Source organism: Ornithorhynchus anatinus, chromosome X2 (genome assembly GCF_004115215.2).
Source record: "Ornithorhynchus anatinus isolate Pmale09 chromosome X2, mOrnAna1.pri.v4, whole genome shotgun sequence".
Lineage (NCBI taxonomy): Eukaryota > Metazoa > Chordata > Mammalia > Monotremata > Ornithorhynchidae > Ornithorhynchus > Ornithorhynchus anatinus.
In genome coordinates, this window is record NC_041750.1 from 23,020,484 (window position 1) to 23,568,096 (window position 547,613).

Below are 547,613 nucleotides of genomic sequence, written 5' to 3' on the forward strand. Positions count from 1 at the left end.
ACTGGACTTTGTCATTGAAAGTCATGGTGAGAGGAGCTAGTTTTGGTTTTGGGGGGACTGTGCTTTTGTTGTTACCATTTTGAAAGCAAAGAGCCGAAAGTGGTTACTATTTTGAAAATAAGGACTTGCGTGACTTCACTGGGGCTGAGGGTCATGGGGTGATCGAGGGTGATTTGAGTTGAAAACAAGGACTGCTCCCTGACACGTGACCAAGAGATGAAGTTAATTTGGGGCTTAGCTTGCCCGAGTTTCCTCACTGTGAGCTCCATGTAGGCTGTATTGGACACAGTTGAGTGCTCAGTAAATACTACTGATTGATCTGGTTTCCATCCCTGTAGACTGTAAAACTCACTATAGGCAGGTAACATGTCTTCCAACTCTGTAACTCTGTACTCTTCCAACCAGTAAAATACTCTGCACACAGTAAGCACTCAAAGGCAATTGACTGATAATCCCGTCTCTCTCATTTGCCTGCTGTGCGACCTAGGGCAAGTCACTTATCTTCTCTGTGCCTCAGCTTCTCATCCATAGGATGGAGATGAAATTCCCGTTCTCCCTTCCCCTTGGATGGTGAGCCCCATGTGGAACAGGGACTGTGTCTGACCCAATTATCTGGTATCTACCCTGGCACTTTAAATGGGTCTTGGCACATAGCAAGTGTTTAACAAGTACCACAGTTTATCGTTAACTTCTAAGTCTCAGAGGAGCTTCATGGGCTCGTTGTCAAAAATGTTCAGACCCTCACCTGGGACGCTCAAGCTCTAGGCACACAGAACTATTGCCCTGCCCTTGTTCATATAGTTACAGACGATTTGAACTTGAACTCCCCACCATAGGTAAAAGTCCTAGGAAAGGAAAACTTTTAGCTAAGCCCCCTTCAAGGCCAACGGAGGCACAAAATACAGCAGAAATCCTCACACTCTCCCAGTCAATTTAAACATGAAGGAATCGGAAGGGAAAGAATACTTACGCTGTTTTCACTTGCTCACTTTATTCTTGAGCCTCTTCAGGAAAAGCCCATTTATAAGTGAAGAACAAAATGTGGGCAAATGTGTTCATTTCTATTTTGGGAGAAACTTTTGCAGCTCCTACTGGGTCCTGCTCTCGAGCCACATAATACACAACTCATTTGAGGAAAAAACATGTGATGAATGCGTTCTTCCAGGGTGAATGAAAGGATGTTTTCCAGACATCAAATGCTAATTCTCGGCCTGAAGTGGTGAGCCTCACAGCTTGTGCCCTAAACTGATGCTACAGTGAACTGAAGTTGGGTGGGGAAGGGAGGGTGAAAAAAGCGCTCACATAGCTGTGGACTGCTTAAAAACCCAAACTGCCCCTGATCATCCCACAGCCTTGGGGCAATTGGAAAAGGGAAAAAAATGTTTTAAAAAAGATGTCACACGTGCCATCCCCATCATTCTCCATTTGTTTGTTCAGAGAGACTTGGAAGGAGACTACAGAGTCCTTTAAACCACCCCCCCCCCCCCCGAACACACACACACTTTCCACCCTGCAGAATTCGGTAGCAGAAGCCCAGGCCTAGAGAGACTGAGAGATGAACATAGAAATGCCAGACACAAGGGCATTCATTCTATATTGGTACCAGATCAGGAAGAGACCAGCTAAGAATTGGAATGTCCAGTGAAAGAATGAATGACTGGCTGACCTATGCTTAGGTCAATCAATGACTCTTCTTAGTGGCATTTATTGAGGACTTATTATGTGCAGAACACTGTACTAAGTGCTTGGGAAAGTACAGTGCAACAGAGTTGATAGACATGATCCCTGTCTGCAAGACAGTCTTGCATTATTATCATTATTATTATTATTAGCATTATTATTTGGTATTTGTTAAGCGTTTACTATGTGCAGAGCACTGTTCTAAGCGCTGGGGTAGATACAGGGTAATCAGGCTGTCCCACGTGAGTCTCACAGTTAATCCCCATTTTACAGATGAGGTCACTGAGGCTCAGAGAAGTGAAGTGACTTGCCCACAGTCACACAGCTGCCAAGTGGCGGATCCGGGATTTGAACCCATGACCTCTGACTCCCAAGCCCTGACTCTTTCCACTGAGCCACGCTGCTTCTCTAACTGATGGCAATGAATCTCTGATGTGGAGATATATGGGGAATCTTTTGGGTTTTTGAGGTGTGGAGAGATGTAGCCTGGACTTTTATTTAGCTAGGTAATCTGAACGACGGAGTGAAGTATGGTTTGGAGACAGGTGAGACTAGAAGGAGAGAAGTCAGTGAGGAAGCTGATTCAGTAGTTGAGGCCAGATAGAAGTTCTTAGACCAGCGTGATAACAGTTTGGAGCAAGAAATTCCTCCCAGGTGCTTGAGAAAGAGCAAGAGATTGAGTAGACGGTGAGCTTCACGTGGCACAACCTGATGACCCTGTATCTACCCCAGCGCTTAGAACAGTGCTCTGCACATTGTAAGTGCTTAACAAATGTCAACATTATCATTATTAAGTGGTAGAGGATGAAGGTATGTACACAGGTTCTACTGGGGGATCGTGAGTACTTAAGGGTCTAGGTGGTGGGCAACTGTTGAGATGGTCGGCGAGGAGAGAAAGGAACCAATCAGAGAAGGTCAAGTAAGAAGTAGGACATAGAATAGTAATGTTGGTATTTGTTAAGCGCTTACTATGTGCAGAGCACTGTTCTAAGCGGTGGGGGAGATACAAGGTCATCAGATTGTCCCACATGAGGCTCACAGTCTTAATCCCCATTTTACAGGTGAGGTAACGGGGGCCCAGAGAAGTGAAGTGACTTGCCCACAGTCACACAGCTGACAAGTGGCAGATCCGGGATTCGAACCCGTCACCTCTGACTCCCAAGCCCGTGCTCTTTCACTGAGCCACGCTGCTTGCCCTCATAGAAAATCCCTCATAGTTCGGTCCAGAGTTGGGAGACAGTGACCTACGTGGTGGCCAACATGAATCCCATTCCCTCTAGGCCTCCTTTTACTCCCTGCCTATCATTGATGATATTATTGAGCTCCTTTTAAGATCCCACCCACTACCCGAAATAGCACGTCAGGTAATCCATCTGAGGAGGAGGGAGGGAAACGGGACCCTGCTTAATGTATGTCTTGACTTGTTAAAAGACATTGGCTACTCCAGTGTTAGAAGTCAACATTCTGAGAGCTGAATCCAGCCTGCTATCTAGCAGAGGGGATTGACTTGTCCTAATCAAAAAAAAGTTCATGAAAGATCTTTTTCTAGTTTATGAGGGGACCTAGGAATTTCTGGCAGTGCTAGGAAAAGGGAAGTGTGCAGGCACCACATGCAAAACCAAAGCCCCCTCCTTTCTCTAAATGCATGCCTGGGCATCTTAAAGCGTGTTCATCCTCCCGGCAACCCAGAGCATAATATTTTCCTGTTCCCTGTCCCGCCGAGGCTTTGGCTCTGGACTACACCCTCGCCAAGTTCCCCAGAAGAGTTTATTTTCAACAACACGGCAGGTCCAGACCCATCGGTGAGATTTACAGAGCTGTTGCCCAGACCTGAATCAGCCAGGACTGGATCTGATTCCTCATTTTGTAACCCCGTGTGCGCGTTCTTGTTCCAAGCCGGACTCGGAACGAGAAACCCGGACCGTTTGGCTCAACCTGGTGCTAGTTCCGACCTTCCCTCCAACACCCTACACCCTGCCACGGATCCTTCTGACACTTAATTGGAGCCGAAGTTCATAGGAAATTCAGGAATGAGTCACCAGCAACGTTGCAATTTTGGGTCTCTAGGAAAAGAATGATCAGATGATTCCCCCATATGTTTCGAAACTTTTCTATGATAATTTGGTTAAATTGAGCCATTGAAAGGCATGGTGATTTGTACTCTCCAAGAGGAGTCTGTCACTGCAGAAATATGCCCCTTGGGAATTTCTGATTCGGTGTCTTCTGTCAGGTTTTACCGTTGCATTAATCAACTAAAAGCAATGGTGGTAATGAATATGAATTACTATAGGAAGCAATGTTCATCGATGGCCAAGGAGTAACCATCCGTGAGCCTGTCTGGGGAGCAAGGAGCTCCCAGGTTGGTATCCTTGCTCACATCTGCGAGAGGCAGGGATCATTACTATTGCTATTGTACTCTCCCAGTGCTTAGTACATAGTTCTGTCCAGAGTAACTGCTTCATAAATACCACAGGTTCATTCCCCCTCCATTCCATTTCTACCCAGAGTCTAGGGCTCCTCATCAACTGCATTTATTGAGCACCTTCTTAATGCAGAGCTCTGAATTAGGCACTCGAAGAAATACAAACTAGAAGTACAAGACTTAGCACCTACCCTCAAAGGACTTACAGTGTAGTGGGGGAGAAGATAAGTATCTGAATATTCAAATATGGCACAGGTAAAAGCAAAAAAGCATATATACAAATGATTGCAAAAATATAAGTAAATTTAGCAAATAGCAAAACACTATTGATATGTATATACACAATAAATACCATTGATTGAGATTTTATATACACACACACACACACAGTGGTTAATCAGGTGGAGGATTAGTCAGGGGATATCTCTTGGAAGAGGTACTCTTTAAGAGAGCTTGGGAGGAGGTGAAGGGTGTAGTTGGACAGAGCTGAGAGGAAAACAATTCCATGCAGGAATAACATGTGCAGTGGATTGCATACAGAAGCTAGTAAATTTGCTCGAGAGGAGCCAAGAAGATTCCACTAGAGCCTGGTATCTCTTCCTTTCTCATGACACAATGTGGGTTTATTTTTATGGTGTGTCTCCACCCACCCCATATCATGTCTTCTCCCCAAACTCTGCACTTGTGACTGAATCCACCTTGCTTTTAAAAATGTAATTTTACCTTTTCCCCCATTTTGAAGGGAAGGCAGAGTAGTCGGACTCAAGAGAACAAAGGGTTGAAGATGGTATAAAGTGAGGGGAGAAGTTTGGGAACGATTATTTTTAGGAGGTGGAAGATATGGATTACAAGAATCGGGGAGCATGATTAGATTAATTATTCACTTGCATGTTCTTTGTAATGATTGTGGTATTTGAGTGCTTACTATGTGCCAAGCACTGGTTTAGATACAACATAATCAGGGTTGAACAAAGACTGTGAGCCCCACGTGGGACAGGGACCAAGTGGAAGGGAATTGAATACCCATTTGGCAGAGGAGAAAACTGAGGCACAGAGAAATTAAGTGACTTGACCAAGGTTGCGCAGCAGGCAAGAGGCAGTACAAGGATTAGAACCCAGGTCCTCTGACACCCAGGCCAATGCACTTTTTCACTAGACCATGACTTTAGAGTCTCTGCTCACCTCCTGTCCTTGGTATTACCGAGTAACTATTGTTGTATTAATGAGGGAATCCATAATTGTTTGTTTTAGACTCTTGGGGCAATATAACGGAAGCAAGATACACATTACCTGCCTTCAAGGAGTTTATAACCTAATGGGAAAGACAGATCAAAATTTATCTACAGACACTAGAAGTGAGGAAAAGAACAAGGCTGTGGCAGGGAATTTTCCAAGTATATCAGGATGAAATAGCTGTGTGTGTGTGTATATATATATATATATATATATATATATATATATGATTATAGGATAGGCATAAAATAAACAAGCACTAAGGTTGGGCTTTTGGTTGTCTTTTTTCAGCCAATTCATATGCATTTGTCATTCCCAGGATTCTATTTTAGTACTTTGCACTCAGGTGTTCAACCAATGTTGATACCGGGTTCTTGGATAAAATGATCCTTTAGAGCTAGGAATGGGAGATTGAGATGCCCGATGGCAGAACCATATCCTCTCATTACACTTTCCATAGCAAAAAAAAATCCCATCCACCTTCTCCTGCCTCCTAAAGTCAGTGAAATCAGGGTTAGAGTCATGAAATCCCTCTCTGAGGGCAGAGAAGGACCACCACTTTCCTGGTAATGGGAATGTAGAACCTGTAGTGTTTTTTTAGGGATGCTGTGGAATTGCCGGCATCATTTGTCTTTAACTTGCTCTGGCAGTGACCAGAACGGGCTCTTGCCTACAAGTCCCAGAGGGGTTCTGGTTTGGACTTGGTCCTGCAAGACAAATTCAATGAAAAGACTAATTTTCCCTTCCCCCTTGGAAAGTTTTACAGGGGTAAGTGCAGGAAAATTTGATAACGCTGCCTTAGTTGGTAAACAGTGGAAACTTTCTACTCCTGTATGAGTTAGAATAAGTCATTGTTGCGGGAAAACATGAGCATTCATCCCTCACTACCTAAATTAGGAAAAATACCACTCAAAGGTTATCTCATTTGAAGAGGACTTTATCTGCCTTTGAGCTGGAATCAACTTTGGAACGATGAGGACTTGGCAACTTGTTTATGAGGTGGGTCAGAACTTTCCCTTTTGAAGTATTTAGATCAATATTTCTGGGGGAAGTAGTCACCATGCAAATGGGGCCTAATTCACTAGCCCATTGGAATTCCCAGCATTGAAGAAAGGCGTCACCACTAAGGAGATCATTATCAATCAGTGGTATTTATTGAGCACTTATTGAGTGCAGAACACTACCAAGTGCTTGGGGGAGTCCAATACAACAGAGTTGGTAGACACATTCCCTTCCTTCAGCGGGCTTTCGGTACGTAGTCACTATGACCTGATATGTTCCAGTTGGAAAGTTACAAAACTCAGATTTCCTAAAGATTGTTCAGTCAATCTCTTCTCCATTGAGCACCTCTCTGGGGGGAATGGACTCTAGCCTTTAATAAAAGGATGTCGGCCCGTCACCTAAAACTCAACATGAGCAAGACTGAGCTCCTCATCTTCCCTCCCAAACCCGGTCCTCTCCCAGACTTCTCTATCACCGTCGATGGCACGACCATCCTTCCCGTCTCTCGGGCCCGCGATCTCGGTGTCATCCTTGACTCGTCTCTCTCGTTCACCCCACGCATCCTATCCGTTACCGAGACCTGCCGGTTTCACCTCTACGATATCGCCGAGATCCGCCCTTTCCTCTCCACCCAAATGGCTACCTTACTGTTACGGGCTCTCGTTATATCCCGGCTAGACTACTGTGTCAGCCTTCTCTCTGACCTCCCTTCCTCCTCTCTCGCCCCGCTCCGGTCTATTCTTCACTCCGCTGCCCGGCTCATCTTCCTGCAGAAACGATCTGGGCATGTCACACCCCTTCTTAAACAACTCCAGTGGTTGCCTATCGACCTCCGCTCCAAACAAGAACTCCTCACTCTAGGCTTCGAGGCTCTCCATCACCTTGCCCCTTCCTACCTCTCCTCCCTTCTCTCTTTCTACCACCCACCCCGCACGCTCCGCTCCTCCGCCGCCCACCTCCTCACCGTCCCTCGGTCTCGCCTATCCCGCCGTCGACCCCCGGGCCGCATCCTCCCGCGGTCCCGGAACGCCCTCCCTCCTCACCTCCGCCAAACTGATTCTCTTCCCCTCTTCAAAACCCTACTTAAAACTCACCTCCTCCAAGAGGCCTTCCCAGACTGAGCTCCTCTTCTCCCACTACTCCCTCTGCCACCCCCCCCTTACCTCTCCGCAGCTAAACCCTCTTTTTCCCCTTTTCCCTCTGCTCCTCCACCTCTCCCTTCCCTTCCCCACAGCACTGTTCTCATCCGCTCAACTGTATATATTTCCATTGCCCTATTTATTTTGTTAATGAATTGTACATCGCCTCGATTCTATTTAGTTGCCATTGTTTTTACGAGATGTTCTTCCCCTCGACTCTATTTATTGCCATTGTTCTTGTCTGTCCGTCTCCCCCGATTAGACTGTAAGCCCGTCAAACGGCAGGGACCGTCTCTACCTGTTGCCGACTTGTTCATCCCAAGGGCTTAGTACAGTGCTCTGCACATAGTAAGCGCTCAATAAATACTATTGAATGAATGAATAAAATAATATGGAAATCTGCAGTGGGAACTTCAGGCAAAGTCCCTTTCTGCATCAGCTACGGCACCCAGGCTATGTGCAGTATTTCTTTTTATCGAAAGCATCTAGCCTCTCGCTGCTTCAGTTTCTTACTCTGAGTTCCATCGCTCTAAAGTGACATCCATGTTGAGGAGGATCTAGGAGGGGGTTGCAGGCATAGGTGGTTGTCCTTTTTGATTGAAGATGCTCTGACCCATGGCGAAGCTTACTTGTGTGTAACAGTGTGTCGAAGTAGGCCCCTGAAGCACGAACACTCCCAAGGTACCTTGTTCATGCAAAGGCAGTCTGTTTTTTAGTTGAGTTGAGGTGTCTGCTGAGCCTGGCGCTAATTTCATTTTTGCCTCTGTTCACAATCCTTGCAAAGCTTCTGCTCCTTTCTTGACTGAAGTGTGCCAGAGTTCTCTTTCAACGCTCAGCTGTAACCGCCCCATGGTCTGTGACTGCATTTTCAGTATCCTTGAACTGCTTCCTCTGAACCTTGCACTTCTGATTGCCTCAGTTCATCACCTTAGAACAGCTGTTGGGGAATCTATCAACCATTCCTTCACTGGTCCATCCCAAAAAAGCTGTGCTTGAAGAAAGCATGGCATCAATACTACTAAACTGACTTGATGCCAGCCCTGTTGCTTATTATCTTCTCTTGCATCTTGAATTTCATGATGGTTCCAGAGGGACCACACAAATGATTTCATTTTATCCTCCCAGTATCCCTCTGAGATGGATAGAGGCAGGTATTTTCATCTGCATTTGGAAGGCGAAGAAGCATAGATCCAGAAAGATCAAAGGACTTGCCCTTGTCACATAGGTCAGGGCAGAGTAGGAGCAGAACACAGGTCTTCAGAATAATGACTGTCTCCCTAGCTACACTAATCAATACCTCAAAGGGAGGGATAATATCCACTCACTTTTTCAGTGCTCTGCAGGCTCAAGAGCCACTCAGTAAATAGCGCTGGTTGATTTAGCAGAAGGAGCACTCCAAAATAGTAAGGGAGGTGACTGAGCTCTCTGGGTTAATCAATGAAAGACTCGGAATAGAACCCAGAATGCTTTAATTCCACTCTGCCCCATTCATCATTAAACTATAATCCTCTCAAAGCATATTACCAAAATATGTTAATAAACTGCTGAATGCAGCAACATTCTCAAGGCATTAGGCTCTTGGTTTGCAGTCCCGAACATCTGGACCAAGCTCCTTGCCCTACTCAGACAACTTAAAAAAAATCACACACACACACAAAAAACCCTTTTGATCTAACTTTACAAAGCACTGTCAATGTCAAAGTAACTAAGACGTATGACTGCGCGCTGTTTGTTATGTTTGACTTAGTGCTCTGGATTGTATTGTTTGTGTGGTACGAAGTCTGCTAGAGTAACGTTGCACGTTTGACGTCCCTCTGGGTCCATCATGAAAAGGAGATGCTTTATCTCTTCCAGGCTATGACCAGCAGAGGCATTTAATAGAAGTAAAGAGAATATTTACGGCCCGATGAGGACTAAGAAACAGGCATTCTGTCTCCTGAGGAAGTTAGGCTTGTTTAGCGAAGGGTGGCATTTGGTCCTTAAAATAATTGGCCGCATCGACTAGAGCGAATGGACATCGTCCAGTTTGAGTCTGTAGGTTGTGGCAAGGCATAACTTCCCGGTTGCCTTCTAAGAAGAAGATGGTCACCAGCATGACTATTTCTAGAAAAGAAGTGGAGAACCACATGGTGGAGATCCCTGAACCTATTTGCTGGTCAGACTAATTGGGCATACAGCTTGTCTTTTTCTACCCATCAATTTGATTACAATTTCAAATAATTTTAATATCAAATCCTATTATACTGGTACGTCTAGAATAGCAAGAGTATCATGATGATTTTAGAAATTAAAAAGGCGTGGTGGGAAAAAAGATATTATAGACGTTACCTCACTCCCCAAAGATGCTTCTTATTGTCTCCCATAAACCAGTCAGCAATCAGTGGTTTCCTATGGAAGAATCCAGCAGGCAGGAATTTAGCAACACAAAACAGCGAAATGACATCTCAATTCAGATGATGATAAAGACAATGAAGACCAAAAATAAAGTTGATAATTTCATGCAGTTCCTTGCCAACTCATGCCACTTGCCTTCAAATTCCCTCTAAGTTACTGGTTGATTTTTAGCTGATAGCTTTCCATCTGTTCCTCCCATAAGCATTAAATATCCCCATTCTTTCCTGTATCAGATGAACTATCGGGACATTCAGGATGATTCAAAAAGAATTGAACAGAGCACAGGGCGGCCACCTGTGTCTGAGGAAGCCATGAATTGTGTTCGTATCACCGTGCGGCGAAGTCTCAGGAATAACTGAGATGGTTCCTTTACAAATTGGTTTCGACTAAATTTTCATAAATAACCTAGTTATGGAGTAATACATTTTGTAAAGTACTCAATTCTTTTTGAATCACCCTGTATATACAGTAGCCTTTCAAAGGCCTAGACTACTTTACTGGCTATCAGTTAATTAGTGATATTTATTGAGTGTTGATTTTGCGCAGAGCACTGTCTTTAGCGCTTTGGGAGAGTACAGTGCGTTGGTAGACACCGTGGCTGTCTTCAAGGAGCTTGCAATTTAGGTGAAGGTGGCATTCCAAACTTGTTTATTTTCACTAAGTAGATAGTTCTCTCTCTCTTCACATCCCCATCCCCGTACACACTGGCCTTTAATCATTCAATCAATCAGTGGTATTCGAGTGCTTACTGAGTGCAGAGCACTGTACTAAGCACTTGGGAAAGTAGAATACAATAGAGTTGGTAGACATAATCCATACAGAGAAACAGCATGGCCTAATGGATAGAGCAAGGGCCTGGGAGTAAGAAGGTCATGGGTTCTAATTCTGTTGCCGCCCCTTGTCTGCTGTGTGGCCTTGGGCAAGTCGCTTCACTCCTCTGTATCGGTTACCTCATCTGTAACATGGGGGAAATGACAGAGTGTGAGTTTATATTACGTGAGTGCTGAGGTGCTGAAGGTGATGTCAATGAGTGCCGCCGAGTCGTTTCCGATTCATAATGACTCCATGGATATACTCTCTCCACAACGTCCTGTCCTCTGCCATAATCCTCAACCTTTCTAACGGTTCTTCCATTATCATTGTTATGGTCTCTATCCATCTAGCTGCCGGTCTGCCTCTTCCACATTTTCCCTGTACTTTTCTTAGCATTAGTGTCTTCTCCAGAGAATTAGTCCTCCTGATTATATGTCCGAAATATGCTCATCTAAGTTGAGTTATTTGGCCTTCCAAAGACCACTTTGGTTTACTTTGCTTTAAAATCCATTTGTTTTTCAGACAGTCCGTGGTATTCACAAAAGCCTTCGTCAACACCACATTTCGAAAGAATCGATGTTCTTCCTATCCTGTTTTTTCACTGTCCAGCTTTTGGATCCATACATTGTCACTGGAGATGCCACAGAGTTGACAATTTGTATTTTTGTGGCAATTGTTACATCAGCACATTTCATGAGTAGCTAGTGATTACGGGGGACAGATCCAGATGCAAAGGTGATTCAGAGGGGAGGGTGGGAGAGATTATTTTAGGAGGATTTTGAAGATGGGGAGAGTGGCAGTCTGTCAGATACTGTGAGCCCCACATGGAACAGGGACCGTGTCCAACCCTATTTGCTTCTACAGTGCCTGGCACATAAATACCTTTATAAATACCACAATTGTTACTACTAGATATGAAGCAGGAAGGAGTTCCAGGAGAGATGGAGGGTGAGAGCAAGGGGTTGGCAGTAAGAAAGACAAGATTAAGGAACCGAGAACAGCATGGCCTAATGGATAGGGCATGGGAGGAAGTAGGCCCTGAGTTCTAATCCTGGCTCCGCTACTTGTCTTCTGCGTGACCTTGGGCAAGTCACTTCTCTGTGTCTCAGGAGCCTCATTTCAAAAATGGGGAATAAAAGACTGAGTCTCACGTGGGACTGTCCAACCTGATTAGCTTGTATCTATCCCAGTGCTTAATACAGTGTCTGGCACACAGCGAGTGCTTAACAAATACTATAAAAAGAGGGAGTTGTTAGTGTTAACGAAGTGTGGGGATTGGATTGTAATATGAAATCACTAAGGTTAGGAGGAGGGAGAGATCTGATTTGGGGCTTTAATTGAATATAATACAGAAGGAATCTGAATACAAATTTTTGCTCTTGGAAGTATATTGCGAAAGAGTGGAATGTTGTCTTGTTTGATGAAAATGTACCCCTTTAAATGGTTCGGTCATCTAACTACTTAACCATACTAAAGTTTTGTTGGAATAGGATTAATGAAAGGAAGTGACTTCAGAATTGGTCCAGCGTTTGGAAAGGATCTCTCACTAAAGGTGGTTTTCTAACATGATGATTTAGAAATGAGGGTTAATGTGATGGTTAAAGTTAGAGATCATACCCATTGGAATCAGTATATATCTGTAATTGATTAGTATTATTGTCTGTCTCCCCGACTAGACTCTAAGCCCGCTGGGGGACGGGAACCTATCGACCAACTCTGTTACACTCTCCCAGGTACTTAGTAAAGTGCTCTGCACTCAGTATGCACTCGATCGATTGATCGAATAAGAAGTTCAGCCTTTTCCCCTCTCTCTCTCTCCTCATCTAGAAATCTTCTATAGCCTAAAAATATAACATTATTGGCATTATTTTTCTTCCTGTTCCTTAGTGAACAAAAAGGGCGACTGACATTCATAACTTTTGACAACACTCTACCCGGCACTTTACAACTGAAGGAAGATAGACGATTTGGATTGGGTAAAAGAAAAATAGACTATAAGCCCAATATTTATCTGCTGTCCATGCACACAGACACTATGAGGCTGGAGTTCCCCTTCACTTTGGGAAATGGCCATTTGAGATTTGTATATCCCATGTGGGTGGCCAGTCTGTGGTTTTAAGAAGGATCCAGGCTTCCAGCCCCAAACACACACCCACGCACACACACACAAATGACCAAGTACCTATTGCACTGTGGAAGAACTCAGTTCCTAGCAGGGATAGAATCTATATTAATTGGGGTAGTATTGCCTGAACGTACTAACCCAAAACATTCATTGTATCAAATAGCACATCGTTTTCCAAAGAATTCAGCCCTATGTTCCTGATGGAGCTGTGATTTACAATCAAGTGACTTATCCAAGCAGCACACGGCATTGTTGGTCAAGTTAGGAAGAGATTCCCCGAGTTCTGAATCCTGCCCTTTTTGCTCTGTAGAGCAAAGAAAAATGATGGCAATTACCTGGCTAATCTTAACTAAAATCGATATTGAGCATAGTTGTGTGTTTTTTTGGCAGATTTAAATAACCCGTATGCGCTGATTTTTAAACCTCATTGTCAACAGAGGGCTACTTAGTTGTTGTTGAATCCACAAGGAGAGCCTTGAAGCCCTAAGAGTGGATAGCTTTATCAGAAGTCTCTCCTGCGCTGTTTACTAGCGCCATGGTTACGGCCCCGCTAGACTGATGATATTCACATGCAGGAAACAATGCAAGGAAAACAGGATTTGCACGGCTCCAACTGCGCCGCACCAAGAATTCCAGGAAGTGATTGTACTTTATGAAATCGTCTGTGCTCCGTTAGATTGTCTATAGCTTTTAAGGTCAAGCTGTATCACACAGCGCTGGCAATGCCCTTTGTAATAGCGAAGAGTGTTTATGAAGTCGAGTACATGCTGTATTGTTTACCCTGTAGTTTGGTTAATAGGTGCTATATTTCAACCTGTTTTGCAGGATGGCATAAGGAATCGATCATACACTTTTCTGACACGGGCTTGGGATGGGTTCAAAGAGCGAGTGGTCGCCGTTGCTCCCGAAGCATCTCATTGCATGCGGAGAGTCACGCAGACACCCTATCCGCTGGGCCCGAGACCCAGATGAAGGTGCCAGAGATAAATCTCTGGGCATGTCCCCCTTGTATTATGAGCTTGGGTTTCCTGGCGGAGCCGCGCCGTCTCCTTGGAGGGTGAAAGGTGCTGTACAGTAACTGTTGATTCTGAGATTGCGGAAAGGAGGGTGGGAGGCGGTGGGGGGAGAATCGCTCTCAGTCGTGTGAGACAACAATAGTATCCAACGATTAGTAAGAGGGCTGGAGGGCGGCCATAAATTCCAGGGCCTCCCTTTGCTATTCCTTGATTTCTGAATAGTTAACAGGGAAGACTGGTGCCACTGTGCTTGCTGAAACAGAATACTAGGGAAAGCTGTCTGTGTTGCAAGAGAAGCCCAGCATAGCAAGAGAAGGTCCGAGAAGCAGCAGGATGTATCGGATAGAGCACGGCTCTGGGAGTCAGAAGACCGGAGTTCTAATTCCCACTTCGCCACCTGTCTGTTGTGTGACCTGGAGCAAGTCACTTCACTTCTCTGTGCCCTCAGTGCCTCACTTACCTCAACTGTCAAATGGGGGTTGAGACGTGTGAGCCTCCAGTGGGACAGGGACTGTGTCCAACTCTATTTGTAGTGTTCACTACGGTGCCTGGAGCATAGTAAGCGCTTAACAAGTACCATAATTTTTTATTGATCATTAATTATAAGTTCACTGCCCTTCTTTGAAGGTGCCCACTGGCCAATCTGGGAGGCAAGGGATTTGTCTTGCCCCAGCACCTACTGAGAAAATGTTGACGGAGTGTCGTGTTTGGGACGGGGACCCCTCCTGTTGTTTCTTAAGGAACAATTATGAAATGAGACTCATTTGAGATGGTCTGTCTGACCTGCCTCACGTTCACTTAGACACAGGTTGAAAGAGCGTCCTTGAGTTGCCCGAGTCCCCGTGCCTCTGTCATTACATCAGGGCGAATATGGTTTCTAGCGAGTGTTGGTGAAACTGACCTGGAAACCGGCCGTCTCCTCCATTTCTAGAGGATATATAGAAGGTTGAACATCCCAGGATCCTTGAAGAACTTGATTTTGATGTAGAGCTTGATTCTCCGTTGTGGCTACATGCTGGCTTTTTTTATTCTGTTTTCTACCCTTTATCTTCCTATATGTTGTACTACCTAGATGATAGAACTTGGAAACTGCTTTAAGTTCCGTGTTGCCAAAAGAAATTTTGATGGGGCATAAGGTTTCTTGTAGGCTGGTATAACTTCTGTTCCTGTGTGCATTTAGAAATCCAAAGACTGCAGCATTAACTATAGGTGCAAATGGAACCGGAAACAGGGGTGTGATTAGTAAATGATACGTTTGGCTTACAATTTGTCTGGCCCTCCTATCAGTTCTCCCAGTCCTAAGGAGATGAGATGTGGTTGAACTATAACCCAAAAATAGATTAATTAGCTAGTGTTAAAGTGAATATCTCTGTAAAGTCACCTACTCTTTTGTCTTTCTGCTTATCCATAAAAAAGGGATACTTTATGAAGAAACGAGGCATGGACTACGTGATGGGTTGGTGGAATTCATATATCACAGTGTGCATCTCTTTTCATTGTTTTTGAATAAAAAAGCTTGTGGAACAAGTAAAGAATGGAGCCACTTCTGAAATCTGCAGTTTGCTTTGAAGAATTGTAAAATTGACTCAGATTGGATCTGTTAAGTGTAGTGACACATGGGCCTGAACTAACAAACTCAAGAGGGTTTGGTTAATTCATAGATGAGATATCATAATGGGTCACCAGAGGGAAGGTTCAGGCTGCAGAAAGAAAAGTTTGACAGATTCTACAACCTGAACCATTTACAGAGTTTGATACAGTTCTGGTGTTCTGCCAAGTGTCCTATTGCCACAGTTGAAGTTAGAATCCAGGACCAAACGAACCATTAGTCTGACTCCCTAATGGCTTGCTTATGGCCTTCTGTATGTTTCTACTTGTCTGTAATTTATTCATATTAATGTCTGTCTCCCCCTCTAGATTGTTAGCTCACTTTGGGCAGGGAATGTGTCTCTTGTTGTATCGTACTCTCCCAAGCACTTAGTACAATGGTCTGCATATAGCAAGTGCTCAACAGATATGATCGAATGAATATGAGACACTGGATGGCAAGCAGAGGAAACTTGAGTGAGAGTTAGGGTTCAGGAATTGGGATTGGTGATGAGCCGTCTTTTACACTGGAATCCCCTTTGATATTTTCCCCACTAATTGTACAGGAGGAGTAACCTAGGGGAGGAGGCTTTCCTGGAAATGCCAAAGGGAAACCATAAGAGAGATAATTGGGTTAGAATATGGACCTATACATTACTTCACCGTGAATCTCGAGGAAAGGAGGTGGGAAAAGAAACCTCTGAAATGTGCAAATGTAAGGCTTAGATCCCAAACCATGAAAAACATAAAAACAAAACTAGTGATAGCACTGAGGGGCTCTCTAGAATTACCACTGATTGGAAATCCACTCAAGTCAGTTTGTGTCATAACATCCCCGATTCTTACATATAAGATAGCTTCCGTTCTACAAAATACTTGGAAGGGGTATTGCATCTTCATGGTGTTATTATTTTATTTTTAAGAACAGTTTGCTCTTGAATCAAGAGGTGGAGCACTGCTGTTCTTGCCATTTATTCACAGGTCAGAAATCATAGAGGTGAATGAGAGGCTTTTAAAACTACAGGCGTGAGGTTAGAGAAGCAGCGTGGCTCAGTGGAAAGAGCATGGGCTTTGGAGTCGGGTCATGGGTTCGAATCCCAGCTCGGCCACTCATCAGCTGTGTGACTTTGGGCAAGTCACTTCACTTCTTTGTGCCTCAGTTACCTCATCTGTAAAATGGGGATTAAGACTGTGAGCCCCACGTGGGACAACCTGATTCCCCTGTGTCTACCCCAGCGCTTAGAACAGTGCTTGGCACATAGTAAGCGCTTAACAAATACCAACATTACTATTATTATTATTAACACCATCCCAGGAGTGTAGGAAAGGTTTTCTCCTAGATACCTGCATTTTCCTCAGACACAAAGGACTTAAAAAACACTTTGTAAAGACCCCTCCCATGTCAGAGACTGACAAAACTTTATTTAGAAAGGAAACCTTAAAGTGTGTGTGACAAACTGACAGCAGCTGTATTATCACCCCTTTTCTGCCTACTTTCAGAAAGTCTTTCCAAATGCATATTATGATTGGACATTGTTGAATACCCACTCTCTTTTCACGGGTAACAAAAGAAAGGTAAATGGTCCACGGTTGTCTTGTCTGAACTGCTGATTTGGAGATTAGGTGAGCAAAATGAGGGGGCATTTTAAACCTTGACTTCTTGACAGTTAGAAAGGATGGCAGCTTCCTATCTCTTTACATCTCATACACAAACCTGTGGCCTCTTAATTCCTGTTATTTCCCAAAACACATTCTAAAGGTTTTTCCAGTGGATGGAATGCTGGAATAATGAATTAGCTTTTTTCCCCCTTCCCTGTCTGCTGACTTTATCAGCATTCCCCATTTTTTTTTAAAAAAAAAAAGCCAAAGGAAGTAAACTATTTTTAGACTCTACTGCTACAGAAGCCGAGTCTCAGTCCTCTCCTCCCTTGTGGTGTTGTGTAAATTGTTCCCATGGGACGGGAACTTTCTAGGCTTGGTCTCAATCCAGAAATCGTTGTTTTGAGCTCAGAATCCCCAAGCTCCGATAATACTTTTCATCTACCCAAAGCGCAGTTCACATTCTGAAGAAAAGCTGGGAGGAGGGTGGCAAAGAGGGCAGGTGAGGTTCGGGAAGAAAAGGAGCCCTAACGAAGGCCAGTTGAGGACTGATTGTCAGGGGTAGTGACTTTCTCAGTTTCCTCTTGGTTTTTAATCCAGGGTGAGATGAAGGGGAATTGGGGTAATTGGGTGGGGAGGGGGCTGGGCAATGAACCCTTAACTGGTTCACAGTCAGTGAGACTGGCTAGTTTAGAGGAAGAGCAGTGTGGCCTAGTGGAAAGAGGACAGGCGTGGGAGTTAAAAGAACTGAGTTCTAGTCCCAGCTTGGCCACTTGCTTGCTGTGTGACCTGAGGTAAATTTGATGATGCCTCGGTGTGCACATTTATAAAATAGAGATTCAATACCTGTTTTTCCTGCCCCTTATACTGTGAGTCCCATGTAGACCAGGGACTCTGTGATTGACCTGATTATCTTGCATCAACCCCCGTGCTTAGTACAGCGCTTAGCACATAGTAGTTAGCAAATAGTGTAAAAATCATTATTACCGCAGCTCTGAGGGAGGACATCCTGGAGAGCTGACTAGCTACTTCCAAGCTTAGCCACTGATTTGCTCTGTGATGAGGAGCAAATATCTTCAGTTCTCTCTGGGCCTTGCCGATCTGTAAGATGGAGCTCAATTTGCCTCCCCTTGGTTCTTTGTTCCCAGAGGTGTTTGTGAGCACAGTGATGGAAAGGCTTTCAAGTCTTGGTAGGCAGGTGTTTTGAAACTTGAAGGTAGTATCCCTAGAATCTCAACCTCTAATAATGATAAAAGATTATGCTAAACTCTGTACTAAGTGCTGGCATAGCTACAATTTTAGCAGACTGGTCACAGGTCCTGCATAGCTGGGGGACAAAATCAAAGGAGTAGGGAGAACAAATATCCCTGATTTTACAGATGAAGCAATTGAGAAACTGGCTAGTCACTTTTTAAAGCTCTCCAGAGATTTAGGTGCCACAGTCTCTTCTGGAAGCTACTGTTTTACAAGATATTAAATGCACATCTGCATCAAAGACGATATTGACAGTGAAATTTTTCCACTTCTACGTGTGGCTGAAAAGGCCGAGGCATGATTTGAAAATTCCTTCAACAAAGAACATTCTCTGTAGCACTTTTGCACCAGCTCTTGTGCTTTTTTATATTTTCATCGCTCGATATCATGATTCTCCCAAAGCTTCTGCTCCATCTGAGCTATTCAATTCCTAATTTGCAAATATCCATCCAATCTACCTGCCCCTAATGTCTCTGGGCAGTTTATTCACCTGCTTCATCATTTGAGGTTTTAGGGATCCTTGAAATGTTTCCCCTGAGGTAGTTGCCTGTAGACGTTCTACTCTTTGGTTCATCGTGCAGCAATTACTTGGACATCCTCCTATTGTCCATTTACTTCACTTGTTTGATCCAGCAAGGCTACGTTGCAGTGAGCAATTTTTGGGATGCTGGCAATCCAGGTCCACATTTTTGCTGAAACGTAATTTAAATTAATGTGACATAGCTATTGATGCTGGGTAATTGTAGCAGCAACCTGCCATTTGTCAAAAAGAAACTAGATAAAATTGGGAGGATGAATCTAAGATCCAAAGACATCCAACTCGGTGGTCCCTTAGTAGTCAGTGCCTGGCACATAGCGCTTAACATGCCATAATTATTATTGTTATTAGTTTCTGGGGCAGTAGAGGTGGATACTTATTTTCAAAAGCCTTTAGATATTCAGAAGTTCTACTTTTTCTGCAAAATTCTCACTGGTGTTATCCTCACCACCTTCTCCTGGTTTTCATACTAAATGCAAAACCAAAAATATGCACTGACAAAACAGTTAAATATTGTAACAGAATTCTGTTACCTAGGTAGCCCACTAACCAAAAATGCAGGGATAAACAAGGAAGTAGAAAATTGAAGCAAGAAGGCTGGGACTTCCTTTGAGAGACTATCAAACCCAAGTTTTCATTATATAATTTGGATATAGCATAATAGAAGACTTAGGGAGCATTCTTTCCCCACTATGAGTCTGTACTGGATATGACATGACCCATAAATTGGTGCAAGCATATTCTGTGAAGAAATCGTTTATGCATGGTGTCAGTTGAGGCTGGATGCTGCCAAACCTGCCAATCTCTTCCTCCGCTGTATTATACTGTGCCAATTATTTCCTTGATTTTTTAAAGCTTTACAGTACTTACTACAGTAAAATAATTCTGTGGCCATTAGTACGATAAATGGAATTTTAGCACAGAGCACTATATAAAATGGTGTTTGTTAAGGGCTTACTATGTGGCGAGTACTGGGGTAAATGCAGAATAATCAGGTTGGACCCAATCCCCACCTGGGGCTTTACAGTCATTGAATCAATTAATCAATCAATAAATAGTACTTACAAAGCTCTTACTGTGTGAAGAGCACTGTACTAAGGGCTTGGGCGAGTATAGTATAACCGAGTTGGTTGACACATTCCATGCCCACAGTGAACTTAATCTGGAGAGTCCCTCCCTCCCCCTTGCAGTTTATCGGGGAGGAAGAACAGGCTTCTTCTCCCCATTTTGCGGATGAGGAAACTGAAGCTCAGAAAGGCTAAGTGACTTGTCGAGAGCTGGTGTTGGAACCCATGACGTCTGACTCCCAGGCCCATGTTGTTTCCAAGAAGTCATCCAGCTTCATAAAAAGTGTTTACAAGATATGAGAGAAGCACAAGGTATATCCCCTGCTTACAGAGAATTGACATTCTAGCTGGGGAGACAGATGTAGAATTTGGGTGCGATGAGACGAGGACAATAAGCCATCTGCTAGTGATGGACATAACAGTGATATAGGAAGTTGTGTAGTAAACTATTAGTCATGGTACCATCTTCCAATCACCAATTCCAAAACCCATTATTTCCCACTGAATCAGTGGTTACTACAGCATGATTTCCCTTTAATTCATCTTTCTTTAAGAGACCAATCCTTCTGCTATGGGGGTAAGAGCAAACCAATATCTGCCCACAATTCAGCCAATTCCTTTACAATCCACTGCTGTGTTTGTCGGAGAATTTTAAGTTTCACTGGCCCTAGGCCGTATCCCCTATGCCAGAGAGAGGTAAGTTGTTTTCTTTCTATATCTGACTATGTTGTATGAAAATGTAGAGGGTGGTCAACATCTAACAGGCCAAAGTTTCTTCTCTTTTGGCCCATTGTGGATCTGTGGCTTAACAAGGAATGTGAGGGGGACTTATGAATTAATCTTTAGGACTTTGAAAGAGGTCATAGAGAGCACCAAATATCGATACTCTCTCCGTGCCGATAAGGCAAGTTACTACTCCAAATCGCTAATTTAATCAGTTAATTTAAGGAAGCAGCTACGTAGCACACCTAGGAGGCATTATCACTCAGGTAAACTAAAACTGTTTTTCGTTCTTTCTCTCTGTAGTTACTGGGATTTTGATCAAAATTATGGGAAAATAGTAATTCAGTTTGAGATCTTCCCCCAGGTATTGTGGCTCCAGCAATATTAAAGGGACAAATTGTAATATTATTATTGTAATAGATTATAATGGCAACTTAATACTTTGCCCTTTTGTCGCTTTCCGTGTTTTTCTTGTCATTCTAAAATGACTTGGTAGGGAGCAAATTCAAATAGAGGGAAAAGCATGCAACTGGGACACTGAGCAATTTTGGAATGTTCTGATCCCATGGGAATTCCTGCAGCCGAGTTCCGATTGAGATGGGAGCAATCACTCTCAGCTGGGCACTGCCGGGTCAAAGTTCCTTTTTTAATCTTTCTCCCCCGTGTCACTGTGTATCGAGAGTTAAAGCCATCCAGATTTTCCAACCCAAAGCCACGCTTCACCATAGGTGCCGACCTTGGTGCCTATTTTGAGGGGAAGATGCCGGGCTGGTGGGTTTTATGGAGAGTGCAGGGCAGTAGTCGTGGGGGTTTCATTAAAAAGTTGTCATTATGAGATGAAAGCGGCATGATCCCCTGTCATTCTCTCGGGGAAGTGTGCCCTGTTAGGAAATTCAATGGTGAAGCTCCCAAACTTTAATACGAACAACCAGAATGCAGGGGACGAAGCAGCTCAGCAACAGCTTGGAATTCGAAGTTCCAAGCCCTGCTCTGTCAGGACTTGCTGAATGCCCCGGGCTAGTGATGTTGGAGCCCTTTATCCGCCAATCAGGATGGCATGTTTATCAAGGAGCCTGGTACTGCCGTGGAAGGTGCTATGCAAATACCTAGATACTTTAACAAAATTATTTGTTTAGCAAACAGGGGCTGTCTGCTACTTGGGGTGTTGGGGGTGTGGGGAGAGGTGGGGCTGGGGGGAGGGAATGAGTCAGAACCCTAGGGTCCCATCCCAAGTTGTTCATGTCTGCACTGCTAGCCTGGGGAAGTCAAATTCACTTTCCTTCTGATTCTTATCCACCGAGTGGATCCAGCAATAATTCTTTCATGGTGGGATTATGAGTCTTAATCAGTTTTGATAGCGCTCGCTGAGATGGGTGGGGGGAGAGACACCAAATGAGTCGCAAGATGGTAAGGCTCCACTCCCACCTGGTCTTTAAATGGCTCCATTTGCTCAGGCTCAGTGGCACAGTTGTTGAGTGCAGAGGATCACTTGCTTTCTTTAAAGACTCATTAGAGAAACTTCCCCCCACTGGAAGGAGCACGGCCTGAACCTGTTATCTGATCCCGAGGCTCATTCCACTATTTAAAGTCAAATCAATCATGGTTCTCAAGTACAACAAAGCCCGGAGCCCACCCCAGAGAATCCCAGAACCCAAGCTTGGAAGCTCCTGGGATTTTCAGCTGTAAATGCAAAACTCATTTCAGCAAAAAAAAAAAAAAAAAATGTCCCAAGTTGATGTACTCTTCCTTTGGCACTCTCTCTTTCATCTTTATACATTCTCAGCACACCCCTGTCCCTCTCCATCAGGATTTTCCTAGTTTTAAACGTTCAGAATGAATGATTAAATTATCAGCAGTCCATGTGCATGGCTCAGACACCATTTTAGAAGAATCAGTCGAAATGTTCTTTACTGCATTTTCACTAACCTACTGCAGAATGGGCCATTTCATTACTTCCAATCTATTCGGTTTTTATCACGACCCTTTCTCCTAGTCAGGTTTTGAAATCACATCGTTTTCAATATCATAGGATGGGGTGAGCAGTCAATATATAGGGCATTTTCTTACCTCAACCACATCTTTACAATGAATATAACTTTCTCTTCCCGTGAACATTTTGTGGTGAGCTTGGGGATTTGTCTCAAGAGCTGTGTTAGTGGGATGGCTTGGACCATCCTGCACAGTCTGCGAAAAATTCACTGGAGTGCTGGTGTCCTCTAGTGGTATTGCTTTACTCCTTATGACCAAAGCTGTCTCTAAGCAGGGAAAAGGGTTTTTTGTTTTTGCTTTTTATGGTATTTGTTAAGCACTTACGAAGTGCCAGGAACTGTTCTAAGCGCTGGGGTAGATAGAAGTTAATCAGGTTGGATACAGGCCCTGTCCCACGAGGAGCTCACAGTCGTAATCCGCACTTTACAGACGAGTGCAGCACAGAGAAGCTAAGCGATTATTCAGACATTCATTCAATAGTATTTATTGAGTGCTTACTCTGTGCAGAGCACTGTACTAAGCGCTTGGATTGTACAATTCGGCAACAGATAGAGACAATCTCTGCCCATTGATGGGCTTACAGTCTAATAGGGGGGAGACAGGTGGACAAAACAAGACAACATAGTCACGATAAATAGAATCGAGGGGATGTACACCTCATTAACAAAATCAATAGGGTAATAAAAATCTATACAAATGAGCACAGTGCTGAGGGGAGGGGAAGGGATAGGGGAAAAGGGGGATTCAGCAGACGTGGCAGAGTTGGTTCTAGAACTCAGGTCCTTCTAACTCCCAGGCCAGTGATCTTTGCTAGGGTTGCCGGCTGTCATCATCTCTTTACAGGACAGCAGTGAGTAGCAAATTCTGATGACAATGACAGTGAAGTGAATTTTAATGACCCAGAGATATAGTGGGATTCAATGATTTGTGATTGGGAATGTTTGTCCCCTAGAGGCCGAGTGGGAAGAGAACAGGAGCAGAGTCAGAAGTCCTGCGTTCTAATTCTGGTTCTGCCACTTTTCTATGTGACTTTGGATAAGCAAATTAACTTAGTGCCTCCAGTCACTTCATCTATAAAATGGGATTAAGTACCTGTTCTCCCTACTCCTTTGCTTTGCGGCACAGGGACCATCTTTGGTCTGATTGCACTGTATTTACCCCGGTGTTTAGCACTGTGCTAAACATGAGTAATAGTGTTTAAGTTTTCACTCTGTGCCAAACACTGTACTAAATGCCGGAGAAGACACAAGTTAGGTTGGACATAGTCTAAGTGTCCAGGATCCCATCACTGGGTCAAAGTTTGAGTAGGAAGGAGAACAGTTATTTGATCCCCCATTTACAATTGGGAAAACTGAGGACCCCAGAGAAATTACTTGCCCAAGGTCACACAGGAGGTGAGGGGCAGAGCCAGAATTAGAATTTAAGTCCTCTGGCTTCCAGGCCAATGCTCTTCCCACTAGGCTATGCTGCTGCCCAAAGTAAGAACTTCAATATCACAATTAAGGATTATGCCTCTGAAATCCTGTTACTCCCACCTGATCCAGAACTAACATTGTGTTATGTGGGTTTGATTTGCGTATAAAAGATGCTTATTGCTTCAAAAGACAAGGAAGGTCACCACCTGAGTTGGAAGAGAAATATATATTCATGTCATGAAGCATTATTTATACACAGTTACCCAAACATCTCACCCAAGACTTATCTCCTTCTAAAACATCAACCATTGATTGGCCCACGGTGGAATCTGAGCCTGAGTAAGAAAATGGAGTTAGAGAGCCCGACAGTGTGGAAACCCAGGTGTTTATGTAGAACACAATGCCAGAAGATGTGATGCTTTTTAAATTATTTAAGAAGTCTAATTTACAAGGTGTTGGTGAACCAAAATTTACATGAGAAATACAGTTTGTTTGCTCAACATCTCAATTTTATATTTACCAGCAGAGTAAAGATGCTGTTGGAGTTCCAATCCAAAATATATTTGGAACATATTTTCATTTCTCCACTGTGTATTTCAAGATGAATGTTGACAAATCAATCACATGACCACACATAACTCTTCAGAGGTGGAAAGAATTGAAGAAATTCAGCAAACCCAGATCGAATTGAAGGCATGAAAATCAATTTGCATAACCCCAAGCTACTATTGAAATATTTTAATTGAACCAACTAAGCAACCTGTCCTTCTAGCAGAACTCTAGAGCATTCAGTCACTCGAGCAGTCGCATTTACTGCAGCCTTAGTGAGTGCAGTGCATTGTACACAGTGCGGGAGAGTACAATAAAAGTAAAAGACACAGCCCTTGGCCTCAAGGAGATTACAGTCTAATGGGAGCCATTTTGGTTTCCAAGCATTTTTGTTTCTCGTTCACCATCTAATCTCCTCTGCAAAACTTTCCATTTCACTGGAGAGTCCCTGGGTTATAGAAGGGATTTTCCTTGATGCCAGGTGCCTCAAAAAAGCTTCCTGATATTTTGTATGCTTTCACCCGCATGATGTGAAACCAAGGGTTTGAATCCAAGGTCCCTAGAGTTTAGTAGGCCCACAGTGCACTCAACTTTCTAGTGGAGCTACTTGCTACTTCCTAGGGGTGCAAATAGACTGCAAATAAGCCTCTTCTTCAAATCAATCCATCAATCAACAGTATTTATTGAGTACCTACCGTGTACAGAGCACTATACGACGCAAGTAACTCAAGAGGAATGTGCTGACTAGCGCAAGTCAGATGATATTGGAACTTGGAATAGAGTGACACCGCATAGAGTGAGTCTAGAATAGCACGACAATAGAATGCAATTCTGATAATGATACCAGTTTTGCATGTTCATCTTAATTAGGGGGTATCCCTCACTCACTACTTTTCATGGATTAAAAGTTCCTGTGTAAAAATTTATCTACTACTATTTTCAAGCGTCTATTGAAATCAGTGAAAACTTGGAACCAAAGAATGGTGGATTGAAATCAGGGATTTCTTTTTTTAAATTCTTTTCATGCTGCATATAGGTGGTTGATATCGAATATTCTCTAGGCTGATTTTACCATCTGAATTTAGAAGTGTCAGCTCGTTCCCCGGTAAATGTTACTCATCAAGTTTGCATGATGAATAGGAGAAGCTAAAGACTTCGGGAATCTGCAGAGTTTTCCAACTCCAGGGAAAAAAAAAAGCCATCAATGTTTGATTTGGGCCATCCAGGAGAAAATAGCTTCAGTGCCTACTGTAGGCATAAAATGGTTCTCTATGCTTGCAAGGTTATAGAATAGGGAGGTACTTTTGATTCCCTGCCCTCGAGCAGCTCACCTTCCCATGTGACTAGGAACTTTTATCCCTTTATTCTTTACACTTTGGGTAACTCTGTGTGTCTGTGTGTGTGAGAGAGAGATGGAGAGAGAGATTATTACCCCTCCCATGGTAAATTGGGCAGGGGCTGGATCTCTCACACCAGAGAAGCAGCGAGGCTCAGTGGAAAGAGCCCGGGCTTGGGAGTCAGAGGTCACGGGTTCGAATCCCGGCTCTGCTGCTTGTCAGCTGGGTGACTGTGGGCAAGTCACTAAACCTCTCTGTGCCTCAGTTCCCTCATCTGTAAAATGGAGATGAAGACTGTGAGCCCCACGTGGGATAACCAGATTACCCTGTATCTATCCCAGCGCTTAGAACAATGGTCTGCACAAAGTAAGCGCTTAACAAATACCAACATTATTATTATCATGATTATTATTATCTGGCTTTTCCCTTGGCTATCCATTATCCTAACAGTGTGCTGCCATCTAGTGTCCAGGGGGCAGCCTCCTCTCTCAAATTCGGCTGCATGACATAAAAAAGTTTGGTCACTGCTTGAGGATGCGCAAGAAATGCCTCTGAGGATGGTGGTCTGATGCCCCAGAGGATTTCCTGGCCCATCCTCTCCCCGAAGGACTCTCCACAAACATGAGCTCACTGCAGGAGTGAGTTCCTTTGTTTTAATGAGATGTTCTTCCCCTTGATTCTATTTATTGCCATTGTTCTTGTCTGTCCGTCTCCCCCGATTAGACTGTGCGCCCGTCAAAGGGCAGGGACTGTCTCTATCTGTTACCGATTTGTACATTCCAAGCGCTTAGTACAGTGCTCTGCACATAGTAAGCGCTCAATAAATACTAATGAATGAATGCAGGAAATGGGATTAATAGAGCAGAGGGGAGGCAGCTTCGTGAATCACCCATCCCCTCATCAGGGAGCTCGGTGTGGCTCAATAAATTGACGAGAAACTCTAGAGCTCAACTACTGCAGAGCGAATGAAGCTAAGAGGACCACAGTCACTTCCACAGACGCTGAGAGATTTTACAGGGATCTACTCTTGACTTAGCTAGCAGTGTATTTAGAGAAAGCCATCCTAACTTGGAACTCCAAGCTTCTAACTCTTTGGGAAAGTCATAGTTCTCTGCTACCTAATTTCTTCCCCTCCAAACCAAGCTCGGATTAGGTCATGCATTATTTATGAAAGTCTGGCTGTTACTAAGGTATGACGGAGGTTTTGACATCCACCTTTCTTTTTAGGCTTGTATCTACTAATAGCTGTTCTGAAGAATAGATTTCATTTCTGGAAATTCATGCCGCACTGTTATATAAAATCTGATTGATGTGAGCAAAGGTGGGCTGAAGAAGTTATCAAAATCTGAAATCAAGGGTTTGAAGGGGATGAATGTATTATCGCTAAGGAGGTGGGAGGGAATAATTGCCTGTGCTGATGGAGTGGTTGGAAGAGTCAAACTGCATTGCCGGAGCACGAGAGTCGAGCTGAATCGTTGCCTTCCAAGGCCTCGTCTTGTGCGTGCAGAGGTGAATATCCCTAATTGAAAGGGGCTTGTTTGAGGTGCAGAAAACATGCAGGGAGTCCAACAATTTGAAGCTGCCCTTGAAGTTGCACAATGAATCATTAGATGGAGGGAGATATTCTCTGTGGATGTGACCTAGTCCCAGTCCTGGTTTATTTTCCCTAGGCCACACTGCCTCCTTCCTCACTTGTAATCCTCTCTGAACCAAGGAGCTGATCTACCAATCGATCGTATTGATTATTTACACCTATTTACTGTACTAAGTGCTTGGGTGTGTTCAATGGAATCAGTAGGTATGATGATCCCTGCCCTCAAGGAGCATGTAAATCTAGTCAGGGAGATAGCCACTAAAGTACATCACACTTAGGAGGAAGTATTGGAGCATAAAGAATTGCATCAATCAGTCAAGTATATTTTTTGAGCACTTACTGTGTGCAGAGAACTGGACTAAACTGCTTGGAAGAATGCAGAGTCTGTAAATACGTTCCCTGCCCTGTTACAGTCTAGAGGGGAAGATAGAAATTAATATGACTAAATAAGTTATGGGTATTTTCATAAGGGTGGGGGAAATAAAAGGAAGAAATACAAGTCCAAGGGTGAGGCAGAAAGGAGTGAGAGAAGAGGAAATGAGGGCCTAATCAGGGAGGACTTCTTGGAGGAGATGAGTTTTCAATAGGCTTTGAAGGTTGCAGAGAATAATATTGATCCTAAATTCTTATGTGACATGAATGAAAGTACTGAGGTGGAAGTTGGGGGACTATAAGGTAGGGAGATAATACTAATAGTGAACTTTAAATGCTCATTATGTATCGAGCATTGAACCAGATATTAGTGTCGATACAAGATAATGAGATTAGACACAGTTCCCTGTCCCACATGGAACTCACAGTTTTAATAGGAGGGAGAATAGGTATTGAATCCCCATTTTACAGATGAGGAAACTGAGATGCAGAAGTTAAATGACTTGTCCAAGGTCACACCCAGAAGGCAAGTGGCAAAGCTGGGACTATAACCCAGGTCCTCTGACTCCCAGACTTAGGTTTTTTTCAACTAAATTAATTGGGGAAGGCCTCCAGAAGGGATTTAAAGATGGCTGTGACCTGCTAGATAAGAAGGGGGATGGCCTTACAGACAGGAGGAAGGGTGAGCAAGGGGTTGTCAACCAGAGAGGTGTGAATGAGATTGAGAGGAACAGAGACCTGGACTGTAATATAAGAAGAGATGAGATGAAGAGGAGGGAGAGAACCGTTTAAGCATCTTGAAGTCAGTGGCCAGGTGTGTCTGCTTGATGTAGAGAGAAATGTGCAACCATAGGAGGTTTTTTCAGGAGTGCAGATGTGTGTGTGCAGAATGTCATGTTGGAAAATCAATCTGGGCCCCTGAGTGAAGTGTGGATTGGAGAGGAGAAATACTGGAGGTGGAGAAAACACGAGGCTGATAGTGATAGTAAACATTTTTGGTTTAGAGGTAGGTTTATGCTTCTGGAAAAGTTTGTGGTTGCCAATTTATTATCTAAAAGGCCACACTCAGAGGAGATGACACCTTTTCAGAAGGTGTAACAAGCACCAGTCTTGAGCAAAAATGTCTTGTTTCACATAACTTGAATTGCTCAGAGCGTTCTTTAAAAGACCATAAGAACTGTGAAGGCAGGAATTGTCTATCAACGGTATTGCATTGCACTCCCCCGAGTGCTTAGTACAATTCTCTGCACAAAGAGAGTGCTCAATAAATGCCATTGAACTGTAAATTTAGTGAATGAAGAATGGGCTAAAAAAGGGGGAGGGAGGGGAAGATGCTCTTTGCTGTCCATTTTCTAAATTTCACTTGCTTCTTTTTCTCTTTTTTCTTTATATACCTTCTTGATTACTCAGGATCCTTTGTAGTTCCACTCAATCAATGGTATGTAATAATAATAATGTTGGTATTTGTTAAGCACTTACTATGGGCAGAGCACTGTTCTAAGCGCTGGGGTAGATACAGGATAATCAGGTTGTCCCTCGTCAGGCTCACAGTTAATCCCCATTTTACAGATGAGGTAACTGAGGCACAGAGAAGTTAAGTGACTTGCCCACAGTCACACAGCTGACAAGTGGCAGAGCTGGGATCAAACCCATGACCTCTGACTCCCAAGCCCGGGTTCTTTCCATGTATTAAGCACTTGGTGCAGAGTATTGTACTAAGCATTTGGGAGAGTGCAAGAGAGTTGATAGGCACATTCTCAGGTCACAAGGAGCTTCCAGTCTAGAGTAGGGACAGACATTAAAATAAATTGGGATTATGTACATGAGTTGTGTGGGTTTAAGAGGAGGGAGAATATCAAGTGCTTGAAGGGTACAGATCCAAATGCCGATGCCGAAGGGAAATAGAGGAAAAGAAGCTTTAAACAGGGCAGGCCACAGAGGAGATGCACGCTTATTAAAGGCTTTCAAGGTGGGGAGAGTGCAGTCTCTGTCTCTCTTTCTAATCCTCTCTGCCTCTCTGTGTCTCTCTCTTGCTCACGTTTCATCTAATATCCATTCTCTTCTGTTCCTGTTTGTTTTAGGAGCCTCTCCATGCAATTGGCCACCACACAACTCCCTCTTTGCTCCCCATTCACTAGATCTCCCTTTGGGGAAGCAGAAAGCAATTGATTCCATCTTCATATTAAAAGGGACGGAGAGAGAGGGATTAGAACCTAGACTTCAGTGTCCCAAGGCATCACTTAAAAGTTGAAATAGGTATAGGAATAATGGCAACGTCTATATTTCTTAACTCTGAAAACTTAGTCACAGTATATCCAAAAAACATAAATTTTGTTGTGAGACTCTTTGTACCTCTACTTTCTCAAGAAAACAGAAATTGGACTGTGCAGAAGGATTGCAACTATAATTCAATGAATAGGGTAAAGCAGACAACTTTTTAAACTTTGAACACTCAACGGTGGGGAAAATGTGAAGGTTTGTATTATGCTGTATTCAATTTAAAAGTCTTTTATTTTCTTTTTTTAAAAAATGATAAAAACGACACAATACTGGCTATATACGGTCCAGGATTCTGTGTCGGAGAGAGGCAATGTCACTATGCTTGGAGGATCACTTACCTCTGATTATCCTGAACTCTTTCCTTTAGTAATCCATTATGGACCTACGAATCTACACAACACCCTCTTAAACCATGTAATCCCCTTTTATGATATCTCATTTTTGATCTGAGTCAATCTTTTCTTGAATCAGTTTGAAGTGTTTTGAACTCTCTCTTCCACCAGCACAACTTCCCCTCATCAAGAGTTCCATGCGTTTATCATTACTTCAAGCACAAAGACTTTTTTTTTTTGCATTTAATAGCAAAAATTGAGAGCATCACTAAATCTGGGAATATCAGTTTTCCTGTAATGTGGGGGTTTGTCTTGTCAAAGTACCCATGTAAAAGAACTCCTTTTATTGTGCTGACACCTAGGCAGAACACTATGCATGTATGTCTAACCATCTCTTTCAAAATTGCATTATATTATATCCAGAAAAAGGGTGTTGTCCGATGGAAGCTCTTCTCTGTTCACCTAGACCCCAACTTCTGCCCCTCCCATCTAAACCGCTCTCTCTTCCGAAGGTCATCTTCCTGAAGCATCTCTCTGCCCTTGTCTCCTCAAAATCCTTCACTGGCTTCCTGTGCGTCTCCCCCACATCAAGCAAACTCCTCACGATCAGCTGCAAAGCTTTCCAACATCTGGCCCCACCTTACTCATCCTCTGTTTCCATCCACTATTTCCCCCAAGCCAATCTTCTACCTTTAACTCACTTTCAACTCTTCAGCTCCAGTCCCCATGCTCACGCTGAACCCTTGGCTTCGTATTTCCTCCCTCCTCAGATCTCTGACCACAGCTCTTCCCATATTGAAATTCCTCTTAAAAGTTCCACTACCTCCAACATTCCCAGATTTATTTCCAAGCAACCTGAGTCTTATTATCCCTTCAGCCTATCGCTTATGAACTAGCTGCATCCTCTTCCGCAATCATTCAGTCACATTTATTGAACACTTACTGTGTGCAGAGCACTAATCATTCAAACATATTTATTGAGCGCTTACTGTGTGCCCAGCACTGTACTAAGCATTTGGAATGTGTAATTCAGCAACAGATAGAGACGATCCCTGCCCGACGTCGGGCTCACAGTCTAAACGGGGGAGACAGACAACAAAACAAGTAGTCAGGCATCAATACCGTCAAGATAGAATCATATATACCCCTCATTAATAAAATAGAGTGATAAATAATATATACAAATATGCACAAGTGCTGTGGGGGAAGGGGAAAGAGCAGAGGGAAGGTGTAGGGGGAATGGGGAGGGGAGGAAGGGCAGGGGAAAAGGGAGGGCTCAGTCTGGGAAGGCCTCCTGGAAGAGGTGAGTTCTCAAGCACTTGGGAGAGTACAATATAACAGAGTTGTGTAGACATGTTCCTTGCCCACAACAAGTCTTTTCAAGTGTAAGTCTTTTTGGGTGGGTAATGTCCTTTCTCCTTCATTTCCCAAGCACTTAATACTTGCACCCCACCAAGTAGATGCTCAATAAGTACTGTTACTATTGACATTTACGTATGCAGTCTTATTCAAAATGTAAGGAAAATATGTGTTATAGAAGCGAGTGCTTGATATTTTGGCCAGTATTGGCTCTTGTTTTATTCTGACAACTGGTTTTAATGGTGAAGTGGTTCATTCAGCCCATTCTACTTGAGAAGAGAAAATGACATTTTCCGACCATAAAGTCAAATCAAAAATTTTTCCCCATAACACCAAGTGCACAATGCAGAAATGCAGGAGCTTTAAACAACAATCTCACTGTGAAAGCACCCCTGAGAGAGGTATCTTGGAATGGAATTTTCCAATGTTTCAGTTGGAAAGTGTCAGTATTTATGATATCTTCTTTGCTGTCCAGTCTATGGAATGTTCTAGTCAGGTTGCTGTTTTTTCCTGTTGGGCAATGTCCGTTATGAGTATATAAGGAAAAGATTTCCATCGGTGAGTACCCCTATTGGCATACTCATGATGGGGATGTAAAAACAATGTCTTTCATTCTATCAGTCAATTTGGGGAAGAAGAAAAAAACTTAAAGCGTTGAAAGAGTGCATAATATTTGAGTGGGGTGGTTTTTTTTTTTTGGTAATAGACCAAAATAGTGGGGGGGGGGGAGATGTAAAATAGAATGCAAATAATATGAATATGGAAACTCTTCCTAATCAATCAGTGCTTTTAGAACATCCTCACATGGCTCTTCTCACCATCCTACCTTATTTGAATGAATCATTCCCCAAACAGCACGGCTCATAATTCGTATCCTTCAACCACTGATAACATGTGGACCTTGACTTCCAACTGAGAACCGTCAGTCTTAAAGAATGGACATCATTTTCTGACATTTTCATCTAACCCTGTGCATCTGTCTGTAGAGGAGACTTTGGCATATTTCTTATCAGATATAAAATCTTTCACTGAAGCATTCGTAAGTTTGAAAGCCTAACTGTAAAGAAATGTCGGTTACTCACGTCGCTCTCCTCAACTCCGTCCAAATGCTTTCTTTATTAAAATATCGAGCCTGATCTCAGAATATATTCTCTGTGCAAAGTGGTTTGAATGACTATCACTGCATGAAGCGTTCCTTCCACGAGTATTGATTATTCTCTTTATATTTGGTTTCTGTTCCCATGGCACCTACCTTCTGAACAGCTCCGGACATCTAGCTCTTCAAGCTTGCACTGATCCAGTCTGCCTCGTGGTCCAGTTCAGCGCCGGTGCTTCCTTACTTCCCGAAGGAGAAGACCTAAAATCAATAGCAAGGGAAGCATTGTTGTCTAGTGGAAAAAGCATAAGCCTGGACTCGGAGGATCTGTTCTAATCCTAGTTCTGCTACTTGGCTGCTGTATGACCTCAAACAAGCCACTTGTCTGTGCCTCAGTTTCCTCCACTGTAAAATGTAAGTTGTTTTCCCTCCTACTTAGATAATGAGCCCCATCTGGGACCTGATTATCTTCTAATTGCCCCAGCACTTAGTACAGTGACTGACACATAGTAAGAGCTTAACAAAAACTACAGTTATTACTGTTAGTATTACTACTAATATGACCTAAGTTACTTCCAGCAAACTAGCTTAAGGGGAGAATTGAGCTCCTTGTTTATTATGTTGTGTGTGAGTGTGTGTGTGTGTATCACAGCCATAATTCAAGTTAGAACCAACCCATGATCCAAAAACTGTGGGGAAACAACCTCTGTTGTTTGGCTTATCCCACACTTATACTCAACCACTCCAACACTATGGCTGAGCGCCCTAGGTAAGTAGACTCCTTTTCTTCTACCTCCCCACCTGGCCTGGAATTGAGCAATCAGTAATGAATGGATCTCAGAGGATGTTCTTTGCAGTCTGTATCAGATTTTCAAGGTGTTGAAGAGACCCATGGGTAGATAACCAAAAAAATTGTTTACCTGGAGAGTCAATTTAATTTAATAAGGGATGATGTCCTCGTCGATGAGTTCATTGTTTCGCAGTCAGTCTCCTGACTCCCGATACTGTGTTTTTTCCACTTGGCCACGATGTTTCTTTCCTTGATGTGGGCTTGCATATCCTGCTGTGTTTTTTGTACTTAAATAAAAGTCCGTGATGTACTAATAGATTTGTCCCATGTAAGGTCTACCTCTGTTTTTGAGCCTGCTTCTCGGTATCCCAATCTTAATGGAGTCTTTGCTCAAGGAGAGCCCTCCTCCCCATTCCTGTTTCCAGGGTTCACACGTCTGCAGGAATGTCTCCCCAGAGTCTCCTCTCCGCTTTTATTTTGCACTGTTTGAGTCGGAGCCTTACTCTGGCTTTAAATTGTTTATTGGACCTTCTGGCTAGCCTGTGACCTCTTTCAGTTCTCTATTCAGCACCTGCTTAGGAATCCTGTTGGTAGCAATTCTCCACCCAAGTCCTGCCCAGAAGAGCTGTGCTGCTGTGAGCAATGCTTCACTTCTGGTGAGCTGACTGCATTTTAGGAGCTCATGGGTGGTGATTTAGTCCTGCTATTTGATTTTGAGCAGGTCCAAAGATGGCCCTGGTGAAATGCTTCAACAGCCTTACAGATATTAAACTTAGTATAGTGTTGGAAGTACTCTGATTGCCCCACACAACTTTGCACACTGCTGGTAGCCCAGCTGCCTTTTTAGATTCTTTTGGCAACCTCTTTGTCTATCTGTGCATCCTTGGCTAGAGAACTATTTGAGTAGGAGGTTTGGGGGCCAGCTTTGAATTCCGTAAGATCGACGAAGCACTCTGTGTTAAGGATTTCCCGGTGTGTGACTCGTTCATAACCTTGGGATCCAGACCTCAGCCTCATGGTGTTTGCTTAGAGGACTCCTAATCTCAGTTGAGCAGATGGAACTCACCTGGAGAGATGATAATGGGTGACCTTCCAGTGCCTGAACTGGAGGATCCCAGAAATATTTTCTCCATCCTCATCCTTTCAGGAAACCTCAGATACGTGAACCGTGGTGCTGTGAAAAAGATGAGCTTAGAAGAGGATTGAGAGGGAGGAGAAAGGTTTATTTGCCAGATGGGCTGGGAGCAGTGAAATATAATATTTGATTCTGCTGAAGCTATACTGAAAATTGGTTGGATGCAAACATAAAAAGAAATTACCTCTGGCTGGATGGCAGGAATTTCTTTATGGAGGGCGTGTTTTTTTGATCAGTGAGGAAAATACATACTTTTCAGTAACTATCTCTTTGATTCCTTTCTGCCATCATTGCTAGTTCTGACATATCATCTTCATGGGTTTAAAAGAAACGTTCAAATATTAGTGCAATATTTATGATTGCATTTATTACACATTAGTGTAATATTTATGGCTACATTGTGAAAGCACCCAAGACATGTCTTGGGCTTCTGGGCACATTGACAACTTTAATAATATCAACAGGTTTGAAAAGAAAATACAAACAAGATTTAATTGCTTCTAATAAGACAGCTGAATTTTCAGCGCCTATAGTCTCTTTCAGAACTGAAGCTCTTTTTGGTAATAAAAAGGGCTTCGGCAATAACAAGTTTGAACAGAAGCAGTGGCTGTGTGGGAGGAAATTGAAAACAGGAACAGGCACAGCAGTTTCTTCTGGGTGGGTTTGGATTCCCCCCCTCATCCTTCGTGATGTCAGTTACGCAGATAATCACTGCACACCACATTTTTCTTGGGGGATCTGGGGCTCACTTTCTGCCCAGTGAGTCGCCAAAGCCAGCTCTTCGTTTAGAGCCATCGTGAAGAGTTAACGCAGCTCAGTTGGAAGCGCTTTTCATTTTCTGGGTCCCCAAAGGTCTTCCTACATCCACACCTCTCCTCTCCAAGGCTTGCCCCACGGGAAATCTGAGGGGCGAACCGCTCCTTCGAAATCACTGAATGAGGCGGGTGGGGTCTAGAGCACCGACCCGCAACCTAGTTTCTAGACCTGGAGTCTTTCTTCCCAGTAGGAAAATGGGCTGGGAAAGGGATCTCAGATGGCGTACAGACTCCGAACCTCCAGGGATCCTCTCCAGTCCCGGGGACCAGGTTGGAACGAGACCATGACTGTAGACTGTAAACTCAATGCGGGCAGGGAACGTGTCTGTTTTATTGTTGTTTCGTGCTCTCCCAATTGTACAGTGCTCCGCATACAGTAAATGCTCAATAAATACGATTGACTGACTCTGGAGACATGAAAAAGCTCCTGATGTAGAGATGTCCACGAGATGGATAGCGAGCAGTGGACAGCTCATTCTCTGCATCATCCTTGCACTGGGATTTGCTCCCTTTATTCTCAGCACTTATGTACATCTTCATAATTTATTTGTATTAAGGTCTGTCTCCCCCTCTAGAGTATAAACTCGTTGTGGGCAGGGAATGTGTTTACCAGTTCTATTATACTGCCCTCTCCCAAATGCTCAGTACAGTGCTCTGCACATGACATGCTCAATAAATATAGTTGATTGATTATTGAGCACTCATTGGGAGAAATTTACTGTACTAAGCACTTGGAAAAGTACAACTGAAGCTCCCTGACTAGATTGTGACAGTCTCCATAAGACTGTAAGGTTCCTGAGGGCAAGTGTCACGTTCGCTAATTATATAGCACTTTCCCAAGGAGCTGGCACTCTAACATAAGAGACAGGTTACTGACACCTGCTCTTGACAATTTTGCTAACCGAAAATACATAAAGCATTTTGAAGGAGTGATGAGGGCGTAGTAAAGGCAGAAGGGATATTTAGATATTCAACCTGCAGTAGAATGGGGTAGCGGTCCTGGCAATACAAAACTAGTCAGAGAAAACAAATGATCAGAAAATATTTTTCTGTAAATGCCCTAAAAACGATGAAGAGTAGTTCTGGTGAGATTTACTTAAATTGACACTTATGCTGTTAATCGGTCTGTTTTTGAGACTGGGATTTGTTTTTCCTTTAATGTAATTAGCCTCAATTAGGCTTACCAAAATACATTTTTCATGTCAAGCATACAATGGCTTCAAAAAGGAGACAGGGTAGTACTGAAAGGGAGAGACCAGAGAAGGCCAAGTTAATGCATGAAGAGGCACAGCATGTAGGGACATATCAACATTTCTTGCACAATCAGTCCCCGGAAATGCCGTAAACCAGAGAAATGCCACTGAAATGGATTGTTTGTGAGAGTCAGGATTACTGAGCTCAATATTCTGCCACAGAGGAAATCACAGAACAAAATGTGTACCAAGAAAGATGCTAGATGAACTAAAGGTATCCAATTCATCACCGAGTCGAACTCTAATAGGCCCGGAGAAAGTTCTAATTAGTATTGGCACCCAAAATTTAACCAGCTAGTCCTTTTTCATCTGTATTGCCCAAATCAACTCTTGGAACTGAAAGATTTGCTTTTCAGTGGGATATCTGCATTTTTTTAATGCAAAGTGGAACACGGTATTCTCAGGTTCTATAGACTGTAAATTTCTTGTGGGCTGGGATGGCGTCTAACAACTCTGTTGGTATTTGTTAAGCACTTACTTTGTGCGGGCACTGTAGGTATAAGATTGTCATGTTGGACGGGTCTCTCAACCTTCATCCCCAATTTACAGATGAGATAATTGAGGCCCAGAGATGTTAAGTGACTTGCCCAAGGTCACCCAGCAGACTAGTGGTGCAACTAGGATTAGAACCCAGGTCCTTCTGACCCCCAGGTCTGGGCTCTATCCACTAGATCACCCTGCTTCTCTGTTGAATTGGGTTTCCCAAGTGCTTATTACAGTGCTCTGCATAGAGTATGCACCACGGATTGATTGATTATTGCCCAAGAAGTTTTCAGCTAGCAAATAATAGGTCATCAACCTTTTTACTGCAGAAGAACCGAACAACAAGCAACCTTTGAGCGATTGTTGCACAAAGTGTCATACAGTTTCATTCATTCAGTGGCATTTCCCGTACCCTTATTGTGCGCAGAGCACTGTACTGAGCGATTGGGAAAGGTCAGTAGAGTTTATGACCTCTGTGGAGTTTGTGATGTCACTGGCACATTGTGATGTGAGGCTGCTTCCTAGCACCGGGGAAAGAGAAGGGAATAAGAGCCGATAGCCCCTCCCCCCCGCCAGAGGTCCTGTCAGCAACATGCAGCCCACCTGGGGTGCCCAGCCAGGTAGAACAGGTGGGCCCTGGCCCCCAAAAGACCATGACTTGATTCCCCATGTTCCCATCAGTGGGAGGTCAGAGAATCTAGCATCTGCCTCAGAGTCAGAGAGTTTGGGGAAGATGCTAGATTCTCTGACCTCCCACTGATGATTGCCCTAAGCCCTTTACCTTCCCCCACATTGTCCCCTCCCCACCCCCCCACACATCACCCACACCACATCTGCTGGAGGAGCAGCAATATCTATTGACCCTGAATGCTCCATGCATTCACCTGGCACCTAGCCCACCAACACTCCCAAGTTCTGCAAAATGGTCACCAAACCCAAGACCGTTAAAACTGGAATAACTTAAGTTGGTTCCCCCTCTAGATTGTTATCTCCTTGTGGGCAGGGAATGTGTCCCTTTTATTGTTATATTATACTCTCCCAAGAGCTTAATACTGAATCCTGTAAACAGTAAGCACTCAAATTTGATTGATTGGCTAGCTGACGTTAGAAGTCAGTCCGAGTAAGACCGAAAGAAAAGAGTCATAATTAGAAGACAAGCCACCTTCCATTTCCCTAGGGCTTCAGAGCCTTTCCTTTGGGAATTACAGTTTGCTCTTCCATTCATGTCAGAGGGAATTGATTTCCAGGAAAGCAATCTCAGGACCTTGTGAGAGGCAGGACGGGACTGGGAATCAGCAAGCCCAGGTTTCGGACCCAGCTTCGCCAGTTTCCTCCTGTGTGATTTTTGATGTCACCTAATTTCTCTGTTCCTCAGTTTCCACATCTGTAAAATGGGGATAAAATACCTCTTCTCCCTCTCAGACTGTGATAGGAGTTGGATAGGAGTTGTGAACTATCTATGTTGTATCTCAGCACTTAGCACACAGTGTTTGCACATAGCGAGCACTTAGTAAATGTCATCATTATTATTGTCTCCTGTGAAGGTCTGTGGCCCTTTATACGACCTGGTTATGTCACTTGGATTCGTGATAAAGGCATGCGTGCGGTCACTGAATGGACCTAGTCGGCTCTTCCGTCACCATTTGGAAGTAGAGTTTTTCAGCAATTTCCTGGAGAGCCAATGCATCATTCTCTTTAATTAGTAGCACATGACTCCAGAACCGCTCACTCAGTCTAGCTAGGGCATTTATCACTGCCCACTGAAAACCGCTTAGCTCACCAGTCTTCTTTCCCCAGCTCCATTCCCTTCAACACGAGAGTGAGTACATTTGGTTTTTAATCCTCTAATCCCTCTGCTTCACATCCATATCCTTCTGCCTTCTACACTGAGCCAATGAGTTTGGAGTGGAAAAATGAGCCATTCAAGGAAGGCTCTGGATGCTCCCTCCAGTCAGAGAGAGGTGCAGGATAACGTCTATCAATCAGTGGTGTTTAGCGAGTCTTTACCCTGTGTAGAACACCATACGAAGCACTTGGAAGAGTAAATTACAACAGTGGGTAGATGTGATCCTGGTCCATAAGGACCTTACGGTCTCCAGAGGGAGAGACATTAAAATTCATTACCAATAGGGGAAAGAGAAGAGTATCCAAATGATTAAGGTAAACAACCAAATTCATACCTGATGACCCTGTATCTACCCCAGCGCTTAGAACAGTGCTCTGCACTTAGAAAGCGCTTAACAAATACCAACATTATTATTATAGTCGACAGATAGGGGAAGAAGGATGGGAAAGTAAAGAGCTTAGTCTGGGAAGGCCCCTTGGGGGACACGTGATTTTAGTTGGGTTTTGAAGGTGGGAAGACGTCGGATATGAAGAAGGCGGGAGCTCTACACTTAACTTCTCTGTGCCTCAGTTACCTCATCTGTAAAATGGGGATTAAAACTGTGAGTCCCACGTGAGACGACCTGATCGCCTTGTATCCCCCAGTGCTTAGAACAGTGCTTTGCACATAGTAAGCGCTTAACAAATACCACCATTTACTTTTTATTTTTTATTCTACGCTGGGGGTTTGGGTCGTAATAGAAACGTGGAGTTATTTTTTTATTTTAATGTCTGTCTCCCCCTCTAGGCTGAGCTCCTGAGTTTGCAGGGATCATGCAAATCGACTCTATTGTACTGTTCTCTCCTAAGTGCCTAGGACAGGGCTCAACATGGAGCGACAGCGTAGTCATTCTCGGTCCAGCCCCACCTTCTTACCTCCGACATACCTCCAGAGGTATGTTATGTGTCTCCTCTGAGGAGGGTTTGATCACCCATGTATCCAGAGAGCTCTTTCTAACAGGTCTAGCACGGGGGGCTTTGCCCTAGGGATGAATGTTTTCAACAGCTCTAATGAAGTCATGGGGCACAGCAACTGTGTCTTTGATCGTGAAACTAACATGTTGGCTCCCTGCATCGAGAAGCGGACGATGACAGAAAACACAGTTTCAATGCCCTGGGGTTCCTCTGAGGGCTTTGATTTATTGCTCAACTGAGCAATTACAGGGAAGTCAAGATCTTAAAGTCTGGGTGGATTTATTTGGAAACAGTGACTGTCAGAATGGTTCACATTCCAGAACCGTTTACCTCGGGAGACTCTCAACTTGGGTTTTTCCCAATAGTTACCTGAAAAATCCAGTCTGTAAATCTTTCTGAATCTGTAAAACTACAGAAGATAAGATTATCACCCCTTCCAGAGATTGATGCGAAGGAAAGTGGGAAGAACTGTGAGAATGACTTTTCCAGTTTCAGTAACAGAAATCTTGAGAATTTATAAAGAGAGAGCTAATAAAGGAGTTGGGATTTATCGGAATTACAGGATAATAATAATGTTGGTATTTGTTAAGCGCTTACTATGTGCAGAGCACTCTTCTAAGCGCTGGGGTAGACACAGGGGAATCAGGTTGTCCCACATGGGGCTCACAGTTTTCATCCCCATTTTACAGATGAGGTAACTGAGGCACAGAGAAGTGAAGTGACTTGCCCACAGTCACACAGCTGACAAGTGGCAGTGCCGGGATTCGAACCCATGACCTCTGACTCCAAAGCCCGTGCTCATTCCCCTGAGCCACGCTGCTTCTCTGCTTCTCACAATCTTCTCACAGACTCACAAGAATGACAACCTTGATATTTATCAAATCTGAATCTGTTTCTGCTCTCCAAAAGGAAGGCTGAGGATATGTTATCTTGGGCTGCAGGGTAAATTCAGTGCAATTTGTATCTATCTGTTTCTTTGTGTGATTTTCCTAATAGAGTTCTAATGTGCTGTGTCCCTCTTTTCCTTTTGGTCCAAAATTGATTGTTTTCCAGATTTCCCATATGTGGCCAGATGAGCTTTAGTTAACTTGATGTTTATAAACGTTTGGGACCTCATCAATCAATGTTTTTTATTGAATACATTCAAGTGCTTGGGAGAGTACCAATTCAAAAGCTTCTGGGTGGAGGCCTAATATTTTAAATATAAGATAAATTATAAAATAGATCAATGGTATTTGAGCGCTGTCTATGTGCAGGGTACTATATTAAACACTTGAGAGAGTAAAATGCAATAGACTTTGTAGATGTGGTCCCTGCCTACAGAGATCTTTCAGTCTATAGAGGGAGATATACATATTTATATATATATATGTATAAATACATATATATGTGTGTGTGTATATATATACACACACACACACACATATATTTATGCGTATATATGTATATCTATATGTATAAATATATATATATATGTTTGCACACACACACACACATATATATATATGCATGTTCTAGGTCCCCTAAATCTTCTTTTTCCCCATCCTATTCTGAGAGACTACCTTTTCCCCACCTTGGGCATTCAGCATGGCTTAATGTAAAGAGCACGGGCCGGGGAGCCAGAAGACCTGCTTCCAGCTTGCCTCTTGCTAGCTCTGTGACTTTGGGCAAGTCACTTACCATCTCTGGGCCTCAGTTACCTCATCTGTAAAATGGGGATTTAGACGTGAGCTTAGTGTGGGACAGGGACTGTGTCCAACCTGATTAACTTGTATCTACCCCAGGGCTTAGAACAGTGCTCGGCACATAGAAGGGGTTAACAAGAACTATTATTTTTATTACCTACTCTCCCTCTTACTCTGAGCCCCATGAGGGACAGGAACTATGTCCAACCTGATGCTCTTACATATACCCCAGGCACTTAGTAAGTGCATAATAGTGTTCTTATTAGTATTATTGTTAATATTTAGAAGTCTTCCCCATTCCCAAACCTGTAGTCACCCCAACCCATTAGCCACCTATAGTACTTATATTCTTATCTGAACCCTCTGTTAATACTTCTGCACATGTTGATTGTAGAATAATATTAATTCTGATGATTCCATTTGCAAATATTTTCATTTCTGCCTCCTCCTTGAGAGTGTAAGCTCCTTGTGGATAACGAATTTCTGTTTTGCTTCTGTTATATTTTCCCAAGCACAGGACCAGTGGATGAGGGGTTCTAGTACAGTTGTAATCATTGAATATTTATTGAGGGTCCACAAAGTGCTGAATTCTGAATTAGCTCTATCTCCTTTACGGTGGCAGAGTTGCTTTTCCACGAGCTACAGATGGGGATCAGTTCAAAATCTCTTCTGTTAAGCAATACAGGCCCAGAGATTGCTTGCCATCACATTCAGTTTCAGGCCTTTATACGACTTGTGATTTTTCTCCTTCTCTACCCTTCCATTAGTTCTCCTAACCTTTTAACTCAAGTTTTCAAGGTCATTTTAAAGAGTTATTGATTATGGAAAAGGTCCGAATGCAATCCTTTTTTTTTATTTGGCAGCCTTAACTAGATTTTCATCAAGTTTACAAAGCATCCTACAGAATAATGATAGCCTTTATTCAGTCCTTTTTACACACAAGATAGACAAATTAGACACAATTCTTGGCCTCCATAGGGCTTCCAGTCAGAGGGCGGGAGAGGGAATGTCATCCCCATTTTACAGATGAGGAAACGGAAACCCAGAGAAGATAAGAGATTTATCTGAGGTCACGCAGCAGGTCGGTGGCAGAGCTGGGTCTAAAACCTAGATCTCCGATTAGACCGTAAGCCCGTCAAAGGGCAGGGACTGTCTCTATCTGTTGCCGATTTGTACATTCCAAGCGCTTAATACAGTGCTCTGCAAGTAGTAAGCCCTCAATAAATACTATTGAATGAATGAATCTCCCGATTGCCAGCTCTATGTCATTTCCATTTCGCTCTGCATGTGTACTCCTCTTCACTCTAACGGAGGGTCAAGCAGATTTACATCTCTGCTGCTTCTCCCAAGATGGCACGAATTCTCCGTCTATTAGAATTCATCACCACTCACAGTCTTATTGTGCTTAACACTTATGCTTTATGACTTTCATAGAGCTATTCCCTCTATTAGGTTTTGCTGTCTTTAGAGCTGTGTTCGTATTCCACTAGCTTCAGATACAGTTCTTGGAAAACAACAATACCTTTTGTTTATCAAGTCTGGGTTCTGTTTTCATATTTCATCATTTTTGATAGCTGCTCTTTATGTTGCTAGTTCTTTTGTGTGGGAGTGAAAGCCAACCAATTATCCTTCCTCTTAGCACTGCCTTTAATTGTTCCCATCGAACATTTACAGGTGTGTCTTACTCACTGGGGCTTTGATTCCCAGTTTTCTTTTGTATAAATTTTGAAAGCTTTTGTGACCTAGTTGGTGAATTAGTTCATGAAAAAGAAAGCATTTTTCTTTTTTGTTTAAATGAAGAAACCACTGGATTAATTACACATATATCTGTTACCGGTTACTGTAGTTACCATTTTTTCAGCTTCTACCTCTGGTTAATAAAATCACTACCTTTTCACTGTAGGGGAACAATCAATGTACATATAGGCCAATTTAGGCATTCTTCAACCTTCAAATATGATGATGTGCCCAAAAACCTATCTAATATAGACAAGGAAACATTTTAATTAACCTAGCAAAATAAAGGTACTCATTAATAAAGTGCGTGTGAGAGAACTGTTTAACAAATGCTCCAGTCATGGATGACACTGCCTCTCTAGTCCCAGTCAGTGAGGAACCGAGCAATAATTAATTGTGGTATTTGTTAAGCGCTTACTGTGTGCCAGGCACTGTACTAAGCACTGGGGTGGACATAAACAAATTGAACTAGTCCCTGTCTCATGTGGGACTCACTGTCTCAATTACCATTTTACAAATGAGGGAACTGAGAGAAGTGAAATAACTTTCCCAAGGTCACACAGCAGACAAGTGGCCCAGGTGGGATTAGAACTCATGACCTTCTGTCTCCCAGGTCCGTGCTCTACCCACTATGTCTGAATCCTGTCACCTGGTGCATCTTTTTTTTCCCAGTAGGTCCAGGGAAAATTAGCTATTTCAACGGGGCTCTTTTTCTAGTCAAAATACATTTTTTTGGTCACGAGCACTTTATGCACTGGAATATTTCATTTTGCAAATGTGGATGATCACCAGAATAGCTAGAAATATTAGAAGTGTTGACATGGCATGATCTGTAAAACTGATCAGTCCCTTCATAGAGGTTCAACATTTAAAGAGATAACCATCACTGGTAATTGAATGATAAGATTATAGCAGCTATTAAGGGCTTTCTTTAGTCCTCTAGACTACAAACTCTACATGCTCAGTGGACTGGGGCAGGCCTCCTTTTTTATGGCATTTTTAATGGTTTACTATGTGTCAGGCACTGTATTAAGCAATGGGGTAGATACAAAGTAATCATCTTGGACACGGTCCATATCCCCCATGGGGCTCACACTCTTATTCCCCATTTTACAGGTGAGATAACTGAGGCACAGAAAAGTTGTGACTTGCCCACGGTCACATGAAGCTGACAGTCTAAATTGAGGGAGGAGGATTTAATCCCTGTTTTACAGATGATATAACTGAGGCACAGAGAAGATACGTGATTTGCCCAAGGTCTCCTAGCAAGCAATTGGCAGGGGTGGGATTAGAACCTAAGTCTCCTGACTATCGGATCCGTGCTGTTTCCATTAGGTCATGCTGCTTCTCTAACTCCTTTGGTGAGTTGATCCACTCCCAGGGCTTCAGCTACCACTTTTACATGGATTACTCCCAAATACACTTCACTAATGATAATATTAACGATTATTGTGGTATTTAAGTATTTAAATTGGTATTTAAATCGAACTATGTGCCAAGCACTATATTGAGCACTGTGTTGGCTACAAGACCATCAGGTTGAACACAATTCATGCCATATGGGGCTCGATCTGTCGTCTTTTCTGCAATCTCACATCTCTTTGCCTCCAGTACATCTCTAGATGGATGGCCCACCAGAACCTCACAATCAAAATGTCAGTCAGTCGATGGTGTTGAAGTTACTACTGTGTGCAGAACACTGGGCTAAGCACTTAAAGTACAATGTAATAGAGTTGGTAGATACAATCCCTGACTGCAAGGAGTTTACAGTCTAGGAGTAAAACAAATTACGGATCGGGAAAGTAGTAGAGAATAAGGATATTTACAGAGGTGCTGTGAGGCTGGGGTGATCATTAAAGTGCTTATCGGGTAGATAGTCAAGTGTATTGTTGACCCAGAGGGGAGGGTGGATAGGAGAAATGAGGAAATGTCCGAAACTGAAGTCCTCATCCTCTGTTCCAAATCCTCTCCTCCTCCTAACTCTTCCATCACTAAAACCACCACCATCTTCCCCTGTCTCAAGCCCTAACCTTAGCTTTATCCTTGTTTCCTCCCTCTCTTTCAGCCCCCGTATTTAGTCTTAGTACAGTGCTTGGCACATAGTAACACGTTCCGGATCAGGGACAGATGGTTATTCTTGGATCTAGTTTAGGATTCTGTTGTAAAACTATCATTGAGATCTTTGACAGAATAAATACTGTTATCTGTTTATAACCAACGAGGGTGCCGAACTGATCTGTGAGCAAAGAAACTACCAATTCGGACACCTGCTATCACATGGGAGAGCGGGTACTAGGCATTTCTCCAAGTCTCAGCAGCCCTTAATGGGCAGAACTAGTTAACTGAATCCCAAATGTCATCCACACCTTTGGTGATAATAGTCACACACACACATCCCAGCGTTAGACACTAAGGTTTACCTATTTTTATGCTTGGCACCCCTGTTAGACCCTAAACTTCTTCATGGCAGGGAATGCATCACTTTATTTTGAACTTCCAAGTGTCTAGTACAGTGCTCCTCACCAATGGGGGACCAATGAGAGTGCTAGTTACGTGACCCCACCAGCCTTGAGCTTTTTATATTAATATCTGTCTTTCTCTCCAGACTGTAAGTTAGTTGTGGGCAGGGAATGCGTCTGTTATATTGTACTCTATCAAGTTCTTACTACACTGCTCAGTACAATAAGTATGACTGACAGCAGGCCCTCCTACTGCTTTGCATAGTAAGTGCTTAATAAATGTCACCTTGACCAAGATGTCATTATGTCTCCACTGGTCCTTCCTTAGCATTGCTCCGACTTCCTGATGGGTCTAGATGTGACTTGCAGTAGATGACTACTACACCGGCAGAGAGGATGAGTGATACTTTGCTTCTCCCTCCACCCCATTCCCCCTTAACAATGCCCAGGAGATAGACTCCGAAAAGCGGTAGGGTCTTGCCTATAACGCAAGATCCGTTGGAAAGGAAAAAATCCACTTTTTCCTCTCTTCAAGGCATTTGTTCACAATTTTACCACTTTCTCTCCAGTCTTCTGGTCCTACCGTAAAACTCCTCCACTCATTTGAGGAGGAGGGGAGGTGATTCGATTTATCTGAAGTAAAGTTGAACTTTTTTAGATAGCCAAAGGTCCATATTTCTTCTCTGGATTGAATTCACCGACTCCTCTGATTCATGGCACAGCTCTAAGACATTCTGTGCCTGTAAAGAGGTGACAGTTATTCAGAATATTCAGACTATTTCAAATCAGCGTCCTTTGGGGACAGGCATTCGAAGCAGAAGTCAAGGCAGGTACTGACATTTGATTTTCAGCTTGAGCTATTGTCGTATTTCCTGATTCAGGAAGAGAGTTCAGAGACATTTGACAAGAGAAATGAGGCTTTATATGGTCTTCTCTGTTGGGTTCACAGAACTCCTGACTCACTCGCTCCTGCCAGCCCACCAGATTTAAAACAGCAGTCAAGAGAACGCAAGCAGATTTTGAGTGTCTCCTTCCCACCCTGGCCTTGCCAAAAAGGTTCAGATACGTGCTCCTTCTGGCCTCCCCTCGTTTCCTGTCCCCCTCACTCGAAGGGCCAGTGATCTGGAAGGAGAGCTTCCTGAAGCGGTAAATCGGTTTCATCTTCATAATTATAATCGTGTGTGTTTTAGAAGAGGGGATGGGTGAAGGAAACATGGAACATTTTGAGGATTTGGGTCCACTTTCCAACTTTCACAGCAGTGTTGAAATATAGTGATTGAATCCAGATAGAATAATAATAATTCTCTCGGTAATGATGATTCCGTGACTCATCTAACTAGTAATTGTCCACTCTGCCTCTGAAATGCAGCCCTCCGCTACCAAATCTGGGCCAATTTGGCAGGCCGGAGAGACATGCTCGAGGCAGGGGCTGCGGAGGAGTTTAGCCATCTCCTGCCATGCCTTTTTACAAGTCATTTTAAAATCCTTCAATCCCTGTGAGGCTTCAGAGGCATAAAATGTCTTCTTCACTCTGATGGGCCACCATATTTGCCCCGATCAAATAGCACATATTTGGGAAACTCTAATTTCTCCATCAGGAAATATTCTAGGACAGAAGAGATTTTTTTCGAGGCTGGCCAGAAGGCGGGGCTCAGATGCAGATGAGACCCAACTCCCGTGGTCACTGCTCTTGGGCTGCTCAGTGCATTATCTCATTCCTCACAATCAATCAATCAATCAGTGGTAGTTAATGAGCATTTAGCATTTTGCTGAGCTGATACTCTTTGGACACGGTATCCTGGATCCCGTAGGCATGCCCCGTGCAACATCTCTGCGGCAAAAAGCGTTTTCGAAAGTCTGTATGTCCTTTTATCGCTGCCAGCTGGCCTTCAACCACAGCAATCGCCGGGGAATGCTCCAGAACCGTCTACCTGAGACGAAAAGGCTTTCCACGCCAATCTATACTCTGTAATACATTTGGACACGTACACAAACTCCTTAAGGCTCAGGAGATGGTTACGTCATAGTAGCCATGATATTAGTTAAGTCCTTACTACGTGCCAAACATTATACCGGCACTTTGCAGAATGGGGAAGAGGTCATATATACAGATCAGACATCGTCCCTGTCCCGTATCAGTAAATTGTATTTATTGAGTCTGCTTACTATGTGCAGAGCACTGTACTAAACACTGGGAGAGTACACAGAATTAGCAGATACGTTCCCTGCCCATAATAATTGTACTGAGGAGGGAAAACCGGTCTTATCCCCATTTTTACAGATGGGGAAACTGAGGCCCCCTGAAGTTAAGTCCTTTGCCCAGAGCTACACAGCGGGCAAGTGGCAGAGCTGAATTAGAACCCAACCCCCTGACTTCCGGCCCCAAGTTCTTTCTACTGGGCCATGATGATTCTCTTTAAAGAGCCTAACCTGAAATACTTTTCAGGACAGTTGCGGGTCTGTTCTCCAGATAGGCAGGCCCCATATTTTGGCTCCTAATAGATCTTCCCCCAGTTCAAGAAATCACTCTGTCTCGCTTACACATAGATGTACAGTGCATTAGTTCAACTTGTGAAGATGTTCAGAGTTTGCGATTTGTAGGCGAAAAAGTCTGAGCCTACGCTTTTGTTCCTGACACGCCACCCCTCCCCGCCCCCCCAACAGATTTATGAACCGGGTGAGGGCTCCATCCCTTTGGAGGTCTGACACTCGTCGCAACACCAGGCAACTGGGCATGATGATCGACATCAGGCATAAGAGGAATGTTAAGCTCGATGTGGGCAGAGAATGTGTCTGCGGTGTGGCTCAGTGGAAGGAGCCAGGCCTTGGAAGTCAGAGGTCATAGGTTTGAATCCAGTCTCTGCCACTTGTCAGCTGTGTGACTGTGGGCAAGTCACTTCACTTCACTTCTCTGTGCCTAACTAATAGCTGGAATAGATACGAGGTCATCAGGTTCCACTTGGGGCTAACATTCCGAGGGAAAACTGGTAATGAATTCCCCCTTTACAAAGGAGGAACTGAGGCTCAGAGAGTTTAAATGAGTGCCCAAGGCCGCACAACAGGCAAATGGAGGAGTTGTTCCTAATTTCTTAACTTTTAAACCAGGGGGTTACTGCTCTCCTGGAGTAGCACAACCCTTCCCTTTGCAGCTCCTCTGAGAGCCGGCCACCCAAAGCTTATTATTGCTATTAGTATTAATAATCAAAATCATCATCATGGTAATCATGATATTTAAGTGCCAGACACTGTACTAAGCACTGGGGTAAATAAAAGGGTTGGACACAGTCCCTGTTCCCCTTGGGACTCACAGTCTCAATCCCCATTTTAGAGGTGAGGTAACTGAGGCACAGAGAAGTGAAGTGACTTGCCCAAGGTCACACAGCCGACACTTGGCGGAGCAAGGATTAAGAACTCATGACCTTCTAACTCCCAGGCCTGTGCTCTATCCACCCCGCCATGCTGTTTCTCCCCTCTTCCTAGCTGCTGCCTCGTTGCTTAGAGAAGCAGCACGGCTCGGTGGAAAGAGCCCAGGCTTGGGAGTCGAGATCATGGGTTCTAATTCCGACTCCGCCACTTGCCAGCTCTGTGACTTTGGGCAAGTCACCTCACTTCTCGGTGCCTCAGTGACCTCATCTGTAAAATGGGGATGAAAACTGTGAGCCCCACGTGGGACAACCTGATCACCTAGTATCCCCCCAGAGCTTAGAACAGTGCTTTGCACATAGTAAGCGCTTAACAAATACCACCATTATTATTATTGTCCAAATCCTCCATTGTAATTGGTTGCGCTCATTCAGTCACTGGTATTTATTGAGCGCTACTGAATGCTGAGCACTGTACTAAGTGCTGCGGAGTTGATAGCCATGGTTCCCTGCCCACAACGAGTTTACAATCTAGAGAGACTGTCGATCCCTTTCTGTTTGCCAGGCACGGTTCTAACTGCTGGGGTGGAAACAAGCAAATCAGATGGGACCCACTTCCTGCCCTACAAGGGGCTCACATTCTTAACCCCCATTTTACAGACGAGGTAACTGAGGCACAGGGAAATGAAGTGATTTCCCCGAGGTCACATAGCAGACAAGTGATAGAGGTGGGATAAGAACCCAGGTCCTTCTGAATCTGAGGTCAGTGCTTTATCCTCTAGGCCACACTGTTTCCTTTGTTTATTCTTACAAAGAAAAGAGTGGGACTTGGTGAGTTGGGATAATGTTTTTAAAAGACACATGACCAACTCTTGATTATCCAGGCTTGGATCGATGAGTTGATTGATTATCCAAGATCCTCCAGTCGCCTGCTGCTGCCCTTTTCGCTATTTCACTGTTTGTTCATACCAGGGTTGATAGGAATCTCCAGAAAACACGAAGCTCAACTCAGCTTATTTTTGCTACTTTTTAAGAAAGTTTGGTCCTGTAGGAGGGGAGATGAATGCCTAAATGGAAGTTTGGAGATTATCTGTGGATTTTATTTCTTTTAATCCTGTCCTGCCAATCCTGTCCATTATGAGTACAGTTAATCAAGAATAGGCTGTGGTGTTTTCTTGCGGCCTGAGTAGATGCTGTTGTTCTCCTAATAATAATAATGTTGGTATTTGTTAAGCGCTTACTATGTGCCGAGCACTGTTCTAAGCGCTGGGGTAGACATAGGGGAATCAGGTTGTCCCACGTGGGGCTCACAGACTTAATCCCCATTTTACAGATGAGGGAACTGAGGCACAGAGAAGTTAAGTGACTTGCCCACAGTCACACAGCCGACAAGTGGCAGAGCTGGGATTCGAACTCATGAGCCCTGACTCCAAAGCCCGTGCTCTTTCCACTGAGCCACGCTGCTTCTCCAACTTTTGTCCCAACAGGGAGAACAGTTGGGTAGCTGTTAGACCTGGGTTCTAATCCCAGCTGCACCATTTGCCTGCTGTGTGACCTTGGGCAAGTTATTTAACTTCTCTGTGCCTGTTTCCTCGTCTGTAAAATGGAGATCAAAGAGCAGTGGTTCCCTCCCACTATGGCTGTGAGTCCCATGTGGAACAGGGACTGTGACTGACCTGAGTGTCTTGTGTCCATCCCCACGTCTGATACACTGCGTCATCACCTTGGAGGTTAATCTCGGTGGACTGTCTCTACTCTAAAATAGCGGCTGTTCCTGGGGATGCCTCTTTCCCTTTCCACAGGTAGGGGTGGTTGGGTGCTCTCTTTTCTCAAAGGAGAACCTTAGCACAGCTGTCCAGACTCGCTACCCTCCTTGCTTGAATCCTGGGACCAAAGTTAGTTGCAAAAAATCACCAATTTCCCTTCAAGCACAATTTGAGGAGTTGAATATGGTCAGATCCTGGTTACAGTCATTTTCCCTCCTCTTTCCCCCTTCCCTGTCCTCTCCCCTTCCTCATTTTCTTACTTGTAGTCTTCCGGTTTTGAATTCCAGAAGATTAAAGGAAACTTTCCATGACATATTTGAATCATCTGTTATCCTTCTGGACTACCAAAGCCTTTATCTTCTGATTTCCAGGGCACTTTTTCTATGGATTTTGGGGGTGGAGGGCTCCCCCCCCTCCCCAATTGGCAAGCCCTATTCAGGCCATGATAAACGCTGAGCCTGGGGTTTGCTGTTGTCATGGTTTTAATGGGTCAGACATGTCTGTTGCAAGAGGTGGTTGCCATGACTCCAGTTTAAATATGATTAAATGACAATAAATAGAAAATAAATCATCATCCCTTCGTTTGCACACAGCCCCTTTAATCATCAAAAGGTTCAAGCAGCACTAAAAGTTCTGTTCCGGTTCCCTTTATTCTCTCACTGTTCGCTCTCCTGGCGTACACATCCATTCTGATGATTCCCATTTGCTCCCCATTGTATCTCGAGAGCTCCCACCTCTCCTCTAAATTTTCCATTTCCTCTTGCATCTGCCCCCACCTCTCCTCTAAAATTTCCATTTCCTCTTGCATCCAGGACATCTTCATACAAGCTTTCTCTAGGCACCTTAATCTCTATTTGTCTAACACTGAGCTCATCTTCCCTCTCAAATCCTCATCCCCACCTATGATTCCCATCACAGTTGACAACACTCTCAACTTCCCCATCACTGAAATCTCCAACCTTGATATTATCCATAACTCCTCCCTCCCTTTTCCACTCTTATATTCAGTCATTTGTGAAATCGTCTCGTTTTCCTCCACAACCTTTCCTAGATCCACACGGGACTCTTGATCCAAATGGCCGCCACCCAGGTCCAGGGACTCATTGCGTCCTACTAAACATTTCCCTCACTGGTCATTTTTGACTCTCCTCCCTGGATCAGTTTTGCTCAGAAACCATTCTATATCTATCTCCCTCCCTCCTCAGAAACTTTCAGTAGTTACCCATTCCACTCCATAGCAAGCAAAAACTACTAACCACTGGCTTGAAGTCACTCCACTATCTCTCTCCCTCGTATTTATCCACTCTCTTCTCTCTCTACACCTATTACACTCTTTATTTTCCTTAAGCCAATGTACTTACTGCTTTGTTCTTGTTTCTCCCACTGCCGACATATTGCTCAGACCCTTCCTCCTTCTGGGACTCCCTCCCCTTTCAAACAACCAACCCATAGCTCTCTCCATATTCTTTACTCAAATCCGCGCTTTACCAACAGGTCTTCCCCAATTTGTTTTTTCTCCTCCCGAGGTTATATCTTTCCAACTCCAGGCTGCGTGCTTCCAACCCCCTGTAGCACTTGTGGACTTATCATACAATGTACAATTTAAACACCTACTCAACCCCAAATCTATCTTTCCATTCTATTTCACCTCTTAATTGTAAATTATTTCATGCACGTCTCCCCTGCTTGATTGTAAGTATCTTTAAGAGCAGGAATTGTGCCTTCTCCTTTGCTTAGTCTCTTCTGAGTGCCTAGTATAGTACTCTACGCACAGAAAATACTATCGGTTGGTGGATCCAATGCATCTACCCTTTAGAGCACGAATCCATTCTCCTATTACGTGTGCGGTCCCGTCGGTTGTCAGTGACAATATGGTGTTCCGAAAGAGTAGATTAATTAAAGCCTTAATGTTTAGAGGGATGCTTTTTGAAGAAATGGGGAATTGATGGTTTTTACTAAATGCTTACTGTGTACAGAGCACTTGAATTCTGGCATCCTGGCGTGGACAAAGGCTGCGAAAACAGACCCTCAGCTCTTCTTCTGCCTTTTCCTTCATTTCTATCCCTGGCCCTTTCCCTTTTCCTCTTTCACTTTCCTCCTCTCCCCTGATCCTTAAAAATTGGGGGCTGAGTGAAACTCCCATAATAGGCTTAGATTTCCTTATCGGAGCATCTGCGCTCTGCTGACCTCCCAATTTTCTGTGATTTGCTTAAATGCCGTATTTTGGAGCCTTTGTCATTTTGAAGCCAGGCAGACTGTGTAATATTAACGTGTTCTGCCCGCGAGAGGGAAAATTTCTGAGGAAATAACTACAGAAAATTGTTTTTAGATGTCTAATGCTCATCAACTAGCTGGATTCACAAGGAACAGGGAGGGTGAGGATATGTATAGGTATTTATTCTCCTCAGGGAGAACTTTATTACCTGAATATATTTTTGAGGCAATCTTAGAGTTTCCAGATTTACTGCTTCTGTTGTTCTTTGAGGGATCTGTCTTCTGTGAAAGCATTTAACAAAAAAGGCAAACTCATTTGCTTGCAAGGCTGTGCAAGTTGGCCGCACAAACATAACTGAAGGCATGATATCTATGAATAACTAGTAAAATTTTATAAAAATCTAAATTTACAACTGCAAAATCTGTTTCCCTAAATCAAACACTTGGAACAGGGAAATTTGAGTTTACTTTAGAAAACTGTAATGTTCACAACCTCTAGAACATTACAGTTTTCTAAAGTTAAAGGTTATGAACTCTGACTATATACTGACCTGTGCCTAAGGCTGTCTGATGAGCGTGGGTCAGTGGAAAGAGCCCGGGCTTGGGAGTCCGAGGACGTGGGTTTGAATCTCAGCTCCGCCACCTGTCCGCTGTGTGACCTTGGGCAAGTCACTAACTTCTCTGTGCCTCAGTGACCTCATCTGTCAAATGGGGATGAAGACTGTGAGCCCCACCTGGAGCAACCTGATTACCTTGTATCTACCCCAGCACTTAGAACAGTGCTTGGCACATCGTAAGCGCTTAACAAATACCAACATATATATATATGTTTAGTGGAGTGATTTGAAGCAGTGTGGCTTAGTGGAAAGAGCGTGGGCTTGAGGGTCAGAGGTCATAATTTCAAATCCCCGCTCCGCCGCTTGTCAGTTGTGTGACCTTGGGCAAGTCACTTCACTTATCTGTGCCTCAGTTCCCTCATCTGTAAAATGGGGATTAAGACTGTGAGCCCCACGTGGGACAACCTGATGACCCTGTATCTACCCCAGTGCTTAGAACAGTGCTCTGCACATAGTAAGTGCTTAATAAATACCAACCTTATTATATCCAGCCCAATTTAATGATAATATAATAACTGAAGAAGAGGCACCTTATGCCCATTTCTATAGATGAGGAGCTAGAGGCACAGAGAAGCTAAGTGACTTGTCCAAGATCATACAGAAGGCAAATTGCAGATTTAGGATTAGAACCCAGGTCCTCTGACTCCCAGGCCCTTGCTCTGTCCATTAGACCACATTGCTCCAATTAAAACTTATATTCACTCAGCTCTACCCCTTCCCCAATGCTTTATTTTTATAAGTAGATTTAGGTTCAGGTTATTGGGCTGAAAAGGGCTTGGGCTGGGAAGGGCAGTTTAGAAAGAGAGCCAGCATCCTGGAAAGGTCAGCAGGCAACCAGATAGAGAGCTTCACTCCAAACCTGCTTTCCATAGTCTAGCTGCAGTCTAGCTAGGGAGACAAGCACAGATCAAAGGGAAACAACTGAGTATACAGGCCTTTCCGTTGGTGTTGTGGGTGTGGGAGGTAGGGTAAATTACCTAAGTGCTTGGGGGACTGATGTAGCAGGAAGAACAGTAGAGAAGGGAGATGAGAAATTAGTCAGGGAAGGCTTCTGAGAAGAGTTGTGATTTTAGTAGGGCTTTGACTATGGGGAGAGAAGTTCCAGGTAGGAAGGAGGTTATGTAACTCAATTTTCTCCCCGATAAAGAAGCGGCATGGCACAGGGTACAGGACATGGGCCTGGGAGTCAGAAGGTCATGGGTTCTAATCCTGGCTCTGCCACTTGTCTGCTGTGCGACCCTGGGCAAGTTACTTAAATTCTCTGGGCCTCAGTTAACTCCTCTGTAAAATGGGGAATGAAACTATTAGCCCCATGTGGGATAGGGACCGTGTCCAATCCGATTTGCTTGTAACCACCCCGGCATTTAGTACAGTGCTTGGCACATAGTAAGTGCTTAACAAATACCATAACTATTGTTATTATTATTATTATTCAGAATAAGCAATTGTGCGCAAGAGAAAAAAGATATATTACAACAAAACTGATATAATACTGTGAAAAGTCAATAACCTCTCTTATATTTTTCCCAAACTGGCCAATTGATTAGCATTTGCAAAATTGTCCAAATTTAAAAGAAGGGATACGAAGACTTGGATTGACCCAAGACACAAGTGGGTTTGCAGCAGGCTAAGGATAGCTGCGAGAGCAGGGTCTTAGGATGGACCTTCCCAACTCATTTCTCCAATATAGTGATCTGCAAGCCATCCCTACTTCTTTTTTTCTCTCTCTTCTAGCCCTGCTGGTAATTTTGGATTCAATTAATCATATAAAGAATATTTACAAATCCCTTCCAGCATGTATGACTCTACAATTGTAATGAAATAAAGGATGTTGTAAAGACAACTATTTTAAATGAAAATCATTAATTCTAGCGTTCTGGAGAATTTTAAGGTGGTGTTTGAAGTTTAATTTCAATTGGATACTTATGTCGCCCCTGTGGCTCATCTTGAGAAAGTAGAATTGACTCTAAAAGTTAAGAGTAAATAGTCTTTAAGCTCCCTAAGCATATTTTGCAGTCATTGGAATGGATTAATGGAGTCTGAGGTTTCTAGTAATTCACCAATATGCTTGATGGAATACTGAAATACAGTCAGTAATTATGGAAATGGAAAGTTTTCCATTTTCTTCATTTTTCTCTTTCCCACTAGCTCTGTGTATAATAATAATGTTGGTATTTGTTAAGCGCTTACTATGTGCCGAGCACTGTTCTAAGCGCTGGGGTAGACATAGGGGAATCAGGTTGTCCCACGTGGGGCTCACAGACTTAATCCCCATTTTACAGATGAGGGAACTGAGGCACAGAGAAGTTAAGTGACTTGCCCACAGTCACACAGCCGACAAGTGGCAGAGCTGGGATTCGAACTCATGAGCCCTGACTCCAAAGCCCGTGCTCTTTCCACTGAGCCACGCTGCTTCTCCGAGGGCAATCTTTCTAGAAAGGAAACCTTATTCTCATTAAGTAATTAACGTTAAGCAGTCAATGGTATTGGAGTGATTATTGAGTGTAGAGCATTTTGCTCTACGAAAGAGTCGATAGCCGTGATCCCTGCCCTCAAGGAGCTTCCATTCCAGTGGGGAAGACAGACATTAAAATAAAATAGGCCAAGCAACAGAATCTAAGCAAATGGGTAGGATGGGATGAGCATCGAAGTGCTTAGAGGGTACTGACTGAAATGCAAAAGTGAGACAAAAGTGGCGGTGGGTGGAAGGGAAGATTAAGGTGGGCAGATAAAAGATCAGTCATAGAAGGCTTCCTGAGGGGATTGTAGTAGGGTTTTGCATTGAACTTTTTATTTTCCTTGAATTTGCCGACAGTGACTTTTGAAATGGGTACGTTGGAGTCTAAGGGGGAACTAAGATGCTACAGAGACAGGGAATCAAAAGCAATTGAGAAACACAGAAGCTCCCGTATGAGAGACTGAAAATAACGGCACTCTTCCATCTGGAGATGGTGATGGAGAATGGCCATGATTAAAGTTTACAGAATCGTACAAGGTGTGAACAGGGAGATTGCTGTGATATGATTAAGATGAAGTGAAGCACTTCCTTACACAGTGGGTAGTATACATTCAGTATCAGCAAGTTGTGTGATCAATCAGTGGTATTTAATGAACACCTACTGAGTGTAAAGTACTGTAGGAAGTGTCCGGGGCAGCAGCAAGCTCTTTCCCTGTCTCCAGAAGCTTGCAGTTAAAATGGGGAAGTGAACAAAAGTGAAAAGGATATAGCAGGAAGCAGCACAAATGTATTAAGATAAAATTGTTGTGGAAAGACTTGACTGTGCAAATATAATAATTATGGCATTTGTCAAGCACTTACTATGTGCCAGACATTGTACTAAGCGCTGGTAAAGCTAATCGGTTTGGACACCGTCCCTGTCCCTCGTCCGGCTCACAGTCTCAATCCCCATTTGACTGATGAGGGAACTGAGGCCCAGAGAAGTTAAGTGACTTGCCCAAGGTCACACAGCAGACAAGTGGTGGAGCCAGGGTTCGAACCCATCACCTTCTGACTCCCAGGCCCGTGATCTATCCAATAAACATAAATAACACAATACATGTGCATAAATATAACCCTACTTGCATTTAGGGGGTACGCATTAAATGCAGAAATGCTAAGGGTAGGGATTGGGTTGGTGCGACTGTGAAGTGATCAAGGGAGGCTTTCTGGAGGAGAGAAAGGAAATACACTGGTTTGAGAGGGGTTTAGAAACAAGGAATTTATGGGACAATTTGGAATGGTAGGTGGTATGTCCGCAACCGAGAGAGAGGCTATTGAAAAAGACAACCTTTACACTGTTCTTCCAAGTATCTTTTATTGCCACACTTGGAGGTAAAAATCTGGCCCGGCTGGACCGTTGGTTAGTGCTGTGGATCTTTTTGGGTACAGGGGCAATGAAAATCCTAATACAAATTGAAATGGGACAGCTCTCAATGCTCCCACCACCCCCATGCTTGAACCATCAGTTCTGTTTCATTCTGTCTGCCTTGGGGAGTTGGAGATCTGAAAGGGGGAAAAGGTTGAAGATCCCATCCCCGAAACACATATACGAGGTGAGATGTTCTCATCAAACCCGAGTAATTCTACTAAGTACAGGCAGGGGATATTTTTCTACATTTTTTTAAATTAATCCTGGCCTTTATCTCCTTTACCAGTTACTAAATGGACTGTAATTAATGTGATTGGTCTTCGCTGGGAGTCTGCCCATCCTTAAAGCAGACCAAATGTCGCTTCATTTCCACTGCTTCACATTTTTGGGCAAGTCACTTAACTTCTCTGAGCCTCAGTTACCTCATCTGTAAAATGGGGATTAAGACTGTGAGCCTCACAGGGGACAACCTGATTACCTTGTATCTACCCCAGCGCTTAGAACGGTGCTCGGCATATAGTAAGCGCTTAACAAATACCATAATCATTATTACGAGGTGTTTGAAAGCAATTTTCCTTATGGGCATTAAAGCTCCATTAGCTAGCACCTATTTAAATATTTTCATTCCACTCTGGGCTCTTCGTGTTGGCCTTCGCCAGCCCATCAGCTTTCATATCACTTGGAGGCTTGTTTGTGTACTGACTGCTGCAATTTCCCAGTAATGCCGTCATTCCGGTCACAATAACTCGGATGAGAAATGGACATTTCACAAAGCCGTTTTTCTAAGGAACTTCGAGGCCTAACTCTATCATGGAAATTCAGGCCTGAAATAGTATATAATTATTCCAGTGAAAGGAAATGGACTGGGATTTAGCAACCCTATTAGGAGGCTTTGAACTGGGTAAACAGAGCTGTTGTGCTTCATCAGGTAAGTAGATTAACAAGAATAATGAATTCTATGAGGTTTTCAAATCCACACTTCAAAAAACAGCGCTGTCCTTTTCACCCTCCCTCTTCTGGAGTTACAACAATGTGGCATTTTCTAGGGAAAGTGCCTAAGTAACATAATGATAACTGTGGTATTTAAGTGCCTATTATGTGTCAAGCACTGTTCTAAGCACTGGGCTAGATAAAAGATAATCAGGTCAGACACAGTCCTTGTCCCGCACAGGGCTCACAGTCTAAGTAGGAGGGAAAATAGGGATTGAGAAGTAGCATGGCCTAGTGGAAAGAGCACAGGCCTGGGAGTCAGAAGGGCTTGGGATCTAATCCTGGTTCAGCCACTTGCTGCTCTGTGACTCTGGACAAGTTATTTCTCTTCTCTGTGCCTCAGTTACCTCATCAAGTAAAATGGGGATTAGGACTGCGAGCCCCATGTCGAACACGGACTATATCCAATTTGATTATCTTGTATCCACCCCTGCAATTACCGCAGTGCTTCACAATTACCATTAGAAAAAAATTTCCATTTTAAAGATGAGGTAACTGAGGCACAGAGAAGTTAAGTGACTTGCCCAATCACACAGGAAGCACATGGCGAAGCTGGGATTCGAACCCAGATCCTCTGACTCCCAGGCATGTGCTCTTTCCTCCGGGCCACACTGCTCTTACGTTATCCTAGATGATCCAAGGATCAAAAATGGGTTATTGGGTCTTGCTACAGCCGCAGCTGTGGTTTGCAGTACCTTGTTACCTCTTCTGCTTATTTTTATGGTATTTAAGCACTTACTACATGTCAAGTACTGTTCTAAGTGCTGGAATAGATGCAAGTTAACCAGGTCGAGCACAGTTCCTGTCCCACGTGGGACCCACAGTCTAAGTAGGAAGGAGAATAGGCATTGAGTAACAGGCTTCTGCCTCCTCTTCCCTCCTTCCCTCCGCTTGCATGCTCAATATCTGGTCTTAACATCTGTCTCTTGCTCTAGATTGTAGGCTTGTGTCTACCAACTCTGTTTTATTGTACTCTCCCAAGTGCTGAGTACCGTGATCTGCCCAGAGTGAGCACTACAGAAGTATCGTCAGTTTGATTCTCAGAACAATAAGGTACCTTTACTATGAGCCCTGTGTGGAAGAGGGACTATGTCCAACCTGATTTGTTTGTACCCACCCCAGCACTTAGTGCCTGGCAAATAGTAAGTGCTTAACAAATATTATTATTATTATTACATGCCTTGATCAACCCCGCCCCCAACACACACACACACACACACACACACCGCTCTGCATGAGTCAGTTCTGGGTCAAATAAGAATGTCTAGCTTTGTCGATGATGGAACATTAAACATATGAGTTGCTGAAGATGGATCTATAGTAATGTGGTTTTTGAAGATTTGATGCTGGACAATTTCAGACCCATGTCGAGCCAGTCAGTGATTGTTGATTGATGATTCCTCTAATCAAGGGTGGAAATGGTGGCGAGGAGGGGCAAGGAACAGAATTTTTGGATGGATGCAATTCCAGAACTTCTGCCTTATGAATACCCCGGTGAGGTCCAGGTAGCAAATCAGCTCCACTGTCTCTGTAGTACCAACAAAGTTCTCAAAGCAAATATTGCCACTTCTGCCATCATTTGCAGATGTCAGTCAGTTGTATTTATTGTATTTTACTGTAGTAAGTGCCTGAATAGTACAGTACAACAGAGTTGACAGATGTAATCCCTACCTACAAGGAGTTTACAAGCCATGGGGAGAGACAGGTATCATCATCATCAGTAGTTAGAAGCAAATTAATTTGTAACGGATGTATTTTAAGTTAGAAAACTGTTTCAAGAAAGCGTTTTCCTTTACCCCGTGGTAATTGGTCTTGTCTTATGCATTCGAGTCGTTTCCGACCCATAGCGACACCATGGACGCATCTCTCCCAGAACGCCCCGCTCTCCATCTGCAATCGTTCTGGTAATAGATCCATAGAGTTTTCTTGGTGAAAAAATACAGAAGTGGTTTGCCGTTGCCGCCTTCCGTGTGGCAAACTTGAGCCTCCACCTTCGACTCTCTCCAATACTGCTGCTGCCCAACATGGGTGAGTTTTGACTTGTAGCAGATTGCCTTCTGCTCACTAGCCACTGACCAAGCTAGGAATGGAATGGATAGGCCTCTGCTTGACTTTCCCTCCTGTAGCCGAGAGTGAAGAGTACCGGTAAGGTGTGCTAAATCACTAATGTCTGCTTTTGTAGTATTTGTGTGTGTATACAATCACAATGTTTTCCTTGCTTGCTGGTCTTCTGGCTCTAAGGAGCACATATTCATTGGTAACCCACTGTTTTTGCATTTTCAGAATTGATGATCCAATTCCCTTACTATCCTCTTATTACTGACCTTTAGCTGATGCCAACTAATTCTCTCTCCCAACTAAACTCTTTCCCTGAGATGGAGATGAGCTTAGACATTCTCTCTCATTCTAAATACCATTTGAGAGTTGTCAGCAGTATACTGGTGAACTACTGATGTGCCTTGTCTAACTCCCCTCTCCTTGGAGATTTAGTCCCGCTGCAAGAAGGTAAAGAGACCAAGGCAGGGAGAAGATCTCCACATCCTGGGCAGGCTTCCCAGGAGGGCACTGATATTTTTGAAACACTGAAATCCATTGTAATGAGAGGCAGGGGAGAAGTCCCAATGGAATGCAGGGGAAACCAAGTCGTTATAGGTAGCCAAGGGCAACAACAGAGAAATGGCTGTTAGCTGGAATATCCTCCCCCTTATCCTCCCCCCATCACTTTCTTCCCTCCCCAGTGTCCCCCAAATCAGAACAACAGCTACATCAGAGAAGAGGAAGCCACAACAACAAAAAAACCTTACAGAAAAAAGGAGTTCCTGAGACTGAAGGGTGAGATTAAAAGCAGAATTCAAGGGTCAGAGGATACAGCCCTGGATGGACTGAATCAGCAAGGAGTAACAGGCATATAGAATCAAAGACAAAAAGGGAGAGAGCTTATGATTTTAATTTGTGAAGTGTTCCTGGCTCTTTATTTTGCTAATTAGGATGTTTGGTGAATCACACTGCTATGTGAGGAAATATGAATAATCTCTCCAATACACAAACACGTGCATCCACCATAACTGATTGTTCAGCCAGATGCATTTTCTCATCTCAGGAGGAATATGAGTTTTTACTATTTTCTGCTTAACTTCTTGCATCTTTCCCAAGGATAGCTATTCCCCAAAACAGATGGATGCTGATGTCATTTTCAGGTGTTAGAAAACTAGACACCATCACTACAGAATCTTTTTGGAAAAGGAATATGATCTCAGAATGAAGCAGCTTGTATTTCACATTCAGGTGTGGAATGAGATTCATATTCAAGATTTTCACATCATGAGGAATCCAGATTGGTTCAATATTTTAGTAAAGAAGAAGCCTTGAAATAATGAACAAGGCTTAAAGTCCTATTCACAGATATGTGATGTCATGTGAGCCATTTTGCGGAATTTCATTGATTTTTGCATATTTTTCTGGAGACAGACTAGTTCCCTTTGTTTTTCCTCCCAGCTCAGTGTTACTCCTGCTGCAGCCTCTGAGCTGCGGAACTCAAGACAGGACAGGAGCCTTAGCACAGAGAGCCACACGACTGAAAATAACGAACCAGACAGATAAGCATCCGGTACAGTATCAGAACCAGACAGGGAGCGGGTCAGTGGAAAACCAGACTGACTGATCGCTAGGCTGGCTGGTCATCCATTTATCCAAGTGGGTAGCGAAGAGGTTAGAGTGCCAAAATGGTGGATCAAGATGGTCCAGACAGTGACAGAATACCCTAGGTGCTCCAAAGAGTGATCCGGTCCTGGGTTTACCTTCTCCCTCCCCTACTCCACTACTTCATAGGAACCCTGGTCCCAGTTGGCCCCCCAATTAGTGGTTGTGGCCTGGATCTAGCTTCTTATAGCTATCTTGGCCTAGATTCACTTAATAATAATAATGATGGTATTTGTTAAGTGCTTACGTTATGCCAGACACTGTATTAGGCATTGGGGTGGATGCAAGCAAAACTGAGGTGGACACAGTCCCTATCTCCCATGGGGCTCAGTCTCGATCCCCATTTTACAGATGAGGTAACTGAGGCACAGAGAAGTCACTTGCCCAAGGTCTCACAGCAGACAAGTGACAGAGCCGGGATTAGAACCCATGATCTTCTGACTCCCAGACCCATACTCTCTCCACTCCACCTTCTCTCCTACTCCACGTCCCCAGAAAGCAGGAGACTAGCTAGGGCCATCTAAAGAGATGCTCTTGGTAAGCACCAGGACAACCCTCACCCTTCCTGGGGAAGCCTCCTCACCAGGCCTTCCCTTCCACTATATTCAGTCCTCTTCTCTCCCCTCCTTACTTTTCCATCCTCATGTCCTATGATCGTCATTGAACTACGTGTGGAAAACACAGAGCTAAAGAAGGGCTTCCATTCACGCCTGTCTTTAAAGTGAGAAGTTGGTGGCTCTGCACCTTAATATATGCTATGGCACAGTCTTTTTCTCTCGAGTAACCATAGCTTTCTGAAGAAGGTGGGGAAAAGAAAAGAAAAAGGGTAGGAAGGTTTTAAAGGTTGCTGATTTAAGGGTCTCTTGCAATGGCTCAGGGATTTGGAAAGCCTGGTTTTAAAACTGCTTTACTTTGTAGTGTTCTTCTTTAGTTTGAGATATGGATGAAGAAAGCCGTGGATTGTATTTTGATGATGAAGGGTTTTGGTTTACTTATCTTTCCAATTATAATGCTCGAGAGTATACAGATGTAACAGATATGTGTGTGTGTGTGTGTGTGTGTGTGTGTGTGTATCAGTCACCTGTGTTCTGAGAATCTGCAGATGTGGCTGGAGACTGTTAATATTGGACTTGAACAGGAGCAATTCTCAGTTCCACTAACAGCAGCAGCACAGGTGGAACAAGTCATCCACACCCAAGATCCCCAAATCTGGCCTCTCCTGGTCCTGGCTGCTTCCCGTAACTGGGGCCTCGAGTGAAAACAAGCCTAAGACAGCTAGTAAGACCTAGCCATGTTCCATCTTGCCACCTTCCTTTCTATAGCCTGGGTTGAGTGGCATCCCTACCAAGAAAGTGTTGTTGAGAGGAAAAGGTCACCAAGGCCGGACAGAAAAAGGGTTGGAGTGTTGGCAAAGTTGAGGTGGCCCTTCCATATCTCCCCTGCCCTGTGTATTACCAACGTCCTCTAGTCCTCTAGGCCCAGATCCATCTCTCCCGCTCATTCATTCATTCATTGTCGTATTCAGTCATATTTATTAAGTGTTTACTGTGTGCAGAACAATGCACTAAGTCCTTGGGAGAGGAAATATTCATTCAATCGTATTTATTGAGGCTTTAATCGTGTGCAAGTGTGGCTGGATTGGGGGTACTTGTCCACTCTGAGACTGTCCCCAGGTCGAAGTTCAATGGGAAACAGCCCCTTAGCCCTGATTGACTTTTTAGTTCAAATCCTAAATAGCTCCCCCCTAGGTTTTCCTCAGTCCCTTTAGCCTGACAAACTAGTCCCCCTGAAGCTGAGGAGTCGACAGAGCGAGACCACTCTCACCAAAACTCTTCTAAGCCTATCCAGCCTTTTCACGTGCTCAGTTAGGCGCAAGGCTGGCCTGTCGAAGGACAGCCCTGGTGCCCTGCGCCGGGTTGGGAATTGTATGAAATCAGAGGCCCAGAAACCCCGGAGTCTTGATCCTACATCAGGGAACAAATCCCCCAAGGAATCAAGGATTATTTGAGGGCCATCCTTGCTGTTTTGCCTGGTAGAGTGGATGTCTATTTCTGTGGCTATATTTCACCTTCAACATTGGAACCACCATTTGGCTCTCTGGAAAGAGCAGCAAGGAGCTCAGCAGGAAGTTATGCTGTAACAAGTTCAAGCTGTGGTACTGCAGCAGTGAGAGTTAAGTAACAAGAGCGATTCATGCTTCACAGCAGGAGATTCTCCCGCAGAGGCCTTAACGGTATGTATTCTCTCCGATTCACACACAGCATACACCCCTTCTCACAACCCTCCACCTCTTCTACTTGTGACTGAGTGGCCCAGTTAGGTAGGCTGCGTCAGCCTCCTGACTGAAAACTTTCCAAAATGGCTCCAGTCTGAGATTGTCATTTCCGCTTGATGAGACATAAGCAGTTAGCACCCAAACTGGAAGGAGATGAGGAAGATGAGCCTCGATGCCTGATCTAGCTTTTGATGAACGGTCAGTAAAACCCAATTTGTCATCTAAGTGAGCTGTCAGCCCCCACCCCACCCCCCTCAGGTTAGTAAGGGCTAATTGCCAACCCGGTAATGAATCCACGATCCCAAGAAAGGAACAAGACCTATTTCTGACCAAAGACAGAGACACAAGAGGCAGGGTTAGTCCTACTGGACCATTTTCAATAGGCTCAGGTAGAATGGGTCACACTTCACACTTCCCAACTGAGGTTCTGGGCTTAGTGTTTTGACTCTGCCCTGTTATCCATTTAGTAAGATTTCAAGCATCCATTTTCCATGAGAGACTGAGGAGTGAAAAAACCAGGAGGCTGATGAGTGAAGCTAGAATCTTAAAACTGCTGTGCCCTTGATATGTGTGAAAGGCATCTGTACTGAGAGTGTCCTTCCGTAGAGCACCACAAAGGAAGAGAAATGAAGAGAATTAGGCACTGAAACTAATGACCAGCCTACAAAATTCTCTGCTGCTTGTGTAAGAAAATACCCACTGCTGACTGAACAGATTGTGGGTGATTTGGGGTTGTGGTTTTTTAGTTAAAAGTGGAAGAATAGCAGAAAACTGAGTAGACTTTAAGCTCACTGTGGGCAGGGAATGTGTCTGTTTATTGTTGTACTCTTGCAAATGTTTAGTATAGTGCCCTGCACACAGTAAGTGCTCAATAAATACGATTGAATCAATGAATGAGCATAAACGAAACAATTCACTATGTCAGGGGAGATTCCCCAGGAGTTTTGGTCAAGTGATTTAGAGACAATCCTAGCACTCGGTGTCTCTAAGGGAATGAGACTGATGAGGCAGAGATGATTCTTAGGCACAAAATGATGCCGGGAGGACTGGGTGCTTAGTAAACAAATGTGAGAAAGGCAGGAGGGGTGTGTGTTAAGAACAATCAGAAGAGGATGCACAGATAGGAAATGGTAGGGTTCTTGCAATATTGCCTACATGCACAATCAAAGTACCTATAAGAGGAAGTGGTAGACTATAGTAATAATAATAATGGAATGGTTTAACACTTACTACACACCAGACAAAGTACTAAGCTCTGAAATGGCTTCAAGCAAATTGGGATGGACACGGTCCCTGTCCCTTGGTCATGGTCTTGATCTCCATTTTACAGACGAGGTAACTGAGGCCCAGAGAAATGAAGTGACTTAGAGACATAGCTAAGATACAGTTGCCATTGAAGCGATGGTGACCACTTAAAAAAAAAAACAAGAGTCATGTTTCCCTGTTGACAACTTGTGTAAGTGGGAATGTCACTCATCCACCCATCACTATCACTCCTCCAATTTAGGAATTTGGACAGGCTTAGTTGTAAGGGTGCAGAGAGAGTGGGGAGGTTGTGTGAATCCACCACGGGTGAGGATTCCAAATAGACAGTCATCTGACATGAGCATGCCCATCACAGGAGAGGGAAGCGAGCCGCTCTTTCTTCCCGGGATTCCCAGTTACTCGATTAAGCAATATAGATGTGTGAAGGACTTGGAATTAAATCTACTGCAGCCTAATGGCCGCAAATGTTTATGGATTCTTTTTTAACATACAACTTTTGACCATGAAATCTATAGTCTCCTTGTTTTAACGTTCCAAAGAGATGGTCTTAGGATACTGAGGTTCTGTAAAATGCAAAATAGTATCGATTACCTTGGTGGCTCATTCAACATCGGTCTGTTGTACTAATTGGCTATATTTCACATAGTCGATTCACCGAGTTGATGGATTGTTGCCCACAAATACCACAGAAAAATTCTGCTGTTTCCTTATACTAGGTTTACTATATATTTGTCAGACCAGTATTGGTCAGCCCTGTCATTCTAGTTAATCTTTCAAATGATGTTGAAATGCAGTGTGGGTGGTTGTGTAGGAGGGAGAGAATTAGAGAAAGAGAAAGAGAGAAAAGGGACATAAAGGGAGGATAGTGGGGGTGGAAATGAGAAGAAGAGAATTAGAGGGCAAGAGGGAAAGATGCACAACGTCATCAGAGGTTCAGTACGTGACTCATTTCTACAAAAATCAACCCATTCAGGGGAGAGCTACAAAACTGTCTGAGTGTGGTTTGCAGCTATGTATTCACAGAGCAGGTTATTGAGCTGCTCTTTATGAAGGTAAGATATTCAAGTAAGAATCTGTAAATCACTTGGCTTTCCTTGCTGTGATCTTAAATCTTGCTGTAAAGACGATTAAGTCCTATAATAAATGGTAAACCTTTCAGCCCTTATAAAACCACACCTAAATGCACAGCAAAACATTGCCTGGTATTATTCTCCGTCAAAAATGTTCCAAATTAAGCTACAGTCAAGACAAATCATTGCAAACTTTTACTGGATAGGGTGAACTGTGTGGGTTGTGCTTTCCTCATTTTTAGCGCTCTGAATTTCCAATATGCTGGCATCTTAAGTGGTTTCACAGAGCTGCATTTCTGCTTGAAGACACAACAGGGTAGCTCTAAAAAGATAACAGAACCCCTAGAGATGCTGTTACCTTTTTGATTGTGTGATTAGTTGGAAGTAGAAAGTTGCTAAGTAGAGGTTTCTTTAGTTACTGTGTAATATAGGAAAAATATAATTTTTATACATTGTCATCTTTAGCTAGTCAAACATATTTTTATCTTTGCCATTTTTTTGGAGGTAAGAGGCACTGCCTTCTAGAGGACTAACTGGACCTTGGTCTATTTAGGCTCGGGGGAGAGTGGACTAAGTAAGTGTTTTTGCTTGTTTGCTTTCCACAAATACTAGAGGTCCCTGTTTGGAAGAAGATGTGAAGAAATTGATTTACTAGATTGCAAGCTCCTTGAGAACAAGAATCATGTCTCGCAACCCTATTGTACCATGCTCTCCCAAGTGCTGAGTACAATTTTCTGTACAGAGTAAGCACTCAGCAAAGAGCAATGATTGATTCCTCAATAATGTCGGTCACCAGAAACTAGAGGTGGAAGGTTCCGAACAATGGCGAGGGCAGAAGCAGGGTAGTGCTTTTATAAAGTTTCCTCTTTCCAACTTATCTTTTCAACTAGGAGCTTGTTCTCCTGCTGTGAATGTCTCATGGGTGAGGTACCTACTGTGAGTTCGTCCCTGCAAAAACCTATAAATCAGTGTATTTATTGAGCAGCTGTTGTGTGCCTTTGGGAGAGTTCATGGAATTAGCTATGATCCCTCACCTCCTCCAAGAGGCCTTCCCAGACTGAGCTCCTCTTCTCCCTCTACTCCCTCTGCCACCCCCCCTTTACCTCTCCGCAGCTAAACCCTCGTTTTCCCCCTTTCCCTCTGCTCCTCCACCTCCCTCTGCTCCTCCCTTCCCATCCCCACAGCACTGTACTCGTCCGCTCAACTGTATATATTTCCATTACCCTATTTATTTTGTTAATGAATTGTACATCAGCTTGATTCTATTTAGTTGCCATTGTTTTTACGAGATGTTCTTCCCCTTGACTCTATTTATTGCCATCGTTCTTGTCTGTCCGTCTCCCCCGATTAGACCGTAAGCCCGTCAAACGGCAGGGACTGTCTCTATCTGTTGCCGACTTGTTCATCCCAAGCGCTTAGTACAGTGCTCTGCACATAGTAAGCGCTCAATAAATACTATTGAATGAATGAATGAATCCCTGTCATCCAGGAGCTTATGGTCTAGCAGAGGAGACAGGCACTAATGTGTTACAGATAAGAAGGAAAAGGAGTTACATTCATAAGTGAGTTTATAATAATAGAGTATGTAAGGTTTGTACAAAAGTACTATGGGAGGTTGTGAGTACGTTTATACCAAAGTGGCAAAGAAGTCCTGTAAGTCGGTAGGGTGGCTCAAAGCAGGAGGGATTAGAAATTCATAAAAAAATGAATAAATATGAACTTTTGCATTATTGAAAGTGAAGTGTAGATGGCTTATATAATTGGCCATATCTATTGAGCACTCACTACAGTAAACAGAGCACTGTACTGAGCACTTGGAAGAGAACAATGTAGGTAGATACTTTCCCTGCTGACAGTGAGCTTACAATTTAAAGAAAACCTGATTAAAAAAGGCTGGCGATAATTTCGCAAGATCATTTGCTTGGTCAAAAGAGTGTCATTTCTTTTCTGAAGGGGAGAATGTAATCATGACTCCTCTGAGGAAATACTTTGTAGCCCTTTCCTTCTAGCATGTCATAAGATGTCCAGTACCTAAGCAGTTCCAAGACCAAGAGCTGGAAAGATATTTAGTTGAAAAGAAAAAGCAATTATTCTTCAGTAATTCTTCTTTAGGAAGTATACAGAGATGGAAAAAAAACTATATTTTAAGAGTGCTTCAGAATCCAAGCGTACTGTGGCACCACCCCTGAAGGATGGAAATGTTTCTCCCCTCATGACCATGAACAATGGCCACAGCATCTCCTTGATCGACACCCCCTCCCATTAAGATAGGTGTGTTATAAAGAGTTAATTTGCCCACAAATGAAGACGCAGCTTTCCCTGTGGTATTAAATGAAGTCAGTAATGCAGTTTAAACCAAGACTAATAGGAAGCCCCCCCCCCCCCCCACACACACACTAGTCCTACCTTCTAGGATATTCCAATCTAGTGGGGAAGACAGGCACTAAAGTAAATTACAGGTAGGGGGAAGAAGTTGAGTTTATGGACATAAGTTCTGTGGTTGGAATGGGGTGAGTAGGTGCTTTAGGGATGAAGATTCAAATGCTTAGATGACACCGTAAGGGGAGAAATGGGGTGGGGAGATGAGAGATTAGTCAGGGAAGTCTTCCTGCAGTCGATATGATTTTAGTAGGGCTTTGAAGATGAGATGAGCAGTTGTTTGCCAAATGTGAAGGGGTGTGTGTGTGTTGGTGGGGGAAGGGGGGAGGTCCTCAAGCCAGAAGGGAGTATGAGCAAGAGAGTAATGGTGACAGTAGGTTGGCATTAGAGGAGCAAAGTGTGCGGGCTGGGTTGTAGTGGGAGAAGAACGAGGAGAGGTAGAGGAGAGAGAGCTGATTTGGTGCCTTAGAAACCTGTGGTCAGAAATTTCTCCTTGATGACAAAAGGAGTGGGTAACCGTTGGAGGTTTTTAAGGAATGGGAAAATGCGCAGAATGATGTTTGAGAAAGCAGAAAGAGGAAACCACTCCTTGGTGACTTGCTCATTTAGAATACTGAGGCAGGGGGCCCAATTCATCACTGTCTAGGAAGAATGGGAAGAAGAGATGGGAGTTGAAGTTCTCAGGGGATTTCAGTGTTCTCTCTGTTTCATCAGTGCTGTTTATTAAATGTGAACTGTAGTAAGCATTTGAGAGAGTACAGTAGAAATACTGCCCTCCAAGAATGTATAATCTAATGAGGTAGAGAGGCAATACAATTATTTACAAGTACTGGTATAGATGAAGAACAAAGACATCTGCAGGAAGTAGTACAGATGCAGCAGGATGAAATAGTTGAAGAAATGAGTGAATATCCAAATGAAAATGCAATTAAAATACGAGTGAATAAGGGCCGAGGATTAGAGTAAAATAAACAAATCCTCCAAGTCGCATTGGGCTGACATGTAAGATGGTGTGAAATATTCAGGGAAGGCTTCCCGGAGGAGGGTAGGTTTAAGCAGGCTTTGAAAAATGGAATAGCTCTTGTTTGGCACATTTGGAGGGAGAGACAGTGCCAGGCTGGGGGGAACATTATGAGCAAGTGATGGGAGGATGAAGAGTCTCTACTGCTAACATTTTCTCCAGTGTCCTCACGGACCAAAGGATGTTTCTGATAGACACCCAGAGCTGCAATGCAGTCTCAGTCCAAAGTAGGGCACTGCACATGTGATCGCTACTGCCCATTAAGTTTAACGCTGATCTCCCCCCCTTTTCCCATTATTGTAAACACCGTCATCCCTCCTGTCTCCAAAACTCCTAGCCTTGGCATTGTCCTTGACTCGTCTCTCACATTTCAATCCACAATCTGTCACTAAATCGTCTTGCTTCTACCTTCGTTACATCTCCGGATAATGCCCTCTCCTCTCCATCCAAACTGCGGATCCAAGCACGTATCCTAATCCACCTCGACTACATCGGCCTCCTTGCTGTCTTCCCTGCCTCCTGTCCATCCCCGCTCCAGTCATTACTTCGTTCTATTGCCTGAAACATTTTTCTGCAAATCTGCTCAGTTCCTATCTCCCTGCTCCTCAAAACCTCCAGTGGTTGCCCACCCACCTCCTTACCACTGGCTCTAAGACACTCAAGCAGCTTTTCCCCTCCTACGTACCCTTACTAGTCTCCTTCTACAACCAGCCCACACACTTCAACCCTCTAAAACTGAACTTCTTACTCTACCTCGATCTCGTCTCTCACCACCGATCCCGTGCCTGAACTCACTCCCCCTCCGTAGGAAAGAAGCGTGGCCTAGTGGAGAGAACGTAGTCTTGGGAGTCAGAAGCTCTGGGTTCTAATCCAGGCCTCACCACATGTGTGCTGTGTGACCTTGGGCAAGTCACTCAACTTCTCTGTGCCTCAGTTACCTCATCTTCAAATGGGGATTAAGACTGTGAGCCCCATGTGGGACAGGGACTGTGTCCAACCCGGTTACCTTGTAACCAACCCCAGCGTTTAGAACTGTCCTTGTTACATAGTAAGCGCTTAACAAATATCGCTATTATTATTATCATTATCTGACCGATTACCACTCTCCCTACTTCTAAAACATTCCTTCAAGAGAGATATGTCCTCATTATACCTTCATTGGATAAGCCCACATTTCCTCTACTCACCCTCCCTTCTGTGTCACCTACACCCTGGGATCTATACCCTCGAAGCATTTAATTTCCCAGTCCCTTCTGTTTCACCCTGATTTGTTCCCTTTATTCATGCCTCACAGCACTTACGTACATATCTGCACATAATATATTAATGTTTATATTAATGTCTGCCTCCCTCTCTAGACTGTGAGCTCACTGTGGGCAGAGAATGTATCTGTTATATTGCTATACTGTAATAATAATGATGGTACTTGTTAAGCACTTACTATGTGCAAAGCACCGTTCTAAGCTCTGGGGGATACAGGTGATCAGGTTGTCCCACGTGGGGCTCACAGTCTTAACTCCCATTTTACAGATGAGGGAACTGAGGCACAGAGAAGTGAAGTGACTTGCCCAAAGTCACACAGCTGACAAGTGGCGGAGCCCGGGATTAGAACCCATAACCTCTGGCTCCCAAGCCCAGGTGCTTTCCGCTGAGCCACACTGCTTCAATAATTTTTTCAAGTGCTTACTTTGTGCCAAGCATTGTTCTAAGCACTGGGGTAGATGCAAGGTCAACAGGTTGTCCCACGTGGGGCTCACAGTCTTCATCCCCACTTTCCAGATGAGGTCACTGAGGCCCAGAGAAGTGAAGTGACTCGCTCAAAGTCACACAGTTGACAAGCGACGGGGCCGGGATTAAAACCCACAACCTCTGACTCCCAAGCCCGGGTTCTTTCCACTAAGCCACGTTGCTTCTATGCTTCTGTACTCTCCCAAACACTTAGTTCCATGTTCTACACACAGTTAGCGATTAATAACTATAATTGATTCTCAGGCCATGAGCCCCATGTGGGACAGGGACTGTGTCCAACCAGATTACCGTGTAACTACCCCTGTTCCTAGTTTTGAGCTGAATAATATAATAAAAATAATTGTGGTATTTAATAAGTGCCAGCCACTGTACTAAGTGCTGGGGTGGATACAAGCAAATCAAGTTGGACTCAGACCCTGTTCCACGTGGGGCTCATAGTCTAGAGTCCCCATTTTACAGATGAGGTAACTGAGGCACAGAGAAGTTAAGTGACTTGCCCAGGGTCAAACAGCAGACAAGTGGGAGAACCAGAATTAGAACACAGGTCCTTCTGACTCCCAGGCCCGTGCTTTATCCACTAGGCCATGCTGCTTAACAAATACCTTAATTTATTATTCAGAAACCCATATTAAGGAGAAATTGTAGTTTTGGGTGCCCAGTGCCACCCAGTCATTTTCCTCCGGAACCATTTTTTGGAAGAATATTCTCTGATTACTTCACGGTATTCTATTTGAGACGCGTGATGAAAACTCATTTTATGGAAAAATGGACCTTATGCTCCGCTTTCTCCTTTCCCAGCCCTAACACCTCAGAGAGTACCAGTCTCTCTCAGGACACTTAGTAGGTATTGAGGGCTGGTTTGGACACCTTCCCTGACTAACACGTTGCACACACCCTCCTCTATATAGCCCTCAGAGTGACGTGCGATGAGAACCACTAACAATTATTAGCCCATTTCCAAAACTGAAGCATATCGGTAGCCTCCACGCCTTCTTCACGGTGCCACTGCCCTCGGCCTCCTCTTCACCAGCTGCCTGCCAGCTTTGGAGGTGGTGGCTGAATTAATTTTAGCCCAAGAGATCTTGGAAGTTTGATACAGGAAACAGCATCCTCCCATCTCTCCGGGCTCCCGACTTCACTTCTCCAGGGCCCTCACCCCCTCCTCCACAATCCCCTTCCCGAGATAAAAAGTATCCCAGTAAATTCCCTTCTCCAGCAGTCGGATGCCCGGACTCACTAGGGGAGGAGGGCCAAATGGGGGACGGGCTGAGCGTAAAGGTCTTCGTGCAAGTCCGAAGATCTGAACGCTGTGAGGTTTGGATAATAATAATTATGGTACTTGTTAAGCGCTTACTATGTACCAAGCACTGTTCTAAACCCTGGGGTAGGTACAAGTTAATTGGATTAGAACTGCCCCTGTTCCACAGGGGGCTCAGTCTTAACCCCCATTTTATACCGAGGCAACTGAGGTGCAGAGAAGTTAAGTGACTTTTCCAAGGTCACACAGTAGACAAGTGGCAGAGACAGGATTAGAACCCACGTCCCCCTGATTTCCAAGCCTGTGCTCTATCCACTAGGCTGTGCTGCTTCTCTGGTTCACTTCCATCTGGTCCGTAATGTTAGGATCCCATTTCTCCGCTCATCAGGTGAGCGTTCCAGCCTCTTCTTCCCTTCTACTACCCCCTGGTTGTGTTAATTTCTGCTGTCATCTGGCCTGATGGAAAACCTTAGCTTGATGAAAGTTGGCTTTCTTTCAGTTGTCTGCCTCCAGGAGGGTTTCTACTGTGACAAAACCAAATAATGGATGGGGGTTTTAAACAATCTAAACAAAGAGCAAATAAGATAAATTGAGATTGCACATATCTTGCACTTGATTTATCAAATCGATAAGATGACAAAATTTATATCTTCCTCACATTTTGCATGACTTCATATTCGAATGACCCTTCCTCTTATTAGCCACACCCATGCCAGAAAAATAATAGCTTCCACCTAGCCACAGATGGACTCAGAGCTCCTCCATCAACACCTGAAAGGAGAGATGGAGTATACTGAGAAGTGACACGGCCTAATGGAGAACTGAGTTCTAATTCACCTCTGCCACGTGCCTGTTGTGTGAACTTGGACAAGTCACTTAACTTCTCTGTGCTTCAGTTTCCTCATCTGTAAAAAGGGGATTAAGTACATGTTCTCCCTCCCCGTTAAACTGGTAACCCACATGGGACTGACAAAGGGAAGCAGAGTGGCTTAGTGGAAAGAGCCCGGGCTTGGGAGTCAGAGGTCGTGAATTCTAATCCCAGCTCTGCCGCTTGTCAGCTCTGTGACTTTGGGCAAGTCACTTCACTTCTCTGGGCCTCAGTTACCTCACTGCAAAATGGGGATGAAGACTGTGAGCTCCACGTGGAACAACCTGATTATCTTGTATCTACCACAGTGCTTAGAACAGTGCTAGGCACAGAGTAAGTTCTTAACAAATATGATAATTATTACTATTAACTCTTTGAGATCCATTGTCTTGTTTTCCACTAAGCAAATTAAGATTTTTACAGGACCTGTGCTTGCGCTTGTTTTGAAAAAATAATTTTTTTGCTGTTAGGCCACAAGTGTTTTACTTTAGAGCCTCTGGGGCTCCCTCCGGACCTCATCAGACATGTTATTTGAAGTGGTGCTTACTACCAGTTTTTAGTAACCCAAGAAGTGCAGTTTAAGAAAAATGAGGTGAACTCTTCATCTGTCCAGAGGGAGCTCTTCAACACACAAGAATTATCTCGGAAGCAGATAGAAGTTGCTCTTGGGAGATGCCGTGGCCTAAGTTGACTTCAATCTTGGAGTAGGACATAATCCCCTCTGATTAAATTAGAGCCAAATATAAGTAGCACTTCAGATTCAATAAATACTTCCTAGTTCCCAACTTGATTTCTAAGGCATAAAATTCCCATTTCACACTCTATAATTTAGGTATTAATCTTTGACTCATCCTTGACATTCTGCTTACACCTACACAAAGCCTTTCAGTCTTACAAAATACCATCGTTCCGGGGTTTAGCAAAATTAGACATGGCACTGAGAGAAAAATACTCCTCCCTCTCTCTCTTCAACTTCCCTCTCTCCCCAAGCTGCTCTAGCACACGTCAAGTTTGTGCCCTGGCATGGTCTCTCCTAACTTTGTGAAAGTTGGGAGTCATTTGGGAAATTGAATTTAGGATCCTTAACGAGTTATCTTTGGGAAGACACTAAGGAAAACCTAGGTTTCTTGGCAAAGGGATCAATTTTTTTTTTTTTTTTGCCATTGATGTCTTCCAGAAACTAACTTCACACCATCCAGCTGAACCGAGATTGCTATTTTCAATACATGCCTTGCACTCCCTTGGTTTAGCAAGAGGTACCCAATACATTTGGTTGGGATTTGACCTTGAACTTGGCCTTCCGCTTCCTCCTCTTTTAGTTACTCTGCATATCAGTATAATAAAAGTAGAGTAGTTTTGATCTGACTGAACATTTTCAATTGTCTTGTTAGACTGACCTATAACAAATTGAGAGAGAATTTTCAGCTAATTGAGAGCTTGGTTCTCCAGATGTTCTCCTGAGGAGATTCCATTAACGTTCGCAGATGGTAGATGACTTTTAGTAGAGCAACTGAACAGTTTTCCACATGACCTTTGTCTACTCACATCACAGCCCTTTGAAAATGATTGTGAATTTATCCATTTATTTATGGTTAAAAGTGAATGAATTCGTAGCCTTATTCTTAGGCTGCAGAATTGCGAGATGGAGATTTCAGGGAAACAAAACTGACTCTAAAGTAATGAAAACACTGACCAAAATGTCTCCCTGTTTCACCATCTGAAGAAAATGGACATAATGTTTCCAAAAGAGTGTTGTGAAATAATTTGAAAATCTGGCTGTAAGGCAGTCACAAAGTATGACTTTAGATGATCTGGAAAGAGATTACCCCGTTTCCTGAAGCAAACAGAACAGATTTTTTTGAGCTACTTTTCAGAATTAGTGTTCTTTGGTCAAAATTATTTTCAGGAAAGCAAGTCGTGTGAAGCGACTCCGAGATTGACCGAATTGGGAAATGAAATGAACATGGAAATGGAAACGCAGAGGAATTGTGTGGGGAGCGGAGGACTCACCAGAGAAGATAGGGTGGAGTTGGAGATGCAAAGCCAGGTGAAGAGAGGGGAGCTGTCTGTGAGGGGAGAAGAGAATATATGGAGAGGGATGTGTGAGAGAGCTTTTTATTAGTGAGTCAAAGTCATATCTGCCAGGTAAGGAGAATCTTTGAAAAGAAATGTATCTCTAATGTAATCAATTATTGGTATTATGGAGCACTTACTATATACAGAGCACTGTACTAAGTACTCGGGAGAGTACAAAACAATAGAGAACGTAGTCACGATCCCTGACCACAAGGAGTTTACAGACTAGAAAGAGAGACGTACACTAAAATAAATCACGGATGGATATGTGCATAAGTGCTGTAGGGGTGGGGTGAAAATTTAAGTGCTATAAGGTTAAAGATTTAAGTGCCTAGGAAACCCAGAAGGGAGAAAGAAATAGAGGAAGTGAGGATTTGGTCCGAGAAGTCCTTTTAGAGGAGATGTGATTTCAATAGGGCTTGATTTGAGTAAATTGGAATAACTAGTAATCAGAATTGGATCCAAATGCAAAGCACAATGAAATTTCTTCCTGGGTCATGCTGACCTCCAGAGATTCAGTAGCCCCCACGTGACCGCGTCATTGCTCCAAGAAGAGGGGGGATAGCAGAATTCCCTGGCCACAGGGACATTCAGGAGAAATGAATCATAAATCAGCTTGGCCGATCAGCTTAGCAGAAGCTCTGAGCCCTATAATCTGGAGCTCTTGGGTCAGTGAGGGGCAGCCAGAGGCAGGTGGGCTGCCCCATCCCCCTACCCAATCTTCAGAAGGCCCAGTCTGCCCCAAGCCCTTGAATGGCACAAAAAATATCAAAAATTCAGCAAGAGTTGGCCCTTCCTGGAGTCACGAGGACCTGGAGAGCTAGAAGGATTATCCCTTCCAGGAGAAATGAACTTTTATTTTGAATTTGGTTACTTCCCTCTGGTGCAGAAAGAACTGAGACCTTCTCCCTTTGGGGAAAGTGACTGAGCCCCAGTTCATAGCAGTGCATACTCCAAGCTCTCCTAAAAGCCCAGTGACTCTGTATGTTAAAAAGGTTTGTCTCTATAGTCCCTTCCCTCCCAATTCTAGCATTCTTGTACAAATGTCCCTAAAGATCCGCAAGGATGGGAACTGAATCCTGAGTGAAGGAGCAACTAGGGAAGAGGCTTTACTCTCTGACCATTAGTTTAGCACCAACACCCAGCCTCCACCCACATATTAATAGCTGTAGTATTTCTAAAATAATAATGTTGGTATTTCTTAAGCACTTACAATGTGCAGAGCACCGTTCTAAGCGCTGGGGTAGATACAGGGTAATCAGGTTGTCCTACGTGAGGCTCACAGTTAATCCCCATTTTACAGATGAGGGAACTGAGGCACAGAGAAGTGAAGTGACTTGCCCACAGTCACACAGCCGACAAGTGGCAGAGCTGGGATTCGAACTCATGAGCCCTGACTCCAAAGCCCGTGCTCTTTCCACTGAGCCACGCTGCTTCTCTTATGAGTCATATGAGACTCCCAGACTGAGGGAATAGAATTTCATTCATTCACTAGTATTTATTGAGCTCTTACTATATGCAGAGCACAGTACTGAGCGCTTGGAAGGTACAATTCCTATTTAATCCCTAATTAGAACTAAAGTGACTTCCCCAACTTCTTGCAGCAGCAAGTGGTAGAGCTGGGATTAGAACCCAGGTCCTCAGACTCCCAAGCCCTTGATGTTTCCTTTAGGCCACATTGCTTCCCTATATGTGTCCCATTCTCCAATTCTCAGTATTGTATGGGTCAATTTTTTAATATCGATATATGCCATAGACATGCGCAAAGGTTGGGGTTATAGGTATAGTTCAGTACTTAGTCCATACGCAACCTTGTAGGACCATTCCGCCTTTTGTGCCTGTCAGACTCCTGGGGACAAGAATGGTATTTCAATTCTCCGTAGCTCAGACTTTAGCATCTTCCCCAGTACCAGGCAGCTTCTAGGTGTCGAATGGCCCTTTCACTACCTGACCTTTAATGTTTCTTGCATCTTCTGTGCCTTCTAGGGCAGAATCGTTTTTTCAAATGCTTTCACGGAGTTGAAATTTTCCCGCTCTCAATCTCTTGCCGAGTTTCTCTTAATTAACAAAAGTACAAAATCCTGCCCGGTATTGCAAGTTATTCCTGTGAAAATAAGCAAGTCTGTGGTTCATTTAATACCGCTTCTTTAAAATTAAATGACCGTGCTTTGGATTTGTGGCTGGGGATTGGGAAAGGTGTCTGGTTTTAAGCGAACGGTATGCTGAAGGAAATGAAGAATCCAGGAGCCATATCCCCAGTTATTTGGAATGTTTTCATTAGAGTCTGCTGCTGCCAAGCTTCTTTCAAACGTATCAATATAATTGCCATTATTGAAATAGTACGTCAGTGGGCCCTGCATTGCATAATTATCCTATTCTTAATGCTGCTCCGCCAGCGACTCGTTTATTTATAGCTCCTTTTTCTCATCAGGCAGGGTTGTATTCAGGATGGTCTGCCCTGGGGTTGGTCAGAGAGTAGGAGTAGAGTGCTGTGTCTCCATCCAAATCAAGCAGGGAGGAAGTCATGACGTCTTATATGTGATAAGGGAGAAGGGAGATAAATGTCTCGATGCTCAGAAAGGGCAGAGGGGGACCAGGTTATCACCGAGCAGGAGAACCAGAAATGAAATAATGAGTGATCTGAAGCTAAGCAGTCTATATTGCAGCTCTAACCTGCCAATGATGAGACTGATTTATCGTTGCCCATCAATGACCAAAACCTACCACTGGCTCCTCTCGGGGGAACTCGGCCATTATCATTATTAACAATCATAATAATAATAGTGGTACTTGTTAAACATTTTCCCTCAGCTCCCTCTGCTGCCTCTCTGTCCGTCCCCCCCCACCTCCCCTCAGCTAAGCCCCCTTTCCCTCTGCTCCTCCCCCTCTCCCTTCCCCTCCCCTCAGCACTGTGCTCCTTCGCTCATTTGTATATATTTTATTGCCCTATTTATTTTGTTAATGAGATGTACATCCCCTTGATTCTATTTATTCTACTGTTTTTGTCCGTCTGTCTCCCCCGATTGGACTGTAAACCCGTCGATGGGCAGGGATTGTCTCTATCTGTTGCCGAATTGCACATTCCAAGCGCTTAGTACAGTGCTCTGCACGTAGTAAGCGCTCAATAAATACTATTGAATGAATGAATGAATATGTGCTAGGCACTGTACTAAGTGCTGGGGTTGGATTCAAGCAAATCAGGATGGACATAGTCCTGTCCCACATGGGGATCCCAGTCTTAATCCCCATTGTATAGGTGAGGTAACTGAGACCCAGACAAGTGAAGCGGCTTGCCCGAGGTCATACAGTCGACAAGTGACAGAGCTGGGATTAGAACCCGTGACCTCCTGACTCCCAGGCCTGTGGTCTATCCACTGTGTCACGCCGCTTCTCACGGGGAGGTGGTAAACATGACGAACGTTAAGATCGGGAGCGGTGTCATTTTGGGTACTTGTTAAGGGCTATATGCCAAACACTATTCTAAGCGCTGGGATAGATATAAGTGAATTAGATTGGACACAATCCCTATCTTGCACAGTTTAAGTAGGAGGGAGAACAAGAGAATTGAGACCCAGAGGAGTTAAGTGATTTGCCCAAGGTCACACAGCAAGCATTTAGAAGAGCCAGGATTAGAACCCAGGTCATCTGACTTCTAGGCCTGTGTTCTTTCCATAGGCCATTTTGCTTCTCTAATCTCATATTCTTCCTCGATTAGTGACAAGGAAGTGCCCGGGAAGAGCATTCCTCTACCTAACTTTCCCTGAAATCCCATTTGGGGCAGTAATGTGAACCCCCATTGATCTTGCTATCTTCAGCCTCTCAGCTTCTTTCTCGTCTCTCTTGCCGTCGACCACTTGCTCACGCGCTACCTCCTGCCTGGAACTCCTTCCCCGCTCATACCCATTGACCACTCTCCACATCTTCAAAGTCCTTCTGAAATCACATTTCCTGCAAGAGGCCGAACCTGATTAATTTCTCATCTCCCCATTCTATTCCTTGCCCTCTACTTCCACTTCAACCTTCTGTGTCACCCACGCACTTAAATCCTCACCCCTTAAGAACTTGAGTACTGGTGCCAACCCTTATATCCTTTCTGCCCGTCCCCTCCAACACAACATTTATGTCTATTTCTTTAATATCTGTTGCTTCCCTGCTTATGTTGTATTTTAGTGTTTGTTTCCCCTTCTAGATTATGCTTTGAGAACAAGGATTATGTCGCAACACTCCCGAAGCTTCGTACAGGGCTCTGCAGAGACTAAGCACTTGATAAGTCCTATAAATGTTTACATTTGCAGTGTAAAGGTGGGATTCTTTTGCAACTTGATGAGCTCGCTTTGAACCTACCATCCTTAAACTTCAGTGTGTGCCCACCGAACCAGTGGTTATAATATTTGATGAATAATAATTTTGCGTTTACCCTGCCCACGCTCTTCATGATTATGTAAATGTCAATCATGTTTCCTCTCAGCCTTCAGTTTTCCAGATAGAAATCAGCCTGCCTTTAAAAGGAAGCATCTCCATTTCCCTGACCTTCTTGCTTAATAATAATTGTGGGGTTTTTTTAGCACTTACTTTGTTCCACAGTATTAATAGGGGCGAGATCAGCTATTTATTCCCTTTTTTCCTGATGAGGAAACTAAAGCACAAAGTTGTGACTTGTCACTGCAGGCAAGTGATAGAAACTGCATTAGAACTCAGGTTTTCTGACTCCCTGCCCATGCTCTTTCCATCTTTCCATTAGGCCATTCTGCTATTAATTTCCATCTCCTTCCTGATCGTATCATTCATTTGTATTTATTGAGAGCTTACTGTGTGCGAAGCACTGTACTAAGTGCTTGGGAGAGTACAACACAAAAACAAGCAGATACATTCCCTGCCCACCACGAGCTCACAGTCTAGAAGGAGAGACATTAATCTACATGCATAAATAAATTACAATTATAATAAATATCCAACAGTCATTGGCCATTCCGTCCACTGTTGAACCAGTGATTTAAAAATGCAGTCGGGAATTACTCTAAGATCTTTTGTTAGCTGTGGCTGGTGACCTTGAGTCCACTGACATATACTTATTTGTCCAGTGGTTCCTTAAATGCTCTACCCTTCACTTGTTTAAACTGACCTGCAGATATTATTTTTCAGCTCACTTATTCCTGTGAGGTCTCCTTACACCTTATCCGTCCATTTCTCTACCCAAAAGTGCTTAGTGCCCTCTGCAAACTTTTGAGATTGCACCGCATACTCCCTCTTCCAGATCATTTATCAAGATGTTAAACAATCTGCTCTAGTACAGATCCAGGGTGACCCCAATTTACACTTCACTGTCTGGTAAAAAAAAAAAAAAAAAAGACTGGCTAAAAGACAGGAAACCAAGAGTTCTTCGGTTGCTGCCTTTTTTTATCCAGTTTTCTAATTTGATAGAATATTCCCTCCGAACCCATGATTTGTTATTGCCCTCTTCAAAAGACCTCCAGCATAGTGGTGAGGCATGATTAATTGCTGATTCTACTAATTTGCCAGCTATAAGAGTGAAAGTTACTAGTGTGTGATTTCCTGAATCACTTCTGGAAACTTTATTTTTATTTCTAATGAGAATTCAGTGGACAATTGCCAGTCTTCTGTGGCCTTTCATAATGATAGGTTACATACATTTGCCAGGAATTCTCTAACAACTCCAACCTCCTTTCTTCAGGACTTTTAGTTGGATGCCATCCTATCTGGTGACTCTTTTTTAATCCCACATTCAATAGTTTGATCTCAAACAACCGGTGTGATTATTATTATTATGCCAAAAATTATTATACCAAAAATAATTTGGGTATGAGACAGCTAGACAAAGTTTTACCTGGCAGAGTGGAAAGAACTCGGGTCTGGGAGGCAGAGAACCTGGGTTCTAACCCCTGTTCTGCTATGTGACCTCGGCCAAGTCGCCAAACTTCTCTGTGCCTCAGTTACCTCATCTGTGAAATGGGGATTGTGACTGTGAACCCTGTGAGGGATATGGGCAGTGTCCAACCTGATTACCCTGTATCTACCCCAGTGCTTAGAACAGTGCCTGGCTCATAATAAGCACTTAAAAAGTGCTATGAACAAAAATTAGGTGAATTTCCACCGTGTCTAATCTTGGGGATGGAGATTTTGTGCAATGTGCAGGGTTGGGCGTAAATTCTTTTGTGCAGAGAATGATGGAATTTGCATAGGGCGAGCCTTGTGAGTGAGTCCTCCCTTCATGGTCACCCTGCACTCACTCAAGCTCTCAGCACACACAGTTACAAGCTGCTTCTGGTACGACCCAGGGTATAACTGCCAAACTCGGCAAATGCACCACAGTCCTAAGGAAGAATACATGGGACTCTTTTTTATTTGGGAGGATGAGCTGTAGAAGTAAGTAGGGCTGATGGGAGAGATTTTGGTCCGAGGTTAGCCAGTAGCCTGGATTTAGGCCCTAGTCTTCCTACTCTACTAGGTGAGGATACATCTATAGACTGTAATCTCTTAGGGGGAGACATTGTTTGCCGACGATATTATTTTGTGCTTTCCAAATGCTTAGTAATGTGACTTAGTTAATAGAGCACAAGCCTGGGAGTAGAAGGACCTGGGTTCTAATCCTGGCTCTGCCACTTGTCTGTTATTAATGTTGGTATTTGTTAAGCGCTTACTATGTGCAGAGCACTGTTCTAAGAGCTGGGGTAGATACAGGGTAATCAGGTCGTCCCACGTGAGGTTCACAGTTAGTCCCCATTTTACAGATGAGGTGACTGAGGCACCGAGAAGTTAAGTGACTTGCCCACAGTCACACAGCTGACAAGTGGCAGATCTGTTATGTGACCTTGGGCAAGTCACTTCACTTCTTGGTGCCTCAGTCACCTCATCTGGAAAATGGGGATTAAGACTAGGAGCCCTCTGTGGGACAGGAACTCTGTCCAACTCTATTACCTTGTACCTACCCCAGTGCTTAGTACAGTACTTGGCACGTAATAAGCGCCTAACAAATGCCACAATTATTATTATTATCATGGCATTCTGCACACAGTAAATGTTCAATAAATACCACTGATTGATTGGTGGAGTCTGTCTTAGGAGAACCCCTGGAAAAAAGCCAAAGGACTGTGACGATCTCCATCTCCCCTGGGGCAGTTGGAGGGCTATTTCTCCATCCTTATGACTAACCACTTCAGCTTCCTGTGAATGTGTTAAAAATGTTCTCGCAGCCTCACTCCGAGCACAGTGGGAACTTCTTGGCTCATCTTCATCACATATGTTACCCACAGAGTAGGTTTTTTTTTTCTGAACAGAGTTGTAGCTCAAGGGAACCTCGCCACGGTCGGAGAGCTCAAGCAACACGGGCCTAGGAAGCGGAATGGGTCTCTCTCAGGTTTGTAGAGCCTTTCCTCAAGGATGAACACTTATTTCCCCAGGTGTGGATTTGGTTTTAGGTCTTTTAAGAAGGAACCTTTCCTGGCAGGCAAAACCCATTTTCAAAGTAGTTTCAACAGGCAAGGATGAGTTTGTTTGGAAAGACAAGGCAAGCGGGTTGGGGAGGAACACTAAAGTGTGTTAATGTACATGGTATGTACCATTAATTGAATGCTTCTGTTCCGTTGCCATAGAAATGGGAGGAATTTGGTCTTAACTGACGGCTTCTCTGACGTTGTGGATGGGTTAAAAATATAGCGGTGAATTCTTGGTATTTACTGTTGAAAGCTTTTCAAAATAGGGGCATAGAAATCCACCGCTCCAATTATTTCCCTTTTCCACTCATCGACGACTGAGGGAAGGTGATGAAGATTTCCTTCGACAGTGCTGAATGACTGTGGGGTCTATAAAGCCCAGACCTACCAGGTGTTCTTCTGGGGAGCATTTTTCTCACCTTCTGACTGGGGAAACATAATAGCTCACAGCCAGTGTCACTCCCCAAGAACAATTCTGAAAACAGCAGCAAGAAGTCACAGGGAAAAGTATCTGACCCTCCACTAGTTTTCACCCACCCTCATCCCCAGAAGAAAAATAAACAAATCAAACATCTGCTTAAAACAGTCTTCATGGTGGGTAATTGACTTCATTCCGGTACAGGTCATTTAAATCTAACATTTAATAGAGGGTGAACCCTACCTTTGGGGGTGAACCGTATGGCCGACCATCTTCAGAGGTCAGATAAAAGAGCATAAATAATGACTAGAGTAAATGCTGAGCACTAAACATGGCACAAAGACTCTCTGTTGTCAGACATGTCATCTGCATCGTTCAGGAGAATTAGGAGATGTACATGCCATTTGGCTTTGATGTATTAAGCCAGTGTAAAACTTTGGCCTGAATGGAAGAAGCCTGTGGGGCTATTAGAACGCTTTCAGAAGTCGGTTTTGGGGAGGGATTGTTTTTAGATAAGCAATCCCAAAGGAGAAGGAGGAAAAAGAGGTTTGTGTGAGCTATCACTGGCAGTTCAGGCATTTAGCCATAAAATGTGGGAAACCTCTCTCAGCAGAAGGGAGAAAGGAGAAGGGCAACAGCTGGCTTTCCTCCCACCAATGTCTCCTCCATTTTGGCACTCCAGCGAGGAGGCCACCTCCACCAGGTTCACTGGGATCAGATAACAATAATAATAATAATGGTATTTGTAAAGTCAGTCAGTTAATCATATTCATTGAGCACTTACTGTGGGCAGAGCATGGTACTAAATCCTTGGGAGAGTACAGTATTACAATCAACAGACACACATTCCCTGCCCACAATGAACTCATAGTCTAGAGGGGGACACAGACATTAATGTAAATAAATAAATAAAATACAGATATGTACGCAAGCGCTGTGGGGCTGAAAGGGGGGAGATGAATAAAGGGAGTAGGTCAGAGTGATGCTAAGTGCTGGGGTAGATACAGGATAATCAGATAGGACACCGGCCTTGTCCCACATGGGGCCCGCAGCTTAAGAGGGAGGGAAACCTGGTGTTTGATGTCCATTTTACAGATGAAGGATCTGAGGCCGAGAGAGGGTAAGTGACTTGCTCCAGGTCAACCAGCAGATAAGTGGCAGGCCCAGGATAGGTCTCCAGATCCTCTGACTCCCAGGCCGGTGCTCCTTCCATTAGGTCTTACTTCTTCAAACCTCTCTTCACTCTAATGTTCCTAATCAAGAGTGGAGAGGTGGATGGAGGTGTGGGTGTGGCACGATCTTGGCCACGGGGCTCAGTGCTGGTATTTTGCAGAGATTTTATGCTGAGAACTGCCCAGCACTGCTTTGTGGGGCTGAAGAAACAATTCTCATATATCTTCTCCACGGAATTATGAGAACCTTTCTGGAGACCAGTGATTCTCTGTCCAGGATTTGAGTCATAATGAAAGAAGAGCCGGTCTCCAGCAGTTATGTGCTTTTATATTTAAGATTTATAGTGAATTTTAATGTGTGTCTGTTATCAATGACAGCAATTCTTCTTCTGGGCCTCTGAACTGTCAAGGCCTGAGGTGACAGGGCTGTGAAATGCCGAGGCCTGGGGTGCCAGGAACTGCCAAGACCCAAGGTGTCGGCGTTGAGAACCCTCAAGGATTTGGAAGGGCTAATACCACCAAGGCATGAGGCTGCAGGGCTATGAAGATCTTATCCAGAGTCCAATCTGGAATTGAGTACCATCACCTCAGGGCTGATACAGGAGGCAGGGTCAGCTCAGTTTAAGTACTGTGTCCAGGGGTGTGTGCCCGTGGCAAATTCCACAGACTGTTGGCACAACCCCGGCAACGTAGTCTAGGGAAACAAATCCCATCCTGGATATTGAGTTTCCACGACTCCAACATTTCCTGTGACCTGGAGTAACTTTCTCCCTTAGGGCATTTTTCTCGAAAACACCCATCCATGCTCATTCGGTGGACTGCGGTGATGTTAAACACTATTGTATCTTTTTGCACTTGGGTCAGATCCTTAGGGAAAGCACATCAGATGGCCAGAATGATGACCGGTTAAATGGCACCCAGGCCCCATGAGTCCAGAGGGCCGTCGACAGTTTTAAGGAAGTCAAAGCAGATAAAGCTGTCACAAGAGCCAGCGCCACAGAGTGTTGGCTTGAAAGTCTGATACCTGGGAGGTTACACGGTTTCCCCAGATGACAGACTCTGCGGGTGTTTAATTCTGATCAACAGATCCAACAAAGGAATATGCCTAGAGTCAGAATTAAATGTATTATGCAAAGATATGCAAAAATAGCTGTTGAAAATATGCATAAAGGAAACAAGGTTAAAAATCTAGTGCCAACTTCTCCTTGTATGTTTAATTTCCGAGTGACTGGAAGCCAGAGGGAATAGACTCGGTCTTCAAACGCGCTTTGACTCTCACCACTTGGTTTACCTGGGAGCCAGCGCCCTTTTGGACTCGTTCTCTGAGAACAGAGTTCTGATACCTTCTCTCCACCAGTCCCCTAACCCTTGTCAGGTTGCCTTCTGTTTCTCTTCCCTCCTTAGACTGTAAACTCCTTGAGGGCAGGGGCCTCATCTTCTATTCTGGCCCTAGGTCATTTGGAGCTTTGGGAAAAATCTTTTTTATTGTTTTTTCCTTTTTGAATGTCACCATGCATTCCTGAGATTCCCTATTTTGAATAGGAAAATCCAGTGGATTAACTCTAGTTCATTCTGTTCTGCCAAAGATGGGCTTAAAATGGATCCTATTTAACTACAAAGAAATGGAGAGCAGAATACTCTATTTGATATACAGTATACACCTACACATTCTGGTATTATTATCCTCTGAGCCTCTAGGGCAGTATAGATGCTGAGTAAATGGTGGCCTTTTTTCTTTTTTGAGGTGTTTGCAAAGCTCTTACTATGTGCCAGACACTGTACTAAGAGCAGGAGTAGATTACAAGCTAATTACAGTCCATGTCTCATGTAGGGCTCCCAGCCTTAATCCCCATTTTACAGATGAGGTAGCTGAGGAACAGAGAAGTTAAGTTGACCTGTTCAAGGTCACACAGCAGAGAAATGGTGGAGCCGGGATTAGAACCCAGGTCCTCACTCTATCCACTAGGCCATGGTGCTTCTCATGTTGATGATAGATTCTGAAATCTGGGCTGAAAGTAATAAGTGGCATATTGCTTTTCATTGTGTGACAGTGAGATATTCATGACAGATAATGAGATGACATTTTCCATCCTTCTCTAGTCTTCTTCCATCTTTCCCAGATGTATTGGCCACAGCACTGGTCGACTCTACCTAGTATCTTAAACAGCAAGTGGAGATTTTTCCCTCCTGAGGGCACGGAGGGCTTTAGAGGAATCAGAGTTGAGGCAGGCGGAAAATTCAAGGCCTCCCACAGAAACCGTCAGTCATTCTCCCAGTCAATCAGGAGGCAAGACAAAACCACGACCTTGCTACCCCATCTCCACTAACTCAATGGGAGTTTGGTAGAAGAACCATGCTAATTTGCAACAAAAAAAGATTTAAGTATCCTTTCATTAGCTTGAAAACAATGTTGGTGATGGTAAGAAACAGGCTGGATCTCTAAACTTTTTTCTTTTTTATTAAATGTCACATAGTTTAGTTGAAGCCGTATGTCCAGAAAGTCCAAAGAAAAGTCTAAAATTCAAGACTTGTCATTCATGTAACACTTTCCCCAAACCCTGTGAGCGACACCAGGGCCCTGGCGAGAGAACATAAGTCTCGGAGTCGGGAGATCTAGGTTCTAGTTCTAGCTCTTTTGAGTGACTTTGGATAAGTCATTTAGCCCCTCGGGCTTTCATTTTCATCATCCGCAAAGCTGCAGTGATACCCGTTCTTCCATCTTTCAGATTTTGAACTTTGTTTGGGAGGTTGTTCCTGAACAGATCGCCTTGTACCTATCCCAGCACTTAGTATGTGACAAGCACTTAATAAATGCCATTATGAAAGTTACAATTCTTCTTTGAAAGTTACATTTTATCTCACCGCTTCCTATAGAGACCACCTTAAATACCAATCCAAAAGAGTAAATATCAATCGATCGAAGCTCTTGCTGTGTGCAGGATACTGTATTAAGCCCACCAAAGGTAAATAAAAAGCATATGACAAGACTTCTCCAAACTATATTAATTCTTCATTATTTCATAGGACCAAATGAACCACGGATCCTCTTCTCCTTGTCCAGAACACAGACACACACAGGCTCAAACACTCTTCTTTTTTAACTCCTCAGAACACACTGCCCTTATCACTTGTACATTTCTAGTTGTTTAGCTGTAATTGTTTCGCCCCTAAATCAGACTCTAATCTTCTGAGCGAGTGGGTGTGTTTCAAAAGCCTGCTTGCCATTTAAAAGGTTCAACCCCTTCCCTGTTTCTAGGATATTGCTTGTCCCTAAGATATTGGAAACACAGAAGCTACCTTTTAGGGCTATCTCCTTTTATGTTATTCAGCTGGGTTCACTTGTTTCAGTTTGAAGTCCTGTAGACATTCATAACCAGCCCAATTACTGTGCGATAAGAATCCTTTGAGGTGGTCTACTCGATCTCCTCCTGCCTTTCTCTCACCATGACTCCAAACCACGAATCCATCCCTCTGTCTCTGCCACTGGACGAATAGGCTTAACTTTTTTTGAATGGTATTTGTTAAACACTTACTCTGTGCCAGGCATTCGACTAAATGGTGCGGTAGATGCAAGCCAGTCAGGTTGGACACAGTACCTGTCGCAAATGGGGCTCACAGTCTCAATTCCCATTTAACAGATGAGGTTACTGAGGCACAGAGAAGTGAAGTGGCTTGCCCAAAGCCACACAGCAGACAAGTGGCGGAGCCAGGATTAGAACCCAGATCCTTCTGACTCCTTGGTCTGTGTAATTGAAAATTACTGGTAGATAATCTTCCTAGCTCAGCTGGTCTTTCCAAGTGTCACCTCCCCTTCTTTTTCTTATATCTTTCATCTTTGTTTGATGTTTCCTTCGGTTCTACGTTCGTTCTCCACGATAGCCATTTGGCTTTTCTTGTTCCCCAGGTCCACACTGACTTTCCTTCGCATTAATATTTGGTGTTTGTCAGCAGCCTTAGGTTTTTAAAAACATTTTTTTTTTTTTTAGCTTCTGAGTCATTCAAGCACAGTCAGTCTCACAAAAGAGTTCAGAACCCGTCGCCCACACCTTGCTGGCTGCTAGAGAAATCGAATCCAGTCCTCTGCTCTTAAAAATGTCAAGCATTCGATACCTCTCATTTCATCCGGGCCTGTCAGAGTGGGGGCTTAGTCCGTACTTGAGAAAACACCGAGCCCTAATCGGGATTTTCATCTAAGGGAAAAATGTCCTTGACCAGCTTGGTTGTTGGGGACCAGGGTGGTACCAAACTAGTGAATGAGTCAGTCTGATTGGCTGAGGGGGCCCAGAAGATGCCTTGGGCTAAAACAGCATGTGATCACCAGGAGAGGTGCTGGTGGAGGCTGAGTGGGTGTGGGTGAGAAGCTAGCACTGGTTGGAAAGCTTGAGCTGCTGCTGACAGTCTCTCTGGAGAGGATCCCAAAAAGCATTCTTCCCTCTTTTCAGAAGAGCGAACAGGCAAAATGTCCCTTCACTAGACACTGAACCTAGTTTGGAAATGAAAGGAAAGCGAGATCTTAAACGGGTGACTCGCTCCGAGAGGAATAAGTGCTCTGGATCCATAGAGCCCCTTCTTAATATTACACATATCTGTGATCATGCACGGCTACGATCAAGGATCTCAAAGCTCGTCCTGAGGGGGAGCACGCAGACTGAGCCGAGGTGCTTATCTGACTGGTATTTTTAAGGATGGAGAGCTTGTCCGAGTTGAATTTTTGGCTTGCGCTTGGACCAAGCTGTCGGATTGCAGGTTTAAAAAATAGATAGGGGAACTGAGGAGAAGGGAGCGGGTGCGCCCCGTATTTCATTCTATGAAAATAACCAGCAATTATAATTCCTCACCTTGTTTGGTGCTCAGAATAAAAGTGACACCGCACAACTACACCGAGCATCCGTCGTGATTAGGAAGTACTCCACACCTTGGAGAGCAGTGGAGACCTAAGAATAATTTGAAATGCAAATGAAATTGAGGGGGTAGCAGCGAGAACGTATAAAAGACAGTAAGACAAAACCTTTCAATTTTCTTAAATTAGCAGGCTAATGCGTTGGAGAGAGCAGCCTTGCTGAGCTCTGTATTGCGAGGTTACATCTCGTCAGAATATAAACCGGGCAAATCCATCACTTTTCTTTACTCAGGCTTTGGAATCGAGGTTGAAGTGAAAATTAGAAGCCGCTCGCTCGGGCTCCCAGGCTTGGATGTATTGCATGGCTTTAACTCATGCCACTCGGCGAGGTGGACAGAGGTCAGTGATCTCGGTGAGTACCTGCTAACTCCATCCCTCCTTCTCTGGATCTTTTCCACCCCCTTTGTTTCTTTTCAGGTCTTATCTACTGGGCAACCCTGGTTCGGTTGTCTAATTATACATTTCTGGGAGAGAGAGCGGGCTGCTTTTGAAAGCTCCTTCTTCAGTGACTGAATTGCAAGAGGGAGGAGAAGTCACTTGCGGCGCGAGATGATCCCAGCTAATCTGGGTATTAATGCTGGCTGTGGAATGCTTAATGTCTCTGAGAGAAAATGGTCTCACCCGCAGCCAGGAGGAGATAAAACAGGTGGTCACTGAACCGTCGCTCGACACGATTCTCATTACACCGGCTGCTAAGCCATTCGACATTCTTATTATTGTAATTGCGAGGCATACCGGGGGCTCAGAGCAGTAAAAGTAAATTATTAGACAAAATAAAACCCCTTCGTTCATCAGAATGATACTTGTCTGCATAAATGGAGAGGAGATCTGAGTGAAAAACGGATTCAGAGAGGGGCTCGATGTTGACGGAATTTTTCTCTGCCAAAGTTTGCTACCGAAAACCAATGATTTCTTCCTTCCGACTGAAGGGCAGAGAGGGACTGCTGTTAGCGTCATTTTCTGTTGCTAGGGTAACGTCTTCTGGCCATTTTTATCTGATAAAGGGAGTCCAGTTGATGTTATGCATTATTCATCATAGTTCCAATCAAACAATCAAAATTGTTTGCTTACACTGGGGATATTTAGTAGGATCAAAGAAGCCTTTGCTGAAACTACTCTAGCTTGCACTGCTGGCAACTAGCTCTTGATATTTTACTGTAAGTATATTTGCCGTCGGGGGTACTGTAGTGAAGTGTGGTGCTATTGGGTATTTAAAAGTTTTCTCTCGTCAGGATTGTTTTTCTAAATTGGAATTTCACTGTTACCGAAGGAAACCGCCTGGATCCTTCTTCTGAGCAGTGCTTTAATGAATTTGTCCTATTAATGTCACCCGAAAGGTATGGCTGGAATTGAAAGCCCCTCTTCCTCCCATTCATGCAAGCCGAAAAGGAATGCCTACAGACGCTTGAGAGGACAGCCGACCGGCTCAGTTTTTCTTTTAATGAAGTTGACTGCTTGCTGATAGTTCAGAATGCTGCTATTAAGCAGGGAGGCCCAAATTTTTAAATCCATTATGTGACTGGTGCCCATTCATTCTACGTGTGGTTCTGCCAGCCGACTCTCCTATGCTTTTTTAAAAGGGTGCTGCAAGGGAGAGCAGGAAAGGACAGAATGAAAGAGCACTTGTTGGGAACGAACGTGTCAGCGTGTATCGTGAAACCAGTGCGGTAGAAGCCAGTAATCTCCAATTCCCAGTCAATGGGGATTGCTTCAGGAGAATACTAAATTGAAAGACTCAGTGGCAGATCAATGCGGAGAACAGCTGACATTATTTTAATGATGCTGATCAGCAGTCGATCGTTGTAAAAAAAACCGGCGGGCTGTGTATTTTCTAACACATCTTCCAGTCATTCCGTAAACAAAAAAGACAGCTAGGATGTTTATTTTGGGTACAGCTCGCGCCTCTCTTGTCAGCATACCGAATGTTCTTTGCTAAATATTTCACTTCCTAATGAAAGGGCAATGCTACACTTGACATACGTGCCCTAAAAACAGGGGCTTGGGATGGAGGCCCATCCTTCGAAAGGATTTGACACCTGCTTTCTTGTTTCCATCGCGGGTAGTTTCAAATTCTCTATTTTTTTTCTAGGAACTCGACTGATCATTTTCTTTCAAAAGAGAGAAGTGTTGAATTTGTAACATCAAGGATGGATTATCCAAAGATGGATTACTTTCTGGATGTTGAGTCTGCTCACAGACTGTTTTACAGTCAAGGAGCTCAAGGTAATAATATTCGAGGGGGAATGATGGGAAAATCACTAGTTATGTGCGTTTTCACTGCTACTAGTGCTCTAACCCGAGGTCAAAAGTAGGACTACAAATACTTCAGATCTCCACCAAAGTACAGGTTAAATAGCCTTGGGCAGTAGTTCGGAAAGAGTGAATTTTGGCTTGAGGGATTTGGTGGACCGTTGAAACTGGCTCCAGCCCAGGCTCCAGTGGAAATTCGTGTCACAAAACGGAAAGACCTTAAAATGTTGCGCTGAGCTACCCCTTCCAGGATCCCTCCCAGTTGATCAAGACACCAGGAAAAGATGATAACCCATCCAGAGTGGAATGTGTCTGCACAAAATCTGGGACCCAAGTAGTTAACCTGGGTAACTAGATGGTCTTTCTTTTCCTACTTCCATTGATTTCAGGTTAATTTAGCCTCACAAAGAGCCAGGGGGACTAACAGTTCCCATCAGGAGGGAGTAACCGATGCACCTCTTAATGGCAGGCAGATGGACTGAGAAATGTTAGGGAGTGGGTACTATTCTTCACCCCTTTGCCGGGTTAGGAGTTTGCGTGTTTGCCCACCCGTAAAATGAGAGACGTATCGTCACTAGTAACTGTATATGAAGTGCCGTGAGCTGAAATTCTTCCAAAAGCATATGCCTATCTCCGAGGACATCAAAGCCTTTCATATGAACTGAAAGGCCGGAACCATGTCCACTGTACATTCTGTACCTTGTTCGGTGGACTGAAGCAAGACGGTCTTGTGCAAGAATGTGAGACTGGGAATCTAAACCTGATTCTAATCCTAGCTCTGCTTTTGACCTATCATGGGACTCTGGACAAATTGCCTGCTGTGTTCCCACAGATTCCTCATCCCAAGTCATTCCACCTTACAGGAATGTTGTGAGATTTTAAGAACGCAGTGGCCGGAAATAAAAATAATGGTGGTGTTCGTTTAGCACTTTCTATGTGTCGAGTACTGTGTTAAATTCTGGGAAGATCAACGGATTAGATACAGTCCCTTTCCCTCATCAGGCTTAAAGTCTATGAGACAAGAATGGGTTTTTGACGTCCATTTTACAGATGGAGAATCTGAAGCAGAGAAGTTAAATAATAATGTTGCTATTTAAGCGCTTACTATGTGCAGAGCACTGTTCTATGCGCTGCGGTAGATATAGGGTAATCAGGTTGTCCCACGTGAGGCTCACAGTTAATCCCCATTTTACAGATGAGGTCACTGAGGCACAGAGAAGTGAAGTGACCTGCCCACAGTCACACAGCTGACAAGTGGCAGAGTCAGGATTCGAACCCATGACCTCTGACTCCCAAGCCCGGGCTCTTTCCACTGAGCCACGCTGCTTCTCTAGTTAAATGACCTGCCCGGGTTTACACAGAAGGCAAGTGGCAGAGCTGGGATTAGAACCTAGGCCCTCTGATTCCCGGGTCCGTGCTCTTTCAACTAGGTCACACGCGAAAGAAGACAAGCTCTATATGTTCAAGGTTCGTCACGATTGCGCATTTCAGGTCATTTGATTTGATGCCCCTTGTGAAGGGGCAGCAGAAAGACAGGCTTTCTTATGCCACTTCCCGTGGGTTGCTTTCTGGTTCTGCCCTCTGTTCCTGGTGAGGTGGAGACTACGTCACTTAAACCCAGAAGAATTATATGCCCCCTCTGAGGACTTCTCTCCATTAGAACGGGGGGAAGCAATGAAATAAGGGGGAATTCTGTGGTGGTGGAAACCTAGTGACCCTAGGTTTTCCAGCTTTACAAAATGGAGTATTAAAATGGTTTACAAGCTTTTCCCAGGTCTGAGCCACCAAGAGAATGTAGGATTCTTTGCCCTGGTTTCTTCCTCGACTTGGAAACCTGCTGCTTCTCTGACCCTGGGAGGAAAGGTACTCTCTGAGCAGTGAAAAGCCAATCTAGAGGTTTATCAGAAGCTTCTCCTCTTCCTTAATAATTGTGGCATTTGTTAAGCGCTTACTACACACACTGTACTAAGCGCTGGGGGAGATACACGATAATTAGGTCCCTCATGAGGCTGCCAGTCTGAGAGCGGCAGAAAAGGTATTGAATTCTCATTTTGCAGATGAGGGAACTAAGGCCCAGAGAAGCTACGTTACTTGCTCAGGTCACACAGCAGGTACACGGTGGAGCCCGAGATTAGAACCCAGTTCCTCTGCCTCCCAGGCCCATGCTCTTTCCACTAAGTCATGCTGCTTCTCCTTCCTATCATTGTTCTGAAGTAGGCTCTTCTGATCTCTCTTTCATCATCAACCATCATCAGTGGTATTTCCTGAGTACTCACTATGAGCAGAGCACTATACTAAGCAGTTGCGAGAGTACGGTACAACAGATTTGCCGGACACGTTCCCGGCCCTCAACGAGTTTACAGTCTAGATGTTGTGCTCTCTCCTCTGAAAAGTTGAGAAGCCCCTCCCTCGAGGTGCTATTTCTCTACTCCAAAGTTCAAATGAAGCTCCTCTTCTCTGCAGCTGCATGGTGGCACACTCTGTCCACTCAGGGGAGCCGAAAGGTAAATGGAAAAGAGCGGCCAGGCGCTACTATGATGCGGAGGTTATGTTGCTTCCAGTGCCTCTGAGAGCCTAGGGGACGAGAGCCAGGGAGATTCGGAAACAGTCGCCTGACTGCCGAAGGGTCAGCTCAGCTGGGCCAAGACATCTGAGGGAGAAAACAACCTGATGGGAAGGAGGGATCTGTTAAGCAGGCAGAGCGGAGCTGATGGCCGGCGACCAAAGTTGACTGTGGGAAGATTTCCAAATGAAACTTCTTCCAGCCCAATCTGTCGGCGTGGAGGGTTGGGTTTATTCAGGACTTTTCCGGCATGAGCAGGAAGGAGTGGGAGGCTCTGAGGAGCTGCAGTAAGGGTAGAGATGGGTAGCAGATGGGGGTGTGGGGGTGGGGGAAACCTTCTGGATGCCACCAGCCACCAGTGACCCTGGCTTTGTCCTCCAGATCTGCAGCTACTGAAAATGATTTTTCCGAGTGAGGTGGCTGTGGCACGCAAACCTGCATTTTGTCTGACGCCATTAGAATAATCCTTTTCTCTATGGTTCGGATCAAACTGTGAAAAAAAAAAACCACAAGAAAACCCATTGTTTTGGCAAAAGCCTGTTTTCACACACCGCTAAAAAGCAAGACTAGCAGGGAAAGAGTTAATCTTCTTTAATAATAATAATGTTGGCATTTGTTAAGCGCTTACTATGTGCAGAGCACTGTTCTAAGCGCTGGGGTAGACATAGGGGAATCAGGTTGTCCCACATGGGGCTTACAGTCTTAATCCCCATTTTACAGATGAGGTAACTGAGGCACAGAGAAGTGAAGTGACTTGCCCACAGTCCCACAGCTGACGAGTGGCAGAGCTGGGATTCGAACTCATGACCTCTGACTCCAAAGCCCATGCTCTTTCCACTGAGCCACGCTGCTTGGCAATCTAACTTCTGCTCTATTGTTTTGGACAGTCTCCAGCCCCTCTAGACTGTAAGGTCATTGTGGGCAGGGAATGTGTCTGTTTATTGTTATCTGTACTCTCCCAAGTGCTTAGTACAGTGCTCTGCACAGAGTAAGTGCTCAATAAATACGAATGAATGAATGGTTGAACATTCCCCCTGGAATTGATGGAAAGGAATTTTCTGGGCTATGTCACTCTTTTCTTTCAGATAATATTAGTTTAAGGGGTGTCTAGATCAGCTTTTTTTTTCTTTTCTCTCTCTCTCTCATACACACACATATGCCCTCTCTCTCTTGGAAATGCATCATTGAGCACCTCGTGCTGATTGCACCCCCCCCCCCCCCGTGTGCCAAATTCTACTTCACACAGATGCAACCTGAATCCTTTCTCTTCCATTCCTATTTTTCCCTGAAGGTCAGTAGACCAGAGCAAGTTGCCATAAATTGAACCGAGTAGTCCCTCAGTGGATCAGTTTAGCTGAGTTGAGACCAGAAATGATATAGCAAAGAGGGGGACAAAAAGCCATCCATTCGGTGTGTGTGAAAGATTCTTTGAGAATTCCCAAGGCTTGGGACAACTCTCTGCTTCACCAAATAAAATGGCTTACTATTTGCTTCCAGCTTCATTTTGAATGGATTTGGCATTCTCTAGGGCTCGGATGGAGAGACTGAGAAAAGGAATCATGGGGAAAAGAGGGAGAGTCTGAGCCTTCTAATTTAGCCTCATCAAAGTAAGCTTGTTCCTGTGCCAGTCTCACCAAGAATCGGTCTGTGGCAAGTCACGGGAAGTCCTCACAAAGCTGAGAGTAGTTCTGTGAGGACGATTCCTCAGAGATTTGGGGGACTGTATATGCCGATGATTTTGGCAGTCTGAGTTTCGAGGGGCTTTTAGCTTCCCCCTTTTTTCAGGATCTGGGGTTTGAAATTAAAGTCGTTACCTCTCGTAAAATACCACCTCTGTCAAAAACCTTCGCCAGTTAACTCCCAAAACCAGAGTCGCAGCACTGCCCAGTAACCTCTCCCATTTATGTATGTATTTATAATAATTGTGATAGTTAAGAGCTTACTATGTACCAAGCACTGTACTGAGTGCTCTGGTAGATAGAAGAAAATCAGGTCAGGAACAGTCCTTGTCCCCTATGGAACTCACATTTTAAGTATGAGGAACAGGTGTTTGAATCCCATTTTAAAGATGAGAAAACGGAGGCACAGGGACATGAAGTGACTTGCCCACGTCATCAAGCAGGATTAAAACTCAGGCCCTCTGACTCACACAGGTCCATCAGCTTTCCACTAACCCACGGTGCTTTCTCCTCCTTCCCTCAGCACTTTTGTACGTAATAATAATGATGATATTTAGTAAGCACTTACTATGTGCCAGGCACTGTACTAAGCACTGTCCATTTGTAAATACGTTTATGTCTGCGTCCCCCATTAGAACGTAAGCTCTTGGGAGGCAGGGACTCGGCCACTTTATTTTATACCTCTGCAGCACCTAACACAAGGCCTTGAGCCCAGATGGGGCTCAATAAATATCTTGGCTAGTATTAGTAGGAAACGGAAATAGTGAATATAATGGAATTCTAAACAAAGAGTATGGTGATGGTTATTTATTAAGCCTTTACGAGGTGCCAAGCACTGTGACAAACAGTAGGGTGGTGTGCACATATTAAGGATTCACTAAGTACCACTGATTGTATTAAGTGTTGGATAAATGCAAGATAATCAGATCAGTTAGGAGTCCTGCCCAACGTGGGACTCGCAGTCTAAAAAGGAGGGAGACTAGGTACTTTATCCTCTTTGGCTAATGAGGAAACTGAGGCCAGAGAAGTGAAACAGCCCAAGGCCACACAGAAGGCAAGTTAAGAAAGCTGGGAATGGAACCACCCTTGTTCTATGCCACTTTGACCGCCTCTGTGCTTTTCTCAGTCTGCCACTGCATTTTCAATTAACATGCAAAAATAACTAAAAACCAAAGTCTCTCTCTGGAGACTGGACTTTAGATTGGGAATTCCAACCCCTGATTTTTTGGTCCCGTTTAGAGAGCACCAGTTTCTCAGGAACTGTAGCCCAAATCGCGATTTTCTGCTCTCATCCAATTTGTCTTGTTCAGCAATAAAAATGAAGTTTTTGACAGCTGACGAATGTCGTAGTTAATAGCCATCACGGAATATCTTAAAACTGCTTGGAGAAACAGTGACAGTAATCACAAGGCATCACCCAGGGGACCTGTCAAAATTAACTTATTTGATGGAGGTGAATCATTCGCTTCAGGTTGAAGTCGTACTGAAAACCTCAGAGATTCCTTAAAATGTCCTCTTGGGGCTGGAAAGGAGTTTCCCAACCAAAGTGGCCAAAGGCTGGAATTTCATCTGTATCCCTGAGGAGAGAGATAAATGCTTGAACTTGATATTGCTGTCCCTCCCCTGGGAAGTGGATAATTTTGGGAAGTTCCAGAGGGGGAAAAACCCCTGAAAATTAAAAAAATTGCAAAATAACATCGAAAGTAACCAAGATTATTGGAGTTCCAAAGAGTAAGTTAGGGGTTGACATTAAAACATTCTCATCCTGAGGGCCAAATGTTTTTGATTTCCAATGGGAAAATGCTATTTTGCTTCAGGACTGAGTAAAGTTAAAAACCCCTCTGTTGGGATTTTTTGTTTGTTGTTTTTTTAAAATTAGGACAGATTCTCTTTTGACTAAGATGGTTTCTAGTGTGGTCCGGCCCCAAGGAAAAGTCAGGAAATGTATGGTTTTTTTAAGGAAGCAGATGAAGGCTTCGTTGGATTTAGAGGTTATAGTGCCTCCAAGGACAGCTGGCCCTTTAATGGAATAATAATGATGATTATTATTATTACGATACTTGTGAAGTGTTTACTGTGTACCAAGCACTGTTCTAAGCATTGGGGTAGATTTTAGTCAAACAAGTTAGACACAGTCCCCGTCCCACATGAGGCTCACTCTCTTAATCCCCATTTAACAGATGAGGTAACTGAGGCCCAGAGAAGTGAAGTGATTTACCCAAGGTCACACAGCAGATAAAACGGGGATAAACTGGGATTAGAACTCAGGTCCTTCTGACTCTCAAGCCCGTGCTCAATCCACTAAGCCACGTTGCTTCTCCTGGTGGAAAGGCTTGCACCACTATATACACTTTGTTAGAGTGTAAACTTTCTGTTGGCAGGAAGCGCATCACCTTATTTTGTACTTCTGAAGCGCCCAGTACACTGCCCTGCACCAAATGGGCAATCAAGAGATGGTACCACTACTATTACCATTCCTCTTCCAAACATCGCTGGAGCTATATTCAATGCGTAGCGGCAATTAGAGGGGATTAAGATGAGAGTGGCAGAGGAGGCTATAGAGGAATCTATTACTCAGTGATGAAAGTGGTAATGCTTCTTCCAGATGCAATTGAATGAATTATGGGGAAGCTAAAAGCCATTCTGAATTTCTTCACATCGTCCTCGGATGGTGCATTGTTTCACTGCACCCTCCAGGGCTGAATTCTACCTGGACTTTCGTTTTCTTTCTTTAACGGTATCCGTTAAGCGCTTACTGCGTAACTACCTAACTGAACTAAGTGCCGGGGTACATAGGTGCTAATCGGGTTGGACACAGTCCATGTCTTCATCCCCATTTTACAGATGAGGTAATTGCGGCACAGAGAAATTTAGTGACTTGCCCAAGGTCACACGACAGATGAGTGGCGGAGCCGGGATTAGAAACCGGGTCCTTCCAACTCTCAGGCCAGTACTTTCCCGGGGGTTGTGGAGCATTTTACCTAGATTCTGAGCTTCAGCTTGGATGTGCATATATCTGAACCTGCTGCCTCTGGACCTCTTCTGGTCCTAGATGTGAGCCAAAGTATTAAAATACGCCCAGGGAACTTGGAGATTGCGTGGCCTAGTGGAAAGAGCACAGGCCTGGGAGTCAGACAAGCTGAGTTCCAATCTCGGCCCTGCCGCTTGCCTGCCGTGTGACCTAGAGCAAATCATTTAACGTGGGGGTTGGGGGACTTAAATATCTATACTCCCTCCCTTTTAGACTGTGAGCCTCATGTTGGAAAGGGACTGTGTTTGTTCTGAATACCTAGTTACGTACATCTGCTTTTTGTGCAATACTTCACACCTAGTAAATGTTAAATACCATAAAAAGCCTCTGTGCCTCAGTTTCCTCAATTGTAAGATAGGGGTCAAGTACCTGTTCTCCTCCTCCTGAGGCTGGGAGCCCCATGAGGAACAGGGACTGTATCCAACTTAATTAACTGGTACCTACCTCAGTGCTTAGGGCAGTGTTTGACATATAGTAAGCATTTAAATAATACCATGAGAAAGAAAGCCACAGAAAACTCTATTATCAGTGTTCTTTCATTAGCCAGAAGCCCAAACTGCGGATACTTCTCAAGAATGACGCATCCCTCTAGTTACAGCCTTCCCAGTCCCAACACCACTTGCCTTAGAGCCCTTCTCACTTTCCTTATTGATCCACTTTTCGCAAGGCCGCTTTGGAAGTACCATCTTCCAGCAGATATCAGTGAGAGGGTCTCAGACCTTTCAGGCTTTTGAGTTGGTCTTGTGCCCCGCAACAGTCGACTAGTCCGGTAAAAACATCTCTCCTCTTCACTTTATCCAGCCCATACTGTTCTGTGCAATTCTCCCAGGAAACAGGTTAATTATCTAGTCTACCCTCTGAGCAGCGTGGCTCCGTGGAAGGAGACGGGGCTTGAGAGTCAGAGGTCATGGGTTCTAATCCCGGCTCCGCCATTTGTCAACTGTGTGACTTTGGACAAGTCACTTAACTTCTCTGTGTCTCGGTTACCTCATCTGTAAAATGGGGATTAAGATTGTGAGCCCCCATGTGGGACAACCCGATAACCTTGTACCACCCCGCCCCAGTGCTTAGAGCAGTGCTTGGCACATAGTAAGTGCTTACCGAATGCCATCATCACTATTATTTTTATTATTCCCACTCCTTTTTAGCTAGTACACTTCACACCCAATCTCTTCAAGCCTGGGTTTAAAATAAAAGGCAGTGTGTATAGTAGAGAGCAAATAAGGAGGGATCTAGGAAATGTCTAGGTGACAAAATAATATATCTATTTAGCACTTACTAATGCTAAGCACTGTGCTAAGCCTGGAGGTTATAGGATAATCAGATCAAACGTGATGATATTAATCAAGGATATTTAATAAGTGCTTACTGTGTGCAGAGCACTGTATAGTGTGCTTGGGAGAGTCTGAGCTCACCCAATCCATTATTAGCTACTTTCACAAAACTCAAACTCCAGAAAAAGAAATACTCAGACGTAATATATTTTATTGCTGACCAAATCACGGAGGTGTTTTACCCCACCATTTACCTAAATAAAGCTGAATTTTTCCAGCACTGGGTTTTTAGACGAAGACGACATCTGTTTCCCGTGACTCAGAGTGCTGGAGGGGGGAAAACAACCGAAACGGAGAAAACGTCACTGGATGCATTTAGTTGTGTCCCAATCAGTTAATAAGCAGCTATTCTAAAGGTAAACAAGAAAATGGATCAGAAAGTGGCCCACACAGTCATCACCAGCCATAACCCAATTAACGTAAACAATTCACAGGTGCTCCAGAGAGAATTCCCACTCATCGTTTGCTCAAACAAATCTGTTTTCTGAGGAACTCATCGGGACCATCCTCTGTGAGAGAGTTGGCAGGCCTGATGGAGAGGAGCCCAGTTTACCAAGAACTGCTCCTGACTGTGGAGGCAGGAAAGCAATATCCGGGACTTACTATTAATGGAAGATGCTGTTTGTCAGGATTTTCTGAATGTTGCCAAATAATGCAGCTTAGAACACACAAATACAATGAACAATTTGTTGGCATTTCACTGGACTTTTGAAATTAATTAGGCTTGAACAGATATGTGCTCATTCGAATGGGTTATTTTAATTTTTTCATTATTTTTTTTAACTCCTTTGAGGAAAAAGCACTTCCACGCGACTAAACCTGGTTTCCAAACTTTCCCATAAAATTATCCAAAACTTTCTCACATCCCAGGATCGTGCTGGCTCATTCTCGTCCAACTCTAAATCCCATTTGGCCTCACTGAAGTGGAAATACTGTTTCAGACATTTGCTTTTTGAGAAAGTAGCTGCCTCTTGGCTAAAACTAAACACAAACACATCGTGAGGTCCACTTTACTGAGGACATTCAAGATGTCCAATCTTCTGGTGAACTGTCACTTTACCAGAAATTGACTTTCAATATAATTTATTTGAACTGGGATAGGTCCGGATATCAGCTGGGAAGGAAAATACAGTGACTTGAGAAATTACACTTTGAATCATTCAGTCGTATTTATTGAGCGCTTACTGTGTGCAGAGCACTGTACTAAGCGCTTGGAAAGTACAAAGTCGATTGCTGTTCCTCCTTTCAAAGAGTTGTCTAAACATATTTCTTGGGAGTTGGGTGATCTGACTCATGATTTTACTTTAATTTTGAATCCACACTGCATGTAATTGTAGTATTTAAGTGCTTATTATATTGCCAAGCACAGTACTAAGCTCTGGAACATATGCAGGATAATCGGGTCAGACACAGTCCTTGGCCCAAATGGAGGTCACGGTCTAAGAGAGAGGATATTGAATCCCCATTTGACAGACGGGGTAACTGAGGCACAGAAAAGTCAAGCGACTTGCCCGAGGTCATGCAGCAGGTCATGTAGAGCTGTGATTGGTCCTCTGATGTTCAGGCCTGTGCTCTATCCACTATCAATCAGTCAACCATACTGAGCGCTTACTATGTACAGAGCACTGTACTAAGCACTTGTGAGAGTACGATGCAACAAAATTAGCATTAAAATCAACAGAACGAACTAGGCCGAGCTGTGGCGCCTGGGTGGGGAATTATTTTTTAACTAAGGGTTCCATATGCATAGGTACGTTCACATGTGATTGGGCCTGTAAATTCCACAGTTTTAAGGGATCAACATTTCATAGAGTTGAAAATGGTGGGAAGACACGATATATAGTTGAAGCACGATTTTCAAGTCAATTTAGGGTTGCTTCTATTAAGAAGGTGCATGTCAAAATTTAAATAATCCTACAACATACTGGGGAATATTTCCATGTCTTCGTAAATATGTTCAAGTGCTAAATAGTGGTGTTGCCCATGATTCCCTTTGGAAAATAGTAGGGAGAGGCCCTTTGCCATGGAAAGAAGAGGAGATCTCTCCTGTGTTGGGTAGGTGGAGGCAGAATAATCTGGTAGCTCCAGCATTGAATTTGGAGTTGAAAGATGGAGAAATTAAGGCTGACTCACTTTGGAACCTGGACCGAAGCCCTGACCAACTCAAGATTTCAAAATGTGGATTATGGAAAAAATAATACTAGTTCAGCTCTAATCCATGGAGACATTGTGTTGCCTGAAAAGTTAATCGATCAAAATTTGTGAAGAAAAATATTATACGGACTTCTCAGGAAAAAGTATAAATTTAAATAATTACAATAGCAATAATAGTGAACAGATCTAAAAACTACACTAAGAATTGCATAAACATTTTAGCCCCTACAATTATTTTCTCTCTGTGAACTTAGGCTGCTCTATTGCATTAATTTTTGTCTTTTCTCTAATAGCATTTAGGATGTTCTTTATATGTGAACAAACCCATGTGAAATCAGCCCAATTGCTCCTGAAGGACAATATTTGTCACTGTGTTTACGAGATGCTTTCTTGACAAGTCGATACTCCGGCGGTGTAGAACTGGGGTTTGTAGTGCATTTGAAATGTTTATATAAGCTAAGTACTGGAAATTACCCACAATATTTCAACAACTGGCCTATTTTTATAAACATCCAAATTATCTGGCAAGGCAGGCTCAAGAAAACTAGAAAAAAGGCATCTTTGTATGGTCTGATCAGTTTACAGAATCCTGTGCTGAACCAGGAGGAACAAAAAAGATTCAACGTGTACTGGTTAAAAATAGATCGTATTTTGTTTCTGGGAGATCTTCTATTACACTTAGTTGATTCTGCACTGTTTGGCAATTAGATCCGCTAGGTGACATGCGAAAAGAGAAGCTGCTTGACATGGCATAACTTAATCTCCGGGTCAGATAAGCAAGGCAGGGATCAAAACATCAAAACTGGAGTGGGTTTTCCAAACCTAACCCTGCATCTTATATCGTCTCTAAAATGTGTGTGTGTGTAAGTGGAATGGCATTTGTTAAGCATTTACTATGTGCCAAGCTCTGTACAACAAAATAATCAGGTTGGGCACGGTCCCCCTCTCTCACTGGGCTCAGAGTCTAGAGGAGGGAGAGCAGGTATTTCATCCTTATTTTATAGAGGAGGAAACTGAGATCCAGGCAAGTTAAGTGACTTGTCCCAGGTCACACACAACAGGCAAGTGGCAGAACTGGGATTTGAAACCAGTTCCTCTGACTCTCGGGCCCATGCTTTTTCCAAGTACTAATGCTGCTTTACATATACAGTTATACCAACAGAAATACGCAGAATGACCTGAGTGGCCCGGCCTCTCTCCCTCTCCTACTTTTAATAATAATGTTGGTATTTGTTAAGCGCTTACTATGTGCAGAGCACTGTTCTAAGCGCTGGGGGATACAAGGTGATCAGGTTGTCCCACGTGGGGCTCACAGTTTTCATCCCCATTTTACAGATGAGGTCACTGAGGCACAGAGAAGTTACGTGACTTACCCAAAGTCACACAGCTGGCAAACGGCGGAGCTGGGATTCGAATCCATGAACTCTGACCTCCAAGCCCGGGCTCTTTCCACTGTGCCCCACTGCTTCTCTCTTTTGCTCTTCTGCCTGTCACTCTCCCCATTAGCGCTCCTTTCCCTGCTCCCTCCGCAGCTAGACAGACACCTCGGAGTCTGGTTCTGCCTCTGTTCTCTTTGACGGTCATCCTGACGACTCCCCAGACTCCTGCCTCTACAGTTTCTCCCTCCTCTTCTTCCCCACTGCTCTTCCTCCACCATTCTGCTTCCATTCCAGTTCCCCCTTTTAAAAAAAAATGGCATTTGTTAAGCGCTTACTACATGCCAGGCACTGTTCTGAGCTCTAGGATACATACAAGACAATCAGGTTGGGCACAATCCATGTCCCACATGGGGCTCACAGTCTTAATCCCCATTTTACAGATGAGGTCACTGAGGCCCAGAAAAGTTAAGTGACTTGCCCAAGGTCACAAAAGCAGGTAAGTGGCAGAGCTAGGATTAAAATCCAGGTCCTTCTGACTCCCAGGCCTGGGCTCTATCCTCGAGGCCATGTCGCTTCCAGTTCTCCCTGCCAGTTGGTGCCCTGCAACTTCCTCTGAGTCAGTTCAGACCTCTTGGAGGCGGTGACCTGAAGGCAAATAAATTCTACTCAGAATAATGTTATATATTTATTTATGCAAATATATATGTTTATAAGCTCCTTGTGTACAGGAAACATGTCTCGTACTTTGGCTGAGCGTCTCAGTCCAGTGCATTGTGCTTGATAAACACCGTTACTGTTATTAACAATTTTAGCCATGTTTATCCATTACACCTCTAGACCGTACGTTTGTTCTCTGACCTGCAAGCTTACTATGGGCAGGGAATATCTCTGCTAATTTTGTTGTATTGTATTCTCCCAAGCGTACAGTACAGTGTTCTGCACAAAGAAAGCACTCAGTAAAAACCATTGATTAAAAATAATGGTATTTCTTAAGGGCTAATCTTGGGCAGAACACTATGTTAAACACTTGGGAGAGTATAATACAGCTGGTAGACATTATCCCTGCAGTCAAAGAGCTTACAGTGGAAAATAAACGTGCAGTACATAAAGGTAGTATGTGGTACATAGGAAATGATCGGGGAGAGCCTGGGGGAAAAAAGAAAAATTTTGCTATGCCAATCAGTCAAGCAAGCGAGCAATCAGTGGTATTTATTGAGTACTTACTGTGTGAAGGCCAGTTATGCTTGGGAGAACACAATACGAAAAAATTGGTAGACCCGAGCTCTGCCCTCAAGGAGCTTATAGTCTAATAATAATAATGATAATGTTGGTATCTGTTAAGCGCTTACTATATGCAGAGCACTGTTCTAAGTGCTGGGATAGATACAGGATACAGATACAGGATAATCAGGTTGTCCCACATGAGGCTCCCAGTTAATCCCCATTTTACAGATGAGAGAACTGAGGCACAGAGAAGTTAAGTGACTTGCCCACAGTCACACAGCTAAGTGGCAGAGGCGGGATTGGAACACATACCTCTGGCTCCCAAGCCCGGCCTCTTTCCACTGAGCCACGCTGCTTCTCTAGTCTAGTGTAGTCTAGTCTAGTCTAGTGGGGGGGGGCTATAAAGCGCCCAATATTAAAATTTCAAGGGCAAGAAGCAGGGCTAAATCCAAGGTGAATGAACTGTCAGGGCTTTATTGCATATAGTCTGATCATGGCAATATGGCAGACAGATGGTGCATTAGAGAAAATAGAATTACAAACAAATCCTGAATCTGAAATGAATGCTCTACTTTTGTCCCCTCAGTCTCTGAGGTATTTTTCTCTCCCTGCATCTTCTTTTGACTGTTTTAAAACTGTATCTTGCTGGTGCATTATATATTTTATTACACGTTGAGAAGTCGACCAGTTGAATTTCAAGACTGAATTCTCTAGCATTTGAGAGAATGAGAATAGGCAGTGTGCCTCGCCTGTTTATTTGTGTTTGCTACAAATGATATGTTACCTAATAAGGGACTATCTGAGCCCTTCCATTTCAAAACTGAACCCATGGACATTTTATAATGATTTTAGTGGTAATAAGAAGAAGGGTGAGGACAGAGACTCCCATGAGGAACCCTACCGTTGGCCCAGTGCGATGTATGTATCTGTCGCTTGTATTTTCCGAAATGCCTTTGCATCAGTTATCTATCTTCCCGACATTTCTTTGTGAGGCAAGAGAAAGGCATTCTCCCCATTATACAGACAAGAAAACTGAGATATAAAGAGACTCTCTAGGTTCTCTAGGTTCACTCAGGGAAATGGGACTAAAGATGAAAACTCCTCCAGCCTAGCCCAGAAGCAATCTTTCCATGAGATCACCTTGCCTCAAGGCTACCCAATAATGATGATCTTAATAACAACTGTTGTTGTGGTATTTTTTAAGCACTTACTCTATGCCAACCTGTGTAGTCAGAACTGGGGTAGATACAATAAGATCAGACAAAGTCCCTCGCTGACATAGAGTAGGTAAATATAAATAGATTGATTTTAACAATTTAAAAAAATCAAAGGGGGGGGAAAGCTTTGTTTTTCAAGAGAGATTATTTTGGAATGGTTTCATCAGTATACTTACAAAACAATGTTCCTTTCTATTAGAAAATTTTCTAACTGATCAGTGACAAGTGAAATGGGAAGATAAATATAGATAAATGCCTAAATCTATCAGGAGGAATGCTGATAAAAGATTTTAGCAAACCGGGTGTCTGAATTCTAAGCTACCTCCTGTTGCAATTTTGTACTTATATACACTATTACCTAAACACTAACTCATGTTCTTATCTCCATTTCCTTCTTCCTCCTAGCTTTCAATTTATTTTAATGTGCATCTTCCCCACTAGATTGTAATCTCCTTGAGGACAAGGATCACATCCCTGCATTCCATTTTACTTGCCCAAGGGCTTAGAACAGTGCACTGCACCATAACGAGTTCTCAATACATACTATGGATTCATTATTCCTGAATATCCCCAAATCCAAGATAGCCCTCCCCACCTAGTTAGAAGAGAGGTGTTGTGAAATTAAGCCCTATTTAGGTGCAATTCAAGGCCAAGTGAATTAAGGAAAAATTTGAGCTTGATAGGATTTTGACAGACCTACCTTTATGTCCCTCCTGAGGGCCTCCATTCTGTCACCATCTCCCTCCCTGACTGCTGCTATTTGTGGTATTTAACTGCTTACTATATGCCCGGCACTACTAGAAACAGTGGGGAAGATGCAATACGATCAAACGAGAAAGAGTCCCTGTTCCACATTGGGTTCATAGTCTAAGGGGGAGCGAGAGCAAGTATTTAATCCCCATTTTACAGATAAGGCAAGTGGCGGAGTGTGGATTAGAACCCAGGTCTCCTGATTCCCTGACCTGATTGCTTCTCCCTGGTGACTGCTCCGATTATTTTTGTCAGAAAAATAGAAACCATTAGGAAGTTCCATTCTTCCCACTGTCTTATACCTTCCAACTCTCTACTATCCCCTCCCTGTAGAGCATAAACTCCTTGTTGACAGGGAACATGTCTTGCGCTTCTGTTGTTCTTGCCCAAGAAAGTAGAAGAAGCAGAAAGAAAGCAGACCCCAGGGTGTTCAATTTATACCAATTCTTCTACTCTCACTACTCTACTGGTCTTACTGTCAAAGCAATCTAGCTGGGTATGTGATGTCTCAGTTTAGGGGCTGGCCATTTGGGTGGTGTGAGAAATCTGGCTGCCAAGTCAGCATGAAGAGCTACGAGCAGAGCAGAATGAGAAAACAGGGTTGGAACCATTGCATCTACGCCTGTCTCCTTCTTTAAAGTTTTAAGCAACTTGAGGTCAAGGATCATGTCTTTCGCTCTGATTATTATTCGCATGTATCTAATGAAGCGTTCTGAACCCCTTCAGCCTTTACTAAACAAATGAGCCCAGAAATTGTAATTTTGAAATGGCTGGTGAGCAAAAGTGATAGAGCCCACCTGATATTTTCAACCAGCTCCTCGTGATTTAGTACACACGAGATCTTCAGTGATTAGCTCTTAGGGCCAGAGGTCCTAAGATAAATTAATGAATACACCGTGGTTTAGAGTGAGAGAATAGATAGAAAAATTGGACATATTTGAATAAAATGGTAGAGATTGTAAAAGATAAACTCCTTGTGGGAGGGGATCGTATCTACCAACTCTGTTATACTTTCCCAAGTGCTCTACACACAGTAAAAGCTCTTAGAAGTCATTGGACAATCCAGGTTTCTGACCCCTCATCAGACCCCTCAGCACCCTTCTCTTTATCTGGTTCTTTATCAATCGCTCAATCTGTGGTATTCTTTCAATCGTATTTATTGAGCACTTCCCGTGTGCAGAGCACTGTATTGTTATGATATGAACCGCTTAAGGATGTAATACCATTGATTGACCTGTTAATACAAACATAAATACAGGAGTGTTAAAGGGATTGATTTGTATGATGTGACAAAAAAGATCGTGGACAAACCGGGTTTCCCATGGAGGGGGTAATGTGAGTTGTCATTGTGTTAGAAAAAAGGCACCACCAGTCAACTACGCAGTTAATATTGAGATTGACTATATTAAAAAAAAAAACCAACGGACCCAACGGGACCACGATTACGGACAAGTGAGACAGAATTCCAGATCGAAGGGAAAAAAGATGGAGGTCAGAGGCCCCGGAGAAGAGAACTGACTAGAAAAATTTGAGGTCACAGTTATAGCAGTTGTCTTTTAAGGTGCCATTGGGAAGTGAGATTCTTAAAAGAGGGAACCGGGAAGGCATTTCCAGATAGTTCAGGAAGGAAATAAAGCCACTTATTTGCTTTTGAATGTTTTAAAGGATTTGTGGCTGAATTGTACTTCCCAAGTGCTAAGGACAGGGCTCTGCACACAGTAAATGCTCAATAGATATGATTGAATGAATGAATCAAAAATAATATGAATCGTAAATATTATGAATCATTATAATTATAAATCATTATAAATATGTAAAAATTAGGAGGGTCCTATGAGATGATGGGTCTTCTCCAAGAAGCCTCATATTCAGAAGTGGTATAAGAATGGCCTTGCTAAAAACCAATAAAACAGCTGCTGTTCGAAGAGAGGAATGGATAGTTTTGCACCACTGTGGTTCTACCTCCTTCCCTCAAGACAGCACCCAGCTGTCATAGGAGATAATCAGTTTTCCAGTACTCATAACCAAATGAAAAGCCGCGTTGCCTAGTGGATAGAGCACGGGCCTGGGTGTCAGAAGGACCTGAGTCTTAGTCCTTCTGAAGCCTAGTCCTGGCTTCCCATGTCCGCTGTGTGACCTTGGGCAAGGAATTTAACCTCTCTGTGCCTCCATTACCTCATCTGTAAAACAGAGATTAAGACTGTGAACCCCATGACTATGTCCAACCTGACTAGCCTGTAGACACCCCAGAGTTTAGAACAGTACCTGGTGCATAGTAATTGCTAACAAATACCATAAAAAAAAAAGTGAAGCCCCATAGCGTTGACCCTTCCCAATTACACTCACGAGCTAAAGAACAAAGAAGAGCCCTGAACCCATTCCTCCTTAGCTTCCCAAGGGTTCCCTCTGCAGCTGTTAAGGGAGGAAATCAGCCTGCTTCTCTGAAAATGCTTTTATCTCTTTGTGAGAGGGATTATCACCGAGCCCTTTTTTTCTCTTCAAGATCCCTGGGGCAAGTTAAGGCACCTAGGGGAGTCCCTCTCAGAGCACAAACAGCTCCTCTTTCTCCTGTGGCCTGGTAAATTGTGGTTAGAAAATGTCATGGAAGGTGGGGGGAGAGGGGCAGCGTTGCCACAAAGGGACAGGGCGGCTGGCCCAATCTGCGCTGGGGAAGCCTGTTGGCGTGCTTCATCCGGGACCATCTTGTAGCATCCTTCTGCTCTTCGTGTTCTTCTCTCTTCCCCCATACAAAAGTCAACCAGGTTTTCCTTTCCTCTGGGTGAGTAATGAAATAAAACGCAAGGATGCAGGGCACATTTCTCAGTTATCACCAGAAACATCATATCACCTCCCCCTGAAAGTGGCAGAAAAATCAAGGTTCCCATCATCCGCTGGAAGTTTTGGTTTCTCTGAAGGCAGATAAGTGGAGAGAGAATAACTCAGCTCTTCTGAATGAGGAAGAGAACGTGGACAAGTTTTCACTGACAGTCCCTCCTGAGGGAAACATTTCTCATGTAATGATTTAGGCCCTATTTGTTTTCCATGTCCGTTATTTTGGAACTCTCTGGGGTAGTTGACTGGATTTCAGATGTCTTGATTTTTGAATGCTACCCACTCAGACTGGGCTCGTTGGTTTTGACAGTTTCTTTTCCCCTTCCATATTGAGTCTCCCATGATGCTCTGTGATGCTGCAGAGAAAGTCTCCCTCTCCCCTTGAGGCAACTTGATTTAGAGAAAAAGAAATCCAATTTCACCTTGGAGAGCCTAAAACAGAGTAGAGGGAAACCAGCAAAATAAGAAGATGTAGGCACCATTGTTTAATTCCTATAACCCTTCTGTCCTATTGTTAATGGAATTTATGTGCCAGGCACTGTACTGATTTCTAGGGTAGATACAAGATAATCAGATTGGATAGAGACCCTGTCTCACACAGGGCTCAGAGTCCAAGTAGGCAGGAGTAGGATAGAATCCCCATTTGACAGATTAGGTCACTGAGGCACGGAGTAGTACTTTATTACCCTATTTATTTTGTCAATGAGATGTCCAACCCCTCGATTCTATTTATTGCTATCGCTTTTGTCCGTCTCCCCCGATTTGACCGTAAGCCCGTCGATGGGCAGGGATTGCCTCTATCTGTCGCCGAATTGTCCATTCCAGGCGCTTAATACAGTGCTCTGCCTACAGTAAGCGCTCAATAAATACTATTGCATGAATGAATGACTTAACCAAGGTCCTAAAGCAGACAAGTGGTGGAATACAGATTGGATCCCGACTCCCAGGCCCATGCTCTTTCCACCAAACCGCATTGCTTTGTCGCAATGGGAGTCAAGGTGACTTCTCGGGAGGCTGACTGACCTTTCCCAAAATACCCTGTTTGAAAGGAAGAGACGCAGCTTAAGGCGACACACGTGGCTGGGGGTAAAGATGAGAGGTAGGCCCCAAATCCTTTGGCAGGGTCTTGGCCCACCTGAGAAACCGTGCCGCCACACGTGCTCGCGGAGCGGAGTTTCACGGCATACCCTCGCTAGCGGCGTGAAAGACAATGCTCTCATCTGCATCCCGACATCACCCGGGGTTCTTCTTTTGGACGATTAGGAAAAAAAAGAGACGACAGCGGTCTCAAATCCCATCGGTGGCTGGGGAAGAGTGGGTTCGAGCTGGGAAAGATAGATCTGGGTCGCGGTGTGAACGGAATGCATTCGTATTGAACGTAAGGGCTCTCGTGAGGGGTTTGTGGTGGAAAACGTCTCAGTCCAACTTCCAATCTGGCCCTGGCTAATTGGTGTCACTCTCCCCACCACCACCGGAAAAAAAAAAAATGGCACACACCCGCCATCCCATTAGTACTCATTCAATAGTAGTTGGTCCATTCATTCGATCGTATTTATTGTTCGCTTAGTGTGCGGAGCACCGTACGGAGCGCTTGGGAAAGTACAATGCGGCGATAAAGCGAGGCAGTTTCTACACACGATGAGCTCACAATTTTTAACAGGTCACCTAGGTAGCAGACGGATTCTCCCTTTAGGACCCTAACGTATTCCAGGTTGGACATTGACAGGGAATAGATTGCAACCTCCTTCCCTCCCAAGCAGACCAGAATGACCTTTTCCCCCCCACCTCCCCAGTGGGGTTAGGGAAGCCATCCAAAATCCCTTACAAGTGCCCCGCCCCTCTCCCCTCCGTCCCTAGTTTGAAAGTCCCGAGCCCACTGGAGAGGGGTGGGAACGTGTGAGAGTGTGTGGGTGGGTGGGTAGAGGGAGGAGGTGGTTCCCACTGCTGACTGGGCAATTTTTCCTTGGCGGCTCTTGCCTTTTCGGGGTGAGATTGGGGTGCTGACCGGTCCCTGCCCCTTTGCAGGGGACTGCGGGAGGGAGCCGGATGGGAGGGAGGGGATTCCTGATCTTTGCTCCCGTCCACAGATCCTTAACGGATTTTCTTTCTCTCTCCCTCCCCCCATTCCTCCTTATCCCTCTGTTTCTTTCTCTCTTTTCTTTCCTCCCCCCCTTTTCCCTCCCTTCCCTACTCCCCCCCCCACCCTGTCCATCCTTCTCCCCTCCCCCCTCCCTGGTCCCTATGCATGCTCTCCTCTTCCTCTCCCCTCCTCCTCTTCTTCTTCCTCCTCCTCCCCCCCCTCCCCCCCACCTCTCTCTCTCTCTGTGCATCTCCTTCTCTCTGTCAGCACGCCGGGCGACCCTGCTCCTTCCTCCCACATTAATGGCGGCATCATCCGAAGAGGATATAGACCGGCGGCCCATCCGGAGAGTCCGCTCCAAGAGCGACACCCCCTACCTCGCCGAAGCCAGGATATCCTTCAACCTAGGGGCAGGTAAGGACGGCCCTGCCCCCTTGCCACAACGCCCCCCCTCCCCTGCCACGACGCGCTCCCCCCATCCCTAACCCCCACCGTGGCAAAGCATCCCTCCCTCCTCCCCCACCCCCTCTGCCTTTGTGTGTGTGTGTGTGTGTGTGTGCGTGCGTGTGCGTGAGCCTGTGAAAGCTCACAGCCCTTCGCCTGCCACATGGGTTTCTCCCACCTGATCACGTCTCCGGGAGGATGCGCTAAAAGATGCCTGGCCCTGCAGGAGGGAGGGGAGCTCTCGGGTGGGGCTTGGCCGGGGGCGAGAACTTGCCGGTGACCCTTGGGAGATTGGGGCCTCCCCAGGGAATGGGGAAGAATAATGCACCTCCTCCTCCTCCTCTTCTTCCTCCTTTTCCTCCTCCCCCGGGGACTCTGGGCACGATGGGTCCGGAGCTGAAGGGAAAAACGTGGTTCCGGCCCCCCTCCTGCCAGGTGCCCAGGTGACCCCGGTGGAGGCCGAGAGGGAAGCCGGGGGTGGGCGAGGAGCCGCCCAGCGCGTTAAAGTACTTCTGTGGAGGCAGCCTGCCCACCTGCCCAGAAGCCCCTCCTCCCCTCTCCCTTGCCCGCCCCTCGCCGGGGCCGGGGCCGGGGCCGGGGCCGGGGCCGGGGCCCGCCTGCCTCACGGCTAGCCTTCTGAGGGAATGAGCTAGTTTCCACTGCCGCCTGGGCCGCCCACCTCCCTAGATACTTTTTCCAGCTCTGTCCAGCCCAGTGGCTCGGTTGCTCCTGACCTGCCCCATCCCCGGCAGAGAGGGACCTGCAGCAGGCATCCCCAAGGGGGCACGGCCTGCTCCCCTTCCAGTCAGTCTGCAAGTAGAGTCCCATCCTCCCTGAAGAACCTGAGTCCTTTCGAACCGACGGCCCCGCCTACGGTTGGGTGGATTTTCCCGCGAAGGGCTCTCCGTTGGTCCTTCCACCCACTCCTCCCTCCACCTTTGAGAAGCTGGAGAGAAAGGAGACCCCAGAAGGAAGGAAGAGATGCGGTTATTAAGCCAGCGGTAGGCACCGACTGATGGCCTCTCCCTCCCTGCTTAGTCGAGGCCTGATTTTCCCGCCGGACGTTGGCCCCGACTCCTAATTTTCACAGGGCTTGATTCGAAGCCACTCTCCTCACATCTGGAGCCGTGGGATGCTCCTCTAGTCTAGTTCTTTTCTAGATCGGTCCACTTTGGGAAATGAGCTGCCCTATGGGTGTTTTTGCGCCTACCTCCCGCCCCATGGGTGGGTTCGCCGGTTTTCTCAGCTCCGTTCGAGGAGGCCTTAGGTGAGCCGGCCCGTCTCCGTGAGGCCAGCTAAACCCGGCTGAGGGACTTTTCCAGGAAAGGAAATAATAATAATAGTGTTTGTGAAGCGTTTACTCTGTGCCAAGCACTGTCCTAAGCTCTGGATAGATGTGAGGTCACAGTCCCCATTTTACAGATGAGGCAACTGAGGCACAGAGAAGTTAAGTGGCTTGCCCGAGGTCACCCAGAGGACAAACGGGGGAGCCGGGATTAGAACCCAAGTCCCGTGATTCCCAACCCCGGGCTCTTTTCACTAAGCCACGCTGCTTCTCTGCTAGAAAAAGCCAACCGGAACTCACCGTGGGCAGAGATTGTCTCTCTGGTATTGTACTTGCCCAAGCGCTTAGTCGAGTGCTCTGCCCCCAGTAAACACGACTGGATGAAGGAACGAGATCCCGAGGGGTAAAAGGGCTCAGAAGCCCCCCTGCCTCTCCCCCCTCTGGGGCTAGCTAAGGGGTATTCCTTCCTTCTGCTCTGAGGCCTCCCCTGGCAGTGGATTTGCCCTTCCTCCCCTTAGAGGTTAACCGGGAAGGAAGCAAAGAGCCAGGAGGGTGGTCTGGAGGGTTTTTCTTTTTTTTATTTTATTTTTGCAGAAGTGTAGAAGGGTGAAGCGAGGCTGAGAGCTCTGGGGCTGGAAGCGCTGTCCTTCCAGGCTGTGCTGAAAGCTTGGGTTTCCAGCCATGGGCCTGGCCAAGTCAGGTCCCTCTCCTCCAAGGCAGAGCCCCTCAGGATCTAGTCCAGGGAAACTTTCACCTCCCCTGCCCTCTTAGACTTGGCCACCCGTTTGACTCGACCTCACGCCCCCCGTTCCGCTGCTCCACTCAGCCCGGCCGGCTGCTCTCCTTCCCTGGCTCTGTTTACGTTCCAGCTGGCGGCTGTTTGCTTTCCCCACAGAGTAAGAACCACTTGCAGATGTGTTTCCCTCCCCACCCCGTGTTTGAAAGTAATTGTAACCCCTGGTTAAAGAACGAGCGGGCGCGTTTATCCCCTTGAGTCGCAAGTTGCAATTAAACTATTATTGTCGTTATCTGTTTCGCCCAACAGTGGAGAGAGTGCATAAACAGAGAAAATGACATAATTTGGGCAAAGGGAGGATTTGGTCTGTTTCTCAACAACAGTTTATAAACAATTAAGACAGGCAGCTTTTATCTGTCTCCCCATCCCCACTCGAATCGTTCACTGTTTATTTTTCACAGTCAAATGGTTGATTAGTTTTACTGTTTGAGTTGGATGCCTGCTTCCACGCACCCATACAGAAGATATAAAGTTGGGAATCAATTTAAAACCGATTAGTGTTAACGTTTGTAAGTAATGCGTGGCATATCATACCGTAGACTTGATAGATGCATGATATCGTATCGAATATTAAGAGAGCCCCAACTTCAGACTATCGTGGTGAGAGATGTTCTTGGAAATTATCTAGCTTTCTACACCAGTGGAGTGGAGTCCCGCAAAGTTATCATGAGAAATAGGTAAGTCGTTTCAAGTCCCGCTCAAATATTTATTCAATTCTTCTCCGCCCACCCGCAGCCCCATTCCTGCGGTGCTGAACGCTAGAGGTCTGGTGTCCTGTTACTAGGATCGCCGCAACAATAGGGTGGGGGTGGAGAAGCTTATTTTCCTTTTGGCTTTATGACTAGACAGGATCGAGTTGCCTGTGTCCAAAAGAGGTCAAAGGGCGACCCCCCTCTCGTAATAAATGATCTAATTTCAGGCCTGCAGAAGGAGAGAGAGCTGACATTATCTGGCTGATTTTTTTCAAGCGTTTTTTCCTAGTCTCCGAGTTCTCCTCAGTCTCTCGATCTTGAGGTCATAAGAATGTTTGCAGTGGATATCAAACGATAACATTTTGCTAACCTTCACCGAAGGCAGTGTCGGCCGCATCACATCCTAAGGCCGTGGATGAGCGTGTGGTTGTTTCTGTTTTGCAGGAATTAGCTGGCATATAAACAAGTTCTTCCCCTGGAATTTAAATGTGTGGAAAGGGCATGCTGTCACGGAAGACTGTGCTTTCACAGTTCTTAGCGAGTGTCTCTAATTGCGTTCTCACTTGGTAATGGGCATCACTGACATTTCATTTGCAAATACTCAGCCTAGTCTTGAGATGGCATCCATTCATTTGTGTGCGACGCACAACCCTCATCGAGCACAGGTCACGCCCGTTCATCTGGTTGGCGTGTGAAGATTCGAGAAGACTCGGAAGGCACCGGATAGTGGTAACTCCGTCTGTGGGGTGAGAGGAGGAGCTACGTTTTACTGAAGTCTGGGTCGAAGGTCAGAAAAGGTAGGGCTGAAGGTCTGGTTGGTCCTTCACTGACTGGGACTTTTGGAGGGAGTTGAAAACTTTAGTATGGGTAAACTTTGGAGATGTTCCGATAGCATGCAAGTGTATTGTTAAGTTGTGTATCGTTAAGTTGATTTTGAATTCATTTGTATTGAGAGATGATAAATCGACAGGATGGGTATGAAATTGCTTGCGTACTGATCTTCTTGGACCTGTCCTAGTTCCTGAGGTCATGCGAGGATAGCTGTTTCTGACCACCACCGGCCTCTTCCTTCCCATCAGTGTTAGAGGCCAATGGCAGTCAGAAATGGCTCGCCTTGGCTCTCTGCAAGAAACGTGGGTCACCATATTGAATAGGAAACTGGGGCCTCTGCCAACTCATGATGAGGATCTGAAAATGAAGAAGCCACCCATGTTTGATTCCTCTTCTTCTTGGTCATGGAAGCCCATGCTTCGGTGGCTCAGTGGTCTAGAGTGTGAAACTCAGTACGCTTACATTCTGGAGTCCCTGAAAATGGTGTATTACTTAAAATGGTGATTGAGTCTATTACTTAAAATGATGATTGAGTCTGACGGCAGGTCACATGATGGTTCACAGGGGATCATTTTCTGGACTGTGTCTCTTGTACCAGACCCTAATGGTCCAAAAGGTAGCTGGGCTGGGAAAAGAATTGTATTCTCAGTCATAATCTTCATCGCCCATGAAGTGGGCACAGACCATTCCTGAGCCCCACAAAGTTTCTAGGTTCAGTAGTCACTGTCTTCCCCTAGCTCTGCCTTCATTTTCTCATCCTTCTCCTTCAAAATGCGTACCTCAGGTACCTACCGTAGGTTTATCACAATCATAGCAGGGGAAATAAATTCCTAATCCTGTGAAGAGACAGAGCAGCCTCTATTCGTGGAATAGAGTGACTACCTCAGAAGCAGGTCCTCCAACAGTGCAAAACAAGCAGTGAGACTCACATTGCTTAGAAAACCATCTGGGAGATAACCACAGGGCAAAAGAACTAGGATTGTATGACTGGATTGTCCTGAGGGTATCTTCCACCTGGGCATTATTGAATTCCTTTCTAAAGCATGTAATCTTGTTTCCGAATAATGTTTTAACCCATTCTGCTTATTCATTAGTAGAAGTGCTCTGTACTAGCCATGTAGTCAATTCCTGCTTTGTCTGAGCTAAGTGTTTATTATGTCTATTCATTCATTCGATAGTATTTATTGAGCGCTTACTGTGTGCAGAGCACTGTACTAAGCACTTGGAATGTACAAATCGGTAACAGATAGAGATAGTCCCTGCCCTTTGACGGGCTCACAGTCTAATCGGGGGAGATGGACAGACAAGAACAATAGCAATAAATAGAATCAAGGGGATGAATATCTCATTAAAACAATAGCAAATAAATGTGTGTGTGTGTGTGTGTGAAATTATGTATATGCATAGACATATATATAACTTCAACATGTGACTTCTCATTAGGTGTATTTGATTAGTTCTTTGACATGTTATTGAAAATGGTTAATGTCATCCAAAACACTGTAATCACACTTTAAATGCCTACATGACCAAATTGTGCCAAAAAATCAAAATTGCTTTAAGGAGTCACATGGATCATTAAATGTAGTGGTGTGTGTATGTACACACCCCCCCCCCCCCCACCACACACACACACACTCGCCCACCATCAATTTTTAAACTCCTTGGAAAGGAATTCATCTAAAGGATTTGTAAAACCTGAGAGTTACATACAAAACCTGGCTTTAGAACTCTTGGGCTTTTGATTTTGATAAGAGAGAAATGCTAGAAAGTAGCAGGGATCTCCTTCCCCAATGTGCTTTCTATTTATCACTCTGAATGACCACGGCAAAGGAACACATTTGCATACCAACCAAAGGGAAAGACCTAGAACGTTTGTAATTCCTCTTTTCAGAATCCTGCAGAAATGCCTCAATGAGAATTTAGGCAGAAAGTATTCAAAAAAAAAAAAAGCTTCCAACTTGTCATAATAATAATAATAATGTTGGTATTTGTTAAGCGCTTACTATGTGCAGAGCACTGTTCTAAGCGCTGGGGTAGACACAGGGGAATCAGGTTGTCCCACGTGGGGCTCACAGTCTTAATCCCCATTTTACAGATGAGGGAACTGAGGCCCAGAGAAGTGAAGTGACTTGCCCACAGTCACACAGCTGACGAGTGGCAGAGCTGGGATTCGAACTCATGAGCCCTGACTCCAAAGCCTGTGCTCTTTCCACTGCATCACGCTTCTTCTTCATGAATACAGACTTGAAGAAGAACACAACCGCTTCAGCCAGCCCAAATGAATGTGGGGGCCCTGAATCATAAGACCAAACAGAGAATCCCAATACATTTACTTTGCACGTGATGGAGAAGATTGAAGTACTAAGAGAAGAGAAAGTTGACTATGCTGCAGTTGTTCTGACAAGTACAATTCCATAGCATTTGCCCCACCCTTGGCAATTTTCACTCCGGATCAGTACGATACACTCCAAAACTTTTATTCCAAATCATTACCAAGAGCAAGAATTCTGTGCCCTTATGAAGATGGAAGATAGTGAACTGGGTTGGGTTTTTCCTAATGAGATACGCAGAGGCAGCCACGCTCATCATACCCAATTTGTTGTATTTAAAAATAGGGCGTAAACAGCCCCATTTAGAAGTGTAAACATTTTTCTCATTATATGGCAAAAAAAGAGCCTTAGCATTTTCAAATTTCATTCCATCATGATGCATCTCTTTGCACTGTATGTCCCAAATGCCTGTAAACTCAGAAAACAGTAAGCACTTTTGACATTTCAATTGCCTAAATTTATGAGACTTTTCATATTATGAAAACTCTCAAGGAAAAGGCTTGAGATCAATTTTACCACCTGACTGAAAAAGATCTGGTCTCGCCATTCAACCCCGTTTATATATCTATAGTGGGAATAACCATCACTTGTAGCTGGATTATTTTGACATTTATTTATGTTAGTAGTAGTAGTAGCATTTATTGAGCACTTACTTGGTATGGTGCACTGTATTACATGCTTAGGAAGTACAAATTAAGCAAGTGGAATATTCCCTTCAGGAGCTTATATTCTAATGGGGAAGACAGACAAAAGTAACTATTAATCAATCTATCAAATATATTGATCATTTACTGTGTACAGAACACTGTACTACATGCTCAAGCGAGTACCGTGTGGTGGATAGACAACGACCCTGCCCTCATGAAGCTTATTTTCTGGAATTTTTCTTTTTTAATGGTATTTAAGCACTTACTATGTGCCAGGAACTGTTCTATGTGTTGGGGTGGGAACAGAGTAAACAGGTTGGACACGGTCCCTGTCTCTCACCGGGCTCCCAGTCTTAATCCCCATTTTACAGACGAGGGACAGAGAAGCCAAGTGACTTGCCCAAGGTCACACAGCAGAAATGTGACGGAGCAAGGATTCGAACACAGGTCCTTCTAATTCCTAAGGCACTGCTCTACCCACTAAGCAACGCTACTTCTCAACACTTATTTACAACACTGTCAAAATAAAATGTGGTGGTTTAAATATAGTCTGAGCGGGTAAATAAATTGAGTGCTAGAGTCAACAAATCAATCAATTGTATTTATTGAGTACTTACTGTGTGCTGAGTACGGTGCTAAGCACTTTGGAACGTACAATTAAACAGAGTTAGTAGATGAGTCCCCTGCCCACCGTGAGTTTATAGCCTAGAAAATGAATTCTCCCCTTTAATCTCTTTCCATATGCATTGACTCCTTGCTTGACTAAGGGCTGGATCGGAGAAGATCTATATTGGTAGTGAGAGTGACCCCGACAAGAATGATGGGAGAAAAGACTGTGTCTGTTGAATGGTTATATTGTACTCTCCCACGTGCTTAGTATAGTGTTCTGCATGTGGTCAGCACTCAGTCAGTATGATTGATTGATTGGCTGTTCGTGAGAGCTCTTTCATTTGTGATTCGATTGCAACCAAGCCAAATTTCCAAAGTGAAAGCGTATTTCAGAAGATTTTTACAGTGGGGATGTTTGGTCTTGGTCCAAATCTGCTCAGAACAAAAGAAAGGATTCTCCTGTAGGGAGAGCGTCAAGGGGACTCTTCAGAGATGAGGGCACGTCCTCCCACATGAGAATGCTCCCCTGAGAGATTAAAGGCAGTTTCTTAACATGGCCTTGGGTTCTCATATTTGGGTCCAGTCCAGCCAGGTTACCTGGGGGATTATTTTGGATGGATCTCAACGATCTTCCTTCTCTCTCTTTCATGGGCACAGGCAGGATGAGATTGCTCCTAAAGATATTTAGAATTGATCTGGTGTGATGAGCATTTCCAGAAGGAATTTGGGAGGGTACGGGGGGAGTAAGGGTTGAGAAGCAGCATCTCTGACCGCCCTTAATGATGGATATAGAATGTGACCAGTCCTGAGAAGGCTGTCTCCTAGAAGTGCTGTCCGGTGGTCTGGCGGTTTAGGAAGTGTCTAGCCTGCTAAGTGGAGGCAGTCAAACTTAAGGCACAGGATGCGGGGGAAGAAGGTGAAGGACTGAAGAAGGGGAGAGAAGAAGCTGAAGATCATTTAAAGGTCCTTAGGGCAGAAGAAGGGTGAAGCACCAGAAGGAAGGGTCATCCTCTAAAACGCAAATCCTCTTTTAACCCACTTTTCTCATTTCCAAGGACCATAACTCTGGCGCCCCACCCCCACTCCTGACTCCCCTACTCTCCAGCTGAGTTTAATTTGAAAAGTGATCAATACATTAGCTTTTACCTCTACTTAATCTAAGTAATCTTTAGCTATAGAATTTCAGTGCAACAACAAAGATGCAGCTCCAAATGTTTTAAGTATAAAACCAATTTGATTCAACTTTCGTAACATTTCCTCTTCTAAGAGGGAAGGGGAGATTGGAGGCATGAAGTATTAATCAGGCAGTTCCCAGACCATTCTGTGCAGAGAAAGTGCTCAATAAATACTATTGATTGAAGAAGCAAACTCAAGAATATAATTGTTTAGGGTAAAATGGTCTCCTCGCTGGGTTCCAGCCAGTGGCTTCCAGCATTCAAAATATTCCCACCCCTTAGGTTTGACTGGGACTGGGAATTTGGAGTGGAAGTAAGCAAAGGTTTTCTTTTTCCCCCTTGTAGACTTGGCTGTTGTCTTATGCAACATCTTACAGGGTCAGTCAATTAGTAGTATTGTGGCTTATTCTGTGCGTAACACTGTATTAAAGGCTTGGGAGAGTCCATAATCCATAGACATGATAGTTTACCCAATGGAGGAAACACATGCTACAGTAAATTACATAAACAGAATACATGTAATGCTTCATATATATCTGATTTACTGAATGTATGTCTACATTCCATGTAAAATGTGATTAAGTAATTGGTACATGTAGATAACTAAGGAATAAGTAGACGTACGTATTAGTGGCTGATAGGGTTAGTCAGAGAATGCCCCCGATGTAGTGATTATTATTTTTCATAAGGAATTTGAAGGAAAATAGGAAGGCAGAAATTTACTGAAGCTCAGGAGGGGGAAACTGGATCAGAGATGAGAGACTACTCAGTGAGGTAGTTAGGAGGCTTTCTTGAGCAGAGTGAAGAGCATAAGCAAGAGTACAGTAGGAGAAAAGAGCAGATCAGTAAAAAATGTATGTCCTCACAGTAAAGGTGCAGATGTATTCGTCTTTACCATGAAATTTGAACTGTACCAAGGATAGACAATGCAAAACCAAACCTTTTCAGCAAGCTATGGAGACCCTGTTGTCCATAATTTTGTGATGCAACATTAAGTTTTGAGGGTATTTTGAACTTTTTTAGCAAGATATTTATTTTGGTTGGTTGTCCCTAAGAAAAGAAAACATGGGCATATTAATAAGCTTGCTGTAAATTGCATTAGGGTATATGTTTTAAAGAACACCTGAACCACCTATCCATTTCTTCTATGATGATATGTTTGGGGTATAGATGTACACTGAAGCATTCATCCGAAAAACACTTGAAGAGATTTTGTCATTTAGTTAAGTCCCTCAAAGAGTTTCAGAGTTTGTGTGGATGTTTACCTCTCTGATGCATTGAATATCCTATCTCTGATGCTAAATATCATTTACATTTGTGGAAGGGGAGAGTTTGCATTTTGACCAACTATAAAAATATGGATACAGTTTTGTGATCATTTTGCATCTAATGCACCTATTCAATGCAAATAGTGTGGGTTCATCAAGACTAGGTTTGTACCATCTGTTTAATTAACGTTGGAGCAAGTGGAAATCATCCCAAATCAGCCTTAAACACATTGGGCCGGTATGATATAGCTCATATAACACAATCTAGACATCAATACTATCTCTTGTAAAGTTTCCTCATAAAGGGCTATATCACCTAAATTCCTTTCATAATCCCAATTATGTGAACCATTCCACTGAGTTTTAGTTTTTAGTACCTGCATTCTACCTTCTCTCCTGTTCTACATTATTATTAGAGCTAGTTTAGTAGCAATACTGAGGGGAAAATTAATTAAAAGACTGAATTAAATAGCCCTGAATGGTCTGTTGTGCTCAACCAGTTACAGACAATATTTGGCCTAATTGCTCATTGGCTGCTCAGTATCGATCAATCAGTCGTATTTATCGAGGGCGCAACATGGACAGAGCACTGTGCTAGTGCTTGGGAAACTACAAAAGAGTTGGTAAACTTAAGCCCCGACCCCAAGGAGTATGTGGGAGGTCTGTCTTAATAAGATCTCTCAACTGTTCATATTTGCCTGATGGCAAATACGTTTTCCGTGTCTTTAAGGATAAATAATTCTAAAGTACAGTTCATAATAATTTATTTCAATATGTTTCCACTAGTATATTTTTTGAAGTATCAGTTGTGATGTTTTACCGGGTCCTATTACAATGGCAAATAGGTTTTCAGTGTCTTTGAGGATAAATAATTCTAAAGTACAGTTTGCAATAATTTCTTTCAATGTATTTCCACTAATACATTTTTTGAAGTATCAATTGTGATGTTTTACAGGGATCCATTACGATTGCAATTATACTGGTGACAGGATGGTGAAGGAAGAAAGTTTTCTTTTCTTCTACATGAGTAGTTCATGGCCCAGTGATGATGTTGATCTCAGAGATTGTAATCTTTTATCTATATTGAATGCTCTCAAGCATTCAGTTCTATGCTCAGCTCACAGTTATCATCATCATCACTCTAAGTGTAGTATTAAACGCTTACTATGTGTCAAAGATTGTTCTAAGCACAAGTGTAGATGAGAGTTAATCCAATCTGACACAGTCCCTGTCCCACATGAGGCTCATAAGAGGGGAGAACAGTGAAAAAGCAGTTCATCGTTTTTTTACTGAAAATCACCTTCATTGTAAATTGCCTTGATTATGTTCTTGCTGACGTCGCAGCTTTCCGCATCTTCAATTTCTTCACTACATGCATAAATGGATCCACTTAGGCAGTATTTGTTGCAAACCCATCTTTGCTTGAGGAGGTCCTCTCTAGCCTCCAGTTCTGTCGACACCTCTGTGTTGTCCTTTCCCATTCTGCTGTACCATTTGCAGATATCAACACGGTAAGCACTCAGTAAATGTGATTGATTGATGAAGGGAGGTGGGGATCTCCTGCCATAAATGACGGGCAAGCTGGATCCACTCATGAAGATTGCAGGGTCGAGAATCTGTGCGGAGGAATCGATTCTCCTGCGAGGGGTTTAGACAGCATGATTCCTGCTCTCTCATACCTGCCAATCACGTTCTCAAAGTTGCATGCTGCAACTTTATGTACACAGTCCTTGTATGGCCTAATAATACTAATGATAATGGTATTTGTTAAGTGCTTACTATGGGCCAAGCACTGTTCTAAGCACTGGGGGAGATACAAGGCAATCAGGTTGCCCCACGTGGGGCTCACAGTCTTAATCCCCATTTTACAGATGAGGTAACAGAGGCACAGAGAAGCGAAGTGACCGAAGTATAATTGATGCTGTGCTGTAATGTCATAGATCAGCAGGTGCTTGCTAGGGTGGCCAATATAATAATAGTGATAATAATACTGATGGCATTTGTTAAGCTCTTACTATGTGTCAGGCACTGTACCAAGCGCTGGGGTGGATACAAGCAAATCGGGCTGGACACAGTCCCTGTCCCATGTGGGGCTCATATTCTCTATCCCCCTTTTACAGATGAGGTAACTGAGACACAGAGCAGTGAAGTGACTAGCCCAAGGTGGCACAGCAGACAAGTGGTGGAGTCGGAATTAAAATCCAATATAAGACAATCAGCAAAGTCACTCTGTGTCAGTGTCCCCCCGAGATTGAACTCCATGAGGGACAAGGTCTACTTTTGAACTTTTGATCTGATGATCTTGTATCTACCCTTGTGCTTAGTGCAGGGCTTGGCATGTTGTAAGCACTTAACAGAACACGATATTATTATTATTACTCAAGACATAGGACTCCCTTACCTCTCTGTCATTTTCCCCAAACTTGCCAGTGCTCTTTCTTGTTGACTTTGGGTTGACCACTTCCTTTTCCACAGCTTTCTACCAGGTTGTAAAGTATAATAAAACAGTTTACAAGGATCACAGTGAAGATAAAATATGAGGTAGATTGTCAAGAAGGTATGAGTTATAAATAAAGACTGAAAAAGAAATGTTAGTCGGTTAGGAAAGGGGTGTGGTATTCCATTTGCAGACAGGCTAAAACAGCAGGAGGTTTTGCATTCAAAATGTAAATCCTTCGGTCAGAGAATGCATAGAACTTGTCTTTAATATGCATTTACTAAATACACACCATAAATAATAAATACCATAGCAGACATGGATGCACGTGATTTTCCTCAGGAGCTTGAAATATCTCTCTTCTCTCCCCATTTTTTTTTTTTAAAGAATCAAATGTTTTTACAGCTCAGAAATGTGTTAACACCTCCTTTGTGTGCAGTCACACACTCACAACCTTGATTTTTCGAAGGTGAAAGCTACAGATGGGAAAATCCTGTCCATAGCGGTGTGTGTGCATGTGGTTGAAGAGAATAATGTGAGACTTTCACACATATCTGTCTAGGCAGCTTAAGGCAGACACGAAATGCTTTATCAACTCTAAATCTTAGTGTTCCATTTAAACCACAGTCTTAAAGAGGATTAAGAATGGAAGTGTCAGCTGAGGCTCAAATGGAAATGTAGCTGCAATATAGACCCATCTTTGCAGCTGAATGAAGTTAGTGGTTCTTCAGTGAGGTTGAAACAGAGGGAGAGGGTATGATTTTTCAACTTTTCAAAGTAAGACGGGAGACACTGATTGAAAAATGCGTTCAGTGCATCATCTCCGGAAGCAAAAACATTGTTTTGTGTTTCAGGCGAAGAAGGATTTTTTTCGATTTTTTTCCTAGTCTTTAGTTATTTCCTGTGAATCTCCTGAAAGCTCTTATAAAGGCAACCACACAATTGCCACCTGATCATTTAAGAGCATTCCAGTGGTTTACTTGTTCTCACTGAATTAATAAAAGTAATAATATTGATTTTTGTTAAACGCTTACTATGTGCAGAGCACTGTTCTAAGCACTGGGGTAGATACAAGGTAATCAGGTTGCCCCACGTGAGGCTCACAGTCTTCATCCCCATTTTACAGATGAGGGAACTGAGGCACAGAGAAGTTAAGTGCCTTGCCCACAGTCACACAGCTGAGAAGTGGCGGAGCTGGGATTCGAACCCATGACCTCTGACTCCCAAGCCCGGGTTCTTTCCACTGAGCCATACTGCTTCTCTTTGCTAAATTAGTCTCTCCTGTGTGGATTATTTTGTGCCTTCAGGAAAGCATAGCTTTATATTTTTGTGGATCCAGAGAAGCATTTACACTTGTCCACAAATATTACATAGCTCCTCAATTTGTTCTTGGGGGGTCAGTGACTTTTGAAGAGAAGCAACATGGGCTAGTGGATAGAGCACTGGCCTGGGAGTCAGAAGGACCTGGATTCTAATTCTGCTCTGCCACATGTCTGCTGGATGACCTTGGGCAAGTCGCTTTGCTTCCCTGTGCCTCAGTTACTTCATCTGAAAAAGAAGGATAAAGACCGTGAGGCCCCAAGTGAGGTGTGTCTAACTGGATTACCTTGAACAGTGCTCTGCAACGCTTAGAACAGTGTTCTGCACATAGTAAGCACTTAAATACCGACATTATTATTATTATTATTGTATCTACCCCAGTGCTTAGAACAGTGCCTTCACGTAGTAAGTCCCTAACAAATTTCATTAAAAGGACCAAAGCAACAAACATAGAAAACAGATATCATAAAAACAAAATGGCTTTTTTCCTGCACGGGACAGCTTTGAACACCACATCATTTTTGTCCTTTTCACTCTTGCTGTCAGCTTGCGTTATGAGAAAATTCCTTCCCAGAGAGAAGTGGATGTCTGGGTTTGAGGCTACGTTGGAGAAATGTACCCGCAAGCAAGGGGACAGAAGTTTGCTAGGATGAGAATCCTATTCAGGAATCTCCGATTCTTGAGCTCCCTGGCCTGCCACACACCCAAGCGTTGACATGATATGAAAAGGATCGAGACCCTGGTTCTTGGAGCGCGGTCACCCCATTACTGTGGATATCCTTGAAAGGCGGTGTCACCTTTCCACCAGAGCCTGAGGAAGCCTTAGACTGAAGAAAAGTGTACTCAGTTCCAGCTCTGGCTGTAGTAATAGTAATACTAATAATAGTGGTATTTATAAAGCGCTTACTATGCGCCAAACCCTGTACTGAGCTTTGGGGTTGATCCAGGATAATTGGATTGGACACAGTCCCTGTCCCTCATAGGGATCCCAGTCTTAATCTCATTTCAAACTGAGGCCCAGAGAAGTGAAATGACAGCAGACAACGGGTGGAGCTGGGATTAGAACCCAGATCCTTCTGACTTCTAAGCCCGTGCTCCATCCACAATAATAATGAGAATAATAAGAATAATAATGTTGGTATTTAAGTGCTTACTATTTGAAGAGCAATGCTCTAAGCGCTGGGGTAGATACAGGGTAATCAGGTTGTCCCACATGAGGCTCAGTCTTAATCCCCATTTTACAGATAAGGTAACTGAGGCACAGAGAAGTGAAGTGACTTGCCCACAGTCACACAGCTGACAAGTAGCAGAGCCGGGATTCGAACCCATGACCTCTGGCTCCCAAGCCCGGGCTCTTTCCACTGAGCCAGGCTGCTTCTCTTCAATGGCTATACTGTTAGATATTAGACTATTCCAGTGGATTCCCAAATGCCATGAGGAAATGCAGCTTGAATTCCAATTGGCCATGAGGTGTTTTTTACTGGGGACCAGGAGAACCTGATTTAACTACAAATCATTATTCATTTGATAGTATTTATTACTATGAGCAGAGCACTATACTAAACACTTGGAATGTACAATTCGGCAACAGAAATATAGAAGTCAGCCTCATATCATCATAATCACCAACACTCTCTAGCTGGATTCTTCTTTTACCCCTTGTAAATGTGGATCAGTTCTGTCACAGTCTTTTTTGGAACTATGTACTGTGAAGATCTTTGCAATCTGATGCTTTATAAGCTATTCCTCATACATTTTTAGTGTAAGGTTTTGTAAAAAAATAGTCTCAAACCGGGGAGTGTTGATTAAATGAAGGAAATAAAGGTTTGATGGCCAGAAAGAAATGAAATTTGACCAGAATTGCCAGAAACAGGTACATTTTGAGTAGTGCAAGCGTGGAAAAGCAGAGGTTGGAATCACTACTAGTAATCTCAGCAGGTCTAGTGACTAGAACATTTAACCAAATCATTGATAATCTAGGGATAATGGGTTAGATCCAGATACACTGAACCAACAGATGTCACGTCAACCAGAAACCAAGAATCATTCAAATCTAGCATATAATTGTTTGTCTTCATTTAAACCCTAAACGCCTAGCCTGAGCTCTAAATCTACCTTTTGCCCTCACCCATGCAGAAGAACAACTATATAAAATACCTTTGCAGATTTATAGAGACACCGATAATTAAGGCTCATTGAAATTCAAGCCATAGTCTCCTGCATTTAATTAATTTTTCCATAGGAAAAATCTATAGCTCTTTACATTGCATTTTCCAACTCCTCTGAGAAAACCAATGATTTTCTTCTGCAATCTATTCGATACTAAAATCACACAGGGCAAACATTGCAAGGCATTTTCACATTTCTTTTTCACATTTCTTCTCTATTAGCTCTCTAGTAAAGCATTAGTGATTGGAGTCCTGGCTCTGATGCCTAAATAAGATTTTTGTCCTTTTTTCAGCATTGTTTGAGTCTTCCGATTCTTTTCCCGTCTACATCTCCGTAACTTGATCTTGCCTGTCTCGTTGCCAACCCTGTTTCCATGTCTTCCCTCTGGCCTGAAACACCCTTCCCCTTCATATCTGACAAACCACCACTCTCCCCAACTTTCATTCATTCAATAGTATTTATTGAGTGCTTACTATGTGCAGAGCACTGTACTAAGCGCTTGGGATGAACAAGTCGGCAACAGATAGAGACAGTCCCTGCCGTTTGACGGGCTTACAGTCTAATCGGGGGAGACGGACAGACAAGAACGATGGCAATAAACAGCGTCAAGGGGAAGAACATCTCGTAAAAACAATGGCGACTAAATAGAATCGAGGCGATGTACAATTCATTAACAAAATAAATAGGGTAACGAAAATATATACAGTTGAGCGGACGAGTACAGTGCTGTGGGGATGGGAAGGGAGAGGTGGAGGAGCAGAGGGAAAAGGGGAAAATGAGGCTTTAGCTGCGGAGAGGTAAAGGGGGTAAACTTCAAAGGGGGTAAACTTCAAAGCCCTCCGAAAATCTTCTCTCCTCCAAAAAGTCTTCTCAGACTAAGCACTCGATTCCCCTTCCTGCTCATCCCCCTGTGTCATTTATGGGTCTGTACCCCTTAACCCCTTTGATCCTCACCCCACTCCCACAGCATCTATGTACATATCTCTCCTAAGTGCTTAGTGCAGTGGTCTGCACAAACTAAAGCCTCAATAAATACCACTGACTGAATATACTTTTCCACTTCCCCTATCTGTATTATTTTAATGTCTGTCTTCCCCTCTAGACTGTAAGCTCCTCGTGGACAAGGATCACGTCTCCCATCTCTTATTTTTGACTCTCCCAAAAAGCATTCTGCACTCAGTAAATACCGCTGATTGATTGACTGATCCTGATTAGCGCATTCCTGTTCTGCTATCATCACAGTGACCTTCTAATTGCTGAGTCTCATCTCTAGCTTCTCTTCACCTCAAAATGTCCTACTCCCAGCAGCTAAAATCATCTTCCATACTTGCCCACTCAAACTTCTTGATTAATTCCTCCATGCTTTCCACTGGTTCCCCACGGACCCCTGATTTCTGAACCTTCGCTTCACAGCTTTTCACTTTCTTGCCTACTCTGTTCTATTATTCCCAGACTGAAACCTCCCTTGCCGATCACTGCCTTCTTCCAGTCCACTCACGATCCTCCATTCGCTTCCATCATTAAACCTATGGCCAAGTCTTTCCTTGTGTATAAACTGACCATATTATTGGCTATTGGGACAACATTTCTCCTTTGTGCGCCTTCCTCTTTCCTCTTGGCAACTATAGAAGTATGGAGGAGGGTGAAGAGAAGAGGAGAAAAAATGCCTTAAGCATTTCAGGATACCTTAGATCTGCTAGCTGGGGGGGGGGGGGGGGGGGTGTCATTGCAAAGTAGGTTAGCCAGTTTATCCAGGATATCCCGAATGTGAAAAATGCATGTATTTTTCCTAACACGGTCTAGAGCCGTCTAGAAGAAGCCGGAAGTTCCTGGCTAAACTAGGACATATGGTCAGCCTACATAGACATACCATGACCTTCTTTTTCCTACCCATCATATTTCACCCTACCACTGCGGTCCCCTATTTTAAATTCAAGCCAACTTAGACTGGCAATCTTTTAATGGTATTTATGAGCACTTACAGTGTGCAGATTACTGTTCTAGACACTTGGGAGAGTACAATACAACAGAGTTGCTAGGCATGATCCCTGCACTCGGGAATTTACAGTCTGGTAGGTGAGAGAGTCATTAAAATAGATTACAGACAGGGGAAGGGGAGACTACAGGGATATGTTCATGAGCGCTGTGGGACTGGGGTTTGGATGAGTATCTTACTGGGATACTGGAAAAAATACAGGAGGACTGGTGCTGTGTAAGCCTTATATGGCTCCGAGAGACCCTTGCTCGCTTGGAGTAAGCAAGGAGCCCCTGGAAGTCAGCCAGGGCAGGGCAGTGGATGGAAGTAGGGAAACTTCTGCTCTTCAAACACCCTCTTTCCCCTTCCAGTTTCAATCAGAATTTTCTAAAAAGAATTTCTGAGCTCATGCAGGCCTGTAAACCATTTTGTTTCTCCTCCAGGAAACTTCATCTGCAAAATCTGTGACCAACCTCTCCCCGTCAACTCATACAGTGGCTTAGTGGGTAGACCGTGGCCCTGGGAGTCAGAAGGACCTGGGTTCTAATCCTGGCTTTGCCACATGTCTTCTGTGTGACCTTGGGCAAGTCACTTCACTTCTCCGGGCCTCAGTTACCTCTTCTGAGAAATGGGGATTAAGAGTTTGAGCCCCATGTGGGATAGAGACTGGGTCCAATCTGACTAGCCTGTATCTACCTCCTAGCTTAGAACAGTGCTTGGCACATAGTGAGTGCTTAACAAGTACCATAATAATGATGATAACACATGTTTACAATTACTGCACCTGAGAAAATATGCCATATGAACATTCTTTGTCTATTTGTATCAATTCCTGCATTGGCACTTTGGGGTGGGGGCAGGCAAAGGACATTTCTAATCTTCAACGTGCTTTCAAGCACTTAGCACTCAGTAATTAATGATCAGCTGTGATTGTCACCGGCCACATAAGCTAAATAAATATCTCTAAGCATGAAGTCAGATATATCACGACTTTGAAATGGTAAAACTGCACAATTAAATAAGGAAAAAAGAGCATATTATTGAGGTCTTTCTGAGGAAGCTTTTTCCAAATATGTTTTAATTTCCAGAAAGCATTTAAAGAGTTAAGAAGCCAAGGAGAGAAAGAGAGTTTTCAATTGCTGAATTAATGTTACTGAAGTTCCAGGTGGTGAAATGAGTGTCATTTGCCGCACAGAGGATTTGAACAGCCTCTTTCCTGCTACGGTGTCCCAGTGTGATACACGGCACAATCTTTAGGAGAACGTGAGCACACACGAAAAAATCGCATTATAGTCTGCAGGTATGCAAAAAGGAGGATAAAATGAGTGCAAAGGGTAGCTACAACATTTCTAAGCATTTAGGAAGGACTTTCAAATGGGATTCAGTATACAGAATGGGAGAAATATTTAAGAAAACACTCAAGCTCCTAAATAAGGTAGAGAAATGGCCTAGTGGATAGAGCACAAGCCTGGGAGTCAGAAGGACCAGAGTTCTAATCCTGATCTGTCACTTGTCTGCTGTGTGACTTTGGGCAAGTCACTTACCTTCTCTCTGCCTCATTTACCTCATTTGTAAAATGGGGATTAAGACTGTGAGCTCCATGTGGGACAGGGACGATGTCAAACCTGATTATCTTACCCCAGTGCTTAGTACAGAGCCTAATCACTTAACTAATACTACTAGAAAAAAAGAAATTCAAGGAAAATTGTAACCCAGACATACAGGATGCAATCCAGATATTAATAATCTAGATAATAACCACAAACAAGAATAGTGTTTAAAATGTTTCTGCCTGTCTATAACCAACGGGGTTGATCACACCTTCTCCCTACTGTCTGCTTCCCACCCTGACCACAGCCGTCAGTCCTCTCGAGTTCTGGACCAATCGAGAGGCCCAGATTAGAAAGACACCCCGAATCCCACCTCCAAACCCAGCCATCTGAATTGTGTTCAACTCTTGAACCATCTAGAAGCAGGTGGGAGTCATAAACTCTATTCTTTTTCAAACTGCCGCACAATTTTCTCTGAGTCACTCTGAGTCACTGGTATGTCCCTAAATTGGATTAGACACAGAATTGCTTTCTTCCTTAGTTTCCTCAATTTATTTTCCTCGTCCATCGGGGAGGGGCAGCAAGTTCGGGGGGAAGACTCCAGGGAATTCCTCTAGTCAGCTGCCCTATCTAAAACAGGCCTCCTTTACAACCCCACCGCATTGAATTAATTGACTCTTCACATTAATCCCTTCTATTGTGCCGACTAACAAAAGCTTATGAAAACTGAGGATTTAGAAAGCCAGTCTGGTCATTTATGCTGTGAAGCGGTCGTCGTGTTCTGGTGGAACTTGTGTCATGGGGAAACGTGCTATAGCGGCCATTGATTCAAAGACGATTGATGGGATTGGGGAGAGCTGTTCAAAGATATCTCCGTGACTAAGGTTTTTCAAGGTGAACTACTAAATTTTTGTCCTGTACACTGCTAGAAGAACGCTTTACATCCTTATCGCTTGCAGTTTTACTGTTTTACATAACTTGCAAAAGATATATAAAAATATTAAATACCCAACGGTAAGACTGAGGTAGAAACTGAAAAGTCCAGTTGGAATGACGACGCCCCGCTCGGATGTGCATGGCCATTTCCTCCTATGTTGTATCAATCGGCCGATTGACTAATGGTCTCTTTTGAGTACTCACGGTGATGCAAAGCACGGCACTCTCTCTGCCAACTCTTCTAGTGTACTTTCCCAAGCACTTAGTAAGAGCTGTGCAAACAGAAAATGCTCAATAAATAGAAGCAGCATGGCTCAGTGGATAAAGCACGGGCCTGGGGTCAGAAGGACCTGGGTTCTGATCTCGGCTCCTCCGAGTGTCTGCTATGTGACCTTGGTGGAGTCACTTAACTTCTCTGGCTCTCATTTATCTGGTCTGTAAAATGGAGATTAAGAGTGTGAGCCCCCCGTCAAAGGGCAGGGACTGTCTCTATCTGTTGCCGATTTGTACATTCCAAGCGCTTAGTACAGTGCTCTGCACATAGTAAGTGCTCAATAAATACTATTGAATGAATGAATGTGGGACAGGGACTGTGTCCAACCTGATTAACTTGTATCCACCCCAGTGCTTGGCACGTAGCACTTTACGTACCAGAATCATTATTATATATTATTACAAATAAATATGATCGATTGCACTAAGGGCTTGGGAAAGTACAATACAAGAGAGCTTATAGACCAGATCACTGCACACACTGAGCTTACAGTATAGATGTGGGGGAAACAGATAAAATCACAGACAGGAGAAATGAGTCTAATAAATCTACTTGGGCCCAATTCTGGGTCCATACCATGTAATGGAAAAGCTGTATTAGAGCTGAAATACAGAAAAGTCTTATTTGAGCCTGTTGGGGATGGGGGAGGGGATAATGAGCTGGCAGAGAAAGGGTTAAACCTTCCTCAGTCAGCTGACTAGCCAAAAGCAGGTGAGCCCTTGCTCCAAGCCAAATTTCTGCCAGCTGGCTGGGAGACGCAGTCGACCTGGGGTCCATTACTACTCCATTACTTCCCTCCCTGCCAACAGATCAGTCTGCAGACTGCCAGGTGGAACTCCATCTTTAGCCTCCTGGACTCTACCTGGGCTGAGAGAAACCATCCCTGCCCAGCAATGTGGGCAGAGTTGAAGGAAAGGGGACTGAATTTTTCCTTGCCCTTCTCAGAATGGGACAGGAAATTTCCATTTTGCCCTCAAAGCTGGATGTGCAGAGGAGAAGATGCGATGCGTAAAGTTGTCAAGTTAGCCGCACCCACCAAGACACCATGTTGGGACCCACTTTCCCGGTAAGAAGTGTCTTGAGGAGGGTTGGGGAAGGGTTACAAGTGTTTTCTCTCTGGGACTGTAGGCCTTTAAGCCTGATCTTTACAGATGTTGGCCTCTGGGAGGCTTGGAAAAATATCTCCGCTCTCGAGCCCGGACTGGTAATTTGGTTCTCTTGGAGTTTGCCTTGTGTTAGTCTCGTTTGAACCCTTGTAAAGCATTTGGAGCTCCTTTTTCTTTCACCATTGGATTGAAGAGAACAGGGTGACTGTCTTTGGCTCTTCTCCTACATACATCTGCTGGGTAGCGTTTTTCTTGATCACAAATGACAGGGCCATATGTTCCCCTTCTGGGACGTGAGAAACAAACCCGAAAGGACTGGGAGTCGTGTAACGTTGAATTCTGAAGAGAAAAATGTGAACTTGGGCTGTAGCGTGACATCATGCCTGGTAGCCAGTGACCCCGAACGAGAATGATGCCATTTTTTTCCTATCTTACCAATAGCGCAAAGCGGCAGAATCCATCCCTACAACGGTCCGCGTTGAGATATCGGCTGGAAGAAAGGGGTCTAGCTTTGCCTCAGATTCTTGCTTGCGCTGGGTACATCATCAGAACTTGGAAATGTGTTTTAAATGATCACATTTCCTTAGGCGGGGGCCATCCATCAGAATGAGTTTGTAGTGCCAATTTGCACATTTGGTGGCTATTTCAGGGGCTAACTTTGAATCTATTTATGTCCTAGAGAATAGGGTGTTTTTCTACATCAAAAGGGAGGTAGTATGGAGTGATGGGAAGAGGACCGGGCTGGGAGTCAGGAGTCCTGGCTTCTAATCCCTCACCTGCCACTCACTTGTTGTGTGACCTTGGACGAGTCACTGAACTTCTCTGTGACTCAGCTTCCTCGTCTGTAAAATGAGAATAACAGATACGTTGTTACCTCTCCCTCATAGACTGCGAGCTCAGAGTGGGACAAAGGTCGTGTCCTCTCTGATCTTGTAGCTGCCCCGCAGTTAGCTTAGTTCTCGGCGCACGGTAAATTCTTAATAAATGCCGTTATTCATTCATTCAATAGTATTTATTGAGCACTTACTATGTGCAGAGCACTGTACTAAGCGCTTGGAATGTACAAATCGGTAACATAGAGACAGTCTTGACAGGCTTACAGTCTAATCGGGGGAGACGGACAGACGAGAACAATAGCAATAGATAGAATCAAGGGGATGAACATCTCATTAAAACAATTGCAAGTAAATAGAAACAAGGTGATGTATTATTTTATAATTATAATTACAATTATTACAATTTCCCTACAGTAGGCCAGATAAAGTCTTAATGAATCCAGATAGCTAAAATGTGGGGATGCTAACAGGACTGGAACTGGGGAGGAACAATTTAAACTGTTTTGCTCTCTTTTTAATTTTTTCTAATGCTGCCAGAGACCTGTGAAGATCACGCATTTTAGACTATCTATTCCTAGTCGTGGTCTGCAGTGGAAGCAGAAGGCTGCCAGGGAAGAGCTTGTCTCAATTCTAATATAAACCAAGATTTCACAACTCCCATAATAACTGAACTGTGAATATTTCCTTCAAGTTTGAAGAAGGTATTTTAAAAATAGTTTTTAAATGGCTGGAGCACTTTATTTTGCAAGAATAATTCCTTTCGAAAGCAATTCTATAGTGTCATATCAAAAATAGTTCCTTCTGGGAGGGATTTGATATCTTTCCCTGTTCCTTCAAGGTCTCTTAGACCCCGTACTTATCCTAACGGTGAACTCAACTTTGCTCTTCCTCATTCATTTTAGGGCTGCCGCTCATCCCAAATATACACACTGTCCCAAATGCTATTGCCTTGAACTGTTTCCCCAGGTGGGCCTTTAAGAAGGGAATATATAATTAATGCATCAGTGACTAGCGTGTATTTATTTAAATCCTACCTCTCAGCAGTCCTGTACCTAAGTATGACCAGTCGTGCGGACCCCTTAATTCAACAGAGGCAAAGCTGACCAAGTGACATCTTTCTCTAAGACCGTAAGTTTGTTGTGAGTGGGAACGTTTCTACCAACTCTGCTATATTGCACTCTCCCAAGCGCTCAATACAGTCCTCTGCACACTGTAAACAATAAACTCATTCAGTAGTATTTATTGAGTGCTTACTATGTGCAGAGCACTGAACTAAGCGCTTGGAATGGACAAATCGGTAACAGATAGAGACAGTCCCTGCCCTTTGACGGGCGCACAGTCTAATCGGGGGAGACAGACAGGAACAAGAGCAATGATTCTATTTAATAAACATCTCATTAAAACCATAGCAGATAAATGCCCCTGAGTGACTCATTCTCAATAGGCAGAATCATTTTCCATAATTTTAGGAAAAACCTGGATATTTTTTTTTAGCCTGTTGCTTATTTAGGAGCTGTACCCCTTAATCGTTTCAAAGGGTGTAATTCTTTGTGCCCTGTTTAGTGCTTTTCAGTCAGTAAACTTTGTTGGTATCTCTAACAGTTCCTCTGGAACGTGCAAAGTTGGCAAATGACAGTCTTCTGATTTTTTATGGGTTGGGGGGAAATGATCAGGTAGAATGTGACTCACCTGCTAACACTGAGTGACTTTGTATGTGTGTGTGTTACTCCCTCTCCCTCTCCCTCTCCCACACACACACACACACACACACACACACTATGTACGCATGTATCCAAATCCACATCTTCATGTTCTGCAAAAATGCAATTCCCTTTAGGATGCTGGCTGTGCTTTGCAGAGAAAACAAAGCTTACTCTGGATCAATGTTTGCCCTCTTGCTCATGCCTTTTTTTTTTTTGTAAATGGTATTTAAGTATTTACTATGTGTCGGGTAGTATTCTAAGCACTGGGGTAGATACAAAGTAATCACGTTGGACACAGTCTGTGTTCCACAGGGGCCTTACAATCTTAATCCTCATTTTACAGATAAGGTAACCGAGACACAGAGAAATGAAGTGACTTGCCCAAGGTCACACAGCAGACAACTGGCAAAGTTCACTCATGTCTGTATCTGTTCCTTTCTGAGGGGGACTTGATGGTAATTTTTTTGGCTCCACTATCCATTCCTTTCCCACCTTCCCTTACTAAGAAGTACATCGGTCACCAACCCAGAAGAATAAGGACTCCACCAAAGTTTGGATCCAAAACATTCTGGATTTTTGAGGGAGCCCTGTGGCATTAAGCACCAGCCGGAATTTTGAAATGCTCCTCTTTAGCTTTGCAACTGCTCTATGTGGTGCGGGCAGGTGAAGCGGCTACAAAGAAAAAAACAGCCAAATTAAATTCTGGCATGGTTTGAGTTTTCCAGGAGCAATTTCAGAGTTCCTTCATTTTATTCACAAATGCCCCAGCTTTCTTAAAGAGCACTTTTTTTTTTAATTTTAGCATTCTATGGATGTGGATTCCCTCAACAATGAAACATTGTTTGCTTGGTGAAAGGAAGGAAAAATATGTGCCCTGAAAATATCCTCCCTTGAAACATGATGGTTAAAACAAATATATATTTAACACTTCGGAAGAGTATTTATTGAAAGGAACTCAGGCTTTGCCATCTGTTGCCATACCACCTAGGAAAGTAGTAAATAAAACATGAAAGAATTAATCTGTTACCATTCGATGAAATAATTAATCGTGTTTGCCTAATGTGACTGCATACCATTACTGTCATTTTTAATTGGTGCAGTGGAACTAATAGCTACTTCTGGCGATTTTAATAGAAAATGTTTTGCCGTCGTCATGCTGAGAGAGAGCGTTGTTTGACCTTGAGTGATCTGAAATTCTGTTAACAGAAAAAGCCCTGCCACTTCAACTGACTTTTGTGGTTGGGAGTCAAGTCCGAAATGCAGACTGCAACAAAATGTGGCGATCTGCAAGTCTGGGAGCAGGCGGCTTGCTATTTTCATCGAGAAATGTGGGATGTATTGGTCTTTTAATGACACCTGCACAGAAGGAGAGGCTCTGCCCGTTAGCAACGGCATCTTCAAAGACAGAACGTCAATATGTGTTGAGCTCCTTCTGGGAGCAGAATCATCGACTTGAACTCTCCTAACCCTTATTCTGCTGACTTCTTGGCTCTGGTGGAGTAAGGAAAGGGTTTGGGTTTGTTTTTTTTAATTTAGGTATCTTTGAGATTATCCTCACCTGGAGTCCAGTGAGGAGTGTGGCCTAGTGGATAGAGCACAGGCCTGGGAGTCAGATGGACCTAGGCTCTAATCCCGGCTCTGCCATGTGTCTGCTGAGTGTCTTTGAAGCAGCATGGCCTAATGGATAGAGCGCCCATCTTAGTCAGAAGGTCCGGGGTTCCAGTCCCAGCTCCGCCACTTGTATACTGTGTGACCTTGGGCAAGTCACGTAACTTCTCTGGTCTCACAGGGGACACACAATCTTAGAACCAAAGATCAGTCTCTGAGGAGGGAACGGGGCTTCCCGTTCTCTATGCCTCAGTTTCCTCAACTGTAGAATAGGGGTGCAATACCTGTTCTCCCTCCTAGTTAGACTCTGGGACAGGTACTGTCTGACCTGATTAACTTGTATCCACCCCAGTGCTTAGAACAGTGCTTGACACATTGTAAGCGATTAACTAGAGAAGTGAAGTGGGCTAGTGGATAGACCATGGGCCTAGGAGTCAGAAGGACCTGAGTTCAAATCTCGCTCGACCGCTTGTCTGCTGTGTGACCTAGCCAAGTCACTTAACTTTTCTGTGCCTCAGTTACCTCGTCTGTAAAATGGGGATTAAGACTATGAGCCTCAGGTGGGACTTGGACAGTGTCCAACCTGATAATCTTGTGGAGAAGCAGCGTGGCTCCGTGGAAACAGCCCGGACTTCGGAGTCAGAGGTCATGGGTTCGACTCCCGGCTCTGTCACTTGTCAGCCGTGTGACTGTGGGCAAGTCACTTCACTTCTCTGGGCCTCAGTTACCTCATCTGTAAAATGGGGATAAAGACTGTGAGCCTCACGTGGGACAACCTGATTACCCTGTATCTACCCCAGTGCTTAGAACAGTGCTCTGCACATAGTAAGCGCTTAACAAATACCAACAATATTATTATTATTACCCCAGCATTCAGCATAGTGCCTGATCATAGTAAAAGCTTACCAGATACCATAAAAACAAAACAAATACCACTTTTTAAAGAAGAGAAAGTTAATGGGGCTAGAAGGGGGCTTGGAGGACAAGAAATTCAAAAGAGGAATGGAACTATCTGAGAAGCAGGCAGGATGATTTCTGGGGGTACCTGAAGTTTTAAAAAGCTAATTCAGAGTGTAAAGGCCTCTGGTTTCTTCCACTGTAGTTCTCCCTGAATGCAGTGCTATTGCCATCTCCTATATTCCATTCTCCCTGTTCTAAACTAAGGTCAAGGGCCTGTTTTCATTCATTCATTCGTTCAACAGTATTTATTGAGCGCTTACTATGTGCAGAGCATTGTACTAAGCGCTTGGAATGGACAAATCGGTAACAAATAGAGACAGTCCCTGCCCTTTGACGGGCGCACAGTCTAATCGGGGGAGACGGACAGACAAGAACAATAGCAATAACAATAGAAATAACTTTCCGTAGTCATGCTTTCTCACTGGGCTTGATCACTGAAAATCAAGTGTCCTTCACTTAGAAGATTCCTAAAATTTGATCTTCTTTCCATTTGTATTCACTGGGCCAGATCTTCCCTTTCAAATGATCCTCCTCAGCTAGGGTGGCTGACGTCGTTTAGAAACTGGATTCTTCCTGCCTCTCGACAAGGAAATCTTCTCATTCAGAAAGGAGTGGTGAACTTGGTGGCATTGCAGGATCGATTTTTTTTTTCAGAACTGACTGCCAGATGAGGAAGTAGATAATGCCTCCAAATTGCCCAGGGAGCAGAAATGTGAGGAATCCGGTTCCCTTTCTGACTACTGGGGACACTTAAATTCTCAGAGCTGCTTGCTCTAAGGCTTGGGCTAGGCAGCCAATTTGCTTGAAGGCATATGCAATTTCAACCCCTCTTTCCTCTAGTGAGTAAAATATATTGTGTGTGTGGAAAAAGTGCTTTCCTAAACAAGAAACAAACCGAGAACAGGGGAGGGCCGATCTTGGGTCAGTTCCGTTTTTCCTGCACCACAGAGAATACGGCAGATATTCCTGTTCAGACTTCTGTTTCCCCGCTGACCTATTTCATGCCATCTTTTGGACCCTGAGCCATTGAGGTACAAGACATTTTTATTATTATTATTTATTACTTTTACAGTATCTGTTGAGTGCTTACTATCTGGCAAGCACTTTTCTAAGTGTTGGGGTAGATAAAGGTTAATCCAGTTGGATGGCATCCCTGTCTCACATAGAACTCACAGTCTAAGTTGGAGGAAGGAGGATTTAACCTCCATTTTACAGATGCGTTAACTGAGGCACAGAAAGGTTAAGTGACTTTCCCAAGGTCACGCAGCAAACAATCGACAGGTCGGAGATTAGAACGCAGGTCCTCTGTCTACCAGACTCATGCTCTTTCCTCTTACACTTCTCAGGGTTTCTTTCTAGGGTTGGAATTTCAGGGTTTTTTTGTGTGGGGAGTGGGGTCAGGTCGAAAGAGTGCCCCAACCAGCTGTTTGAAAGATGTGAATCAGCCGCTGAGGTTTCCCCATCCTTGTTTTTGCTCAGTCTCCTCACAGATTTGGAAAAATATCCCAGCCGGTCACCCGTGTCAATACTTTTGGAGATGGGCTTTAGGAGGTTGCCGTGGTTTCAGAGAAGATGGAAAGATGACTTGTTCCCAACTGCAGGGTTTGTTGTCCCACACCAGAAGTCCTGCTCTGACTTTTGGTCCAGGCCTCAGAATCCCTCAACTCAGTGTTACTGTATATATTTTCATTACCCTATTTATTTTGTTAATGAAATATACATCGCCTTGATTCTATTTATTTGCTATTGTTTTAATGAGATGTTCATCCCCTTGATTCTATTTATTGCTATTGTTCTTGTCTGTCCATCTCCCCCGATTAGACTGTAAGCCCGTCAAACGGCAGGGACTGTCTCTACCTGTTACAGGTTTGTACGTTTCAAGCGCTTAGTACAGTGCTCTGCACATAGTAAGAGCTCAATAAATACTATTGAATTGAATCCTGGGGAGATCAAGGACATAGTGTGACCCCGGGCAAGCTGGAGTTCCTCCCATTTCTGGCTAGAAGCATTCTTCCCCCTGAGCAGGGGTGCTGAAGGCTAGAAATAAAGCAAGCATATTCTGCAGGGAAGGCTTTTCTCTATGGGCGGTGTGTGGGTTTATCAAAATTAAAGCAGAGCTCAGACCTTCAGAGAATAAACTCACGGCCCGGAGGTGATGCATGGACCTGTCCTAAGAAGACATTTTCCACAAATATCATCGCTTACTAGTTTAATGCTGACTTCAAAAGAGCTAATGAGGGAAGTATGTTTGAGTGAGTGGGATTAAGGTAACCAGGCTAAATGCCAGTATGGGCCCCAATAGCAGTGGGAGTGCTGTTAAAACAAGGATTCTTCATCTTCGCTCCTGAATCCTTTTCTCCTCTTAACCTTCCCATCTCTGATGATGACCCCCGCTCACACTCTTAGTATCTCGGAGTCACATTTGACTTCTTTCCTTCATCCACCCTGGGTTTCCAAACCATCACAATGTCTTGGCAGCTTTTTCTTCAGTTCTATGTTCTCCTTCTCCGCGCTTTCAGCTGCCACTGTAGCTCAGTAGTAATAATATTAACTGAGGGCTTACTGAGCCCTGGGAGAGAAAACACAGGTGGGAATTAGACATGGCCCTTGTCCCTTGGAGGCTCACCATCTCAAAGTGTAATCCTTCCCTCCATTAGTAAGAAAGCTCCTTGCCGGTGTCCCTGCTTCCAGCCTCTCCTTGCCCCTAATCTTCCAAAGAACTACCCGAATTACCTCTCGAAAGGATCACATCAGACCCCGCCATCTTCTCTCCCGCCCTCTGACCCACCACTGGCTTCTGAGGTTCATGGAGTGCATCTTCTCTAACCAATCTAAGACTTTTGGCCCATAAACTCCCTTCTCAGTGAAACGGGGTTGGCAACTGTTGAGCCTTTTTTTAAAACAAATGATAAAGAAAAATGACTGATTTTCTAATTTTTTCACTGTGTGCCATAGTATATAGAGCATGGACCAGGGATTCCAAAGGTCATGCGTTCTAATCCTGACTCTGCCACGTGTCTGCATGTGACCTTGGGCAAGTCACTTCATTTCTCTGGGCCTCAGTTCCTTCATCTGTAAAATAGGGATTGAGATTGTGAGCCCCACATAGGATAGGGACTGTGTCCACCTGATTTGCCTGTATTCACCCCAGCGCTTAATACAGTGCCTGCCACTGAGTAAGTGCTTAACAAATACCACAATTATTATTATTATTATGTAATTGGGAAGCTTTTGGAGTGCTGAAGGGCATACAGACCCGCAGAGGGGGAGGGACAGGCATTGGGGGATATGAGAAACCACTATTTTCACACTGCCCCCCAACACTGGGTGTCTCCAAGAACCCTCAAGTAGCAGCCTCCTGACCCATTTCCCTCAGCTTCCCCTCGAGTGTCCTTGTGAAAATCCCACTTTTCCAAATTAATCTCTCCCTCACCGTCCCCTGATTATACATATCAGTAACCTTTTCTAAGTATTTCTGCTGGCATATATGTTCGTGGAATTTATTTAAAATTAATGTTTGTGTTTTTATGTTGGCTTGTTTATTCTGCTTAGATGTGACCCCCTTAAGGGGGGGGGAACCTTGTATCTTCATATATGAGGTTTTTTCATGGCCTGAAGAGAAGCAACCAAAACATTCTGTTGATTATCAGTCAGGATCAGAAGTAGCACGGCCTAGTGGATAGAGCAGAGGCATGGGAGTCAGATGGATCCGGGTTGTTCTTCTGGTTCCATTACTTGTCTGCTGTGTGACCTTGGACAAGTCACTTCAGTTCTCTTTGCCTCAGTTACCTCAATTGTAAAATGGGGGTTGAGACTGTGAGCCCCATGTGGGACACAGACTTTGTCCATCCTGATTACCTTGTATCTCCCCCGGGGCTTAAAACAGTCCCTACCACATAGTAAGCACGTAACAAAAAAATTAATAAACATGGAAGACATGGCCCTCCACATGTTTTCACTTTGTTATGCATCTGGTGCTCAGAGGCTTCAGCTATGCATTGTGTTGGAGTAGGGATGATAAAGATATTTTGTGACTTGAAGATATTTCTGAATCTTTCCATAAGGCTGGATAAAGCGTGTCACTTTCGCCCCAACCCTCAACTTTTTTCCTCTCCTATTTAATTTTCAGGATTTCCTTTTGCTGTCATCATTCTTGGTTCTTTTTCTGATTCTTACCTTCTAATAATCATAATAGTGGTATTTGTTTAACACTTAATATGTGCCAAGTACCACGAGCTGGAGCAGATGCAGAGTAATCAGATTGGAAATAGTCCCTGTGCCACATGGGGATCACACCCTAAGGGGGGAGGGAGAACAGATATTTAATCCCCATTTTTACAGATGAAGCAACTGAACCACAGAGAAGTCAAGTGACTTGTCTGAGGACACACAGCAGGCAAGGGGTAGAGCTGGGCTTAGAATCCAGGTCTCCTGACTCAGGCCGGTAGTCTTGTCATTATTCATTCATTCAGTAGCATTTAAATGAGTGCTTACTATATGCAGAGCACTGTACTAAGTGCTTGGAAAGAACAACAGCAATAAAGAGAGACAATCCCTGCCCACTGATGGGCTCACAGTCTAATCGGGGGAGACAGACAGACAAAAACAAGACAACTTAATCACGAGAAATAGAATCAAGGGGCTTCTGTGGCACCTAACTGGGTCTGGAGTTAGGTCTTTCCAATTGTTCAAAAACGTGAACAGGCTGTGATGGCACCAGGCAAAGAAGACAAGGCCTTCCCCACCTGGGACAGAAACGCCAACAGTGTTTCAACTTCAGCAGCGCTGGCTTTATCACAATCTAGAGCAGCCCCGAGTCCTTAAATCTCTTTCATTCCACTCCGGGCCCCCACCCTCCAGCCACAGGGGCAGACCCTGGGGGAGACTTTAGGCCACACTGCCTCTCTGTAGGATGTAGAGAGCTAGAATTGATTTAGGGGACGAGGAAAAGTGGATAGGAGAAGAATCTCTTTCTCTCTCTGTCTCTTTGGTTTGCAGCCCAGCTTGGAGGAGAGGAAAATCCAGCCCCTAAAAGTTTGTGTGACATATTTTCTCCACTCCCTAAGGATGTGAGACGTGAAGAAGGACGGAGTCCCAGTTGTGTGCCTGGCATGAGAGACTAGGATTTGTGGAAAGGCAAATCGGAAGACAGCTAATCCCTTCCTCTCTTGCTTGAAGCTTCTGTTGACAGAAGCTCAGCTAAAAAGATCGCTAAAGGGTGGGCGGGGAAGCCAACTAAAGAGAGCCATATAGAGGCAGACGAATCTGCCTATCAGCTATCCCACTGGTATCGTATGATGAAGTGTAAGATCTAGTCTGTGGGTGAAGAAACTGGGGCTCAGGACATGGCTTGATTTTCTCTTTCTTTTTAATTTCAAATCCTAAATTCTCAGAAGGTCTAAGATTAGATGCGGGTCAGGAAAATAGAGTTCTCCCCTGTGGATTAGTTGTGTGTGTGTATAGCAACTAGGCATATTGTAAAGCCAGTGTTGTAACTGTGCATCAGTAACTGATGTTCAAGAATGGTGCCTTCTACAGTTATTAACTAAAGGGCATCTAGCCTCTACTGTACACCAGGAAGCAGTTTAAAGGATTGGCCTATAGCCACAGGAATGAATCTAGGTGGTGGTTTTGATCCCAGAGAAACACAGTCTGAAAACTGCATCCCAGCTCCACGTCCAAATCCTCGGAGCTCACATGAAAACTGCCAAATGTTCTGATTTGCATAAATGATGATCTCATTTGCACATGCAAATGAACAACTGCGGGAATAAATGGGATAATTCCATGCCTGGGTTTGCAGTGTTTGTGTGTGAATGCGAGCATGCGCCAGCAGATTTAACTGAAGGAAAGGGGCAGAAAAAGGAGCAAGGGAGGGAATTCTGGATGAAAAATTCTGAAGATTCAAAAACTGCTCCGCAGAACTCTGAGAATACCTCCGGAACAGCAGGTAGCAGATCGCACCAGGAGGGAATTTGTTGCTGTCAAGATCCCCTGCCTGGTTTGGGACTCACAGAGTTTTTTTGCAGGGGCAGAGTGGTGATCTTGGATCCTTTCCTGACAGTGGAGATCAAGACCAATATCACTCTCCTGACACGGAGTGGGGATGAGGGCTAAAGGAGAACCCAATTCCTCATGCACTGTCCGTGTCTCGACTTGTCTCCACCCTGGACGGTACCAAAGCCGAAGGTGGTGCTTTCATCGGAGGTTTCTGTTGGCAAACCATAAAACCACGCAAACCTCAACCATACAATTTAGCTTGCTTAATTTATAGGATTTAGGAGAAGTTTAATCATTCTAACATTATTTGTCTCGGGGTGAGTCACAAAAACCAAAATGATCTTAATTTTGAGAATGCTCAAATCTTCTCAGTCTTCATCTGGTGATTTGAGGTATAGCATCGACCAGGGTCCATGATGACTTTTGCCTCTCCTAGGTTGGTGTGTCCACAACCCGTTTTTATCTGAGTCTCTTAGGAAATGAGATGCTGAAAGGCTCTGTGGAGTCTTCTGCGAGTCGGGGGTGTTCTTTAGAAACCACAGGGAACAGTGTTATTACCTGGACAATCTGGATAATAATTTTGCTATTTGTTAAATATTATGTGTCAAGCAGTATATTGAGCAGAGGGGCAGATACAAGATAACCAGGTTAGATATTGTCCCCGTCTCACGGGGAGCGCTCACAGTAGGAGGGAGACGGGTACTGAATCCCCATTTTACAGATGAGGAGGCAGAGGCATAGAGAAGTGACTTGCCCAAGGTCCAACAACGGGCAAATGGCAGAGTCAGGATTATAACCCAGGTCCTCTGACTCATAGGCTTGTGTTTCTTCCATTAGACCGTGCTGCTTCCCTTAAATGTCACTATAATTATAGTGACTATTGTGGTCAAAATGGGAATTATCGTTCTGATATTACAGATGATGATTGCCCGTTTACTCCCAGAGCTCTTGAGAAATTTATAGCCAAAATACAAAGAGAGGAGGAAAGTGTGATCTTGGAGGGAGTCTGGAATTTACAGCATTTTTGACAGGTGTGGGTGAATCAATCGTATTTGAGTGCTTACTGTGGGCAGTGCTTTGTACTAAGCATTCCTTCATTCAATTGTATTTACTGAGCGCTTACTATGTGCAGAGCACTGTACTAACCACTTGGAATGTACAATTGGGCAACAGATAGAGACAACCCCTGCCCAACAACGGGCTCAAAGTCTAAAGGGGGGAGACAAGCACTTGGGAGAGTACCATGTTACAGAGTCGGTTGGCATGTTCCCTGACCCCAGCAACTTTATAATCTAGAGGGGGACACAGACATAAATGTAAATAAATTATAGATATATCCCTAAGCGCTCTGAGGCTGAGGGGTGAGTAAAGGGTGCAAATCCAAGTGTGCGGGCAGTGCAGTCAGGGAAGGCCTCTTGGAGGAGAGGTGTTTTTAATAAGTGTTTGAAGGTGGAAAGAGTGATCGTCTGTCAGACATGAAGCGGGAGGGCATTCCAGGCCAGAGGCAGGATGTGGGCGAGATGTCAGTGGCAAGATGGACAAAATCGAGGTAAAGTGAGTAGGATGGCATTAGTGGATGGTGATCATGATGATGATGTGATGATTGTGGTATTTAAGCACTTACTACGTGCCAGACACTGCCCTAAGCCCTGGGTATATACAAGATAATCAGACTGGACAAAGTCCCTGTGTTTTCAGTCCTAATTCCCATTTAGTGCTTATGGTGCTTACAGTCTTAATTCCCATTTTACAGTTGAGGCACAGAGAGGTGAAGTGACTATCCAAAGATCACACAGACAGGTGTTAGGGCCAGAATTAGAACCCAGTTTCTCTGACTCCAGGCCCGGGCCTTATCCACTAATGTGGGCTGGGTTGTAGTAGTAAAACAATGAGATAAGGTAGAGGGGGTAAGGTGATTGAGTGCTTTAAAGCCACTGGTAAGAAGTTTCTTTAGGTCTTGATGTGTTATGGGCTTTTGTATTCTCTGTGGTCCTATTTGTATTGATTTGGGCAGAGCACTTGGGGAACCTGTCAATGTAGAGAAACACCCAGTCTAAACCTCTACAAAAGTTATTAACCAAGTAGTCGACTCAAAGTTAAGAGAACTGGCTCATTATTCTGCTTTTAACTTTCTATTCACAGTAATATAAAAAGCATCCACAAAATGTGCTCAGTGCCAAAATCGTTTTCCCCAGTGTCTATTTATGTTTTAGGCTTCCCTTCCCTGCCTGACCACTTCCCTTCACTCTCACCCAGCACCGCCTAGAGCGGATTGATCTCCGGTCTGGTTGGCTCCTTCCAAAGTGCACTCAGCTTTGACCGCTCCCCTATATGTAAGCAAATACCATCACCCAGGGTCAAGTATCGCAGTGTGCATCTATGAGAAATAAAAAGGACCTGAATATGAATTCTCTGAAGGCTTCTATTTTTGTTAAAAATATCTCATTCGATAATCCCAAACTCAAACTGTGAGGAAGAGTTCCCTAGTGGCTAGAACCCAGATCTGGGAGTCCAAATAATTGATGTCCCAATCTCGGGTCTCATATGGATCTGAGATCCAGAGAAATGCCGGAAAAGTTGTAAAACTTCTCAGTGTATGGATTTTTTTTTCATTACATTTCATCTTGAGTCCACGTCTTATCCACTCTTGGTTACAGTCATTCCTCTTGCCTCCCTACCACCAGGTGTTCCCTCCCTTTCAGTTTTTCCAAGTCACATCCCTCTCCTTTAAAGCCCTCCTTAAGTCTTCACCCCCAAAGGAGGCAATCCTGGATTACTCTCCCTATTTTCCCAGTCATCCCCTATTTCAGTCACTCCCCCTATTTCCCACCATTCTCCTCAGCACTAAGGTTTTCAATCTGCGTCTGTGATATTTTAATGTACTCCCATTCTTCGCTACTTGCTGATTTGTTTCAACTGTTTATCAGTGGTATTTGAGTGCTTGTTACTTGCAGAGCAGTGTACTAAGCTCTTGGGAGAATTCAGTACAACGGTGTCCGTCGACACCTTCCCTGTCCACAAGGAGCTCGCTCCCTGCAATATCAACTAATCAGTGGTATTTAATGAGAGCGTACTGTGTGCAGAGCACTGTACTAAATGCTTGTGGGAGTACATTATAGATGTCTAAGTATATAAGTATTTGCCCTCTGACCCAAAGGAGTTTACAGGTTAGATGGGGAGATAAACATTAAAATAAAGTGTTTAGAAACTTCTCAAGGACAAGAATCATATGTCTCTTTTTTCTTCTGTATGTCTCTAAGGCCCTTAGGAGGGTTTTAACTGAAGTATCTGTTAAGTGCTTAGCACTGTACTAAGTGCTGGAGTACAGTAGGTCCTCAGGCAATACCTCTGATAATGATATTTCTGATAAATGTGTTATTCTAAGTGAAGACGTAGCTTCAGTCAATTTGGGGTTTTCTTCCTTAGAAAACACCAAAGTGCAGCAATATTTTAGGGTCAGGATTTCTTCAGGGACATAACTACAGATGCATTATGATCAGCTAATCCTATCCAAGTTGTCAAACTAATGACTGGAAGAAAGAATGACTGCGTGGGGTTTTGAGGTTTTCCACTGAGAGATAGGTGGTGGCGTGTTTGGTATTGGACTGGAATATTTAGGATTCCAAAGGGTTTGAGAAAGCCCGGGATTTCATTTTGGCATAAACTGGGTGCTCCCGGGTTCCTCCCTAGTGAAAATTTGCCCAGCTATAGCTCTCTGCCCAGTGAAATCCTTTCAAGTCTTGAGTGGTTTCCAGTTCAGAGAAACTGTGACTGTGCATTCCAGGGGTTTAGCTAGGCTGCACCCTAAACCAGTGAACTAATTTGACATCTGTCAAGGAATCCTTTTTTATGAGGCTCCTTCAAAGTTTATCCAGGTGTTTTTTGAGAAGAAAATTCAATTTTGGAATTTGGCTGTTTGTCTATGAGATGCTAGGAAATCCTCCCTTGTTTTACTACAGTATCATTTCTTTCTCTCTTGATGGTTGCTTTAAAACATTCCCATGGAGACAACGCCTAGAGGAGAATTTTCTCCCAAAGACGTGAGTCTTCAAGAACATAATTGACCACGTGATGTTTTTGTAATGCCTTTTCCATCGGTTAATCATATTTATTGAGTGCTTACTATGTGCAGAGCACTGTACTAAGCCCTTGGAAGAGCACAGTATTACCGAGTTGGTAGACATGTTTCCTGCCTACAACATGCTGAAGTTAATTTATAATAATAATAACTGTGGTGTATTTAAGTGCCAGACATTGAACTAAGCGCTGGGGTGGGTACAAGCAAATCAAGATTTTTCAGATGAGGTAACTGAAGCCTGGGAAAGTTGAGTGACTTGACCAAGGTCGTACAGCAGACAAGTGGCAGAGCTGAGATTAGAATGCAGGTCCTTTTGACTTCCAGGTCCGTGTTCCTAAATTTGAGCCATATATTTACTGCAAGCCTCACTGGCATTCTCACCATTAGTTTCGGCCAAGAATACGAGGCCACTTTCTGTTCAGGAAGGAGTTTTGGAGGACTGAACTGTGTTTCTCTATGAACAAGACATAAGTGTTGGTGGTGAGTCACTGTCATGTGGATGATTCAAGACGTTGAAAATTTTCTGTGGTGTGAAATGGCAGGCTCACACTGTCTGAGCGCCTGGGCATCTACAGAGGAAGAGAGGCGGTATTTCCGGCTGCGATGAAGGGGGGTTCAAAGTGACTTTAGATGTGTCTGGAGTGATGTGAAATTCCTACTCCTTCAGGGACTGGCAAATAATGATAATAATAATGATAGTGGTACATTGTGCCAGAGTACTAAATATCGGGATAGATAATTGATAATTGTGTTGTACACAGTCTCTGACCCTCATATAGCTCACGGTCTAACTAGGAGGGAGACCAGGTATTGAATTCCCACTTTACAGAGGAGGAAACTGAGGCACAGAAAAGTGTAGTGACTTGCCCAAGGTCATAGAGCAGGAAAGTTAGGACCACTTGCTTCTCTCATCCACCCTTAGTTTGCTTTGCACTGGTTCTGAGAGAAAGGGAGAGTGAACCTTTGAACTTTATGAGTTTTTATATAAACCCAATTACGAAATCAGAATACTTTGGGGGTAAATCATTTAAGGGAATGAATGTGAAAAAAGAAATAATCCCTTGACTCTTTTCCCCAATGAAGCATAGGAGGCAAGCGAGCTAATATTGATGCAACGTGTTTTTTTTTTTTTAAAGGATGATGAGCGGCCAGCAAAGGAAAACTCTGTGATAGCGATTTGCTGAGTTGTGCGAACCAGGAGCTCAGGCTGAAGGAGAGGATTGAATTTACTGCCCTCTCATGGCATTTCTGCGGGCTACATTCGGATTCCCTTCCAAATCATTCCATTGCTTGTCTGGGAGAGGAAAATCTCAGAGGAGGTTGAATTTGTCAAAGTGACAGATGAGAATTAAGTTGGAATCATTGACTCTCACTAGGCTGAGGTTCTGCCTTCATTCTGGAAGCAAACAAAGCATATGGGAAAGGACTTTTTGCATTTTTTGCTTCAAATGTGAATCAGAGATTCCCGTTTGGGGTCCCTGAACGGAAGCAGAATCCCGGCTCCCTGGAGCAAAGGGTAGCGGCCCGAATAGAGACTAGACCTGGAGAATAAGACATTAATCATAGACATAAATAGAAAGAATCATAATGCTAAATAATTGTGGCATTTAAGTTCATTGTATGTTGAGCACTGTGTTAAATGTTGGAGTAGATCTAGGATAATCAGGTCAGACCCAGTCACAGTCCCTGTCCCTCATGGAGCTCACAGTCTAAGAGGGAGGAGAGCAGGTATTCAATCCCCATTTTATATATGGGGAAAGTGAGGTACAGAGAAGCAAAGTGACTTCCCCAAGGTCACCTAGCAGGAGAGTAATGGAGCCAGGATTAGAATCCAGGACTCCTGACTCCAAAGCCTGTACAAGCCTGTGTTCTTTCCGCAAGACCACACTGCTCAATTTCAAAGCAGTATGTATGTTCATCTCTTAGAGAAGCAGCGTGGCTCAGTGGAAAGAGCACGGGCATGGGAGTCAGAGGTCATGGGTTCGAATCCCAGCTCTGCCACTTCTCAGCTGTGTGACTGTGGGCAAGTCACTTCACTTCTCTGTGCCTCAGTTACCTCATCTGTAAAATGGGGATTAAGACTGTGAGCCTCATGTGGGACAACCTGATTACCCTGTATCTACCCCAGCGCTTAGAACAGTGCTCTGCACAGAGTAAGCGCTGAACAAATACCGGCATTATTATCTCTTTTTCCCCAGTTTGCCTCTATATCCAGAGGTTGTCATTTCCTGTACTGAATTTGCCTACCACGAGAGCGCTCTCGGACTTTGCCTGTTATAGCGGGCCTGGTTCTGTTCTCTCCAAATTTGCCTGTGGGAGACCCACTGAAAACTGGGAAGCCATTCATGCTCTTTTACAAAGGACGTCTGGTCTCTGAACCATCAGTCTTAGTGTTGACCTCTTAAGTGAGGTGAGTGGTGGAGGCTTCAGCTAAGAATTGGGAATTGTTCTCTCTTTACCTTAACCCTATCACTGGAACTGCCCTTATTTCTCCTTCAGGAATTCTCTCTGAGCAGTAAATTCATCATTAGCTCCCCCCTTTCCTCCCTTCCCCCCCGATTTATAGATACAAAAACTGAAACAGGAGTTAAATATTCTCCCCGGGAATGATGAAGAAATAAGTTTCTGGCTCAGAGTCCACAGCTGTAGGACTCTGAACCTGGGGTCTTTCAGGAGCTATTCATGAAGTCGTCTGAACTGTAGACCACTAGGATTCAGGGTGATGGGATGGGAGCCTACACTTGAACTGCTCCATTTCATTTGGAATCTAATTAGGAGGAATGCTCCAGGAGCCCTGGAACTTCAGAAGATTTTCAGCATTGTTTCTTCCTAACTTTACTCCTCTTAACAAGCTCTAGCTTGCAGGCTGGGTCTAACTCAGAGATGGAAGTTTCATCCCACTTGATCCTTTTTGGAGACTTAGCACCTTCATTTTATCTTTAGGACATTCATTTTTGTTCTGGTCATCATCACTACCTCCCCTTGCCAAGAAGTATGATTCTTAAATAGTGTCAAACTTGGTGTGGTTTTGGCAAAAGAAAAATTTAAAACTGCCAATACTGCTGCATTGGTGACAGACTATTAAACTTAGTTTGACTTGAGGATGAACATAAGTTGGCCTTTTACTTAGGCTGGATCTTTGGCAGAAATTCCCAGGAAAATGTCCACTTTGGTTTTTATTGTGTTAGCCTGTCAACTGTATTTATTGAGCTCTTACTGTATGCAGAACACTGGACTAAGTACTTGGGAGAGAACAGTACAACAATAAAAAGACACATTCCCTGCCCACAATAAGTTTACAGGCTATAGTCTGCAATCCAGAGACTAGGGCTATAAAACCATGTTACTGCAAAACTCCATTATGTTATCATCTTTTGGGGGATGATTAGTGTCTTTTTTGACAGAATTTTTAAAGTTTTTGGGCAAACTAACAAGGAAAGGAGATCTTTCAGATTTGGAGGCCTCGTTTTCATTAAGATGGGGGTGAGCTAGGAGGGAAGAGGCTGACAGAGGCATCGCTCAATTGACTGTATGTATTGATTGTGTATTGTGTGCAGAGTACTGTGCTATGCACTTAGAATAAAATAGAATAGAGGTGTATTACAAGCAGCTACTTTTAAAAATCTCTGACCAGAGAATAGACCTGATTTTCTATGTTTCAGAATAGAAAGTAATTTGAATGGATCATCTTATTTAGGACTCGATTTCATTTTGATTATAATAATAATAGGAATAGTATTTAAGTGCTTACTATGTGTTTGAGCATTGTATTAAGCCCTAGGGTAGATGCAAGATAATCAAGTTGGACACAGTCCTTAATCCCACATGAGGGTCACAGTCTAGGAATGAGAACAGGCACGAACTCCCCATTTTCTGGACAAGGAAACTGAAGCCCAGTGAAGTGACTTGCCCAAGTTCACACAACAAGCAAGCGACAGAGTCGGGAATAGAACCCTGGTCCCCTGACTGTCCATTCTGCTTCATTTAAAAAGAATGATCAATTCTCATCTTGCCATAAGCTCTCCCCACCCACTGTAATCAGTTAAACAGCTTATAGTGTCTGATTTCACAGAGGATAAGGGAGCGAAGTCTTGAGCATCTTCAGCTTCACAACCCTTCTAAAATCCCACTTTATCTAGGAAACGCTCCCCCATTAAATTCCGGCCCTCCAAGTCATATCAACAGCCACCTTAGCATTTACCTATGTACATATTGGCTATTGATAGCACTTACCCACACGTTGATCAGAGTACTTATTTATTTTGCTCATTTTTTATCTTCTTTGCCCCAAGTCAACCACTTCCCCTTCAAGTGTACTCTCCCTGTGGGAAGACAACATGTCTTCTTTTCATCCTGCTCCAGCTAATTTTAAAGAAAATCAAGCTGCCAATCTTCTCCAATAGGTTATACAACTCTTTAAGGGTAGGGGATGATTCTTTACTACGTTCTTACAGTGTTCGGTGCTTGACAGCATTTGGTGCTCAATAATATGACTGGGTTCACTGGAGCATAACCAAGGATATCCATATCAAGCATCATAGAAATGCACGGTCACCTTAGTCTAGTCATTGGCTTCTCAATACCATTTCCAGGTGTCCACTGTTTTGTTCTAATTAATAAATTCCAGGAGCAATTGTTCATATCTTTTCCTTGCTCAAATCTGTGCATAGCAAATACATTTCAGTATTTTATATTTGGATTTCATTCCGAATAGACTGAATGTGAATTATGAGATGCTATTCATCACTTCACACTTATTTTCTGAAAAATAAAATGTTTTCTCTTTAATCCTCTGCAGCAGACATTTGAGCATGTAGTTCATTTGAATATTCCCCCAAACAGCTCACATAAGTGAGTTATAAGGAGACGTTATAAAATTTAAGTAGGAAAGATAACATCTGTCTTAAAAAGGCTGTTACAGAAGTGGAACTATGCTCAAAGGAAAATCACAGACCAATTTGAGATTATGCTGCATGGTGTGAGAGGGATTCGCTTCATTTATGATTATGTTAGGAACGAGGTTCGTCTTTTAAAAAACAGAGTTATCAAACTATATTGTGCACAAGTCTATGTGGTTGTTTAAAAGGAGCATTAAGTTTCAGGTGTCCTAAATCTCCGGTCTTAACCGTTTGAATCAAGTTAAAACCATAACATGCCATTGCTTGAAACAGCTACGGTTTCCTGGATTACACCATCCTACTTTTGTTTCTGGCTCTGCGGGAAAAATGGAAACCTCTCTAGGGCTTCTGTTTCTCCCAGAGGACAGGGATGTGCTAATCGTATTTGTTCTTGGCTGAGCAATAGAGTCTGCAAGATGACAGACTGGACCCCGTGACTCAGATGTCTTGGCCAAATGCTTGGCAGATAGACTAATGTCGAGTTCAGGCAAAATCTTAGCTAGTCAACTGGAAGTGAATTTGAAGACTGCATTTCCTCTGATACATCCCAAGGGCTTGGCGATGGAATTCTCTGATTAGTTAGGCAGAAGAAAGCTTAAATATAGAAGTCACCTGAGCTTTGCCTGACCTGTGGACTGATAAATAATGTTAATAATAATGTTGGTATTTGTTAAGTGCTTACTATATGCAGAGCACTGTTCTAAGCGCTGGGGTAGATACAGGGTCATCAGGTTGTCCCACGTGAGGCTCACAGTTAATCCCCATTTTACAGATGAGGTAACTGAGGCACAGAGAAGTTAAGTGACTTGCCCACAGTCACAGCTGACAAGTGGCAGAGCCGGGAGTCGAACTCATGACTTCTGACTCCGAAGCCCAGGCCCCTTCCACTGAGCCACGCTGCTTCCCGTTGCAAGCAAAGGGTTGCAAGCAAGGAATCACCTATAAATTCATACTGTAATAAACCAAAGGAGTCTTATTAGGGTGGTTGATTTGGCTAACAATCCAACTGTAAACCTCCTGAGCGCAGGGACAGAGATTTGGGGGGGGGGAGGCTGGGGGGTGTTTGTTTTTAAATGACATTTGTTAATCGCTTACTATGTGCGATTAACTGTACTGTACTAAAAGCTGAGGCTGATATAAGCTAATCAGGTTGGACACAGACCCTGTCCCACATGGGGCTCACAGTCTCAATCCCCGTTTTACAGATGAGGGAAGTGAGGCACAGAGAAGTTAAGGGATTTGCCCTAGGTCACACAGCAGACAAGAGGCAGAATGGGGTTTAGAACCCCGATCTCTCTGACTCCAAGACCTGTGCTCTATCAACTAGGCCATGCTGTTTCTCATAATCCCTTACTCTGTTTTACCTGGTACAAGTCTTTGAACTGAGTGATCAATAATTACTCTATCTGATTCCGGTTTGGTTGAAAATGACAAATTTTTCAACAGTGCTTTCCACAGTTGAAGGGATGAGCCTAATGAAATAGGAATCACAAAGCCCAGTTCCTTAATTAGCTTGATGAGTTACTACTTTTTGCTGTGGAATATCTTTTCATTTTTGTTTTTCTGTTTCTGTAATGATATTTGTTAAGCTATGTGCAAGCACTGTTTTAAGTGATGGGGTAGAAAGAAGACAATCAGGTTTGACCCTGTCCCATAAGGGGCTCACAGATCTTTCTCTTGTTCCTACTATTTGTAAATCATTTTCGTCTGTCTGTCCAACCCAGTAATAATAGTAATAATGTTGGTATTTGTTAAGCGCTTACTATGTGCAGAGCGCTGTTCTAAGCGCTGGGGTAGATACAAGATAATCAGGTTGTCCTACATGAGGCTCACAGTTTTAATCCCCATTTTACAAATGAGGGAACCGAGGCACAGAGAAGTTAAGTGATTTGCCCACAGCCACACAGCTGACAAGTGGCAGAGCCGGAATTCGAACCCATGACCTCTGACTCCCAAACCTGTGCTCTTTCCACTGAGCCACGCTGCTTATTTTAAAATGCTGAAAGGCAGTGCTTTCATGCTTCTTGCTTTTACCGCTTCCCTTATTTGTAATTTATTTTAGTGTCTGATTCTCCCTGTAGACTGTAAGCTCTTGTAAATATCTACCAACTTTATTTTGCTGACTTTCCCAAGCACTTAATATCAATCAACCATACTGTGTGCCGAGCACAGTCTAAGCACTTGAGAGAGTATAATATGAGTTGATAGACACCTTTCCTGACCACAGGGTGCTTACAGTCTAGAAGTACAGTGCTCTGCACACAGTAAGCCCTTACTAAATACCATTAATTGATTCTGTTGTCCTTGCCAAATTCATACTGAATTCCACATTTAGTGGTAGCTCAATAAATACCATTTGTGTGGTGATGTAATAATAATTACAGAATTTGATAATAAGCACCTCCTATGTGTCAAGCACTATTCCAAGTGCCGAGCTCTGATATCTTATACTAGACTTCTCATCTTCCATTATTTCATGTGGGAAAAGGAACAATAAAACTATCATTGGGGCATAAGGAGAATTAATTCAATTTTAAGGATTTAGTCACTTCAGAATTTTGCTAAAGTATTGTCCCTGGAGAACAAACAGAAAAAGAGAATACCTTGCGCTCTTTTCTTTTCAAAAGAAATAAATGACAATGTTTTGAGGTGATAAACCAATTATTTGAAGGTTAGCATTTTCATTGTAGTACAACTACATAGTACCAGGTCAACCTAAATGATCTAAATAATAGTCAATCTAAATAATAGTTGGAGTTGGAAACGAAGGGAAAGGGGCCAGAGAAGGCCAGTGCTCTGAACATCAGGAAATATCGGGCAACTCAAAAATTAGAAAAATTGAGTGTGATGATTTGAAAACAGGGTGGGGGGCTTAGGATTGCAAGATTTCCTTGGCTTTGGTATTGCCCTCTTGCTCCCTAGAAAATGTTCAAAGTAATCTGAAAGTAATCATGCAAATCCATCCCTGGGGAAATTGAAATTTCATTCATTTGAGGGCGCGGCTGCCATTTCAAGCCATTTAGATAGGCAGGATCAGTGCAATAAGTCAACCAGATGACAGCTGCGATAGTTCTCTCTGGCCTCTGCTCAGAAGTTTTCCAACTGCACATTCTACTGAGTTATACCCTGGGAAACTGGAGTTCAGGAGAAGGCAACGGGTAAAATTGAGGGAGCTGAAAGATTAAAGGAGAGAGCCCCCTCAGGGAAAGGGACAATGTCTAATTCTCAGCTGAGGATTCTTTCCCAGCACTTAGAACAGTGTAGTATAATATAGTGCTCTCCCCAGAGTAAGCACTTAATAAATACTATATGTAAGGAATGACCTATTTCCACTGGTAGAATTACAGCAAAGACAGAGACCGAGTCTCCAGTACAAAGAAGTGAATGATACCGGATTCCCTATGAACCTGAAGGAACAAAGCATTGACCAACTAAATTAAGCTGAGGGCATCAGAGGTAAAGGACTCTCTCGCTAGTTTTATTCCATTTTCCTAAAGCTCAAAGCCTATTAGATTCAGCACTCTATCCCCAGCCAAATTCTGGGATTTGGTATGACAAGTGTAGTGAAATAATAATAGTGCAGGTAGTTACCTGTTTATGTTGTGTTTTAGTAATGAGATGATGAAAATAGTGCTACTATCAGGTTTCTGTAACTCTTAACTTTCATACTTGAGATATAATTAGAGTGGGTTGACAGGATACTGCCAAATCCTCCTGATTCTGAAGTTTTTTGGTTTTTTTATCCATTTGGTCCCATTATTTTGTCACTTCTGTGTTTTTTCTTGTTTGAAAGTTCTCAGAGTAAATACTGTTTACTGAAAAAGATGCCAATTTACCAGGAGAGAGTTCTGGCACCCTTTCTAGGAAACCTAGCATCCCAAGATGACAGAAATTTGTCTAAAAGAAAAAAAATGCTGAATATCCATACCCCCTCCCAAATGCTTTTCAAGAGTTTAGGATTGGGGAAGAACAATGGCAAAGTCCATGTTTTCATTTCCCACGTAGTTCTGAAATGAACTCGAGGATATACTATAGAAGCTGTGGTCTTCCATCAGTCAATCATATTTATTCATTCATTCATTCAATAGTATTTATCGAGCGCTTATGTGCAGAGCACTGTACTAAGCGCTTGGAATGTACAAATTTATTGAGTGCTTACTGTGTGCCGAGCATTTGTACTAAATGCTTGGGAGAGTACAATATAACAGAGTTGGTAGACGTGCTTCCTGCCCATTAGAGGTTACAGTTTAGAGGGGGAGACAGACATTAAAATATATTATGGATATGTACATAAGTGCTGTGAGGCTGAAGGGGTGAATAAAAGCTATGAATCCAAGTGTGAGGGTGATTCAGAAGGGAGAGGGAGTAGGAGAGAAATAAAGGCTTAGTCGGGGAAGGCCTCTCGGAGGAGGTGTGATTTTAATGCGTCTTTGAAGGTGGGGAGAATGATGGTCTGTCAAATATGAATGGGGAAGGAGTTCTAGTCCAGAGGCGGGATGTGGGTGAAGTACTGGATGTGAGGCAGATGAGATGGAGGGACAGTGAGCAGGTTGGTGTTAGAGGAACGAAGTGAATGTTCTCGGTTATTTGAAGAAACGATTGATAAATCACAATATCTAATCCTGGTTCTGAAGGCCCTCAGAGCCTAGCATGCCTGCCTCAGGGAGCCTAACGTACCTCTTGCAGGCGTTCTGAGCAGGATATTAAGAGTTAACCAGGCCCTAATGCATATCCTCGGCATTTATTTACCTATTAATTCTTCTATGCTTTTCCTAGCAACAGCCAGAGTGTTTGTGAACGGCTTGGATACATCAAGCCTCACCTCACACACCACCTCACCACCATTAGACTGCAAATTCCTAGAGGCTAGGTCCTGAAACTGCATAAAACCCAGGCCTAGGAGTCAGAAGGTCGTGGGTTCTAATCCTGTCTGCTGTGCGGCCTTGGCCAAAACACTTGACTTCTCTGTGCCTCAGTTACCTCATCTGCACATGAGGGATTAAAGGGGATTAAGCCTGTGAACCACATTTGGAACAGGGACTGCGTCCAACATGACTAACTTGTATGGAAGTACTTAGACCGGTGTTTGGCACACGGTAAGCACTTAAAATATTATTATTACTAGTAATAATAATGAACTCTTACTCTTTCACTCCACCTCCCCATCTCCCATAGTGGGCAATGCTAGTGCCATTATCCTGTAAGCTCCTTAAGGTAAGGGATCATATCTACCAAATTTTATTATATTTTTCTCTCTCACAGTTTAGAACAGTGCTCTGCACATAGCCACAGCTCGGGAAATACCACTGATTGATTGATTTGATTGAATGAAGAAGACAGATGCCAGTCTTGGAAACTTTTGAAAGACAAAGACCTAAAGTTATTAGATCTCTCGACGTATTTCTCTTTCGGGAAACCTTTGAGAGAAGTTTTCAGGCTCCCTGTTTCCCAGTGTCTTTGAGGTGGGGCTAATTCTGAATATTCGGTATTCTCCACCCTGCAGCTAAATTCAGCCTATAAACTTTTCCCGGCCTTTCCAATGTTATCATGTGAGTGCTTACGATGATAGGAAACAAATATCCTAAATGGCATTGCAGTGAGTCTTAATTTAAGTTCTTCTTCCTACTTATCCAATATCTCAACTACCTTTAGACCCAACTGGTTCCTTTCACCCCACTGGTCCATTTTACTTTTGGAGCAAGTAAAAGTGTAGGTGAAGAGACCCACTTTTATTCCCCTGAAGAACTACATTACTAAAACAAGAATAAAATCTGAGATGCAAAAATAACTCATCGAAAAATTGTTCCAGAGAAGCAATAATTACCTGACGTACTGGTGAAAAACTCACGACTCACACTCTGTTCTGTCAATCCCCTCAGCATATATTACCAACAGCTTTCTCTCTATTATTGTAAGTTGGGTTGCTGCACTTTTATAAAGTTTGAACAAAAGGTATTGTCCCAGTTAGAGCAAAATGCCAGCTAGGGAAATGATTCATCTGAGCTTATGTGAACGTCACGCGTCGTTTGTCACTTCACATGGGAAGCGGAGGGATTTATTTGTCACTATTGTTTCGATTGCCAGACAAAGACTTTTACCACCTTGAGCAATTTGGTTAACTCTGTGTATACCTGGCATTGAAGCAGCATGGCGTAGTCGATAGAGCACGGGCCTGGGAGTCGGAAGGTCCTGGGTTCTAATTCCCGCTCCGCCACTTGTCTGCTGTGTGGCCTTGGGCAAGTCACTTCATTTCTCTGTGTCTGTTACTTCATCTGTAAAATGAGGAATGAGACTTGGAGCCCCACATGGGATACGGACTATATACAACCCGATTTGCTTGTATCCACCCAGCACTTAGTACAGAGCCTGGCACGTATTAAGAACTTAACAAATACCGCAGTTATTATTGTTGTTATTATCATTACTTCATCCTGTATAGAAATGACAAGGCATAATGGTCAAGGAAGAAGGGAGAAGGAAAAAGAAGAATTTTTATCAATTATTAAGAAGCTGGGTTCAGGTCAGTGTATAGTGAGAGTTCAGTTGGATGAAGCAGCTTGGAAGAGTAGTTATTTTTAATATATCACTGGTTATCCCATTCTAAGGGAGAGCCAGGTCTGGTCCACTCACTTAGCTAGATACTGACTCTCAGCCTCCCCTTTGGATTTATTCTGCTCCAGTCACTTTTTAAGGATCCTTTCCTCAATTCCCAAGTTATCAAGTTCCCGGGCATCCAGGGGCTGCAGAAAAAAGAAAATAAAAACAATAAAGCTTTAAAAATCTGGCAGTGCAGTTTATCTCTTATATTAGTCGGCTTGCTTAGGGAGAGAAATAAACTATATTTCATTTATGAGAAGGGCCTGCCTGTGCTATATTGCTTCAGAGAGTTTGGTATCCTCTCTGAAAAGCTAGAGGGTTCAACAACATTCACAATATCATATGGGCACAGAGCCAGGTTTTTAAAATGGGCATTATTTGGGGTTTGTTATATGGGCTACTAGGAATTTTTTAAAGCAGGCGACCCTAAGGGACTTCTGGAAATGAGGCCACCGGCTCTGAACCTGCTTCGGATATTAAAGTCAATAAATCTGAATTCTCCCAGTACCTTTTCTCTGCTGTACATTTGTGTGTACGGTATTTATTAGAAGTCGGTGAATTCAAAGTACATGTGAATTGTAACTTAAAGCTTTCTGATGGTGTTAGGGTACAAGCAGGTGGTGTTGGAAAACCCTCTGTCTAACTCTCATTCCTCCCCCCGCCCATACTACATGTTCTAAAGACAATTCCCTGCTCATGTTTACCACCTACAACCTGTATTGTTGATTTTTATTCTGCCTGCTGGATTGGTCTGCTCAAAGCCTCTGTTGAGGGGGGAAAAAAAAAACCCGATTCTGAACTTCTGCTGACCAGAGTAGTTTACAGTTGCCGTTGCCGTCCATCAAGTCACTGCTGTGCCACACTGTTTGAGACTGTGCCTTGCTCCATCTTTAACATGTTAGTTCAGCACACCCTTCTTGGCTGTGCCCCATTTCAAGCTGCCAAACCACAACTTTTTGGAGTTCTGTCATCCATTCTAAATGAATCCCCTACAGTGAATCTGTGGAAGCTATGACTATTACTTTGATATTAAATGGGAGGCCGTATTTCAGGACAACAGCGTTGGTGATTCTATCTTGCAGGCTAATGCCAAGTATGATTCTCCCCCAATTAGACTGTGAGCCCATCATGGGGCAGGGATTGTCTCTATCTATTGCCGAATTGTACATTCCAAGCGCTTAGTACAGTGCTCTGCACATAGTAAACGCTCAATAAATACTATTGAATGAATGAATGATTTAAAATCATCGGCTCAAGAAGCCAGATATGCCTTTCAATCAGCCATTCAATCAGAGGTATTTATTGCTCGCTTCTTGTAGTCAGAGCATTGCACTTGAGGCTTGGGAGTTGATATATGATATATATAAACATGTATATATATTTAATAATTAAGTTGGTAGACAAGGTCCCTGCCCATAAAGTGCTTCAGCCTATAGGGGGAAACAGACAGTGCAGGCAAAATTGAAGACAGGGTAGTCCTTCAACTCCGCAGTTTTGAAGGTGGTATGAATCTTCACATGAAACCGTTGCCTCCTCTGTACGATATCCCAAAGGGCACCTTGATCTTTTAAACTCTGTTTTCTCTTTTAATTATCCATGCTTCATCAGATGATAACTTGCCTTGGGGGCAGCGTGTGGCAGTGGTATTTTGTTCCGGTTTGCAAATGAAAGACTCGGATTGCAAGGCAGATCTCCCTTACGTAACCCGTTGTGGTTACATAACTTCAGCCCTCTTCAAGCTACTGACAGCCCACTGTACCGAGAAGACTCCGTAAAGTGAGGCTACAGCAACTGCTAGATGACTGTTTCTGAGCTCCTTGGGATGGAAATTTTCTAGATTTGGAAGCTCCTGGTTCCAAATGATTGACAATAGCTTCCAGCTCCTTTGTTGTCCTCAAGCGTGGAGATGTTAAATGGGTTGGACCAAGCCCAGTCCTGCTTTATTTCAATAGCGATGGGAGGAGAATAGTCAGCTAGAAACCTTTCAACTCCGTCTCAACCAGATACTCCTTTGTCAGTGACTTCGAGGATCTTGGTGAACTCTTGAAAGCAGTCATATTCATTAAGTTGAAATTGTAAACCAAAATTTACAATACTTAGTCAAGACACTTAGCTTTTCTAGGCCAGTTTCCTCATCTGTAAAATGGGGATTAAATAACTGTACTTCCTTTCCCTTAGATTGTGAGGCAAAGTGGGACAGAGGCTTTGTCTCATTTGATTTTATTATATCTAATCCAAGTGTTTAGCCAATGCTTGCCATGGAGTTAGCCTTTAATAAGTAATATTATTATTATTACAACAGCCGGAAAGCTGGAATATCATTTTCACGAATATATGCACCCTCTGGATTTGATAGAATAAATGAACTATTAGAAGAAATATGTCATGCTAAAGGCATTACAGCTGAGGAGTAGGCAATAGTAAGGGAATAGGAGAGAAGGTAGACTTGTAACTATTTACCTCCATTTCAGTCTTCCTCTGGAGCTGGATATCACCTAGCCCTGTAGTATTTCAGGTGTTTGTGGGTACCACACCTTCATAAGTGCTCAAGATGACCTATGGAGAATCTGAACTTCTCCTCAGTCTCATCCGAGTCACTTTCCTTTCTTTCTGGGTTAGATGGAGCAATGCACATTATGAGGTATTTATAGGATCACCCAGTTGATCCCTGGGACACTTTCCAAACTGACTTGAAAGAATGGATCATTTTATATTTATTCATATGCATCCAGGGATGTCAATGAGCAGACTGGGTCTGGCACAGTGTAAATCATTTAATCAAAGAATCAGGAAGGTCTTACATTACAGCTCTCCCCTTGACATAAGCCCATAAGCCCAGATTAAGGCTTGATTTTCGACAAACTGACAAACTCATAAACCCCAATTACACTGGGTTCTGTCAGAGCAAGTATTTACCCCGCACACTCTGTCTGATATGCAAGCAGCGGGATAAGGGAGCCTACTAGGATACAGAATGATGTGATTCAGGAAAAAAAGTGGTTTTGGTGTGCTCAAAGTGAATATTACAATGAGAATTTTCCTTTTGATGGGGCTTTGAAAGAATGGAAACTCTAGAAAACATGGGAATGTCTTCTCCCTATCATTTTCATTCATTCAATAGTATTTATTGAGCACTTATCATTTTCATCTTCCCTCTCCAGATCCTGCTCTCTAGAGTATCACAGTCTGTGCTAGGAACCTCTCCTTTCCTCTTCTGCTCAGGTGGAGACTCTACTTAACTGGTGCCTCCTCACATTCCAAACTCTACCACTTCTTAAAAGGTTCCCTACTCCAGGAGGCATTCTCTAATTAACCTCCCCCCACTCCCAACTTTGCTGTCATATTCAGTCCCCTCAGCACCATAATATGCTTGTCTGCCCATCTTTTTCTGGTTGTATTCCCTCTTTGCATCCACTCTCAAAGTCTTTAAGTTCCTGCTTTATTAGTTTTTGCCAGGTTGTCTTCCTGAAGAATGCAAAGTACTTGAAAGCATTAATCATGCAGATACACAGTTCTGAGATGGCTTGGATCTTCTGATCTTCCTGAGCTTTCAAAAGAAGTCAAAGCTTGTTGAGCCCAGTGGTTAAAGTTAGTTTGGTCCTGACTGGGCTATTGCAGTAGATATCCATGCTTTGGAGAATAATGATTTCAATGTGTAATTCAATAAGTAGTTACTGGATAATTTTTCATTATGAAGGCTGAATGTGGCCTCTAAGATGTATTCAGCATTAGGGAGTTGAGTTCTGTAAATATGAAACATTCCTCTTAAAAAAATTACCATGTAATTTTTTTTAATGGAAGCATTTAGTTGTTTGGTTTTTTTTTCCATTTCCTGAGACCGTCTTTGGAGAGTTGACATTGTTTAGGATATTAACCAATCGGACTAATAGTTCTGTGGAACTATTCAACAGAAAACAGCCCTAATTCACCAGTAATTGCTGCACATTGAATGAAAACCAAGATAATAGCAGTGTTGCATATTACTGAGATCCTGGTTTAAACACTTTTCTCAAATTGAGGGCACCTACTAGCATGTTAGGAGGTTTGAATCTTATGTTCGAATGACAAGTTTGAGCGATTGCTATAAAGTGAGGAGCACTTTTTATGAACTTATTTTGAAAATGGCTCTGTAATGAAGAACCCAGGCTTATTTTTTCCTTCAGTGTTCAGGATAAATCAATTTTCCCCCAATCTAAAAACCCACCCTGAAAAGTGATGCTGCAAAAGTAATAAGCGAGATTTTAACCGTTTGTCACTCCTTAATTATCTTGCTGACCATGGTGATGTATCACTTTTTATATTTGAAGAATGAACTTGGCCTTGCAGTGGAGAACTCTCACATTTAGAATTGCAAATCCTACTTCAATAAAGGCATCTTTGGAGAAAGGTTCAGGTTAAAAAAAAGAAAAAAAGCAGGTATTAGTGGTTGTGCTGACATTTTCCTCCAGGCTCCAGCAGGCTGCTGCGCTGATATTCATTTATGTAGTTATGTCGTTTTGCCATTGAATCCTCAAGAGGTTGTTACCTATGATTATTTTATTAGAGTGTTCTTAATGGAAATAAATGACAAATAATGAGAGGGTGGGGGGTGTATGCTTTGATTCATTAAAAATTCTGGTTTTATGTATGTCCTCCCAGCTCTTTGTTGATTTTGCTTTAGTCTGTTGGACTGAATGTCAAAGTGAAAATGTAGTTAAATCCAGGCATTTCATGGGACCCGTGATTTTCACTGGAAAATCCTTGTGAATACAAATAACACTCAATCCAACCCTCTTCTTTCCAATTCCAGGTAAAGCTTAAGGAAAGTCAATGTGATGATTGGCTGTAGCTGTCCTGAAAACTTAGAAATGCTTAGGTGGGGTTTACAGTGCAAATATTTTATAAACTGAAATGGGGAACAAAAATTACATTTCAGGCTCAAAATCAGACATTTTAGTCTAAAGTGTTTTAGGTCTGAATTGTCCAGATTAATTTCCTCAACATTTGACAACTTGGAGTAGCTGTAGCCTTTGAAATTTAAGTGTAAGCTTAGATCGCCTTGACTAATGACACCTCACTTTCTATAACTACGTCCTCACTTCTGCTCGGCGACACTAGTTCTCTCGACTCCCACGACTACTGCTAGAATCAATCAATTGTATTTACCGAGTGCTTGCTGTTTGCAGAGCACTGTGCTAAACACTTGGGTGAGTTTCATATAGCAATATAACAGAGTTGGTAGACACAATCCCTGTCCACGTCGAGCTCACAGTCTAGAGGGGGAGAACCTCACCTACTGTTCTACAGTTTTAACTCCCTCCTTAAACCTTCAGTGCCTCCACCTCCTCCTTCTCTTGCCTCAGTGATCTCACTACCTACTTAAATGAAATCTTGGTTTCTGTCTCTTCCCTAGTTGGCGACCTGGGACTCCTTGTTCCTCACAACAAAGAATCTCTCTGGGATCCCTGAGGTACAGGGTGGGGACTCAAGCCGTCAGGTGGTTGTTGGGAAAAGACAGAGCGAGGAGTGGGAAGAAGCTGTCACTCCCCCCACAGATGGCCTAAGTGGGAAGAGGCCGAGATGGCTCGGATTTTAAAGGAACTCCTGGGGATATGCAGTTTCCTCTCCTATACTGCCCCATTCCAATGATATTTGAAGGGCAGCATCCCCTTTAAGATCCATCCACACTACCGAGGATTGCCTGGTTGTAGCCATTTTGGGAAGAACATTATCTTCTTAATGCCCCAAGCTGCGGCTCCGTTGGTAAGTTAGGGAGGAGGCTCAATTTTGGGATTTGCCTGAGGACCCTGTAAACCTCGAGGCCCTGGTCCTAAGCCCTAAGAGCCCCGGAATTAAACCAGCCCTGACTACAGCAGCTGGTTGGATATCCTGCTTTCATCCGTTCTCCTCATTTGGTCCCCCCAGCAAAGCTATTTTGTGAAAAACATTGTATCATGGTTGGAGATCTGATGGTGTTCTGAGACCTCACTGAGGCCCTGAGAAAGAACTACATACTTAAAATATACTTAAGTAGCTCAAATTCCTCTAGGTACCAGAAATATTTATGTAGAAGCTGAGTCGGTATTATCCGCTTTCCATTAAACGGACATCTAAAAGCAAATTAAACCTTATGGTACTTAATGTTCCTTACGTAGGGGAGCAGATTTTTCTCTCAGCTGGGAGGAAATCTTCTTTCAGGCTTTGCTTAAACTATTGATGAGAGGCAGGGCTTTGAATATGCATTAGCATATTATTGAGAGAGCTACAGAGGTAGATTTTAATAATTAATTCATTAGACCAATTTATATCTCTAATTGGTTAAAGAGCTTTGTCCTCCTTGGTGGAGCTTGAGCATTATGGATGCAGAGTGAGTTAGAAAACAGTGTGTGAGATCTGATTATCTCTTGAATGAGTGTTTAAATATTTACAGATCGTTTCCTCAAAATAATCCCATTTTGAATGTATCAAACTGCAGGCTATGGCTGCTTATCACAGGCTGCACATTTGAAGGAGAGGTCTAAGTTCCTAGTGGAATGCCCTTCTACTTTTAGAATATGAGTGGCACTTCAATTTCATTATCAAGTACAGGGACCCTGAATCCTTCAACGTTGTGAGGGAAATCACCAAATACTTTGGGAAGGTCAAATGCAGATGGACCCACTGATGGGAAATGCAGTTGAAGTCTAGTGGTATGTGACTGCAGAACAAGTTATTTTGAAGAAATGTTGCATTTCCTCAGCGTTTATGTGCATTTGTGTACTGGTTTCTGTATTCAATTATTAATGCATCATGGCCGAGCACAGGGCTGAGACACCCAGCTCTGTCACTTGCCTGCTGTGTGACCTGGGCAAGCTACTTAACTTCTCTGTGCCTCAGTTTTCTCATCTATAAAATTCAGTCGGATTCATTGAGTGCTTACCGTGTGGAAAGCACCGTACTAAGCGCTTGGAAAGTACAATAAAGCAATAAAAGGAGACAGTCCCTTCCCACAAGGGACTCATAGTCTAGAAACGGGCTCATGAGGATTCAATACCTATGCTCCTTTAAACTTAGATTGTGAGTCCCATGTGGGACAGCGACTCTGTCTGACTCGATTATCTTGATTCTACCCTGGGGCTTAGTACAGTGCTTGGCACAGAGTAAATATTTAACAAATAATACAATTATTCTTCTTCTCCTCTTCTTCCTTCTTCCTTGTTTTTGTAGCTTTCTTGCTCTTAAAAATAACTTCCATGAGGAGGACTATTTCTTGGTCTTTTCCTCCCACTACCTATAAATACTTTTTTGTCGATATCCCCATTAGATTGCAAGTTCTTTGAGAGCAGGGAACATGTCTTGCTTCCGTTGTACTCTACCATCTATTTACTACCATGTTGCCTATTCAGTCAGTGTTTGATAAACATTTGTTTGTTTGATTTATGTCTCAAATGCCTAAATCAAGTCAGTCAACAAGCACCCACAGGGCACGGGGTGCTGGATTAAGCTTTAAGCTTAAGCATTAAGCTTGGGTGAAAATGAAGTAATGACTCTGGGAAGGTCTTTCTAGCAATTTATAATAACTTTATTCAAATCCTACAACTAGAAAGAATTATGGGTACCGTTATGTACTTTTTTATTGCTTTATGTTATTCAACAAAGCAATTAGAGTGGATTTGTTAGTCATGACCTTAATGGCCTTTGTGGGAGATTATATCATTGCAATGACAGGGTGAAGGTTCATCTTTCACTTTTGTCATTAATGATTAGATTCAAGAGGTAAATTTCAGTACATTTGGCATGGCTGAGGTTGGAGTCCAGGCCATTTCTCAGTTCAATTAGAGTCACTCGAAATCTCTCTCTGTGGGGAGTCGGTGAACATCACGGATGGGACTCTTCATTGTCTTGCATTACATTTCATCGGGGCCAGGAGGCATAACTGTATCCAAGAGAGGGAGAGACTAAATGCAGGACCCTTAAAAAAGACAAGTGCTAATTGTTTTCCCACCTGAGCAGTGATGGACAAGGAGGAGATGAAAAATTTTGTTGTTGTTTTCAGATAATCGTTCTCACCTCAGTGCCCAGTCCATACACACAGCCAGATGAGGTTGTTGGGAGGTCATAATTTCAGTTCAAGGTAAAAGAGTCTTCTGCAAGCTACCCTCTAGTTAGATGATAACTCACGGCAGGCGTAAAAGGATAAAGCCACCCCAGGTCACTATCATTATGGGCTATGCTGAAGTCGTTTACAGCATCGATTCTTGCATTATTTTCAGAGGGCTCGCATCTCCCTAAGAAAATTCTCCACAAGCTGACCCATGACATATTCAAGTTCACATCAGCCCAGGAGAGATTTTTATTTTTAAATCTCCTTTAGGAGATTACCTACCTGCAACGAGGCTGAAACAGAAAAGATTTCTACTTTGGAACTCTCATTTTGTTGTCCTTGGGCATACGTTAGCTTTAAAAATGGGAATTGTTCATTTGGAGCTAGGCTTAATAGAATTGGGGTTCTTGGAGGTGAACAGAAGAGTGGGTCTGGATTTGCTTAATAATGATATAAAACTCTGAGGCTTTAACCAACACTAACAAGAGAAGAAAAGTTGTTGCACCCAAGACAATAACTAGTAGTAAGTTCTCTGCTTAAGTTCATGTTCATTTGAGATTTTGAAAGAATCATGCATGGCTGCCCAGTTTGGTGTCCCAGAGAACCATCTATTTTATGATAATATTTCTGCAAGATTCCTCTGTGTGTTAATGGGTAACAAAGTTATTAAATTATTAAACGGGACATCGTCAAAGTAATGGATAGCATCCATCCATCTCATTGTTCTATATCACAGAGAGAACTTTACATTTAAATTGTATTCATTTTTTCTACACTCCCTTCCCCACCACTCACCCCTCCTTTTTTGCTGGGTTCTTTCCTTATCCACACCCTTTCCACTCCCGACTTTCTTCCCAGCCATGCAGAAACCCCAAAGAAAAAGAAGTCGATTTTGGGAAGAGCTAAGCAGCAGGCTCAAAATTTGGTGTCTGATCTTGGTTCTGCTACTACTCAATTGTGAGCCAGGACTAGGCATTTACTTGAGTATCTTCGATCAACAAAAAGTATTTATTCAGCACCTACACCATGCAGAGCATTGTACTAAACCTCCGGGAGAGTAGTGTGGTTTAGTGGAGACCTGGGAGCCTGAGGACCTGGGTTCTATTCCCGACTCCACCACCGCCTGCTTTGTAACCCTGCACAGGTCACTTAATTTCTGTGTCTGTTTCCTCAAATCAAAATGAGAATTCAATATCCGTTCTCTCTCCTGCTTAGATTGGGTGCCCCATGTGGGACAGAGACTGTATCTAACCTGATTAACTTCTACCTACCCTAGCAGCTAGAACAGTGTTTGATACATAGTGAGAGCTTAATAAATAACATTTAAAATAATAATAGACATAATCCTGGCCCTCAAGGAGCTTACAATCTAGCATTTATTTCTCATCAAAGAAGAAAAATCTTATATCTTCCTTTACCTGCCTCATCACTCAATCACCTCGTCCCCTCCTACCTCACCTCGCTACTCTCCTACTACAACCCGGCCGTTGCACTTCTTTCCTCTAATGCTAACCTTCTCACAGTACCTCGATCCCATCTATCTCACCGCTGACCTCTCGCCCACATCCCACCTCTGGCCTGGAAGGCCCTCCTTCCTAATATCAGGCTGATAATTGCTCTCCCCCACTTCAAAGCCTTATTGGAGGCCCATCTCCTCCAAGAATCCTTCCCCAACTAAGCCTTCCTCTCCTCTTCTCCCACCCCTTCCTGTGTCATGCTGAATTGCTCCCTTCATTCATCCTCCCATCTCCACAGCGCATATGTATATATCTGTAATTTACTTATTTATTTCTATTAATGTCTGTCTCCCGCTCTAGTCTGTGAGCTCACTGTGGGCAGGGAATGTGTCTGTTTGCTCTTGAATTGTACTCTCCCAAGTGCTTAGTACTTCGCACACAATAAGTGCTCAATAAATATGAATGAATCAATGACCAAAGCCGCCCACTCCATGAGGGAATAGCCAAGAATCAATTAGTTGTATTTACTGAGAGCTTTACCGAGTACAGCGAAAGCAGTGTCAGTGGTCCATCCATCCCAACTCTGCCTCCACCAGTGATAACAGCATGGATGAAGGAACAAGTTTAAGATTAAGCTTCCAGTGGGCAGTGATCTTGACTATGAACTCTGTTGTACTTTGCCAAGAATTTAGTACAATTCTCTGCACACAGTAGGCACTCAGTAAATACCATTGATGGATTACTTTCCTGACACAAATCTTAATGTTGAGATTTATCAACCGACACTCCTAGTTTTTCCCCTCTGTACCCCTAACTGACCCTCTACTAGCCCTCTGTGGATCACTCGTCTATGAATTTATCCAAACTCCCCTTTAACCTAGACATATTCAGTCTGCACAACTTTGTGCGGTTACAAATTCTGTATGCTTTACCACCCTCTGGGTGAAGAAATGAAGGAGGGTATTGGGAGGAAAAGAACTGTAAGGCCCTTCTCCGATATTAAAATCATTTAGAAATGCATTAAAACATTTTTAGTGCTCTAAAAGCCAAAAAGAACTGCTTTCTCCTTAAAGAAAAAAAATGTAAGCAAGAACATGCCTATTGCTATAATTTTCTTCATTTTAATTATAATACATTGTGTGGGTAAAGACATTTTCTCTCAAACGCTCCGTGTTTAATAATGTATCATTTACCTCATCCTTCCAAAAAGGAGAGAAGCAGAACAAAATAGAATAAAGGAGGGGGAGGAGCAGGCCATTACCTCAGTATTTGAGCAAACTAAGGGGATTAGTTTGAAATAAAAACAAATGGCATCCCCATTCCTCACCTGCCTCAACTCCTTGTTCCTCATCCCTCGGTAGAAGTAGAGATTGGCCATGGATCAAACCTAATGACAATTTGTAAAACTTTCACCTATTCCGCCTTCCTCTTATGGACCCTAGAGATACCTCTTATTCTAGCTAACATTAGCTAGATTCATCCCAGTACCTCCAAACATTAGGCTGCATTTCTGCCCATTAGGAATTTATATGCAAAGAAACCTGGTAATATTAGACTGTAAACTCTTTGAGTTCAATGACAACGTATACTGATTCTATATTCACCCAAACATTCGGTGTAGTGTTCTGCACACAGATGCTCAGTAAGTACTATTTATCATTAATGACCCACGACTTTCTAACTGTGGCTTTTAGCCTGTCTTGAGAACTAGTATGTCAGGATATTCGCTTGATTGACAAATAATTTGGGGCTTTTCCATTCTCAACCCCAGCCCTCACTCCCTACCACCTTCTGTGGCTTCAAACCAGTTCCCAGAATCCAAGCAAGAACCTGGGGTTAAAGGAAAAATGAGTGCAGGGCCACCAGTACCCCAGGCAGCTATCATCAACACAGGATAACCAGGAAAACAACTCAATCGCAAAACATCCCCATCGACAAAACCCAGAGTTTTATTATTTTTTAATGTAATCTTGCTGAACTGTGACAAAGTTGAAGTTATTCTCCCCATCACTAATTGACAGATACAGCTTGTCCAGATTATGCACGGTTTAATTTCGTGATGTTCCATGAACTCTAACAGGTCATTGTTCTTGGTAAATGAATTAAAATGAATTCCTAAAATGTGGGTGACCTCAATCATGGTGTTTCTGAAATCCTATGATTGGATTTATTTCTTTGAAGCATGTTTTTTTTTTTCTTTTGCAACAAAAACAGCTTCTCATTACTGTCCTTAGGTAGACACACTTCACAGACTTAAATGATTACAGAGAGTCAAAACTACTTGTATTTTACCCATTACAATAAAAGTTTGTTCAATTACTCCAAACTTCCTTTTGGGTTTTTTTTTTTTTCCAGAGTTTGCAGTAGCTCAGACTTTGTGAAAATGCCAGAGGATAATGAAAGAGCACTACTGAAAATTTTTCTGGTGAAATATCGATTATTTTGCTAGAGTCTTACCTTTTTAAGGATTTTTCATGCCTCTCCAGTAAAGTTATGAACTTACTGGTTGACTTGACTGATGATTAACTTATGACTTGACTAATGATTAACCAAGCGCTTAGTATAGTACTCTGCACATAGTAAGCGCTCAATAAATACTAATGAATTAACTTGATGACTAGATGGGAATCAGGAGGAAATGGGTTCTATTCCTAGATCTGTCACTCGTCTTCTGTGTGACCTTGGCAAGTCACTTAACTTTTCTGTATCTGTTTTCTCATCTATAAAATGGGAATTAAGATTGCGAGTCCTTTGTGGAACATGGATTGGGTCCAATCTTAATATCTTATATCTACCCCAGCACTTAGTACAATGCCCGGCACATTGATTGTTATGGTATTTGTTAAGCACTTACTATGTTCTAAGTTCTGGGATAGATACAAGTTAATCAGGTTCCAAACAGGGCTCACCATCTAAGTAGGAATGGAGAGCAGGTATTGAATCCCCATTTTACGGATGAAGAAACTAAGGCCTAGAGCAGTTAAGTGACCCAAGGTCCCGCAGCAGGCAAATGGTGGAGTCAGAATTAGAGTCCAGATCCTCCAACTCCCGGGACCGTGCTCTTTCCACTAGACTGTGCTGCTTTTCACTCTCTAGAAGAGAGGCCTTCTAAAGAAGTCTCCATGGGAAGACTTGGTGGACCAGATGGGGTTTTAGTAGGGCTTTTAAGATGAGGAGAGTGCTATCAAGCGAGTTGATAGACACATCCCTTGCCCACAACAAACTTATAGTCTAAAGAAGAAGACACAGAAATAAAAGCAAATAAATCACAGCTATGCACATAAGTAGACGTTTAACAAATACCATTTAAAAAAAGGTGGGGGGTGGAAGGGCAGTATTTTCAACAACATCAATGAGTGGTATTTATTAAGTACTTACTGTGTGCAGAGCACTGTACTAAGTGTTTGAGAGAGCATGAAACAGCAAGATTTGGTAAACACTTTACCTTCCCATAAGGAGTTTACAACCTAGAAGGAAAAGCAGACTAAATTACAGATATGCACATAAGTGCTGGGGACCCACCACCAGGATTTTCTAGTGAGATTCCTATATATGAATTGATACGGCCTATTTAAAATTAGACCCTGAAGAATTTGAGCATTATGACTAACCGCACAAGGTGGAAATGACAATTCCCTTTTACAACATAAATGTGAAGGGAGATTTGTTGATCCCAGTCGCCTTAGTCAATGTTTTTTGGGGTTTTTTTCCCCTAATGCCAAAGGTTGGGGTTGGTGGTTCTAAGACATTCCTTCTGATGACGCATCTGGAAAATTCAGTTCTGTGACTCCATCTATTGCGTCCAAGATTAAAATATCAACAGAGAAACTTGCGCGGGTGGGGGGATTTCATTCATGCAGAAAGGGGAAAAAAACACTGATATTGATCCACCAAGCTAGTTTGGCAGAACCGTTCATTTACCACTGAGCTATTCTCGGCGCTGTTTGTTTTTAATGAGACTGAGCAAGAAAGAGCCAAGCTTTTCTTTTTTTGAGAAGGAAGGTTGTCACTCTGCATGTTCTGCTGCTAGAAGCAGAGTGAGACCCAATGGGCAGCTTCGTCTCTCTTCTGGTTTAGAACTGTGCAAATGAAGATGGCAAATTTTCTTTGCAGGAGAAATGCCAGCAGATGATGTTGGAAGAATGTGGGACCATTTCAAGGGGGTGAAGGATTTTTTTTTTATTCTTTTGCTCTTCAGTTATTTAAATTTACCCTTTCTTAAGACAACTTAATTTTCAAGTGAGAGTGTCAGGTTAATCAGAGCTGGAATTATCTATACAAAGAGGAAGCTGTGGGCTTTGATTACCTATCTAACTCTAGCCAATCACAGGTGGCTCACTGGGTAGGCAAAAGAGCTGTCATTCCGTGATTATGCCGCATGCGATGCCAATGCCGCAAGAAGATTTATTTTTAGAAGATTATGAAACTTGTGGAACAGGAACTGAAAATTACACTTTTCCATTCTAGCTCACTCTAAATAGGCACTGCCACAAATTTTTGCAATTACACATTTAAATGTCAGAATAGCTGATTCTGATGTATTCTTTACAGAAGGCATTTATGTCCAGCATAAAAGCAGAAAATGTAAGAATTTATATGCAGAGATTCTAGATTGTTTTAGCGGCCATGGCTGCCAAACAATTAAAATGTGTTCTGTTTGTGGGGTAAATAATAAGGTTATCAATTATTTATTCCTTTATCTGGTTTACTCTCCTTTAGCTTCCACTAGAGAAGTGAATTTGGAATGGGCGATGGTACTTGTGTTCCAAAAGCGAACGGGAACTGTACGTATGTCCCTTCGAAATATCTCCGGGCTGGTCGTTTGGAAAAGAATATAAGGAATTTTGTAGAAAATAGATGAGCCTGGAAAACTAAAGCCTTAGACTGCTACTTTCACGTCAATCTCATGTTGACACTGTCTGCCTAGATTTACCCGAATGAAGCCAATGTGCTCTGTCCAATCCAGTCTCTTTAAAGAGAGTTGGCCATAGTCTCCCCCTCTATATTCTAAGCTTATTGTGGGCAGAGAGCATGTCTACTGTTTTGTATTCTCCCCAGTGCTTAGTACAGTGCTCTGTACATGGTAAGCGCTCAACGCTTGCCATGCTTAGAGAAGCAGCGTAGCTCAGTGGAAAGAGCATGGGCTTGGGAGTCAGAGGTCATGGGTTCAAATCCCGGCTCTGCCACTTGGCAGCTGTGTGACTGTGGGCAAGTCACTTCACTTCTCTGGACCTCAGTTACCTCATCTGTAAAATGGGGATTAAGACTGTGAGCCCCACGTGGGACAACGTGATTATCCTGTATCTACCCCAGCGCTTAGAACAGTGTTCTGCACATAGTAAGTGCTTAACGACTACCAACATTATTATTATTATTATTATTATTATTCAACAAATACAATTGATGGTTCCACTTATGGCAGTGAAATAGTCCAGGATCCAAAGCCTTTGGCTACTTGACAGATTGCCATATATCCAAACAAGAGCCTGTTCCACTGGAATATTTTTTAAGCCACTGAGGTGCTTTTCCCAGACACTCTGGGATGCAACCTTCCTCAGAGCTATTTTCATTTGCACCAAAAGGTACTGCAGTGTGTAGCCATATATGTCATGTCATTGCCCAAAGAGATTTGGAAACAGTTTTGCACTTTGATTTACTCCCTTCATTCACTCCTCCCTCATCTCTGCAGCACTCTGTGTGTATCTGTAATTTATTTATGTTAAGGTCTGTATCCCCCTCCACACTTTAAACTCCCTATGGGCAGAGAATGTGTCTACAAATCGGTTGTATTGTAGTCTTCCAAGTGCTCAGTACAGTGCTCTGCACACAGTAGGGGCTCAATAAATACTTTGATTGAAAGAAAAGAAGAGCATAGAGAGGATTTAATAATTATGGCATTTGTTAAGTGCTTACTATGTGTCAAGCGCTGTTCTGAGCACTTCTACTGTGAACTAAAATGCAAGTAATGTTGTGTTTACCCTCTGCTTGTTTCTTGGTTATCTGTGGGCATTGAACTCTGATGGAGGAAACATTGTTTGCCCAAATCTCTAAGCTGTTATCCTGAGAGAAGAAACGGCTTCATTCGGGTCCTATAGCTGCTCTTAGCCACCAAAGGATGCAGCGCTTTGAGCCGGGAATATGAGTGACAAGTCAGTCAAGAGTAAGAGTATTTATTGAGCACCTTCTGCATCCAGACCAGTGAACCAGGCTCTTGGAAAAGAGACAAAAGAAATAAGATATCATCCCTAATCATTTGGAGTTTACAGCCTATAGAGGAAATGGTAGACATAAATTGACTAATGTGCTATAATTAAAGTTAGGAAAATAGATATAAGCAGTGGATACTAATACTAATACTTACTAATAAGTAAATAAACCAAAATATCCACAAGTACTGTGATGGCAGAGGGGTTGGTATAACTGGTAGGGTGGGGACATTGATCAAGGAATGTATCTTGGAAGAAATGATATTTTAGGGGAACTTGGAAGGAGGGGAAGGATTTGACCGGGTGAAATAGGGATGTGGATTTTTCTAGGCAGGGGAAAAAGGCATGAAGGAATAGCCGTAGATAAATTACGTTGAAGGACACTTAGGATGCTTGTGTGAGAGGAGCTAAGAGCTTAAATTGAGGTGTGGAAGAAGAAAAAACAAAGGAGGGATGGTTTGTTTTTCACCAATATCCAGGTGGTTGAAAGAATGTTATCATGCCTTCTCCTGTATTTCCCCAAGTACTCTTTACATACTAAGCACTCAAATGCCATTGACTATTGATTTATCGATGCCTTTTGATTTACCTCCAGTCACCCCTTGGGCCCCAGTGGCAGATTTCCCAACAGGCCATGGGATCAAGCAGTACAGCTTGAGGAGGCTGTATTTTTTTAAGAAAAAATTGAAGACCTCCTGTGTACATTGTCTAGGCTGCAAGTCCCCTGTAGGCAGGGAACATGTCTACCAACTCTGTTGTACTGTCTCAAGTGCCTAGTACATTGTTCTGCTTCCTTGAGGTTTCTTGCAACTCGCTTCCTGCACCGCAGCTATTACCTAGTTCAGAAGAGACAAAATGGTTACTTTTCCAGGACTTAGAACAGTGTCTAATACAGAGGAACCGCTTAACAAATACCATAAAAAAATCCCAATGCAGCAATAAAGTCCTGGATTTTTCTCTTTTCAAGCCTTTGCTTTCCCTTGAAAACTGCTCCTACCAATAAAGGCCACCCTCTAACATCATGGGAAATTGCATTGTTTTCTACATAGGCAATCAAGAAAACTACACATTGGGCTTTCAGGCCTCCCTATGTCACATCTAGGACTAAGTTTAATTTCAGGTTGGTGTGCTTCCTGTCCTGAAAAACAGCTTTCCTTCTTAATTAAAAACACCTGTCATCCCTTGACCCTCTTTCTGTGGGCTGGAACAATTTTCATCTCTGACTCCAGGGTTTGAATCGGCACACTGGAAATGTAATTTTTTTCATTTTTTCTAAAGAACGCTTCATCTTCCTGTCACACCTGAGATGTTAGCCTTCCATTTGGCTTGTACCTTTTGGGCATTTGGTACTCTCAGTCCCACAGCACTTTTGTACAGATCTGTAAATTATTTATATTAATGTCTATCTCTCCGCTCTAAACCGTAAGCTCAACAGGGAACAGGTATACCAACTCTGGTGTATGATGCTCTTCCGAGTGCTTAGTTCAGAGCTCTGCCCGCAGTAGGTGCTCAATAAATGCCATCAACATTTGGAAGAAAGAGAGGGGATCCTTTCTGATTAAAGTCTACAGAGGCCCAGCTAGCTTGCTAATCTAGAGGGAGGAAAGACAATTTTCTCTGTTCCCCCACATGTGAAGACTGATCACTCTTTGGGAGTCCAGGAATAGTAACAGTAATGGTATTTATTAAACATTTTTTTGTGTGCAGAGCACTGTACGTAGCACTGGGAATAATTATACAAGTGGGAATTGAACACGGACCCTGGCCCACAAGGGGCCCACAATCTAGTGAAAACTCAGTTCACCCTTGGTTTGTAAACTGTACATGGATATTGTTGCGATCCTTTCTGCTAGGTACTAGCTTTGTCCTGTTTGCATTTGAAAATGGGCCTAATGGAATTCTAACTTCAGATAGCAGGCAGAGTTTGATTTGGGCTGGAAAATAGATAATTCCTGGAGATCTCTTCTTTGCTTAGGCTAATGAATCCTGGGCCTGGAAACTTTCTCAGGGTCACTGAGGTTCCTGATGAACTAAATGAGAATGGAAACTGTGTTGGTACAGCACTTAGCCATCATTAAATGAAATCGTGCTGGGCCATTAATGAATTTCTCCTCGGTACCAGAATCTATTTCTGTCAAGCTCATCCTGAACTAGACCTTTAAGGCATAACCTCTTGGTGAACCAAATCACCTATTTATTGCTTGACTGGTTTATTTAAGTTTTAAGGGACAAATTGTTATTTCAACAAATAGTGATTGAGCAAAATTTCTCAGGGTTCACAGACCTGGAAACACTGCCCATTTTGCAGGTGGGTACAGATTTTAGGCAGAGTCCTTCTCTAACCATCAAAAATCTTCACCTATTATATTCTACATCTTCTCACCACAGACGAGGTTTCTCATCTATCAGTAGGCAATTTGTGCTTGACCAATGAGGAAATTTGCCAATCTTTTTCATTCAGCAGAGCAATAAGATTCCTGAGGAATAAGGCTGATACTTTTCCATCGTCTGCAGGAACTAAATGTAATTGTACTAGAGTTTCTCCACAACCAACATTGGGTGCGTCTAGGAAGTTTATGTTCCCTAAGTGCTCCAGAGTTGCCTAAAAAAATGAACATGCCTCTTTACCATCAAAGGGTATCTTAAAAATCCAAGGAGATTTGAATGAAAATAATTGTGGCATTGATTAAGTGCTGTCTATTTTCTAGGTTCTGTGCTACTCCCTGGAGTAGATACAAAACATCAGAGCAGACACAATTCTTTTACAGAAAGCTAATACTTGGTTCCATGCTCTGGAAACATATTTAAAGACATTTTTCTAGCAGGCAGAGAGGGAGAAAAGTGAGCAAAACGAAGTCTAAAAGATATCCCAAAATGTACCTTCAAAAACGGTTGTCCACCCACATCTGAAGCTACTCTTGGAAGAAAGAACTGATGATGAAATGTTGCTTTGCCATTGACAGGGAACTGTGATCCTACAGAGAATCCTGTTATGCTCAAATCCCCTGAAAGATTCTTCCTCCAGAGAGCTAAAATTCTGTGTTCAGAGCGATCTATACATTGAACAAAACATCCACCCTCTATCTCTCCTTCAAGACAGCAGTTCTTTTCAATTAATAACCTTGAATGCTTGAAGAAAAACTGGTCTTGGGGTATGTTCACATTATCTTGACAATTGGGTGTCCAAAATGTACCAGGTACTTTTGCAAAAAAAAACATCTCCAAGCATTTCCTGACTAATCAAAGCTCCTAATGCTCACAAAACAGAAATGTGTTCACAGAATGGGGATGGAGAGAGTGAGAGAGAGAAATAGAGGGAGAAAGATAGGGACAGGGTGGGTTGTAGTTAGGGGGAATGAGCAAAGCTGAAAGTGGTATCGGTTGCTCCGCTTCATTTTTACCCCTGGTTAATGGAGTTTTTAGAGGACCTACCTCCTCCCTGGTTCAGGATAATAATTGTGGTATTGGTTAGCGCTTACTATGTGCCAAGCCCTCTACAAAGTGCTGGGGTGGATACAGGCAAATCACAATCACAGAAGAGTTGAAGGACACATTCCTTGACTCCAAAGAGTTTACATTCTAGAAGGGGAGACAAGATGTACTTCCCCTTGACTCTCTTTATCGCCATCGTTCTCGTCTGTCCGTCTCCCCCGATTAGACCGTGAGCCCGTCAAATGGCAGGGACCGTCTCTATCTGTTGCCGACTTGTTCATTCCAAGCGCTTAGTACAGTGCTCTGCACATAGTAAGGGCTCAATAAATACTATTGAATGAATGAATGAATGTTTTCTATCTCCCTTCTTGCTTAGGAGAGTGCTTGACTCATAAGTACTTAAAATATTATTATTCAACTGTTTTGTGTGAGCTCCTTGTGCTCAGGGAACATGTCACTTCTTCCTTTACTTTCCAAGCACCACACCAAGTGTGGGCTTAACTGTTACTTCCAATATTTCTATTATTGTGAACATTTGTCAAGTGTTTCCTGTATGGAAATCACTGTGCTAAATAGTGAGCTAACTATAAGATATATTCTCTTTTGTGATCTTTATTAAGCACTTACTATATGTCAGGTACTGTACTAAGTGCTGAGTAAACCCAAGGTAATCATCTTGGACAAAGCCCCTGTTCCACATGGAGCTCACTGTCTTAATCCCCATTTGACAGATTGGGTAACTGAGACACAGCAAAGTGAAGCGACCTTCCCAAGGTCACAAAACAGACAAGTGGAGGAGCAGGGATTAGAACCAGGTCCTTCTGGCTCCCAGGCCCACGCTCTATCCACTGGGCCATACTGCTTCTCACTTGGGGCTCGCAATCTGAGATGGGGAGGCAGATAGAGCAATGAGGATGTTCTAGATAAGAGCATATTGAAGTTCAACAATCCAATGCAACAGCACTAAGATAAGCAATAAAGCTGTACTATCTACCAGCTCAGTTTTACCTTACTTTCCCAAGTCCTTAGTACAGTGTTCTGCATACAGTAAGCACTCAGCTAATAAAGAAGCACAGGAACCTAATGGAAAAAGCATGGGATTGAGATCCCAGCCTTGCCACTTATCTGCTGCGTGACCTTGAGCAAGTCACTTCTCTGTGCCTGATATCTGTAAATGGAGATTAAGACTGTGAGCTCTATGTGGGACAGGGTCTGTGTCCGTCCTGATTATCTTGTACCTACTCCAGCACTTACTACAGTACCTGGTACATACTATGTGCTTAACAAATACGATACGCAATAAATAGCACTGATTGATTGAAGGGAGAAGTCTCTAGGATCCTCATGGTTCCAAGCATCAGATCTTGATTTACCTCTTATCTAGCATTCTAAAAAGGTGAACTAGAAGGGATGTTTCCCAATCTGAAACTCAAACCTCTTCCTTTTCCATCGCTGTTTCACTCTGGTAAATGTTCGACTTTTTCTTCCTATTTATTCTTTTGTTTTGAAGTGATTATCCTTTGACAGTGTTCTATTTTACTTAGAGCATCTCTTGATTAACCCCTTTTTGTTTCAGAGTGACTGGAGACAGTTATTTTACACCTTTATTCTCAAAATCAAGAAACACCCTGTAGAATCATTTGGTATTGTCTTCACAGTTTACATAAGGTTTCCATGATTGGGCCTCACTTTGTTTAGGATTTGAAACAAAGAGTTTTGTCTCTTGATTCCGGTACAACCTTTCCTCCAGATCCTAAGGAAGAGAATTGTTTTGATGGACAGAAGATACCAGAAGAGTAAAGAAAAATGCATCTGATTAGAAATGAATTAAGAAATATTTTTCTTATTCTCAAAATTCAGTATTATGGATGTTTTCCAGAGCTACAAGCTCAGCTAGCAACATAGCTGTAGCACAGTTTAGCTGGAACACCATCACCCTGATCCTTGAACCTGGTTGTGGTAACTGGACACTTGTTAGAGAGAGATTCCTCCACAGGGGTGTGTTGATATTCATCAGAGGACAATAAGCTCCTTGAGGGATGGAAAGTGTCTCATGCTTAGGTCAGTGCAATGTACTCATGTGGTCAATAATATAATTATTGCTTTTTTCTACAACAGGTCTCATGACCCTTTTTCTGTGAAGTAAAAACTGTAAGAAGAATAAATGCAACATAACCAGAGGAAGCTCTCTGTTTTTTAAAGTTTTGTAAGAAGTCTAGGTTTTTCACTTATAGAAAGTTGTGAATTTCTCTCCTCTTTTTCACAGCACTAGCTCTCATGATGTGTATGTAAAAAATTGCATGCCATCATATCTTCAGCAAATTTTTTCTCGCTCTCTGCATCTCATTTGAATCTCCATTTTGGCAGAAGCGTCCATTTTTTTTTTCAAGGAAAATGTGATAGAAGGCAAAGTTGTGAATTGCTTAAAGCCCCTCTAAATGCCAAAATTCCTTTTGCTATTTGTGCAGCTTTGGGCTATTGTATTTTCATGTGCCAAACAGTCATTTAACTTAAAGGATTTCTGTTTCAGAACAGCCCAGAGATAGTCTAACACGCTGAGATTATTATCATATATATGGCTTTTGTGTATTATTTCCCCCAAATGCCTCTGAAAGATTCCTGAGGACCTTGTGCCTCGCTAACCTGCTACCAGATGTCTGAATATCAAATGTTTTCAGTATATTATGTTCCCTTTCAGTAGCTGACATGGATTACAGACAGACATACCCACCGTTTCTATTATCTCGCTCCTTTTACGAGGCAATTAGTGTGACCCTAAGACTTGTTTGTAATGCCAGTTTCCACAAGACTAATTTTTCCTTCCTCATTATCAGCTTCTCCTTTCTCTTAGCATTTCATTTATTAGTGACCAATTACAGGTTTTCAAACTGAATGCAGTCTTTGTAGATGTTAATTGTCTTTTAATTAATTCTTAAATTGTGTTTGTATTCAGTAGACGAGAGAGTGGGAGAGAGGATGGAGTGGCTACAGTTTTTGGTGACTTCTTCTGAAAGCAGTAAGGGCTGTCACAGCAATGGGTACATTAAATTACATACAGGTCTTAGAGAAGCAGCGTGGCTCAGTGGAAAGAGCAGGGGCTTGAGAGTCAGAGGTCGTGAGTTCTAATCCCGACTCTGCCACTTGTCAGCTGTGTTACTTTGGGCAAATCACTTAACTTCTCTGTGCCTCAGCTGCCTCATCTGCAAATGGGGATGAGGACTGTGAGCCCCACGTGGGACAATCTGATAACCTTGTACCTATCCCAGCGTTTAGAGCAGCGCTTGGCACATAGTAAATGCTTAACAAATGCCATTATTATTATTATCATCATCATTACTACCTACAGGTCTTATTTGGATAACAGATGGGAAGTATTTCCATTTAATATTTGGCTTTGTATTCCTAATCATCTCCACCTTTTCTATAATTTTAAACACTATATTTTAATGTAGCCATGAGAGAGACTGTCTTTTAACTTTTTATGGGGCAGTTTGAAAAAACATCATTTGAATTTCTATTCATGAGGAAAAAGCACTTCTCCTAATGGAATCAAGTTAAATATAATTGGAACGATAGGGGCCTGATGATACAGTACTCCTTAGCAGAGGATGTATACACAGTATACATAAAAGTGTCAGTGTCATATGTCATATCTGTTTTTTCTTGCTAGGGAGGCTTCATTTTCTAAAGCCATTATTTGTTCTAGCAGGCTAGATGGAGCTGCAGTGTCTATTAGAAGTCCATTTCAGTGGATAGCGACCTTGAATTTGAAAATGTAATAGTTCATTTAAACAAAATTCTCCATAGGCAAATGGTCTGTGACGTATCTAAAGATTATCTCATTTGAAATGACATTCAATAACTTAGCTTACCAGTGAACATTTCACTGTAACTGATCACTTTCACAATGAAATAGAGATCTTTTGGCAGGTGTGGAGGTGTGAATATAGTTAGAAATCTGGTTCTGAACTCAATTTTGAATGGTGTACTGGGCCAGGAAAAAGTAAATGTACTCCTTTGGAATTATAATGCACTTCAGTTTAGATGAATCAGTTTTTAGCTCCTACTGTGTGCAGAGCATCAAAGAAAGCCCTAGTGGAAAAAAAAGTAGGGACTGGGGGTTTTGACACCTGGGTTCTGGGCCTGACACTGTTCTTTGGCCTGCTGTGTGAACTTGGGCAAGTCACTTCACTGCTAAGTGCCTCAGTTTCCTTGCCTATAAAATGAGGGTACGATAGAATGTAATGCCCACGTGGGACAGGGACTGTATCTGATTGGATAGCCTTGTATCTACCTCAGTGTTTAGCACATAGCAAGCAATAATAAATAAATGTCATACTTATTATCCAAATGAGGCATTATGCTTCTGTATAAGCTGCCGAAAATTAAAGAAGCACTCTACCGTTTTCGTTTGAAGAAAGCTTTCATTTGGAACATGAGAGAAAATGTGTGTAAATAGTATTTGCTAATTAGTGGTATTTTTCATCTGAAGGGATCTAATTATTAAAGGTTGTCCTACTCGGGGTTTATCAGAATGTTTTAAAAAAATTTCCCTAGTGCTTGCCTTTCCAGCAATCCATATGCTTTTAAATTATCACATTCACCCTATTCAACTGCCCCCACCCCTCGCAAAAGAATAAAAAGTGATGGTTCTTTCCCCCTCTTTTCTAGCACCAAGATGGTGGTTCAGAATGGCAATGATTTCAGCAGATGCTCCAGAATTACAATAGAAGTCTCTTAACTTCTTGACCGGTGAGGTAGACCAGAGTTAGCCAGTCAGGAGCCTACAGATAGAAGCTTTAGCTTTTAGCTTTCTATGAGCTCCCGGATGTCCTCATATAGTAGAAAACTTAAACCAGTCATTCCTGTTGATATTTTGCAGGTTCAACATTTCATGATAGAGATGAATGTATGCACTCAAAGCTAACTCTGTCCTGTTATTCTATGAATTTTAATGAAGTGGTCTCAATCATCACGTCACTCTAAATGGATATGGACTGCCACATCAAAATTTTCAGCACCAGCCTAAGCTATTTTACTTCCTCAGGGATAGCCAGCTACTGACATGTGATAGCTAGGTGTCTCTTGTAAAAACTGTACACCATTCAAAAGGCGCAGCACTTATTTCAATCCCTGGATTAGATTTTAAATGTCTAAAGTGTGGGGGCCAAGATGCTTCCAAAATATGTGTGGATTAAACTGCATTAGCACTGAAATCCAAGAAAACCTTCCTTCCGCCAGTTATTTGTCCATGAATGTACCGGAATTAATGTGCTGGAATGTACTGAAATGACTGTGAAAGAAAGTGGAGGGGAATGACATATATTTTATTTCATAGGTATAGTCCCAAAACTGCCTAAGCTAGTACACTGCACCTCGTTGTGTTCAGTAAGTGCTTTTAATACTGATCCTGCCAGTCCCCAAGCCTCTATAGTTATATGCAAGAGAGGTTTCCTCTGACCCTACCAAGAATTTAAGATGAAATTGATTCAACCACTTGCCTGCTGAGGGACCTAAGGCAAACCACTGAACTTATTGGTACCTCAGTTTCAACATCCGTAAAATGGGGGGATTAAATAACCCATTCTCCCAAACCCCTGAGGCTGCGTGCCCCTGTGGCACAGGAAATGGGTCCTATATGATTTTCCTGTATTTACTCAAGTACTTAGCACAGAGCTAGGCACATAGTAAGCCCGTAAATATTATCAGCATTATTTTCCTCCTCATCATTGTTCTCACCCCAGAGGAGCAAATTGATCAAATGGGGCAGCTTCTGCAGGAGCACATGTTTTTTTTAATGCTCTCCATAGTGCACGTGTTTGGGAATTGTATCAGAAAGGGCACTGGTACTTTGTCGAGCACTTCACCAGTTGGGTAGCTGCACCCTCGTTGTATGATACTGAATTATTCCAGAAAGCCAGAACATCTCACTGAGAACATTTGGGGATCTTAGAGCCTACGCTAAATCCACTTCTGATCTGCTGGGAACTTTCAAGGGGGTCGTTTATAAACCGGAAATAGCAGCAGCTTTCTTACCTCACATACTGTGATAAGTGAGAGAGTCCTATTGAGGAAACACTTAGGGAAGAAGGTAATAGCTACCTTGATAATAACCACAAAGAATTATTATTTCAAAATACTAACCCTCTAATCATGTGAAGGGGAGGAAATGAGAGGATACGGTTGGCTAGAGGGCCATGTTAGGCAGAACCAATGAATGTGACTCTTGGGTTGTGTAGGCTTAGGGAGTTAGTGGTCTTTAACCATTTTGCATTTAGTAGAGCAGGGAACCCAAAATGTCCTAATGGAGAAGTAAAGTCTATTAATGGGAAATGAATTTTAGAAAGTAAAATTTTCAATACACAATACAGCGCCTTTCAATACACTTGATTACAGAAGGCCTCCTTTTTCAAACAGGGTTGTCAAGACCATGGCTGTTTAGAGATCCACAGCTTAACTTCGTCTTCGAGGTCCACCCAAATCCGTTCCTGCTGCACAAACCCTTAAGCATTCTGTTCTGATTTCTAAGAGATATGAGCTTCTCTTTGGTAGGTGACCTCAGGATGACTTTCACTTCAGTGAGTGGTATTTATTGAATGCTTACCATATACAGAGCACTGTATTAGGCATTTGAGAAAGTATAATAGAGTTGGTAGACCTGATCCCTGCCCACAAGTTGTTCACGGTCTATTAAAACTGTCATTTTTCCCCAAGTCCCCAAAATGGCTCCTCTCCAACAGCCTTCTCCCAGAATCATCCCTAGACTCTTTAAAGCTTCCTCCTCCTCCCTCCCCAGCTCCCCACAATAGCTTACATAATTGTTATTCCCTCCTGGGGGAGGTGACGAAAAAGCAAATTTTACTTCTTCAAGCCAAAGTAAAAGAATCTTGTCATCCCACGCTGACTCCTGTTTAAGCCAGATGCTATAGGGGCCCTTTGAGCAGCCCTAGAACTCCGAGGGGGTCATTCAAAGCCATTAGAGATGTTTTTCTTCTCTCCTCACTCAGCAATTATCGGGGAGAGGCCGTGGAACTATTTTAGTTCACGGCTCTTATGAATTCAGCATGATCAAAGTATTTTGAGTGAAAAACTCTCGGAGGGTTCTTGGGAAGAATAAAGAAGCCGAAAGAAAGGATCAGCTAATCAAGCAAAGATCCACAGGGGAGCCACAAATAGAACCTGTGGAGTTTGGATACAAATAAATTCACAAGGCAAATGGCTGTCAGAGCTTTGAATTAGTTTCCACTTGTGATATTCCTGCAGTTCTGTTGCCCTCGGGTGAGAGAAATAAGCACCACTATAACTTGTCAATTCACCCCTGATGTTTATTAACGACAATTGCATTTGTCAAGCACTTCCTGTAGGCGAAACACTGTGCTAAGCGCTTGGGTAGTTACAAGATAATCAGGACACGGTCCCTGTACCCTATGGGGCTCACAAAGGAGAAAATACAACTTCTACTTACCACAAAGGATTAAAGAAAACTTGTTCACTTGAGCGGGTAAAAACTGATCATTCCATTGTAATTAGAAAATGGGTGACACCTTCCACCCTTTTGGAGCCAGCAGAGCATCTTTTCATTTTTACTGAGAGTCAAGAAGTATTTGATTCTAGCAGGAGGCTCAGACTCCACATGAATTTTCAATTTATGACCTAAAGACATCTTGCAATAATAACCACCTATTCTCTGTACCTCAATCTTGTCTGTCTCACCACTGACTCTTTGCCCACATTCTCCCTCTGGCCTAGAATTCTCTCTCCCTTCATATCTTCCCAATCTTCAAAACCCTCCTAAAATCATATCTCCTTTGAGGCCTTTTCTGATGAAACCCTCAGTTTCCCTAGCCATCCTCCACTCTGTGTTGACTGTGCACTTGGGTCCGTATGCCTTAAGCATTTTGATATTCACTCTACTCCCAGGCCTAAAGCATTTTTGTACATATCTTCCAATCTATAATTTAATTTTTCTGACTCCCTCCCTAGACTGTAAATTCCTTGAGGGCAGAGATCATGTCTACAGCCTGTATTGTACTCAACCGAATGCTGAAGTGTAATGCTCAGCACGCAGTAAATGTTCAATAAATACCACTGATTGACTGACGGATTGAAGTCTAACAAATTGTAGACCTGGGGACCTCAGATTGAGTTCCATTCTCTAAAATGTGTCCAACCTGATTAACTTGTATTCACCTCAGGATTTAGAACAGTGCTTGGCACGTGGTAAGCGCTTAACAAATTCCATCATTATTATTACTCTGTGTTGTTCCCGGGACTTCAAGCATCTTTTTGTACCTCACTCATTTTTACCCCTTCCTGCCAACCTGGGCAGCCTTTAACTCCCCTGTAGAAAATGCCCAATTCCTGAATCAACAGGAAGGAAACAAGGGATGTGTGTTTAAAAATGAGACTGCTCATTTTTGAAGATTGTCCTCTGCTAGCTCCTGGAATCCATTTCTACAAGTACTAATGCAATTAGATCTCATTCTGGGGCACCACAGGGATTTCCATTTTTGATGTTGTTTTTTCTTTTGGGGTTTTTTTTTTTATTGTTGGGTTTTTTGTGGGGAGGGTGAGAGGGTTTATGATATTAAATGCTTACTATGTGTCGGGCACTGTTCTGAGTGCCGAGGTAGATACAAAATAAGCAGGTTGGACCCTTTTTACAGACGAGGTAACTGGTGCACAGAAGTGAAGTGACTTGCTCAGAGTCACACAGCAGACACGTGACAGAGCTGGGATTAGAACCTAGGGCAGTCTGACTCCCAGAATCTACCCACTAGGCCATCCTGTGTCTCTGTCGAGTCCTCTACCCATTTTAGAATGCAAGATTTGGAGCAATGATGTTTTCCCACCTGGCAGAGGTAAGGAATGTTTGCAGACAGCAACTCCTCCTGTCAAAAAATCTCAATATGATCACATGCCTCTGTTCTCCCCAAACCTGTTTGCGCCTGCTACGGGGATTGTGTTTTTCCATACAAATGCCCATAGGCAGTGATGGCACTCTCCGCTGTTTCTGACAGCAGCAAAAAGTGCTTTCTGGATGCAGACTGGCAGAGTTCAATTTTAGGGTAGCTCCACTATAAATGAGACTATCATCCATCAGCTTGTTATATCGTACTCGCCCAAATGCTTAGTACAGTACTCTGCACACAGTAAGCACTCGATAAATATGATTGAATTGAATGAAGGAGTTGGTCAGATTCCTCCACCATCAATGGTATTTATTGAGCGCTTGAATACGTAGAGCACTGTGGTAAGAGCTTGGAGAGCGTCCTACACCAGAGTTGGTAAAGATGTTCCCTGCCCACAAGAGGCTTACAGTCGAAAGGACAATGCCTTTTTCCTGATCTTCTAGAGCTTCACATGACTGATCGTTTCTTTGAACTTAACATCTTCCTTGTTGTTATTGCCCCTCTGTGGAACTTTCAGATACCGATTACCAGCGTCGAATCTGAGGTGATATCTTAAGGCATTTGAACAAGTGGCCAGGGTTTTCTTGTTCTAACAATGAGGTGGCATCTGGAGGAAGAGGGGAGGAATTGTTGCTACTAGATCACAGGGACACTGATGCGCTTTGTCAGTCAATTGTATTTATTGAGTGCGTGTGCAGACCTCTGTACTAAGCGCTTGAGAGAGTACAATATAACAGACACGATGAGCTTACCTCTGGGAGACTCCCAACCTTTTACGTCGTGACTCTAAATGATTTATGCCTCAGTTAATGCAACCCAGCAGTGGCGCTTAGTACAGTTCTCGGCACACAGCGAGCACTCCACAGATACGACTGAGTGAAAGAATGGATGAATGGTCCATGAGAGACTCCATCTAGCTGGCCAGAAGTTCCTATCTTGCCTTTGCAACGAGGAAGAGCCCTGATGCAAGGACTCTGCAGAACCCAGTCTCAAAACAGCATTCCGAAGAGGAACGACAGGAAAGGGATTAATCCAATAAGACTCCAATAATGCTCAGCACCTACGCTGTGCCCCGGTGCCCACACAGTAGACCCATGCACACACACAAAATTGTCATCTGTTTTCACTGTGTGGATCATTTATGTGACTATACCTGCATGAGTGCATTTATCATTAGTAATCGTATTTGTTGAGCGCTTACTCTATGCAAAGCATTGTACTTAGTGCTTGGGAGAGTACAATATAACATCAAAGACATTCATTCATTCAATAGTATTTATTGAGCGCCAACTCTGTGCAGAGCACTGTACTAAGCGCTTGGAATGTAGAATACGGCGACAGAGACAATCCCTGCCCAATGACGGGCTTTACAGTCTAATCGGGGGAGACAGACAGCAGAGCCAAACGGAACGAAACAAAAACATTCCCTGCCCACAATTTACCTTGCACTGTGTTGTTCCTGCTTTTCCCCCATTCATCTTGAGATGGCCTTGCTTTCCCTCCCATCTCTTCTTTCACCAGTCACAGTGACACGTCACCTCCTGCCTTGGGCACCAGGGCTGGGTGGACAAAGCGACACCTTTTTGTGATCTCAACTCAGCATCTTAATCTCAGCTAGAAGGCGAAGACCAGTCACAGATGCAGGCTGAGTTTCTGCAAGAACCCTCAGGTTCCCACACTGGAGAGGAATGAATGCACAGGGAAGCTGGAAGTTTGACCTCCCAGGGGAACAACTCTGATCTCTGTTGCCCAATTTATCCTCATCCAAGGAGTAATCACTCCTGTCATAGGGGAGCTTACTGGTCCAGAATAGCATTCCCTTCACCTCCCTCAGCCAGGAGGAAGCGAGAGAGCTTCTTTATCTTCCATCTGTCCGTAAAGGTGTTCGGTCATGTTTACACTCTTTCACTTGATTGCCACTCATTCCGGGGATTTCCTCACGCTAGGTTTGTCACCATTTATCGGAGCCCAAGGAATGTGGAGGACAAATGCTTACATGAGGTTGTGGGTGGATTAAGAACAATCATTGTGGCATTTGGTAAGCATTTATTATGAGCCAAGCACTGTGCTAGATATTGGGGCAGGTACAGTATATGCAGGTGGGACAGTCCCATACAGGGCTCACATTCTAAATAGGAGGGAGGACAAGTATCCCTATTTTACTGATAAGAAAACTGAGGCACAGAGAAGTGAGTTGTCCAAGGTCACACAGCAGGACAATGGCCAATCCGGGATAAAAATCCAAGTCCTCTGGCACCCAGACCTGTGCCCTTCCCATTAGATCCTGCTGCTTAGGGACCCGACATATTTCTCTCCAGTCTTCCATACTGTAAATTTCTGCAATTATTATTTAATCTAGAGAGAAGTGGGCCAATGACACCTGCTTTAAAATTAACCTCAGGTATAACATTTACAGAGATGGATTGAGCACCCCTCAGTTTGAAAAATCATCGGTTTAAAATGAGTGTCAAGAAGGAATTGGTAGAATGGTATTAATAATTCAGAACCCTTTATTCCTGCACTTCATTCTTGTGAATGAAGGCTTTTGCTAGGCTAGTGTTGAATTGAGCAGGATCAGATGTATGGGAAATAGAGGGGTTTCAAGCATCAGTCATTTAATGGTATTTGAGCTCTTACTGTGTGCAGAGAAGTGTACTAAATGCTTGGGAGAGTACAATACAAGAGAGTTTTTAGACAAAATCCATGCTTTCAAGGAACTTCCAGTCTAGTGGAGGTCATATTTCCGTTCAGTAATTTCTTGCATTATTTCTCTTCAATCAGCCCATCCCCAGCCTGGAATGTTAGGAAAACAGTTTTGAACTTATAGCACGGGACTGTTCAGCTGATCCAAAAAAAGCAGTGTCCTGTGGTAGTCTGTGCTTTTGAAAGTACATCCTGGAATTTCCGGGAGGAGCCAGAATGGAAACCAACTTCCCGGGGGACTTTCTAGAACATTCGGGGGGAACACCAGGATTTGGAGAATGTGGATGGTGCTGTACAGGAAATCACCACTTTGAACACCTCAGGTATCTTCCTAATAGGAAAAGCTGGAAGTCTCCCCCTGTAAATCATGCTGACAGCACAGTGACAAATGAATATTTCCTCCAAGGCAACGGGGCTGGCAGTGACGAAACCTGGGTTCCTGTCCTCCATCTCCCACTTAGCGGCAAATCACTTAACCTTCAAGTGCCTCCACTTCCTCATTGGTAAAATGGAGATTAAATATCTATTTGCCCTCCCTCTTAGACTACTAAATCCTATGTAGGGCAGATACTGCATCTTTGATAATCTTTTCATTCATTCAATAGTATTTATTGAGCGCTTACTATGTGCAGAGCACTGTACTAAGCGCTTGGGATGAACAAGTCGGCAACAGATAGAGACAGTCCCTGCCGTTTGACGGGCTTACAGTCTAATCTTATATCTACCCCAGGGTTTAACACAATGTTTGGCACACAGTGAGTGTTAAATACATATTATTGCCATTATTATTGTTTTCTGAGGTGAACCAATGAAAAAAAATGTAACTTGTGGGTAGAATGTCTATGGTAAAGAAAAAAGGATCTGTGTTCTATCAAGAGTTTCCTCTTGGGATTAAGAATTTCATGATGGATTGAAGATTGTTCTGCGGAGAGAGTGACAGGTGCCAGTTTGATAGCATAAAAGAGGGTGGTCACAGCCCACAAGCAGCAGTCAAACCTTGGTCATTCGCATTTATTGAGCACTTACTGGGTGCAGAGTACTCTGTTAAGCCCTTGGGAGAGTACAGTATAACAGACACATTCCCTGCACTCACTGAGTTTACCATCCATTAGGTTAACTGAGTGGCAAAGAAAAGGAGAATTCGTTGGTCAAAACTGTACCGACGCCATTTGGTTTACTTTGACATTCAATTGCATTTGGAGACAGCGGGGAATCTGCAGTGCTAATCTGATGGGCTAAATTCACTAACCGGCAGCTACATCGTTACGACTGCTTTTCAGCTAGATTTTACCAAGCTACCGTGACTATGCTTCCGTGAAATCTGCAAGCACCTCTCCGTTCACCTCCCCAGAGCACTGGCAGTCCTTTCATCTCTACAGTCAAGGGATGAAAGGAAATCACAAAAAGGTCCCCTCACCCCCAATCCGAAGCCATAGAAGCCGTGTTTCTTGTGTCAGATGGAATCGGTCCTCAAATCTCTGAGCCGCATCAATCTTCTCTTCCTCCCACACACATGCCACTTCTTTGTTTGTGAGTCTGAGATGCTGAGGAGGTGGGTACCGAATGAATGACTGAACCACTTAGACTAAAAGTTAAGTGGGCCCAGCGTGCCCTCCCTTTGCTTCCTGTGAAATTATATGCAGACTGCTTTTTCCTTTTCTGAGGGAAATGCATTCTGAAAGCTTGGGCTGGGAGGAGATGAGGATTTGGGTCCTCACGAAGAGCTCAAACTGAAAATCGGAGTGTTTTCCCATGATCTCAGTTCTACAGAATGATGGATTAGGCCTCCGGGGATAGACTAATCCTTACTGCAAGAGTTCTACATCTATCCCAAGAAATGTGGGGGTGCCTCTGAGAATTGGGGAGCACTCTCAATTTGAATCCCCAAATGACTCTTTGGCCAGATTTAGCCTAAAGTTTAACTGAGGGCTTGGGACTTGAGTTAGACAATATTCTTTCTGCTACTGCATTTCATCTCTGGGGTCATCCAAGTTTTTCCCAAGGACGGGGGTCTGAGCAATAACCCCTGATGACAACCCTGGCCTGTTGAATCTAATCCATAACTTCAAGCCGTCGCATGACTTTATTTAATATCGTGTCTGAGAGTCTGGGTGAAATGGAGCTGGAAAAATGATGGATGATAGAGTTCAAAGAGTGAAGATAATACTTGGAGGTAAAATAGCATCTTCCACCAAATGACCTCTAAACACTTCTCAAAGATTGCTCTCTCTTTCTAGCAAGGTGCTGAGACAAATAGTGATTGGACCTCATAATAAAAATTGTGGTATTTCTTAACTACTTATTACGTGCCGAGCACTCTACTAAACACTGGGGTAGATAGCAGATAAGCTGGTCGGAAAATGTCCCTTTTCCATATGGCCCTCGCAGTCTAAGTGGGAAAGAGAACAGGTATTTCATGCCCATTTTACAGAAAAGGGAACTGAGGCAACAGTGAAGTTAAGTGACTTTCCCCAGGTCACACAGCAGGAAAGCGGCAGAGCTGGGATAGCACGGGCTTTGGAGTCAGGGGTCATGAGTTTGAAACCCAGCTCTGCCACTTGTCAGCTGTGTGACTATGGGCAAGTCACTTAACTTCTCTGTGCCTCAGTTCCCTCATCTGTAAAATGGGGATTAAGACTGTGAGCCCCACGTGGGACAACCTGATTCCCCTGTGTCTACCCCAGCGCTTAGAACAGTGCTCTGCACATAGTAAGCGCTTAACAAATACCAACATTAATTAACCCAGGTGTTCTCACTCTCTGTTCTGTGCACTTCCCAACAGACCCAAAAGTCATTCAGCAAGGGGATAGCACAAAATAAAAAATAACCAGCTGAGCCCAGAATTCTCGCATTCACATATCTAGGCACTAGGTAGGGAAATCATCAAAATGAGGACTGAACTAGAATTCTCTTAGCATTAAGCATTTCTGTCTCAGCAGGTAAGCAGGTAAGCAGGCTGAGATGGGAAGAGAGTTCAACCCCTCATGGGTTTCTGGGATTTGTAGTCTCCGATTGTAGTTCACAAGGTAACTGCAGAGGTTGTTCTGAAAAGTTCAGTAGCATCCTGGATCTATCCCTCCTAGAACTACAATTCCTAGAAACACTTGCTGATTGATTGATCTGGCACATTTCTCAAATCCCCCCAAAGAGACTGCATTTCTAGAAATTTTCCAGGCAATGGGGAACATATGGTTGCTCTACTAATACTAGATTTCAGTTTTGTTCTCATTTCATTTGTGTTTAAGCAGTTGGATATAGTATGAAAAAATTAGCTTGTAAATGATTGAAATTGAATATAGGTGGAGTAGACGAGGCCACACCGAGGAGAAAATAAATTGTGATTTTTCTTATTGATTGTCCTAAAAACACTTTCCCTGGCTTCTTCTCAGGATACCCCTTGAAACAAGTCCTAGGACACACAAGAACTTGCTTAAGACATAACGGCAATGGCAGTAAATGCTTACTGTGTGCTAAGCACCGAGGATAAATACAAGGTTATCCAATTGGCCACAGTCCTTCTCAAAATAGGTTTTCTCCCCATTGTCCAGAACAAGGAACTGAGACCCAGTTTCTGGCTTCTTCCAGTTCCAGCCAACTGATACAAAAATCGCAGCCACAGCCTGCCTGTGCTCAGGGATTTACTTTTATTTTTTTTTCCTCACAGCAGCCGTTAGATGCTTACTACGTGCCGGGTACTGTTTTAAGCTCTGGAATAGATACAAGCCAATCAGGCTGGACACAGTTCCTGTCCCACATAGGGTTTATGGTCTTAATCCTCATTTTATAGATGAGGTCACTGAGGCATAGAGAAGTGGCTTGCACAAGGTCAGACAGCAGATAAGTGGCAGAGTCGGGATTAGAACCCAGGTACTGTTCTATCCACTAGGCCCTATTACTTCTCTAATTATTTTTTTTTTACTTTAAATTCAACCCATGAGAATGCTTCACAGGATCTGCGACCACAGAACTCCGACTAAACTTCCCTATATTTTCCTAACCCCACCACCTGAAACTGTTTCATTTAAGCTTTCAATTTTTACGTTGCCAAAATTTGGCTTCAAAAACCACCCAGGGCCAAGAAACTTGGATCCCACTTAGTTTAGATGATTTTTGTCAATTTTTTCACTTGGGGTGCCTTGTCTCCTGATTTTGTTTCCACTTTACAGCCCGCTCAGTGGAAAGCATCAAATAACAGTATCCTCTGGGTTTACATGCGTGAAATTACAGCACTATATAATCAGTCTAAGAATTTTCATATGCAAACAGATCCCATTGTTGTGGGCTCTGGATGGGTTGCTACACAACTGAAGTGCTTTGATTTAGCGGGCAGAAACCATGCCAACCCAGATACTTTCGACTTGCTCTAACCCAGATGGTACGAAAAACAACAAGCTAAGATGTATTCGCTTGACTTCCTAACAGGCTTATGATGAAGGGCTGAATTTGCTTTCTTCCGCTAAATGTGTTAATATTGGAGTTTAATTAAAGTATCGGGGCCGGATTTTTCCCTGTCCCAGCCCAGAGCCACAACACTAGGTAAACGATTCCTCTAGGTTAAGAATTTCCCTCTTAACTCCTTTCCTAAGGAGTGAAAAAGGAATAACTAATTAAAAGGTGCCAATTCTCACCCGTTCTCTTGATCTAGAAAGAGGAGGGCAGAGGTGGGACATGACTGATGTTTAGTAACTTCAGAGGAATTGAAGAGAGCAAACACAAAATCCTTGTTTCATCCTGGTGTTAATGGCTTTGGTAAACAGATTGTGGTTTTACTAAATCCCCTAGCACAGTGATGAGTAAACACCCACTGATTCTTCAAAACAAACAAAAAGAATCACTTTTTTGCCCAGTAGGTAAAGGAAATCAGTTAAACAAGAAACTGTGCTGGCCAAAATTAGCAAGAGGAGTTCAGATAAACTAGTGATCAGAAGATGATCATGGGCTATCAGAGGGAAGGTTAGCGATACAGAGGAGGGAAATGTTAAGGAAGTTGGATGGAACTTTCCCTTATCCTATTTGTAAATCATTTTAGGTTTTGTTTCCTCTGATCAGTTGGACACATGACAGGAATCATGTCTACTAATTAATAATGTTGGCATTTGTTAAGCACTTACTATGTGCAGGACACTGTTCTAAGCTCTGGGAGAGATACAGGGTGATCGGATGGTCTCTCGGGAGGCTCACAGTCTTAATCCCCATTTTACAGATGAGGGAACTGAGGCCCAGAGAAGCGAAGTGACTTGCCCGCAGTCCCGCAGCTGACAAGTGGTGGAGTCGGGATTCGAACCCATGACCTCTGACTCCCAAGCCCGGGCGCTTTCCACTGAGCCACGCTGCTTCTCATTCTATTAATTCTAGTGTACTCTCCCAAATGCTTAGTACAGTGATCTGCATCATCAGCGAGAGTACAGTACCGAGTTGGTAGCCACATTCCCCGCTCACGGTGAGCTTACGGTCTGGTGCTTAATAAGTACTACTGATTGATTGATTGATTCCTCATAATAATAATAATGACGGTATTTGTTAAGCGCTTACTATGTGCCGACCACGGTTCTAAGCTCATCCACCCAAGGTCAGCCAAAACCTGTGACTGCAGAAACTCCTATATGCTAAATGCACCTCTTGGCCATCTCTAACGTTGAGAAATAATAATAATGTTTACTATGTGCCCAGCACTGGACTAAACACTTCTTTATGGTACTTACTATGTGCCAGGCACTGTGCTAAATGCTGGACTAGTTACAAGTTTGTCTGGTCGGACAGGCATTGTGTCAGGTTAGACACAGTTCCTGTCCCACATGGGGCTCACAGTCTTAATTCCCATTTTACAGATGAGGTAAGAGAGAAGTCAAAAATCTTGCCCAAGGTCACACAGCAGGCAAGTGGCAGAGCTGGGATTAGAATCCTGCTCCTTCTGACTCCCAGGCCCGTGCTCTAAGCAGCGTGGCTCAGTGGAAAAGAGCCTGGGCTTCGGAGTCAGAGGTCATGAGTTCGACTCCCGGCTCTGCTACTTGTCAGCTGTGTGACTGTGGGCAAGTCGCTTCACTTCTCTGTGCCTCAGTTACCTCATCTGTAAAATGGGGATTAACTGTGAGCCCCACGTGGGACAACTTGATTCCCCTATGTCTACCCCAGCGCTTAGAACAGTACTCTGCACATAGTAAGCGCTTAACAAATACCAACATTGTTATTATTATTAGGCCGTGCTGCTTCTCTTCACTGGGGCGTATACGCGACAAGTCACGGTCCTCGTCCCGCACAGGGCTTATAGTCGAAGAATAAGGGAGGGCCAAGTGTCATTTCCATTTTATAGATGGAAAACCTGCACAGAGAGATTGTGACACTATAAAGGTCACACAGCAGGCTAGAGGCAGAGCCAGGACTAGAATCTTGTTCTCCTGACTCCTAAGCCTTTGTTTTTTGCCACTGGGTCACGGAACTAACACATGTGCTGAGGAAACTTGTCCAGTCCTGACCCTTCAGGGACTGCTGCTTTGGGCTTAGGAAGCACTTCCAGCATCGAGGAGGCTAGTAACAATTCATTCAGTCATTTCAATCGTATTTATTGAGCACTCACTGTGTGCAGAGCGCTGTACTAATTTTCCCCTAGAGTCCCACTTTCACCCAAAGCCTTATTCTGACACGCCTCTGCCCCCACCCCGCCGCCCCCTGCTCCTGATCAACTTTGAACATGGTCAGGGAGTGGCTTGAATTCCACCGTTATTTATTTCGAGCTCCTCAAAATGGGACGGTGCCTTACCAGCCCCGTATCAACTCTGTTTCTCGTGAAGTACTAACTAAGTCCTGGTGTACTTCCAGGAAAATTCACTACTTCGGTTTTGTTGGCTCATTTCCATTTAACTCATTCAAATATTATTCTCTTCAGCGCTATTTGCCGATCCTCGGTCTGGGTATGCTCTGTAAGGTTCTGTGCCAGAAATGGGAAGCCCAGCTTGGCGAGCGGTCAACGTACATAAATGCCAGGAAACTTCAGATTTGGCTTTGCAGCTTGGGGGCTGCCGGATCTGAGGGAAACCTGATGTTGGCAACCGACAGTCCTGTTCCCAACCTGGCAAACTGAAACTGGGCAAAAGCAACGCGGTGCGTCCGGATCCTCTCACGAGAGCGCTTCCGTTTTTACAGTCACCCTTTGAACGAGGCCAGCTAGGGGCTGCTGAAAGCTGGAAACCCTTGTCAGGGTTCAGTCTGAAGGCCTCTGAATGGTCTTATAATAATAATAATAATCAATAATGATAATTGTGGTGCCAGACACTAAGCACTGGGGTGGAAACAAGTAAATAGGGTTGTATAAACGAAGCGACTGAGGCGCAGAGAGGTTAAGCGTCTTGCCAAAGGTCACGCAGCAGACGAGTAGCCCTCTGACTCCCAGACTCATGCTCTTTCCACTAGGCCATGTTGCTCTGTGTGTGTGTGTTTGTTTTGGGGGGGGGTGTGTGTTTATGCTCACCCATGTCCATGGCAAAGCCTAAGAAGCCAGGCCTTCGAGTCTCCCACAAGTTTTGTGACTCAAACAGTCAACGGTATTTACTGAGTGCGTAAATGTGCAAAACACTGTACTCAGAAAGTTGGGAGATTACAGTACAACATAGTTGTTGTATCTATCTGACCGCAGTCGGTTTCTAGTATATAGTTTGTAGTGTTTGGACGTAACGTTTCATTTGTTCAGGGGTCCTGTTTACTCCAAAAATGCACCTTCCCAGAGTCCTTCATCCAAACCCTCTTCTTCCATCACATACATAAATCTTTATTTAGCAGATCATCTACTGAGTAAAACGGTTGCAGGTTCAGTAGCCTCACTCTGGTTTTTGTTGTTTTTTTTTTACGTAAATCAAATAAGTTTCATGCTTCCTGGCTATTAATCATCACCCCTAATAAGTGTGTCACAGAATCATTTTGAATTGCCTGTGCAATGTGTTATTACACCTACGTGCAATCCTGTCTCTGACATTTTAATGAAAGACACCTGAACGCTTCTTTTGAACCAATTAGTGATGCTGGTGATAAGGCTTGAAAAGTTGTCATTTATTTTTGCCGTGGCCTTGTCTAATAACAGTGATCACTCTGGCAACTATTTACTCCTCCCCTTTGATGTCTCTCTCGTTTCTCCCCGTCCCTCCAGTCCCATTTCTCCAACCAAGAATGTTTTATCCACTTGACCAGGCTGAATTTTACTTCCCGAGCGCTTAGTACAGTGCTCTGCACACAGTAAGCGCTCAATAAATACGATCAAATGAATGAATGAACCTGACCTCTGGCCCTTGTAAGTCAATCGTATTTATTGAGTGCTTACTGCGTACTAAGTACTAAGCCCCGGGGAGAGTACACTACAACAGACACATTCCCTGCCCACAGTGAGCTCACAGTTTAGAAACAGTCCTCCCTCTGGCCTAGAACGTTCTTTATAAGACAGATCGCGTTCAAACTCTTATTAAAATCACAACCCCTCTGAGGCCTTCCTCGACTAAACCCTCGTCTCTCTTACTCCCTTTTAATAGTAATGATGGCATTTGTTAAGCGCTTACTATGTGCCAAGCACTGTTCTAAGCGCTGGGGGAAATACAAGGTAATCAGGTTGTCCCACGTGGGGCTCACATTCTTAATCCCCATTTTACAGTTGAGGTAACTGAGGCACAGAGAAGTGAAGTGACTTGCCCAAAGTCACACAGCTGCCAAGTGCCGGAGCCGGGATTAGAACCCGCGGCCTCTGACTCCCAAGCCCGTGCTCTTTCTACTGAGCCACTCTGCCTCTCCTTCTGTATCACTTATGCGCTGCGGTAAAGGGTAAAGGATCACCCCACCCTCTCCCCCTCAACACTTCTGTACGTATTTGTAATTGATTTTTACGTCTGTCTTCCCTTCTAGACCGTGAACTCCAGATGGGCAGGGAACATGTCTATCAGCTCCGCTGTAGTGCGCTCTCCCAAACTCTTAGTACAGTGCTTTGCACACAGAAAGTGCTCTATTAAGACCACTGATTTACGGATAATCTCCTCGTTTCAAAGTGATTAGGTGGCCATGCCTGGACTCCGGCACATATTAAAGCAGAGTGGCGCAGTCGAATGAGAGTTGGAGTCAGGAGACCTGGGATCTAGTTTAAGCTCCGCCACTGGCCTGCTTTACGACCTTGGATAAGTCACTTGCCCTCGTGGCGGGTGGGGAAGGGCCTAGGCTGGATCGAGGTCTGATCTGGAGGGAGTGGAACGAATGGCTTCCTCAATTTCTCTGTGACCCTACAGTTCTGTGGTGGATCTGGTTTGCCCCAGATATCTTGGGGTCGAGTGGGACTAGTCCGGGCCCCGAAGAAGGAGGCTTACGGGAGGAAAATAGAAATCATCTCCCCCCGCCACCCACCCAATGTAGGCGCGACAGAGGGGGTTACAGAGACACTTCTAAGGAGAAGGAAGTTTGGCTGTAAGCCCGGTGGCTCCGTGCACGCCTGCTCTTTCTCCTGGCTTTTGGGGATTGTCAGTAAATCTCAGATGACGTGGGGCGGATGCATTTTTGCTAAATGACATTTAGACATTTGCTCCAAGCCATGTGCCGTCGTCTCTCGCCGTCTGCCGGTCCAGGAGGCCTCCCTTTCCTTCGGCCCGATCTTCCCATCACCGGGGCGGGGGGCTGGCTCCCCTTCCCCAACTCCCGGAGCGCACCCCTCCAATCGAGGCTGCCCTCCAGGACTCCCTGGGGACCCTTCCTTTCTGTCCAACGATTGCCTAAAACAGGGACACGTGTGCATGCCGGCATGCCTGGTGCCCAAAGAGGGTCAGAAGAAGTTTTGAAGTTATAATAAGCTTAATAAATTTCAGCTTCGCCGCTGCTTCATTTTCAGAAACGACCGCGGCTCGCCCGCTGCCCAGACCGAGAAGCAGCGTGGTGTAGTGGATAGAGCACGGCCTGGGAGTATCAGTCGGTCATGGGTTCTAATCTCAGCTCCACCACTTGTCTGCTAAATGACCTGGGGCAAGTCACTTCACTTCTCTGTGCCTCAGTTACCTCCTCTGGAAAATGGGGATTGAGACTGTGAGCCCCACGTGAGAGAGGAACTGTGTCCAGCTCGATTTACTCGTATCCACTCCAGCGCTTAGTACAGTGCTTGGCACGTAGTAAGCGCTCAACAAATATCATCATCGTGATCATCGTCAGACCCAGGAAGAAGCAGCGTGGCTCAGTGGAAAGAGCCCGGGCTTGGGAGTCAGAAGGTCATGGGTTTGAATCCCGGCTCTGCCACCTGTCAGCTGTGTCACTGTGGGCAAGTCACTTCACTTCTCCGTGCCTCAGTTCCCTCATCTGTAAAATGGGGATTAAGATTGTGAGCTGCACGCGGGACAACCCGATGACCCTGTATCTACCCCAGCGCTTAGAACAGCGCTCGGCACGTAGTGAGCACTTAACAAATCCCAACGTTATTATTATTATTCAGCTTGTTCTGCCCTGCTCCCAAAGACCGGGTGACCGAAGAGCCTGTTCCCCCTCAGCTCCCCCTGCTCTCCTCCCATCCCTTCCCCACCGACAGGTTCCGCAGTCAGCCTGGGCAAAACCTCAGGAGCTGGGCCAGGATTAGCTCCCTTAATTAGTTAATTAGGGCACTTAAGCCCTCACTATGTGCCAAGCACTGTTCTAAGCACTGGAGAAGATACAAGTTAATCAGGTTGGTCCCAGTCCCCGTCCCACATTGGGTTCACAGTGTCTAAGTAGGAGGGAGAATAGGTATTGAAACCCTATTTTACAAGGGAGAAAACCGAGGCCAGAGATGTCGAGCGATTTGCCCGAGGACACGCAGCAAAGCAAAGCACAGCCAAGTTGGGAAACGAACCCTGGTTCTCTGACTCCCAGGCCGGTCCTCTTTCCACTAGGCTATGCTACTTCTCACCCGGGACACCCACAGCGTAGCAAGTTTGAGGGCTGTGATCCTGATCCCTAGATCAGCAGGAAAACCATCCAGCTGAAGAATTTCTTGCTCGGAATTTTCTCTCCATCTCCTCTCTTCTCTCCTTCCCCTCTCCCTCGCTCCCATCTCCTCTTTTTCCCTCTGTTTTTCCTCTTCCTCTTTGTACTCTCTCCTCTGCCCCATCATTTTTGTGTCATCTTGTTAACTGTCCTTTCTGCTCTCCCTCTCTCTCTAGATTCTTAGCCTTATTGATTCTCGGGCCCTCGTAGTCTTAGCCACTCACTATCCCAACTCCCCCAGGGTGAGTGGTGAATTCTGCCGTCTGAGTGGAAAACAATGGTAATTTCATCCATTCCACTAGCAATGCAATCCCCCTGGGGGAGAGCAGTCCAAGGAATGGTGAGTGATGGCTGCTTGAAGGAGAATAAGAAGAGCGTGGGAGGAGGGAAAGGGGAAAGATGAAGGGAAGAATAACAGTGGCGGTCGTCATCCGATCTTATTAAGAGCTCATATGTACACTGGGCTAACTTCTTCCATGTGGAATTTGCCTCCTGTAGGGAATGATGTCTCCTCCCACATGGATGGTTACTGCTTATGCACTGATTTCCATGGGAACCCGTGGGACCTGATTATGTTGCATTTACCTCAGGGCTTAGTTATGGTGCCTTGTATGTAGTAAGCGCTTAACAAATGCCACTATTATTATTATTATCCCTAGTGTCCCGTTCCCAACCCCCAACCGTGGACACCCAGCCTTGCTCATCCCTGGGTCTAGCAACCTCCGAGAGTGTCTTCAAGGCTGAAAAATCCTCCCAGAAAGGAAGCTTTCTGGCCTGTTAGCTCTTTGAAGCCCATTGTCCCACCCGGTTCTCATCCCACCCCACAGAACCCTGCCCCCAAATTCACAAGATTGGCCCCCTGTGATCCCGCTAATGGATCACTTCCATCCTGCCACCGTGTTTGAGAGGGGCCACGCTAAAGCCCTCTGCCGGGAAGCACCCTGAGGTGCCTTCGTCCCTCTTTTGCCATCTGAAACTGGCCCTACCCCGGGACTAGCCGAGCTGGGGCTAGGGGCCGGAGTCAGCGGGAGCTGATGGAGCCCGGGTTTAGTTCGTTCTCAGACTGAGAAGATTTCGCAGAAAGGGCTCATTAGAGAAAGATCTATCTGTGACGGAGCTTGATGTCAGGGGTCAGGGACTAGTTCATTTATCACTTAATATTTGTTAATGAGGTCTTCACTGTATGCAAATAGTACAATGAATATGTTGTGCGTGCTCGTCCTGGGACTGGAGAATAACTCTTAATAATGGATGTAATTAAGATAGAGCTGAACCTGTGTGTGCCTAGGAGGGAATTGATGATGTTTACATAGACCCATTTGTGTGCCTACACACACATACGCACACACTTAGATTTTGGAGAGGATTTATCAGAATTGAGGTACTGTTAGTTTTTTAAATAAAGTAGTCTGTGAAACTGCAGTAACGTCATCATTATTGTTATTGTGCCGTCGAGTCGTTTCCACACTGCGACTCCACGGGCGTACTTTCTCCAGAACGTCCCGTCCTCCGCCGTAAGCTGCGACCTTTCTAACAGTTCTTCCGTTATCGTTGTTATGGTCTCTATCCATCTAGCTGCTGGTCTGCCTCTTCCACGTTCTCCCTGGACTTTTCCTAGCATTTAGTGTCTTCTCCAGAGAATTACTCCTCCTGATTAGGTGTCCAAAATATGTTAATCTAAGTCGAGTCATTGGGCCTTCCAAAGACCTCTTTGGTTTAATTTGCCCTAAAATCCATTTGTTTGTCTTTTGGGCAGGCCATGGTATTCACAGAAGCCTTCTCCGACACCACATTTCTTTAAAATCTTGAGCTGAAGGGACGATAGGAGGGAAGTGAGAAGAAATTAGGAGCATTTTCTTGGGAATCCCTCACAGTTCCCTGCAACTAGCCTAGTAATAATAATAATAATCATGGCATTTGTTAAGCGCTTACTATGTGCCAAGCACTGTTCTAAGCGCTGGGGGATGCAAGGTAATCACATCGTCCCACGTGGGGCTCCCAGTCTTCATCCCCATTTTAGAGATGAGGTAACTGAGGCCCAGAGAAGTGAAGTGACTTGCCCAAAGTCACACGGCTGAGAGGCGGCGGAGCTGGGATTAGAACCCGTAACTTCTGACTCCCAAGTCCGGGCTCTTTCCACTGAGCCACGCTGCTTCTCTAGTAGTGGAGGATGGGTGGGGCACAGATGGCCACAGACTCTCATTTTACCCAATAACGTCAACTTGCACTGCCCAACACAACTTGGCCCAGAATGATTATCAAGTGGAAAAACCATCCGCTTTGAGGTCCATTTCCCTCTCTGCGGAGGCAGCCGGATGTTTGAGCGCCCAGAATCACGGCCTTTCTGACAAAATGGAAATGGAAGCACAGCCCCGGAAGGCCGCAGACAGCAGCTGCGTGAGGCCGCCTCAACTTTCAGAACTCTGAGCCGCAGCTGTGAATCTGTCACCGACCCCCTCCACTTTTATTCTAAGATCGTGAGCCCCTCGGGGGCCGGGGCCCGGGTCCATATTTCTTTCCCAGTGCCGTGCGCAGAGTACGCACTTAATGACCAGCGGACTGATGGAAAGAGAGAAGGACTGGAAGTCAGAGTTTCTGGGATAATAATAATAATAATGTTGGTATTTGTTAAGCGCTTACTATGTGCAGAGCACTGTTCTAAGCACTGGGGGAGATACACGGCGATCAGGTTGTCCCACGTGGGGCTCACGGTTTTAATCCCCATTTTACAGATGAGGTGACTGAGGCACAGAGAAGCTAAGTGACTTGCCCACAGTCACACAGCTAGTTCCAGTTTTGCCACTTGCCTGCTGTATGACCTTAACCTCCCTGTGCCTCCATTTCCTCATCTTTAAAACGGAGGAGAGGTAGCTTGGACCGTGAGTCGTGTGTGGGACGCGACTGCACGCGTCGACCCCGGTGCTTAGCGAAGTGCTTGGCACACGGGGAGGGCTTCAGAAATCCCTCAGTTATTATTACTTGGACTGATTTGGGAACGCGTGGGGACATGTATTGTGCCACGTGGGGCCGGAGGCCAGATGACATGCGGTTCTGACCTCAAATAGGCCTCGTCTTCGGGATCTGGGATCTTGGCTCAACGGCGGGGCCCGTGAGACAGGGAAAGCCCGGCTCTGAAAAACCAACCTACTTGACCCTGACCGCATCCCGGACCGATTAGCGGAGACGGAGCGAACCGAGAACTCCCCGAGCCGAGGAGAACGCTTGCTACCGATTCGATGGCATTAAGGGTGTCTCGCCTCAGTGGAACGAGCCCGGGCTTGGGAGTCAGGGGTCGCGGGTTCGAATCCCTGCTCTGCCACTGGTCGGCCGTGTGACGGCGGACAAGTCACTTAACTTCTCTGGGCCTCGGTTCCCTCAGCTGGAAAATGGGGATGAAGACTGGGAGCCCCACGTGGGACAACCCGCTTACCATGTAACAACCCCAGCGTTTAGAACGGTGTTTTGAGAAGCAGCGTGGCTCAGTGGAAAGAGCCCGGGCTTGGGAGTCAGAGGTCACGGGTTCGAATCCCAGCTCTGCCCCTTGGCAGCTGGGTGACTCTGGGCGAGTCACTTCACTTCTCTGGGCCTCGGTTGCTTCGTCTGTCAAATGGGGATGAAGCCTGGGAGCCCCACGTGGGACCACCTGATGACCCTGGATCTCCCCCCAGCGCTTAGAACAGTGCTCTGCACAGAGTAAGCGCTTAACAAATACCAACATTATTATTATTATTGTTAAAATTGGCTATTAACAGCGTCTCTTCCCGGAGCCCAGCGGAGATGGTCTCGTCCCGAGCTTTGTCGCCACCGTGTGGCCGTTTGGGGCCTCGTTTTCCTTTCTCCCTGCGGCTCAGCTGCCAAAGAGGACGATGCGAAGGCTGGGCCACTTCTCTAGGACACCGTTCCCTCATCTGGAAAATGGACATGAAAACTGTGAGCCCCACGTGGGACACAACCCCGTTACCTTCTAACAACCCCCGCGCTTAGGACGGTGTTTTGAGCAGCAGCGAGGCTCAGTGGGAAGACCAGCGTGGGAGTCAGAGGTCACGGGTTCGAATCCCGGCTCTGCCACTTGGCAGCCGAGGGACTGTGGGCAAGTCACTTCTCTTCTCTGGGCCTCAGGGACCTCATCTGGAAGATGGGGATGAAGACTGTGAGCCCCACGTGGGACAACCGGATGACCCCGGATCTACCTCAGCGCTTAGAACAGTGCTCGGCACCTAGTAAGCGCTTAACAAATACCAACATTATTATTCTCTGGGCCTCTGTTCCCTCATCTGGAAGATGGGGATGAAGACTGTGAGCCCCACGTGGGACAACCGGATGACCCCGGATCTACCTCAGCGCTTAGAACAGTGCTCGGCACCTAGTAAGCGCTTAACAAATACCAACATTATTATTCTCTGGGCCTCCGTTCCCTCACCTGGAAGATGGGGATGAAGACTGTGAGCCCCACGTGGGACAACCGGATGACCCTGGATCTACCTCAGCGCTTAGAACAGTGCTCTGCACCTAGTAAGGGCTTAGCAAATACCAACATTATGAAGTGGGCTGACTCCGACTTGGCAGCGATGCCCGTGGAGCGTTCTATGCTATCTGAAGGGCCCAGAATCATCAACCTTGAACTGAAGGACAACTCTGTGTGTGTGTGTAAAACATATATATTTTTTTCTTATTGGAAGAGGGTGTTCGAGTGCATCCATGTGGAAGTGTCGATATGAAACATTCATTCATTCATTCAAAAGTATTTATTGAGCCCTTACTAGGTGCAGAGCACTGTCCTAAGCGCTTGGAATGCACAATTCGACAACAGACAGAGACAATCCCTGCCCAATGACGGGCTCACAGTCCAACTGGGGGAGACAGGCGGACAAAAACAAGACAATATAATTAAGATAAATAGAATCAAGGCGATGTACACCTCATTAACAAAATAAATAGGGTAATAAAAATCTATACAAATGAGCACAGTGCTGAGGGGAGGGGGAGGAAGGCGGGGAGGAGCAGAGGGAAAAGGGGCTTAGCTGAGGGGAGGTGGAGGGGGCAAAAGGGAGGGAGCAGAGGTAAAAGAATCTCTGGCACTCTCCACTCCACCAACTGACCTCCACCTGCAGTGTCTGGTCTGGTTTTTTTTACTCTCTTTTGTTCCTGAGGTCCCTGCTGTCAGCTAGCCACCCCGAGAGGCCTTGGGGTGCGGTCAGTCCTCCAGCATTAAATGCTTTGTTCTGCTGTGATGTAGAACTGTACTGCTTTGGCACAGAGTGAAAGTGAAATTATTAATAAGATGGCCGATGTGATCTTTTTAAGCAAGGAACATCATTTAAATCTCATTAGAAACCTCATTTTAAAATGTTGTCCTTGGAAGGTGAATTTCAACATCAACCTCCTAAATAGCCCTAATCGCTAAATATGGTCTCAGAGGTGTCACTGAAGTCTCAGACTGAACTCAGGAATTGCGGGCCTAATAATAATGGTGGTATTTGTCCAGGGCTTACTATGTGCAAAGCACTCTTCTAAACGCTGGAGGGATGCAAGGTGACCAGGTTGTCCCACGTGGGGCTCACAGTTTTAATCCCCATTCTACAGATGAGGGAACTGAGGCACAGAGAAGTGAAGTGGCTTGCCCAAAGTCACACAGCTGACAAGCGGCGGAGCTGGGATTAGAACCCATGACCTCTGACTCCCAAGCCTGGGCTCTTTCCACTGAGCTACGCTGCTTCTCTAGAAAGTGATGCCCCAAATTTGCCCTTCTTACCTCACTTCTTCCCGCTTTCTGTAATTATACAGGTTCATCTCTGGGTTTCAGCCACTCTACAGTACACGAAGCCCAGAGATACATCTCGCATGATTTGCGGATTTACTCCAGCATACGTAAACCCCACCCTTATCGCTACATTTAATCACACAGGGTTTCTCAGTTCCTTCTCCCTACCCTTTTTCTGGTTGTTTTCCTATCCCCGTCTCGCACTCTGAATTTGACCCTCTCCCTCCGTCTTGGCTAGAGCACTTCTTTTGATCCGTGAGAGCTTTGAACGTAACGATAGCTTTAGAAGGGAGCGTAACCACCACCATCATGACCGTGTCCCCTTGTCCCCCCTCTCTTCTCCCTACTCCTCCTCAATTTGTTGCCTCGCCCTCCTGCCCCAGATGTAGAGCAGATAGGTGGGGCTAAAATCCAGATTGGGGAAGGGGAGGGGTGGCTCCCTACTATTAAAGTTCACACAGCCTCCTGCCCCCCAAAATGCGTCTGTTATAATGATGTCGGTATTTGTTAAGGGCTTACTATGTGCAGAGCACTGTTCTAAGCGCTGGGGGAGATACAGTGTAATCAGACTGCCCCACGTGAGGCTCACAGTCTTAATCCCCATTTTACAGATGAGGGAACTGAGGCACAGAGAAGTGAAGTGACTTGCCCACAGTCACACAGCTGACAGGTGGCAGAGCCGGGACATATCGGGATATATGTTGTATCGAACTCTCCCAAGTACTAAGTACATTGCTCTGCACGCAGTAAGCACTCAATAAATACCACCGATTGAATACTCACACAAATCGATCAGTCGTGTTTATCGATTGCTTACTGTGTTTAGTACCATGCTCTGCACACTGTAAAGGTTCAGTGGATATCATTCATTGCCCTTATGATGCCATTTAATCATCCTCTGGGCAAATTAAGGCTCTCGGTTAGAATCTTCTGAGGTGTGCCGGACATCTCTGATTTTTCCACGGCGTTAGCTGACGTACATAATCTAGAAGACTTGCATTGTGATGGTGGAATCGATTTAGTATTTTGACTGAGCCTGATTTGGAGGAATTTGCCTAATTTGTTGTTGAAGATTAGTTTTCCATCATGTAATGTCGAAAATAACCATAGTCTTTTATTAGAAGATGCATTTAATGTTAATGTGGGTCAGATTTCCTCTGGGGCTCTGTTTGTATAGGAGGAAATGGTACTCTATGCTATATGGCACTTGAAAGAGCAATTTTGGACCGGGGGGTTGGTCGTTGCTTTTAAACTTGAGAATATTAAAGAGGGAGAGAAAAGAAATAATTAGTCCTTTGTCACTTTAATGATCCAGAAACTCAGATTCCTTTTAATTATTTTCTTCATCCCTTACAGATGTAATGAATGAGTACTTAAAATGAGATCACAAATGCATTATTTCAGAGCGATGATATTCTCATCACTACAGTCAAGAGAACCCTTCCCGTTATAAATGCCTATTATTTTTCAAAACGTGAAATTTAGACAAGAACATTTGCCCCAGGCTGCCCCTTAGCTTGCTGAGTTCCAGTTACAAAATACATCCATTAGATTTTTAAAAATTTCTTAATAGGTGCCACGAGGATTTCACAGTTCAAAGTGAAATTTCTGAGGTCTAATGCTTCGACTGAACTGTTTCCGTTGCCACTGAAGTCTGAAGTTCTTGTACACACCCACCCACCCCACCTTATACTTATAGAGAAGCAACGTAGCTCAGTGGAAAGAGCCCGGGCTTGGGAGTCAGAGGTCATGGGTTCGAAGCCCGGATTTGCCACTTGTCGGCTGCGTGACTGTGGGCAAGTCACTTCACTTCTCTGTGCCTCAGTTACCTCATCTGTAAAAGGGGGATGAACTGTGAGCCTCACGTGGGACAACCTGATTACCCCGTATCTACCCCAGCGCTTAGAACAGTGCTCTGCACATAGTAAGCGCCTAACAAATACCAACATTATTACTATTATGTTTCGGCAGTGTGGCTGGATAGGTCTATATTGTAACAATAATGATGAAAGGTAGTGACGGTAATAATGAAAATAATAATTATGGTACTTGTTAAGTGCTTACTATGTGCCAAGCACTGCTCTAAGCTCTGGGGTAGATACGTGTTGTGTTGGACACAATTCGTGGGACATGGAACTCATGTTCTTAATCCTCATTTTAACAATAATAATATATTTATTAAGTGCTTACTATGTACCAAGCACTGTTCTAAGCCCTGGGGTAGATACAAGGTAGTCAGGTTGTCCCACTTGGGGCTCACTGTCTTAATCCTCATTTTACAGATGAGATAACTGAGGCCCAGAGAGTGAAGTGACTTGCCCAAAGTCACACAGCTGACAAATGGTGGAGCCAGGATTAGAACCCGTGACCTCTGACCTCCAGGCTTTCTTTGTGCACCGTGCTGTGGGACAGAGACCGTATTTAATCTGACTCTACGGCCCCTCCCTTAGTGCTCGGTTCAATAATCGGCACAATGCTTGGTACTGTGCTTAAATATTACAATTATTATTGATATCATTATTATTACGTTCCAAAGCAGATACTTCTGGCCAGCGGTTGCTTGGCAAGCCTTGTGGTGGCCGCCTTCAAGCCGCGCTGCTTCTCAGTGAGGTGGGGAGGGAGGGAGGAGAGGAGGAGGAGATATTAGAAGCACCCGTTGTCACATCGTGCTCCTGAATCAGCAAAACTGAGTCGAGGGGAGGAAAGGTCGATGCTGTAATGACTTGGCTGTGCGATTTTTGCCTTCCGTGATCCTCTGAGGGCCATCCATTATGGTTTGTGGCTATTGCCCAGCAATTAAGCCAAAAAGCTGGATGTGATGCTGTTTCTTGGATTTACCTTAGTTCTCTGTCAACTGTCAGCTCCTTGAGAACAGTGATTCACGTCTATCAACTGTATTGTTGTCTCTTAAGTGCTTAGCACAGTGCTCTGCACCTGGTAAGCACTCAATAAGCAGGCAGTGTCTACTATTATAGCGTACTGTCCCAAGCACTTAGCACAATGCTCTGCACGCAATAAGAACTCAATAAATATGATTCGCTGACAATAAATACTATCTATTGACTAATTAGTGAGAGGATGAGATCCAGACATGAGCAAAATATAAAGTAAGAATTGCTTCCCAGAAAAAGGCAATGTTCTGGTCAGGTTGGTGTCTCTAACCTCTCATGAAGTTTGTCAAGACGAAAACTACGGGGTTCGCTGGGATTTCTCGGGGTTTGTTCTGATGGTATCTTTGACCCTGCTACAATTTCTTGGGGAGGGTATGTTCTGAAATGGGGGAAGAGGGGAGGTTCTTGCTTACATTCCAGTTTAATCATCTCGAAGTAACAAGTCATGTTGCTAATTGCAGAACAGTTCCATTAAACCTTATCTGCAATTAAGTCCCCAGCTCCAGACTAGTAGGGAATGTGTTGTCATAATAAGTATGGTTTCCTCTATTTGCATATGCTGAATTGCAGAATCTATAATTACATGCAGGAATCATCCATTTTAGATTTGCTCGTGTAATTATATTAATTGAACATAGAAGTGACTTGGAAATATCAGAGTGCACCGAGTTGAGCCTCACGCAGTGTCTGCATAATTAGTAGATTAGGGAGATGATTATTACTTGAAAGAGAGGGCCTCGCTAGGCTATACTAATGAAATGTAAACATAAAGGCCTTTAAATCCCTTCCAGGTTCACTGGAAATCAAGGTCTTCGGAGATAGAAAGTTTGCGGGACGGGAGGCTGAAACACTGCACCCCATTCTAAGCTATATTCACCCGCCGTCCCCCAAATGTCTTTGCCAGCAGTGACCTGGTCTGGTGTCGATCCTCAATGACTCCTTGGGTGGTCGATGGTGACCCTCGCAAATACTGGACGTCACGTACGGAACACTGGCTGCAGAGTACCATGATAGCGTCACATCAGAGAAGCAGCGTGGCTTAGTGGCTAGAGCACGGGCCCTGGGATTCGGAAGGAGCTGGGTTCTAATCCCGCTCTGCCTCATGTCTTCTGTGTGAACTTGGGCCAGTCACTTAACTTCCCTCAATTAACCTCATCTATTCATTCATTCAATTGTATTTATTGAGCGCTTACTGTGTGCAGAGCACTGTACTAAGTGCTTGGAAAGTTCAGTTCAGCAACAGATGGAGACGATCCCTGCCCACAACGGGCTCACGGTCTAGAAGCGGGGGAGGCAGGCATCAAAATAAATAAATAGGCATCAATGACATCAATGAAATGGGGATAAAGAGCGTGAGCTTCACGTGGGACACGGACTGTGTCCAACCTGATTAACTTGTATCTACCCCAGTGCTTAGAGCAGTGCTTGGCACGCAGCAAGTGCTTACCAAGTACCATAATTATTACATTTGCCATTCTGTAGCGTGTATCCATTGTAGGCAGTCCTGGTTGGTGTGGGGGTGGGTGGGAGGGAGGGATGGGGGAGACCGGAACCCCATCCTTATCCTCCAGACTTTGTATTCCCCGCCCAGATTCATGTGAACTCTGGTGTCACGTCCAGGCTGTGGAATCCAACTGGAAGAAACGTCACAGAGGGAGGCTCAGTATCAAAAATTAAAAATCAGACGTAAAAACAACTGGTTCTATATCAGTAATAGGGTGAAGAATGGCTATAAACCAGGCTATCTTTATGACCGGTCACTCTAGTCATCTCAGCGGTGGGCTTCTTCCACCTGCTCATCTAAGATAGTTTGTGCTGTATGAATTGACAGGGAGGGGGAAGTGGAGTTGGTGTGGGTACAGCTGAGACCAAAATAGATGACTCTCATCTTATTTTAACAAATGAGCCAAGACTCTGCTCAGGGAAAGAGAAGGAAATGAAGAAAGTGACTGTTCAAGCTATTTGGCCTTATAATAAATCAGTTCTGCTCACAACTAAAAGTAACCGAAAAAAAATAAAAAGCAGCTGTCAATTGAAAATAAGCTTCTCCTCTTTTAACCTTAGTTTCACCTGGCTAGCCAACAAGTACTAAAGAATTCAAATTCTACTTGAGGCCTTATATTGTCCTCTCCCAAGCTCCTAGAACTGTGTGTACCTTGCCCAAGGTAGGCAGTGCTTACTAATGAATGCGATTTATTCATCTGATTAGAAAGGAGACTTTAAAAACTGTTCTAAGATGATCCAGGTTCAGTTTGGTCCAAGTAACACAGAGCGTGGAAATAAAAGTCTTGAATGACAAATCTGTTGGAATAAGGACACATAACCATAAAGTAGGGTGGTGGAAGAGGAGGCAGAGTAAGAGGCGGAGGGGGCGACGGGAAAGAAGTGACAGCTATGGTAATTCTGAGCATTTGATGAGAAAAACTTCTCCCACATTCCAATGAAGTTATACTCTTAAGTCTGAATCACTGTGATAATGAGGTAGCAAGGGAACCAAAAATGTTCCCCATTTAAAAAAAAAAATGTTATTCTAAATCAAGCCCAAGATATCAGCTGGGCCTGTAGAGGAGAAAACCAATAACCTTGTGAAAAGAAAAGTCCTTAGAATCTATTGTATCTTAATAAAAGAAGGACATAGATCTTTGTTCTCAATGCAACTGCTTAAGGAAGAAGGGTGTGGGAGGAAGAAAGGCAGAGGGTGGGGAGAGAAGGAAAGGGATGAGGGGGGAGGCAGAGGAGGAGGAAGAAAAGAGAGGGGAAAAAGGGAAAAGAGGGAGAGGAACAAAGGGAGGGAGAAAAGGAAAAAGAGAGGGGAATAAAGGGAAAAGGTGGGGAACAGGGATCGAAGGAAAAAGAGAGGGGAATAAAGGGAAAAGGAGGAGAACAGAGATCAAAGGGAAAGGAGGGAGAGGGGAAAAGAGGGAGAAGGAAACAGGGGACAGAGGGAGCGGGGGGGGGGGGGTGGAAAGAGGGCAGAAAGCGTTCTGAGAAAACAAAACTCTCCAACCAGTCAAATACAACAGTTGAAATCAGGAGCAGAAAAGGACCACAAAAATGTAATTTAATCATTGAGATGTTTATTCTGACATTAGGGCTCCTGGGGTTGGCTCTGGAGTGGCGCAGTGGGCGCAGCCTCCAAACACACTCCCGATGCCTGCACAGAGCAAACTTTACAGATTCATTCATTCAGTCATCTTTATTGAGCACTTACTGTGGGCAGAGCACTGTAGTAAGCGCTTGGAAAGTACAATTCGGCCACAGATAGAGACAATCCCTACCCAACAACGGGTTCACGGTCTAGATGCACCGAGGATGATTTTGCTCTCACGGGGGAAAGAAGACTAGATATTCCTGGAAGGGAAACCCATCCAGGTACACACCTGCCCAATGTAGAATCAGCCTTTTCCCTGAAACAGACTCCAAAGTCTTTCCAGATTCCTGTTTCTTTTCTTCTTCTTGCCACTGAACCGCCTCTACCGCTACACAGACGGGTGGCTTAGGGGTGATTTCTCTGCCAGGAACATGGGGCCTATGAGCATACAAACGTCTCAAATATCTTTTTGAAGTTGATCCCCAAGGGAAAGAACCATCAGCTTGCTGTTTCTTATCACTGACGTCAACTGCTAAGAATTGAAATCCTTGCTTTGAGCCTTCAAGTAATGGCTGAAACCGAACAGGGCCAGAATAAAAACGCTTGCAATACGAGGATATCTGCTAGAGGGCAACATCTATTAAAAAATAATGTTTCCTGGGTGTGCGTAATGCTTACAATTCTGCTAGCTATTTCCAGGCATAAGAATTTGAATTGCCTAAAGGCCTTTTTTCTTTCCTCTGTACCTGTTTCCACCTGATTTTTCTCTAACCATCTGATGCCTTCCTCAAAAAGGAAGAGATGAAAATTAGAGTGTATGGAAAACCCAGGTTGGGAGAATTTGTAATTTTGCAGAACACATGCATTTTGGTGGGGGGGGAGGGCGGTGGAGGAAGCTGGTCTTTCTATTTTCCGCTATGGAAAGTTTTTACAAAATACACCTAGTATTACTTCAGAGAAACCTCGTCCTCTGTCTCATCCCAAACCCTATGTGAGAAAGTTCCTTAAACTTAACTGGAAAGTGCACCATCAATACCAAAAGCAGGTTGCAGGAAAGAAATCTGTGTTGAAAAAAATCAATCATATTTATTAATCACTTAATGGTTGTATTAAGCAGGTGGGAGAGTACAGCAGAGCGAGTAGACACACTTCCTTGCTGTCTAGCAGGGAAGGTGGACATTAAAATATAGTACAGATAGGGAAAGCCTTTGAGTATAAGGATATGTATGTAAGGGTTGTGGGTAATAGTAATAATTATGGTACCTGTTAAGGGCTTACTATGTGCCAGGGAATGTACTAAGTGCTAGGGTGGATGCAAACAAGTCAGATTGGACACGGTCCCTGTCCCGTGTGGGGCTCACAGTCTAAATCCCCATTTTACAGATGAGGTAACTGAGGCACCAGGAAGTGAAGTGACTTGCCTAAGGTCACACTGCAGACAAGGGTAGCAGTGGGGTGAGTAATATTGGTATTTGTTAAGCGCTTACTACGTGCAGAGCACTGTTCTAAGCGCTGGGGTAGATACAGGGGAATGAGGTTGTCCCACGTGAGGCTCACAGTCTTCATCCCCATTTTACAGATGAGGGAACTGAGGCACAGAGAAGTGAAGTGACTTGCCCACAGTCACACAGCTGACAAGGGGCAGAGCCGGGATTTAAGTGCTTATTGGGTACAGACTCAAGTGCATGAGTGACACAGTAGGAAAGGGTGACATCGATTCCCAAGGAAACTCCCCCCTTCCCAAGAGTCTTTGGCTTCCTTTGTACCCCATCTTCCTGCACTCCCCCATAGCAGATGGGCAGGAGTCCTGGATCCTTCCAGAGCCAGAAGGGTGCAGGCAAGGACCTCGAGCCGTCTATGGTTTGGGTTCTAATCCTGGCTCTGCCACTAGTCAGCTGCGTGACCTTGGGTAAGTCACTTCACTTCTCTGTGCCTCGGCTACCTCATCTGTAAAATGGGGATTAAGACTGTGAGCCCCATGTGAGACAGGGTCAGTTTCCAACCCAATTTGCTTGCCCCTATCCCCGGGGCTTAGTACCGTGCCCGGCACATGGTAAACTCTTAACAAATAGCACAATTATTATCATTACTGTTTAAGTGATGCCGTGTACCGCCTTCCTGACAGCCTCCTGTGTAGCTATGACAGCCAGCTTCTGGTAAATCATGATGATTGTCAGACCGGAACTCTAAACAGGAGAGCTGGTACAAAAAGCTTTCGTAGGCTGGTGAGTTTTTGTGCTTATTTGCAAAGCCGGTGTAAGCCGAGACTCTGTAGGTTACTGAAAGAAAGTGAAGCCCTGAGTCAGCCCCTGCCTAAATTAAATATTCCAACAGCTCCAACTGCGGAAGACTTATCTTTGACTGCCACGAAGCTGACACCGGCACTTTCTTAACAAACCCTGCCCCTGTTTCTCGACCCCAGTCTTCATGTTTAATCATCCTTGTTTCTCCTCAAATCGCGAGTACAGTCTTCTGGTCGTGTGGTCACTGCCACGGGCCAGAAGTAAAACTGTACCTGAAAAACTTCATCATAACAAAATGGTAACATCCTGAGATCAGGAGATATCGTCCCAGATTTCTGTTCAGTATAGATAAGCCGGGGAAGAGTGGTGTTCCCTGAGGTGATTTGCATCAAGCCTGAGATTTTCTTATCCTGGCAAATGGACAATACATTCTAACAAACAATGCATTTCAGTGATTATGTTTACGATTTATGGATCACCTTCCTGTCATATAGAGTTGATCAAATGAGAAGTTCTTCTTAATCTAAATCTCTAGGGGTGGTATTTTGTTTGTTTCTTTATACGTATGTTTATTTTCTTCCTATTTCACATTTTTCTTTCCTTTATTATTATTAGTAGTAGTAGTAATAATCATAATGATGATATTATTTCTTAAGCAGTGATATGTGCCAAACACTGTATTAAGTTCTGGGGTAGAAACAAGATAATCACGTCAGGCACAGGCTCTGCCCCACATGGAGTTGAAAGACTAAGGAGGAGGAGAGAACAAGGAATTTAAGCCCCATTTTACAGATGAGGACACCAAGGCCAAGAGAAGTTACCTAACTTGACCAAAGTTAGAAAGCAGGCGAAGGCAGAGCTGGGTTAGGAACCTAGGTCTCCTGGTTCCCCGCCTGTGTTCTTTCCACTAAGCCAGGCTGCTTCCCCTTTTCCCCTTCCTTTCCCACTTCCGCTTTTTTCTCCTCCCAACATATACAGAGAGATTGAAGATTTGGACGTGTCACTTGTCTGCTCTGGGACCTTGGGCAAGTCGCTTCACTTCTCTGTGCCTTAGTTCCCTCAACTGTAAAATGGGGATTAAGACTGTGAGCCCCACGTGGGACAACCTGATTACCTTTTATCTACCCCAGTGTTTAGAGCAGTTGTTGTTTTTTTGGAGGGGGTGGGAGGGTTTATGTTATTAAATGCTTACTATGTGTCAGGCACTGTTCTGAGTGCTGAGAACAGTGCTTAGAATAGGGTTTGGCAAATAGTAAGTGCTTAACAAATACCATCATCATTATTATTATCTGGGCCCGATTGTAGACCAATTCTTAATGATTCTCCATAGATTCAGCGACTATATTTTGTTAAGCCACAGGGTTTAACAATTATGTTTTTATAGATGAGGACTGGATTCCCAGCCTCACTCACCGTAGGTTTCCTAGTTAGATCCAAGCAGCTTCAGAGGGCGTTGGAAAAGAGCCCACATTAGATCCCACCGACCTATTAGCTCTTCCCAGCCTGACTGTCACCTTCAAGACCCAGTCCATTTACTCCTTCCCCAAAGAAGCCTGCGTTTCCCCTCACTGAATCCTTCCCCTCACACTCTCAAAACGGAAAAAAAAAATGGCACCACTGCATGGCAGGTCACCAACCTCCCATTTGTTGGAAAACTTTTTGGTGAGCTTAAAATACAAAGGTGTTTTGTGGGGGGGGGGGGTTTCCCCTTTGAGGGGAGATGAAATTATTCACTTCCAAGGTGACGTCACGATCCTTGGGCATCAGAATGTCTCTGGGTCAATGCTTCAAATCTGACATGGAGTGAAAAATGCTGTGTTTCCTCCAGCTCTCCTACCTTGCCTCCAAGTAGACAAGTAGTGCTCCTTCAGTCACTGCTTTGTGTCTGGGCTTTCATTTCTTTGACTCTCTAAAAAATCAAACCCTGAACCCGGACCCCATCATACGTACTCCCACCTGAGCACTATGGATTACTCTCAGCAGAGAAATTGGCAACACTGAATTTCTTTTTCCAGCTACCCTTTCATTCCTTTGTCACTCTCCCACCTCTGGAAAGTAGGCTAGTCGTGATCATTTATTGAGCAGCCACTTTACCAACTACTTGGGAAGATCCAACAGAATGGAGACTCACTCTTTTGCCCACCAAGAGCTTATACTCTAATGGGGGAAGCTGACATTAAGAAAGTTACAAATGATAAGCCCAAATACTTGAATGTGGAATTAAAAAGATATTTCTGAGTGCTGGAGATGGGGATAAATACAGAAGTGCTAGTAGGGCTGGTGTTGGGAGGTAAGGAAGACTTGGAGGAGATGGGATCTTTAGAAGGCCTCTAAATTCAGCATCTCAGAAGTAAGAGGGCCCCTTTCTCCACAAACAACTGCCAAAGAACTTGGAATTGCATGGAGTATTCAGAAAGTGAAAAGGCTGGTCAACAAATTAAAGGCTTCACAAGTCTGTGTAGTTTGGGTGGGGAAGGCTTGTGCAGTTAACAGGATAGTCTTTTGTCAATAAGCCCCAAGCATTCCTGAGCACCTGATATATTCAGTATTGCTATTAATAATTGCACAGCAGCTAACGACTCATAAATCTCAGGAGAATTTAATATGCTTTGGACAGCATTCCTGAGGAGGAAAAATTGCCACTCTCTCAAATGACTAATATGCACAGGGCTTTCAGTGAAGCTGACGATTCCCTTATCCAACTCTTGGTCCACGTTTCTGGTTTGAGGAGGATGGTACTTTATGCATTTTTCAACTGTCAAGCCTAGACCAAGTCCGCTGAGCCTGCACTGAGAGCCCTTTGGGAAAACTGGCCCTCTGTAACACTGGTATGACACTGGCCTCTCCGAAATGGTCACTGATTTTCCCGATTACAAGGCTGGTTGGCTGCGTTACCCAGTTCTTCGATGAGTTTCAGTCAGTGTCTACTGAGCAACTCCTGATCCGTGGGACCCATGCTTCAGTGTCTCAGAAATATCCACTCTTCCATCGATCAATCAATTCTCCTCCCCACTCAGCACCACAGCATTTATGTACGTATCCATAATTTATTTATGTCTATTAATGTCTGTCTTCCCCTCTAAACTGTAAAGTCATTATGAGCAGGGAATGTGTCTACCAATTCTCTTTCATTGTACTCTCCCAAGCGTTCAGTACAATGCTCTGTACTAAACAGAGCACAATAAGTGCTCCATAAATACCACTGATTGGTTAGGCTTAATGAGAACCATCAGGTGTGGTGTGAAAAGAGGGGTGCTTTGATCTCATTTTTAATGTTTGGGGAGAGCTCTTTAGTTCTTCACAACCTGATCTCTGAAAAGCAGAAGAATTCCAGGCATCCCTTTCCCGACTCCATAACAGAATGTACATGATGTGACTTAGGTAAAGTGCCATACAGACACAGCCTAGTGGGTAGAGCAGGGGTTTGGGAGTCAGAAGGACCTGGGTTCTCATCCCGGCTCCACCACTTGTCTTCTGTGTGACCTTGGGTAAGCCGCTTCACTTCTCTGTGCCTCGGTTATCTCATCTGTAAAATGGGGATTATGGTCCCCATGTGGGAGAGGGACTGTGTCCAACCTGATTGCCTTGTATCTGTCCCAGCGCCCGGCACATAGAAAGTTCTTGACAAATACCACAGGTTTTTTTTTTTATTATTATCATTAAATTTGCAGAAAACCCATAAAATTGCTGAACATGTGGGCAGAAAGAACCTTGAGCTACTGCATTCCCTTCCCATTTCCACTAAACAGGGAGGCTGCTTCTGAGGCGTGGGACTCGGCAGCGAGAGCTGAGGTAGAATGAGACTACCTATTTAAAAATAAAACTACCTGACATAAAACCATCTGAGGCCCTACCAGTACTGAATGGGAGGAAGATTAGCTAAAAAAATGTAATAATGTTGGTATTTGTTAAGCGCTTACTATTTGCCGAGCACTGTTCTAAGCGCTGGGGTAGATACAGGGTCATCAGCTTGTCCCACGTGAGGTTCACAGTTAATCCCCATTTTACAGATGAGGTAACTGAGGCACAGAGAAGTTAAGTGACTTGCCCACAGTCACACAGCTGACAAGTGGCAGAGTAGAATTTGAACTCGTGACCTCTGACTTCCAAGCCCGGGCTCTTTCCACTGAGCCACGCTGCTTCTCTTCAAATGTATTGGCGGAAACCTTGGATAAATGCCAGTCCTCTATCTGTAGGTCCTGGGCTGATAAATCCAAGCTAATTTGCTGACTGTTAAGAAGGTACAATCCTTGTTAAAAGAAACACGTTTTGGATCACCTTGCTAAACTGTTGAGTAGGACTCAGTCAGTGGTATTTATTGAGTATTTTCTGTGTGGAGCACTTTACAGAGAGCACTGTACAGAGCTTTGGAGAGTAGAATATGATCAAGTTGGTGTAGACCATCCCAGAAAGAGCTTACAGTCTACACGGGGATTCAGAAGCCAATACTTCAAAAGTCAATACTGACCTGGGTCTTAGTCAACCAGCCATATTCCAGGAATAGACTTGGTATTTCATATCCAGTCTCCAAAACCATCCAGTTATTGGATTTTGCCTACTGTTCCAAAAAAAAATACCTTTCTTCATGGTATTCCTTTAGGCATCTTTTAAATATTTTAAAAGTGATTTTTGTTTCTACTACAAATAGGAATCATATCAACCCTTAGGGGTCGAGATAAATGTTTTTTTCATATGTAATTATGTCCTAATTTCTGAAAGGAATTTAGTGCAGACCAATTTATCACTTAGTTTTGTATGTTAACATTACTCTGGTATCTAAAATTAGCACTGCTTTGAAGAGTCGTCACAGTTCATTTCATTAGCCTAAGGAAGGTGTGTTTTGTAAATTTACTGTCTTTCCTGTAATATTCTGAATCTATGGGATGTAGCCCTGTCATCCAATCAGTAGCATTTACTGAGCCCCTACTGTGCATAGACACTGTACTAAGCACTTAGAGGAGTGCAATTGAATTAGAGGACATGATCCCTGCCCTCAAGGAGTGTACAATCCAGTGGGTGAGACAGACACTAAAATAAATTAAAGCTAAGCGGCGAATATGTCTACCAGCCCAATTGTACTGTACTTTCCCAAGGACTTAATTTAGTGCTTTGCACACAGTAAGAGCTCAATAAGTACCTCTGATTAATTGATAGGAAGTAACAGAATATAAGATATGTGCACAAGTGCAACAGAGTACTTAAATGCCTAGGTGATCAGAAATGCTGAACTGGGATGTGGGAAAGTTAGAAATTAATAAAGGAAGGCCACTTATAATAATAATAATAATAATGTTGGTATTTGTTAAGTGCTTACTATGTGCCGAGCACTGTTCTAAGCGCTGGGGTAGACACAAGGGAATCAGGTTGTCCCACGTGGGGCTCACAGTCTTAATCTCCATTTTACAGATGAGGTAACTGAGGCACAGAGAAGTTAAGTGACTTGCCCACAGTCACACAGCTGACAAGTGGCGGAGCTGGGATTCGAACTCATGACCTCTGACTCCAAAGCCCGTGCTTTTTCCACTGAGCCACGCTGCTTCTCTGAGAGATGTTATTTAGAGATGTTAGAGATGTCACTTAGAGATGTTATTTTGGAAGGGCTTTGAAGATGTGTTTTGTGATGATGATTATGATACTTGTAATGTGCTTACTATGTGCCAAGCACCGTTCTAAGCTCGGGGTAGATACAAGTTAATCGGGTTGGGCGCACTCCCTGTCCCACATGGGGCTCACACTATTAATCCCCATTTTACAGATTAAGTAATTGAGGCACAGAAAAGTGAGTTGCCCAAGGTCACACAGCAGAAAAGCCTCAGAGCCGGGATTAGAACCCAGGTCCTTCTGATTCCCAGGCCTGTGCTCTATCCACTGAGCCACACTGCTTTGTGTTTTGAAGAAGTCCTTTGATATCTACCTCCAGCCCCACAGCACTTATGACTGCCTTTCCCCTAACTATAATTTATTTTAAAATCTGTCTCCCCCCCCCAGATTATAAACTTCTCGAGGGCAGGGATCATGTCTAACTGTATTGTACAATACTCTACCAAGCGCTTAGTACAGTGCTATGCACACAGAGCTTAATAAATATGGTGGATTGATGTGGAGAGAAGTGGATGTGATGTGGATATGAGGGGGAAGGGAGTTCCAGTCAGTAGGGAAGATGTGAGCAGGAAGTCAGCAGTGGAAGAGATAAGAAGAAAGCGCAATGAGTATGTTCATGTCAGAGGAACAGAGAGTGTGATCTGAGGTTTAGTGGAAAAAGAGAGTGAATAAGTACAAGGGATAGATCTGGTTGAATGGCTTTAAACCAATATTCAGGAGTTTCTGCTTGATGCAGAAAGAAATGGGCAACTGTTGGAGGTTTTTGAGCAGTAGGGTGAAGTGCACAGAATGAGGTTTTAGAAATATTATCTGGGCAGCAGAGTTAAGTATGAAGAGAAGAGAACTCGAGGCAAGGCGAGCCATAAGGAAACTTACGCAGTAGTCCAGCCGGATATGACAGGCGCCTGTCCCAGCATGATGGCAGTCTGGAGGGACACAGTGAGGGGGAAGAAACTGTGGCTAGACACTTCTTGATACCACATAATGAAATACAGAAAAAAACAAACTCCTCATCTTACCAGAAACCTTCCTTTTTGCTTGTTTTCCTTGGTTCCCCCTTCCCTGCCCTTTTTTCCAATGCTTTGATCTTGTGGGGATGTTTGACTGTTGAATTATCCTTTTGGATTAACCTGTGGGATTATCTAAATCCTACAGTTTTTTCCAGCAGAAGATAATGTTCCTTTCCCCTTCCACTCCACAGAAAAAAGGGAAAAGAGGAAGAGCTAATTTGACCTTGGGCTGTGCGTGGCACTTCTGTTAAAGCATTAAGCCTTATCGGTTAAACTTTTTTATGGTATTTTTCCAATGCTTACTATGTGCCAGGCACTGTACTAAGCGCTGGGGAAGATACAAGCTAATCAGGTTGAACACAGTCCATGACCCCCATGGGGCTCACAAGACTCAATCCCCATTTTATAGATGAGGTAACTGAGGCCCAGAGAAGTTAGGTGATTTGCCCAAGGTCACACAGCAGGGATTAGAACGCAGGTCCTGACTCCCAGGCCTGTGCTCTATCCATTAGGACACATTGCTTTTACTGGGTGGAATGAAGAGTACATGGCTCAGAGATTATTCTGGGGAGATTTTTTCATAAACATTTCATTTGGTTTACATCGGTTCAATTGGTAGGGGTTTTCTTTTCCTTCTATGAAACAAAAATGGTTCTCTGGAGAACAGTTGAACCAAATGAGAACTCATCCAAGCACTTGCTCAGAATTTGAACCGTAAGAGGGTTTGAATGGCAAAGGGGTTTAACGAATGGTTTTCATTATCTGTCCATTACTCAAAATGTGTTCAGTAAAGTGGGCTCTTTTTTCTCTTCCCTTTGGCTGTATCATTCATTCCTTCATTCAGTAGTATTTATTGAGCGCTTACTATGTGCAGAGCACTGTACTAAGTGCTTGGAATGAACAAGTCGGCAACGGATAGAGACAGTCCCTGCCGTTTGACGGGCTTACGGTCTAATCGGGGGAGACGGACAGACGAGAACGATGGCAATAAATAGAGTCGAGGGGAAGAACATCTCGTAAAAACAACGGCGACTAAATAGAATCGAGGCGATGTACATTTCATTAACAAAATAAATAGGGTAATGGAAATATATACAGTTGAGCCGACGAGTACGGTGCTGAGGGGATGGGAAGGGAGAGGGGTAGGATCTTCTGGAGTCGAGTCTGGAGGAGCGAGATGGAATGCAGCAAGACTCCTTTGACCTCAGCTATTTATGCCAGAAATAGCAAGTTTGTGAAATGAGGGCAGTGGTCACCGTTAAAAAGCAGGAGTCTGGAGCAAGCTACGGCCAGTGAGGGAGAGGGGAGAGGGAAAGAGAAGAGTAAGTAAAAGAGAGGAATGCTAGGGAAAAGCCACTTTTTGATTATGTCCCCAGTGACCTGAAAAAGGTCACTTTTTCAACGCCACCCCAGATAACCAGGAAAGGAGATTCTGTTAAGCCATCCTTAGCGATCTCATTCCTGCTTCGTCCCTGAGCCTCGTGTGGGACAAGGACCTGGGTTCAATCTGCCAATGTTGTATCTATCCTAGCATTTAGTATAGTGCCAGGCACATAGTGTGTATTTAACCAATAGCACAGTTACTACCACCCTGGGGCTTGACAGAGAGTGAGCATTTAACAGATACTACAAGTATCAGTATTATCATTACTATTATTCTTTTCCTTGAGATCCTTGGCTAGCATTGCAGGTGTCAGAGTCTGCAGAGTTTGAATAATAGTCTTAGTCTCAGTGGAACGGGTGAGGCCTCAAACCCCTTGAGGCCAAAAATCATGGCTACCAACTCTACTGCATTACACTTTCCCAAACTCTTAGTGCTCTACAAATAGTACTTGCTTAACAGATACCACTGACTGATTGTTTGGGGGCATCGTTAACAATTAGCAGCGTGGCTCAGTGGAAAGAGCCGGGCTTAGGAGTCATGGGTTCTAATCCCGGCTCCGCCACCTGTCAGCTGTGTGATTTTGGGCAGGTCACTTAACTTCTCGGTGACCTCATCTGTAAAATGGGGATGAAGACTGTGAGTCTCACGTGGGAAAACCTGATTACCAGGGATCTTCCCCAGTGCTTAAAACAGTGCTCGGCACATAGTAACCGCTTAAATACCAACATTATTAGAATTATTATCATTAGCACAGAGCACCTGTTTACAAGTACTCAGTCTATAATCACAGAGTAAAAAAAATAACTTAATAGGATGCAGCTCAGGGAAGCTTGGGAACTTGAGAAGCCCAGCAGTAAAAGGAAGATAGAACCCAGAACCCAACATCTGCAGAATAGAGCTGGTTTTAGGTTCGCCTGTAACCAGTTCAGTCTTTAAAAACAAATGAATTATTTGTCATATAATCGGATTTACGGCATTCATTCGATTCCACTGTGGGCAGGGAGTGTGTCGGTTGATTGTTGTATTGTACTCTCCCAACTGCTTAGTACAGTGCAGTAAGCGCTCAGTAAATATGATTGAATTCAATCATTTACTGACTTAAATGAATGCAGCTGCCTCTCAGTGAAGGTCATGGGTACTTTTCTCTTGGAGGACTCCCTGAGATTAAGAATAATTGATTTTAATTTACAGTTTATACCTCAATGCTTTGTAATAAGCATATTACAGAGCTTGCTTCAGAATTTTGATGATTAATATTGCTGCCTGGTTTTAGCTGCTCCTCTCTCTGAAATCGTAATTTTACAGGCATTTTTAATGAATCCTCGTAGGTTTATTTTGAATTGAAATTAAAATATATGAAGTTGTATTAAGTGTATATAAAGTTGATCTATGACTAATTCTGTGATTCATGAAACTGGAGGAGTATGTTGGTCACTTCAGTCTCCTCATTAAATTATAACTTTCTGAACTTCACATCACTGGGAGCTAAGGAGCAAGGGATGATAATCCTGTGAGTTTTTCTTGGTTAATACAACAGTTGGACTTTAACACTTCCTGTGTGCAGACACTCTGGTAAGTGCTTGGGAGAGTACAACAATGTAATGGACACCTCCCCTGCCCACAGTGAGCTTACGTTCTAGAGGGATTCAGATACTAAAACTTCATTCCCCGCAAATCCTCTCTTCTAATTCTCACTTCACGATTGTCACCTCCACCATCCTCCCCATCTCTCAAACCCATAAACTTGATGTTATCCTTGATTTCTACTTTCCTTTCAACCCCTATACAGTCTGTCACCAAATCATAATAATAATTAATGATTCCAGTAATTTAAGCACTTACTATGTGCTAAGCACCAGAGTAGCCAAAGTCAGATTAGACACAGTCTCAACCCCACATGGGGTTCCGAGTTTATAGGGGAGGGAATGCAGATATATAATCTCCATTTTACAGATGAGAAAACTGAGGCAAAGAGTAGTTCAATGACTTTCCCTAGGTCACACACCAGGCAGATGGCTAAGTCCGGGATTAGCATTTAGGTCCTTCATTCATTCATTCAATAGTATTTATTGAGCGCTTACTATGGGCAGAGCACTGTACTAAGCGCTTGGAATGTACAAATCGGTTCCAGATAGCAACAGTGCCTGCCCTTTGACGGGTTTACGGTCTAATCAGGGGAGATGGACAGACAAGAACAATAGCAATAAATAGGATCAAGGGGATAAACATCTCATTAAAACTATAGCAAATAAACAGAATCATGGTGATGTACATCTCATTATGAAAATAAATTGGGTAATGAAAATATATACAGTTGAGCGGACGAGTACAGTACTGAGGAAAAGGAGGGGAGGAGCAGAGGGAAAGGGGGGAAAAGAGGAATTATCTGAGGAGAGGTGAAGGAGGGGGTAGAGGGAGCAGAGGGAAAAGGGGAGCTCAGTGTAGGAAGGCCTCTTGGAGGAGGTGAGCTTTAAGTAGGGTTTTGAAGAGGGGAAGAGAATTAGTTTGGTGGAGGTGAGGAGGGAGGGCGTTCCAGGACCGCGGGAGGACGTGGCCCGGGGGTCGACGGTGGGATAAGCGAGAACAGGGGACGGTGAGGTGAGCGGCAGAGGAGCGGAGAGTGCGGGGTGGGCAGTGGAAAGAGAGAAGGAAGGAGAGGTAGGAGGGGGCAAGGTGATGGACAGCCTTGAAGCCTAGAGTGAAAGGTTTTTGTTTTGTACGGAGGTTGACCTGTACTCTTTCAACTAAGTAACACTGCTCTTGTTTCCATGCTCTACCCTTTCCTCTCCATACAGACACCACACTGGTCCAGATGCTTGTCATATCTCAGCTTGACAGTCTCCTCACTTACCTCCCTACCTCCAACCTCTCCCCTCTCCATTCATACTTCACACTGCTACTTGGACCATTCTTCTAAACAACTGCTCACCTTACATCTCCCCACCCTGTGCAGAACACTGTAGTAAGCACTTGGGAGGGTATTGTAGAATTTTTAGGCATGATCCTGGCTCTCAAGAAGTTCACAGTCTAGCAAGGGAGACAGCAAAATGTATTACAGGTAGGAGGAAGTGTTAGGGTGTAAAGATATAGATAGGATTTGAGTACCCAAGTACTTAGATAATGAAGAAATGTTCCATTATATTGAAAGTTCCTTGAGGGCAGTGATCGTGAATACCAACCCTATCATATGATGTGGCATCGCATCATATTACACTCGGATTTTCATCCTTTATTCACCCCTCCCTCACCTCCATAGCACTTAGAGACATATTCATAATTTATTTATATTAATGTCTGTCTCCCCCCTGACCTGTAATTTCATTGTGGGCAGGGAACATCTCTACCAACTCTGCTAGGTGTTACTTAGGCACTTAATAAATACCATTGATTGACTGATACTCTCACAATAGCTTAGTACAGTGCTTGCATACAGACAATACTCAGTAAATGCCATCAATTGAATAGTCTATTGAAGAATATGGATTGACTCTAAGGAAAGTCTACTTCTGCAACTCCTAAAGTACTGGGAGAGCCTTTCATCTCCTTTGCTAGAGAAGTCTAAGAACAGGAAAGAGATCCAGATTCAGCTTAATGAAAGAAGAGAGGGGATGGAGATGTCCTTTTGGTGATATATTGCAGCACCGTGCTTTGATGAAAGTACCTTCCACGTAAGTGAAAATATTCCATGATCTACCAGTTGTTTGATGTGGTTAACATCCAGCTTTTTTAAAACATGCAGTAATGGATTTTTAGATGTGATATAGAGATCTTGCCCAAGTCAGGACCCCACAGATGCCACTAGTTATGGAAACTCCCATTAACCCTGAGTTACCATGGTGAAATCTCTGGGAATTCAAAATGAGAAGTAGAGTAAGCTCCAAAGGTTCTAATCTATAGAGTGTATCAAATATGGGTTAATTGATTTTCTTCCATTTCCTACTCTCATTAGTGTCTGTCCTGAAAATAAATGAATGTGATTTCCTATCTATTTGCATTACAAGCTGACAATTGTAATTTAAATAAATCATTCTTTAGTCATTTCTATTCATGTTACAGTCTAGCACGTACCATTTATTGAGGGAAATCATTTCTGCGAGCCATTATTTCAGTGTATTATTTCTCTGACGCTTGATTCTCTTTCAGAATCATCATGTCGCGTTGCGTATTTGCCTGGCATATACTTACCTGGAGGGGCGGAGGCTACTTTGTCTTCATGGCAGCAATCTTTGGTAGTCTTTAATAGTTTGATTTCTAATGGAGGATTTGGGATGCGATTTTTGAGAACAAATTCCCTCCAAACTGTTTTATTCACTCCTCCTCCTTTGTGTTGGTCTGTAGAAAGCCTGACCGAGTTGCCCTTCAATGAACTAGTAGCAGATGAAAGTCAAAATTGGAGCGGTGAGAGGGAAAACTGTATCCCAGTTGATCTGGTTTAAATAATTAATGAAAAGGAAGCACAGTTTAAGCCATAAGAAAAGTTATTCCCCTGCAGGGGATATTTGCGATTCTGGATGGATGTAAAGGACATTATCAATAATATATTTTTTTACTTAGTTATTACTTAAAATATATTCGGCGATGAATATTCCACCGACAAGAGTAGAAAGAAGAGTGGCCTAAGGGAAAGATCACAGGGCTTGGTCCGTTACTTGCCTGCTGTGCGACTGTGGCCAAGTCTCAACTTCTCTGTGCCCCAGTTTCCCTCATCATCCATTTGTTCCCCACTGGACTCTCCATGTGGTTCTAAAGGGCCTGGGCTATGTTAAACCCAACTTCTGTAGTCCAATCTGAAGGTGGTAGAGGCATTGGGACTGTGGTCAAGTCCATATCTAGGAGAGGTGACCTCCTCATCCGTTACTGGAGCTCACAATACAACTCTTATGAGAATCCCAACCTAGTGAAGATCAGGGGGCAAAAAGCAAGGCTTATCCTTCAGAGATGAAAGCCCAAGCCTGGTTAGCTAAAGCTGCTGCTGATCCAATGAAGAGGGCGTGGCTGTAGGAATCAGCAGACCTGAATTGTTGTCCTGCCCTTACAAGCTAGAGAGTGCTGGCCGGGGCTCTGTCAGCAATGTTTTCAGAAGCTCCTAGGGCATTCTGCATGGCAGATAGGCCCAACTGGAGTTCTGCAAAATATCTGGCTACACGGGCAGCGAAAACTGCAGTGGCTACCAAGGCAACTTCAATGGGTTGTGGTTCCCCTGCCACAGTTTTGGCACTATATTGCAGTCACTCCGGCTGTAAATGGCTCCTGCGAATAAAAACTCTCAGGGGCATCCTACAGTGAGCTGCCCCTCAGCTCATCTGCTTGTTCATTGCATTCCGCATCCAAATGGGAGCTTAGCACTCCACAAACCACTAGCATCCTAATCAATTCCCTCATGCGGGTTCTCAGTCTTGGAGTTTCAGGACTGAGATTTGTTCATCCTTTTTGCTGGTAGACTCAGTCCCCCTCTTTCCCTTTCCCTTGTCCTTTTCTCCCCTTGACTTTCCTCCTCCTCCTCCTCCCACTTCCTCATTCTCCTTACACCTCCTGCTCCTCCTCATGCCCCTGCCTTTTCGGAATCAAATGGCTTTCATCTGCATCGCTAGTACAACTAGATATCGGCTAAACCATAAAGCCACTCTGTCAAGATCAGTTGGAAAGGAGACGGTCGTGGCCTGGTGATTCTGCTCTCTGTTATGTTTGCTATTTCACCAACTGGCCTCAGATACACCCTGAACCAAAGAAATGATAGGACTGTGTTCTAGCAGACCTCATGAGAGGATCCTTTCTAGATTAGTTATTTCCTGAAATCATCTTCTCCTCTCTGAGGAAAATAGACAGAGCCATTGCAAAGTGACCCAAAAATCAAGGCCAGTGAGTGGTATCACAGGCTGCCAATGGGTTTATAATTTTTCCAGTTGAGCATTCAACCACTGTCCCTTTCATCCCGCAGTATTGAAACCACAATGGAAAGGGGCAAGTAAAAATCTGCCACCAAAACAAAGCAAGAAAGAACAGGAGCCTGGGCCTGGTAGTCAGAGGGCCTGAGTTCTAATCCCGGCTCCATCGCATCTGCTGTGTGACCTTGGGAAATTCATTTAACTTCTCTGTGCCTCAATTACTTCATCTGAAAAATGGGAATTAAATCCTACTTCTTCCTACTTAGACCCTTAGCCCCATGTGGGGCAGGAACTCTATTCAATCCAATTGTAACAACCCTAGCACTTGGTACAATGCCTGGCACATAGTAAATGCTTAACAAATACTTTTTTAAAAAAAAGTCAACTTACTGAATTGCATCTTTTCCCTTCTTGAATGAGAAATAGATTTATCTTTTCATGGGAGCTATTGAGTTGTCTTCATTATCATCAGATATTATTTATTCAGTGCATGCAGGTGCTCAATGGTGAACTGAGCAGGTTTCCCAGACAAAATGGCTGTCCCGCTGGGGTTTGTAATAGGAAATGGCATCCAACTGCTAAACCTAAATACAATCCTTGAGGTATTCTTGACTCTGGTTAATACCATTTCCTTTGGTTGGTCTTTGGAGAGTGATGAGGTAATTAGTTTGCTTTAAGAGTACTCAAATTCCTGGCCAGTTTCAAGCTTAAAAGCCCTCTACACACAGCAAGCACCCAAGAAATATTGTTGATTGACCCCCAAATTGTCATGGTTGTGTGTGTGGCCATAGAAAAGATTACTGGGGATTCCAAATCCATTATTGGAGATTCCAAATCACCCTTTTAGCTCTATGCAATGACAGTGTGAGTTGTACGCCTCCGATATAGGTTATTTTTCATTCTTCTTCATGCTGGCTATAAGAGTCCAGAAAACTACTGACATCATAATCTTCTCAGACTCTATTGGCATTAAGTGGCTTTGATCAATCTGAAGCAGAGGGGAAGGGCTTCTCCCTTGTGATTTCAGATTGGATGTGAAGGAAAGTAAGATAGAGACCAATCTTCTTGACCTTCCACCAACGAAGCTCATTTGTAGCAGAGAGAGAGGGCTCTCTGTTGATGTAGTGCCGACGAAAACCCACAGAAATGCTATTAGAGAGTCATTTTTCATTCCAAGCAGCCCACATGAATTTCCCCCTGGCAGACCCTATTTATTCAGAGTTTAAGGAAAATAATGTTTTCAGGAGGTCGGTAGCCATCTAACTGATCATACCTCTATGACTTTGAACAGCAAAGGCAAGAGTAATTGATTTATCAAGCCTTGGGCACTCAAGGCTTTGTACACATACTTAAAATACAATTTTGGTAATAAGCAGATGAAATGAGATCATTAAAATCCCACTAAAATATGATAAATGCTCAGTCTATAAGCTTTTGGTGTAGAAGGGGAGTTTGCTGTTTACACCCAGCAGTATGTGAGCAGGCAAGCGTCATGGTATCAGCCCAGTGGAGGAAAGGCCAATGAATCATTTCTTTGGAACCACATTTGACAGGGAAACCTGGAATTGGAAGGGAATTTAGAGGCTAGGGAATGACTAACTAACTAATCAAAAATAAAACCCCCCCCACAAAACCACAGTAGTATTTGGGAGAGTACCATTAAATAAGAGATACAGTCTCTGCCCTCCAGGAGTTTTCAGTTTACTCCCTTGTACTCTCCTAAGTGCTTAGTACAGTGCCCTTCACAGAATAACCACATAAGTAACATGGTTTATTGATCATTTAGATCAATGAGATCATGAGAAGCAGTGTGGCGCAGTGGAAAGAGCACGGGCTTTGGAGTCAGGGCTCATGAGTTCGAATCCCAGCTCTGCCACTTGTCGGCTGTGTGACTTTGGGCAAGTCACTTAACTTCTCTGGGCCTCAGTTCCCTCATCTGTAAAATGGGGATTAAGACTGTGAGCCCCACGTGGGACAACCTGATTCCCCTGTGTTTACCCCAGCGCTTAGAACAGTGCTCTGCACATAGTAAGTGCTTAACAAATGCCAACATTTATTTATTTTATTTTATTTAAGTGTGGAGGTTGAGGGAGAGTGATAGACATGAGCAGTCCATAAAGTTCTCCTGCTGTTGAGCCGAAGTATGAAAGGCTAAGTTCTGCAAAGTAATATGTCAAGAATATTCATAAGTGGTAAAGATGCTGTTGGTTGGATATGACAAGGAAGGAGGAACTTAATGGGAAATGTCTACTGGAGGAAGTGGGTTTCCGGGAAGTCTTTGAAGATGGGGAGAGCTGCGGTCTGAAGGATTTGAAGGGTGGACTTCTACTTTTTTAAAGTTATGACTAAATCACTAGTATTTATTGAGGGTTTACTATGAGCAGAACACTAATGTAATGGGGACAGTAAGCATAGTTTGTTTTGTTTTATGGTATTTAAGTGCGTGCTGTGTGTCAAGCACTGTTCTAAGGGCTGGGGTAGATACAAGTTAATCAGGTGAGACATAGTCTCTGTCCTACACAGGGCACACAATCTAAATAGAAGGGAGAACAGGTATTTCAACCCATTTTACAGATGAGGAAACTGAGACTCAGAGAACATAAATCACAAGTGGCAGAGCCAGGATTAGAACTCAGGTCCTGTGACTCCACTAGGCCACGCTGCTTCCCAAATTAGGCATATGTAGTGAAGATGCAAATATTACTAAAGGATCAGTCACAGAAGGCCTATGCTGAGAAACTTTATGTTCATTGTGTAAAATTGCACCATTGGCATCTTGAGCTGCATCCTTCATCAGTTTTGTCCTTGTGGTCAGTGGGATTCTTAGACGCCACCATCTGCAATACACTACTTGTGGCCCGGTGGAAGTTAGAGGATTTATCCAGAGTTTTGACACGTCAGTGACGGGGCTAGACTTCAGTAAAAAATAGTTTCCAACTTCGAGCCTTTAGTTGAGGCTTCTTTGATACCCAGAGGTGTACTAGCTAACCCATTTAAGATATTTTCCAAGGTCTTGTCCCCCAAAACTTCTCAGTGTGGAATGCTTAGGGGAGAAAAGGATGAATAGTTGGGACCTAATCAATCAAGAGCATTCAGTGAGCACTTAATGTGTACCAAGGAGTGTAGTAATTGCTTGGGCAAGTGCAATAGTCTACTCAAGGGGATTACAATGAAGTGGGGGAGGCAGACACTAAAATTCTGAAGGGAAGTAACTGAATATTAATATATGTCCACAAAAGCAACAGGGAGGAGAGGAGCCGGGTTGTGTACTCAAGTGAGAATTTGGAGGGCGGGGATATGAGAGATGGATTAGAAAAGTCCTGCTGAAGGAGATGACATCTCAGGTGGCTTTCAAGATGGGAAGAGTGCCTGCTAGAGGTACTGGGAGAGGGAGGTCCAGGCAGAAAGGAATGCTTGAGCCAGAGAAACTGGCAATGGGAGAGAGGAGAACAAGCCCCAGTCAAGATTTCATCTTGAGAGGAACGAAGTGTGTGATGTGGGGAGAGGTGGAAGAGAAGTGAGGATAAGTAGTGGGGAGAGAACTGATTCGGTGCCTTAAACCTAATCGTCAGGAGTTTCTGCTTGGTGCAGAGAGGAATGGGCAATCATGGGAGGTTTTTGACAAGTGGGGAGACATGTGGACAGGGAGTGTGTCTATCAACTCGGTTATATTTTACTCTCCCAAGCGCTTAGTAGAGCGGTCAGTAAATCCGGTTGATCGATTGACAGTAGAATGAAGTATGGTCCGGAGAGGGGGAAGATCGGAGGCGGGGAGGTCAGCAAGGAGGCTGATACAGCAGTCAAGTGTGAAGGTATGACAAAGGACCTGGACTAGCATGGTGGCAACTTGTCTACAGAGGAAGAAGTGACTTCTGTAATTATTATTAATAATAATAATAATGGTTATTATTTAGGCACTTACTCTGTGTCAGGCACTGTGCTAAGTGCTGGAGGAGGGAATACAAGCAAATCAGCTTGGTCCTCCCTGTCCCACACTGGGCTCACAGTCTTGACCCCCATTTTACAGATGAGGTAACTGAGGCACAGAGAATTGAAGTAACTCACCCAAGGTCACACAGAAAAGAAGTGGCGGAGCCAGGATTAGAACCCATGACCTTCTGACTCCCAGGCCCACGCTCTACCCACTAGGCCATGCTACTTCTCGTATCTGATATGGAAGAAAAACTGACAGGATGTGATGATAGTCTGAATTTGGGAATTGAAAGAGAAGAGAAGGGATTGAGGTTACTGCCAAGTTTAAAGTTTTGTAAGATGGAGGGGATGGTAGGTTGTCAGCTGAGATGGGGAAGTTAGAGGAGAGGATTTGGGAGGGAAAATGAGGAGTTAATAATAATAATAATGTTGGTATTTGTTAAGTGCTTACTATGTGCCGAGCACTGTTCTAAGCGCTGGGGTAGACACAGGGGAATCAGGTTGTCCCACGTGGGGCTCACAGTCTTAATCCCCATTTTACAGATGAGGGAACTGAGGCACAGAGAAGTTAAGTGACTTGCCCACAGTCACACAGCTGACAAGTGGCCGAGCCGGGATTCGAACCCATGAACTCTGACTCCAAAGCCCGTGCTCTTTCCACTGAGCCACGCTGCTTCTCAGGAGTTCTATTTTGGACATATTCAGTTCTAGTTGCCTTTGGGACATCTATGCAGAGATGTCTTAAGGGGGTGGGTGTGGGGCAGAAAAGAATGGAAGCGATTATAAAGAAGGAAACTTTCTAACCTAAAGAGGAAAACCACCACAATTTCTGAAGTAAGCTCTCAAATACCATTGATTGCCTGATCAATTTCACACATATGTATAGCATCCAGACATGTACACTGCCTTTTATAATGATATAAAGGATCCATCTTCTGCTTGGATTTTGCTATATAGTGTTGACATTAGATTACAGATGTCCACACCTCCTGCCCCTCCGTAACACCTAGACAATGAGTGGATGCCAGCAGGAAGATGCTGCCTATTTTGGATGAAGCAGCTGTGATTTGGAGATGAAAGAAATGATTCATTTCCCCTCTGCCATTAGTAAGTGTACGTTATAATTACCCACACTTTGCTGTAAAAATAAAACACGAAAGACAGCTCTGCCTCTGCCGCACAACTTCACACACACACACACACCCCTTTTGCGTCTACTTAAATCACATCGACAACTGTTACTCCAAGGGTAGATTAATTAAGGAATCGTTGTTGCTAGAGGATAAGGCTATTTCAGTCACTTATGAAGCTCAAAATGAGCAATGTCACTTCTAGGCCTTTTATACTTTCACTGATCTTCCAGTATTAAAAGACGATTTTTGAAAGCAAAATTTAAGAGGTAAAAAAAAATGCTGTTGTTTTGTTTGCTAGAGATTAGATCCGTGGATTAGAGTGACCCTTCATGAAAACCCTTGCCAAAGGGAGCTAAAAGTGTTTATGTTTGAGGGTTTTCCACCTCTCTGAAGGAGGAAGTCAGTGGCTAGGATTGCAAGGGATGAGGCATTTATTTTGTAAAGGTTTTTCTAGTTGAAAATTCCTCTTGTTCCGTGAATCTCCCGGGAACAGATATAGCTCTCAGTCGCAGAGTAACGTTTGTTTGGAGAGGACTGAGGACCATTTTTGTTGCCCTCAGTCTGTCCTGGCTTGAGCTGGTCAGCTGGACTGGCAGATGACATCTTGGGCTTTTTCATCTCCCAACCAACTCTCTCCCTCACCCCATTTCTCCTTCTCTCTCCCCATTTTCCTGTGTCCTGCTGAACTCTGAGTTCAGGCAAGCTTGTGAAAAGAGTATTGTAGACCACCTAATACTCCTGGGCTGCAGCTGTTGACCAGGTGAAAACCAGGAGACATGGAAAAGAATGTAATCTTAAACCTCAAACCCATGGGCTTATCCCTGGAGAGGAAGCAAGGTTGAGTAGAAAGGGTACAGGTCTCTGTGTCAGGGGACACAGGTTCGAGTCCCAACTCTGTCACAGCTCTGCTGTGTGACCTCTGTCAAGTCACTTAACTCCTCTGGGCCTCAGTTCTCTCATGGATTAAAATGGGGATAAACGTCTGCAGCTTTCCGACTCTCAGGGAGTTTGTGAGGACAAGTAATATGAAAGCACTGTGGAAAAATAAAAATTCTAAAATTCGTAGTATCATCCCAACATTCAGCACCCTTCTGCCCTCACAGACACACACCCCCCCGACACACACACCCCCACCCACCCCTTTCCCTGCAGGAGTAAGGTAGAAAGCAAACAAGGAGATGGAGGCAAAGAATTCTGAGAAGGAAATTTTATTGATTTGTTTTTTGCTAACAATCCTGGGTAGAGCTTTATGATGCCGCTTGTGGCTAAAAATAAAAAAATAAAATAAAAGCTATAGAGAAACAAGGCTCTATGCTGTATTTGAACAGCTATTATTCTTCCGTGAGTGCCTTGATCTATTCCTCACAACAGCAGCAACAGCAAGCCTGGCCTATTCTGCTGCCTGATTCTCCTTAGCAGTGGGGATTTCAAATGTTTTCTGCGTCCCTTGATGCCTTGGTAACTGTAAATTCAGCACTCTGCACAGCTCAATAATTATGGTATTTGTTAAGTGCTTACTATGTGCCAAGCACTGGAGTAGATACAAAGCAATCAGATTGTCCCACATGGGGCTCACAGTCTCAATCCCCATTTTACAGATGAGGTAACTGAGTCACAGAGAAGTGAAGGGACATGTCCAAAGTCATGCAGCTGATAAGTGGCGGAGCAGGGATTAGAACCCACAACTTCTGACTTCCGAGCCCATGCTCTTTCCACTAAGCCAAGCTGCTTCTCTAGTGCACGTGAAGGGTTGAGTTCATAATCGGGTTGACTTGCAGAAATGTGGACAGTTCAACGGGTTCATTCAGACTTGAAAGTGGAATGAGAAGCCGTATGCCTAATGGGTAGAGCAGAGGCCTGGGAATCAGAAGGACTTGAGTTCTAATCCCCTCTCTGCCAGTTGTCTGCTGTGTGACCTTGGGCAAGTTATTTCTCTGTCCCAGTTACCTCGTCTGTAAAATGGGGAGTAAGACTGTGAACCCCATGAGGGACATGGATTTACTTTCCACCCTGATTAACTTGTATCTACCCCCAGTACTTAGTACAGTACCTGGCACACAGTGCTTAACACCATTTTTTAAAAATTCCTTTCTTGGGCCTATGTGGCTAATTGTTCAAACCTCCATTTCACTTGGGGAAAGCCAAACCAGGTGCTGTGGGAGCTAATTGAGGTGACCTTTACCCTTTATTTTGGCTTCAAGGGCTCACAGATGTCTCAGGTTCTGAGCCAACTGCCCCTCTTCTCTTTCACTTTTAGTAGCTGGCCTATTTCCTCTCCAAACAGATGAGCACTGCTGTCCCATTGCTGTTCAAGTATTGGTTTCCTTCAATGTTATAAATTCAAAGAACTCTATGGAGACAACCTAGGAACGTCAGCTGATGAAGACAAATGAAAGTACCTCTGTGTTTAAAGTCCCCATCTGTCCATAGAGAGGAATCTGGGGTTAAGGCTCAAACTATCCTCTTTTTTTCCCCCTTTTTATGGCTTTTATTTAAACACTACTTGCCAGGCACTGTTCCAAGTGCTGGTGTAGACATAAGCTAATCGATTTGGACATAGTCGATCTCCCACATGGGGCTCACAGTCTTAATTTCTCTTCACCTCAGTTACCTCGTCTGTAAAATAGGGATAAAGTGACTTGCCCAAGGTCACATAGACAAGTAGCGGAGTGGGGATTAGAACCCAATCCCTTCTGACGCCCAGGCCTGTACTCGAAACAGACTACCCTGCTTCTGCTTCAATCACTCCTTGCTGAGGAGTGATTGGTTTAATTAGGTCCAGGTGACTGGCAGTGGGTGGGGTTGGGGGGGGATCGGCCAGGCACGTGTGTTCCTTGCACAGGTGGAAAAAGGGATTTGGAAATAGTGTGTATAGAGAAGGAACTCACTTTCTCCAAAATAGTATTTGAAGCAGAGAGTGAGAAAGCAGAGGATGAGGTTTTGGACTGGTTCAGTGTCATGGAAATGAGAACTTGCTGCGGAGAGCAACATGACGATCCACAGGTGTGACATGATAAATCCCTTCCTCCTAAAATATACCATTGTGATTGGGGTGGTGGGGGCTGGGGACTCTGTGGAACAGAAGTTATAATGGAGTAAAGATTACAGGGGTCGAGGTAGTCAGCTGCCGTGAAGTGCCTGCCACAGGGTGAGAAGGGGCTGAAGATTTCTAATTGTACTGGGCTGAGGGCTGGAGAGATCAATCTACCTTTTAAATTTAGCTTTTGAACACTTGCAACATCCAGTTGCCATGGTTATTCTAAGAGATACAAAAGCAGGATTTGTGCCTAACTCTGCCCCTACCCGGTTCAGTCAAACATTAGTTAGATGCAAGGGTGGAGGATTAGCTTAGTTAATTAGGAATTGGGGAATTAGGAATTAGTTTAGGTGCAATTTGGGAAATTCAGTCCTCACTGAAATTAAATTGTGAAGGCCATTTCTACTTTCGTTTGTGCATTAAATGTTCTGGGTTCAGTGATGTGTGTGATGCCTAAGAGGGAAAATTAATCCCTTTAGATGTAATATTTAGTAGCTACTTGCTAAAAATCACAGTATTAGATGGCAAGCGGCCAAATAGGAGAAGGGTAAAACAAGGTCCCGGTCCTTGGCTTGCTTAGAGTATAATGGGGGGAAACCATTATCAGGCAAACGTTTTGAGGACTTAATATTAATATGTGCAGAGCACTACACTGAATGCTTGGGCAAGTACAACAGATTTAGTAAACATGATCTCTGTCCTCAAGGAGTTTACAATCTAGCGGGGAAGATACTAAATTACAGGTAGAGGGAAACAACAGGATTTAAAATATATATATAAATACAATGGCAGAGGTGAGGACCCAGGTGTTTAGGTGATACAGAAGTGCTATAATGTAGTATGGTCCGGGGAAGGAAATAGGCAAAATTTTATTAAGTATTTACCAGTACAGAGCACAAGCACAATGATTAGTTTCACCTGTGTATTCTCTCCCAGCACTTAAAACAGTGCTCTGCATTCAGTGAGTGCTTAATAAAATTTTGCCTATTTCCTTGCACATATTAAGCACTCAAAACTTTTGACTGATAATGGTTAACCTCTGGAGTGGGTCCAGAGGCTCACTGACATTTGTCTAGACCCTTTAGTGCGTAAAATTTGAAAAATACGGAGGAGTTTTGAGAACACTGTGCCAACACAGTATGAGCACATTTCTTTTTTAAAGTGTCTTTTAATGTCAGACGTTCTTTAAAATCTTACGAGACTGCCTGGTCATCTGAAAAATTTGGAAAGGAGAGTCTGGCTTTGAATTCCCATGATTTCCTGGGGATGATAATTTTTTGTATTTTTAGACTGATAACAGTAAAGTGAGTCCACTGTGTATATTTAAATTGTAAAGATCGCTTTGCTGGTAGGATTGATTGGGAAATATTGCAATATCATCATGACTCTGTCACTACTGAGTGCTTATGTTCCATTCTAGCTGTGGGCAAGAGGCCTGTTTTTCATGGTTAGGAAGTGCATGAGAAGCAAGGAAGGATTGTCTGTGAGTGAAAGCAAGCGATTGAGTGATCACTACAGTGAGGCATTTTTCAAGTCTAGTTTTTACTGGATCTAATACACATTCTCCTTGAGAACCAATCAATCAATGCTATTTATTGAGCACTTACTGTGTTCAGAGCATTGTACTAAGCACTTTGGAGAAAACAATACAGCACACTTGATCTTGTCCCCTTCCCAGGATTAACAGCACTCCCCTGAATTACAGTGTCATTCAGTTAATAGGAAATCCACACACACAAAACAATGTCACAAAGAGCCGTCAACTCCTTGCTCACATCCCACTGGCTGGGAAGCAGGCCAAGGCAGTAAGGGACAGCTCTGGACAGGTCAGGATCTAAGGAGCAGGACCAGGTCAGCTGCCCCTTCCCCTCTCCCCCCCACTCCCAAAAAAGGGCCTTGTCAGAAGATTATCCTTGAAATTCTTTACCACAGGCAGCATTTACACTTCTTTTGTTTTTCAGCACGCTTGTTTCACCTTTCCAACCCCAGCTTCCTAAATGGCATCAGTTTTAGGGGTGCAGGCACTGGGAGAGACAGGCAGTGTGGCAGGAGAAGTAGGGAAATAGAGAAGCAATTTTGAAAGTGATAATGGAAGGGATGAAGAAAATTTGAAAGAGAGCTGAGGGGCGGGGGCATTATTTGGTCACCTGGGACAGTGAGAGAGGGTTAAAACATAAATTTTACTTCCAATGAAGTAAAAATCAGCTTCCCTATCATCTAATCTTTCTGAATCTAATATAAATATATTAACGAAGCGATATTATTCATCTCTGAGTAAGGTGGGATTTTGTAAGGGCTTAGAAGTTGGGAAGGGCTGTTGTCTAGCAGATTTGAAGCAGGTGGGAGCCCTGGGCTGGAGGAAAGGCAGATTCAGAGATGACCTCGTGAGAAAATGAGATTGAGGGGAATGAAGTTTAAGAGTTGGGATGAGGTGGAATAAATAAGTTAGGGAAGTAAGAGGAGGAGAGCTGATGGAGTGCCTTAAAACCCAGTGGTTAAGAGTTTTGAGGACACAATTCTGAACTGAGTAAAGACTTCTGAGCAATTTGCATCGAAGAGAGAGAGTCCAACCTTGATTCAGGAACCATTCCTACATTTATAAAATGTTTTTTACAATGCTTTAACTTTATTTTCAGCAAATACATCATGGTGTGTTGAATTTAGACTACTTGTGCCTATCTGTGTTGTAGATTTCCTCTGCCTCCGATGGTAGAAACAGTGTTGCCTAGTGGATAGGGTACAGGCCTGGGAGTCAGTAGGGACCTGACTTCTAATTCTGACTCAGTCACTAGTCTACTGTGTGACCTTGTGTACGTCACAACTTCTCTGTGCCTCAGTTACCTCACCTGTCAAATGGGGATGAGACCGTGAGCCCTGCGAGGGACAGGGATTGTGTCCAACCTGATCTGCTGCTTATGTCTACACCCGCACTCAGGACAGTGCCTGCCACCTATTAAGTGCATCACAGACACCATAAAAAAGCAAACACACACCACACCTCACTCCACTCCACCCTATCGAAAAGAGGAAATATTCTTGCTAGAGCTTTCTTAAAGTATGGTAGTAATGCTACTATGAGTATCAGTTGCAAAGTTTTCTAATAAGCGCTTGAGAAAGTCAAACACAGAAGCGACACATTCCCTGCCCACTAGAAGCTTACAGTCCAGTGAGATGAATGTGATCACTCACCCTGATGGTAATTTTAAAGCTTAAGAAACCTCCAATTATAAACTCTGTCCCCATTCCCTTAAAGCAAGGGGAGGAGGGTCTCATCTATATACCTTTATTTGATTACAATAATCATTTTTGTTATTTTCATGTCCATTATTGGCCCTAAGCAAAACAAACTCCAGATTCTAAAGCCCTTACTTTATTGCCATTGTTCTTGTCTGTCCGTCTCCCCCGATTAGACTGTAAGCCCGTCAAACGGCAGGGACTGTCTCTATCTGTTGCCGACTTGTTCATCCCAAGCGCTTAGTACAGTGCTCTGCACATAGTAAGCGCTCAATAAATACTATTGAATGAATGAATGAATTCTAAAGCCCTCCTAAAGCAGGATTCAGAGATAGAAGAGATCCACTCCACGCCTAACAGTTAAGTCTTTTTATTCTTGTATCTAGCAAACCCAGTGGTCATCACGGAAGCAAATCCAAATTAATAAGATTCTTTTTTCAAGCAGAAGATCAGCCTGAGCACCTGAAAAGAGAGAAAATTTCAGTTACAGAGAAAGGAAAATGGCACTGGCTCTGGTGACAAGATTGTGAACACAGTCATTTCTGAGCCTCATTAAAGGAAAAAGCAAAGATGGATTGCCCACTAGATCTGTAGGCTCGACCGGGAAGTTTTGCGTACTCATTTTAATAGGTTTCCATGAGTCAAGCTATCCCATCATTCAGCAGGTAATTATTGCAGTGATGAGCAGGACTCAGCTGATGTGGGAGTGACAAAAACTTTTATTCCAGAACCTCATAGACAGGCGAGAGGTTAGTATATCTGTTGGGCAAGTGTGCAAGGCAGATAAGACTGGATTGTTTGAAACAATGTTATATAACTAACACAGCATAAACGGCAGAGAATACAATCTCAGAGGAGTACACACACAGTGGTGATTCTGACTGGAAACATGACTGAGCAGAAGGCAGCGAATTGCCCACACCAGGGGCCAGAGTGTTGCCCAGAACCTCTCTGCCCAGGAGCTGCCTCATGAGGTTTGCACCTGGAGAAGTTTTGTTTTTTTCTGGAAGGATATGGGCGGGGGAGGGAACTGGAACCATCACCCATTTCTTGCTGAAGCAAATAATGCCTGTCTCAAATGGGAGCCACAGGTCATTTAAAAGAGTCTGAGTAGAATTGTTTTGGTTCCTGCAGAAGGGTGTGACTAGCTTATTTCAAATGTTGCTATGGAGTAGTGATGGTGGCTAAGTATTTCTTATAGGATGAAAGAGTCCTAAGCCCCTTCCATTCTTGCTCCTTCCTGCTGGACAGTCACCAGATCCAACTATCACTTCTTAACCCCACCCCTGATTCCCCATCCTCCTCATCCCACTCAAAATGGTTTTCCCTTCCCTCTTCCACCACTCCCTGCCTTTTCACCTCCTGATTCTTTGCAGTAAGTTTTCAGTTGTGCTCACCTACTTTCTTCCTTAATCACCTGATCCCAGGTGGGCTCTGGACTGATGAATCCAACAGGTACCCTTTTTAGACTATAAGCCCCTGGCGAGCAGGGGATCGTATCTACCAGTTGTATTGTATCGTACTCTAAGCCATTAATTCAGTGCTCTGCACACAGTAAGGGCTCAATAAATACCACTGGTTGGGGTTGCCAATAATCTTTTCCCTTCCCGTCCCCTCCACTTCTATCCTTCTCCTCCTTTACCTATTTGCAGCAAACTGAGGGAGCGAGAGCTTTGTCTAAGGAAGCAGTGTGGCTCAGTGGAAAGAGCCCGGGCTTGGGAGTCAGGGGTCATGGGTTCGAATCCTAGCTCTGCCACTTGTCAGCTGTGTGACTGTGGGCAAGTCACTTCACTTCTCTGGGCCTCAGTTACCTCATCTGTAAAATGGGGATGAAGACTCACGAGGGACAACCTGATCACCCTGTATCTACCCCAGCGCTTAGAACAGTGCTCTGCACATAGTAAGCGCTTAACAAATACCACATTATTAGGAGCCCCTCTGAGTTGCTCTGATGGCAAGAACTTGGTCAGGACTGCTTATGCTTCAGAGACTGATGCAAAAGTAAGAGCCATGATGGCTTCAGATGCCTTTTCTTCCTTTATCTAAGGGGAGTTACTTTGGGAGTTAACATTCTCCCTGTGTGAGCCCAACACTGCAGAGGTCTTACTGGAAGGGAAGAATACAAGGCATTGGAACAAAATTACCCTACAGAACCCTGATAATAGGGCCTCATCCGGGTTTTGGAGTTCGAGGAACCCTATGACTGTTTCAGATTTTGTTTAAAAAAGGAGCTCCAGGGATAAATAGTTAATACTATCTGAAATTTATTTTAATGTCTCCCCCTGTAGATTCTAAGCTCCAGTTGTCACATTTATCAATTCTATTACACTGTACTTTCCCAAGTGCTTAGTAAAGTGTCCTGACTACCAGAACTCAAATACTAGGGTTTTATTACTAAATCTACATTTTTTTATGGGCTTATTGGGTTAGAGGCCCTAATGGCAAACCTACATAGAAAAATAATTGAAGAAGCGCAACCAACTTGTCAGTATTGAATTTCAAACCAATCCGTTTAATCGGGTCTCAGATTAGGAGGAACATAGCCGTTAGATTGTAAAAACCTTGAGGGCAGGGAATGCTTTGCAGAATAAATTAGTAAGGCAAAATAGATTGCTAAATATGTTAATGGGATAGTCAGTCACCTTTTTCTGTATGTGAACACGAAATGAGTTACGGTTATTTAAAATTTTGCTTTCCCCTATATTTGAACAGACTCAAAAAATACATAATCTCCCATGGAGGAAATGTTTATTCAACTAGATAGGTCAATTTGGTACATGTTTTGTGTGTTTACTTTTTTTTCTTATGTGTCTGTCCCCAGCTCCATTTTGCCCCACAGTCTTAGATTGTAAGTCCCTTGAGGGTCAAGATCTCTAGTTCTCACCCAAACGAGTACTTAACAAATACTATTGCTAATTACTGAATTCTCCCAAGTGCTTAGCACAGTGTTCTATGTCATGTTCAGTAGATGTCCTTGATTAACACTAGGGCCCTCTGGAACAAGGAATAGCCCAGGGAAAAATAAGTAGGATCTATCAGTATGGCCTCAGCCCTTACTGGATGAGGTTGAGAACTCACTGATTTATTTTTCTCTTCTTTTTGGAAAAATGATGGCTAGGACCTTCACCTTCTACTTTCCCCTCCTGCTTATGTGTTCCTTCCCATTTCTCCACCTTCCCGCTCCCATTTTTCCCCAACTGCTCAGACTCATATTCCTGTCCAGCACCATGGCCAGCTTCTAGTTTTGCTTAGCTATTTCCTGCTACTGAAAGAAGTCACTGTCAACATCCCAGTAAAAGAGGCATTTGACATGCTTTTGGGCTCCCTCACCCTACCATCTGTGTTCACAACCAGAAAAAGAGGATCGGATAATGTCTTTTATGAATCTATAAGGAACAGATCTTTTCCAACTGAAACTTTGTAAGGGAGAGACTAGGAGGGAAAAGTGAAAACGGAGTCAGCTTTTACTGACATGACAGGCAGCACAAGAAAAGAGACTTTTTTGTGCATAATGTGGATGAGTGTGAGCCCTACATAGGACATTTGTTATAAGTGCACCCTTTGGTGAATTTTGCCTTCTGTGGCTGCTTCTTCAAGGATAGTGGACTTGTATATGTAGTTGCTAGAGTTGTCCTATATATACAGAGAAAGAGAAAGAGACCAATCTTTCTCCAAATCTTTAGGGAGGGTATCTAGAGATTTGTGAAGCACTTACTATGGGCCAGGCGCTGTACTGAGCTCTTGGGTAGATACAGGATAGGTTGGACACAGTCTCTGTCCCATATAGGGCTCACAGACTTAAACCCCACTATAGAGATAAAGTAGCTGAGGCATAGAGAAGTGAAGTGACTTGCCCAAGGTCACACAGCAGACACGTAGTGGAGCTGAGATTAAAACCCAGGGCTTCCTGACTCCCAGGCCCATGCTTTGTCCACTATACCTTTCTGCTTCTCCATTAGAGAAGATGTTGTTACTTCTATTATGGATAAAATTGACAAAGATATTCCACTGGCTTGGCAAAGTCACACAGGTAATGGGTGGGGACAGATGCACATTCTGTTTTAACTTTTTCAGAGGTCCCATCTCTCCTGTTTGACTCCAGTGATAATAATAGAGGTATTTGTTGAGCACTTATTATGGGCCAAGCACTGTTCTAAATATTGGGGTAGATTTAGAAGAATCCAGGGAAACATTGTTGCCTAGTGGAAAAAGCCCAGGTCTGGAAGTCAGAGGACTTGTGGTCTAATCTAGGCGGCTCCACCACTTGCTGCTGAGTGACCTTGGGCAAGTCCCTTAACTTTTCTGTGCCTCAGTTGCCTTATCTGGCAGGGAGGTCAATGAGGAGGCTGATGCAGTAGTCGAGGTGAGTTATAAATGCATGGATCAGAATGATAGTAGTTTAGATGGAAGGGGCAGATTCCAGAGATGTTGTGGAGAAAATACGGACGGGATTTGGTGACCGAATGATAATCATGGTATTTGTTAAGCACTTAGTATGTGGCTAGGCACTGTACTAAACACTGGGGTGGATACAAGCAAATCGTGTTGTACTCAGTTCCTGTCCCACATGGAACACACAGTCTCAATACCCATTTTACAGATGAGGTAACATGTGGGTTAAATGAGAGATGAGTTGAGGATAGTGTCAAGGTTTCTGTTCCTCAGAGGGACAGCCCTCCAGCCCTCACAATCTTGTTTATGGTTTCACCGACTTTCCAAGAGAGAAGAGATTCAGGACATTCTATGTATAGCCTCATGGAGAGGTTTGTGTGGGTTTTGTCTAGCATCGTCCTCTCAAAGAGATTCAGTTAAGAAGCCAAGGGTAAACAAACTTTCTCATTCTAAAGATACCTAACTGAAGAATGTGTTGGGCCCACAAAGTTAATGCATTCAGCCTTATGGCCTGGCTGTAGTTGGTTTGTTAGCATAATGTATAAACTGTGTCCATTCTGTGGCTGAGTGTGTAATTTTAGATATAGTATTCTGTAGTCTTGTCTCTCCCACTATTTTATATAAATATATATATATGTGTGTGTGTGTGTGTGTGTGAGAAGAAGCATATATATATATTTGTGTGTGTATATATATATATATAGCATATACACCCAAATTATTTATTTCTATCAGTGATGCTATTCAGTACTTGAATTTTTCTGCCCTCTTTAAGCCACTCCACATTAAAATTAAGCAGTGTATTGGGTACTACAAGGAGACTCAAATTTCTTTAAAGAGATGAAGATAGTGCACCAGTTCTGGGTCACTTCTTCCTACCTTTGAGCTCCCAACAGGAATTTACATTTTAAGGAACAAAGAGAAGATAATATTCCCACTTTTAGGACCCTTGTTAGTGAGTTCATCTTGGAAAAAAGTGAAAGACAAACACTGACTTCTAGTAACCATAATATTTGTTAAGCATATGTTATGTCACAAGCACTGAGAATCAAGGACACAGAATCCCTGTACCACATAAGGCTCACAATTTAAATAAGAGGGAGAACAGGTATTGAATCCCATTTTTCACCTGAGGAAACAAGCCCAGAGAAGTTTTGGACTTGCCCAAGGTTACACAACAGGCATGTGTTTGAGCCAGGATTAGAACCCAGGTCCACTGTCTCCCAGGCCTATGCTCTTTCCACCAGTCTACTTTGTTTCACTTTCTTCCACTGATTCACTTTCACAATCCAGACTTTTGCAGAGGCTGATTTGTATGCCTAAATCAACTTGTGAATAACATTTTTAGAGCACCTACTATGTGCAGAGCAATATGCTAAATTCTTGGGAAAGTTCAATAGATGTTGAAGTCATGAGCCCTACCCTCAAGGAGCCATTTCTGTTCACTAAGCCATTTTCCCTTGGGTCCACTGTGCTAGAGAAACAACGTGGTCTAGAAGAAAGAGCACCAGATTGGGAGTCAGAAGACCGGGGGTCTAATCTCATTTAGTCACTTGTCTGCTGTGTGACCTGGGGCCAGTTGTGTACCTTCTCTGGGCCTCACTTTCCTCATGTGTAAAATGGGTACTAAATATCTAATCTCCTTCCCTCTTATACTGTGAGCCCAGCCTGGTGCAAAAACCGTGTCAAACTGCTTAGCTTGCATTTATTTATTCATTCATCTGTTTATATAATTTTCCATCTCCCCCCTCTAGACTGTGAGCTCGTTGGGGGCAGGAATGTGTCTGTTGTTATATTGTATTCTCCCAAGTGCTTAGTCCAGTGCTTTGCACACAGTAAGCACTCCATAAATATGAATGAATGAATGAGTATTTACCCCAGCACATGCTACAGTGTATTTCTCACAGAATATAAGGATGGTCCCTTGAAGTTGACAGATGAGGGCAGTTGCTCTAGACTCCATATTCTAGGGAATTCCATAACTCCCCACTCACTGAAGAACCACATTGGCCAACAGGTATAGCTGCTCAGTCCTGATAGCGTTAGGAAGTTTTCATCTCATTCTGTAACGCTCCCTATTTCCTGCCACTGCCTCTCCATAGGCCAAGCTTTTCACGAGGTGGATATATCCCAGAATTGTACCTCACAATAATGTTGGCCTTGCTCATCTCTTCTCTGAAACATATACATGGCTCAACCAGAATTCTGTCCCAAGATGACTTCCTTAGCTGGTTCCCACCTCTGCTATTGTATAATCACAGGAGACACAATATATAGGTGTTTTCCCAAATGCGGCAATGTTTATATAATCCTGTAAATGCAGGAGGAAACTAGTGCCGGGCTCCTGGCTTATCTTGTCCGTTTAGCTTTTTAGGTCCTCCCTTAAAACCCTGAAGCATCTAGGATGGTCTCGTATGCCCAGGGGGTGCTCACTAAACCCTTTCAAATAATAATAATGATGATGGCATTTGTTAAGCACTTACTTTGTGCCAAGCACTGTTCTAAGTGCTGGGGTAGATACAAGGTAATCAGCTTATCCCTCGTGGAGCTCACTGCCTTAATCCCCATTTTACAGATGAGGTAACTGATGCAGAGAGAAGAGAAATGACTTGCCCAATGTCACACAGCTGGCAAGTGGCGGACCCAGGGTTAGAACCCATGACCTCTGACTCCCAAGCCCGTGCTCTCTCCACTAAGCTTAGTGATGGTGAATAAAGAAGGGTGAAAAGGGCTGACCTGCTAATCTGGAGGGGATCTTGACATAAAGCAGAGGGAACTCTTCAAGAGATCTATGTTAAATTCCTCAAAATCAGGGTACTGTAGCAAAAGCAGAATTGACAGTGCCTCCTTACTTTCCAAGTTCTTTTGATTTCCTTTCCAATCCACAAAAAAGAGCACTGAGTTTAGCCAAAAGCCCAGAACCAATCAAATGCCTTTTATTTCTAAAAAAAACCCCACGTAGGGGCACACAACTGTGTACTTAATGTAAGCAAATACCAAGATGAAAATGTCCAAATATAGCTAGAGGGATCAAGTACTGTGGTCTTGGGTGAGTAGCCAAAGACAGTAATGTGTAAACATAGTTTATGAGGTCTGGATTGTTGGTTACGGTCCTGTTACCTGGGAGTTTTCTCTGTTCCCCAGGGGGTTTTTTTACTGATATTTTGCTCTTTGCCCTTCCACAAGTTGAAGAAGAAGTAGTCGTCATAGTAACTGCCATAGCACAGTGTATTTACTACATTACAGAAGAGAAATACAAAGAGGCAGCAGGCTTTTATTCTGAGGTAAACACGTGTATTTCTCACGCATCTCAAATTGGAGTTTGACATTTCCCAAGCACAGGCCTGGATCGGAACTCAGGAGGTAGGATTCCTATTCTTAGCTTTCCATCCTTTGGAGCAGTTGTTTTATTTCTTGGGGCCTGATTTTCTCCATCTGGGCAGCTGAAATAAACATTGCTTCCCTCCCCTCCCTCACCAAAATATTGTGGGAATAGCTGACATCATTATTAAGCATTTCATGTTTTTCAGAGAAAGTTGTCTTTTGAGGGAAGTAGGTAAGTTTTGGGGGAATTTGTTCCCACTGGAAATGAGCAGACTGAAAATACTAATAGGGGTTTGGATCCATTCATGAATGAGTCATCCTGGCTAGAATTAGAGTTAAGAATACTGGAATGAGCACCTCCCTCCACGAAGATGTGTGTCCAGAAACAAGCACATGGCTTCTCCAAGCATCTTGGAAGATGGAGAACTGGATGGCCCATCGAGAAACAGTGTTTCAAAGTGGAAAGAGCACAGGCCCGGGAGTCAAAGGCTCTAAGCTCGGCTCTGCCACTTTCCTGCTATATGCTCTTGGGCAAATGATTACTTTTCTATGCCTCGGTTTCCTCATCTGCAAATGGGGATTCAATACCTGTCCTCCATCCTACTTGGGCTGTGAGCCGCCCCATGTGCGGCAAGGATTGTGTCTATCTTGTATCTCTTGTTTGGCATATAGCTCTTAATAAATGCCACCGTTATCATTATTACCTGCCCCCAGGAATGGCATTGTGCATATTCTTACCCAAAGTATTTATTCAAGAGAAGACTGGTGGAAGCAGGAAGGAAAGAGGAAGTCATTTCCTTAGCCTCCTGAAGGTGACTGAGAGGAAGGGGGTCGGGAGGGGACCGGCAAAAGTAAAAAGAGGAGACAGAAGGAAGGAAGGAAGGGGAAACTGGAGCTGTGCTAACACCAGCTCTGATTTCACCCTCACCTCACACCATTATTGAAAAGAAATAAAGGCTCCAGCTGCCTCCCTTTGCCCTATTGCTCCTCCCAGCTGAAGAGTTCTCTTCAGACTACCCTGTCTCCTCTCACATTCTTAGGTTTTTGGGTAGTAAAACTAAACTTCTGTACCCCACAGAGCACTGAGGCAGCCCTAGGGTCTCCTCCAGAACAATCAATAATATTTATTAAGGATGGATTCTATTGCTTACATCCTCAGTGGTGGAAAGGGACACACTAAAATGACAAGGGGAAGCAACAGAGTTTAAAGAAATGAATATAAGGGCATTGGGGGTGGGGTGAATACCTATATGCTTAGTGGGCGAGGACTGAAGTGCATAGGTGTGGCAGAAAGGAGGAAAATAGGGTGGGGAGATGAAAGCTTCCTGGAAGAGTTCCCTTTCCTCCCTCCCACCTCCCAGGGCTTTGAAAATGGGGTCAGCAGTAACCTGCCAGATGTGAATAGGAAGGGAAATCCAAGCAGAAAGGAGGGTATGAGTAGGAGTTTAAAGGCCAGAGAGATGAGAGCAAAAGACAGTGAATAGTTTGGTATTGAAGAAATGAAGCAGGCGATCTGGGGTATCGTGGGAGAGAAGTGAGGATGACTAACGGGAAGAGAAAGCTGATTGAGTGCCTGAAAGTCAATGGTCAGGACAACCACCCCACTGCTGGCTGGATTGTAAACTCCCCCACTTGACTGTAAGTTCCTTGTGGGCAGGGACCGCGTCTACCAACTATATTGTATTCTCCCAAGCATTTCGTACTGTGTTCTGCACACAGTAGCTACCTTTGATTGCAGGGCCACTAGACACTGATCTAGCTTGGGCTCAGAACACTGGTCTGGGCCTGGAAAACGTCAGGAAGGTCACAGCAGTGGACACTCTAAACCCAGGTAGGGGGAGAAAAGGAGAGAAGGGAGAGATCCGGGAAGGATGCCCCAAGACTAATCTGTATCAAATCAATCAGTGATATTTACTGAGTGCTTACTGTGGATAGAGCACTGGATTAAGCAATTGGAAAAGTGCAATGTAACAGAGCCCCAGCAGAACCGGCTCTCAAGGAACCTAAGCAAATATCAACTCAGAAAGGCCAGTTCTGCTGGGATCGGGCAGCTGGCTGCTACTTGGGGTGCCACTAGGACTCATTCAGGGTGACTGCTGTGATTGTCATAAGGGGAGAGAGCCATGGCTGTTTGGACATAATGGAGCTGGCCCTTCTGAGTCACTGATGTGTTCCCAGCAGCCAGCAGAATCACCCTCAATGACCTACAAGGACCAGACCCACTGTGCTGGCAATGGCAGAAAGCTGCCATCTTTGAGCAGAGTAGATATTCCGGCTGCTAAGCTAGCTTCATTCGTTCGTGCATTCAATCGTGGGATGAATAAAAGGAACGAGTAAGGGTGACACAGAAGAGAGTGGGAAAAGAGGAATGGAGGGCTTAGAGAAGGCCTCTTGGAGGAGATGTGCCTTCATTAAGACTGAGCCGGGAGAAAGTAATTGTCCGTCGGATATGAGGAAGGAGGAGGGCATTCCAGGCCAGAGATACGATGTGGATCAGTGGTGAGATAGATGAGGTACTAACTGAAATGTTCTCTCCTGGTTTCCCTGCCTTAGACTTTTGGGAGGCAGACAGAACTAAAAGGTTGAAGGAGTGGGAGTGGGGGAGTTTCTTTTTTACCCCCGGGGGCTTTCTGATCAGAACCTGAATCACCTCCGTACCGCCTGAATTATATAATCATGCTGCTGTGGGTCACGTGACCTGCTGTCAGTAATTCCCTGCAGAAGGAGGCAAACGGCATGTTAAAAAGCTCAACAAATACTCTTTTCCAAAAAAAAAAGAAATCCAGTACCATCTGAGATTTCAATATCTCTAGCCTGCTTAGTCTGAATTCCCTCCAACCTGAGCCAGCTGCAAGGAAATCCGTTAGATGATTGACAGGAATTGGAACTTTTAGGGGTGGAAATAAAGGGGTCGGGAGCATCATCAGTTGCTTTACCAGTTTACTTACTGTTTTACCCTGCCCCATTCCTGGCTTCTGATATGGGCTGCAATGGATATGGAACACAGTGAATGGCTCCTTGCAGACCTCAGCAAGCAGTTAAGAATTGTTCCTTGGAACGGGTAAGAAGCCTTCCCTTACCTCATAGGCTGGAAGCCGCCAAAGTGTTAAGACTTGTTTCGAGCATCTGTGTATAAGGATGGAAGGACCAGAGGCTGGAGTGTCTGCTGCCTTTTTTGGGGTCTGACTTCCAATCTACCACAGAAAAGTTCACAGTGGGGCAAGTGAAATAAAGGTGGATCATCTTATCATCGAAAAGCACCGTTATCTGCTGGACCTCTCGGTGGATTGATTTTTTTTTTTTCCCCTGACTTTGCTCGCTTTCTCTTTCCCTCTCTCTGTGTGGTCTCTGAGTCGGTCAGTGGATTGGAGCTTGCTTGTGACTGGCTGAATCTGGAGAAGATTCCTGGCACCGCAAGGCTGTGTGTATGTATGTGTATTTTCAGACCCCAGCACTTGCAGAATCTGTTGCTCAGTTTCAGAAAGCACAGCTGTTGGAGACAGACACAGGCAGAGTGTGTGTGTGAAAGGAGCTTTGTGAAGCCTCACAGGTAGGCAAAAGCATTGAATCCAAGTTGGTTGGGGCATATTTTTTTCCCTTGAAACTGCTAGTTTCATACTGGTTTGCTTTGTTTTTCCCCTTTCCCAGTGCAGTTGGTCTGACGGGGCTGTGGATGTGATTCTCTACTGTACGGAGTACCCTAAAGCCAGAAGGAATAGAATGGGAAGCAGGGACCGGTATCCGGTGCTTTTTTTTTTTTTCTAGCTCTGGGAAGATTTCATTATAAATCTCCCTGCAGTGGAGATGTGCAGGACAGTGCCGGTGATCTTCAGAACCTCAGGAAGTTTCTGGCGGCTCTTGGAGATTGGGGGCTGGGGGGAGGGAAGGGAAAGACTGCAGCGGCTGCATTTCTAAGCTGCTTTATTAGTACGGGAGGGAAAGGGATAGGGAAGGCGGAAGAAGGGAAAACAAATAGTGAGACTGGCAGAAAACCTTGCTAATATTGCTGTCCACTCTCGGAGCCAAGAAAGAACAGTATTTGGGATGGAAAAGAGTTTGGTATGAATGGCTCATCTTTCTGCTCCTTGAAGCATTCTGTAAGGGATGAAAGCAGCCTAATGACAATGACTGGGGTTTAATAGTGTTGGTCTGTAAAGAGATTTGTTTTGTTGGGGCTTTATTAAGTTTGGTTAAAATCTCTGTCAGGACAGAAATTCCTGAACCTAAGGCTAGAGGTGTTTTTTGTTGGTTTGTTTTTGTCTAGTTTAATGTGTAGTTAGGGAAGCTCTTTAAACACCTGGAAGTTGACAGGAGAGCCAGATCTGGAACCTGACTCCTGCTTTAGTTCCTCTCTATTAGCCCATGTTGCTCTAACAATCCCAGCTGTGAAATCTCAACAACATGAACCTTGTTCTCTGATGGGTCTCTGATCAGTTCCAACTGGGTAGTTCCATTTTGACTGTACACCCTACTCTAGCGTCGGTTTGGTATAGTGATTTTTGACTTGGTTCCAGGGGGACTCCTCGTGGGTTTACATCCTACCTTTGATCTTGCAGCAATCTCAGCACTCATCCTATATAAATTGGAGATATTCTACCGAGCCTGATGCTGTTTAGTTGATCCGTGTTAGTAACAATTTTTGCCACGGAACCCATAGCACTGGTTCATCAGTTTAGTATTACTAGCATTTATGGAACACCCACTTGGTGTACAAGGCAGTTGTGAAGTTTAGATTTTTAAAATTACACTTTCCCTGCCTACAAGGAGCTTACATTCTAATTCTAACAGATGAGTTGGTCTTGTCAATAATAATGAACAGAATAATGGTGGTATTTAAGTTCTTACTATGTGCCAAGCTCTCAACTAAGCGTTGGGCTAGGTGTAAGATAATCAGGTTGGATGCAGTCTCTGTCCCCCACAGACCTCATAGTCCAAGAAGGAGAGAGAACAAGTTTTGAATCTACATTTTACAGATGAGAAAACTGAAGCACAGAGCTATTAAATGAGTTGCCCGATGACCCACAGCAAGGAAGTGGCATGTCCGGGATTACGGAAGCCAGGTCTGCTTACTCCCAGGACCACGCTCTTTTCACTAGGATACACTGGTCCTCCACATGCCTGCTGAACCCAATCAAATGTTGGGTTGAGTTATCATGGAGACACAGTTGCTCAAGTTTCTAAGAATGGACTGTTTTTTCACATAAGGACTTGATTCTGGCTCTCTTGAGATAAACCAATGTTCCGTCGAACCAGAGAGAACAGAGTGAAAAGTCTACCTCCACCCCCTTCTCCCAGATGGTCTCATCTCTGCCTGACTCTTGAATATCACCATCAGCACTTCCACACTCATCCAGCTTACTGGGTTGATGTTGATGTAATCAGATTTCTGATTTGGCCAAGTAGGCTTTGAGGAACACATGGGGATCAGGATATATGAGCAGTTCCACCGTGGAACCCACTAGATTGTAAGCTTTTTAAGGGCAGGAGTATTTACCAAATCCTACTGTGCTCTTCTAAGTACAGTTCTCTGCACATAGTATGGCCTAATGGAAAGAGCACGGCCCAGGGAGTCAGAGGAGGTGAATTCTAATCCCAGCTCTTCCACGTGTCTGCAGTGTGACCTTGGGCAAGTCATTTCACTTCTCTCTTCCTCAGTTACCTCTTCGGTGTAATGGGGATCAAGACTGTGAGCCCCATATAGGGCAGGGCCTGCATCCCACCCGATTACCGTGCATCCACCCCAGCGCTTAGTACAGTGTCTGCACATAGTAAGTGCTTCACAAATGTCATTATCATTATTAGAGTAGATACTCAATAAGTACTATTGATTAAAAAGCAATTTGTAAGAAAGACAGGATCTGGGGCCATTTTTCAAACCAGCATTTAGCTTACCCAAAGCAGAATCTACATACAGAGCTAATATAATTTCTCTGGTGAAGTATTCATCTGTGGTGGGGATCTTGGGGGAATGTGATCTGCAGGGTTTTAAATAAAACCCTTTTTCAAGTAGAATTGAATTTATAAAATGGTCTAGTATTGCTTTTTTTAGTTTCAGCAACTGCAACCGGAAAATAGCTTCACTGTGCTCTGTTTTCGAGCTGGGGGCAGGGGAGTCAGCTGAAGTGTGAGCTGGGTAGAGTTTAAATTCATGTGTGAAGTGCTGAGAGGTTGTTACAATAGAACTCTCTTCAGTTGTCAGTGTTCCTGTTTGCTCTACTAGTGTGACAGGCATTTGAAACCACGGAATCATGGTTTGTTCAGTGTTTTACCTCATTTCAGGAATTTGTGATCTGCCCAGCAGGACTGGTGGCCTGCAAATGAGGAAAGAGATGTTCAGGAGCAAAATATTTCAACTACATTTTAAAACCATTTATTTTGGTTTCTGGTGGTTTGCCAAAATTAATCAGGAGCTGTTTTTCAAAGCAGTTGGGTTCTCCTGTTCAAGATGGCCTATGAATTTCAAATTGTTACTGTTATTAAAAGTGACCTCCCTTTGTCTCTCGTGATATTTCTCAGACCATTAGTCTGAGGAACAGGCCAATACCCTGTAGTATTTAGCATGTTGCAAAATCAATGTCTGAGTTTGGCTTGTTGCACAGTCATGCTGTTTTGTGATTCCTACATTGTGTTTGAAATGACTTTTACATATCCTGTAAACCATTCCCAGACGTAGGAGATTATTCTCCAAGTTGTGCTTGCTTTTGCCACATGTAGAGCTAAAATAGCTCCTTTCCATGCATCTTCTAAATAAATAGAAGCCTATTAAGACCCCTAACAGAGGGGGAAAGGTCGTCTTCTTATTTCTGCTTGTCTCCTGAATTTAAGAAGACTCAACCATGAAGAAAACCTTTGTTTCTCATGCCCCCTAACCCCGGGTCAAAATTCTTACACTTACCACTCTGTGTTTCGCGGTCAGTATCATTGATCACCTATATTGGCCACTGAGATGTAAAATAGCATAATAGGTGCTAAAACTGGTGCTGTGTTGTCTAACACATAGTCATTAACAAGCACGTAATATATATATCAGTGTCTCAATTGGATCACATATCTTTTGTGATAGTGGTATTTATTGAATGCCTGAGTGCGATGGACACTACTAAGGGCTTGGCAAAGTACAATAGAAGCGCAAGATGCATTCCCTGCACCAAGAGAACTTATGTCCAAAGAGATTTAAGTATTTTATTGTCATGTTTTTAATTGCTTAATGAGGTCAGTGACCTGTATTTTGGGAGTATGGGGGTATGAGGAAGAAAGGGGTCCAATTAGAACTGAAGGGAGTTTTATGGGCAATTTTCCTTGAATATTTGATATAAGAATTTCAAACGTGCCCAGTTCGATGATATGTGTACTTTTATACAATTTTCTGCCTGGTGTTCGAGAAAGAATCACCTAAGATTGATGTAGTATCCATCTTTCCCCAAGATAGGGCTTCCAGCCTCTGCTGAGAGAGAAGGCAAAAAAAGTATGAAAGGAACACAAGAGCAAGCTCCAAGCGCACGAGACAGATGTTCGCCCGTACAGTCGGACTGGCACAGAGATCGCGCTCTTGGGCATTCAACAGGCACGCAGTCAGGCGAAGTCTCCTAGGCAGTTGGAGTCACACACACATATTCAACGTGTGACTCGGAGTGAGTAATGGGGGACTGTGTGTGCAGACCACGTGCCTTCCAGTGGCAAGAAACAGCAGCAGTAGAAGGCAGCCACCAAAGCAGACAAGTCCTGGGAGCTCTCTTGGCGGCTCCTCCCGGAGCTGGTGGGCAGCCCATGTCTGGGTTGGGGCAAAGGACAATGGAAAGGCCATGGAGCTGGTGGTCTTGGCTGCCCCACTCACTGCTCCTGGAATTTATTATTATTAATAATCATGTTGGTATTTGTTAAGCGCTTACTATGTGCCGAGCACTGTTCTAAGCTCTGGGGTAGATACAGGGTAATCCGGTTGTCCCACGTGAGGCTCACAGTCTTAATCCCCATTTTACAGATGAGGGAACTGAGGCACAGAGAAGTGAAGTGACTTGTCCACAGTCACATGGCTGCCAAGTGGCAGAGTGGGATTTGAACCCATGACCTCTGACTCCCAAGCCCGGGCTCTTTCCACTGAGACACATTGCTTCTAATATTTGTTAAATCCTTACTATGTGCCACATACTGTACTAAGAACTGGGGTGGATACAACTAAATCAGGCTGGACACAGTCACTGCCCCACGTGGGCCTCACCGTCTTAATCCCCATTTTACAGATGAGGTAATTGAGGCCCAGAGAAGTGAAGTGACTTGCCCAAGGTCACACAGCCGACACGTGGCATAGCTGAGATTAGAGCCCATGACCTTCTGACTCCCAGGCCTGTGCTCTTTATTTCTTTCCTCCAGCTGCTGCTCCTTGCCTCCATGCTCTTGCTACTTCTCCAGGCAAACAAAGTCCAGAAGGACTTGTGTTGGCATGGCTAGGGGGATAAAGTTGCCCAATCAGTGACTGCCCCTCTCTAGGCAGTAAACTTGTAAGCAGCGTGGCCTAGAAGAAAGAGCCCGGGCCCGAGATTCAAAGCACCTGGGTTCTAATTCTGACACTGCCAATTTTCTGCTGTGTGACCATGGGCAAGTCACTTCACTTCTCTGTGCCTCAGTTATCTCATCTGTCAAATGGGGATTAAATCCTACTCTCTCCTACTTAGAATGAGAGCACCAAGTGAGGGCCCCAGGAACTGAGTCCAACCTGATTATCTTGTATCTACTCCAGTGCTTAGTACAGTGCTTGGCACAAAGTAAGTGCCTAGTAATTACCTTAAAGAAAGAAAAGGTGCTTTGGGAACGTGTCATGGTTTATGTGTGATGGCTTTTTCTGAATTTTTGTGCATCAGGAACAAGGGAATTAGCTTCTCAAGGTTGTAGGTATTTTTTTAAATATGATAAAAAATATTTAATTGCAGGATTTAAAATACACCCAGGAGAGGAATGCTTGTGATCGGCATGCCAATTGAGTGATCGCAACATGAAGGGAACACCATCTTGTGCTTACAGGCCTTCACTTAGGAAGCTGTTACTCCTTCCTAGTCTGTCTCCTGCCCATGTTTCTCTAACCCCAGGATTCCACTTCCAATCTCCTCCTACCTCTTCTGCCCCATCGTCTACATTGGCCTCTCTCAGGCCCGCAATCTCGGTGTCATCCTTGACTCGTCCCTCTCGTTCACCCCACACATCCTATCCGTTACCAAGACCTGCCGGTTTCACCTCTACGATATCGCCAAGATCCGCCCTTTCCTCTCCACCCAAACGGCTACCTTACTGTTACGGGCTCTCGTTATATCCCGGCTAGACTACTGTGTCAGCCTTCTCTCTGACCTCCCTTCCTCCTCTCTCGCCCCGCTCCGGTCTATTCTTCACTCCGCTGCCCGGCTCATCTTCCTGCAGAAACGATCTGGGCACATCACTCCCCTTCTTAAACAACTCCAGTGGTTGCCTATCGACCTCCGCTCCAAACAAAAACTCCTCACTCTAGGCTTCGAGGCTCTCCATCACCTCGCCCCTTCCTACCTCTCCTCCCTTCTCTCTTTCTACCGCCCACCCCGCACGCTCCGCTCCTCCGCCGCCCACCTCCTCACCGTCCCTCGGTCTCGCCTATCCCGCCGTCGACCCCCGGGTCACGTCCTCCCGCGGTCCCGGAACGCCCTCCCTCCTCACCTCCGCCAAACTGATTCTCTTTCCCTCTTCAAAACCCTACTTAAAAATCACCTCCTCCAAGAGGCCTTCCCAGACTGAGCTCCTCTTCCCCCTCTACTCCCTCTGCCATCCCCCCTTTACCTCTCCGCAGCTAAAGCCTCATTTTCCCCTTTTCCCTCTGCTCCTCCACCTCTCCCTTCCCATCCCCACAGCACTGTACTCGTCCGCTCAACTGTATATATTTTCGTTACCCTATTTATTTTGTGAATGAATTGTACATCGCCTTGATTCTATTTAGTCGCCACTGTTTTTATGAGATGTTCTTCCCCTTGACTCTGTTTATCGCCATTGTTCTTGTCTGTCCGTCTCCCCCGATTAGACCGTAAGCCCATCAAACGGCAGGGACTGTCTCTATCTGTTGCCGACTTGTTCATCCCAAGCGCTTAGTACAGTGCTCTGCACATAGTAAGCACTCAATAAATACTATTGAATGAATGAATGAATTGGTTTAAATGCTCAAATGATCAGGACACCAGAGACTTCATCTCTTGGGGTTCCAGGCTGAAACAAGAAAGGGACTTCTGGATTCCCCAACTTATTGGAACTGGAGGAAGTAACTAAGGGAGTGAGCCAACAAGCAACATCCTGCCTTCCCTTAGTACTACAGGCCGCTGAACAAATGACTGTTCTGATTGCCCTGTAGCTTACTGTAAAACACAATAATCTTCCTTTTAGAGTTTGTTTTTCCCCTCATCCTTTCACTTTTAGCCAGAACCAAGTGTGCTCTGTTTGGAAACATTTACTGAAAATTTCCCTAAATCTTTTATTTCACTCTTTACCCTTTTCCCAAATGTAGCTTCTGCTGCGTATAGTTTAAAATGAGAATCTCTTGGGGTTTGGTAGATCTGTGCAAGCAACTTTTTTCCACCTTAAGAAGTCACACGCTATGAGACTATACTTTAGGGTTGATCTCTATTTATAATAGTAGTCCCATGAAATTCCACAATGTATGAAGTGTTTGAGGGAGTATAAAGAGTTATATTTACCCTTCAGAATAGCAAAGAATCAAGCCCAGCATATGATCAAGAGAATATGAATATATCATTCCTATTTCCATGATTGGGAGGGCTCCATGGGAACAGCCATGGCCTGTCTTCAAGGAACCTTTGCTAGCAGAAGATAAATTGGTGGCCTTCTCAAAGGAGATCTCTCCAGTTGCTTTCCAATGCATTCATCAATCAGTTGTATTTATTGAGTGCATTCTGTGTGCAGAGCACTGTAAGCCTATCAAAGGGCAGGGACTGTCTCTATCTGTTGCCGACTTGTTCATTCCAAGCGCTTAGTACAGTGCTCTGCACATAGTAAGCACTCAATATTCACTATTGAATGAATGAATACTTAGTACTTGGGAGAGTAAAATATGAGAGTACAAAAGAAAATGAAGTTCTGAGCGAAGAAATCCCAGCATCATGGTCTGTGAGACAACTAATATTGCCAGAGATTAGAAGCAACAGCTGAAAATGGAGCCAGTATAGCTTTAGGACACCAATAATGTATGTTTACGCAAGAGGAATGCTCAGTTTAACACTGGAATAGAGATGTAGCAATGTAGAAACATCAGAAAATAAATCTGATACTGGGTTTTAGAACCTCCTTGACCTCTCTGCTGCCTTTGACACTGTCGACCATCCCCTCCTCCTCCATACCTTATCTCACCTTGGCTTCACGGACTCTGTCCTCTCCTGGTTCTCCTCTTACCTCTCTGGCCGATCATTCTCGGTCTCCTACGCTGGAGCCTCCTCCCCCTCCCATCCTTTAACTGTTGGAGTTCCTCAAGGGTCAGTTCTTGGCCCTCTTCTGTTCTCCATTTACACTCACTCCCTCGGTGAACTCATCCGCTCTCACGGCCTTGACTACCATCTCTACGCAGATGACACGCAGATCTACATCTCCGCCCCTGTCCTCTCCCCCTCCCTTCAGGCTCGCATCTCCTCCTGCCTCCGGGACGTCTCCACCTGGATGTCGGCCCGCCACCTAAAACTCAACATGAGCAAGACTGAGCTCCTCATCTTCCCTCCCAAGCCCGGTCCGCTCCCAGACTTCTCCATCACCGTGGATGGCACGACCATCCTTCCCGTCCCGCAGGCCCGCAATCTCGGTGTCATCCTTGACTCGTCCCTCTCATTCACCCCACACATCCTATCCGTTACCAAGACCTGCCGGTTTCACCTCTCCGATATCGCCAAGATCCGCCCTTTCCTCTCCACCCAAACGGCTACCTTACTATTACGGGCTCTCGTTATATCCCGGCTAGACTACTGTGTCAGCCTTCTCTCTGACCTCCCTTCCTCCTCTCTCGCCCCGCTCCGGTCTATTCTTCACTCCGCTGCCCGGCTCATCTTCCTGCAGAAACGATCTGGGCATGTCACTCCCCTTCTTAAACAACTCCAGTGGTTGCCTATCGACCTCCGCTCCAAACAAAAACTCCTCACTCTAGGCTTCGAGGCTCTCCATCACCTCGCCCCTTCCTACCTCTCCTCCCTTCTCTCTTTCTACTGCCCACCCCGCACGCTCCGCTCCTCCGCCGCCCACCTCCTCGCCGTCCCTCGGTCTCGCCTATCCCGCCGTCGACCCCTGGGTCACGTCCTCCCGCGGTCCCGGAATGCCCTCCCTCCTCACCTCTGCCAAACTGATTCTCTTTCCCTCTTCAAAACCTTACTTAAAAATCACCTCCTCCTAGAGGCGTTCCCAGACTGAGCTCCTCTTCCCCCTCTACTCCCTCTGCCATCCCCCCTTTACCTCTCCGCAGCTATAGCCTCATTTTCCCCTTTTCCCTCTGCTCCTCCACCTCTCCCTTCCCATCCCCACAGCACTGTACTCGTCCGCTCAACTGTATATATTTTCGTTACCCTATTTATTTTGTTAATGAATTGTACATCTCCTTGATTCTATTTATTTGCCATCGGTTTTTACGAGATGTTCTTCCCCTTGACGCTGTTTAGTGCCATTGTTCTTGTCTGTCCGTCTCCCCCGATTAGACTGTAAGCCCGTCAAACGGCAGGGACTGTCTCTATCTGTTGCCGACTTGTTCATCCCAAGCGCTTAGTACAGTGCTCTGCACATAGTAAGCGCTCAATAAATACTATTGAATGAATGAATGAATGAACCTCCTCCCAATAAATTGAGTTCAGTGGGGCTGCTGAGTCATGTTTCAGTTTAGTCAGTGTCTCAAAATGTCTTTTAAACATTCTGAGGTGAATGGAGTTCAGAAAGCATTGCCCAACCCGTGGGAAATTTGGTCCATGTGTTACTAATTAACTTAATCATCAAAATATTGTTTTGTAGCAGCTTGCTAATGTCCAAGAAATGTTCTTATAAGATATTATTATGGTATTTAAGTGATTGCTATGTGTCAGGTACCATACTAAGCATTGGGATAGATACATGGTAATCAAGTTGGACATAGTCCCTGTCCCACACAGGTGCTCGCAGTCTTAATCCCCATTTTACAGATGAGGTAACTGAGGCACAGAGAGGTTAAGTGACTTGCCCAAGGTCAGGCAACAGATAAGTGGTGGAGCCAGAATTAGAACCCAGGTCCTCTGATTGCCAGGCCTGTGCCCTTTCCACTAGACCAAACTGCTTTTCAAAGCTTCATTTTCATGAAAACAGATATGCCCATTTATCAAGACCAAAAAGATCCTTGCAGGATACCTGCTAGGTGGTGAAGATAGAAGACTTATATTTGGGACTTATATCTGGCTCATTAGCCAGAGTAGACTTGTCCCCATGCACTGATGCTAGCAGGAGCCAGTAGAGAAAGTATTTAAAGGAAATTTCGTATGGCTTGTGTCATTCAGGCACTTGATAGATACAAGATGATGAAATCAGACACCGTCCTTGTCCTACAAAGACATTTACTATTATATGAGGCTCCAAATCTCCCTTATCCCCATTTTGCTGAAAATTCATTCATTCATTCAATAGTATTTATTGAGCGCTTACTATGTGCAGAGCACTGTACTAAGCGCTTGGGATGAACAAGTCGGCAACAGATAGAGACAGTCCCTGCCGTTTGATGGGCTTACAGTCTAATCGGGGGAGACGGACAGACAAGAACAATGGCAATAAAGAGTCGAGGGGAAGAACATCTCGTAAAAACAATGGCAACTAAATAGAATCGAGGCGATGTACAATTCATTAACAAAATAAATAGGGTAACGAAAATATATACAGTTGAGCGGAAGAGTACAGCGCTGTGGGGATGGGAAGGGAGAGGTGGAGGAGCAGAGGGAAAAGGGGAAAAAGAGGGTTTAGCTGCGGAGAGGTAAAGGGGGGGTGGCAGAGGGAGTAGAGGGAGAAGAGGAGCTCAGTCTGGGAAGGCCTCTTGGAGGAGGTGAGTTTAAGTAGGGTTTTGAAGAGGGAAAGAGAATCAGTTTGGCGGAGGTGAGGAGGGAGGGCGTTCCAGGACCGTGGGAGGACGTGACCCAGGGGTCGACGGCGGGATAGGCGAGACCGAGGGACGGCGAGGAGGTGGGCGGCAGAGGAGCGGAGCGTGCGGGGTGGGCGGTAGAAAGAGAGAAGGGAAGAGAGGTAGGAAGGGGCAAGGTGATGGAGAGCCTCGAAGCCTAGAGTGAGGAGTTTTTGTTTGGAGCGGAGGTCGATAGGCAACCACTGGAGTTGTTTAAGAAAGGGAGTGACATGCCCAGATCGTTTCTGCAGGAAGATGAGCCGGGCAGCGGAGTGAAGAATAGACCGGAGCGGGGCGAGAGAGGAGGAAGGGAGGTCAGAGAGAAGGGTGACACAGTAGTCTAGCCGGGATATAACGAGAGCCCGTAACAGTAAGGTAGCCGTTTGGGTGGAGAGGAAAGGGCGGATCTTGGCGATATCGTAGAGGTGAAACCGGCAGGTCTTGGTAACGGATAGGATGTGTGGGGTGAACGAGAGGGACGAGTCAAGGATGACACCGAGATTGCGGGCCCGAGAGACGGGACGGATGGTCGTGCCATCCACGGTGATAGAGAAGTCTGGGAGAGGACCGGGTTTGGGAGGGAAGATGAGGAGCTCAGTCTCGCTCATGTTGAGTTTTAGGTGGTGGGCCGACATCCGGGTGGAGACATCCTGGAGGCAGGAGGAGATGTGAGCCTGAAGGGAGGGGGAGAGGACAGGGGAAAATGAAACTGGGCTCCAGTGATGTTTAATGTCTTCCCCAGGATCGAGCAATAGGCCAGTGGCAGAGATAGGACTCAAACCCAGGTCTCCTTATTCCCAGTCCGGGCCCTGTATAATCAGCTTCCACTGGGCCCTGTATGATCAGCTTCCAGGGAGCTCTGTCAGATGCCACCAAAGGCTTACACTATTTCTGGAATATCTTTCATGCATTATCAAGAAACTGATCGACAGATTTTAAACGGAAAGAAACGGTGCTAGGAATCTTAATATTCCATGCGGCAACTCCCTAAAATGGCTGCCTCAAATGTGTCATGACCTGATTTTCATTGCCTTTAGAATCCAAAATCGTTGCTGATTTAGAAATAGATGCTCAGCCCACCCCTTTAGAGTATAAATTCCTGTGGGAAGGAAATGTGCTCCTGTTGTTTTTTCCTCAGGACAGAGTTTGGAGCACTGCATTCAGAGGGTGCTTAAATACCTTGTTCCTACTGATAGTTTTTTCTCCTTTATCCATGCATTGTTAGTTTACTGCCCAGGTCGCAGAATTTGGCTACAACATTTAGTGGATTGTTGCTTGAAAAAAAATCTTTGCTTGCAGCATTTTCCAGATAAAAAATCTCTAACTGCATCAGCCTTATTGTCAGTCCACAAAGGTCTATTGATTCGGGGAAGCAAGCAATAATTATTTGCATATCTTCTTGATGCCTATGGAGCAGAGCCTACCACAGTTCACATGGACGTCTTTCTCAAAGACTTTTGATGTTGCTCCTGTGGAGTTGGAAGAGTTTCCATCTATTTTTAGTTAACTATTAGGTCACAGGTCCTTTGCTGCTTCCCTCAGATTTGCCATTTTTTGATCTTTTTTTTCCCTCCTCTATTTTCAGTGACCCAGAACCCTTACAGCAAAGGAAATGTGCAGAGCTGGAAGGTGGTGGGATTGTCAGGGATTCTTAGTTCAGGGACTGCTGATTCTTAGCAGATAATCACAAATGAGCTCCACATTTGTTTTTCTGTACATCTGGCCAAAGTGAATTATTCGTCACCTAATGTGTAACATGATCAGCTAAACATTCTGGGCCTAGTCTCCTCATAATAATTGTGTTGTTTGTTAAGCACTTACCAGGTGCTCTAAACTATTCCACGTTGGAATTGATACAAGATAATTCTGTTGGACAGAGTCCCTGTCCCACATGGGGTTCCCAGTCTAATTAGGACAACGGGTATTGAATCCCCACTTTACGGAAGAGGAAACTGAAGCAAGTGGCAGAGCTGGGATTAGAGCCAAGGTCCTCTGCCTCCTAGAACCAGTTTGCTCTTTCCACTGGTCCATGCTGCTTCTTGGCCCAGCTGGAGGTTTTGGCGTAGAAACAGAGGATCTGGTGTTCATAGAAAAGGAGGATCTAGTGTTCGCTTCCTCATCTAAGTGTGCTAGAGGTGTAATTCCTTTTCCCTGACTTAGAAAGGAGTAACAAAGATAGGGAAGCACGTGGCCTAGTGGAAAGAGCATGGGCCTGGGGGTCAGAAGACCTGGGTTCTAATTCTGGCTCCACCACTTATGTGCTGTGTTACCCTGGGCAAGTCACTTAACTTCTCTGAGCCTCAGCTACCTCATCTGTAAAATAGGGGCTAAGAGGGTGAGATCCATGTGGGACATTGTGTCATCTCATATCTACCCCAGTGCTTAATACAGTGCCTGACACATATTAAGTGCTTAACAAATGCCATTTAAAGAAGGAAAAAGTTATAAAGCGGTTGTAAAGCAAATAACTGCTAAGTGAACATAAATTCAGTCATTAAGTTGATGGTATTTACTCCCTGCAAAACACTGTACTACTATGTGGAACGAATAATAGAAGCCAGGCACATATTCCTTACCGTCAAAACACTGTCAGAGGTAGGGTGAGTAGGTTGGTGTTTGAGGACTGAAGTGTGCAGGTTGAGTTGCAGTAGGAATTCAGTGAGGTAAGGTAGGAGATGGTGAGCGGATTGAGTGCTTTAAGCCAAGGGTGAAAAGATTCTAAAAGCAGGAGTGGACGGGCAACCACTGGAGGTTCTTGAGAAGAATGTTTTTTTTTTATTTTTTATTTTTTGGGTTTTTTTTAGAAAAATGATACGGGCAGCGGAGTGAAGTATGGAGAGAGACAGGAGGCAGTGAGGTTAATGAGGAGGCTGATGGAGGCTGATGGAATAGTCCAAAGCAGGATAGGATAAGTGCTTGGGTCAGCATAGTAGCAGTTTGGATGGAGAGGAAGGAGCATGTTTTAACAATGTGACGGTAGAAATGACGGTAAGTCCTCAATAATATAAATGAATGAATGAACTGACAGGATTTGGTGACAGACTCAATATGTGGGTTGAATGAGAGAGATGAGTGGAGGATAATGCCAAGGTGACGGGCTTGTAAGCCACAGAGAATAGCGATGTGGTCTACGGTGATGGGAAAGATGGGTACGACAGGGTTTGGGTTGGAAGTTAAGGCGTTCTGTTTTCGACATATTTAGTTTGAGGTGTCTACAGGGCATCCAGGTAGAGATGGCCTGAAGGCGGGAGGAAATGTGAGATGGCAGAGGAGAGATCAAGGTCTGGGAGACAGATTTGAGTATCATCCCCGTAGAGAGGGCTGTTGAAGCTGTGGGAGCAGATTTCTCCCACTGATGGATTGATAGGGTTGCCTTCTTTACCAGAAGTGGGTTTGAAAAGGGATATAATTTCTTGGGTGCTACCAATGGATGTGAATTGCCTAATCCTGTGGAATTTCTAAGTGTCCTAAGTAATACTTTAGCTCTACTTTTGATAAAATGACTTCAGTGTCCAAGACGGCTTTGACCTTGCTAGACCTATTGCATTTTATGTCCATTTTTGTCAACTGTCTTTTCTGAATTTAAATCACCTGGCAAAATTCTGCTTTAGAGCTTGGGAGTGCTGTTCTGGCTGATGAATTTGGGTGTTTTATTCGTGCTAATTGAATTGGGCTAGATGCTTGTAAAAGCAATCACCTTAGGCATCAAAGTAAATGCTTCATTTTCTAGCCTTTGGAATTAAAGTCAATCAGTGGTATTTACTGAGCACTTACTTTATGCAGAGCACTGTACTAAGTGCTTGGGAAAATACAATCTAAGAGAGTTAGTAACCTGCCCTCCAAGAAGGTGACAATCTACCATCCAAACTGGTGGGTGAGATGTCCAAGGCTTCACCTGATATATGACATAACCGTGGTGTTCTCTTAAATGCTAAAGGAATAAATGGGCTGCTCTCTAGCCATCTGTATGCAATATGGACATTTTTCCCTTCATTAGATAGAACCTGGGAGATTTAAAATGCCTTCTTTGTTTCAAGACGAATACACACCCCTACTTCTTTGAATATATAAAGTAAATTGAATGAATAATCAGTCAATGGCTCAAGTTAGGAACCCAGAAATTTTGAAAGATGATAATCCAAAGTAGGTGCTTAAATGAGTTCTAAGTTCCTTAGTGCAGACCAATCTGTAGTTGAGTAACTGGCCTGAACTTTTCTGGGAGAAAAGGGTGGAAAAGTGCCTTTTACCAATCTTTACCAATGCGGAGTCACGTTGGGAATAGGTGCTTGTTCCCAGAAGAGAGTATCTGCCTCTAAACAGGATTTATGTATTGTTAACGCAGAGCAGCGAATTAAAATCTCAGACTTGTAGAATCCAGTCTACAATAAATAACTGATGATTTATCAGGCATAAGATAACAATTAAATTTCTGTTCTAAATGACTATTGTGATAGTAATATGATTTCCCATGGCTTTTTACTACCTAGATATTGCTGGCACACGGAAGAGCAGGTGTGTATTTTATATGTTGTTTTCAATTTACTTTGCTTAATTACCATTTTCTCTCCAAGGTAGGATAGTGACCTCACTCTGACCTTTTTTTAAAGTCTCTCTGACTTGGTGAGTTCTGCTAAAAGAAAGCCAAGCGCATACAGCTTCTTCATATTTTCCATGAACATGCGCAATCCTGATTGAGGGGAATGAGAGATCAAATTGACTGTGTCAAATGTTTCTGTCACTCCTTTGTGAGTTTAAGCAGAAATCTGGACAGTCACTTTATTTGAACAAGATGACTCCACCAGCCGGCCGGTTAAAATAAAGCTTTTTTTTTCATTTTTTGCTTAGACTCTAAGCACTGTTGGGGCACGAATTAATGTATCATGGATATCCAATAATAGAATAGTCAAACCTCTCCAGTTTGGATAATTGAGGGGAGAGACACTAATCGAATTATGAAAGGTCTGGGTTGGAGAAGTGAATTTAAATGGCAATTTGCATTGGTCTATGTGCCTTCCTTAATCATACTGAAAGTATGACTTGAACACAGCTCGGTCTGAGTTTCTCCCTCAATTTTGAGGAAGGAAAAAAGATCTGTCTGGTAAGGGAGAGTGGTTAGAAGGTGGGGGAAAACAGCTGAGCAGAAGCAAGGGACTTGGTACAGTGTCTGGCACAGAATAAGCACTAAACAAGTACCTTTTTTTTTTTTTTTTTTTAAAGAACGATGGGGCTTCTCTTTGTCTCTCGTCCAGGAGGCAGGGACTGAAAGCTAGGCTACAGAGAACCTGGTAGGAGAGAAGAATTCTAAACTCTTTTTTGTGTCGAAGCCATCAATTCTCCCTCCTTCTATTCCTCCCATTCTGGCAATGAGAATGAGGGAGGGGTTCATCCAAGTTCAATAAGATGTTTTATACCTTTTCCCCCTCCCTCTTCCCCACTTTTCCTTCCTTCTTTTCTTTATCGCTTAATGCTCCCTTCTCTCTCTCCCCTTGACACTTATTTTTATATGCTTTATGGAGTTTTCTTCTCTTTTTGCCTCCTTCTCTGTGGCAATCTTCTTACTCTGACCAGTTTAAACAGTGCTATAGGAACAGTAAATAAACTTCTGCCTTAAGAAATGGGAATTCCACATTAGTTAAATCTGAATTGGTAAAGTTTTTATGTGGCAACTTTCTTCCCACTATCTCGGAGCATGTTTTGATTTATTCTCCTGTCTCTCAGAGGTAAGGGAAGGATTCTAACTTTTGTCCATTAGATGGGGAACTGAGGTATCAAGCTACCTGAGAATGAAGCCAAGAAAATACTTCTGGCTTCCTGAGAACTCATTTCTCTTCTATTCATAATTTGGAGCTGGAAATCTGTTATAGTAGACTTATAACCTCCTTCTGTGCCACCTAATCACTTGGCTCTATACCCCTTAAGCACTTGGTATTCACCCCAGTCCCAGCCCTGCAGCACAAATATATATATATGTGTGTATGTGTGTGTATGTACATATGCATATGTGTGTGTGTGTATATATATTCTTATGCCCTCCCATTTATATCAGTAATTTATTTTAATGTCTGTCTTGCCCTCTAAATTCCTTGTGGGCAGGAATTGTCAACCAACTGTACTGTTTTGAGCTCTCTCAAGCTCTTAGTACAGTGCTCTGTAGTTGTAGTATTAAGTGCTTACTGGGTGTAAAACATAATAATAATAATAATGTTGGTATTTGTTAAGCGCTTACTATGTGCCGAGCACTGTTCTAAGCGCTGGGGTAGACACAGGGGAATCAGGTTGTCCCACGTGGGGCTCACAGTCTTAATCCCCATTTTACAGATGAGGGAACTGAGGCACAGAGAAGTTAAGTGACTTGCCCAAAGTCACACAGCAGACAAGTGGCCGAGCCGGGATTCGAACCCATGAACTCTGACTCCAAAGCCCGTGCTCTTTCCACTGAGCCACGCTGCTTCCCTGGTACCAAACATGGTACCAAACACTTGGAAAGAATATAAAGGTGGAAGCTAGATATGGTCCCTGTGCCTCAGGTGGCAAAGAATACAAAGGGGGAGAGGAAACTAGAGATGAGCACATAAACAATGGAACAGTAAAGAAACAATACAACATAAAAGACAAGGACAAACACCAAAAGTGAAAATCAGCAGAATTTGAGGCCCCTTGTGGCTCAGTGTCCAAGGCCCAGCCACTACTATAGTGACCAATATGGCTATTGTCAATCTTCTCAAGTTTTTGAAGAGGCTGTGGGTGCTAGTCTCTCTTCCATCTGGGTGGAGGAAGGCAGGATGGGATGGAGTCTCCTCTGTGGTGCAGAGAAGAGCAGGTGCTGGTTCCCAGAGAGGCAGCATGGCTGGCTGTCCAATGGGGGACTCAGCAGGAAACGAGGAGGGCAAGCAGCATCAGTTCATACTCCTATGGCCTGGTGAACACAGAACATATTGGGAGCAGGACTCCATGGTGATGGGAGGGAAGGTGGCAGATGCCAACTTCTTCACTTGGCCATGTTGGAGAAGGTAGAGGAAAGTAAACTGAGGCACAGAAAGTAGTTACTAAGTGACATGGGATAAAAGCCCAAGAGTCCCAACTTCCACTATGACTGGCCAGAGGAAGGGGCAACCCATCTGTGGGAGCAGTTTGGAGGGGTATGGCTTCTGTTTCACAACTCCACACTTGTCCAATAAGCCAAGCAGGAAGGCAGACAAACTCCCAGCTTCCTGTCTCTCAGGGCTGTAGGACTTACTGCATAGAGTAGAAGCTCAATAAATACCATTGGTTGATAACTGTGGAATTTTTTGTGTTTAAAATGCAGTTTTGATTTCATCAAAAGGTCCCAAAGATCCAACCAATTGAGGTGTGTGAAAATGTGATTTGGGCCCCGTGTTTGAAAATAGTTGACTGTTTAAATAATCACTCTGATTTTTTAAAAAAAGGCAAAAGAACGCGTATTTCATCCCCCTTGCAAGGATGAGGAAATTGCAGCCCAGAGAAGTGAAGTAACTTGCCCAAGGTCACTCAGTAGACAAGGTAGTGGAGCTCACCCCAGATCTCTGACTCCCAGGGTTGTGATATTTTAACTGCTTCTCTAAATTCCATTGTCCCTGATCAGGGAAGACATTGAGGGACTGGAAGAAAAGGGGAAAGTAGTTCGTTTTTAAGTTCCCAATTAATTCCCAAGGGCTTTCCTAGAAGGCTGGAGTTCAGGAGGGAAAATGGCCAAGAATTAATTTAAAACGTAGGAAAAATAAAGCATGAGAAACCAAGGGTTCCTTAGCCTATCTTCCTTACAGGCCAGCTTCTGTTGACAATAGACGTCAAGTTGCCCTTTCCAGGTCAGGTTCCCCTGAAGTGTGAAACGTGTGGTTTGGTGAGTTTGAACCAAATTTTCCATCTTCTGAAAAAAACCTCTTATCCAGAATGGATTGACTCCCAGACCACTTTGTTAGCAGAATTTACTGGTGTTTTCAAGATCTTCAGAAAAGCAGATTCCATAGTTTCACTTGACTCTGAAAGAAGTGTGTAGAATTCTCTAAAGGTCCTGATAAATCTTTCTCATTCTCCTTTCATAGGCAGAATAGAGTCTGCCCAGCCTGTAATTGGCTAGTGAAATCTGTGGGATCCGTCACCCCCGGAAGCTGGGTAGATTTGAGCCCAAGTTGCCTTTTCTGTGCTCAGGATGGGTTTGGTTGGAATCCCACCTGATTCAGCCAGGGCCTAGCACGTTGTATGTGGCCCGAGAGACTCTTCGGGTCAAAGAGCTATCTAATGACTCCACAAGTGAGCCCGGTCTCTTGTTTAGGCCCATTTTTTTTTCCAGCTCAGAGACACCCCTTCCCCAGTCAGCCAGTGGGCACTGACTGGCTTCAGGGGGGCAGCCAGGCCCTGAAGATCCAGTTGTGTAAGGCTGGTGCTAACATTCTTGCTGTAATCTCGATTTCATCTGTCTTGCCAACAACCTCTCGCCCACATCCTCCCTCTGGCCTGGAATGCCCTCCCTCCTCATATGTGACAATTACTCTCCCCCACCCACTTCAAAAACTTGCTGAAGGCACAACTCCTCCAAGAGGCCTTCCCTGACTAAACCCTCCTTTCCTCTTCTCCCACTCCCTTCTACATCTCCCTGACTTACTCCATTTATACATCTCCCTTTCCAGCCCCACAGCACTTATGTACATATCTAATGTATTCCTAAACTGTAAGTTCACTCTGACCTGGGAATGTGTCTGTTATATTGTAGTCTCCCAAATGCTTAGTACAGTGCTCTGCACACACTAAGCACTCAATAAATATGATTGACTGAAAGAAGGGCCATATGAGAACTAATGATGGTCCTAGAATGTCCTGTGAATTAGGTGGCCACTCATGGCCTTCACAAAGAGCAGGCAAGGGGACACCCGTAGAATCACACAGGTTAGGCTGAGCATGCAGCATAATGTGAGGCTTCGCATAGACCACCGTTGCGGAAGCATGTCTCCAAGGAACTGCGAATGTGTCTGTTGTTGTATTGTACTCTCCCAAGCACTAGTACAGTGCTTTGCGCAAAATAAGTGCTCAGTAAATACGATTGAATGAATGAACTCCGGCTCCGCCTCCCGATAGCCTTCTAGTCCCTAGTTCCTGGGAACACAGGCCTTTCTTCCGAGCTGCACACCTTGGCTTCAGGTGCCATGGCAGGGGGACCCTAGACACTGAGTTTGATAATACAGAACATAAAGCATTCAATGCCAAACCCAAACTGGACAGGGGAGAAACTAGTCGAAAGCCAGCTTTTGGTGAGTCGATAGCCAGGAGTACAATCTGCAGCGTCTAGTAACTCGGAATTCAAGACACCATCTACACCAAATGCTAATCGGTTAACTTTGAGTCTTTTGCATCCTAAATCAAAATCCAGATGGAGTTTATAACATACCATTATCGAACTGTATTTTCCCAGAAGCATGTTGCATAAAAGACAGAAAAAAGCACTTAAAGAAGCTTGGCGCCCTTAAAGAAGCTTGGCCTTTCTGTGTATTCAGTGACATTAATTTTGGTTTTCTCTTTTTCTTGGCAAACCTCTTCCTTCTGGGCTTGTTGTCACTATTTGGTTTCCCTCTGACATTGAGATCATGCTTCGGGACAATACGTATTTGACTCTCTGAGACCCGCTGCACACACCTGCTATGCCTCCAGATGTCTCTCTTAAAAGACGCTCTCAAGAATCCGAGCTTGAGAGCTTTTCTTTCATATCAGCACAAACAGTCGAGATTAGAATGCTGGGGATTTACATGCATATTTAAATGGTCTCTACTTGAATCCTGAGATTTTAAAAAATAAAATAAAATCCTGATGCTGATCCATTAGTTATGTGAATTTTCATTGAGGTAGCTATCACAAAGCAAGAGTTCATAAAGCTCAACGTTCTGCTGAAATTAATATGGTGCATTTAATGGTATTTGTTAAACATTACGTGGAACGCACCGGGCTGTCGACAAGATAATCAGCTTGGTCACAGTCCCTGTCTTTCACGGAGATCTCAGACTTAAGGGAAGGGAGAACAGATATTGAACGTCCAGTTTACAGATAAGGAAACTGAGACTCAGGGAAATTAAGTCACACAACCGGCCAGTGGCAGAGCCAGGATTAGAATTATTCAATTGTATTTACTGAGTGCTTACTATGTGCAGAGCACTGTGCTAAGCACTTGGGAGAGTACAATATAATTAGATTAGAACCCAGGTCCTCTGATGCCCAGGCACTTTTGACTAGGCCATGTTGCTTCTCAATATGCCAAGAGACTAAACAGCTCATCTAAATGAGAATAGGAATAGATGCAGAAAGCGAAAAATGTTAATGTTCGTTACCGGTACTGCTGTGAGACATACTTCCACGCTTTTAGTAAGGACTTAATTATAGCCCTCTTTTTACCCTACCTTTATTTTTTCCCCTAAAGAAAAAATGCCATGGGCTTTTATTCCTATATTGTGTGGGCAGCCATGTTTGTTTAACACTGGGACTACACCCTTGCTGCGCAGCTGTAAATTATAAACTGCAAGGTATCTAATTAGAGCAGAAGAGAGTTAGAGAGAGAGCAAAACCAGAGGTCACACGGGTGCTATTAACGTCTCCATTTCTCTGAGCAGAAATCTAAACAAAAAAATGGTGGTGTGCTCCCGCCAACCATGTTTTCTTCCCGGCCTCTATCCCTTCTCTGTAGAAGAAATACTAATAATAGCGGTGGTATTTGTTGAACACTTACTGTGTGCTAAGTGTTAAAGAAGATGCTATATATGCAGCTTAGAGATCATCAGACTCACCAGGACCTTAATATGTGGGCTTTAGGCCAGGTGGATGTTCTTTTGTGACGTTTGGTTGCTAGCATCCTCTACAATAAGTGCTCTTCGGTGCCAACAGAGATGCTCTTAGAGAGCTCAGTAACAGCCAGATTCCACCTGTGAGACATTGCTTCACTGGGAAATGAGGAGATGTTCAGAGATGGGGTGAAGAGGCAAATAAATAAATCTAATTTATTTTAGCGTCTGTCTCCCTAGCTAGACTACCAGTTTCTTGGAAGCAAGGAGCATGTTTACTAACTCTATTGTACTCTCCCCAGTGCTTAATTCTAATCCTGGCTACACCACCTGTCTGCTTTGTGACCTTGGGCAAGTCACTTGACTTCTCTGTGCCTCAGTCAGCTCAGCTATAAAATGGGGATTAAGACTGAGCCTCATGTGGGACATGGACTGTGTCCAACCTGATTACTTTGTAACCACTGCAGCTTTTAGAACAGTGGCAGGCAAATAAGAAGTGCTTAACTAATACCAGAAAAAAAAAATCCCTTCATTTGCTCCAGAACCTTTGGATCCCCCTCCCAGGCCCCTGAGGACATGGTTCTGCTCCTGAGCTGCCAAACTGAGCACTAGGAGATGAGGTAGAGCTGGGATTAGAGCCGGTATTAGAACCCAGTCCTGTGACACTGAAGCCCATGCTCATTCCAATAGGTAATACTGCTTCTCAATGCTGTGGACTTATTATAAGTCCTTTATTTCTCTAAAGATCCAAGGAGGAGCCTTCTACTCTCCACAAAATTTACCGGTATTGACTCTACAGTAGTCAACTGCTTGAGAAATATCTTTTAAAAATACTTTTTAAAAAAAAGAATTGCTACTCATCAAATTAGGACGATAGATCCATCGTTGTCACTGAAGGGGCAGAATGATGGAATTAAGAAAGATGAAAGATCTCTGTTTGTCCTTCATTTTATTTCTGGAATGTAAACTTTCAACTCCCCCAGGGAGGGAGAGTCCAGTCATCACTGAGCAGGTTGAGTTGGGAGGGAAGAGAGGACTAGCCAAGGTATTTTAAACTTTAATAATTTTCTATTTTGACAGGAGAGCAGTGTTATTGCATTTTTATTTCCTCTGAGAGACCCTATGCAATCAACATGTATATTATTATAATTAAGGGGACATGATAATGATGATATTTCTCTGAATGCATCTGTAATGTTTCTTTGCATTTCTGGATTTCTGGGCATAGTGAAGGTTAATTAATTAACCTTCACCGTGATCTTATGCGGCAAAGATAGGGAAAGGCTGCTTTAACCCAATTTTAAAGCCACAACTACAGAACGAAGTCTCAAACTCATCAATCAGGAAGCTGAATCAGCAGTCAAGGTGTGCCCATCCCTTGAAATCTTCTAGAAAAGGTTTTGTTCAAAGATGCTTTACTGATTCACCTGCTTGGAAGCAGAGGCCGAACCAGAATTAGCTCCAGGGATCCTTCCCGACTCTATTATTTGGAGATTTTACGATGTCTTAAAGTGCAGTATAAATCAAGGGATTCTTATTTATTGCGGTGCCTCACTTTAATTGGGTCTTACCTTATTAAAACAATATGAACCCTAGCCAAGTACCCTATCTATTGTTGAGATAAAAATCTCCTGGTTATGCAGCAGGTATCCAGAAGTACTCCTTTTGAATTGAGGCTAGTGCACAGAGATTTCCCAAGACCTCTAGAAGTTCAACTAGAGAATGGGGGCCTATTTCAGTGATTTAGCTCATCCATTAGGTTTTCCTTCACTCTTGGCTTTGTTCTAAAAATTGCATGTGAATTGATTCAGTAGCCTGCCTTCTTACAGAAATTAGTACGCGAAAACCATATTACAAATGTAGTAACTAACATTACATTCGGCACAACAAAGATATTTCCAGATGTCATAAAATAAGGTATTCCTTCTGTCCTGTGCCAAACTTTCATGAAATGTTTTGCAAATTTTTTGATGTGTGAGAACAATTTATTAAAGGAACTAAAGGTTTAAAAAGTGAACATATGTAGTGATTGCCCTGAAGTCTTCATTCCTCAGTAGTATGAGACTTGAAACAGAACAGAAAAATGGATCTCCCTTCTCAGAGGTTTTGGAAGATCTGAAGGCTCTGGGTGAAATCCTCAGGGATCCTTGGGAATCACTCTTCGTACTCCACCCTCTGAGGATTGAACAATGTCTCTCTCTCTTTAGAGAGAACTTGAAAAGACAGTGTGGGTACAGAGAATCATGGAGGAAGGCCTGTTTGGCTGTCCCAAAGTTTGCTAACAGAAGTAATGATCCTTCCACCCACTTGCCTTGGAGATGATGCCGATCTTCTGGTTTATTTCCAATTCTCAATCTAATCCCTCTCTATAGCTAGCTTGAATTAGGGGCAGAGAAGTGAAATGACCTGCCCAAGCTCTCACCGAAGCCCATTTCTTCTGACTGCCTCTCCCATGCTTTTTCCACTAGACTACGTGGAAAATCGCAAATATAACACTAGCTCAAAGCACTATGGATCTCTTTTTTAAATTTCTGTGATATCACTGAGGCTGGGGTGAGGATTTATTTTGCCAGTTTAGACCTCATTCCAAAATGAATAAATTAGAACCTTCAAATACAGTGGGGACTGGTTTAGTCCTTTATCTTTGGTTAATTGCAACGTCCAAATTTTCTAGGAAGAGCCTTCACCAAATTCCAAAGTCTACTTGGCTGCCCAGCAGATCTCTAGAATCTAAAGTGATGTGTCAGGGCAGCGTGGCTCAGTGGAAAGAGCCCGGGCTTTGTAGTCAGCGATCATGAGTTCGAATCCCAGCTCTGCCACTTGTCAGCTGTGGGACTGTGGGCAAGTCACTTCTCTGTGCCTCAGTTACCTTATCTGTAAAATGGGGATTAAGACTGTGAGCCCCACTTGGGACAACCTGATTCCCCTGAGTCTACCCCAGCACTTAGAACAGTGCTCTGCACATAGTAAGTGCTTAACAAATACCAGCATTATTATTAGAACCAAAGGAGGTTGGAGCCCAAGCAGTGGCCTAGTGGAAAGATCAGGGACCTGAGAGTCAGAGGACCTGGGTTCTAATGCCTGCTCTGCCTCTGGTCTGCTGTGTGACCTTGGACAAGTAACTTAATTTCTCTGGGCCTCCGTTTTCTCATCTATTAAATGGTGATTAAATCCTACGCCCTCCTTCTTAGACTGTGAGCCCCATGTGGGATAGGAACTGTGTCTAACCTGGTTACCTTTTATCTACCCCAGTGCTTAGTACAGTGTTTGGCACCGAGTATGCAATTAACAATTACTGTAATTATTAAAGCACATTTTCTGTTCCACTGAATCAAAAGCATTTCTGATAGAGTTTTCAGTCAGTATAGGTGGTGATACAAGAAAGATTAAGGGGAGCAGCTACCTTGTAGGGTGCCCCCTCTTTCCCCCACCAACCCAGACTCCAGGGAAAGCAGACAGATAGGAGGGGAAGAATCTTCTACGGTTGCATTTTTCATTAAGATTGCTCCTGAGATTTAAAAAAAAAAAGTTACAAGTATTTTTTGTTGTTGTTGGATTTAAAAACAAAGCACAAAAAAAAATGCTTCTGATCATGGTCATTCTTGGACTGCTCACCAACTCAGAAAAGGAAGGGGTGTAATCTTCGTCTCCCCATTTTAAGGACTTTCATGATAGAAATGACAACTTGCTGAGGCATGCAAGAATGAAAGAAAATTTGGCCAAACTGAACAAAACCCTTGGAAAGAAAGGTTCACATTCTGGATGAAATTTAAGATTTTTTCATATTATTTGGCAGGCTCTCCTAGGCTACTGTTTTTACTAACTCTTTGACTAGGTACCCAGCAATGCAGTTCTGAAAAATGCTAATATCTTGGCAGTCCTGAAGCCCCACATTATCCCATCATTCCATTCCTGGGGAGAATATTGTTAACAACATTCTGGGAATCAGAAGGACCTGGGTTCTAATCCCGGCTTTGCCACTCGTCTTCCGGGTGACCTTGGGCAAATCACTTCACTTCTCTGTGCCTCAACTGTAAAATGGGGGTTGACTGTGAGCCCCATATGGGGTATGAACTGTGTCCATACTGATTAGCTTGTATCTACCCCAGCACTTAGTATAGTGCCTGGCACATAGTAAGAGCTTAATAAATACCATAAAAAAAAATTTCCAAACAGGTGAAGCGACCCGCGAAGGTTAAATGATCTGAACCAAATTCCACCAACGACCAGTAATCTATCAGGGAATAAAATTCGGGTGTCTCTGTATCCCAGTTCTGCTGGAGTCCAGTTTATGAAAGCAACTTGGGGAAGAAAGATTGGAATAGCCTTGTCAAACCGGAAAGAAAAACCCCCACTGGTGTCACATCTGCAGAGTGCGGCACTGTTCAGAAATGGAAGGAAGAGTAGGTGGAGCTTTGAATGCTGTTACCCAAGTTTAACGTGAAAGAAATCTGTGTGGGCAGATTCCAATTCAACTTGGCAAATTTGCTCAAATGAAAATTCTTACTAAGGAAAGATTTCATAAATGTGAATAATAAAAAATCACCAAGAATAACTCTAAGCACGTCAGTTTGCATTGTCATTGCTAATGGTAGAAAACGATGCCCCTTATAAAATTGGAAAGACGATATCTTAAGAAGACAGATGGTGTGTGTAGTCGTGCAGCCATTTTGGAGGGCAGAGGGCATATTAATATGATAATGAAGAAATCCGTTGCTTAAAATTCACACTAGATTGTTTTGTTGACTAGACTTATTCAGCCACCCTGTCTCCATAAGCCTCCACCCATTCTCCCTCCAAGAAGCAGCTGACCAGTCCTTCATTAGAAATCATTTTGAGAGTCCACTGACCAGGAACTACCTCTCTTCCGAGTCTGGCTGTCAGTGACAATCACCATATTCTGTTGATCCACATTGAAAGTTTTGTCTGCCACCGGTTTACAGTCTTTATAGAGTCCCCTGAGGAATGGTAATCCAGGAAAACGGGGAAGGGAGGTTTGACTCAATTTTTACAGGTGTCAAAATTCAAGTACCCAGGAAAGGCTTTCTTTCCACTATCCTGTTTCAGAATCAGGAGACATGAGAGTGATTTTTAAAGCTGTCAAAACTCCCAATTCCCAGCATCCTATGTGTGGGTCGTAATGCTCATACGTAGTTAGAATAATGGAGGCTAGAGGAGCAGCAAATTGGAATCTAACATGGCATTTGGGACCCTCAAGTTGGACTTGTTTCTGAAACTCCAGTGAGAATATTGAATCATTTTCCAAGGACCTTTGTTAAGAACTGAATATGCTTTTTCCCCTGCCTCTCTCCTCTACTATGTAATAAAGACCCAGAAAGTGCTTCCTCAGATGAGCATAAAAGACACTTCTGTCGAAATGTTTCTCAGGATTATGGGTAATGAGACCATTTTCCTCCTGAGAACTCAATCCCTTCTCTCTTCATGAGTCTGTCAGGCAGCAGAATCCTCTTCTGTTTATTTAATCAATCAACAAGAGGAAGTAATCAACTGATGAGCATTTGTTCTAGAATTCATCTGTGAATGGGCCTCTTTTTACCCCTTTTACTCATTCTTTCTGGGTGACCAGGTTATGGTGGCAGAATCAAGGACAACCAAAAGATTCCTGTGTCATCCAGGATGGTTGGGATACAGGTTAGGAGGAGGGGCTGGAATACCTACCTGCCTTTGTGACCTTCCATCTTGGAAAATGAACGTGAAGTAGCCAAATGCCTTTCTGAGAAGTCAAGGCTGCACTTAGGTTGCCCATCAGCATGGGTGACTGACATTTCCCCTGACTCCCAGCCAGTGCCGCTGTGGGCCACTTAACTCCTCAGTCATGGCCCCAGATGGGTGGGATTCTGGTCCCCGCCCATCTCCGACAAAGCCAGTGAGGGATCAAAATCACCAAAGTGGCAGGGCCATTGGCATAAGATGCCATCTTCACGGACGATGATGACGTTGGAGTCTATCATTGAGAATGCAGCACAAACCTCAGTCGTGGGCCCTCGGGAGTGAGATGATTGTGTTGGAAGAGAATAGTGCAGTGTGAGAATTCACGTTGCCTTTTAAAGCCCCCAGCCCTTAAGGCTTCCCACCCTCGTTGTTCTTCCCTTTATCCAACTCAATCATCTGCCTTTCTTCCAGAAGGCGAGCACAGGTGCAGATGGGCCCTTTTGTTCACTCTGGAGTAGTTGTTGCAGAGAGCCTTCTGCAGAACTGAATGGGCTTTGCCATCATTTTTCTCATTTTCCTTTGGATTTCAGTTTGAAAAATCCCCTTTCTTTTCTCTCACTACTCAGTTTATTTTTCTCTTTGTACGGCGGAGGCATGATTTTACATCTGTCACTGCCTAGCTCCTCCAGAATAATAGAAAAATCCCACACACATCAATAAGACTTCACTGCAACACAAAGTAGGAAGAGCAGGTGAACTGATCTGGGAGGAAGCTCTCACTGAAAATTCCAGTGGCTTTGTTAGTTAGCTAACGTGAAAGAACACTTTTACACACATACACACACACACACACACGTAGTGTATTTATTTTAACAAACATGTGCCGGAAGGTGTGTGAGACGTGGATGGGACTTGTTTTATTCGTATGAAAGATGTTCTGCAAGTATAGTCCTCTGCAAGCCTGATGGGTGTGGGGTTTCCATATCCAACCAAGAAAAACCAATGTTAGAGAAACTCAGCGACTTTCCAACTGCAGTGTGGAGCCATAATTGATTCCAGAACTGTCTTCAGAAGCTTTCGGTGCTGCTTCTGCGGAGAGTTATTCTGGTCCTTTAAAAAGGCAAACGCTGTTTGCTGTCCTCTTGTCACCCAGAACCTCGGCCAACAGTCTTGTGTGCTTTAACTGTCTCTGAAACCGAACCTGAGTTGGGCCCAGTGAAGAAACAGGCCAGAGAGGGAGTGCGAGTCAAAGGGATGGGAAGGCGTTCTTCCTTCTGTTCAATTTTTAAAGTCTCCTCTCAAATCCTCTCCTGAATCTGTAGCAAGGAATGGGGAAATCCAGGTTATGCCCCTCTGGGCTGGAGGCAAGCTCCATCTGAAGGCTTCTGGGCCACTTAGAGGCACCCCAGTGCTTTGTCGAAAGAGCAGAAAATCTGGAAAGACTTTAATTAAATCATATGGGGCTTTTTCTCTCATATCAGTGCCCTGCCCAGTGAGATAGGAGGTTTTTTATCGAAAGAATGTGCTATTCATAGCAATTTGTTTAGGTTTTAGTATTTGAATTGAGAGGACTGTTTAATATCCTTAGAACAGAGAAAAAGAGACTTTAAGGGCCAGTGGAAGAATAATTACATAACACAGAAGTTTCCATAAATCAAGAATTCTCCTTATCTTGCACTCAGTCTATTGTGAATTCCAAATTATGAGGAGCTTTTTAGTCAAAAACACCGCCAAAATTACCCAGGCTGCATCGCCAACCCCTAAGACTTTGGAAAACTGGAATTCTTCTATACGACCCTCTTCCCTTCATATCTTCTGTATTTTCCTCTGCTTCCGCTCTCTTCCCAACTCTAGTCACTTTAATTGTCTTCCTCATACATATCCCTCTCGAGTGGTTAAAATCATATATCTATTAGATCTTGGTCCCCTTCTATGCTAAGCTCAATCCCTTGGAGAACTCATTCGCTCCTGTGGGGTTCACCGGCCATCTCTATATGGATGATTCCCAAATCTACATCTCCAGCCCTGATTTCTCTCCCTCTCTGCAGTCTCACATTTCCTTCTGCCTTTAAGACATCTCTACTTGAGTGTCCGGCCATCATCTCACACTAAACTTGTCCAAAGCAGAACTCCTTTCCTTCCTGCCCAAAATCCTCTCCTCCCCCTGATTTTCCCATCACTGTAGATGGAACCACCATGCTTCCTGTCTCACAAGCCTATAACCTTGGCCTTATCCATCAGTCATATTTATTGAGTTCTTACTCTGTGCAGAGCACTGTACTAAGCACGTTGGAGACTATAACACTAACTCCTCTCCCTCAGTCAACCCACATATTCCATCTATTACTAAATCCTGTCAATTCAGCCTTCACATCATTGCCAAAATCTGCCCTTTCCATCCAAACTGCTACTGTGTTAATCCAATCATTTATCCTCTCCCACCTTGTTTACTCAATCAGCCTCTGTGCTGACCTCCCTGCCTCCTATCTCCCTCCATTCCAGTCCATACTTCACTCTGCTGCCTGGGTCATTTTTCTACTTAATATTCAGTCCATGTTTCCCCACTTCTCAAGAACCTCCAGCCCATCCACTTCCACATCAAGCAGATGGTCCTTAACATCAGTTTTAAAGCACTTAACCACCTTGCCCCCTCCTACCTCACTTTGGTACTCTTATTACAACCCAGCCCACACACTTGGCTCCTCCAATGCCTACGTCGTCACTGAATCTCGATCTCGTCTATCTCTCTGCCGCCGACCTCTCACCCGCATCCGGCCTCTGGCCCAGAACCCCTCCCTCTTCATATCCAATAGACGATTATTCTCTCCACCTTCAAAGCCTTTTTGAAGGCACATCTCCTCTAAGAGGCCTTCCCTGTCTAAGCCTTCATTTCGTTTTCTTCCACTCCCCTCTGCATCACCCTGCCTCGCTCTCTTTCGCCCAGTCTCAACCGCATGGTATTTATGTACATATCCGTAATTTATATTAATGTCTGTCTCTCCCTCTTAACCTTAAGTTTGTTGTGGGCAGGGAACGTGTCTACTGTATTGTTATACTGTACTCTCCCAAGTGCTTAGTACAGTGCTCTGCCCATAGTAAGCACTCAATAAATGCAATTGATTGATTTATTGATTGAGAGATTTTGCCATTTTTGTGACTCACCTTCAGTGTGCCAATTTCGTGACAGAGTGAAATGTCATGATTTTTCTGAGAAAATCTCCCTTGTCTTTCCTAGGGCCGGATGCCATCTCTGTGTATAGAAGAGGCAGGGTGTTCTGTGATGTTGGGAAGCGGGGGACTTAGGGTGTAGAAGGATGATTATTGATTCTGCACTGTTACCTTGTCCTCATTGTAGGGTAGTTTTAACTAGTTCCCATGGGAAGCTTGTGTTCTTTGTTGTTAGTTTATTGCCACAGCAACTGACCTTCCTTCTGACAATCTGTTTCGAACATCCGGCCTGCCACCTTACATTTTTAAGCAAGACTGGCATTCCACCTTACACTCTCTAATAATAGTAATAATAACTGGGGTATTTCTTAAGCAATTATTACATGTCAGGCACTGTTCTAAGTTCTGGGGTAGATACAAGACAATTGGGTTAGACACAGTCTCTTTCTCACTTAGGGCTCAAGATCTTAATTTCCATTTTGAAGATGAGAGAGCTGAGGCACGGTGAAGTTAAGTGACTTGCGCAAGGTCACACAGCAGAGTGGAAGAGCAGGGATTAAAACCCGGGTCCTTTTGACTCCAAGGCCCATGCTGTATCCATTAGGCCATGCTGCCTAAAAGGATCACCCAAGATCGGGTGCCTACAGCCTCCAGTTCCCTTCTAGCCCCCGGGGCCATCACCTTTGATAACAATTTGAAGCATGAAGGAATTGGAGTGTGAAACACTTTTTTTGAATTACCATACTTTCATATGACTTTTAGTCGTTGTAAGTGCTTACTATGTGCCAAGCCCTGTTGTAAGCCTTGGGACAGAATGTAAGCACATGGGACATAGGTCCTTCCCCTGTGGGGCTCACAGTCTAAAGGGGAGGGAGAATAGGTATCTCAGTCCCATTTTAGCAGATGAGGAAACAGGAAAGAAGTGACTTGCCCAAAGTGAAACAGGAAAGGAACGGGAAAGTGGCCGAGTTGGGATTAGAATCCAGGCCTCCTGAATTCCACAGTTGGGCTCGTTTCACTAAGCCACCCTGCTTCTCTTAAGATGACCTCAAAGAAAAGGAATTTTCTTAAGAAATATAATGTATTTTTCCTTAATGAAAAAAGGGACTGTACTGAGACCGGCTTCCACACTCTATTCACTTATCTGGCTTGGTAACGTCTCTTTTCTGGACCAAAATTCCTTTGACTTATCCTAGCTTGCTCCACTGAACTCTCTTCACTCCCCAACTTTCTAGGCCATTTTCTGTGGGTGGATGAGAGACTTGAGATCTTTCTGCTCACTCTCCCCTGCCTTGCTTGATTCATCTCCTGCACCTTTCACCTCATCCAGGTATTCCCAATATACCCACTTTCCAAGGGATGCTTTAAAGGATCTGGCAGGAATTTATGGCAAGTTGGTACCCCTTCTCAGAGAAAGAGGAATGATCAAAGTTCTCCTGAAATTCAGCAAACGTTCTGTGAGGTTCTTCTAAAGAAGGGGGGATTGGGAAATGCACAGGTCCATTGATCCTCCCAACAAAGCCGGTGCTCGGGATAAACGGGTAAAACCGTAGCTGATTATCTTTGCTTCTCCTTTCGTTCCGCAGAGCCGATTCTAATCTTCCTCAGTGAGTTAGAGGCAATCTCACTTTTCTCTAAGGGAAGAGTTTGCCTTTATTACTCTCTCCATTTCAGGTGGCCCAAAGAGCAAGCAAGCCCCCAATCATTTGAGATTCAAGAAACAAGCACATCCTCCGGTTATGTTTCATTTTTAGGGAAAGGCTGTGTATCTGACAAAATATGCAATCTAATGTTACCGCCCGGCTCTCTCTCACTTGGCCTAGTCCCTTGCTTTTCATACCAGCCCTGTGCAAACATGCCATATGAGTGGAGAAGGGGAAAGCCTGAGGATGTTATCTCTAGATACCAATTAACATTTAATAAAGTTCCCATGGCACACTCGAGAATGTAATAGGACGAGCAAAAGACCTGGCCTCAAGATTCTGATGAAACCTGTCATCTCCATAAACTAAAATGTGCATCCAGTCTCTGAAAGAAAGAATTGTACCTTACAGGTGACATCATAGGTGACATTAGCATCCTATTTTTATCTCTGGACTTCACCACAAGCATCTGCTTTCTGTAAGGCAAGTAAGTTCTTCCAGATCCTATGCAGTCACCAGGTAACCTTTCAGTCACTTTGTTGCCATATGTTCCTATCCTAAAATAATGCAGGGTCCCCAGGAAGAAAATCTGCCCACCCACCCTTTGCATGCCAGATGTATGGTGGGACTAATAGCAAATGTTTCAAGTCACGCCTATCATAATTATTATTAACATTATTATTATTGAATGTGTCAGTTGTTTGTGCATTTTGAGTACATTTTAACTAATTTGCTTCTGTACTCTATCTTCTAAGTGACTGCTGCAATGTTGTGCTGTAGATATTTATCTCAAGCTTGTGAAGAATTTACTATAATCTGTGTTATTTAGCTGCACAGACTAAACAAACATAAAAAAATAGGATAATGGCAATAAAGGGCAAGAGGATACAGAAAAGAGCAAGCTGAGGGAAAATGATCCATGTGTAAATAGATTATAAGTTTTTTTTTAAACCTAGGAATTGGGCTGACTTTCAGCTAAACGGAAACTAGATTTCTTGTGGTTTTTGTGTGTGTGTGGTGTGTAGTCTGGCTAACAGTTTGACACCTACTGTGGGTCACTTAACCTTCATTGGGGAGTGCGGTGTCAGAGCAATTCTCCCTGAATGATTCCAGTTGCTTTCACTGGTTTTCTAATGGAACACTGGAATTCACAACACCTTTGTAATGGGAACTCAAGGCAATTTACGCATGTTCTGTAGCTTATGAACTCAATGCGGGTGGAAGGTAGTTAAGATCTGGGGAGTTTGGAAGGAAGGGGAGGACAGATAGCTAATGGAGCAGCCGCCCCCAAGAGGTGAAATAACTGTTTCAAGTCACAGGCCTATCTGAAGAAGGAATTGCTCTCCAGGCCTCCTGACTCTAAATCAATCATATCTATTGAGCACTTACTGTGTGCAGAGCACTGTCTAAGCACTTGAAGAGTAAAACATAGAGTCGGCAGACACGTTCCCTGCCCACAATAGTCTTGCCAGTCCATTAGACCGTCCTGCTTCTTGGAATTTAGCCCCTCCAAACAGCTTTAGGTTGAGGACAAAAGGAGAGTTTGGGATTTAGGACTCTCCCTGAAGAAAAATGTGTTTTCTATGACTGAGGCCCAGTCAATCAATCAGTGGTATTTATTGAGCATTTATGGTGTTCAGAGCACTGTTAAGTGCTTGGGAGAGTCCAAGTGCTTAATACAGTGCTTTACACAAGCAAGCACCCAGTAAGTACCATTGAATGAATGAGTGCTTGAACAATACAGCAGAGTGGGAGTAACACAAGTCTACAGAGGAAGATAGATATATCTACCAACTGTTTTATCGTACCCTCCCAAGTGCTTAGTATAGTGCTCTGCACACCTGGTGGTCAATGAATATGATTGATTGAAAAAGAATTACAGAGAGGGGAATTAGTGGAGTATAAGAATGTGTACCTAAGTGTCTTGGGATCAGGGCAAGTTACAGGCATACCGGCATTATGATCCCTCTCCTTTCGACTTGCTTTCTCAAAGACCACATTGTTTCTTTCCTTTAGGAAGAGCACAGCCTGCTCATTTTCTGCCATTATCTGAGCCAGGAGTTGATTAGCAGCAGCACCCTAAACCCTAATTATGCAGCTCTTAATTGAATGGATTTTTGTCTTGAGGTGGAGGCAAATGCAGACCTTCTGTAAGGCGACTCTTGGTACTGAGAGGAGCTGGAGTGTTATAGGGAGGGACGTATGGCTGGACAAACACTGGCAGATGGCTTCGGAGCTTGTTTGCCTCCAGAGTACACCAGCACCTGCGTGAGAGCTCCCTGCACCTGGGAGAACTTTCTCCCTGGCTCCACTCCAAGGAAGGAGCAGCCTTTGGGTACAGAAGGTGGATTGTCAGTGTTAATGTATATTTCTCAGCATCCTCTCCTCTGGCCCTCCCTGCTGTGTGTAGAGTTAATCGTAATGATAATTGTGGTATTTGTTGAGCTCATTATGTGCTAAATAATCAGTTGTATTTATTGAGCGCCGTGCTAAGCACTGAGTCAACTGCTGGGGTAGAGAGAAAATAATCAGGTCAGACACAGTCCCTGCCCCACAAAGGTCTTACAGTCTAAGGAAGCGGGGGACACTTCCCTGCTCCGAGCCCGGGAAGGCGTGTTAACCTTTTTGAACTGCACCAATCACCACAACCTCCTGAGCCCACGTAAGTAGTTGCTGCTGGTTCATGTTGCCGCTGACCCAGGGCCACCCGAGATTTAGCATTAGACAGTTGAGAGGCAGCATGGTGTAGTGGATAGGCCACGGGCCCGGGAGTCAGAAGATCTCGGGTTCTAATCCCAGCTCTGCTACTTGTCTGCTCTGTGACCTTGGGCAAGTCGCTTCACTTCTCTGTGCCTCAGTTACCTCATCCCTAAAAAATGGAGATTAAAAATGGGAGCCCAATATGGGACAGAGACTGTATCCATCCTGATTAATTTGTATCGACCCCAGCACTTAGAACAGTGCTTGGCACATAATAAACACTGTTAAGTACCATAATTATTCTTATTATCAACTGAATGAAAGATTGTCAGCTTGTGTGCAAATGCTCCACAAGACCTCCTGGGATTCTGACAGTGACTTGAGATGGCTTTTTTTTAAGCTCTATTCAGGACAGAAGTTGGGGCAGCCTCTAGTACAAGTGCTTAGTGCAATGCTCTGCAAAGACTAAGTGCTCAGGAAATGCCAGTGATGAATGGCAGAGGCAGAACTGGCTCCAGACAATAAGCAAGAGAAGGGCTGACATAACTGTGGTTGAAAATTGCAAAGTGCTCAACCTCCTTCTGAAGATGTAGCCATAGCTTTTGTTGAGCGCTGTAGCTTCAGTGAGCTGAACTAAGCACTTGGGGAGGACAAAACAAGCAAGTCACACATTCCCTGCCCACTAGGAGCTTATACTGTAATTGGGGAGACACTCATAAAAGTACTAACAAAGCAATCAAAAGAGAGTGTGCAACTAAATAAATGTACATACACCAATACTAAGGATGGGTATAAGTGCATAAGGGCAAGAGATGACGTGGGTTTAAATGACTTGGGAGGCAGAGAATTCAATGTGGAAGGCATGTCGGTTGAAGTGAGATTTCAGGAGTGCCTTGAGTATGGGAAGGGCTGTGGTCTTTCAGATCTGAGGAAGGAGGGAGGTTCAATCTGGGAGAAAAACATAAGGGAATAGAGGCGAGAGAGTTGAGAGCAGGCACAAGAAGAATAATCAATGGTATTTATTCATTCAATAGTATTTATTGAGCGCTTACTATGTGCAGAGCACTGTACTAACCACTTGGAATGTACAAATGGAGTGCTGTGCTTACTCTGTGCTGAGCACTATACTAAGTGCATAGGAGAGTACAATACACTAGAGTTGGTAGATAGACTCCCTGCCCACAGTAACTTGCAGTCTAGCCAGCTTGGGAGTAATGAAAGAGGAGGTTGAGGATTAGCAATTGAAGAAAGCCGATTTGTAAGACGGAGTGCGTTGTTAAAATGAGAGTTTTGAAACCAGCTGTGAGGGTGCAGAAGAACATGGGAAGTTTTGAGGGGGGGGTTGAGGAGTGGAGAGAGTTGGGCTGAGTGTTGTCTCAAGAACATAACCCATGCAGCAGTGTATATTTTAGAGGGAAGAGCCTGTAGAGTAGATTGGAGAAAGGAACGAGAAGGGTAGTACAGTAGTTTAGTTGAGATGTAACCAGAGCTTGTGTCAGGGTGGAGATGAAGGGGTAGATCTGGGAGACGATGTGAAGGTAGAACCAAAAGAATTTGGCAGTAGTGTGAATGTGAGAGTTGAGAGTGAAGAGTTAAGGTTGATACTGAGGTTGTGGGTTTCTGGGAGAAGTAGGAAAATTAGGGGGAGGGGAGAGGAGATTTAATAGGGAAGATGAGTAGTTCAATCTGAATGGAAATTGATTTGGGGGAGACAAAGTATAAAGAGGAGATCATAAGGTAGTGCTATGCAATCCTTTCATGCACATAAACAGCATGACAAATAGGTCCTTTAGCATCTCTGAGATAAGGCATATAATTAGCCAGGAGTCAAATGGCATAAATCTGCCAGGAGCATATTGCTGTGAGACTTAACTCTGGCTGGTCTGAGAAGTCATTTGCCAGTCTGATTGGAAATGAAGGCTGTGAATGAGGAGTGGCTCAAGTCCCTGACGGGAACCGAAAAAGAGTTTGCTGTGATTCCACCAGCTGAGGATACAAGGGGAAAGCCCGGGCTGGGATTCTGGCCCTGATGCAAACTCTCTCCATACACAGGGAGGTGGAAGGGAATGCCATGGAAATTGGTCACCTCTAGCTTGCCGACATCAAGACGGGGGCAGAAATTCTTTCCTGCTTTTTTGGAAGGCAGTGAGAATTCCCTTTTTCAATCATTTTTGTAGAAGGATCTGCAGAACTGAAGTGTCCTCACAGAAGAATCCAAACGTGTGGGTGAGACTAAAGAATGAAGAGCAAGGAGGAGAAGGGGGATCATTTCTTGAGATGAAGGTTCTTAGTGAGGGCAGACTAGGAGGGGAGATCCAGGCCAAACTTGATAGGCATGACAATATTGCGGGTGAAGATTTATTTTCAAGGTGGGGCTCTGTGACAGATCCAGTAAGTTAAGGGAGAAATAGCCCTATAGTGGCTATATAGTCTAGTACTCCTGTGGTAAATACAGATCAAAAAGTCATTCTGAGCTACTTATTTTGGTCTTCCGTGAACTTGGTTCAGCAAGTAAATCCAAGTAAGAGTATAAATACCATCCCTTTCTCTCCTTTCCCCTCAGTCTGACGGTGAGTTGTAAGTTCTTTGAGAGTAGGAAATGTGTCTTCTAACTCGATTCTTCTCTACCTCAGTACAGTGCCTTGCACACAATAGATGCTTATTAGGTACTATCAGGGGACAGCAAGCCACAGGAAGGCTACCTGAACCCACCCCAATCTGCAGCTTTGCGCTGGCCTGACTCACAAATTCACTATCCAGGAGCTGAGTGGAGGGAGACCAAAGAGTTTGGGCCCGCAGGAACTGCATTCTTCAGCTAGAGATGAGATGAGTCATAGGTTTCCCCAAGTTGCCCTCCTTGACCAAGTCTGACTTGGAGTCATTTATCAGAGTGAGCCTTCTTCAGTGGAGGTTAGGGTCATTTCCAAAGACACCACACTGGGAGTAGAAAGCATTCACCAATGGATTAATACCGGGAAGGGATGTAAGTGCAAAAGATGGTTCATCCGATGCTCTTTGGCAAACCGAGACATTGTCGGAGGTTCACTGATACCCTGGTGAACTCCTTTAGTTTACTGCAAAACACTCATTCCATTACAACGAGCTCCCCTCTTCCTCCTTAAGCGAGAGGAAAATATTATGCTCACTGGACTAGGGAATGAAGCTTATTCCGACACGAGAGGCAGCGTGAAGTTTCCGCTTTCGTACTGGAGGAGTCTCTGTCTAACAATTCTTGCATTCATTTGGCAGAGGAGGAGAGGGAGAGGAAAGAAGCAGAGGGTGTCCGTGCACTCATGGAATGCATGTAGCAAGAAAAGGTAGCTGAAAATGGCAAAGCTCTGCTGATGAAGATATTTAAAATGTCTTGTGTGCAAAGGGGAGGGGGAGAGGATGTGTGTATGTATAGCAAGGTGTAGTTCTAGACTGAGGCATTGCTTGCTAAGAGCAACCTGCCAGCCCTGCTGATTTGGATTGGTTCGGACAGGCGGGTCACAGGGGTCACCAAGACGAAGTCACTGCTTCTCCCGGCTTTCTCTCCACCTCTGTGTTTTTTTCAATCTTGGTGGGTAAAGAGAGGGAAGTGCTCGTGTGTCTATGTATTAGAGAGAAGGGGAGAAAGCGAGAGAGCAGCACTAAGGCGAGAGGGAACGGATGAGAGATTCCACACACATCAGGCGGTCTGGGATGTTTTCCTTCTCTTCGGGCAGCAAGGAGGGCTCGGCTTCCGAGATGAGTGGGGACGAGCCTAAAAAGAGAGCTTTTTACCTGGTGAGGATGAAGCCACTGAAGGAACCCGCCCCTAACAAAAATGTGTCTTTTGTGATACACTGTCACATAGGCAAGGAGATCAAACACATTTGCAGCAACTGCAGTCGCGGGGAAGAAGCCCGTGACGGTGAGTGCTGTGATCTTGTCCGTGCATATGTTTGAGGGAGAGTGGGAATTGGTTGGGGGTAGGGAAGGGGGAGCGTTTGTTTTTATTTTCTCTGTACATGTGTGCATTGCTGATGCTTGCCGTGTATTTAGCCTCCCGGTTTAAAAAACACTGCAGCCGAAAAGACAAGGAACCTCAGCTATCAAATCACTTAATGCACTTGGATACTTGGTAGTTGACCAGAGGGGAACAAAGAAGACTGTTGAATTGGGGAAGGAAGCGAGGTTTTAAATTCATTCGAAGGGGCTACTCTCTTCTGTTTCTATAGAACAGAGATGTTTGATTTTGTCATGGTCTGTGACCATGTCATGAGGGCTTTGATCTGTCATCTATTTTCCTAGGCTTCGAAACTTTGTTTTTTCCTTATTCTTTTGCAGTAGGGTCGGTTGGGCTTGAATACTGATGTTTTGCTTTGTGCAGAATCAGTTTGGCATAACATTTAGCTCTGAATGCCCTGGAAGCTTTTGAAGTTATTGAGGAACAGTGACCCATAATGTTTAACAAATATTATTATTATTATTGCTAATAATAAACGTTAGAGTGGACCGTGGGCCTGCTTTAGGCAGTTGCCAAGTTGCCCCAGGCTCTGAATGGAGTCAGACACCAAAGAGCAATTGGAAATGATGGGGGAGGGGAGAAATCTCAAGTGATGGTCCAGGTAAGGGAGTGTGCTGTGCTGCGTTTGTATGGGAGCATTCGGTTGCCCCCCCTCCCCTCAACCCCATCAGAGCTCACATGGGCCCTGGAAAATGGTTCCCAGCTTTGAATATTTCCAGCAATCTAGATAAAAACATCTACCCTCTTCCTTCTTCACCTAACTCTCTTCATTCCCAAGACCCAACGTCTTTCTTGACAGCTAATTACTTTTAGGGTTTTGAATTGTTCTACCCATTTGGTGGAAGAACCAGGCAGGGAGGGCAGCAAATATGGGAAAGTTTCTGACCTTCAACGTGCCGGTGAAAACGTTAACCCCTGTACCGTGCCATCCGACTTCATCGGTCTGTTTTCACCCTCCTCCCCTTCTCTTCCCTCCCCACTGAATTTCCCAGCCTCTACCCCTGGAGCAGATTTTCATATTAACTCAGCCCGAGCCTCGTTTGTTTTAAGCTCGTCATCCTTTGTCAGCCAGGGGACTGCGGAGTAATGGGGAGACTGGCTTTGCTGATGCCTTTTCAAAATTAGAGTCTGGCTAGTGTAATTATAGTTTTCTTTGATTTAACTGCGAGGGCTGCTGTGTGGAATGGTTCTCAGCAGGGGAGAGGGAAAGCCTGGGTCTGGCCTGGAGGGATTCTGGCCTAATGATGCAACTTCTGGGTTTTGGACTGAGTGCATGTCTCTGTGTGTCTGTTTGCGTGTGTCGGTATGTGACTAAATTGTCATCTGAGGTGGCTAATGTTGTTTGTACCAGTGGGATTCAAATGGAGAGATTTGCCGAGTCAAAGCGAGAACTTTGCCACGTGGGCATGATTCATTTTTCCTGGGAAGTGGCTAAATTTACTTATTAAAAGTGTACCTTGTCTCTTTGAACAGGTTAAAGATGGGGTTTGTGTCAATTACCTGCCCAGGTTTGTCCGTTTAGAATTTCTAAATGCCACTGGAGTAAGAAAATGCCACTGGAGTAAGAAAGGGATTTGGCCTCAGGTGTAGGAATGTGCACTCATGTAGTTGGAGTGCTATAATCCTTATGTATATGCAAAAGCTTTTGGTCAAGTAGTATCTATCTCACAAATAGCAGATATCATCCTTCTTAGTGACTTGGGGACAAACTTAATTGTTCTAATCTTCGGTGGGATATGAAGAAAGATCTCCTTTTATATGAGGCTATTTAATCTTAGGCATGTCAAACTACAGAGAAGCTTATTCATGCTTTCTTCTGGAAGACCACATGAAATGTAGCAGTCTGTTTTTGCATCAGTTTTGTATTGACAATACCGGATTCTACTTAATTTACCCTCATCGGTATTGCTTTCCGAATCATTCAACTAGCATGAGGTCAAGCGTTAACCCCAGATCCTTTTACTGTTCAAGTCAGGAATTTTTGAAGCAGTGCCCCATGGAAAGTAAATGCAGCTGAGCCAGGCCTTATGAAAACAATATTACTGTATTTATGGCCTTGCATAGGCAAGGTAGATTGTTCAGCTCTGAGGCTGAGCTATCTTAGTCTGAGGCAAAACAAGGTCCCCTCAAAGTTCTGGGAATCAACAGTGTGCATGCTTTTTTCAGGGCCTTATTATTGGATGTGTTAGTCTGGTCATTCTAAGGGAGTCCTGGGCTTCTCTATTGCTCAATTCAGTAATCTTGGATATCACCGAATTTCTACGAGCTTTAATTCCCCCATTTATAAAATGTCACAGTTGTCAAAAACTGCTTTGTGATCTTCAGATGAAAAACAATCTATAAATCAGAGTGGCATTTTGCTGGCATGAGGTTTACTAGAACAAGAAAACATAAATATGGCTAGACGGCAAATATACAGAGCAGGGATGGGTATATATTCTGGCCAACAGTCTGGGAATCTGAGTTCTAATCCCAGCTCAGTTATTTGCCTCCTGTGGAACCTTGGGCAAATTGTTTAGCATCTTGAGCCTCAGTTTCCTGATCTATAAAATTGGGTTAAATAGCTGTTTTTCCTTACCAAATATCACCATTATTATTATCACTGTTTAAATGCCTATGCCCTTGCCAGTTAATTTTGAGGAGAAAAGATGGAATTTCTGGGAAATACAATGTCAAAATGAATTGGGGCTTGTAAGAATTCTGCAGTAAGAACCTAATTCCAAATGGCTTGAAAAGGACTTTAAATTTCAGCCACGAAAATGTATACATTTTCCAAAGCTTTTGGAAAAATGTTGACATCCAGTATTATATTATTCTAGTAAAATTGTGTGAAATAACTTATGCTGACAGCTTACCAATATCATCTATACGTTACGTGTAATGAGAAGCAGTTTTGCCTAATGGAAAGAACACGAGCTTGGGTGTCAGAGGACCCGGGTTCCAACCTCAGCTCCACCATTCATCTGCAGTGCGACCTTGGGCTAGTCCCTTCACTTCTCCGTGCCTCAGCTCCCTCATCTTCAAAATGGAGATTCAATACCCCTTCTCCTCATACTTGGACTGTTAGCTCCATTTGAGACCTGATCATCTTGTATCTTAGAGTAATAATAACAATAATAATAATGGTATTTGTTAAACGCTCACTACGTACCAAGGTCTGTTCTAAGAACTGGAATAGATATAAGGTAATCAGGTTGTCCTGTGGGGGGGCTCACCGTCTTATCGCCATTTTACAGATGAGGTAACTGAGGCACAAAGAAATTAAGTGGCTTTCCCAAGGTCACACAGCAGACAAGTGGCGAAGCCGGGGTTAGAACCCATGACCTTCTGACTCCCAGGCCTGTGCCCTTTCCACTAATAGTAAACACTTAACAAATACCACAATTATTTATAGATATAAACCATATAATCACCAAGATTTTGCCAAAGCCATCTCCTGTCAAAATCCTGCACACATTCTGAAAATGCAGTTCAGTTCTGTGGCACTACATGATATAGGGCAATGAGAAATGGCCACCTAGAGTGCCCTCTTCCCTTGTTTTCACTTCATCATTCCCCTTCCCTTTTGAAATTGTTTTGAAACAGCTCACCCCTCCCATGAAGCCTTCCCAGATGTTGTCTGCTATGTCCACAGCTTCTAATTCTTCCAGCAACTCCCTAATATTTGCATAGATCACAGTAATTTATGTTTACTGGACCGTGTTCCACTCGTGTTCATTTGTTTGCATTTTTGTCATTGAAAAATGAGTTAAGGGGTGGAACAATCGGTCCTATGAGGAAAAACGTTATTTTGCTGGGAGTAGAAAGCTGAGGGGCCAGGGATGTCGAGGGGATGACCTAGTAAATATTTTCAAGCATGTTCAGGGTATTTATGAAGGGAATCCTCACTGCATCCACTGAGGATCAAGAAAGAGGAAAGGGACATTTGGCTGGACACGAGGAAGACCTTCTTGACTGCCAGTTAGATGAAAATTCTACAGCTTACTGAGGGGGAGGTGGCTTACCTACCCCACGAGATCTTTCTAAACATCCATCTCTCAAGGATGGCCGAGTCAGTCACCTGCCTGGAGCCAGGATAGTGGCTATGATGACTTCTCAAAGTCCCTTTTGACCCCACAATTCCATGAAAATCCACATCTCATCCCTGGAGACAGAAGATGGGAGTGTGTTAAAATCTCTCATTTAGCACATAAAACAAGGCACCGAGAGGTCAAGCGACTTTGTTGTAGCAGAAATGTAGGCTCTAATCTGCCTCTTCTTTTAATGTAATGGCGGCTGACAGGAGGTCGCTTCAGGGTCCTATAAAAGATCGCTGTGGTCAAAGCTGTGGGTGGAGATGGTGATTTAACTGCAACATTCAAGGTTGTTCGAAGGGGAGTAATGCGAGGAGAGGAGACTGTGGAATTCCACAGCTCAGAAGGATGAAACTCTACAGCTAGTGAGGAAGGGGCAAATACCAGAGACTTTACAGGAAAAAGAAGCAGGAGATAGAGACAGACTGTATATGAAAACAAGGGGCAATTTTTCCAATAACGACATCTATCTATGACCATATTCAGGACCAGGCTCCCCTCCCAGGTAGAGTAAATGCCAAAGTTGGTTCTGGCACTGGGCACAGAACCAAGAGAGAATTTGGAGCCGCATTTCATTAAGCCATCCAGTCAAGCTCTCTTGGAGAGTGAACTCAAATTGATCCATGGCAACGGGAATTACACAGATAATCCTCAAAACTCAGTTCAGAATGTGAGCTAGAATTGTAAAAAGATCAGATTTGAATTTTACTCCCCTCTCCAACCCACACCTGTGTCAAGATGCCTCGGAGCAGTGAAGTCTCCGAAGGTGTCCCACATGGGTCAGTGATGGTGTCTGTTCTGATTGTATTCTATCTACACTAGTTCTTAGAAGGGTAGTTGATACAGGGTACGCACTTAACGCATACCACAGTCTTAATGATGAGGTATGCGGAGGGAGCAAGAAGCAGGAAAAAGCTTAGTCTACGGATCTGTTTAGCTAATCACGAACGATTCAGTAGTCAGGACAATAGGGGATTGTTTTACTTTTAGTGATCAAAAGATGAGGCTAAGGGAGTAGTGAGGTATTAATTGTGGAAGAACTTGGTCCTTCAGGAAAATCCACTTGGACAAAAATTTACTCCCAGGGTCTATGCATTTAGCTTCATAACCTTAACAAAATGCTTCTGCTCTAATAAGAAACCAAATTGCCAAATACCCAGTGCTTTGCTTGGGAATTTGAATATGTAGGCTCTGCTCTGATGTATTCTCATGCTCATGTTGCAAAAACACTTAACTGTGGTATTTAATAATGTTGGTATTTGTTAAGCGCTTACTATGTGCCGAGCACTGTTCTAAGCGCTGGGGTAGACATAGGGGAATCAGGTTGTCCCACGTGGGGCTCACAGTCTTAATCCCCATTTTACAGATGAGGGAACTGAGGCACAGAGAAGTTAAGTGACTCGCCCACAGTCACACAGCCGACAAGTGGCAGAGCTGGGATTTGAACTCATGAGCCCTGACTCCAAAGCCCATGCTCTTTCCACTGAGCCATGCTGCTTTTCCATGCTTACTATGGAGTGCTTACTATGTGCCAGTGCTTTTAAGTGCTTACTATGTGCCAGTCATTGTACTAAGCACTGAGGAAGATGGAAGATAATTGGATCAGACAGAGTACTTGTCTCACATGGGGTTCACAGTATAATTAGGAGGGAGAATAGGTATTACTTCCCTGTTTCTTTCACATTTGAGGAAACCGAGTCACAGAGCAATTAAGTGATTTGGCCAAGGCCACACAACAATCATGTGGTGAAGTCAGGATTAAAACCCAGGTCCTCTGTCTCCCAGGTCCGGGATCTTTCCATTAGGCCACATTGCTTCTCTTTTCAGTATTTCAGTCTCCCCAATCTGCAAAAATATGAACATATTTCCTACTCACCCCTGGCCCATAAACCCGGAGAGAAAGTAGATGGACTGGAAAGAAGCCAATTATAGGAACTGATGAAGAATCATTTCTCTCTATAGAAAAGCACCTCTGAGTAACCTCCATGGGCTCACCTCATTCCGTATCTAAAAATGTGTTCAAGACACATTGAGCCTTGTGAGACTTATTTGAAATGGGCTTTCCTAATTGGGTGTCATCTTTGGTTGGGTTTTCCCCCAGAGGTTCTGGCTAGTGTAGCTTACAAAAGAAGAAACACAAGAGAGTAGCATCTGGCAGGGTTTCTACATGAGCTTTTAAAATAATTACCTTGGCTATTATCACACATAAGTGATTTGTTTCCTATGTCATTATTTTTAACTCATAAAATTAATTATAAAAGCAAAAGTTTGGTTTTTAAATGTCATAACTCCAGCTTAACTCTTAAGAAAGTGGTTATTCATTTCATTCTCATTTATCAGAGACATAACAACTCTATCTTCCCCACAAGTCTGCCTCTCTCCTCCCCTTTCTCTCTCTTCCCCCCTTCCCCCTCTGCCTGCCTTCCCACCCATCTGTCTCACCCCCCCCATCTCTCTCTGTTCCTCCACTCTCTTTCCTCCTCCTCCCTCCTCCACACCCCTCAACTATTATTTCAAATACAAGAGCACATTGAGGGAACAAGCCACTTATGAGGCTACCAACCCAAAGCAATAATGTTAACACAAATAGAGTGCATTTTGAAGAGGAATGATGTTCTCTTTGTGTGTGTGTGTGTGTGTGTGTGTGTGTGTGTGTGTGTGTGTGTGTGTGTGAATGGCTACGTCTGGGGATAGGGATAGGTGAAATTTTCTTCTGTTCTGGTTTATGGAGAATGAAAATCAAAGCAGCAGGAGAGCACACCATGAATCACAGTAGGTTGTGAGAAGCAGAAGACAGTGCAATACACTTGAGTGTCAAGTTGCGTTTTTACTATTTGGCCTGTAGACTCTGTGGGAGAATTACAGTAGGATTTGGCCCTGGTGTTTACTGGCATGAATTGTCTGGAATGGAATCTGTCGCACAGTGAGATATCATACTTCTTGTCAGCCAGGATATGTATTAGGCTTAGATAATTTAGGACTTAAAAGGTGTTTGAGAGGGCAGAGAAAAGAAGGGGAAGGAAGATGGGGTGGGGGAGGGCGAATCTAGTAGACCATTTGGGTCACATTCCTGTCTATGTTTTGCAACAGCGTGGGCAGACATTCTCCTTAATGAGCGGTTTGATTGGAGAAAGTGAGCTGTTTGATACAGTGACCAAAAAGCCTCTCTGTTGCATATCGAAAACCCACAATTACTGAATTCCAATAGCAGATAGATTTATATGTCCTTTCTCAGAATATCAAAACTTTGTCAGAGATCTAGAAAGGCCACCCAATCTCCCTGTAATGAGCTTCCATGCTTGCCCAAAGCCCTACATTTTTCAGGTCCAGAACAAACAGTCTTCCACAAATATAAATAATTTTTATCCCCTACTAAGTGGCCTGTGGCTGGAATGCTTAGCCTGCAAGCAAAATTGCTGTGTGTAGTGGGAAATGTCCACCCACTGACTGACAAGGAGAAATAGCAGGGCGACAGTGAAGGGGAGCAATTGAAAAGGGTTGGTTTGAAGATAAAAAGGAGGCAAAGTAGGATGGCGAGACCATTCTGAGAAGCTCCCATTCTCTTGTGTTCCCTTGGGTTCGATTCTTTCGGACAAGAACTAGGTGTACTCTTGGAAAGCCGAGATTTCCCTGAAAATGTCAGAGCACAGGAAGATGTCAAAGCAATAAAGCGCAGGAGTCTTCTGATAATCCTATAGGCCATCTGGATGTCTGGATCGGTGCTTCAGTGTGTTTAACAAGGTGAGAAAGAGGAGGGGAGGGCAAATGTTTTAAGGAGGAAAAGTCGCCTCCCAGGAGCAGAGATGGAAAATGATGGGTCATTCAGTAGACAATACTGGGAGAATGCTTCAGAAGAATGTTGTGTTGAGTAACTCTGTTTAAAACCTATTTATTTAAGGGTGATAATGCCCCCGCTTGCTTTAAAAATAGGGACACTCCCACAAGGCTGCTTTGTAGGGAGTAGACTCAATTACACAGCTGGAGGGTGCTTTTGAGCCTATCGCTTGTCAGTCTGAGAGGTTACACCACAAGAGAGGTAACTGTGTCTTTGGACAAATGTAAGACTTTTTTTTTTCTGGAATCCACATGTTGCCGGAGAAATATTTCTCCTGCATCACAGCAACAGCGAATCAAGAGAACTGTGTATTAAAGTTTTTGTGTTTGGGGACCATTAAAATAATAAGCAGCAGCAGGAAAATAATAGTTATATTAATAATAATGTAATAGCTATAAGAAGAAAAAGCACAGCAAGCTGCATGGCCTAGTGGAAAAGAGCACGAGCCTGGTAGTCAGAGGACCTGAGTTTTAATCTCAGTTCCACCAATTGCCTGCTGTATGGGCTTGGGCAGGTCACATAACTTCACTGTGTCTCAATTCCCTCATGTGCAAAACAGGGATTCAATATCTGTTCTCCCTTCTACTTAGGCTGTGAGCCCCATCTGGGATCTGATAAACTTGTGTCTACCCCAGTGCTGAGTACAATGATGGACACAGAGGAAGTGCTTAACAAATACCACAGTTAATTGAATGGGAGGGGGCAGTTATTTTGTTGAGGATTTCTGGAGGCAAACATATGTTTCAGGGAAAAAGTCTGTAAAGATAGTGTTGCTTTTCTCCGTCTGTGACCCTAAGGAGCTAGTATCTGTTTTTCTACCCCAGTGCTGAGTACAATGATGGACACAGAGGAAGTGCTTAACAAATACCACAGTTAATTGAATGGGAGGGGGCAGTTACTTTGTTGAGGATTTCTGGATTCAAACATATGTTTCAGGGAAAAACTGTAAAGATAGTGTTGCTTTTCTCCTTCTATGACCCTAAGGAGCCAGTATCTGTTTTTCTCCCTTGACATCTTCTGCCTTTTTTTTTTATGGTTTCAATAAGGGGAAATTAGAGCTAACTGCAGTATTGGAGTAAACTGAAAGAAATTTGAACTACTCCTCAGTGACTACTGGACTCAGCGACTGTTGGTGGAGAGGTTAAGGTATTTGTTAAGCGCTCACTATGTGCCGAGCACTGTTCTAAGCGCTGGGGTAGACATAGGGGAATCAGGTTGTCCCACGTGGGGCTCACAGTCTTCATCCCCATTTTACAGATGAGGGAACTGAGGCACCGAGAAGTTAAGTGACTTGCCCACAGTCACACAGCCGACAAGTGGCAGAGCTGGGATTCGAACTCATGAGCCCTGACTCCAAAGCCCGTGCTCTTTCCACTGAGCCACGCTGCTTCCCACACAAGGTGAAGGTCAGGTTCCAGCCTGCTCCCAGAAACCACGGCAGGACTAAGGAGACATAAGGTCATAAGAACTGGATGAGACCCTTAGCTCATTCATCCCAGTATACTGTCTCTGCCAGTTGCACAAGGCTGCTTGGAAGAACTGTGTGTTGACTGTCCTCCTTGGCCTCCATCCTAATTGTTAGGGATTTACCATCCAACATCTCTCTTCCCTCAACGTCCCTTCTTCCCCTAGTCATAGCCCCCTCATCCCGGCGCAGGATTAGGTGAGCGACAGTTGTGCGTCGGCTCTGTCGTTGGACAGGATTCCAGTGTTGCTGATGGGGTCCCTTGTGCTAGAAGGAAAGTGAGGTATAAAGGAAGGAGGAGGAGGTGGGGGTAGGAAGTCACAGATGCAGGATAGGTGCCCCCTCCCTTGGCGCTCCAAACTGATGGGTAAAGCAGCACGATCTCCTGGATAGAGCACGGGCCTGGAAGTCAGAAGGACCTGGGTTCTAATCCTGGCTCGGCCACTTGTCTGCCAGGTGACCTTGGGCAAGTCACTTAAATTCTCCGTGCCTCCGTTCCCTCATCTGTAAAATGGGGATCAATACCGTGAGCCCCATGTGGGATATGAACTGCGTCCAACCTGATTAGCTTGTATCGACTCCAGCTCTGTACAGTGCCTGGCACATAGTAATGTCCTTCCGCTGGCCTGAAACACCCTCTCTCTTCATATCCAAGAGACAGTTAATGCCCCCGCCTTCAAAGCAACCTTATTGAAGGCACATCTCCTCCAAGAGGCCTTCCCTGACTACATCCTCATTTCCTATTCTCCCACTCCCTTCTGCATAACCTTTACCCTTGGATTTGCTCCCTTTTTACACCGCCCGTCAGCCCCTCAACACTTAGATACGTAGCCGTAATTTATTTATATTAATACCCATCTTCTCCTCTAGACTGTAAACTCATCTTGGGCAGGGAACATGTCTTCCAATTCTATTATATTGTACAGTGCTTAGTAAAGTGTTCTGCACCCAGTAAGTGCTCAATAAATGCAACTGATTGATTAACGAATACCATAAAAAATGGAGAAAAAACGGATTTGCTTTCAGGCTGAAACACTGGCACTTTTTAACTCTTCCTCTCCCTCGGGGAGACACTAGTCTTCCTGGCAGCTTCTGCCTCCTGCCAGCAAGGCAGCTGCTGGGACTGAGCCTTTTCCTGCTCCAGCCCAACTACCTGCCGCTCTCCATCTGGCAGAGGAGAAACAGCAGAGGAGCAGATCTGGGTGCTCTGCTGCCAGCAGAAATTGAGAGCCGGGAAGGGGTTGGGAAAGTCATGATAAAGTACAAAGTACACAAGGGAGGGGAAAGAAGAGAAGCAGTGTGGTCTGGTGGAAAGAATACAGGTCTGGGAGTCAGAGGACTTGGGTTTTAAATCTGACATTTTTAAAAATTGTATTTATGATGTGCTTACCATGTGCCAGGCAAAGTACGAAGTGCTGGGGTAGGTATAAGCTAATCAGGTTGGACATAGTCCATGTCCCACCTGGGGCTCCCAGGATTAATCACCATTTTACAGATGAGGTAACTGAAGCACAAGAAATTGTGACTTGCCCAAGGTTACACACCAGGGAAGTGGCAGAGCCGGAGTTAGAACCCAGGTTCTTCTGCCTCCCAGGCCGTGCTTTATCTACTAAGCTTTATCTACGTGCTTTATCTCGGCCGCTTGCCTGTGTGACCATGGGCAAGATGCTTTAGTTCTCTAGGCCTCAGTTTCCTCATCTGCAAAACTGGGGATTAATCAACTAACAGTTCTCCCTCCTACTTAGGCTATATGCCCCGTGTGGGGTGGGGCCTATGTCTGACCTGATAATATCGTGTCTATCCTGAGGCTGAACTTAGGGCAGTGCTTGGCACAGAGTCAGCATTTAACAAATATCATTATCATTATGATAATTAAACAAGTGAAGCCTTTTGGGGTGTTCATCAGAGAGATCTTACTCAGAATGTAGTTACCTCTGACTCTGGAGTAGGCAAGGTCTTGGTCAGAAAGATGAGACTGGATTAGCGTCAGGGGACACTTTCTGAAACCCTCCCTTAGATCAGTTTAACAAAGTTTTAACCCCTCCAACCCCCGCTTTGCCAAACACAACTGCTTCCCTAGAAGTCCTCATTTGGCCTTCCTCAGTGCACTCTCCAAGCCCGCCCTGCTACTGCTTCAGGTCTCCTCTCAGATGCCACAGACACTTGTGTTGCTGAAGAGTTTGGAGAGGTTTTATGTTTGTATTTGCTTTTTAAATTTGTGTGGACAGTTGCTTTTGATGGAGCCAATTGTTTTCTAGTGGTGAAAGTGGGAAACTTGGAAGAAGTTGGGAGAGTATCCAGGGTCTATGGGCTCAAGAAGGGCAATAGTTCTTCCTCACCTCTACAGCATTTTGTAAGGTTTCGATACGGGAAAAAGGCTGCAAGGGAGAGTTACCTGCCCCGCACTGGAGTTACCTAACTGGAGGGTTACCTAATTGCATTGAAGGGCTCCTCTAAAGGAATTCTGACCTAATTTGCAGCGGTCCCTAGGCTCCCCAGCTATTGTTTGGTCAGTTTACTCAGCCTCCAGCCCAACCACAAACCTCTCCTTTTTGTGAAATCCAGTCGGATGTTCCCATAAGTCCCTAGACAGGCCTACTGTCCTAGGTCCCCCTCTTTTGGGGGGCTCAAGACTCTGAGACTGTGGCTAAAATGCAGCATGGGGAGGAAATACCCAACATGCAGACTGTGGGGGCCGAATTTGCAGCTCGCATTATAATGTGCTGTTATATAAACTCTTCAGATGCCCTTTTCTTTTTTGATAATCATTATGGTACTTATTAAGCACTTACTATGTGCCAAGTACTGTTCTAACTGCCGGGGTAGTTACAAGTTAATCAGGCTGGACAGTTTCTGCCCCACACGGGGCTCACAGCCTTCACGAGCTATGCTTTTGGTCCAGGGATGTTATTGTTTGACATTCCTTAATCCGTCAATTGTATTTATTGAGCCCTTACTGGATGCAGAGTACAGTCCTAAGTGTTTCTCAATGCCAGACTAGGTGGTTTGTTGTCTTATAGGAGGAGCAGCGTGGCTCAGTGGACAGAGCCCGGGCTTGGGAGTCAGAGGTCAAGGGTTCGAATTCCAGTTCTGCTACTTGTCAGTTGTGTGACTGTGGGCAAGTCACTTAACTTCTCTGTGCCTCAGTTCCCTCATCTGTAAAACGGGGATTAAGCTGTGAGCCTCATGTGGGCCAACCTGCCTCTATCTACCCCAGTGCTTAGAACAGTGCTCTGCACATAGTAAGTGCTTAACAAATACCAACATTATTATTATTATTTTGCATTGTCCAACCACTGTTTCCAGGTCTTTAGAGGACAGATACTTTTGGATTGGTAAAATGGACGTTATAGCATTAACGTCAGTTTGTGCACACCAAGCCTTCTTGTAACCCCGGCACTGAGGTTATGATAGTAAACCAACTATGATTGCCCCAAATACAGTGAGCCCACTGGACAGGAATGAGGTCCTGGCTCTCCCTGAACGTGCTTTAGCAAAATACATGCCTGGAACACAGAGTCAGGCGACAGAGTAGGAACACAGCTACAGTCTGTGTTCCAGGGCAGGGATCCTTGTTCTAAAGCTCATCCGGCTTCACTGCTCCCCTTTTTGTCTGTTTATTGTTGTATTGTGTTCTCCCAAGCCCATGGTACTGTGCTCTGCACAGCTCAATAAATGTCACCGAATGAATGCCTAGTGGTGAGAGCACAAGATCATTTTAAAGAGGAATGAATAGGCAAGTTCCGATTGGGCTCGCTACCTACGCTGTTTTTCCACTCCTCTCATCTTTCACATAGCATTTGCAGTCTCTGCAGACCGTGCTGGTTCACAGATATATCCCAGTCCATTCTGTTTGCTCCCAAGTTAATGTTCTAATTGGAGTTCAATTCCCAGGTGCTTCTCAGTCCTTGCCCTTCACTTTACCCCCATCCCCTCTCCACTCCCAGAACCAGAATTTGGCAAACATTTTGGAGTGGGTTGTTGCCTTCTGACCAGGAGGAAAGTCTGTTTTCTGTGTAAACCAAAATTTTCATGTTTGTGGAATTTAGGCACTCATCGCGTACCCCATTTAAGCACTGGGAGAGATACAACACAAGTAGTCTCTGTCCCTCACTGGGCTCCTGCTCTAATGGTGGGGAAAGGGGTGTGAGAGCAGCTACTATATTCCCGTTTATACAGATACAAAAACTGAGGCACATGAAGTCAAGTGCCTTGGCCAAGATCATACAGCACGCTCTATTCTTCATTCCGCTGCCCGGCTCATCTTCCCGTAGAAACGATCTGGGCATGTCACTCCCCTTCTTAAACACCTTCAGTGGTTGCCTATCGACCTCCGCTCCAAACAAAAACTCCTCACTCTAGGCTTCGAGGCTCTCCGTCTCCTCGCCCCTTCCTACCTCTCCTCCCTTCTCTCTTTCTACCGCCCACCCCGCACGCTCCGCTCCTCCCCCGCCCGCCTCCTCGCCGTCCCTCGGTCTCGCCCGTCCCGCCGTCGACCCCCGGGTCACGTCCTCCCGCGGTCCCGGAACGCCCTCCCTCCTCACCTCCGCCAAACCGATTCCCTTCCCCTCTTCAAAACCCTACTTAAAACTCACCTCCTCCGAGAGGCCTTCCCACATTGAGCTCCCCTTCTCCCTCTACTCCCTCTACCGCTCCCCCCTTCACCTCTCCGCAGCTTAACCCCCTTTTCCCCCCATTTCCCTCTGCTCCTCCCGCTCTCCCTTCCCGTCCCCTCAGCACCGTACTCGTCCGCTCAACTGTATATATTTCCGTTACCCTATTTATTTTGTTAATGAATTGTACATCGCCTCGATTCTATTTAGTCGCCATCGGTTTTTATGAGATGTTCTTGCCCTCGACTCTATTTATCGCCATCACTCTCGTCTGCCCGTCTCCCCCGATTAGACCGTAAGCCCGTCAAACGGCAGGGACCGTCTCTATCTGTTGCCGACTTGTCCATTCCAAGCGCTTAGTACGGTGCTCTGCACATAGTAAGCGCTCAATAAATACTATTGAATGAATGAAATGTGGTGGAGCCAGGATTAAAAGCTAGGTCTCCAGAATCCTAGGGCCATACTCTTTCCGTTAGGATCAGGGAAATTTTTCTTCTGCCTTTTTCAGGGCAATGTAGGAAATAGCATTACTGGAAATCTCATTGGTAACAGTGGACTGTACCTGAATTTGTTTTTTTCCTTTCCCCTTTCTTATTAAAGTCCAGGCTGCAAAATGTTGGATTTGCTAGTGCTCTAAGTGCAAACTCAAAATTTGGATCTAATACATTGCTCTGAGGCTCGCTATACGCTGTGGATGGTTCTCCCAAAGTGATGGAACATTCTTGAGCAACGTCCTGGCAGAGGATAATAGAAGTGTGTTGTTTGGAATATTTTATTTTGGCACAGACGTGTAAAGGGAGCTTCGATTTTTGAAAGGTTTTTGGATGAGGAATAATCAAAAGGTTTATGAAAAGCAGGGTTTTTAACTTTCTGAAGAATCTATCAGGGCCTGGTTTTGACGGGGAGAGTACAGTTGGTCAGACTAAGGGAGAAGCAGCATGGGCTAATGGAAAGAGCACTAGGTCTCGGAGGCAGAGGAGCTGGGTTCTAATCCTGGCACTGCCACTTGTCTGCTATGTGACCCTGGGCAATTCGTTTAACTTCTCTCTACCTCAGTTACCTCATCTGTAAAGTGGGGGTTAAAACTGTGAGCCCCATATGGGACAGGGGCTGTGCCTAACCAGATTATCTTGTACCTACTCCAGCACTTAGCATAATGCCTAGCACATAATAAGCACTTAACACAATTAAGTCAAAGAGTTAAGGACTGAACCATCCCCCTAAGTTTAGCTGCCATGGAACTGTTCTGATCCGACCTTGGACAAGACACTTCACTTCTCTGGGCCTCAATTACCCCATCTGGAAAATGGGAATTGAGGCTGTGAATTCCTTATGGGACAGGGATTGTGTCCAACCCAATTTTCTTTATCCACCCCAGCACTTAGTACAGTTTCTGGCACATAATAAGTGGTTAACAAATACCACAATTATTATTATTGTTATTATCATTAAATATGACCTTCTGTAAAGGCTCTCATAGGACACCCACCACTTTAATTAAATCCCTCTGGGGACACTGACTATACCACAACTCTTTTATTTGGAGAGAGGCATTAGAGAACTTACAGCAGTTTTCATCCTGATTTCTGCCTCTGCGTCACAACAAGGAATCAGTGATGATCATTTTTGCACCTCCTTTGAGCTGATACTCGAGCAAACATTTGTTGCTATGTGAGCAGCAGCAGTGATGTTTTTAATTAGGCTGACCAAATGGCGGGCTTCATCAGGAAGGGTATTGGAAAACATACTGCTGAACCGAGTTCCAGCTTGTGGACTGTCAGCAACCCCTTGGGGTTCGAGAAGGTTACGTGTAGAATAATTTCAGTTCCTCATTAGCTTAATTAAAACCAGCCCCCCTCCCAAATCTGGTGCCCTCTTGGTCATAATTAGAGACCTACAGAGGGAAAAAGATGTTTAAAACTTCACACACGAACATAGTTGAATATCGTATGATTATAAAAATAGCATTACATTTTAATTTATTGGTTTGAAAACTGGGGGAAGTTTTAATTCGTTTGTACGTGGTAGAATGGTGGTTTGGATAAGAATGCTAAGTATTAAGCAGGGCTATGAGTTATTCTTGTTCATCTTAAACTTGTCTATCATCTAGAAGTGAAAATCAGGGTCATCAAGTTACTAATCTTATGAGCAATTAGCAAATATAGCACCTGAGGCGGGAAGTAATGAGATAAGATATCAAATAGGCTAAGCCAAACCAGCAAGCAGTGAGCCATCGACAGCACACATCAGAGAAGGAAGAGTTGGTTTGGGTTTTGGGACACTAATGAACTAAGTCTTGGGAATGGTGACAAACTGGGTAAATGTGAGAAAGTATCAACTAGTGGTTTGCAGTACAATCCCCAGTCTAGAAACCCGTTTCCCTTTCCCTTCAGAGATCAGTGAATGTTTTGTGTTCAGCACTGGGAAGATTGCTTTGTTCCGACACTAAATCGGCTTTGCTCGATGTGCTGAACAAGTCAGAGAGGAAGAGGAATCCGGCTTTCTGGAGTGTGGGCTGGACACTGGAGCTGGGAGGTAGTGACCTTTTCTGCAGGCTTCACTGGCCCACTTGGGAAAGTATAACACAAAGAAGAGACAGGTTCTGGGCAGAAAAGACATTTTTAAAAAGTGGGGAGCAGTGTGATCTAGTGGAAAGAGCATGGACCTGAAAGTCAGACGACCTGGGTTCTAATCCCAAATTAGAACTCTTGGACTCTTCCCCTCTGCAGTCTGGCTCATGCCTGGCCCTCCAAAGGAAAAAAAAAACACAAAACAAGGAAAAAAAACCAACCACCATTGCTCACCCATAAACGTTCCCGGCACCCAATGTCGCAGTCTACACAAATCCATCAGTCATTCCCAGGCTTAGATAAGCATATCCATATCCAGAATTTAAGTACAAAAGGCTGTTCAATTGTATATTGTTTAAGTAGGTCCCAGAGTAAATGTAATCCTAATAAATGTGGTATTTAAAGCCCTTTCTCTGTGCCAAGCACTGGGGTACAAACAAAGCAATCGGGTCAGACACAGTCCCTGTCTCACATAGAGCTCAGAGTCTAAGTAGGAGAGAGAACAGGCATTAAGTTCCCATTTTACAGAAACTGAGACAAAGAGATGTGAAGTGACTTGACCTAGGTCACACAGCCGGCAAATGGCAGATTTGGGATTAGAACCCAGGTCGTCTGACTTTCAGGTCCATGTTCTTTCCACTAGACCACACTGCTCCCCACTTGTTTTAAATGTCCTTTCTGCCCAGAACTTGTCTCTTCTTTGTGTTATACTTTCCCAAGAGCTTAGTCACTGCAAGACATTCAATGGGTATCAATAAATACTATTATTACTACGAGAAAAATGCAACCAACTTCTCAGCAACCAAGAAAATGTATTGAGCGCTTACTGGGTAGTACAGAGCACTGGAATAAGTGCTTGGGAGAGTACAATACAATTGAGTTGGTAGGTACTGAATAAATTCCACAATAATAATTTTTTTTATTATTAGGGGAAAATATTGCAGCCTTCCCTCAAAATATTAAAAGTGGAGCAGTTAACACATTTGCTCATTTCCCACCCACAATTGTTAAAGGCTCAATAGATTTTTTTTTCCAGCTTCAGGCAACACTGAAACACCTGCATTAATGACACTGTCTCAGGGATGTTATTGACATATTTGCACAATGCATTTGTCTTACAGTATACAATAATTCAGGCGTGCAGATGTTTTAGAACCTTTTGCACTAGCTGCCCATCACTTGGCGATATTAGACAAAGATGTTCTGTCAGGTCACTGAGCAAGAGTAGGGTGAAGAACTTTGAGAATCATAATTCCAACTGTATTAACATTATTTCCAAGAGAATAATTTCCTTTAACCTTGGGCTAATTTTGTCAGTTCCTCAGCCTGCGGAGTAGTGCTGATTTGCATGTCTTCTTCCACCTGGTGGCATTTGAACCAGATTCATACAGCAGGAATTGTGTGAACAAGCAAACAAAAAAAGCCTTGTCTAATTTGGAGTTGTCAGTGCGGTGCCTTGAATTCAGTTGGCAGAGTTACCCCGGAGATCAAATCTATTCCTTCTATCCCTCTTCAATTATTCATTGGGATGATTCCTATTGTGGTTGTTTAAAAGTACGATCTGCCAGTTTCTTCTTGTGCATATTGATACACAAAAAGTAAACTCTCCCCACGTCTTGCATGTTTATGAGTTGTTAAATAATGCCCTACCCGCAGTTTTCAGCTTAGCCACTGAAACAGTGTGAAATAGTATTCTTTTTGCCAATGTTACTAGGTCGAGGTGGTCTGAAATGGGTGGAAAGTTCTGAATCTGGAAAGTATTTCAGCAAGTCTTCCTCTTCCATCTTCCAAGAAGATGCACAGTTGCCAGTTTTCACTTACAGTTTATTCAGGAAACTTTTGCTGAAGACAACAGTTTATTAACCGCAAAGCTAGCGAAAGCAACCAGACAGGAAAATAAATAACCCTTAATAAGTCTTCCCCTGAGGGAGTTGGCACAGGATTCTGCTCCCCCAGGTTTGTAACTAGTCTCTAGCGGCCAGAGGCTAAAGCCATTTCCTACTCACCCTGAAAAGCTCCCCCCAGTCACAATGTCCTCTGGCAGCCCCTGGGCAAGAACCCCCTCTTTTCCCATCTACATCCCACCCTTACTGAGAATTTCTCAGGAGTTCAGCCAGGGCTAATTTCTCAATCCTCATCCTTTATTTATAAATGCTGTACCCAAATCAGATCATTTTCACCACTGCCTTTCGTCAAGGATGTAGTGATGGAGCTAAATAAAGGTTGCTTTCTTCCTCTACCCCTTTGCCTACCTTGCTAGAGCAGAAAACAACTATTTCAAGTTATTTTTAATCTTTCTTTTCCTTTTGCAGCATCTGAACAAGCCTACCACAAATCCATATCTGCTGTTACTATGGTGGTACTATAAAAACAAAATTGCTGTCAATTTCATGGGCAAGTGGCTTTGTATAGATACACCCTAACATGTGCACTTCTGCCAGAATGTTCCATTTACACTAATAGCTCCGAACAAATCACGATTCGCTTCCACAAACAGCTGAACGGGCCTGTTATTACTGAATATGTAAAAGAAAATTTGATTAAGGTGACAAAAATCATAGGACTAGTCCCATACATTGATTTTTGTCCTCTAAGAATTTGGTGTCAGCCAGTTTCGTAATGAAGGAAAACAGGAATTCTGCAGCTGGAGTTTATCGGATTTAGAGAGAAGAATTTCTAGTAGGGTGTGGCTCAGATATTAGAATTCTGGGGTCTTCTCTTTCCAGCCTCATTTTAATAATAATATTGTTAATATTATAATTAGAATGATCTAGTTGGAAGGGAGAGCGGATCTGGTCTGTGGCAGGTAAGACAGAGATGACAGAATCCCTGAAATATTTACCCCTCTACAGAATTACAATTCATAATGTCATAGCAGTAATGTTAGTGTAAAGCACTGTGGTAAAATGTGCCTATTTCCGAACTTACTTTCTTGTTTGTTTTTTATTCATTTTGTGGGTACTTATTAAGAGCTTAGTATGTGTCAAACACTGTTTTAAGCCCTGGGGTGGGTATAAGTCAATTAGGTCAGATCAGTCCCTGTTCCACACGAGGCCCACGGTCTAAAGTTGGAGGGAGAACAGATGTTGAATCCCCATTTTACAGTTGAGGAAACTGAAGCAAAGAGAAGTTACGTGACTTGCCCAAGGTCACACAGCAAGCAATTAGTAGAGGCAGGATTAGAAACTCGGTCCCTTGACTCCCAGGTCTTCCACTAGGCCACACTGGTTTTCTATTACATTCCCAAATCACACAGCCCGAACATAACTCACAAATTATCAGGCTGCTGTGCTAGAATCTATATCGTCAGAGAATGCCGCTCACCACCAGGGTCAGATAGATAATTTCCTACGTCTCTTCTCTTCGTGTTTCTCAATTTTTCTTTCTCTCCCTGCTGCGCTTTTTCTGTGGTTCTCAACAGCTCTTGGTCTGTGTCTGCCTTTCAGGCCAGTGTGCTTGTGTGACCGGAGGTCTCTCTTTTATTATTGTCATTTAGTCATGACTTTTGCAGGAGCACTTGGTGCAGAGCACTGGAGTAAGCACTGGGGAAGAACCTGAGGATGATGACTGACACATTTCACGGTCTCTGGGGACTTAGAGCTTTTGTGTCTTTCCAAGCCCTGTCTGAGGTGTGACTAACCATTTTTTCGGATCCCTGTTTTCTACAGGCAGAGATCTGTCTGTGAAGGTGTTTGACACATTACTGGATCTAATCATTAGTATATGTCTGACAAGGACCCAGAAGTTGTTTAGGGTAACAGCGTGGTTGCTGCCTTCCTTAAATGAAGTGTGTGCATCCGTGTGCGTGTTTTAGGGTCCTGCACAGGGCTAAACTTCTAGGGCTGGGTGAGGCTGCTAGCAAGAGCCAGTTTGTTTTTACTGCTTGAGTTGCACTGCAGGGTTAAGCAATAAGGGAGGGAGAGAAAAGAGGGCTAAGCACACCCTTAAATGATCTTTTTGTTTTGCCTTTATCTCCCCCTCGGCCAAAATAAAAGCATGTAAATGTATATTTCCCATGCCTGGTGATTGATGCAGCTGCTTTTACCAAAGCAGAAACACTGCAGGCTGTGCAATGGGCCAGAGCCTCTTGGCCGTTTAAAGGCTGACAAACCTTTAATAACACAAAGTCCAAGGGACAGCGACTGGATTTCGAATATGCCTAATTGAGTGTGGCCTGGGGGGGCTTTGGTAGAGGTGGAGGCCTCTGAAAATCAAGTCTACGTCTCCTAGGGGCATATATTTTTTTTCCTGGAAGGAAATTGTTGAGTGGGTTGATACTCTCCTGTCTCTAGTGTCATGTAGGAAGGAGAGGGTCATTCTTCCTTCCTAGTGGAGCCTGGGGTGGAGTGTGAGGGAAAGAAGGATAATGAATAAAGAAAATTACACGATTCTGAGAGTGGCCTCCCTTGCTTGGCCCTTGTGTATTTTAATTGACTTTCTGGGACCAGGGAAAGAGGGGGAAGGGCAATCCTCTTCCTCTCCACTTCCTTTCAGTTCCACCTTCCATGCCCTCTTGGGGTTACCATTTCCAGCCTTGCAGACAAGACCGGGCAGGTCATCTTAAAGGGGAGGGCAGCCCACCTGCCACCAAACCTTTGGTTTGGTCCCCATTTCGAGGTTGAATTGGTGTAGGAGGGACGGCAGATGTCACTGTATCTTAGATTGTACACCTTGTCCTAGAGCTCATCCCTGACCTTCAGCCTCAGAGAGTAGGACCAAAGTGAGGGACTGAAGAGGGTGATATAAATCCTTAAGCCGGTGCTGAGCAACAGCATCCTGCCCACAGAGGTTGGTTTTTCTAGAGATAGTGTCACCACTGCACCGTGGTCAGCGTTCTTCAAAATATAAATCAATCCATCGAACCGGTGTTTATTGAGCATTTATAGTGTGCACAGCATTGTAGTAAGCGCTCGGTAGAGTACAGCAGAGTTGGTAGACCCATTTCCAATACAAGTGGACTCAACCAGTGCTCAACCAGTGGACTCCTGTGTCCCATAAAATATCCTTCTCTTTCAATCAATCAATCAGTGGTATTAATTGAGCACTTCTGTGCAGAAACGCTCATTGTGGGCAGGGAAACGTGTCTGTTTATTGTTATACTGTACTCACCCAAGCACTTAGTAGAGTGCTCTGCACACAGAAATATGATTGACTGTATTAAGCACTTAGAGTAAAGTGCAACAGAGCTGGTAGATAAGTTTCCTGTCCACAGTGAGCTTACAGTCCTAGATGGGGAGACAAAGAATTAATATAAATAAACAAATTACAGATCTGTAAATAAGTGCTTCGGAGATGAGGGTAGGGTGAATAAAGGGTATAGATCCAGGCAATGCAGAATGGAGAGGGAGTTGGGGAAAAGAAGGCTTGATTGCAGAAGACCTCCTGGAGATGTGACTAATAAGTCTTTGAAGGTGGAAGAGGGTGGTGGTCTGTCATATAGTGAGCGGGGTGGGAGTTCTAGGTCAGAGGGAGGATTTGGACAAGGGGTTTGGAGATGAGGTAGATGAGATCAAGGTAAAATGAATAAATTGGTGTTGGAGTCATGAAAGATGTGGGCTGAGTTGTAACAGAAGATCCGCAAGGTAAAATAGGAGGAGTCAAGCCGATGGCTTTAAAGCCAATCAATCGCGTGGAGTTTCTCTTTGATGCAGAGATGGATAGGCAGCTAGTGGAGGTGGTTTGAGGAGTGGGGAGATATGGACTGAGTGGGGTTTTTTTGGAAAAATGATCCAGGCAGCAGAGTGAAGTATGGGCTGTAGTGGGGAAAGATGGGAGGCAAGGAGGTCAGTGAGGAGAGGGATGCAGTAGTTTAAGCAAAATAGGATAAGTGCTTGAATCAGCAGAGTAGCAGTTTGGAGAGAAAAGGGCAGATTTTAGCAATGTTGTGAATATAGAACGGACAGGATTTTGTGACATCTTGAATAGGTTGGTTGAATGAGAGAGATAACGAGAGGACAATGTCAAAGTTATGGGCTTGTGAGCTCGGAAGGATAGTGGTGTTGTCTAGACTTTGGGAAAAACAAGAGGAGAAAAAGTTTGGATGAAAAGTTGAGCAGTTCTGTTTTGGACAGTTTTCCAAAGACTTCCTCACTGGGGTTATGAGTGACCTAAAAAGAAAGTTTTGAACGTGTCCCAGGGGCTGCAGTTTCTGATTTTCTGAATTGGATTGTCTCCTAGGGATTTTTCACCTCGCAAGCTGATATTCCCCCAAGCCCTAGCTACTTTCTTTAATTTGAAGCTTCTCTGCTGGATTCCATTCATCTTTTAGCTGCACCTGTTTTTCTATGTTCCAAATGGACATTTCCTCCTTTCACACTAATTCATGAACTACAGCCACTGTGAATTAAAAACAAACAGAGAATTTCTTATGCTAGTGAGAATCCAGCAAGCAGGTTATAAAACAATTTTGTGTATCTGAAAACATTTGTCCCAAATAGAAAGCTATAGTGAAAGAAAAACAATACTAAAACTCAGTTACTTTCCCCTTATGGATTAATATATTTATACATCAGTCCTCAGGCAGTTTCAGTGGTTGAAACAGATGCTCATAAAATAGATTCTTTTTTTACCAAAACCAAAATCCTTTTATTTGATGTCTGCCGTGATGGACAAATTCTAATTATTCTTTACCTTTTGGTCAACTTGTTTACAGACATCTTAAAATGATGAAATTGTTTTCTTTCCCCTATGGAAATGGTGATGTGTTTCTTCTTAGGCCAGAAAATTGGGCTCTTGTTCAGGTCCTATGGTAATTTCAACATGGAAAGGCTCAGTGGTATAGCTGAACCTAAACCTATCTGCTTTCCCTTTCTACTGGAAAGATATTTTTTTTTTGGTGTGGGGGGGTCATTTTTTTGCAGAATTGCAGGTCATTCTATGTCAGGAGTTTGTGTCATTTCTGATTTGGGAATCTCAAGGCACAGAACTGTTATCCATAACTACTCATTCTGAACTGAAGCGAAAGGAACAAATCCACCAACGTGGGAATCGGTGAGGGGAAAAGCTCAAAGCTGGTGGCGGCAAAAAGTCAATTGTCTGAATTGAAGGTGGGGACATAGGCCCCTCTGGTACTGAAAAACACATAAAAGAGATTGTCAAGAAATTTCCACAGGGACTCAGATAAATGCCTACTGATTCAGCAGTGTTAAAAGCTAACTTCTACTGAAGGCTTGGAGTAGTTCTGTGAGAGATTGCCTCACCAGTTATGATAGTTTACTGTAGCATGGATGGTACAGATTTTGGAGTAACCAGATTAATGATGATGATGCTTATTAAATACTATGTTCCTCTGAGTGCTGGAACACTCAGATGAGACTCAGTCACTGTCTTGCATGAGGCCCATATTCTAAGAGGGAAAAGAATGTCTTATTAACAGGGACACACTGAGGCAGGTAGGGAAGTGGCCATACCCACAGTTCCTCAGGTTAGTGTGAAAGAGTGGGAGAGGTCTAAGAGAAGCAGCTTGGTGTAGTGGAAAAAGCATGGCCCTGGGAGTCAGAGCACCTGAGTTTTATTCCCAGCTCTGCACACTGCTTGTGGTGTGATCTTGGGCAAGTCACTTAACTTCTCTGCACCTCTGTTCTCCTGTTCTCCCTCCTTCTTAGACCACGAGCCCCATGTGGGGCAGGGAATGTCCAACCTAATTCACTTGAATTTACCCCAGCGTTTAGAACAGTAAAAATAAATCATTAAAAAAAAATACAGGGAAACAATCATAAATGATGGTTCGTGAAAACTCCTAAAAAAATGTGTAAATGCTCATTACAGAAATGGTGACCACCTGATTGGGATTTGTAATGCATCCCTCTCCTGTTACAACTCTTCTTTGAGTGCTGTTTCAATTTTTAATGCATTCTCTTGTTTTGAGATGATCGATCCATCAGTAGCATTTATTGAGCTCTTACTGTGAGCAGAGCACTTGGGAGGATACAATAGAATCGGTAGACGTGGTCCCTGTCCTCAAGGAGTTGGAGGTCTAATGAGGGAGAAAGACATTAAATAATAATAATGGTATTTGTTAAGGACTTACTATGTGCCAGGTACTGTTCTAAGCGCTGGGGTAGATAAAAGTTAATCAGGTTGGATACAGTGTCTGTCCCACGAGGAGCTCTCAGTCGTAATCCACAGTTTACAGATGAGATAAGTGAAGCACAGAGAAGTTAAGTGATTAGCCCAAGGTAACACAGCAGACATGGCAGAGTTTGTTCTAGAATCCAGGTCCTTCTAACTCCCAGGGGTAGACACAAGATAATCGGGTTGGGCACAGTCCCTGTTCTACATAGCGTACACAGTCTTAATCATCATTTTACAGATGAGAGAACTGAGGCACAGAGAAGTGAAGTGAATTGCCCAAGGTCACACAGTAGACAAGCGACGGAGCTGGAATTAAAACCCAAGACCTTGTGACTCCGAGGCCCGTGCTCCATCCACTAGGCCATGCTGCTTACAGAGAGGGGAAGCAGCAGATTATGGGGAAATTAATAATAATGTTAGCATTTATTAGGCACTTAGTATGTGCAGAGCACCGTTCTAAGCACTGGGGGAGATACAGGGTCATCAGGTTGTCCCACGTGAGGCTCACAGTTAATCCCCATTTTACAGATGAGGTCACTGAGACACAGAGAAGTGAAGTGACTTGCCCACAGTCACACAGCTGACAAGCGGCAGAGTCGGGATTCGAACCCGTGACCTCTGACTCCCAAGCCCGGGTTCTTTCCCCTGAGTCACGCTGTGGGTGGGAAGGTTATGAGGTGTCAAAGTGATGAAGGAATACAGACCCAAGTGCACAGACAGGGCAGAAGGAAATGAGAGCTTAGTGAAGGCGTCCTGTTGGAGATAACTTTTTTTAAGTAGGGTTTTGAAGATGAGGAGAGATGTAAGACTTGAAAGGGCAGGGGAGTTTATAATGTTGCAAAAGTTGACCTCAGTTTAAGCACTTCCCTTCCCCTCCTTGGAAGTATTTTTACGTCTTAATGTAGTTAAAGCCCATTTCAATTTAGCAGTACATAAAGACAGCTACTTAGCGTAGATAATGGCAGATCTGCAAGTCCAAGGAGCTTTTCTGTTGCCTGGGATGGGAGAGATAACACTTTTAAAATTAAGTACTCTACTTATCTACAATTAATGGTACACATTTACACTGCTATTTGATTACTTAACTATTGTGGGTTTTTAATCATATTCTTTTTAATGTTTTGGTCACTTTTTTGGTATCTCGGAACAGCATTAATGCACTTTACATTAGTTCTAATGGGGAAACCAATTTGTTTAGAATTCTTTTATTTAGCGCTCTCTTCTTATGGAAGCAATTAAGAGCATTTAGTGGGCATTAGCATTAGCGCCTTGATTCCTCTTGCTAGAAGGAGATTCCCCCTTTAGGCCATTCTTGTTATTTTAAGGTTTCACTTTTGTGTATTCGGTGAAAGGAAGTTGGTTTCAAGCGAGGCCGTTGGTGCTCAGAGTTAAAGGTAGTTTGGAGGCTCTGGTGTCCTTTTAATCTTGAGTCTGCACTAATGCCAAACCGACCTTAGATTTGCAGTTACTGTCTATTGCATTGCACGTTCCCAAGCGCTTAGTACAGTGCTCTGCACACAGTAAGGGGTCAAGAAAATACGATTGATGGAAAGAATGAAAGCGAGCTATAAACTCCCTCTAGACTGTTAACTCACTGTGGGCAGGGAATATGTTCTATCTGTACTCTCCCAAGCATTTAGTACAGTGCTCTGCACTTAGAAAGTGCTCAATAAATACAATGGATTGATTGACTGATGTGCAGCAGGGCCCTCCTGGCTAAATATCCACTGGGGCTCTTTTCCCACCTCCACGCCTTCCCCCTCCACTTTGCATTTTGGAGAGTGACCCAGAGGTAAGTAATTCATGTGTCCGCCAAACATGTGATGGCCTCCTGAAATGCCCTCTCACCCAACCAACCACCCCCAATCCATTCAAGCTGCAGCCTGAGAGCTGAAACATTTCAGAGAACCATTGGCCTGGGGTTTACTGCGAGTACTTAATCAATGCCTCCCCCGACTGTAATTTATTTTAACGACTTTCTCCCCCTCTAGACTGTAAGCTCCTTGTAAAAAGGGATGCTACCTCCCACTTTGATCGTATTGGACTTTCCCAAGGACTAACTAAAGTGCTGTACATACAGTGAGCACTCAAATACCATTGATTGATTGAGTGCAAAGCACTGCACAAAATACTGGGAAAAACACATGAGAGAGAATTAAACCTAATCCCCGGCCCCGAAGGGACTCACAGTCTAAGAATATGCTGTGAGGGAGAAGGGGCGGGCAACAGAAACACTAGGGAAAGATGAAACAATAAAAACACACACACACACACAAAACAACAGAGCAATGGTAAATACAATAAGAGCCATCTGGGACTGTGGTTAGAGGAGCAGTTTCAGAGTCCCTGTGGTGAACGAGCTATTGTTGCATTCTGAAGGTTGAGAAGGCTTTCTGACCTTGAAAACCAAGGTTGCGGAAAGAATGGTAGAGAGAAGTTCCACAGAACTTCAAACTCCAGTACTCCACATAGGAAGCTTCTGCAAGAGAGTGTCCCGGCAGGAGAGAACCTGATTATAAAAGAGGAATTCCACTATGTTATTTTGATTATGGGAGAATTGAGCAGCTTCAGGTACACACTGGTAACCAAACATAATAATGTTGGTATTTGTTAAGCGCTTACTATGTGCAGAGCACTGTTCTAAGCGCTGGGGTAGACACGGGGGAATCAGGTTGTCCCACGTGGGGCTCACAGTCTTAATCCCCATTTTACAGATGAGGTAACTGAGGCACAGAGAAGTTAAGTGACTTGCCCACAGTCACACAGCTAAGTGGCAGAGCTGGGATGGTTGGTGAAATGTTCCGTAGCGGGTACAACTTGGGGAAGGAAGCCACTGATGAGTAACAGATGCCCTTTTGCTGACCTGGAATTATTGGCTGCCTATTAGGTCATGCATTTAACATTAGATACACAAAGTCATGTAATAACGTCACGAAGGACCGTTTTCAGAAATCCCCAGCGCTTAGAGCACTTCTGCAGGGCCACCTCTGAACCACCCCTCCCACCCCGAGATCTCCTTTCCCTTCCCCTCCTGGGTCCTTGTGAAACCGGGGCCCATTTCCAAGCTGACGGGAGCAGACGTGGAGCAAGGCTGAGCACTGACAATAAAATTACTGGACGTAAGGGGTATCTGTCATTATCAGTACAAGGCAGGAGACAGAGCGGCCGAAAACTGGACTATCCGGTATAAAATCAGACAACCACCTATTTTAGGAGCAACCCATTCCTTGGCATCCACATTTCAGATGGCTAAAGGAGAAACTCTTGGACCTGAGCACCGCTTTCACTGCTTCAGGTCAGCAGAACTACTAGTTTTGGGAGGGCCGATGCCACAATGATGTCTTGGAACTGGTAAGAGTGGCTACAGTGCCATCAGCAACCACCACTACCTCTGGGAGTCCTGTCACTCCCCAGTCATATCTATTCTCTCCAAGTCAGAGAACCCGACAACTGTCACTTGAACACTTCGGCACCATCTGATCGCTTGTATGCTTTCAATGTCCCCTAGCACTTAGGTACGTATCTTATGTCCCCAATTAGTCCAGCGCTAATTCGTGTAAATAGCCCCCTTTCCTACATTTTCCTATCTGTCAGTTATTTTGGATAACTCTAATACAACTCTTGTATTGGATAACCTCTAATAATAATAATTGTGGTGTTTAAGTACTTATTATGTGGCAGGCGCCATACTCTTGGGAGAGTACAGTGTAACAATAAACAGACACAGACCCTGCCCACGTTGAGCTTGCAGTCTAGGAGAAGCTGGCCAGACAAGAGGGTCAGAGTGTGGAGCCACCGAGGCAGCTGGGGGAGAAAAGAAGGTCAGAACTGGAGCTGTGGGGAGAACCGTTGCAGGGCGATCAGGACACAAGAACACTGCTAGGCACCGGGTGATGGGCAGGTCACCCAGCCACAGACCATGTGGTCTAATGGATAGAGCACAGGACTGGGAGTCAGTAAGACCTGGTTTCCAATCCCAGCTCTTCCACTTGTCTGCTGTGTGACCTTGGGCAAGTCACTTTACTCCTCTGTGCCCCGTTACCTTATCTGTAAAAATGGGGATTAAGACTGTGAGCCCAATGCGGGAAGGGACTGAGTCCAACCCAATTACCTTGTATCTACCCTGGTGTTTAGTACGGTGCTTGGCACAACGTAAGTGCTTAACAAATGCCACAGTTATTATTATTAGTAGATATAGTTGTCAATCCTGTAGAAACAAGCCTGTGAAACCAGCTCATTTCAAACCACAATGAAAAGCAGACTCTCAGCTCGGGCAGCTAATTCTGCTTCAGCCTTGGGCACCCTTTATAATAATAACTGTGGTACTTATAAAGTGCTTCCTTTATGCCAAGTACTCTACTAAGCACTGGGGTAGATACAAGATAATCAGGTCGGACACGGTTGCTGTCCCAATATAGGACTTACTGTCTAAGTAGGAAGGAGAACCGGTATTTAATCCCCATTTAACAGATGATGCCTGAACGTTTAAGGCACAGAGAAATTTGAAGGGATTTGTCCAAGTTCACACAGCGGACAAGTGGCAAAGCAGGGGTGAGAATCCAGGTCCTGCAACTCTCAGACACATGCTCTTTCCACTCAACCATGCTGCTTTTCGCCTCTTCATGGATCTGCTCTGGTTCCAACCCTTACGAGGGGCAGTGAAGTCATGCCAACACCATTTAGTTCTGAAGGTAATAGGTCAAAACCCTGTTGGGTCTTTTGGCTTGCCCTCTTTCTCACCCTGACTTGCTCAACACCATGCTCCAATTTTCAGAGGTGATGCATCACCTCTGCTTTGTGTCCACGTGAACACTAGTAAAGTCCACTGTCCGCACACTCCCTTATGTGAGACCCCACCTCAGCAAATAAAGACTTCTGTCCCTGACTCTCTTTCAACAGGAGAAAATATGTTCTCATCAAGGTTTCTCTTCTTTTCCCTTCCCCACCCATGTCTAACTCCAATCACATTCACATACCCCTCTTCCTCGCTTCTCTCCCGCTTCTTCCCTCTCCATCCCTTTCCCTTCCTCTCTCCTTTTAATTCCTTCCCTTCCCCCACACCCCTCCTTCTGTGCCTCCTTTGTTTCTCTGCCTTTTCCACAAACTGCGTGAAATTTTCTTCCGACGATATCCCAAATTGTTGCCGCCTCCGAAAATGGAATAATGTAACGAGGAAAGCTATCTAATCAAATGAGTTTAAAAAAAGTTGCTCACATATTTTTTATTAAATAAATAAATTCAACTTAAATAATGCTTAGTGTCCCCCTGAGGCCAAAATATAGACTGTACCGGAGAACCACAACTTGAATCTAATCAATAATGCATTTAAAAAGGACTCATTTAAGTGGTGAATGTAATTATATTGTTACAAATGATGGTCTATCACCCCAGGTTTTAAAGCTGCCTAATTTCGTACTGTGGTAACTTTATTGTGCTTAATTCTGAGGAATCTGTTACTCCTCTAACACTGACATGAATGATAATCTCTGTAGTCGTTTGACGATCCTTAGAGCTGTAAGGGATACAGCGGTGAAGTGTATGGACTGGTTGTAGTAAGAGATCAGCAAGGTAGGAGGGGGAGAGCAGACTAATTGCCTTAAAGACAGCCATAAGGAGTTTCTGTTTGACATGGAGATGAATGGGCTTTGACAGGGTGGGGAGATGTTGACCGAACATTTTTTGAGAAAAAAATGATCCAGGCAGCAGAGTGCAATGTGGATTGGAGAAGGGAGAGAGGCAGGGAGGTCAGGGAGGCTGATGCAGTAGTCAAGGTGTGATAGGATAAGTTCATAGTAGCAGTACGGATGGAGAGGAAGGAGTGGATTCTAAAGTTGTTGTGAAAGTAGAACTGACAGGATTTGGTGACAGACGGAATGCCTGGGTTGAAAGAGAGAGATGAGTTGAGGACATCGTTAAGGTTATGGGTGCCTGAAACAGGGAGGATGGTGGTGTTGAATATAGTGATGGGAAAGTCTTGGGGAGGAAAGGGTTTGGGGGAGTGGATGAGGAATTCTGTCTTGTACATGTTAAGTTTGAGGTAACAGCGGGACACTGAAGGAGCGATGTCCTAAAGGCAGACAGTAGGAACAGTATATATATATATAAATATATGTTTTATATATTATGGTATTAAGCCCTTACTATGTTCCAAGCACTGAACTAAGCAAATTAGGTTGGAAACAGTCCCTGTCCCAAATGGTGCTCACAGTCTCAAACCCCATTTTACAGATGAGGGAACTGAGGCACAGAAAATAGGGCTGGTGAGTGCCGGTCTCCGGTTGTGGGAATGGGGGCCCCATTCCAGGGTCCGGATTCCGGAATGGCTGACTGCTAATGCCTTGCTGGAGAGTTCCTTCCAAAATGAGAAAAGAGAAAAGAAAACTCTCATCATGTGATGTCTGCTCCCCGTAACCATGGAAAAATGCTGGCCATCTGTGAGGCTTTCATTTTTAACACTTCCTTCTCTTCTCACTTTGTTTCCTCCTCTTCTCCGGGGGAAAACCAGCTGAGGAGGTGGAGAGGTTGGCTGCGATGCGCTCTGACTCCCTGGTACCGGGCACCCACACCCCTCCCATCAGGAGAAGAAGCAAATTTGCCAACCTGGGAAGGATCTTCAAGCCTTGGAAATGGAGGAAGAAGAAAAGTGAAAAGTTCAAGCACACGTCCGCAGGTCAGAACTTCTTTGTATTTTCCTTCTGATGGGCTGTTTGCTGACTCACTTATGAGATGAGGTGAGGAAATCCATTTCCAATAACTGTTTCCGATCTAGAGAGGCTATCTGTGGAAAGTAGCAGGCCTATTTAAGTTTTTTTTTAAAAAAAAAAAAAACTGCTTCAATAGGAAAGAAAATAGGCTCTGTAATATTTGCATCAATCTTCTGTATTCTCTCTGATATATTTTCCCCTTGGAATAGAATTACAATTTTCGTTTCATACACACACGGCCATATGAGAAGAGGTACACCCACTTCTGTTCTCCAGAGAGCGGCTTATTACCCACAGTTCTCTGTCCCCAGCACAGATTTCTATGTAACCCAAACACTCCTGTTGCTTTCCTCTTGATTGGAAATGCTAGGCCAGAGCACAGAGAAATCATTCCATGGCATAAAGAAAAGGTCAGTGGGAGAAAACGTATTAACTTCATATTTAGTGGCACATAATGAAAAGCAACCAAGCAGAAAGAGAGGGGAACAGGAAGCGAAGCCAGGCCTCACTTCCTCATGATATCAATAGGCATGTACTGGATTTTCTGTTATAACGTCTCAACAGACAGTAAATAAAAAATAAATGGTGGTATTTGTTAAGCGCTTACTATGTGCAAAGCACTGTTCTAAGCGCTGGGGGATACAAGGTGATCAGGTTGTCCCACGTGGGGCTAACAGTTTTAATCCCCATTTTACAGATGAGGTAACTGAGGCACAGAGAAGTGAAGTGACTTGCCCAAGGTAACACAGCTGGCAAGCGGATTATCTGTGAAGCGCTTACTATGTGCCAGGAACTGTACTAAGCTCTGGAGTGATACAAGCAAATCAGGCTGGACACAGTCCCTGTCCCATGTGAGGCTCACAGTCTCAATCCCCATTTTACAGATGATGTACACTGAGGCCCAGAGAAATGAAGTGACTTGCCCAAAGTCACACACAGACAAGTGGTGGAGCTGAAATTAGAACCCATGACCTTCTGACTCCCAGGCCCGTGCTCTATCCACTACCCCATCCAGACCACCATTCCATCTCTCTAATAGTAACAGGATACATGAGGAAATAGGACAACCCCAGAAGAGGGGAGGGACTATTAAGCAGGGAATTGCATCTAGCAATAAGGGGAGCAGGAGAAAGGAAAAGGAAAACAGAAGAGGAAAGGAGAGTGGAAAGAAGAGAAAAGGCTGACTTGTATTTCACCCACCAAACAGTGGCATGGCCTAGTGCTCTTTCTACTAATCAGGGAATGGGGGGGAGCAGAAAGTGAAGCTAGGCCTCTCTTCCTCACGACACCACTAGGCATGTACTGGGTTTTCAGTTATAACGTCTCATCAGACATTAATAATAATGTTATTTGTGAAGCGCTTACTATGTACCGGCACCGTACTAAGTATCCACCAGACCGGCACTTTCCTATCTTCATAATTCTACTAAAATTCTATCTCCTCCAGGAAGCCTTCCCCAACTAACCTCTCACCTCCCCACCCTTTTTTCCCTTCTGCATCACCTATGCACTTGCATTCGTACCCCTTCGCATTTTGATAGTCACCCATCCATCCCTCACAGCACTTATGTCCATATTATTATCTTCTGTAGCTTCCCTTATCTGTAATTTATTGTACTATCTCCCATACTAGATTGAAAGCCCCTTATGGACAGCGATAATGCCTGCTAACTGATTTGTATTGTTCTCTCCCAAGTGCTTAGAGCAGTGTTCTGCACACAGTAAGCACTGAAATACCATCTAATGGCACATAATGCTTAACAAATTTTTTATTATTGTTATTATTCTATATAAAAGGCACACTTTGAGCGATGGTCACCTCCACCCCATTCTTCTCTTCCTAGCCCATGCAAACATTTATCAAAAATGACACCTTCTCAAAATCTGTTTCCTGCACATCCTGACCCTACTTGTCTTTCTACCCTGAAATGCCCTGCTGTCACTACTTTTGTTTTAAGGTATTTTTTTAAATTGTACTTGTTAAGGGCTTACTATGTGCCAGGCCAAATACCAAGCACCGGGGTAGATACAAACTAATCAAGCTGGACACAGTCGATGTACCAGATGGGACTCACAGTCTTAATCCCCTTTTGACAGGTGAGCTAACTGAGTCATGTGAAAGTTCAGTGACTTGCCTAAGGTCACACAACAGATGAGTGGCAGAGCAGGGATCAGAACCCGGGTCCTTCTGACTCCGAGACTCGTGCTCAGTCCCTAGGCCGTGCTGCAGAAATCGGGGCCGGGGGAATTAGAAGGTGGAGGCAGTTATGTGAAGAAATATGGGAATAATCCAGTTGTTCTGCTTAATGTATTCAACCCAACCAGATGATTCAATTCTAAAAGTTCTCTCTGGTCTCTCTACCACTAGTCCATCACCCCACTTCCCACTCCACTTTCACTGGGCAGAGAGACAAGATAGGCAAAGGCATCTTCCAACCTAGAGAGAGGGTAAGCTTCATGGAAGCAAGGGGTCACATCTTGGGTTCTTTCACAAGAGCTTAGTATGGTGTCTTGCATGCCACCGCGGAAAGGTGATGCTCAGAGAACAGAAACTCTTCTAACAAAGGAACCAGGTGTGAAGCTGTATTGGGCTGATGAAAATGGAAAAAGAGCGACTTTAGTTTTTTTTTTCCTGGGGATTTTCTTCTTTGAGGCCCAGAATGGGAAAACCAGCAGAAATCCTTTGAGGCAGGGCGAGTATTGGATCTGACTGACTTTGTCTTAGTCAGTGCTCTTTTGCTCTCTGACCTATATTTAACTCTCTGTGCTCTTTGAGACTAATATAGGCTTTTTCCAGAAATACTCCTTTAGATTTGTCCATTGACAAAATGTTGGGATTTTTTTTTTTTTGCATAAGTAGAACAGCTGCAACCGCACTGGTACAGGGAGCAATTGGTGGAAGATAACTTATCTTCAGATGAAAAGAATTCACCCTTTGATAAATAGAGGGATCTACTTATTCACTATAAAATTCAGCCAGCAAGGTGCCCACAAGTCAGAAGTGGTACATGATTTAACTGAATGTAATGTGAGTCTAGGGTACCAAATTAACACCCCCAAGAAGTTCTGTGTAATCATTACAGGAAGTTCACAGGCTTATGAGATAAATGCTTCCTGACAGTGGCTTCAGATGTTATATGTTGAGCCCATTTTCCCATGGAAGCAATGTTTTAAAAAGGGTTTGGTCCCTGGACCCAGGTTAGATACCCGATTTTTACCAAAATTACTGAGAATGTTGTATTCAATCAATTACAGATGAGTAGTCTAGGTACACAATGCAACGTGGCTCAGTGGAAAGAGCCCAGGCTTGGAAGTCAGAGGTCATGGGTTCGAATCTCGGATCCACCACTCATCAACTGTGTGACTGTGGGCAAGTCACTTAACTTCTCTGTGCCTCAGTTCCCTCATCTGTAAAATGGGGATTAAGACTGTGAGCCTCATGTGGGACAACCTGATTACCCTGTTTCTACCCCAGCGCTTAGAACAGTGCTCTGCATATAGTAAGTGCTTAACAAATACCAACATTATTATTATTTTTGTTGTCAGGGAGGTACTGTGACAAGGAAGACTTTACCTCATCAAAAGTCCATTCTCCTCACATTTTTATTCAGTGAAGGACTAGTGTGATCAGCATTGCTTTGATGGTGGAGGAGTGACTGAGTTTCAGTCAATAAATTAATCAGTGTGGTATATTGAGCACTTACTGTGTGCAGAGGACTGTACTACGCACTTGGGAGAGTACAGTAGAACAGAGTTGGTAGACATGTTCCTTGCCCATATCGAGTTCCAGTAATATAGCATCTGTAATATTCTTTCCATCAATTAATAGTATATTTGAACATTTACTGTACACAGTGCTCTGTACTATGCACTGGGGAGAGTATAATACTGATGGAAGGCATGATTCCTACTTACAATAAGCTTACATAAAAATAATAATAATTATGGTACTAGTTAAGTGCTTTCTATGTGCCAAGCACTGTTCTAGGCACTGGGGTAGATACAAGGTAGTCAGGTTGTCCCACGTGGGGCTCACAGACTTAATCCCCATCTTGCAGATGAGGTAACTGAGGCACAGAGAAGTTAAGTGACTTGCCCAGAGTCACACAACAGATAAGTGCCAGAGCCGGGATTAGAACCTACGACCTCTGACTCTCAAGCCCAGGCTCTTTCCACTAAGTCACGCCGCAGAGACGAACAAAAATGATGTATAGAAAGAGGAAGATTGCTCAAATAGTGTTTGTAAATCAATATGAACGTAAGCGAGAAGCGTGGTTTTGAGGGCATGGGAGTGAGGATTTAGTGCCTGTCTCCTGCTCTAGACTGTAAGCTCTTCGGGGGCAGAGAATGTGTCTATCAACTCTGTTACGTTGTACCCTCCCAAGCACTTAGTACAGTGCTCCACACACAGTAAGTGCTCAATAAATATGACTAAAAATATGATCGAAGATGTGACCTGAGGAGAAAAAGTATAATCAGGGAAAGCTTTGGGGGGAGGTGAGATTTCAAAAAGGTTAGGACTATGGGGAGAGCTGGCAGCAGGCAGATTTGAAGGTGTGGTAATTAATAATAATAACTGTAGCAGGAGTAGTTTCAGGTAGTGGAACTGCTCTAAACATCTGATGGCTGTCAGTGGGAGGTGCCGACCAAACAGCTGTGGGGGAGGTTGGACATTAAGTTCTGAAGGCTTTGCTTGGCCTGAATCCTGATGTCATCTCTGTCTCAACTGTGTCAGTCTTACTAAGGCATTCTAATCTTTTTGATTCAGTTTTCTACCATCTTGTTGATACCGACCCCGTTGGTAAGGGTGCTGCTTAGGTAGAGGAATTCAGAGACATATTCAGCTCTGTTTTGTCAGTGGCAAGTCTGTTTGCAGTGGCACATAGCCTTGGTTGATCTTGAGTTTGTCAGGCAGTAGGATTATGCGGATTCTGAGAAACTGTTCAGAATCTCATTGTCATTTTGAGAGTATGTTTCCCAATGTCTCTGTCATTAGCGGAGTGAAGTAGAGTGGCTTAGTGGAAGTCAGGGGCCCTGGGCTCTCATCCCTGTTCTTCAAGCTGCCCGCTCTGTGGCCTTGGGTAAGTCACTTCTCTATGCCTCGGTTTCCTCATCTGTAAAATACCTAACATAGACTGTAAGCCTGATGAAGGACAGAGACTATGTCCAACCTTTGTACAATGCTTGGCAAATAGTAAGCACTAAACAAGTACTATCATTATTATTATTATTGTCATTCCCATACGAGTTATTCAGAGATTTTGCCTAATACTCTAATACTCTCAGCTATGCTTAGCACCTGATCCACGAAGATGAAAGTGACAAGTGTGCCATTACGATGTTAAGGTAGTTTTGTGGGTCGGCCAATCGTTTTACCGCACTTAGCCTTCCGGTGAGAGGAAATCTGTTTGCCACTTAGATTTAAAGAATAAATAGTTCAAGCTGCTTTTGTTGATTATGAATTTCCCTGTGAAAATAGGCTGCCATTCTAGGGTGCTCCTACCGCTGGAAATAGAAACCCCAGAAAGAGGTTCTGTGGTTCGGTAGCTTTAAGATAAAAGGTGACCTCAAAGCACTGAATAAGAAATGCCAACCAGGAATGATGGACCTAGAAGACCTATCTATGCCTGTGAACTTTTGGACAGTTATGGAAAGAGGAAAGACAGGAGATGAAGATGATCCTTGGAAAAGCACTGGTCTCTGCCATTCAAATCCAGAGGCTGTTGGTAGCTTCCTCTGATAGTTTGTGATTGTTATGATGGTGTATTTATGCACACACTCCATTTGAGTACTTGGTTGTAGCTCTAAGATGATAGCTTCTGGTATTCATTGCCCTCCCGATCTTCAGGGCCCTGAAAATGAGCTTCCCCTTGCTCCTGATTAATTTTTCACTCTTCTCTCAACTGAAGGTGAGCAGACATACAGATTCATGACTACAGGCCAGAGCGGAGCTGGCCGCAGTAACCCTCTGAGGTTAGCTGAGATGCATAATTCAGATTTCAAACATGCAGGTGCTGAATACTTGGGCCGCGGGGGGCCTGTTGACAGCTACTTTAATGTCCCCAGCTCAAGGTCTGTGAAACGTAAAGGCTCGTGGATGTTCTCTGAAATATGCTGCCTTTTTGTTTGTTTTTTTTATTTATGATTATTTTCAGCTACTTGGGTAACCCTCAAGGACTGAGGCACCCAACCCGCTTTATATAAGTGTTTAGTCTCTCCCGCTAGACTGTAAGCTCCTGGATAGTGGGAGATCGTATCTTCTAGCCCTTTTTGTGCTCTTGCAAGCACTTAGTTTAGTGCTCCTTTACAGTAGGTGCTCAGTAAATACTATTAATTGATTGTTTTGGGACAAGGTAAAAAAAAATTGCTTACCTAGTAGGCCTTCCTAAGTCCAAAATCCTAAACAGAGTGTTTGCATTCAAGCTAAATAGCATTTTCATCCTCTGCCTTCCACAATCAGCCAGTCAGTAGCACTGTTCCAATTCACTTAACCGGACATGCACTATTAAACCCGGCAACCCGTGGTTTGGAGGCCTGTTCTTTCTAGGGTCTGATGAGCCTCTTGGCCTCCACCTTCTCTTCAACCCCTCCACCTCAGGCGGACATTGTTTAGGGCTCTTTTCTTCCTTCGTTACCACAGAGTTTGACATAAGATATTTTGAGCCCCTTGGTCTTAGAGCTTAAGCTGTCAGGATCAAGGGGCTGCCTAGGTTTGTGCTTGCTTAGTCTCCAAAAATGAATAATATTGACATTTTTGCCTGGAGACTTGATTGGACGGATTTGAGGAGCATCAGAATGGGGATTAGCAGGAATGCAAAATGAAGCAAACTAAATGGCGTCTCTGATTTTTCTTCCTCAAAGTCCTCCTAAAACTGAGCTAACTTTCTAATACCCAAAAAAGTCTCCGGTACCACAGTTGAGTCACTGGAAGACCCAGGAAATGAGACAGAATAGCATCAATTCCAAGCTGATTTGCATCATACCTGTGACTCTCCATTTCTTCTTCCTGAAATGATAATGATAATACATAGGTTTTCGTATAGCCTTTTATTCCCAAAGCACTCTTGTATTATTTATGTCATTCTTTTTTCCCTCACAACAGCTCTATGTGGTAAGGAATGAACAGTTTTAATCCTAAAGCAGGAATGCTGCCTGGGAGATTTTGATTCTAGTACATTTTTCCTAGTATGTAGCAGATATGCAATAGCCTACTTGTAATATGGAGGATGAAGAGAGGAGAGAGGCAAAAAGAAAAGTAAGATAAACAAGCTCCTTGGTAGTCTGAAAGATCTTTGAAGGCAGGGATTGAGAAGTAGCATGGCCTAGTGAAAAGAGCTGGGGTTGGGAGTCAGGAGATTTAAGTTCGGATTTTAACTCCATCACTTGACTGCTGTGACCCTGGGCAAGTCACTTGACTTCTCTGAGCTACAGTTTCCTCATCTGTAAAATGGGGATTCAGTGCCTGTCTTCTCTCTCCCTTAGACTGAGACACCCATGAGGGACAGGGACTGTGTCTGACCTGATTATCTTGTATCTACCCCAGTGCTTAGGACAGTGACTTCAGCCCAGAAGGCACTTAAGTGCCAGAGTTAGTAGTAGTAGTAGTACGGTGAAACTAACTCTATTGTACTCTCCCACAGACTTAGCATAGTGTTCTGCACACTTCAGGCATTCAATATTGTTTGAGATGATTTGATCTAAAAGGGATTTAGTAGCACTGGGGAAAGAAATCCACCCCAAAATAAGGCAGTTTGTAACTGCAGTTTTGGCAGATATCATTGATAATTTTTTTTTTTTTGAGAGAGAGAATAAAGGGTGCTTTCTCAAAGAAACACCACTGCTTTGAGTGCAGTTTCTTTTTCCATTTTAATTATGGAGCTTACTGAATAATTAACACATGAGGTAACTGAGGCATGGAGAAGTTCATTCATTCAATAGTATTTATTGAGCGCTTACTATGTGCAGAGCACTGTACTAAGCGCTTGGAATGAACAAGTCGGCAACAGATAGAGACAGTCCCTGCCGTTTGACGGGCTTACGGTCTAATCGGGGGAGACGAACAGACAAGAACAATGGCAATAAATAGAGTCAAGAAGTTAAGTGATTTACCCAAAGTCACACAGCAAACAATCCAAGTCCTACTCACTCCTAGTTCCATTCTCTTTACACTAGGTCATGCTGCTTCTCTACAGGAATGACCTGTTAAGTCTGTCTCATTAATAGGGTTGGTTGAGAAATGGGTAAAATTTGCTATTTTGGACCATTTGCATTGCTATTAAAGAGTTAAAGTTTGCTAATGAGTTGCATGAGCCTGAGCACTGCTAATTATTATTATATTGAATTAGCTCTGCAAGAATATGATTAAAAGGGATAGAGCTGTTCTGTGTGTGTTGCCACAGAAAACTTAACAGTAATTTAACATTTAAATGCCTTCAGCGGAAAGGTTACGGTATATGGGAGTTGGAATCTGGAACATGACAGTGAATCAGTCATGAGTTGTGCTCATCCTCTTAGGAAAAGGGATTAGGTAGGTCTATAAGACTTTGGAAAAGTCCCACTATCCAATTTTTATTTCTCTCAATCATCCACAATAATAACTGGACACTTGGAGTAAAATCCCATTTCTTTCAAAGTTCAGGTCACTGTTTGGTCTTCATGCAAGCTGGAGAAACTCAGAATTGCAGTGCTGAAAGAGACTTAATAATTGGGGTATTTAAGCGCTTACTATGTGCCAGGCACTGTTGTAAGCACTGGGGTGGATACGAGCAAATCAGATTGGATACAGTCCCTGTCCGACAAAGGGCTCACAGTCTTAATCTCCATTTTACAGATGAAGGAACTGAGGCACAGAGAAGTTAAGTGACTTGCCCATGGTCACACAGCAGACAAGTGGCAGAGTCGGGACTTGAGCCCCTTGGCTTCCAAAGCAGAGGGATGTCTTTTCTCTTCTTAAATATCTCCAAGAATGGAGACTGCTCAACTACCCTTAGTTGTCCATTCCAGTATTTTATGTTTCCATGCAATCAAGCAAAATTACTCTTACTTTTCAGTCAAATTGATTTCCTCTTGTTTGGTCCTCAGTGATCATGGACAACAACTGGCCAGTATCCTGTTTCATAAAATCTCTTCATGTATTTAAAAAATCTTGGGTCCCCCATTTCACTCCAATTTTCCAACCTTCTATTGAAAATAGGACTTTCTCTAGTCTACCATTCCTATTTAATCTTTGAGATAAGGGAAAAGAATATTAAAAGCCTTTGCTTTTTCAGAGTGGTCTATTAACAGCTTCCCTTCATTCAGTCAATCACACCTATCGAACCAGATCATGGAACTTGGAAGACCTCAAGAGAATTAGAAGACACAATACCTACCCTCAAGGAGCACACAGAGTAGCAGGAAGGCAAACACAAAATAATTTACTCATCAGCAAGAAAGAAAAATGGATATGTAGCATTGTACTCTCCCAAGTGCTTAGTACAGTATGCTGCAAATAGTAAGTGCTCAATTAATACCGTTGATTCATATAGTAAGTGCTTATATAGGGTATGTAAATAGGCATGTTCAGTAGTACTATGGGTGGGTGTGATTGCATAGCTAGAATAGAAGTGCTGAAGTGGTAGAGGCGGAGATATAACCTGGGGTGAAGAAAAATAAATCAGAGAAGGCCTTCTGGAGGAGGTGGGATTTCAGAAGGGCTTTGAAGATGAGAAAAACTGTGGTCAGGCAGATTTGAATGGGGGTGGTGAACTCCAGGCAGAAGAAGGGCATGAGTATGGAATTACAGGTGGTGGAGAAGAGAACAAGGCAGAGTGTGGAAGTGAGCTTGAAGGCCATCCAAAGTTAACGAAGAGTGTGAGCTGGGCTGTAGTGGGATAAGTTCATTCATTCAATAGTATTTATTGAGCGCTTACTATGTGCAGAGCACTGTACTAAGCGCTTGGAATGAACAGGTCGGCAACAGATAGAGACAGTCCCTGCCATTTGACGGGCTTACGGTCTAATCGGGGGAGACAGATAAGAACAATAGTAATAAGTAGAGTCAAGATAATAATGTTGGTATTTGTTAAGTGCTTACTAGGTGCCGAGCACTGTTCTAAGCGCTGGGGGAGATACAGGGTAATCAGGTTGTCCCATGTGGGGCTCACACACTTTTAATCCCTATTTTACAGATGAGGGAACTGAGGCACAGAGAAGTTAAGTGACTTGCCCACAGTCACACAGCTGACAAGTGGCAGAGCTGTGCCACTGTCCCAAGTGCTTAGTGCTGTGCTCTGAACTCAGTAAGCGCTCAATAGATATGATTAAATGAATGACTGAACCTGCACCGTGGAATAAATACAATTCCTCCACTCCTAGGACAACTACCTGACTCACAGTAGGCCACAGATACAAAGAGAGAGTAAAACTTGGATTCTGAGCCTAGTGCTGTGCAAGGACAGATTCCAGTCTCTTCATATATGTATGTTACTCATAATCCTCTTTAAAGTTTGGTCAAGTCCTATTCATTCAGTGGTATTTTTGAGGGTTTCCGGTGGGCAAGGCACTATGCTACACGCTTGGGAGGGTGTCTGAAAGAATGGGAGTGGTCTGAAAGAATGCTTTATAGCCAATGATCAATAGTTTCTGCTCGATAAGGAGTGCATGGGTGGGTTATCACTGATGTTTTTTGAGGAGTGGAGTGGCATAACCAGCAAGATATTTTAGAAAAAAAGCCAGAAAATGGAGTGAAGTATGGAATTGAAATTGGAAGAGATGAGTCAGAGAGAGCATTGAAGGCACAAAGTCCTGGGGCAAGAGGAAAGGCATTCTATGGAAGAGCTAGAGGGAGAGCCTCTGTGGGAAATTCAACCAAAACATTTATGTGTGAATTTATCATGAAAGTTTCTGCTTTGAGGCTGAATGCTCCTTCGAAAGCCAAAGTCAAATAAAAAGAGTTTGTGCACTAGCAAGACTTTAAGATATCGGGGGTTGAATTCTGCCTAATATTGGGCTGAGGATACAGGCCTGTGCCAAGCCTGGCCCTTGGCTCGCGAGAAAGACATCATTACCTTGCTCCCAAGCTCAGAAAATTCAGCCCAAGGGCAGAACGAATGGAGGTTTTCAAATCCCCCAAGCCGAAGCTGGTGAGCACGATGTGAGTGTTATGTTGTTAGAGCCGTGGTGATTTTCTCAGTATGAGTCATTTTGATTTGATGTTCATTCCTTTCTAGTCTCAATTCACGCCAAGGTCAACATCAAATTGTTGACAATTTGTCACTCCGGTTACGACTTCCATTTCCATTGACCACAATGGTGGTTATTTGAAATGATGACTGGGTGGATTTAATTGGGGGTCCCAAGAAGGTGGAGGACTGCACACAGAATCGGGCTCTGCTCCAAAAGAAAGATTCAAATTGTATTTGGCCTCCCTGAGTCCCTTGGGCAGAACTCTCAGGAAATAACATGGCTTCGGGCTGCCTTTCATTGGAGTGTCTCAGTAAGGCAACATGGAGGGGTATTATCCTCGTGGCCTGAGATGTTGGAGAAACCAGAAATAATTGAGTGGGATGGTCCCAGGAAAAAACAGAAAGCAAGCCGAGCCCCTGTAGCACAGTCAAAGTCAACAGTGCCTGGAGGAGGAAGCAAAAGGAAAAGTTAGGAAGAAGAACATTTTCTTGAAAATGATTCCGTATACTTACATTCATTAAAGCACAGATGAGCCCCTTCCAACAGGAAAGGCAATTGGTGAGCCCTTCTTCAGCTACTAGACCATCTTAGCTGATTATCTTATTGGTCCTGGTGAAAATGGATTATGATGTCTGTACCAGAAACGTTTGGAGTTTCACAAAGCTTTCCTTTCATTCACCCAGAACCAGATTTTGGTCTTTTGTTGTATGGGTTTTTGTATTTTAATGTCACACATTTTACAGTCCTCTAGACTGTAAGCTCTTCCTCTATCTAGACTTTAAGCTCGTCCTCTAGACTGTAAATTCATTGCGGGCAGGGAATGTGTTTGTTTATTGTTATACTCTACTCTCCCAAGTGCTTAGTGCTGTGCTCTGAACGCAGTAAGCGCTCAATAGATATGATTAAATGAATGACTGAACATGCACCGTGGAATAAATACAATTCCTCCACTCCTAGGACAACTACCTGGCTCACAGTAGGCCACAGATGAGTAAAACTTGGATTCCGAGCCTAGTGCTGTGCAAGGACAGATTCCAGTCTCTTCATATATGTATGTTACTCATAATCCTCTTTAAAGTTTGGTCAAGTCCTATTCATTCAATGGTATTTTTGAGGGTTTCCGGTGGGCAAGGCACTATGCTACACGCTTGGGAGGGTTCAGTACAATAGACCTGTTATACAAGACCTCAAGCAGCATGGCCAACTGGATAGGGAACGGGTCTGGGCGTCAGAAGGATTTGGGTTCTAATCCCTCCTCCACCACTTGTCTGCTGTGTGACCTTGGGGCATGTCACTCCACTTCTCTGGGCCTCTGTTCCCTCATCTGTAAAATGGGGAATAAAACCAGGAGCTCCATGTGAGACAGAGACTATGTCCAACCTGATAAACTGGTTACTACCCCAGTGCTTGATACAGTCCCTGGTACATAGTAATCACTTCACAAATAGCATTTTAAAAAATGAGATTACAATTTATGGTGAGGAAAGGAAAGCACTTAGTCCTCCAAATCTGTTTGTCACATAGAAGCATACTTTACTGCCCAAGGGAGCAAGAGAAGATTGTACTGCAATTCTTAAATCATCTTTAAGATGGATTAAGTTGTACATTAATCTTTTTCCCCTCTTTCCCTTGCACACCTTATCCTGAGAATAGAGCTTCATGTGTTGATCTGACCATTTTATCTAACCAGTTAGTAGTTTGCATCCAGATATGAAAGGAAAACTCTAATCTCCAAGGAACAAGGAAGAGAGGGGGTGAAAAAAAGGAAAAAAGTTCTTTCACATCTAGGGAAAACAGATAACACCTTGACTTAGATAATATGGGTGCTCATTCCTCGAACCATGCCGGTCCCAGTCCATTTCCCTGAGAGCAATTAAGGAAGAAATAAACTGTCTAGGAATTAATAACCTGTGAAATGCCAGGGTCCATCCAGCCCAGTATTTTAATAGCACCAATGACAAATGGATACTTAGGGGCCCCGTATGATGGACACCCTACTCAACTTTTATTCTAATTAATAGAGATGTGTCTTCCATCATTCTTATCTTTTCCCTGTCTTACGTTAACTCACCCAGGCTCTTCATTACTTTATCAATATTCTCCTCCTGTGCAATGATAGGAATTGTAGTATTGACGTCCTTACTATCTGCCAAACATTGTGTGAAGCACTGAGGTAGATTTAATACAATAGGACCCATCAATTAATACAGTGCAGAACACTGTTCTAAGTGGTCGGGAAAGTACAATACAGGAGAATAAGCAGACATGTTCCCTGCCCAACACCATCAGCATTTATTGCTTCAGACCCCACTGATGTTCAGAGTCAAATTAGAAATGAATATATATGTAATTTTTTTCAGAGGACAGTCCATTAAGTCTCCTTAAAAGTACTCCAGTGCAATTCTATTATGGGTGACCACTGAAAACAGCCATAATATTGAGCTTTATATCATTCATACCTAACCATACAACCTCTAATCCCAGAAGAAGGTTTGTTAGAATTCCAAAAGATGCCTTATCAGCTGTCTACTCTGACTAGGAAAGCAAGTCATCCTAGGACATGTATGGCCTCTGTAAAATGTGGTGGGTTGTAAGGAGAGCTGGACTGAATTGTGCATTATGTTTAAGCTGTCAATCATACCCTGCTCTAAAATATCTCTAATATGAAGCTTGGGTTAAAAGGCCCTTCTATCTCCATTTAAGAAGTACACTGCCTGCTTTACCTATTTCTATTCATTCAATAGTATTTATTGTATTTATTGAGTGCTTACTCTGTGCAGAGCACTGTACTAAGCACTTGGAATGTACAATTCAGCAACAGATAGAGACAATCCCTGCCCAATGACGGGCTCACAGTCTAATTGGGGGGGAGACAGAAGGCAGAGCAGAACAGAACGAAACGAAAACAAGACAACATTATCACAATAAATAGAATCACATTTCTATTAAGATTGGTCTCAACTTAGAACGACTTGATTTAAGACATCCTGAATTGCCTTCAGCTTCACAAAGAGAATAGTGAGCTGCTGATCTTTCATTGCTTCCTTGACAAATAGTGTTCAGAGGTTATGGAATTTGGGCCAAACTGTTAAAACCTGCCCTTTCCTCTCCATCCAAACTGCTACTATGTTGATCCGAGCACTCAGCCACACTGACCTCCCTGCCTCTCTCTCCACTCCAGTCCAGGCTTCACTCTGCTGCCTGAGTCATTTTTCTAAAATAATGCTCAGTCCATGTTTCCCCATTCCTTGAACCTCTGGTGGTTGCCTTTCCACCTTCGCCACAAAAAGAAACTCCTTACCACGGGCTTTAAAACACACAATCACCTTGCCCTCTCCTTACAACAAAACCGCACACTTCACTCCTCTAATGCCAACCTACTCACTATACCTCGATGTTGTCGCTCTCACCTCCAATGCCTTGCCCTGGTCCCTCCTCTGACCTAGAACTCCCTCCCCGATCATATCCAACAGGTCATCAATCTTCCCACCCTCAAGCCTTAGTAAAAACACATCTCTTCCAAGAAGTCTTCCGTGTCTGAGCCCTCATTTCTCCTACTCTCCCTCCTACATCATCTTTGCGCTTGGATTTATACCCTTTATTCACCCCACCCTCAGCCCCACAGCACTTATATACATATCTGTAATTTATTTTATTTTCTGTAAACTCGGGATTGCAAACCCTTTATGGGCAAGGAACATGTTTACTAACTCTGGTACATTGTACTCTCCCAAGAACTCTGTACAGGGCTCTGCACTCATTAAGCGCTCAATATCGATAATGATTGAGTGATACTGGAAACCAGATGAAGCCATGATGGCCATGTGCTGATTATCTTGTATCTTGTATATATTATAATATAATTAGATGGCAGTATTTATCGAACACCCACTTGGTGCAGCACCCTGTACTAAGCACCTGGGAAGCACGAGATAAGTTTTACGTTGCTTACCTTCTGACAAAGAAAGAGTTGGGTAAAGGAGGAGAGCAGGAGTGGAAAGAACTGGGGTTATAGGAATCTTTAAAAGCATGGTATTTTGAAAGGCAAATAAAAGTTCTAACAAAAGTCCAGCTTAAACTTCAAATGGATTTCACACAGACTCCTGGTGAGCCGGTGATAAAAGATGACGTGTAAAACTCAAAACCAAATGTACAACTCAGTTGCTCTGCCTAGTAGTCTTACGGTTTATATATACGGTTACGTGGGCTATACTGTACTCTCCCAAGTGGTTAGTGAAGTGGTCTGCATTCAGTAAGCTCTCAATAAATGCGATTGATCGATTGAATAATTATGGTTCATTCGGAAGAGCACAAGCGATGCCATTTATGTCAGCCCAGTGATCCATCCAGACCAGTTTTCAGTTTCCATCAGTGACCGAGAGGGTGACTGGAGGAAAAAGCAGCAGTTCCACATGGTGCTTGAATAATTGATCCATACCGTCAGGGATTCTGGTGGGATTGAGCTAAATGAGCCAGGAGAACAGGAGTCACAAGTCTGCCAGCATTTTGCTCGGAGTAGTAGTTGAACTTGCAGCGTGGCTCAGTGGAAAGAGCCCGGGCTTGGGAGTCAGAGGTCATGGGTTCGAATCCCGACTCTGCCACTTGTCAGCTGTGTGACTGTGGGCAAGTCACTTAACTTCTCTGTGCCTCAGTTACCTCATCTGTAAAATGGGGACGGAGACTGTGAGCCTCAAGTGGGACAACCTGATTACCCTGTATCTACCCCAGTGCTCTGCACATAGTAAGCGCTTAACAAATACCAACATTATTATTATTATTGCTTTTCCCTCTTCTTCTGGGAAACCACTGCAACTTTCTCAAACCTCCCAGGTTTCTCTCTAAGCAGAACAGGCCGGGGCAATTTTCTTAGCTCAGAGCGAGAGAGTTTTCTTTAGTAACTGTAGGCTTGGTATGGACCAGTGTTGCGGGAGATTATTGAGCTCCAGAAACCACGCTTTCCAACCTAATCTGAACCAACATGCTGGCCATTTCGATTCTGATCTTTCCCTTGAAACATTTGTGCCCACTCTAGGTGTGATGAGCCTTTCGGGTACTTGGATAGATTTAAACTAATCCCCTTTCACTTTTTAGTCTAAAATCCAACCTGTGTGCGGTGTCAGATAGGGAACCAACCACAGCCTGAGGTTTCCTTAATGCATGCTTTGGCAGGAATACAAGCCCTGAGTTAAAGGAGAACCGGTGGTGTTTTTTGAGTGCAAACCATATTTAGTATATTGACCTCTTTGCTGAAGAGAAGTGATGAAGGAAGATCTATGTGTGGTCCCTGCCTTCAAGCAGATTCCAGGATATGAATGGGGAGCTTTCAGGAGTCCCTCAGGAAGATGAATATGTGAGAAATCCCCAGGAGAAATTTATGCAAACTTATTACGGCTCGAGACTAGATTGAAGCATTCTGGCTTGGTGGAAAGAGTGGGGGCCTGGGAATCGAAGGATGTGGGTTCTAATCCTGGCTCTGCCACATGTTTGCTGGGTGACCTTGGGCAAGTCACTTCACTTCTCTGCACCTCAGTTTCCTCACCCATATTATTATTATGGTATTTGTTAAACACTTACTGTGTGCCAAGCATTGGGGTAGATCTAACACTGTCCCTCTAGACTGTGAGCTCCTTGTGGGCAGGGAACGTGTCCAACTGTTGCTGTAACTTCTATGTGCCTCATCTATAAAATGGGAGTTAAAACTGCAAACCTTATGTAGGACAGAAATTGTGTCCAACCTGATTATCTAGTATCTACCCCAGTCTGTCTTTTGTATTGTACTCTCCCAAGCGCTTAGTACAGGGCTTTGCACATAATTAGTGCTCAATAAATACAATTGAATGAATGAATGAAAAATTTTACAGTGAAAGTTGTATCCCTCTCTAATAAAAGTGTTCTCAGATTTCGTTGGATATGTGCATGGCATAAGAATGATAAAATTCTATGGTGTGGTGCAGTGCTTAATAAAGGGGGTGGAGAAGCAGAGACCTCTTGGTTCTACAGTTGGCCCTGTCACTAATCACCACCAAAAACCTTGAAAGCAGAGTTTACATCTACTACTCTCCCAAGTCCTTAGTACAGCGCTCTGCACACTGTAGATGCTCACTAAATACTATTGATTAATTAACTGATGGATTGAATAATTATTGAGAAGCAGTGTTGGCCTAATGGATAACCAACAGGTCTGGGAGTTGGATCACCTGGGTTCTAATCCCAGTTCTGCCACTTGTCTGCTGTGTGACCTTGGGAAATTTACTTAGCTTCTATGTGACTCATCTATAAAATGGGAATAAAGACAGTGAACCTTATGTGGGCAGGGATTTTGCCCAGCCTGATTTTCTTGTATCTACCTCAGTGCTTAGTTCGGTGCCTGGCACATAGTAAGCACTTAACAAATACCATAAAAAAAATCAGAACAAGTTTTGAGCACCTATTCTATGCAGAGCACTTGATTAGGTATGAGGGGACAACCAATAGAAGTAAAAAACTTCATTCGGTCTTGGTCCAGTCACCGATTTTTTCCATAATTTTAAGGAACTACGTCAGATGAACAACACTTTAAGAGCTTAGAGATCTATGAATGAATACCAAATTATAAACTGGACCTCAGCTTCTCTTTCTTCTCTGAATTTCTTTCCTGTTTCTCTCCTCCCTCCCTATACTGCCTCTTAAGGTTGTTCCTTAACTCTTCTTAGGAAGTGGACATTTCCCCCATTTCCCAGCTCTCTTGCTCTCCTGATAGTCGGGCCTCCCCCACCACCCGCCTTCCGTGGCTAGTGAGAAAACAACCCTATTTTCTGGCAACAAACTTTCCAGGAGGAAAGCACTGACTGAAGCATCTCATTATCCTGACACAGCCAATCTTTCTCTGGCTCCTTGCCTCAAAAAGCCAGTGCTAAAGTCCAAGCTCTGGCAAAGCCTAAGCATGAAGCAACTAGCTGTGTGACAGTGAGGTATGGGTTAGATCCTCCAGGTTCCCAGCTGAGGTGTGACTTTTTTTTAGGAGGATGGGGAGAGAAGAGGGGTTAATAAGGAAACGATAACCCCAACTGAGTTTGGCTCAGAACCAGAAAGTGGGACTGATCTGAAAGACTGTTGGAACATTTTGAGACAGGTCAGAAGGAGGCAACGGTGGGGGAAGTGTGAACATTTGGCTGTGATTTGGAGTTGAGAGAATATTTTTCCTTTCTTGTACCAGAGGAGCAATTTTTCACACTTCCTCAGTACCTGAGGAAAGTACTGGCACTAAGGACTCAGAAAGGGTTGTGAGTAATTCTGGGAAATGCTGAGGACATAAAAACCTAGGACATACATAGAATATAACCAGCTTTGACTGTAATTGGGTTTATGCGTTTGCCTCTTCTGGAAAAGGTAAGACTTTGTTCGGGCCGATGACGTCGCTTCTCGGTTTCAAGTCTTCTCACTTGATTAAGATTCACGAGGCCTTTGACCGGTGACACTGAACCACCCGGCAATAAGTGTCGGACAAGCTGAGCTTTATCTAATTTACTTCAGCTAGAAAAAGAAAAGCCCCGTTATTGGGTGTTTTGGACCCAGAAAACATCTCCAAATAGCTCTAGTGTTGGGTGGAGGTGTGAATTTATGTGGGGGTGCACTAAAACTGTGAGGGTTACACATTAATGGAAAACCACATTTTGGAGGAAATTGTTTAGGCAGTTTGGGGAAGCTGTTGTATGAAAAGTCAAACCCTTTAAAGTCGATAGAGCACGGAAGGGCACTGGTTCTATTTTTCTCGTCTGTGAGCCTTGTCTGTTGTCTGAAGTGTTTTTTAATTAGGGTGGCCCAACTTCACTTGAAAACTGCTGACAACCGAACCCCGGGTGTAATTAGACAAAGCTCTCTGGCCCCAACAGTAAAAAAAAGGAATTTTTGACTCCTTTAGCAGTAATTTGGAGGACGTGCTGCAATGATCTTGAACAGCATAGCTCAATGAAGAGTTTAGAAACCTGATATGCTATGGAACAGTGGCTTAATAATTGGCACACTTTAAGGGCCATTTGCTTTAAAAATTCAAACAATCCCACGTAAAATAAAGTTCTATCCCACCAGGATGGGTTTGGGTCACCAATCACCCTTTGAAAACCTGCATCACATTGCAATTCCTCAGGGACATTAAATGAGCTAAGAGGGGGGTGAGTCCTTTATCTAATTCCCAAAGAGTCAACCTCCAGGTCACAGGTCACATCAGTGGAGAGCAGCCTAGTGAAAAGACCACAGGCCTTCTAATCCCAGATCTGCCACTTGTGTGCTGTGTGACCTTGGGCAAGTCACTTCATTTATCTGTGCTTTTGTTTCCTCATCTGTAAAGTGGAAATTCAATAGCTGTTCTCCCTTCTTCTTTGATGGTGGGCCCCATGTTGGACAGAGACTGTGTCTAATTTGATTACATTATATTCATTCATTCATTCAATCATATTTATTGAGCGCTTACTGAGTGCAGAGCACTGTACTAAGTGCTTGGAAAGTACACTTCGGCAACAAGCATTGTATCAAACATTATATCTACCCCAGTGTTTAGTACAGGGTTTGGACATAGTGAGCACGTAACCAATACCACCATTATTAACATTATCATTATTATTCTTATTAGCTACACCTTCCTTCTTTGGCAACACAGTTCAACCAGGGAGAGTATGTGGAACACAAATTCCCTGTGGGAAGTCTGGGAGATTTGGGAACGGGTGGGTTAATTGTGGCTTCATCCCATTTCAGTTCGAAGAAGATTGAATGGGAAAAGATTTAGCCACCTAAAGGCCTGGAGGTGAAAGGTGAGTCCAAGGGAAAGTTGAGATTCCCAAGCCCATTGGTTTTCAAGCAGTGAACCTTTAAATCCCTGTGATTGGATTTGAGCCTTCTGAAAAAGGAGGCAGGGTGGACAGGTACTTAGATGTAGAGCTGAGGTTCAGGGGCGATACAGAAAATGAGAACCACTGTTTCTTTTCCTGTCAGATTTACATCTTTCCTTTTTATGCAGCTATTTCCTGTGCACTGCATTAAAAAAAGTCTTGGCAGAGCTCAAATAAAACATGCATTCCCTGCAGTTAACAATGTGAAAGAAAACTTCCAGTCATGAATTTTCTAAGAAGACGAAAAAAACTTAAAGCAGGATGATCAACAAAATCACTAATAATCATAACGATGGTATTTAAGTGCTTACTAGGTGTTAAACACCAAGGTAAACACAAGATAATCAGGTTGACACAGACATTGTCCCATGTGGGAGTCAGAGTCCAAGGGGGATGGCTGGCAGGAATTTTATCCCAATTTTACAGATAAGGAAACTGAGACATAGTGTGGGTAAGTGACTTGAACAAGGTCACACAACAGACAACTGGTTAAGCCGGGACTAGAACCTGGGTCTCTTGATTCCCACCCCCCTACTCTTTTCACTATCATCAAGAGATTGCGTTGGGGATGTTGACGATGCACAAATTGTTTTTAGTTTAGGCTGATGTCGTCTCCCATAAAGAGCCATGAACAAAGCCAAATTATCCAGAGCAGTTTCTACTAAGATAAATGACTGAAATAAAATTTACCATTGAAATAATCCATGTTGTTCATCTATGTCCAGTTAAAAATGTCTTCATGCTAGTTAAAAAAGAATTGAGGGAGCAGCCTGCAGAATAAAACACCTGGCAAGCTAAATGTTTTGGAAATTACCTCTTAAATATCTCCTCCCCCTCCCTCCCCTCCTACACCCGTCAACAAACCATGTTGTGAAAACCCCCAGTGGTCATTTTGAAATAACGGAAAGAATCAGATGGTAAATAATAGAGGAAAACTGAAAATGGAAGAATTTGATGTAGTCTTCGACTTGCGTGATAAATAGCGGTAATGGTTTCTCTCACTCATCACCTCCAACCCATCTGGGTACAAAGGGAACCAGCGGGAAGTGGCCATCAATCAATAGTATTTATTGAGAACTTACTGTGTGCAGGTCACTGTACTAAGCCCTTGGGAGAGTACAATATAACAGATACATTCCCTGCCCACCATGAGCTTACACTCTAAAGGCAATGGGTCAGGCAGAAGCCCTTCTGGGCATGTGTGGGTTGTAGTAGTAATAGCATTTATTGAACGTTTATTTATATAAATGTCTGTCTTTGCCCCTCCAGACTGTAACCTACTTGTGGGCAGAGAATGTGTCTACCAACTCTTTTGTGTTGGACTCTCCTAAGTGCTCTGTACAGTGCTCTGCCCACAGTAAATACCACTGACTGATTATTGGGTGCAGAAATTTATAGTCCCAGAGGTGGGTGTGGAATTCTTGGCTCCTTAGAGGTAGGAGTCTCTCCAGGTAACAATAGCATACTGAGTCCTGAGAAAGCCCAGAATGAGGAGGAAGGAGGACGGATGAACCCAAACCACCTTGCCTGCTTTTCCACATTTTGGCCTGAGTCTAAGCAAGACTCCTGATTAGTCTGTGTATGGCCATTGGCAGTGACTTTATCCTCATACTCTCCAAAGCAGGCAGCCTGTGGGTCACCACTGAAAAAAATTAGAATTCATCATTAGCACCTCAGAACTCAAGACCACGTGGGCTTTGCCCTGATATTGAGTTGATTTTTCTTTGGGTGATTTTTTTTTTTTTAGCACTCGCACAATTTTGTCTCACTTCATGAATAATCATGTTTTTTTGGGTAATTTTTGCCAGTGCAGATCAATATGTAAATCCCCTTGGGCATTTTGAAATGCTTTCTGGATTCTTAAGAATAGCAGAACTGTTTGGTTGATCTTATATTTCACACTGAATAGTTTATGCTAAGACAATTGCTTTCGTTTAAATTGAACTGTGGAGGGGGAAAGTGGCAGGGGGAGATTATATTACAAACGCCACTCTGCTTTATGGGAACTGAACATCACGAATGAGATTATCACAAAGATGTGTTTATTCCTCTTTAACTTCAGGACACAGAGTGGGGGATGACTTTGGACAAAGTTTACCCAAGGAGGCATCAGCTCAAAAAATGCTGGTTATTTTTCTAATATTTTGGCTAATTCATATAGTTGCATAAATAAAAAAAATGAAAGTACAAATAGCACATCTCATATAGTTACAATGGCCATTGGTCCAGTTTCCTACTGGTCAGTGTGTCTGTCCCTTGATGACTATGGCACCAGACAGATTTATGTTTGGTAGTTTTACTTTCACACCCTTCCACCTTGGCTTCTGCCACCAAACTGGGTGGTTCAGAAGCAGGGTTTTGTTCACGGTCATGGTTTTGGATCAAGATGGTTCAGTTGAATTTGTGCCAAATGTTCCATATGATAGCATTATGTTTGTACTGAATGCCTGGCTTAGTTCAGTGCTCTGCCCGTAGAAGTGATCCATAAATTTCATTCCTCTGTGCACTTAGGCCTTCAGTAGATTACTGTGATAATGATGATCAAAAAGCATTGCTCTACAGTCCCTAATTTTGCTCTACACATTACTGAGTCACAAAAAATTGCCTCCCCAATTTTCCATTTGCTCCTCCTCCTCCCCAGATGCAGGCACAGTTGTCTGCACCCTCTTTGGCAGAAGCCAATAGTAAGAGATGCCAAAATTGAACTGAAAACCGATTTTAAAAGAGCCCCCTCTCACGGCCTGGTCTTGATTTGAGCAGCACGTAGTTTAAACTGTGGGATTTCTGCTGGACACCATGAAATCTTGAGAGCGGTATCTAGAACACTGAGTCGTGATCTGTGACCTACCACACACAGAAGTGTGGGCTGAAGGTTCCTGTGCGACACAGCAATAATCATAATAGTTAATGATTATGGTGTTTGTTAAGGGCTTACTATGTGCCAGGAACTGTACTAAGCTCCAGGACAGATACAAGTTAATTGAGTTGGACACAGTCTCGGTCACACATAGGGCTCACAGTCTTAATCCCCATTTTACAGATGAGGTAACTGAGGCACAGAGAAGTTGTTACTTGCCTAAGGTTACCCAGCAGACAAGTGGCGGAGCCGGGAAACGAGAAGCCACCTAGAATGGCTTCTGGGGGCACATGCCTGAGAGTCTAGGTCGATGGGCAGTTCTTCTCCCTGCTGCAGGTCTAAGTGCCCTCAGAGTTTCGAGAAAGTAGCGTGGCCTAGAGGAAAGAGCACGGGCCTGGGAGTCAAAGGACCTGAGTTCTAATCTCACTCTGCCACTTGCCTGCTGAGTGACAACGGACAAATCATTTAACTTTTCTATGACTCAGTTTTCACACTGGCAAAATGGAAATTAAATACTTGTCCCTCCCCTTTAGACTGTGAGCCCTATAAGGGCCGGGGACTGAAACCGAACAGATTATCTTGTCTTCAGCACTTCGTACAGCTTTTAAATACCACAGTTGTTATTATTACCTGGGATCTGACTCAGCCTGCTGTAAAGAGAAAAATCACACAAGCTCCTTTCACTACCAAAATCTTTCCAAACCAAAATCCAATTTTTGGATATTTGTCATTAGTTTAGAATGGATAAAATGTGATAGGTGGCATTGCTAATAATACTAATAAAAGGGCTTTAAAGCTAATTTGGAAGGCTGAGAATACTAGTTAAGTGTTATCCTTTAAAAGCACCATTTTGATGATTTGAGAATATATCAAGTCATAAACCTGAAATTCCCTATGTCCCCATTAGATTTGACAGTGGGTTGGAAAAGATTTTAGGCAATGCTGTATTTCTGGAAAAGGAACTTTTCACTGAATCAAAGCTTCTACCAGTGTACCAGTTGATTTGCAAGTAATCAGAGACTTTTCCAACAGCAATGAAGATGTCTGTGTAGGAAGAATGTGGATACTTGCCATTAGAAAAACATAATTCAGGAGGATGCTAGACTATAAACTCCTTGAGACAAGAGATTGAGTCCACTTGAGCAAATAACAGCCAAATGCAAAAGAGTCGATGAAGATTTAAAAACCCGCAGTGAATTCTGTCCCTCTCCAGAATTTTCCTGTCACACTGGACATTGGTCTGCCTTCCCTTCCACCTAAGGTTGGCACTGTCCTTAGAGCCCTTACTTGCTAATCTCCATGTGATAAATGTATATCCTTTGAAGCCCCTCCCCCATATCCATAAAGAAGCAGCGTGGCTCAGTGGAAAGAGCCCGGACTTTGGAATCAGAGATCATGGGTTCGAATTTCGGCTCTGCCACTTGTCAGCTGTGTGACTGTGGGCAAGTCACTTAACTTCTCTGTGCCTCAGTTACCTCATCTGTAAAATGGGGATTAAGACTGTGAGCCCCACGTGGACGACTTGATTCCCCTGTGTCTACCCCAGCGCTTAGAACAGTGCTCTGCACATAGTAAGCGCTTAACAAATACCAACGTTATTATTATTATATCCCCGATTAGACTGTAAGCCCGTCAAAGGGCAGGGACCGTCTCTATCTGTTACCGATTTGTACATTCCAAGTGCTTAGTACAGTGCTCTGCACATAGTAAGCACTCAATAAATACTGCTGAATGAATATCAGAGAGAACCTGCTCATCACTGGCTTCGAGGCTTTCCACCACTAGCTTGCAGCTTATATTTCACCCTTCTCACTCACTACTACCCAGCTTGCACTCTTTGTACGCCATTTTCAACTCTCCCAGCCTGACCCCTTGCTCGTTCATTCGATTGTATTTTTTGAGCTCTTACTACGTGCAAAGGACTTCACTTCATATCCCCTGCCTTAAACTCCTTCCCCAATTCAAATCCACTAGACTGTAGCGTCCCCATCTTCGAAGACCTCCTTAAATCCCACCTCCTCCAAAAAAACTTTCCCCCATTAATTCCACACACCCCAAGAAGCATCACGTCAGAGAAGTAGCGTGATGTAATGGAAAGAGCACATGGCCTAGTGATATGTCTGCTGATTAACCTGTAATAGGGGATGGATCAGATTTTGAAGAGAAATTAAACCAAAAGGCAATTGTTCACTATGTAGATGGATTATAATCTCCCGTCACCTTGAAAAATGTCCCAAGTGCATAGTACATTGCTTAGTACCTTACACTGCTACATTAGTCTTTAAGGGATTTATTTTTTCCAGATATTTGGATGACTCTCTCCATCATTAATACAGCTTTGTTCTCTAGGCCAGTTATAGGGTTGGTTTTGATATTCTGATGAGATGTCACTTACAGTGGCATACACTGCTCACTCAACTGCCAGAAGACTGAAAAGTCCATTAGAGCTAATTGCGGTATAGTCGGACAGAAGCTGACTGTTCTGACTAAGGCAGTTTATTTTGCTGCTATAGAACAGCAGCTCTACTGGAGAAAATATAGTCCACCTGCTTGGGATGAGCATTCTGATATCTCTTCTTCAGGTCCACCAGTTAATTATGATTCAGAGTTGTTCAAATTCCTTCATTGGGATTTGCTTTTATTTGCTGGGGGTTTTGGTAATAAGCCAGGTTCCTAATCCTCTTACTTTAGTATGATTTTCTCTACTTTATGTGGTCTGTGGGGATTTGATTAGCCTTTTAATTCTATGCTGAGGAATTTTTTTTTTAATTTTCTTTTTAATTATGGCCGCATCCTCTAATGGCATTTCCTTTTGTTCACTAATGGTCCACGGCGGCCTGTGCTCTAAAATGCCCCATTTTTTCAATGCCAAATGTTGAAGGGCACTTGGAGCGTGATCCTAGCTCTTCCAGCAATTCATTGTCGGATATTTTGAGCACTTACTGTGTGCAAAGCAATATACTAAGCGCTTGGGAGAATACAATATAGCAATAAACAGACAGAGTAATCAAACCTGATAGACCGTAGAACAGGGGAGAGGATTCGCTGACCTGAGTTGTATTCTTTTTGACTTTCTTTTACATTACCGAATCACATTCCCCCAAGCCAGGCAGACAACGTACCAGATGTCTTCCACTCCCACTCCACTCTTTTCTGTGCCTAATCCTCTTATTCAAAGGGCCTCCTCACTCTCAAGACGTCCCCCACTATAGCATCAATCCAGCAAGCAGTGGTATTTATTGAGCGCTTACTGTGTGCAGAGCACTGTACAAAGCACTTGAGAAAATACAATAAAATAGAGTTGGTAGACACGTCCTGTGCCCACAAGTGAAGAGGGAGGAGTTCCAGGCCTAGGGGAGGGGGTGAGCAAGAGGTCAATGATGAGACGGACAAGATCGACTGCAGCAGTGGAGGGCTCAGCTCAAACCCTTCTTATTCTAGGAAGTCTTCCCCGATTAACCCAGCTTCCAATTACAGTTTACGCCAACTCCATTGAACCTGATTCTATCCTCACTTGCTGCTACCTGTTTTTTTAGAAGTGCTTAATAATTTTACCAATGATGGCTTTCGTTATGTATTTACTATATGCCAAGTATACAAGATCAGCAACTCAGTTGTGTTTAAATCCCACCAGTATTGTCTTTGCCAAAATTTAATATAGGGCTCTGTATACGGCAAGCGATGAATGCATCCTATTACTACCACAACTCACCATCACCACCCGCACCTTCAAGGCCTTATTGACATGGCATCTCTTCCAAGAGGCCTTCTGTGACGAAGCCCTCAATGCCCCTCAGTCCCTCTCCCTTCTAAGTTACCCTTGCACTTGGATTTCTACCCTCTAAGCACTGGATATTCACCTCACCCTCAGCCCCAAGGCACTTCTGTATGTATCCATGATTAATTTTAGTGTCTGACTCCCCCTCTAGATTGACCCTTTCACTGGGTGTTTCCAGAAATCGTGTCAAGAAAGGCTGATCAGGCAGGACATGAGTTGTGGACAGTTCCTGTGAATACATGGGCCCCAGCCTCAAGAGAAGGATTATTTGAGGTGGCATTTTACCAGGATTGTTTTTCCAATATGTTTGTACCTATTATAACTAGACTCCATGTCCTTTTCTTCCTTGTAGCTCTGGAAAGAAAAATATCAATGAGGCAGAGCCGAGAGGAGCTTATAAAACGAGGTGTCCTGAAGGAAATCTATGATAAAGGTAAGGAGGGCTGGTCTACCAGGCCTTCGGTGCTAGGTTATTGAGTCTGTGCATGTATTTTTCAGATGTATTTAATTTGACTGGGTCTTTCATCTCTTGTTCAGTGTTGGACAGTAAAACCTAACTGGTACACTACTGAATTTGAAAAAAAAAAATACACTTGTCTTGGAAAAGCCTGAGTTTATGGAGAAAATGGTAAGGCTCCAAGAAAGCTGGAGAATAAGCTTTGTTCCTGTCAGCTCTGGAACAACTTCCCCTGAGCTGAAATTGAATTACTTTGGCTTTTTTCAGGTAGCAGTTGGTGACAACAGTTCCCAAACTAAGTGTTCAAAATCCCTAGCATGGAAATTTCCTCTGTTGGTCCTCTCTATAAAGATATACCAGGAAGGCTTGAGAAAAAAGAAACTGTAGCATAAAACTGCATACGTTGGGTATTTTCAATGACAACCTTTACAACAACACTCAGTTTTTAAAGGAGAGCATGGGGGTGGTGGGAGAGGGTGGGGTGTACACAGGTGCCCCAGGATAGAAAAATTCTGACTGCTTTAGGATTCATTCATTCGTTTACCAGTTTTCCAGCAAAATTGACCCAGTAGGTTCTGTATCTCCAGTCTGTAATCTCACTGTGGGCAGAAATTTGTCTGTCAACTCTATTATATCATACTCTCCCATTGCTTAGTACAGTGCTCTGCACAAAGTAAGTACTCAATAAATACCATTGAGTATTTCAGTGCCTTAAAACCCACTGCTTCACCACTTCCAATTACTCTTCCTTTCTTCAATGAGTGACACTTGTTATCATGCTTCTAATGCTCAGAAGGAATTTTGCTTTCAGTAGCGTTTGAGTACCCTTTGCACCGTATTTAGGATTGCATTTTGGTGGGGGAATTTGTCAAACGTCTGCTTGGCCTTGTGGAAAGAGCAAGGGATTAGGAATCAGTAAGCCTAAATCCTAATCCCAGCTCTGCGGCTGCCCTACTGTGTGACCTTGGATATGTCACTTAACCTCTCTATGCCACAGTTCCCTCATCTGTAAAATGGGGGGCAAGATATCTGCTCTTCACCCCTGAACCCTTGGATTGGGAGTTTCTTATGGAACAGAGACATAGCTAATCTGATTGTGTTGTATTCCCCAGTGTTTAGCACATAGTAAATTCCAAAATCATTATGAATTATTAAAATGTAATTGAATTCAGGGTAGGTACCATTTCTTTCTGCCTGTACATTTCCAAGACTAAGCACTAGTATTTTCTCTAATCTTATTTCGTATTGTAGTCTATTATCTTTATCCTGTTCCTTATTTTTATATCATTTCTCTAACACCAGCTGCCTCTCTGAGATTCCGCTCTAGGCGCATCCACTGAAGTTCATCTTACCATTCAGATCCTTTTCACTCATTCTCCTCCATCCCTGTGAGATTACAGACTGGAGATACAGAACCTACTGGGTCAATTTTGCTGGAAAACTGGTAAACGAATGAATGAATCCTATGTGAGGATATATCCTATGTGAGGTCACGGCCTAGAGGAAAGAGTCCCGACCTGGGAGTCAGAAAACCTAGGATCTAATCCTGATTCTTCCGTTTGTCTTCCGTATGACCTTGGGCAAGATACATCACTTCTCTTTGCCTCAGTTATCTCATCTGTAAAATGAGGATTATGACTGTGAGCCTATGTGGGACAAGACCTGGGTCCAACTTGATTAGCTCGTATCTTCTCCAGTGCTTAGTGTGACGTCAAGCACAGAGTAAACACTTAACAAATGCCATGAAAAGGGAGTCTTTCCTTGCACATATTCTTGAAGTGAATTCAACACAGGACAGACCAGAACCATATAATAAGTAATTCCCATGATGGTGATAGTACAAGGAGAAACATTGCATGAGCGGAGAGAAAAGCTTGGGGCAAGAAAGAAACTTCTAATATCTCGACAATTCTCTGACCAGAAGGGATCTGAGAAGTCAACTAGTCTACATCCTGACTCCAAGCCAAGCTGCCCCTAAACTTTCTCAGAAAGGAAGGGAGTGGGGAGGGGAAGGAATTGATACTATTCTGACGTCTTTCCAGGACAACATCAAGCCCCAGAACAAGTCATTGTTAAACAAAACAAGTTAGTCACACAACTTGTATCCCCTGAGTTTCATCAAAAGCCTTAGTATTGTACTAAAGTCCAAGCTATCACTTGCTGATGTATAGTAAAGACTAGACGTGTCTCTTGTAGAACTGGCAGTCTTGAAAATGGTCTTAAGACAGCCAAAAACGTCTCGTCCCAATTTCTTTTTAAATCTAATTTCCTCATTTTTGGGCCATTTCTGCATTTTTGCTACTTTCTTTTGGACATGTCATCCCAATTAGGTTTTGAGCATGCTACACTGTGCCAAGCATTCTGCTAGGCTCTCTCAGTCCTCTACATATTTCCTAGGCTGTTCAAGCCCCAAACTGGGCACCACACCCTGAATGAGTGCCTGACTCATGTCACAGGTGAACAAAGGGTTGATTTCCACACTCCTCCACATTCTGCCTTAACTTCTACAGACGACGCTTCCTCCAGTTTATGTGGAAATGTGAGCTCTGAGACTCAGCCGCTAAAAAGCATCCTCCCCCTCCCTTAAGAGACGAATAAAGTCTGACAGTGAATTCAGACAATACCAGTACAGGCGGGTGCGTGATCTCTGCATTAGTGTGCGTCAATGCACATTCTCCATAGACCGCGTCTCTACGTGGAGAACCTGAGAGTGGGTGGAAAAGAAAAGATGGAGAATGGCTGGACTAGATCCAGCCCTTTACTTAATAGCATTAAATGAACCAGGCTCGTTTTTAGCTTTTTTTTAAATGTTATTTGTTAAGCTCTCACAATATGCCAGGCACTGTTGTTAAGTGCCGGGGTAGATACAAGCTGATTAGGTTGGACACAGTCCAAGTCCCACATGGGGCTCACAGTCTCAATCCCCATGTTATAGATGAGGTAACTGAGGCACAGAGATGTTAAATGACTTGCCCAAAGTCACACAATAGACATGTGGCAGAGGATGGATTAGAACCCAGGTCCTTCTGACTCCCAGGCTTATGCTCTATCTACTAGGCCATGCTGCTTACAGAAGAGGGTCTTGGCAAAACCTACTTCTTTGGGAAACTCACCTCAGTAGAGATAAAGAACTCTAGATTGGGATGCTGCAGACAAGGGAGCTGATGGGTAGGGTTCAGGAACTCTTGAATGGCCCAGACGCTCATAATTGACAGCTTGTGGCCTGCAGCCTTCTCAGCCTATGTCCCCCTCTCCATCCCACCACAGTCTGCACAACTGAACCACCAATAGGGGCGGAGAAGAAGACTTTCCCTTGGCACTTTAGGGATGCTTTCCCCTGAATATTTCCTTCAAAAAACTCATTCCCCTCAAGCAGCTAAGTCCGGTTAGTATCTGAATATCTCTTCAGGGTTTTGTGCTTCACCGTCTACAAGATGATGCGCTTTCATCCGCATATATGTGGATTGGAATGTTTCCCTGTCATGTTGCGATTTTGCCGTGGGCACTTTGGAACTCTTCCTAGACTTGAATCATTCTGAAGATGTAGTTGCAGGAAGAGGGAACTGGTGATGAGATGAGAACTTCTGGCTACCAAAACTCTTGGTGAGCCCCTGTACTCTGTGTGGAGGATCTTGTATCCTCTCACTGAAGAGTGGCTTAAGAACACTAATATCTACATCAAAATAGATTTAAAAAAAAAAAGAAAGAAAATGCTTGTATTGGGTGGATGATTACCCAAAACTGCTTCTCTGGTTTCCACAGCTGATCCAAAAGTGTAGGTTTTTTTACTGGATTCACTTGCCAACCATAGATGCCAACTTCTCCTTTTTTATGCAGGGGATAAAAGTCAGAGGATTTAGGAAAGGTGTGCTTGCCAAGTGACCTTAGATAGATCACAACTTCTCTGTGCCTCAGTTTCCTCTTCTGTCAAATGGGGATTCAATACCCATTCCCTCTTCCCCTTAGATTGTGAGCCCCATGTTGGACAGGGACTGTGTCCCACCCAATTATCTTGAATCTACCCTCAGCGCTTCGTGCAGTGTTTCTCATTTAATAAGTGTTTAACAAATGCCATGATTATTATGATTAATGATGCATGGCAGGTTTCAAAGCGCAGGAAAGTCATCTTTTCAGCCCCAGAGGGAAACTGTCAGGTCTTGTCTGAGACCTGAAATGAGTCTAGCTCAAAGCACTCTTGGGACCATCACCCTTATGGAGTTCGGATCTCTGCTCATCAATCGTGCTTATCACTCAACAAATCCATCAATGGTATTTATTGAGCATTCACTGTGTGCAGAGCACTCTAACACATGTTCTGACCTGTTCTCCCCCTCTACTTGAAGAGATAAGACTGCTGACCAGCTAGCCAGAGAGGAATTCTCCTCACAAGATTAAGACTAAGAGCCATAGTCTTAATTGGAAGATGAAGGGTTACACCGATCATCCCGTTCATAGTCAGGATTGAGGTACACGTCTAGAGCCTCTGAAAGGAAGAATGCAGTTGGTGACTTCTCACTAAACATCTTTGATTTTCATTAGGTATTTCAAATGGGAGATAAGAGTTGACCATAGATAATCAGGTGCTTCAAAACTGTGGAGAGTTACAAATATTATGAGGAAATCTTAGTTTTAATCATAAGCACAAATGGAAGTTAATGAAATTGGCTGCTTTGTGCAGAGACTGCATTTTTATTCTGGCATTAAAAGAAAAAACCTGATATTTAAATTGAAAGGTCACCAGCTTTAAAAATATACTGCATGTATTTTCTGTATTGGGGAGAAAGGAGATGTGGCCTTATGCTTCTCTTAAATCATGTACTTATCTCTTATTCAGTGCAAATTTAGAGGTTAGATAAAAGCTTGTTTCTCTCTTCCTGCATTTTCCGCTGACATTTATTACAATTTTCTTACTCTGGGGTCCCTGTCACCTCCGAGATTCCTCCTAGAGTAACAGACCCTAAGAGCTGAGGATAGAGGGCGATTCTGTTTTAAATTCACTGAAGTTCACTTCTCTATAGTCAGAAGTAGATCAGTTTTCATCTACTAAATACAAACCAAGAAAGTTGTAAGTGCTCAGGACACCTCTAGGGAAGAGACACATCACCCCAAAAATGGCAATAGGGAGAAGAGTACTCCAATAATGATAATAATAATAACACTTTCTCACTTTTCCTCCTGTCTTCCATTTCCTCTCCATCCAAACTCCTGCCATATTATTCCAAGCACTTATCCTAACTTGCCTTGATTACCGTATCAGCCTTTTTGCCGACCTCCCCACCTTCTATCTCTCTCCACTCCAGTCCATACCTCACTCTGCTGCCTGGATCATTTTTTCTACAAAAACGTCAAGTCCATGTTTGCCCACTCCTCAAGAAACTCCAGCGGTTGCCCATCTACAAAACAAAAAAGTTGGTTTGCCCTTCGTTTTCGTAAAGGAAATCCATTATGAATTTCAAAGTCAAATATCTCACTTTTGAGTTTTTACCTAAAACTGGAATTCAGGCAGTAGATTTTCCCTTCCAAAGATCCTTTGGGTCTGATGGATTTTCCCTATCTTCTCCCTCGTTAAGACTGTCCTCAGAGTGTAAACTCCCACTTTCTACATGCCTCATGCCTGCATCTGGAAATTGAAATGTTCTTTGGAGTCCCTGGAAACTCAAACCTAAATTACAAGAATCCTTTAATATAGATTATTTTAATTTGTTTAAGCACTTAGAGAATAGTGAAAGATTTATTTTGGGAACTAGTGGAGGGTAGGTTTAAAAAAGCTTTATTCAAATGTGCATGAGCTTGATTTCAGATATACAGCTGATCATAGGCTTCATCTCACAGGATGCGTAGCAGTTGTTCTTATTATGGTATTTGTTAAGTGATTACTATGTGCCAGGTACTGTACTAAGCGCTGGGGTAGACACAGGCTAATCAGGTTGGACACAGTTCCTGTCTGACGTTGGAGCTCACTGTCTTAATCCCCATTTTACAGATGAGGTAACTGAGGCACAGAGAAGTTAAGTGACTTGCCTAAGGGGGTGCCCAATGCCTATCTTATTTGATTTGCTACTTGTATGCTTTCTTAGTGGTGGGATGGTGGACTGGTTTAAGTGCTGGTGAGCTAGATATGTTTGCTTGTTTGTGAGGCTGTAGGGATTTTCATATAACCCTTTAATTTTCCCAAAGGGTTTCACATCAACTATCTCATTTTATCCTCATAACACCCTTGTAAGGTACAGAGAAGCGGGTATCTTATCCCCATTTTATAGACTAGGAAACTGAAACACAGAAAGGGTAAGGAACTTGTCCGACATCACATTGCAGGCCAGTGACAAGACCTGGGACTAGCCCCAGGTCTTCTGACTCCCAGTGACATCAAATACCTGGGGGCTTTTTTTAATGGTATTCATTAAGCCCTTTCTATGTGCCTGGCACTGTACTAAGCACTGAGATACATAAAAGCTAATCAGGTTGGACACAGTCCCTTGTCCCACATAGGGCTCACTGTCTTAATCCCCATTTTACAGATGAGGTAACTGAGGCACAGAGAAGTGAAGTGACTCTTGCCCTCACACAACAGACAAGTGACAGAGCTGGGATTAGAACCCGGGTCCTTCTGACGCCTAGGCCCGTGCTCTATCCATTAGGCCCCATCTATCTTTCTCTATAGATGAATTCTATGTATGCTTTCTCTAGGTAAACAGGATTGAATTTGTCGAACCAGAGACGATTTCCACCTCTCCTACATTCCATTCACTTATATTATCTCTTTGCTCTCCATCTGGTGAAAGGATAAATGGATAAAGAGCCCTTAGGGAAAACAGATGGAAAGTCTTGAACCTTTAGGGAAGAAGAGAAAATTTAAATAAAAGATCTTGTTCCAGTTTCTTTCTCGGCCCCATACCCCACCGCTCCTTGGAAGTTAGTGTTCCACAGTGTTCCAGAAGATGAAGGACAGCAATCCAAGAAAGCAGCCAAATATCAGTTCTCAGGCTCAGACTCAGCCACCTCATTTGGTTTTTTCCTGAGCCTTTCTGTTGACTCTGGGGTCCCTGCCATTATTTATTATAATAATATAACAATAATAGCATTTGTTCAGCACCTACTATGTGATCTATACTGTAAACTCCTCATGGACAGGGAATGTATCTGTCAGCTTTGTTATTTTGTCGTCTTCCAAGTGCCCAGTGCACTGTTTTGCCCACAATAAGGGCTCAACACATACCACTGATTGATGGATATGAAAAGCATTGTACTAAGCTCTGGGATAGATACAAGATTTCCAGACTGGACCCAGTCCCTGACCCATGCAGGGCTCAGAGTCTAACGGGGAGGGGAGAGCAGGTATCGAATCTCCATTTTAGGGAGGAGGAAACTGAGGCACAGAGAACTGACGTGACTTGCCCAAGGTCACATGGCAGATAAGTGGCTGAACTGGGATTAGAACCCAGGTCCTCTGACTCGCAGGCTAATGCTCTTTCCACTAGACCACACTGCTTCTTCATTTATGATATCACCTTTGAAGCCTTCTGTTGTAGACCTCCATTTCCTGTTTCCTTGTGCCGCACTGCAGTGTTGATGGCCTGAGGGGATTTCTTCTGTAAATTGACATTTTAATTCCAAGACACAACCAGGCCCAAAGCAAATGTCTCTGGGAACAAAGTGCCAACTCCAACCCCCAGATACCATTTCAAATACCAAAGAGAAGCAGCGTGGCTCAGTGAAAAGAGCTGGGATTCCCAAGCCAGAAGTCGTGGGTTCTAATCCCAGCTCCACCACTTGTCAGCTGTGTGACTATGGGCAAGTCACTTCACTTCTCTATTCCTCAGTGACCTCATCTGCAAAATGGGGACTAAAACTGTGAGCCCCACGTGGGACAACCTGACTACCTTGTATCTATCCCAGAGCTTAGAACAGTACTTGGCACATAGTAAGCGCTTAATAAATACCATCATTATTATTATTTCACCACTTTCTTGGCCACGGTAGGGCTCAACTGGGATTTCTGGGCCCCCAAAAATACCATTTGCAGCTGGCCCGGCCTTCCTTTTAACCACGTGCATTGCTTTTTTCCAACGGTGCCAGATGGGGAACTGTCCGGATCGAGCGGAGAAGGATCGCTGGAGAACGGGCAGGCCTTGAGCGCCAGCCAGCTCTCACTCCCAGCCCTGTCGGAGATGGAGCCAGTTCCGATGCCCAGGGATCCCTGTGCCTACGAGGTGCTCCAACCCTCAGACATCATGGACGGGGCAGGTAATATCCCCGTTCTTTCACTCAGCGCCGAGACTGGCCCTGCCCTTCCTCACCGGTGATTTCGTCTTAGTGGATCCGCTTAAGTTGCATCTGGTTTCCAGCTCTTCTCCGGGGAAGGAGGGATTGGGGTGAAAAGGAGGTGATGCCTGATCAGAGCAATTGTGGACATCAAGGAAACGTAGATCCCGCGAAACAATAGCATGAGCCGTCTATGTTTCTGGTCTGGTGGGTCAATGGAATGATTTGACTTTTTTATTTTAGTTTAATCTTTATGTCTGTGAAAGAAATGCCTTTCTTGGAAACATCACTTGTGAAAAATGGGTTGCTAGTATTTGCTAAGTCAGGCTTCTGTTGTGACAGAAGTCTATATATAAACTTACTTTTTGGGTCAGCCATGTTCTTTGATGTGTGTCAGAAAGGATTTCCAGTATCCGGCTGGGGGGTTATGTATGCAGGTGGGCTTTGAATCTCTCACCCATATCTTCCTGTATGCCCAGTGTTATAAGGGTGACCTTTTTTAATGGAGATTGGGGCAGGAGATGGTGAATAACTTAGAATCTATTGAGGGAACTTAACCATCCCTGTTACAGGGGTGTAGAGAGGAGGGCCCGGTTTATATTTAAAGGACCTAATAGAATATAAGCTCCTTGAGGGCAGGGAACCTGACTTTTCCTCCTCGTGACACACCAGAACCTCTCACAGGATGAGAGCAAAAACTACAAGAGGAGAGGGCAGTGTGTCCCAGAAGGGTATCTCTAAAATCTAGTCTCTGGGCATGGTGATTTAATCTTAATTGTGTACGTTGTGTGGAGGGGAGAGAATTCAGTGGGTGCAGAACAGGGTGGCTTGTAATATTAGATTCTACAGGGAACACCACCACCGTATCCTAGAAAGAGAAGTATGGCTTTCAGTATGGCTTCGGTTGTGATAGAACAGGAGATTGATGGAACCTAGGGAGAGAATTACGGGCTTCCCTTAGAATCCTGCTTCTTGGTGCCGTGAATCCCATATTGTGTATCCCATTAAATTAAGCTCTTGCTTAAGAGCTTTTATACATTCGAACTTCTCAGATGAGCTGTAGCTTCTCAGAAGGACCTGGGTGGTTCTGGCTCCTGGTCAGGCCCCCATTTTTGGAAGAACCCCAGGATTTCACAAACCTAATTGACCCCATGGGCATGGACAGGGAGAGTGGGCTGGCTCACAGTAGGGTCGGCTGCTTGTTCTGTAGTCTCTCCTTGAAGCCAGAGGGTGGCCTGACCTCACTGAGGTGGAAGGGTCAGGCCAACAGGTGAGTTAGTCCATTGACTAAGAAAGCTGCAAGTGCATCTAAATGGGCAGTGAAGGAGTAGTGGGTGCTGATGAAGAGTCTTCTCCCCTTTGGGGAAGAGCACATCTGTTTTCTCAAGGTGGGCAGGAATGAGATCCAATGGGATTGTTGAGAATTCGGGTTCTCATCATGGAGGTAGCAATTCAGCTGCAGTTTAGGAGCCTCGAGGTGGATTTTAGAGGCCTAGGTCCTGTGGTACCCAGTCCATCTGCCACTCCCCCACCCCTGGTGGGCTTGAACCGTCCCCGACCAGTCCAGAATGGGGAAAAGGGAAGCTGACTGACACAGCTGAGAGAACTCTCTTCAGCCATGCTCTCTTCTCAAGGAGGGAGGCAGGATGACTCAGATGGGTTTAGGAGACTAAAAAACACAGCTCCAGCAGTGTGGACCCTCAAAGTGTTGTGTTCCCAGAGAATCTGGCTTCTCAATCTGAAAAGGCTTTTGATTGTGTTTTAAAAAAAAGTTCGTTTTCTCTCCTTTCTCTCTCTTTCTCCTGCATTTTTGTTTTTCTCTTCTTTAATCTCTCTCAGTCCATCTCTGTTTTATGCCGTTTTGAGCCATAGCTGCTCTTGGTCATGTTGATAGCCTGTGTCTCTGTGCTGCGTTCCTTGTCCTGGCAACTGCTAGTTCCTGCTGCTTTGCTTGTAACGTTGTTGCGTCTATGATGTGGTTGTGTCCTTCAGTGTCTGAAGAAAGCCCCTCAGCTAATGAACCTGGAGCCCTCCTGTCCCAAGATCCTTCAGCCAAACCAGTCCTGCTACTTCCCCCCAAAAAACCTGCTGCTTACCCCGGAGACCATGACGACAACCCAGTTAAACTGCTGTCCCTTCTCAAGCAGCCCCCTGCCCTGCCTCCTAAACCCATTGCCAGGATTCCCAACCATTTGACTGGTAAGTACAGAGGTCCTGAGAGCTTGATATCTCTTCCTATTTCCATCCTTTACAGGATAATAGAGGGGTCCCTTGGAAAAGTCATCCCGGGAGCTGTACAAGTGCTTGTGTGTTCATCCGTCTGTGGCCTAGGTTCTGTTGATGAGCATTTGATGTGCACGTGCCCAGTACCTCTGAGACAGGGTGTTCCAAGTCCTCGTCTATCTGCAAGTGTGTACTTCTGTGTTATTGTTGTGAACGATCCTAAACTGCATATCTAGGTGGGCTTTTTTAATTTTTAGCTATATTCCCTCTGGAAAGATAAAACACACAGGCCTTTTTCTTATCCTAAATGTATCCTTTTGGCTGGGATTGTCTCTTTTCTCAAGCCTATCCTCATCTAAAAGTTAAGGCTTATTTATTTGCACTGCATTTGGTGTTATTTTTGGTGATTACCTCTTCCGACTAAGAAGGAAACCTTTGCTGAAATGATTTGGGAACTTTTAAAAAATGAGATTAAGCCTTGAACTGCAAACCTCTCTCTACTTTTCATATAGTAAATGAATGGAGCCACAATATTTTTGGAGAGACATTATCTTTAATGGCATAATAACAGACGAATGAGATAATGAATCAGAATTGTAATTAGAGGAAAGATGACTTCAGGGAGTCATTTCTGAAAATGGACTTTATAGTGTCATCTTGTGTTTATATTGTATCCCTCTTCTGTAAGGACCTAATGACCTTCTCAACATCCTGGATGGTTAGATATGGTAATCATTAGTGGAGTATTGTGGGCTAAGCACTGACATTAGAATTCAAGATATTCGGTCAGACACGATCCCGGACCCGCAAAAGTCTCCCAGTCTTACAAGAGGTGAAAGGGATGGTTGGCAGTCAGGGGTGAAGGGGGCTTACCAGAGAAGAGCCCGAGGCATAGAAAATACCCAAGGTCAGGTCTATGTCACCAATTTAGAGGAATTAAAATTGGTGTCTTCTAATTTCCTCAGCAGATTTCCATGCACCAGGCCAAATGAGGCCACCCTTTCTAAAGTTTGCTGTTTTTCAAGCACCTACTTTAGCAACTGAGACCCTCTGTTGTTCCAGAGCAGATCCAGATCAGTAGCTGGTAGCTCGGGGAACCAGGAAATCTCGATTCTAGTCTCAGTTCTGCATCCTGGGGTTATGCCATCCGCGGTGAAGGTTTGTGACCAAAGAATCACCCGAGGCAGCCAAATGGCAGACAGTCCCGGCCGGAATCCTGAACTATAGCAAGCTAATATGGGCGGCAAAGTTACCAAGGCAACTAAGTGCCGGGTTAAGGTATTATGGACATGGTGTCTGTGTTATGGGTTTTTTTGTTGTTGTTTTTTAACGGCATTTGTTAAGCTCTTACTATGTGCCAAGCACTATACTAAGTCATGAACACAGTCCATGTCCCATATAATAATAGCAATGTTGGTATTTGTTAAGCGCTTACTATGTGCAGAGCACTGTTCTAAGCGCTGGGGTAGATAGAGGGTGATCAGGTTGTCCCACGTGAGGCTCACAGTTAATCCCCATTTTACAGATGAGGTAAATGAGGCACCTAGAAGTTAAGTGACTTGTCCACAGTCACATGGCTGACAAGTGGCAGAGTCGGGATTCAAACCCATGAACTCTGACTCCCAAGCCCGGGCTCTTTCCACTGAACCACACTGCTGGCTCACAGTCTTAATCCCCCCCTTACAGATGAGGTAACTGAGACGCAGGGAAATTAAGTGATTTGCCCAAGGTCATAGAGCAGACTAGTGACCGAGTCAGAATTAGAACCTAGGTTCTTCTGATGTCCAGGCCCGTGTTCTATCCACTAGGCCACGCTGCTTTCCGCTTTGTCACTGTGACCATAAATGGGTCTGGCAAATAGAAAACTTTTGGGGGCCCTTCTATAGGTGCTTCACACCTCCCTGCCTACTGGCTTGTTTCACCCTCTGCCCCAGCAAGAACACAAATGATGAGGATGGCAAAGTGCGAAAGACACCACGCCAACTACCAGTGCTAGGATCAATTCCTCCATGCAGACTCTAGTTCGTGAAATCTCAGGTCCAGGACACACCTGGCGTTCCCCCTTAGACGGTAAACTCACTGTGGTTAGGGAATGAGTCTATCAACTCTGTTATATTGTAGCCGCCCAATTGCTCAGGACTGTGCTCTCCACACAGTAAGAGCTCAGTAAATATGATTGATTGATTCCCCACGGGAGCCTGCAACACATCAGATTCTATATTAGACCCACAATTCAAGGCTTGGGCTCACACCTTGCGTCTTGACTTCTTCCTTACAGAGTAGCATGGTCTAGTGAAGTCATGAGACCTGAGTTCTAATCTTGGGCAAATCCACTTAATATCTCTACCTCAGTTTCCTCACTTGTAAAATAGGCATTACTTTTTCTCCCTCCCCCTTCATCTGTGATTAATTTCAGGTTAACCTCTGAAAACTTCTCTGCCACTTAGTTTACCTTATTGAACCAGAAGTTTTAGGGTAACCGGTTTGTTCTGCTGCCCTTGGGGGCCAGGATCGTGGGGTAAAGGGACATGAGGGAAGGAGAGAGATATCTTCACAACTGTGCCTTTGGTTTTGCACTTAATTAGACTTTCATAATCCATGTAACTGAGCGATCGGTCATAATGAATCAGCATTACCATGAGGCAGCTATCTTACCCTATTTTAGTAGTGATTACTCCAGAGACATCTGCCAGCCAAATATAAAGGAATTCATAAAACAAGAATCCTCAAACTCTAAATGGAGACTTACCGGTTTTCGGTGCATTCTCCTCACCTGTCTGTGTGACAGAAACTTGTGACAGGGGAGCAAAGAACCAGTTAAAGAACACCAGGAACAGCTAATGGAGATCGATGGTGGAAAATGGTCTGGTGGTTTTCTCAAAGAAAACCAAAACAGAATCCTGGAATGAGACCTTTCAGAACCTGGCTAACACAGCAACGGTCAGAATAACTCTGAGCCTTGTTTTCATTTGCATTCTGCTGTGGAAGCTAAAACACTCCAAGACCTTTCTCTGGACAAATATTTTTGTTACTATTGATTCGAGGGGTGGAGAAACTCTGCTTTTATTATTCCCTCTTCCCTCCTAGTCTCCCGCTGCCTCTCACATACCCAGAGTTGAGACCATATGGAAGAGAGACCGTGTCTGATAATAATAATAATGTTGGTATTTATTAAGCGCTTACTATGTACAGAGCACTGTTCTAAGCGCTGGGGGAGATACAGGGTAATCAGGTTGTCCCACGTGGGGCTCACAAGTCTTAATCCCCATTTTACAGATCTGATTGTATGGTATCTTCCCCAGTGCTTGGCACAGAATGAGAGCTTAACAAATACCAGCCAGTCAATTGTATTTATTAAGCACTTACTGGGTGCAGAGCACTGTACTAAGCACTTGGGAGAATACAATAAGCATATTCCCTGTCTACAAAGAACTTACAGTCTAGATAAGGAAACAGACATTAATATGAATAAATACATTACAGATATTGACATAAGTGGCTGGGGATAGGAGAAAGGATGAATAAAGGGAACAAGTCAGGGTGGCTCAGAAGGGAGTGGAAGGAGGTGGAAAGGAGGGCTTAGTCAGGGAAGGCCTCTTGGAGGAGAGGTGCCTTCAAGAGGCTTTAAAAATGGGGGAGAGTAATTGTCTGCCAGGTACCACAATTATTATTTATAATAGTAATGAAGTTGAAAAAGCTCAAGTCTCATATTTCAAGGTGAAGTCCAGTAGCCAGCACAACCTTAGGTATTTGCTGGTGCTCTCAAGACACACACACACACACACACACACACATCTAAACCACTCTCCCTCTCTCTAATGGAGTTCACATAGCTTTTTCTCATGCTGTCCTTCAGAGCTGAAGTTAGTGCAATAACAGTGAGGTCCTCCATGGATATACGTGTGGTTAAACAGACCCTTGCATAACTGGGATCCTGCCTGAATACTGACATAGAATGTCACACCAGGAATATCAGAAGGCAGCGGACCTGGTCACAACCGTTTGCCTGCCCAGAGGGGCGGTGGCTGCCTGGAGAGTTGGTAGCCGGCCCCAGGACCACCATCCGCTCCCTCCTGAGCCTTCTGCATCAGCCCACTGGGGCTCGCCAATCGTAAGGGCCCACAGAGGTGCATCATAGGACACTCGAGCCAATCTGCTTCAACGTGTGGGCTGTGTAGGAAACACAACACCTGGGCTCCATGGTGTGACTTTCCAATTTGGGGTTCCTCCAGGATTCCCTTTTCCCTCACACCCAGAATGAGGACACCTGAATCATCACTTGCCATGATTCTGGAGATTCACTCCCCAAATTGAAGAATGTCTTTTTTAACACACACACACACACACACACACACACACACACACACACATACATCACTCCCTCCCTCCACCCCCCACCCCGCAACTTGGCCCCAATTAGAAATGATCATTTCAGCAGGGAAAGGAAACTGGTACAAATCCCCAAAATAATGCTTCCGATCATGAGAACCGGCCAAGGCTGTTTGGTTATTTTTTCACTTGGAAGCTGGTGACTCATACTACGGTATCCAAACTTGGTTGATTGCAGGTTACAAAATTATTCCTAGTATTCACAACTGCGCATTTACCTGACAGATGGCCTCTGCCCTGAGGATCGTCTCACTGCAAAATTTCCTTAGATTTCCCAGAGTAAAGACTTCTATATGCACACACAAATGTCCTTCACTCTGCACGCAGTAAGCTCTCGATAAATATGATCGATTGATTGATTACCTCCAACTGGCACTGAATTCTTACCTTCTCCCCGTAGATAATGGGACTCAAACCTGACCAAACCACCCCCAGGTATAGATAGTGGGCTCGGACACCTGGAAGAATCTGTTTATATAACACATTTGCTGGGTTCTCACAACAATTTTAAATCCATTTGTAGCAGGGCCTCCTGCATAATCTTATCCAAGTCATTTCTTGATTTCCATATTATCTTCATTTGTATAATAAAAGAAGAAATGATGACCTAGGGAATCATGAGAAACTACTAATAGCAAGTCTGCAGAAGACTTTTATAAATAATCTTTGAAGAATAGCTCATAAATAATCACAAAACATTTGGCTTTTACGCCCCAATGCTACCACTGCTGGGGAAGCACTTTTAAGACATAAACAGATATAAATGAGCTTCAAAGCTGAGTGGCAAAGAAAAACTCCAATCTTAGAGGTGAAAAGAGGAAGAGAGAATGAGAGAGAGGGTGTGGAGGGCACACGTCGTTTTCATCCATCCTAATTCCATTTGCATCTTACAATATTGTTTGTTGGAGAGGCTGTAAAAGTGGTTTTTCTTCCACTTTCTGAAGTTGTGAAGTAGAGCCAAGAAATATAGCCCTCGGAGGCTATGAAAGTCCTGGGAAACAGGTCATTTCCATTTGGCTCTTTTTGTTTCCTAGTTGTGAAATTTTTGCTTTCCCCCCTCCATCAACAAGAACATTTTTATTGATATGCTTCTCGGTCTCAATATATCTAGAGAGGGTTCATCCGTCTACATAAAGCAGTGACGCGGTTTATGTTTCTATTATTGGCCACCCTAATAGGAGCTTGGCATTTTAGTTTGGAATCCATAACCAACTCCTGATCTACCCTGACATTATTTTTGCCTAGTCCTCTCCTTTCAGGGCTCTAGGGCCAAGATTGAAACTCTGAGATCCAAAGATGTTGTCTTGATTTCACCATGGTGGCTGGAGGGGAGGAGCAGGGTCTGATTTTTTTTTTTTTGTTATTTGTTAAGCAGTTATGATGTGCCAGGGACTCTAGCTTGTATCAGCCCCAGTACTTGGTAATCAGGTTGTTTAATCAGGTTGTACACAGTCCATGTCCCCACTTGGGGCTCACAGTTTTAATCTTCACTTCACAGTTGAGGTAGCTAAGGCACAGAGAGGTGAAGTGACTTATCCAAGGTCTCACAGTAAACAAGTGGCAGGGCAGGGATTAGAATCCAGGTCCTTCTGACTCCCAGGCTTATGGTCTATCCACTAGACCGTGCTGCTTCTCGACTCCAAGGACCAAAGCTTCATGGGACAATCTCACTCAGTACCCCCCAGTTTCTGATGGCTGAGGGCAGTTCGGTTGGCCTCGGTGTTTGGACCTTCCCATTTTCAGTTTGGACTAACCTGACCTTCTGCAAAGAGATCCACAGACTTCCCCATCAGCAGGAATTCTAGTCTCCACGTCCTTCCCCTCAGTCACAGGGTCATGACGGTTGCAATCACCAGCTGACGATCTCCCTGTGGACCCACATGTCAACAGATTTTGTGACTTGCCCTAACGGGCATTTCAATAGCCAGTGGCTTATAAATGAGTATCCTTTTCCCAGAAGTTAGAGAGAGGATGACCACTGCCTTAGGAGTAGGAAAATATTTACTGAGCGGCCCATAGATGCAATTCATTGTAGTAAGCACTGGGGAAAGTACAACAGAAATAGGAGACACATCTCCTGCCTACAAGGAGCTTAAGCTCTAAAGGGGGAGGCGTGCATAAAATATTTACAAGCAAGTTAATCTGAATAAGTAAGTTGACTGATAAATCTATCATACTGTAGGATGTATAATATTGCATCCAATATTGTGGGCTGCAAATAGAATTAGGATGCAATGTATATGAGTCAATTTATACATGCTTATATGTATATCAATTTATATGAATGCATTTATATGTACATGTTTAAACTACTGTTAGAAGGTAAAAAAAGATAAACATTTACCTGCTAGAGATCGTTGATGGGTTGATGTTGGGAATTAATAAAACTCTTTGGAGGAGGAGGAATTGGAGGAGGGCTTTGATCCCAGAGAGAGCCGTGGCCTGTCAGATTTGTTTGTGAAGAGAGTTCCAGGCTGGTAGCAAGGAGACAGAAATAGAAGTCAAGAGCATGATAGAGCTAGAAGGATTGTTTGGAAGGAATGAAGAGAGAGAGCTGGAGATTAAGAGGTGACGAGTGCTGATTCGTAAGATAAGGAAAGTCAGTGGAGAGTCTCTTGGCCAGTCGTGAGGAGTTTTGCTTGATGCAGAGAGCGGTCGGAAGCCAAGGAAGGCCTTTGAGGAGAGGAGAAATGTGAGATAAGTGATGCTTCAAGAAGACCTGTGCAGCCATGAGTAGTAGTATAGATAGCAGAGGGAAGAGGCTGAAGGCAGGAAGACCAGCGAGGAAGATGTAATAATCTAGCCACAATATGACAAATGGGGTTTTTTTGTGTTCCTTGAACATGGCAGGCCGTGGTAGGGGATGGGTTTCAATCAGTCAGTGGTATTCACTGTGTACTTACTACGTGCAAAGCGTTGTACAAAGGGTGCAAAGGGTGAGCAGACATGTTACCTGTCCACAATGAGCTTACAGCCTAGAATACCTTCCCAGAGTGTGTAGACCAAGCAAGCTCCATGCTCAACAAGTTGAAGACTTCCTCCCTTACTCTGAACTCCTATTCCTTAACCCAGGCCACTTCCCAAGGGGGCAAGTACAAGCAGGGAGAACCCAGGAAAATCTGCTGTGGCTCTAAGTCACCCCACTAAAGAAGCTGATTCAGTTTCATTCTGGGGGGTGGGGGTCCCTCTTGGCCTAGAGGTGGATTCAAATCCCCAAGAAACTGAACCTTATCTTCCCAGGAATTTGCAATCAGGAGTGACCAGGGTCGATCTAGTGGCAATCTGGTCCTGAGCACCCATGCGTCCCCAGCTGCTCATGTGACCTTGGGCGAATCATTTAACTTCTCTGTGCTTCAGTTTCCTCATCTGTAAAATGGGGTTAAGACTGTGAGCCCTCTGTGGGACAGGGACTGTGTCCAACCCCATTACCTTGTATCTACTCCAGCGTTTAGTACAGGGCCTGGAACATAGTAAGTGCTCAAACAAATACCACGATCATTATCATTATTGTTCAGACTTCTCATGAGCTTAACTGTTGTTTCAGGCATGGACGGAGGGGGAAAAGCTAGCAGGTGGTGTTTTGGGGGAGCACTGTGAGAGTGATCTTGAAATGGATCCCCTCCCACCAACTCCGAATAAGCACATCGATGTGACCGGATAAATGGATAAGCACATCTGTACTTATGCTAGAAAAGTCAGCTTGGTCCACCTCGAGGCAGGGAGGTGTCCTCCTCTCCCTCCCCCACCCTCTACACGGTTCCTCCCGGGGCAGCGAATAAGTTCCCTGTAAGGTTACCGCCGGAAGACACCATTCATCCACTTAGAGGTGGGCAGTTGCATCACCCGGGCCCCATCTAGAAGCCAGACCCATCATGGCCCCCAAGTCTCCATTTTGAGGGCCATTTCTTGGCATTTGCTAGGTCTGTAGGCAATGAGCAACTTTCCAAGTATTTTACCTGAAGAGAAAGCACCCTCCCCTCAGCTGGTTCCCAGGCTGCTGGCATCCCTGCTTGGCCTGGTGCGTGTAGTTCAGCAAAGGATATCCAGAGCTCTTTGGAGCAAGTTCCGCCAAGGTGATCCTGCATTAAGGAGAGATAGCTGACTGGGTGTTGTTCAAAGACCCAGTATTACTTAATTTCGACAACTGTGAACTTTTGCGTCTGCTAATTCTGTTGTATTATACCTTCCCAAATGTTGAAATCATCACTCTGCACATAATAAACGCAAAGTCAAAACCACTGAGTGATTGTCTGGAGGAGCACATCTCTCACTTTACAAACCAATCCAGGAGCAGGCGATTCCTCCAGCTCTCGCTCCGCTGCCCTTGGGATAAAACCGAGGAATCCTTTCCACCGGAACGATTCCACCTGCACGGCTCCGGGCGCCGACCTGCTCGACGACGGCACCGTCTCCTTCACTCACGTCTGCTTCTCGTTCTCCTTCTGTAGATCCCGGTGCCCCCGTGAAACTGCCTTGTCTGCCCGTGAAACTGTCGCCCCCGCTACCTCCAAAGAAAGTCATGATCTGCATGCCGTTAGGAGGGCCGGACCTCTCTCTGGCTTCGTACGCCCAGCAGAAGAGTATCCAGCAGCCCTTGAGTCAGCAGCATCACCACACTGTCCTGCCATCCCAGTTACAGCACCAGCTGCAGTACGGCAGCCTCGGGCCGCACCACCCCTCGGCCTCCGGCTCCCTCCCCATGCACCCCTCCGGGTGCCGGATGATCGACGAGTTGAATAAGACCCTGGCGATGACCATGCAGAGGCTGGAGAGGTAACGCCTGATGTCCTTTTCGTTTCCTCAAAGAATGCACGGCCCAGCTCTCCTTCTCTCTTTAGGCCGGGAAGCAACGTGGCCTCGTGGAAAGCGTGTGGCCTTGTGGAGTCAGGGGACTTGGGTTACGATCCCAGCTCTGCCACTCGTCTGCTGTGTGGCCTGGGGTGAGGCGGTTCACTTCTCTGGGCCTTGGTTTCCTCATTTGTAAAATGGGGGTTCAATACATGTTCTCCCTCCTGGTTAGATGATCCCTTAGTGAAATGAGGGACTATTTTCTACCTGATTACCTGGTATCTACCCCTGAGCTCAGTACAGTGCTTTTCACATTGTAAGCAATTAATCAATGGTATTTACTGAGTGCTTGCTATGTGCAGAGCACTGTACTAAGTGCTTGAGAGGATACAACAGAATTTGGAGGCACATTCCCTGACCACAGCCAACAAATTCAAAGCAGCATGGCTTAGAGGATAGAGCACGGGCCTGGTAGTCACAAGGAACTGGCTTCTAATCCTGCCTCCGCCACTTGTGCGCTGTTGATCTTAGGCAAGTTGCTTAACTTCTCTGGACCTCACTTACCTCATCTGTAAACTGGAGACTAAGACTGTGAGCCCCAGGTGGGACAAGTACTGTGTTCAAACTGATTAATTTATGGCTACCCAGTGTTTAGTACAGTGCCTGACACATAGTAAGTACTTAACAAATACCATTTTTTTAAAAAAAACTATAATTATCATCATCATCATTATCATTATTATTGGGAAGTCCGCCTGTGGATTTTGGACCAAGTTTCTTGCTCTCGTTCCATGGTATGAGCAGGGGGCATCCTGGATAAGTTAACACCAAACATGAAGTTGCTTCAGAGCCGAGGCCCGAGATATGTTCCGGAAAGCTTTGGATGTTATTAGGTATTTTTTATACCCAGGGGAATGGGAGTGAAGAAGGATGAGAAAGAAGCGTTGAGAAAGTATTATACCACAGAGTTGGTAGGCATGATCCTTGCCCACAAGGAGCTTACAGTTTCAGACTAGGGCAGCAACTCCTCATCTGCGATGGGATTCGAAAGGCTGAACCGGGCATCAATTTTCTTTTTAAAAGGCAAATAAGATGCAGTTAGAAAACCCAGCAAATGAATGTACACATCATGCATCCATTGTATTCTTAAAGGGAAATGGCACAAATGCTTTACCTTCCCCCTCGCTGATTATTTCTCTCATCTCAAGTGTTTCAGCCTCAGGCCCTGCAATTTGTAGTGAAATCTCTGACTCTTTTTCAGTTCCCAAAGAGCATTTTATACTCTATAAAACAACAGTCACCCTCATCCTAACCCTAACAGATAAAACTCCCTCGAGCTCTTGTGTTAAAGTCGAATTTCATTTTTCAGTGCCATATTTTTACAGGGCAAATTTGCTCCTCCCTTTGAGGAGATTAGTGTCTTTTTTTTTTTTTGGTAACAGAAGTTGCACTGGAAGGTAAATGCAGAAAGCAATCTCCCTGCCTGACAGGTTTTCCATTAGTTCTGAGGAGAAAATTGCACCTCAGAATTTGCTGAGGGAAACGTTTGATGACTGGTAAGCGATCAAGGGGGAGAGTCCAAGAAACTATCCTGGTTTTCCCTGTCAATTTCTGACGCCCTCTAGACTGTAAATTCGTTGTGGGCAGGAAAGGTGTTTATTGTTATATTGTAATTTCCCAAGTGGTTAGTAGAGTGCTTTGCACAAGGCAAGCACTCAATAAGTAGGAATGAATGAATGAATGTCAGTTTACCTGTTTCTTCACATATGCCCAGGCCGTTCCGATACCGGCCGACCCCCACTTCCCTGGCAGGTGAGGAAGAACAGTTGATCTCAAAACCCTATACCAAAGGCTTAGCATCATCCCCACTTTAGAGGGCATTCACCCTCATTTCTGCATCAGCGGTGAGAACAAGGTACAAGGTGGCTCAGCCCAGGATGAAGATAAATTTCATTGTCTCCATTTTCGAACAAAGTGTTAGAATTCCAGGTGGTGGAGGGCCCCCGCTGCTCCAGACCCAGCCCGAAGGGTTGGGCAGAGCTTGAGGAACTCCTCTTTGTTAATTAATTAAGCGGCATGATATTTGTTAAGCACTTACTATGTGCCAGACATTGTTCTATGCTCTGGGGTAAATACAAGCTAATTAGGTTGGACACATCCCTGTCCCCCATGGGGCTCAGAGTCTTAATTCCCATTTTACAGATGAGGGAACTGAGGTACAGAGTAGTTAAGTGCCATGGTCCAGGTCACACAGCAGAGAGGTGGCTGAGCTGGGATTGAAACCCAGGTCCTTCTGACTCCCAGGCCCCTGCTCTATCCACTAGGCCATGCTGCTTCTTGGTGGCTTTGTGTTGGAGCAATGTTAGTGAAGACAGTGACAGAGTCTCCGTTAGGAAAGACGGAAGAGCCTTGGGGCTCAGGAACTATGAGACCCTCCCCTCTCCTTCCCAATTCTGTGCCCCCCATCTCCTCCTCGGACTGACATTTCAGCTTTATAACTGCTGTTTTTCCATATTTGCTCATTGAGAGCAGGGAATGTGTCTTTTCACTGCTTCATTGAACTCTCCCAAGCACTTAGTACAGAGCTCTGCACACAGTAAGCGCTCAATAAATACGATTGAATGACCCACTCACTTCCATTGTAAACCTCTCCCCCTAGATTACAAGAAGCTTTTGGGTTGCAACTGAATGCCAAAGAGAAGTTTGGATTTCTGTCTAGGTTTCACTCTTTCCCCGACAAGTTGTAGGATTAGAATCCATGTCCTCTGATTCCCAGACCTAAGCCCTTTATCGTGAGGCCACATTGCGTGGAGTGGAGAGGGCCCTCCTGGATTGCATTGGATTGCACTCCTTCATTCAAGTGTATGGATTAAGCATTTATTACGTGCAGAGCATTGTACTAAGCACTTGAAAGAATACAATAGAACCATAAGCAGGCACATTCCCTGCCCACAGTGAGTCTTCAGTTTAGAGGTGGAGACTGACATTACTATGAATAAATTGCAGATATGAATGAGCCAGGTAGAAGTGAGTAATTCAGTTAGACTCGAGGTTTCCAGACTGCCTCTTAACTTGCGATACAAATCTGTAGGCAGAATTTCTGCCACTTGGTTGAGAGGTGGGCTATTTTCTGTCTCTGATTTGGACTGTGGCTCCACCTCCCCTCCGCCCCTGCCCCTCACCAACTTTCTTACAGGAAAACCGAAGTGTTGTTCGGAAGAAAGTGTGTCATATCTCTTGTGAATATCTTTGTGTTCCTCTGAAAAAAAGTGGTATTAGGAATGAATTAATTGCACAGAGACTTGGGGATGGAAAAACCTTCTGGATTGATCGTTTTCCAATGCCTCTCATATTGCAGAAGTCAATTAAGGGCACCTATTGTTCGTTTTAATTGATGGAAAATGTAACAACCTAAACCGGGCAGTCTTCTGGTAGATGACTGATTTTGTTTTGGATGGGCACGATCCAACAGACCAAGAGAGCAGAATTGGAAAAGGTTTTGATGGCCGAACACCTTTCCCAGAACTTCTCTGTTCTCTGCCCTCCCCCGCTGTTGGATGGGAAGACTTCAGGGTTTCATTCCAAGCTTGGTTGTGAGACTGATTTTTTTCTCCTCTCTGTGGGTTATTGTCTATGAGAGCAGAGGACTCTGGGGCATTTTCTCCACCGCTGGCATTCTCACTTAACAAAAATCATTTCCTAGCAGTAACATTCTTGACCAAGGAGAAGTATGGCATTGACAACTCAGGTCCTGATTTCCCAAAATATGTGGCGAATTGTGCAGTGTGGATCCTGGTCTTCCCCAATTTCCACGTTAAGTTGTTTTTGGCTTTCAGAGTCATTGCTGGTGATTGGGAGCCTTAAAACTCTTTGTGAGCAGGGATCACTTCTCATATTTCTTTTGTAATAGTCAATCAATCAATCTTGTTTATTGAGTACGACCGTGAGAAGATCACTGTACTAACTGCTTGGGAGAATACAATATAAGAGTCAGTAGACACGTCCCCTGCTCACAACAAGCTTACAGTCTACAGGGAGAGACAGACCTTAAATAACTTTTTAATGGTATTTGCTAAGTCCTTATTATGTGCCAGGCACTGTACTAAGCTCTGGAGTAGATACAAACTAATTAGGTTGGACACATTCCAAGTTCCACATGGGGCTCACAGTCTTAACCCCCAATTTTACAGATAAACTGAGACACAGAGAAGTGAAGTGACATGCTCAAGGTCAGAGAGCAAAGAAATGGCAGTGCCAGAATTAGAACACAGGTCCTGATTTACAAGCTCATGCTCTATGCATTAGACCACACTGCTTCTCTATGTGCGTAGGTACATAAGGGCTGTGGGGCTGAGGGAGGAGTGAATTTAGTGTGAAAGTGCAAGGATGACACAGAAGAGAATGGGAGAAGAGGAAATAAGGGCTTAGTTGGGGAAGGCTTCTTGGAGGAGATGTGTTTTTACTAAGGTTTTGAAGGGGTAGAGAGTGTTCTCTTGCACTTAGGGAGCGTTTATTACAGTGCACTGTGGGCATTCAGTAAATACCAGACTGAACCACAAGAATAAGAAGGAAAATACCCAAAAAGGATGATCAAACTAATCTAAAGTGGCAGGATCTTTTATTTCTTGGTATCTACGTTGTTATATTGTACTCTCCCAAGTGTTCTGCACACCGCAAGCACTCAATAAGTATCAATTGAGTGATCGATTGATCTTGTCAGCAGTCCACTAGGCTGGAAAACTGCAGAGCCCCTAGAGAGAATCTTTAGGGAATCGCCAAGTGAATTCCACTTTCGGTGTGAAGGGAAAAACAATAATTGCAGGCAACGAGGTTATTCAGTGAAATAGGCTGTTTTAGGGCATCCTCTAAGAGCTAAGATTGGGAAGATGGGTTGGGGATGAAAAGCAAAAATGTGGAAGTTTGCTGGCTGTGAAAAAATTTGCAATTGAAGTTAGAACTTTTCCATCTCTTCAGTCATGCAGTGACTGAAGAGAAGCAGAAGAGAAGCAGCGTGGTCTAGTGGAGAGAGCACAGACCTGGTAGTCAGAAGGATCTGGGTTCTAATTCAGACTCCGCCACTTGTCTGTGGTGTGACCTTGGGGAAGTCACTTCACTTCTCTGTGCCTCATTTACCTCATCTGTAAAATGGGGATTAAGACTGTGAGCCCCATATAGGTCAGGGACTGTGTCCATCCTGATTAGTTTCTATCTTCCCCAGCTCTTAGTATAGTGCTTGGCATACAGTAAGTACATAGCAAATACCATAAAAAAATCATTGCCATCCAGTTCTAAATGATGCCAGTCCCATCGCCAAGAAAATGATGCATCCTATTCTGTTCTTTTGAACCTCTGAATCGGAACTGCCTGGTATTTTCCTGAGTTAGCTGGCTTAGCCAAAAGGCAGTTGGCTAGAGAGACCTAAGGGACAGTCACTGTTCTTATCCTTAGAGTTGTGTGCCATTTTAGAATGGGCTCATACTCAAGGGCAGAGAAACTGGTGACTGGAAAGGTCGAATCCCCAATTGTCTTGGAAAGAAAATGTTGGAGGGAAAAGTTGGAAAGAATGCTTTCAAGGAGTGTGGGAGAAAAAGGCCACCCATTGGCAACTCATCAGTTGTTGGGATCTGAACAGCGGCAATGAGGGCATTACCTAAGAATTCTGGGTGACCCAGTGCCCTACCCCCTTTAGTTTGTCTAGGAAATTACCTTCCACCTGGGTCTCCTTGGGATAATAGAGGTGATGCATTTGTCAGATGGCATAATGAAATATCAGTCCCCGCACTGTGACATTGAGCGTCTTTCATTTTAGTGTAATGGGTCTTCGCATCTCCTAACGATTTAACTCTGAGTCAACTGGATTTTCTCTATCAGTCACTGAAGAGATGGGGGAGGGATCAAGATAATAGGAAAAACAGCCATTCTAAAACAAAAGAAGAAAGGAAGTTAATTGAATGTAAATTATTCAAGCCCATCAGTAAATTAGAAGATGATTGATAGGTTTATAGGAGATTCTCCCACATTCCGACATTTTGATGCCAAAAGAAGACTTCTGCTGATGCATCGCTGAGTTCTTTTTGGAATAAAAATAGTCTGATGTAAAATTCATTGAAACCCGATACATACCCTTTTAAGTCCAATTCCTCATAAATCTTTAACATTTGTATGTGCAAAATACATTATATCTCTGGATGAATTGAATGCTTTGTTGAAAGCTTCCAGATGTCAGAGATAATGTAGTTCCTTCTTTCTATGAATCTCCCCAAGAAAAACTGCAATTAACTAAGAGTTCTCTTTTTAGCCTAATATTATAATGATAATAGCTAGCATCTAATCTGGGCCTGTCATCGAGAGGATTCTAAAATGTTTCAGGAGCTTTGGCCTATAGTTATCTGTTTCTCATCCCTCCCTCTTCCAAGATGGTATGGTATTATTATATCTCTACTTAGAAGAGGAGTCAAGGATGCCATCTCTGCGTCTTGCTCAGTTGTCACTCAGCCAGGAAAGTTTGCTTCATCTCTGGTTCCTCGTTCCCTCAGCCAGGGAAGTTTGCTCTTTTTTTTTTGTTTTTGCTATTTGTTAAGCACTTTCTCGGTGTCAAACTGTTCTAAAGGCTGGGGTAGATTCAAGTTAATGAGATGGGACAAAGTCTTGTCCTCTGAGAGATTCCCAGTCTAAGTAGGAAAAAGATCAGGTTTTGAGTCACCATTTTAAAGATGAGCAAACTAAGCTGAGTTAAGTGATTTGCCCAAGGTGAGTTATCAGGGCAACTGGTCAGGATTAGAACCCAAGTCCTCTGATTCCCGAACCCACGCTCTTGTCATCAGGCTATACTGCTTCAGCTCTGGTTCTCCACTGGGCTTTGTAAGGGATAGCTTGGAAGGGAATTATTATAATTATCTATAGGGATGTTTAATAACTACGTATTATTAAACATCCCTATCGATAATGTTTAATAACCACATATTAAACAACTTATTATTAGCCATTCATGCCCGGCACTGTGCTGAGCAATGGAGATACAGATAATCAGATCAGATATGGTCCCAATCCCACATCAGGTCACGATCTCAAAGGGAAGGAGAACAGGTATTTTATCCCTATTTTGCAGGTGAGGAAACTGAGACACAGAGAAGTTTGAGTGAGTTGCCGAAGGTCATATAGCAGGCAAGAGATAGAGCTGGGATTAGAACCAGGATCTCCCTGACTCCCAGGCTGTAAAGAGCCCTTGAGAATTGACCCTTGCAGGATAGATGTCATGACCCACCTCTTTAGCTTGTATCTAAAAACTAGAACTTGGTACAGTAGTAAGCAATAGCTAAATACGATGATGATAACAGTAAGAAGAAGAACACGGGCTTGGGAGTCGGAGGTCATTGGTTCTTATCCCAGCTCTGCCTCTTGTCTGCTCTGTGACCTTGGGCGAGTCACTTCACGTCTCCGTGCCTCAGTTGCCACATCTGTAAAATGGGGATTGAGACTGTGAGCCCCACGTGGGACAGGGACTCTGTCCAACCCGATTGCCTTGTATCTACCCCAGCACTTAGAACAAATGCCATTATTAATATTAATACTGCCAGGCCAGGTCTTTGACCTCTCAAACCTAGATATTTAAACTTCTGTTACTAAGCAGTCTTTGATTGTCTCCGTGGGAAGTGGATATTGATGCCTCTTCTCAATCCACTTGAGGGGCCAAAACACTGGCTCCCTGTGTGCCCCCACCTTAATTCCTTCTTTTTCGTTTTTATTTTCTCCTCTTTAGTTCTGACCAACGGGGTCCCTGTCCCTCTTATCATAGTTCTGGTTTGCACTCGAGTGACGGTGTCACGAAAACAGGGCCCGTGGGCCTTCCCGACTTAAGACAAGTGCCAACTGTTGTGATCGAATGTGATGACAATAAAGAAAATGTGCCTCACGAATCAGACTATGAAGACTCGTCCTGCCTGTACACCCGAGAAGAGGAGGATGAAGACGAAGACGAAGATGATGATGGCTCTCTATATACCAGTAAGCCTGCACCCCTCTCTGATCCTACTCCCCTCTTCCACCCTCTTTCACAGTACTCCCCGCAAAGCCTGAAGAAAGCCTAACAAGAATACATTTTTCAGCTTCTATTCAGAGCGGATGAATGAGCCTGTTGATTTAGTTCAGTCACTGAGAGTTCTCAAAAATTAATGCAAAAATATTGTCTGGGCAATTATTTTCAAATGAGCCCAGATGATTTCATGGGACTTGTGAAATTTTCTGTGAAAGATCTTGAAAATATGCTGCTAAGTGGGTAGTGGGGAGAATGGAAACAGATTTGATAATTTCCCTTTATTGAATAACGAATAATGAAAATGGAACAAATTAGAATCTGGTCTGGGATGTCGGACACCAACGATCATTCCCCATGGTAACGGAGGGACAGGGATTTACTGGACCCCACCCAACCCCGATAATCCCCAAACCCTATTTGAGGCCATGGCTTCTGCTTCTTACTCTCTCCAACCCTCTGATCAGAGTTGCTGATCTAATGAAATGATCACACTTAAGTTTCACCTCTTGTCCCTTCCCTTGGTCTACCCACCGATCCAATAAGCAGTGAATGGGCCAAAATTTGGGGAAAGCAAGGAAGAGAACCCAAGCGTCTGGATAATCTGCCAACTGAATGAATGGCCCCTAAATCATCAAGGGTTGACTTTGTCCAGAGAATCCAAATTCCACTGTCGCCCCCATAAGCGAAACCCATCCCCAAGGAGGCACGACCCAGTGTAAGGCCCACACGAGCAAGTATGCCCCATCCCGAGATACGATGATGACTATTTAACTGGGCCCGCACCCTTTAAAAGCACATCCCTGGTCTCCCACTTTCCCAACTTCTGTAGCTTTTTCCAAGGGGTCGGTCTGGATGGCGGGCTTGGAGGAGGGGAGATATATTTGGCTTTTTTCGGTCTCCCAGGCTCTCTGGCCATGAAGGTGTGCAGAAAAGATTCCTTAGCCATCAAGCTCAGCAACAGGCCCTCTAAGCGGGAGTTGGAGGAAAAGAACATTCTCCCCAGGCAGACCGACGAGGAGAGGCTGGAGCTGAGGCAGCAAATCGGGACAAAGCTCACCAGGTAAGATGAACCGCCCTCATTCGTCTCCTCTGACGAGAAAAGGAGACCCAAGCGAATTTCCTCACCTTGGGACTGTTCCTTCTAGCCAGGGATTTGTCATCTTCAGTTGGAACCAGGGGAGCCTACAAATATACGAATGAAAGAGCTCTCAATCAATCGATGGTATTTAGCGAGCACTTACACATGTGCAGGGCTCTGGACTGAACACTTGGAAGCGTACAAGAGAGTTAATTGTGATCCTTGCCTCCAAGGAGTTTACCGGCTCCTACCTATAACCCATCTAGATGGGTAAGAGTCTGACCTATGGGAGGGGAGTTACCCCAGGGTCTGGATTTCATTCATTCACTCAATCAGATTTATTGAGCTCTTTGTCAAAGCACTGTACTAAGCACTTGGGAGAGTACAATATAACCATAAACAGACCCATTCCCTGCCCACAGTGAGCTTACAGTCTCAGAGAGAGTCTCTGTCTTTACCCATCCCTCCTGAAACACCTTTCTAATAACTGAGGCATTTGTTGAGCTCTAAGTGCCAAACACTGTACTAAGCACTGGGGTAAATAGAAGATAATCAGGTTGAATGCAGATAAGATAATAAGATAATCTGCATGGGACTCGCGATCTAAATGGGAAGGAGAACTGGTATTTTTTACCTGCTTTACAGAGGAGGAAACTGGAGTCACAGAAAAGTTGAATGATGTGCCTAGATGTTGATTATAGACCTAGAAATGATTTGGCTGCTCTGGTTGATTAAAACACGGTCACACATTAAACTAAAACCTGCATATATGTCAAGGTCCCGGGAACTCAGATGTACAGAATACCCCCCTTTCAAATTATAGAAAATAATTAAGGGAACGTAGAAAGTTACCCAAAAGATGTATTTTAGATGCTGCTTGATTGCATTATTGCTTGAATGACTGAAAAGGTTATAAAGGGTTGGAAATCCCCAGGAAGATGGAGCAAATGCAGGGACTTCTTTCTTCAAAGCAAGGTGTAAACTATTATTTCAATTGATAGTTTCGAGACGTTCCTGAAGAATTTACTGCACTCTACAGACTGGTGAAATTATGTAGATTGTCTGGAGAACAAGCTCCTTAACTCAGAGTAAAATCTTCCATGTGGAGTTAAAAACCAATTATTTCTTTAGAAAATATCTAATTTGCTGCTAGGGATAATTCTATTCATTTTCCTTTGATCACTATTTGGTTTTCTTAAGTACCTCCTACTTAATAACAGGATATTGGGTGACAGTCATCTTGTCATTTGTATTGACACGTTGAATGCTGCTCAGTGTTGTTGCATATTACTCTGCCCATGGAAAAAGTTTCTCTCCAACAATAGCTGAGACGTAGTTATAGATAAGGAGTTAGGGGTTTCCAAAATGGACCCCTCCACTTTGATCCACTCCATAAAAGAAGCTAACCCTCTCTATCAATCTATCAGTGGCATTTATTGAGACTGACTGTGTGCAGAGCACTGTACAAACACTTTAGGGGGTAAAATAAAATAGAGTTGGTAGACAGGATCCCTGCTTTCAAAGAGTTTATAGCCATATCAGAGAGTTCAAGTATCTCCTTTGTCCCAAATAATTTATCTTTGCCAGTTCTCACCCCACTACCTTTCCATCTGAGGGTCAGATCAATCTGCCAGTGCTAGTCTACATTGCTATCAGCCATCCCAGTCGTTTCTGGTTCTCCTCAGCATCTTTTTTTTTTAAACAAAAAGTCAAGCTGAATAAGACCTCAGGATCCTGCTCAGCTTCAAGGATGTTGTCTTGTCAGTCCATTGTCTGTTTGGGAATGAGATTACTGGACTGTTCCAAACCCTTCTAACACCTCCTTTAGTTGAACTTGAGAAGCACTGTGACCCAGTGGACAGAGCACAGATCTGGGAATCAGAAGAACTTGGGTTCTAATCCCCTGCCACTTGTCTGCTCTGTGACCTGGGGCAAGTCACTTAACTTCTCTGTGCCTCAATTACCTCATCAGTTAAATGGTGATTAAGAATAGGAGTCCCACGTGAGATATGGACTGATTATCTTGTATCTACCATCTACCCCAGCTCTTAGTACAGCGCCTGGCACTTAATAAGCGCTTTACAAATACCATTAAAGAAAAAAATATACATTTCCTGGCACCCTTTGAATTTTTGAGGAGGGAGAGACAGTAAGCTCTCCCTGTGCCTATCAGCTCTACTGCCCTCTCCCAAACACTTAGTTCAATGCTCTGCACACAGTAAGCACTCAATAAATGCCATTGATTGATTGGAGAGAGGAAGGGAATGAAAACCAGACACCTGATCTGTACCCTTTTAGGTGCTTTGCATTCTAGAAATCGGAACTGCAATGCTAATTCTCCTGAAAATTTGTTCTTTGTGAATCTTGGTGAATATTTGGGATGCAGGGGAATCAGGCCAATCAGGCACACAGTTTGCAGGGGAAATTGGGCCAATAATATTCTTTAGAAGCCCTCTCAGAGGGAACAAAATAGAATCTGTTTAGGGAACTGCCCGATCCAAATCTATTTTCATTGCCATGCCTGTTTTTTGAGTCTTGATCATTAAGACAGGAACATTATATTGCTGGAATCAGTTGTTGAATTTTGAGAGAAATCACTGAATCTCAATTTGTGGCCATCCATGAGGACAAACTCAGAACTGAGCCTTGTCACTTATTAGTTGAAGGTTTTTCTTAGGTGAAGCCACTAGGATGATCTACCTCTGAAAATGTTTATTGCTGGTGGTTTGTTTTTACTGTTACTAATAGTAGTAATATTATATTTGTTAAATACCTACAATGTGTCAAGTACTGCTCTAAGCGCTGGTTTAGGTACAGCTTAATCCCTGACTCTCATGGGGCTCACAGTCAAAGTAGGAGGATGAACAGGTATTGAGTGCGCTTCGCACGGAAGAGGAAACCTTTCAGTTACTTCTCGGTTAACAGTGGGTATGTATGTATCCTACACATACCCACCTTTACATTCCCTTTTTCCTAGCAGCATGGCCTAGTGGAAAGAGCGTGGGTCTGGGAGTCAGAAGGACCTGGGTTCTAAACCTGGCTCCTCCACTTGCCTGTTGTGTGATCTTGATCAGCTCACTTCCCTTCTCTGTGCCTCAGTTACCTCATCTGTAAAATGGGGATTAAGACTGTGAGCCCTATGTGGGACAGGGACCGTGTCCAGCCCAATTATTTTATATCTACCCTGGCACATAGTAAGTTTTAACAAATATACAGACACACCTTTAGATTGCAAGCTCCTTGAGGACAAGGATCATGTCAACCAACTCTGCTGTTTCATATTGTCTCAAGTGCTTAGTACAGTGTTCTGATGTAGCAGACATTGAAAATTGATTAATTGTCATGTGCACACACACACATCTGTGCTACAATGGGGAAAATCCATGTCCTATCCTCAGAGTTTCTACTCTGTGAAGCATATTGTATTGTCTTGTCTTCTGAGAATATTTGTTTTTAGGATATTTGTTAAGCAATTACTTTGTGCCAGGCACTTTACTAAGCACTGGGGTAGCTAAGAAGATAATCAGGTTGGAAACAGTCTATGTCCCACATGGGGCTCACAATTTTAATCCCCATTTGACAAAGGAGGTAACTGAGGCCCCGAGGAGTGTAGTGACTTCCTCAAGGTCACACAACAGACAAGTGGCGGAGCTGGGATTAGAACCCATGTCCTTCTGACTCCCAAGCCAGGGCTTTTTCCAGCAGGTTATGCTGAATTTCAATGATATTTCATACAATTTCATAAAATGAAATGCCCTAGGATCCTCTCCACAGAGATCACTTCTGATTCCAAAATCTTCTACCCACTCCACCTAGGAAGTGATTTTGGGGAGCACACTATAAATGGTATTCAGAACTGTCTGGTAAACTAAAACTTGTGAGAGAGAAGACATGTTAAAACTTTAAAAACTGGCTCATTTCTCCCTAGCAGAGCTGGTAAAATGCAGAACAGACTATTTCTAATGCAGCACTGAAGTGTTTATGGATTTGTAAAACGTGGCCAGGGGGAATAACCCACTGAATTCTAGTTACAGGAGACCAGATGGTGGTCTCCCACTGTTTTCTAAGGACTAATCCTTAGTGCAAGCTTGCTCTCTTTGGCTAAATTCATTTCATTTGTGATGAAGAGCACAGCTTATAAATAGGACTCTCTCTCTCTCTCTCTTTCTCTCTCTCTCTTTCAATGGGCATCTGTGAATTCTGCATGCACAGGAAAGAAACAGCAGCCCATTCTGAGGTTTGGAATAGTATCTAGTTGTTTTTGGGGCTCTAACCAGGCACTGTACTAAGCACTGGATAATCAGGTTGGACACAGCAGCTGACCCCCATGGGGCTCACAGTCTTAATCCCCATTTTAAGGATGAGGTAACTGTGGCACAGAGAAGGGAAGTGATTTGCTCAAGGTTACCCAGCAGACAAGTGGCGGAGCTGGGATTAGAACCCAGGTCCTTCTGACACCCAGGCCCAGGCTCGATCCACTGAACTACGCAGCTTTTCACTTATCCCCTTGTAATCCTGGCAACCGTATTGCTTTTTCCCATTTTTGCCTTTTTGGCGGGGTTGTGTGGAGCAGGGAGAAGCTTGAATGGGCCCTCTGAAAATCAGTCGATCAGTGAACCAATGAGCTCTTAATGTGTGTAACGTGTTCTACTAAGCGCTCGAGAGAGTTCAGTATAATGGAGTTGGATAAATGATGTTAAATGGAAAGTAGAGGTTGACACTGAATAGTAAGTACAGATTTTACTTTACAGGCAGTAAGTACGGAAGACTCTGTACCTCTCATCAGCAGGTTTTAGCTGGGGAATTAAAAGCTGAATTTTGAACAAAGCCACACATTGTCATGTGATTCAGATGATCACTGACTCTGAGGCCCCAGCTGGTTCAGCAAACTGTATGTTTACTGGAACCGTGTTATGGTAAATGCAGTTGCATGTGACAACCCTGCCTCCATCGAGAAGAAGACTATGCTTACGGGGTTAAATTTCCCCTAAGTTTCTTAATTTTACTCTATCTTTTAGGGTGAAGGGGGGTGGAGAGAAAAACAAGTTTCTGAGAGTACCTTCTTATTTCCAGAAAATGTATTTCAAGGTCAAACCAGCCTGTTCAAATGGTTACAGTCCACTAGACTATAAACTCCTTGTGAGCAGGGATCATATTCATAATACAGTATATTATACTCCCCCAAATGCTTCGAACAGTGATCTACCCCCCAGTAAGTGTTCAATAAATCCCAATGAATGATTGATTAATTGATTTGTAGTCTTGAATGAGTCTGAGAACCTAGCCACCCACAGATGAGTATTAAACACCATGAAGCTCACAAATGCAATGATTCCCTCCTGATAATCACTGAGGTAAATGTAACCACCTCAGTCACACAATGAAAACAGAAAAGAACCATCCTAATAGAACAGCTCTCCCATCAATAGAGGGGAATGCCCAGAGCTCTGGCCCCTTTGAAATACCAAGCTTAAAAATCAACAAACAAATTAGCCCAGATGAAAACAAAAAACAAATTTTATGGACAAACATCTTGAAACCGCCATCAGAATAGCAAATTGAGAGGAAATGTCGTGCAGAAATAAAAACCGGCGTGTGATGGAATGTCAGAAGCAGCTCTAGAAAGCCTCATGGTGAAAATGAGGAAACTCGGTCTCTACTCCATTTTATTCCCCATTTTTCCAAAGTAAGATTAAGTCAGGTCACAGATTCATACTATAGTAGAATCCTCTAGCAAAATCAGTCAAGCCATCAAACAATGAGCGCTTACTGTGTGCAGTAGTGTGTACTGCGTACTAAGTGTTTGAGTTCAATAGAGTTGGTTAAATGGCATTAAATGGAAAGGAGAGCTTGACATTGAATAGTAAATACTGATTTTACTTTTCCAGACAGTAAGCAAGGCACGGAGTGGGTGATTAAACATTGTGAGGTGGTGTTCTGTATTTTGAGGCAGAGCCCAGTCAAGAGGCTAGAGCAAGTCACTGCCCGCAAGGATCCTCATGAGTTAGGTAACAATAATGATAATAATAGTTGTGGTATTTGTTTAGTGCTTAGATGTCAAAAGCACTGTTCTAAGTGCTGTGGCAGATACAAGCTAGTCCCTGTCCCCCTGGGGTTCACAGTCTCAATCCCCATTTTACAGATGAGGGAACTGAGGCACAGAAAAGTGAAGTGACTTGCCCAAGGTCACAAAACAGACAAGAGGTGGAGCAGGGATTAAAACCAGGTCCTTCTGACTTCCAGGCCCGTGCTCCATCCACCAGACCATGCTGCTAGGTGAGGTGATTAGTAGTTACTGATTTATTGAGCAGGTACTATGTATGTAGAGCACCGAATTAAACACATGGGAGGATACAATAGAAATAGACCCGCTACGGTATCACACTCTCCCAAGCACTTAGTACAGTGGCCCGCACATTCTCAGAGCTCAATAAATACCATTGATTGAGTGACTGATCCCTGCTCACAAGGAGTTTATCGTCTAGCGGTGGGAGGGGAGACTGACAGAAAACAATGAACATAGAGGAGGGTGTGCTCAAATAGTGAGTGTGTAAAATGATACCCACAAAAGCGCCACAAGAAGTAGTGATTATGAAGGAGATAAATTCCAACCGAAAGGGTGTTTGTCATCTGCGTATCAAATGTACAATCCCTCATCCTTTCTGACCTCCCAACCTCCTGTCTCTCCCCACTTCAACCTATACTTCACTTTGGTGCCCGGATTATCTTCCTTCAGAAACGTTCTGGGAACGTCACCCCCATCCTCAAAAATCTCCAGTGGTTGCCTATCATCCTGCATATCCAGGAAAAACTCCTCACTCTTGGCTTCAAAGCTCACCATCACCTTGCCCGCTCCTACCTCTCCTCCCTTCTCTCCTTCTACAGCCCAGCCCGCACACTCCACTCCTCTCCTGCTCACCTTCTCACTGTGCCTCGTTCTCACCTATCCCACCGTCGATCCCTGGCCCAAGTCCTTCCTCTGACCTGGAATGCCCTCCCTCCTCAAATCCGCCAAAAAAATCAAACTTCCCCCCTTCGAAGCCATACTGAAGGCTCACCTCCTCCAAGAGGCCTTTCCAGACTAAGCCCCCCCCTATTCCTCAGATCCCCCTCCCCTCCCCATCGCCCCAACTCGCTCCCTTTGCTCTACCCCCCCTCCCCACTCCACAGCTCTTGTGTATATATATATATGTACATATCTACCATTCTATTTATTTACATTAATGCCTGTTTACTTTAGATTTGTATATATCTAGAGCTATATTTATTTATTGATACCACTGATGCCTGTTTACTTGTTTTGATGTCTGTCTCCCCCTTTCTCGACTGTAAACTCACTGTGGGTAGGGATTGTCTCTCCCTATTAATGAATTGTACTTTCCAAGTGCTTAGTATAGTGCTGGGCACACGGTAAGTGCTCAATTAACTATGATTGAATGAAATGGAACCAACAAATTGCTCCAGAGAGGAAGAGAGTAAAGACAAGCAAAGCACAGGGTCCCTTTGGATGACTGGAGGGGTGATGAAGCTGCCCCTCGCACCCACATGGCATATATGTAACTTCCTCCCACCCTTCCCCATTTTCCCAGTATCAGTTGGGGGGTAGCGGCTGGTAGAGAAGCAGCATGGCTTAGTGGCTGGAGCGCAGGCCTGGGAGTCAGAAGGACACAAGTTCTAATCCTGGCTCCGCCTCATGTCTGCCTTGTGACCTTGGGCAAATCACTTAACTTCTTTGGGCCTCAGTTACCACATCTGTAAAATGGGGATTAAGAGTGGGAGCACCATGTGGGATGAGGACGGTGTCCAGCCCTATTAACTTGTGCTTAAGACATTGGTTGGAACATAGAAAGCACTCAACAAGTGCCATAATAACAATAGTAATAATAATAATTATTATTATTTGGAAGCATTGGAGACTGGGAGAAGTCAAACCATGAGATAGACCAGCTCTACATTCAAAAAAAAAGAAACTGGTATTTTCTAAGCCATGACCAGTGGGGTGTATCTGCTTGCCTCAGGTTTCCACCAAGTAATTCACGAGCAAAGACCAGTCTCCTCAGGGCTGAGCCCAAGTCATTATAATAATAATTATAGTCATAATAATAATAGGACTTGATAAGTGCTTATTATGTGCTAAGCACTGGAAGATACAAGTTAATCAGGTTGGTTACAGTCCCTGTCCCAAATTGGGCTCACGGTCTTAATCCCCACTTTACAGGTGAGGTATCTGAGGGCCAGAAAAGTGAGGTGATTTGCCCAAGGTGACACAGCAGTTATGTGGCAGAGCAGGGATTAGAACCCAGGTCCTTCTGACTCACAGGTCCTTGCTCTATCCACTAAGCCATGTTATATCCACTGGAGTGGGGGCTCTCTACAAGAGCTGAGCCAGTTCTTGGCCTAAAAGAAAGGAGCAGAGGTGGAGTTTGATCCCCTTATTGAGAATAGAATGGGGATTTCCAAGGCAGAAGCTGGGACTGCTGGAAAGGGTCCCTCTGTGTTTGGCCATTACACAGATGGAAATCAGGTAGAAATCATTTTTCCACACCCACATTTTAGTTTTTGATCAATTTTGACTACTACCTAGTCCCAACAAACTCGGTTTTCTCTCTAATCAGTGAATTGCAGGATCATCTTTGTCCCTCAGCCCAGTATGATAGCACTGATTGTCATCCAGGCTGAAATAATACTATGTTTAGGCCACTTCATTCTAAGGATTGCAAAGCATTTTCCAAACACTTGCCCCAGTCATAGGAGAGGGAAAGGTGTGAGCAACACTATTTCCCAATTGTTTTGGTTCCGACAGGCAGGTCATTTGGTGAATTACATCTGCTGGGTCACTAAGGGCCATTCTGCTGATGTTTTAAGAGTTAATATAACTCCCACCTGGCAGAAATGCATTCCTTTCTCATAGTGTTACAAGCCCATTATTCACTAAGAAGTATAATTAGCACCTTTTAAAATGATCTTTATTGAATTTTTAACTTTCCAAAAGAAAACCATTGGCTTATTACAGCCACAGCATCAAATTAAATCTTATTATGTTGGTAATTTGCAATTTCTGAAATTAAAGAACCCTGTGCATTCTTCTGTCAATCCACCAATCAGTGGTATTTCTTGGTTTACTGTAGAGCACACAGGATTATTAGTTCAGACATAGTCTCTGTCCCACCCGGGCCTCACAATGTCGGCGGGATGGAGAGTAGTTTTTTAATACCTATTTTATAGATGAGGAGACTGAGGCACAGAAAAATTAAGTGACTTGTCCAAGGTCACACAGCAAGTAATGGCAAAGTTGGGCTTAGAGTCCAGATCTCCTGTCTCCTAAGTCTGCACTCTTTTCACTAGGTCATGCTGCTTCTCTAAATTAGTTACCCGTGTGAAGAAGTCATATGTATGTTCCACATATGTACATAAAGCATTGCTTTTTCATGCTGCTTCCCTCTCTGATTCATGGCTCTTACATGACAACAGCTCTTAGGCTACCGCCTAATACCTCTCACACCGTCTTAAAGTTCTTTTTGTCTTTCCATTTTGGCAATTGTGAATTTGTAAATTGCTCACGGTGGCGATTAGCAGAGCCGCAACTAGAACCCAGGAATCCTGACTCTCAGTTCTGTGCTTCTTCCGCTAGATTACCCAGTGTCTTTCAGCTACTCTTGTGTAAGAAATATGAGGTAGGAGCCTTAAAAAGGTGGGGAGGGAGAATTTGTAAAATCGCTGCTACTTAATCCAAATTATCCATTATTTCTTCACTAGACCTATGATGGCATGGGTATCATGCCATATCCATAACCTGATTAAAATAATGATATAGTGTGAAGAGTTACAAACAAAAGAGATTTTGAGGGTCTTCCTTAAAATTACACTACAAAAGCAGTCTCTCTTTGGCCTCCAGAATAGTTTGACATTTGTAAAGGGTTAGGATCATTCCAATTACTTGGTCAACATGGAAATATAACTCCGGAGAATCATCCCAACTCAGTTGTGGATCACATATTCACCTTCATGTGGAGATGACTTCAAGTCTGAGGCTGTGAACCGTGACAAAGGAAATAAATCGTACTACTATGTCAGTGAATCAATAGAACAATAAATCACATCAGCTGGAGCCAGTTGTTTTCAAAAGGAAATAGTTGGGCTCACAGTTTCATCTTCATCTCTGCCCAACTGCTTCCAAAGACGTATTCAGCTAGCCGCTTTTGCTAGTGGGAAGAGGTGTTGCTGAGAGATAGAATTCAGTCCAAAGGAAATAAGTATAAAACAACATACAGTGGTCATTTGCATTTTGTAACTGCTCTGCTTGCTTCACTGAGTCTAACCCCAAGGAGAGCTGTGGAACAAAAGCTTAGCGCTTGACCCAAAGCCTCTGGAAAAGTTCTATTTGTGATGGTCTTGGTGATGTCATACTTGGCTCTTTTATGTAGCCAGGGGCATCTCATAAGGGCAACGCAGAAGGTGTCAACCGCCACCCAGCCAGTATCCACTGTTCTCTTGGGCTGCTTGTGGCAGGAGCTGGTTTTTCTGCCCGGTCTTTTGAAGGACCCAGACATCCCCCTTCAGGATGAGGGAGTTGAGCAGGTGAGCTAAAGAATCATCCATCGGTCCGTGGTTTTTATCGTGGGCTTACTGTGGGCAGGGCACTGTACTAAATGTTTGGGAAAGTACAATACGACAGAGTTGGTAGACAGGTTCCCTGCCCACAAAGAATTTTTACAATCATCCTCTCCCATTTGGCATGAAGAAATCAGCAGGAGTGGACCTCTCCAAACTTTCATAAGCTTTCAGGAGCAGTTTGCCCAGGGTGGATGCATTGCTGGGGATAATGTCGGGGTGCAGAGAGGGTGGGGGGGGGGTCTTAAGTGAAATGGGTGCTGAGAGAGGATGGGCTTTTATGAGCTTTGAGCCTTCCTGCTGCTTCTTGGAGAAGCAGTGTGGCCTTGTGGGTAGTCCTGGGACTCAGGACTGGGATCTAATCCCGGCTCCACCACTTGTCTGCTGTGTGATCTTGGGCCAGTCACTTAATAATAATAATAACAATAATGTTAGTATTTGTTAAACGCTTACTATGTGCAGAGCACTGTTCTAAGCGCTGGGGTAGACACAGGGGAATCAGGTTGTCCCATGTGGGGCTCACAGTCTTAATCCCCATTTTATAGATGAGGTAACTGAGGCACAGAGAAGTTGTGACTTGCCCCTCAGTCACACAGCTGACAAGTAGCGGAGCTGGGATTCGAACTCATGACCTCTGACTCCAAAGCCCGTGCTCTTTCCACTGAGCCACGCTGCTTCACTTGGCTTTTCTGGACCTCAGTTACATCATCTGTAAAATGGGGATTAAGACTGTGAGCCCTATGTGGGACAAAGACTGTATCCAACTCGATTTTCTAGCATCTACTCCAGTGCTTAGTACAGGGCCTGCCACATAGTAAGTGCTTAACAAATGCCACAGTTCTTATCTTGTCCCTGTTCTTGCCAGGTCTTAGACCAGGGAGGATCAGAACCGGTGACCCAGCTCAATTGAATGTAGCTATTGTCACCCCCCTGGGTTGGACACCGAGGACTGACTATAGACCAAAAGTTGGGTGAGGGCAGAGCAGACCAGGAAAAAGCAAGCGAAAGAGGAAAAGTGGAGCCTTCCTCTCTAGCATAGGGGCAGCTTACATCAGGGGTTACTAGGGAAGCATCTTGGCCCAATGGAAAGACTGGGAGTCAGGAAACTTGGGTTCTAAACCTGACTCGGTCACTTTCCTGCTGTGTGACCTTGGACTAGTCACCTAACCTAAGCCTCAGTGTCCTCATCTACAAAATGGGGGCTCGATTCCTGTTCTTCCTCACCTTTAGACTGTGAGCTCTGTGAGGGACTGAGAATGTGTCCAGTAGGATTATCTTCTATTTACCCCAGTGTTTAGCACAGTGTAAGTGCTTAAAAGACACCATTATTATTATTATTACTGCAGTATTAGTATTTGAGTTCCTATTTGGTGAGGTGCACTCTGAGGTTCTTGGGAAGTGCAGAATTAAGAAATGGCCTATTTTCTACCCACAAGGAGTTTATTCCATTCCTGGGAATCAACCATAGAAATTAGACGGAAATTCGTAATAGGGCAAGTAGTGCTTCGTACATAGTAAACGTTTAACAAATATAATAATGCAGAAGTACAATCCTTTTAGCCTAGAGTTGTCACATCCTTGAAATGGCTTCATTTCTTACCATCTTGTTTAACCCCCTTGTGTGGGGGAATCAGGAAAGGGAGAAAAGCTATTTTTTCTGCTTCAGAGCCCAAAATCCCTGATGGCTGAAGTTGAATCTTTGCAGAGAAATACTCAAGCTCCCAATATCTCCCATGGAACAATCCCTATTTCCATGCAAATTAGGTTTGCCTTGCACTACTATCTCTATTAATTAGAATTATTCAATTCTCTTTGGCTTATTATCAGTGGGCCCCAGATAATAAACCGTATAACTTCCAGTACCCTCAGGTTTTCAAATTGGCCAAGATGGCACCCAGAGAGCATCTTCAAAGATGCTGTGATGTCCCCATTAAAGTTACTGGACACTGGTGATATTTCCCCAGAATTTGCCTTATGAAGTTCTTTTTAAGAAAAAGGAAAAATGAAGGTAATTGATATTTAATGGAAACTAAGGGAATATTCCAGATCTGTGAATGTGGGCCCTCTGTCTTGGTCTCGGTTTCTGTTCCACTGCACATATAGGTTAATGATAATACTAATTTTGGTATTTGTTATTTACTCTGTGCCACGCTCTGTACTAAGCATTCAGGTAGATACAAGATAATCAGGTTAGATACAGTCCCTGTCCCACATGGGAACTCCTAGTTTGTCACAGGCAGAACAAGTATTAAATACCCATTTTAGAGAGCAAGAAACTGAAGTGCAGAGAAGTTGTAACTTGCCCAACATCACACAAAAGGCAATGACAGATATGGGATTAGAACACAAGTCCTCTGATTCCCAGGCTTGTGTGCTTTCCACGAGGTCACCTTAGAGATGGCTTTGCTTTATGCCACACAAAGGATCAGGAGACACGTCATTCTGCTTCAGTTTCAGGGGAAGAAAGGGATACGTTCCCCTTCCTTTGATATACATTAGTTGTAATCTGGAAATGTGTTTTATGGAAAAGTTACCAAACCTCCAAAGACAGCTACTCCTTGAGATAACGAGGTTTGCGATTTGATTGTCCCAGTCCGCTTTTTGTTGCAAAAATCCAGACTGAAGGCTAATGATGGGAGAGGCAAAAGTCTGCAGAGATAGACTTCCTAGCCGGCTCCCAGTACTGAAGCCTCAGGACCGAGGCTTCTGGTCATTGTCAGTCATTCATATTTACTGAGCACTTACTGTGTGCAGAGCACTGTACTAAGTACAATATAAAAGACACAGTCCCTGCCCACAATGAGCTTACAGTTTAGAGAGGGAGACAGACGTTAATAAATATCGTCTGTTAGAAATAATCAAGATGTTAATAAATAAGTAATAATAATGTTGGTATTTGTTAAGCGCTTACTATGTGCAGAGCACTGTTCTAAGCACGGGAGTAGATACAGGGTAATCAGGTTGTCCCACGTGAGGCTCACAGTCTTAATCCCCATTTTCCAGATGAGGGAACTGAGGCACAGAGAAGTTAAGTGACTTGCCCACAGTCACACAGCTGACAAGTGGCAGAGCTGGGATTCGAACCCATGACCTCTGACTCCCAAGCCCAGGCTCTTTCCACTGAGCCACGCTGCTTCTCAATAAGTCACCTGTAAATAAATTACAGGTGAATACGGGAGTGCTGTGGGGCTGGGAGCAGGGATGAATAAAGGGAACAAAACAGGGAGATGCAGAAGGGAGTTGAAGAAAAGGAAAGGAGGGCTTAGTCACCATCACGATTAACAAGTGGGGATTTCTGATTTTCTTTCCTCTTTTTTTTGAACTATTTCTAGTTCAGTAGTCTTGAAATGAAGACCGTGAGACAGGGCAACTGTTACAAATCTCTGGCAGCATGGAAAGCATGAAGACACATTAACCTCTCAATTTCTCTGGCAGATTGAGGAGTCTCCTGGGCTCTTGAAAAAATCAGTGCTTAGGATGAGTTTGGAGCCGGTTAGCAGATTGAGGGTCTTTGAGTATGAAGTACTGTGTTTGCTGTGGCGGTTGATTGTGATTCAAAAAGCCGGCTAAAAAATCCAAACCCATAATGAATGAACTTGTCTGGAGGAAAGGCTCCTCCTCAGGTCTGGAGAAAAAACTACTGTGGGAAAGATTGGGCAAGTGGGTTTGGAGAAGAGACCTGTGCGATAGCATGAGACCCATAATATTAATAATAATAATAATAATAAGGTTTGTTAAGCACTTACTATGTGCCAGATACTGTTCTACGTGCTGTGATAGATACAAGATAATCGGGTTGGACATAGTCCCTGTCCCACATAGGGCTCACGATATTAATCCCCATTTTACAGCTGAGGGAACTGAGGCACAGAGAAGTGAAGTGACTTGCTCAAGATCACACAGCAGAAAATCGGCGGGGCCGGGATTAGCAACACCTGACCTTCTGACTCCCAGGCCCGTCCTCTATCCACTAGGTCATGCTGCTTCCCTGCTTCCCATAATTGTGTGACAACAAAATTTCATATAGAATATTTTCCAAATGCACTTAAAGGACATTGGCTAGAACTTAGGTTGATAGTCCCAAGTTTTGCCTTCTAGTAAAGAATTTCCCTTTCTGGCTTGAAGAGCAGAGAGTGTCATGCTCTGTCTCTTTCCTGTTTGCCCCCCTTGAATTAGAAGTAAATTTTACAAGGACAAATCACCTCTTGGGCATCAGCAATTCCCCTGATCAGCCCAGACTCCACCAGAGGAGAGCAAGGAATCTCCCCTTCCAAGCCCTTCAATATAAGGGGGAGATTGTGAAGGATGGAAGAATCAGTCAATCAATTGGCCAGTGGGATTTATTCAGCGCTCACTATGTGCAGAGCATTGTACTAAACACTTAGTGGATAGAGTATGGGTCTGGGAGTCAGAATTACCTGGCTTCTAATCCCAGCTCTGCCACATATCTGCTGCGTCACCTCGGGCAAGTCACTAAACTTCTCAGGGCCTCAGGTTGCTTCATCTGTAAAATCGGGATTAAGAGTGTGAGCCCCATGTGGGACAAAGACTCTGTCTAATCTGATTAACTTGTATCAAACCCAGTGCTTTGAACAGTGCTTGCACAGAGCAAGCACTTAAGTACTACTATAATTATTATTATCACTTTGGAGAATAGAACAGAGTTGGTAAAATAGGTTCCCTGCCCACAATGAGCTCACAGCCTAGAGGGAGAGGAAGGAGGAAGAATCCAGAAAAATAATTGCCTGTGATACCTGGCAACTCGCCAAAGCAATTGAATGGAATTCTGGAATTTGGGAGACCTGGAAATTAACGTTGCAAAGTGGGAGGAGAATCTAAGGCAGCACTGTCTACCGTTGATCAGCCCAGAAAGAGGATCAGGGATACTTAAACTGACAGAGATATTAATATTGAATGTAGGTATTTGTTCACACCAGGGGGCATGAATTAATTTTTAACACGGGAGCTGAAACTGTGAGCATGGTACAAGAAAACATGGTAAAAGAAACACTAAGTAATGAGAAGTGAAAAATACTTATTCTAAATTATGAATGCTCGCCCTCTTGGCCTCCTCTCCGGTTAGCAGATTTCCCTGCAGCTCTTCCACACTCCCTAGACCGTGAGAACCTAATGAACCAGCCTCTGGCATGAAATAGTTAAGCACATTTGAAGGTTCTAGAACTGTGCTGTTCCAATCATTTTTGGCTTCAATCTCTCAGAGGAGAAACGTTTAGTGAACGTACTGTTGCCATTTCCCCCGTGGTAACTGCTTATTATTTCTAATATCCTGGAACTATAAACTTGATCTTTGAAACTGTCTATTTTTAAATGCTGGATGCTACAGATTAATGAACTAATACCAGGTTCAGTACCGGGAAAAAGTTCTGAAATTACTCCCCTATTGAGGTGTGCGAGAAGGTTGGGAGAAGACGGCCGGTTTTGGAGACTAGTAGTTCATTTTTGCTACGGCATCTGTTTTCCAGAAAGAAATCAGAAAAAATCCTGGGTGTGATTTTTTTCACTGAATGTCCTTTATTGGTCACAGGAATCTCAAGGACCACTTGTAATAACCAAGAAAATGGACAGTTTATTTGCATTTGAAAAGCTGGGTGGTTTGTGGCACCTTCCATTGTCCCAGCCAGTCATTTTGAGTTTATGGCTGGGAGTCAAGAAAAAACTCTGGCTCCGTTATAGGGCCGCTGTGTGACCTTGGCCAAATCACTTACCCTCTCTGGGCTTCAGTTCGCATGTAAAAACGGGAATGATAAAATAGGCTGGGCCCAATCTCAAAATCTTGTATCTTCCCCAGTGGGTTGCACATAGTAAGCACTTGATAAATGTCTTCATTATTGCTATTTTGGCAAATATTGGTCAAAACTACAGTGAGAAACTGGAAATCTACCCCAGTGCTTTTAGTACTGTGCCTGGCGTGTAGTAAGCACTTAACAAATATAATTAAATAAAATAAAAAGCCAGAATTCTCTTTCCTTTTGCAAACATCCTGGAATGACAGGCCAGAATCCTGCTTTGAATTCATAACTATCAAAATAAAGAGTTATAAAGGCTAATTGAGAGCGACGACCTCTCTATTGTCAACTGGGAAAGAGCAGCATCATTAGCATTTCTTGGGAGGATTAATCCTTCCCTGCTTTGGGGATCACACCGGTGAATTACAGGACTTTTGTCGCCTCAGGATTACTAGATCATCTCTGGGGAAACCATATAATATGCATTGATAATACTCTTGCCAGCTTATGTCAAAGTCAGTTTGCCACAACTGCTCCTGACACAGTATTTTTCCAATAGGCAACCTGACATTCCCCAAACTGAGGAATGTCTTTCCCGGTTCTTTCAGGCCTTAAATCTTGGTTCTGATCTGCTTGAGTCATTGTTTCCCGGTATTTGTGGTGCTTAAGGAAAATTCATGGGCTGAAAACAAGTGAGCAAGATTAGACTCAGTTAAAAAAAATCCAAATTAAAATGGAAAAACCGTTGCAGTAATGGGCATTTGTGGCAGGGGGGAAAAGGGGGTTTTTCCATTAATGGGAAATGGGAAGTGATTTAACACTGGTTGATATTCAACATTGTTTCATGCTTGGAAATGAGATTCTCTTAAAGTGGCATTTTCTACTAAGTAGACTCGTACTAATTGGAGTTCCTTGGGTAATAAAATGATCTATTTCTCCCTCCCGTTCCACTACCAAGTTCAAGGTTTAGACCAGGATCTCTGTTATCATTCGCCCAATATCCCCTTTGAAATATGTGAATGTATGTTTCGATCCTTGAGTGTCTGTAATAAGGGACTGTCCCTTGAGGAGACCATCTATTAAGGGCACAAACCTTATTCTAGATCTCAGTAACTATCAATCAATTAATAGTATTTACTGAGCACCTACTCTTCAGAGCACTGTACTGAGGATTTGAGAAGGTACAGTAGAATGAGTAGGCATGAACAGGGGCCGCAACAGCTATGTACAGAAGTCTTGTGGGGGAGACGGAGGGGTGTATTGGCAGGATTGGGGTGAGATCTCTAGAGGACCTCCATGTCTTCCCCTTCCCTCTAAGCCAGGACACCCTAAAAATGCCCCCCAAAAAACACCCGACTTTTTTTTAAAGGCAGCCTCCACACAGAGAGGTTACAAAGCCTTTCCTAGTGTCTCTCTATCAATCGGTCATGTTTATTCAGAGCACTGTACTATACATTTGGGAGAGTACAATATTGCAGAGTTGGTAGTCATATTCCCTGCCCACAGTGAGCTTAGAGTCAAGAGGAGGAGCTGTGGACTTCCTGACCATCAAGACTATGCAAAGCTGTTTCATGGGTCTTTCTGCTACCATTTAGGCCCATTCCCCCTTGTCCTTATGTTCTCATGACATATAAGAAGCGTCAGGCTTAGAGAATAGAGCCCAGGGCTGGGAGTCAGATGGTCATGGGTTCTAATCCCGACTCTGCCATTTGTCTGTTTTATGTCATTGGGCAAGTCGCTCCACCTCTCTGGGCTTCAGTTACCTCATCTGTAAAATGGGATTGAGAATGTGAGCCCCTCGTGGAACAGAGCCTGTGTACAACCCGAGTTGCTTGTCTCCACCCCAGCGCTCAGTACAGTGCCCGGCACATAGTAAGTGCTTAACAAATACCATGTCTGCCTCCGGTGACCCAGGCAGATTTAGGTCTAGAGCATTCAAAGTAAGGCAGCACTTTCCCCTCCAACCTCTTGATCTTGTCAACAGCAGAAGGAGTTGGTGGTTGGAAGGTTTGGGCGGGCTACAGTATTCCTCGGTTGTAACATCCACCCGCCACAGCACAGGGGTCTCATTGGAAGGCTCCAGGAAGGTTGGAATTCCTTCCAGAGCTTTCCCTGGCACCACCTCTCCATCACAATGGGCCGTGGAATGCCGGCTAATTGCAGGGATGTTTAATAAGCGCAGAGTGCTTTGGCAATACAGACGTTTGGGTCAAAGGCTCGGGGCCCATTGTGGGCAAGTAGATCCTGTACTTTCCTGGACTGGCTTGCGGAGGTATGTTATCTCTGTTGGGCTCATTCTCATGTCGAATTCCAGGTGTTGATGCCCTGGCTCTCCCACTCTCTGGCTCCGATCGGGGATTTTAGTTCATGTTACCCTGCAGTTCCTGCTGAGGGGTTCCACTTGCCAGGTCTAAGTTACGTTCCCAGCCATGGGAGGGTAATTTCCATCTGCGTTCATTTGTCATTTCACAATCTAATAAGGCTCCGGAGCTGCTAGGGGCGAGTGGGGCGGTGAGAGGGGGAGGGGGCGGGGCAGAGAAGAAGAACTGTCATTGTACTGAGCAGACAAACGTGTTCTCCGCTCTGAGGACCCTCTTTATATTCCAACTGGGACCCGACCAGCAGGACACAAGCAACGGGCTGGTCCCAGCCACAGCCTTGGAGCTGGGAGACAAGAACCTAGCCCCATGCCCAAGCTTGTGAAATTCAGGAAGCCAGTATGGGGAGGAAGGAAATTATGCGAAGACATGTGTCCAACCTAAGTTTCAACCGACTTGCCCGGAGGGCCAGTGGGGGCGGGTCAGCCCGGAGGACCTGACGGAATAGACGTAGCCTGCCTTTCCTGGTGTTCGGAATAGAAGAACTGTGGGAAAAAGTGTGGCCTCTGCCCGGTAGCCCTGTGGAGGACACCCAGCATGGAACAGGAAGGCCCTCTGGGTCTGCCATCTCGAGGGCCAGGGAAGGTCTGAAGAAGACGTGATATGGTCCAAAAACTTCTCCTCAATTTTTTCCGCAGGCGCCTGAGCCAGAGACCGACTGCTGAGGAATTGGAACAAAGGAATATTCTGAAACGTAAGTAATATTCTTATTAGAGGCTTCAGAATTTTGATTCTTGTTAAGTGAGCTCCTCTCTCTCTGTCTTTCTTTCTCTCTCTCCTTCTCTCCTTCTCTCTCTCTCTCTCTCTCACACACACACACATACACACACAGAGTTTTTAGCACTCTGCCTGGGAGGAAATATTTGATTCAGTGGATCTGAAGACAGGGTCTCACCAAGGCGATTAGTTACCTGCTTGGACCATTACACGCTCCCAGAATGTGAGCATTTCCTTTCTCTAGTATTTTAATGGGGTTTCAAAGATAAAAGGAATCCGATGGAAAATGGGGAAATGATCAGACTCATCAGTGAAGAGATTTTTTTTTAATATGTTTGAGGAACAAAAATCTTTTACAAGAAATCGTGAGGTCATTGTTGATTAACCAAACCAGGAGAAAAACCAAATGGAAGAAGAGATAAAATTTAAGGTTGATGAAATGACAGATCACTTTGGCAACGGAAATTGAAGTCTAGAAAGCCCCCTGAAAAAGTGCCTTGTAGTTGCCTAGAATTTGTTTTGGGGGGAATCCATCAATCAATCATTTTTATCGAGCACTTACTGTGTGCAGAGCACTGTACTAAACGCTTGGGAGAGTACAACATAACAGAGTTGGTAGGCACACTCCTTGCCCATAATGAGCATACAGTCTAGAGGGAATTCCATGATGAAGCCCTGAACCCTCTTACACATGATTGCTCTCATTCAGAAATAACCCTGTTTAATGAGAAAGTGATTATGTTCAGATATGAAATGCATCTGAAGGTTTACTTGGATTTTGAATTCAGGGACAGGAAAAAAGACAGATGCTAAAAGTAAAGACAACAACTCCATACAATATCACAGAGGAGCACAAGTGACAGATGCTAAGCATTTAGAAAATTAAAAGCTTCTTCTGAGAAAGCAAACAAGATTTTTAAGGCCTAATCGCATGTGACTGACTCTACCAAATCTAAAATGGAAAGCCTCATCTTCCCTGCTGCTCTCTAAGGAGTTCCTGCTGCAATTTCTCTGATTTGCTTCATTGTAATCTTCCTTGCACAAGGACAGGAAAGCCCAATGAAATGCTTCACCCAGTCCGCCTTAAGGGTTAGGGTTGTGGTATGTGGTCTCATAAATATTGTCCTTCTGTTTCCTACCTTTGTCTTTCTCCATTCCCCTCTCCTCCCACCCCTAACACCAGGCTGAAGTAGCCCTAATTTTAAGTTTGTTCAGTCTTTTCCTATCCCAGGAAGTTTTTCATATCATGGATTATCCTATCCAGGAGTCCCCTTAGACAGCCTACTTATTCACTGGAAGGAACGTATTTTTAATAAGAGAACTGGAATGATTTCAAAAGAAACTCCCCGGTCAGAGAATAAATTCTCATGGTGACCCTTCTACTGCAGTCTGATATCCTTTGTTCACTCTAAACAGACTGTTGTTGGGGAGAAAGGAGGAATTTCCAAACTGAAGGTTCCTATTTATCTTTGTGACGGAGCTACTACGAAGTATACTGTCTCTTTGCTCCAAGCCTGAGGCCAGTTGCCGTTTCGGAGGCTTGAAGAAAAGGGAAAGGGCGTGAACATACCGAGGGACCCCGAGTCAATCAGGCTTTGATAAAAAATGGCCATCTAAGTCAGTCATACCGGGGGTGATAACCGGTGCCTTGATTGCCCATTTGCTAGCTGTGGAATTTCCCCCTACTACTTTGGAATGAGCTCTCAGAAAGAGGAGGCTCAACTAATACTATTTATTGAGTGTCTGGTGTGTGCAGTGCAGGTGGGGAAGGTCCAATACAACGGAAAGACTTGATCCCTGCCCTCAAAGAGTTTACACTTGGGCAGAGAAGGGGACAAGTCCCAGCTTCGACAGCTGCCAAAAGCTGCCTGATCTGCTGGGTCAGTGAGGTCTAAGGAACGCGGCGAGCCAACGAGGTCTAGCCGTCCGACCGTTCGACAGACTAGGGGACTTTCCCCTTTCCTTCAGTTGGCAGGTTCTAACCCCGGCTCTGCCACTTGCCTGCTCTGCAACCTTGGGCCAGTCGCTTCACTTCTCTGTGCCTCAGTTACCTCATCTGTAAAATGGGGATTGAGACTGTGAGTCCCACCTGGGACAGGGACTGTGTCCAACCTGATTTGCCTGTATCCACCCCAGGCCTTAGTACAGTGCCTGGCGTGTAGTAAGCACTTAACAGATACCACAATTATTATTCAATCAATTGTTTTTATTGAGTGCTTACAGTGTGTAGAGTACAGTGCTTGGGAGAGTACAATATAACAATAAACAGATAGGTTCCCTGCCCAGAATAGCTGCAACATCTTTCTAGAAGGTTATAAGGTGAGCTGGCATTTGAAGAAAGCATTGGTTGGGAAGAAAGTTACGTGGGGTCATTTTCACGGAATTTCACCCCGTCTTCACCTCTCTGGGAGTCCCCAACTTCCCTGAGCTCACTAATTCATGTGGGGTCTGATTGTATTCAATCTGATTAGTTTGAAATTGCCCAGCGTAGCACAGTCCCTGGCTAAAAGAGAAACAAAAATACCTTCAGCTTCTGCCTTCCCTTCTGAGTCACGGAAGACGTGAGCACAGTACGTGTAAATACTGGAATATTACAACACAGACGGCAGACCTCACAAAATCACATGAGGTCACCCCGGCTGGCTGACTGCCGGTATTCTGGCCAAGCGCACCCAAAGTGGTGGAGAATATGATCTCCTCTTCATTTTTAAGAGAACAGAGGGACCAGTTGACCATCATTCCATCTGACAGTTTTAGGAAATATTAATGGAAGGAAAGGGCAGGAACCAAGATCTAGTGGTAATAATGATGATACTATCACCACTATTATTAATAATAATAATTGTGACATTTGTTAAGCACTTACTATGGGCCAAGCCCTGAACTAAGCCCTGGACTATACTGAGGACAATCAAATCAGACACGGTTCCCGTCCCGCATGGGGCCCACAGCCTTTAAAAGTAGGAGGAAACAATTATTTCATCCCCATTGCATGGATGAGGAAACTGAGGAAAAGTGAGGCTTAGCCTGGGAAGGCCTCCTTTCGCTTCCTCAGAAGCAAGAACAAAAAGTACTTGGAAATAGCGGCAGCATTAGAAGTCAAGAGTCCACAGCATTTTCTTGGGCTTTAAATCTCCCCCAAATCATTTTCACTTTGTAAATCTGCTGTAAACTTCTTTTATGTCCTTTAGAGAAGGCTCAGAATACAAGCCAGATGCTGATAGTCTGGGGGATTCATCTATAAATTTGATTTTACAGTGTGACTTAGGCAAGTTCGCTGAGGGAGCCAGAGATGGGAGCTGGACCAAGGTGTCCTGCCCCGGGCTTCCAGGCTCTGTCTAGGCCAGGTTCCCTCTGTTCTCTTAAAAAATGAAGATGCGATCATATTCTCCATCACTTTGGGTGCGCTCGGCCAGGATATACACCACTGGCAGGGGTGGCCCCGTGATTCTGTGACATCTGCGATCTGTGTTGTAATACTCCAGTATTTTTATGTACTGTGCTCACATCCTCCATGACTCAGAAGGGAAGATAGAGGCTGAAATTGCTGATGGGTTCTAACCTCCTCAGGCTGATGAGGCAGAGTCTGACCTGGGAGCGAATTTCTGTTTCCAGCTTGTCTCATCTCATTCTGCTTTTGCAGTGGGTGGTTCCGTTGGTTTTTCCTGGCTGTCCTGGGGGAATCCCGTGGCAGAAGGCATTCCCTCCGCTCTGTCCCCACTAACACTATGCTCTTACCACACCAGGCCTCCCCGCACAAATGTCTCCAACCCACCTTGGATACCTGAGCCCATCACAGATGGCAGGGTAGAGGGGCCTGAAGGGAGACGTAATATAATAATAATTCTGGTATTTTTTAGGCACTTATTATGTGCCAAGCACTGTTCTAAGCTCTGGGATGGTAATCAGTTTGTCCCACATGGTGGGGGCGGGGGGGCAATCTTTATTCCCATTTTACAGATGCGGTAACTGAGGCACAGTGAAGCGACTTGCCCCAGGTCATACAGCAGACAAGGGGCGGAGCCGGGATTAGAACCCACATCCTCTGACCCCCAAGCCCGTGCTCTTGCCACTAGGCCAGGCTGTTTCTCACCCTTCCTCTGGTTCCTCTCCTTGGCCTAGCACCGTGATCAGGAGGAGGTGGGGATGGGGAGAGAGCTCCCATGAGGCCAGCGGGAGTCCGAAGGGACTAGGAGGATTCAGACACTGAAATTCCCTGGCCTGCCCACCCCTTCCCATCTCCGCCCGTGGCAGCCGGTCCCGGCTACTGGGGGCCAGGGTTGGGCCAGGCACCGGCACCCGGGAGAGGACCCCGGCAGACATGGAGAGTGTACCGCCGCCCCGAGGATCCCCTGCTCTTTCAGTCCCACCTGGGCTCCCCCTTATCATTCTTTCCAGCCCAGCTCTTCTGATCCTCCCCACACAGGACAGCGGTATGTCCGAGGGCAAGGTGGAGATTCTGCTCCCCGGAGAATTTTCTCTCTGGAGGAAACTTGAGAGGCTCAATTATATACGTAGGTTTGGATCACTCGCACGACCTAAACCACCCTCCAATTCCTTTCCAGCACGCAATGAGCAAGAGGAGCAAGAGGAGAAACGAGAGATCAGGAGGAGGCTAACCCGCAAGGTGAGAGGGGAGAGGTATTGTCACCTGGGGACTTGAATCCCTCTTCGGTCAATCGACCAGTGGTATTTATAGAGTACTTATTCTGGGCAGAGCCCTGTACTAAGCATTTGGGAGAGAAGAATACTGCTGATTAACGGGACCCCTACCCTCGGGGGACTTGCAATCCTTGTCTTTACCTGTTGTTATTGTTGAAAACTGCCACGGTTAGGTCTCCCCGGGGATATCCCCGGTAAGGACTGGGTCTTTCTAGGGCTCCAACTTGGATGTGAATGGACTCGGGGACCGATACCTGTTCCAGCTCTGATTTCTCTAGGACCGAAGGGATTTGCAGACAGGCTTAACGTGGGGAGTTGTGGAATGTTCCCACCGCTCCGTTCTCATTTCCCATTAAAAGAAGCCTCAGCGGCACTGAGGCACTCGGGCTCCAATACCAAACCATCCTGACCCAGCCCTTCCGAGAGGTCATTTTGTCACAGACTAGTGGCAGAGCCTTTACCCACAACCCTCAGAGACAAGTTTGGCCTTTCCTTCTTCGGATTTAAAATGCTCCTTGTCTTTTCAGAAATCACGGCGTGTAACTGCAATACAAATAGGGAAAAAAAAAATCCGTAAAACAAGATAAAGCAAAGAATGTTGATTAACCTAATGAGAGTGTTTCACCAGCCCCGGGTTGAAAGTCATATTAAGAAAACAAAGACTAATTTGGAGAAGCTTGGGGCGGTGTAAATGGTGAAAGCACTTAAATAGCAAGTTGGACAATTGATGAATTGTCACGCATGTAAAATAAAATGATCATTTAAGGACCTTGGTAATTTAGATCCAAATGTGTTCTACATTGTTCTCAATGTATGTGAGAGCCCATTTAGGCAAAAAGCTCTTCACATGGACCAGGTCTTTGGTGGGGTTTGCAAAAGTAAGACATGTCTGAGACACCAGATGAGATGAGACCATATTCAGTCTGACTACAATGGCCTCATCGGTCTCCTACAGTGAACATCTTGGGAGAAAGCCACCTACACTTCAGAAACAGCAAAAGACCCATTAAAATTAATAAAAAAGATTTTTTTTTTTGTAGTGTTCTCTTCCCCCAAACTTCTGGTCGGGACATTATGCAAATCAGGAAACTTGAGGATTCTAAAAAGTTATCTGAAGGTTTAGAGAAATCGTTTGTCCTTTAGAGTACTTTGCCTTTTCAGAGTTGCCAAGTGTATTGACTTTCCAAATCTCAGAGGAGAAACAGGAATCCGGAAAGGTCTAATGACTTTCCAAATTTCAGAGGAGAAACTGGAATCCGGAAGGGTCTCTCAGCCAATGGTATTTACTGAGTGCTTACTGTGTGCAAAGCACTGTGCTACACACTATATCCAGCATCCCAGTAGAAGAACCTCAGATTAGGGCTTTATTCCCTAATTTTTAACCCACTATTCCCATCACTATTCCCAGAGAGGCATCATGGTATAGTGGAAAGAGCACGTACTTTGTGAGTCAGAGGATGTGGGTTCTCATTCCGGCTCTGCCACTTGTCTGCTGCGTGACCTTAGGCAAGTCATTTAACTTCTCTGTGCCTCAGTTACCTCATCTGTAAAATGAGGATTAAGACTGTGAGCCCCATGTGGGACCACCTGATTACCTTGTATCTACCCCCGGGCTCAGAGTAGTGCTTGGTGCACATAGTAAGCACTTAACAAATACCATCATCATTATTATTATTATTATCATCACTATTCTGATCAAGGGAATTGGAAGTTTTGAGCCCCAGCCTGGCTTTGCCCACCCTTGTCCTCGTTCGGTTTCAATGGGACTGGTCCCAGCCCGGCTGCTGCTGACCCAGTGTAGCCAGTGCTTAGCTTAGTACTTGGCACATAGTAAGCACTTAACAAATATCGCCGTTATTATCACCACTGAGTGAGAGAGCTAGGCCCTGAAATAATTCACAGATAAGAGAAAGGAGTGGTTATGTATGAAAGGGTTCAAATAGTGAGACGTACAAGAAGGGCTATGGTTGGTTGTGAGAACATGTCTGCCTAAGTGCTGAAGTGATAGTTTGGAGGCTATAGCCTGCAGGAAGATACGTTAATCAGGAAAGGCTTCCTGGAGGAGATGTGATTTCTGAGTACAATCTGGAACTAAAATCTATTTCTCTGAGAAAAAATGATTCCCATTCTTCAGAGGTCTCATAGAGATATCCTTTCTCCTCCCTGGTTCTGCCCTTACCTCTCTGGTTTTAGGGCAGCTCGTGTTCAAAGGCAGGAAGTGCTTGCCAATAGCAACCTTACGATAAGGGCAAATCAAAGCCCACCAAAGGAGTGATCATAGCCTGGGGCCAGACTATCTGGCAACTTCTCCTGAGGCCCCGGGCTTACTACCGGCCCACTTCATCACCTGGTATCTAGAGGCAAAGCTTTGCTGGGAAGGCCACCTGGCGTTCGATCAGTCTTCCCCCATTTCGATCAATATGGAGGTGTTCCATAAAGTACTTTGGAGAGGAGGGATAACTGGGTACTTAAGAGTGTAGAAGGGAAAGATGAGAAAACCTGGGAGATTCGATATCCCTTGGCGGCGGCTGAAAGAGTGCAGCAGCTGAGGTGAGGTCGGATTGGGAAGGTCAGTTGGAGATGGAGATAAGTATTGCTTCCAGCCCAAGTGCTTAGATCTAGTCTGGCTGCGCCCTTATCACCGACGGGCAGGGCTCTGGCATTTGGTCCTGATCGATGCATTCCTTACCTTCAGCCTCAGTGGCTTCCCCAGTAAATCTCCAACAGGGATTTAGAATGTGCTGATGAAGGGCAGAGGAGACAAAGATTTTAGAAGCAGCAGATGCCATTATCCTGGAGGGCAAAGTGAATCTGACTTTAAGGGTCATGTGTTTTATAGCCTTCAGAGAGTTTTTCTTTGTTCTTTTTTTTTATATTTGTTAAGCCCTTACTATGTGACAGGCACTGTAAGAGAAGCAGCGTGGCTCAGTGGAAAGAGCATGGATTTGGGAGTCGGAGGTCATGGGTTCAAATCCCCGCTAAGCCGCTTGTCAGCTGTGTGACTCTGGGCAACTTTTCTGGGCCTCAGTTACCTCATCTGTAAAATGGGGATGAAGACTGTGAGCCCCACGTGAGACAACCTGATCACCTTGTATCCTCCCCAGCGCTTAAAACAGTGCTTTGCACATAGTAAGCGCTTAATGAATGCCATTATTATGATTACTGGGGTACATACAAGTTAATCAGGTTGGATACAGTCCATGTCTGACATGGGGCTCACAGCTTTAATCCCCCCATTTTATAGATGAGGTAACTGAGGCAGGGAGAAGTTAAGTGACTTTCCCAAGCTCACCTGGTGGAAGTAGGAATAGAATCCAGGTCCTCTGACTCCCAGGCCCGTATTCTTTCCACTCGGCCACGTTGTTTCTCTTCTTGGTCCATTCTGGACTGATCCTGCTTTGGTCTCATCTCATTTCCTCAACTGTTTTGCTTTGACCCTGGGCTGAAAATTGCTTGATGACGACCTGGAGGAGCTGACAGACCCCAACCCCCCAGGACCCACCCCCACCCATCAGAGCTGGGCCCTGGCAGCAGGACCCCAGGGAATACCTGCGGATGTGTGTGTTTTCTCCACTCCTTGCGCAGACCCACGTCCACTCGGATCTTCATGCTCACCCGAATCCCCCAAATGCTTCTGAAGCTCCAAGTTTGACTGCTTAGGCTCACAGCCTTTGGGGTTTGGATGGGATCTCATCAGCTCCCATATCAATAGACCCCCCAGGATGGGGTGGAAGAGGGAAATGCTTCCAAACCCAGTCTAGGGACTGACCAGACTTGCCACCAGTTTAGGAATGCAAAGCTAATGTGGGCACTTGTTTCTGCATTTATGCGCTAGAGAGGAAAATAGCCCCAAGGAGACAGACAGAAGATTGAGATCTTGCCCTTTGTGTTCCCAGGTTTTTAGACCCCTCCTAGACTACCTGTGTTTATTTCATTTGGAGCAAGTTTGAAAAAAGCAGCCTGACTGGTAACGGGAAGGACATTTTGAAATGATCCACCCTTGTTATTTCTTAGTGGGCCCATGCTTTCACATTTCGCTTATGCTTGAATCATGGGCAGAGGTAAAAACAGTTCATAGGAGCCTGCTAGACCTCATGAACTCAACCAGCTTCACCCTAGGACCCTGAGCTCTTGCTACTGGGTGAACACCTACTACAGTGGTCTCCACTGAGCACCGTCTGAGTGCAAAGCACTGTAGGTGCTGGGGAAAGAATACACGAGGCAAGAGACTTAATCCCTGTCCTCAAGGAGTTTGCACTTAAAAGTGCTTAGTACAATACTCTGTACACAATAAGCACTCAGGAAATGCCACTGAGTGATCACACCCCACCGGGAGACAGACCCAGAAACATTTACGAAGGTGAGAAGGAGAAATGGTTTGAGTGCACCACTGAATATGGGTCTATTCATAAATACTGAGGCTGAATATAATCTGGGGGTTTTTTGAGGGGGGTAGGGGAGGAGAACTAGAGATCTTACCTCTCCCCATTACTAATGGGGACACATTTGATGGACACACACATCCACCTCTGGTAGGAGGAATCTTTCCCCTCTAGACTGTAAACTCCTTTTGGGCAGGAAGGACTCTGTTTTACTGTACTCTCCCAAGCGGTTAGTACAGTGCTCTGCACACAGAGCTCAATAAATACCATTGATTGATAAGTATGCAAGTGACAGCAATGGCTTTTCAACTCCTATGGGCCCAGTCTTGGGAGAAGAGTCCTCTAGAGATGGGAGGGATCCCCTAAGTGGTGGTAGCAAGGCCCGGAAAGCTATATCGTGCCGGTTCACACCTTTCCTTCTCCCGGCAGCTGAGTCAAAGACCCACGGTGGAAGAGCTGCGGGAAAGGAAGATCCTGATCCGCTTCAGCGACTACGTCGAAGTGGCAGACGCTCAGGATTACGACCGGAGGGCGGATAAGCCCTGGACGAGACTCACCGCCGCCGACAAAGTAAGTGTCGGTGGGGGGAAGGATGGACGGTGAAGATGGGAGGCATCCGGTTTCCCCCTCCCCGGACCAATTCTGGCACTGAATTTCATACTTGTTGCTAAGGAACCATGTGCTGAGACCATCGATTCATTCAATCATATTTATTGAGCACTTACTGTGTGCAAAGCACTCTACTGAGCGCTTGGGAGAGTACAGTGTAACAATAAACAGACACATTCCCTACCTAGACTGTACGAACTTACAGTCTAGAGACCAGGATTATTAGTCACAGCTCAGGCAGAGATCGGGTGTAAAATGCCAGTTGCCTTGGCTAGTACTTCTAGAAGTCGAGAGGACATCACTGTTACTCCCATAACCTCGCTAGGGGCGGGAACGTATCTATCAACTCTATTACACTGTACTCTTCCAATCACTTAGTACCGTGCTCTGCACATCGTGAGTGCTCAATAAAAACCACTGATTGATTGATAACATCCAGAAGCCCTAAGAGCCTTTTGGACAACGTTGCATTTATCTTCTGAAGGGAAACCCAGTTTCCCTCCCCCATGATATTGCCCTACGTACTAATAATAGTGATAATAATAGTGGTTAAGTACTTTCTATATGCCAAGCACTATGCTAGGCTCCCGGGTAAACACCACGCAATCAGATTAGAAACCATCCCTGTACTGCAAGGAGCTCAAAATCTAAGAGATAGGGAGGGTAGATACCTTATCCCTATTTCACAGATGAGGAAACTGAAGCCCAGAATAGTTACGTGACTTTTTCACGGTCCCATAGCGAGCATGTGGCGGAGTTGGGATTACAACCCAGGTCTCCCGGTCCGGGGCACTTTCCACTAGGCCACAGCGCTCGTCCATACAGCCTTTCAGCCCTGGCACGTTGAAGCAGCCGCACGTGCTTTTCTCGTTCTCCAGCCCCTCCAAACCAAGTTAATTATAATTAAGACAGGGAACAACTGGAGAAACTCTGCCGGCTTATCGGGTGCCCTCAGAGGCCTGCTCAGGACTTCCCACCAAAAGCCAACTTAGCTATTTGGAAAGTCATCCAGACTCTCTGGTGCCAAATTTTACCAGCTATGAGAGATTTTTGCCCTCTCTGTTCAGGGCCATCACCTGAGGGAGAGGGAGAGAGCTGAGGCAGTGCAAAAGGTTGCGTAAAGAGCAGCCAAGTGTCTACAGTATCATGGGGAAACTCACATGCCCTGTTTACTACCCTTGAGAGCACATGACTCCCCAGCCCTTCCCTGCTTGTAAAAGGGACCTTGGGTCCTCTCTGTTCCTTTTGGCCACCCTGAAAGGGGAAAAATATCAGTTTTTCCACCAGAGCCTCTGAGAGCCGGGCTTTTTTGGAGGGTGAGTTAGGACTGACGAGAGTTCTTCTGAAGAACCCTCCTTAGCATGTCAGAAGGTCAGGAACACCTTGCCCCTCACGTTTTATCTCTGGATAAGCAGGAGAGCCAGATAACATTAACGGAAGGGTTGATCGCCCCCGTTGGCGTACCAGCAGGACCCGGACTCGCCTCTCCGCTTCCTGTCACTGTGTCTCTTGTTCCTCACTCACGGCTACGAAGCCTCCTGAGCCGGGCCGAGGGCATGCGTAATTCCTCCTTCTGGATGTTTGTAAGGCCTAGGAGTTTGAACCTTGAGAAGAATTCAGAGTAGTAAATTAGGAAGGGGAGTTTGCTACAATGTAGTTAGCTGTTTCTTTGTAGAGAGGCAACTGTGGTCTCATGGAAAGAGCAAGAGCCTGAGGGCCAGAAGTTCTGGGTTCTAGTTTCAGCCCTGCCAGTAGCTACTGTGAGATCTTAGGCAAGTGACTTCACTTCTTTGGGCCTGAGTTTCCTCATCTGTAAAATGGGGAGAGGTGGACCCCCATCCAGGCTGAGCCAGGGCTTGGAAAAGGAAAAGGACCCTGAGGCCTCTCGCCTCTGCCAGCTCAGGGAAGGCCCGGTTGCGGAAGGTGGGACTTGGACCCCGGGTGGAGCGGCCCAAGTCCACGGAGGCAGGTGCAAGGGAAGCCTGAGAATTTCTCAGAACAGGGGCATGGTCAGCAAAACCAACCGACCCCCTCCCAAACCATCGCTTCCTCTTTTGCCCGCTTCTCTGCTCTGAAAACTGGATTACTTTTAGCTTGGAATTTCTGTGATTCTCCTGCTTCAAAATTTGAGTTTTTAAAAGCAAGCCAGCAAAATGTTTAAGGTTAATAATGCTACTGTCGAGGACTGTCAAAAACTGCTGCTAGCAAGCATTCAGTGAGGAACAGAGATTTTCTGGTCGCCACAGTCTAATGAAGGGAGTTTGCAAAGAATCTCATGCTAAGGAGAAATCATCCTACTGTAACCATGGCTCACTGAAATTGCTTATTAGTAATATTACTAATAAAAATGACGGTACTTGTTCAGCACTTACTGTGTGCCAAGTGCTGGGGTGAATATGTTAAAATTGGATTGGAAGCAGTCTTTATCCTACATAGACTCATAGTCTAAGGAGCAAGGAGAAAAGGTAAACAGTGTGCCTGCTGTGTGACCTTGGGCAAGTCCCCTACCTTTTCTGGGCCTCAGTTACCTCATTTGTAAAATGGGGATTCATACCATGAGCCCCATGTGGGACATTGACTGCGTCCTACCTGATTAGCTTGTAATACTTATAACATTGCCTGGCATGTAGTAAACACTTAACAAATACCATTTTTTTAAAAAAAGGTATCAAATCTCCATCTTACAGATGAGGAAACTGAGTGACAGTGCTGTTAAGTGACCTGCCCAGGGTCACGGAGCAGGCAAGTGGTAAAACTGGTATTAGAATCCAGGTCTCCTCAATCCTTTGCCCTACCCACCAGACCACACTGCTGTTCAATTTAATGCGAAGCATTAAATTCTACCTAAATTAAATTCTAGTGGTAGAATTCCACCACTGTGTGTTATCTTACATTGTCCAATGAAAATGTGTTCTAGCAGAGCTGTGTATTCATGGTGATTGCAGTCAATATTGTGATTATTGTTTTTTGGGGGTGATGGTAAGAAATGTCTTCTTTTCCCTTCCCCACTCCATTTCAAAACATCAAGGTCGTTGTGTCACGAAATGGACCAGTCCATATACAATCCACTTTCACTTTGGCCCAGTTTACTTGCTGTCTCTAAGTAGCTGATGTTTATAAGTCCTAATAATTTGAACCCTGGAAGAATTGAGGGTAGTAAATTGGGATAGGGAATTAACTAGAATGTAGTTAGCTGTTTCTTCGTAGAGAGGCAGTGAAATGAGCATGGGCCTGAGGGTCAGAAGCTCTGAGTTCTAGTTTCAGCTCTGCCACTGCCTGCTGTGAGATCTTAAGCAAGTGACAACTTCACTGGGCACTTTCCTCATCTGCAAAATGATGACAACACCTGTCTCTTCCTAACAGACATGATGTGCAAATTTGTGGTAATTATTGTCATTTTCTAGAAAGGCAACTGCAATGACTCCTGATTGGCATGCATGCAAACATTTTGCCCCCAAAAGCAGGTGCAGGAAAGAATGGGAGAGATGCAGGGGAAACCTCATTTTCAAACTGTCACCTGGAAATCCATCAGTCAGGTGGAAACCAACTGGCTCAGTCAGATTAGGAATCTTTCCAGGCCTGGTGCATCCAGTCCAGCGATTTATAGGGGCAAAGATGGGTCAAAGGTTTCCCGGTAGCTGGGGCCAAAGGGGATTAATTCACCGGAGAAAGATGAAGGGTGCAGAAAACTGTGTTGGCTTTTTAAATTGTCTGCAGCATCTCAGGAGTCTGAACTGAGATTTAGCTGAGCCTACGAATGTGCTGTATTTATGTGTAAATTGAACATGTTTATTTGCTGACAGTTAGGAACATATGGCATGGCAACAAGCTTCATCATTTGCAATTTAGGTCCCATGGGGGCTTTCTTGAATGACTCTAAAAGGCTTCCAGAGTGCCTTTCCTTCTGTGAGGGACATGTTTTTATGGTCCTTTTATTTCTGCTTCTTTAGAAAATAACAATTTGGAACAAAAAGCGAATTTCTCTTGATCTTCTCCGTCTGCATTTTTACAGGCAGCCATTCGCAAGGAGCTCAATGAATTTAAAAGCACTGAAATGGAAGTCCATGAATTAAGTAGGCATCTAACAAGGTTGGTAGAAACTTTTTTTTTATTTTTTATTTCAACTTCTAAACTTCATCGCTTCTAGGATATAGAGACTTTAATGTTGGGTTAGCATGGCTTCTTATTTCTTCAGGCATCTGGAAGGCAGGATCTATGTGCTTTTCAGGGAAAGAAAAATGACAGTTAAAAAGCCATGGCAACCTTTTGCAGCACTTAACGATAAAGCACAGGCTCTAGATCCTTCTATTCAGAGAAACAACAGCTGATAAGGGGAGGTTTAGGACTAAGAAGACAAAAAAGAGTCCAAGATATGGGGGAAGACAGGCCACCCTGAAGCAAGAGTGGTTCTTATAGTGAAGCAGATGTTCATCCCCTTGATTCTATTTATTGCTATTTTTCTTGTTTGTCTCCCCCGATTAGACTATGCGCCCGTCAAAGGGCAGGGACTGTCTCTATCTGTTACCGATTTGTACATTCCAAGTGCTTAGTACAGTGCTCTGCACATAGTAAGTGCTCAATAAATACTAATGAATGAATGGTCTGATAGAGCACAGGCCTGGGAGTCAGAAGGACCTGGGTTCTAATCCCAGCTCCACCCCATGACTGCCGTGTGACCTGGAGCAAGTCCCTCACTTCTCTGGGCCTCAGTTTCCTCATTTGTAAAATGGGGATTAAGACTGTGAGCCCCATGTGGGACAGGGACTGTGTCCAACCTGATCAGCTCTTACATACCCCATTGCTTAGAAGAGTGCTGGACACAGAGAACGCATTTAACAAACTACCATCATTCTTTAGGTGAAGAAAAAACTATTAAAAGGAGCAATGGCACAGAGCTTACCTCTTCCCCAGAAGGGATCATCTGGGCATCCAGTGGTAGGTCTAAAAAGAGCAGAGCGATGCAGGAAGTAGTAGCCTGTGCTATTTACTCTAAATGTAAATACAGCAATCGATCCCTGGTATTTGATTGCTTACTGGGTCCAAAGAGCACTTTACTAAGTGCCTGAGAAAGTACATCGGAGTTGGTAGTCACGATTCCTGTTCACAAGCTTCCAGTCTGCAGGGGTAGAAAGACATTAAAATAAATTAGAGATATGGTAGATAAGGATATATACATAAGTAGTGTGGGGTCAGGGTGGGTAACGAAATGCTTAAGGCAAGCGTACAGTCGATGCAGAGGGGAGAGGAAAAGAGGAGTTAGTCGGGGAAGGCCTCTTGGAGCTGTTTCATTTCAGGAGGGTTTTGAAGGGGAGGAGGGTGGTGGCCTGTCAGCTACAAAGGGGGAGTACTACCGGCTTCTGTGAACAATAAGCTGAGATGAGTCCGGTTGTAGAACAACCCCCACCTCCCACCACCCACTCAGACTGTCTTTGTTCCTCTAGGTTTCACCGCCCTTAGCAGTCAGACTCCAGCCGAATACGACGCTGTCTTCAGAACATAAATTTAAAAGAACCATAAGTGCTGGTATGATTCACTCCCCCTGTTACATTGTAAATCTTCTGAACTGCCTTGTTTTAAGAGAGAGAGAGAGAGAAAAGGAAACCAAGGAGCACGGTATCTCGGTGAGGAGTGGAATGGGAACAGTGCTCCATCGCCAGAGCTGCGACCACACCTTCTGACATTGAGAGACGCCTCCCGGGCAGGGCCGAGGGCACCAGCTGGCGTCCTCGTTTTAAGACTTGCTGGCATGTGGATCTGACCTATTTTGTCCGAGGCCAGCTGGTCCCGCATCCATTCCGTCATCAGCCACCCTCGTCCTCGGGGCGCCGATCCCTCCGCTCCACAGACCTCTGAGGCGGTAGCTCCGGCCATGGTGGTGTGAAGTCCGAGTCCCGACTGGCTTCCTGTGCCCGGCCACCAGCACTTCAACCAAAATGACTGAGAGAGATGGGAGGGAGGGCTGCTGCTTTGCAGTCCCTACCTCCCTGCTACTCCCACGCTAAACCCCAGAGGGAAAGCCCTGCCCCTCAGCAGTGGTCGAAGCCCCAAATGCCACCCTTTGGCTTCCTGGGGGTGGGGGGGGGTGCCTTGGAAATGAAATGATAATGCTGATTGACTGCTAGGAGCGGCTGGACCAAAGCTGAGCAGAGTGGCTTTCACCTTAATTTCCAAAATCCACAATGATCAGCCCCAAAGACTGGAGGAGAGATGGGACAGGAGGATGATGGCGGAGTGATCCGGGGTTGTAAGGAAAGCGGGGATTATGGGCATTAACACGTTACCGAAGGTAAATACTAGCATCACTTCTTAACAGACAGGGAGGGAACTCTTCTTGCCCATTCTTAATTCTTAATCTTCCTCTCTCAGCTCCAGGGCACCACTACACAGTCTTTTTTGTCAAGGAAGGTGATGCCTTCCGAACATGACTTGAGCTTAAAAGCAAACCGGGAAATTCAGCCCAACGCGGTCAGTCTTTAGATGAGAAACTTCCCATTCCCTCAGCTTTTACTCTGGGCAGAAGCACACCCTTTCCGAAGGCTGAAGCGAACAGGGGTGTGGTGGCCGTCCTCTCACTCGTGTGGGGAAGAAATCCATCTGCTGCCCTGCATAGCTAGGTGAGTCAGTAATCCTAGAAAGGCCAATGCCAGCCAAATTCTCCTGGCAGCTCTCGGCCCCGATGACTAAACAGTGCATATTCCTCACAAGGAAGAAGACCGAATGCCTTCTCGTGCCCTGCGTCGGGGACAGAGACACGTTACTCTGGGAGTAGGAATAAGGAAGAAGCTGCTTCCTTTCCCAGGCACGTTACCTACCAGAACCTGGTGCGTGCGTTCCCTTGATGCCACAAGTCCGCCGGGATCATTATCAGGGCTGAATACTTACTGGCAGGGATAAAAGAAGGTCCCCGGCCTATGAAGGCATCCTAGCGAGAGAAGGAGGAGGCAGCATTAATAGAAAAATTCCTTTCCCATCACCCATACCAGCAGCCCAGCCCCGAATAGAGAACGTGAGGCCCAGCTTAGGTTCAAGTCAGAAACACGGAGCAGGCAACCTATGCGGGCAGAATGACCCAACCTCCACCTGGGTCGAGTGCGAATTACAGGAGACAGTGGAGTCTATCTGCTGGGGTTAAGTGTAACTTCACGTTCCTGTTTCTCAAGCACCACCAGGCCGTTTAGTGCTCAGGTTCTGCCCAAAGTGGCCTCCCCACGATCCACTGGGTCATTCCGAAGCACGTGGAGGTTTAGAAAAATTACACCTCAAAGTGCCTCTTGGCACAGGGACAGATGAGACAGTTCTACGAGGCTTAATTCAGAGGTCACCCACCTGCCATCTCCCATGGACCAAACCGCATCAGGCCCTATCCGATCTGCTGAAATCCACTCGGAACCTCCTTTTTCCTGTGCTGTGGCAGCAGGTAGGGACAAGCAACAGTACCAATTCAACAGCATCCAAAGAGGTGGACTTGAATCTACTAAAGCCACAGCTACCATAATCATGGTACCTTTTTATATTTCAAACATATCAGTGGTTTTAAGCATTTGCGCTAGTATAGGACTGTGTAATGTCTCCAAATTTAAGGAAAGGAATCTGTGGATTTTAGTCATCCCCAATTATAACGAAGGCCTCTCTGCGGCCAAAGGCACAGTGAATGCTCTGGCACCTTTGTTGTACGGTACTCTCCCAAGCGCTTAGTACAGTGCTCTGCACGCGGTAAGCGCTCATTAAACACCACTGAGTGATCAAATGTTGCATCAGATTAGATTGACCAAAGCAACAATAAATGAAACAATAGAAAATGAGATTTTTTTTGTTTTCTCAGTTGAGAAAGTGACACTTACAAACTGCTGAATGGAAGGGGTTGCGCGTGCTCAGACGGATGTCGTTTTTAACAGTTCTTCATGTGCGGACAAGCAAGCGCAGGGCAAGTTGGTGGCTTCTTCCCACGTGTCTGAATTCCAAAGCCAGATGCATTTTCCAGTTGATATGCCGGTGTCTGTACATAGAGTTTGTCTTTGTATAGGAGTGAATGTGGTGACTGTCAATCCTGTGCTCTTCCAGTATTGTAATTTAACAGATTATGTCTGTATGAAAAAAGGAAATGTAAATATAAAAGAAAACTTAAACTGGGTCTCTATGTCCTAAGTTTTGTACATACTGAAACTGCATGCTATTTAAATTATTGTCCGTCTCTGATGATGTATGCAGTTTCTTTAAAAAAAAAAAAAAATTTTGACCAACTGTTTCCTTGTCTTCTGTTTCCTGCTACCCTCGTTCTTAAACACCGTCACCGAGGGGATTCGCTTTTGCCAAAAGGAGGATTGGTTTCCCAGATGGCAAAATAAGGGTTTGAGGGGACTCGGATTTCCAAACCATTGAAATATCACAAGGAAAAGGAATAAGCCAGGGGCTGACCTAAATCCCCAGCCTGCAAACAGATTGGAGAGGGGAGGCGAGAGAGCAGCCATACCTCGGGAGAAAAGTCACCGCCTTCCTTCCCCACATATCCCATCACCTTCCCAGCCCGGGCCTGGACAGGGAGGCGAATCCTCCCCCCCAGGCTTAAGTCGATGGTAGTGTGAGGGTCACCATTCTGTCTCCTGGCACAGGGAAGGGCCAGTGGAATTTTTAATCCTCCCTGGTTAGGTCATGCCCTTTGTGATGTAAATTGCTCACTGGGCACTTAGAAAACATTTTTTCTCTTCCTGACCAGAAGTCCATCTTCTAATGCTCTAATGATGATGACAATTTTCTAGAAGCCAAGTCTTCACCCACTCAATCCAGCATATTCAAAGTGCCTGCTCTTTGAGGAGAATAAAACTCAACCCATAAATATGAACTATATTTAACGGTGGCCAAGACTGAAACTGGACTCTCAGTGCCAACCCTGTGTACCACAGAACAGAAGAGAGAGGCAGTGTGGCCTCATGAAAAGAGCATGGGCCCGGTAGCCAGAGGCCCCGGATTTTAGACCTGATCTGCCACTTGCCTGCTGGGTGATCGTGGGCAAATCACTCCTCTGGGTCTCAGTTTCCTCATCTGTAAAATGGAGAATCAACGCATGTTCTCCCTCCCCCTTAGAGTGGGAGACCCTGGTGGCACAAGGACTGTAATAGGATTACATTGCATCTACCACAGCACTTAGCACAGTGCTTCGCTCATAAGCACTTTATCATAAAACTACCATTTCCATAGCCCTAGGAGGTGCAAAATATGGGCCATAATTCTTTCGCAGCACCGGGCGGCCAACATGTCTACAAAGGCCCTTAATGCTATGAGTTCTTGGGGGTCCATTCCCAACTAGGAGAAAGGGCAGCACCGCTCAAAAGTGAATTGTGAGTTCAATGCTCCACATTTTTAGAGAGTACACCTCTACCTCAGTATTCCATATGCCTCACCCCAAGCAACTACCCTCACTGCTCTAACTGTTCCCCTCCACCTTCCTCAACTATTCTGTTGATCATCAATCGATGCTATTCATTGAGCAACCAAGTGCAAAGCTCTGTCCTAAATTTAACACAAAGAGCTAATACATGAAACCATCAGCCATGAGCCCCTAAAGTCTCCCTTCTCCCCTTCTCTGAATTCCCTCCTACTCCTACATCCCTTCTCTTGTCCTTCCCAGCTGTGTCTCACGGACTTTTCCTCTGCTTGCTTTCTACTACTTGGGCCCCTGCCCCACAGCATTCAAATACCTTCACATCTCTTCCTGCTCCCAATCTGGCCCCCATTCCTCAAACTGGGGGCGGACACCGGCTGCCTTCTTTGCCGCTCTGCTGGATCAGCGTTCTCCAATGGGGTCACAAATACAGACATTGCACCCCAAAAGCCACCTTTAACCTGCAAAAGTTGCAGATTTGCCCCCTCAACCCCTGGACACTATCTGCCATTTCCTCAATGTTGATGCTCGACCTAACCCGGCATTTCACCAGGACTTTGGCCACAAGAGTAGGGTGATGGAAAAATCACCTGAAACTAAATGCCAATGGTCAACTTGTCCAAAATATTACCATCTACCAATCAACAGCCTTGATCATTGGAAAGTCAGAGAAGACTAGCATTAGAGACATGGTTACCATTAGCACAAAGGTAGGGGATGGGAGCAAGGGGAGAAAGGCAACTTCCCCTTCACTTATCTGTAGAGCTGCTGTCTTTACCTGGAAGCTGGAAGAGAAGGGGTTTGGCACGATGTCTCCTGAAGGCATCTTGCGATCTGACGTTCTCAGGCTCTCCATCTGGGCAAAAAGCAGAGAATGGGGTTCTTTGGACTTCAATTTCTGAAACAGTGGAAGCAAGACAAATTAGAGACAAGATGTGAGCAGGGTTTAAGCCATCTTTCAAAGCTTCAGTTTAAACCAGAAGTCTCAGATTTTTCAAGAATAGGGAGGGTTTTCCTGGAGGGAAAAGAAGCCCAAAACAACCCAAAAGACAGCTGTGTGGCACACTGAATTATCAGTCCAAAAATCAGTGCTGGGGCTTAAATGGTAAGCTCTTCAAGAGCAGAGTTTAATCGGAAAACACATTAACTGAGAACCCTACTAGAGTACAAGGCACTGAATTAAACGGTTGGGAGCATACTAAAGAAGACAGACGTATTTCCTGCCCTCCGAGAGGTTACAATCTAATGGGAGGAGACACAGGCAATACATTCACAAATAGAGCAGGAAGGAAGAAAAATATGCCTGGAAGTAGTTATTACATCAAGATGAACTCCATACCAGAATGCATAAACATACACATGCAATTAAGTGCCAAAGACACAAATAAAATACACAAGTGCTCTTGGTTGATGCAACTAGGGTGTTCACCAAGGAAGGCTTCCTGGAGGAGGCAGGGATTTAGGAAAGTTTTGACATTGGGGAGAGCTGAGTCTGGCAGATTTGGGGCGGGGCGGAGAAATGGAGATCCTCCTGCCTCCTTGTGTGCAGCAGCATGTACGATACACAGAAGGGGGAAATAAGCAGGTGGTGGAGCCACTGTTCAGTAGTCTAGCTAATAAAAGGTTCAAATTGGGAAATGACAAGAGCTTGGCCCAAGGGAGTAGCTGTCCGGGTGGACAGTCAGGGGCAGCTCAAGGAAATACTGTGGAAGAGCCACCGTAGGGCCTACTGCAAAGAGCATGGGCCCAGGAGTCAGAGGACCTTGGTTCTTCTAAACCTAGCTCGGCCAACTGCTTGCTGTCTGACCTTGGGCAAATCACTTCACTTCTCTGTACCTCAGCAACATAAGCAACAACCACCACTGCGCTTTCAGGATCCAAGGGAAATAGGGAGAGGAGGAGGGTGGAGGGAGAGAAGGGAAGGGGAAGATGGCAAAAGGGGAAAAGGGGAGGGGAATGTTTCTTTTTTCAGGCTTTTAACCTCGGGCCTATATCTAATATCTATATCTAATATCTAGCCTCGTCTTCCAAGTTGAAGCTACCTGCACTGGACTTCACCTGTATAGGGGTGGTATAGCATAACTCCAATTCCGTTCAGACTGGCACTGCTTTGAATCTAGCTTCAGAAAATCACGATCTTCTTGAAGCCTCTGCCCAAACACAGCTATCAGTTCTCTGGGGACTGCATGGTTAGCCAGTCTGCAAGCCACTATTGCCTCTCAGCGGTCCATATTGTTTAAGGTTGGGCACCGCTGTGAAAATGAAAAGTACACAATGAAACACTCAGAGTTTAACATCCCTTACAGCTTTCGACGCCTCTTGGAAATAGGGCTGCCTAAAACAAACCCCTTCCCTTCCTTTCCCTCTTCAGGCTGACCGAGTTCCAAGCCAGGACAGTCTGACCATGTGTTCTCGAGCTGTTACGGTCCCAAAACAGACTGATTCCTCAAAGCGCTGTCACGAAGAATATGATTCGTAGACAGCACCGAAGCCTCCGTCCAACCAGGCACCGTGATTGCTTCAGTACTGAGGCTACGGTTTTCTCCTTGGCTATGACTTTGCTGTCGAGTAAGTGTTCCAAAGACAAACAGTTCCTCCTGACCTGGAGCAGCATGACTGCAGAGTTGGTTATGCCAATTCACCTCATTAGTCTTGGAAGACTATCACTTATCAGTTTCTCATCTATCTTGCCGTCGAACCCTCGCCCATATCCTCCTTCTGGCCTGGCACTTCCTTCCCCCTTCAGAGCCAACAGACCACCACGCTCCCCTTTTCAAAGCCCTCCTGAAAATCACGGCCCCTCCAAGTGGCATTCCCTAAGCCATCATTTCCACTACCAGCATGAATGCACTCAGATTTGCTCACCTGATCACTTGATATTCACCTCACCCTCAGCCCCCTCAGCATTTATGTATATAATCTTACACTCTGCCACTTTCCCTGTCTGTAATATATTTGTCTGGCTCCTTCTCTAGATGTGGGCAGGTTTCGTGTCTACCAACTCTACTGTACTGCACTTCCCCAAGTCCACGGTACAGTGCTCTGCAGACAGTAAGGGCTCAATTATTACTACTGATTGATACACCTCCATTATAGCTGAGAAGTAGGTCAGCCCAGTCCCCAGAGTTGATGTCAACTTCAATAGCATCAATATCTAAATTTCCTAAGCACCCACTCCGTGCAAAACACTGCACTAAGTGCTAAAGGCATATACCAAACAGGACACAGCCCCTGTCCTAGAGATGTCTGCAATCTGAAGGGGGAGGCAGGCCTACCAGAGGGTTTGAACAATCCATAGGCTAAAGTAAAGGGGGATAAGACAAAAGGATAAGCGTCTACACAAAGGCTGAGGTAGCTGTTAACAGCTTGTTCAGGAAGACTTACCCAGAATACATCTTTGGCTTCTTTTCAGGCAGGCAAGGAGTCGCCCCTTGCTCAAACAGATGAGGAAAAGAAAAACTATTGCCATGTGGCAGTGAATTATTACACCACACAAAGTCACCCCTTCCAGGGATGTTCCTAAATAATTCAAGATCTAAGATTGGGAGAATATTCCTAAAAACTTCCCTCCGATTTTTACCAGTGTAGCTATAGCCTCACACTGTTGACAAACCTCTACCAAAATAGCGCTCTCACCTACTCATCTTCCCCGTCCCCCGCCCCCAAAACAAACACAAATACACACACTCAACTTTCCTAGCTCATCCCCATCCTCCCTGTCCCACGGGCCAACAACCTCAGTGTCGCTGAAGCACTGCAAACAGTAAATGGAAGGAGGCTCATATGTTGGAGAGCCAGGCCCAATACTATAAAGCCAAAGCAGGGTGCTAATTTACAAAAGGACACCCCATGGTGTCATTAAGTCAAGCACCGTCTACACTGGAGATTCTCGGACTTCTGGTACAATTGGTTCCTGAAAACTGCATCTTAAATTAGAACCAATGTTCCCCATAGGAATGATGATATAAACTGGGGATCGGTTCCTAAACAAGGGCTTGGATGCTGTACTTTTACCAGAACTACCCAGAATCATATACTCAATTACTTGCAGATGATAATACTGCTATATTAATGTTAGTATATTATGAATATCAACTGGTACAAAAATCACATTCAAAGAGAAAAATTCAGCACTCTACAGTGTGTATCACTTTGCCTTCAATGACCTAAAAAAAAAAGCACAGGGGAAATTTTTAAAAGACATATAGTTCATCCTCTGTTGTAGCTGCTTAAAAGTGGCCCGTCGTCCCAGGGTCAGTAAATATCACTGATTGATTCCACTTCCACTGGATATGTCCACTCAGCCCAGCAGTCCATTTAGTCCAAAAGAGGATCTGACCAATTCTGTTCTTCTCTCAACACAAGCCCCCTTAGAAACAGCTATTTAGCACAGCGTGTCTATTCAAAGAAGAATATAAAGAAACATTTTACTGTCTCATGTTAGGGGAGAAAAATTCAATTGTCCAGGGCAGTGCGTATCTGACAGCTGATTCCTGCCATTTCTATGCAATTCTCAGAAAAATGTACGCTTTTCATTCACCATGACCTCAGTTCTTAAAATGGCCTAATGCACAGCTGCCACTAGACACAAATATGAGTATGGGGTTATTAGCAATTAACCTTAGTCTGCACTTCCTTCCTTTCCTTTGTGGGTTTAGAATGCTACAAATCAGACTGTACTCCGAAACTAGCAGACAGTTTTAAAAGTTCTTTCCTAAGAAGGGGGAAAAAAGATCAAATTATCAATACATTTTGTAAACTGAAGCCCACATAAGCAGCTCCCTTTTCTTTGGTAAAATATAGTTTCACTGAAAATTTACCCAAAGAAAGTTCCTCTCCTTGCCTTAAAGAGTCTTACAGAGTAACTAGTTTGGGGCCAATTAGAGAATGATAACATTTTGTTCTGGCACTGCTCAACTGTTTAAGAAGTTGAGACATACCCTAAGCATCACTGAAACAACAACATCCAACTCTAATGTTAAAACACTTATCCCACTTACCACAGCACACTGTGTGGCTTTAATGTGTGTTTTTTTTATTGATAATATTTACATTTTCAGCACCACACCAAAAACACCGTCTCTGAACAGTTCCACAGCACACGTACAGTGAAGGAGAAAAGAAAGGCCTTTCGCGGAGAGTCCGGGATCGAAGCCTGCCCGACCTCTACGGCCTGGAGAGAGGCCTCATGCGGAATGAACCGGGGTCCCACAGTGCTTGTGCCACAGATCGATGGCTTTGCTCACGATCGCATCAGAACTGTCCTGAGGGATCTGGAAGAGAGCGAGATGAGATTGCCTCACCCGACTCCGACCTTTACGGCTGCAGTTTAAACCCAGGTTAACTTTCAATTTAGTCCCAGTCAGAACTCTACAAATTAAAAAGACTCTAAAGTGGAGGCTCGGGAGGGGGTGAAGACACGAGGGTTGGAGGGAGGGGAGCATGGGTAGTGGGGAGAGCTGGACTGAGGCAGAACTCCTGGTCAATTAGCTGGGCCAAAATGCAACTCAGACCAAAGGGAAAAAATAGGGGAGGTTGGGGGGGGATCCAAATCCACTCATCACTGCAAACAACTGCAGACAGAAGCCCACCTCCCACTGACACAGACATCATTCGTCACTGAGGTTGCGAACTTCAACCTGAGAACCCTGAACCCCAGCTATAATCCAGGCTCCCCAACCCACTGTTCCGTGGGAGAGGCAGGGCCTGTGTCACTCCAATTTGAGACCACTAGGCATCAACTCCTGGAAGACATTCCTAGGAAAATGGGATAAAGGAATGAGATAAGGACAAATCCCTCACGAGATATCTGCTAAAGCTGACGCTGACATTTACATACACACACACACCGACTCACATATACACAGCCTAAGTATTTCCAGATTAATCCCCACATTTCCCTGGCAAGCCATCCCATCAGCCACCAGGGCAGAAATGGATTTATCTGCTTATTTGATTTTTATTTATATACTCAAATCTGTTTTTCATTGAATCTATTCCCTCACTTTTAACTATGATCTATTTATCAGTTTGTGCCCAGTCTTTCCCCAGTTAGACTAAGTTCCTTTCTGGCAAGGATCTCATGTTTAAAGTTTCTGTTCTGTTCCCTGTGTACCTAGCACAGGGCTTTGCAAACAGAGGTGCTCAATAAATACTGCTGATAATGTACAGCTAAACAGCCACCCAGAAATACTTAAAAGGACATACGCATCTGAGGATACACACATACGCACACACTCTCTCTCTCTCTTCCACCCCCAACCCCCCTAAATGAATATAAAACCCCAAACCCACCCAGGGACAAACCCAATGATGGAGATGATCTCACACACACACACGAATATATACAAAACTACAGACACACTCTTAGGAATATGCTTATGTTGACTCAGAGATAAACAAGCAGAGAGACAGAGATCTAAATAGACAGAACCACAAAACCAGGGAGAGAGACCTGTCCATTTGTAAAACAGGGATTTTCCTGGTTTGATATATCATGTTTTCAGTTCACTGAACGGAAATCTAGATGCCCAAGTGAATCAGTGCAGCTTCCAATACAGCCCACGAAGTAAATAATGCTCTGGAATAACGTCGCTTTCGGTTCTATTCCGTTTCATCGTCAACAGTAACGCAAATTAAAATGTGCTTACATTTTCCAGAAACTCTGTGATCTTCTCTGCATTGTTCAAAGCCATTACCTTTATTTTAAAGGTTAATAAAATTTCCACAGCAACAAAAACAAGGATTTTACAGGAACCGCTTACAACTTTGTCCCAGATTCTACAAAACAAAAAATGCGAGACAATAACATTGGCTGAAGTTATGGTTCTGGAAAACCCTAAAACAACCCAAAAAATTGTTTCCTGGCTGTTGCTCGCTGGGTGGGCTGGGTAAGTCACTTAACTTCCCTGTGCCTTGGCTTCCTCATCTGTAAAAATGGGGATTAAGTATCTGTTCTCCCTTCCTCAAACTGAGAGCTCCATGTAGCACAAGGGGATGTGTCTGATCTGATTGTATTGCATTTCTGGACTGTAAACTATGGGTAGGGAACATGTCTACCAATTCTGCTATATTGTACACTCCCAAGTGCTTAGTACAGTGCTCTGCACACAGTAAGTGCTCAATAAATACCACAGACTGATGCACCTAAGTGCTTGGCACAGAGTGCTTAAACAACACCGATAATTAGATTTTAAAACTAAGGAAGACTGAAATTCGCAAATGCATTCGATGGGCAAAGGCAATCTTTATGGCCAACCACTGTAGAATGGATGGATAGCCACGCAGCAGTCATTTAGGTTATAAACAAACCACAGAATTAAAATCCCCAGATAACATGCTTTAACAGTAGTATCAATTTCCCTCCATTTTTTTTAGCAATACATGGTTGCGGATGGATTTTTTTTTTTTAAACCTCTCCTTAACAGGTTGAAAAAAGTCAGGTGCTAATATTGACATGCCTTTGTTTTGATCAAGCAGAGACTGGGGTCACCTTCCTTTCTGTAAATGAAACTATCTGCTCTGGGGGTCTACAAGTCAGACATCCCTGGAAGAATGTATTGGGAATGTGCCAGAGGAAGAACGTCTCACTGATTATTTTAATTTCTTAGATATGCTCTCAGTTCCTCCCATCCAATTTAGTTTGATTTGACAAAATTGAGAAAATCTTCTGGCCTCCTGTCCTTTTTTCCTCTTTCATGAAACCTTTATTAAATCAATCAACAATATTTATATGTGCCCTCCAGATAAGGTTGCAACAGAGGCTCCTCTTAAGAAAGGATGAGCCTCGGTCTTGAGACTTCAGCACTGAGGAGTTGTACGGTGGAGGAGCTGTATATTCAATATATTATAAATTACCTATTTATTCATGCTGTTTGTCTCCCCCTCTAGGTTGTAAGCTCGTTAAGGGCGGGGAACATGACGGCTAATTCTGTCTAATTCTGTTGTACTGTACTCTCCCAAGTGCTTAGTACAGTGCTCTGCAGCTAGTAAGCACTTAATAAATACCAATGATTGACTGGTCAAGGAGCTGATTGTAATGCTGGAGGTTTTGCCCAGGGCTTCTTGATGTATTGTACTCACCCGAGCGCTTAGTAAAGTGCTCTGCACACAGTAAGTATTCAGTAAATACAAGGGCCATGTCCTAATAATTACATACTCTTCCCAAAGTTTAGTATGATGCTTTGCAAATGCAAATTGCTTATTAACTCATAACAGTTCATTAATTTTGATTTTTCTCTCAAAACAAATATATTCATCAGTGAGGTAACAAGAAAACATGGATTCTCCCGCTCTGTGGCAACATGAAATCTTTAAAAGGGAAGAAAATACTTGCCTCTGTAAACTGGTCTCGGGTAAGCATCCCGCAAAGCACTTCTGGAACCAAAGATCATATGGCAGTTTGGTGACCACAGAACACGACTTCAGATGACTCAGGAGTCTGCTATCTTCAAGATTCAAGTATTGTTCGAAAGCCTTTGGCTAAAGAAGACAGGAAAAGAAATAGTCTGGGAAATATACCGTGAAACCCGAAAACAATTACATCTTCAGTTTGGTCACACAGTCTCCCAATCAGAGATTCCACAGCCAAAGAGATCAAGAACTTGCAGCACTTTGAATATGGCAAAGATGAAAGCTAAGACTTCTCAGAATGAGCCAGAGCGCCATCAGCCTTTTCCTCTGGACACAAGAGACCAGAGTTTTGTGAGGCTCTACCAGTCAAGGTTTTTACCCTCTTTGAATGTTACTAAAAACCAGGAAGATCTGAGGGAGAGGAAGCCTTCTAGAACCTCCACTCGAGATAGACTTCTGAGGCCCCAGTGTTCTCTGGAACAGTGTAAACAGAGAGGCTTGCCAGGGCAGGCCAGAGTAGGGGCCCTGATAGGCCTGAGGGCTGCAAATTCAGGGCAATCTTTCCCTCCCAATCCCTTGCCCAGGAAGCCCAGGGCCAGCAGATCTTCCTCTGTCATATAGAAAAGGCCAACTCGCATCCTAGTTAGGACCTGGGTTCTAATTCCGGCTACACACCGCCTGTCTGCTGCGTGACCCTGGGCAAGTCATCTAACTTCTCTGTGCCTAGTTACCTCATCTGTACAATAGAGATTACGACTGGGAGCCCCATGTGGGATATGAACCGTGTCCAAGCTGATTAGTGACTCGACTCCCACAATTAGTACAGTGCCTGGCACGTAGTAAGTGCTTAACAAATGCCACTGAAAAAGAAGAATGAAAACCAAAATCGAGACCATAGAGTCCCCATCCAAATTGAAGGAGAACCGGTTCTGGTAACAGAAACGTTAACGTTCGGCCACCTCATTATTGCCAAACACAGACTCAGAGATGGGCCTAGGAAACTCTGGTTTTTAGAATTTTCCCTTTTTTCAGTAATGTACCTTTTGTTGACTCTCTCTCCCTACTGGAGAAGAAAACTGTATTTATTCAATTATGTGATATTTTATTCAATCGTGTCTCCTCTCTGCCCTAAAGCATTTCTCACCAGATGGGGCAAGGTGTCCCGGTATTTGTTGTTCAACTGATTCACAAAACATCTGATAAGCCAATAGCAGTCAACATTATCTTCCACCATCTCTTCCATGGCTTTAGCGATAGCAAGAAATACTTCATCTTCCTGCTCCTGAAACACAAAGGTTAAGCTTTGGTTAAAAAAAAAACCAAAAATACAGCCCCCTCTCCTATTAAAAAGTAAACCCTTATTCCTAAATTTTTCCTTAACGCTGTTGGAACAGATTGACATTGCATTCTCAAAAATGTACAGGTTATCAATTAATCAATGGTATTTACTGAGTGCTTACTTTGGGCAGAGCACTATACTGAGTGCTTGGGAAAAGACGGCGCAACAGAGTCGGTGGACACGTTCTCTGCCCAATAGGAGATAACAGTCTGGAGTGGGAGATAGACATTAAAATTATGGACGTCCTCCAGTGCAGGGGGCTGAGGATGGGGTGCATATCAAGTATTTAAAGGAAACAGATCCAAGGGCCTAGGTGATGAAGAAAACACTGAAAAGATTTCTTGAAAGGAATGTAAAAGCCCTAGAATCTGGTGGGAGGAAAAAGGGCGGTGAAGGGAGAGGCATGAAAACTTTTTGGACACAGGCAGTACACCCTCTCTTCTGCCTGGAACTCCTTCCCACTACATATCTGACAGACCAACACTCTACCCATTATGAGGGTAGATTCCTAATTCCTGATTCCTAATAAAATGACTAGGCTCTCATCCTCTGATCCTACTGTCTCACCTATGCATTTAGTCTCACTCCCTAAGTTCTTAGGTACTCACTCCACCCCCCTCAGCCCTTGTTCACATCCTTTTACTCAATTGCTTCCCCTTCCTGAAATTTATTTTATTATCTCCTCTACTAGCCCGTAAGCTTCTCGAAGCCAGGGACTGCCTCTACCAGCTGTCTCGTACTCTCCCAGGCACTTAACAGTGCTCTGCTTAAAGTAAGCACTCAACTTCCACTGAATCATGAAGGCTAAGTATCTCTGATAATAGAGAATTACTGACTGTTTCTGAGTTTCCCCAGTCGTGCAATGGGAACTGTGTCTCTGACGTGTGTTAGGAGGCCTACAGGGCAACCACACGAGCCAAGTTCTCACTCTGCCAGATATCTGCAGTTTATCATATCTGTAATTTATTTAATGTCCGTCTCCCCCACCGCCTCTAGACCATAACCTTGTTGTGGGAGGGAATGTGCCTAATTGTTGTATTGTACTCTCCCAAATGCTTAGTACAGTGCTCTGCACACAGTGAGCGCTCAGTAAATACGACTGAATGAATGAATGCAAGGAGCGGTGTTGGATGGGGGAATCGTTCTAGGGTCACAAATGACAAATCCCTCACTCCACCCACAGCAGCAGCAGCAGCAGCAGCAGAGCTCACTAGGCCACCACGTTGGCTCTCTCAGCAGAGGATTGTTTGCCTGAAGCAGTGAACGATGCCCTCCAAATACTGTTTAATGAAACTCACTTTTGCTATTTTTGTGGTTGAGTGAATGATATTCTGTTACATTATCTTTTCTCTTCCACTTAGACTGTGAACGCTGGTGGGCCAATAACTGTGCGTTAATTGAATTACAGAGCTTTCCACACTTTCGAGGCTTAATAAATGTTAGTCATAGTAACGGGCACAATCTATTGGAAAACAATTGGAAATGCCATGCAAATGCAATTACACGCAAATACCCAATGCTATAGTAATGACAAATGGCATTAGTAATGTAATAGCCTTATTTCACGCGCTCAACATAATCTTCAGGCCTTTTCTTCTACCTTTACAGAGCATCGTGAGACAGCTATATTCAGACTGTAGGAGAATACTTTTAAGGTAATAAAAAATATTTCAAAAATCTTATAAAGTGTCAATACTCAGACTTTGGAGATAAATCCTCAGGCAAATTTCAACAAAAACTCTGCCTGAACTAGAACTGTACATGAAAACTTTCTTATATTTTATTGAGCAGAATGCTTCAGATTTTTATTTCTGAAATAGATATAAGGAGCCTACTGAAAGCCATCTTCAGACAAAACTATTCCTAGCTTCCTAGTAAATCTGTTTTTCACAAAAGCCCTTAATAACTCTCTCTATATATAACCCCCACCTCCCCCACCCTTCAGTTAGAGGTTTCTGGATTAGAAGTATTTGAATAAGTCAATTATGAAGACAGTTTGGTTAAGGACAGAGCAGAAACTAAAAATCTTAAATGTGCATAACAGGAAGTAGAAATACTAGGGAAGCTGGTGCAAATAAGCATATTTGTAATTTCTGAATCTAGGAAGCCTAATCAACCTCAATTTAACTTGCAGAGGGGCAATTTAACCCAGACTGTTAAACATTCCAATTATTTCTAGAGCGCCTCATTCTCCCTTGATGAAAATAATACGTCTTGGGCAGCTAAACTGTGGTCCTCAACCTTAACATTCGCTATTAAACTACAGCATTAAGTACACAAAAAAGAACAAGTACAGCTCATCCAGAACACCAGGTTAGGAAACTGCATTCCGCTATTAAAATAAGTGATAATTATGGGGCACCATGTAATTTGCACCCAAATCACTCACTGCTTTTAGTGACTCAGAATTGCTCCCTCAACTGGATTTACTCAATCCAAAACTGCTCTACCAAAGCACATAGGTTTCAAAGAGACAACCTGGCCAGAAAACAGTCGGTAAAGCCTCCAAATCGAATCACGAGGAGAAGGGCTGCAGAAGGATAAAAGCTAAAACTATCCAGTTCTCCTAGAGTTGTGTGTCCCAGCAAAATATCCCAGTAGAGTGTAACAGCATGCTACCCAAAACATGAAAGGAAACAACGCTTTGTGGCAGAACTAAGAAACCTTTAGAGAAGCAGCGTGGCTCAGTGGAAAGAGCATGGGCTTTGGAGTCAGGGCTCATGAGTTCGAATCCCAGCTCTGCCACTTGTCGGCTGTGTGACTGTGGGCAAGTCACTTAACTTCTCTGTGCCTCAGTTCCCTCATCTGTAAAATGGGGATTAAGACTGTGAGCCCCACGTGGGACAACCTGATTCCCCTATGTCTACCCCAGCGCTTAGAACAGTGCTCGGCACATAGTAAGCGCTTAACAAATACCAACATTATTATTTCATCAGTCTGCCTTTCTATCGCGATACTAATGGACGGGCCACTCGGGAACTCCATTTTGGAGGAGGCTCTACGATGGGGCACTTTACTGAAGTGAAGGGTTAGCTAAGAGCTCTGCCAAACTCCAACAGGGAGAGAGAGTGACTGACCAGAGGAAAATTTGGATTCCGAGGCAACTTTCCCGACTCCAGTTGATACATGCGTAGATAAACATCGCCCTGTGAGGTGGAGTCGTTGACAAAGCGAATGACTTCCAAGGCGTGGAGGACATCCATGTACTGCTCTCTCCGGTAGGCCATCACCTGGCCGTGAGATTCGTGGTGGGGTGGTAGGATTCCTTTAATGGAGAACACGGGGAAAAATAGGTCAAATCAAATCATTCGGTGGCATTTATTGAGCATTTAGTGTGTACAGACCACTGTACTAAGTGCTTAGTGGAATGCTGAGCCATCTCCTTAAGGCCTAGCTGAGTCCAATTCAAATGAAGAGCATCACACCCATAACCAAAAAATCTGAAAGGTACCCAGGAGGGATAGTAACACACCATTCGGCAGGAAAATGTGCCCACAGACACGACTGTAGACTCTCTTTCAGGAGGGTCTCAATCAAAAGCCAATTGATTTTTGGCCTCTGGGTCATTAGTCCTGCTACATGAAGGGGAGAAGTCATTTAATGCAAAAAAGAAAGACACCATTTATCTCTTCTCTTTCCCTAAACGTACCATGCAGCTGTCCCTTCCATAAAAGCACACAGTAATAATAACCAATACGGCTCCTACTCTCCCCGCCAATGATCAAGAGAGTTACTGTTCTCATGGCATTTAACAACTCGAAGCACAACTCGAAGCCTCCAAGATAAATGGAGGCTGCCAGACCTTCTTTGAGTCGGGTCACAACCAATCACTCTTAGTTACTGAGCGCTTACTGTGTGCAGACCACTGTATTGAGCACTTGGAAGAGTACAATATAAGAGTTGGTAAACATGTTCCCTGCCCAGAATGAGCTTATGGTCTTGAGGGGGAGACAGACATTAATATAAAATAAATTACAGTTATATAAGTGCCGTGGGGCTGAAAAAGGGGTGAATAAAGGGATCAAATCCAAGTGCGCCTGATCTAAGCACATGCTGGTGTTCAGAGTTGCAGTCTATTTGCTAAGTCTCTCGCCCCATGCTTAATACAGTGCTTTGCACACAGTTAAGTCCTCAATAAATAAGACTGAATGAATGGTTAGTGGTGACCTCCACAGCACACTGAGACTCCGAAAAATGGTTCCTTCCAGGATAACAAAAGAGAATCATTTTAATGACACAGATTCCTATCATTATATGAAATGCTTAGAAAATCCTTGCGTGTCTTCCTCTTGCTTCAGAGCTCAGCTCTTGGACAACTAACCCCAGGTCAGACCTAATCAGTTTGCATTTCCCCAGAGCTGGGCACAGTGCTTGGCAGCTAGTAATCACTTAGTAAATTCCCCATACCACAGCTTGGCCAGAGATTCCTTTGAATTACTCATCATTGAAAATCATCGACTCTGGTGCTAAGGGAATTCATGGCCCACTGGGCAAACCAAAAGGGATGTTACCTTAAAATACCATCAACCAAAAAAATGTCATTTTCACAGAAAGCAGTGCACTCTGCCCACTATGGATTTCCCCTCTAGACTATAAACTTGTTGGGGGCAGGGAGCGTGTCCATCATCTCTTGGTATATTGTACTCTCCCATGCGTTTAGTACAGTGCTCTGCACACAGTAAGCATTCAATAAATACCACTGATTGTTAAATAGCTGCCACTGACCGACTGATCTCCACCTGCTTTGAAACACCTCTCCCACTTTAAATCAGAGCAGTTAAAGTCAGGGCTGCAGTGTTTACACTCCAGTTTAGTAAGAGCCCTTCCATTACAAGACCATGGAGTCAGACAATGTTGCTGGATTTCTCAAACCGAAAGCAATTCCCATCGATAACAATTTATCAATTATTACTTGTTGGAGAAGGAGAAGGACTAGAATAAGGATGCAAAAGTTGCTCTTTGAGTGTCTAAACAGCATCAAGGAGGTGATTTGGCGTTATTGTGAATCGAGATCTGCAGTGAAAAGATACTGTTCACTGTCTCTGCCTCACCCTTCCGGGAGGATTGGATACTTTCGATCTCTCCCAGTGAGATTATTATTATTATTATTGACCTTGTTAAGTGTTTACTGTGTCAAGTACTCTTCTAAGCACTAGATCTAAGACAACCAGGTCAAAAACAGTCCCTGTCCCACAGGGGGCTCATATTCTAAGTAGGAGGGAGAACATCATTGAATCCCCATTTTACAGATGAGAAAACTGAGGCACAGAGAAGTTAAGTGCCTTGCCCAAGGTCACACAGCAAGCAAATGGAGATCAATCAGTCGTATTTACTGAGCACTTACGGTGCGCAGAGCACTGTACTAAGTGCTTGGCAGACTGCAATATAACAGACAGATTCTCTGCCCAAAACAAGCTTACAATCTAAAGGGGAAGACAGACATTAATATAAATAAATTACTAGTCTGTACATATGTGCTGAGGGGCTGAGAGGGGTGGGGGTGAATAAAGGGAGTAAATCAGGGCAAAGCAGAGGGGAGAAAAGGAAATTAGAGCTGAGTCAGGGAAAGCCTTTTGGAGGAGTCTTGCCTTCAAAAAGGCTTCGAAGGGGAGAAGAGTAATTGACAGTTATGAACAGGCAGGATTTAGAACTCAGGTCCTCTGATTTGCACGCCCATCCGTGCTTTTTCCATTAGGCCACACTGCTCCTCAGAAGTGAGTCTATCTTTGCAAACAAGAACCAAACGTTTACCAGACCAGCCTCTCCCTAAGAGGGAAAGAGATCATAAACAAATGAAATTCAATTCTTAACTCATGAGCACCAACCAATTTTTACTCATCTTAGGAGAGTGGCTATCACCAACACTTCCTTAAAGTAAAGGGACCTATTGAAACATCTTTCATCATGATACAAAAAAGCATTTTCTTAAGTTATCTTTTACCCCATCAACCCAGAAATTTGCTCAGTCCCTAACCAAAAACTGAGTCAACTCACATTCAGCACAAAGGCTTCTGTCTAAAATCTGAGAAGGAAATGCCTCTCTGTTAATTGAAACCGAATTATCAGAGATGTCCTGAAGGGTTTTTATAACCTTGGCTGTGAATGATCAGAAACTCGGTTCACTGCAGACCAAGAGAAGGTCACAGACTGTCTGGGAAGTAGCTCCCTTTATATCTTTTTAGTGCTTGGGCAGGTCGAAGCATTAGTGAATCACATTTGACAAAGGCCATAATGGGGATGGATGGGATGAAAAAACTGGAGGGGCCTCGAGGTCCAGCTTCCAGCAAATCAGATCTCCAGAAGCAACTGCCTCACAGAATTGCTCTCCTCTTGCTGAACAGAATTATTTACAAGAGATGTAAAGTTTTCCTCAAAAGAGATTCAGCCATCACTGCCATAAAGGTAGGTACGCTTCACGCGACAACACAGGGCACCCATTTCCTAGGCAATATGGAGTCATTCAGATTTAAGATATGGATTCCAGAAAAATCCTAACATTTGTCGTTCCTCCCCCTGGCTAAACTCCAGCCCCCAGAACGCCGAAGGTGGAAAGCCACAGTCACCTTGTCATTTTATAAAAGGTGGGTTCCCCTTATCACTCTCAGTTCCGCCCTGCCTGACCCACCTAGGAAAATCTCAAACTGCTCAGTCCACCTTCTAAGCTTTCGAGATGTAATGGTTGACGACGGCAACGTGGACCACAGTCTATCCGGTCTTTCTTGCACTGGGTTCTGGACCTCAGAGGCTCCAGCCGCCACCGGGTCCAGGTTGGTGACAAGGATGCCCTGCTCTGACTGGAATTACTACTCTGCCCTCAAATTCCCAACATCGTCACGCACGGCATTTCCTTTGCTGTCATTCACTCAAGTGTCATCTACCATTAGGCACCCCCAATTCTGAGGAAGCAGTTAAACTAGGTAGTGTTCGTCCTCCTAAATCCACAATTATCCTTCCCCAGGCGCTCAGAACAGTGTATTGCTGTTGTAACTAAGGGATGCTCAGTAAGTACCACTCAAGCCCTCATAAATGCCACCTCCTCCAGGAAGCCTTTCCCAAGAAAGTCCACTACGTCAAGTCGCTTCAACTAAACAGCCATCCTTGGCTTTTTCTGTATTTATTTTCATCTTCTGCATTTATGTATATTTGCAGCTTTAAACTGCACATTCAATCATTTATTGACATTTCACCTTGCATTTTTACTCTGCCACTTGTCTGATTTTTTTTCCTACTACTAGTAGGGGGAAATAATCTGGTCTGTGTCCCTTCCTTAGACTGTAAGCTCCCTGTGGGCAAGGAACTTGTGTCTCCCTTCTGCTACACTCTCCCAAGTGCTTAGTACAGTGTATGGCACTCCACAGACCCAAGAGATACCATTACCACTCACGGGGCCTCACCAACTTTAGCTTACACAGAAAAAATCCTAATCAGGAACCATATGTGTGTTTCAAAAGTCTCATAAAGGTTGAACTGACAGAGTTCCTTCCATTGGCCACTTGTGACTCCACAACAGTCAACGGCAACAATTCACTTCAGGCCAGGGGTTGACAATCGTGTAGTGCAAAAGAGCCGCATGAAATGAAGCCTTTGAGTCACTGGTGTGCCAAGGCAATCATAAAATCGAAACACACATTATTGTAGCTCACGTCGTGGTGAATCTAATGGCTTTAAATGCCTCATTCCCCACAGCTCTCTCCGGTCCCAAAGCCCCCTCTGTTTCCAAGAACATCCAGACCCAGATCTCCAACAATAAGAGGCCGACCCTGCCCTTAGCTCTCCCACTGGTGGCTTCTGAAGTCAACAGCATTAGGACCAGAATCAAAAACTTTTAAAATCTGATTTTGTTGCAGCAGCAATGTATTGCTCCCTACCCTATTTACTGAGTGCTTACTCTGTATAGAGCAATATACTAAGCACTTGGGAGAGTGCAGTATGTTAGTATACACAATTCCTACCCTCAAGGAGTGCGCAGTCTAGTTAAGCTGACTAAATGGGAAACTTCGGCCTTTAATATTTTCAGCCGGGGGAACCGAGCTAACATTGAGTCTCCATATTGAGGGAATGGATCACAAGAGTCTATAATTCTCTTTCTGAGCCAACCCTACATCCTCTTCTCTCTCACCGAATGCCAAGTGTTCCCACTACCCAGAGTTCCCAAGTAGTTTTAAAATCTCTTACCTAAAAGCACTTTCCACACCAGGGCCCGGTACATTGACGGAAGGGGAAACCGCTGACTGAACGTGCAAAGCTTCTCGATGTCTGAGGAAAGAAAGGTTTGAATTAACTGCATAATCACAGAAGCACAGGTGTAACTTGAGGCAGGAATGCTGCCTTTTTAGTTCAAGGTTTTGTTTTCCTTGATCAAAACACAGGCAGGAGGTGCTTAATAAATACTATTATTACTGTTGTTCTAGCACTTAGATTGGAATGGTGCCATCTAACTGGGAACTGCCAAAATATGTGCAATAGGTGAATGAGGAGGTCCAGAGGACATGCCCAAGGGAGGGAGAAGCAGAAACACCTCAGTGGGTAAATCAGTCTGGCTCCAGGTACTGGGTAAAGCAGAGAGATACTGATACTGAACAGGCACACAAATCCCCTAACTACACATAGGTGGTACATCAAAAGTTAGCACACATGAGCAATAACACATCATCATCTCCAGGCTCAAGCTGACACCAGACCCTGCTCAGATGCACCCCTTTTTTAATGGTATTTGTTAACCGCTATGTGCCAGGCACTGTTCTAAGCACTGAGGTAGATACACAGTGCTCTGCACACAGTAAGCGCTCAATAAATACAAGTGAATGAATACAAAGTAATCAGGCTGGACACAGTTCATGTCCCACATGGGGGCTCCCATTCTTAATCTCCATTTTGCAGACGAGGTAACTGAGGCACAAGGCAGTGAAGTGACTTGCCCAAGACCCCACAGCAGACAAGTGGCAGAGCTGGCATTAGAACCCTGGTCCTTCTGTCAGGCCCATGCTCTTCCCACTAGACTATGCTGATTCCCCATTTAATTATCAATTTTAATATCCCAGTTCTTTATGAAGCACAAGAGCTAGGATTATTTCCAGCTTTAATAAAATCCTGACATATGGAGAAGGGGGAGGAATGAAAGATGCCCTTTGAAAACCATATAGGTCCTTTTAACCACTGAGCTCTGAAATGTCTTTGTTTTGTATTATTGCTATATTCTATTTTGTCTTTGTACTATTGTTTACATTGCATTATATTCATATTTTGTCTATTGTTTATATAGTTATATTTTGTCTTTCCTACAGTGTGTCTGTTGCCAAACCCCATCCTCACTTCATTTCTAGATTGTGAGCACCTGGAGAGTCCAGGCTAAAGTGGATCAACTCACCTGTGTATTTTTTCCCAGCCCTTAGTACTCTATATGCAATAAGCACTTTTGACCATCATTTCTACCACTACTCACCAAGTCGGTCATCTTTAAGGAGGATTTCTAATGATCTCTTCTCCTCGACCCCTCGAAATCCCACTTTTTCATAGTAGACGGAGCGAAAGTTTCTCTGGGAGTCCTCAGCCATGCTGCGTGCTGAAAAGAGATCGGGGACAGAAATGAAAAATGTACAAGCTGCAATCCTACTTTTCCATGCCCTGGCTATGAATCCAAACCATTAACTTCCCTCCTTGCTCAAGGAAGCCGAACCCCTCGGACGGCTAAGGCAGGAGCAAAATTCAGACACGCTGATGGAAGAAATGGGACCTTTAAAGGCCTCGCAAACTGTGCTTTCGGGAATCAAGGCAAGAAGAAAGGCTGAATGAATGGGAGAAAACATGCATTCATTCAGTCGTATTTATTGAGCGCTTACCATGTGCAGAGCACTGGACTAAGCGCTTGGAATGGACAATTGGGCAACAGAGAGAGACCACCCCTGCTCAATGACGGGCTCACGGTCTAAACGCTAGAGAAGCAGTGTGGCTCGGTGGAAAGAGCCCGGGCTTGGGAGTCAGAGGTCATGGGTTCTAATCCCATCACTGCCACTTGTCAGCTGGGTGACTTTGGGCAAGTCACTTCACTTCTCGGTGCCTCAGTTCCCTCATCTGCAAAATGGGGAGGAAGACTGTGAGCCCCACGTAAAACAACCTGATCACCTTGTACCCCCCCCCCAGCGCTTAGAACAGTGCACCTAGTAAGCGCTTGACAAATGCCATCCCGACTCTGCCCCTTGTCAGCTGTGTGACTGTGGGCAAGTCACTTCACTTCCCTGGGCCTCAGTTCCCTCATCTTTAAAATGGGGCTGAAGACGGTGAGCCTCACGGGGGACCACCTCATTCCCCTGTATCTCCCCCAGCGCTTAGAACAGCGCTCTGCACGTAGTAAGCGCTTAACAAATACCATCACTGTTATTAAAGGGGGTGGGGGGAGACAGCAAAAGACAACATCATCAAGACGTTCAAGACCATCAACAACCACAGGCCTGGGTGGGGGGAGGCGGAACGGGGTCAGGGCTAAAATGCTGCATTTGAGAGAGTCCCTTTGGCAGCTTCATTGCCTGCCACCTAGTAAGGGTTTGAGAAATAGCATTTATTATTATTACTGTTATGATGAGAGGCAGGGAGGAAGGCAGGGATGGAGGGGGGGGGGACCCTAAAAGGGAGGGAGGGTGGAAGCAGGTCCTTCCAGGGGCTACAAGGGATGGAGGAGAAGCAAAGCCCCCCGCCTGCACCCCGCAATTACCCCGGCCCACGTCCCCCGAGGAGCCTCCCCCTCCGCACCAGCAGGACCGACCCTCTGCGCGCCCCCGGCCGCGGGCCTGCCCGGGAGAGCGCGCCCCCGCCGCGCATGCGCAGACCCACAAGGAAGCCTCCGCCCGGGCCGACGCCACCGCGCATGCGCCGGCCCCTCCACCCTGCGGGAGCGCGCCCGCAGGGCCCTCTTGCCCTCCCTCCTCGTGGTCGTAATCATGATGCTGGTGTGGGTTATCCCTTACTCTGTGCAAAGCGCTGGGGGAGATCCAGGGGCATCAGGTGGTCCCACAGTCTTCATCCCCACTTTAATAATAATGTTGGTATTTGTTAAGCGCCTACTCTGTGCAGAGCACTGGTCTAAGCGCTGGGGGAGATCCAGGGGCATCAGGTGGTCCCATGGAAGGCCTCCTAGTCTTCATCCCCACTTTAATAATAATGTTGGTATTTGTTAAGCATTTACTATGTGGACAGCACTGTTCTAAGCGCTGGGGGAGATCCAGGGGCATCAGGTGGTCCCACGGGAGGCTCCCAGTCTTCATCCCCACTTTAATAATAATGTTGGTACTTGTGAAGCGCCTACTCTGTGCGGAGCACTGTTCTAAGCGCTGGGGGAGATCCAGGGGCATCAGGTGGTCCCACGGGAGGCTCCCAGTCTTCATCCCCATTTTCCAGAGGAGGGAACTGAGGCCCAGTGAAGTGACTTGCCCACAGTCAACCAGCTGACAAGTGGCACAGCTGGGGATTCAAACCCATGACCTCTGACTCCCAAGCCCACGCTCTTTCCACTGAGCCACGGGTAACTCTTAATAATGATGGCATTTGGTAAGCGCTTACTATGGGCAGAGCCCTGTACTAAGCAGTGAAGCAGCAATGAAGCAGCGTGGCTCAGTGGAAAGAGCCCGGGCTTGGGAGTCGGAGGTCACGAGTTCGAACCCCCCTCTGCCACTTGTCAGCTGTGTGACTTTGGGCAAGTCACAACTTCTCTGGGCCTCAGTGACCTCATCTGTAAAATGGGGATGAAGACTGTGATCCCCACGTGGGACAACCTGATTACCCTGTATCTACCCAGTGCTTGGAACAGTGCTCTGCACATAGTAAGCGCTTAACAAATACCAACATTATTATTAAGTGCTTGGAATGTACAATTTGGCAACAGATAGAGACCATCCCTGCCCAACGACAGGCTCCCAGTCTAAAGGGGGAAGACAGACAACAAAACAAAACTAGTAGTCTGGCATCAATATCATCAAGATAAATAGAATCAGATATAGACACATCATTCATAAAATAAATAGAGTAATAAATAATATGTACAAATCTGCACAAGTGCTGTGGGGAGGGGAAGGGGGAAGAGCGGACGGCGGGAGAAGGGGGAATGGGGAGGCGAGGAGGAGCAGAGGGAAAGCAAGGGCTCAGTCTGTGAAGGCCTCCTGGAGGAGGTGAGCTCTCAGTAAGGCTTTGAAGAGGGGAAGAGAGTTAGTTTGGCAGACGTGAGGAGGGAGGGCATTCCAGGACAGCGGTAGGACGTGGGCCAGGGGATTAGAAACCATGACCTGCTGAGTCCCAGGCCCGTGCTCTATCCACTAGGCCATGCTGCTTTTAAGTGCCAGGGCGACCAGGTCCCAAGAAGAAGGGACTACTTTTTAAAAAATCACTTGGCAATAAAAAATAAGTGCATTATTCCTATTTATAGGACCATACAGAGAGTGTTTTCTTGCCAGTTTCAGGTGCAAGATGATTCCAGTGAAAAGAGCAAAAGTCAGGATATTCTGAACTTTCTCTTTGACTCTGAATAAATCCTTTACATTCTATTATTACCATGGTATTTGTTAAGCGCTCATTATGTGCCAGGCACTGTACTAAACTCTGGAGTAGATAAAAGCTAATCAGGTTGGACACGGTCCCTGTTCCACCTGGGGCTCACAGTCTTAATCTTCATTTTGCAGATGAGGAAACTGAGGCACACAGAAGTTAAATCCACAGAGCAGACAAGTGGCTGAGTAGGAATTAGAACGCAGGTCCTCCCGAGTCTCAGGCCTGTGCCCTATTCACTAGGCCACACTTCTCCTAAGAAGCGTTTCTTGCCCCTGAGAAGAGAAGTCTCTCTATTAAATGGGACAGCTATAAAATGGGAATTATGATCCCTTCTCCTTTCTTCACAGTGGCTAAGCACCCTTGACAAGAAAGCTGAATTAACTCTTTCAGGACACTTCATAACAAATTCACTCCGGGAGTAATTGCCCCAGTGCACATCAGTTGTGAAAGGAAGCATTCATGACATCCAAAGGCACTGTCATGCATTACAATGAGTTGGGTTTGTTTTTTTGTTTTTCCTATTGGAGGCCTAGAGGGAAAGGAATGAGAGTCAGGAAATAATGGTAATGTTTGCTATAGGCCAAGCACTGGCAAAGATAGCGTAGCTCAGTGGAAAGAGCCCGGGATTGGGAGTCGGAGATCATGGGTTCGAATCCTGCCTCTGCCACTTGTCAGCTGTGTGACTGTGGGCAAGTCCCTTCACTTCTCTGTGCCTCAGTTACCTCATCTGTAATGGGGATTAAGACTGTGAGCCTCACGTGGGACAACCTGATTACCCTGTATCTACCCCAGGGCATAGAACAGTGCTCTGCACAGAGTACTTAACAAGTACCAACATTATTATTAATATTATTATTATACAAGGCAGTCAGATAAAATCAGGCCAGGATAACAATAATAATTGTCGAATGTGTTAAGTGCTTTACTATGTGCCAAGCACCAGGGAAGATACAAAATAATCAGACCCCACAGGCGGCTCACAGTCTAAGTGGGAGGCAGAACATGCATTAAGTTCCCATTTTACACATGTGGAAAGTGAGACACAGACAAGTTGTGACATGCTCAAATTCAAACCGCAGACAAGTGACAGGGCAGGGATGAGAACCCAGGTCCTCCTGCTCTCAGCCCTGTGCTCTTTCCATTAGGCCACACTGCTTGTTGCTAACTACTCCTCTTCCAGAGGGGAGAGAACTGATGGCCTGAGTGACTTAAAGCGATTCTTATCCTGGCTGAATTGTTCCACCTCACTTTCACTCTTGCTTGTCCTCCAGTCTCTGACACCTGAGATATTTTAGGGTTTTTGGCTTTATGATACTACCACCCTCTTGTGGCTGAAACCTCAGTCAGAAGTTTCTGCGCGGAAAGGAAAGAATTGGGGGAGAAGGGATCAGTGGAGCTCCGTCTCAGCTTCTTGGGTGGCTTTCCCTTGTCACGCGAATAAGAGATTTCTGAAGAAAAGTATGAAAGGCGAAACCCACAAGAAGGAACGGTGACTCTATTCCACACCGTTAGGGCTTATTTGTGCAACTACAAAACTAAATATTCACAGATGCTAAGGAGGTGATAAAGAAGCAGCGTGGCTCAGTGGAAAGAGCCCGGGCTTGGGAGTCAGAGATCATGGGTTCGAATCCCGGCTCTGCCACTTGTCAGCTGGGTGACTGTGGGCAAGTCACTTCACCTCTCTGTGCCTCAGTGACCTCATCTGTAAAATGGGGATGAAGACTGTGAGCCTCACGCAGGACAACCTGATTACCCTGTTTCTACCCCAGCGCTTAGAACAGTGCTCTGCACATAGTAAACACTTAACAAATACCAACATTATTATTATTATAAAGGAGATAAATTGGACTAAAAGGCTCTGTGAGTATAGTTCAACCCACTGCAGGGGGGTTTGGGTGCCAGGGGAGCCAGTCAGTGGGCAGGGATTGTCTCTCTCTGTTGCCGAATTGTCCATTCCAAGCGCTTAGTACAGTGCTCTGCACATAGTAAGCGCTCAATAAACACTAATGAATGAATTAGCTTCTTCCTGGGATAAACTTGCACCTCTCCATCCGCCAGAGATGAAACTCTAGGCAGAAATTCCTTTTAGCAGCAGAGGGCGAGCTAAGGCAGTCATTGAGGTCCAGTGCTGTTCCTGCAGAGATCTTTAGTAACACAGACTTCCTAATGCTAAATCATTAAAATCCCTCCTGTTCCTGCCCCACGGCAGCCTCCGTATCAAAAGCAAACATTCAGATAAGCCAACCGTTACCCATGACGAAAGAAGCTTGTTTTTTTCTTTTGCTTTTCGAGAAGGGAAATCTAAACCCCCTCTAATCCCGGTTCCTCCATTTGTCTGCAGCTTGACCTTGGACAAGTCATTTCATTTCTCTGTGCCTCAATCAATGGTGTTTACTGAGTGCTAACTATGTGTAGTGCGCTGGACTAAGCGGTTGGGGAGTGCAATACAACAGAAGGAGCAGACACGTTTTCTGCCCATAACTAGCACCTCAATGACCTCATCTGTTAAATGGGGATTAAGTCTGTCAGCTCATGTGGGACGGGAACTGTGTCCAACCTGATCAGCTTTTATCTACTCCAGCGCTTAATACAATGCCTGGCACATAGTAAGCACTCAACAACTACCATTTAAAAAAAGGGGGGGAGGGAATCATCAAAAAAGGATAATACACATGAAAGCAACTATCAATCGTTATTTATTGCTTACTTTCTGTGCAGTGCTTGGGAGAGTACAATAGAGTTAGGAGACAATTCCTCAAGGAATTTATAATCTTTCAGGGGAGGTAGATACTAAAATAAAGTACTTGTAGGAGTAGGAAACAGACTTTAAAGATAGAAAAGTTAGATACGTAAGTGCAATGGAATGAAAGGATGGGGACTGAATACTCAAGCACCCAGGGTGTAAAGACTTAATGACATAGGTTGTGGAAGAAGTGTTGGGCCGGGGTGTTAAAGAAGGGAGATGAGAGATAATTCAGGGAATTTAACTCTGGCAGTTAAATAAATACTTTTGGCTTTTCCAACTCCTCCATTTAATGACTAAACTATAATTGTGCCTCTTCTCTCAAACTATTCTGCAGATTGCCTTTTCTATTTTCTGTGGAACCAATGGAGTTTATTGAGCAACTGGAATCTAAGCATTAATAATAATTATATTTATTAAGCACCTACTGGGGAAAAAAATTATTAAGTTCTGGGAAAGAATTTGTTGGTGAAATTTAGACCCAATCCCTGGCCCTCAAGGGTCTCATAATCTAAAAATAAACTAGGGGGAGAGGGGATTGGGGACAGATAGATAAGGAAAGATAAAACAATAAAAATGCAGAACCAACAGATCAGGCCATGGAGCAATGCAAGAAATAAAATTAAAAAGAGCAGTAGGGTACTGTGGCTGGAGGAGTAGAACTTCAGGCTCCTCAGATCTCAGTCAAAGCTACAAACTTCCCAATATCGTAAATTTGGTAGTAGTAATTTGGAGAAGTACAAAACAAGAGAAGTATTTCCTATCCTCAAGGAGCTTATACTCTAATAGGGGAGAGTTACATGAAAATATTTACAAATAGAGTGAATAAAGGACATAATTGAAAGTTCTATAGAATAGACACAGAAATGCTTAGGATGGATATAAATTGTGCCTAGGTGGTGGAGGTTGCTGATGGATTTGGATGGCTTGGACTGCTGGGAATTAATTGGGTAAGACTTAGCCCAAGAGGTGGTTTTTTAGGAAAGCGCTGAACGTGGGGGGTACTGTGGCCCTTCCTACCTGCAGATGCAGGGCAGGTTGGGAATAAGGATTGATCAATCAATTGTATCCATTGGGATAGTTTCACAATCCTGGTCTCAAATGGAGCCTCTCAGTCTAAGTAGGAGGAAGAACAGGAACTAAGGCAGAGAAAAGTTGTGTCTTGCCCAAGGTCACACAGCAAGCAAATGGTGGACCTGGGATTAGAACCAAGGTCCTCTGACTCCCAGGCCTGGGATCTTTCCGCTAGGCTATGCTGCCTCTCTCTTTCCTCTAGGCCACTGATGTCTCCCCCCCGATCATCCCTAAGGTCTGCCAGCCTGCTGCCCCTGCCTTCCCCATCTCTGACAATCTCCATAACCATCTGAAGTCAGCTCTGGTCTTCCCTGTACAGCAGGAGGGGGCACCAAGAAAACCCCCCTAACTCAATTTACCTTTCCTACTCTGTGACCGCCCCCCACTAGGAGAAAAAGAAAAAAACAAAGGACACACAATCAAGGATGCTCTGAAGAGGAGAAAGGAGGGAGATGGGAGAAGGTTATTTGCAGCTGGGCACCTTTATGGGTGCAGCATCTGGTTAAGGTGAAAACATTTGCCTGCTTTCACCTTGTTTTTGTGAATAATTAAGATGGGAGAGGGAGGGAAAGTCCCCAGGCAGAGCAAACTGGTGATTGTGAAAGGTAACTCACAATCCCTGGAGAGATCTCAGACACGCAAATTAGATCAATTGACAAGCTGCTGTCTCCCTCTACCCATAGCACTCTTCTAGGCCAGAGAAGTTTTCCAATTAAAGGGTTTAAACTCTAGCCAGGGGACCAGATGTCTACAGAAACTTCCGTGTGCTATTTATGCACACAGAACTATTTCTCCAAACTTCCATCAGTTTGAGGCAGCTTGCTTTAGCCAGTACAGTTTTGGAGTTTTCTGATGACAGGCAGGCTGAAAGCAGCCGCTAAAACCCTAGCAGCAAAGCCCTGCAGGCCTCCCCGGCCTGGCCTGGTTCATTTTTCAATCATATTTACTGAGGACTGTGTGCAGAGCAAGGTACTAAATGCTTAGGAGAGTCCAATATAACAATAAACACACAGGGTTTTTCCTCAGAGCCCTTCCTGAGGCTTTCCCCCTCCCACTACTCACTGGCTCCTCGTCTATATCAATCAATCAATCAATTGTACTTACTGAGAGTTTACTGTGTGCAGAGCACTGAACTAAGCAAATGTAACAGTCAGTAGACACAATCCCTGCTCAACCAAGTGAAAATTCTTCCCCACAATTGGTAAAAACACTTTCTCTAGGCCATTTAACCCTTTGTTTCCTCATTCCTGCCTCTGAGTCAAATGTGGGGTGCCTTGAGGGCTCCCTGACAGAATCCCTCCTGGTCAATCCCTCCCGGGATTGTGCCCGAGGTGTGGGGTTAGGATAACTCATTATCCCCTGCTTGAGAAGATCAAAGTCAGGCGGGGGTAGCTGGTGGTTTGTACTTGGCAGGGTAAGGATTTATCCAGCTTTACCTAAGCCACGCTCTCTCCACTAGACCTTTGGAAGAAGCACCACGGCTAAGGGAAAGGGCATGGAACTGGGAAGCCGGAAATCAAGGTTCTAGTTCCAGCCCGGCTGCTTATCTTCTGTGATTATCTATGTATCAGTTTCCTCATCTGTAAAATGGGGGTTAAATATTTTTCCTCCCCCTTAGACTGTGAGCCCTCTATGGGACAGGGAGGATGTTCGATCTGTTTATATTGTTCTAGCCCAAGACTTAGTATGGTGTTTGGCACAGATTAAGTACTTAATGATTATTATTATTATCTGTACCAAAGTGTCCTCAACTGAAAATGGGAATAAAAACCTTGTTCTCCCTCATAGGCTGTGAGCCCCATGTGTGCCAAGGACTGTGTCCAATCTAATGACATATCCAGTGTTTAGCATTGTTATTATTAATGTCTGCAAATGGGCTGCCCCTCTCCCCACTTCTCCCTGCCCCTCTCCCCACTTCTCCCTGCCCCTAGAAATGGCAGCAATGGAGGGTCTATAGCTAGAAAACCCTGATTTAGCAGTCTTTCTGATAGAAAAAGCTCACTGCGTTCCCCCATAGGAGTTAGTTTTGAAATCAATTCGGGATTGGGCAAGTTCTGACTGTCCACTGGGGTATCACTGAAAGCTTCTTCCCATTAACAAGCTCCCTCCTTCGGCATCCCTGACATTAAACACTTATCCTTTAAGGCCTGTTTGCAGGTTATGCAGACCTGGTACAACTTGACATCACTTGAAACAGTAACGAAAATTCAATTTTTATCCTGTGGTGGCCAGATAAATTGGGAAGTAATGTGGCTTAATAGAAAGGGCAGAGAAGAAGAGTCAGAAATTCAGCGTGGCCTAGTGGAAAGAACACAGGCCAAGGAATCAGAGGACTTGGGTTCTAATTCCTGCTCTGCCAACTGCTGGCTGTGTGACCTTGGGCAAGTCTCTTAACTTCTCTGTGCCTCAGTTTCCTCAACAGTAAAGTGGGGATCTGTTCTTTCTCCTGCTTAGACTGTGAGTTCCATTAGGTGCCTGACTTAATTAGCTTGTTCCTATCCAACCATTTAAAACAGCGCTTGACACATAGTAAGCACTTAACCAATACCATTAAAAAAAAAAAATCACAGGCCTGGATGTCAGAGAATCTGGATTTTAATCCCGGCTCTACCACCTGCCTGTTGGGTGACCTTGGGCGAATCCCTTAGCTACTCTATGCCTTAGTTTCCTCATCTTTAAACTGGAGATTCAAAGCCAGGGCTCCCTCCTTGAGCTATAAATCCCATGTGGGACAGAGATTACACCAGACCTGATTATTTTATATCTACCTATATCTAGACATTTTATAGATATACAGAGAGATATAGATATAGATATTTTATATCTAGTGGAGTCAGGGTAGCCTCCACAAATATGGGAGGGACCAATAAATAATTGTGGCATCTATTAAGCACTTACTATGTGCCAGACATTGTTCTAAATCCTGGGATAGATACAAAATAATCAGGTTGGACATTGTCCCTGTCCCACATAGGGCTCACACTCAATCTGCATTTTACAGAAGAGGGCACTGAGGCACAGAGAAGTTAAGGGACTTGCCCAGGGTCACACCTCAAACAAGTAGCAGACTGGGTTTAGAACGCAGGTCCTTCTGATTTCCAGGCCCATGCTCCATCCACTAGGAAATACTCCCTCTCAGTATTTATCCTGCAGGCTAATGAATGTCTTGAAGACCTGATTTTTCCTTAACTTACCTGTAAATCTGTTTACGGGAACTAGAAAGGTGATTACTACAGTTTATTTTGCTTTTGAAGGATATTGAGTAGTTCCTTGAAGGCAGGGATTGTATCTACTAAGTCTTTTGCATTGCTCCCAAACCCTTTGTACAATGCTCAGCACACAGTAAGCCCTCAAAATATACTAGTCTTTCTTGTATATTGCAAACTCTCTAGAACACAGACCTCTTTCTGTTTGAGCTGTCACTCATTATGCAAATGCTGCAAGTATAAGACATTTACCACAACATCTGGTGGGAGGCACATGGGTAGCAAAATAAACTTCCCTCTGCCTTCCAAAATGCCCTGACTGGCTCCTTTGATTCATCGCCCCCTCCCAGCCCCATAGCACTTATGACATATCTGTAATTAATTTATATTAATGTCTATTTCCCACTCTAGACTGTAAGCTTGTTGTGGGCAGGGAATGTACTTTCCCAAGTGCTTAATACGGTATTCAGCACATAGTAAGCATTCAATAAATGCAACTGAATGAATGAATAAAATAAAGTTGGTATCTTGCATTACTCTGGGCAGGAAAATGGTTATTTGTAAAGTCGTTCCCACTGAGATACAGCTTCAGGAGAACTTCACATAAATAACAGTGATCCCTCCAGGAAAGAGAAGTGGACAGGAAGCCAAACTAACCCCCATTCATTCTTCTAAAATACTGGACAGAGGCTATTTCATTAAACTTTACACTTAGAAAGTGGTAGCTAGTCATTTACTATAGGTGTTTTGTGAGGCTCATTGAAAAAAATGTTTTCAACAATACTGCTTTTTGAAGTCAAAAGGAGACCACAGGATTCGTTAAAGGTGCATTGGAAAGCTGGGGAGATTATGGAGTACCACCGAAATATGTAAAGCAACACTAATGTTTCTCTTCCTATTTCCTGGGCTGGGTAGCACCACCCAGTAGCAAGAATACCGGACAGAAGTTAGAGCACGGAAATAGAAGTTGGAAAACACAGTGTTCCATGGTTTCCATGGTTCCGTCTCTTCGTTATTCTCTCCCTGTGTCAAATGGTGACTCTGCCCATCTTCCCTTAAGAGGGGGCAGGTTGCCAGAGAGATGTGAACTACTAGGCAGAAGAGTATGAGAAGCAGTGTTGCCCAGTAGATAGAGCACAGACCTGGCTGTCAGAAGCACCAGGATTCTAATCCCAGCTCCCCCTTTTGTCTGCTGTATGACCTAGGGCTAGTCGCTTGACTTCTCTGGGCTTCAGTTACCTCATCTGCCAAATGGGGATTAAGACTGTGAGATCCCATGTGGGCTGCGGACTGTGACCAACCGCTTGTCCCGATTCTACCCCAGCGTTTAGTTCAGTGCCCGGCACATAGTACGCCCCTAACAAATACCACTAAAAAAAAAGACGAACACTGGTTTGGGAGGCACTAGCCACTGAACTTCCTGAACTCAGATTTCCGTTTGTAAACTGAAGGTAATATAACACAGACTTTGCTCGACAGGAATGTCCTGGGAGGAAGCTGCCTTGTAAACACTGAACATTATTTTAATAATGAACTCCAGAATTACTTTAGAGTGCAAAAGTATTTTTAAAATTTTCAGCTTATGAAATCCCCAAACGCATTCCACTTTGCTGAAGACCCTGTGACGTTTCTCCATCATTTATTTGAGGGAGATTGCCCAGTTTCTAGCACTAGGATCCTAGTGCCCACGACATTTTTACAGGCAGGGTAGCGACACTCTTTAAGGGTCTCTCACAACCGGAGTCAAAGAATGTTCCAGGGAATACTGCAGAGAAGAGAGGTTGGGTTTCTTCTCGTTGAATTGCTCTTCTTGTTTGGGTGTTGGCCTGTAGCCTCGTACATTCAGTTCTGCCAGAATGCACGTTTTCACTGCCTCTTTTGGAGACCCCTGATGGCAAAATTAGGGAGCATCAGTAAACATTGCAACCTGGAGCCCAAAAAAGCGGTCGTCTGCAAGGCATGCGATGACTGCTATGCTACAAATCCTTTAGGAGGGATTTCTTAATGTGGGTTTTCTTTAAGGTGGGCTTCCGGAACAGTGCAATCCCTGCATTCCAGGAAAACCAGATATAATTTGATCAGGATTCCTGCTGGTGGTATCTTCAGGCATAACAATCTTTTAAATGTATGAAGGGGTTTTTGTTGTTTTTTTTAACTAGAGGAGGCTGATCAGTCTGAGAACGGAACAAGAGGAAATGGTTACTCAGTGAAGCAAGAGAGATTTCGGCTGGATAAAAGGAAGAACTTACTGGCCAACGAAGGGATACGACAATGGAACCAAAGGAGAGCATGGAGTCTCCATTTTGGAATGGACAACAAGCTGGTCTGGAAGGTTAGTTGTTCAGCTTCCTGAGACGGAGGCCAGGTACTCTCCAGGTTCCTTTATTTTGTGAATCGCAGATTCGGACTGCTGATGCTTCTGAATAATTTATAGATTTCATTTCAGTAATTGCACCTGGGTGGTACCAGCTCACTAATGCTGCTGACAATAAGCATTTTTTTCTGTGCCATTCATCCGGCTGAATTAGTCTTCCACTCTCACATGGAGAGAAGTGGCTTCCTTTTGCTTTTAAAGAGAAGCAAACACGAAGGAGAAACAGACACAAGAACCATTTTTTTATTTTCTGTCTGGTCCCGTACCATGTTTCTTGCAGTAGTTCTTCTGGATTTCAGAATTCACGACCAGTCCCCGAGACACTCCCGTAATTGAGGTGAACCACAAACATGAATGTTAAATATGCTAATTATCTTGGTGAAATTTGGAAACCGGTCTCTGTCTGGCAGGTAGTGGCCCTGACATCAAAGAGCTCCAGTCAGTAATGGGATAAAATATGCCAAGGATTTAGTTTATCTTCGACTCTGATATTTGTCCACAAGAGAGAAGCGCTGTAAGATATCCAGGCATTTAAGTGCTGGACCTAATTCCATAACCATCTGCAGACTAAAGTCAGCTCCCTCAGGGTTGTCCTAGAGCACAGAGCACATTCCCTGGGCACGTGTCGGGGGAGTGATCAGTTACTGAGGTGGCCGGGCCCTCCCTTCCGTTTCCCCAGCCAGACAGCACAGCAGCTACCATGGAAGCTGGGTCCCCTGAGACAATAGAGCTAATTTCCTTCTTTACCTTCAAGGGAAAGCCAATTGAAATTCAGCCAGAGAAAGGTAGGTCTCTGAAGAAAATTCCAAGGTGAGTGTAAATAGCTTACTAGGTTTCAAGGCAAGTTAAGAATCAAGACTAAGTCAGGAGATTGAAGTTTTCAGCTCAGCTCAGTGCCTGACTGGCTGGGTCAGATTGGAGCCCTTCCCAACCTTTCTTTTAGTCTTTTGGCCTGTAAAATGGAGGCGATAAATTGGCCACTTTATCTCCCAGGGTGTGGTGGTGAGTCATGAACTTTCAAGAGAAGCAGTATTCCCCAGTAGAAAGTGCCTAAAACTAGTTGTCAGAAGACCTGGGTTCTATTCTTGACTCTTTCACTTGTGTGTTATAAAAATAATAATAATAATAATGATGATGATGATGGTATTTGTTAAGCACTTACTATGTGCAAAGCACTGTTCTAAGCGCTGGGGGGCTACAACGTGATCAGGTTGTCCCACGTGAGGCTCACAGTCTTAATCCCCATTTTACAGATGAGGGAACTGAGGCCCAGAGAAGTTAAGTGACTTGCCCAAAGTCACACAGCTGACAAGTGGCAGAGCCAGGATTTGAACCCATGACCTCTGACTCCCAAGCCTGTGCTCTTTTCACTGAGCCATGCTGTTTGGCCAACTCGCTTAGCTTATCTGCATCTTAGTTTCCTCATCTTTAAAATGATGAATTAAATACCTTTTCTCTTGCTGCCTTAGACTATGAGCCCTATGTGGGACCAGAAGTACCATATTGGATCTGACTGTACTGTATCTACCACAGTGCTTGGCACTTATTAAAGGGCTCAGTAAATACCACATTTATAATGATTGCAAATGTCTTTCCAGAAGAAAGCCATTATGGAAATTCAAAACATTATTTTGGGCCTCGACCACAGCAGGAACATAATTCTCTGCAGAAGAGCCTTGACAGTGTGAACCTTGGCAGATCTAATGCCCCTCAACACTAACTAGCTAATCTAACTAGGATTCCAGTGGCAAATTGGATCCAGTGCTCAGTGAAATGAAGCCGCTCTCTGAAAATCTGATAAAGGGAAAAAAGGGGATCAAAATAGACCACACGAAAGGTCACTCAGTTGATAGTATTTAAGCACCCACTGACTACAAAGCACCGAACCAAGCGTTTGGGAGATAACACGAGAAGCAGTGTGGCCCGGAGAATAGAGCCTGGATTCAAAAGGGCCTTTCGTCTAATCCTGGCTCTGCCACTTGTCTGCTCTGTCACCTTGGATGAGTCGCTGGATAGCTTCCAGTTTCCTGGGAGGGAATGATACGAGAAGGAAAGTAACTGTTGGAGCTGTAGTGCCACTCCCTTACACCAGTCCGGGCCCATGAGCCATTGGTTCTGAGGAACAGCGGTTCCACAAATGGCAAATTCACTTGAACTCAGCAGGTCCTCTAAGCCAGCAACCAGTCCGATTCTCCCTACCCTAAAGAGAGCCCTGATCTTAAACCATTTAGCTGATGACAGCATCGAGAAACCCAGTTGAAAGTTGCCTCCAGATGTCAGCTCTGAGGGGCTGCTCACTGACCTGTCCCGGTTTGCACTGCAGCGACAGCCAGAGTGAACCACAGAGGAGCAGTTTGGATTATCATGGGATTCTCCCCGGGTTTTAGACAGTAGGGCCAGAGGCAGCCCCCTATGCAAGGGTAATAACGATGATAATAGTAACAATAATAGATTACTATGGGCCAACAACTATTAAACACTGGGGCAGATACAAGATAATCAGGTTGGATGCAGCCCCTCTCCTACACAGAGCCCCACAGTCTAAGGGGAAGTGGAAATAAGCATTTCACCCCCCTTTTCCAGATGAGGAAACAGAGACTATAGTAAATTAAATGACTTACCCAAGGTCAAGCACCAGGCCAGTGGCAGAGGCGAGAGTAGAACCTACGTCTCCTGACTCCCATGCCCTTTCCAGTAGGTCACACAGCTTCCTTGGAAACACTTCCAGGAATCCTTCCCACCCCAAAACTTTTGATTTGGCTTTTGGGAAAGCCTTAGGCCTTAGCCTGCCGCACCCCACCCAAATTAAAGTCACAAGTACAGTCAGCTGTCCCAGTGTCTGTTAACAGGTGGGCTGCTGACAGTTTATCACTTTCCTCAGGGAAGACACTCTGCATGTTTAATCAACAGCCTCGAAGTGGCTGGAAGAACTGGAAGAAATCGGCTTTACATCTAGCAATTAACCTGCTCCAGATATGCTTTCTTCCTCCCCACCCCTTAGGCCCCTGAGTGCTAATGAATCAATTAAGTCACCCTTGGCTGCTCTTTCTAATTAGAAGTGCAATGCGACCTCATATCTAGAGTTGCAGGGTATCACGCTCATTTCAAACACTTAAAATGGAATTTTTCTCTTTCAAGCCCTTACCTGGATTTTGAAGATGCAGTTGCTGTATGCAGGAATGAGTTTGAACTCCAAGAGTTTAATAAAGCACTGAAGCAGTGCAAGAAAATCAGATTCTACAATATGAAAGCTGAATTTCCAACCAGCTCCTCTCGTCTGTTTGAACTGCCTCTGTCCTGCCCTTAATTTGCTTTCAGAGCCAAGGATGAAAAGCATTCCGTAATTGAAAGGCATTTGTCATCAGGACCACAGCCCTACAGGCATCAGCTCACCTCTGCCAGGCTTGGAGTGGCCCAGAAAAATAATCACCGATACCTACTGACAGGGATCCATTCGATACTCACCTGAAGCAGTGAACAGGCCACCTGTTTTCAGAAAGACAAATCTGCTTTTTGTTTGGGTGATCGGTAAGGAGACGTGTGAGGAGGAAAAACAAGGAGGGATTTGAAAGGCCGTCAGGGAAAGGGAGGAGATTCCAAAGAAACTAAAGTCAAGGGACCTGGAGAAAGATAATCTACACAGTTAGGATACTTCAGGATGGAGTTAATTTGGACTCGATGTCAGGATATCCTTGTTTATCCATTATGGTGGCAGGAAGCTGTTGATCCTGCAAAATTATTGGTCTCCAATTTGCAATAAACCAGTCGGAGTAATTTTCTGTCACTTTTCAGTAGCCCTCTATCAGTCAGAAAGACCTGACAGCAGCTTTCCCTCTCACCTGCCCTGCCCTATCCCTTAGTTCTTATCGACAGGATGTGTTTTACAACATCAATTTGAGCCTTAAAGGGTCGATTTTAAGTAGGCGTGGCCTCTGCACTCAACGAATTTACAACCCGTTTATACACCCCCTGCTTCCTATCAGAAACTGAAAAATAGCGTCTAGATAATCTTGTTGGACCCAGCCCCTATCCTACATGGGACTCAGCCTAATGGGGAGGGAGAACAGGTAATTCATTAATTCCCATTTTACACATGAGAAAACAGGAACAGAAAAGTTAAATGACTTAAATCTCCCCCGTTTATACTGTGAGCCCGTCACTGGGCAGGAATTGTCTCTGTTGCCGAATTGTACATTCCAAGCGCTTAGTATAGTGCTCTGCACATAGTAAGCGCTCAATAAATACTACTGAATGAATGAAATGACTCTCCCAAGTCATCGAGAAGGCAGGTGGAGAAGCAGCATGGCCTGGTGGATGGCACATGGGCTTGGGAGTCAGAAGGATCTGAGTTTTCATCCCAGCTCTGCCATGTCTGCTGTGTGACCTTAGGCAAGTCACTGCACTTCTCTGTGCCTCAGTTACCTCATCTGTAAAATGGGGATTTAAGACCGAGCTCCATGTGTGAAAGGGCATCCAATCTGATTGGCTCGAATTTGCCCCAGTACCTAGGACAGTGTCTGGTACGTAGAATGTGCTTAACAAATACCATAAAAAAAGTGGCAGAGCTGGGAATAAAATCCAGGCCTCCTGACCGCCAGGCCTGTACTCCTTCCACTAAGCCATATTGCTTCTCCTTAGGCCATGCTGTTTTTACATTTTCACAGATACAGGCTGCTAATGTCACCTAAGTGTACAAAAGACCTGCATTCTGAAAGCTTTGAGCAGCTACTGTCATAATCGTTGATAGGCCAGACGCTAAAAATTTCCTATGAGATTTCCTCCCTCATTCCTTCTCCTCTTCTATCCTCCCCCTCACATATGCTGTTTCAGCAATTCAGTGCTCCAAAAAACATGTTTCAAGTCTTTCAGGAAACATTTATTGACCTTCACAATCTCAAATATCTTAAATGTATCCTTTTTTGGTGCTTTCATCTACTTTTATTCATGACATAAATTAGTCCTTTGGTCTTTTTCTCTCTCTTTCCTTACCTGATATGCTTTCCCTCCCCTTCTCAGTCCATCTCTCTCTCCCCACTTGTTTCCTCAGAAGCACATATCAACATGTCATCCTGCATACTCTAATTAAATCACGGTGACCGTTCCTAAATTAGCTATACTAGCTCTCCTCCGCTGTACTCCCTTTAACACAATCTTTCCTTCAGGGTGAGTTGCAAAAACACCCTCTTTTCTTCGGTGGGGTGTCACATTAACCCAAACCTCCAAAATGGTCGTTATACTGCACTTTCCCAAATGCTTAGTACAGTACTCTTCACACAGTAAGCATTCAATCAATATCAGCGATTGGTTGATTTAAGTGAAGTTTTCCAGGAGGGAGAGGGATGAACTGAATGACACCTTGAGGACTGTTCCAACTAGATAAGCATATATATATATGTGTGTGTGTATGTGTGTGTATGTACCTAAAAGTTGATAAATCAATCGCATAATACTAATAATGATAATTATGATATTTGTTAAGCACTTCCTATGTGCCAGGCACAGTACTAAGAGCTGGGATGCTTACAAGCAAATCAGGTTGGACACAGTTCCTGTCCCACATGAGGCTCACAATCTCGATCCCCCCTTTACAGATGAGGTAACTGAGGCACAGAGAAGTTAAGTGACTTGTCCAAGGTCACAGAGCAGTCAAGTGGCAGAGCTACGAGTAGAACCCCTGACCTTCTGACTCCTGGCTCTGTCCAGTACACCATGATGACTGCCAAATGATTATTATGGAATTTCTTAAGTGCTAACTAGGTGCCAATCTCTGGGATAGATTCAAGATAATTAGGTGGGATGCAGTCCCTCTCCCACATGAGACTAAAAGTCTTAAGTAGGAAGGAGAACAGGTACTGAATCCTCATTTTACAGATGAGGAAACTGAGGAACACAGAAGTTTAATGACTTGCCCTTGTGTGCCACCAAATCCCCCATAGCACTTATGTACATATGTTATATACTCTATTCCTCCCCTATCTGTAAGCTCCTGGAAGTCAAGGATCTTATTGTCTCACTCTTTTGAACTCTCCCAAACTCTTAATAAAATGCTCTGCATACAGTAGGTGCTCAATAATCACAACTGATGTTGATGATGGTGTGGACAAAATATGACTTTTCTCATTCTTTCCTAACCCCCACTGACCCGGCTCAAAAAAAGAGTATAAATATAAAGGAACATAAGCTACTCGATCCATCAATCAACCAATCAATGGTATTTATTGTTTACTGTGCTTACTAAACTATCAGCTTGGCATTCCTTTCAGAGATGCAGCATCACAGTTCAGATTATACGATCCAGGCTGAAGCCCAAATTAATTTCCCCAACAAGGAATTTTGAGAGATTTTGCTTAAGATCCAGCTTTTTCTTGAGGTTTTTTGGCCCAAGTGAAGGACTATGCTGGGGATTTGAGCAGGTGTTCTTGCATAGCAAACTTCCCCCCTTCAAAGCCCTACTGAAAGCTCACCTCCTCCTGGAGGCCTTCCGGGACTAAGCCCTCCTTTTCCTCTGCTCCCCTCCCCTCCCACTGGCTCCCTCTGCTCTACCCCGCCTCCCCAATCCACCTGTGTGTATATATGTACATATTTTGAATTCTATTTTATTAATATGCATACATTATTTGAGCGCTATGTGCAGAGCACTGTACTAAGCGCTTGTCATATACATTTCGGCAACAGATAGAGACTTGTAATTGATTTATATTGATGCTATTGATGCCTGTTTACTTGTTTTGATGTCCGAGTCCCCACTTCTAGACCGTGAGCCCGTTGTGGGCACGAATTGCTGAACTGTACTTTTCAAGTGCTTAGCACAGTGCTCTGCACACAGTAAGTGCTCAATAAATATGACTGAATAGCGTGAACCCCGTGCAATGAATAGAACGGGGAATCTGTGTCGGGTGAGAGTGGGGGTTTCTCATGCACCATCTATCCCAGCTGCATTGCAGCTATGATATGAAAGGACAGAGTGGGAAATGAACCAGGATGTGATCTAAAGTGGGAAAATCCAATCCTATTTTCCTCCTGGAGAGAGACCAGAAAACAACAGTGGGTGAGCAATGCAGGAAACCTGACTGTGGAGGATGGATTTAGGGTAAAATTTCAATAGATTCTTATACCAGTAGAGCATCTTGGAGCAAAGAATGCAGGTTATTTTGCAGGCTTCCTGGACAACTGTAAAGAATAAAAATGAGAAAAATGAGAAGCAGCATGACCTAGGGGATAGAGCATGGGCCCGGGTGTCAAAAAGACCTGGGTTCTAATCGTGGCTCTGCCACTCGTCTGCTGTGTGTCCTTGGCCAAATGACTTTAGTTCTCTATGCCTCAGTTACCTCATCTGCAAAAGGGGAATTAAGACTGTGAGTCCTATGTGGGACGGACTGGATCCAACCTGATTATCTTGCATCTACCCCAGCGCTTAGAACAGTGCGTGGCACATAATAAGCACTCGACAGATACCATAAAAAAATGTGCTGCTGTCACTGCTGAGTACAAGCAGAAGACAAATAGTGAAGTCAACTAAAGTACAATTTTTGACAAATCCCCAAATCAAAATAGACTGGTTCCAAATGTATTTGTTGATAAACCTCATTAGAACCAGAGTTAGGATTAGGTTTAGAGTAAGATTAAAGTTAATTAATTAGGTTTCAGGTTTAAAGTTAAGGCTAAGGTTACAGAGAGAATTATGGTTAATTGGGATTACAAATGGGTAGAATTGCCAACAATTTAGTACTGATACTGAAGCAGCATGGCCTCAGGGAAAGAGTCTGGTCCTGGAAGTCAGAAGACCTGGGTTCTAATTCCAGCTCTGCTAATTGCTTGCTGTGTGACCTTGGGCAAGTCACTTCACTTCTCAGTGTCTCCGTTTCCTTGAATCTAAAATGGGAATTCAATACCTGTTCTTCCTCCTACTTAGACTAAGCCACACGTGGGACAGGAACAGTATACAACCTGATTAACTTCTACCTTCCCCCGCACTTAGAAGGGTGCTTGATACGTAGTAAACCCTTAACAAATTCCATAATAATAATTTGGCTGTCAACTGAACATTAAGCACCGGATTTATGGACGTTTAAGTGCCTTATTGATTTCAGGCAATAAATTGTATTACGATTAAAGGAAACTAAGCCAGTGTGGCTGCCTGGTTTACTTCAGCAGGGACTGGGTGACACTGAAGAGAGCAGCAGATACTGGGGAGCGCAGGGAGGAGGAGGAAGTGGTTGACATTGACGGATGAAAAGAACTCAGGTTAGGGAAGATTTCTGTCTTTGGATACAAAAGAATACAGCAAATTATATACAGCATCACGTAGAAATGAAGGCTGCCTCCTCTCTATACGTGTAACTAGTTTCTCTTCCACGCGGCTTTGACCTCCAAGTGGGTCAGGGATTTTTTTGGACCTGATTATTTTAGCAGGTTTACCTCAATTTTTAGTACAGTGCTTGACCCACTGTAACACATTGCAAGGTTTTTATTAAATCTCTTGGCCTCACTACCTTTTCCAGGATGGCTAAATTTTGACTCGAACCCCTGCTACTTCTCTTCATTTTCAAAGGTAGACACCAAGAAGGGGAGCCCGTATTGTACTTTCCCAAATAGTCCTCTGTATACAGGAAGTGCTCAATAAATACCACCAATTGATTGACTGGTTGAATTTGGATTCAAATCAATAGTCCGTACTTGCCAGATCTGAACTTCAATTAACTTTACAATTCAACCACTGCTTTGAATTTAATAAGCTAGTTTCTTAACTCGCCTGCCTGGACGTTGTAAGAATGTAAATGATCTTGTCTAGTAAATATAAAGTAATGGATTTTTGCAAATATGGATCTATATGCCTTCATTGGCATGCATTTGGTAAAGGGGATTTTGGAGGACTGTTTTTAATGATCACTAGCAATTTTGATTATGGCCGAATTTCATTCCTTTGAATGTATTGCTGCACTCTTAGCAGACAATGGACAGGGGCCTGTCCCTCTTAGTGTCAATGAGAGTTGGCCCCTGAAAACCAGCGACCCATTTGGCATCGAAAGCAGGAAGCTTAAAGACCCTGTGTATTTAAACAACTCCTGTTACCCCTGGTTTAGGATTCATTCTTGTAGTTTGTTGGTTGCAAATCAGGTAGTGTGTTTAAGCAACTTCCTTTATAGTTGGCCTGGTCTTACAAGATAAGGGCTGCTTTTTAAACATATTTTTCAAGCTAACATGAGTGGGGAATCATACTGGTCAATGGTACACAAGGTTTTTGAAGTCATAAGACTTCTAACCACCTTGGGAATTTTAATGTCAATGCAGAGACTAATTGACAGATGACGATTCTGCTCATTCTGCTGACACCTGGGGGTTCAGGGCAAACTGAGAGTTCAGAGAGGTGGAGGTCCGCAGCCATCGGCACCCTGCTCTTCACTGGACCACTTAAGGGAAAGGTGGGGTTCGGGCTTAAACAAAGTTTCCTAGAAACACTGAACTTAAAAGCTGCAGAGTAGAAATTTAAAGACTTTTACAACACTACTGTTGACCCACTGAAAGAATTCCAAACATGTGCCCCATTCTTTAAATCAATCAATCCATGGTATTTACTGAGCACTTACTATGTGAAGAACAATGTATTAAGCGCTTCGGGGAATACAACAGAATTAGCAGACACTTTCCCTGCTCAACAAGCTTACAATTCCTACACTGCACACATCAACCCACTTTCCAAAGCAAAACAGAGATCTTCTGCCCCTTAGTAAAAATAAGCAGGGCGTTTATTAAGTACTACAATGTGCTAAGCAGTGTGCAAAGCACTGGAGTGGAAACAAGATCATCAGATCAGACAGAGTCCCTGTCACACATGGGACTCAACAGTCCAAGAAGCAAGGAAGACGGATTTTTAATCCCCACTTTACAGATGAGCCATTTGAGGCCCAGAAAAGCTAAGTGACTCATTCAATAGTATTTATTGAGCGCTTACTATGTGCAGAACACTGTACTAAGCGCTTGACTCACCCAAGGCCACCCAACAGGTAAAATGACGGCACCCGGTGCCCTTTCCACTAGGCCTCACCGCCTTGGACATTTCTCAGACTAATTGAGTAGTCCACCATTTGTGGGTAGACTCACAGTTTAATTCTCAGTGCCAAAGGGAAGACATAATAAAAAAGGAGAATGAGAGGATTTCAGAGATTAAAAAAACAAACCCACAAAAAACAAAACAAACCACCTGGCAGTGCAGTCTTCTTTTACATCTTTATTTGCCACACACAGATCCTTTTCTTCCATCACTGCACACGTGTAAAACAGCAGGAAACCATGCTTTAGGCAGCGTGAACCAGCTGGCCAGATGTAACAAATTACACTCCCCCAAGCAATGCAAAGGTAGCAATACACATCACCTTCTAGGAGCAGAGACAGGCAGAGACTATTACAGCCAGATGGATCAAACCTCCTCACGGGTGTTTTGGCTGTAGCACTACCCCAAACGGTTGCTTCCCTTGTCCTTTTTGACACTCCCCAAAACAGCCCCTCTTCTATAACTTAAACACTAACCGTTTTTTGCTATCTACATTACGTAAAAATATAGACTCTGTTTACTTTATAACACACCTCTTTTTTCTCGATAAATAGCTTCTTAAAATATCTACTGTACATATGTCCATGCATGGCATCTTTTTATATATATATATGCATATATATATGCTTGTATTTATACTTATTACATAAACGTTTGTAAGACACAATAAATACAGACTTCACAATGGTACAGCAACAAAACGAATGCCATTCCTTCTGTTGAAATAACACACACACAAAAATAAAATTTAAAAAAAAAACAGTACAGGGAAAGCACCAGGCAGCATTCTTGCACCACGAGCTTCACGGACCCTCTTCCTCACCACCACGTAGGATCAGGGGCAAGTTATTAAATTAGAGAGGAAAAGAAGAAGTTGATTAGATGAGTTTGTGGGTTGGGCCGCTTGTCCTAAACTCACTTCCTGCTTTGGGGCCAACCTTGAGTCAACAAATTAGTCACCCTATCCACTGGGAGAATCAGAAGCCAAAGGCATCTTAGTCTCCTTGGGGGCTGAGGGTAGCTGATTCACTCCCAAACCTGGCCCTGGATGGGCATTCCACAGAATGGGAAGGAAGTATGAGAGGGGGCTGGACTGCGAAAGACAGACGAGTCACTGATATTTTTAAGTCTTTAGAATAGAACATTGTAACCAGCCACCATATTTTTTAACCCATCATGTTTCGGGGCCTACTTTTCATTTTGAGTTCAGGGGCAAAGAGGAAATGTTGGGGGACAGGAGGACAAGTTTCCAGGAGCAGACAGGCCCAAAAGCCTCCAATCTGAGATCTTTTTTCTCCGTAATCAGAGACATTCAGGTCTGATCTGATCAGAGACTTATGCAAGGCTAGGAATCCAGCACAAAGCACTACGGGGGCTTCTGGCTCCATCACCCCATGGAGTTGCCACCCAGGCCTCCGGGAAAATTTGTCCCAGCAGACGAAAGACACAATGGGGTAGGCTTAAATCTTTTCGATATGCCCATTGCTCTACAGAAAGGGACCACACTAAGCAAACATGAGCATCCCTAATGAAGCAGCACGGCGTAGTGGAGAGCACGAGGCTTGGGAGTCAGAAGGTCATGGGTTCTGATTCCGGATACGTCACTTGTCTGCTGTGTGACCCTGGGCAGGTCGCTTAACTTCTCTGTTACCTTATCTATAAAATGGGGATTGAAACTGGGAGCCCAACGTGGACAAGGGGCTGCGTCCAACCCGATTCGCTTGTATCCACCTCGGTGCCTAGTACAATGCCAGGCACACAGGGAGTGCTTAACAAGTACCACTATTATTACCATCAGTATTATTAATCCTCATTACCAGAAGCCCCATTGGATCCCACTGAGCTCAGAACAAGTCTACACCAACCCAGGAAACTTGGCCCACAATTAGTTTTAGTTATAGTTTAGTAATCACTCCCCATTACTCCACCCAATCATTCCAGATGTATGTGACAATCGACTGCTTGATAAATGTACAAGCCTGGGAGTTGATAAATGCTTCTCTGAGGGGTCACCCTTCAGGTTTGGCTTAGTTTTCATTCCATCACGCCCCCCCCAAAAGGGACTTCTGTGATGATGTGATGCTGAAAACAAATGATCCCATCCTAGCTCATTGCGGGCAGGGAATGTATCTGTTTATTGTTATACTGTACTCTCCCAAGCACTTAGTACAGTTCTTTTCATCCAGTAAGCGCTCAATAAGTACGACTGAATGAATGAAGGAATGTAAAGGCTTCATATTTAATAGCCTCCATCTCATTCCCGGCCTCTTCTCTCCACAAGGCAAGCAGGCCAGCCGAAGGGACACTTTCCTGGCGACGAGAAAACATTAGCACTTTCATCTGCTTCTGGTATTCAGGCTGGCCCTCCCCCCTGGCCCTCAGAAGGCACCACCTAGCTTCTTCTCTTCATATCTGCCCCCAAACAGCGTCCGATGGTGAGATAATTGGGGCATTTACTAAGCACTTACTGCTGCGCTAAGCACCAGGCTAGATGATCACACTGGACACAGCTCTTGTCCTGCATGGGGTTAAGGGTCTAATGGGGGGTAAAGGGGAGGGGGCAGATATTTAACCTCCATGTTATAAGTGAGAAAACAGAGACGTTAAGTGGCTTCCCCAAGATCACACAGCGGGCAAGTGGCTTCGCCAGCTTTACATTAGGTCGAAAGACAAGAGAGCAAAACCGGAATGTTGTAACGGATGCAGAGAGGGGTCCGTGGAGGTAAGAGACGACCAGGTCGGTGAATTAAGTCACTGCATAAAGAGATCTCCCTGATGCTCCAACTCCAGGTAGATACGGAAACAAACAACCGACAACGTTCCACTCCCTAGGAAAGCAGCTGCCTCCGTCTTGTGCGAATAAAAGCCCGAAGCAGAGAGCATCTAATTAAACCACCGCAGATGTTTTTCAAATGCCTCACCGTTGGGTGTTTGCTCCATCACCTCTAATTTGAACCAACTCAGAAAGTCCATTTTTAAGGGCCGAGTAGAAGAAAGACGGTCCCAATTGTGATATCCAACCTTCTGACCTCATCTCCTGCCCCTAGGAGAAGACATCGCAACGCCTCCAACTCCCGGGGTCGACAGGCTGGAATCGTATTCTAGGCCAGACACTGGGGCCATGAGATCTGACCTCTCCTGACAAAGAGTGGGACGCCTCCTTTTTCAGCAGCTGTGTCCCAGGGCTTCCAGAAAACCGTGAGGAAGGACCCAAACACTGTTGAGGTCACTTCTGCTGACACCCCGGGCTGGTGAAGCCCCAGGGGAGAAATTCCCATAGGGAAAAGTTTTCTGAGGCTCCCCTGTTCTTTCTGATCGCTTTCATGGTTACAACTGATTGTCAGCAGCCAGATGCTTTCTTACTAGGTAGCTAGAATGCTTCTAAACTTGACTCATAATACAGGAATCAGAGGCACTCATACCCCCTTCTCCCTAACACTGCTTACAGAGAGCTTTGGCAGCGTTCCTTGGGTTCAAATACCCCAGGTGTACAGAAAACACAGCTGGACACGTCAGGTTCGAATGTACAGCATTCGAAGCCAATGAGCCGCTGCCTTGGCTAACCAGAGTGCAGTGGATTCTGGAGCCAAATAGGCTTGGATGGTTATCTGGGTTACATGTCACATAAAGGGTGGGCTAGGACTTCGGGTAAGGGCGATAATCAAAGAACAGTTCAGCATGCACTCTGCTGTGTTTTCCAAATACAAGATTTTATGATGATCATTTTTTCCTTGGTAGCAAATCCAGGCATTTGGATAGCTTCTGTATTGGCCTCATTCAAAGTCTTCAATTCTCGGGCTTCGTGATGGACGTGGGAATCTCTTCTATATAATGCTCACTTCTTCCCACCCCTTTCCCCAAATCTCCAGGTTTTTTCAGTTAAGAATAATAATCACGGTATTTAACGCGCCAACCACCGCCCTAAGCTCTGGAGTAGATACAAGACAATCAGGTCAGACACAGTCCCTGTCCCACATGGGGCTCACAGACTAATCAGGAGGAACAGAAGGTATCGAATCCTTAATTTACAGATGAGGAAACCAAGGCACAGAAAAGTTAAATGACCTGTCCAAGGTCACACAGCAGGCAAGGGGCAGAGCCGAGATTAGGACTCAGGTCTCCTGACTCCCGGTCTTGTGTTCATTCCACTAGGCCACGCTACTTCTCCCAGAAGAAGTCTCAGGCTGCCAGAAGGGATGTGAATTTTATACCAATCAGCTCAGCGTGATCTTTGAAAAAAATCTCCCACGTGTGATGATTCACATAGGAACATCAAAGCGTTTCCCACCCCCACAGAATAATCTCTTTTACTAAATGCCATGACACAGAGAAATCTAGTTCTTTCCCTCACCCCTTTTCACCACTTTAATATCTTTCTGACTCATCCTTCAACCTTCTGCCTGAAGATCAAAATTGCTACCAACTTGGTGATTGGACCTGCGGATGAAAAGGTGCAAAATATTTGGAGGATTGTTACTGCCACTAAGCTTCTCCCTGCATTTTCAACTTGGAGCTGATCACTGAAGGAAGGGAAGCCAGAGGGCTAGACCTCATACCTTTAGGTCAGTGAGCCCCAGCTGTCTGAACCTGAAAACCACTGCACAGCTTGGCAAACAGAGCGCTGTACTAAGTGCTGAGTACTGTGCTCTGCACACGGTAAGCGCTCAATAAATACGATTGATTGCATCTCAGTAGGAGGATGCAGGGCAATCATCACTTCCATATCTCCAAATCCTTGCCCCTTTCCACTTGAAACAAGCCCACATTGCCTCTGGAATCCAAAGATTCTGAAATTTACATTCTAGGGTAACATCATCTTGAGCTTTGGGAAGCATCTGATTGTACTATCACTTTAGGCGTCTCCCCTGCCTGGAGGCAGAGGGCTGGACCAAATGACGTCTTCTAGTCCCATCCGGCTTTAGCATCTGATTCAGTAGATTGCCTCAAACTCCATTACAGGTCAAAGAGGGCAGCTGTTTCGATGCACAGTCTGAACTAAAGCCTGCCTCCTCTCGGAACGGAGATCTAGTGGGAGTGCATTAGGTTGGAGAAGAGAGAGAAGAAAATGCCTTTTTGCTTTTGTATTTTAACTGGCCTGGGGCTTCCGCTGACTGGGAGAAGACAGCTGGGCAGTGAGGTAAAAATCATAAAGTCGTGTTCAGACATTCACTTAGAGAGACCAGATCCAACATGGATTAGGGGACCCGGACCCCAGGGGTGTCCGGCTTCCCTAATCTGGGTGTGAGGGAGAAGACCCACGAGAGGGGGGAATGAGGAAACCGACCCTTCTCTCTCCACCCCACAGCCCTAACCCACTGTTGCCAGACATTTTCTCTTCTAGAAGGGACATTCCCGAAGCTCCAGTGCAAGACCAAAGAAGTTCTTGGTTTACATTCGTTTGTTGCTACCTTCACATCTAGGACACGAAGGCCGGAGGAGGAGAGAAACCGAGACCCCAGAGCCCAGGCGGGGTGGTCGAAGGAAGAGGAACTCAAATAGTCATCCCATCTGAAAGGGATTAATTCCACCCCTCCCCACCCCCCCGGCTTCTTCCCATTTCCTTCTAGCGTCCCCGGCCCAGCCGGGGCGGCCTCCCACCATCTCTCCGGACTTCTCTTTTCCCTTCTGGGCCAAGGGTTGGGAGAAGATAAGAGAGCTTGGCAGTGAGGGAAAAGTCACGGAGTTGTATTCAGACATTCACTCAGAGAGACCAGATCCAATAAAAATTAGGGGACCGGCCCTGGGGGTCCGGTTTCCCCAATCTGGGCGTGAGGGAGAAGACCCCGCCTGCTACGCGGTGCCTGGAGTGGGAGCGGAAGGGTCCGCAGGTGACGACGGCCCCCGAGCTTGGTTTCCTAAGTGAAGGGGGGCCGGGAGGAAAGGAGTGGGGAGAAACAGGGAAGGGGGGAAAAGCAGACTCCATCCTGCCTTTCGCAGTAAATGGAGCGGAGTCACCTAAGCCTCACACCGAGGAGGGTCCAGAGCTGGAGGCGGGGCCCCAAATACGGAAGCCGAGGACCTGAATTCCAAGCCGACGGTTCGAGGTTGCCGGTCTCCCATCCCTTAGGCCACCTTGCCCGGGCTTCGGTGCCCCTCCAGCGTCCCGCACCCCTGAGACCCGCCCCCCGGTCCCGGCCTCCCTCCGGCGAGTGGCAGAGCGCCGCTAGCAGTAGAGGGACATCCTACTGCGCCGCATGGCCTCGCTGATCAGGTAGGCCGGGCTGAGTTCCGGCTCCTCCGTCATGACGGAGATGTTCTGCCACTCCCCCGTCTGGCTGGACCGCTTGATGGTGTCCACCACGCAGAGGGCGTAGAGGCAGTCGTCGAAGGTGGCGGCCATGGTCAGGGGCCGCCCGTCCCAGGTCCGCCTGTCGTCCTGGCCCTGGAAGGCCTGCCGGACGGCCTGCATCATCCGGATGGTGCCCCGCAGGTAGGGCGAGGGGATGTCGCTGAAGGCCTTCTCCGGCAACAGGGAGTTGCTGACCGGGGTGGAGTCCTGGAGGAGCAGCTCCTGGCCGGGGGCCCCGTTCCGCTGGCCGAACAGGTCCGTGCCGGCCGCCAGCAGCCGCCCGGCCGAGCCCACCACGGCGACGTCCTGCTTGAACTCGCCGGGCACGTTGAAGTTGAGGGTCACCGTGCAGCACACGCCCTGCTCCAGCACCATCTGGAAGGTGCAGAAGTCGTCGCTGGTGATCTGGCGGATGCCCTGGATGTGGGCCGTCTGCTTGACGAAGGTCTTGAGGAGCCCGTGGACCTTGACCGCCTTCTGGCCGGTGAGGAAGGTCAGGAGGTCGATGATGTAGGTGCCCACCGAGTGCAGGCCCCCGCCCCCCATCAGGTCGTCGCAGCTCCAGTTGTACTTCTTGCCCAGCAGGCTCCCGCCGTGCACCTGCACCTCGCACACCAGCAGCTCGCCCACGTAGCCCTCCTGGATCAGCTGCTTCATCCGCACGAAGGAGGGCAGGAAGCGCAGGACGTTACCCATGATGCTCATGAGCTTCGGATAGTAGTGGGCGGCCGACATCATCCGGAAGGCGTCCAGCGGCGTGGCCGTGCGGTCGCAGATGACGTTCTTCCCGATGCCTGTGGATGGGGACGGGGCGGGGAGCACGGGGAGGAGAGAGAGAGAACAGAAGCCGATCAGATCGGGGATCCTGGGAGAAAGGCCAAGGGTGGCCGACGACCTGGAATAGATGACCTAAAAAGGGTTCCGTCGATCAGTGGTGTGGGTTGAGGGACTACCGTGTGCAGAGCACTGTACTAAGCATTGGGAAAGGACAAGACAACGGAGTCGGCAGACACGACCCCTGCCCGCCAGGAGCTTACGGTCCTTGAGGGAGAGTTAGTTGTCTTCGGAAGGAGAGTAGCCTGGTGGAAAGAGCACGGGCCCGGGATTCTGACATGGCAGTAGGGGGATAAGGAGTAGGAAGATAAGAAATGAATCAGGAATCAGTAGAAGACCAATAAATGTTACCGATGGATTGGGAGCTGTCCTTGGATCCCAAGGACGAGGGGTGCAGTTCGGGGTGGAAATGGAGCAACGGATTCACGCCAAATCTGTCTCCAACCCCCCGACCCCCAACCAATGAGTGTCTGCTGGAGCAAAGGAGGAAGCTGGTTCAACGCAACAACAAACGTCCTGATGAAACACAGGGGAAGGTGTCCGGGGGGAGACTGGTAATCTTGGTCCAAGCCGCGTGGCTCAGTGGAAAGAGCATGGGCTTTGGAGTCAGAGGTCATGGGTTCGAATCCCGGCTCTGCCACTTGTCAGCTGTGTGACCGTAGGCAAGTCACTTCACCTCTCTGTGCCTCAGTGACCTCATCTGTAAAATGGGGATGAAGACTGTGAGCCCCACGTGGGACGACCTGATTCCCCTGTGTCTACCCCAGCGCTTAGAACAGTGCTCTGCACATAGTAAGCGCTTAACAAATACCAACATTATTATTATTATTATTGGTCTCTGAATATCTATAGAGGCGGGCAGCTAACCCACCCACTGTGGAGAGCAAATATGGCTTCCCCAGTGGGTTCTGGGGTCATTTTGGGGATTCATTCACTGAGGATTGGAAAAGCCCTTCCAACCTTAAAAAGAAAGGACCCTCCCCCGCGCCCCCAATTAACCAGCCCCTACTGTGTGCAGAGCACTGAACTAGTGCTCGGGAGAGTACAGTAGAATTAGCAGGCGTCATCCCGGCTCACTCTAGGTAGCGAACACGTCTACCAAATCGCTTATATGGTACTCTCCCAAGTGCTCAGTGCAGTGCTCTGCACAGAGTAGCGCTCGATAAATATGATTGATTGATTAAGGAGCTAACAACCTACAATCTACCCACTCTCAGGATACCCTCTGCAATCTGGAGGAACAGCCCCATTGTTCTGTAATAGGCTTGCAGTAAAATGCTTTCCTTGGGGAATTTAAACAGATTTTAAATCGCTTTTATCTTCCCTGCCAATCCAGAACATTTTTCAGGTTGGCACAAGTCATTTTTGCAGACCTCTGGATTCTCTGGGCCTTCATCCACAGAGTCCTGGCTTTCTTCCCACCACCAAGTGGGTGCCCGAGAGTCTCTACAAATCTGTCTTTTTGAGGGAATAAAATGATCTGAATTTGGTACAACTGAGGAATGTCACAAGGATTATGGAAGGAAAAGGCGAAAATGGAACATAAGCAGCAGCATGGCCTAGTGGATACAGCACAGGCCTGGGAGTCAGAAGGACCTGGGTTCTAATCCTCACTCCACCACAGGTCTGCTGTGTGACCTTGGGCAAGTCACTTCACTTCTCTGTGCCTGTTACCTCATCTGTAAAATAGAAGTTAAGATTGCGATCACTATCTGGGACAGGGACTGTGTCCAACCTGATCAGCTTGTATTTACCCCAGCACTGGGTTCAGTGCTTGGCACATAGTAAGCACTTAATAAATACTATTAAAAAAAACCCAACCTTCCCCCAACAAGGGAACAGAAAAGGAAAATTTGTAAGGGGTTGGGTCACAAAGAGCCCACAAGGAGCTAATATATCTACATAACCTCTAGACTGTTAACTCTTTTTTTATGGTATTTGCTAAGCTCTTACTATGTGCCGGGCACTGTTCTAAGCGCTGGAGTACATACAAGCTAATCAGCTTGTCCACAGTCCATGTCCCACATGGGACTCACAGTCTTAATTCCCATTTTACAGATGAGGTAAGTGAGGCACAGAGAAGTTAAGTGACTTGCCCAAGGTGACAAAGAGGACAAGGGGCAGAGGCAGGACTAGAACCCAGGTCCTCTGACTCCCAGGCTTTGCTCTAGCCACTAGGCCACGCTGCTTTACAATGTGGGCAGGAAACGTGTCTAGCAATTTTGCTATACTGTACTCTCCCAAGCACTTAGTACAGTGCTCTGCACATAATAGGTGCTCAATACATGAAAAAATGGATTATATACAATAATAATTGTGGCATTTGTTTAAGTGGTTGCTATGTGCCAAGCACTGTACTAAGCACTGGGGTAATAATGTTGGTATTTGTTAAGCGCTTACTATGGGCCGAGCACTGTTCTAAGCGCTGGGGTAGACATAGGGGAATCAGGCTGTCCCACGTGGGGCTCACAGTCTTAATCCCCATTTTACAGATGAGGGAACTGAGGCACAGAGAAGTTAAGTGACTTGCCCACAGTCACACAGCCGACAAGTGGCAGAGCTGGGATTCGAACTCATGAGCCCTGACTCCAAAGCCCGTGCTCTTTCCACTGAGCCACGCTGCTTCTCTGACAGATGAACAGATCAGACACAGTCCACGTCTTACTTGGGGATCACAAGGCAGAGGGAGAGCAGGTATATTATCCCTATTTTATAGATGATGGAACTGAAGCATAGCAAAGTTAATCCGCTTCCCCAACGGCACACAGCAGGCAAATGGCAGTGCCGGGATTAGAACCTGTCTCCTGATTCCCAATCCTGTGCTCTTTCCATGAGGCCACACTGCTAAGAGACCTGGTTCCTGGATTTCTACATTTCATATGTAAATACTTCTGAATTTCATAAATAAACACTAAACTCAGGTACCCAGCAGGTACCCAGAATTTAGGTACTTATTTATACCTGCCTTCAGCACTTACACATACACATATCTATTCAGTTGTACATGCAATCATTTATCTTGATTATTCTGTAAATATTCCTAGGTCTGTGTCCCCCATTAGAATGCAAACACGTTGAGGGCAGGGAATGTGCCTGGTTTGGGGCTTTTCAAGTGCCTCTGTACTGAGCACTGCATCTAGTCAATGCTGAAAAACGTCAACACTCGTCTGCTCCGTGGCCTTGGGCAAGTCACCTCACTCCTCTGTGCCTCAGTTACCTCATCTGCAAAATGGGAATTAAGACCGTGAGCCCCAAGCAGGAGAGGGACTGTGTCCAAGCAGATTTGCTTGTATCCACCCCAGTGCTCAGTACAGGGCTTGGCACATAGCAAGTGCTTAACAAATGCTGTCATTATTATCATAATTAACAAAGACCAGAATGATTATTATTATTATTACCGCTACTCAGGTCTGCACTGGAAAGGGCAATAAAGTGAGTGATTGGGACAGTATGGGAAAAGAGCCCCAAGTCCCCGACCAGTGCTAGGAGGTTCCGACCATAATGTTGTCACATTCCTGAAGGGGAAGGAGGGGGAGGAGAGGGGCTGAGAGAGAAGAGACACAGACAGAGAGAGAAAGCGAGCGAGAAGCAGAATGGCTTAGTGGAAAGAGAGGGACCTGGGTTCTAATCTCAAATCTGCCAACTGCTTGCTATGTGACCTTGTGCAAGTTCTCCAACCCTCAGTTTCCTCAACTGTAAAATGGGAATTGAATACCCATTTGCCTTCCTACTTAGACTGTGAGCCCCATGCGGGACAGGGACTGGGTCCGACAAAATTAGCTTGTATTTACCCCAGTGCTTAAAATAGTGTTTGACACATACTAAGCGCTAAACAACTACCATGAGAGAGAGAGAGAACAAGAAGCCCAGCACCTCTTTGCCAGGGAGGTGAAGGAAAGGTGTCACTTTGGACACCATCAGGGCCTCTGGTCCCCCATGCAGGAACTTGAACAGCCGCTTGAAACTGCGAAGGCCTGGGTCGCTGCCAGGAAAATCCCAGCCAGGCCAACTTACTTAGTGGTGGAAATCTGCAAGAGCAAGAGCGGGGTGTTACTTTCCCATTGTATTGTTCTCTTCACAAGCACCGACAGCCAAACCATATGCTGTCCCCGAGGTGTGAAAAGCACCACATCTGCCTCTTTTCCTCCCCTATCCACTCCCCCTCACCTTCTTTCCTAGGAAAATCTCCTGGGGCTTCCTTTCCAACCAAGGCGGAGGATAAAATCGGCATTTCTACCTCTAACGTCAATTGAAATGGGATCCTGATCCTAAAGGGGTTTCAGGTCTGGTCTGACGACAGCCCAAAAAAGCGAAGAAACACCGATTGGGGAGTGTTAACGGAAGGCTTTTGAAAGAGTTATGGAAGGATCGATGGAGGGGGGCATGGGTTTGGTGGTCAGAGGGCCTGAGTTCTAATCCCGGATCCCCCATTGGCCTGCTGTGTGCCATGGGGCAAGTCACTTCACTGGGCCTCTGTTTCCTCATCTATAATACGGGGATTCGATACTTGTCCCCTTCTCCTATTTAGACTGGGAGTCCCATGGGAGACAGGGACTATGTCCCATCTGATTACCTTCTACCTCCCCCAGCACGTAGTACAGCGCTTGGCACTTAGCACAGTGCTTAATAAAAACCAGAGTCATTAGAACACCATGCAACGTAAATGTCCCAGCTGACAGCTTTACTAGCAGGATGACGACTGCGCCCCTTTTGCGGTCGAACCTCTCCCCGCCGGAAGACGCCACCATGCAATGCCACTTTTTGTAAGAATGTGAACTCCTCTCAGCAGGAAGGACTGGGTGGCAGAGAGTTGGCCCCACGCTGTCTGCGGGCTCCTACTTTCTATGAAAGCAATGAGTTGTCAAGACACGGGAGGTGTTGCAAATGACTGGCAACCACCGCCTCCCCAAGGGGCATGGCCATCAGGAAGACAGATAAGGAAGGGTTACGCTGTGGCAGCCCAACAACTTCTTGAAACAGGCCCCCACACAGCCCATTTATCCCACCTTTCTTCCACACAAGGGCCCTTTTCTTCACTCCAGGACATGCCAACTGTCAAAGAGCACAGAATAATAATAATAATTGCGGTATCTGTTCAGCATTTACTATGTGCAAGGCCCTGTTCTAAGCGCTGGGACAGATACAAGCTAATCGGGTTGGACACCGTCCCTGTCTCGCATGGGGCACAGACTCTTAATTCCCATTTTACAGATGAGGTAACTGAGAGGCAGAGAAGTGAAGTGACTTGCCCACGGTCATACAGCAGACAGATGGTAGAGCAGGATTAGAATCCAGGTCCTTGAATCCGGCCCCCGCTTCCTCCTGTTATCTCCGAAGCCTATTCGGCTGACTGGTATGCTTGCCAAATGCCATTCCCGCCATGTCTACAGAACCCTTGGCTGAAAAAACGGGCGGTGTTTCTCGCTGGCAGTAGAGGCAGGGGGCACGGGGTGCCACACTCTAGAAGGACCCGTGGCTAATGGCCAAGGTGCCCTAGGAGAAAGAGCACAGGACTAGAAGTCACTTTACTTCACTGGGCCTCCATTTCCTCCTCTGTAAAATGGGATGTAATAATTCCTGTTCTCCCTCCCGCTTGTACTATGAGCCTCGGGTGGGACTGTCCAATCTGATTCTCCTGTATCTACCTCAGTGCTTAGCAAGTAGTAAGCACTTAACAACAGCACAATCATTATAATTCACTACTATGCAAACCCCCATGAAGCTTGAGTGATGGCAATCAAAGCTTACACTTGTGATCCCTTTCTCTACCTTCCCAGAGAACTTAGAAACTCTGAGGAACTAGTATTTACTGATCCCCTCATGTGTATTATTTAGATCTACTTTTCACAACATTTTAACTATTCTATATTTGTCGATTTATGCCCATTTATCTTGTCCATTACTAGGAAAGTCCCCTGAGGTCAGGGACCACATCTTATATTTATGATGTTTCCCGCACACAGAGAGCTCAATAAATAGAAGCAGTATGGCCTGGTGGACACGGGAGCTGGGAATCCTGGATTCTAATCCCGGCTCTGACACTTGCCTGCTATAAGACCTTGGGCTAGTCACTTAATTCTCTGTGCCTCAGTTTCCTCATCTGAAAACCAGGGATTTAATACCTGTCCCACCTTCCCCTTAAACTGTGCATCCCAGGTGGAACAAGAACTGCATCTGACCTGATTGTATTCTACCTACATTGGGTGTTTGACACATAGTAAGTGGTTAACAAATTCTACAATTATGATTATAGTACAGTGCCTGCTTTTAATGGTGATATCGTGAGCCAAGTCCACCAGCAATGAGAAAGACAGACGCGAGGCTCCGTTTTCTGACCACCAAGAACTCACAGACTCATCGAAAGCCTTCAGACAAGTCGTTTGGGAAATGATCTAGTGAGAAAATGCTGGGGGAGCTGGGTTTATTTTGCCTGGAGGAGCTTGCAAGGAAAGACTTCATTAGTCTTCAGAGAGATGAAATAACACTCCTGATTGATGGTGAACAGCAGTTCTCTGATTCCCCTAAGGGCAAAACAAAAGGGAAGGCCACAGGAGGAATCTAAGGTAGGCGTGAGGAAGAATGTCCTGAGTTGGAAGACCACCCTCTCCTGAGTTTTCAAAAGAAGTATACTGTCACTGAATTGAGTTTAACTGCCTGGAAACAGAATAATAACAATAATAACGTTGGTATTTGTTAGGCGCTTACTATGTGCCGAGCACTGTTCTAAGCACTGGGGTAGATACAGGGTAATCAGGTTGTCTCACGTGAGGCTCACAGTCTTCATCCCCATTTTACAGATGAGGTAACTGGGGCACAGAGAAGTTAAGTGACTTGCCCAAAGTCACACAGCTGACAGGTGGCGGATCCGGGATTAGAACCCAAGACCTCTGACTCCTATGCCCAGGCTCTCTCCAAGGAGCCACGCAGCCCCAGGATTCTATGATTTAGTGTTTCTGCCTCTCTCTTAAGCTCATTGTAGGTAGGGATGATGGGCAGGTGTCTAACCCTGTTTTGCTGTACTCTCCCAAGCAATTAGTATAGAGCTCTGCATACAGAGAGCATAATAAATACTATTTCTCTCTCTCTTTTCTATAGTTACAAAAGAGGAGGATAGGCCTAAAATGCCTCATTAAAGATGATGGACTATCCCCATCAAATGTCATTCAATAGTTCATTCAATAGTATTTATTGAGCGCTTACTATGTGCAGAGCACTGTACTAAGCGCTTGGGATGAACAAGTCGGTAACAGATAGAGACAGTCCCTGCCGTTTGACGGGCTTACGGTCTAATAGGGGGAGACGGACAGACGAGAACGATGGCAATAAACAGAGTCAAGGGGAAGAACATCTCGTAAAAACCGATGGCGACTAAATAGAGTCGAGGTGATGTACAATTCATTAACAAAATAAAAAGGGTAACGAAAATATATACAGTTGAGCGGACGAGTACAGTGCTGTGGGGACGGGAAGGGAGAGGTGGAGGAGCCGAGGGAAAAGGGGAAAATGAGGGTTTAGCTGCGGAGAGGTAAAGGGGGGATGGCAGAGGGAGTAGAGGGGGAAGAGGAGCTCAGTCTGGGAAGGCCTCTTGGAGGAGGTGAGTTTTAAGTAGGGTTTTGAAGAGGGAAAGAGAATCAGTTTGGTGGAGGTGAGGAGGGAGGGCGTTCCGGGACCGCGGGAGGACGTGATCCGGGGGTCGACGGCGGGATAGGCGAGACCGAGGGACGGCGAGGAGGTGGGCGGCGGAGGAGCGGAGCGTGCGGGGTGGGCGGTAGAAAGAGAGAAGGGAGGAGAGGTAAGAAGGGGCGAGGTGATGGAGAGCCTCGAAGCCTAGAGTGAGGAGTTTTTGTTTGGAGCGGAGGTCGATAGGCCACCACTGGAGTTGTTTAAGAAGGGGAGTGACATGCCCAGATCGTTTCTGCGGGAAGATGAGCCGGGCAGCGGAGTGAAGAATAGACCGGAGCGGGGCGAGAGAGGAGGAAGGGAGGTCAGAGAGAAGGCTGACACAGTAGTTTAGCCGGGATATAACGAGAGCCCGTAACAGTAAGGTAGCCGTCCGGGTGGAGAGGAGAGGGCGGATCTTGGCGATATCGTAGAGGTGAAACCGGCAGGTCTCGGTAACGGATAGGATGCGTGGGGTGAACGAGAGAGACGAGTCAAGGATGACACCGAGATCGCGGGCCCGAGAGACGGGAAGGATGGTCGTGCCATCCACGGTGATAGAGAAGTCTGGGAGAGGACCGGGTTCGGGAGGGAAGATGAGGAGCTCAGTCTCGCTCATGTTGAGTTTTAGGTGGCGGGCCGACATCCAGGTGGAGGCGTCCCAGAGGCGGGAGGAGATGCGAGCCCGAAGGGAGGGGGAGAGGACCGGGGCGGAGATGTAGATCTGCATGTCATCTGCGTAGAGATGGTAGTCAAAGCCGTGAGAGCGAATGAGTTCATCGAGGGAGCGAGTGTAAATGGAGAACAGAAGAGGGCCAAGAACTGACCCTTGAGGAACTCCGACAGTTAAAGGATGGGAGGGGGAGGAGGCTCCAGCGAAGGAAACCAAGAATGACCGGCCAGAGAGGTGAGAGGAGAACCGGGAGAGGACAGAGTCCGTGAAGCCAAGGTGAGATAAGGTTTGGAGGAGGAGGGGATGGTCGACAGTGTCAAAGGCAGCAGAGAGGTCAAGGAGGATTAGAACAACAACACATTGTCACAACATTGGATTGGATTGGATTGGATTGATTGGATTGTCACAACAAGCATTCCAGGCCTCACTACAAAATCAATAATAAAATATAATATTAAAATATGGGTGTTTCAAGGGCAGAGCAGTTTTGAAAAGAGAAGATCAGCATGTAAAATTCTACTGTGATCTGTTGTCCACACACCCACACATCATATTGAAAATTATTACAAGTATCATATAAACGTATGCACCCAAAGCCCATACTTTCAAGTCATTTTCAATTAAATGATATGCAGGCCTATACCAGCAGCACGTTTTCAATAACCGCCAGCAGTATTTCCCCCTCTAATTCCCGGGGAGAAGAGAATAAGAGTGATTGAACAAGCTGCTTTTCGCCAGGAGATCTACTGCCTTCTGCTAGCACATATTGATCCTTTCCATCAAAACCCACACTCCCCCCCACTATTATTTACCTTCAACCACTAGAAGTCTGTGGTTTGAATATTACAGGGCAGTCAAGCAAATCAATCCTGTTTATATTTCTGCATGACTGAACTCGAGAGGCAGCATAAGCTTCTGTTTGTTTATTGTCCTAAACACATACACAAGAGGCTAGCCTTAGCTGGTCTAAGATAAAGGTCTATTCTTCCTCCTACGGCTTCACAGGTAGCAAGATTTGTTCCTCTCAAGCTAACCTGTAGACTGCTGCCTTTAGACAAGCTAACCACTCTTTACCCTAGATGCTGCTTGTGGGAAGGGAAAGGGTAGCCTGTGTTGTATTGTCCTCTGCCCAGTGCTTGTACAGTGTTCTGCACACAGTATGTGTTCAATAAATACCACTGGTTGATTAACCTCCTCCTGTTATCACTCTTGCTTACTCCCTTCTTCCTGTTTAGGACTCCCTCCCACTTCAGGTCCTACGGGCTCCCCAATTCATCAATCAGTAACATTTATTGGGCATGCACTGTGCAGACTACTGTACCGAGAACTTGGGAGAGAACAATAGTTAATAGAAACAATCCCTGCCCTCAAGGAGTTTACAATTTCACGGGGATTGGTAATCTTCCCCACCTTGAAAGTTCTTCCAAAAGCCCATCTCCTACAAATGGACTTCCCACCTTCATTACTCATCTCCCCACCTCTCCAACTGAAACTTCATCATTTCCACTGTGCGCTTGAGTACTTCCCATCCCACCTACAATTCCCCAATTCATTCCCCCACACAGGTTCCTGGTCCTAAAATCTCAGGACTGAGGTTCGGCTGATATTCCTGACGGGAGCCTCCATCATCAGTACAGTGTTGATTCCCAAATAAGCTAATGGGTTGAAGTAACACTACACATATTGACATGAGACCCTACTGAGCTTCCCAAATCAAAAGTGACAAATTTCTGGGTCAGTGGGTTGGGTGTGAGTGGGGGGAGAAAGGCCATGGAAGTGTGAAGAGCTCAGGGGGAAAGGGAGAAGAACTAGAGAGGAGCTATTTGATGGAAGCAACACTTCACGAAGGCCGGTTCCCTCTAGCTTAATCTCACCACCAGGCTCGGCTCTGCTGGGCTCGGCTGGGCTCCCCTCAGCGGTCCAGCTCGGCACTGTGGCAAGGCCTCGGTGGCGCCGTCTCATCTGCCATGGGGTATTTTTAAGCGCTATGCACCAAGTACCGTACTAAGCGCTGGGGTAGATACATTATAATCAGGTCCCACCTGGGGCCCACAGCCTAGATAGGAGGAAGAACAGGTACTGAATTCCCATTTTGCAGATGAGGGAACTGAGGAACAGGCAAGTGAAGTGACTCGCCTAAACCCAAACAGTAGACATATGCTGGAGGTGGGATTGGAAGACAGGTCCTCTGACTCCCAAGCCTGACTCCCAAGGGAGAGCAGTGCAATTCCTGGACTGCTGAGCTGTTACCTAGGCATTCATCGGGCATATTAGTGCTTGTCATGCAGTCCCAGACAGGAATTCTGAGGGTTTTCATCCCTGCTCTTGAGTAGGGGCCCCGGAACTCTGGTCTGTGGCTCAGTGGAATGAGCCCAGGCTTGGGAGTCGGGGGGACCTGGGCTCGAATCCTGACCCTGCCACCAGCCTGCTTGCCCAAAGTGGGTTGCCTAAAGTCACACAGCAGACCAGTGGCCAAGCTGGGATTAGAACTGATGACCTTCTGACTCCCAGGCCCGTGCTCTGTCCGTTACGCCATGCTCTTTATATTATAGCTGCCTCAGTGTTCAGTGCAGTGCTTGGCACATGGCACTTAACAAATACCGTTGTTATTTGTAGTAATAGTATTACTATTACCATTGTTAATAAAATGTTTACAAGCAGTAGGATGCAGGCTTGGAGAAAGAACCCAGTCCTACAGAAACGGGGCTGGGGAAAGTGGGGAGGGTTGGGGAGACTGGAAGTGTGGGAAACACCCCAGCCCTGGCCCGCCCTCAATAGATGGGGAGGATGATACCTGCTCGTTCCCTGGGGCTGGCAGGGCGAAGTGTTGGGGAAGAGGAGGAAAGGACTGATGTGCTAACACTTGCAAAATCCTCTGAGGGCTGTGAATGCTAAGTTCTCTTAGGGAAAAAGAAACACCATTTCCCTAACCCAGAAGGCTTTGCAGAAGAGGGAGGTACTTCTGCTGTTGAAAGGTTTTCTTCAAACTCAAGAAAAGAATGATGGCTTTTCTCTGAACCTCCAGAGAGGCCTGGGTCTTGTTTCTGGGGATCTGCTGCTGCTCCTGGAGCAGATGCAATCTCAGCACTACCAAATAGACTGTAGCCCCTGAAGACTGTATACTCCCTGTAGGCAGGGAATGCATCTGATACTTCACCAGAAATTAGAAACACTGGTTCTATGAGCAGGAAGTGGGGAGGCCTTGGGGTAGGGGAGAGCGACCACTAAAGGTCCTAAAACATCCATTTATTGCTTTAAAAAAAATGGTATTCATTAAGTGCTATGTACCAGCCACTGTACTAGGTGCAGTTGGACACAATCCTTTTCGCATTTAGGGCTCCCAGTCTTAATCCCCATTTTACAGATGAGATAACTGAGGCACAGAGAAGTTCATTAGCTTGCCCACTATCGCACAGCAGACAAGTGGTGGAGCTGGGATTGGAAGCTAGGTCCTCTGACTCCTGGGCCCGTGCTCTTTCCCCGGGCCAGGCGCTTCCAAGTCCATCAGTGGAGCACAAGAAAGAATTCCGATGAATAAAAAACACTCTGCCTTTCAGCAAAAATATCCAGATATCCAGTCTTCAGTTTTAATGATCTTTGATCTTCCTTTTATGAGCTGAGCCTTAATGAAGTTCGCTTTGGCATTTTAGGGTGCGTAGGTGCTGGTTTATCTACAACTAGTTAATTTATTCTTGGGGATTTTTTTTTTGCAAGTTCATTTTTCAAACTAAGAGATGATGTTAACACTGTGATCTGAAAGCCAAAGTCTCGGAGAGAGGAGGGGTCGCTATCAGACCCGATATCGGTCCCAAGGCTCCAGGGGTTTGGACCAACTTCGGGGTTGAGAAACCAGACTGGGTCGGTCCCAGATGGGCACGGTTACAGGGAATCTAAGGGTCCCCTGGCTCTGGGGATTGGGCAGTCCCATGGGATGGCTGAACATTTAAATCCAAATGACTAATCTCCCAGCATTCCGTCTCTCCTCCCTCTCAGACTCCCTCACCTCCCAATTGGGTTTTGCTCATTCTCAAAGGAACTGGCTTTTGATCTTAGAAGTTCACAGAATCATTCTGATGATATTTGGGTTTATTTCCCTTTTTCTTCATCCATAGACATTCTCTGATGAGTACCAGGAAAATGCAGCCATCTGGTCCCGGAATTATATGAGCGGTGGGGAATTTCTATTTAAACTTGCTAACACTAACTGTTTTCCCATCTGCTTCCATTTCTGAAAGAAATAAAATCCCTACCTGGTTAATGGAAGATCACACAGGCTTCTGATTTTTATTTATCCCACTAAGAGTTTTCTTTGCCTTGAGGCCATTCTTTAAGAGAACACCATCTTGAACCAAGCATCAGTATCCACTGTTAGAAGCACACATAATCTCTCTCTGTTCACCCCATCTTTCTTTCTGTCTCTAACCTCCTTTCACTTTCCACCCTACCTCTCTCTCAACCACCACATTTACATCAAAATCAATTATTTTCAGGCCTAAAATTATTTTAAGCTCACAGCTATGGTCTTGACCAAAGGTACGATCTTCCATAGAGGTTTAGAAACCTCAGAGAATCTACAACCCCATCACAGACAGATAAAAGTTCCAATGACTGGTTCATCAGGGTTATTTATTGAGCATTTACATTGTGCAGAGCACTATACTGAGCTCTTGGGCAAGTACCATACAGTCGGTAGAGATGATTCCTGCTCCCTGGGAGCTTACAGTCTAACAGGGGTGTCAGACATTAAATCACAGGTAAGAGAAGCAACTGAGCATTCTCACAAACTCACTAGAGAATCATGTCTCAGAGTAGCTCACCGATCAATCGATCAATTACTGGTATTAATAAAGCATTTACTGTGTGCAAAACACTGTTCTAAGCACTTAGGAAAGTGCAAAAATGAAGGTATCTCTGGATCTTTTAAGGAGATTAAACTCCTTGTGGGCAGGGAACCTGTCTACCAACACTCTTGTACTGTACTTTCCCAAGTGCTTAGTACAGTGCTCTGCACACAGTAAGCACTCAAATAACATTAATTGATTGATCCTTTAAGAGAAGAAAATCTTGCTCAGTAGTCATTGCATACGTGCTCGCGCACGCTCACACACACAGGAGCACAATTAAGTCATATCCTCAGGGCCAAATTCCTGGGGTAACTGGACAATTCCTCAGCTCAAATTTGAATGGAAGGCAGAGAAACACACGGGAAGGAAGAAGAAGAGGAAGGAAGTCTGTTTGGTTTCAGCGGTTTAGCTTTCAACCAAAAGCCAAAATGAAATTATCTTTGTTACCCTTTGGCATCTGCTTGCTTGGAGTTACAAACATCTTTGGCAGGGCAATGCAGAGGTCGGGCTCTTCAGAAAACACGACCTCTTTTGTTTCACGGGCGATCCAGCGAGTTGTGGAAGATATCAGAGTGGACTGAAAGTTACAGTTTATCAAGATAGGGAAAATCAACCATCAATCCCTGAAACTCAACTTGGTCGAAACTCTAAAACGTGTCTCAACTTGAAATGGCAAGAGTCCCACCAGGAGGAGGTTTTTTTGTTTTCTCCCACAAGCCCCCTGAAGTGTCACTCGGCCACAAGGACAGAATGTCACAGTGCTTTGGAGGAAAGACCGTGGAGCGAATGAGGACTTGATCTCATCAATCAGTCACGGGCATTTATTAAGTGCCTACTGAGTTCTAGCCACTGTGCTAAGCTCTTGGAAGGGCACAGCAGTAATATTAATCCTTATAATCATAGTATTTGTTGAGTGCTTACTATGTATTAAGCCAAGTGCTGAGGTACTTATGAGATTCAGTCTCTATTCCACAGGGGCTCACGGTCTAAGGGGGAAGGAGAACTGGCATTTCAACCCCATTCTTCAGATGGAGGAAACTGAGGCACAGAGAAGTCAAGTGATTTGCCCAAGGTCCCATGGCAGACAGGTTGAGGAGCTGGGATTAGAGCCCAGATCTTCTGACTCCTATCCTGTGATCTTTCCTCTTGACTATGCCACTTCTCAGAAAGACACTAGTTTCCTACCCTCGCAGCACTTCCAATTTAATGGAATCCTTACATGAACCACAAAGAGTCCGAAACTCTGCTCCTCTACCAATAGGGCCCTACTGGTTTTGTTTTTATTTTGTATTTTTATCCTTGGGCTTTATCTCGTTTTTGTGTTTTATTGTTTCATCATCTCTGACGCGTCTGTCTCCAGTTCCTTCTCCCCACCCATATTTTTAGATCGTAAGCCTCTCCAAGGGTCAGCGACTGCATCTAATTTGCATCTGTGTTTTCTTTGACAGGTCTTGGTCCAGTGTTTTGCACACAGTAAGCACTTAATAAATATTATTACTGTAGGAGCCCATTCACTCAATCACATTTATTGAACACTCACTGTGTGCAGAGTACTGTACTAAGCGGTTGGAACCTGCTTGGGACAGGATGGTGCAACTGTTTGATGCCATGCAATTTTAAAAAGGTTAAATCAGCCCGCAGCAGGAATTCACTGGAAAGTTTTTGTATTTGGTAGAGTTCATCTGCAGCCATCGATCAGTCAATCAACGGTATTTATTGAGTGCTTATTGGGTACCGAGCACAGTACTAAGAACTTGGGAAAGTACGACTGAGTTAACGGACACGTTTCCTGCCCACAGGGAACTCACAGTCTTAGAAGAGGAGCTTCCTGTTGGGAGTGATGAAGAAATTGATGAAATGCTGAGACCTGGGTTTCATCAAATAGACCAGGGTTATTTCACCAGAGATCAACAGCTCTTGCGTGACTTCCAGGTATGTACTATTAACTACTGTTGCTGTTTATTACTTCTAATTCTAATACTAGAAGCAGTAGCATTCACTGTGCACCCACAGGTGCCGGGCACTGTACTGAGAACTTGGGAAGTATACAGTAATGATGGTTTTTGTTAAGCGCTTATTATACGTCAACCACTGTACTAAGCGTTGTGGTAGATATAATCAGGTTGGAAGAGTCCCTGCTCCACCTGTGGAGCTCACAGTTTAAGGGGGAGGGAGCAGCCCCATTTCGGAGATGTGGAAACTGAAGCACACAGGAGTTAAGTGACTTGCCCAAGGTCACACAGGAGGCAAGTGGCAGAGTCAGGCTTAGAACCCAGGTCCTCTGACTCCCAGTCCCTTGCTCCTTCCTTCTAGGCCATGCTGCTTCCCCCTCTAGTTTCTACGTTTGTTGTGGGCGGGGAATGTGTCTGTTATATTGTTACGCTGTCTCTTTCAAGTGCTTAGTACAGTGTTGTGCACACAGTAAGCACTCAATAAATACTACTGACCGACTATAAACAAAAAGTGACCCAATTCCCGCCAACAAGGAGCGTTCCTTCTAATGAAGATGATGGAAATAAACCTATTTACCAATAGGAGCGTCTGGAATTGAATCCTAAGACGCTCAACAGCTTTAAGAGCATGAAAGAAATGTGCAGTTCCTTCCTGAGTTCTGCAAAAGGAAAAGGTGACTTGGGCCAGGAAACGCTGACAGTGCTGGCTGGTCTAGCTCTCTGAGCTAGTTGCTGGATAGTTCTGGGATAACTCTAGCTCGGTAACCAGCCACCTGACCAAAACACGACTTAACCTGATGTGGGGAGAGCAGACAAGAGGTTGACTTCCTTTCCACCTCAGGGCAGAAACCTGCTCGCTTGGTCTAATTTGATTTTCCACACAATAAGGCAAGCGGCTTGGCGAGTCAGGGAGGGGGAGGCTGTGTGGGTGTTCCTCCTGTTATTTTCGATGTGCGATTTCTGAGCTCAGGAACGGAGACAAAGTTTGGCCTTGAAGGAGGAGGAAAAGAAAGAGAAAAATGGAGGAAAAGGAGGAGGAGAAAGAGGACAAGGTGGAGGATGAGGAGGAGGATATGGAGGAGAAAGAGAATAAAGGAGAGGACAAACAAGACAAAGAGGAGATGGAGGAAGAGGTGGAGGACAAGGAGGAAAATGATGAAAAGAAGGGAAAGAAGAAGGGAGGAAGAAGAAGAAGAGGGGAAGGAATAGGAGGATGGAGAGGAAGAGGTAAAGGAGGAGGAGAAATAATAATTGTGATGTTTGATAAATGCTTACTATGATCCAAGCACTGTTCTAAGCTCTGCCTCCGAAAGGCTTTCAGTCTAAAGGGGGAGGGAGGACAGGTACTGAGCCCCCATTTTACAGATGAGGAAACTGAGGCACAGAAGTTAAGTGACTTGCCCAAGGTCCCACAACAGAAAAGTGGCAGAGCAGGGATTAGAACCCAGGTTTCACAGACTCTCAGTCCTGTGCTCTTTCCACAAGGGCAACAAGAAAGGCTGCGGACTCCTTACAGAGATACCGATACCTCCAAGGAAGCAGCATTGGCAAGGAAGCCGTTTGATCCCTACAGAGATGAAAACCTTCTTCCGCCTTCTACTCTCTGGGATCGCTTGTCAGCAAGCCGCACCAAGAACTGACATCAAGGGGCAAGTGAGACAGCTGAAGCCTCTCCCTTTTACACTCCAAAACACCCGTTTTCGGACAACGTCTTACATTTCAGAACTTCTATTTATGACAGCATACGGTCAACTTCTCTGCTTTAACTACCTCTGAGTCAGAAACCTTCATGAGCGGGCAGGATTTGGAGAGAAGGAATTTTTAGCTCCTCTCAAATTAGTACTTCCTGAGCCTGTCACAGCGTTGCTCCAACATAAGGTTTAGAGATGGCTATTAACCAACCAAACCCCTAAGCCTGGGCTTGTGAAGGAATGTTGCCACATTCCCCCAAGATGCTGGGTCACAGAAAATCTAAGAACAGGGGGATGGAAAAATGGGGGAGGGAGGCACCAAAAAGCCCCCCAACTTCACTAGCTGAGGAAGCAAGGGGGGGTCCTCTTCCTGGCTGAGCAGACGAGGTCCCCCTTTTCCTGTTGAGGAGACAAGAGCGTCCCCCACCCTGGCTGAGGAGACAAGCCTCCTGGCCACCAGCTGAGTAGAAAAAGGGGATCCCCACCTGGATGAGAGGGGAAATCTTCTCACCCCTGCCATCTGAGGAGACAAGAGAATCCCCTCCTTGGATGAGAAGGGAAAGCCCCTCACTCCCACCAGCTGAGGAGAAAAGAATCCCCTCCCTGGCTGATGAGGCAAGGCCCCTCCCCACCAACTGAGGCAGAGTCAAGGGGGTCCCCATGTGGGCTGAGGAAACCAGTTGGTCCAGAGGCCCAGCAGGCCCGAAGTGCCACTTCCCCTGCCCCCTCCAATTCTCCGGCCTGGGTGGCGGGAGGCTTTAACCCAGGCTGAGGTGGTAGCCAGAGGCACAGGTGGAGGCAGGGCCAGTAGCCACGCTGTGTGGCAGGACAGAGTCACCCCACTCTGGAGTGCTAGCAGCAGCACAGCTGCGTTACATCTCAGATCCTTTCGCACGCTCCGGCCCAGTATTCCACCTTTCAATCAAGGTCTGTGCGCGCCCCTGAATTTACAAGAACACTCGATGACCTCCTTCCCACACCCAACAATTATGGCAAGGGATGGTTTGCAGCGAACTCGCACGATTCCATTTGCCTGGTCTCCCTTCTGCTCCCCAAAATTTCAATCAGCCCCACTGAGTCATCCCCTAGGGATTAAAGCAACAGCACTCCTGGAGATGCAGTGCCCCAGTACGGGGACAAACACCTCAGCCCAAAGGTTTCAGGAAGTTCAAGGATCATGTGCTGACACCCAGCCCAAACTATTTAATGGTGGGGTGATTCGGCAAACAAGACTGTTGTACACTGATTTTCAACACTTCGTTTTCTGTCCCTGGGAAGCTGCAAGTGAGCGTGACTACAAGTCACAGACTAATTTCCCCTTGAAGAAATAACCCGGGGAGAGGAGGAAAAGCACAAAGTAATATGCTCCAGCAACGGAGGCCTTGACTGTGAACCATTCAGAGTGTATTTTAACCCCCTCGTCCCAACAAACCCACAGCTCCCTTCGGCTTTTCCTCCACACCACGCTTCATTCCAATGAAGGCAGTGATTCAACCCTTCGGTGCCTCAGTGGCCCTAAATAATATAAACCCCTTCTTTAGGGTTGCTCTTCTCAACTACAAATTTCCCTTGCAAGGACTGCAGGCTTTTGGAAGAGAGTCACCCTTAAACTTTTGCAAAGAGATGTGTGGGATGAACACTTGCCAGCTACTAAAAAACAAAAAAGGTGATATTTGTTAAGCGCTTACTAGGTGTCAAGCACTTGTTCTGAGCAGTGGGGCAGATACAAGCTAATCAGGTTGGACAGAGTCCTTGTCCCAAATGGGGCCCACAGTCTTCATCCCCATTTTACAGATGAGGTAACTGAGGCCCAGAGAAGATATGAGATTTGCCCAAGGTCACGCAGCAGAAAGGTGGTAGAGCTGGGATTAGAACCCAGATCCTTCTGACTCCCAGGCCCGTGCTCTTACATTCAATAGTATTTATTGAGCGCTTACTATGTGCAGAGCACTGTACTAAGCTATCCACTTGGCCAAACTACATAGCATCCAGTGGTTTCCATCTCTTGTTGCCTGTGATTGGTTCAAAGCATGGCCCTTCTAGTTCCATATTTCCGAGAGCAGCCCCCCCAGATGAATAGCATAGAAACCGAGTCAAAACCTTTCCTTTCCTAGTCACTGGTGGCTGGTCCCAGAAGCCTTCCTCCCTGAGAACTAGGAAAAAAAAAAACCCTCAGCCTTTGGATTTTGATCCTTTCCATCTTGGTAGGAAGTGAGTGCTTTTCCAGATCCCACTTATCTGATGCCTTTGTTGAGACAAAAGGTTTCCCAGGAAGCAGCATGGAACTGGGAGGGCGGGGAGACATTTGAGCATCCCCCCCACCCCTTGTTAGAGGAATTTTTTTGTGTGTGGGAAGCATGGGGCTGCTTCGGTCTAGCCTGACAATAAATTGAGATGATTGAGCACATGCTACGGGAATGGATTTTTAATGTGGCTGGCTGTTTCACTCCAGGAGCGACAAGATGCAGCTTGGTTTAATTGGCTATTCTGAATGCGTAGCATGGCTGAACCCTCATGATAAAACAGAGCATAAACAAAGCACTGGAACAGCTGTAATTCTTACAAAATCCTAATGTGCCTCCCTCTCTCTCTCCCCCCCAACCTTTTCTCTCCCTCCCTATCCTGCACTGAACACCTAAGCAACACTGCGACGCTGTCAAAGTGCACTCAACGTAGACCAGACTTCACACCGAGATGAAACATTCCTAGAACACAGGGGCAGCTTTTCCCAGGACCAGTTATAGAAGCTTACTAAATGAATCTGAAATATTTTCTGCTTGAGCCTCCAGAGGTGCAAAAGGCAGAGTCAGCGGTACAGCACGATAAAGCAGGACAGTATGCAGGAGAACCTAGGTAGGGAGTTTGGGACAGGAAAGACACTGATTTCATGCTTCCCATGTTTGCAGATTTTGGAATTGTGCTGAAATGTCCAATTACTATCTAGTACAACTTCCCTGGTTGAACAGAGTACTCTGAATCAGCTAACAACCTAAAGCTGTTAAACCTCTGGACTTAATTTCTAGTAGTAGTTACATTTACTTAGTGCCTGTTCAGCACAGATCACTGTATTAGGTGCTTAGGAAGTCCAAAAAAACAAAGGGACATGCATTCATTCATTCAATCATATTTATTAAGTGCTTCCTGCGTGCAGAGCACTGTACTAAGTGCTTGGGAGAGTACAATATAACACTGTATTGGACACATTTCCTGCCCACATCAAGCTCACAGTCTAGAGGGGTGCTAATAAGATGCAAACAAGGTCATTAAATGTTCCTTTCTCTGGGGCAACATTGAACCAGTGACAAAGTATCTCAAGTGTTGAGTCCGACACAAAAAGGAACAAATCTCCTGGGTCTTGCCAGGGTGAATGCCGAAGAGGAGAGCGGGAGAAAATTTCAGGTCCAACCTGATTTGGCTAAACAAGACAGAAGGAATAAGTGCCAGGAAACCACAGAAACAGATTTGGACACAGCTCAGTGTTCCCGACATCAATGCAGGCCTCAAATGTATTCCTACCCATCGCTTATTGTGTTATCTGGGTCGGAGGGCAGGTCCCGAGAAATGAGGTGAAATGAAAAGTTCCCGTTCCTGAGAGGCAGCGGAGACCTGAGGGGTCGATTCAAAATAGCATCCGCTTCTCCCCAGGGCGCTCACCAGGGGAGCGCGGCTGCTGGCAACAGGCTGGCGAGGAGTTCAGCTGTTTCCTGCTCCTTGAGAGGCCCTGCTGGCTCTCTCCCGTTCCCTGTGAGGCTGAACAAATATCCAGCTGCTGTTTTGGAGGCAATGGTGGGGCACAGGGCTCTTGGGAGCGCTTCCCAAGGCAACTGAGAAGCCAGTAGAGAAGCAGCATGGCCTAGAGGATACAGCACAGGCCTGGGAGTCAAAAGGATGCTGCAACTTGTCTGCTGCGTGACCTTGGGCAAATCACTTTACTTCTCTGGGCTTCAATTACCTCAACTGAAAAATGGCGATTAAGACTATGAGCTCTATGTGGGACAAGGGAATGTGTCCAATCTAATTACCTTGTATCTGCCCCAGTGCTTAGTACAGTGCCTGGTAAATAATAATCGCTTAACAAATACCACAATTATTATTAGTGTAGCAGAGATACCCTGCCGTTAAAAGACATCGCTCCTGCTGACAGGCAGTCGATTGTATTTATTGAGCGTTCACTATATGCAGAGCATTATATTAAACGTTTGGGAGGGTACAATATGATGATATAACACACTCCCTGCCCACAACAAGCTTATAGTCTGGCGGGGGAACGGACAGAAATTAATGTGAGTAAATAAATGGCAAATATGTACATTTTTGTACATATTTGAAGCAGCATAGTTCAGTGGAAAGAGCCCGGGCTTGGGAGCCAAAGGTCATGGGTTCGAATCCCGGCTCTGCCACTTGTCAGCTGTGTGACTGTGGGCAAGTCACTTCACTTCTCTGTGCCTCCGTCACCTCATCTGTAAAATGGGGATTAACTGAGAGTCTCACGTGGGACAACCTGATTTCGCTGTATCTACCCCAGCGCTTAGAACAGTGTTCTGCACATAGTAAGCGCTTAACAAATACCAACGTTATTATTATTATTATTATTATTACATAAGTGCTGTGGGGCTGGGAGACGGGATGAATGATGAAAGAAAGGAGCAAGTCAGGGTGACACAGAAGGGAGTGGGAGAAGAGGAAAGGGGGGCTTTTCAGGAGGGCTTATACTCTCCCAAGTGCTTATGGGGGGGAAGCAGCATGGCGTGGCGGATAATGCAAAGGCCTGGGAGTCAGAAGGTTATGGGTTCTAATGCCGGTTCCGCCAAACGGCTGCTGTGTGGCCTTGGGCACATCACTTCACTTCTCTTCTCATCTGTAAAATGGGGATTAAGACGGTGAGCCCCATGTAGGACAGGGACTGTGCCCAGACTGATTTGCTTGTATCTACCTCAGCACTTAGGACAGTACCTGGCACATAGTAAGCACTTAACAAATACCACAATTATTAGTAATTCGTATTTGTTAAGCGCTTACTATGTGCAGAACACTGTTCTAAGCACTGGGGGAGATACAGGGTAATCAGGTTGTCCCATGTGAGGCTCACAGTAGTACAGAGGTCTGCACGTAGTAAGTCCTCAATAAATACCATCAGTTGATTGTCTTGGTGGTCCCCAGGCAGACAGCCACCATCTGCTCCACCCAGAAGAATAATGAGGGAGTCTGCTCTGCCTAGGCCTGAATTTCTCCACCCTATCCCCATTTCCTGTCCTAAACCGTTGACTAATGTTATTGCTAAGTGCCTCGGTTACCTTCCTGCAACTGTCTACAGACCACAAGCAAAGGGGCCTCCAACATGTCGCTTCCAGGGGGGCCTGCAGTGACTGGCTCGAGCTTAGAGCGAGGCAGGTTCTAGAACTAGACTGAGGGCAGACAATATGAGTACTACCTCAATTCCGGAAGATTATTATGGGCAGGGAATATGTCTACCAATTCTGTTCTATCGTACTCCCTCAAACACTTAGTATAGTGCTTGGCACACAGTAAGCACTCAAATATAATTGATGGATTGTACTGCACTTGCCCAAGTCCTTAGTACAGTGCTCTACACATGGTAAGCGCTCAAATTCCACTGATCACTTTATTCAGTTTTGGACACCCCCAAGTCAAAAGATTGTGTCCAGCACCCCCACGTCCCGGGCCCCGGTGGCTTTAAGCAAGACCCGTGAAGGGGATTTTCTTGTCCAAAGCTCTAGAAGGACCTGAAATGCTTCCCAAGAGAGTAGAGGAAACCCAACCTTTAGTAGTTTCATCAAGCAGAGACTCTGTACCTCTCCATATTTGATATTTTTATATCTGAGTCCTGCATCAGAGCATAGGCTCTTTGTGGGCATGGGAATGTGTGCTTCTGCTGCCTCTTCTAAGTGCTTAACAGTGTCCGGCACTCGTAGCAATACTGACAGTATTCGTTAAGCCATCGGGTTGACTGTTCTACTGCGCATGGAAAAAACCGGATTCCCCCCACTTGGGGAGATGATGATGATGATGATGTTGGTATTTGTTAAGCACTCACTATGTGCCGAGCACTGTTCTAAGCGCTGAGGTAGATACAGGGTAATCAGGTTGTCCCACGTGAGGCTCACAGTTAATCCCCATTTTACAGATGAGGTCACTGAGGCACAGAGAAGTTAAGTGACTTGCCCACAGTCACACAGCTGACAAGTGGCAGGGCTGGGATTCGAACTCATGACCTCTGACTCCCAAGCCCGTGCTCTTTCCACTGTGCCACACTGCTTCTCACCAGGCAGGGCATTAAAAGCAAAAAACCACTCACTGTAGAAACTCACTCTACCTAAGGAATCAATTTATTGAGGGTTTATTGTGTGCTGAGCTCATTACTAAGCACTAATGCCCAAATCTTTTATTTTTTAGCAATTTCTTTTTGGTTTCTTGTTTCTTTTTCAGTCTCCTCAGAATCTGTGGGCTAACCTCCATACGTTTTTGGTCCCAATGGGAGTCACTTGTTCTCATCTCTTTCAATCGTATTTATTAAGGGCTTACTGTTTGTGAAGCACTGTACTAAGCGCTGGGGAGAGTACAGTATAATAACAGACCCATTCCTGCCCACGAGCTCACGGTCTATACATATGTGCTGTGATTCAACAGACCACGAAGCTTATTCACTAAAGGGATGACACCAGTCGCCCACCCCAAGAAGAAAACCAGAGGAAGGGAAGGAAGGTGGGGGAGGGGGTGGGGAGGAAGGTGACAGGAGGCTGTCACAGAGGATGCACAACCACCAGTGGAAAAACCAACCTTGGTGTTTCTCAGATCATCTAGGGGTCTCGGGGAAATTGGGCTGATGGGACTTCAATGACTTTCTATTGCTTCAGGCAGAGAGGCAAGAGCAGAGCCTCTCGCAAATCCACAGGAGAAAATGAATTGTTCATGCCTTCAGTATAGGACTTCAAACTTCTACCACTACCTACTTCAAGGCCCCAAAAGGGGACTCAGAGGGATACCCATTTCCTCTGAAAATCCCTCTGTAGTTGACTCTCGCCTTAAAAAAAAAAAAATAGTATCTGTCAAGTGTCGACTGTGGGCCGAACACTGCACTAAGCAAGCACAACATAACCAGCCGGACCCGGTCCCTGTCCCACATAGGGCTCACAGCTTTAACCCCCATTTTACAGATGAGGTAGCTGAGGCACAGAAAAGTTAAGTGACTTGCCCAAGGTCACAAAGAAGACAGAGGGCAGAAGTGGGATTAGAACTCGGTCTTCCAACACCTAGGCCCTTGCTCTTTCTACTGGGACATGCTGTTTTTCCTTTCCTCTACCTGTTCAAACCCTCCCCAGGAGAAAGCAAAGCTGAACTTGCTTAGGCAGCGTCCCAAAAAAGCACAAGGGGTTGACTCATAGTAGGAATTCATGTTAGGGATGTAGAGAAAAAGAGTAGAGCTAATAGACGCTGTGGCCTAGTGGATAAAGCACGGGCCTGGGGCTCAGAAGACCTGGGTTTCTAATCTCAGCTCTGCCACTTGCCTGCTTTGTGATTCTGGGCACGTCACTTTACTTTTCTGTGCCTCAGTTACCTCATCTGTAAAATGAAGATTTAGACTGTGAGCCCCATGTGGGATAGGGACTGCGTCCGACCTGGTTAACTTGTATCTACCCTAGTGCCTGGATCATAGTGAGTGCTTAACAGAAACCATAAGAAAGCCATCTTTCAAGGAGGTCATTATCTCTCAGTTCTTCCCAGCATCACGTTTCAGTGTTAGAGGCATAATACTGGACTGGGTGGGTCAATGATCTGGGAGACTGTAAGCTCCTTGAGCGCGGGGATTGTGTCTACCAGCTCTATTGCGTTGCATTCTCCCACGTGCTTAAGTACAGTGCTCTGCACACAGTAAATGCTCAATAGATATCATTGAGTGACTGAACAGAGACTCCCACTCATTCACTGAGGCACATTTAGGTGGCCTGACTTTTTCATGACTGTCTCCATTGTTCTGGATTGTAAAAGTGTTGGCTACAGAGGGTTGGAAACTAAACAAGATGGGAGTAATGATCAACAAAATAAACAAACACGAAGAATGAATCCGCTTCCTGTTAACCTGATTCCCCGCATCACAGTCAACAGTCCGGGAGTCCCGGGGCAGGTTGGCCTTGTTTTCAGAGGGAAGCTTGTTAGCTAGCTCTCAGGGAATCTAAGGAAACTTGTGGATGCATAATGATCCATGGATAAGACTTCACGATGGGGACAAACAGAACCAAAAGAGTTGCCAGACCGGGCAGAGAACACATGCTACTGCAAAACCTATATTAGTAGAGAAGCAACATGGCCTAGTAGATACAGCACGGGCCTGTGGTTCTAATGCTGGCTCTGCCACGTCTGCTCTGTGACCCTGGGCAAGTCACTTCACTTCTCTGTGCCTCAGTTAACTCACTGTAAAATGGATACTAAGGCTGTGAGCCTTATGTGGGACAGTGACTGTGTGCAACCCAGTTACGTTGTATCTACTCCAGTGCTTGGCACATAATCAGCACTTAAATAAAATTATCATCATTATATCTGGGTTCGAATCCCAGTCCTGCTACTTGCCTGTGGTGTGGCCTTGGACAAGTCAGTTAACTGCTGTCTGCAACCGTTTTCTTATCTATAAAATGCAGAATAAATATTTGCTCTTCCTCCCGCTTAGACTGTGAATCCCATATGGGAAAAGAGACTGTTTCTGACCAGATTATCTGGTATCTATCCCAGCATTTAGCACAGTGCTTGGTACATAATAAGCACTTAACAAATACCACAATTACTAAGCGTGCTTATACAATTTGCATAGTGTACAGTGGGCCGAGCTAAAATTAGAGTCTGGACTCATATCCAAACTTCCTTAGCGTATTTAGTTGTGTCTCAAGACTCTGTTCTTGGCCAGTAATAAAAATTAAGCAGCTCCCCATTTTTCACACTAGCACAAAATAATACAAACGGAGAAGCCCTGGATTTCTTATCTAGAGCTGCAATGGCCTGTGGTTCTTGTGCAATGTGTACACAATCATGGCCTCACCAACTCAATTCACATATTCTTCCATGTACTTACTACAGTGTACCACACCCAGTGAGTGCTCAATTAGTAACACTTCTACCACCATCACCTCTTCCCACGTGCCCAACACCTCACAGCGAATGAGCAAAATTACCCCTACCCATCTTGCCCTCTTGGATTTTCCATCTGCGTCCTCCCTCCCACACACACTTTCTTCCAAGTGACATGCTCCTCCCTCTTTGTGTGATCAGGCTCTCCCTCGTACGAACTCCCACCCGCCCACATCTTCACCCTCCACCTGAGTCCCCTTCTGCCTCAGATATTTCCAGCTGAAATTTCATCAGGGGACTCAGCTTTCAGGAGCGATTCCTTCATTAGCCTGAAGAAAAATTCAGCCCAATTCGGTGCCTCAGAATAAATGTTGGCCGGTTACTTACCATGCATAGCTGGTGCAGCCACACACGAGAACACTAGGCCAACCAAATACTTTGTCTCCTTTTCCAAGAGGTCCTCCTACTATTAAAACTTTTCTTCAAATCCAAAACTTGGCAAGGACTGGTTCAGGGAGCAGCTCCTGTTGTGTCTAATGATATATTCCAGGTGGAAACTCTCACCCTCTGCCCTGAACACTACAATCCTCTGAGGGGAAGGGTTATTATTAACAGTCATTAACAATAATAATTCACAATAATAGTAATATTTGCTAAGCACTGGGGTAGACACAAGGTAATCAGGTCAGACACAGTCCCTGTCACTCATGGGGCTCATGGTCAAAGAGAGAGGGAGGAAAGGTATTTAATGGACTAATTTTACAGATGAGGTAACTAGAGACACAAAAGTTAAGCGACTTGCCCAAGGTCACACAGCAAGCAGGTGGCACAGCCAAGATTAGAACTCAGATCCTCCGACTCCCAGCCCCATTCTCTTTCCAATACTCCTTCCAGCTCCCTCTCTAAAGCAGGCAAATCCACATGAGGTAAGTTCATCCCAGCTAAAGGCAGGCTACTTTTCACAGACTCAGAGGAAAATAGGTCTATAGCTGAAAAGGCCTGTCTGTCCCATGTCATTCTTGCCAGCCACATGTGAACAACGGGTCATTGGTATTTATTAAGAACTTACTGTGTGCAGAGTCCTGTATTAAGCTCTTGGGAGAGAACAGAACAAAAGAGTGGGTAGACATTAGCCCTACCCAAGGGGAGCCTATGGTTTAAATATTTCTTACCATTGGCTCTGTCAGCTTCAAACCCACCCAAAAGACAACTGTTAATAATGCTTATCAGAAGGGAAGGGAGGGGGACAGCCGACAAAAGCCTTTTCCGGGAGACGGGGCAGACCGGGCTTTTAATCCCAGTTCCACCACTGGCCAGTTGTATGTCACTTAAATAAGTCACTTAACCTTTCTGTGCCTCAACTTCCTCATATGTAAAATAGAGATTCAATACTTTTTCTCTCTCCCCCAGATTGGGAGGGACACTTGGGACAGGGCCTGTGTCTCTCTGATTATCTTGAATTTCTCTCAGCACTTAGCATCATGCTTGGCATATGTAACGGACTTAATAAGCACCATCGTTATTATATTATTTGACAGATCGAAGCCTGATCACGGCCCAGGCTTTTGGGTAAGACGGGTAACCCAACCCGGAGAGGAAGAGTCAGTGTCCATTGGGGTCTACAGAAACAGCAGCAGTGTCTCCTGGGTCACTTTGCACCCCTTCCCCATCGGCCCACACCCCACTCAAGTCATGCGTCATGACTGAAGACTGCCTATCTGATCCTTGTAGCGGGAATCCGCATCCAGATGCCAATAAGCAGCAGTTTAAAGAAATAAAATGTAGACCCTTCTCAGGTGACTTTAAGCTGGAGAATCTGTTCTCCTGTTCTCCATCCCCCCACTACTCCCCACCTCGCTCCCACCAGTGAGTCAGGAGAAGTCAGAGACCTTCCAAGGTTGCAGGTTAACTTTAGACTGCCTGGGTGCATGATTTTAAGCAACAAGGCTGTTTGACACCTAGATACAGTGAGACTTGTGAGTGGGACATTAATTCATCGCCTACTCAAAACCACAGACAGTCCCCAGATGTCAGCAATACCACTTCCGGAGCATGGGAGCTGAGCAGAATGCTCACGCCCTTGAGGAGTGGGATAGTGTCTACCAACCATAGTGTACTCTTCCAAGCACTTGGTACAGTTCTCTGCACACTGTAAGCGCTCAATAAATTACCCTGGTTGATTGATATCTCGAATCGCAGGTCGGAATATAAAATATAAAGCTGACACTTTGGACGTGTGGCGGGGTGAAGGGAACTCTCCGGTACCTATCTCCACCAGCAAAGTTTGAGTGGAAATAATAATAATAATTACTATAATTGTCAATCACTTATGTGCCAAGCCCTGCAGATTGATTGCCTCTCCATCCAGAGGCAAAACCGCACCCTGGATTCTGATACTTTGCGGATGTGTGGATTTCTGGGCCATCACCTCAGAGCCTATCCCATCTAGGCAGCTCTGTCTTCGGAAGTCTTTTTTGATATTGGTTTGGTGATGAGTCTGTCAATCCCTGAGTGGATTCAGTGCTGGAAAGAGATTTTTCAACATGCCTTCCCCAGGTAGATACGGTTTTGCTCAATTCCAAAATAAAGAAAAACTAGGACATTTCTGTGGCACAAACAATTCTCCTCACTCAACTATACTTGTGTACCAAATTCCCTCCTTCTGGGAACCTGACAAATTCAATGTGCAGTACTCTAATAGGAGTGAGCAACTTACACTGGTCATTTCAGAGCTTTAATTCACTCACATACCTCCACTCAACTTAACTCTATTCTCAGAATTCTTATTTTAATGTGAGTTAGGTCAGTAAAGTGTCACAAACAACTACAGCTAAAAAATGTCCTCAAATGGAATATAAATAAAAATCAATTTTCCACCATATGGAATCAAAAAATAATTTCTTGGAAACACTCATCATTTTGCATTTTAATATGACCTTTGCAAAATCCATCCTCTGCTTCCCCTGACAACTGCCACTCCCACCACACCCATCTTTTATATACCAGAACTCTGACCAAGAAGAACCCTATGAAAGAGATATTAGTGTTTGAACTTTCTGAATAAGAAAAAAAACCTAGTGGGATTCCCAAGCACTTTCACCCCGCCGACATTTTTTTAAATGGTATTTGTTAAGTACTTCCGTTATGCCAAACACTGTTCTAAGCACTGCGGTAGGTACGAATTAATTAGGTCAGATACGGTCCCTGTCCCACATGGGGTTCACAGTCTAAGTGGGAGGAAGGACATGTACTTATATTCCCCATTTTAAAGTTGAGGAAACTAAGGCACAGAGAAGCCGAGTGACCTACCCAAGGTCATAGAGCAAGGAATTGGCAAAGCCAGGATTAGAACCCAGGTTCCCTGACTCCTAGGTCTGTGTTCTTTCCATTAGGGATGCAACCTGGACTGCAGTCATGGCCCAGAGGGGGAAAGGGAGGGAGGCTGGCAAGACGACAGAGTTCAGGGTCAAGCTTCCTGGGAGTTTTACAATGAGGGAAAAGTCATTTAAAAGTTTTGAAAAGGCATTAGCTGGGCAGTTGTCTCTTAAGCATACAGTTTCCTCCTTCACTGGGAGCCAGATTCCTGTTTCTCTTTGAGTATCCTTTCTGATTTCCATATGAGACTCTTTGAATCCTGGAGGGGTTCTACAATTTGGCTACAAAAGAGAAACTGAGATTTACCACTGAACCGGAAAGGTCAATGACCATCGCCTCATTTAATGGTAATAATATTCCTCTGAAGTTACACTGCCTCATCTAAATTCCTTGATGTCAAATTTCCCCTTGCCCCTACCAGCATGGCTGATTATTCCATTTACTATTACAATATAATGATCATTTCCAAAAATAACGTCTTACCTTGCGATCTCCGAACCCCATTGTTTCCCAAGTTACCTGACTGTAGGGAATAAATGTGCTCTGTTTCCTTCCTCTGGGTTCAGGCTGACCTAGAAAGCCTGACAGGAAGAGGATAACCATTTCAAGCAATTTTGTGCTTCAGATATTCAAAATTTTCCTCCCCATCTTCCCAGAAGAGGAGGGGTTCTATTCCTGTAATAGGAATCCTCAATATCACTGCAGCACAGAACACACACACCAAGCTGAGCCCTCCTTCAAAGACACAGATGTTTTTCTCCCCAAGGAGTTCTATGGACCTCTCCTAGGTCAATTCAGAGAAGAAGCTAGTTCTGAGTGGCAGTGGAAAATTTCACTCTATATATAGTGCACGACAGACAACTCTCTGCCTCTCGAGTAAGAGAACACAACACAAAGAGACCTGCAGTGTATTGTCTTGATCCAACAAACTGCATTGGGTGGCACAGGGAAAGCAAATCACATGTTAATTCAGCTCCCGAAAGGAAACGACAGTGACAGTGAAATACGAGGAGTTTAAAGAGAGATGGGGGTTGATGGGGAGGGGAAGAGGCGGGGGGAGAGGGTGGAGGTATAAAGCTCCCAGCTGAAGTCTTGGCAATGATGCTCCACTATAAATAAATCCATGTTGCCAGCCTAATAGCCCAGCCAGGAACTAAAAACTTGCTGTGGCTCAGGGAATACTGCAATCCTCGAATACTATGATACTCCAGAAGGTCACTCTTTGAAGCAACCAGGTAATGAAAAGGAATTTACACCAATGAATGAAAATCAGCTTCCATTCTGTTCACCCGTGGGGAGACGAATGCCCTTAAGTTTTGGTCTTGAGCTGCCAAGGCTGAAGGTTATGGTGAAATGTTCATTCAGAGGTGGAACTACAGGTTACAGTCTGGGGAACTCAGGATTGACTGGTTCCGCGAGGTTACATCATGCAAAATTGCTTCTTAATTGTATGTTCGGGATGGCGTGCATCTCAACTAGACTGGCCCTCTTCCTCTTTGGGATCTGAATACTAGTTATGCCTTTGGCTGGAGGGGAAAAGAATGTCTCTCTTCAACACTTGGGCTCTATGGTTCACCCATGGTGTGTACTTCCGCTGTAGTCCCAACAAAAACACATGCAGAATGGGTACATACAAACAGAATGTGGGTGGAACAGGGAGAGACATCGAAGCGTCTATTGCCCCACAACCTGTTGGGTTTGACCAGACTGTCTTATATTCAGGTTCCCGTTAGCATGGCCTCGTGGAAAGACAGCAAGTCTGGGAGTCCAGAGACCTGGGTTCTGAATCAATCTTTGCCACCTGCCTGCTGTGTGTCTTTGGGCAACTCACCTTACTTCTCTCGGCCTTGGTATCCTCATTTGTACAATGGATCTGTTCTCCCTCCCTCCCAGACTGTGAGCCCTGTGAGGGAAAGTGACCGTGTTTGATCTGAGTATCCTGTATCTACCCCAGCGCCAAGAAATGTTTTTGGCACACAGTAACAGCTAAACGTTATTATTGTTATTATTATTAAAACCAAATCAGTGAGCACTTGGAGGAAGAACAAATGGAAGACAGAATATCAGTGATGATTTTTCATGAGCCAAAGGCTCAATGAATAAAGAATAAAAGCCCAACGCTGCTTTCTCTATGACATCTTTCAAAATCCTTCTCCTAGTTCAACAGGGGCCATTATTCTCAAATGTTCTCTCAGAGAGGAGGGGCTAAGAAACTTTTCTGTGGTGGTCCCATCCCAAGTAGGATGGTCAACAACACCACCATTACCATGCAGACTTCGTGATGTACCCAAATTATTCAAACGTACTGCGTGCGTATTATATGCAGAGCACTGTACTAAGCTCTTGGAAGAATACATTATAACAGAGTTGGGAGACATGTCCTGCCCACAATGAGCTTACAGTCTACGCACATACACACACCCCAGCCCTCCCTGCAACCTTAACCATTCCCACCCACCAAATCAAGTTGGGCTGCATGTGCACATGCTGACTTCAGGGACCTGTTAATTAAATCTTTTTCTAACACTCTACAGGCTGAGCTACGATTTTCTGTGAGGTGACATTCAGAGATACGCAGCAGGTGCCTAAGACTGACAGTCCCTAATGAATATTTATGGCACTTTGTCTTCTGTTCAGTGAGGTAAAGAGGCAGATATAGCCTGAGACAAACCAGTGTGTCATTTGTGTGTGTGTGTCTGTCAACTTCCAGAAACTCCACTTTTTCTCAAGCGTTTCATTCACACTTTTGGGATGTTGAAAGGTATAAATAGAATTTTAATTAATTTACTTCAGATCCTTCTCCAGCTTGGGCAGTGTTACCAAAGAGTTTCAGGAAGGTTATGATTCAGAGGAATGTTGTGTTGAAGTTTGGTGACCTCAGAATCTACCTCTCTGTGCATATGGGCAAACACCCATAAAAATACACCCACTTAAAGTACATCTAAGTGCAGAAGCAACTGTGTATGGGTGCATAACAATGTCTGAGACTAGGCAGTGTTGCTTAGTGGGAAGGGCAAGGCTCTGGGAGACCTGGATTTTAAATATCTCCACCCTTTAACTTCTTTATGCCTCAGTTTCCTCACCTGTAAAGTGAGGATTAAATAGCTTTAATCCCTCCCCCTTACTGGAGCCCCATGTGGGATAAAGGATGGTCTTACCTGATTATCTTGTATCTCCCCTAGTAAACAGTACAGGCCAAGGCACATAAATGTTTAACAAATACTACTACTATTATTATATTATTATTAAGCCTGCATTTCCCCAGAGTTTTCATAAACCCCACCTCAATAAGGACCAAGTTTTTGTTCAGTTCCTGGGGCAGTCTGAACTGGGTTTTGTGCTCTAGTATTAATTCTTTCCAAAGCCTATACAGCGCAGTATCTTTAAATCACTCAAGTAATTCCAACTGTCCGCTCTCAACTGAGCTTCTGTTACAAGGGAAAGCCAATCCTCCACTCACAGTTTGCCCTGGATTTTCCTTAGAGCTGAAGGAGAGTCAGGGCCAAGCCAGAATTATACAGCGCCTGTCAAGTTTGAAAGCCACCATACTTGAAACTCAGGCACAGAAACACATTTCTAAACAGCAAACCCTGGAGGAAATTAGTAATATGCAAATATACTCAGTTTTTCCACATCATGCATTTTCACTCTGTGTCTTTGACAAAAAGCCATTACGGAACTAAGGGATGTGTTCTCCAGCATTTCAAGTCTGCCCAGATGGGGTCTGTTGTATTATGAGACAAAATGGCACATTTCCTATAATAAAGGGCTTGACAACAACATAAACCCCTCTTTCTGAGGTGGATTAATAATAATTGTGGTATCTGTTAAGCACTTACTATGTACCAAGCACCGTGCTAAGTGCCGGGATAGATTATAGTCCAACACGCGGAGAAGCAGCGTGGCGCAGTGGAAAGAGCACGGGCTTTGGAGTCAGGGCTCATGAGTTCGAATCCCAGCTCTGCCACTTGTCAGCTGTGTGACTGTGGGCAAGTCACTTAACTTCTCTGTGCCTCAGTTCCCTCATCTGTAAAATGGGGATTAAGACTGTGAGCCCCACGTGGGACAACCTGATTCCCCTGTGTTTACCCCAGCGCTTAGAACAGTGCTCTGCACATAGTAAGCGCTTAACAAATACCAACATTATTATTATTATTATTACATGGACTTCTGAGCCTCAGGGGGAGAGAGAAGGGGTAGTGAATCCATATTTTACACAAGGAAAGTGAGGAAGAGAAAAGTGAAGTGGTTTGCCCAAGATCACCCAGCAGCCAAGTGACAGAGCTTGAACTAGTACCCCAGACTCCTAACTCCTGAGCTCTTCCCATATAGCTAGACTACCCCTCACTGAGGAAGTGTCATTGTAAAAAGAGGAAAAATATTGCCAGGTTATATTGCTAAACATTTTGGGTCCTTGGGAAAGAAGTCCAGAAAGCCAAAGAATTAAGGGCTAGAGAAACTGGCAGTTTAATTTCATCTCTTCCTAAACCTCATCTCATCCAAGCGTCTGGCTTGAACAAAACAAGCCAAATTTGAGAATGGCTCGACCACGTGAAGATCTGTCACCCATAATAAAAAAAAGCCTCAGTAGAAGAGACTTATTGCTCCACAAGGTCAAGAGATCCCAATTAAGGGTCTCCCTGCCTTTCCTTCACCATTTAAGAACTCACTCACCTGGAACCTTTGAAGCCAATTAGCTCCAGTCAAGACTTGTGTTAAAAACCAGGTCCAATTTGTTTCAGTTGGCCATGGGAACGACCACCTTTGCTTGGTTGGTCTTCAAATTGGACTTTCAAATTGAATCTTTCGCCCCTCTTTGTACTTTTGTGTCACTTAAGTGCTTGAAGATTAGCCCCTCCTCACCCTTCCCTGCTCCGGGAAGAAATTGTGTACATAGTTTTAAGCAAATATAATTTATTTTAGTACCTGTCCTTCCTGCCCAACTGAAAACTCCTTGAAGGGAAGGGATAGTGTCTACTAACTTTAGGGTACTCTTCCAAGTGTTCAGTAAAGAGCTCTGCCCAGAGAAGAAACTCAGTAAATACTACTGATTGTGTTCCTTGATTTCTGGGCAGTTCTGTTGATCACTCAAGATGTGTATAGTTTTCCACTTTCTTGATCTGACTGAAATTCTCACTATGGAAGAGGCCAATGCCATAAAGGGGATTACAGAGGTGTGTGAGGGTTGTCTGTCTCACTGAATGAAATGTCTTAGCAGAAGATTTGCCCTGATTTTTTCATTTTTTCCTAAGGATCTCCCAGGTGAAGGCCTGGTGACAAGTCACATTATTTTACCCTCCTGGTTCCCAGGAACAGATCTGCTCACCATTCGTTCATTCATTTATTCATTCAATTGTATTTATTGTGCCCTTACTGTGTGTAAAGCATTGTACTAAGCTTTTGAGGAAGTACCACGTAAAAGTAAATGGACACATTCCCTGCCCAGGAAGAGCTCACAATCTAGAGTCACAGGCTGGTCCACCGCAGCTGTGAGGGTGTAGGCTGAGAATAGGCAGAGCTTCCAGCATGGCCGGGGGGTGATAAATGAATGCATTCCATGATGCTTACCATCCTGGGCATCAGATATTACCCTTTTGAAGACTGGGCAGCAGACAGCTCATAGGTAAAGAGGCAGAGCTCAAACCCTAAGAGCCCAACCACAAATCAAGGGGTGTGCCTTGCAAACCCCAAACAGCGATTTCCACACCTCGGTCCTGTGCTTCTCTCAAAGGGGCCTAAAGGGACCTCAAGACTTTCCCTGTAAGTGTTAAGGACTCCCTGGCTAAGGACACTGTTTGTCAAACACTGTATTAAGCTCAGAGTCTAAGTAGGAGGGAGAATAGATCCTGAATCTGTTTAGTACCAAACGAAAAGCTTCGCTCCTTCCAAAAGTGAAACCACTGAGATGAGCAAATTAAAGCGAGCAGGCAGGCAGTGTACCTTACTAGAAAGAGTGAAAGACAAACTTAGGAGACCCAGGTTCTCATCCCAGCTCTATCTGAGATCTGTGGTGAGACTTTGGGCAAGTCATTTAAGTCTCCTGTGCTTTGCTTTCCTCCTCTGCAAAATGGAGATCAGATACCTGTCTCACCCTGCCTCTTAGATGGTGGACCTTGGGTGATTGATCTGAATATTTGGCATCTGTCCCGATGCTAAGCATATAGTAAGGGCCTAATAATAGTAATAATGGTATCCGTTAAGTGTCTACTATGTGCCAAGCACAGTTCTAAGCTCTGGGGTAGATCCAAGGTAATCAGGTTGGACACAGTCCCTGTCCCACAAAGGGCTCACAGTCTTAATCCCCATTTGACAGAGGAAGTAACTGAGGCACAGGAGTTAAGTGACTTGTCCAAGGTCACAGCAGACATGCGGTGGAGCAGGGATTAGAACCCACATCCTCTGACTCCCATGCTCTTGCCATCCACCTTCAGCACCAACATCTACCCCTGAAGAGAGTAGGATTTAAATAGTAATTATGGTATATGTTAAGCACTTACTATGTACGAGGTACTGTACTAAGCTCTGGGGTGGATATGAGCTAATTGGGTTGGACACAGTCCCCATCCCACTGGGGGCTCACAGTCTCAATCAGTTAATTTTCTATGCCTCCATTACCTCATTTGTAAAATGGGGATTAAGACTGTAAGCTCATTGTGGTTACAGAATGTGTCTGTTTATTGTTGTATTGTACTCTCCCAAGCGCTCAGTACAGTGCTTGGCACACAGTAAATGCTCAATAAATATGACTGAATGGACTGTGAGCTTCAAGTGGGACAGGGACTGGGTCCAACCTGACAACTTTGTATCTACCCCAGCAGTTTGCACAGTGCCTGGCACATAGTAAGTGCATAACCAATACCATTAGAAAAACAACAACAGCAGTACTCCAGGAGATCCCAGAATTTATGCTCTGGATGATGACAAATTTGAGCATGAGGACTCGAAGCGAGAGCATCAGTGGCCTGAGTTTAAAAGAAAATCTCCTCCCACACCAGCTTTAGCCAGAGGGTTTTGTAGCTCAGATAAACATGGATGCACATGGCCCACACACATCTGCTCAAGATAACTCATCTCTGCCTTCAGTCTTTTTTTTTTATTTGATTAGTTGGGGGAGGAAAACCGAGTTGCCAGGAAAAATCCAATTTTTCTATCAAAGAAAAAGAGCCATAAGCAATTTAGTAACCACAGTGTTATCTGCTCACTCGGTTCAGTTGCTTCTCTCTAGCACCTTGGGTTCTTTTTCCTCTTAAGAGGGAAAGCTGAGGCAGAAAAGTACTGTGATTTCCCTGGTCGTAGCACAGTACGAAAGGCACATTTCTGAAATGATTCCTATTCTATTGCTCAGGCCCCTTGGCCGCCCCCATCCTCAGTTGGCAAGGGTTGGCAGGTGGACTGTCCTTCTCTACTCTGACCTCTGCCAAAAGTGCGGGAAGCAATTTCTCCAAATCACCTCACCCAGAGAAGAATGGGTTCCTTGTGCAATAATTCTGAAAAACTGAAATAATAGTTCTGGTATTTGTTAAGCACTATGTGCCAAAGCCTGGGGTAGATACAAAACAATCAGGTCAAACACAGTCCCTGTCTCACATGCAGCTCACAGTCTACTTGGGAAGGAGAACAAGTTTTTAATCCCCAATTAACAGATGAGGATGCTGAGGCCTGGAAAAGGTAAGTAACAAGCTCAGGGTCATCCAGGAGGTTATTGGCAGATCCCAGATTAGAACCCAGGTCCTCTGACGACTAAACCTGTGTTCTTTCCACTAGACCACACTACTTCTTAAACACATTGCCTAAGCCTACCGGATGGAGAACCTATGATGTCAAACCTGGCCAAAGGACATCAAGCAGAAAAGTTTGAACTAGACAACCACTTCTGGAAACATACAGCACAGACTAATAATGTTGGTATTTGTTAAGCGCTTACTATGTGCCTAGCACTGTTCTAAGCGCTGGGGTAGACACAAGGGAATCGGGTTGTCCCACGTGGGACTCACAGTCTTAGTCCCCATTTCACAGATGAGGTAACTGAGGCACCGAGAAGTTAAGTGACTTGCCCAAAGTCACCCAGCTGACAAATGACCGAGCCGGGATTCGAACCCAGGAGGTCTGACTCCAAAGCCCGTGCTCTTTCCACTGAGCCATGCTGCTTCTCTAACAGGGAGACCAAATACTAGCGAAATTTTCTCAGTTTGCACAGAGGCATATATTGGTCCTCCCAAAGTGATCCCTAGCTACAGTAAAATTGTAAGCGCTCAATAAATACTATTGACTGAATGAATAAAATATTTTTTCTTCGGTTTTCCACAAGTTCTCCAACCCACTGCTTTACCTGGGAGGTCACAGCAAATTCTGCAAACGATTTCTCATCATGCACTGACAAAGAGGCTGGAATCACAACCTCACAAACCCCCATCTGCTTTGTGCACAAACCCGTCGGGACCAAAGTCACATATAGTAGCTTGAGACACCTAACCAATGATGAAAACTCTCCAAGCTGCTGAAATCGCTAATTGATACTAACCTTTGCATCTACTGAAGTTTTCTGTTCCAAAATACCTTTCCCAACATTAACTTTTAAAATAATTGTTCAGGATGATGTAAATACCCGAGTCTATTTTCAGCTTCACTGTCCTCCCAGTTGCTACCTCTCTGCTGTGGGCAGGGAATATGTCTACCAACTCTGTTATACTATACTCTCCCAGGCGCTTAGCGCCATATTCTGCACACAAAGTGCTCAATAAATATGACTGATTCATTGATCAAATATCACTTTTGGGAATATATTTGCTTAGGTGTGTGTTAGAAGCTTGTCAAGATACTCTACACAGAGGGTCAAATCATCATTTCAGCTCAAGGAGACTTATTATCTGATACTTTTCTAACAAACCCTGTTAGGGGCTCCTACATACAAAGAGCTGTTTGTCTTTAAATGTTTCTCGACAAATCCGTTTTTGTCGCCGCTTCCACACACATTAACTCTGCCGCTTATAGACCTCTCCATTGCATCCTCTCCATAGCTCACAAAGCAGTTTGCTGTCTCTCTGACACCTTCTCGTTTCTGGGACGGTACAGGGGAGGGAGGAGGCTAAAAGACTGAAATGTCCCGGTGCTGTTTTATTTCGCCCCTCTGTCACTTATTCTTGAGCTTTACTTCATCTTGCAATTGTTAATACAGAGGGAATGTTACCTGGCTCTGTAAGCACAGTGAAAGATAAGAGTCCCCGCTAGCCTCCTCATCAAGTGACATGTATTGGGTAGCATCCCTGACTTAAGCTCTCTAGTTCTAGCATGTTAGCCACTGCACCTATAAATGTGGAAAAACATCTCCTCCAACAAGTGCTCTTCCCTCTTAATAATCATCATCATAGCAGCACGTGGCTACTATGGGCTGCACGCTGGGATTGATATCGGATAATTTAATCGGACACAGTCCCTGTCCCTCATGGAGCTCACAATCTAGGGAGGAGGGAGACCAGATATTGAACCCCACTTTATAGATGAGGAAATTGAGAAGTTATATGACTTGCCCAAGGTCACCCAGCAGGCAAGTGGCAGAGCCAGGATTAGAACCCAGGTCTTCTCCCAGGCCTCTGTGCTTTCCAGTAGGTCACGCTGGGTTGCAATTAAATCTGCTGGCTCTGGAGCTTCAAGAAAAGGAGAGCAGGACTTCCGTCAGCTTTAGTTTCCTAGGAGGTTTGAATTTTTGATTGCACAATGGAGAGTTACTTGGCAGGGAAGCCACCAACCTCCTCCATCTGTGATAGCTATGAGAGCACATAATTCGGAAAGAAGCCTCAACTGGGAGCCTTGGAAATGTCAAACATCACCTTAGTTTTTCATCTTCTGATCCCTGGCTCTGTGAGGGATCCAGAAGATGGATTCCACTGCCCCAAACGCAACAGGAACCAGTGGAAAAGGATCATTTTCCTGTTATCACTCAATTAATGGTATGTATTGAGTGCTTACTGTGTACAGTGTACTGCACGCTTGGGAAAGTACAATAGAATTGGTCAATGTGATCCCTGCTCATGAGGAGCTTTCAGTCTGCCCATTAGTCAAGTTGACGCAAGGCCCTTCTCTCTTCTCCCACCCTTACTTCTTTCTCCCGCTTCCTCTTCCCTCACCCCAGCCATTTCTCCCACTCCATATGTCTAATTCTGGGTAATGGAAATTTGTAAATTATTGGCCTTTGAATTTTTGAATTGTACCATCTCCTCAGGAATGGAAAGAAATTCCTTCAAGGCAAGAACTGTGTAAAAACTGTTGTGCAAGGAGCCAACTCTTTACTAAGAATGTTGAATAAGTCCTAGGACTGAATCATCATCATTACTGTGATCTGGCTGTTTCCCTGAAATTTTCAGGGTCTTTTCCAGGGTTTCAGTTTCCTTCTTTACGTTGCCAAGAAGCAGTACGATTTTTTGGAAAGAGCAGAGGCCTAGGGGTCAGAGGACCTGAACACTATTCCAGCTTTGCCACTTGCCTGCTCTGGAAGCTTGGGTAACTTGACTTAACTTTTCTGGGCCTCAGTTTCCTCCTCTGTCAAATGGGGATTAAATACCTGTTGTCCATCCCGCTAAAGACTGTGAGCCTCATGAGGAAAAGCAACTGTGTCTGACCTGATTATCTTATACCCACCCCACTGTTTAATACAGCACGTGGCACATAGTAAGTGCTTAACAAATATCACTATTATTACTGTCTTCAAGATTGAGGTTCAAGTTTCTCAGTTAATACTCATGTTTTTCAATGGGTAGATGCAGGATCTTTTTACATCTTCAGGGCATTACGACAGATATTCTCAGCCTCAAACCAAAATCCTCCCTCCCCTCCTTGACCTTCTTTCCTCTCTCCCACTTCTCCTCACACTCCGCCAACGTACCTTCTGGAATGGCCCGGGAGCAGCCCATCGGGAGAAATCTGCAGCTGTTCCATGCCAAGCTGCCAAAACATGGGAACAAAAGTTTCCAATTGGCCAACCCAGTTGTGGGAGGCATCCCGGGTCTGAGAGCCTGTAAGCTCACCCTAAGTCAGCCTAAGGAATAAGACATTAAAAAAATCTGCATATCATTGGGAGATCACAAAGACTGCAGAATGCTGAAAACAGTGCATGAATTGGATCTACAGTCGAGTTTGGTGAGCCTCGCGGAAGTGAGGCGTTAGTCAGAGCCTGGCAGTCTGACAAAGCCAGAACTGTCCAAATCCTCTGATTTGTCCACGCCAATCTGAAGACATTTTCTTCCCAAACCCTCACTGCTCTGCACACAGTAAGAGATCGATAAATGCCACTGACTGACTGTCAAACCGGTTGAGATGAGGTGTTAGACCGTCCTCCTCCCGGTCGGTTGGAGGCTGAGTAGACAAGATGGGTGACTATCCTTTCTGAAAGAAGTCAATACTGCTCCTAGAGAAAAATTCCTAGGGCCTCTTTCCTCCATCTCCAAATTTGCCCATTGATGGGGGGAACCTTTTCCACGTGCTCCCCTAACTCACCTTGCCCAGTGAAGGTGCCGGGTGATTGGATTTCCCCATCTCGCCACATTTACCCCGACAGATTCGATTCCTTGCTCCTCACCGCCTTGGACGGAAGAGGTTCGGTCAGTTCTGTTCGAGGAATGGGCTCTCATGACACGATTTGGAGAGATCACAATGAAAGAATTAGGCAATGTTCTTCTCATAGCATGGGTCTGTTCTGGTGTAACATGATCCGCAAGTCGGGGCAAGTTGATCCAGTTCAGGAAGAAACGGTTGTGTACATGACGTGACATCAATCAAGGTGTGTTGCTGCTAAGGCTTTCCAGCCTCCACCTCAATCTTACTACTCTGGGACCTACAGTATTTCAACACTATGGCATTTAATACAGGGAAAGTGAAATATAAGGCACTGGAGTATGTAACATTAGGGAACACAAAGCAACGTGGGCCTCATCCATCTAGGGTCCTTGGTTATTCAAAGAGAAGCAGTGTGGCCTTGTGGGAAGAGCAAGACCTGGGAGTCAAAAGACCTGGGTTCGAATCCCAGCATTTGTCTACTGTGTGACCTTGGGTATGTCACTTAACTTCTCTGTGCCTCAGTGTCCTCATTTGTAAAATGGGAATTAAAACTCAGCCTCACGTGGGACACGGACCACGTCTAATCTGATTATCTTGTATCTACCCCAGTGCCTAGCACATAATGAGCACTTAACAGATACCATTTTTTTAAAGTAAAAAAAAAAATGAACTAGGCAAGTTTTTTAACACCTAAAACGTTTCTGTTGGGTAAGATTTTCCTTTAATTGAACAATGACAATGGTGGTGTTTATTAAGCAAGCATTTACTGGTTGTCAAAGCACTGTATTAGATCAGATACAGTCCCTGTTCCACATGAGGCTCATAAACCACAAGGCAGAGGGGCTGGGTATCTTGTGCCCATTTTACAGGTGGAGAAATGAGATGGAGGGAGGTTAAGCGACTTGCCCAAAGTCTCAGGCCAGGGGCAAAGCTGGGATTAGAAACTGAGTCTTCTTTCCACTAGGCCACACTGACCAACCTAATCTAAAATCCTAAACCTAAAGAGGTCCTGACAGGACAAGTTCTTTTATCGCTAAATGTCAGTCTTCTTAACAGACAACACTGCATCCGGTGCAGAAGATTTGACATTCCATAAGGCACTAAGGCAATCCTTAAAAACAATCCTTGGAAATGATTTCCAGGCTGAGAAGCCTGTTTTGGCTCCCAACTGCAGTCAGCTAGCTCTGTTGAGCAAAATGGGTGTTGCTTCAAGGGGGCCTTGTGTTTGGCTCTGAGCCAGCACAGCCGTTCGTTTAATTGACCCATAGACGGATCCAGACTTGTCAGTGGAAGCTCCAGAACAGCTCCCTCCCACCTCCGGCTTTGCAGCCGGGGAGGTGTTTTTTTTCCTCCGACTTCCACGTTTTGACCTCTAAGTGCCATTCAAAATTCTGCAGGCGGAGACCTTCGACTCACAAACCTCTCATCCGAGCCAAATCTCATTTCGGATAACAAGACCGACGTCGCCTGACTACTCGTAGCTACACGCAAGTATCACATTAGATTTGAGTGCGGCCCATAGGGTTCCCTAAAGATTCCACATTCTGGAATAACTTCACTCGCTGCTAAAAGAGAGAAGCTTACTCAGAAATAGAGCGTACAGTGTGGCGGGTCAGGATAAGATGCGGGTAAAAAAAGAATACACATTGTTGAGATACCTCCAATCTGCTTGAAATCAACATGATGGAGCATCTTCTGCTGGTTCTGAATTAGGCACTCGAGCAAACACTATAAAAGTTAAAGATTTGGGTCCCTACCCCTGAGGAGTTTTTGATCTAAAGCCAATATTTCCTACCCTGGGAACGGTAGAAAAAGAGAGATACAATTGGTAACGGTGAGCATATGGAAAAATGAAATAAATGAGAATAGCGAGAGTATATGGGAAAATGAGGTCAGTGAATCAATAAGAGAGGATGTAAATCAATAATTGTCTAAGTACTGTGTCTATTCCTCTTTTGAGCTGTAACGCATGTGTGATACATACTGTATAGAGCAGGCCGCTGAGGAATTAGGGAGTGTTCTTGCCACAATGCGAGTCTGTCTGGATCCAATACAATGGGTGCCTGAAGAAGCAGTCTTGTTATATGTCAGTCCAGGTAGGTGTACTCTAATAATAATTTATTACGATATTAAACGCTCCCTATGTATCACGTACTGTTCTAAGCGCTGGGGTTAGGTGCAAGTGGGGTTAGGTCAGACAAGAGCCCTGTCTCGCTCACACGGGGCTCACGGACTAAGTGGGAGGGAGAACAGCCAGTGAATCTCCATTTTACAGATGAGGAACAGAGAACTTAAATGATCTGCCCAAGGTGGCACAGCAGGCAAGTGGCAGAGTCTAAATTAGAACTCGGGTCTTCTAACTTCCAGGCCCGTGCTCTCTCCTGTTCCTATTTTGGAAATGTGGGGTTCTTTGGGAAGAGTGCATTGGCATTCTAGAAAACGGACTGTACAGACAGGGCAATAAAGGCGGCTGTTAAGGCGGTATGGGCTAGGGTGGTGGAAAGTCTCGTAAAGGCACTGGGATTTTTGGAAGGACCTTGAGGGATCCCAGGCCAGACCACCCACCAGCCTGCCCCAAACAGGTTCAACCTCATTTCGGGAGGGGAGGTCCCTTAGCTTCTCTGGGCCTCAGTTTCCTCATCTGCAAAATGGGGGTTAGAGCACTCTACTAAGCGCTCGGGAGAGTACAATACAGAATACAATATTAGAACCCAGATCCTTCTGACTCCCAGGCCCTTGCTCTAACCACTAGGCCATGCTGCTTCTCACCTCGTGCTGGACCCCCAGGCCGTGAGCTTCTGAAAGCTACAAAAGTTGTTTTAGGTGGGGCGTAGGGGCGGACAGGAAAGAGGAAGCCGCTCCCACGGCACCCTAGAGTCCTGACAGACAAGTTGGGACAGGGGCTGGTTCGGGCCTGGGAGCAAGAACAAACTCAGATCGGGTCTTAAAATCTTGGTCCTGGCAAAAGATGTCTTACTGCCCCGTCCCCCCCACCCTGCCCCCAGTTGCCACTGAAGACACCGATACCTTTCCCCTATAACTGGGGAAGCAGCGTGGCTCAGTGGAAAGAGCCTGGGCTTCGGAGTCAGAGGTCATGAGTTCGACTCCCGGCTCTGCCACTCGTCAGCTGTGTGACTGTGGGCGAGTCACTTCACTTCTCTGTGCCTCAGTTACCTCATCTGTAAAATGGGGATTAACTGTGAGCCTCACGTGGGACAACCTGACTACCCTGTATCTACCCCAGCGCTTAGAACAGTGTTCTGCACGTAGTAAGCGCTTAACAAATACCAACATTATTATAACTGGCCCAGAGAGCACCATCTTGGTCAAAGCCGACGTGGATTTTTCCAAACGTGCGATTGCTAATTTAATACATCTTCCCTGCTGGGGTGGAAAGCAACTTCTCATTTCCAGTAACAAAGGGAGGGAGAGGAGGCAGCAAGATAAACAGCTGAAAGTATCAGACCTGGGTGACAGGAGTCCTAAATCCTAGGCAAGGCCCTAGCATAAGCACACTTATGCAAGAAACACAGAACTCACCAAGCCTGAGTTTCCACACCTGTGAAATGGGTACATGGAAACAGCACACTGTCCACTTTATAGATAATCCTACAATCTATGTTCCCAATCAATCGATCAGGGGTATTTATTGAGTGCACACTGTGCACAGAGCACCTTATTGAGCTCTTGGGAGAGTTGCTAGGCACCTTCTCTGCCGGCAAAGATCCCACCCCATTGTGATCGAAATCACAAATACTATCCTCTGGGTGGGGGGGGAGTCTTTGAATAAAAATGGGAGGTTCAGGGCAGAAGAGAGAGAATGAGCAAGGGTTGCAGAAAAAGAACACAGCAAATTTTGAAACCAGTATTTTTTTTAAATGTCCAAATTCATCGTATTTCCAGGTGGCTCTTGTAGCATTAAATTTCCTCAAGGGATAAAAGTAATAATTATAGTGATAATCACTTTGCATTTACCATTTTTTTTTCCTTTTGGTTTCAGCGAGCTTTTGCAAAACACTATCTCAAATTCAGAACATTCTTGGGTATTAGATATGGAGGGGAGGAAAGTGGGAGAAGGGGAGGAGCTCCTCGAGGGCAGGGACCGTGTCTTCCGACTCGATTATCCTCTCCAAAAGTTTGGCAAGGTGTTGGCCTTCAATAAATACCTTAGAGATTTCATCACTTTCATTTCACCGATGGGGAAACTGAGGCTTTGAGAGATTACCGTGGACTTTCCCAGATCACAGCATGTCAGTAATTAGTCACATCCTTCCCGAGAGCAGAGCTTGTGCTGAAGGTGCTGGGTGTTGGATAGGCTTTGTCATGCTCCCCCTTCTCCTCCCTTTAGTGATTTCCCTTTAGTGACATAATGGAGCTCAAAGGCAGCTCCATTATAATCCCAAATGTTATGCAAGGCCTAGGACAATTGCCCGGTTTGTCCCCTCTCCCCAGTTCTTCCATCCCTGTCCGCATGCCAGAAAAATCCAAGCACCGTGGGAGGGGGTGGTGGAAAGGAGTGGAGTAAGTTTCAATCAATTCAATCAATTGCAAAGCAGCATGACTTAGTGGCAAGAGCAGGGGCTTGGGAGTCAGAGGACGTGGGTTCTAATCCGCCTCCGCTACTTGTCTGCTGTGTGATCTAGGGTAAATCACTTCACTTCTCTGGGCCTGTTACCTCATCAGTGAAATGGGGATTGAGACTATGAGCCCCATGTGGGACTGGGTCTGTGTCCAACACGATCAGCTTGTATCCACTCTAACGCTTAGTACAGTGTCTGGCACATAATAATGATAGCATAATAATAATACCATAATAATAATAATTCCTGAGCACATACCGTGTGCAGAGCACTGTACTAAGCGCTTGGGAGAGTACAGTATAAAAACAAGAACAGACACATCCTCTGCCCTCCTATTTCCACATACAGAATCCCCCCTCCCCATCACGCCAAAGCTCACAACAACTGTTCTGGAGGGAAATGACTTTCAAAGTGAAAACAAATGGCTCCTGCTCAAACCCAGAGTTTGCGCTCCGCCTTGCCTTTCTTGTATCATTTTGCCTCCTGAGCGTGAGACTTTTCAAACTCCCAAATGGTACACAGATTCTGTCGTGTGCATCCCGGTAGCTCTTTGAGAGATATTGCGCGGCACAATTTATTGTCTAACTTACTATGACGTCCCAAATCCTGAAGCAGCACTTAAAAAAGGAGTGGTGATGTATTGGTCGAGGAAGAGGGGACTAGTATTACTGCAGTCAGCAATCAAAAAACTAGTTTCCAATGCAGGTAGATTTCCCTGCGTGCAACTATCCTTAAATTAAGCCGGTTCATTCGTTTGTTATATCTCGAACTGCAATTTCATAGCCAGCCAGTGTGCTTCTGCCAGAGGGGAGGTCTTTTTGGTTCCCGTTTGTTTTGTTCATTTGTTTGTTTTTGTTTTTTTTAGTGAAGAGTGGGTATTTAGGATCCGAGCAAAGAGTCTCAATCTCGATGCAACTCACTTGCATCGACAGAACCAGGTCTCCAAATCACCTCACCCAAGGCGTAATTTAGTACACGCATCCCCACGCAAACAAAAACCCTCTCTACCTGAAAGAATTCCTGCCTTCTCACCTCCCCTCCCTACCTCCCCTCTCTCTCCATCATGTTTTCTACCTTAAGGTCACGCTAAGGACAGCATTTGCAGAAGACGTAGCTCTCCCCAGATTGTAAAATAACTAGTTTTGGGTCTGAAAAGCAAGGTCGATTCTTCAGGAACACACCACCACTGCTCGTCTAAAATCAGGAATGTGTGTCATTCCTTATACGGAGGACCTGATGAGACAATAGTCACGCTTCTCCTTGCGGCAGCCAAACGCTTCTGTGTAATGCCAAACTCCCCTGCTAGCTCCGCTACCTCAAATACAAACATCTGTCAGAAACCAGCCCAACATTTGGACACCAGGTTTCCACTAGTTGACATGCTGCAAATATACCAACGTGGCTATTTTGTCACTCGCCATCTCCTCACCCGCCCATTCCCACACGTGGATTCCAGAAGCCAGGCAAACTGGTAAAGTCTCTTGGGCCTGAAACAAATTAGGCTAAGAGTTTGGAGAATACGCTAATAAAAGTCTCGGCAAATGTGGGTAGGGATCCCATCTACCAACTCTACCAATAGAATCACCTTGATTCTATTTATTTGCTATTGTTTTGATGAGATGTTCATCCCCTTGATTCTATTTATTGCTATCGTTTTTGTCTGTCTCCCCCGATTAGACTGTAAGCCCGTCAAAGGGCAGGGACCGTCTCTATCTGTTACCGATTTGTACATCCCAAGCGCTTGGTACGGTGCTCTGCACATAGTAAGCGCTCAATAAATACTATTGAATGACTGAATGAACTCTATTATATTGTATTCTTCCAAGTGCTTGGTACAGAACTCTGCACATGGCAAGCTCTCAATAAATCCGACTGACTGATGGGCTGATTTTTAGTTTCTGTCTCCCCTGAGAGATTGTAAGCCTCCCGTAGGCAGCTATCACATCTACTGACTAGTGTACTCTTCCAAGAGCCCGGTACAGTGCCCTGCACAGAGTAAGCACTCAATAACTACTATTGATTGACTGAGTCTAGGATAGGTCAAGAACTTGGATTTGTACCTTTGTAGGCTGGATATTCACCCTACCTCCAGCCCCACAGCACCTATGTAGATATCTGGAATTTATGTGAATGTCTGCCTCCCCCTCTAGACTGTAAGCTCCTTCTGTCTACCAATTCACAGTAAAGGCTCAATAAATGCCACTGATTAATTGACCTCATTATCTGGTCTCTACCCCAGCACTTGGCTAAACACCTAAGAAATATTATCGTTATTCTTAAAAGTGGGCATTTGGCCTACGGGGCTGATCCTTGCTGGTATCCACCCCAGCGCTTAGTACGGTGCCTGGCACGCAGGAAGCACTTAACAAATCCCACAATTATTATCCGAAAGTCCTTCAATCCGCTGACAGCCATTTAATGGATCTTGTCTTTGTCAACAGTAGCAAGTGTAAAATAGGTTAAGGACTGGAGAGAAATTGTACGTGCTGGTAGGACTTTAAAAACTGTATTTTAGGCAGCATTAGATTTGTTCATTCTGGCTCGATTTAAACAACAATCAGCTCTATTTATTGAGCGCTTACTGTGTGCAGAGAACTGTCCTGAACTCTTGGGAGAGCATAATCCAACAGAGTGGGTAGACCTGTTGGCTGCCCACGGTGAGCTTACAGTCCAGAAGAGGAGACAGACAATAAAAGTAAATTATGAATCTGTAGGCTAGTGTTCTGGAGCGACATGTTCACGATCTCCCAAACACTCCTCTGGGATGTACCTGGGATGTTTTCTCTTCTATGGCTCTAAACCGATTCCACGTTTCTCCGACTCTGCCTCTTTTGACCTCTGCACTCCATCTCCCTCCAGGCCACTCCAAGTCCATTTCTCAAGGGCAAGATCTGACTCACTCAACCCACCTGGAGATCAGGGATCATCTTATATACTATATATTAATAATCAGAGTCTACATTAGGCCTTTTCCTTGGGAATGCTGACTCAATAACCCCATGAAAGATTAGGCCGGGAAGGCTTCAGAAATGAGTTTGGACTGGGGACGCTGCCCAGCTACTCCACCCAAGGAGCGGGTGGCCCAGGGACCCGTGCCCTTGGAAACCGGGGCATCGGCTCCGTCCATTATCCAAAATTCCCAAACCGGGACGCCACTAATCCTTGGGATTCTGTTAATCCCACGGTGGCGGCGGAACGATGAGCGATCTCGGCCACGGCCTGGCAGTCATCCCAGGCCCCCAATTAGCCGGGTCACTCATTTTTCAGACGCCTCTGGCTCTCCAAAACTGGGGGTGAGCCCGGGGCCGGGGATCCCGATGCAGACCTCCCAGGCCCCCGCAGAGCCCCGAGATCAAACCCACCGGGTCAACAACGAACCTACGGACGATACATAATCACACAAGCACAAACTAGTCCCCGGCATCCCCAGTTCCCAGCGGGAGGGGAAGGAGAATACTGGCTGCCGCGCTCTCTCCCAGTGGTCAGCGCAGTGCTCTGCACACAATAAGCGTTCAACACAGCACGATCGAAGAATGAATGGGGAGGTGGGAGGGTGGCCGAAGGCCACCGGGGTGGGAAGGAGGAGAATATTGGCTATATTGTACTCTCCCAGCGTTTGGCACAGTGCTGTCCACCGACTAAGCGCTGAATAAACAGACTGAAGAACGGACGAGGGGTGGAGGGGGATGTAAGGGGATTACTGGCTGCATCGTCCCCTTCCGGCGCTTAGCACAGTGCTCTGCACACAGAGTAAGCGCTCAGTACGGTTGAGGAATGAATAGGCGGGGGAGAGGAGAAAAGCGGGTGCATCGCCCTCTCTCAGCGCTTGGCCCAGGGCTCGGCACAGGGTAAGCACTCAATAAATGTTTGAAGAAGGAAGGAGGGCTGGAGGAGAACAGTGGGTGCATCATCCTCTCCCAGCGCTTGGCACAACGCTCTGCACAGGGTAAGTGCTCAATAAATACGGTTGAGGAACGAATTGGGGGTGGGGGGAAGGAGGGGTAGTGGGTGTACCGTCCTCTCCCAGCGCTTGGCACAGTGCTCTGCACATCCAGTAAGAGCTCAATACATACAATTGAGGAATGAATGGTGGGGGGGGAATGGTGGGTGCATCATCCGCTCCCAGCGCTTGACACAGTGCTCTGCACAGGGTAAGTGCTCAATAACTACGGTTGAGGAAGGGGGAGGATAGTGTGTGCACCATCCTCTCTCAGTGCTTGGCCCAGTGCTCTGCACAGGGTAGGGGCTCAAAAACTACGGTTGAGGAACAAATGGGCGAGGGGGGGAGTAGGGGGTGCACCGTCCTCTCTCAGCGCTCAGCACAGTGCTCGGCATAGGGTAGGCGCTCAATAAAGACGGTTGAGGAACGAATGGGGGGGGATAGTGGGTGCACCGTCCTCTCTCAGCGCTCAGCACAGTGCTCGGCACAGGGTAGGCGCTCAATAAAGACGGTTGAGGAACGAATGGGGGGGGAATAGTGGGTGCACCGTCCTCTCTCAGCGCTCAGCACAGTGCTCGGCACAGGGTAGGCGCTCAATAAAGACGGTTGAGGAACGAATGGGGGGGGAATAGTGGGTGCACCGTCCTCTCTCAGCGCTCAGCACAGTGCTCGGCATAGGGTAGGCGCTCAATAAAAGACGGTTGAGGAACGAATGGGGGGGGATAGTGGGTGCACCGTCCTCTCTCAGCGCTCAGCACAGTGCTCGGCACAGGGTAGGCGCTCAATAAAGACGGTTGAGGAACGAATGCGGGGGGGGGAATAGTGGATGCACCGTCCTCTCAGCGCTCAGCACAGTGCTCGGCACAGGGTAGGCGCTCAATAAAGACGGTTGAGGAACGAATGGTGGGGGGAATAGTGGATGCACCGTCCTCTCAACGCTCAGCACAGTGCTCGGCACAGGGTAGGCGCTCAATAAAGACGGTTGAGGAACGAATGGGGGGGAATAGGGGGTGCACCGTCCTCTCTCAGCGCTCAGCACAGTGCTCGGCACAGGGTAGGCGCTCAATAAAGACGGTTGAGGAACGAATGCGGGGGGGGGAATAGTGGATGCACCGTCCTCTCAGCGCTCAGCACAGTGCTCGGCACAGGGTAGGCGCTCAATAAAGACGGTTGAGGAACGAATGGTGGGGGGAATAGTGGATGCACCGTCCTCTCAACGCTCAGCACAGTGCTCGGCACAGGGTAGGCGCTCAATAAAGACGGTTGAGGAACGAATGGGGGGGAATAGGGGGTGCACCGTCCTCTCTCAGCGCTCAGCACAGTGCTCGGCACAGGGTAGGCGCTCAATAAAGACGGTTGAGGAACGAATGGGGGGGGGGGGATAGGGGGTGCACCGTCCTCTCAGCGCTCAGCACAGTGCTCGGCACAGGGTAGGCGCTCAATAAAGACGGTTGAGGAACGAATGGGGGGGGGGGGATAGGGGGTGCACCGTCCTCTCAGCGCTCAGCACAGTGCTCGGCACAGGGTAGGCGCTCAATAAAGACGGTTGAGGAACGAATGGTGGGGGGAATAGTGGATGCACCGTCCTCTCAGCGCTCAGCACAGTGCTCGGCACAGGGTAGGCGCTCAATAAAGACGGTTGAGGAACGAATGGGGGGGAATAGGGGGTGCACCGTCCTCTCTCAGCGCTCAGCACAGTGCTCGGCACAGGGTAGGCGCTCAATAAAGACGGTTGAGGAACGAATGCGGGGGGGGGAATAGTGGATGCACCGTCCTCTCTCAGCGCTCAGCACAGTGCTCGGCACAGGGTAGGCGCTCAATAAAGACGGTTGAGGAACGAATGGGGGGGGGGGATAGGGGGTGCACCGTCCTCTCAGCGCTCAGCACAGTGCTCGGCACAGGGTAGGCGCTCAAGAACAACCGCCGGGCGGAGAAATAGCGGGTGGAGGGTGGGGCGGAGCGAGTCCGTACTGACCGAGGGTCTTGACGGCGATCTGCCGGGTGAGGGGCGGCGGCAGGTGGATGCAGACGAGGTCGACGCCGTGGTGGAGCAGCAGGTCGTCGATGCGGCAGGTGTGGAAGGGCACGGCCAGCTCGGCCGCCAGCGCCTCCGCCTCCTCCGCCGTCCGCCCCCACAGCGCCTCCACCGAGAAGCCCTCCGCCCGCAGCAGCGGGATCATCACCCGCGCCGTCAGAGCCGTGCCGAACACCCCCACCCCGGGCAGCATGGCCGGGGACCGCCCCCCGTCGTCGTCCCCGTCCCCCCCCCCCCGACCCCGCACGCCCCGCAGTCAGGACCGGCCCGCGGGGGACCCCGGACGGGCCCGCACCATGGCCCCCGGGCCCGGATCCGCACCCGGACCCGCTCCGGGGCCGGGCAGGGGGCTGCAACGGCGGCTGCAACGGCGGCTGCAACGGCGGCTGCAACGGCGGCTGCAACGGCGGCTGCAACGGCGGCTCCTCCTGCCACCTCCTTCGGCCTCCCTCCTCCTCCTCCTCCTCCTCCTCCTCCTCCTCCTCGGCGGCCGCTTTCTCTTTCTCCCGGCTCCGCCTCCCGCCCCCTCCCCCCGCCCCGCCCCCTCTTACTCATTCATTCACTCGCCCTTGCATGCATTCATCCACCCTTGCATGCATTCATCCACTCCCGCATGCATGCACGCATGCACTCACTCCCGCATGCCTGCACGCACGCATTCACTCGTCCCTTCCTCTCGACGCGGCGCTCACTGTGTGCCCGGCGCTGGCCGAGGCCTGATCCTTCCCCTTTTCCCCTGCTGCTGCTCCTGCCCCTTTCATTCATTCACGCATGCATTCATTCATTCATTCCCTCCTCTCGACGGAGGGCTCACTGTGCGCACAACGCTGGCCTCCCCCGAGGCCTGATCCTCCTCCTATCATTCATTCATTCCTGTGGATCAAGCACACACTGTGTGCACAGCGCTGTCCTCCCCCGAGGCCTGATCCTCCCCCATCATTCGTTTGTTCATTCATTCATTCCTATTGATCAAGCACACACTGTGTGCACAGCGCTGCCCCCCCCCCCCCCGAGGCCTGATTCTCCCCTTCTCATTCATTCGTTCATTCATTCATTCATTCCTATTGATCAAGCACACACTGTGTGCACAGCGCTGGCCTCCCCCGAGGCCTGATCCTCCCCCATCATTCATTCAGTCATTCCTATTGATCAAGCACACACTGTGTGCCCAGCGCTGGACTCAACCATCCTTGCTTTTCCTCCTTTCATTCATTCACGCACGCATCCATCCCTTCCTTCCTCCTGATGGAGTGCTCACTATGTGCCCGGCGCTGGCCAAGGCCTGATCCTTCCCCTTCCCCCTGCTGCTCCTCCTCCCCCTTTCATTCATTCACGCATGCATTCATTCATTCATTCCCTCCTCTCGACGGAGCGCTCACTGTGCGCACAACGCTGGCCTCCCCCGAGGCCTGATCCTCCTCCTATCATTCATTCATTCCTATTGATCAAGCACACACTGTGTGCACAGCGCTGTCCTCCCCCGAGGCCTGATCCTCCCCCATCATTCGTTCATTCATTCATTCATTCCTATTGATCAAGCACACACTGTGTGCACGGCGCTGGACTCAACCATCCTTGCTTTTCCTCCTTTCATTCATTCACACATGCATCCATTCCTTCCTTCCTCCTGATGGAGCGCTCACTATGTGCACAATGCAGGCCGAGGCCTGAGCCTTCCCCTTGCTGCTCCTCCCCCTTTCATTCATTCACGCATGCATGCATTCATTCATTCATTCCCTCCTCTCGACAGAGCGCTCACTTTGCGCACAGCGCTGGCCTCCCCCGAGGCCTGATCCTCCCCCTATCATTCATTCATTCCTATGGATCAAGCGCACGCTGTGTGCACAGCGCTGGACTCGCCCGGCCTTGCTTTTCCTCCTTTCATTCATTTACGCATTCAGTCATTCATTCCTATTGATCGAGCACTTACTATGTGCCGGGCACTGTACTAAGCGCTTGGGAGAATACAATCCAACAATAAACAGACACATTCCCTGCCCACAAAGGGCTCACAGTCTCTTCTGTGCCACTCATACTTGCTCCTCTCTCCCTTCCCAATGGCACATATGTATGTGTCTGTATAATATATACGTATATGTCATTTAGAGGGCGGGCTTGGGAGTCAGGGGTCTTGGGTTCTAATCCCACCTCCGCCAAATGTCAGCTGTGTGACTGTGGGCCAGTCACAACTTCTCTGGGCCTCAGTGACCTCATCTGTAAAATGGGGATTAAGACTGTGAGCCCCATGTGGGACAACCTGATTACCCTGTATCTACCCCAGCGCTTAGAACAGTGCTCGGCACATAGTAAGCGCTTAACAAATACCACAATTATTATTATTATTTATGTATTTGGCTATTTATATTAATGTCTGTCTCCCCCTCTAGACTGTGAGCTCACTGCAGGCAGGGAATGCGTTTGATGTTACATCCCAAGCACTTAGTACAGTGCTTTGCACACAGTAAGTGCTCAATAAATATGAGGATTATTAATAATAATATCCACCCCAGCACTTAGAACAGTGCCTGGCCCATAGCAAGAACTTAAATACCACAGTTATTAAGTACTATCATTATTCTCTCGGGCCACGGCCTCCTCTTCCTTCTCCTCATCTGTAAAATGGGGATTGAGACTGTGAGCCCTCTGGGGGAAAGGGACTGTGTCCAACTCGATTTGCTTGTATCCACCCCAGTGCTTAGTACAGTGCCTGGCACATAGTAAGCACTTAACAAATATCATCATTATTATTGTTCCCCGCCCCGCTCCATCCTGCACCCCAGATAACCGGTCACCCGGACCCGACGGAGTCTGCGATCCCGCGTGGGTGAGCCGGCCGCCCGGCTGGGGGGAGGCCTCCTCCTCCTCCCCTCTTCTCGCCCCCCGTGCGGGTGGATAAATGGAGGCCTGCCCTCGCACCCCACGCCCCTTTGACTTTCAGCCGTGCCCTCCGCTCTCCCTTCCCAGCTCCACGTCTCCTGTCCAGGGAGCGCTCTGGCACAGATGCAACCGCCCCCTGCACCTTCTGCACCCATCGGGTGGGCCGTCTCAGTCGAGAGGACGACCCTCCCCACACCCCGGGGAGGCCCTGAGTCTGGAAAAGGGTCCCCACCGTCGGGAGCGGTAAAGAAGGAAAAGTTTTTACAAAGAATCCTGCTTGAGAAGCTGCCAGAATTACTTTTTTATCCCGTTTTGCAGACGGCAGGGGAGTGTCCAGTTAGGGCACCTCCAAACAGCTCTGCTGATTGATCTCCTGGGCCCTGGCCCGGGCTACCTGGGCCCTGGTCCGGGCTACCTGGGCACGGCATGACCATCCTGCCAACCAACCGCCGCCCCTCGCTGCCCAAGAGGCGTCCGCCATCCTTCACCTTACCCACCTCTCTTAACCCCACCCTGCCCGCCCTCCTGATGATATTTGAAAGCCACTCACCCTGCTCACAGGCTCTATTTGGGATCGATCGGCCCTGATGGACCGATCACACGAGTAATCATCACCCATCTAACAATAACAATAATAATAACGATAATAAAAAAGCACCGAATTCAGAACACGTTCAAGACGGGCTGTAGCCAGGCCTGTAGGCGAGAAGCTGCAGGAACCTGACAATGCCACTGCAGATTTTTAAAGTCACCTGCATGAAGGTGATACTCCCGCTTTATTTCCCTACAGAAGAGTCATTTTAAAATGAGGTACTGCCCGGAGGTCAGCATCTGGTCAACTTTAGTGTCCTTATGAAATACAATGTAAAACGCCAGGAAGTTACATTGTTACATTGTAAAACGGCACAGGAAGAAAAACGTCTTTTTTTTTTAATCCCAGCACCGTTTTGAAACCAACAGTTCATATCTGCTTCTTCAGTATGTTTCCTTCCAGTATTCTACCAGTCTAGGCAAGGTAGCCAGCTTTGCTGCCATTGAGGATCAAAGATTTAACCTGACCAAAGAGCCATTTCTTGCAAAAGTGTACTGTGTTGCTTTCGTGTCTATATAAACCTCAAGAGGGAATATAAATCTGCTGTAAAACACACACACACACACATACACACACACAACAAAAACCCCTGTAGTGTCTTAGTATAAAATCCTAGTGAGAAAATGACGTTCCCACCTCTGAAATGTATTTCCATTTCTTGGGTAGAGTACTTTCTTGATTTTAAAACAGCTAATGGCTTTCATTTTTACACTGTGTTGAAGGCAATATATATGCTTCACCCTCCTAAATGCCTTTCCCTTCCTCACCTTCACCATGCTTCTCTCCACACCCACCTCTCTGGAGATCTGCCTGCCTCTTCCTCTATTTATACACGTCCCTTCAATTTCCTTTTATTCCTGACTCTTTATTCACTCTATCCATCCTCTTGGTTTCCTCCCCGCTACCTGTAATTCACCCTTTAAGTGCTTCTACTTTCATCCTCTCCTTATTTTTTCTAGCCCAACTGCCCTCATTTCTTTTCCCCAGCGCCCCGGGTCCGAATTTAACTTTCTTTCAATTTTTGGAGTACACCATTGTACTGTATTACTTTCAACCACCTACACCTCCCACTGGGAGGCCTTCACTGCCCAGCAGGGGGTAAAAAGGAAGGAAATAGGAGGGGATGGTTCCCCTTTCTGGTCCTTCCTGGGCTGGGCTAGGTAACACTCAAATTCAGGGGAAAACAAGAGATGAGTGTGCCTCGCCTTAGAACCCGGGCCCCAATTCCACTATTAGCATCTAACTGATTGGCCATGGCTGTTCTGACTCCATCCCTTTCTCCCCCAGAGGGATCTCATCTGGCCACTCCAAAGGAAGGCTGAACCATTAACTAACTCTCCCTGAGAGTAGTCCTGGGCAGCCTTCAAAATCCTGGAATGCATTTTGTGTGTAATTTCCTGACCAACACACAAGAGGTGGGAGGGAGGGGTGGGGTGGGGGTAGGGGAATGGAGGGGGCCGACTGCCCAGTCCCCAGCACCGTCTGAACCAAACAAGTCTCCCAGTCAGATTCCTGAGGGCTTCTGCCTTTCTAAAATCACATCTCCTCCAAAAGGCCTTCCCAGGCTAAACCCTCATTTTCCCTACTCCCTCTCTCTCTCTCTCTTTCTCTTCTGAATCACCTAGGCACTTGGATTGGTACCCTTTGAGAACTTGATATTCACCCCACCTTCAGCCCCACAGCACATATATATATGTATATATATATCCACATCCTTCTTCAACTCTCCCATCCTTCCCAGCAGTATCTCAAGAGGAGATCTCCTGCCTTCTCTCAAAATCTATCCCCTTCACCTGCACATCTGACCTCATTCTTTGGCACCTTGTCAAAACACTTGCTCTGGCCCTCCTTCCCTCCCTGACTGCCATCATCCACTGTTTGCTCTCCAGTGGCTTCTTCCCCACTGCTTTCAAACAGGCTCATGTCTCCCCTATTTGAAAAAAATCCTCCCTTGACCACAAGGTTCCCTCAAGTTATCGCCCCATCTCCCACCTACCATTCCTCTCCAAACTCCCTGAGGAAGTCACCTACACCCACTGCTTCAGGTTCCTCTCCTCCGATTCTCTCCTTGAACCCCTCCAATCTGGCTTCCATCCCCTTCATTCCACAGAAACCGTCCTCTCAAACATCACAAACGGTCTCCTTTTTGCCAAAATCCAATGGCCTCTACTACATCCTAATCCTCCTCGGCCTCTCATCTGTCTTCGACGTGATCGACCACTCCCTTCTCCTGGAAACATCATCCGGTTTTGGCTTTGCTGAATCCTAGTTGTCCTCCTATCTCTCTAGCCACTCCTCAATCTCCTTCGTGGGCTCCTCCTCTGCCTCCCACCTCTTAAACGTAGGTGTCCTTCAAGATTCAGTTCCGGGTCCCCTTCCAGTCTCCATCGGCACCCACTCCCTTGGAGAACTCATTGGCTTCCATGGTTTCACCTACCCCTTCTATGCAGATGATTGGCAAATCTACCTCTCCGACCCTAATCTCGCTCCCTCTCTATAGCCTCAAATTTCCTCCTGCCCTCTAGACAACTCTATTTGGATGCCCTGTCATCACCTTGAATTTAATACGTCCAAAACAGAACTCCTTATGTTTCCACACAAACCCTGTCTTCCCCCTCATTTTCCCATCACAGTAGTCAGCACCACCATCCTTCCTGTCTCTCGAGCCTGTAACCTTGGCATTATCCCTGCCTCCTCTCACTCATTCAACACTCATATTCAATCTATCACCTAATCCTTTCGGTTCCACCTTCACAACATTGCTAAAATCTGCCCTTTCCTCTCCATCCAACCCGCTACCTCGTTAATCCAAGCACTTGTCCTGTCACGCTTTGATCACTGTACTGATTACTGTATTGATTACTGATCACTGCTTGCTGCCCTCTCAGCCTCCTGTCTCTCCCCACTCCAGTTCATACTTCACTCTCTGCCTGGATCACTTTTCTACAGAAATGTTCGGGATCTGTTTCCCCACTCCTCAAGAAATTCCAGCGGTTGCCCATCCACCTCCGCCTCAAACAGAAACACTTTACCAGTGGCTTTGAAGCAGTTAATCACCTTGCCCCCTCCTACCTCACCTCACTACTCTCCTCCTACAACCCAGCCTGCTCACGTCCTTGTCGTTCCTCTAGTGCTAACCTTCTCGCTGTGCCTCTGTCTCGCCTCCGACCCCTGGCCCACATCCTGCCCCTGGCCTGGAATGCCCGTGACAGACAATTCCTCTCCCCCCACTTCAAAGCCTTCTTGAAGGCATGTCTCCTCCAAGGGGCCCTCCCAGGTTAAGCACCCCCACCTCCTCTTCTCCCACTCCCGTCTGCGTCGCCCCGTCTTGCTCTCTTTTGTTCTATCACCCCTCCCGGCCCTGCAGAACTTACCTACATATCCGTAATTTATTTGCAATGATGCCTGTCTCACCCCCGCCCCAAGACTGTAAGCTCTTTGTGGGCAGGGAATGTGTCTGTTTATTGTTGTACTGTACTTTCCCAAGCACTTAGTAAGTGCTCTGCACACGATAAGCCCTCCATAAATACAACTGAATGAATGCCAAAGAGCCAGAGAGGAGAACTGAGCTTCTATAAACATATCCGTAGCCAATTACAGCTCCACATATGCTGGGGAGGGGGGTGGGGGGGCGTGCTGGGGTGACTGGAATGAACAGAGCCAGACAGCCAGTCTGGTAGTCTGGGAAGACTTCATAACATGAGATGAGATCTGGATAATGTTTTGAAGGATGGCGAGGAGGGCCTCCTGAAAGCAGATTACAGGGTACCCTCAGCGGCTGGATCCACATTAACTGTACCTTTTACGGCTGTTGCTTTGAGTGGTTGTTCAGATTGTGATAAGCCACCCACTTGATTTCCGGTTATGCCCACGAAGCTAAATTCTCCATCGTCTCAGTCAGGGAACCCGTCTACCCACTCTGTTGCATTGTATTCTCCCAAGAGCTTAGTACAGTGCTCTGCACAGACAGTAAGCGCTCGATAGTTACCACTGATTGATCTCAGACAAGTAAGTATGACAGAGGAAGAGAGAGAGCGGGACCGCTCATCCCCGTGAAACGCAGTGAGAGCACCTGTTTGGGTTTCAGCGAGGGCTGAGAGGGCCACCCAGACAGATTGACATCAACACAATTCTTATCTAGGGGAATCACTGAGCTGGAGAAAACTTCAGAGGTTTTCTGAGCTGCCTCAGGTGAATCCTGATATCGTGAAAAGCCGGGGGGGAGGCCCAATCAGGACTTTCCTTACTTATCCTTGCTCGTGTTCCACTACGACCTAGCCCTCGCACCTTCCCTCCTGCCTCCCCTACATATAGGACAGACCAGCATTCTCCCCATCCTCAATGTCCTCCCGCGATCATATCTATTCCAGAAAGCTTTCCCTAACCAAGCTCTCCTCACCGCCACCCCCAAATCCTATTTTCCCTCCCTACTCCTCTCCCATCCACTTAGTCTCACCCACTAAGCACTTAGGTAATCCCCCCATCCCCACCCCCACACAGACCTTAACTTTGCATAGCCTTATTATACTCCATTATTTCACCTCCCTGTAAATTCACTTTAATGACTGTCTCCCACATTAAACCATAAGTTACTTGAGGGCAGGGATTATGTCCACCATCTGTATCAAACTCTCCCAAGGGCTCAATACAGAGATTTGCATAAAATAAGTACTTTGTAAATACCATTGATTGATTGATTAGAAAGCCAACTGTACCAACAACCTTAAAGAAAATTCAAAGGCTCTTGATCACCTCAGGAGAAAGGTGATACATTTTCAGTTTGGTGCCTGAAAAGTCTTCAGATGGTTGGCAACCTTAAACATATCATTTCTCCAGTTTAATACGTTGCTTTTTGTTGCCTTGGCCAGCTAATAATTTGGAGCAAAGTGCATAATGACAAGGTAGAGTAGCCCTTCAAACCAATTTAATGTGGTGTTCTGTAAATTAAGTCCATGGGAAAAACTATTTTGTATCCAAATCATGACTGTGCTGCTCAATGAAATATTATTTATCAACTGGAATAAGAGATGGGGGGTGCAAAATGAGATGAACTGAACAGCAGGAAATGAGTAGGTTAAGACTAAAGAGTTAACTATGAATTGAATTAACAAAACCATGCGCATTTATTACTTACTACTTCTCAGCCTTGGTGGGAATCAAACATTTGACTTCATGGTCTCCACTGCCCCTGAGATTGGAAACAGTTTTATCCCTTCTCTGGGTAAGGCTCCAGTTACAAGCGTATATCATACAGTCCTGTGAATAAAGTAGAGAGCCATCAGAGAGGGTCACTGACTTTAATAGCCCGGAAACAGTTTTACCCCTCTAGACTGTAAGCTCGTCGTGGGCAGGGGATGTGTCTGTAGCTCGCCGTGGGCAGGGAATTTGTCTATTTATTGTTATATTGTACTCTTCCAAGTGCTTTGTACAGTGTTCTGCACAGAGTAAGCGCCCAGTAAATACGACTGGCTGATTCTCTGGGTAAGGCTCCACTTACAAGGGTATGTTATACAAGCCTGTGAATAGAGTAGAGCCTTCAGGGATGTCATTGGCTTTAATACGTAGGTGGGTTCTTGCAAGCCCTTATTTTCTGACCAGGTAGTCCAGATCACACAGTTTGGAACTATGAATCACGACACTGAAAACATAGGCTTGTAAAGCCAGTCCTGAGAAGGTCATGCACGTGAGTAATTGAGCTGGCTTTGGAGATTTCAGGGCTGGGCCGGACCTGCCGACTCCGTCTTGGATCTGTTCTTGGGAACCTGGGGAACGCAGACACTTATTCTTGAGGTATGGAATATCGCTACAGCACTTCCATACGTATCTCAAAATTATTTATTTATATTAATGTCTGTCTCTCTAAACTGTGAGCTCGTTGAGGGCAGGGAACTTCCGTCTACCAACTCTGTGGCATTGTATCCTCCCAAGCGTTCCAAGCTCTCAATAAATACCACTGATTGATTGATGGATAGCCCATTGGGATTTTACTGGGCTATCCCAGTGGTTCTAAAGAGCCTCTTTATGTTCTTTCCTCTGGGGAAAAGAATTTTGTCTCCCAGCTGCTTTCATCTTTGAAAAGAATAATAAAGGTGATATTTATTTTATGGTACTCTCTCCCAAGCACCCAGGAGAGTGCTTTACACCCAGTAAGCTCTCAACAAATAACATTAATTGTTTGATTTATTGAGCCCTCACTGCACCCAGCACTGGGGTAGGTACAAACAAAATCAGTTTGGACAAGGTCCTTATGCCACAGTCCGAGTGGGCAGGAGAATCGGTAATTTATCCCTATTTTACAGATGAAGAAACTGATAAGTGAAATGACTTGCCCCAGGGCACATGGCATCCCAGGGGCAGAGCAAGGACTAGAATCTGCGTTTCATGACACCTGCTCTTTCCACTGTCTCCACTGGGTTCCAGGGCTGGGATTCATATGCCCGCTCTTTCGATAAACCCTAAATCAACCTCATGAACTCTTGGTTTTTGACTCATCATTGAAATAGAAGGTAGACCAAATGTGGGCCCTTCGGAATCACGGGAGTGTCAGTGTCTCACAGGATCTGAGATTTTCAAGCTAAGAGGCAGCACCTATCGGTGAGAATGGGGAAAAGGAGCAATAAGGGAGAAAGATCTCATTTGTGGAAGGTCATTCGGGTCCTGATGGCCTGAGAGTGAAGTAACTCGGAGAGCTTCAATGTCAAGGATGTACCACTGATCAAGTCCTAGTTCTCAGGAAGGAAATCATAGCATTTGCCTAAACTCAGAGAGCAGGTTTAATGAAGTAGCGTGGCCTAATGGAAAGAGCATGGGCTTGGGGGTCAGAGGACTTTTTATTTTTTAATGGTATTTGTCAAACCTTACTATGTGCCAGACACTCTACTAAGCACAGGCGTAGATACAAGCTAATCGGTTTGGACATAGTCCATATCCCACATGGGCTCACAGTCTGAATCCCCATTTTATAGATGAGGGAACTGAGGCACAGAAAAGTGAAGTGACTCGCCCAAAGTCACATAGGTGACAAGTGGCGGAGTCGGGATTAGAACCCAGGACCTCTGACTCCCAAGCCCGTGCTCTTTCCACTAAGCCACGCTGCTTCTCAGAAATCCTGGCTCAGCCATTTGCCTGCTGGGTGACCTTGGGCAAGTCACTTCACTTCCCTGTGTCTCAGTTTCCTCACCTGTAAATGGGGATTAAATCCTACTCTCTCCTACTTAGACCGTGATCCCCATGTGGGACAGGGACTGTGTCCAACCTGATTTTCTTGTATCTACCCAGTGTTTAGTACAGTGCTTGGCACATAGCAATTAAGCACTTAGCAAGTATTATTATAAATAGAAACTCAGTGGAAAGAGCCTGGGCTTCAGAGTCAGAGGTCATGGGTTCGACTCCAAGCTCTGCCACTTGTCAGCTGTATGACTGTGGGCAAGTCACTTAACTTCTCTGTGCCTCAGTTACCTCATCTGTAAAATGGGGATTAACTGTGAGCCTCACGTGGGACGACCTGATTACCCTGTATCTCCCCCAGTGCTTAGAACAGTGCTCGGCCCATAGTAAACGCTTAACAAATACCAACACATTAGTATTAATACTAGGCCACTGGCTGTAGCCTAGGGGAAAGAGCACAGGTGAAATTCTAGTATTGGCTCCTCCGTTTGTTTGCTCTGTGACTTTGGGCTGTCACCTAATACTATTAGTATTAGTGATAGTATTAGTTGTGTACTTAGTAGTAGTATAGTGGTAGCAATATTAGTAATAATTATATACGATTACTGATATTAATAATAATGTTGGTATTTGTTAAGCACTTACTATGTGCCGAGCACTGTTCTAAGCGCTGGGGTAGACTCAGGGGAATCAGGTTGTCCCACGTGGGGCTCACAGTCTTAATCCCCACTTTACAGATGAGGTAACTGAGGCACCGAGAAGTTAAGTGACTTGCCCAAAGTCACACAGCTGACATGTGGCTGAGCAGGGATTCGAACCCATGACCTCTGACTCCAAAGTCCGTGCTCTTTCCACTGATCCACGCTGCTTCTCAGCATTAGTTGTTAGTACTAACAATAGTAAAGAACTGGGAAGTTCCCATCTCTAGTATGTGCTTCTGCAAGGATGCTCTCCCTGAGAGGGAGAACAAGCCTGATTATCAAATATTTACGTTTAGAATCCCATCTGTCTAGGGTAGTTTAAGGAAAGTCCTGCCAGCTGAAGGATTTCAGGATCCAAGGATTTGGGCAAGCTTCTCCCCATCACAGCTCTCCAAAGGCAGGCCTGAGCTATCAATTCCTTCCCCAGATTTGGGAACTGGAGCACTGAATGGTTGACTGTTTTGCTGGAGGTCACCTCACGGATCAGAGAGTTCACCAGACCTGACTCCCTGGGTTATAACTGGAGTCCCAGAGATGACCCACCTCTTTAGGACTTGCTATCTTAGCGATATGTTCCTATCCGTAACCGCTTCATCCTAGGAGACGGCAGAGAATAGCTCGAGGAAGCCAACTTCGAGAAAGTGAATTGTATGCTGAGTCTCCTCATGAATCTTGGCAAAAAAGAGGAACCATTCATGTATCCATGTGGACTGAGTCACCTACCCCAAGTAGGCCTAAAGGTGATGCTCTTCCAAAGAAAATGATGGTATTTGGGAAGCGCTTGCTATGTGCCAAGCACTGTTCTAAGCGCTCATATTACCAATGAAAATTCTGATGCGCTCTCAGGCTAGAACTTGGGAAGTGAATAAAGGTTATAAAGGGGGCACAGAGGCACTGTGGGAAAGAAAGATTAAGGAAAACACATTTTCAAGTGACATGAGCAACCTTGTTTAGTGCTCCCTAAAGACCAGTCTAGCTTCACATTGTTCTGTTATCTCAACAGAGTGGCTAAAGAGAGTTGATAAGAGATTTTTTAATGAGTCAGAGGAAGGTATTAATTTGAACTATGCATTGGGCTACCCATCTGGCAGAACTCCCGCCCAGTTCTGGGAAACAGTGAGAGAAATAACATTAAAATACATTGGCTAGGGCACTTAGCAAGTGACCCTCTTCTAAAGACCTGTTAGCTCCCTAATCGACGGCAAGCCAAGGCTAGTATAGATTCCGGTGTCATAAAAAAATGGAATAAAAGTTTTTTATTGGAAAAATCTGAGGCAAGTGGAGAGATGAGACAATTCTCTGGATATTTCAGATAATTCGGGAAATGGGAAGAGCCTGATTCGTTGTGGCCGGTGTTTGGAGCTTCTGTAGGTTGGGCCTCTGGAAACGAGGGTGCAGTGTCTGTGATTTAGCTACCATGTTTGTGCCGAGAGATTGGTCAGTATTGGCCAGTTTGGGCTGGGTAGAAGGAATCTACCAAATTATGACGCATTAGGGCTTTCCTCCCCCGTGTAGGTTAAGCCTGGTTCAGATCTGGTTCCGCCTCTCAGGAGGCAAAGAGCTGGTCAGGGAATGTGTCTGCTTAGAACAGTGCCCTGCACAGAGTAAACACTCAGTAAATATGATGGACTGATGGACTAAATGCTCCTTCCAGTCCTAGGAGCTTATGGCCCAATCAGTGGACATAAACTAGTTGTGGCCTAGATGAAAGAGCTCAGGTGGGGTTCTAGTTTCGGCTCCTTTAATTGTCTACCGTGTGACTTTGGGCAGTCACCTAACCTCATCTGGCCTCAGTTTTCGCCTCTATAAAATGAGAATAAAATACCTTCCCTCCCTCAAAGATTGGGGGCCTCAGGTGGCACAGATTCTGCATTTCGTCTGATTATCTTGTAATCCCCGCTAGACTGCAAGCTCGTTGTGGGCAGGGAACGTGTCTACCAACTCTGTTATATTCTCCTGAGCGCTGAGTACTGTGCTCTGTACAGGTTGTTCAATAAATACGACTGATTGATTATATCTATTCCAGTGCTTAGTACAGTACTTTGCACATATTAAGCACATAATAAATACCTTTATTGTCATTATTATTTCATGAACAAAGTTTTCAATCGATATGTTAGAGGTCTGCCCTCTAACTCTTGCAAGGTCACGTAGCTGCTGCAGTGATTTATGACTCCTGTCTCTCTCCATTTGCTCCAGGAACCCATCAACCTAAGGGAGCAGATGGCTTCCTGGCCCAGTGTCACTCTCCCAACCTTGTCTGTCCTCCTCATTTCTGGCCAGGTATACTCAGGAAAATTCCCAAAGCCTCGGAAATTGGCAGCGGTAAAGGGAGTGAAGGAGGCTTGTAGGGAGAGGGGGAGAAGGGCAGAATTCCAGAAACAGCTGTCAGTGATGCATGGTCCCGGGGCAATGGGGAAACAGTAAGGTCACTAGGCCACTCTGATTCTCTCGGGTCTATTAGTAGCAGTTCTCTGCTCCAGCCCCCTTTGCCACCTCTGCTCTCTTATCACACTCACACGTACATGCAGACCCACCCCCACATTCACACATATATACTATACATACTACACATACTCTCTCTTCTCCCTCCCTGTCTCTCCCCCACCATCTCTCGATTAGACTGTGCGCCCGTCAAAGGGCAGGGACTGTCTCTATCTGTTACCGATTTGTACATTCCAAGCGCTTAGTACAGTGCTCTGTACATAGTAAGCGCTCAATAAATACTATTGAATGAATGAATGAATCTCTCCCCTTTGTCTCCTCCCTCCTCTTCCTCTCTCTCTACCCCCTCATTCTCTCTCTCTTCCTCTTTCTCTCCCTCTCTTCCCTTCTCTCCCCCTCTTTTCCTCTCTCCTCCTCTCTCCCTTTCTCTTTCTCTTCCACTGTCTCCTCCCTCCCCATCTCTCTCTTTCCTTCTCTTTCTCTCCCTCTTCTTCCCCTCCCTCACTCTTCCCCATCTTTCTATCTCCCCCTCTCTTCTTCTCTCTCCCAATCTCTCTTTCCCCTTCTTTGTCACATTCTTTCTCTCTCTCCCCCCCAACCCTTCCTACCTCTCTCCTTCTCCCCCTTTGAGTCAGCAAGGAATGTTCCTCATCCCAGGAATCCTTGGGGCTTGTCTGGCCAGCCAACCTCCCCTGCTGGAGCTCCTTGATCAGCACCCCTTCCTGCTACAAGGGAAATGAAACCTCCCTCCCTGCAGGAGGTGTTCCCTTGAAGCTGTTGAGGCCACTTTCCCTTTCCTCCCTTGTTCGAGGAGAAGTCAGTGCAAACTTGTTCAACTCCTCTGAATGGTGAAACTAAGGGATACCAATTCAGAAAATACAGACAGCTTCCCAGCAAGAGATGCCGGGTCGGGAATGCCTAAACCTGTGAGCCAGGAAGTTACTTACTGAATATAAAAAATAACTTGTCCAAAAACTGATTTACTGCAGGCTAATCATAAGGAGTTTGGCTTGTCCAAAGTTTGCTTTTTGGACTTCATAATGGAACCACGTGCTTCTATTTCCTGATTGGAGGCTGATAACCAGGTCTCCACCTTTCCTGTTCTCTGGAATCAAACCAATTCCCTTTAAGAGGGGACAGGGGAGTGGGGGTGCTGGGTGGGGAGAGGACAGAGATGGGAAGGAAAAAAAAATCAATTATTTCATAGCACTTGAATACTACCTGACAGGTGAGCACCGAATCCATCTAGACAAAGACACGTGAATGTCTGGTTACACCAAAATGGCCCTGAAGGAATCCTCTAATTTTTTTAATGGTATCTGTTAAGTGCTTAGAATGTAAGTAATACTTACAGAGACATAGCAAACTTTAATAGCAAACAACCCCTTAACAGTAAAGAGATCTTACAGTTACTAAAAGCAAACAAGTAAACAGATTATTTTCATCCTTCCTTACTGATGCAAGAGAAGCAGTGTGGCTTAGTGGATACAGCATGGACCTGGGAGTCAGAAGAAGAACTAATCCTAGCTCCTCCACTTGCCTTCTGGGTGACCTCGCACAAGTCACTTCTCTGTGACTCAGCTACCTCATCAATGGGGATCAAGACGGCGAGCTCCATGTGCGACACTGACTTGGTCCAGAACGATTACCTTGAACCTATTCCACCACTTAGAACAGTGTTTGACACAGAGTAAGTGCTAACAAGTACCATAATTAATAAAGCAAACAGTTAATGGAGAGCCTCCAATCTATCTAGCTAGACGTTTCAGCATGTAGCTCAAAGTGCCACCCCCTACAAACCGGGTCTTTCTGACCCATTAGATTTTTTAAGTCTACCTGCTTATACAGATGGCCCACTCAAAGCAAGTCCGTCCTCAAACAAAGGGTTGGAACCCCGGAGTGCTTTTCTTCCGGGAAACAAATCAATGGGGAAATCTTGTTTCAAATCAACCTTCTGGAGCAAGGTTTCAAATGCGGCAAATGCAAACACGGAGGACAAACAATTCTAAAATTAAACATCCCCACTTAACCATTCTCTAATTATGTACATAGCCTTAAATTATATATTATCAATTATTTATTTATATTAATGTCTGTCTCCCTCTCTAGACTGTAAGGTCGATAGAGCCAGGGAACATGTCTGCGAATTCTGTTGTATTGTCCTCTCCCAAGTGCTTAGTACAGTGCTCTGCACATAATAAAGAGTAGAGCAATGGTGGCCAGCTGAGTTGCCCATTTTCAGATCAGAGACTCTAGATGGTCTGAGGCAGATGGGGAATGGATAGTTAATCCCCGCTTCACAGGAGAGGAAAACTTCTCTGTGCCTCAGTTGCCACCTGTCAGCTGTGTGACTGTGGGCAAGTCACTTAACTTCTCTGGGCCTCAGTTACCCCATCTGTAAAATGGGGATTAAGACTGTGAGCCCCATGTGGGACAACCTGATTCCCCCGTGTCTCCCCCAGCGCTTAGAACAGTGCTCTGCACATAGTAAGCACTTAACAAATACCAACATTATTATTTATTTGTAAGATGGGGATAAGATACCTGCTCTTCCTAAGTTTTAGATTGTGAGGCCATGCAAGACAGGGGTCTGTCTCGATCTGTTATCTCATACCTACCCCAGCATTTTGTACATAGGAAGTGCTTAATAAATACCGTAACTTACAGAGCTCTCACAAGTAGAACACAACAATTAGAGCTACAGACCTCTAGACTATAAGCTCACTGTGGGCAGGGAATGTGTCTATTATATTGTTATATTGTACTCTCCCAAGTGCTTAGTACAGTGCCCTGCCCACAGGAGGCTCTCAATAAATACAATTAATTGAATGCTACGGCACGTCGTTTTTCATTCTGATACCAGTTTCTAAAGTTGACAACAGGCAGGAGGGCACTTTACCTCAGAAGCAAGATTTTGTATAGAAAGCAAAACAGGCGAGCACAACAGTATGTGATAGACAGACTTCCTTCCGTAAAAGCCGTTTCCTCTGGAATGATGCTATCCGTGGGACAAAATTCACTCAAAGGTTATAATGAAATTAATAGGAGTGGTTTCCTAGTACTCGTAATAATAATAATGTTGGTATTTGTTAAGTGCTTATTATGTGCAGAGCATTGTTCTAAACCCTCGGGTAGAAACGGGGTAATCGGGTTGTCCCATGTGAGGCTCACAGTTAATCCCCATTTTACAGATGAGGTAACTGAGGCACAGAGAAGTGAAGTGACTTGCCCATAGTCACACAGCTGACAAGTGGCAGAGCCTGGATTCCCAATACTGTTACAGCAAGTGCTCTTGAATGTGACCGGTGTTTTGTTTTTTTTTTAAAACCAAAACAGTATTCATCTTCCTTTGATTTGAGGAGACGAAGCCCACTGAGGTAGGCAAATCCCACTTGCTAAAGTTAGAGAGTGTGCTGAATTTCTCACCGGACCGAAGGACGTCTCATTAATAAATGTTGTTTAAGAGGCTGAGGACAGGGAGCTGGATGTAACTCCTGATTCTCCTGCCCCTTTTGTATCCAATGACCTTGGGTTATCTGGAAAATCCACTTGCTCACTCTGTGAAACTGCTTTCTGCGGTTTCCTATCCCAGCGTCCCCCGGTGGCTAATTCCAGGCCAAGTTTTCCTACCTCCTCTTCCTCTTTATTATTATTATTATTAATAATAATGATATTTGTTAAGCACTTCCTATGTGCCAAGCACTGGGACAGATACAAGTTTATCAGGTTGTCCCATGTGGGGCTCACAGTCTTAATTTACAGATGAGGTGAGTCCCAGAGAAGTGAAGTGACTTGCCCAAAGTCACACAGCTGACAGATGGCGGAGCCGGGACTAGAACCCACGATCTCTGACTCCCAAGCCCGGGCTCTTTCCACTAAGCCAGGCTGCTTCTCGATTTAGCAAGTGCTTATTCTGTGCAGAGCACTGTACTAAGCCCTTGGGAGAGTACAATATAACAATAAAACAGACACCTTTCCTGCCCACAATGAACTTTCAGTCTAGAGGGTGATAACCTATTTTTATTTTTTTTCAGTGGTATTTGTTAAGCGCTTCCTCTGTGACAGGCACTGTACGAAGCGCCGTGGTAGATGCAAGATAGGTTGGACACAGTCCCTGTCCCACATAATAAAACCTTGATTTTCTATAGTGCTTTTACTGCCAAAGCGATCTCACATTAATTAGTTCATTTCAGCTCTCACACCAACCCCGTGAGGTAGGGAGTGAAGGCAGTTATTATTATCCCCATTTTATAGATGGGGAAACTGAGGTACAGAGAAGTCACGCGGCAGGTTAGTGGCACAGCTCAGCCTCAAACCCCAGTCCTCCAACTCCTACACTGGCTCTCTCCCAATTTGCCATGCTGCTTCCTCTAGAGCTCGCAGTCTTCATATCCACTTTACAGATGAGGTAACTGAGGCACAGAGAAGTGAAGCGAACCGCCTTAGGTCACGCAGCAGACACGTGGAAGAGCCGGAATTAGAACCCAGGTCCTCTGACTCCCAGGCCCGTGCTCTTTCCACTCGGCGACACTGCTTCTCTGTTTCCCCCTCTAGCTCACGGTGGGCAGGGAATGTGTCAACAACTCTGCTATACAGTAGTCAGTCAGTCATATTTACTGAGTGCTTATTGTGTGTAGAGCACTGTACTAAGCATCTGGGAGACTACAGTATAACAAGAAACAAACACAATCCCTGCCTACAACGAGCTTACAGTTTCGGGGTGGGTGGGGAGGAGGTAATAATAATGATAATAATGTTGGTATTTGTTAAGCGCTTACTATGTGCAGAGCACTGTTCTAAGTGCTGGGGGATACAAGGTGATCAGGTTGTCCCGCGTGGGGCTCACAGTTTTACTCCCCATTTTACAGATGAGGTAACTGAAGCACAGAGAAGTGAAGTGACTTGCCCACAGTCACACGGCTGACAAGTGGCAGAGTCAGGATTCGAACCTACGACCTCTGACTCCCAAGCCCGGGCTCTTTCCACTGAGCCACGCTCCTTCACGCTGCTTGGGTACTCTCCCAAGCATTTAATGCCGTGCTCTGCAGACGGTATGCATTCAATAAATACCAATGATTGATTGATTGATCTAAAACAAGATGAAGGAGCCAGATGGAAAAACCTGCCCCTCCCTTCGAGCCCTGCCCCTCATGTAAAAGCCCCACCCCTGGAGGGTGCTGTGCTATAGCCTTCAATCCCATCCTGTTGATCATACATCACTCTGGCTCTTCTCTGGAGACCAAAGACTCAGTTTCCAGATTTCCCAGTTAGACACTCGTCCCCTGCAACCCATTTTTGGCAGTCCCTTGAGGCATCCCAAATCGAGATGAATGCGTCCTTTCCCCTTAATCTTCCCCGAAGCCCTAAGCCAACCAAACAAAGCCAAAGAGCAAGAGACGGCCCCATTTGGAAGCCTTCCTCGCTCCTGATTTCCCCCTGCGGCTGACCCATCGGCCCAGGGCTCCGAAAAATCCTTTGCCAAGCATCACGTCCTTTCCACGTCAGGCTTTCGAAAGGGCCGATTTACTGTGGCGGGGAGGCTTTTCGAAAGAACGCGATACCAAGAAGCCAAATTGAAAATGGCACCTCGCCCTGAGGGCAACAGATGTAATGAGCTCAGCGAAGGGTGAACTTAGAAGTGCAGGATGTGCCTGAGATTGACTGACATATATATTCGTCCCCTTGCGTACAAGGATAGAATAGATAAAATATCTCCAACAGAAGCGCCATCTTTGAAACCAAAGGACAGACACACTCACACGCACCCACGAAATGCCATGAATCCACCCTCCTACACCGCTGCTTATGAAAATCAGCGCGAGCAAACCAGCTGCGTCGATGATGATCAAGTGAGGCTTTCTTCTCCTCTTACACTGGGAGGAGGGAGATCGGCCAGGGGAGGGAGACTGGTATAATGCAGCTGTCGAAAACAACAACAACCTTAAAGAGCAAGGGGACGAACGGAGGGAGAGAAGGTGCCTTTCAGGCTGAATGAGGTTCAAAAAAACAACAACAAAAAAAAATCAATCGGAGGTCATTTAAGGATAACCGTTCCAAGCTTTATTCACAGTTGTCCTCGGGGTTCTTAGGCTACGTTAGAATTTCCCTTTCCTAGCCACAGCTTGTCATATTCCCTGCTCTCTCCCGTCACGTACAGCGCTATCTTCTCTCACACGCACAGTGCACGCACACAAGCAGAATGGATCCGAACCAGCGGGGCAACGCTGAAGTCTCGGCTACAACTCATTAAACTGGGCTAAAATTAGGCTCCGAGTCGCTGAGGGAGGAATGAGGTTTTTCTGTTTGCTTATTACATAAGGACTGAGGAAAGAGAGAGAGAGAGAGAGAGAGAGAGAGAGAGAGAGAGAGAGAGAAGGAAAGCCTTTCCTAAAGCTGAGCAACCTTGCTGAGCAGGTAAAAAATGACAATCCAGGCCAATGGTCCTGGAGGATTATCAGAGTCAGGCTCCTGGCAGGCAGGAACTGTGCCTGAAAAACATCTCTAGAACTCTCCCTTCTCTAAAGAAATGAACGGGAGAGGCCAAAGGGTCATAATAATGTTGGTATTTGTTAAGCGCTTACTATGTGCCAAGCACTATTCTAAGCGCTAGGGTAGATAGAGGGTAATCAGGTTGTCCCACGTGAGGCTGACAGTCTTCATCCCCATTTTACAGGTGAGGCAACTGAGGCACCGAGAAGTGAAGTGACTTGCCCGAAGTCACCCAGCTGACAAGTGGCGGAGCCGGGATTAGAACCCATGACCTCCGGCTCCTAAACCCGTGCCCACTGCCAGGAAGATCCATTTTCAGAAAGAGAAGACCTGGAGAAGCAGTGTGGCCTAGGGGAAAAGAGCACAGGCCTGGGAGCCAGCCTGGGTTCTTCTAACCCCAGTTCTGCTTCTTGTCTGCTGTGCGACCTTGAGCAAGTTACTTCACTTCTCTGTGGCTCGGTTCCCTCATCTGCAAAATGGGGAATCAACACCTGTTCTTCTTTCAATTTACACTGTGAGCCCTGTGCGGGACCTGACGATCTTCTATCTACCCCAACACTTAGTACAGTGCTTGGCACATAGTAAGCACTTACTTCTTGTCTGCTGTGTGACCTTGGGCAAGTCCATTCACTTCTCTGTGCCTCCGTGACCTCATCTGTAAAGTGGGGATTAAGACTGTGATGGAGATTGGGATTGAAATTGGGATTGAGCATGTTCCACGTGGGACGGGGACCGTGTCCGACCTGGTTTGCTTGTATCCACCCCAGCACTTAGTACAGTTTTTGGCACATAGCAAGCACTTAACAAATACCACAATTATTATTATTACTATTGTTTTTAAAAATAGAGTTATTGGACATAATCCTTGCCTTCAAGGAGTTTACACACTAAAAAAGCTGCAGGGAGAAGGAAGGAAGTTGAAGGCAATTCCCAGGGGCTAAAATATCTATGACCAAACCTGATCTTGGTAGTGTCTGCATCAGGAATCACACATTTTTGGAAGAACGTTTGTCCCAGAAGATTCCTTGTTTCATCTGAAGCAGGTCTGGGCAAGCCTCGTGCTAAAGGTTTCTTTACCAGTCCCAACTCTCTCTGGTGTCCTGCCCTTTTTTATGCAAGTGGTTTTGAGCCCGTTCTGTCCTGGGCAAATGAGAAGCAGCAAGGTGTAGTGGAGAGAGCCTGGGCCTGGGAGTCCGAAGGTCCTGGGTTCTAATCCCGACTCCGCCCCCTGTCTGCGGGGTGACCTTGGGCTAGTCACTTCACTTCGCTGGGCCTCGGTTACCTCATCTGTAAAATGGGGATTGAGATTGTGAGCCCCACGTGGGACAGAGAAGGTGTCCAGCCTGCTAGGCTTGTAGCTACCCCAGGGCTTAGTACAGTGCCCCGCACATAGTAAGCGCTTAACAAGTACGGCTCAGTGGAAAGAGTCCGGGCTTGGGAGTCAGAGGTCACGGGTTCGAATCCCAGCTCTGCCACTTGTCAGCTGGGTGACTGTGGGCAAGTCACTTCACTTCTCCGTGCCTCAGTTACCTCATCTGTCAAACGGGGGTTAAAGAAAAACTGTGAGCCCCACGTGGGACAACCTGATCACCTTGTATCCCCCAGCGCTTAGAACAGTGCTTAGCACATAGTAAGCGCTTAACAAATACCGCAATTTATTCTCTGGGCCTCAGTTCCCTCATCTGGAAAATGGGGATTCACTGTGAGCCTCCCGTGGGACAACCTGATGACCCTGTATCTCCTCCAGCGCTTAGAACAGTGCTCTGCACAGAGTAAGCGCTTATCAAATACCAACATTAGTACAGTTATGGTCACGCAGTGCTCAGCGCAAGGTGTAGGTACAGCAAAGCCCTGCAGGGGCCAGCTACCACCACCAGGGGTCAGACTTGCGTACCCACCAGCCAGCAAATGATCAAATCGGTTTTTAAGGGGATTTTATCACAAAGTGCAAAATGAGGCCCAACAAAATGGTTCTTCAATTTGGGTTCCAGGCCTACAAATAGCCTCTCTGCTGCTGGCCAGACTGAGGTGAGGGAGGGGGTGGAGGGGAAGCCCACGGCACCATCCTCGCTCAGAAAAAATCCGTCCCCGGAGCCAAACGGAGCCCCGAGAATCCGAGATCCGCCTTTGGTTACTCTGTTGAACAATCTTAGCTTGTTGATTTTGCTATTTGTTGTTCTTTTGAATCCTGCTCTGTGGCTTCACGCCCCTTTTCTCCCATTTACGGTTTTTGTTAAGGGCTTACTTATGTGCCAAGCACTGTTCTAAGCGCTGGAGTAGATACAAATTCATCAGGTTGGGCACAGACCTGTCCCAAATTGGACTCACAGTCTTAATCCCCACTTTTTGACAGATGAGGGAACTGAGGCCCAGAGAAGAGAAATGACTTACCCAAGATCACACAGCAGGCAAGTGGCAGAGCTGGGATTAGAACCCAGTTCCTTCTGTCTCCCAGGTCCATGCTCTATCCACTAGGCCATGCTGCTTTTTTTTCTCTCCAAGACGCCCCTGAATTCACATCCCAAAAGATAGCAGAGGTTTTTGAGTTTGAGATCTTTCCTGAGAGGGATGCAGAGGCGCTCACATGAGGCTTTCAGAAAAATCAGTACAGAGAAGCCTAGCGGAAAGGGCACAGGTTTCTCAGGTGGAAAATGGGGATAAAATACCTGTTCTTTCTTCTCCTTAGACTGTGAGCCCCATGAAGGACAGGGACGGGGTTCCAATCTGCTTATCAGTGCTGAGTACAGTGTTTGGCACTTAGTAAGAGCATAATAAATGCCACAGTTACTATTATTATTACTAGTAATCAGGTGCATCTACAACTTTCTGAGCATCACCAATCAAGCAATCAATCATATTTATTGAGTGCTTACTGTGTGCGGAGCGCTGTACTGGGCACTTGGGAGAGTACAATATAACAAAGTTGGTAGACATGTTCCCTGTCCCCAAGGAGCTTACAGTCTAGCGGGGGAGACAGACATTAATATAAATTAATAAATTCCAAACATGTACATTAGTGCTGTGGGGCTGAGGGTGGGGTGAATAAAGGGTGCTAATCGAAATGTAAGGGTGAAGCAGAAGAAAGAGGGGGGAGAAGAGGAAATGAGGGCGTAATTGGGGCGGGCCTCTCTTCCTGTCTCCTTCCCACACCCCCTTCTCTCCCCCACTTTTTAGTTGTTTTCAGTTGTTTCCTCCTGCGTCCTGCTGATAAACTCGTTCTTCCTCCAGCTTACACTCTCTGTAAGTAATTTGGGTCCGTCTCCCACATTAGCTTCTCAGCTGGAGGGTTAGGAAACAGGTGTCTCACAGCGTGGCTCAGTGGAAAGAGCATGGGCTTTGGAGTCAGGGCTCATGAGTTCGAATCCCAGCTCTGCCACTTGTTGGCTGTGTGACTGTGGGCAAGTCACATAACTTCTCTGTGCCTCAGTTCCCTCATCTGTAAAATGGGGATTAAGACTGTGAGCCCCACGTGGGACAACCTGATTCCCCTATGTCTACCCCAGCGCTTAGAACAGTGCTCGGCACATAGTAAGCGCTTAACAAATACCAACATTATTATTATTATTACCGCTGTGCTCCCAAAGAGTGCTCAGTAGGGTGTCCAGCTCTCAGTAGGTGCTCAATAAATGTTATTGATTGACAGATTTACTGATCTTCCTCTCCTCTTCAATCACCGCTTTTACTGCTGTCTGCGGATACTGGACATGGACTATAAATAGCTCTGGCTTTTCTGGGAAAGAAAGGCAAATCCTCAGCTAAGGGCACACACTCCGAGGGTAGGGTGAATTTTGACCTGCGAGGGGTCCCCAGGACGCCAGAGGATCAGAGAAGCAGCGTGGCCTAGTGGAAAGAGGATGGGGCCAGAGTCAGAGGACCTGGGCTCGGCTCCCAGCTCTGCCAAATGCTTACTGTGTGACCTCGGGCCAGTCACTTAACTTCTCTGCGCCTCAGTTTCCTCAGTTGTAGATGGGGATTCAATACCTGTCCTCTCTCCTGCTTAGGATTGTGAGCGGGACAGGGACTGTGTCTGACCTAATTAACTTGTTCCTACCCCAGCATTTAGAACAGTGTCTGACACAAAACAAGCACTTAACAAGTACCATAAAACAAGCAAACAAACGAGGAACAAACAGATACTGCCCACTTTCTAAGGGAATGGACAGAATCCTTGCTGCTCTGCCTCTCTTATGTCTGTAACGACCAGGCTCCACAAAGACCTTTTTCAATCCAGTTAGAGTTGGGCATCTCAGGAATTGGTTTTTGTTTAACTAATCTGTTTGGTTCCGCCCCCTGCATCATCCCCCTCTCTGGGTCAGATAACGACAGAAGTGCCTTCGCTGGAGAAAACTGTCTGGGTAATGAACAGCTGACACCGAATGACCCAGAAAATTAATCTGGAGTGAGAGTACAGGGTGGCAGAGGGCGAGAGATTGAATAAGGAACAGATTCCGTAGTAGTTACAGGGGAAGATGTTGCGTCACGGGTCTCGGCTGAGGAAACCGCTGTTGCTTCTCAACAATAGACCTCAACAAGGAAACTCAAAGGGAGCTGAATTTCAACGCTCTGCACACAAGTCTTTTTTGCTTCCAGGAAGAGGAGAGGGGAAGACAAGGAGAAAAGAGGAAGTTCTTCCAGCCTTCCCACCCCTCTTCCCCGGAAAATCATTCTATAGCCAGTCTGCTAAACAATTAGCAATCAGGTGTATTTATTCAATCAATCAATCATATCTATTAAGCACTTACTGTGTGCTGAGCATTGTACTAAGCGCCTGGGAGAGTACACTAGAAAAGAATCCATAAACACATTCCCTGCCCACAACGAGTTTACAGATAATATACAGGTTTCATCTTCCTGAAACTCCCTACGTGGTCTCCTCCTCTTTCAGAAATCACCAATGACTGTCCATTATCTCCTTCTGCAAGAAACAAAAATTTCTTACCAGCGGTTTCACGACTCTCCACCAGCATTCCCAGTTTACATAGCAAGAGTATTCAGCGAACACTTAGTCTGTGCAGACCTCTCTACTAGATGCCTGGGAAGCAGCACGGCTTAGTGGAAAGAGCCCGGGCTTGGGAAGCAGAGGTCATGGGTTCTAATCCCGACTCCGCCACTTATCAGCTGTGTGACATTGGGCAAGTCACTTCACTTCTCTAAGCCTCAATTACCTCATTTGCAAAACGGGGATTATGTCCGCAAGCCCTAACTGGGACAACCTGATAATCTTGTATCTACCCCAGTGCCTAGAACAGTCCTTGGCACAGAGTAAGTGCTTAGCAAATACCATCATCATCATTATTATTATTACAATAGAGTTAGTTGATGCTATTCCTGCCCTCAAGAAGCTTATACTCTAGCCAGGGAGACGGGCAGTAAAATAAATTAAAGGTAGGGGAAGTAACAGGACATAAAGTTATGTATATAAGTGTTGTGGCTAGAGAGGGTGTGGTGACTACACACACGGGAAGGGGGAACAGACTCCGTCTACCACTTGCCTGCTGTGTGACCTTCGGCAAGTGACTCAACTTCTCTGTCCTTCAGTTTCCTCATCTGCAAAATGGGGATTATCACAGCAGGCAGTGGCAGAGCCGGGAATTAATCGGGGAAGGCTTTCTGGAGGAAGTAGGCAGACCTCGGCTCTCCCCAACTTCCAAGTCCTCTGAAATTGCAGATATATCTCTTCCAGGAGGCCTTCCCTGACTACTCTCTGCTCTTCCCCCCGCTGTCTGCCTCCAAGTCCTTCGGTACCTACGCGTGCCCCTAACACTTACTTCCACTAATCTGTACTTGGTTTTAATGTCTGTCTCTCCAGTTCCATTGTAAGATCTTTGCTGGACTCCCCCAACAGTTTAATACAGGGCTCTGCACCGAGTAGACACACAACCAATACTGTAGATTGAAACCCTTCCTTCACCTGTTCTTCCAACTCTACAATTCCATTTTTTCCATCTTTTTATCTCCTTTCCTGCATTTCTAAATCTTCAACTGCAAGGTGTCCTTATCAGGATAACTCTGTCCCAGATTGAGACAGTTAAGATAAAGCGACACCTTGCTATGCCCAGACAGTCTGGGGACCCTCCAAGCAACTCCATAAAAGCATCAGTCTGAATGACACAATACCAGGCTTTTTTTATGGTATTTGTTAAGTGCTTTCTGTGCCCCAAGCCCTGCACTAAGCACTGGGATAGACACAAGTTAATCAGGTTGGACACAGTTCCCGTCTCACATGGGGCTCACAGCCTTACTCCCCATTTTAGAGATGAGGTAACTGAGGCACCGAGAATTGAAGTGACTTGCCCAAAGTCACACAGTAGCCAAGTGGCCAATCAGGATTAGAACCCAGGGCCTTCTGACTCCCAGGCCCATGCTCAATCCATTAGGCGGTGCTGCTTAAATGCATTCAAATAATTATGGCCCTTGTTAAGCGTTTACTATGTGCCAAACACTGTTCTAAGCGCTGGGTAGATTCAAATTAATCAGTTTGGACACAGTTCCTGTTCCACATAGGGCTCACACTCTCAATTCCCAATTTACAGATGAGGTAACTGAAGCCCAGAGAAGTGAGGTGACTTGTCCTAGGTCAACAGCAGACACAGGGCAGAGCTGAGATTAGAACCCATGACCTTCAGACTCCCAGGCCCCAGGCTCTAGCCACTAAGCCATACTGCTTTCTCTTCTTGAGTTTGTTTAGGCCTTTCTCTAGACAAAATTGTAAAACTGGGGATAGAGTGCAAAAGCAGGCAGGAAAAAAGGGTTGAAAATAGTGTCACATTTGCAATCTTTGTTGTGATCCATAGCAACTGGGCACCGGGGGAGGAAGGGAAGGGGATGTTGACTTGGTGGCCAGGGTAACTGAACACCTGTTCACCTTGGCTTGTCTTCATATTTGCATGAACGTGGGTGGGTATCTATGGGTACTCGAGGAGCTGCGAGGGAACCGCAGAGGTAATGGATAGGATGGAGGGAAGACAGAGAGAGGCTGTTATCCTCACTCCTTCAATCATTAAACCTTATTTACTGAGCGCTAACCGGGCAGAAACTCAGTGATCGGCACATTGTGGGTCTAACGAATCCTGCTGGCCCACTGGTGGCAGACTGTAAGCCCGTCAAAGGGCAGGGATTGTCTCTACCTGTTACCGATTTGTACATTCCAAGCGCTTAGTACAGTGCTCTGCCCATAGTAAGCGCTCAGTGGAAAGAGCCTGGGCTTCGGAGTCAGAGGTCATGGGTTCGACTCCCAGCTCTGCCACTTGTCAGCTGTGGGACCGTGGGCAAGTCACTCCACTTCTCTGGGCCTCAGTTCCCTCATCTGTAAAATGGGGATTAACCGTGAGCCTCACGTGGGACGACCTGATGACCCTGTATCTACCCCAGCGCTTAGAACAGTGCTCTGCACAGAGTAAGCGCTTAACAAATACCAACATTATTATTATTATTAAATACTATTGAATGAAAGAAGTGACTTTTGGAGGTGCTATACAGTAAGCGCTCCGTAAATACGATCGACTGACAGATCCTGCTCTGGAAGAATCCAATATATCTTCCGTACCCAAAGTCCAGGTGTCTATACAACTGATTTGAAGAAAAGGGGTGAGGAAATTATCCGGACAATTCAGGTGGGAACCACGCTGTTCGCCTTAAATACCTTTGTAGACTTCTGCTCCTCTCCCTCGCCTTGATGTAGAAATCTGTCCCCTGGTGCTCTGCAAGGGATATTTAGAAAGATTACAGACCCGATCCGGAAGCAGATAATTAAAGCAGAAAGTTGGGAGGAAATATGTGTGGACATTTATAATAATAATAATGTTGGTATTTAAGCGCTTACTATGTGCAGAGCACTGTTCTAAGCGCTGGGGTAGATACAGGGTCATCAGGTTGTCCCACATGAGGCTCACAGTCTTCAGCCCCATTTTACAGATGAGGGAACTGAGGCCCAGAGAAGTGAAGCGACTTGCCCACAGTCACACAGCTGACAAGTGGCAGAGCCGGAATTCGAACCCGTGACCTCTGACTCCCAAGCCCGGGCTCTTTCCACTGAGCCACGCTGCTTCTCTATAAACAGTCTGAGGGGTTTTCAGTTTGTTTACACAGTGTGGAGTTGGAACAGTCAGACAAATAGTGATACTGGGTTCCAAACCCAGAGTTCTTAGGCAAATATTCTGTCGCTCTACTATTTCCCCGATTTATAATCTATTTTAAATTCGGTCTCCTCCTGTATGAACTGTAAACTCCTTGTAGGCAAGGACCGCGACTACCAACTCTGTTGCAATGTAGAGCACTCAGTACAGTGTCGTGCACCCGATAAGCACTCAATAAATATGATCGATCGATAACACCAATGGGGGCGTTTTAAGGCCGTTCTTCCCGAGGTGAGGCTTCCGGGGAGGGATATGAAAAAGAGATACATTCCCAGGAAAAATGACATTTAGAAAAACATCAAAAAATAGCTTTTTCCCCTTCCTCTTAGAATGCAAGGAACAGGGACTGCTCCGATCTGATTACCTTGTATCTACCCCAGTGTTTAGCCGGGTCAATGAAGCAGCGTGGCTCAGTGGAAAGAGCCCGGGCTTGGGAGTGCGAGGTCATGGGTTCGAATCCCAGCTCTGCCACTTGTCAGCTGGGTGACCCTGGGCAAGTCGCTTCACTTCAATACATTAAAACGTTCAATAAATACGATCGGATGAATGCATGAGGGTCAAACCAAAACATGGACACGTCCAGCGTGACTGGGTGGGAAGAGCATGGGCTGGGGAGGCAGAGGTCATGGGTTCGAATGCTGCCTCTGCCACTTGTCAGCTGGGTGACCCTGGGCAAGTCACTTCACTTCTCTGGGCCTCAGTGACCTCATCTGGAAAATGGGGATGAAGACTGTGAGCCCCATGAGGGACAACCTGATGACCCTGCATCACCCCCAGCGCTTAGAACAGTGCTCTGCACATAGTAAGCGCTTAACAAATACCAGCATTATTATTTATTGAGCGTTTACAGTGTGCAGAGCACTGTACTAAGCGCTAGGAAAGTACAATGCAGCAATAAAGAGAGACCATCCCTGCCCACACCGAGCTTACAGTCTAGAATCTCCCTAGATCTAGAAGGGCTCTCCGGATCCCTCTCTGCATTTCCTTTTCGGGTCGTTCAACTCCTTCATTGCATCCTACTTATTGAGCGCTTCTGCTGTGTGCAGAGCACTGGGCTAAGCGCTTCGG

At 44.7% G+C, this 547,613-nt stretch overlaps 2 protein-coding genes and 1 non-coding gene across 8 annotated transcripts; 2 read left to right on the forward strand and 1 right to left on the reverse strand.

Annotated features, from left to right (window-relative positions):
- The first annotated feature begins 90,013 nt into the window (after nt 1–90,013).
- Nucleotides 90,014–416,820, forward strand: PHACTR1 (phosphatase and actin regulator 1). Of its 4 annotated transcripts, none has more exons than XM_029053011.2 (16): nt 90,014–90,249; nt 90,724–90,843; nt 92,581–92,714; nt 113,252–113,398; nt 323,386–323,550; nt 350,602–350,682; nt 358,783–358,950; nt 360,961–361,167; nt 370,029–370,353; nt 378,128–378,372; nt 379,307–379,463; nt 398,856–398,911; nt 403,500–403,561; nt 408,408–408,548; nt 412,600–412,676; nt 414,029–416,820. In XM_029053011.2, exons 3-16 carry the CDS (start codon nt 92,639–92,641, stop codon nt 414,042–414,044), a joined length of 1,923 nt encoding a protein of 640 aa, XP_028908844.1. In that variant the 5' UTR covers nt 90,014–90,249; nt 90,724–90,843; nt 92,581–92,638; the 3' UTR covers nt 414,045–416,820. The 4 variants fall into 4 exon arrangements, with proteins under 4 accessions (XP_028908844.1, XP_028908845.1, XP_028908848.1 ...); XM_029053012.2 differs by lacking the exon at nt 90,014–90,249 and adding an exon at nt 90,271–90,587; XM_029053013.2 differs by lacking the exons at nt 90,014–90,249; nt 90,724–90,843 and adding an exon at nt 91,465–91,648.
- Nucleotides 117,225–117,324, forward strand: MIR1401 (microRNA mir-1401). Its single transcript, NR_034869.1, has one exon. It is a non-coding gene; the product is annotated as a microRNA mir-1401 (primary transcript).
- A 6,160-nt stretch (nt 416,821–422,980) lies between the features above and the next one.
- On the reverse strand, nt 422,981–518,351 carry LOC100084419 (glucose-fructose oxidoreductase domain-containing protein 1). Of its 3 annotated transcripts, none has more exons than XM_039910442.1 (8): nt 518,080–518,351; nt 437,100–437,219; nt 435,833–435,913; nt 430,735–430,922; nt 427,463–427,600; nt 426,302–426,447; nt 424,617–424,746; nt 422,981–423,239 (listed from the first exon to the last, which is right to left on the reverse strand). In XM_039910442.1, the coding sequence occupies exons 1-8, from the start codon at nt 518,330–518,332 to the stop codon at nt 423,153–423,155; spliced, it is 1,143 nt and encodes a 380-aa protein (XP_039766376.1). In that variant the 5' UTR covers nt 518,333–518,351; the 3' UTR covers nt 422,981–423,152. The 3 variants fall into 3 exon arrangements, with proteins under 3 accessions (XP_039766376.1, XP_039766377.1, XP_028908849.1); XM_039910443.1 differs by lacking the exon at nt 518,080–518,351 and adding an exon at nt 438,366–438,446; XM_029053016.1 differs by lacking the exons at nt 422,981–423,239; nt 424,617–424,746; nt 426,302–426,447; ... (2 more) ...; nt 435,833–435,913; nt 437,100–437,219 and adding an exon at nt 463,731–466,722.
- Nucleotides 518,352–547,613: the final 29,262 nt, after the last annotated feature.

Excerpts from the sequence above, each read along its gene's own strand:
- PHACTR1 (XM_029053011.2), top strand. The coding sequence starts at position 92,639 with ATGGATTATCCAAAGATGGATTACTTTCTGGATGTTGAGTCTGCTCAC. Across the intron at positions 92,715-113,251 it reads TTACAGTCAAGGAGCTCAAG|CACGCCGGGCGACCCTGCTC; the intron begins GTAATAATATTC and ends TCTCTCTGTCAG. Across the intron at positions 358,951-360,960 it reads AGACATCATGGACGGGGCAG|TGTCTGAAGAAAGCCCCTCA; the intron begins GTAATATCCCCG and ends TGTGTCCTTCAG.
- LOC100084419 (XM_029053016.1), bottom strand. The coding sequence starts at position 518,332 with ATGCTGCCCGGGGTGGGGGTGTTCGGCACGGCTCTGACGGCGCGGGTG. Across the intron at positions 466,723-518,079 it reads GATCGCCGTCAAGACCCTCG|GCATCGGGAAGAACGTCATC; the intron begins GTCAGTACGGAC and ends CCCCATCCACAG.